This window comes from Mustela lutreola, chromosome 16 (genome assembly GCF_030435805.1).
Source record: "Mustela lutreola isolate mMusLut2 chromosome 16, mMusLut2.pri, whole genome shotgun sequence".
NCBI classification, from domain to species: domain Eukaryota; kingdom Metazoa; phylum Chordata; class Mammalia; order Carnivora; family Mustelidae; genus Mustela; species Mustela lutreola.
Window position 1 is genome coordinate 22,148,147 of NC_081305.1, and position 512,068 is coordinate 22,660,214.

The 512,068-nt window shown below is 37.5% G+C and overlaps 1 long non-coding RNA gene across 1 annotated transcript; it reads left to right on the plus strand.

The window, feature by feature from the left end:
* The first annotated feature begins 219,036 nt into the window (after window positions 1-219,036).
* Window positions 219,037-476,586, plus strand: LOC131818323 (uncharacterized). The gene is made up of 4 exons (XR_009348781.1): window positions 219,037-219,217; window positions 281,761-281,800; window positions 301,788-301,859; window positions 476,469-476,586. It is a non-coding gene; the product is annotated as an uncharacterized LOC131818323 (long non-coding RNA).
* Window positions 476,587-512,068: the final 35,482 nt, after the last annotated feature.

A 512,068-nucleotide genomic window follows, 5' to 3' on the forward strand; every position in this document is an offset into this window, starting at 1 on the left:
TACCATGTTCAGATCAGAAATGATTACTGCATTTGCCCATTTCCATTAAAGCCAGGCATGGGAGTATCCAGTGATGCTCTAGTGGAGTCATTTAAGGGCTCACTGGGTCTCTTCTTTGGCCAAAGGCAATTATCTAAAGGAAGGGGGAGCTGTGAATTGTTAGCAAGCATCACAAAGTTAAGGGAAGGTGATCTGAGCAGGGCTCTTAGAATATGCACACTAAACTCTTTACTGCCTCTGAATCTGTGCACTTTTTATCCTTTTACTTGGGACATTTGTTCGACTGTTCAAATGCCCAGCTCTTATTCATTGAGAATTGCATGTGCTTCCTCTTCTGAGATGCCATTGTCCACATTGCCACCTAGATGTCACTGTCCTTACTTTGCATATCGCCCTGCATTTTCCTATTATCAATACTTAGCTAGATTTATAATAGCTTGCTTTGTTTGACAAATTTGAGTTTTCTTCTATCTTTACTATTAAAATGCATGCTTAATGAGAGTAAACGCAAATTCATTGTCTTCACCCTTGCATTATTATTTCCAAGGACAGAGACTAAAATAGAGAAACAAAGTAGATGGAAACAAAATATTTCCTGTGTGCCTATTTGAATGTATCGGTTGCAAATAAGGACCCTAATGGGCTACTACCTTCACCTTTTGTAGATTCTATAAATATCTTCACTATATTATATAGATCCCTTCATATTTATTTACGCACTTTACCTTCCCTACAGTACAATGTGTGCCCATTGAAAAACCTTCCATCCCCTCCGCCAGGAGCATCTCATATCCTTAACTCCTCAGCCATTCTTTTATTGTTTTGTTTTTCTTTATTCTTTTCTCTTTAATTTTCAACCTCATAAAAGACACGTTTGCAGGTGCCCAGTGACTCAGTGGGTTAAGGCCTCGGCCTTTGGCTCAGGTCTTGATCTCAGGGTCCTGGGATCAAGCCCCCATCGGGCTCTCTGCTGAACAGGGAGCCTGCTTTCCCCTCTCTCTCTGCCTGCCTTTCTGCCTACTTGTGATCTCTCTGTCAAATAAATAAATAAAATCTTAAAAACAAAACACATTTGCTTGTAGTATTGACCTAATACTATCTGTTTTTTTCTTTTTTTTTTCCCTGAAAAAGTTGAACCACTTCTGATCATAATACTGGAACCCAATGCATTAGGTCTAACCCCAAACCAAAAGATGTGTCTTAACCCTTGGCTTTCCAACAGATGTGACTGATTCCTTTTATCTCTTGTTAGTATTGTATTTGATTTCAATAGTTTCAGTGTGTCTACTTACCTTTAGAAACACATTCAAGAGAATCTTTATCCTGTTTGTGATTAATTCTTAATTACTAGTTTTGGAAACTAAATGCAGGATACTGTGAATCCCTTATTTTTAGAATAGCAAAGTGTGAGAAAGGTAAGAAAAGTCCAAGGATAAGACTCTAAGTATCATGGTTTATTAATTCTGTGTAAAAACTCTACATTATTTATTTGAGAAGAAAAATAAGGTTTTTTAAATGTGCACACGTGTGTTTGTGAATGCATATATATGTGTAAATGGGCAGATACATGTGTATTATTAACTCATAAGTAAGATGTGATCTTACTTTATGAAATACTGAGATATTTGGCTAGATGTGAGATTGTTAATATCACAGTCTCATCAATGCTACCCTTTAATACATTTCTTTTCCTCCAATAAAAATACAAAAGTCAGCTCAAACAGTTTGCTTTCATATCTTTAGTGTCATTGATTTTGAACACTCCATATGTTGTCTTTTGTACCTTTGAAGATAAGATGTAATTATTGGAAAAAATGGATCAATAAAATAAGAGATTTGGGTGCTTATTAGTTTATCTCACTCTGCCTCAAGCTCGATTTTCAAAGAAAACAAGCCATTTGCATGTACTTTTCTTGGGAAAGAAAATTAACTGGAGTCAGTGTTCTGGGAAAAATTCTTGAAATGGATTTTAAGAGCTGTGTAATACCTGATGGCCAAAGTAATTATCAAATTACTCTGGGAGGTACCCTTCTTCACATGACTGTGAACTCTGAAGGAAATTTTGAGTAGAGTTGCTATTCTCTAACTTCTCAGATGTGAGTAACATTTCCAAGGATTCATCTTGAAATTCGTTGTAGGCATACCAAAAACAAGATATGTAGCTGCATGTTGATAATTGTCTAAACTTGACTGTGGCCATCTAAGCTTCTTCTGTGTGGATATTGAATCAAGCTAATTAGTTATGTGGCAATCCAGTCAATTCTTTAAAGTGACCAAGATATCAACCTCTTTGTTAGGCAGTATAGTCTCATTTTATCTGCTTAGTTCTTACAGAAATAACAAAAGTGATGGTTCCTCTCAGACCCAGGCTTTGAGGCTTAAGATGTATTCATTTCAAACATGAATATTCATGATTTCCTTTCTTTTAGTTTATCTGCCCCTTCCTTTACTTTCCTAAAACTAATTTTAGCCTGTGTATAATACTCTGATATTTTGAGTATACCCTTGGAAAAGACTAATGCATAAATTAACATAAATAATCCTTTAGATACAGTTGTATTCTAAGCCATCTGTCTATCTGAAATCTAAAGGTTTCCATCTGATTGGCTAGATAAATCCCATGAATTGGGATAATTCTAGACATGACCCAAGTGAAAACAAATAATTTTTAAGGTAGAAAGTTAGAGTAGAAAGGTATTCCTTGGAATTTTCTCCCAAAAACTTAGCATCACAGACTCATAGGACTTTGAGAATAGATAGAACAAAAGCTTACCCCAGGGTTTTATGAACATTGATATACTTCACTTACATCTTTATTTTATATTCTCTTATTTTCTTTACATTCTTTTGGTGACTGAGACATCTGCACAGAGGAACCTCGGTGGTTTATATATTGCCAGCATAAATGGGACCAGAGATACTAATCTTGTCCTATCAAGCATTTAATACTTGAATTTTTTGGTAAATATTTCTAACAAATCCCAACCTCTGTTGTTTACTGTATCATTACTAATAGGCAAAATGACTAGGAATAAAAACAATTACAGCTGAGGAAACGAATATTGTTATTTATATTATTATCGAGTGCTATGGTGTTCTAGTCATGCATTATCTATAACCTTTGAGATACATACTTATATGTATCATTCAGAAATGTTGTTGCTATTATTCAGATAAATAACTTAGATTTAAAGAAGGAATCTCACTTGCCCAAAGCCATACAGATCAGTTTCAGAGTAGATATCTGAGATCTGTCTGCATCCACGAAAACACATTCCTTAAACAACTCCAGTGATATAAGGCTCACCAAATGTTGAAACCATTTTTTTCCCTCCATTTTGGAAAGCTCTTCTGTGTATGAAGAGGAATTCAAACTGTTTCCTGCCAAGCAATTAATCACTAAGAGTGATCATAATCTATTAGGCTTATTTTCGTATTTTTAGTCTTCATACACATATCTAATAGAATATTCATTGGCATGATGGTATTCTTAAGAATCTTTCCTTACATACACAGAATGGTATCATTAAGTTTAGATGTTGGCTGAGTACATTGTAATATATAAAAGTATTTCTCATTTATTTATTTAGCTTGGTAGGGATTTCAATTCACATAAAAATGAGCACTTGCCGTAACAGCCTTTTTTTTTTTTTTTTTAATTTAGTGTATAAAATGCAGCTCAATTAACTCAGCTGGATACTGTGACCCAACAACTAAAGTGATTTGAGTTTTTATTCTGTTGCTGTTAAGACATGGATTAATACATTTACTGCTGGCAAGCTTTTGATAACATTTTTCCCACTTTAAGATTATTTATTTATTTATTTATTTGAGAGAGAGCAGGAGGAGGAGCAGAGGGAGAAGGTGAGAAACTGAAACAGACTGTGTGCTGAGCATGGAGCCCAATATAGGGCTCGATCTCATGACCCTGAGATCATAACCTGAGCTGAGATCAAGAATCAGACACTTAACCAACTGAGCCACCCAGGCACCCCTGCTTTTGGTAACTTCTAAAGCAAATGGAAAAGTAATCCTACCCTCTGAGTTCACACAGTTCAGTTGTACAGAAAATTATTAAGGTATGAAAAATTAGGTATCATGTTAAAAATGCCTAAAATAAAAGACAGTTATTCTATTGCATTTATTTTAACTTATTTATTCTGGGGCACCTGGATGGCTCATTGGGTTAAGTCTCTGCCTTCAGCTTGGGTCATGATCTCAGGGTCCTGGGATAGAGTTCTGCATTGGGCTCCCTGCTTGGCAGGGAGCCTGCTTCCTCTTCTATCTCTTTCTCTGACTACTTGTGATCTCTGTTTGTCAAATAAATACATAAAATCTTTAACTTATTTGTTCAGTATATATTATTGACACTTAATCTTATGACATATTTAGTGCCAGGACCTGCAGGTACACATGGAAATAATATCTAGTTCTTAGAAAGAGTTTGTGGTCCAATGGAGAAAGAGATGGCTTTGTTATAATGTAACTTGTGCTGGTAGGAAAAAGAGGGTATCCAAACAAGCAGGGTCTGATTTTTCGCTGCAAGTGACATTTGCATTATGCTTTGAATTGATATTAGGCAATACTTAGAAGAGAAGTAGCCTACTGAAGTAGAGGCAGGCAAAGACAACATAAGTTTGGGGGCACCTGGGTAGCTTAGTCGGTTATGCATCTGCCTTTGGCTCAGGTCATGTTCCCAAGGCCCTGGGATTAAGGCCATTAACCAAGTGATTTGGACATCCCCTGTGCACCATTTCAAAATTGTTTTGGCACAGATGCAGTCAAACACTGCCTCATCTTGGCCTATGCTGTAAACCTCTCCTTTCCTGATCTGAAGTTCTTCTGACCCGGTGTCAAGGGACACCTGCAGAATGTGTTCAATATAAATATAAGTGCAGCTCAAAAGTGTGGGAAGTTTATGACCTCAAAGCCATCGATAGCCAGGAGACAGTGATGGGTAAATGCTTCTTCCCTTTATCCCTAATAGTTCTGAGACACATACTATAGAGCAACTCAGAAGATCCATGATGATGAAGGAGCCGCTCACCCAAAGCAGGGACCAACACATATTTACATTGGCTTTTCTTTCTTCTCTGCGTCACTTGCCTTGTCTTGTAGTCCCACTTTCTGTATGTTATTTCCCAAATAAGCGATCTGTGTGCAAACTTTTGTCTCAGGTTCTCCTGTGAGGGAAAAGAAGGACAAGGTAGTGGTTGATAAGGAATATTTGAGGAGACCTGCCATGTGTATAGCTTTCTGGTCTATATCCCTAATTCAGGAAAAACTCTCCAAGACCTTATGGCTCTCTGCCTGTAGATTCATCAGATATATGATTTGATGTTTCATAGGACGGATGAGAACAGCCACTTAATAAGCTTATCAACATCCCAAGATTTGTGCTTAGCTTGCTAGCATTAGCTATGTCAGTTTCTCAGTGAGATCTTACATGAGTTAAAAAAGTCATTAGAAGACTGAACAGATATGGAAGGGGTAGGTAGAGAAAAGCCATTAAGCAAATTTGTGTAAGTATGAGTCCACAGGCCACAGTCATGGGAAGCCAAAACCATGAGTGTGTAGATACCATGAAGTCATAAAAAGACCCACACAGTACAGAGAAAGTATCTGCTAGTAGTGAGGAAAGAGAGCAGGTGGCAGAGAAGATGTAGTTAAAAAAAAAAAAGTCTCCTTAGTTCCTTAATTTCCGTTTTTCATTTCAGTTCTTCACCACAAATATTTTTTTTTATTACAATGAGTTCCACTTTTTTAAAAGTGTTCTATGTAATCATTTGACTCTTGTAACTAAAAGAACAACAGAAAAACTTTGTCCGTGCTGCTTTCTTTAGTTAATATATAGCAAAATCTTCCCACAATCCAGAACAAAAGGAAGTTCCGCCCAGACCTCCCACATACTTCTTTGAAACTCTTTTCCTTTAATTTCAGCACATTTTCATTGATTCTGCTATCAGGAGCACAACCAGACTAAATCATCTAAGACTCACGACATTATGCAATAACTTGGAAATACCAAGCACTTTAATGTAATTATCTTGTCTAAAACAGTTTAGCAAACAGAAAGTCAAGCTTCTGATGATTTATGTTAATAGGTCTCGGAAGCAATCACACTGGTTATTGTATTATTTTTCTTGCCCATGTGTCTCTCTGTTAGTACATTTCACCTGGTGGAGGATTGAGACAGATGGACAGGATTTTTTTCTTTGTTTCTTAAAAGTTGATGTTCAATCAATATTATTATGCAAAAACACAGTAACAGAAGTAATGTCAGTGGTATGGAGTTGGGAAGAGGGAAGTGTATGATGTATCGTTTTAATCTGAATACAGAATCAGAAACAAAAATTCATAGTAGAACAACAAAAAAAATAAGGTTAAACATAAACCTTTAATCTGTGGAAGTATTGGTAAACTATGGGAAGGGCATCATCTAAACCAGGAACTGGACACTTTTCCCTGTAAAGGACTAGATTGTAGATATTTTTGGCTTGTGAGCCATTCAGCTTCTGTCATAACTAATATAATCAGCAAAGTGGGAACATTTGCAAAAAAGGGCAGATACAGACATTCAAATTTAAAGTTGATAAGAGATCAAAGACACTGAGTCCTGAAGAACATGGCCAGTTGTGGGGGTGGTGATTTTGTGTGATTTAGAGGGGGTGTTGCAGTTTGTGTTCCTTAGGAAGCAGAATCTGAAGTAGAGATTAGCATGCTGGATAGAGATAGGGCAGTGCATTTTGGGCTGACTACCTGTGGAAGGGAAAGAAAGAAAGTTAAGATTGGGCAGAGAGAGATGTTAAACAGTAATACAGTCTTAACAAAGACCTAAGCCAGTCACAGGAGAAGCTGTGAAGTTAGAATGAATTGTCCCAAACTGAATAATGTGATAAGGTTAATCCTTAGTTAAGGAATGCCCTGGAATGGAGGTGTAGCCTTCAGCCAAAGTGAACCTCAAAAAAGAATGAGAGCAGAGGGCCTGACACAGCAGCATTCCCAATCTCCTTCATTCCTAAAAGTGGAACTGGTAGCATATCCCAGCGTATGGTATAGTCTGTCTTTTTCCCTGACATTTTCTACTATTAATTATTTTTACCTTTTCTTTTTTAAGGTTTTATTTATTTGACAGAGAGAGAGACAACGAGAGAGGGAACACAAGCAGGGGGAGGGGCAGAGGGAGAACCAGGCTTCCTGCTGAGCGGAGAGCCCTACTGAGGGGTTTGATCCCAGAACCCTGGGACCATGACCTGAGCCCAAGGCAGACCCTTAACATCTGAGCCACCTGGGCACTCCATTATTTTTACTTTTTTGCATAAAGTTTTAGAAGCAAGTACTCTTGCGTTCTTAGGAAAAACAATAGGAAGATTAGTGGGATGAATTATAGCCCCTCCTCAACAGCTGCTGTCAAACTGCCTGGTATTCTTTATCTTTGTCTTCACATCCTAGAGTCCGGATGCTCTCAGCCAGTGTACCCACTGCTTTAGCTGGCTTACCTGACAGCATGGACAGTTCTCTGTCTCTGGGATCTGAGTTCACATTCACCATACCTTTCTTAGGCATAGGTCTTTGAATTGTGCAATTACTATAAAAGGTGGAAATGGAGTCCAAAGAGGAACCTGAGTGAATCAAGGTATGTGCCAAATTCATTCATTCTGTACCCATTTTCACAATTGCACTGAGAACAGCAGCCTTGCCTCCTGCTGATGAGTAAGACTAATTACCCGTGCCAAGATGATTGTTCTGTTTACTGAGCGTGGTCACCTTTCATGAAACCTAAAGTACCAAAGTGCAAGCAATAGTTTGGACTTCCTTCTTCCTTTTTTGTTTTATTATGTTACCGTACATCATTAGTTTTTGACGTCGTAGTGTGGATTTCAGTAGAACTCCAGCATTTAGTGGAAGCATTCTCCCTTTGGAAATCAGAATCTTTAGATTCTGAGCCCAAAGTTGCAAGGATATAAGAATAAATCCGAAATCCTGAGCTGTTTTTTGTTTGTTTTGTTTTGTTTTGTTTTGTTTTCCATTGAATGTGGACCCAGGCTTTAAAGTGCACAACACCTACTAGATGGAAGACGGCTCTCCATCTTCTCGGGGTATTGTCCTCAGGCCAGTGCCTTAAAACAGCTCTGTCTGGCAGCTTCTGGTCAGTAGTATATCTTATTATCTGTGGAACCCATAGCCAAGGGCCCATTTAGGTAGCATTTGTGCTATAAAGTGGTCCCTTTAATTAAAGTGTTGTCGAGTGGGATTCTGTACTGGTGGATTAAACACTCAATGAGAGAATGGTGATGGCAGAAGTCCTACTGGCAGCTGTGCAAACACATACTTAAAAATATAAAAGGATTCTTCCTAATTGTTTTGTGCCTTTTCAGTGGTGGGTGCTCTTTAGTTAGTATTAAAATATGAATTGAAGGGCGCCTGGGTGGCTCAGTGGGTTAAGCCGCTGCCTTCGGCTCAGGTCATGATCTCAGAGTCCTGGGATCGAGTCCCGCATCGGGCTCTCTGCTCGGCGGAGAGCCTGCTTCCCTCTCTCTCTCTCTGCCTGCCTCTCCATCTACTTGTGATTTCTCTCTGTCAAATAAATAAATAAAATCTTTAAAAAAAAAAAAAAAAAAAAAAAAAAAAAAAAAAAAAAAAATAAAATATGAATTGAAGATCTTCACACTTGATGTCCACACCTTTTCGTCCTATTGTTTTTTTTTTTTTAACATTTCTCTACCCCAAATTTTCTTGTCCTTGACCTTCTAAACATTATTCATATTCGTGTAAATTCTAACTACAGATGAGTCAACTTTCCAAACAGTAAGTGACCCTTAGGCTCTAATCATTGATTCATCTGTCGCCTATGTGTTTGTGTTCTTTTTCTTAAAGCAATCAAAATTAACAATGATTACCCAGTGCTACTGTTCTTAGAGTTCCTAGTTTTTACCTGCCTGATACATGGAAGCAGCTCAGACATTTGCTTAAGCCATTCATTACTGGTGAAAGTTTTGGAAATTGCCAGCAGCAGTCTGTGTCCGCCTATCATCAGTGATGGGGCCCTTAGTGCCAGTTGGGTGACAAGTTTTCCAGCCAACAGACAATCCTTCCTCAGACTGTTCTTGGCACCCCCACTCCACATGCATACACACACACACACACACACACACACACACACAAATAATAAACTCTGATATGGAGATTAGTGTGCCAGAGATATGCTAAGGAACCTCAGAGTCTTACACCTATAAAATGGAAGAGAGGTAAGCAGAACTTACTAGAGGGAGAAGATGACCTGTAATTCAGATGCAAAAGAAGCCTTGAACATCTTTTTAGTGAAGTCTAAAATTATCATTCTCCTTCAGAGTTGTCTCAAGAATTGGCAGGGGGCCCACTTTTTCATGTTAACACTTTGGCCAGTCATTGATGAAGAATGCCCTGGGAAACTTGTTACTTGAATATTATCAAATAATTTAAAAGGATAAATCAATATATTATTAAGCAATATATGTAATTACTTTTTTTAATAAAATATAGTTCCATACCTCTGATCTCCATGACCTTAAGTATATTCTTAAAAATGGTTCATGTTGTCACTTATTTCATCTTTTTTTTTCTTTTTAAAGATTTTATTTATTTATTTGACAGATCACAAGTAGGCAGAGAGGTAGGCAGAGAGAGAGGAGGAAGCAGGCTCCCCACTGAGCAGAGAGCCCAGTGCGGGGCTCGATCCCAGGACCTGAGATCATGACCTGAGCCGAAGGCAGAGTCCTTAACCCACTGAGCCACCCAGGCGCCCCTCGTCATTCATTTCAAAAACAGATATTTAATACTAGATATATAGCAGGTACCATGCTAGCTGCTAAAGAAATAATGTTGCACAAAATGTATAGGTACTACCCTCACAGACTTCATTAAAAAAAGATTGGACAGGGGCGCCTGGGTGGCTCAGTGGGTAAAGCCTCTGTCTTCGGCTCAGGTCATGATCTCAGGGTCCTGGGATCGAGCCCCGCATCGGGCTCTCTGCTCAGCAGGAACCTTGCTTCCCCCTCTCTCTCTGCCTGCCTCTCTGCCTACTTGTGATCTCTGTCTGTCAAATAAATAAATAAAATATTTAAAAAAAAAAAAAGATTGGACAAATTTAAAATGCACCATTTCGTAGAGAATTTGAAAACTCCCTTAGGTCTTAGTTCACTCAATGAAGTTATGGTTTCTCAATTTTTTTTACTGGTTTCTATATTGGGGTAAACATGGCAAACAGAAACAAATTAAAAATACGTTAATGTATGATTGAAAAAAACAAGTTAGTATGTGTAATTATGAAATCGGCCTATAGTTAAGTGCTGCAAATTAAATAAATTATGATAAATACTAAGGAGTGAAATAGAAAGCTGATATTTAGACCAAGATGAAAGTGGCTTCTATTTAGTAGTAGGTGGCCAAGGAAATTATTTAGGGGCAAGAGCATGACATTTAGAAAAACTGTAAGAGTGAAGTTTTCTCTTTCTTCCACTGTTGGCCTCTGCACTATTCTTTATGTTCCACATATGAGTGAAACCATGCAATTGTGTTTCTCTCATTGACTTATTTCACTTAGCATAGTATCTGCCAGTTCCATCCATGTCGATGTAAACGGTAGATATTCAACCTTTCTGATGGCTGAGTAATAGCCATCGTATATATGAACCACATCTTCCTTATCCATTCATCCATAGAAGGACTTCTTGGCTCCTTCCACACTTGGCTATTGTGGACATTGCTGCTATGAACATTGGGGTACATGTGCCCATTCTTTTCACTACATCTGTATCTTTGGGGTAAATACCCAGCAGAGCAATTGCTAAAGGGGGGGCTAGTTCTGTTGTGGAAAGGGAGGTGGGTGGGGGAATAAGGTACCTGGGTGATGGGCATTAAATAGGGCATGTGATATGATGAGCACTGGGTGTTATACTCTTGTTATTGACTCATTGGACTAATGATGTACTATACTTTACTGCATTAAGGGATAACTGAATCTAAAATTCCTGTTTTTTTCTCTTTAAAAAAAAAAAATATTTACTTTAGAGTGGGGAGGGGCAGAGGAAGAAGGAGAAAATCCTGAAGCAGACTCCTCTCTGAGTGGGTAGCCTGATTCACAGCTCAATCCCAGGACCCTCAGATCATGACCTGAGCCAATACCGAGAGTTGGATCCTTAATCAATGAGCCACCCAGGTGGTCCCCTGGTTTTCTCTTAAATGCCTTTTACATTTTCTGAGAATATTTGGTGCATATTCACATGTTATTCTTTGAAGACAGGAACACATACTATTTTTTGTAGCCCCCATGGCATTTGGCAGGGGAGTCAGGCACTTCGTTGGAATTCAATAGGCTTTTGCTTAAATAACTATAAAATTCATTAATTTCAACTACAAGAGACTGACTGCTTTTATAATCTTTGAGAATATTCTATAATCAAACTAACATTATTCTTTTATTTAAATTTAAAATAAAGTAGGTTGGATACTTTTCATATTATTGTATTTATATAGCATGAACCCTGACTGAAAGCACTCCAAGAAACTAAGCTGGTTGAATCACCTGCCTTTCCTGGTGAAATTCTAAATTTCAGCATTAATTAAAAAAAAAAATGAAACTTCAAGATACTAATTAACTCACTAAAGGTAACACATAGGTAAATGGCAGAGCTTAGAACCCTCTTAGATTTTCTGACTTTCTCTAATTAACCATAAAACATAAAAATGAGGGTAACAGTAGTTTTCTGAGTCATTTTTACTTGAATCTTTAGTACTGTATCACTGTTGGCAGGTGATAAATTTTTATGGATAATAATGAGATCATACAGGGGAAGCCTCAGCTCTTTAATTTTTTAAAAATTTCTTTATTTGTGTCTCATTTTTTCAAAGACTTGCTATCACTTTTATTAGAACAGATTTTAAGTAAACTCTGAATTCTTTAGGTAATCTCTTAATCTTTTAGATCATTATTCCTGTGAGGAAAAAATGGAGCTTACTAGGAGGATTTTGTTGTTATTTTACCATGAATTATTTCTACCCACGGTCATAAAGGAGAACAAATATGAGTCAGAAAGATAGTGTTATAAGTTTGATTTTTCTACAGAGAGTAGGTGGGTTTTTTTTTTTTCCCCCATCACGGAATTCAGTTTCCCAACTGAAAAGAGAGAAGTAGATAGATTAATCTTTGAGTCCTTCCTACTCTGTCTTCTATATACAGCATAAATCAACGATACTTTCTTACAGCTCTTTTCTATTTCAAGCTTTTGTTTAAAGTCAAATAGGCCATATCATATGAAATCAAGAAAGACAAAGATAGCAAAGGTTTTTGATAACTAACAGTGCAATCAAATGCTTCTAGCCAAAAATACTCCCATCTTCTGATGCTGAGTGCCTGGATAGGGCTATACGCTATAGATGGCAGAAATATGACTTCATACTCGTTTTATTACTTTCCTTGAATAGAGGATGACAGTATAAGGCATTGAGTATGTAAGGATGTGACACTGGATGTATGAGTGAGCCATTCAAGCATGTTTAGACTCTTGCATCAATAAATCCCCTGCCATTACAGTGAGCAGGAGTCAGACAAAAAGCTCTCCCTAGGTTTTCTAAGCCAAATAACCTCCCATGGATTCTCACATTAGAATGCTTCCTCCTGGACCTCTTTCTCTTATTTTTCTCTTCTAACAAAAATAGTTCCTGTAGCTGACTGAGCAGTGGTCCCCGAAGATGTTCCTGCCCTAATCCCTGAAACCTGTATATATGTTACCTTGTCTGGCAAAAGGCACTTTACAGATATCATTAAATTAAGCATCTTGAGATAGGAAGATCATCCTGGATTATTTGGAGGACATAATGTAATCACAAGGGACCTTATAAGAGAGGAGTGTGGGCCAAAGTCATAAGATGAGATAAGATAATGAAAGTAGAGACAGCAGAGGTAGAGATTTAAAGCAACCCTGCCGTCTTTGAGATCTGGAAACAAAGTGAGAGCCAAGGAGAACCCGAGGCGTCTCCACGTAGGCAAAGTCAAGGAGACAGATTCATCACCAGAGCCTCTAGAAAGAGCATTGTCCTGCTAACGTAGACTTTCAACAGTGTGTGTTCTTTTAAGCCACATAGTTTGTGGTAATTTGTTAGAGCTGAAATAGAAGTTTCATACAGATCCCAATCTCCATCTCTAAAGAAAGAACATCCCTTCTTAAATTAGTCTGAGAATGAATAAGAGTCAAAGATTCATGGTAACTACTCTTTATGGATTATAAAGATTAAATGTTATTAAAATAATATATTGAGATTTGTATTTTGGTTGCCATGGTGATTATTAGATCTACACACAATGTGTTATTTTGAGCAATATGAGCCACTTTGTATAAAACAAAATAATGTAACGCATTCCTGTGGTCCATTGCATATATACAACCTTCTGAAATAAGCATTTCAAGTTCAGTTTCAATGTTTAAAAAATATATATCTACCGTCCTGGGTCTGTATGAATAAACGTGTGTGTGCATGTGTTTCCAATACTATGTAGAAGCACCATGCCCAAATTTCTCTTGTGGGTATAATTCTTACTTATTTATTAATTCATATTGGCATTTCTGAATATTTATGGCATCATTTAAGAAGATCCATAACCATAAAAAACTTGAAAATGTTACTTGCCTTTAACTGGTAGGCGAGATATGGCATGGGTTTCTAAAACTTTTGAATCTTTACTTCCCCTTCATCCTTACTTCATAAAATATTACTTCCGTTATTCTTTATCTGCCTTTTCTCCCCTTCAAATGAACTCTTTCCTTAATACTGAGATGCCAGGAATTGATGGAATTAAAAGTAATGTATTTCTCTGGGAAATTTGCATTATCAAAGGTTTCAGACTATTACATTCTAAACATCAAGCTCTGTCGGTAAAATTTCTAATGTCTGTAATCTTTGGCATTTTCTACTTTCATTTATAATAAATTTTACAGTTTGCAAAGTACTTTCCTTTGGGAAGAACACAGGTTCAGAGTTATCAGTTAGGGTTCTGACACCAGCTTTACCACTTACAAGCCGGATGAACTGTATCAACCTGCTTAATATTTCTAAGCCTTGGTTTTCGTATCCTAAAAAATTAAAAGTGATATGACCTATTTATCCTATATGTTTATTTTGAAGACGAAATTATATAATGATGTAATATACATAAAAAGGTCAAGCTATAAACCACTATGTAAAGAATGTTAATGATTTTACTTTGTTATAATTATAACAATTTCTACAACTGTAACAATATTACTATTATTGCAGCAATGAATGAAGAATTGTTTTAAGAAATAGTGGCTTAGGGGGCACCTGGGTGTCTCAGTGGGTTGGGCCTCTGCCTTCGGCTCAGGTCATGATCTCAGGGTCCTGGGATCAAGCCCCACATCGGGCTCTCTGCCCAGGAGGGAGCCTACTTCCCCTTCTCCTCTGCCTGCCTCTCTGCCTACTTGTGATCTCTGTCAAATAAATAAATACAATCTTTAAAAAGAAAGAAAGAAAGAAAGAAAGAAAGAAAGAAAGAAAGAAAGAAAGAAAGAAAAGAAAGAAATAGTGGCTTAGGGGCTCCTGGGTGGCTCAGTCAGTTAAGTGACTGCCTTCTGCTCAGGTCGTGATCCCAGGGTCCTGGAGTCAAGCCCCACATTGGGCTCCCTGCTGCTTCTCCTTCTCCCTCTGCCTACTTGTATTCTTTCTCTCTCTCTGTCAGATAAATAAATAAAATCTTAAAAAAAAAATAGTGGCTTAAAATAATAAACATGTATGACCTCACAGCTTCTGCAGACCAGGAATCTGGGTGTGGCTTAGCTGAGTTCTCTGCCTCCAAGCGTCTTAGAAGGCTGCAGTCTCTACCCTCTATTAAAAGTAGAGCCACTTCCAAGCTCATGCACACTGTCATCGGCAGGATTCATTTTCCTTGAGGGCAGTTGGAATGGGACTCAGTTTCTGCTGTTATCCCTGGGGACATCCTCAGTTCCTTGTCCTGTGGATATCTCCACAGAGCCTTTTAAAACATGGCAGCTTTCTGCTTTCAGACCAAGGACGCAAGAGTGCAAGAGAGAGTCTAAGATAGAAGCCACAGTCTCCCAGTGACTTGATCTTGGAAATGTCATGCCAATATTTGTATTGTATTCTGTTCATTAGAAGCATGACTAATGACTCACATTAAGCATGACTCACATTCCAGGAGAGGGTATTCCCCAAAGGTTGTGAATTCCAAGAAGTGGAGGTTGTTGGAAGCCATCTTGGAGGCTGCCTATCACAGTCATTACTATGCAGTTCTTAAAATTGCCCTTTCCTAAAATTCGGGGCATTGGTCAACGCATTTTCCTTTAAAAGGATTCTCAAATATTTAGCAGAAGGCAAAATAAACACTTAACTCCAGTTTTAGAGCTCCATTTCCTTATATATTTGAGTGTGTATTTTCCTGATTAAAGTGTAAGGAATATTTTATAACTTCTCTTACCTGGAGCTCTTATCTGGTACCAGGCTTGGGTAATGCAATATGCCAAGTTATGAAGTTCTGCAAAACACTTGGTTGCAGAGGAAAAACAGATTAATGCTCTCTTAAACTATGACTGCAGTAGTGGGTACAGCGTACAATCATGATTTTCAAAACAATTATTTGAGTTTAATAGCTCTCCAACTCCTTTTCTGGTGCTGCGACAAGACTACTGATTTAATGGTGCACCAAGCTGCTAGAAACCAGAGGTTAAAACCCATGGTTAAATGTTTCGTGCAAGAGGTATTGAAAACTATCACCATGTGGACAGTTCTCAGGCTCCAGGAAGTGGAGAAGGAGGGAGGCAGTCTGGGGAAGGGGATAAAGAGGAAAATAGAACAAAACAGGGAAAGCCAACAGGCAGCTGAGGCTTTCAAAGGCCTCAGATACTGCCAATTTTTCTTTTTCCTTTTCTTTCTTTCTTTTTTTTTTTTTTTTTTGTCACTCCGAATGTTAAATTGAAGTGATTATAAACCTCTTGTTTGTTTTGTTTTGCTTTCAGTTAAAAAGTGAAAATTAAAAGACTGTGGGACTTAAGTGTGGGGAGAGCTTTTGACAGCTGAAGGATGGAAAGCCCATTACCCATAATCATAATAATACAAACCCAGCTGGACAATGCCGAGGGAGGGAACCTCTCACAGGAGAGGCGCTGGAAATGACCCAGGCCTGGCAGGCCCTGGGGCCATCACAGGAATGAGATTGCAAAACCCCAGGGAGAAGCATTGAAGGCTGCCAACATGGCGGGCCCTGAAAGCTTCGCTCTGCGAAGACAATAGGAGGCAGGAGAATTGACAGGGCACTGATTGGCAGTGGGTGGGAAAATGCAGGAATAGGCTGCCTGCCCAGAGGGCCAGAGACCTGTTAGGATGTGAGGGGCAGACAGAGCTACAAAAGAAACCTGAATGCCAGAGGAAAATGTATCTAATCAGAAATCAGCTGAGAGGAATGGATTGCGCTTTAAATCCAGAGCATGAAATAACCAAAAAAAAAAAAAAAAAGGAGAGAAAAAAAGAAGGAAAAAAGTTTAAAAACATAAGTGCTTCTCTATAATAATAAAAATTCAGCCTCATTTTACCCAAATTAGGGCGAGCTATTTTTATTTTTACAAATTTTATTAGCATACAAGAAGGTACACAAATTATAATTTAATAGCTCAATGAATTTTCACAGAGTAAATACACCTTTTATTTAGCACCCAAATTAAAAAAAAAAAAGACTATTACCTACATTCAGAAAGCCCTTTGTACCCCCCTCTCTGTTTACTACGCACCCTATTCCCCATATTCTCAAGACTAATCACCATACTGTCCCCTAATAGCATAGATTAATGTTGCCATTTGAGCTTCATATAAAGGAAGCCTTATGGTACACTCTTTTGTCTGGGTGATGTTGCTCAACATTGTGTCTAAAACTCACCCACGTTGTATGTCAAGGACTTTTTTTTTTCTATAAAGAATTCCAGTGTGTGAATATATCACAAACTATTTGTTCTACGTCTGAACACCGTATGAGTAGCTATTATTTGGGGGCTCTTACTAGTCATCTTGTGAACATTCTAGTGTTTCTCTCTTGCTGTCATTTCTCTTGGCTTTACTGATGCAACTGAGAGTCATAGAGGTTACAGCCATTCGGCTTTGGTATACACTGTCAGGTGCTTTTCTGAAGTGATTGTATGATGTATACTCCTATCAGCCGTGTACAAGGGTTTCTTTTATTCCTACACGTGCCAGCATGTGGTATTATTTGTCCATACTATAATGCTTGAAAGTATTCCTAATGGGTGTTTCCTCCTCTCTTACCTCTCAAACTCTAAGCACTGTCCCTTCACCCAGGCAACTAGCCATGTCCCACGACAACTCACAGGAACCTGAGTGTGATGGTGGAGGCAGGTGGAACAGAAGAGCTCTTTGTCCAAGGAAGGACCACATGGGACAAGTTGGCCTGGGACAATAGCAAGACTGCCCTACCCCATTAAAATGTTCTCTCCAATGGCAGCACTCCTTACCTCCCCTCCCCAGATGCATACAGAAGTTGTCTTTTATTTAAATGCCAGAAATCAGTAAATAGCAGTATAGTGACAGGGTGGAGACAAATTAAAACACCTGAGGCATGGAGTTAGAGGCAAGTGAAATCCAGCTAGAGTTTAAAAATTAGAATGACACTTAGCAAGTCCCTGGACTTCTCTGAGCCCCAAATTTCTAATCTGTAAGTGCCAGGAACATTTATGATGTAAACAGATCCAACAATCTCCCTAGAAGATTCCTTCAGTACTATTGATTTTTCAATTTGTGAAATAGATCAAAAACTGGTTTGTCTCTGGATGACGTAATTCAGCTCATCTTTTGTTCTCTAGCTTTCATTGTCAGTTGACCAGCCGACTGGGAATTTGATTAACAGTGACACTACAAATCAGAAAGAATTAGAATTTCAGATTTAAATTTCTCTAACCAAGAGCAAATTTTAAAGTCTAAATGGTTTACATTCCTTGTTTTGAAAGAACTCTTCAAGTTTTATATGCAAAATGTAAAGAGTCATTCTAAAGCAAAAAAAAAAAAAAAAAATCATATGTTTCCTGAATATCTTTAAATTATTCTTTAGAGGTGCCTGGGTGGCTCAGTCAGTTAAGCTTCCAACTCTTGGTTTCCACTCAGGTCATGATCTCAAGGTCCTAGGATCCAGCCCTGTGTCTGGCTGGCTCCTCTCTCAGCAAGACAGTCTGCTTGAAATTTTTCTCCCTCCCATCCGCCCTTCCTCCTCTCTCTCTCTTTCTCTCAAATAACATATATATTTTCTTCAAAATACCTATACACCATAGCAATTGAGGTGAAAAGATGAAATATTAGCGAAATGTGCATTAATTAACCTTTAGCATAAATAGAAAAAAAATAATTGGTTAGGATTTCTTTTGGCATTTCCCTGTTTGCTTCCCAGATTCATTCCAGATGTACATGGGAGAGAAAAAAAGAAGGAAAAAGGTTTAAAAAATAAACGCTTCTCTATAATAATAAAAATGAAAACTCATTTTACCTAAATAAGGGGGAGTTATTTTTATTTTTATTTATATATTTGGCTGAGTTTAGATCATAACTTGACAGTGCCGATTGTATATTCATATTTTCTTAATTTGAAAAACAAGTGAATTGATTCCTCCTCAAAGAAAATCAGTTTAGTTTCTAAGACACAGGTCTTATCTGATCCATCAGAAAAACAAAAACAAAAACAACAGAGTTAACCAGAAAGAATCTCCAAGGGGGGGTGGGCGGGGAGAGGAGAAAAAGAAAAAACAAACTATCTTTAGTTCAGAGTCAGAGAAGGATGGCAAAAAGCAAACTTTGGTAGCAAGAAAATACTCTCTACAGAGATAGTTTATGCAGATGGTCCCTATCCAAGGTGCCCCTTCAGTAAGTCAGAAAATCATGAAATGTTTTCACTTTTAGGGATCAAAAACAAACATTAAATTGAGTGGAAGGCTGGTAAAACCCATAAGTAAAAATCAAGTTTTAGTATTAATTACAGTCACTAATAATTTTGTTACAGGGTCCTGAATGACTCATAATCAAAATGAGAGAATGGGCCTGATTCTCCAGTCAATTTCAGGGTGACTTATATCTCTCTGTTAAACACCGAAAGTAGGAATAAACCCAAAGGCCCTGACTAAGATTTATTATAAGGTTTTTTTGTTTTTTTTTTTTTTTGTTGTTGTTGTTTTCCATTGTTTTTGTTTTACATCTTAGGCTGGAAATAAATGCTAGAAAGGTAACAACTTTTTTTTTTTTTTTCAGTGTACATTTTACATTTTTTCCATTTAGAACTATTCCATTTCTTCCTGGTAACTATTAAAAATTAAACAATTTTATAGGGATATGTAGAGATGAAAAAGAGGTTCATGGTACATTAAGCTTATATATGTATCTCTATTAAAACTGAGTCTGAGGTATGGAATCAGTTTATTTTTCTCCAAAGTGCTAATTTGACATGTCTTTTTTAATAAGAAAAAATAGTCAAACAATGAGTACCCCAACTTATATGCTATCAATAAGTAGTTTTAATTTCATTTAAAAAGTATTGACTTGCTTTCCTGAATTAGCTAGATTCCTATTATCTACTGGTTGATGGTTTAAATGCTCTAGGATCATCATCTAACGGGGAGCTCAGCAACGTGTGCAAGAGCTCTTAAGATTTCACAGATGTATTAACAGTAACACAACAATAATGGGCAGTACATTAGAACAACATACACCGGGCGTTGACTGCTTGCGAAACGTTATACTAAGTGCTTTTCATATGACAACACATTCAATTATCCCTACAACCCTATTAGCTTGGCATGGTTATTTTCTTCCATTTTATAGATGAGGAAACTAAAACCAAAGGGGTTAAGAATCTTGTCCAAAGTCTTACACGATGAAACCCAGAACAGTTTGATGCAAATATGGTCTTTAAAATGATGCCATACTTCCTTAGGAAAGAAAACCGAAATAGATTCCGATTCTGTAACCCAAATTACAAGGCAATGAGGACCACAGATGGTATCCCAGCTGTGTCTAATATACACCTGGGAAAGCAGTGTCACCTGAAACCGTTTCACATCACAGAAACAGAAACAAAGTTTTGCCAATTATCTGGTTAATCCTGTTAATTTCAGTGAAGCAGTAACGCTTCAAAATAAATTTTATTTGGCTGGAAACTTTGATTTGGTTGTCTGCATCTATTGAAGGAACTGGATAATCACAGATTCTTCACTGAGCACTGCTTAGCCTCATCCAAGTGTGTATCATTAAATTATCTCTTATTCAACCTGGTGTGCCATTTGGATATTCTGTCTCAAATAATAGTTGCTTGTTATCATATATTATTTTGGGTCATGTATAGACTTATAGACTGATTCTTCATCGCTTTCCAAGATCCCGTGCATATCGTAGAATTAGAACTTCGCATATTAAAGTAGCAGGTTAGATGATGGGGGGGTGGGAGGGAGGAAGGTCAGAGGCCTGGAAAGTGAGTTGTTTCTGTTGTAATTTTAGCACCTCTTTTCTCTCAATCTAGAGAGATCTTAAATGATGTGTGTGTGTGTGTGTATGTATCTTAAAGACCACTTGGGGAGAGGCTGTTAACTGACATCAAATAAATTTCATATGATCATCCTTACATCCTTTTATTTGCCATGCATTCTGAAACAGAAAAGAAAGCTTCATGTTGTCATTCTCTGTACTAGATATTAATTCCTAGATGAGTTTGATTTTTTTTTTGCAGTTGAATGGTGATAAAATGAAGCTATTTTGAAGCACATTAAATCTGCAAATTTGAACACTTTGATGCCAATGTTCATTTTATTGCAAGGTATCCTATTTTCACGTTCATAAAATTGAATGCTTGCATGTACCATATAATTAAATTTAGCCATACCAAAAGCTCAAGTCTATGCATTTATTAACTCTTGACTGCATCACTACCTAGGAACTTTGATAAAGTTTACTACAATTTTCTTCATCTCTGCTGTAACTTATGTAGTAGGTAGCTCATTTCTGGAGTTGGGGGGGATTGCAAAGCATCGCTTTCCTATTTCCATGGCCCCTATCACAATGGCATAGTACTGTTCTGGCAAAGACACTTGTGATCCACAAGGAGTTCTTTTCTGCTGGGTTACTGGGCTCCCATCAATGTTGGCTCTAATATCTGCCCTCAGGAACAAAGTTCCTCTTCTTAGGTAAGTGGAAATTTGTTGTTGCACTTCAAGATTAAGACATAAAATGCATTCTGGCTGGTCACCAGAAAATGAGAATTTTGCAAGTCTTGGAAAGTTTAAAGCTGCTAAAGGTGGCTTTTGCAATCTGTTCCTTCGGCAAGATTTTATTCAGATCAGTTCTACAGGAAACCTAGAGGATATAATAAGAAAAAAGGAGAGAGAGGAACACATTCACTGGAATAGAAACCCACAAAACACCCAACATAGAATTTTGAAAAGATAGATGTGCTTTTCAAGGCAAAAGGCCACAACCCCATCTAATCTGTTAAACTGGTTGACGATAGACCTATTTTTGCTTCCTCTAGCATCGCCAAGTATGTATTCATAGTCCTCTCTGCCCTGTCTCCTCTCCCTACTTACCACAGGTCTATTCCCTGATGTATGATTCAACAATGAAAATCAGAATTTTCCCAAAGATCCTTCTTGTTTACTTCCTTGCTTCCTTACCCTGTTTTCTTTGTTTAGATTGCCTATCGTATGCCTATCGTATGCTCACTCACGCAACAGAATCCAGGAGTTCAAGCTTAGATGTCATTCATTTTGTGAGTGTCCTCTGCTGCCTGATGTTATCAATCTCCTCAAAAGTACTTGTGTACACGCGCTCTCCCCATTCGCTTCCACCCTTGTCACTCCATCTTTAAATCTAAATTCAGATCTACTTTGGCCATATTCTTCCGCTGAGGTCACTGAACTCTTCCACACTGCCAAAGGAGTGGCTCTCCTATTCTTATCACGCTAGATTTTTCATTGTATTTCAAAAGAGTAAACCAGGGGCACCTGAGTGGCTCAGTGGGTTGGGCCTCTGCTTTTGGCTCAAGTCAGGATCTCAGGGTCATGGGATCAAGCCCCGCATCGGGCTTTTTGCTAAGTGGGGAAACTTCTTACCCACCCCACCCCCAACTTCCTCTTTGTCTACTTTGATCTCTCTCTCTCACTCTCTCTCTCTGTCAATTAAATAAAATCTTTAAAAAATTAAACAAACAAAAAACCCCAGTAAACCATGATTTTCTTCTTGAAACAGCCTTCTCTCCTGACCTTTAGAACTCCCTTCTCTAGCCATTTTCCTGATAACCCCCTTTTTTCTTTCTCATTTTCCTTTGCTGGATCTACTCTGTCTTAAACCTATATGTTGTGATTTCCCAGGACTTAGATTTAGTCACTCTTTCAGACTATACTTTCTCCATTACCAATAATTTCATTAATTCCCAAGGCTTCAAATGCCATCATTAACACCAATTCTAGATTTCTAGATTCTAGATTTCTAGATCTAGACCAACTTCTAGATTTTTAAATTCAGTCCAGATCTTTCTGTGATTTTCATATTTATCTAGAGTTCTAACTTTATATCTGCCTGGGAATAGTCCCACATGTATCTCAAACATAACTATCCAGAATTTATCTTTTGATCTGCAACCCTACCACCTGTCTTCCACCATCTATCTAGCTGTGCAAGTAGAGCATCAAGGAGATATTCTACTTACTCTTTCTTTCACACACTTCATATAATGTACCCTAAGGAGGTTAGGAGTACTTTGATACAAAAGAGATTTCAGATCTGTCTGGCCTGCTCTATCTGCACGACACTGTGTATGTGTGTATGCATGTTTGTGCATATACAGATTTATGCAGGCATTGCACAGATTTTAAGTTTTATATATATATATATGTATATAATTATATTTTATAGTAATTATATATTACATATACAATTTAAAATCTGTGCAGTTGGCATTATATTCTGAATAATATGTCCACTTCCTTTATTTCATGAAATTGCTGCTCACAACATCAAGTTTTAAGCTTTTATCTTAAGCTTTTAAAGTTGTCTCATGCTACAATTTGTATGATTCCATATATTTGAAATCCAAATGCAAACAAAAATAGTTATAATAAGCACAGTCAGAGTTGTGGTGGCCATGGAGAAATGGCTGTTTGTGGATGAGAAGATCACAGGTTGGAATGAAGTCACAGGGGACCTTCTGAGAGACTCATAATCTTCTGTTTCTTGTTTTGATAGTTGGTTACACAGGATTTTATAACTGTCAAAATTCATATAACAATATTTAAGTTTAGGCTACTTTATATTAATTATAATTACATTAAATTTATAATATAATATAATTATATTAAATATAATTATTAATATAGAATTATATCATATAATATAATATATTTTATTTAATTATATATTAATTAAGTATATATTGGTTAATTATATAATTATATATTATAATTAATTATATTAATTGTGTGTCAATTAAAATGAAGCAGGCCATAAATTAAAGGTTCTAATAGCCTCATATTGAATATGGAACAAAATCTTTACTCCTCAAGGCTGTGAAGAGACTTGCCTCTGTCAACCTCTCCAGCCTCATTCTGTGCACTACCCTTTTCTAATATTACTCAGACTTCTGCATCTTCTTTTAGTTTCTTGCATTCATGAGGTCCTGCTCTCTATGCAGGTTATCTATACCACCATCATCACCCATATACCTGCACTTTGTTGTCTAGTCTTCAAGTCTCAACTTTGGTGTTTCTTGCTACACTATCAAAAATGGCCTTTTTGTTTTCCAGATGCATCTTTTCATTTTCTTTTTAAAATGTACCATAATTTGCGAATGTCTTATCCTTTTTTGTGTGTGTGCACATGTTTGTTTTGTCTTGTCTTATTTTTTTTTAATCTATCTCCTCTATTAAAGAATAAGGACTTCGGAGCAAACCCCAAGTCTCTGTTGACCACTCTAATATCCTTAGCCAGCCTAACACATTGAAACAGAGAAGACATTTGTATTTATTTGTCTGTTTATCTGCTTAATTTATGTGTGTCTTTGCTGTTCAGTAAATAAAATGAGGCAGTATTAGCATGGTTCTAACAGGTGAGTATGCTTCATTTATTTCACAATATGGGAAGGATATTTTAGGTTGTAGGAATGGACTGGGGAAAGACACAGAAACAAAATAACCACGTGCATGCTTTTACTGGAATGATGTTGTTTGAAGGAGAGATAGGGAATGAGATAAGGAAAATAAAGCAGAAAGCCTTTATAATCAAGAGTTTTTCTTATAAAATTGATTTTTATAGGTGTTCATTCTTACCTCTTTTGTTCTAATAAGTTGTTGATGTTGGTATCTCTGTGTAATGCAATAGCTAGACAGTTTACCCAAGTTTCACCTTCTCTATAAATAATGACAATTCTTTATTTCATTCTCTAAGTACAGAACTTTGCAGGACAATCTCCCCACAATATATACAGACGGATTAACTAGCATTCTTTTTATCCAGCCATCTGTATTAATCAGAATTCTCCAGGAAAAACAAACAAACAAAATGCACTCAAGATAAAGAATATGAGAACTATTTTAAGGAATCGGCTCACATGTAGAGAAGCCAACAAGTTCCATAATCCACCATCTGTAACCTTAGATCCAGAAAAGCTGGTGGTGTGGTTGGAAGGCTTAAGAACTGGGAGCTGTTGGTGTAGATTTCTGTCTTAATCTGAAGGTCTGAGAAGCAGGAGTAGCACAGACAGGACATGGGTGCCCCAGTTCCACAGCAAAGCAGAGAGAATGAGTCTTCCCTGCCTCCACACTGTGTTCCAGTAAGGAGATCAGTGGATTAGAGGCCAGTGTTAGGGAGGACAATCTACTTTATGTAGCTTTCCAATTCAAACACTGGTCTCACCCAGGAAAAAAATCAGAAACACTTTCACAAAGACATAACAAAAATAATGTTTAACAAGATATCTGGACATCTCTTGATCTAGTCCAGTTGTCACATAAAATTAACTACCACATCATGCAAAGGATTAAGAATCTAGCCAACATTTATCTAACCATATCCATGGGATTATCAGAGAACATCACAATGCCATGTGCTAATATCTTGGTAGATGAATCACCAGCATTACACAGACAGAACACAGTAAGAAACACTTATGCCCTGAGATTTAAATAGGAAATTAAAATAATTGACCAGAGAAAACTTCTCTGAAGCTAACTCAGGGAACAATCTTTAACGAGAGCACAGAGAAGCAAATAGCCAGGTGGTTTCCACCTGCCAGGTTAGAGAGAGGAAATATGGTGTTACAAAATTATCATCATTCTGAAGGCTGATGGTTTCTACCTTATGAAATTTTGTCATCTGACTCTCCAAAGGGTGAAAAGTCATCTTCATGCTCAAGACAAAAAGCTGCTTCAGGACTCCAGAGCCACACAGGGCAGACAGTCTTCTACATTGTCAAACAAACAGCTGTTACCCATATCTGTGGAAAAGCAACAGCTGATGTTTCCTGACATGGTGTTATGTTTACATATCATGGAGTAATGAGTTTGTTCCATGTTGAAAATGAAGCCATGTCAAGGGCCACTAGAGTGACACTATTGGTCTTGTCATGGAATCACGGATTCTCAGAACTAAAAAGTTTTTTGAGCTATAAAGCACAAGCTTTAATCAAATCCTGGAATCAAACTTAAAGGTGCAGTTGCAATTTTGTTGGGTTCAGAGCTTCCCACCTTAAAGCGAATACTGAAATATCACAAGATGTCCATAGCAGAAGAATTAGCATCCTGAGAGATTTGGAAAAAACGGAAGTTCATTGGGATTGTTGAAGTAACTGGGGATGTGTCAGCAGTAGTGAGATAGTTAGAGGATGGAGACCGTGGAAAGTAGACTCAACTAGTCTAGTTTAAAAACCTATCATTTTCGTTAGACAGATATAATTTTAATATTTGATTATTATATATTATCCAAGAAAAATATTTTTCCAGCATCTTGAAGAAATACTGATTTAGGCCCAGTAGAAAGAAGACTGTTCTGAGTCAGAACTGCCCAGATAGGAGTGAACATTTTGGGGATACAGTAACTTACATGCTTCTGGTCATCTGTACCACAAAGGTATTTCCATAGGGCTCATTATTGGATATTGGATGTTTATCAGTAAGTCTAGGGTCTTAGCATTTACAACTTAGGAGTTAAGAAGAGTCATCCTGGATAAACAAGGAAAGGCCACTGTGTTTAAAAATATTGTGAACTTGTGACTTAGGAAAAAAATGTAAAGTTTCATACAGGTGTAATCAGGGTAAATGCAGCTTCTTAGGAGGCTAATTTTTATTGTTTCCGTGTGTTGTGAAACATACTTTCCCATTACCTGTATTTTGACAAGGAAATAAGCCAATTCAAATTCAAGGAGGAATAATCAAGGTTTATAGCCAAGAATGTAAATAGTCATTCCAGTTATTCAAATAATCAGCCTAATAACTCACATTGTTTGCATCTAAATTTTTAGATTAAAAGGTTCATCGTCAGTATTTTACACTTTTCATCTGAATAAGCCAGGTGAACATCTACTATGAGGCAACTCGGGCCCGATGAATCCCAGTCCTTAGCCCCAAACTCTCCAGAGAGACTGAAAAATGTTCTGTTGAGTAGGATTCTTTCTCTCCATCCCTAGTGTTCTATGTGTTCTGTATTTCTCAGTTCCTAGCTTCCCTATTCCATTTCCCAAGCTCCTAGACATGCCATATCTTTGCTTTGGACTCTTTCAACTATTCTTTTCCTTGAAGGTAGGTGGAGGGTGGCTAAAACCAAGGTCTTTAATGATTTTTATTTCTACTCTGTTCAAACCACATTTACTGTTACCTTCCCCCTCTACTTCTGAGTATCTCCTCAAAGGATTTGCCCTCATAGCAAATACTAAACAGGTAGGGGATCTCCTTTCCCTCTCTGAGCCCCCGTACTCTCTTCAACTGGAAATGAACCCTTGACCCAAATTAAGCGTCCCTGACTTTCAAAAATTTCGAATGGACACTCAGGAATTTCTTTTTCCTTGTAATATATTTGTCTTGAGAAAAGTCTCTAAGACTTAGGGGGTGTTTCTCTGCAAAGAGAAGCCAGGGAAAATAATCAGGGAAGGGAAACCAATAAAACAGATAAAAGAGCAGAAAATGTGAGGTACCGTAAGGTGAGAGATGGGGAAAAGGGAAAAAGAAAAGACAGAGATGGTCTCAGTCCCTGATTCACTCCCTGCTCCTGACTATAGGAAACCTGCCCTTGTGTACCAACCATAAGTACACATCCCTCTGTCTTTAGGAAAGAAACTCACTTTTTGCTGTAGCTTCTTTGAACAAGTTTGAGTTGCTGAAGCTGAAAAATTCCTGAATAAGAGAACCTTCTCTAAGACATTCCTTTCCTTATGGTCCATTTGACATTGTCCTTCATCCTCCAAAACCCCTTTTCCATGTCACCCTCTCTGACGCTCAGTGGTTTTAGCTGTCTCTCTTCCATGCTTACATAACATACCCTTTTGTTGTGTTTCCCTGCCTTTTGGAATTTATTTCTTGCTAATAGAATCCACATGATCATATTTTTTTTCATGTAATGTTTCATGTGTACTTCAAAATACTGCTTTTTTTTTTTTTTAAGTTTGGGAACAAATGCTATATAATTACATATAGTTTGAAAATATTTATATGCACAAATAAAACATGAATATCACATAGGTACATAAGTAGTAGTAAATCTTTGAGTTATTTGTGTCTTCCACATCTTATTTTCTTATCCAATTATTGTTCTCTCTGAACTATTGACTTTTTAGAGAGGTGTTTTAAGAAATATACATTTTAAAAATAATTTCTGATGTGTTGAAGCCATTAAATTTAAATGGAGTCAGTGATATATCTTCTTTGTGTATTGAATTTCTATCAATTAAAAATAATCTGTGCCTTCCCACTTAATATCATTGTTTTTATGTGTCTGATACTAATATTGTTTATAATAGTTAATTTGTATAGCTATTTCTGTTATTCTTTCTTTAGTCCCTCAAGGATATTCACTGAAAATACTAGAGTATTTGCTGTGTTCTATAAAGTGGTGTCTGTCTTGCGATTGTAGAGTTACTGTGGAAAGTGATCTCCCAGTGGCTTTTTCTTCTTTGTGAAAAGATTCAACATGCCTTGGAATCATTATTCCTCTGGGACACAGTCCTGCCCTTTTGGTCCTGGGGCCCATACTTACTACATCAGTCATAGGAAAATGCAATAATGGCTGTTCTGAGTGAGCCCCTCTTTTAATAATGCAGGATATATCCCATTACCTCTGTTAAAGAACAGTGACAACAACAAAAATTAACTGAGTAAATCTCAAAGATCATATGGCCTTTAGTCACTGATTCACGAGTTAGGCAACATCTAACCTAGCAAATAAAAAAGAGCTTCAAAGAGCTATATAAGGCAAAAGATTTTATAGGCAGAAAGGAACAGAAACAAGGATGTTGTACTAGGCAAAAAAAAAAAAAAAGTAGATTTTTTTATTAGTAGACTATCTTCCTTATGAGATGGTAGGGGTTTATCAGGCAGATTACCTAACTAGTGTTTATCAGGTAATTCCTGATTGACTGGTTTAAGATGTCATTTCTGAAAGAATCAACACTGTAATTCAGTTAAGTCTGCTTTCTGGCATAGGACGGAACACAAGTGACTCCATTTTGGATCTGATATCTTTAACACCTCCTACTTCATAGTCTCTCAGTTATAGGCTCAGAGTTCTTTCACACAACTCCTCATTCTACAGTCCTGTAGCATTCTACAGTCCTCATACCATATTTCTCTGGTAAATATTTGAGACTCTGATTTCTTTGCTTCTATATTTCCCATCTACTTTTCATCATTCAGAGAAACTCCCCAAATTTCATATCTGTTGATAACCTTTCTCCCCTGCCAGTATTCTGATGTTTCTATCTACTTACATCTATTTCAGTACCTACCTCACCCAACTGTAATTATGTATCTAAATATTTTTGTGTCTAAATGTGTCTAAATAAATAATTATATGTCTAAATTGAGAAACAATTTCTTGTGAACATGCTGAAACGAGAAATGGTTTCATATTCTCTGATTTTAATGCCCATTACGGTGCCTGCCACTGGAATGCTTAACAAATATACTTTGAATGAATAAATGAATAAATGTTTCCTACAAAAAAACTTCAAGACATTTTCTTTTTCTCATTTGACAATCAACATTCTCCCTAAAGATATTATTCCTCAACTCTTCTAAAGAAAGCTAGGTTCATCACGAGACAATCCCATTAGAATTTAGCCTTAGAAGATTTTACTTGATGAAGAACATAAAACCTAAAAATGTAGTTTTCATAATGGAACACCTTTCATGACCTTAGCAATAGCTTTGTGATTGTGGCATTATAATGAGTGTAAACAGGTAGCAAAGTAGCATTGTACCAATAATAAAAATAACTCTCACTTTCCCAAAGGCCTCAGCAGCTCACCCCGCATCCCAGAGTTCATTGCAGATATTTCCTCCAAGAGTACAAAGACCACAGAAGATTAAATAAAAGATTAAATAGATTTTTGTGAAATCAAAATGTGATGAAAGTACATTTCAATTAGTAAGGAATGAGGAGAGGAAGTGACAAGGGAGAAGTGTGCAGGGCATCAGCCTCTCTAATCTTGGAAAACAGAGCCTCTCCTTGGGGCTGAGATCATATTGACTCATCACAGAAATCACAGAGCAAGGATGAGAGAAACTCCTGAGGAAGCAGGGATCTGACAAACTTTTCTGATAGCCTTGACTATCCGGACTCAAGGATTGGGCTGGGCTTTGAAAGTGAAAGGGAACCTGCCTAGCAAACAGGCTACAGCCATAGAAAGTTTAATTAAAGGCAGTGGGGGGATATTAAAAGTAGGGAATAATTAGGACAAAAAGAGAAAAAAGAAAAAAGAAAGAAACCAGAAGACCATTAAAGGAAGGATCTGAAGGCATAGAGCTACCTGGACAGTATTTCAGTGACTACTGTTGAAAATGAGTTTAATATGTTGCCTATTTCCAGTTTGCATTTTGGTTTGCTGGGTGTGTATGTGTGTGTGTGTGTGTGTGTGTGTGTGTGTGTTGGATATGTGAGTTATCACCTGTTACCTCTTTTGTCGGGGGTTGGTTTTGTTGTTGTTCTTATTGTTTTGTTTTACTTTTTGTTTTGTTTTGTTTTGTTTTTTGGCTACCAGCTGGGTGGGAATGAAAAAGTGCCATGATCCAAACTGGATTTTAATGAGGACAGCTCACTGCCTGCCAAGTCCTTGGGCATGAAGTTGGCGGGCTAGGCCCACTGGTCCTTGAGGGTCCCTGCTCTGGATCTGAAAGCCCCTCTGTTAAAAACTTGGCAGCCCTTCCACAGTCTCTCTCTGCCTCTGTCAAACAGATGAAGGCAGCGTCTGGCTCTGAACATGCAATGCTGCAAGTTGCCATGCCTGTCAAAGGCCCAAGGAAGGAGCACTCCCTTCCCTGACATCAGTCAGCTTCATATCCAACCCAGAGACCCTCTGCTGTTATCACCTTTCCTGAGAGAGACTGACTTTTTTTTATTCTTCATAAACACCAAAGCTGCCACTTTCTACATTTAGTTTGGTAAAGACCCAAGAAGAAAAATTCACTTTAAAAAGTCATCCTTTCTTTTGAGGGTTGTTGGGGGGAGGGGGTTTGGGAGAAGGGGGTGGTATTATGGACATTGGGGAGGGTATGTGTTTTGGTGAGTGCTGTGAAGTGTGTAAACCTGGTGATTCACAGACCTGTACCCCTGGGGATAAAAATATATGTTTATAAAAAATAAAAAATTATATTGAAAGAAGAAAAAAATAAAAGCTAGTTTGGAAAACTAAAAAAAAACAAAAACAACAACAACAACAAAAAGTCATCCTTACGGAGGGCACTGTTGCTTGGTGGCATGTCTACAGACAAGAGTTTGTGTGGGAGAGTATCAGGCAATGAAGCTAAAGTTTTAAGAAAGATTCTAAAATTCTTGGATATGAGTTTAAGGAAAGGTTTGAATTTTTTAATTGAAATTCTGTGGGGAAGGAACAAAGCTTTTTAAGCAGGAGGGGAATATGGATTAATATCACTATTATTTTGTGCTAGAAAAAATGATATTTGCAGGCCATGAGAGAGATTTAAGATATATGTATCGGAGATAGGAGGATAATGGAGATGCTATTTCAGCTATGGGTAGAATGAGAATAAAGCCTTGTAGTGGGAATTAAAAAGATAAAAATAATTAAGTAAATAAATAAATATAGGATGCATATTCCAGAGTTATTAAGGAGTTAGAATCAACAAAAACAGTCAGTCAACACCTGTTGACTTTCTGAGAGAGGCTGAAAGAAGTCATGGGGTTGGCACACGTTTTTCAGTCAAACATCTGGTGGGTAGTATTGTCAATCACAAGGACTGGAAATTTAGAATAAGAAAGTTAACTTTCTCCTTTATGATGGAATGAAATCACAAGTTTGGAATTGTTTGTGAATACTTCAAAAAATATGTTAGAATAAGTGTGTGAGTACTTGAATTATTTATATTTTACGTATGTATTTGTACCTTTATGTATTTGTCTACTTGTATATGCAAAACTGTCTTGAATGCTGCTAGAATACAAGCCAATCATGTTTTCCATAGAAGCATTAGGACAACATTAAATCCCATGCCAAGTCCTTTGACATATCTGCAGTCCAGATCTACACACTGTGGAGGATTACCCAACTGGAGAAGGGAACCCTATCTGTATCTGTAGAACACTGAAGCAGGTGGTCCCAACAGAATAGTAGTTTTCAACTTAGAGTGCTTGCAACATCCTTATGCCCAGTCCACAACCCAACCAATGAAATCAAAATGCAACAAGCAATGGCATTAGATTTAATTAACTCACGAAAATGCAAAATGCAGCTGAGTGTCAGAATCACTTCAGAGTGTGATATCTGAGACAAACTGGAAAGAAGCAGCCGGAGACAAAATATCAAAGCCAATCCAAAAGAGAGTGGAATCACACTCAAAATGAAGAGTGAAAAATCACATGCATTTGAAGAACAGTATTGAAGGAGGCAAAAAAAATGTGGAAAAGGCCCAAGGAAATTGATATGACCCAAATGGAAGAAACGAGGTCTCACTTATTGGCTGATGGCCACTTGGCAATTGGCATCTCAGTCAACTTCGTAAGAAACACTTGAGACCACACCAGAGGTCAAGCATCTCCCCGGAAACATTTCTCATATCTCATTGGCCTAATTTGTTAATCTTACTTGTTCTTAAACTAATTTCCATTGTCATAAAAGTATCAAGCACTGGTTGGGGGAGGATGGGAAGATATCTATTTATTCTCTCTGGGTGGCATAAATCTGTTTCTATTCATGGAACGTGGAGTGGTGTCAAAATTTCTGCTTAAAAAAATAAACTAAATAAAAAATTGAAAAATAAATTAAAATTCTCCTGAGTACTCCCCAAAAAGGTGTTTGCTCTTCTTCAATCTTATTTTGAGACAGTGTCATAAAAACAAAAACAAACACCGCTAGTTTCCTTTCATCCCCATACTTCTCCTTCATGGTGTCGTCCTCATCCTACAGACTGATGTCACTCGGGATGGCCAAAGGGCTGCAGCATATCTATGTCTCAGTCAGAATTTCATTGGCTCTGGAAAGAGACAGAATCGGTTTCTAGCAGTTCTCCCAAAGAGTGAGTAACGTTCTTTGCTGCAAATCTACCTGAATTTCTTAAGATTTAGTCTTAACTTTATAATCACATTGAAAGAAAATAGAATTTTAAAAATACCCTTAGCCCCAACCATCATATACTAATCAACGTTTTTCAATCTTGCCTGCTGCTTTTCAGTTTTATTCTATGGTTATGTTCAAAAACTCATTAGCTAACACCTTATCATTTTCATTTAGTTTTTTGACACATACACTATATTAAAAATAGTCACACTGTATTTTTTTGTTCTTCTTGAGCTTTTTCCTTATATATTAAGTTCCCAAAAGAAGGATGACTGTGTCGGAGAATATTGTCACAGTTCATTTTTATACTTAAGTACACATGAAGATAAATGGGTAGATCAAGCTATATATACATAGATGGAGGTAATAAATGGTTGACACAAAAGAGTCTTATTAATTTCCAGTTCTTTTAGATATCAGTTTGTATAATCACTTCAGGAAGAAAAAGGAAAATTGTGTATGATTGGGTGTGTGTTTCCTTATTTGCTTTGCTACCCTAGAGAACGAATATCAGTTATCTCCGGTTAACTTCCAGGACCAAGAGATAATTCAGTAAAGTTTCAAATTTCCTTTTTGTTATAAGTAAAGGTTGACATCATAGTTTGTTGATAAATATTTTTGAGAGAATAGAGGTTTGTTCATATACTATTTATATGTATTTTATCTTAAGTAATTTTCCTTATACCCAAGTCTTTTAATTTAAAAACCCATACATTATGAGATGTCTAGCTAATGTTGAAAGGTCAAGGGTGAAAAAAAAAATTTAGGATGATAGAAATGATCTTATCCTCTCTGTCTTCTCCTTCTTCACTAACTTTGGGTGCATTCACTTGGTTCTCTAGTCATAGGAATTGATGGCTAATGGGTAGTTTTTTTCTGTATTGTGGTTTTAAAAGATTGAGAAAGACTAAATGACATCTTGACATTTGACCTTTATTCTATAGCAAATATCGAGAAGAGATCCACCATTAGCTAAAGTTTTTCTTGATGTCTGAATATCTTAATAGCAATTTAATTTTTTAACTCCGCTTCAGTTTCCTGAAATGGAAATTTCTGATGCCTTACTGCCCTTAGAATCAATCAACATGTATCCAAATCACTATTAAACCAAAGCCATGATTTTCTTTGAAAAGAGGATTGACTTAACAAGTTGTTCATTCAAGTGAAATTACTCTATTTTTTAGTTATTATAGTCCTGTTTTGGTTATTCATATGAAATTACTTTGGAATTGAGTCATTTATAAAGTGATTGGAAAATACTTCTTACCATGAAAATATTCTAATAAGTAGCTCAGATATGAGAGGCTATTTAGCTTAATTGAAGGACCATTGAACAGAGTTAAAATGTGGATTTTAATCTTCCTGGTACATAATACATACAGTGTGACCAGGGTCAAGTCTCTGCCTCTGCAACTTACCTTACTTATATATAAATTGAGAAAGCCAGTCTAAAATGGTGGTGAAACATGGGTGATAATTCATACAAAGAGTAATGTTTAGAAGTTATATCATTTTTTCAATCAAAATTAAAATCTATTTATATATAATAGTAGGGAAAATTTATATTCTTTAATAATAGATTACTGATTTGTTTAATACAAGAATGGTACCATTCAAATATGGCTTCATACTAGAGAATGGGTTAAATGTATCCTTCAAAGATAGATGCAACGAAACCTTCCATTGCACACACTCTTGTACAATATTAGCTTGACACTCTTCCCACTGAAAAATTAGATATATATCATTTTCTTTTCAATCCGGTTGAGCTTGTGTCTGCTTTGGCCAATACAGTATGGTGGAAATGACACTATGTAACTTCAGCACTTCAGTTATAAAAGTCAAGCCAGATAAGAAGTCCAGCTTTCCTGACACCTCCATGTCATACACAGAATCCACTTGTAGGTGATCTTGTTTATAGGCTCAAGTGAGATCCCAGTCAATAGCCAATCATGTGAATCAAGACACACCAAATATCAAGTCTTATCAGCTGAGGGTCCAGACATCATGAAGCAGAAATAAGCCTTATCATTGTCCTTCAAATTCCTGATCCACAGAATCCCTGATTATAGTAAAAATGGTCGTTTTCTAGAATCACTAAGTGCTGAGGTATGTTGTTAAGAAGCAAGAGCAAGCAAATGTAAATTGTGAACTTGGAAGGAAAGTCTTATAAAATACTGTCTATTATATATAGTACTATACTATAGCATACTTTACTACACTGCACATAATAAAAATCTAAAACATGTGGCATTTATTTTGGGACCAAGCCAGAAGGGGGCAAAACCTTGAGGAAACTAAGGAAGAAAACTAGAAAGTCCTTGGTTGGTCAAAACCTCAAAGACTGGGTAGAAAATGTTATGAGAAGCTGTAGGAAAGGAGATACTTTATAAAAGTGAAGAAAATTTAGTTTAAAAATCATCACCTTGAGTAGTGTGGAAATTATGAAATGTACTTAATTAACTTGATGAGATAGTGTTGGGTATTTCCAGATGGAGTCTAGGAGGTGGCATCTGCCTTCTTCTGTAATAAAATAAGATGAGACAGACATGGACTCAGGGACAAACTGTTTCTCGGCTGTAATTTGAAGGATTTATAAAGTGCCCAGAACAGTCTTACAGACAGCAATGGGTTCTCAAATTAAGTAAGATCTTCTGGCCCAAGATCAGTTCCAGGATGGAAACATGTAAGACCCATGGTTAAGACCTCAGAAAGATCTAAGATGATGTTTCACAGAACATTTCAGAAAGACAAAGTCCCTTGTATGGCTCTTAAGACCATACACTGAAGATCCATTTCATTAAATCAACAAGGTTTTTGATATTTTAAGAGCATAACAATATTTACTTTAAGCTTATACTTCACATTTATAACCAGAAAAGGACTATTTCAATGTCCCCCATTTCTTAATTCCAAATTATAAGACATAGGGTTGTAAGCTAATGGTTAGCTGAATATGAATTCCATGACTACTTTTGTCATAATCAGATCAAGCGGTAAACATACTCAGCCAATACACTCCAGAGTCCTATGGCCAGAGGTTGGGTGCACCCAATACAAACCCTTTTATCAGGAAAGTACTCCTGTTAAAGAAGCTCAAGTGCTGAGTACCTGGAGAAGAGAAAAGACCTGTTTTTGGCCTGCTCAGAGCTCACCACAAGTGCTCTTACAGAGCCATCAACAAAAGAATAAGAACTATTGAGGGAATGTTGCATTTTGGAATGAGTTCCATTTGTACCATTTTTTTTTTTTCTGTAGCATATAGTCTTATTTCCCATGATTACTTAGAGTCCTTACCTATGATAGTTCTACTTAACAGCGATGGTAGCTCACCTTATCAGGTGGTGTTCCATCTAAATTACCATAACATTGTCACTCCTACAAATATATGCTCCTGGGACATAGGGCCACACACGGGGAGACTTTTAGCAGGTCTCAACTGTGAGGAGATCACTGGAAATTATTGAATTTGTTTCCATAAACAAGGTAGTGCTTCTTGTTACGTACTGAGAGGGATTATTAAAAAGTATAATAAAGTAACAGAATGAAGTACAATAATAAATAATAATAATAACAATAATAAATAATAAAGTAACTGAATGAAGTACAATTCAGAGAAGATACTGCTTAAAGGTGAAAGATACATGACCTGACTTTGGTTGTCCCGAAGACAGAGCACAGAAGCTTGTATTTGAACCAAGTGTTAGGATCCTGACTATTTATAGAAAAGTGACATTTACTCTTTACTTGGTAGCATTCCCCCTGAAATAATGCATTTCAAAGAGAGAGTGAGCCTTTCACTTTCAAATTTAATATGAAATTGTAAGCTTCTCTACATTTTCTACCACTGTCAGGGGATCGCAGTTGTCTCTATTGTGGTTTTCCAAGGAAATCCAGTGTTTGTCCCCTGAACGTAGAAGCATTGTAAAACTGTCAGACAGGAGGCTCTCCCTTGAGGAAAGAGACATTTACAGTACGACCCAGCAGCTGTTCGGGGAGTCTCCCAGCAGTAATATTTACAGTGCTTCCTTTCAGGTATTGTCAGTGCCAGTCACGCTTCAAATTCAGGGCCATCACTGTTATTGAAGCTAATGGCTAACTGAATATGAACTAAATTGCTGTTTTTGTCATAATTGGATCAAATGGCATAACACACTCATCCACTCAGGGAGAGGGCAGCCTCCTCCTCAGAGCAACAGTGCTGAAAGCATTTTGTCTCTTAGGAAGGTCTGTTGTTCCTATTTCAGGCCACACTTGGGGATGTTGCTTTCCCCTGAGATGTGGGACACAGCTTCACATTGCCCTGGGAAATGAGGAGCATCACCCCCTCCGTAGGCGAAGTCCAAATGCCGCAGCTGTTAAGCTTTCGAACGCAGGCACATTTCCACTTGCCTTACAGTGCTCAAGTTTGCAAAACTCACACTTGTGAGCAAGGGCAAGAGTTAAAGAGACAGAAGGAAGGGAAGAGGGACTGAAGGAAAGAGGGAGGAAGAATGTGATGGAGGAAGAGAAGGAAGAGCCCTTGACCTACTGAGTTGTGCTTCTAATTTAACTAGAATGTACGCATTTGGAGGTCAAGATGACAAGCTACAAGCTAATTAAGACTCACCCATGCCATTTTGCAGCCGCAAAGCTAGGTCTTAGAAGATTTGTGTGGCAGTTCTGACCCATTGAATCTTGACGCTGTGCTGTGCTGTGCTCTTCTAATATTTAACATATTATTCTCTCCTTCATATACTTTTCATATGGTTTCATGGTCACATTATTTTCTGTAAATGTGTGTTCTTCCCTTGGTCTTCTGTCTTCTTAGAAGAGCACATGCATATCAACCATCCCACTGTGATTTGATACAGATCTTTATGTCCTCCTGGAATCTAGGCTCTCTGCCTTCACAGTGCTGTGAATACAGGCATAATAACAATAACCACCATTTACTAAAAGAATTAGGCATTGTGTGAGTGTGTGTTTCTATGTGTGTCAGATATGTTGCTAAACATTTTTTGTGCTATCTTAATCTTTTCAGCATCTCTCGAAGTATATACTAATAAAATTCCCAGATGGGTCTTAGGATTACATAATATTGCTCAGGTCACCCCTTAGTGAGGGAAGTAGACAAAAGGTGTATCTTGCAATGTAATCCCAGTAGCCATCTCTTAATCATATCATTATCCTGCCTTTTACACCAGGCAGGGGTAATTAATCTTTGACAGTTGGAGTTACAAAGATATAATAAGACCAGAGGCCATGTACAGCCCCAGGAAACAGAACTAATGCTACATGAGTATTCCTGCTAGCTCACTTTCAGGAAAATTCTGACAAAGTTGGCACACAGTAACTTTTTGCATCTTGCTGAACTCTGAGTACAGCTGACCTAAGATTACCTGATTGATAGTAGAGACACGGCTTTTTTTTTTTTTTTTTTTTTTAAATGATGCATTCATTTTTTTTTTTTTAAAGATTTTATTTATTTATCAGAGAGACAGGGGGGGAGAGAGAGAGCACAGGCAGACAGAATGGCAGGCAGAGGCAGAGGGAGAAGCAGGCTCCCTGCTGAGCAAGGAGCCCGATGTGGGACTCGATCCCAGGACGCTGGGATCATGACCTGAGCCGAAGGCAGCTGCTTAACCAACTGAGCCACCCAGGCGTCCCGAGACACGGCTTTATGTGCAGTGAGAGAGAATATGGAAACTCATGGCTTGCCTTCAGCTCTCTGATTTCCTACATGAAACAGTGAAAAGTGATTAGACTGAAAAGGCACTTTTCCATTCAGTTCAGGGAAAGCCGCTTGATTTTATTTCCGGAGAAGTTCACCCCTTCTTTATCCCTTTCTGTCTTCAGAAAATAGAAGGGAAGGAAAACACTATGTTGATGGGCTTTGTAAGAAGTCAGTGGCATAAGAGAAAACAAGAACTAAGTCCTTAAATCCTGCATAATATGACAGTTCTTGTGCCAGTTTTAACAGAAACAACCACTAGCGTACAACACATATTTGCGTTACTTGCATAAATTCTTTCCCGCACCATCTCACTCACTCCTAGCCACCACCTGCTGAGACACCTGTGATTATAGGAGAAAATCGAGGCACCCACAACTGCACAAGTACTCAAAGTCATAGGATTACTGTGAAGGCTGAGATGTATAGCCAAACAATTTAATCCTACTCTCTTACTATTGACCTCTATAGTCCACCAACAGAAATATATGACCATGTTTGGGGGGAGGGGCGGGTCAGAAAGGATGGAAACAGAAAAAGCATCCTCATTCCAGAGGACTGGAAAATTTGGAAGTTGGGACTGGACCAAAGGAATGATATCCATTCACTTATAGACCCTCCATGTAGACTAGGGTCCTTCAATCGATTTTGGTTTCATATAAAGAAATCTTTTCTAACACAAAGTACTTATTAAATTGCATTCATATAGTCATCTTAGAACTATTCAGAATGACTTAGTTGTAAGATAGGAAGCCCTTTCCTCATATATCGTAGTGGATGGCCCTGATTGGTCATTTTCAAGTATCAATCCATACATGGACAATGATGCTGTTTATTACTTTCTAGCACTCTTATAATCTGTCAGCCATTCAGGCTGCTCTAACAGAATACCATAGACTGGGTGGCTTGTAAACAACAGAAATTTATTTCTCCCACTTCTGAAGGCTGGAAGTCCAAGGTCAAGGTACTGGCAGATTCTGTGTCTGGCAGGAACTTGCTTCCTGGCTCATGGGTTGTCATCTTCTTTCTGTGTCCTCACGTGGCAGAAGGAGTGATGGATCTCTCCAGCACCTCTTTTATGAAGGCACAGATTCCATTCATGTGGGCTTTACCCTCATGACCTAATCACCTCCCACAGGCCCCACCTCCACATACCAGCCCTTGAGGATTAAGTTTCTGAATATGAATTTAAGGGAACACACACATCTAGTTTACAGTATATATATATTTTTTAATCAACAAATACTGCCAATCTCTACTCCTATGGCCTCTATCCAAGAGACGACTGTTTCCTAGTGAAACCTAGAGAAAGTGCTCTTCGATGAGAAAATCGGATTCTTGGAATCAGAGAGCTCTTCTCTCCTCCTCTGTTTCTAACCCACATTTTCAGGTCCTGGTCAGTTCTCACCTCCTTCAGCCTTCCCTCAGCAAGCCTCCTTACCAACATCTTTGAGCTACACTGGATCCTATTTCATCCTTCATGAAACACCCATTGCAGCTTTTGATGTTCCGAGTGGCTTGATTTTGCCATCCTAATGGGACTACAAACTCATAGAGAAGAGGTATGGACAAATTAGGGCAGGGAGATCCAAACATCTCTGCAAGCTCAAAGGTATGCAGAATTCTGATATAGAAAATATGGAAGCAGGAGACCTCTGGAGGAAGCGGAAGCATTGACCTGCAAGCCTGTTGATCCAGTTTCCCTACCCTCTCCCGTTCTTTCTCCATGAGAGCCTCGTGGGAGACATGAACAGGGGAACTCATAGTTAGGACTGCGATCAAACTCAAACCTATTCGTCTGGGCCCCTGTTCCTTATCTCTGCAATGGCAATACCGTGACATCCTCAAGGGTGATATTAAGGCTTCAAGGAGAGACACAATCAGAAATGTTTTCCTTCTTTCCTTTAGTTCTTTACTGGCCTTCCTTCAGCCTCTCTTGATTGTTTGCTTTTTCCTTTCTCCCGTTTCTTCTCTCCCCCCTCTTTCAATAATGGCTCTCATAATGCAATGTCGGTGGTAGGCTCCTAGTGTACATTCCTTCACTTATTGTTTCATCTCCTGAGTAGCAAAGATTTATTTTGAATATATTATAATTACAGGTATATGCAGTATGAGGTATGCTAAGAAAATAATATAATGGCCACCATGTTGGTGTTGCTGGACATATATTTATAGAGCTATTTTTTTATGTATGGAAATAGAGTTTACATATTCATGGAGTATGTTTTCCATTCCATAATACCACATTAGGCAATATATTACATCTCCTGGCCTGCTTGATATTCATTGCTAATAAAGTCTCATAGAAATAAAGCTATGTGGTAATAGAATGGCAGCTTTTTATTACAGAGATGTTTCTATTATGCTAATTTATGATTTAGATGATTTACGCTAATAAGTGTAATTTCTTAATATAAACAAAACTATAGTCAAATTTCAAAACGCTTCTACCTCTGGCTGGCAAATTTACATACCTCGCAGTTTTATTAAATATATTCGGTGGAGATAAAACACATTTTTTACATAACAATCACCTCCGGCTTCTCCATGGAGAATTTGATGGCATAAAACAGCTGCACATCTGTAATTGTTCTGCCACCTGTTCTATGGAAGCGAAGGTTCTATTCTCTACAGTGGTGATTGAATGATATTTTGCTCACATTTCAAGGTCGTGAATTATCCTATCTTCATCTTTTGATAGCCTTCAAAGTGGGGCTGGCGGGGGGGTGGTTGATATTTGGTGGAGCTGATTTTCCAAGGTTTGATTAGAAATTTTCCAGAAGAAAGGAATTAAATAGGGATTTGTTCAAAATCAGCCAGATGACTGGATAAGAGGAGACACCCACCATCTGTGATGAGCTTTAATTTTTAATTTCCAAAGGGCAGTTCTTTTCGTTTTTATTTCTATTAAAAAAATAAAAAGTAAACAGTGACTTAGTTTAAAAAAAGAAAAAAAAGCTTTTTTTACGTAGGAAAAAATTATTAGGATGTGACAATATTGTTTAACTGATGATTGGTGCTCCCCTTTCCTCTCCCCCTCTCTCAAACATCTTCACATACACATGCGGAGGCAAAAATCACCTGTGTTAGTGCATCAATTCAACTGTATCTTATTAAAGCATATTAACTTACCCATTTCAGTTAAAGAAAATAATAAAGGTGATGCCTTTTGACCTCATTCTGAGCAAATGCCTTCGTCGAATCACTGAAGGAACTAAATCTGCCTGTTGTAAGACTGATGTAGCTAACCCAAGTGTCTTTACCAAGCACACTATTTTGAAATATCTTAAAGTGGTATGAGTGTATCTCACTGTGATGAGACATTGGTATTAAATTCTGGTAGCAGAGATGACAGAAAAGATGAGAAGAGGAAACCCTATTAAACAAATTCTTGTAATTTACTTATACAACATTTTACTTATGTACAGTCTTTGGAAATATTCTTGGTTCCTAGTTTTCTCATGACTTAAGTGTTAAGTATTCAAGGTGTACTTATGCATTGGGCAAACCAAATACAATATGCATTAAATGTCACCTTCATCCTGTAAACATTTATTTAAAGAGGAAGGAACAGGGGACAGAAAGGAGGGGATTGATTTGAGACAGTTTTTTGGTTGTTTGTTGCTTTTTTGGTTGTTTGTTTATTTGAGTATACATAAAGAAAATGAAAGTAGAGAAAATAATAGCCAAGGATGTATCTCAAAGTTCTGTCTAGACTGATCCATGAACAACTGTGGCACTAGTAGGAATGAGAAATGAAGCGTTAAGAATAGTTTAGAGAAAGAAAAGGAAGATGCATCTGGTTTGAACAGTCCTCGGTGTGGTTCTTGCAGGATATCCAAAAGCAGCTCCCTGGCACAGAGCTGGTGTGCTTTGCATTGTGAGCTGCCCTGATCTAGATCCCTTGTTCTCTACTGGGAATAGTTTGCCCCCCAGCCCTCCCTGGGGAACATTCTACAAAGTGTGGAAACATGTTTTGTTTATTCACACATGCATACATTCAAACACGTATAACCACGTTTTGGTTATACAACAAAATACAGCAGTGCGTTGGCAGGAGTCCAGTGACATAGAATTATTATCCCCATTTTACATATAAAGTAATAAAGGTTTAAGAAGTAACTTTTCTAAGTTTAGATAATTACTGAGCAGCAGTGGAAATTGTCAAACTTACTTCTTTTTGATTCTGTAGCAAATTCATTGTCCTGTCTACCATACTAAGAAATAAAAGCTATTACAAATGAGTGATAAATGATCTTTCCAAAAATGAGTGAGGGCTTCCTGCTGTCCTTGAATGCTTAATGTTGAAAATTCTGCTGGGCTGATCTACAGCCCATATTTAGGGATCAGCAGAGAACTGCTGTAAATATTATAATTGTAACAATGCTTCTAACCTCCCCCACACTTGCCACTTAAACACTAGGAACAACCTTCTGAAATGGGTGAGAGATTACAAAGTCAAAGGCATGCAGCATCCCTTAAAAAAAAAAAGTTGAGATTTCTTTCAGAAATATAAATCTGTGTCCATTCTCCACTTTGATTATTGTTTTGTATAGCTTCTGCAAACCCTTGGAAACAATTTCGAGAATAACTCTTATTATGTGGAAGTTACACATCAGAGCTATATATTGGATTAGAAAATGAGTTCATAGCTCTACTACAGTATGTGACCATCTACAGGTCCCATGAACAGTGCAGAGCTGGGGTCATGCAGCCCTGGAGAGTGGAAAATTTGTGTATAACTTGTGTCTCCCCCAAATTAACTACAAATAGCATACTGTTGACTGGAACTCTTACTGATGACATAAACAGTCAATTAACACATATTTTGGATGTTATATATATTCTATGCTGAATTCTTATGATAAAGTATGCTAGAGAAAAATGTTACTAATAAAAATCATAAGGAAGAGAAAATATATTTATAGTACTGTACTGTAGAAAATCTGTGTGTAAGTGGCTTGTGCAGTTTGAACCTGAGTTGTTCGAGGGTCCACTGTAATACTGTAGGACTTCCAAACACCGAGAAGCAAGAGCTAGAGTTAGTCCCCCGCTCAACAGATCCCAGTAGAAGGACAGTCTAAGAGTAGATCCCATGTTAAGTAGTGGTAAGGGTGAAAATAATGTTCAAACATTAACTTCCACAATTCTCATACATAACACTTTTTTTTCCTGAAACCTTTTTCCTCAAAGATAAAGCCTATCGTTTGGTTTTTCTTTATAGTGAAATAAGGAAAGACAGGCAAAACAAACAAGAATCCTAAATGCTACATTGAAATCATTATCAACCTTGCAATCATTAAAATAGGATCTCTTTAAAATTTTTTAAAGCTATATACATAACTATGCTTCCTGTAGGTCACATTTTTTTCCTCTCCCTCAAAATTGATGTATTCTTATGAGAATGTTCCCACTCAGCATTTTCTCCATTTTCATGAATTTGAAAGAGGAAATAAGCTTATTGGACAACAAAATGTATGTGTGAGTGTAATTATGATCAGGAGGTACAGAAACCCGAATCAAAGAAGGAAGTTCTTTTTATCTAATGAGCCAAATATAAAAAATGGCTACAGGTCTACCTTCATGCAGAAACTCACACGGTATCATCTGGCTGCTTTCTCAGACTACTGTCTTTTCTTTTGGTTTTTATTCTAAGCAAGGTCTTAACTTGGGATCGGCAATGATGGTGATCAAGTACTCTAAACATATAGTGACCTTTTTGATATCATTTCAAAAAGAAAACGTACTTTTTTTTTTTTTTTTTTTTTTTTTTTGATGGGACTCAGTCTGAATTGTTTGCCTGTCTCAGGAACAAAGATGGTGGATGAGCATGTATGGAGCGATCAGTCATCCTAGTTTTCTGTGGCTGTCCAGTTTTAACTTTAAAAGTCTGGGGCCCTGGGGCACCTTGGTGGCTCCGTGGGTTGGAGCCTCTGCCTTCGGCTCAGGTCATGATCCCAGGGTCCTGGGATCGAGCCCCACACTGGGCTCTCTGCTCCACAGGGAGCCTGCTTCCTACCCTCTCTCTCTGCCTGCCTCTCTGCCTACTTGTGATCTCTCTCTCTGTCAAATGGATGAATAAAATCTTAAAAAAAAAAAAAAAAGGCCAGGGCCCTAAGACCTTGATCATCTCAGAATGGCAAGTGAGTGATACAGCAGTACTACCTGAAATATGAAGGCGTATTCCCAGAAAATAATTGATGACCCCCAAATTAATATATATAAAGCACTTTGAGTAGTGTCTAGAATGACAAATTAAATACTCAATAAATATTAGTATACACACTATTCCCCTACATTCATCAAATGTAAGGTGAATGTCTATTGTAAAAGCAAGGACATTTTTTACTTACCTTTAAGAAAGAAGAACATGCTGCACATTTAACTTTGACATACTATCAATTTTAATACATTTGGATTTCAGTGATAGTAAAATGTGCATAATTTGTGCATATTAGATTCAAAAATTGTTAAATATGTATCCTTGTATATGTCTCCACCACAAAGGACTAACCCATATATATAGTTCTTTCTCTGTAATATGCATTTTTTCATTCTTAAGTAATCATTTATATTTTCCTCATGTGTTCCAGATTTAAATGTTTCCATAAATTATGAGACATGTGTCGAAAACAGTATAAAATCTTTTGAAAATACAAGTGATATTATGTCCCTCAACTTCCTAAACCCCTCCCAGGGATTTCTGCCGTAGATAGGATTATATCAGCTATTTTAAATAGCTCACCAATGCCTGCATGATTTGGCCCATGCTTATTTGACTTCCTTTTTCTGACACAAGAGTTTGATTCCTTCCTTAGGGCCTTTGCACTTGTGTTTTCTCTGCCTGGAGGGTTTATGGTTACATCCTTCTACCTTTTAGGTGACATTCAACCTCTTAAAAAGGCATTTCTTAACCACCCCAACTAAGGCACTCTTGCTACCCCCACCCCATCCTGATCATGCTCTGTGGACTTGCACTCCTCCTTTTTATTAGTCTCACAATACTCACCAACATACGAAATTATCTTATTTAATTCTCTCTTTGCCTGTTGTCTCCCCTGCTCTCGAAAACACTCCGCATGAGAATGGGGATATCACCTTGCATGTGAAATTGCTCAAAATCCTAGTGTTGACTACATGAATTAATTTAGTTGTTGTTGTTTTGTTTTGTTTTGTTTTTAATATGTGATGATGACTTGCTGACCACAGAACCAAATGACCGAAATGAGAAGGGTTCGATAACAGCAAGCCCTTTTAGAATGATGACTTTAGTAGGCTTGTTTCTCCAGACTTGCTACATGACATGCACTTGCCTACTGAAAGTAAAAACAGTATGTGTATTAGAAGGAATAATATTTTGCAAGAAGGTTGAGAGGAAGAAGGAAGATATAATATCGTTTCTAACTTTCACAGTTGATGAAATAAAGGCCCTGGAAGGCTTTTTAATGTTATTTATTTGGTTTGTATTGTTTTACTGTTGTATTTGGCCAGAGTGTTGAAAACAAACATAGAACAACACACATCACAAGTGCACTTGGCTGTGAGAATGTGATAAACTCACTTACATCTGGAAAGTCTATCCAACTTCCAGAGTTTCCTAAGCAAAATTTAGGAAGGTTTCCAAATTTGCAATCATTTGGACTTTCTCTTTTGCTGTAAGCATTTGGACACATTTCCATGGAAATTTAGAATTACTCCTGAAGAATTAGTCCCTATGCTGATAAGCACCGGGACAAGCAAACAAACATAAAACAAATGGAAAAGCAAATTGTACACAGACACGGTAGGAGAAGGTAGTGATTTCAAGATCTATCTCCAAGAAAAGTGGGCGAGGAAGGAAGGAAGAAATGAAGGGAGAGAAGAAAGAGGAAAAAACAGAAAAGGGGGGGAAAGGAGAAAAAAATGAAGGATAAAGGAAAAGAGAAAAAAAAAATTGTAAAATGACCAGCATAATTAGTTCGGTAGAAACTAAAAAGGAAGGCCCTTCCTTTCAGAGTATGGACAGTCCCTGTTCCACTCCCAGAAAGGGTCTTATATTGAGATACAGTCTTTATCTAAAACTGAAGCCTCCTTCTCCCCAAACAGTATGGGGCCCTTCCTAAAATTCTTAGTACCTCTCTCTGACTCAAGAACTGTCTGTCTGAGAGTGAAGTAAGGAAAGGTATTTTTTTTTTTTTAGAGTAAACATAACCGGAAAAAGAGAGTTTCTTTATTAAATCCTGAATTGTTCTCATTATTCCTTTATAAGCAGAGTTTGAGATCATCATATTCTTCCCTCTCCTTACACTTTGGTCATAGTCCGTATCCTTTCTCCTTTCTGTGCCTCACTGTAGCTTCAAGTTCTTGGCTCTCCCACATCATTCTTGTTTCTTATCTTACTCTCCTGAATTTGGTATTTGTATGTGATCAAATTGTTGTCCACCCCACCCCCCAAGACCTTGGGTTGGTTGAATCATTAAGGTATGTTCTTCCTGTCTCAAGTCTTGGGCTCTTCATAAGAACAGAAGTTCTTTCCGCACACCTCATGTTTCCAGTCCTCCCGTAAAGTAGGTTATATAAAATCAGCCTTTACCCAGGTGCCTGCCAGTAAACACTGGTCCCCCAAAATGCTTCATAAAAAGCAAAAATAGGTAGAAGAAGGAAGAGGGAGAAGGAGGTAAACTTACACATCACTGAATACTATGTACTCAAATCTGCATAAGAACCTTGATCATCCTGTAAATACAGAATCAGATTTAACTGTGTTTAAATATCCCTAACTTACTTGGTCACATACTGTCCTTTTTTTCTTTATGGCAGTATCTGTTAATAGGTGAAAAACATTGTGTGTGGCAAACACTTAAGCATGATCCTGCCTGGATATGTTTGTGTTCCCTTCCAGCCCTGGCAAAATCCTAAGGTTGTAGAATTTCTATCAGATGAATTCTGCTTACAATTGGACCTATGCAATTCAGTATTTATCAATACCATTCCAATGAGGCCCACAGACCAATAAAGACCCTGCTGCTTAAAGGGTAGCCGAAGACAGCTACTCGATCACTAGGGGAAAATAAATCTCTCTAGGTCAAAAAAGGTGGCATTTCCTCAAACAGACAAACAAAAGAACTCCTAAGTTTTTATTAATACCTTACATATGACCTATAATGATTGTCATCACTGACATTAATCTTTATAAAATAAACCATGTAATTTTTCATGTTATTTCAATTAGTTTGTATGAACTTGCCAGAAAAGGGTACTTAGTTTATATTTATGGGACACTTTCACTACACTACATTCATTTTAGGGCATTTCTACAGTATTACTATTCATAAAACAAAATAATGTTTATATCTTAGGGAATAATGTGGTACTTTTGCAAGCATTTACATTACCAAAGTTATAAATCTGGTTGAAGATACTGAACAGAAGCAATCTATTATTTAAATACATAAAAAAGACAATTTATGAATAAAATAAATATATCCCTCTTAGAAAATTTCACTAAAAATGATTAAAAAGGGGGTCAGAGCAACAAATGAAGAGGTCATTACACGATGAAGCCACACAACATTTCATATTTGAAACCACGATGTTAGGAACAAGAAACACACACAGAAACATCTAATTTAGTGGTGCAATTATAAAAGACCTAATGTGTGTCACACCGAAATGATTGGATCACAGACCTGACTACCTACCCTAAACTTACCCGACAGAATGATTGCCAGTATGTAACCTCTCCCCCAACCAAGCCAAAATTCAGCCCATTGCTTAGAACACTGAAGCAATGACAGTTTCCCTAAAACCAGTCAATTAATGCTTCCTCATTTTCCACCGTGGCCCATGACTCAGACTCATACTACTCAAACTTTTAACAATCATCAGTGAAGATTTCCAGTATCCCAGCTTCATTACTCATTCATATCTCTAAATTTATGAAAGTCACATTACATTTGAGCTCTTCTGTGAACTGAGAGATCTGACCATGCAACACTTTTCATTTTTAAATCTTGCTTTGACCCTCTTCTCTCTAGCATGTGCAATTAAAAAATTAGTATTTGATAGATAAAGGAAGTCTCAGGTTTATGCACAGCTGTGATTTTTTCCTTAGAGCATGACTTCAAAAAAACCATCTTTCTAGAAAGATATCCTCTTAGGAAAGGCCACCTACCAGGAGAACAACTGTTGTGAAGCAATCAAATACTTTTAATTAAAAAAAAAAAATCCCAAACACCTTAAAATGTTTTCCCTTCTGACCTCAATTCCTGGGAGGCTTTTATTTTCATCTAGTATTTCTGTATGGCTCTGACATAATTAGAGCAAAGTATCACAGATGTTGGGAAGAATTTTTTTTTTCCCAAAAAATCTGGGATGAGATTTACCAGATGTCTAAATCACCCATTGTGAATTGTTATATATATATATTTTTTAATTGTTCAGGGACCATAGATCTACCTCAAGAGTTCTAGCAAAGAACTGAATCCATACTCTTTTGAGTGGCTATGAATTCAAATATGAATGAGTTTCGGTTTATAAATATGTACCATGGATAAGCCCCGTATTGTTTCATGAAATCTTAAAAATATATAAATCATAAACATTACACTATTGGCCTAAGATACAAAGTATGTGGTTTATTGGGAATGATAAATGTCAAAGTAATTTTAACCTACAAGAGTGTAAACTTTCATAAAACTGGCATTCGTCTCTTATGATACCTTGTTGGCTAATTAGTTATGTTTGAGAAATTAATGGTTTTTACGAGGAAAAGCAAAAATGCTTTAATTTTAAACATCCAGATTTGAAAAGAGATTAAACAGACTGTTTTGCATAAAACAATGTAGATTAAAAGCTCAATTAATTTAATCAGTTATCTGAGTGTCAAATAATTTGCCAGGGAAATTTAATGTAGGTACAAACTTGCCCTGAATATACCATTTTCCAATAGGAGATAAAAAGCTGTGTGCACCATCTGGAATTCTGGACAAGGATGAGGTTTCACTGACTGCATCAGCAATGCAGTGCCAGTTTTAGAGACAAGTGTTTTGAGGGGAGTAGAGGAAAAAGCAAATCTGTAAGAATTGTGCATATCACCTCATAGTTATGGTAGTAAGAGCTGAAAATGTGCTTAACACTATGAAATAACATGGTGATCACGAGGCCAAGATAAATTGGCATCAGTGTCCTCTTATACCCTTGGCAAGGATTTATAGAGGAGATGATTTGAGGATGGGAGTGTTAGAAGGAGAAGGGATGAAAAACCAAGAGAAATCTAACAGAGAAACACATTATTCTGAAAGGCTCCGAAAAGTACAAAATGAGTTCACCAAAAATCAAATTTGTGATGCTAATTAGATAGACTATTGTACTCAAGCCCTCTTTATTCCCGGTCTGGTCTCTTTCAACAACCTCTTACCTATTCTCTGCACCTGCATTTTCTCTCTCATTAATTTATTCTTCAAACTTTTTAAGAATTGTTATTTTAAAATGTAAATCTGTCTGTAGCACCCCCAGTCTTCTGATTTCCATGGTCATAAAGAATTCTTGAGATCCTTTAGAATTTCCCATGCACACTCCATGCAGGTAGCTCTTGTCTCACTGAAGTCTCATTGCCTGAATGATAATGCAATTTCTCTGTTTCTCACCTTATATTCAGTCTGTCTGACCTCAGTTCACCCTGCAAGACTCAACATAAATGTTTCTGATTTACTAAAATATTCCCAGACTCAACCAGGCAGAGACTCTTATTCCTCTCTCTATATTTCCAATGGCACCTTTGAGATTTCTTTAATAGTATTTATTAGCCTTGCAGTTAAACAGGGTCAATTGAATACCACATTTATATTAACATTCTCATCCCTAAAGTAGATGTGAACCCAAAAAGACAAACAATTGGAAAGAAAAAACAGCAAACAGAAGATGACAGCTTTTGGGAAAATGGAAATTATATTGGAGATTAGTAACTTAGCAAAGCAGAGAAAAGGTGACTCCAAATTGCATGGAGAAAAAGGTAGATGTTAAAAAAAAAAGTTCAGATTTGCTTACGTACCTGTCTATCTCTTTGGAAACCGTGTTTCAAGCATTTACGTTTCCCATTTCCCATGCCTAGAACAAAGCCTGTCCTTAAGCAATGCCTTTTTAAATGAATGAATGCTTTAATGTTATCATTATGATTAGTATTTATTGAATTTATAAGATCTACCAATTATTCTGAAAATCCCTTTTTTGAAATGTCTCTAATTTAATTCTTATAACAGCTTCCTGAAGCAGAAATCACATAGTCTCACTTAAGAGAAGTACAGTTGCTGAGAGGTTACATAGATCATAACTCAGCTCTGAGCAGAGGTACAAGCTGACTCAGAGTAGTTAAATGCAGTGTGAACCAACTTACTATCTATACTCATGGAGGAATCCTGAACTCTCTCCATAATCTTGTGTCTGTCTACAGAAGCCAGAATTCATACGGTTCCTCTTTGGCAGTAATATTCTGATGTTGACATTATCTAACCTTTTAAACTTATCAATCTAGTATATTTGGTTTCCCCACCCAATAGAATCCCAACAAATTAAGGAAGGAAAGTGAAGGATTTTATAAAAGTGAGATTCACTCAATTAAGAATGAAAAAAAAAAAGGTCGAGTTTTGTTCTTCTACATATAGCTGCCCAGTTTTCCCAGCACCATTTATTAAAGAGACTGTCATTTTTCCACTGTATATTTGTTCCTGTTTTGTTGAAGATTAATTGACCATAGAGTTGAGGGTCCATATCTGGGCTCTCTACTCTGTTCCACTGGTCTATGTGTCTGTTTTTGTGCCAGTACCATGCTGTCTTGGTGATCACAGCTTTGTAGTAAAGCTTGAAATGAGGTAATGTGATGCCCCCAGTTTTATTTTTGTTTTTCAACATTTCCTTAGCAATTCAGGGTCTTTTCTTTTCTTTTTTTTTTTCTTTTTAAAGATTTTATTTATTTATCCGACAGAGACAGGGATCACAAGTAGGCAGAGAGGCAGGCAGAGAGAGAGAGGAGGAAGCAGGCTCCCTGCTGAGCAGAGAGCCCGATGCGGGACTCGATCCCAGGACCCTGAGATCATGACCTGAGCCGAAGGCAGCGGCTTAACCCACTGAGCCACCCAGGTGCCCGGGTCTTTTCTGATTCCATGCAAATTTTTGGATTATTTGCTCCAGCTCTTTGAAGAGTACCAGTGGAATTTTTATTGGAATGGCATTAAAAGTTATAGATTGCTCTAGGCAGTATAGACATTTTAACAATGTTTATTCTTCTGATCCAAGAGCATGGAATGGTCTTCCATCTTTTTGTGTCTTCTTCAATTTCTTTCATGAGTGTTCTGTAGTTCCTCAAGTACAGATCCTTAACCTCTTTGGTTAGGTTTATTCCCCGGTATCTTATGGTTCTTGGTGCTATAGTAAATGGAATTGATTCTCTAATTTCCCTTTCTATATTTTCATTGTTAGTTTATAAGAAAGCCACTGATTTCTGCACATTGACTTTGTATCCTGCCATGTTGCTGAATTGCTGTATGAGTTCTAGTAGTTTGGGGGTGGAGTCTTTTGGGTTTTCCATATAAAGAATCATGTCATCTGCGAATAGAGAGAGTTTGACTTCTTCATTGCCAATTTGGATACCTTTTATTTCTCTTTGTTGTCTGATTGCTGTTGCTAGGACTTCTAATACTATGTTGAACGAGAGTGGTGAAAGTGGGCATCCTTGTCGTGTTCCTGATCTCAACGGGAAGGCTGCAAGCTTTTTCCCATTGAGGATGATATTTGCTGTGGGTCTTTCATAGATAGATTTGATGAGGTTCAAGAATGTTCTCTTACACCATACACAAAGATAAACTTGAAATGGATAAAAGATCTCAATGTGAGATAGGAATCCATCAGAATCCTAGAGGAGAACATAGGCAGTAATCTCTTCGATATCAACCACAGCAACTTCTTTCAAGATATGTCTCCAAAGGCAAAGGAAACAAAAGCAAAAATGAACTTTTGGGACTTCATCAAAATCAAAAGCTTCTGCACAGCAAAGGAAACAGTAAAAAAACAAAGAGGCAACCCACGGAATGGGAGAAGATATTTGCAAGTGACAGTACAGACAAAAGGTTGATATCCAGGATCTATAATGAACTCCTCAAACTCAACACACACAAAACAGGCAATCATATCAAAAAATAGGCAGAAGATATGAACAGACACTTCTCCAATCAAGACATACAAAATGGCTATCAGACACATGAAAAAACATTCATCATCACTAGCCCTCAGGGAGATTCAAATTAAAACCACATTGAGATATCACCTTACACCAGTTAGAATGGCCAAAATTAACAAGAGAGGAAACAACATGTGTTGGAGGGGATGTGGTGAAAGAGGAACCCTCTTCCACTGTTGGTGGGAATGCAAGTTGGTGCAGCCTCTTTGGAGAGCAGGGTGGAGATTCCTCAAGAAATTAAAAATAGAATTTCCCGGGCGCCTGGGTGGCTCAGTGGGTTGGGCCGCTGCCTCCGGCTCAGGTCATGATCTCAGGGTCCTGGGATCGAGTCCCGCGTTGGGCTCTCTGCTCAGCAGGGAGCCTGCTTCCCTCTCTCTCTCTCTCTCTCTCTGCCTGCCTCTCTGCCTACTTGTGATCTCTCTCTGTCAAATAAATAAATAAAATCTTTAAAAAAAAAATAGAACTTCCCTATGACCCTGCAATTGCACTCCTGGGTATTTACCCCAAAGATACAGATGTAGTGAAAAGAAGGGCCATCTGTACCCCAATGTTTATAGCAGCAATGGCCACAGTCACCAAACTATGGAAAGAACCAAGATGTCCTTCAACAGATGAATGAATAAGGAAAATGTGATTCATATACACTATGGAGTATTATGCCTCCATCAGAAAGGATGAGTACCTAACTTTTGTAGCAACGTGGATGGGACTGGAAGAGATTATGCTGAGTGAAATAAGTCAAGCAGAGAGAGTCAATTATCATATGGTTTCACTTATTTGTGGAGCATAACAAATAGCATGAAGGACAAGGGGTGTTAGAGAGGAGAAGGGAGCTGGGGTAAATTGGAAGGGGAGGTGAATCATGAGAGACTATGGACTCTGAAAAACAATCTGAGAGGTTTGAAGTGGCAGGGGGGTGGGAGGTTGGGGTACCAGATAGTGGGTATTATAGAGGGCACGGATTGCATGGAGCACTGGGTGTGGTGAAAAAATAATGAATACTGTTATGCTGAAAATGTATAAATTAATTAAAAAAATTATCAGTTAAAAAAAATGAAAAAAAAATTGGATGCAATGAAAGACTAATGAGTAACTTTTTGTTTTTCTTAACACAGAATAAAAATTACATTTATGTTCCAGTAGTAGTTTTGTCTGTTTTCAAAATTACATTTTTCTAAAGGACATTTTTAAGTAAAGTTTTATATTAAATAATTAAATCCCTTTAGTTAACTCTGGACAGCACGGACTCTAAACACTTTTTGTGGGGCAAGAAGGCCCTTTTTTACATTTTCAATTTTTTAGCCTTCTGCCTGCAAACTGTCAAGCACCCACAAGACAAGATAAGGCCAAGGGCTGACTTATTTGACCAGGAAAGTTACAGTGAGCCCCTTGTAAATGTATCATGCTTTGCATTCACAGTGGAAGGAGAACAAAGCAAATGTACCAGTTTCCCATGGTCCCTGTGCCACATACCAAAAAGAATATCAGGGGCGCCTGGGTAACTCAGTGGGTTAAGCCTCTGCTTTCAGCTCAGGTCATGATCTCACGGTCCTGGGATCAAGCCTCACATTGGGCTCTTTGCTCAGCGGGGAGCCTGCTTCCTCCTCTCTCTGCCTCTCTGCCTACTTGTGATCTCTCTGTCAAATAAATAATAATAAAATTTAAAAAAAAAAGAACATCAAAGCAAAAGGGACTGGATGACTGCAACATAATCTAGAGGATTGGTGTCCTATAGAAGAGAAGCTAATACTGGTCTGCATCTAAGCAGTTTTATATTCTACAGACTATTATGAGTAGGGAGCATGACCGAAAGCCCCAAATGTTGCAATGCCCAGGAGCCACTGAGAAATTCTTATGAGAGCCTCACAGTGTGTGAAGGCCTCAAAGCAGCTTCTCCCAGACTTCCCATCCTCTAAATGTTCTTGAAGAATCACAGAATGTACTTCTTTTTTTTTTTTTTATTAAAAAAAATTTTTTTTAATCAACGTATAATGTATTATTAGCCCCAGGGGTACAGGTCTATGAATCACCAGGTTTACACACCTCACAGCACTCACCATAGCACATACCTTCCCCAATGTTCATAACCCCACCACCCTCTCCCTACCCCGCTCCCCTCATTAGTTGTGGTTCAAGCCTTTGTCTACATGGCCTAGGAGGATATGTTCAAGGCCATCAGGGCACCAGAGTAGAGCCATTTCCTTATACTAACAACTAAGAATTGAGACAGAGTGTTGGGTAAAAACTTTTTCTGATAGCATTTTAGAGGTACTTGTTCTGTTGAAAATAGAGGAGCAAAGAATGATGCAATGGCCACAGTCTCCATTTGTCCCAAAGCTTTAATATATAAGCAGATTATATATGTGTTACATTGTTTATATATATCAAAACATCCAGAATACATATTTATGTGTGTGTGTGTGTGTATAAAACATATCTATTTGAGCTATCTCTATATTTGGTCAAATAAAAGAAAATGATCTTTAATGTATTCTGCTTAAAAATAAAGAGAATTACCTGTATTGAAAATCTTCTGTGCACCAGGTTCTCTTGCTAGGCAATTTGAACAGGTTGTTTCATGTACTTTATAGCACAACTCCAGTGAATCAATTCTGTACAGCTATATATAGAGGAGAGATCTTAGACTCAGAGTTATTAAGACTTTTAACCAAGGCTTCTCAAGATACCAGAAGTGGGGGAGCCATACCGTTTAACAGGCTTAGCTGTCTCTTAAGAAGACACATGTGTCTCTAATTTACCTTAGGAATATTTTGGTGTATGTAGTGCTCTCTCACTAGTGCCCAGTGGTTTTAAAAAAGCAGCATTATACGTAGAGAAAGTTAACCTCAGTTACTGGGTAGAGGTGGTTTTAGTGTATCAGTAGATGTCCAAGAGCACCAGGCTCTCAGAGCTAAGGAACACTGAAGCTGAAATGACTGGATTTCATGTTGATCTGACGGGTTATCCAAGTCTCTACGTTTCAGTTCCTGGAAATGCCTATATGCACACCAGAAGAATGAAAATTATTTTCTTAACATATTCCAAAATAATTTGATTCTACAATAATAAGAGAGGATGTCCTAAACTGGAGAATATTCAGGGAAGAATGACCATAGTGATGGGTGCCCCCATCATTGTTATGTTAAATATCAGCAAATAGATTTAGGGGCACTTAGTTTGAGAGAAGAGACACAAAAAGAAACAGAAATATTTTCAAAGATCTGAGGAAGAGTTTTGTTTTGTTTGTTTTGCTTTTTAAAGATTTCATTTATTTATTTGACAGAGAAAGACACACTGAGAAAGGGAACACAAGCAGGGGGAGTGAGAGAGGGAGAACAGGCCTCCTGCCGAGTAGGGAGCCTGATGCGGGCTCAATCCCAGGACCCTGGGATCGTAACCTGAGCTGAAGGTAGATGCTTAATTACTGAGCCACCCAGGTGCCCCCTGAAGGACAATTTTGAAAAAGCTGTGTTATATATATATATATATATATATATATATATATATACTGTAGTTAGATCAAAACCAGTGGCTAGAGATTTCAGTTAATACTGGTTATATGAACTGTTGGACAGTAGAATCAGTTGCCTTTTATGGCATTCAGTGTCCCCTCAGTAGCAGTGCTTAAACACAAATCTTCCCTTGATGTTGAAGATGTAATTTAGACATGGGCAAGACTAAATCAAATTGAAATAAGTCTGTATATTCCCAGGTTGATGTCATAATGTATTGATTCTTACTCCTTAGAACAACTTTTCTTATCTAACTCTGTATAAATAAAACCCTAGTAATTCTCCAGTATCCCTCTAAAAGACACTCAATTAATCAAGGACTTCCTGACAATCCAAAATAGAAAGGTTCTTTCCTCTTTCTTGCTATGACTTCCCTGGTAGGAATTAATACACCTACTCTGCAGTGGAGGTGTTGTGTGATCACAGATCTACTGTCAAACTCTATATTCCAAATGCTAGTATTGTTTTAACACCTCTGATGTCTTTAAAGCTCACAAATAGTCAGCAAACATTTACTAAATAAACAGCTAAAATAGCCATTTGAAGCAGAAGGCATTCTTCTTACCTATAAAAGAATACTTAAGAAACAAGCTTTGGTAATCCCTTTTATGAAAATGGCTCCTAAAGCTAAGAAAGAAGCCCCTGTCCCTCCCAAAGCCGAAGCCAGAGCAAAAGCTTTGAAGGCCAAGAAAGTTGTGCTGAAAGGTGTCCACAGTCACAACAAAAAAAAAAAAAAAAAAAGAAGAAGAAGGTGTGCACGTCACCTACATTCCAACAATCTGAGACTCTGTGTCTCCGAAGGCAGCCCAAATATCCTATAAGGAGTACCTCCAGGAGAAACAAGCTTAATCACTATGTCATCATCAAGTTCCCCCAGACTACTGAGTCAGCTGTGAAGAAAATAGAAGACAACAGCACACTTGTGTTCATTGTGGATGTCAAGGCCAACAAGCACCAGATCAAGCAGGCTGTGAAGAAGCTCTACAGCATGGATATGGCCAAGGTCAACATCTCAATCAGGACTGATGGAGAGAAGAAGGCATATGTTCCATGGGTCCCTGACTATGATATTTTGGATGTTGCCAATGAAATTCGGATCATCTAAACTGAGTCCAGCTGGCTAAATCTAAATATAATTTTTTTCACCATAAAAAAAAAAAAGAAAAAGAATACTTGAAAGAAATAGTCTTCTTTTGCTCCATTTTTAGAAATGTCATGAGATTTGTATAAGAATGATACATTCTTATAAATCTCTAGTTTAAGTACTGTCTCCATTTTCTTTTACCACCAATGTGGTGGCTTAAATAACACAAATATGTCATCTTAAGTTTCTATAGGTCAGGAGTCTGTTATGGGTCTCATGGGACCCTAACCCTAACCCTAACCCTAACCCTAACCCTATCAGTAGGCTGGCAACATTCTTTCCTGGAGACTACAGGAGAATCTCTTTTCTGCTTATTCAGGTTGTTAGCACAATTCAGATCCCTTTGCTTGTACAGCTGAGATCTCCTTCTCTTACTAGCTGTAAATTACAGGCTGTTCTCAGCTTCTAGAGGCTGCCACATTTTTTGACAAGTAGCCCTCTTCCTTTATCTTCAAAGCTAGCAATAGGGTATGTGATAGGTTGGGCCTTTTTCAAGCCGCATCTGTCTGATTCACTCTTCTAACTCCCTCTTCCTCTTTAAGGAGTTCAACTGAACCCACCCAGATATTCCAGGATAATGTCCCTCTCTAAAAGTCAGCAGTTAGCAATCCTAATCCCATTGTCAACCCTGATTTTCTTTTCCATACAAAGTAGCATAGTCACCAGTTCCTGAGTTAGGACATGAACATCTTTGAGAGACCATTATTCCACATTTCAGGGGGGGAAAAAAAAGTCTTTTCTTTCCTTATTTTTTCAGAAATTTCAAAAGATTGTTATTCAGTCTGTGATACAACTTTATAAATTGCTGGAATTTGTACTTTAGGTACCAAACCCATATACTATGCATTAAAATGGTGAAAAATTTTACAAGCTTTCATTATCTCTGAAAAACATATATTTGGAGTTATTATAATATTATAAATGATCCTAAATGATTTGAAATTATTGTAATTTTCTAAATATAAGCCAGCATATGTGGCGGTTTAATGGGAAACCTCAATATGCTAACTATTTCTTCTAACAAAATTCAGTTTTACTTTAAAAAAATGTATAATCTTTGCAAAATGAACAGTATTTAGTATCAGTTAATATTAAGTCAGTAAAGCTTTAAACTGTTCGTGAGAGTGATCCTAATACTTCACTTTAGAATGAAGTATATGGGCTTTGTGTCTGCTGTTTTCCTTGATGCTTTGATGTTGTTCTGTATGTTATTAACTAGATAATTGAGTTTGCTGTTTTGTTTGTAGTCATGATATATTGGATTACCGGCATATCATGCACAAAAAGTGAAATGAACCTAGAGATAATATAGATCTTATAGGAAGGTCAGAAATTCATCAATTTAAGAAAGAGGGCAAAGAAGCAAAGATAAATAGATCAACAGAATATATTAAGTAGTTCTTTGCTTTTTGTCTTCCCAATTTTTATTTAAATTCCAGTTAGGTAACATACAGTGTAATATTAGTTTCAGGTAACATTAAGTAGTTTCTTAATAATTCTTCAGGTGAAGTAATATCCTAACTTGAAAGTAAAGTTGTTGTTTTTCCTTTTTTTTTAATATTTTATCTTCAGGTTTATTTATTTATCATGCAGCACTTCTTGAAAAATATCTTTCTAATATCTATGTTCACAAAATTGAGAATGACAAATCTGGTATCGCCAGGGAATGAAAACTAATGAACTTATATCAGTCAGACATTTGATGAGGTATTCTTATCTCACGAAAATTTCCACATTATTTAAACATTTGCTAATTTGCTAATCTCCAATATTCTAGATGCATTTTTAGGCATTTTATATGTATTAATTACTGAATTCTCATCATATCTGAAGGATATATATTTTATTATAATTCCATTTTGCACATGGGTAACAAGCCAGAGAGATTTCAGAAATTCATCAAAAGTCACACAGCCTTTAAATGTCAGATTGAAGATTTTAACAATGAAGTACAAGTCCTAACCTCTATCACCAAAGTCTTAACCACTAACCTCTATCTTTCATCTGTTTTCTATATTTTAACAATGATTAACAATGGCTCAGTAAAGTTTAAAAAAAAAAAAAAAAGGACAGAAATGACCAGTACCTTATGACTGGTAGATGGTAGAACCAGGACTCAAACTTAAGCCTGTTTGCCTCCAAAAAAAATGTTCTTTCCATTAAGCTGCCATCTATCGAGTAGGTAGAGATAGACAAATAGTTCAGCAACAATAAAATAAGGAAAGAGAAGTATATCATGAAAGGGGCCCAAACCTCTTCTAAGCTATAGTGAATTCTGACAGAATCATTGCAGAATGTCTTCAACCAAAAATGTGGGTCATATTGAGCATCGTGGTGTCTAGACGATTCCTTTTGTCATTTTGGATTGCATCCATAAACCATGTAGACAGATGGTACGGATATGTTTGACTGAATCTGAGCTGATGGATTTTGAAATGTTTGCTGAATGTTTCCCCATCACAACCATACTCACAGCCCATGACTTGAGGTTTGGTTTCTCAAGATATTGTTCATCCTCTGATTACATATTTAAAATTAGAACAAGATAATGTTTCCAGTACAAATTTGAACTTATGTCTCTTTTTTTTCTGCTTCAATGATCAAATTTGATTGATTTAACAAAGAAGAATTGGATATGAAAAGCAATTTTCTATCATAGAAAGAAGGCGACAGGAATATAGTTTACCTTTCTCTGAAAAGTAGAATTGAATTAATATAAAATGATCTGTGGTTTCATAGGCTTTGAAAGGATGACAAAGAAATAAACAAGAATGTCTATAATTGGAAAATCTACATAACAAAAGAATCATTCAAAATGAGATCTGGGGGAGTAGAGACAATATTAAAACATAGTCCCACAAATGACATTCCATATCCACTAATGTTATTATCATCTGGGTGTGAAAAGTCCTTATGTTCAAAATACTAAGACACAATTTAGAAGCTCGGACATTAAAGAGATTAAGTTATAACTGTTTTCTTTGTATACTTAGGTTAACCACATGAATTTTATTTTAATTAATTAAAATACTATGAAAACCAAACATTTAAAATCCATCTAACTCACTTCCCTAATCTGCATCATAAAAGAATTAGTATGAATAAGAATTCTAAAGTCATTTGTGAAGTCATTTATAACCTTTATGTATTTCCTATTCTCCTGATTAAATTACATGTCTGAGTGATTCTTAATTATATTTTGCCAGATGATTTGAAAGCTTTCTATCTTAAGGTCTGTTAGTAAACAAATGAATGTGAAAAAATAGAATATGTCCAATATAATTCATATAATGTAAAAGCTTTATCATTGTCATAGGCTTCCTAGTGCAAATGGTTACTCTAATAAAGTCAACTCTAGCAAGAGGTATCTTGGCAAATGGGAGGCTCACAAAAGATATATTGTAGACATCTCCTTGAAATTTATGCTCCATACAGATTATCTTCTATTAACTGGTGAGCTTGAACCTTGAAAGGAGTTTCAAGTTTCAGATAAGTAACACACATCGCTGAACATTACGTCTGCCACCTGGTAATGGATAATATAAATACAGCACATTTATTCAGCAGGGAAGGGAAACTGCTTCTATAGCCAATTCTCAATTATTCGGGGTAATGGGGGAAAACCTCCAAGTGGTTATCCTCATAAATACAGATAATTGGCAGAATATGTAAATTAGGTCCCATCTCACAATGTTTATGAACATTTTGGCTGAATAGTGATAAAAGAAGAAATGAAGAATTATGAAAGCTCCATAATGATTATGAAGTATTTGACAGATTCACTCTTGCCTGTTTTCCCTCCCATCTCTCTGACTTTGCCTCCTCCATCTCCCGCTTTGTCCACTCTCAAAAGGCACATCTTCCTTTGGGTTCTGCATCCAGTTTTTCTTTTCTCTTTCATATACAAATTATTTCTGGTTCATCTCACCCACTATCATAGCTACAGACAGCAAAGAGAGCAGATGCTTAATACATGCTGGTTGAATGAACAAACTGCTAAGTTACCCTCCCTCATGTTGTTTCAATTTAATTAAATGCTTAATGTATAGTGGGTGAGGCTGGCAAACCTATATGGGTGTCACGGTTATCTGGGGAGTTTTGCTTTTGTACAGATACTGAAGCCATTCCCACATCCTTAAAATCAAAATCTTGAGGATGATTGGGACAGAGAAACAGGAAATCCTCATAAAAAAGAAACAACCAACCACCCATACCAACACAGGAAAACAGGAAACTGTTTACGAGACAATGTAGAATAGTATGATTTCTCTACACGCAGATGATTGTGATTGCCTAATTGTGTAATCTGTGTAATTTAAAGTTCTTACTCAAAATGGCAGCCCCAACTGTAACCAAACCAAGCACCATCCTTATCTTGACTTGATGGGCTGTAATCAATCACTTAGCCATGGCCTGAATCTCAAGATGGGTGACTCTGATGAACCACCATGAGTGGGCAGGGTCGACTTGGTCATCATCAGATCTGCATCCGTCGGTATAAGCTTAACAGATATTTTCTCAGTGGAACTCACTGTGTCAGGTTATAGAGTATCAGATGACTTGTTGAATACTCCTGTTTGGCTGATAGTTTCCCAGAAGACTTTCGACACATGAAAATAACTAAGATAATTTTCCATTAAGCAGTAGTCTTATCTGCCCATGGAATTCGTTGCTGGTTTTGTTTCTTCACCCAGTGATCCTTCAAAAATCTTTCTTAAAGGGAAACCTGGGTGGCTCAGTTGCTTAAGCCTCTGACTCTTGGGTTCAGCTCAGGGCATGATCTTGGGGTCATGAGTTTAAGCCCTGAGCCAAGCTCCATGCTCAGTGGGGAGTCTGCTTGAGAGTCTCTAGCTCCCTCTCCTTCTGTTCCTCCCATCCTCCCCGCCCCCTGCCCCACTCTCTCAGTCTCTCTCCCTCCCTCTCTCTCTCTCTCAAATAAATAAATAAATCTTTTTAAAAAATCTATCTTAAAATAAGGCTTCAAATAAAGAATATGTTCTTCAAATCTTTTCATGAGGTCCTCTAGAATATGGCTGAGGCTTCATCATCCACAACATTATCTCTCCTTTAGTTTAGTTCTGCAGCAATAATAGATTCCGTGTGTTTCTTAAAATAATTCACACTCTCCTGTTGAGCTTGGTTACTTCTGTCTAGACTGTGCAGTACACTGCTCTTCAGCTGGCTTCCCCACTCCTCTTTCAAGCCTAATGCACTTCCATCAACCTCTACATGGATGACTACCACACCTAATGATGGGTCTTCTCCTCTGCCCTTGCTGAAATGGACCCTGAACTGCAACCCCCAGGAGGTGTTTCCAAAAGAAGATCTGGTCATGCCTATTGGGCTTCAGAATGTCCAAGCATCTCCCATTTTTTTCACAATAGAACCACAAGCTGAACTTGGCCTTCACGACCGTTAGTTGTCTGCTCTCTGCCACCTTCTTCGTGGCATTTTCCTGCTTTGCTTGCCATGCTCCAGCTACATCTTTGAGGATTTAGGGCCTCCTTTCCTTCCTTCTGCTGTAAGGTGTTTGCACACTACTCCTCCCTCTGCTTGAACCATTCTTCTCTCTGCTTGTGCCTGTAAATTCTCTTGCCCGTTTCCTACGCAGTTCCATCATGATTTCTGCAATGATGCTGTTTTTTTCTATCTTTCTCTAAGTTAATCTTCTCATCTTCACTATACTGAAATTTAATCACTTTCCCCCATGAATGTGTTCCATTGCCTGGCACAAGTGTCTGGCGTACATTAGGTTCTGAACAAATACTTATAGGAAGAACTAATTAAGATCACTATTTTCCTAGATTTGATTGAATATCTTTGTTCTATGCCTCTTAGTGCTTTGTTCTTTTTTTCATTCCTATAATCACTGGTTCATTGTTTGGAACCACTAGGATATACATTTTTTGAGGGCAGAGTGCCCTACTATATTCACAGTGCCTTATGTAATATCTAGTGTGTGAGAGACAGTTAAAAACCAGATGAAGTTGGAGTAATTACATTTAAAACTATTATTAGGGATGCCTGGGTGGCTCAGTCATTAAATGTCTGCCTTCGGCTCAGATCATGATTCTGGGGTCCTGGGATCAAGCCCTGCATTGGCTCCCTGCTCAGCAGGAAGCCTGCTTCTCCCTCTCCCACTTCCTCTGCTTCTGTCCCTCTCTTGCTGTGTTTCTTTCTGTCAAATAAATAAATAAAAATCTTTTAAAAATTAAAAAAAAATTAAAATGATGATCAATCTGTTTATCCATCTATTTTTCAATCAGGACCAGGTACTGTGTAATCATTTTCTATAATTTACTTCATTTAATTCTCTCCATAATCTATATGAGAAGTGACAGCTTCCCCAGGGCTCCACAAAGTCGGTCTAAGAGCTGGGATTCAAATCCAGACAGCTTGATGCCTTGGCCTGAGTGCTTAACTACTTTTGAATTGCCTGCAGACAGTCAGGTTTGCATCTGCTGCTTTTTCACAGCATTCTCCATGCATGCATTTAACTGATTTTGTGTGTACTTGAACTACTCCATCTCCTTCCGATGCAATCAAGAGAAAGCCCATTCCATGCCAATTCTCTTCAGTTCATGGCCCTATTTTATGGGCCTGTTTCTTGATCCCACTGAATTCTTGGAAAAAAACAATTTTGTAATTTCCAGTTGTCCTATTGTGAAAGATGTTGGTTCACTGCATGCTTTTCCTTGGCACATGTGGTTCAGATTTGATGTATAAACAGATGACCTTCCTTAACCTCTCTGTTCCATGAACTGTAATTGATGTCCTAGACTCCCCCTAGAGTTCTCCAGGGGGAGTGAACCACAATTCCCCACTGCAGTAACCAGCTCGATTAAAGACCTTTTACTAACCCCAGGCTCATTTCCCTCTTCTTGTTATTGTCCTCCCTAGGATTACCTCTCAAATTCAGTATTTGCATTTAAATCCTTGTTTCTGAGTTGGCTTTTGGGACCACTGCCCCGAAGATCTGTTTGCATTCATGGAGTGCCACTCCTGTTTTGCTTCAACTCCAACAGTCTAATTTGGACATAGCTTGGATGGAATTTTGAATTTCTGTTCAGTAGGTTTCCATGGTGGGCTCCAGGTTTACTTTCATTTTGCAAAAATAGAGTATCTCCTAACTGCTCCCCTGGCTTCTGTTTTGGTTTTGCATCCATGAGGCCATGTAGTCAAGATCGCTGAGAGGTCCATACCAGCCCTCTTATGGAAGTGAGTTAGGTGCCACTCTGACTTTTAAGTTGAATATCCTATTATCCAGCGTCACTGACCAGGTAACCGTTAGTCATGCGTTGAGTCCTTTGTGATTTCCAGAAAATTGGCCTAAGGGAAAGACTCTGTAAGTAAAGATTATATCCATGTGTTCCCAGCAGCTCATCAGAGGAGAGATTTAATGCTATTTCAGACTCCCATTTCAAATTCGTGTTTCTAGCCTGTCATAAAAGGCATTAAAAAAAAAAACTGTGGCTCTTGGGAGCTGATCACAGCTTTAAAAAAAATGTTTTTAACAGTTTCTAAATCTCTGATTTCCATTTTAAATATATATGTGTGTATGTATGTATATATGTATATGTGTGTATTTATGTATATACATAGATGTGCATGTAGGTATATAGGTGTGTGTGTGTGTAATATATATTAACAGTGCCTCAAACTGAGTCCAGTTCATTTAATTTAATTTGGCATCTAGATAAGATGCCTGAAAATTATGGGGTTTTTTTATGGTTTAATATCAGTTCTTCAGTCCTTCATGCTGAACCTTTGTCCTTTTACAAATTAGATTTCTCACTTTCTTTTCCTGGGATTCCTGTTGGGCAAATATAATCTTTTCCATAGGAGATAAACATTTCACAATTTTTTCACCATAACTCTTTATAGTACTACTCTCATTTTCACATTCTCTAAGACACTTAAACAGTACCCATTTATTAACCAAGCAATTTATCAATATTTATTCATGATGCCAATGGCAGACTTCTTGTCATAAATAATTATTGAGGTAATAAATAGTTTTATTATTAAGAACTGATGACAAGAGCAGAGTGATTACCCAGATAAAGACTGATGGCAGGTCTTAGTATCTGATGCGACACTCAGAGCCCTGTGCAGATTGAATCTAAGGCCTCCTGCATGGATAATAAATTGTTATTTCAGAGAATAAAATGATTGATACATTTGCTTGCTGTGGAAAAAGCATTGGGGAGAAGATTCTGCTCCCTAACTTATTTAAACAGGCGATGGTGAAATTTTCTTTCCTTGTGACAAATTTAACTTTTCAGGAGAGTGACAGCTCTTTGGCAGAGACATGAGCAGAGACGCATTCCTTTTTAGAAGCTCCTAAAAGTCCAATTAATTTTGGAAATTCTCTGGATATTCCCTGGCCTCAGTGGGGCCCTCATCAGGCAGCACCGAGGGCAGAGGTGGGAGCAAGGCAGGAACATGGTAGGAGCGTGGTATGAAGTCATAACATGTGATACCATGACGAGCTCAACAAGGAGAAGAATGAAGTCTGTCAGATTACTTTGGAGAAATTGCCAGTGACTCTTGGGCTGCCTCACTCAGTGCACAAGCTCACTGGAATTTTTTTCTTTTCTCTCTTTCTTTTTTTTTTTTTTCCTATTGGTTTGATCTTACCTTTTATGACAAACTAGCCCTAGAGACCATCTATCTTTTGACAACCTGGAAAATGACTGTATTGGAAGGAGCTAAAGGGGGTTGGGAGGGGTGAGAGAGTCAGCATTGTAAATGTATGTCCTATGCAGTTTTGTAAATGTTTTATTCATAGCTGCTATTACTACAAATTAAAATGCAATGACAAATATTATGAAAATCCTCTCAAAGGGAATACCTAAGATTTAAAATGTATTCTCTTTACTTTGCTCAATCTATTTGTGCTACAAAAGTCAAGGAAAAGAATAGCAAATGTATAATTTGAAATGTCACCCAGTAATAGCAGGGGTGAACTTTAGTCAGAGAATTATTATATTTTCCAATTTTTATTTTAAGGAAACAATTGAAACATCAAATATGATGTATATTCAGTGATTTTGGGATCAATTCTAAATAAACTGCCTGTATGTGAAATATAAGTATCCACCTTTGAGGTCTGAATGTGGTATATATGTTCATTCTTCTCTGTATGTGTTTAACAATGTGAGACTAAAGCAATTTCTGAAAAATTATTTCTGTGAAAATGATTTCTTTTCAGCTTTCTTTTGTTGAAACTTTCTTAAGATATGTGAAAACATAAGTTATAATATCTCCATATTATCATAAGTTTTTTTTTTTTTAATTGGTAACTTTACTTTCTGGAATGTGGACTTGATAAGAAAAAGTGACAAAACTTCACAACTCAATTACTTTAATGTCTCATTAAAATTATGTTGAACATATTTCTGAAAATCTATGGTATCTTTTCCTCTTTTTTTGTCTCTTAGGGTGGTGTTTTCTTGCAGGTGCACATTTTAAAAGTACTTTTAAGCATCTCAGTGGTGATAAGACTTTTGCATTAGTTGGGGGAGATAAAAAGACCCAGCAACAATGTGACACCTTGTAATGGCCAACTCTGCCATTTGCAGTACAAGCAGGAGCTATCGGATCACAGTGGAGAAGTTTTAATTTCTTCTCTCATATATGTTTAATTCCCTAAGAAAGAATATACATGATGTTCAAATTCTGACGGTATATTAAATTAGGGTCGATGAACATTTCTAGCAATGGTACAGGAATCATTACACATTTCAGGGTGGAGCCATGGCTTAAAACATCTTCTCTGTCTTCGAGAAATACATGAGTTTATGAAGACATGAGAGATAAACACATAGCCAGCTAGATAAAGGAATGCTTTGCAAACTATACATGTTCCATGCAGAGAGGTGAGGATGACTTTCAACCTAACTAAGCAGATCTTTTTCCCTTGAAATTCAGGGGTGAGTCACGGGGGTGGGGGGGGGCGGAGGGGGGCAGGGCTTAAGCACACACCACACTGAGCACCAGTGAAGGAGACATTCCCAGGCCTGCAGGGGTTCTGCAAGCACTTACTGACTTCCAATTCACCAAACCCTATGCTAGGTGTTAAGGATACAAAATTAGGTCAGAATATTTTTCTGCCCTCAGAGAACTCAGAAAAAGAATATGTATATAAATGAATGGAGTGCAGAGAGGTATTAAAGTTATGAGCCAGGGATTTGAATAAGACAACAAATGTGAGATCTTGATAATTGTATCTAAAAGAGAAGGGGTTTCACGGAAAACGTAGGGTTAAGCCATCTTCAAAGATGGTTTAGTTTTCAACAGTGGGTCAGAGGGATGGGGTCCCTCGTGATTGCAGATAAATAAAAATAGAAGCTGGTTTTGTTTAATGTTAGGTAGAAAAGGAATTTATTGTGAGGGCATTACATAAACCGCAGAACTGAAATAAAACTAAGGAACCACAATAACAGATTTCAAATCTGAAGGGGGCTATATAAAGGAGCAGGGGACTGGTCATCAATCATTCTGGAAGAGGTAAAAATAGCCTCACTTTTCAGTGACAGCAGGGTCAGTATAGTATGCCCATCCTGGAGGTGATAGCACGTAGTCTACTCCTAACAACAGGACTCAGGCTGTTAACTGATCAGCAAACCCTCTTTGGCATCCCGCACGTTTCCCAAGCCTTAATCTCTGGCCTTCTAGTTTGTGTAATCTATCCTGTATCTATCCTGTATCTACCTCTTAAATTTCCTTTCCTCCTGGATTAATCAGAATCAACTAATGCCAAACAAAACCCTAACTAGCCAAGTGGATTATACAATTCAAAGACAGCTCCTTAATTTTCCTATTCCATAAACAACTTGTTTTCCCTCTGTGGTAAAAATAGTTTCAGAAGGGGTGCCTGGGTGGCTCAGTGGATTAAGCCGCTGCCTTCGGCTCAGGTCATGATCTCAGGGTCCTGGGATCAAGTCCCGCATCGGGCTCTCTGCTCAGCAGGGAGCCTGCTTCCCTCTCTCTCTCTCTGCCTGCCTCTCCATCTACTTGTGATTTCTCTCTGTCAAATAAATAAATAAAATCTTAAAAAAAAAATAGTTTCAGAAAACTTTTGTATGCAACAAATACCAACTGTATTGTGTCTTCTGAAACAATGTTATTACAACAAAGGAGAGAAAATCTGTATTGTTTGTTTGGGTTTTTTTGGTTTTTGGTTTTTTGTTTTTTTACCAGTCCATTCAATTTATCTGGGCTCAGTGCCTGGCCTGCTATTGTTACCACCTGCAAACACAAGGATAGACCTCTCAGACTCTACATTTATGAAACTGTTGACCAAAGACTAAAAATCCAATAATCTAGTCAAGACTTATTCCAAAGTTATTATCACACATTTGTTATCTTCTGCTTTTTATAAGCATAACGCTATGCTCATCTGTAAGAGTTATGTAGTACCAGACATGCAGCTGCATTCAAATACTGTAAGACTATTGAAAACTTGCTTTTAAAGAGGATCATTTGATAGGGCTCCTGGGTGGCTCAGTCGGTTAAAGCCTCTGCCTTCGGCTCAGGTCATGATCCCAGGGTCCTGGGATCGAGCCCCACATGGGGCTCTCTGCTCAGCGGGGAGCCTGCTTCTCCCTCTCTCTCTGCCTGCCTCTCTGCCTGCTTGTGATCTTTGTCTGTCAAATAAGTAAATACATAAAATCTTTAAAAATAAATTAAAAGAATAAAGTAAAATGCTGTTCAAATCCTTTAAAAAAAAAAAAAGACGATCATTTGGTCCAGTTTTTATGGCCCTTGCAACACTATGATCTGGACAAGAATAGGAAAAATTAGGTGCTTAAATCTCCTCGATGTCTTCAGCAAAACTAATGAAACTTCTTTCAATGAGTTCACCTATATATGGTATTTTCCACTTCTTTGAAGAACTGCTTTATACACATTGTTTCTTTAAATATTTGAGTTTGGGGAAAAACAACTCATTCTTGATGGATTTGTCACTTTTTCCTTTTTTTCTTCAATAAATAAGACTGATATAAAACTCTTTCTTTCTTTGCCCTGGTTGCTAGGAATGAGAATAAAATGAGCTTTATCACATGCCCTCTTACTTATTTACTGAATCAGAGTTAGTTCACAATAGGGAAAATTACGAAGCAATCTGAATGTCTAGAGCAATAGCAAAAACTTGTTACTACCTATTTCATTTAAAGTTCAGTTACTAAAAACATACGTACTTAGGGAAAAGTTGTTCCCATTAAAATATACTGTTGTTATGCCCTTAAGCATTTTAAATTTTGCCCATAAGTCATAGTGTATTTTATTATTATTTTCAGTGCCTACAAAACAAAAACCCCATGTAGGTGTTTTATGGTGATGTAGTTCTGTTTTCCATTTACAGTCGCCCCTGTTGTCAGAAAGGAGGTTTCTTTTCTCTGGTTTCTTATCCTCAGTGTGTCAGTGTTTTGCTCTCAATATTTGTCCACTGAATAGAGAAAAGTAGATACAAGGTGCACAGTCAAGAGAGGAAACAATTGTAACAAACATGGCACCACCATGCCACAGAAAACTATGTAGCGATTTAAAAAATACAATTTAGACTTAGAGTATTATGGGGAAAAAATCAAAATATATTAAGTTGTTTTTAACCAGGTTATGGAATAGTGTGAATATTATTTTACTCTTATTAACCTAGATTATATTTATGTGTCAGAGATCATTCCTTAATGTTTGCAAAGTATGGAATATAAATTATTTATTTTCTGCTAACCCAGAGAGCCAAGCTCAGGATTCATCTTGTAACTAGAACTGAAATCCAGTATAACTTTGCTGTGTCTCCACAACCTTCTCGTGATTTCACAAGAATTCCTACACTGTTGCCCTTATCTGTGGGGAGGGGACAAATCCATTCTGGCTCATATTTATTGGAGTGCACAGGCTAGGGATGTAAGTATCCTGAATGATAGGATATATTCTAAAGAGTCAGATTGTTTCTCTCTCATTTCTGTATTTCCATGGAGCCCAAGGCCATGCTGTTATGGTTATAATAGGTTTTAGGTTTTGAGACTTCATGGAAGTCCAGAAAAGGAGAGATGGGTTTAACACTTAAGAGCAGCTTTCTGTGTAGAAATCCATAATAAAAGCAGAGGAAAGCATCTGGAAAGTAGCATGAGCTCTCTATTATAATTTATTGTAGAGTGAGTGGGCCAAGTGTCCCAGGTCCCAAGACAAAAACATAGCCTTTTCTGTCACCTTAGTTTTTCAGTAACTCAGTATGTTACTCTCAGTCAAGGTGGCACCATGTCTTTGTACCCTCTTATATATAAGCATTACTTCTGGTAGAAACCAGTCCTTTCATTGTACACACATACACACACACACACACACACACACACACACACACACACGGACAGGGACCTCTGAGGGGGCTAACTGTTAGCAGAAAGAATACTTTGCCCCCTATCCTACTCATGGGCTCAGAATAATACAGTCCCTTTATACATCTCATGGCTGGTTCCAGTACTCTGGTCCCTTCTTTCTCTACCAGGAGAGCAAGATATCCCTGTCCCTGAGGTCCTTCTAGCTGGACGAAGAATCAAACTGACAGGAGACAGATTAACAGGAGAAAATCAAATTTAGTAACATGTGTATGGGGAATTCACGAAGAAATGGAGATTCCAAAGACAGGCAAAATGAAGAATATATGACCTTCTGAAGTAAGGAGAAGGGGTCATGGGGACTGGGTCTTCAAAGGGAAAAAATACAATCTTCAGGGAAAATTAAAAAGAGTAAATATTTGGGCCACTCAGAAGCAATGAGACAAAGAGAAGACATTGATCAAACAGGCCTACTAGGTTCTTCCTGTCCACCATACCTGCTAGTTCATATCACAGTATAGTTATCTATGGCGATCATTCCCTTCCTGGTGCAGGTCCTCTATCTAAATTCTTTTAGGCTTTGGTGGGGGAAAGTAAGGAGCTTTTCCTGAATCTGCTGAGTTTTGATTGCTTTTTAACTCAAAATAATCTTCATGCCAAAGTAGCCTCTCTTGGGACAGCTTGCTGTTTGCCCACCCCCCCCCCCCCGACATTTACAAAGCTCACTGTAAAATAAAAAGGCAGAGCCACTTGTTTGGAAATCATTACAAATTTCAAGAAGACAACAGCAGAGCATTAAAGCAAGTGTGGGTCCTTTGTGGGTTCCCTGTGTGACTGTACAGGTCACCTGCCCATGAAACCAGCCTCTTTCTCTACATCTAATGGTTACCTTTTTGGGAGCTTTTTGGCCTTAACCTACTCCTGGGCCTTGTTTGAGGTTAAATTTGCCCTCCTTAATCTATTTCCTTACTTGGGAGATGGGTGGAGATTTGCTGTCCACCTCTCTAAAAAACAAAACAAAATAAAACAAAACCTCTGCAATCCTTATGCAAATTATTCTCTCTTCTCAGATTTCAGTGAGCCACAAAGGGGGAGGCTGGGCTTTGATAAGCCAAACAAAGGTTTCCTTTAGACATTTTTTGTAAGGCAGAGGTCTGCCTAACATAAATTTGCATAAGTAAGTAGGACCCTCAAGATATGCTCAGGGTGAATTTCTAAGCCTACGTCCTCAAAGAAGGGCTGGTGATCTCTTTTGTTGAAAGGTCAAAGAGATACTGTCAATAATTATTTTTATCTCTTGTAGAACAAGTTTAAATTTCATTTTATCTGTATATTTATTTATTTGCATGGGAATATCTGAAAGGAAACTGATAAACTACAGTTATCTCTGGATAAAATTTTGCATAAAATTTAAAAATTATTAAACATTTATTATTATCATTATTTCCTTAATTTTAATTTATTTTTTTCTACCAGGTTCATACTTCTCATTTTTTTTTTGACTAGCAAAAAACAGCTTCTAATACTATATACAAGAAAAATATTTTTATCCTTTTAATAAAATAATTATATGGATGATAAGAAATTCTTATGTAAGCTTGGGATTTGTAAAAACCATAATTTTATGCTACTGATAAATTTTTCCAATGTTGGAATGGAAGTCACAAAATTTTAAGAAATCTAAATTACTTATAGATGCCGAGGTGTTCTAATACGCAAAACAGTAGTTATTATTACCTGAGTGGAAATTGTTCCAGATGTCTCAATCAAGGGGTACTATTATTTTGTGGTTTATGAGTGGCCTAGGTTCTGTTTGGTTGTCATCCCAAGGTTATGTAAAATCATCTATGCAGTCTTTTGCTTTCCAAAGCTTTTCTTCTCTAGGTTAAGCACTACTTTTGGTTTTAAGAGGGGTTGAATCCCTTATATAATAACAAATCTAGACAGAGATCATGAATGATTGCCATAATCACAAAACAGAGGTAAGTATACATTATGAGTCTTCTGGTGGAAGTACGTACCTCTGCTAATAATAATGTAGGCTTGGGTGTCTATGTATCTATCTTTCACTATCCATTTATCTATCTATCTATCATCAGGCCTCTAATTCTAACTACTGGTGTGTTAAATGTTTACCCATAAAGAGAATTAGCAAACATTTCAAGGGTAAAAGTGTGTGTGTGTGTGTGTGTGTGTGTGTGTGTGTGTGTGTAGATCTATATCTGCATCTACATGTATCTGTCAATCTAGAGTAACTAAAGAAAAAGGCCTTTAGACTGAGATGGCTGTAATACCTTGGCAGCCTATGTAAGCAAACCAAAAATTGGGTCAGACTCAATGCATGCAGATGCCTCAAGGTTAAGAAATCAAAACTTAAGAACACCAATCACAAAGAGTCAACTCGGCCTTCTGATATAAGGCAACCATGAGAGCTATACCACCTCAGATAAATTCTCTTGCTTTGCTTCCAGTCTGCTCTATAAAGCCTTTTGCTTAGCTCCTTCCAGTGGAGTTCCCTTAGCCACTTTAGATTTAGCTCTGTCTGAGGTCAAATCAGTGTTTACTCAAATAAACTCTTAAAAAGTTTTAATATGCCTCAGTCTATTATTTAACACTATCTAGCTATATATAGCTATGAATGATATCTTTATCATCTTTATGATTGTAAATAATGACTTATTGAGCCTTTCTCCTGTGCTGGTTGCTGTAGAAAATATTTTACCAGCATCATCTTATTTAGTCCCATCAGCACTCGTATAAGGTTGATGTTAGTTTATGTCTCTCTGTATTGTAGATGAGATTTACACAGGTAAAGTAACTATTTATTGCATAGTTAGTAGAGGTTAGACCTACTTCTATGCAGGAATTTATTAATAAAACACTCAACTTTTCATAAGGTGTCATGAAGAAAAAGCCTTAAGTAGAGGGCTCTGTCTTTCCGTCCTGGGATTGAATATTAGCTCTCCACCCTTTTTCTTTCTCCCTCCCTCTTTCTCTCTTTTCTTTTCTTTTCTTTTTTTTTCTTTTCTTTCTTTCTTTCTTTCTTTCTTTCTTTCTTTCTTCCTTCCTTTCTTCTTTATTTCATTCTTTCTTTCTTTCCTTCTTTCTTTCTTCCCCTGCCCTTCTTGTGCAACACTATAGACTTTGTGGATACTCCATTTTATTTTTATGGGCATAATAATGCCTACCTCCTATGTTGCTATCACTGTGTTTAAAATGAGAGGAATTAATGCTTTTTATAACTTGTTTGCCACAGATTGAACCCTTGGAGAGGAGAGATATATTCTTTCCCTTTTTGCTTTTCTTCCTTTTTTTTTTTTTATCTGTTCTTCTTTCTTTTTATTTAATTAAGTGGTGAATAAGTGTGTGTGTGTGTGTGTGTGTTTAGCTCTTGTCAAAACACACACACACACACACACACACACACACACACACACACACGGTCTTTGAGAGGACTACTTTACCAAAGTTACTTTAAAGGCAAGAAGTTGAAATTGCAATCCAGTCCATGAGGTAAAATCTTGTTGACAGACAGAGTTTCTGCTGACCGATTCTTGCCCTGGCACCCAGGGGGTGAGAGAGCACTTGAGAACAGCAATCAGCAGCCCATTTCCTCACTTCTCAGTGGACTGGAGATGCTAATTGCTTGACAGTCCCTCCCACTCTGCCTAGATCCTCTCTCCAAAGGCTCTTTTCATTATACCTGTGGTTTATTACCAAACCAATGTGCCATATTTAGAAATGTAAAAAGAAGAACCACCCCCCACCCCGATATTTTGAAGCTTTGTTGAGTGGTTAAACAATGAGCAAGATAAATTATCACTGTTAAAAGTGAAAAATAAAATCAGTGGCATGGAATTTCAAGACAGCATTTCCATGTGAAGCCATGAATAATGTAGTTATGGTAATATAACTGCTATTCATAATTATGAACACTTCATTCCTCCACATGTTCTCATGTCACACAGAGCAAGCTGGTGAGATCTGGTCTGCCTCTGATTGTATTTGCTGCCTTTCGCATTATAAGTGATACTCTACTCTGACTACCCTAACTGTATGGCAGCCATCGGTGATGCTAGTCAACAGCAGCATGTCTTTTAACCTCCCCTGCAGGACTGAATGTGTCTCTTAAGTTGGAGCTTGGAGTTCAGTCCCAGGCAAGAGTTAGAACTAATACACATGAATCCCTTCATCAGTCCTTTTAGAGACAAAAGGACATTTCACTGGCAAATTGTGCATCATGGTCGTTTCCTTGCATGGGCCCTCCTAAAACCCTGAGAGAGATCCTAGCTATTTAGCAGTCAGGATGTTTGTCGAATTTTTATAACATAATCACAGAGATCATGGGTCTGTCACATTTTGCTAGAAGTCTGCCACTAAATAGATCTGCCACTTTATAGAACTTGGCATAATATTAGTGACACTTGTTTAAAAGATTTTATTTATTTATTTGAGAGAGAGAGATAACATGAGATGGGGGAGGGCCAGAGGGAGAGAGAGAAGCAGACTCCTGAATGAGGAGCCCAATGGGGCTCAATCCTAGGACCCTGAGATCATGACCTGAGCCAAAGGCAGACACTTAACCAACTGAGCCACCTGGGTGCCCTGATATTATTGATACTATATATTTGTTGTGAGAGTTAAATGTTACAACTCTTCAGTGTTCTTAGCATACTGAATATTCAATAATGATGCTTGTTAAAAAAAGAAAAAAACTAAAAAAAAAATGATGAAAAATAAACCACTCTGTGAGTTTGAGTTTAACATTTTCTTTAATCTAAAACGCAGAAGACTTTATACTTTAATGTCTCTACAATCACTATTTGTTTTAAAATCAGTATGCATGTTTGACATCATTGTTTCCTTTTTGCCCCTGAAAATGTCTAAACTGACAGCATATCTTTAAAAAAAAAAATGCTGTATTTGAAACTCCAGTCTCTCATAAGAATATAATTTTTACTGATGAGAGTAATGTATGCCTTTGATTCTGAGTAGTTAACTCACGTGCATAAATCCATTTATGCAATTGGTCATTGAGATTGGTTGGATAGGTTATTCAACTAAATCAACATGCCTGGAATTAGTTCCAAAAACGTTTGTATTTTTTTGGACAAATAGGCAATTTGAAAAAATAAGTAAGTTAAAAAAACACCAACATGGGATTTTAATACGGGAAAGAAGGAAAAAAGAAAGGGAGAGAAAGAAAGAAAGAAAAACAGGCAGACAGAAAGAAAGAGAAAAAATAAGAATGAAAAGCATTATCAAATACTATCATTTAGCTGATGAAAACACAAGCTAACACTAAGATTTAAGAAGTGCATTATATTTGAAAATATATGTGGAAGTGTATTTTTCTTTCTGTGAACTCAAGTGTTTTACTTTCCCCTCTTTTGCTTTGTTAGTGCCATAGTACAATAATACTCGAATAACGGTCAACTGGGTGGCTCAGTGGGTTAAAGCCTCTGCCTTCAGCCCAAGTCATGAGCCCCAAGTCGGGCTCTCTGCTCAGCAGGGAGCCTTCTTCCTCCTCTCTCTCTGCCTGCCTCTCTGTCTACTTGTGATCTCTCTCTGTCAAATAAATAAATAAAATCTTTAAAAATAATAATAATACTCGAATCAATAGTAAACTTTATCATAAATCCTGTCCAACTACTATCTGTTCATTTCAATGAAATAGCCAGTAGGGTAGTTTAGAATTTGACTTTAAGTGACCCTACCGTGTGTCCAGGTTTAGACGGTATTAGAGTAAAATCTCCTAATTTCCCTTCCGGTCTTCTCAGCATTTCTCACTTCCAGTTTTCCTCCCACCTCCTGTACCTGTGCCAAGTTTAAGTCTTTTACCTTCAGGCATAGAAACCATTAAAACAGAAACACTGGATCTCTCCAAGGTAAAGGATGAATGATGAAGTAGCATTCTACTCAACCACACTCAGAAACATTACTATAAGTCATGGTTATTGATTGCATTGCATAGCGAGTTATGCATAGCCAAGACACTATGCTTGGCTTTCTAAGTGAATTAATATTTGAAGAGTTTGAGGTACAATTTTGTAAGCTAAGGCTGGAGAATATGTAAAGACTACCAACGCTATATGCAAAATTGTACTTCTGCTAAGTTTTTAATGGGGGGGGGGGGAGAAGAGTTTTGAATCTTAGCATGCTGTATGATTACCGGCTGGGTCACTTGGAACCCGTTCTTTAACCTCTTTGAGTTTCAGTTTGCTTAATGTAAAATGATGCTAATGATGCTTATCTCTTTGCTTTATTGTGAGAATTAGATGAGAAAAAAATTGTAAAGTGCTTATAACTAAATAAATGCTAATTTACTCTCCCCTGCTGAATACCTTAGCCCCTAGTACTTGTCTTCCTTTCTCAAGTTTCATGGCTTGAGTCCTAAACTGAAACTTTCTTTCACTTTTTCTAAACTCACTATGGGATTCCTTGGTGCACACCAAATTGCAGGTGAGTAGTACAGACTTTCCTTGTTACCCCTGGGATCAAGATTACATTTCAGATTCACTCTTAATCCTATTTAATGAATGGATAGTTAATAGTGTACTTTTTCCTAGTCTTTAGTGCTGAATTAAAAAAAAAAAAAAAAAAAAAAGTCTTTGCACTGACCACAAGCTCTAGGAGAGCTTGCTTAAAAAAAAAAAAAAAAAAAAAAAAAAGTGGTAGGGTTGGGGAAGAAACAAAGAAACAAAGTAACAAAAGAAAAAAGAAAATTTGAGATTATGAATAAGAACTATCAAATCAAACTGAGTCCCAAGAACAAACTGTTCATAAAAATTATCCTTGTAGCCACTTAAATGGGAGGCCCATCTTCACGTCTACATCTATTTCTGAAGATTAAGGATAAACAAAGCAGAGTTAAATAAAAGATCTCTCAGGGACTCTGTCACTTTTTCTTCTTGCATAGACACTGTTTCCAGATATCACCACTAAAGAACTCACCATTGAGCTCACCATTGAGAAATTATAAATTCTCAATCTTTCAAGATGGTACTCATGATACCTTCCTATGGAAATAATACCAGAAGTCAGTATATACTAAGGGCATAAAGTATTGCTTTGTGCCCTTAGTCTGTTCAAATTCAATCGGCTTTTTGGAAACAGCCTCCGACTTAAGCCTGGCTTCTTGGGAAACAGATTCGGAACACCTCACTTAAACTCTGTAGACACATACGGCTTCTACTTCTTTTTATCTGCACCCAGGTTCTCTGGTTCACTATATTGACATAAGGGAAAACCTAGTTCCCTTACCCAGTGAGTCTCCTACATGAAGGAAAACTTTAAAAAGTTTTGTAAGCCCTACCATCTGCCTGACTGAATTCCCTATTTCAAGTGCTATTATGATTATGTGTTTCAGTAATTTACCTTTTTGCCTGTTTTACAGAGAAAAGGAAGAATAGGCTGTGAGAGACATTCATAAAAAGAACAGGCATTGGGGCACCTGGGGGGCTCAGTCCTTAAGCATCTTCCTTCAGCTCAGGTCATGATTCCAGGGTCCTGGGATCAAGCCCTGCATCAGGCTCCCCGGTCAGCAGGAAGCCTGCTTCTACCTCTCCTACTTCCCCTGCTTGTGTTCCCTCTCTCTCTGTATCAAATAAGTAAATAAAATCTTGAAGAAAGAAAGAAAGAAAGAAAGAAAGAAAGAAAGAAAGAGAAAGAAAGAAAGAAAGAAAGAAAGAAAGAAAGAAAGAAAGAAAGAAAGAAAGAACAGGCATTGATGAATGGATGGCCAGATTTTGAATGAGGAACATGGTTTTCTCCTTCCTTCCTTCCTTTCTTCCTTCCTTCTTTTTCTTTTCTTTTTTCTTATTTAATTCTCACAACGTCACTGCTAGGTAGCTGGTTTTAGTCCTCTTTTTATATTAGGAATCTGATATTCAGAGGTCATATTCAGAGAAATTAAGTTACTTAAGGCCACACAGGTGGAGAATGATGAAGACTCTGTTTTCACACTTGACTAAGTGACTGTCTCTCTCAAGATCCACATTGCAAATTCAAGATAAAAACCATACCTACTCCAGGATGTTATGAGGTTTCAGGAGCTAAAGTATTCATCACACTTTCTGGTACACAATAAATAGCATCTTTCGTGTGTGTATGATAATATTTTTGCCATGATTATTTACCACCTAAGTAGATGATCCTAGCAGATAAGGAATTTAATTCTCTTCCTTATTTCTCTACTCCCGGTGTCCAGTAAACTGGTAAATAATAGTTAGTATTTCACCTGTGAAATAAGAGAGCTAAAGGATCCTGTCTACCCTTGTGTAGCATCTTACTCTAGTGACTTCTCATATAATAGATTAAAATGAGAACGTCAATAAAGCCAACAATTAAGTCATGTTAAATATTCAAACTCTACCTCTATCAGTTCAGCAAGAAGAGCAGAATGGGTGATTTCCCTAAGTACTTGACCGAACAGAGACTCAACAGGGCATCAACAGTCAGTGTGGGTCTCTGTTGGGCTGGGACCATTCCCTGCCTGGTGGGTGGGCTGCTCTCTCACTTCCTGGGAACTCTGTCAGACAGGTTCTGTGACATGGCAGAGGGGTTCTTTTACTCAAAATGCACTCCTTGGGAAGGCCACCTTAGGAAGAAACTTGAATTTGAGAGATGAAGCATGGATTTTCTGGTCTAGGAAAAGAATCATACCTGAAAGACAGAAAAGGTAATGAGGATATGGTACTACATATCACGAGGATAGGCATAACCTCTGGTTCCTTGTCAGACCATATTTCTTCTTTTTGTTGACTCTAAGATTATTACTGTAGTACACATGATGGAGTCTTAAAATCATCTCACTACCATTGTTCAAAGATGAACTGACACATCGTAAAAATTTTGAATTTATCTGGGCAAAATCAGTTTGAACTGGGGAGCAGCAAACCAAACCTAGTTAGGAGCACTCCAAAAACAGCAGCTGGAGGACTGACTTTTTTTTAAATAGAGAAAAGATAAAAGCAAAGCGAGGGAATTATTTGATTGGCTAGAGCTTAAGCATTTACCGTATTTGGAAAAACCTAGTTGACCATTATTGGTGCCCTGAGGTTTTGATTTCTTAACCCTGAGGCATTTACAGGTTTAGGTTTTTGATTGCTTATGTAGATTACTAAGGTATTAGAATCACCATGAATGGACTCTTTGTTAATTAATTTAATATCACTATAAAACACTTTCAGATTCATAGAATGACAATGATTTTGATGGATAAAATAATCTGAAAACTGGGAAGAATATCAGATTTAACCCATTCTGAAAGATGAGCCGCATTAGACTCACTTGGAGAAACTGTAAAATAAATGAATACTTACCTAGCTCCTTACCCATCTACATTCATACACACGTACATATCCTACAACACCTCATTATCTCCGCTGTGCTGAAAAGTGGGACCAGCAGACTATTTTTAACAAGCCTCTCTGGTGATTCTGATGCCCTGACAGGTAATAGAACTACTGATATAATCAAAGATATTCATTTTACAGATGGGATGAGTGAAGCCCAGAATAAGATACTCCCTAATTATTGGCAAAGCCTATATTCTGTGTATTATTCTGGTAATACTTCTATGACACAAGGCAATATCTGTATAATTGCCCAGGCTTCTTTCATTTTTGATGACATGGTTAAGTTTCAAGCACCCTAAATCCCTCATCTTCTCATCAAACTCTGCTTTCCTGTAAGTTATGATATTTAAATATCTACACAATTCATACAATTATAATTATAAAGATATGCATGTTTTATCTAGAATAACATATTTCAAATAAGAAAAGATCAGAGGATTGGGTAGAAATAGGATTTAGAGGAAATTGAGAAGATGGAATGAATATAAATGGCTTTTAGTAGTATAAACCATGACAATATAATTTTTCCTTGAAGTGATGCTGCTAAGATGAGATGAATTACTATATAGTATTCTTAGGGGTCATTTAATATTAAGATTAACAAGAAGGTCTCATTGAACATGGGGGTTATTATTACTTAAAATATTATGAAGTACTATGTGCATTTAAGTAAAACAACAGAAAATCCATATAAAACTTTCATTAAGAGATGTTTTTTGCAAATTTTAGCAAGAAGCAGATACCAGTGTGGGGGGAGGGGGAGTAACAATGACTGTTGGTTGCCCTGAACTATTCGTTCTGTGCATCAGGACATATGCCCACTAGAGTAGAACTGGCAGAGAAATCCAAGAGGATTTTTTTAGACACAGTATTTAAAGTTCAGACATTCTTTTCATTTGTAACCTTGAGTTCCTGTTTACTAGCTCAGAGAATTTAAGAAAGCTGCTGAATACCTGTAACCCTATCTTTTCATTCCTTACTATTTCATATTGGTGTTAGAAAAATTAAATGAGGTACTACCTACAAAATATTTTAGTGTGATGTTTACCATCTAGTAAGTTCTTGTTACTGTCATTCTTGTGGTTGCTATGATCATTGGATTAAGTTCAGTTGAAAGAGCAAATATGCTTAGTTGAAGGAAGCTGAGCCTTTATCTATCAGTGGTTGATTTATAAGGTTAGTCAGCCCTCCTGCCATTCCCACCACTGGACTTTAATGTTATCAGCAGTTCTCTGCTTGTCAATGTGTGCATAGGTGTCCTTTTGATGGATTAGCCTTTTTGTGCTCTCAAATGAAGTCACATGTATGCATGTATAAATTTAATGTGTATGTATATATGTATTTCATATATGTATATATATGTATTTCTTCATAGATGTCCACATAGAGAGACAGAGAGGGAGAATACACTCTTTACAAAATTAGCTCAAAATGGGTCACAGCCAATGATATTTTAGATATAAGGCAAGATACATGAAAGAAAGAATAAGCTGGACTTCTTTAAAATTTAACATTTCTATTCTACAAAAGATACTGGCTGGAAATGGAAAAAAAAAAAACAAGCCTCAAAATAGGAGAAAATATTTGCGAAAGATATATCTGAGATAGGACTGTCATCCAGAATATACAAAGAACTCTTTTTTTTCTCTTTTTTTAAAGATTCTATTTATTTATCTGACAGACAGAGATCACAAGTCGGCAGAGAGGGAGGGAGAAAGCAGGCTCCCTGCTGAGCAGAGAGAGAGCCCGACTCGGGGCTCGATCCCAGGACCTGGAACTATGACCCAAGCCAAAGGCAGAGGCTTTAACCCACTGCATTCAGGTGCCCCTACAAAGAACTCTTAAAACTCAACAGGTAAAGGGAATGAACACTTGACTACGATATTGTGATTGAATAAGAAGCATATAGTTTGGTCTTAGTCCCAAGGTCCTAGTCAGAGTTTGTAAAACCTTGTAATTTCCTAAGCAATAAAGATGCTAGGAGCATCTTTCATTCTAATATTTGAGCTTCTGACACCCCGTTTTTAAGTCTCTTGGAGTTTCCTGAACAATAGGAGCATCTTTGGTTCTAATGTGGCAACTCTTGACTCTCCAGTTGGCCTTTTAGAGAGCTTCATTCAGGATGGGGGCTGTTTACCAGAAAGACCAACTCATGATGAGAGGCTTGAGCTTTTAGTTCCACCCCTCATTCTCTAGAGAAAGGAGAGAAGGTGGAGACTGAATTAGTAAATGACCATGTCTGCATGATGAAACCCCCATAAAAATTTCTGAACTAAGGAATTTGGATCATTTCCATGTTGGTGCACACTTGGGAGTGCTGGGGAGCTGGGCACATGGAGAGGGCTTGGAAGCTCTACTCCGCTTCCCACACAGTTTGCCTCATGCATCACTTTCATCTATCTGTTCCTTTTGTAATCAACTCCTATCTAGTAAGTAAACTGTTTTCCTGAGTTCTGTGAATTACTCTGGCAAATTATCAAACATAAGAAGAGGGAACCTCTAGCTAGAGGCTGTGAGAACCTCTAATTGGTAACCAAGCTGGACAGAAGTTTGTAGCTAACCTGAGGACCCATTACTTGTGGCTGATGTCTAACGTGGGAGCCGTCTTGTGGGGCTGAGCCCTTAACCTGCAGGGTCTGTGTTCACTCCAGTGACTGTTCAAAATCCAATTGAATAGAATTGAATTGAAGTGCACTCACTGCTGTCATAGAATTGGTTAGTATAAGAAAAAAATCCGCACATCTTATGTCAGAAGTGTGATAGAGTGTGAGTAAAGGAGAAACATGAAAGTGCTTTCTTCTCTTACACTAAAAATTGGGCCAGAGACTTGAATAAACATCTCACCAAACAAGATATACAGTTGGAAAACAAACATTTGTAAAAATATTCCACATCTTGGGGCATATTCTTTCAGTGGCTCAGTGGGTTAAGCCGCTGCCTTTGGCTCAGGTCATGATCTCAGGGTCCTGGGATCGAGTCCCGCATGGGGCTCTCTGCTCAGCGGGGAGCCTGCTTCCCTCTCTCTCTCTCTGCCTGCCTCTCTGCCTATTTGTGATCTCTGTCTGTCAAATAAACAAATAAAATCTTTAAAAAAAAAAATATTCCACATCTTACGTCATCGGGTAAATGCGCATTAAAACAATAATGAGATGGGGTACCTGGGTAGCTCAGTCCCTTAAGCAACTGCCTGCAGTGCTGGTCATGATCCCAAGGGTCCTGGGATCGAGGCCCACGTCAGGCTCTCTGCTCGACCGGGAGCCTGCTTCCCCCTCCCTCTCTTCTGCCTGCTTCTCGGCCTACCTGTGATCTCTGTCTGTAAAATAAAATCTTAAAAAAAAAAAAAAAAAGTAAATAACATCTTTTAAAAAATAATAAAATAAAACAACAATGGGATACCACTACCCGCGGATTAGAATGGCCAAAATCCAGAACACCATTTACTGATGAAGATATACAGCAACAAGAATTCACATTTATTGCTGGTGGGAATGCAAAATGGTACAGCCACTTTGGATTACAGTTTGGCAGTTTCTTACAAAACTAAGCATATTCTTACTCTATAATCCAGTAACCATGCTGGCATTTACCTAAAGGCGTTGCAAACTTAAATGCATACAAATACATGCACACAGATGCTTGTAATAGCTTTATTCATAATAACCAAAACTTGGAAGCAGCCAAGATGTCCTTTAGTAGGTGAATGGATAAATAAAATATGTTACATCCAGGCAATGGACTACTATTCAGTGCTAAAAAGAAATGAGCTATCAAGTCATGAAAAGACATGGAAGAAACTTACATGCATATTGCTAAGTGAAAGAAGCCAATCTGGAAAGTCTACATATTGTACGATTCCAACTACATCACATTCTGGAAAAGGCAAAACTATGGAGACAGGAAAATGATCAGTGGTTGCCAGGGTTTAGGGGGAAGGGAAATGAAAGGATGAGTAAGTGAAGCACATAGAACATTTTCAGGGCAGTGGAAATAATCTGTATAATAGTAGAGTGGTGGACACACATCCCATCATCTATGTCACATTGTATATGTCCAAACCTATCGAATATACATTGTGAAGACTGAGCCCTAATGTAAACTGGGGACTTTGGATGGATAATAACATGTTGATGTAGGTTCACCAATTATGACAAATACACAACTCTGGTGGGGATACCGCTCTCCGGGGAATCTGTTTGCATGTGTTGGCAGCTGGTAAAGAGGAAATCCCTGTACCTTCTGCTCCATTTGCTATACACCTAAAACTGATTTGAAACATAGTCTACTAAAAAAATGAAAATAAAAACCAACACTAAATTTCCTCTTGCTGTCAGTCATTCCCTTTTATCTCTTCAGGCATAAGTAGGATCCCTCATCTTTTTGTTTTCTTTTTTTTTTTTTAATTTTTTATTTTTTATAAACATATATTTTTATCCCCAGGGGTACAGGTCTGTGAATCGCCAGGTTTACACACTTCACAGCACTCACCAAAGCACATACCCTCTCCCATGTCCATAACCCACCCCCCTTCTCCCAACCCGCCTCCCCCCAGCAACCCTCAGTTTGTTTTGTGAGATTAAGAGTCACTTATGGTTTGTCTCCCTCCCAATCCCATCTTGTTTCATTGATTCTTCTCCTACCCACTGAAGCCCCCATGTTGCATCACCACTTATCTTTTTGTTTTCTTACTCATCTTTTTCTTTGAAGGCAATAATTCCAAGCTTTGGAAGGACAACAGAAATCAAACCATGAATACTTAGAAAGTTTAAAAAAAAATGCTATCACAGTTCTCTTGGGAGGAAAGGAGACAGAGAAGTTATTTCCTTTCTTCCTTTCTTCTTTTTTTCCTTCTTGTATCCTTCCCTTCTTTCTTCCATTCTGCCTCCCTCCTTCTTTCTTTCTTCTCTCACTTTTTCTTTCTCTTCACTCTTTCCTTCCCTCTCTCTTTTCTCTCCTTTCTTCCTTTTCTTTTTTATTTGTTCCAACTTGTTTTCTAGTTTAGAAACACTGTTTAACATAATCTCTAAAAATCTAAAATGGACGGGACTTATTAAGGAGAATGATGATGAGAACAGTGTCCACATCATGAGATGTTGTAGCAGATGACCTCTATGTCCCCACCAATCTGGGATTTTTGTTGTTGTTGTTAAAGATTTATTTATTAATTGATTTATCTCAAAAAAGAAAGAGCACACAGAGGGAGAGGGAGGTGGAGTGGGAGAAGCAGACTCCCCTCCAAGCAAGGAGCCTAATATAGGGCTTGATCCCAGACCCTGGGATCATGTCCTGAGCTGAAGGTAGGTGCTTAACCAAATGAGCCACCCATGTGCCTCCCCCTTTTTATCAATCCTGAGATTTTAAAGTCTTCCTGACTCCCAGCCCCAACTTTCTCCCCTGTATCTTATTGCTTCTTCAGATGACACAGGGAAGTTAAAATCTGTTCTTGGCCCTATTTGGACCCACAATAAAGAAAGTTGGACTAGAAAAAGAGACAACTGTGCAACTATTCAAAAAGTACGATGTCATAGTCCTTAAATAGGAAGGAAACAGACATAGTATTCAGATAGAAATGAGCAAATATAACCAAAAAAAGAAAAGTCTTTTAAAGTTTTGTGGCTGAAAGTCAAGCTGTGTCTCTAAAATGAAATGGCTTCAAATGTAGTGGACAACACCATTAACTTAACCTCCTAAAATGAAAACCAGGGTCCTCTGATCAAGGGCATTATTCTTTTATTCAGAAAGTCACCATGGGAACAATCAGTAAGCAAAATATAATGCTATCAGAAGTTTAGAACTGTGATTTGAGAAGCAATAAAGTCCTGTCAGTGCTGTGTTGATGAGGGAGATAAGACAGAAAAATCTTCTAAGCTCACTTAAATTACGACAGATAAGACAAGATACATTTTGCATATAGAAGTGATAAATACACTGGTCAGTGGCATTCGAGGATAGCAATTGATAAGAATTTGGTTTCTATAACAGTGGAGCATAATTCATGTATGCTCAATTTATTCAAATCCTCTTGGCTAAGGAAGATATAATTTGTAATATTCTAGACTTAGCATGAAATCTGACTTATGTAGATTCTTTTGTATTATTTTAATATGGACTTAGACCAAGAGTCTGTGTTAGATGACCTTACTTTGAAGGTCAAATGAGTGGTCTTTAATCTTGTAGTCAGAAACTCAGTCTTCTGGCTCTGAAGTTGACTGGATCTGAGGAGGTCATTCAACTCCAACAAAAGTCATTACTGAGTGACCTGTACAAACCAAAATGCAAATGTATCCACTCAGTTTTTATTCAGGTAACCATTGTTGAGCATCCATCCTATCCTTTATAATGAAGCATACGATACTCTTCATATAAGGCATATTTGCCCATCATCTAAATTTCACCTCGGGAAAAATACGTGCAAAGCAAAATTATCGAAGTTGCTTGGGGAGCGTACAATTTGCATGCAAAAATAGTTATACAATTTTAATGTTTAAAGAGCACAGGTTAGGATAACCCGAAGTTTTCATTCTCCTAAACAGTCACAGTTTTGCCCGGCAAACCCGTGACTGCTTTTGCGCTCCTTCTTTCTTGTTCATCTGCCATCTCCCCAAGGCAACTCCTCCATGTATCTTTTAGTCTAATCATGGTGTGAGTCAAAGACAAGTGAAATATGCCTTCAGTTTGACAATTTTGCCATAACATCCAATGATTAGGTTGTTCTATGTGTTTTTTTATGGAGTTTTTCTAGATGAAAGATGGACTGAAAAATGATGATAGTCCTGAGAAATTAATTTCTCTTCCATTCTGACAGCCTCTGTGCCTGGGCACTTGACTGGGTTTCTGCCTCTAACAGGAAGAATAGAGGCATTTGTATAACAATGTGGGCCTTTGAAATGCCTATTCCAGCTGCATTTCAGAGAAAGCTTGGCCCAGCTGTAGAATGTGAATGCCTCAATCAAAGCTACAGCTGGGGTCCTCTCAGGAAGAATGGAGTCTTTCTGGAAAAAGGAAGGCCAGAAGGAAGGTGCTCCATAGGACCAACAAATAGCCTTGCATTTTATTAAAAGGGAGGTCAAATAGCCAGGAATCTACCAAAAGTCACTGAAGAAAACATGTATTAAGGTACAGTTCATTTTCACATGAATTATAGAAACATTCTGTTAACAGCCAAGGAAATAACAGAAATTCCTATTGGCAATTGGCTTTGAAAGAAAGGGGAATTCTCATTTTTCATAAATTTATGTATTTATAGACAAAAATCAGTAGGTGCATTCATTTTGATGAAATTAGGATCTCTTCAGTAGTTTTAATCCCAGGTGTGTATATCTGTTTTTGCTTATGAGATAATAAAAACTAGATTCAAATCAGAATATAAAACAGGAATAAAATTTAGCCATGTAGGAAAGGAAAAAAAAGTAATTAATGATGAAAAGATATGACAAAGTGTAGATTCAGAAATATATGCCAAATATTCATTTTCATTAAATATAAGAATGATGGGACTTCAAATGCCTTCACCTGAAAACCTGAATTTAAATACTAGCTTAATAACAAAATTTATTCTCAGTTGTGATGAGTACTGAGAGTGAGTTCTTTTCATCTGCAAACATGTAGGCATACATTTCCGAATTGCTATCCTGAGAGATGGGTCAGATTCATGATGTCATAGGTCAAGTGGCAAAAACTGAGTTGAGTGAACTAATTTTCTATTTTAATCAGCTAGAAAAGTGTTTCTCAAATTTAAGTGTGCATGGGATTATGTAAGAGTCTTGTTAAAACAGATTCTGATTTATCAAGCCTGAGGTAGGGCCTGAGTTACTACATTTCTAGCAAGTACCCAAGTGAGGCTGTTGGTGTTGATCCATAAACCATACTTAGAATTGTAAGGAACTAGAGGACTATGTTCTCCTTTAAATTATAATATAAAAATAAAATAATTTAACTTTTCAGAAATAAATCTGTAAAATATTGGGAGAAGATACATGTAAAACTATCGACTTCATATACTTAGAAGAAAAGTTATTTTTAAAGACATAAATTAAGATGTATTGACATTGAATAAAGTCAAATTTGAAGTTAGTTTTTAATTTCCATTTACATTAGAATTTGTAGCTACTAAGGATTTTTTTTTCTCTCCAAATTAAAAAAAAATGTATCAACTTGTGTGTCAGTATATATATCCGATGTTCTTAAAATAACAAGCTAATCACATTAGTGTTGAGGAAGTTTTAGAATATAGGTGAGGTTCAGTCGGTTGGGGTCCAGCACTGATGACCAAGAACGAACTCTTGAGACATCTTTGGTGCAAAGTGGTGGTTTATTAAAGGACAGGGACAGGACCCATGGGCAGAAAGAGCTGCTGCCCCTGGGGTTGTGAGGCATGGTGAGTTATATAGATGGGGTTGGGGGAGGTAAGGAAAAAGGAGATTACAATAGAAGTTTCATATGGTAAAGAGGACCTACAAGAGATAGGATATCAGAGGCCTTGCCATTTTTTCCCTTCTTAGCAAAGTATTAACATTAAGATAGTTGGGAGATTCCTAAAGATGTCACATATGCTCCACCCGGGAGTGGGGGTGGGGGAAGGTTGCAGGGTGTCAGCCTTTTGCTCTGTCCTCAGCCAGCCTTCTGTTCCCTCATCAGTGTCACTGAGGGCTTTTATGTATTATTTATATATCTGAGGCTTTGTACAAGCCACACCCTTGCTCCTCTTCATTGTTGCATGGATCATACCTAAATTTTTAAATTTTTCAGAACTAAAATCAAGTAAAACTCCCCCTATATTCTCTGGGAGAGTCAGTATCAACTCTATTCTGCTCCTCTAATTCCCTGTGCATGGTTTAACTATTTCTCTAGTTACCTAGTTACCTCTATATTTTCTGTATCCCTGAATTCTTTTTACCCATTCCTTTTGACAAAGATTTTCTCATTGATCGAACTCTACTCAGGCATCCCTGAACTCTTTTCCAATTATGCCTGACTTTTTAACTTTGTGTGTATCCCCGCATTGTTCAACTTTAGACAAATCCAGCAGTCACTTTAACCTTACTCCCTTACCCCCTCTCGACAACACTTTGATATCTGATCACTGTTAGTATATGATCAGGTTCCTTAATCTCCACCCCACTCCAAGTGATGTCTGATCACCCTGGCCTGTCTTCAGCAAGAATCCACTTATGTCAGTTTAGCCAGAATCCTCTCTTACCCTCGATGTATCTTCTTAATAATCTTCCACTCACAGTCTCCCAGCCTGTTTTTTTCACTGTAAATTCCCACTTGCCATGCTGCATTCAGAGTTGCATTTAATTCCTCTCTCCTCAAGACCTCATTGTAGTAGTCCCTACACCTATTGCCATGTCCTCCTTGAGTAATCTTCCTTACCATTTTCAGCTAGTGTCATAAATATATATTTTTTTCTTTAACATTCTTTCTGACTAGATAATAAACTTCTTATGGCAGACTATGTGGAAAGGTTAAGAAGAGGGGGGTCTGTTATCCTAGGTGTGCATTCTGTTTCTATACTGTCGTAATGTGTAGTCTTGAAAATGTATAATCTTGGACAATACTTGGTGATGTGGATGCTGGTACTGTAATTCTTTTGTGAATTCTGCAATTATTGGGAAGGGCACATAAGCTCAGGTCTTCACCACACAAAGCCACATACTCACTAATCAATGAGAAGATAGAATAGAGGAAAACATGAAAAATATTTCTTTACAATTCCTCTCTAATGGTATGCCATGCCAGTTTTACCTTCACTGTAGGCCAGAAGTCTTTTCTGGCGTATTTAGACCATTTACATTTAATTTAAATATTACTGTCTTAGGCTTAAGTATGCTTCTTTTTTGGTTTTATTTGTTCTCTTGGTTTTTTTTTTCTCTTTTTTCTTGCCTTTCTATAGATCACCAAAACACTTTTTTTTAAATGTGTTTCTATTTTTCTATAATGTTTATGAGTTTATCTCTTTGTATAGCCTTTTTAGTGGTTATTGAAGGTTGTCTGTGTGTGTGTATATACATCTATATATGTACACATGCATTTACACACACATCTTATAAATATATATATTATATGTGTATAATATATATAAGTATGCACACATGTACATAATTGTATCTATATATAAAATCTCAAGGCTACTGGAGTCATTTTACTACTTCAGATAACATGCAGAAAACTTACCTTGTTTACATTTCTTAATTCTCCAGTGTTTATAACATAATTATCTTGAATATTTTTTACATATATTTTAAACAACATCAGACAGTATTATAACTTTGTTTCCATCATCAGAAGTAATGTAGAAAACTCAAGAAGAGGATAATTTTGCTGCCTTAATAGAATTCTCAGCTAACAGCTCTTTCAGCATTAAAAAAAAAAAAAAAAAAAAAAAAAAAAGTGCTATGCCATTTTCTTCTGGCATTCATTGTTTCTAATTTTAAATCTGTTGTCATTCAAATTGTTTTCCACCTAGGTATTTTTCTGCTTTCATGTTTTTTCTTCGTCTTTAGTATTAAAAAATTTAATTATGACATTCTTGGTATAGAGTTTTTGAAATATTTCCAGCTTGGAGTTTGTTCAGGTTCTTGAATCTAAGGTTTATGTTTATCAGAAAATTTCAGAAGTTTTCACACATTTCTTTGAGTATTTTTTTAAGTTTCATTCTGTTTCTTCTTTTTTTCTGGAAGTCTGATAACATGAATGTCAGATCTTTTGCTGTATTATTACTGGGCCCTAAATCTCTGCTCATTCTTTTTTCTTTTCTTTTTAATTGATTTCTCTTTGTTCTTTCAGATTAGTTGTTTTCTCTTCCAATTCACCAAATCTTTCCTCTGCCCCCTTAATTCTGCTGTTGAGCTTATTCATTGTGTTTTTAAATTTTTATTGGTATTTTTTTCAGTTATAGAATTTCCACTTAATTCTTCTATATACTTTGTAGATTTTTGTTTGCTAGATAGTTTTAATATTCTGTTCTCATTGGCATCGACCTCTAGAGATTATCTATCTCACTTAAATTGAGACTTTTTCAGCTCTTTGGATAATGAATGTTTTTCTATTGAAACACATTCATTTCTGGGCTATTAAATTATCATACTCTGAATCTCATTTAAGCCTTACCTTTCAGCTGGTTTTTGTCTGATGGCATTATGGCATGGGAAGAAGGTGCATGCCAGGTAGATATAGAAGTCTGGGTTCCCTCCTCAGCCTCTCTTGGTACCACAGGAAGGACGTGATTCCATGTACTTATGTTAAGTGTCAGGCAAAAATATTGACCATACTTAAGTCATATGCATAACACTGGGGTGAGGTGACTGGCAGCTCCAAATAGACAACATGGAATTTGGGAGAGATGGCTATCACCTGGAAGGGATCCTGGGAGTATAAATACACTATTCTCTAATGTCATCCAACTTAAAAAAAATCCTGGATATATCCTGGAAAGTAGAGTCTTACATGATAGTGGATACAGGGTATGATTATTCCTTTTTTGTGTCCTGACCATTCTTTTATTGTCCAACAGAAATCTTTCCAGTTTATCTTTCTCTAAAAACAATGGGTTGCTTTCTTTTAGGCCCATGATTCTCATTTATTGCACTTATCAGCTCCTCTATGCAAACACTTGGAAGAAATATTAAAAGAAGAGTGCATGTGTGGCAGTGGGTATGTACATGTGTCTCTGTGTATGAATGTGCAAATGTAAACACACGTACACTCATGTTCAGGATAAGCACAGTTATGGAAGTTGATGTGATGAGCACATATTATGTCAAATATATTTTAAGTGCTATACCCAACTAATTTTCTACGTACCTTTTGTGACACATAGATTTCAGTTGGCTTCTGATCTTTTAAAGAAATCCTGCCCCTGGCCCTAAAATGGCCTATGTAGTCACCTTTCCCAAATCCTTACCCCTTTCAAACTTTAAAACAGATTACAATAACCCAATTAAATTGATAATAAACTAAATATACTTCATCATTTCGTCTATCTGAAAGTTTAGTGGCCTGCACCTTTTATTTTAGTTATTTGATAATAGCTTATTTCAATATTTTTTACATAACTAGGCTTTATAAGTAGAGTCTCCTCTAAAATCAACTATTTAAGGCCAATTCAGATTTAACCCACATTCCAAAAGACCTTACAGATGTAAGATATCAGTGTTTTCACATAGAGAAACAATTATTGTCCTGTCTTACAACATCCTTAAAACTATGTACATTAGGTGGCGCCTGAGTGGCTCAGTGGGTTAAGCTGCTGCCTTCGGCTCAGGTCATGATCTCAGGGTCCTGGGATCGAGTCCTGCATGGGGTTCTCTGCTCAGCAGGGAGCCTGCTTCTCTCTCTCTCTCTCTCTCTCTGCCTGCCTCTCTGTCTATTTGTGATCTCTTTCTGTCAAATAAATAAATAAAATCTTTAAAAAACAAACAAACAACAACAAAAAAAAACCTATGTACATTACCCTCTTGTTTAGTTTCTTCTTTATTTACGCCTCTTTCAAACCATTAACAAAAACTGTTGACCCTGTTTTGACAACTTACTTGTATCAACTGTTTTCTTCCCTCACTGTAGCTAATGCCACAGTTTACTTAACTCAAACACATATAAGATCTTGAGAGTTTTTCCCCTTGGAGAGAGTTAGCTTTTCAGTTAGTTAGTGGAAAGCCACAAAAGACCATCGTTCTCTTGATCTCATCAAGGGGAAAGAATATAAATAAACAATCATACTTTTTACAAAGCTATCTAAGAAGAGTGGATTCAAAGAATTCTTAATGGAATAAATTCCAGGGAGGGAAGGGCCATTCATAGACCTTTGCAATAAGAATTGCTAAAGTAAGAACTTTACTTGAAAAGAAACTGATGTTAGATATAAACTCAATTTCCCCAGGAAAGAATGAGGAGGAATGGACATTTAACATATGTGAATAAATATAAAAGATTATGTCTTTTTCTTTTCTTTTTTGCTTTAAGGAAAAGTAGTTGGTTGATGAAAAATAAATGCAATGTATTTTGGAGTTAATAATATATATAAAATAGGTATAGATGAGTAATACTAGCATAAAGGACATGTAAGAACACCATAAGTTTCTTCATACATGAAATAATAGAGTTTGACTTACATTATACTGTGATAACCTAGGGGAGTACATTGTGTAATCCCTACAGCAAAGCACTAAAAACAACAGCTAAAGAAATTTTTAAAAAGAAAAGATTTACATCTAAAAAGTCAAAATTGGAGAGAAATTGGAAAAATAAGAAAAATGTAAAATGTTGGCTATTTTATCAACAATAGAAACTCATGCGTTTTTGCTGGGAATATAAAGCAATACGGTGACTTAGAAAACTGTCAATTTCTTATGAAGTCAAACATACCCTTACACTATGGCCTACCATTCTGCATCCAAGAATTGAACACGTTTGTCCAAAAGATCTACACATGGATGTTCATAAAAACCTTAGCTCAGGGGCGCCTGGGTGGCTGAGTGGGTTAAAGCCTCTGCCTTCCTCTCAGGTCATGATTCCTGGGATCGAGCCCCACATCAGGCTCTCTGCTCAGTGGGGAGCCTGCTTCCCTTCCTCTCCCTCTGCCTGCCTCTCTGCCTGCTTGTGACCTCTGTCTTTCACATAAATAAGTGAAATCTTTTAAAAAACAACAAAAAAACCCCAAAACAAAACAAAACAAAAAAAAACCTTAGCTCAAAATTAGAACAATCCCAACTTCTCATCAACAATATTTTAAAAGTTGTGATTTTTTTTTTTTAATTTAAGGGACTACTTTTCAATAATAAAAATAAACTCAGATAAATCCAGATAAATCTGGAAACATTACCTTGGCCAAGAGAAGCTAGACACAAATGTATACCTTTTGAATGATTCCTTTGTATTTTAACAGCACACAAAATTAATCTAGGCTTATTTATGTCTATAGGAACCCAAAGAGTGGTTGCCTCCTAGCAGGAGTGGCAGGAGGGGTATGAATTGAAAAGAAATAGATGTAAAGGAGTATTCTTGGATGGTATAAATGTTTTACGTATTTACATCCTAATTTGGGGTTTAATTACATGGGTATACATCTATCAAATTTATATCTAACTGTACACTTAAGATTTATTTGTTTTTGTTATGTGTAGATTATAATTCTTTATATAGAATATATAGAGGATTCATATGTATTTATATATCTTGCATTAAGTAGTTAAAAATAAGAAACCTTTCCCTGACTTTCAGACTCATCTCAATCCACTCCCTCCTTTCATTACTGTAATCTAGCCTCACTCTTTCAAGACGTTCATGTATGCTAGTCTTTCTTTTAGATGCTCTTAGGGCAACTGTTCGCATTGCTGGTTCTTTCTCATTCTTTAACCTTCAGATTAATTTTCACCACTCTCTAGCGTTCTTTTCTAATCACCCAGAAGAAAGTAACTTCATGGAATTCTGTATGAATTCTTCAAGGAATCCATCACATTTTTAAATTTTATATATATATATATATATATATATATATATATATATGAACACATGTGCACATATTGCTTAATTTTTTCATATTGCTTAATTTTTAATTTAGTTCTGCAGTGATCATGTCTGTTTTGTTCTCCATCATAGAGCATACTCCCTGCAGTGCTTGTCACCTCAGAAAGATTCAGACAAGCATTAAGAGCCGAGAGGACTGCACTTGTGGACTTAGAATGACTTACTTCAAGCTACAGGCAGTGGATACATACTCCCTAATATTTTAAATCTCCTGGCGAGGATGATGGATGTAGATTCTTTCTAAATTGAGAACTTTGGATGACACAGGTGTGTGTGTCCTTTCACCTACACCGAGAAATGAAGTTGTATGAAAAATGAAGTTGTATGTCCATATAAAGTTCTGTGTAGAAATATTCATAACAACTTTATTCACAATAGGTCCAAACTGGAGGAAACAAACAAATAAACAAACAAAAACAAAAAACAGAAGGCCATGAACAGGTACATGAATAAATCACGAAACAGCCGTACAGTGGAATACTATTCAACCACAAGGAAGCTAATGAGTCATTTTCAAATGATTTTATTTTTAAGTAATCTCTACTCCCAAGTGGGGCTCAAACTCACAACCCTTGGATCAAGAGTCACATGCTTTACTGACTGAGCCAGCCAGGTGCCCCAAAGCAAATACGCTTTTAATAGACTAAAGAAAATGAATGAATCTTGGGGCACCTGGGTGGCTCAGATGGTTAAGCATCTGCCTTCGGCTCAGGTCATGATCCTGGGGTCCTGGGATTGGGTCCCATATCAGGCTCCATGTTCTGTAGGAAGCTGGGTTCTCCCTCTGCCTCTCTCTATTTCATGAATAAGTAGGTAAAATCTTAAGAAAAAAAAAAGTAAATTAATGAATCTCAAAGAATATTATGCTAAACAAAATAAGTCAAATACAATAGAAAACGTTGTGCAAGGTACCATTTATATTAAGCTTTAAAAAAAACCAATCTGGGCGCCTGGCTCAGTTGGTTAAGCGACTGCCTTCAGCTCAGGTCATGATCCCGGAGTCCCGGGATTGAGTCCCACATCGGGCTCCCAGCTCCATGGGGAGTCTGCTTGTCCCTCTGACCTTCTCCCCTCTCATGCTCTCTCTCTCTCACTCACTCTCTCAAATAAATAAATAAAAATCTTAAAAAAAAAAAAGACCAATCTTATTTGAAGTGAAAAGAAAAAAAAATCAGTGATTGTTTGGGTCAGGGATGGGTGGTATTGATGTGGAAGGGTACAAGGGACACTGATGTAGTGATGGTAATGTCCTATAGCATGGTTTTTATAGTTACACAATGTATACTTACATCAAGACTCCTAGCACTCTTACTATACTTAAATTGGATACATTTTTATTTTATGTAAATTATACCTTATTAGAGTTGATTTTTTTTTTAAATGAAAAGATTGGACTTTATGATCTCTAGATGGCTTTCAGCTCCATCATTTGGTTCTATTACACACAGCAATAATGTGTGAGAAAGCATTTAAAGAGCTTAGAAAATTCTGAATACATATTAAAGATAATTATTAGCAATCATGGTGGTATTCATTCAGTAGTTTTGAAATGAATGTATTTATTAAAGGGAACAAAACATACTTTTACGAAGTTCAAGCCTCTGTTTAACTTTGGACAAATTAAGAAGAAAGGTATATTTGCATATTTGTGACAGAGTGTGAGAATTTGTGAATGTTCTTATTTGTTTTGGCAGACCCTGGGAATCTGGGGTATTGATAAGATGTACAACATTGGTGACTTTATGTAAATATGAATTAATCAGAATCATCTTTTGCAATTTCTCTTAACATACAAATCATTTTCCTAATTAGATAAGAAAAGTGTTTGACAAACTGTATTTAGGGTTTCATAAAACTTACAGTGTTTGAAGAACAGATCAAGATGTTTGATGAAAATAAAAAGCAGCTGGATTTGCCCTTCCCTGCCACACACATGGAGTTTGTTGAGAATAGCTCATAAATCCTTACTTGCTCACTGGTTCTGAGAACAGATGGCTCTTGGAGGCCATACTGATGGCCAAGAGCTCATCGCATCTTCCGCTCTTCATTTAAATGAATGGTGCAGTGGTATTTCTATCCCAAAAAGGTGCAAATTAAAATGGAAAGACTTTTTTTTCAATTGAATCTTGATGAGAATCAGAGCATCACCCAGACTCTAAGATTTCCAATTCCTCCATTGGAGACACTTGATTTTAATCTCCAATTTTAAATTCTTAGTCTGAAACTAGACATGTTGGCCCCCATCTGTCATCTGACCTTCCAAACATCCATCACCAACCATATCACAGATGCTAGAGAAAAAAAATCAGAGAGGAACTAGCTCTATTGAGTGCAAGATCATTTATATGCATTATTACATCTTTTTTTACATAAAGATGGAAATGCTTTGGCAATCGTGAGTATATGCAGGCTTTAAGATAAGTTTCAAATTAATTTAAAACTAGTTCTGAAAATTTACTTTGCTTTAAAAATAACCAAGACAATCTGGCTAAATAGAATGTAAATGGACTGTGGAATCTGACTGACCTAGGTTCAATTCATGATTCTACTCTTACTACTTTGTTTTTAACTATGGGGAAAGCCCTTACCTTTTGAAACATCAACTTTTTTATCTTTATAGTGGGGACAATAGTATATTTCTTAGTATTATAAAAATTTAATGAGCAGGCTTCTATGCAAATGCATAAAATGAACCTGGCACATAACTAGCATTTATTAATACTTTGTATACTATTGTTTAAGAGCTTGGCACTAATCCAATCAACTAGCAAAGGAGCAAGTTATCATATTAAGAAGTGATTTGAAATCCTGGTTAGGTTGGCTATTTTTAGCAATTCATAGAGGAAAAAAGAGTGTGATTTGAGAAGTTCTGTGTGACCAAAGTCTTGGGTTCAAGAGGCAGGTTGATGGGTATTGATTCTAAAATGATAATGGAAGAGCTCTGGGTACCACATTAAGATTTAGACTTTATGTATAATGAGATCCATAGTATTAATTTTCACAATGTGAAAATTAAAGTGTTCAGTAAAGTGAATTATATAGAGAAGATATTATTCTATTGGGCAGATGTTATCAAAACCAAACATATACAGTCACTTATATCTCTAATGTAGATTGAGGATAATAAACCTACAGAGTCTCTTACCATTAATTCCAGGTTTGGTGTAATCCAAATGTTTTTCTAAAATTCAGTGGTTAATAACATTAACTTTGAAATTGGATACACGGGTTCAAAATTGAGCAGTCAAGTAGTATATAAACTTGAAGTTGCTTGTCCCATTAAGCTTTTTTTAGTCATTATTTTATTTATTTATTTATTTATTTATTTATTTGACAAACAGAGATCAGAAGTAGGCAGAGAAGCAGGCAGAGAGAGAGGGGGAGGCAGGTTCCCTGCCAAGCAGAGAGCCCAATGTGGGGCTCGATCCCAGAACCCTGGGATCATGACCTGAGCCGAAGGCAGAGGCTTTAACCCACTGGGCCACCCAAGCGTCCCTAGTCATTATTTTTGTATCTACCTCCTATCAACCAATGTGAATTTTAACTGTTCAGTAAAGTGATAGAACCAAGCAATCTCTCTCTCCTTTTTTTTTTTTTGTAACCACTTTGCAAAGTATCATTCTCTTGAAAAGTGATTTTTGAAAGCAGCCTTTGAATCTGATAACTTGAATTCAAATGTTATAACTTAGACTTGGTCAAGCTAGCTCATTCAAGCCTTAGCCTCTTTCCTTTTAAAAACAGGGAAGGCTAACACCATTTTTCACTGGAGAGTTGAATTAATGAAATGAGCAATTGCATAGAAAATGGTGGTCACTGTGCCTGGCAAGGGGAGTACATGTTCATTTCCCATGATGCCATCCTTCCCTCTTTCTAAAGAATCATGTACTGTGTCTGTTATGCAATGTTCTGTTAAAGGCAGTCTCTTAGCAGATGTTGTTCTTCAGTCTGGAATCCTCTTAATTGCGTGCTTTGCTTGTTTGAGTCAATTCCTAATTCTTCAAATTTCTGTTCAAAAATAACTAGTTTCATAAGAAATACTGTCTGAGAACAAAGAAGTAACTCAGGTCTCTGTACTCCCCTGTCTCATGTCTCATAACTTGTTTGTAACTTCTAGTGGGGCAATTATTATGCTCACTGTTGTCTTCCTATATCCTCGATGCCTAGGAATAGTGCCTGGTCTATGGAAACAATGCAGTTTTATTGATTAGATATATAAATATAAAGAAAAGAGTCCAAATATCACATTATACACTCTAAATATATTACTTTTGTATTTGTTAATTGTATCTCCTTAAAGCTCAAAAAAAAGGGGGGGAAAGTAACTACTGATAAAGCAATTAAAAATTAAAAATAATAGGCAGGCAAAAAGGCAATGAGAAATTGATGTGAGGCTTTGAAAGATTTAGTGGCGCTATAGCTTAGCACCATAGCCTAGAGAAGCTGTTAGTTTCTCTAATACACAGTTTAATTATTTTATATGTGTGATATATGATATTAAAATTGGAGGCACTCTGATCTTTACCTCCATCAACTGATAATGGTTGATTCATCCATCCATCTATGTATTCAGCTAACAAACCTCCTGTTCCTGTAAATGTGCCTGGCGCTGGAATTAACTTTAGAGCAAGATGAGATGAAGTTAGTTTTATTTTGTTTTTTGTTTGTTTTGTTACATTTCATTTTGAAAGAGGAGATGAAGTTTTAACCTATCTAATGATCACAATACACTAGAATACCCCAGACTGTGCCGTGGAAATAGTATGAGTGGTAGAAGTAAATGAAAAAATTTCTCCATGCTTATTTGCTATTTGTTTTTTTAATTCTTGAATTTTATCTTAAAAACTATGATAGTTTGATGCTTGCCACTTTCATAAAATATCAATACAGGTTTTAGTGTAGAATATTGTTGATTAAGTTATCATCACAAAGTATTGTGCTCAGATAGTGAAATGCTTTTTTTGTCCCTGTTTCTTCAAGTTCTCTGAGGAGACATGACCGACAGTGTCCACATTCTGAGAAGAGAGGTTCATGTTGTACTGTAACTATCAAACCCTTAGCTCATGATTTTGTGTGCTTCTTTATACAGCTTCAGTAGATTTTAATTTACATTTAATTTAGTTTAGTTTGCCAAGCAGTAATTGGGCCCTGGTGTTAACCAGGCACTATTTTGTTGGGGGAGACAGTAAAATGAAAGGAACATAGTTCTTGCTCTAAATGAGTTTACAGCACAATAGTGGAGATAAATATAGACACAAATAAATTATCTGAGCTGATCTCTGCTGTTTCACAGAAATGCCAAATATGTCAAACATGAGAACACTAGCACATATGTTCTTTTTTTTCTCATGGTCTGTAAGGTTCCACAAATATTTAGAAGATACAATTAAAAAAATAACATGCAAATTAATAAAGCAAACTATTCATATATGGGAAAGTTCTAAAGTCCAAAACTCAGTATCTTCCCAAACTATAATTTTTATTCATTTATTTTATTTCTTTTCATTTTAAACATTCTGCCTTTACGACTTCCCTTGTGTTTTATATCACTTAAGGATTACTTATTCCTAACTGGTTTTCATGTGTATGTGCTTTTGAAAATATAGGTCAGGGAAATTGTCTTTAATCTGTTTCCAAATAATAAAGTATCAAAAATAAGAATTCTGATCTTAACAGGGTATTTGTAGTGTCAGAAGCTGACTGCCTGACATGATGATTTTATAATGTATTCCAAAACACAGTTTATCATCCTTCTTTGCAATACACGTTTCCTGTTACATCAGTCAGGAATTGCCATGTAACAAGCCTCTCCAAATATTCAGTGGCATGTACCTTTTTTCCCTCATGAATCTTGGAGTTCAGCTGAAACAGCCACAGGACACCGAAATTTTCCTAGTCTCACTTACATTTCCGCACCTCTGTTAAGCTGCTCATGCATCTGTGGGCTGACTAATTGCTATGCTTCGCATGTCTGTCATTTTCTTTTTCAGATCACCAGGTCAGTCTTTGGTATGTTCTTATGGTGGTGGTTCTGTCCTCAAAGGAAGAGCAAGAGCTAAGATGGGACCCTTTCAAGCCTTTGCTATGTCACATCAATTAACATCTCATTGGCCAAAGCATATCACATGGCCGAGCCCAGAGCCAGACTGGACAGCAAAGTGATAAAGTTACTGCATATAAGTAGTGAAAAACTGGGATACTTTTACAACCTGCCATACTTTTTCTCCTAGGAAACTCATTGACAGACAATTTCAGGTGAGCACAGTCCTGAAATAATACCGTGTATCTTACTATGTGTAAAATTGAATAAAATAATACAGTGGAAATTGAATAAAATAACGTATTTTAGACTTAAAAGAGTCTCACATTATTAACATATCTTTCTTCTCACTTTATAGAGAAGTTACCCACTGAGGTTATACTTTGCTAAGTATTATAGAAGGATGGGCAAGTCTAAAACCAGAAATGTGTTTGATGATGAATCATGTATCCATTCATTCACTCTTTCATTCAACTGTAATTATCTACTTTTTTCTCAACACCAGTGTTAGAACCTTCTAATTCCACTTTCATAAAAAGGCAGAAACATAAGCAAAATTAAGCACAAACAAAAAAATCTTTTCAAAGGTGACTCAGTGCATTTATTATTGAAGAACTATGACTTCTAAGATGCATTGAACAAGGAATGAAATATCTCTTGTACTTTACTATTTTGGCCTAAATGCTTTTGGTGCTCATCCGGATCTTGAAATTGGTCCCATATCTAGGCTAACTGACTTTCCCTCTCTTCCCCTTTTCCAGTTCTTCCCATACAAGGGTGTATTGTTTCTCCATCCTTATTCCAGAAGTTCTGCTAAGGTGCTGGGGAATAAAGAACATAATCCCCCGCTTTTTGGAGTTTATATTCCAGTGGGTAGGAACGATAAAAATAATAAATAACTAATTGTAAATCGTAAATAATCTACACAGGAGAAAAAGAAAGAGCATGGATGTAGAAAAGAACTACTGTGGAAAGGTACACTTTTGAGGTGGTAGTTAATCTCACAAATAGGAAAAAAGAAAGGACCAGAATGTGGAGTGGAGTAGAAGGGCCATTCTGGGAGAAAGAAATATCAGCCACAAAGACTCTGTGCAAGGAAGGGCATGACCTGTTTAAGGAACAAGAAGAAGACAAACATGGCTAGACTCTAATGAATAAGCAGAATATAGAGCTTCTGTGTGACACAAGATGACTTTTTCTTTATTTATTCATTGATATTTAAGGACTCTCTAAACCCAACATGGAGTTTGAACTCACAACCCCAAGATCAAGAGTCGTATGCTCTTCCAACTAAGCCAGCCAGGCACTCCATGACTTATTTTTTTAATTGAAATATAGTTGACATAAATATCATATTAATTTCACATGTACAGCATAGTGATTTGATAATTATATACATTTAGAATGCTCAGCAAGATAAGTGTAGTTATCATCTGTCACTTACTTACATGCAAAATTATTGCAGTATTGACTCTGTCCCTATGCTATACTTTTCAACCCTGTCACTTATTTATTTTATAACTGGACGTTTGTACCTATTAAACCTCTTCACCTGTTTTGCCCTTCTCCCACCCCCTCTCCTCTGGTAACCACAGTTTGTTCTACTGTATTTATATTTCTGTTTCGTTTGTCCATTTGTTTGTTTTGCTTTTTAGATTCCTCAAATAAGTGAAACCATATGGTATTTGTCCTTTTCTGTCTGACTTATTTCACTTAGCGTAATACCTTCTAGGCCTGTCTTCTTGTTGCAGATAGAAAGATATCATTTCTTTAAATGGATAATATTACTGTGTGTGTGTATGTGTGTGTGTGTGTTGCCATGTACACATAGGCATGAATCATGTCACATATTCTTATCTATTCATCTATTGATGGACACTTAGTTTGCTTCCATTTCTTGGCTTTTGTCAAATAATGCTGCAGTGAACATGGGGGCACATATATTTTTTCATATTAGTTTTTTTGTTTTCTTCAGGTAAATAACTACCCAGAAGTGGAATTACTGGGTCATATGGTATTTCTGTTTTTAATTTTTTGAGGAAGCTCCATACTCTTCTCCAGTGGCTACACCAGTTTACATTCTTAACTGGACGGCCTAAGGTAACCCTTTCCTCCACATCCTCACCAACACTTACTTCTTGTCCTTTTTAGACTAGCCTTTCTGACTGGTGTGAGGTGATATCTTATTGGGATTTTCATTTGCATTTCTCTGATGACTAGTGAAGTGGGGAATCTTTTGTCTCTTGGGCATCTGTATATCTTATTTGGAAAAATACCTATTCAGGTTCTCTGCCCATTTTTTTTAAAGATTTTATATATTTGCCAGAAAGAGAGAGAGCACACAAGCAGGCCGAGAGGCAGGCAGAGGCAGCGGGAGAAGCAGGCTCCCTGCCAAGCAAGGATCCCAATGCAGGACTCGATCCCATGACCCTGGGATCATGACCTGAGCCGAAGGCAGTGGCTTAACCAACTGAGCCACCCAGGCATCTCCTCTCTGCCCATTTTTAATTTGATTATTTGTTGTTTTGGTGTTGAGTTGTATACATTTTTTTTTTATATATTTTGGATATTAACCCCTTAAAAGGTATATCCTATGCAAGTATCATCTCCCATTCAGTAGATTATCTTTTTATTTTGTTGATGGTTTCATTTGCTATGCAAAACAAGATGACTTCTGACAGAGAGGTAGAGACCTATGCAAAACTTATTCACTTATTTGTGTCCAGGGCGTCTGAGTCTGAGCTTGTTTTTGTTTGTTTTGCTTTGTTTGTTTTTTTTTGTTTGTTTGTTTTGTTTTGTTTTTTACAGTCAAGAATCCAAGCTTTCCAGGAGAATAAGAACCTACTCATCTTACTTGCAATTACTTAGGTCTATTTTACTACTCCTTTATTCTCCACCGAAAGTAGGCTCTTAGCCACACCCTAAGTCACTCTTTATACTAAAGAGAACGCATATTATCTATTGCCATGTAACAAATTATCCTAAAGCTTAGTGACTTAAACAACAATATTTATTTATTTCCTCAATTTAATTCCTCAATTAAATTTCCTCAATTTATTTCCTCAATTAAATTCCTCAATTACAGTTCAGAATTCTTAACTATAGCCTGGTTGGGCATAGCTAGGCCAACTGATTTAAGGTTCTCACAGATTGCACTCAAGGTGTGGATGAAGATGCAGTCATCTCAGTGTTCAACTGGGAAAGGATCTGTTTCCATGATTGTTGACATGGTTGTTGGAGGAATCAGGGGCTGAGCCTAATGATTTTGATTTTTATAGGCTATTGGTTGGATATTGCTTTGTTACATGGGCCTCTCCATAGAGCTGCTCACAATGTAACAGCAAACTACATCAGAACTAGCAAGACAGAGTGGGTGAACCAGATGGAAGACAAAATCTTTTATAACTTAATTTTGGAAGTGACAGCCTATCACTTTTGATATATTCTGTTTATTAAAAGCAAGCCACTAGATTTTTGCCTACATACAAAAAGAAAGTCTTACATAAGAACATGAATACCAGAAGGTAGGAATGACTGGGAGCCATTTTAGAAGCTGTCTACCATAGAAAATTTTTCAAGTGCTTCTAATATTAGATATCTGTCACAGTTTCTTTAAAATAAACTTAAACAAGTTACAAGGACTTTGAAATTAGAAAGACTATTAAGAATAACATGGACCGGGATTTTGTTTGTGTTGAACACATATATAGCCACTCCAGAAGTCTAATACATTTTGGAAAATATATTTGCCATCTCTGGATATTCAGGTTTCAAGAGATTAATATTATAGAATAATAATCTGTGACACATAACATGTTAAATTTTCCCTGGAGTTCTAGATATCATAAAGTCACACATTGACAGAACTGGAAAGAAGCAAGATGTAATTTAGAAGAATGCTCATATTCCATATATGAGAAAAACAAATGGATATCCTTAGTAAGAATTTTAAAATCTGAGGCAGAACCCGTGCTAGATCCCAGGGCTCTGTAAATTCCAATGGCTTTTTCTTTCTGCCACATTATAACATTTTATAATGCTTTAAAGTTCAAAATGAACACTGAAATCCCACAGAATTTATTTTTTTGATGCATACCTATGAAAGAACCGCAAATATGTAACTTTAAATTCTATGAATAACAGACTATTTCATTTGCTAATGTTGTTATTCTGATAGTTTTGATAGAAATTACTTTCAGTCAGAATACATTCACATTATTTATTCTAAGAAATGCATTAAAGTAAAATGAAAATTTGCAGACCCTCAAGCTGGAATAATGAACTAATTTGGTCTATGCATGAGAAAACTATGGCACAAATTTTCAAGGTTACTCTCAAATAGACTCCAATATTTTATCACTTAGACCAGAAGATTTCTACATGAGGGACTACTGAGAAATCTCAATAAAAATACAGGCATATGCACAGACACATGTGCACACAGGTATGCAAATGTGTGCGTACATTTTTGGGGTAACAAAAAAATCACCATAATTCTGAACTGCTTTGTTCTAACAGAGATGTCATACCCAAATGAATAACTTTCATCACTTGGAAGAGATACTTGACATTCATTTCTCAAATGTTTAAAGCGGTGTTTGGATAGAGTGAAGACAAGGGAAGCAAGGTTATGTAAAACATACTAAGAAAATAATGCAAACATAGATTTATGTTAGCATGTCCATCCCAGGAACCACTCTCTAAAGCAAATTAATATGACTTTTGGTGAATGATGGTCATATTATACTTTAAAGCAGGGATGGATCTCCTTATCATCATTGAGCAATGGATTTGGAGTGACAATTCAATATATGGTGTTATATATTTTTTATAATTCAAAAATGGCTTTGAAATTTTTACTCTACCCTCTCTACCAGTTCCTGTCAGCTTCTATTACAACTGATGTCTAAAGTCCATATTAGATTTCTCAGTTAAAAAAAAAAAATTTGTTACAACTAGTTTTGATGATGTCACCAGATATAAGACAAATACATACTCCCCACGCACCCCCTACTTACTTCTTAAGGTCAAATGCAAGAGTTTTGTCTTGATGTTTGATATTAATGGTGTATTTATTTTAAACCTTTAATTATCTCTTGATTTATACTCTTTTTTTTTTTTACCTTTTTTATTTTTATTAAAAAAAAAGAATCTTCTCAAGACTCCCAAACTTGGACACATCCAATTCTGGTCAAATTTAATAAACACTACAATGAATTTTGGGGATAATATCTCTTCATCACTTTCCTATCATCTGTCAGTGGCTCCCATTGGCTAAATCTCACAGGAAGCCAAGGGCAAGAATATCCAGTCAATACAATCTAATAGGTCAGCCTCCCAGCATTCAAAGATGGGTGGGGAAGGGTAGAAGAGGGTCTGGAAAAAGGGGAAGTGTATGAAAAGTAGATGACTTCTAAAGGGAGCAAAATATTATCAATAATACCTAAAACAAACACACAAAACTCCTTGAATATTTTAGCTTTTTTTTTTTTTTCATATATGCATTGCTTCTCTGAAACTCTATGTTTTAAGATTAACTATGTATCAGTCACTGCTTTCAGTACTGGGATACAAACATAAGCACAGTGATTAAGGTCCTTTTCATCCTGAAACTCATAGTCTCATGAGAAGCAAATTACAAAATATATAACCAAATACTTTTATGGACAGTTAATTAAAATTATTATCAATGCCACAGAAGTAGAGTTCCGAAAAGTATGAAGATTTGTGGACAGGCTTGTCGATTTAAGAGTCTGTGACATTGCCTATGACAGGTTTCTTCAACATGACTTTATTTGAGAGAGAAATAATAATAGAATAAGAACATAAACACTGAGCCACAAGAGCATAGAATTTAAGTCCCATGGACGTGGATTGGAACACAGATTTTACTGCTTACTTGCTTTGTGACTTTTCCCCACCTTTTAACCTCATTTTTTTTTTATCTTCTCTAAAAGTGGGGAAGTCCCTACACCAGAATTTGATTAAAAAAATATATGGAAAAAAAAGAATATATGAAATTATACATGATAAAAGTTCAGCACAATTGTTGTTATATAGTAAGTGCTTAATAAATGGTAGAAGAGAAGCAACCATTTAGTGTATTACCCAGAAAAGTCAATTGCATTGGAGTCTAGAGTAGATGGTCCTGGCCCAGGGCTAAAGGCAACTCCCAGAAGAAGGAATCAGATGGGGCACAGGAAATAAAATAGAAAAGAAACGCCTTTTCAGAGGTGAAGGCTTAAGAGAAACTCAAATCATTATCATTTTTCTGATTCATTGTGTGTAGAACGGAAAAGGGAACTGGAGTGAGAAAAACTCGATTTTAAATCTGCATTTATAGTTTATGCCTAAGTGAACGGGGGCTATCACGGACTTCCGTGAGCCTCAGTGTCCTCCAATGTAGGGCGCGGCCCATCTCACCTGGATGAATTATCCTGCTGGAACACTGAAGCTTCGAGCTGTGGTAGGGAGGGAGGAAGTGGCGTCTCTTCATGTTGAACTGCAAAAGTTAAGTGACTCCTGTGACTGTTAAACAAGGAGTCTGTTTGGCCTCCGCTAAAAAGGAAGGAAACCTTGGAGCAGCAGAAATGCAACAAAGTGCTCTGGTCCAGGAATATACCATCTGACTTTCATGGCTCTGCTCAGAGTCTGTGCTCTGTTTTCCTTCCTGCAACCCAAATCATCTTCCCAACTTTCTCTCAGCACACTGACTCCACCGACCATCATTTCAGATTTTTTTCTTCTTCTTCTTCTTCTTCTTTTTTTTTTTTTTTTTCCCCAGCCTTCTTGTCCCATGTGACTGTGTGTTAGACTTGGTCTGACTGGTTTCTTCTTTCTTGGTGGTCCCAAAGGAAAATGTGTGTTGTTTGACTGCGCTTTCCTCCTTTCTTTATGATAGTGGGAAAACCAGAATGACAAAAACACACTTGGTCAAGTTCATTATAAAATCTGAAATGTGACATGTCACATAGTACATAAATGCTTGGTTCCTTCTGAATTGTTACTAAGTCTGTACTCAGGATAGTCTCTTGTGATACTGTTCTCTGTTTTAATTTTGAAGTTGGTACCGATCCAACCCCTCTCATCACTTTGCTTTTCCCAAAATGAATGCCTTATAAACCTACAATCATGTGTGCTCCTCCCATCTAGACGAAAGTGGAAGATGAAGAAAATTCAGATCACAAATAAAAAAATACGTGTTTTAAGGCCCTCAAGATTTTCTAAGTCTTGTATTTTCTAAGTCTTATATTTGGCATTTTAGGAAAAAGGGATTCCATGGATTTTTGAAGTATTTAGGAAAAGAAAAATATCCTTGGCAATTTTATTGGTAAAGGTTTTTTTGTTGTTTTGTTTGGGTTTTGGATTTTGTTTATTTGTTCGTTTTTCCTTTGGTTTGCTGGTTGGTTTGTTTTTCCTTTACAGTTTGGAGTTGTGGCCATCAGCCTATAGTAATTTCCTTTATTTTTTTAATTTCTTTCTTCCTATCTTTTTTCCTTTCTTTTCAATTGTGATATAATTTGTACATAACATTATATTAGTTTCAGGTGTACAACACAGTGATTCAGTATTTGTATATGCCAATTATTTTTAAGATGCATTTAAAATTTTTAAAAATGAGCAGACTACGATATTTCCATAAGTGATGACAATATGTACACACACATACCGCATGTACACACACCCAGCACCCATGCACACACACCACATGTGTGTGAACACACACACATGCACATACAAATGAAAGACAAGAGAGAATCAAATAGATTAAAGATCAGAAAGACCTACATACCACAAGAAGGAAATACACATATGAAACACAGAGACACTTACTTCTTTTACTCAAGTATGACTGGCTACATTCATAAATTCTGTGGAGGAGATTGGAAGTTCATTTGAGAACCACGCAGTAGTATTTGGAAGCTGGCAGTGTATTATAATGTTGCGTGTCAAAAATAGAACGGGAACTCACAAATGCAGTTGCTCTCAGCTTATCTTTCATTGGCTCATAACTCTAACCTGGACTTACTCTCCCCACAATTGTTCCCTCCAAAACTGTTAATTTCAAGGTTCTTGCTAGTGGGCAAATTTTAGCAGCTCCTTCAAAAATACTGATTTTGAAAGGCCTTTTTCTGTCTGAGTCTGCCACTGTTACAGAAGCACAGAGTAGGCACCTAGCTGATGTTAGTTGACTCCGGACCTGGTGAAGGAAAATACAGAAATCTACGTGGGAAATAAGAAAAATATATGTATTTTTAGCTTTTGTCAACAGCTGTTCCCCTTCCATCTAGTTTGGAAGAATTAATGGCACACCCTTTTGTGGGTAATACATGATAAAGCCAGTAGTCAAGAAAAAGTTCACAAGAATGGTATAATAAAAATAAAGCCAATTACATAACTACAAGTAAGGGTATAAATATGTCAATTTGAACAGTAACCAGTGTAAGTAATGCACAGCTTCAATAACCTAATACAAATAAGCCAGAATCGATACTGCTGAAATCAACATATATTATAAAAATAATCAGATTTTATTACTATCCCTAATAACTACTATATATTTATTTGGAATTTTAGTGTGCTGTGTTTAATAAAATATCAGACTTCATGAACTTTATGAAGCATTCCATCATGTTAATATTATATCCCTTTCATATAATTTTCAATAATTACCAAATATATCCAAACTACATTTATGTGAATACATCCATCAGCTTTGTGTATCTGAAAGCTTTGCCACATAGTCTACCACATTTGAAATGTTAGCTTCTTTATTTAATTTGTTAATTCATTGGGAAAACATCATACGACATGAAAGGTGAAACAGACTGTATTTCCTGTTCTTTTGATAACTGTATTCTATCCAGTCCATTTACTTACAAAGCATTCTGCACATTTTTTTTCCCTTGACCACTTTAAGGCAGATTCTTTTTTCCAGACATTTGAATTACTTCAGTGGTCTCCTATCTTCATTTTCTGGGTACAGGAACTAGCTACTAAAATCCAGTCTTCATATAGTCACCAGATTTATTTTTGACTATGTCACTCCATTTTCAAGCATGATAAAAATATCTCACTACTTGGAGAATGGAATCTAATCCCATTAGAATGCAGTCAAGAACATAATTTGATACTGATCTCTATGGCCATTAAAGTTCTTATAATCACTATACAGAATCCTTGGTTAAGGGAAAACCTATCTGGCAAGACTATCCAGTTGTTATTTCAAAACCCTAGACCAGATACTTTGGTGCTGTTGATTCTTAGCAAATACACTTGTTCCATTCATAAAATACAGAGAACCACTTCAATTTTTGTGTGTTGTGACTATTAAGGGAGATAAACATGATAAGTATCCAATAAATGTTAGTTTCTGTTATTTTTATCTTCAGGCTCCTTTTCATGTTTTATGTAGTTAACTGTCTTCCCATATTCCTTCCTGCTACAATTTTACCCACTATTTAAGTCTCAGATCTAGTTCTTTCTACTGACAAAAGAATATCCCAGCGTTAGTGCTCTGAATTCATTATTTGAATTTTTTTTCTACAGTTTTGTTCATGCCATTACCTCCCAAACATGTGGGTGTAGCAGTAACTCTCAAGGAGGTGATTGACTTTTCCTCAACACATCTTAGTGTTGTTTCATGTGTCATAAAGGAGTATTACTTGGGGATTTAAGAAGCATATGTAAATGAAATATACATATATATATAAACATAATTAAGATATATATGGGAAATTAATTTCTCTGAGTCTTAGTTTTCTTATCTGTGAGTAGGACATAAAAGACTAAATTCTAAGGTTAAGCTCAAGGATGATAAAAGGGAACATGCTCTGTGTCAAGGCAGTCTCCGTGCTTGGTTTATAGTAAGTATTCTGCAAACATCGGTTCCCTCTTTTGCCGCTGTTCACAATACAACTATCTTTTTTTTTTAAACTTTAAATCTGTATTGATTCACTATTTCTTCAGTTACCTTTTGTGTGGCAAATATTGTCCTAAACAAAGCGAAATATCTATAAATGATACCGCAGAGACACTTAACCCCCATTGCTGACAGGACTGCCCATTGAGTACAGTGTTACAGCTGACACTTCTTTTTTCATGTTCTGTTAGAGAATTTCTGTCGAGACAGGGACATTAGAAAGTGATGGATTTTAAACTTTCCCTCACAGAAACCTGGGTTATGTGCTGCACATTTGTCATTCACGAGCTATTAGTGCTCAGAGTCTTCGATGGTGGAATAAAGTGCGTGGGATCTGCTATTAAATTATTTCTGATAATCTGAAAGGCAAAGTGGAGAATGGAAGAAGGTTTAAAACATGTGAAGTGGTCTCTGGACACAACTAAAAATAAATGCATTATCCAGTGACAAATTTTAAAGTATGACTTGGTGGGATGGACCCATATTCTTCATATTAATTTTAGCTTATGGAAGAATGATCAAAAAGATCTACAGGTATACTGTCAAATAAGATTTAACAAATTATTTGTGAAGTAGTTATTTTATAGAAAAATAAGGGACTAATTGTGCATTTTAACAAACTGATAAATATATATATCCCCTTTCACCTTGTAAAAATCCTCTGAACCACAGATTTATTCTGAGTGGAGATTCCTATTAAGATTTGATGTGTTTTGCCAGCAAGATGTGTGTGTGTGTGTGTATGTGTGTGTCAAATGATAGTTTACAACATGATATCATAAAAATTTTAAATTGTGATCATTCTTACCAATACATGCATTTTCTTTTCTTAATAAATACTACCAGTAAAATAAAACAAACAGAAACCAAAGTATTTGGACAGATCACCATGCATCTTTGAACTGTATTTTAATTATGCTTATTACAACTAATTTTCTTCCACTTGACTCTAGAAATCCATATTCCAAATATAATTTTCAATAAATACAAATCCAGGTTTCATGTGTGTGCTTGGAGAGGAGGGAGACGGTATGGGTAGTTTTATAGATTATAGGGTTTATCGGATATGAGCCACACCCATTAAGTTCCTTAAGAGATTGATTAATGCATCATACCTTTATCATAGATAGGTTCAGCTCACCCTGAATTTAACAATGTCTCCTTAAATCCACAACTTACTTTGTTCATATTCCAGACTAAGGAAGAAATTTATGATATAATTTATCAAAAGCCTACCTTCTTCTAATTTCAGAGGATTATAGGAGAAAAAAAAAAGCTAATCCCTATTCCATCAGAGATGCTGAATTAGCACACACAAGTGATGTCTTTCTATTCAATGAAAGAACCTAATCAAATATAAGATTGAGACCAAAGGCACTAGGTGCATCTGAAAAAAAAAAAAAAAAAAGACACTAACAAGTCAAAATGTATGCCTGTTGAAGTTAGAGTTTTTAATACAAAAGCAATGACTTGGATGGAGTAGTTATGGTTTCTGGAAGGTGAAGTAGATATATTTTTTCCTATTTTTGCCACTAAATGAAATTTAAAACTCTGGACATTATATATAGAACAAACAGAATAACACAGTGAAAGGTGGAGAGAAGAAGGAAGACCAGGTAGGGACCTCAGGACCCAAGCAATGACATGGTGATGAATTCCCTGGGTTTTGACTTTCTATTTGCTTTATGCTTCCAAGCTATGGTGCTGAAGAAACCAGTCATCTAAAATATGGAGATGACAAAAACTAACAAACACAAACAAACAAACAAAAACCCTATCCAATCTAGACAAAGGAAAAGGAGAGGCAGAGCCGGGAAAGAAAGAACACTTTTAGAAAACAACTGCTCTACTCTAACCAAACAACACAAAAAAAATCAGTACTCCAAATCAGCACCCACTCCAGACAAGAACAAGTAGAGAGCTAAACTTTCATCCTCTCCAGAGTGTGATGAAGTGCTCCCAGTTATTCACCTATGAAAGTGGTGTCAGAAATGGCCAACTAAAGAATCAGGATTTTTGACCTTGCTGGGCAGTGGTAAGGAATTCAAAGAAATGGAAAAAGGAAGAAAGGAAGGAAGGAAGGAAGGAAGGAAGGAAGGAAGGAAGGAAGGAAGGAAGAAAAGAAATTTTAAAAATATAGAAAGTTTCAACAAAGGAATAGAGCATATAAAGTAAAACCAAATGGAAAACTTATGGGGTGCCTGGGTGGCTCAGTGGGTTAGAGCCTCTGCCTTCAGCTCAGGCCATGGTCTCAGGGTCCTGGGATCGGGCCCCGCATCAGGCTCTCTGCTCAGAGGGGAGCCTGCTTCCCCTTCTCTCTCTGCCTGCCTCTCTGCCTATTTGTGATCTCTGTCAAAATAAATAAAATTTTTTAAAAATGGAGAACTTAAAACAAGTGCAATAATCAAAACAGAACAATGTAAAACAAAACTCCAAGGATGGGCTCAGAAGCTGAAAGAGGAAATAATCAGTAAATTAAAGATATAAAATAGAAATTACCCAACATTAACAGCAGGAAGGCTATAGGTTAAAAAACAAACAAACAAACTTTTTTTTTTCAAAGAATAGGGCATCCTCATCAGTGACCTGTGAGATTGTAGTAAAAAATCTAACATTCCTGCCATTTAAGTCACAAAGGCAAGGATAAAAAGGTTTGAGTTGAAAGAAAACTCAAAGAAATAGTGTCTGAAACTTTCCAAACTTGGCAAAAGACATAAGCTTAAAGAATCAAAAGAGTGCAGCAGAAGCTGCTGGGAAGATGGTAGAATAGGAAGACCCTGGGCTCTCCTCTTGCTGCGTGGCCACCTAGAGAACACCCACATCAGCATATATAACCCAGAAAGCAATGGGAAAGCTGGCAGAATAGACTCTCTGTAGCCCAAAATAGACTATAGGCCACAGAGAAACAGATCACCCCCTCTGATTGCTCTTGGCAAGATCCCATCAAAGCAATGCCACAGACCTGGCAATGTGCAAGCAGCCCAGACAATGGTTAACACTGCTCCAAAGTGAACCCTGCTCCAGGGAGAGGGGAGGAGAACCACACACCAATCTGACTGTGACCCCAGAAGTGAGCTGGGGGCAGGCAGCTGGCTGATTGCAGGCCCCATACCAACAAATCTTCTCAGGGAACAACACAGGGAAAGTGCCTGTGGTTCGGTGCTACTTCACCTCGGGTAAACACCTGGTCTGACTCAACTCAAGCCCAAGGCAGCCCCGGACTGACCCACTAACACCATAGACACCAGACTCTGCCCACAACAGGCAGAGAGCCATCGTAGGCTGGATTGAAGGCAAATACAGCTCCACCACAATGGTAGAACACCCTGTAGAAACACACATAACATAGCACCATAGCACCAAAGCATCATTTTCTGGTGACAAGGAGACATTGCACTGCAGGACCTTTTCTTCATAAAACCACTACTTCCAAGTGCAGGACATGTAGCTGACTTTCCTAACACAAAAAAACAGACACAGCTATAGACAGAATGAGGAGACAGAGGAATATGTCCCAAATGAAAGAACAGAACAAAATCACAGCAAGACACCTGAATGAAATGGAGATAAGAAATATGTCTGATAGAGAATTTAAAGTAGTGTTCATAAAGATACTCACTGGACTTGAGAAAAGAGTGCAGGACCTCCATGAGACCCACCATCAAGAGACAGGTGATGTAAAAATGGACCAATTAGAGATACTTGACTCACTAAATGGAAACAAAAATACACCACCTGGAATAAATAGCAAGCAAGAGGAAGTAGTAGAGCAGATCAGCCACCTGGAGGACAGAGTAATGGAAAGTAATCAAGCTGAGCAGATGGGGGTATGGGGGTGTGGGGAATACACAAAATGAGAATAGACCCAGGGAACTCACTGGTACTGTCAAGCATAACAGTCACACGATAGGGATCCCAGAAGGAGAAGAGCAAGAAAAGGAGGTAGAAGATTTGTCTGAAGAAATAATAGCTAAAAACTTCCTGAATCTGGGGAAAGAAAGAGAAATCCAGATCTAGGACGCACAGAGAACCCCCAAGCCCCCAACCCCCCCCAAACCCCAAAGAGGTCTGCTCCAAGACACAAAGTAAATAAGATAGCTGAAAATAGTGATAAAGAGACTTTTAAAAGCAGCAAGAGAAAGGAAAGCAGTGACATACAAGGGAAACCCCATGTGGCTATCAGTGGGTTTTTCAGCAGAAACTCTGCAGGCCAGAAGAAAGTGGCATGATAAATTCCAACTGCTAAAAGGAAAAAATCTTCAGCCAAGAATACTCTATACAACAAGGCTTTCATTTAGAATAGAAGGAGAGATAGAGTTTCCCAGAAAAACAAAAGTTAAAAGCAAAACCAGCCATGCCCCTGTCACTCATGATACCATTGGCCTGTGGGTCCCAAATTCACAGTCCAGCTGCCCTCCTGCCTGAGTGAGCCTGCCACCTGCTCAATACCAGGTCAACACACTTTCACCTCAGATTGCCAAGGGCTTAAACTGGCACTCTTCCCCTCAAATTCCAGCCCTATGCTCAAGTTTGTCCACAAAAGTAGGCATAATTATAACAGCAGAATGAAGCAACCCAAACAGTGATACTAATTCTGTGGAATATATCATGGATAAAAGGAGTATGCTAGGCTGAGAACATCTCCCAAAAGCCCATCAGAGAACAATACATACAGCATGATTCTGGTTAGTAAAAGAAACAAACCCAGGAAAAATAAAGCAAGATGAAATCAGAGAGGGAGAAAAACCATAAGAGACTCTTAAGCATAGGAAACAAATTGAGGGTTGCTGGGGGGGTGGGGTGGGGGAGGGTAACTGGGTGATCAGCATTAAGGGGGGCACTTGATGGGATAAGCACTGGGTGTTCTATGCAACTCATGAATCACTGAACTCTATCTCTGAAACTAATAATACACTATATGTTAGTTACTTGAATTTAAATAAAAAAGGAAACAAACACACACACACACACACACACACACACACACACAAAAGAATCAAGAGGGTGGGCAGATACTACATAGTATAAGAAACACCACAATCAAACTTACGAATAATAAGAAAGCTACAAGAAACATGTGAGACTTTACCTATAGGTGGGAAAACAGTTCACATGATGGAGGGTTTTTTTTGTTTTTTTTTTTTTTTTCGTTGAGAACAGTGGAGGTCAGAAGAAGGACACACAATATTTTTAGAACTACCAACCTGGAAGCCTATGTCCCGCCAAAGTGTCCTCCAGGAATTAAGGCGAAATTGAGACATTAGCAGCTGTAGCAAAACTAAGAGTATTGGCCACCAGCAGATAGACACTAAAAGAATGGATGAGGTTCTCTAAATAGATGGGGGATAGAGAAGAAACGTCAGAGTATCAGTAAGGAAGAAAGAACTCCATAAACAAAAATATCTATAAATCTTGACTTTTCTAGATTATTTTTTGGCAGTTGAAGTAAAATTTGTAACCCACTCTTGTGTGATTCTAAATGTATATGAATATTTAAGAAAATTACAAACAAGGAAGATAAAGAGACATAAAGGAAGGTAAGGTTTGTACACTCCACTCAAATTATTAAAATTCTGACACCAATAGACTATGATAAAATCTGTGTGTATAATGTAATACTTTCAGCAAACACTTAAAAGGCTGTACTAAAAAAACTCATAAATACTATAGAGAAGGCAAAATGGATTTCTAAAAATTGTCTAAATAACCCATAAGAAAGTCAGTAAAATAATATAGGAAGAAATAAAAAAGCAAACACCCAGAACCAACAGAATCCAAAAATGAAATGGCAGACGTAATCCCTGAATATCAGTAATTAGGTTAAATAAAAATGGTCTAAATTCATCAATTAAAAGACAAAGAGTGACACATTGAATAAAAATATAAGACTTGGGATGCCTGGGTGGCTCAGTTGGTTAAGCCTTCAGCTCAGGTCATGATCCCAGTGTCCTGGGATCGAGTCCCACATCAGGCTCCTTGCTCAGCAGGGAGCCTGCTTCTCCCTCTGCCTCTGCCTGCCACTCTGCCTATGCTCTCTCTCTCTGACAAATAAATAAATAAAATCTTTAAAAAAATATATATATATAAGACGTAACTATCTGCTGTGTATAAGAAACTCACTTCATATGTAATTTATTAAGCATCCAAAAGTAAAATGATGGAGATCTATCATGCAAACATTAATCCAGTGGAAACCAGAGTGGTACATTAATATCTGATAAAGTAGACTTCAGAGCAAAGATAATGACCAAGGCAGACAGTAACTTTATGTAATGACAAGGGGTCACTCTACCAAGAAGACATAACAATTCTAAATGTATATGCACCAAACAAAACAGCAGCAAAGTAGGTGAAGAAAGACTGGTTGGTCTGAAGGAAAAAATAGGCAAATCTGTAATTATAGTTTGAGATTTCAGTAGCCCTACCTAACTCAGCAATTAATAAAACAACTAGACAGAAAAGTAACAAAGTCATAAACAAATCAGTATCATCAACTAACAGAATCTGATTGACATTTATAAAACACACCACCCAGTAATAGCAGCATGCACATTTTTTCCAAGTTCTCAGAGAATACGTACTAATCCATAAAATAAATCACAAATTTAAAAGAACTAAAATCCTACAGAGATTGTTCTTGAATCACAATGGAATCAGACTAGAAGTTGATAATATAAAGATAACAGGAAACTATCCAAATGTTTAGAAACTAAAGACAGACTTTTAAACTATTCCTGAGTCAAAGTGGATTAAAGGAAATAAAAATAAATACAGAAAACAGTTTAAAAATTGGGCTAAATTACTATGAAAATACAACATACTGAAATGTGTGGGACATAACTAAAGCACTGTAGAGAAGGGGATTGATTCATACATAAAAGAGAAGAAGAATCTCAAATTAATAGTCTGGCTCATAACCATAAGATCAAACAAAAAGGAGAGCAAATAAAACCAAAAGAAAATAGAGGACCATGCTCTTCTGTATTTACCCAAATGAACTGAAAACATCTGTCCGTACAAAGCCTGTACACATATATTTGTAGCTGCTTTATTCATAATTACCCCAAATTGGGTGTGGTCAAGATATTCTTTTTTTTTTTTAATTTATTAACCTATAATGTATTATTAGCCCCAGGGGTACAAGTCTGTGAATCACCAGGTTTACACACTTCACAGCACTCATCATAGCACATACCCTCCCCAATGTCCATAACCCCACTGGTCAAGATATTCTTAAGTAGGTGATTGGATAAACATATTGTGGTACGTCCAGACAATGGAATATTATTCAATAATAGAAAGAAATCAGATCTCAAACCATGAGGACACGAAGGAACTTTAAGTAAATGTTGATAAGTAAAAACTGAACTAGTGTAAACACGCCATATAATATATGATTTCAACTCTATGACATTTTGGAAAAGGTAAGCCGTAGACCGTAAAAAAAAAAAAAAAAAAAAAAAAATCATTGGTTTCTGGGGTTTGGTAGAAATGAGGGAGAAATAGGTAGAGCACAGGGGATTTTTAGGGGATGAGGAATCCCATATTGATGGATACATATCATTACATATTTAAATAGGTAGGCAGATGGCTAGATAGATCTGATAGAATGCATAAATGAGGAATGAACACTTATGTAAACTAAGCACCTAAGTTAATCATAATATGTTGATATCGGCTCATCTGTTTTAACAAATGCACCACTCTAATGGAAGAGGTTTATAATGGGGTAAACTGTCTGGGAGTTTATCATGTAGTACTCTTTGCACTATCTGTTCAATTTTTTGGTACATTCTTTGTACCCCTGCTCCATTTTTCTCTAAAATCTTCCAAATATTGGGGCGCCTGGGTGGCTCAGTGGGTTAAAGCCTCTGCCTTCAGCTCAGGTCATGATCTCAGGGTCCTGGGATCGAGCCCCACGTTGGGCTCTCTGCTCAGCAGGGAGACTTCCTCATCCTCTCTCTTTCTGCCTGCCTCTCTGCCTACTTGTGATCTCTGTCTGTCAAATAAATAAATAAAATATTTAAAAAAATCTTCCAAATATTAAATACTAGTATTTAAAACAAAATGCAAGTCACATTTAGTTAGCTTTGCATTCCTGAGAAGCAAAGAGTCAAAGGTAGTAGAATTGCAGGGTAAATCTTCCACCGTAGCAAGAGTTGGCTGCAGTGAAGAACCATCAATATTACACAAAGGAGGGGAGTAGAAGGGGGAGCTGGATTTGAAGTCAAGATATTGAATATTTGTCAGGGGCTCTCTGTTACTTTGCTAATTTGTAAGAAAAGATAGCACAAATGGAGAAGGGCTCCTTGTTTTAGATACTAACTAAAAATTAATTAACTTTTCTGATTAACTTTTCTGACTCACTCATAAACAATGACCTGCAATAAGCAATTAATTTAAGAACTTGGGGGAAAAAAAGACCATACATGCTGGAGGTACGATTTAGCAGACAGACGACCCAGAAGCTAAAAACTTAGAGTCTAGAATCAACTTCACCTAGGAGGCCTCTGAAGTTATTTAAAGTTTTGGGATTTTATAAAATAAAAGCTTTATAAAGAATTTATATTTTGCAAATATTTCACCACTAAGGACCTTTTTATTACTTATTTGTAAACATGTAATGTTTACATGTTTTATTTTTGTCTAGCAAATGAACTGAACTTTAAATCAATGTCTGTTTTTCTCCATTCTTATTTTTCCTCAAGTACATGTACATATATCATTCAGAACATGTAACTGCCATGAGATAGATAACCAGCATTTCCATATTGCATTGATTTAATTTCTTCCTCCAAACTTGAAAGATGCTATTTTATTTAACTCAGGTAACTATATTGAGGTTCTCCTCTAGGCTTTTAAAAATACTGACAATTTGTCCTGGGAATTACATTTCCTTTATTGGATTTTTATGAAGATTAATGAACAGTTGGTAACTTTGAAAACAGCTTAACACAGTCATTGAAACCAATAAGAATTTTAAATGTCAAGAATTTTTTTTTTAAATATCATCATCATCATCATCACTTCCACCACCAGAGTCAGCTTCCTCCCTGTTCTCCTCATTGGTTATTTTCCTCTGGCTCTACTTCATACACACTTAGCCATAGAATAAGTTTCACATACCTGTATGTATTGCTTTGTCTCTGTTGGAGCCAGATAACCTCTCCTTCTACACTTAGTTAACATTTACTTTTTGTTGTTGTTGTTGTTTAAAGATTTATTAATTTATTTGGGGGGAAGGGGCAGAGGGAGAGGGAGAGAGAGAATCCCAAGGAGACTCTGCACTCCATCTCTTAATCCTGAGGTCACAACCTGAGCCAAAACCAACAGTCTGCCGCTTAACCCACTGTGCAATCCAGTCACCTCCATTTAGTTAGTGTTTTCTTCTTTAAGACAAAGCTAAGAGTCACCATTTTTGAATAATGTCATTGTACCCCCTCTAAATACTGCTAGAACACTCCAGGTTTTTCACTGTCAGGTCTTTGAATGGTTTAGTTCAAGAAATATGTGTGACTACTTCAAGCTTCTGCTGGGCACCAAGACAACAGGGACACCCTTAAATGCTTTAAAGAGTTCATGGTACCTTGGGGTTCCTGGGTGGCTCAGTAGGTTAAGCCACTGCCCTCGGCTCAGATCTTGGTCTCAGAGTCCTGGGATCAAGCCCCACATCGGGTTCTCTGCTCAGCAGTGAGCCCGCTTCCCCTCTGTCTCTGCCTCTCTGCCTACTTGTGATCTCTGTCAAATAAATAAATAAGGTCTTAAAAAAAAGAAAAAGAAGAACAGAGTTCGTGGTTCCATGTTAATATCCATGCACATGAATACTTTGTTGATCCCCAAATGATCTGTCCTTGCAACTAGGATTAGAACATCGCTTCTGTCTCTTTGTTTCACTGTGTCTTCCCCCTGTGTTTACCCTTTAGTAGAGGCTCAGAAATGCTTGTTTATTGATAGGAATGGAAGACATGCTACTGTCTTTTCTTTGGAAACACACCTTCCCTTAATGAAAGTAAAAGAAAGTAGTTTCTTATACTTAGGGTGTGTCAGAACATTCTATGCCTCTCCCATATATAATCTGTTCCAGAAAGCAGTATCCTGGGGATCATCCCATGTATTTGTCCTCAAGTCTTCACTGAAGAGCATTTTGCCATTTGTCTCTATTTCCTCTCTTTTTGCTATTAAAATTACAACCTCTGGAGTCGGCTTGAGATTAGCAGGGGCTCGTTGTCCAACTTTTGATTGTGAAATGCTGCTTTTGTTTCCAGTCTTGCCTTGTCTGATTTCCTCCTGTGTTTTTTCCTCTTAGCTTTTTAAATTAAAGTGCTAGTCTCTGGGGTTGTATCTCCTGCCTGAAGCTGTCATCCTGTCCAAAGATAACAGCACTGCATTTACCATCACAAAAAAATGAGAAAATAACATGAGAATGAGAGCATGTTTGACCTATTAGTGATAGTGTCTTTTCATTATAAAATAATAAACTGTTTAACTGATAGATTGTGCCAGAAACTTTACAGTTTATAAGCCTGTCTTGGCTTTCAATTCATTTTGCTGAAGTTTCAAGAATAAAAGGATGTTTTAATCAACACAAAGATTAACTCTTGGTTAAATGGAAGTTCCATATTGACCACAAAGAAGTCTATGTATGGAGGCACCTGGGTGGCTCCGTGGGTTGAGCCTCTGCCTTCCACTCAGGTCATGATCTCAGGATCCTGGGATGGAGCCCCGCATCAGGTTCTCAGCTCAGCGGGGAGCCTGCTTCCCCCTCTGCTTCTGCATGCCTCTCAGCCTGCTTGTGATCTCTCCCTGTGTCAAATAAATAAATAAAATCTTATATATAAAAAAAAGAAGCCTATGTATGGTCGGATCTATCTTTTTAGAAAGAAATAGTTTAAAAAACAAACTAAACAGATGAAAAAATGCATGTTATTTTTTAACTGTTTGCCAAAGGTCTAATATGTTAAATTAAAGGGTGTGTTTTATGAACTGAGAAAATATATAGAAACTGTTGGTAATTGTAGACTCTCAGGGGGTAAAAAACTAAATGAATACCTAATCATAGGCAATAGAATTCTACCAATTATATTTCTTTTCCTTTTTTTTAATTGGATGCAAAAGTGTGCTAGGTATATTTAGAATTATTTTAATTGCAAACAAAGTGCCAAAGACATTTTTACATATAGTCATTTGATATCTGCATGCTTCTTTTGTTTAATTTCACATTCCAAATATTTCTGAATGCATAACAAGCCACATTGCCAGGCTTAGAAGATAGAGCTATAATCTCTATTATACATTAGAATAATAATGTCTGAGAATATATATTACAATTGAGATAATAGAAACATAGAGAGATACTACTAAGAGGGCTAATTATGAAGAATGAAAACTTACCAATAACCTGATGGATAGTTTGTCTTTCATACACCAGATAAATACTTAGAAAAGAATACCTTTGTCTCTGAAAACACTCTTATTTCAGCATTATGTCTCATGTCTAATCCAGGTTAATATTGGGTTTGCTTAACAAAGATTATATTTTTAAGCATATTAAGTAGCACTTTAACAATAAATTGTATACTTAACAATAGTTACAGTAAAGAATATTTAGGATTTAGGATGACAAAACCATGACACTTTTGAGAGTGAAAATTTTTAGTACTGATGAGCATTAATAATTATTCAGGGATAAAGATAAAAACCTAGAATTTTCCAGGCAAGGATGAATGGTAATGTAGGCTATTATGATAGCTAACAGAAGTAAAAGAGATCTCTAAAATTAGCAATAAATTAACATTACCGGGAACCATGAAGCATTTTGTAATCTATGCTTCTTTGATGGGCACAATTTCAGTTATTTGTCCCAACATCTACTACTAGGCAAAAACATCTGGAAAGTATTGTCATTGGCTAAAGATTAGACTTAACAAAAGATTAAGCACAAAAAAATGACCCTCTTCATGAGTGGTGAGGGTTATGTGTGTGTGTGTGTGTGTGTGTGTGTCCCATCACACCTGAGTTGGGGAAAAAATAGAACATTACTTCTCTCAACCCTATTTCAATAGAAAATTAAGAAATACAGAAACTTGCAGCCATTTTTCTTCTTACTGCTTCCAAAATAGCACCAGACTTGAAGACATTAGACTTTCTAAGCAGACTAATTTAAACCTGGCAACAGCATAGCCCCTACCACCACCTTCAACAATAGCTATTTGTGCCACATTTCAGTATGTTCCTACCGTGTTGATGACTGCAGTAGTGTGCCACATTAATCAAGACAACTCTGTGTCCCTCACAATCTTGTCGTTTCATAAAATAATCATGCTGAACATGATAAGCAAGAAGAGTCTGTGAGGTATTACATTGGTACTGGTATCACATGGAGATTGGTGGCTTGGTTTTCAGTCTCAGCTTTATTCCGTGTTGGTTCTGTGTGAATATGTTGAGCCTGTTGAGTTCCAATACATCTTTGATAGTGTAAATACTATTTTGTGGGTGGGACTTATGGCCAAGGTGGTAATTAGTCATTCTCTATTCTCCCCCAATACCCAAAAACTTCATGCACACCCATACAAGTAGTGTGACATAACTTCAAGAACTCAGGATTGGCAATGTGGAAAAAAACCTGGCTTGAAATCAGCAGCTGTGGATTGGAATCTCTGCTAGATGCTCCTATGACATAATATTCATCTGTCTACTTTCACACCAGCCTTCTCAGATACCAATAACCAGCAGCTAACCAGAGCACACTCTGGGCAGTACACTCTTATTCATGACCTAATTCTTACACACCCTAGAATACTCTGAAATTGCATTTGTCTTTGTCCTTTGACGCTGTATCATTGGGGTTCTGTGACACCATTCCCCCCTTCTCAATGATGTTGGTAATAACAGCAGCAAATTAAGGGCTGATATTATATATGGAAATAACCAGTGTATAGACCAGGGTGCTATAGTGCTTATATCATGTATTTTGATTTAGTTTTGATCTGTGTAGAGTTAAAAGCAACATTCTAATCCTACATATCTTCCAAAAGTAAGAATCAAGTTCAAGGTGATACTTGAAAGACTTGCTTTGGGCCATGATGGTGGGAAAGTATTTCGTTTCTTTCTGTTTCACTGTCTCAGCCCAGTTTCAGTCAGTGGGAGTCAGTCTCTCTCTTTTTCTTCCCTGCCTATGGTATTCAGTGGAACTGGTGGGATATCTAGGGTTTTAAGAGAAATACTTTTCTATTTCTGTCTTTTAGAGTAAATATGGGTATTGCCTTAGGATGAAGAGCTGATTGGTGAAATAACCATGTAGAATGTTAACTCCAGCCAAGCTCATCCCCCCTGTAATGATGCCCAATTCTTCATGGGTCTCTTCCTTGTATTTTCTGGAGTAATTGTCCAGATTATCATTTTTGCCTTGCTGCCTGAAATGCATGGCCTTAAGAGTCACATGGACCTATGTCTGATTTCTGGCTATGCCACTTTATGTAATAATTAGTCCCTAAATGCTTAATATGTATCATTCTTTTAAGGTAGGTATATAATAAGGCATTGTTCCTGCCTTCAATGGAGTTAGTGTCTAGTGGGTTAAGAAATTAAGAAACTATTATTGTCATTATTATTATTATGTTTTATAAATTCTAAAATGAACATGCAAGATATGGAAATACAGAGGTTGGACATCTATGTCATACTGAATAGTAGTGTTATGGATGGCTATCCTAAGAAGTACTATTTAAATTCCATTTCAAAAGATAAATAAAAGGAACCCATTAGGAGAAAGAATTGGAAGAAACTCATTCGAGGTACAGAGAATGTTGCTTTCTACCCAAATGGCCTTAAGCATGTATCCTAATTTCATCTGGCTTCATTCACATGGGAAATGGAACAGTTAACTTAAACACTATTTTACTTAGATTTGAATAGAATATGAAGTTCCTGGTTCTGTGTATCAAATCTGAGATTGAATCAATGCCAGATGCCTTTAATATCTCCTTTTTTTTTTTTTTTTTTTTGCAATCAATTGTTTTTGCATTATATCTTACCATTGGCCATTGCTAATCCTTATAATGTCTACTTCAGACTCTTAAATCTTATGCTAGGATATTTTTTCCAGGACAAGAGAGAGACATTTAAAGCTAAATTTAAGGAACTTTAACTAGGAATTAACTAAGAGTAATAGACGTAAGCCAAATGCCTATTACAATTTCATTGCTGCGATTTGGAATTTAATATGCTTGAAAATTTCTCAAAGACGTCAAATAGCCAACATTTTCAGAGACAAATCCATTTTTTACTTCTTTCTACATTCAATGAAAGCTATGGCCTTGTACTTTCCTTAGATCATAATTTAGATGTCAATCTTTACTACTCTAAAATAGTGGCCCTGGAGTTTTAGCTCTACTTAAGACCAGCTTCCAAATATAATAAAAAATAGCTATGAAATCAGAAACCTCTTAGTAATTCTACTGGCTCACAGCAGGGCCACTTGAAAAGTCACTCAATATAGGAAAGAAATAAAATGTGCAAGGTTCAGAAGGCAGTGCCAAAAATGAAGTTGAAATGGTTGGAAATATTGTTTTACACCACTTCATCCTTAACCCTTTTGTGACATTTCAATGAAAAGTTGTATTTTAAGCTCCAAGTAATATTACAGAGAATATTACAACTAACTTTCAGAATAGTTCTCAAGTAAGCGACTCTTCTGCTGATTTGTGGCCATGAGCTAGAACAGTGATTTGCCCACACAAGTGTGACTAGTTAGATATAACCTCACTCTTCCCATTTTGAATCTTGAGCTTTGAGGAATGATCTAGTTTCATCTCCTCATTTTAATCACAAGAAACCGTGAAATGGCACATCCATCAAGTCAGTACTGTGTCCAGCACGATCCTGTCATTTTCGGGAGTTGATCACGTTGAAGATGGAGACCATGAGTCAGAGCCAGTGAACATTTACCCAGTGCCTCCTGCAGTTAGAGGCAGAGTCTAAATAACAACGAACCAAAATCCAGTACGTTTTCCTTCACAATTCAAGAATTTTAACACGATTAAACAAGTAATATCATTGAAGTGATATTAAATGAAGAATGTACCCGTTTTATAATATATTTGATAAGAACATACATTAATGAATTGGTTGCTTTTCAAGGTGACTGTTTGCTCCACAAAGTTCTTAATTTGTTTGTTAGCATTAAAATAATATGCTTTGCTATTTCTGGTGAAAAATATATCTAAAATTTATATCAGGATCCCATGCTTTCTTATATTTTATAAGCACAGAAGAAAGACTAGTTAAGCGGCCCTAGGCAAATCACTGATCTCTGTCAATTTAATCTTCAAAGTATATAGAATAGAAAAGCCTCTTTTTTTAAAATTTTGCTGCCATTGAATGAAAGATAAATATTATTAATGAAGGTATTTTAAAATACTTCGGTCCTCATTATGACAATTAATTGTATGTTATTCTGTAATTAAGTTCAAAACCTGAGAATACTGAGGCATTGTGGTCAATTTTTCCCTACACCATTTAACTCCAAATAAAGAGGTAGACATATTTCATTTTCTTGTGACTTCTTTCTTTCTTTCTTTTCTTTCAGCATGGAGTCTTTGTTTGCTTATATATTTATTTATGTATTTGTTTTGGATTGGTTTTGTTCTATCTCCTTTATGGACAATTTGCCTCATGTCTTGTCTTGCTCTTAAGCCCAGTGTTTCTGTTTTTGAAATCTTTTTCCATTCTTTTAATGTCATACTAATTGAAAATCAAGATGTTTTTGAAATCTTTTTCCATTCTTCTAATGTCATGCTAATTGGAAATCAAGAAATCTTTTTCTACATTTCTGAAAGAGGACGGCTAAGTAGTTGGTAAATAAAATCCTGAGTATATTTCTTATTAGTAACTGTGGAACTTTGTTGTATCCATAGCTGTTTAGATAAATTATAGATCTTGATTTGGATTTTTTTAAATAATCCCTCAAAATATAAAATTGGGCAGTAGAATCCAGTACTAGAGATTATGAAGTGTATGAATAATTCATAGTTCTTATCTCAGAAAGCTCACAATCTAGTGAGGAAGAAAGGCAATTATGTTTAGTTGGTAAGGACCACCATAGAGAAAGCATTCAAGTCTCTGGGTCCTCAGAGGAGGCCTATCTAATACCTACCGAGATTATAGGGAATGATTCAGTAGAGGCAATATCTAAGCGGATATCTAATGGAAGAAAAGGGATTAATCCAAAGGAGAAAGAGAAAAGGTTTCTTGGGCAGATAGAACAAAATAAAAATACAGTTCTTTCTGCAAAATAAGCTGTTTAATGTGTATAGATGGCACAGTGCCAGAAAGGATCATTTTTGGTAGTGGCTAGATAAGTTAACTAGGTCCATATCCTGAAGAACTCTGTAAAAGTCAGTACAATATTCGCTTTTCTCCTGAGGTTAATCTGCCAAGTATATCATCTTCAGGAAAGTGCAGAGTTCTTGTTTTTGCTGTGTCCCCCTGCTTTAGTCTGCATTTTTGTGTGAACTTATGGTGATCTATCATTAATAAAGTAATAAATAAGAACATAGATGAGGCTGAAGTGAATGTGTGCGTGTGTATTGGGGTGTATAGTGGGTGAAGTGAAAATATATTCCATTGGTGGGGGGCGCCTGGGTGGCTCAGTGGGTTAAAGCCTCTGCCTTTGGCTCAGGTCATGATCTCAGGATCCTGGGATTGAGCCCCACATTGGGCTATCTGCTCAGCGGGGAGCCTGCTTCCTCCTCTCTCTGCCTGCTTCTCTGCCTACTTGTGATCTTTGTCAAGTAAATAAAATCATATATATATATATATATATATGATATATATATATATGTATATATGATATATATATATATGTATATATGATATATATATCTGGGCAGATATAAAAAACCCACCCACCCACATATATATATATATATATGTGGGTGGGTGGGTTTTTTATGGGGAGTCTGTAGACAAACAACATGTTGAATATTGCAAAGAGGGCTCAAAACACTACATTAATCTACTAAGAGACATAATTTATCAAGGTTTGGGATATAAAAGGAATGCATTTATTCTGTGAGCTTGAGAATTTCTTAGGCACAGAGTACCTGTCTAGTGTTTTCTTTTGGAATGCCACCGTCCCTTGTTTCTTGGCAAGAGACTATATGACCACACTATCTTGCTTTCTTCCATATTAGCACCACTGCATGGTGTCACTATCAATCACTGTCTTGATGAATAAATATATGTCTAGAGTCACTCCTAACTGTGGAAGGTTGAATTTTCAATAGATCTCTAGTGCTCTTCGATAGTTCTACAAAGACCCTTCACCATCTAGAAGAATGAGATGGAGTTTGTGGTTTAGGGGACAAAGGTGGGACAATATATTCTCAAACAGAGGGCCTTAAGCATAGGCTGTCACTAAAAGCAATTATGGAGGACTATCCTGGCAGGCACATGTGAGCAATTACTTTAGACATTCATGGTGCACAAGGATGGCAAATAAAACAAAAATGGAAGAGCTTGGCATAGGAAAGAGGAGGATTTACTGTCAAATGTTTTAAAGTTTTTTAGAATAAGCAAAAATAAGGCACTTTTTTTTTTTCCTCTGAAAAACTTTTCTCAACAAAGTAATCATGTATCCCTATATTCAGATCGTAGTTTGGTTGCTAAATTATGATTGACACTTTTGGCAGGGGGTTGAAGATTGCATTTTAAGCCATACTGGTTTTAAGATATAATAGAGCTAGGATCCTATGATAATGTAGTTTAACTAATGGATTTATCATGTACTGTAGATGTACTTTATAAAGAGAGAAAATAAAGTCTGTAGATATTAAGACCAGCCAGACATTATGTTAATGCAGGTTGGGAATCAAATTTGTAAATCTAAGTGGTTCAGATTATTGTTAAAACATTGCTAAAGTTTATTAAATATGCAGTTTTATGTACAGTGTGATTCATTAGGTGGTGTACTTTCAAATAAAAACATAAAAATATTGACACTTAAAACAGTATTAATTTTAGACATTGCTTTTAGAGGATATGTACACACACACATGCGCGCACTCGCGCGCACGCGTGCGACATAATATCTCTCCGCAAAGATTCACTCAGGACATGAGGCATAAATGTATGACATGTTAACTAATAATGCTTAAACAATACATCACAAATTATTATTAGATAGGCTGCCTAAAATAAGTGATATATAAAGTACAGTCACATGCAATAACAGCATCTCATCCCAGAAGAGAAATTCAATATAAATTGCTTCAACATGATATACAGATTTAAATATTAATAGGCTGCAGCTAAATGCAAACGTGTCCATAGAGATTTCCAGAGGATTTTCACATTCTATGTAATTATCTCCTAACTGATTAATCTTTCCACTGGATTTTGGCTCCTGAGGGCAAGGATTGTATCTTAATGTCTTTTAGTATTCCAAATTCTAACCCCTGTGCTTGACATAAAAAAAGGCCCTAAACAGATGATTTGATAAGTGAATGAATGCCATGCAAGCAAAGCGAGATGGGCCAGATTATAGCAGCTACCAATTGCCATTGTCTAAGTCCATGCAAAACGGGACACCAAGTAATGACAGAGTCCTGGGCAACAGACTGGCTTTGCAGTTCTCTCTCAAAAAGAACTGAGAAGGGCATTTCAGGTGAGGAAAATAGTGTGAAAAAGACTAGTGTCAGTATTATGGATTGAAGAAGTGCTAGATATCCTAGTTCTCCAGACTATCTGGTTAAACATGGAATAATCTGGAGCCCTGGAATAGCTCAGATTCTTGTTGTGGAGTATTGAGAATCCTAATCTCAGCACATTAAATGTTGGTGGGTGCTGTAAGTGTTAGTGATTCCTCAAAAGAATCAGAATTTCAAGGTCTCCAATTTCAAGGTCTCTATCATGGTTCTGACAATCGTTTGCATATGTCAGAGCTGAAAGCATGTATCATCTCCAGGAGAGCCAAAGGCAGCCTAGTTTGTTTAAAAAACAAAAGCAGGGGCGCCTGGGTGGCTCAGTGGGTTAAGCCGCTGCCTTCGGCTCAGGTCATGATCTCAGGGTCCTTGGATCGAGTCCCGCATTGGGCTCTCTGCTCAGCGGGGAGCCTGCTTCCTCCTCTCTCTCTCTCTCTCTCTTTGCCTGCCTCTCTGCCTACTTGTGATCTCTGTCTGTCAAATAAAATAAATAAAATCTTTAAAATAAAATAAAATAAAAAACAAAAGCAAAACAAACAAGAAAACCACTTAAGAGTGAAGAGATTTGATTTCTAGATTTGATTCTGCCTTTAGGAAGTTGTGAGTGTGACTCAGTTTCCTTGCTTGTAGAAAGGGAGATGGTAGGTTCCACTATCCCTTTTAGATATATCACAGTTGCTCCATGATTCTGTGCACTCAGGTGACCCCTCCATCTTGGCAGAGGAGAAAACTCAAAGTCTTCAAGGTGGACTTGTCAGTCGACTCTCTCCCAGAGGCACATTCGTGTCATCAAACTGGAGAAAGAAATAAGTGGCAAGTGAAATGTGGTAAACTGGTTAGTAGCATTGGTTTTGGAATAAAAAAGAATTTGAGTTCTGGGCACACATGTAGCATCTACTCTTAGTAGCTGCCAAATCTGTAAAATGAAGATAGAAAAATAGACCTGTCCAGGCTGAGTGTTAAAGGGGTCCCTAATGTAAAGCGCCTATCCCAGCAGGGGAAGCACAGTGAGGGCCACTTGCATTGCTGTTCACCTTAATCTCCCCTGAGATGACTCCTTTTCTTTCATTCTTCATCTCCCTCACTATCTCTTGACTTTTTCAGGATGGAAAAATATCTAATTTTGATCCTCTTAAAATATGGAAGGAAAATATTGCAAAATGTGTGGGGTAGAGACAGAAAAGGGTTTGTGTGTGTGTGTGTGTGTGTGTGTGTGTGTGTGTGTGTGTGTGTGTGTTTCCTTACTGGAAGCAGTTATATTAAGAACTCAGAAAAAGGACTGATTACTTGGAATGCAAGTTTTGGGATTCCCTCATATGCTTTTGCCTCTTAAGGAGCTGTTAGAGGGAATAGGGCAGAAAAAGATGATTTTCTGATCATGTTCAAAATAACAAAAACAACAGCCAAAACCAAATGCCTGAAGCGGAGACACAAACTCTTATGATCACAACCATCTCTTACTTGGTTGTTACTGAGAAGTGTGAATCTGCCCCTTATGGTCCCTTCCTCTCACCTCTGTTCAAAGTTGTTGTGATATCTTCCCCTACTTAATCAGAGCCCAAACCGTTTCTCATTAAAAACTAGAACGAGATTCAGACACTGCCCTGTAACCAAAAAGGCTTTGTCAAACGTGTCTCTGGCTTCTGCTTGGTCCCTTCTTCCCTCACCTTCCCCTTTGCTGCCTCCTTAGAGCCTCGCTCATCTCTGAAGCTCTTCCTCTAATCTGCTACACCGGATCTCATTTCAGATGTGTTTATTTGTGCCTCCAGCCAGGAAGATGCCTCTCAGACCTCTCTCTGCTTGATAGGCTCCTGCCCATCATTCAGGCTGCAGCTCCAATGTCATTCTGCTAAGATACTTCGTTGATCCCCTTCTCCAAAGCAATCCCACAGGCTGGATACTCTCCATGTTCATGGACCTGTTGTATTCCGTTCTGTCCACTTTATGAAGATAATTTGACTTCGTGTTTCTTTGGTTTGTTTGTTGACTAGTTTACTTTCTCTCTTTCCCACCAGGTGGCGAGTTCTCTGAAGACAGGAGCCTTGTCCACTTGGATCACTGCTGTGATCTAGAACATCTAGATCTAGAATATCTAGAACAGTGCTGGCCTGGCACATGGTATGTATTCTATCAGTTTTTGCTAAACAAATACATGGATGGGTGGATGGATGGATGGATGGAGGGAGGGAAGGGTGGATGAATGGATTTCATTTTAGCACTGTGCTTCCCACCTTGTTTTAGAAGTGAAGAGCTCATCCTGCTTCAGCCTAGCCTCACACCCACTTAGGTACATCTGGAAACAAAGCGAGTTAGTCCCTTTGCTTAAAAGTGTCTCTCTCCACTTATCTGCAAAATAGCGTCATTTCTGCAGCTTTGGATCACAGATGCTAGCACTCCACCCACTAATTAAATCAGCATCTCTGTTGGAGGGGCTTGAGTATTGATAAAAAAAGAAAATAAACAAATGCAGTAAATCCCCTGGGTGTTGCTACCACGCAAATAGATTTGACAGACTGCTGGCTTACCCGACTCATCCCAAAGCAAGCTAGCTCTAAAGTAATCTACTTTTCAGAGTCGATGAAAATGTGTTTGGAAATAAAGTTTTAAAGTTTGCAATTTGTACTATATGGGGATCTACAAAGAATAACAGACTGGAACAGATACTGTTCTTAAGTAAAACAAGACACAAAGTTTCAGATAGATATCCCATCCTTGATTTCCGTACACCATTGAAGAGCGATCTTGGTTTTTTTACAGCTTGTTATTGTCCCGTTTGTTCTGCTTCCATCATTCTTGCAGGACTTCTCAGGCTTCCTTTACTCAGCACTGGGGCAACAGTGAGAGATCCTTGGATGACAGTGCCCTTGCACTATGCCATATTTCGGGCAGATAAACATTGATATGATTTCAATGTGGGTTGTGTGACATCGTTGAGAGAGTTTAGGTGTTTGAAGCAGCTGCAGCAGAGACTAATGAAAGAATAAAGTGCAATTGAATGTAAGAAGCCCATTTATGCAGAGATGAAAAGATATGCTTTTATTATCTCAATATCAGTTATCCCTTAAAATTCCCAAGCACATGAATTCTGTTCTACATGAATATATACACATTGCTTTATATCGACTTTTGCAGACAGAATCCGTTACATTTACATTTTAATCAATCCAGATGCAATGGGCCACTGTAATTACCAAACATTTGGAATCCAAATTTTGCTGATTAGAATTCTAAAATGACGATTTATTAGAAGAGCATAACGATTCCAAACGATTTCCTCAGGAGAATCCTCCCATTATTAATAATTAGCAAAAGCTGCTCCCTAAGAGCTCCCCAAAGGAGGTTAGAAAGAAAAAAAAAAAATCAAAAACTGCATAAAGAGGCAGAGAAAGATATATTGATGTAATTGTAGCTAATGTGCTATGCATCATGACCAAAGAGTGCTTTTTATATCTCTTATTAAAAAAGAAAAGTGCTAATTTAATTTTAAATATCTCTGAGAAAAATTATAAAGCAAAAACTGCAAACAGACACTGCCGGGCATGAAACTTTGTCTCTTTTGTGACATGAACCTGTTTAGAGGCTAGCTTTCTCCATGCCCCTGCCATGACTTTTCCCCAGTGGTTCTTTAACCATGCTACTTAAAATTAGATGGATATGATTAATTTGTCTCTTCTCTGCTCTGAAAAGACACACTGCATAGAAGCTTTGATCTGATCACACAGGGAGGTCTCCTTATGGTCCAGCCATCCTAGGTTGGAATCAGAGCAAAGGCTCATATGATTATATGTGTCATTGTTAATTGAGCACTAATGTCAGTGTTCATTAGGAACAAAGGAACATGTGACATTGCAGCCAGAGTCTAATTTTCTCATTAACTGTATAACATTATGTGGTACCTGTGATACCAAAATCACTGTGTAACTTCATGGAGAGGAGCATATTTTGTTTTTATGTGGTTATGTTCTTTCAAAGGGCTGAAAAAAATCACTATAAATCCATCTGGTATTATTAAGAAGTCATTTGAATATCATTGGCTTACGAGCATGCCTTTTGTAAGAAGGACACCTGCGATAAACACAATTCAAATCAGAGTGATTTCCTTTTCCTTCTACTGACAGTCATCAGCTGGTTTTCTTGGCATTTGAGGCTGTCACATATATGAACCTCCTCCACCCCCAAATCACCCCCAAAGCTTTTGCAACAGATTTCTAAGTTGTACCTATCCCTGTCATTTACCCTTATGCTAATACTAATGGTAGCAAGGAACCATCAGCTGCTTTGAAGCATTGCCCATCGAACCTATGATCTGGCAAATTTGAAGGAAGTGCTCTTTCTGATGATACCAGTGAGTGACACAAGCTCCTCAGTGTAGAGGTGTACCTGGGTTCTCAGGTGAAATCCATCTCCCCTGGAATAACTCGGAGCAGGATTGCGCTGAGCTCTTTGTAAGATATTTTTAGTTGAATGATCTAGTTTGAGTTATAAAAATGAAAACAAATATCACATCCAGTGCTGATCTCCGCTTGAAGTCTCAGCAATGAAATGAATAGGTTCTGGGGTCGAGTGGTGGGAGGAAGTGGAATATAAAGATCCACTGCTCTGGAGGGACAACAATGTCAAGAAAAACTTTGTAGGGCATGAAAGGACATAAAACTAGATGTCTTTAAAATTGTCTTGGAGGGGCACCTGGGTGGCTCCGTCAGTTGAATGTCAGACTCTTGGTTTCAGCTCAGGTCATGATCTCGGAGTCGTGGGGTCGAGCCCTCCATGGGGCTCTGCCCTCAGCGGGGCGTCTAGGGTTTCTCTGTCCCTTTCCCTTTTCCCCTTCCACTTGTGTTCTCTCTCTCTCTCTCTCTCTCAAATAAGAAAATAAATAAATCTTAAAATAAAATTGCCTTCGATTATTAGAAATGGGAAAAGAGAGGCTTTCTTGTAACTCAGCTTGAATCATGTTTAGAAGCAAATAACCTTTCTAAAGGGACGAATTAAGCTGGGTGAAGCTTGGGTTGAGTTTGAGAGTGAATGTGGTGGAAGCATGGTAAATCATGAAAAAAGTTAGGAATGGGTGGCCAGGCTGAATTTCTAAGATGGCAAAAGTAGTTTTAGGGGTGGTTGCCTATCCTGATCCTCCATATTAAAAAAATCAAAGAAGAAGAATTAGATGTGGGAAAATAGTAGATCATCTACCGATTACGAATTGTTGGCTTGTCTGAAGGAATGGAAGTAATAGAAGAGAGGGTGGGGTCGTTGGAATTAGATAAGAGAAGGGAAGGCCAGAAGGGGAAAAGGAGAGAGGGAAGACAGGAGAGGAGGATGGGGGAGGGGAAATAGGATAATCCAGGTTCTCTAGCTTACACTGAGGTCCAGTTGTTCACTCTATGCACGGTCCTCGCAAACCTTTATCTGTCCAGCCCTGAACATTAATGTGGTACTATTTTAGCCACCATGCACCTTGCACAAATTGCTCAGTCCACCGTATTGATGGGAGAACTGGTCAATTCTGACTGTATGAGTTTAGATCTCAGAGGAGAGGTCTGGGCTACAATCATCAGTGGGTATGCAGATGCTATTTGATGAGTGAGATTAAAATGAAAGGAGGGGAATGTCACCTTGAACACCGTGAAGGGTGAACATTTATCTTATTTTATGTTTTGCTTTGTTTAGTTTTTCAGTTTATTCATTTTGAGAGAGACAGAGGCAAAGCACTAGCAGGGGGAGAGGCAGAGAGAGAGAGGCAGAGGGAGAGGGAGAAGCAGACCCCGCACAGAGCTGGGACCCTGACATGGGGGCTCAATCCCAGGACCTGGAGATATGACCTGAGGCAAAGGCAGACGCTTAACCATCTGAGACACCCGGGTGCCCTGAAAAGTGAACATTTAAATGATGTGTGTGAGGATATGGCCTGGAAAGGAACCGGGGATGGAAAAGGTGGGGATCCAAGAGGAAAACCAAAATATGTAATGTACAAAAGGCAGAAACTAATATGCACCTCTAACAGACACTATTGAGAGGTTCAATACATTGATGATTGGCAAATATTAACTATATTTTTTAATATGATTTATCATTGTGGATTTCTTGGTTTTGGATCTTACTTTACCTCTGTGGAAAAGATTAAAAAAAAATGACTATTTTCAAGATGGAGAAAGGAAATAAAAATGTAGGACTTCAATACAGTTAACATAATTTCAACATCAATATAATTTCATCACTTCAAATAGTTTTTTGAAACAGCATTGAACGGGGATATTTAAATATGTGCCTGTTACATATTAAGTCAATAATAATGACATAACAGTTATTACTATTTGCCAAATTTTATTTGGCATGAAATGGATGTTGAGAGGATTTTCTCCTACTGAGAATGTCCTAGATTCTGGGCTTTGTATCTGTGCCACTCGGTACGGGCATAGAAGTGAATGGCTAACAGTCAGGGGTCAGGGGATGAACTGCCCTGGTGACCCCTGACTGTACCAAACAATAAGTGTGTCACCTTAGTGTTCTCTAAAGAATGGCAAAGACAGGACAGTCTGGTGATGTAGACAATAAGGGACAAAGGGTAATAAATCACCTACCTCATAGAGTTTTTGTGAGGATTAAAGTGGATGTCACATGGAAAATACTTCAAACAGTTCTTGACACATAGTAAACACTCAATATATGTCAATTCTCACTATCCTGATTATTTAGTTATTGTAACATTTCTGTAAAAAACAAAGAAACAAAAAACAATTCTCTCTATTTGCATTCTGTAAAGAAGATACTGGATTTTCAGAGAAAAAGATACTCATGTATAGTAAACACGTTTTGTGTAATGGTGGCAGGACAGCAATCCTAATCTCTTTGACTCTGAAATCCATGCTTCTCCCAAAGCACTAGACATTTCCATACTGTCCTGTGGTGCCCTTTTGGTCAGAGTGAAACCAAGGAGTTGTCTGTGTGGGATTCGGGATTTGGGAGGTGGGAGAATTCAAGAGAGCTGAGAGATAGGAGTCTCTTGTTTTACCTACTGGAAGCTTTGATTTTCTATGTTACGTCAATAGGTCCCTAGGTAAGATTTCCCATGAAAAGCAATTTGCCATGAGAAAAATAATAACTGTGGGGCACCTGGGTGGTTCAGTCCTTTAGGCCAAGCTTCTGCCTTGGCTCAGCTTATGATCTCAGGGTCCTGGGATAGAGCCTTGCATTGCATCAGGGGAAGGGGGAGTCCCTGTTCAGCAAGGAGTTTGCTTTTCCCTCTCCCTTTGCCCCTCTCCCTGCTTGTGTTCTCTCTCTGTCTCACTCACTTTCAAATAAAAATAATGTCTTTAAAAAAAAAAGAAGAAGAATTACAGTGTGACTGAGAGACACTAAACTATAACCCCAAAGCCCTGCCCTATCTCCCACTATCATAATCCAGAGTTCAATTGGAACATACTGACACTACACAACAAAGCTCCATGTTGCCCCTTGGCTTGCATTATGAGTCTGTTATATCCTCGTTAAAAACAAGCAAACAAACAACGGAAGTAGAATCCTAATATGTATCTGTTGTATCGTCCTCAAATTCTATAACCTACCAAGAAAGCACTTTCAGAAGACAGACAAGTAAAGAGGCCATCCCAAAATATTATGATGATAGGAATATTTGCAAATCTTCTTTGAAATAGGAGAAAAAGAAGTAACTGTTTGGGTATTCAAAAGGCTCTTTGGAGAAAGTGACATTTGAAACAGGTCTTAAATTGTGAACAAGTATTTCTCCAATTGAGAATAAAATGGAGGGGATTCCAGATGGAAGGAACACCATATGCAAACCCAAGGAGGTATGTGTTAGCATATTTTGCTGGGGAGCCCATGAGCAGTTCTGGAAGGAGAGCATAGTGTGCCTTGGTGGGTGGGGGGTACGGCAGAAGATGACACTGAAAACACAGCTCGGAATCAAATTTCGAAGAGCTTTATATGCCAAGTGTTTATTCCATTCTGTAGGCAGTAGACAACCACTCTAGGATTTCAAGCATGAGCCTGCCATGATTCAAATGATTTGAAAAGATAAATCTGGCTGTGAGTAAAGGAAAGACCAGAACAGAAAGACACAAAAAGGAAGTGAAAATAATCAATTTCTCCTCTCGAGAGCAAAGTGCCATATTTATTGGGTGAAATGTTGATTTATCTCTTTGAGCCCTCTCTCGTAGCTCTCAACACTCATGTTAGTTTAAGGGTGAGTGCTGCTTTGAAAATGAAAGGCTTTTAGCTAGCTTGTTATGTGTCTTAATGAAATAAAACCTAATTTATAAGAACAAACAATCTTTAAAATACTTGAAAATGTAAGCTCTTTGATGAGCCCGAAGGATAAATTCGTAAATAATGTACAGGAAACGAGAATTATTAATATCCATTAGAAGGGTTTTACAAGGATGCTGTTTCATCCCTTTAAGGACAGATCTGGGGTGGGGGAATGGGGGTGCTAATTTCACATCAAGGCAGTTACCTATGCAGTACAATGGGTCAGGCTACTCCCAAGTTAGTGGCCAAAGATGGGGAAAAGAGTATGATGAACAGACTTCATTCTAACATATTTGAAGATCCATTATAAAATAGGCAACCCGGATTCTGAAAAAGAAGGAAACCTTAAGAAACCCACATGCTATGAGGACATATAAACATATTTTTATTGTGGACCAGGAAGAAGAACTATGGGTATTACCACCTCTCTAAGGCTGATTATTTGTTTGATCCACAATCTCCTGTCTATTCAGGCTTTTGTGAGTATGAGGCTTTATTAGGTTAGCTTTCTTTTCCCTTCTAGTGTGGTTTGTCTACTGCAGTGGAATCTTTGCTCTGCTCAAACTGTCACTAAAATCATCCAGTGACATATTGATAACTTTCAAATATCACAGTATAAATATCTCAGTACCTCGGTGTTGACCCCTTTGGCTGTCTACTCAGCTGCTCTCTCCATCTTAAGCTCTTGACATCTCTGGATTGGGCTTCCTAGATTACCTCTTAGGTTTATTCCTACCCTTTCCCATGACTCTGCCTTGTCCTGAACAAAAGTAAGGACTCAAAATGTGAATCTGTTTGAAATTACTGGATATCCTATCATTATTTGTATAATAAAGATAAAACCCCCTACCTTAGGCTCCTTTATCCTTCATATTTGTCTTTCTGGTCTCATTGCGGACCCCTTTATCCCTTCTCTGTGATTCCATTTCCAGAGATCTCCCTTTTCTTTCTTTTTTCATTTTCTGTCTTTAATTTTTTTTTTTTAAACCTGTCACAGGGCCTTTGTGCCTCCTCTCTCTTGTCTTAAATATTCTTTCCTTTCTTATTTGCCTGGATAAGTCCTTGAGATAGTTGACGAAATGTTATTTTTTCATTAGAAGCCCTGTATAATCTCCTATAGTTGTTCAAAATTTCTTTTTTACAGATAATCCTGACCCTGTACATCTCTTCTTCGATTCAAGTTGTAATTTCTTGAAATTTTATTTTTTGGGAAATGTCTGTTTTCCCCACTAGATTGTCTCAAAAAGGTGGCAAGGAGAGTACATATTTCCACTCTCATTATCTACCTACTCAACAGCTAGCACAGTGTCTTCCATAAATTGAATGCTCATTAAAGCATCTTTGAGGTTTTTTAATGAGTAAAATAATGAGGGCTAGGCTACTGAAATTGAAGTCTGGACTTCATTCTGGCTGTACAACTTATCAATTGTGACTTTGATAAAGTAAGGGATTTCTCTGATTTTCACTATCCTTATATATAAAAGGGGAATATAATATACTCTATAGTGTAAAAGACTGTTAGAGAATCAGAGGAAACAAACCAAGAGTGGGAATAAAAAAAAAAAAAAAAAAAAAACCAGCAACCTAGCACCTGCAACACAGTAGCTACTCAAGATCACAGCTTGGGCTCCCCAGAAGGAGATGATGAGATGCAGCTTGGGGCACAGAATGTTTCTTACAGATCATTACATGTGAAAGGAAAGCAAAGCTAGCAGGATAGGTAAGAAGGAGAAATTCAGTTGTGGAGGAAGCCCAGCAAGTCCTCAGCCCACGCAGTGCTGTCCTGCTCACAAACTGAAATAGCTTGACATTTATACCCTGTCCTACTCAGTCCTTTCCTTGGAGAAAGTTCTGTCCAGTGCGTAGTCACATCTACACCCATGCTCAGTGCTTTTGTTCGTGGCGGCAGTTGGTCCATAGATCAATCACCCTTTTATGAAATGCCCAAATGGACTTTCACAGCCCCTGAATTTTACAAGGGTTCAAAGTAAGCGGTCAAGAATATTGGTATTCAACCTTTTCTGATCAATGACATAAGCACACAAGAGATATGGAAGGAAATGATGGATACCAAGAAGAGGGAATTAGAGAGAAAAGTGTCAATTAATCTCAGGCTGGAGATCACACAGCATAGTGTGGAGTGAATGGGTCTGTTTTTGAAGAGATTGGGAAGTAAACTCGACTTTACCACTTCAGGTGATTATCTACATTTACCAAGCACTTTTTACTTGTCTGTATTTCAGAAATGTGAATAATGTGTAAATGAACTTGCTTAAAAGGAAGGAAAAAGAAAAACATAACTCATGCTGATATAAATTAATGTTACTCTAAGATTATTTGTGCAATAAACATAGTTAGAAAATCCATGAACTCATAGATAATAAACAACTATAAATCCACAAATTTATCATTAAAGACAAAAAATATACATTAATAAAAATCATATTAAACAGGCATGGATTTTTCTTGACAGATGATATTGTTTTGCTGAAATAGAGTCCCTGCTCCCCATGTGATTGCTATGGCACAGTTTCTTTGACAATCAAAATGTCATTTCTGCAATGCACAATGGGGGATTCAAAACTGTGATCATTTTTCTCTTCATCTTAGTATAAAACTGTTGTTCCTATTGTGTGAAATGAGATAACTTGACCTTCCTTTGGCATGTGTATAACATTCATGTTGTAGAATTGTCACAGTTCTTTCATTACTTTCCAGCAATTAAAATGGTGCTAACTGTGGGTGACATTTTTTTTTTAAGTTCTTAATTTATTAACCCTCCTGAAAAATCTGCACAATCACCATAGATAAAGTTGCCGGAGAATCTTTTCTCCTGTTGTCCAATCTCCAGCTTATATTTTGCCAGTACCAACATTGGCTTTTGAAGTCTTCTGCTGTCTTCATTCTATTCTTGCCTTCCTTTACTGTTTTCTTGAGTCTTTTGCTTCTCATAGTGGCCATGTCTTCTAAGTCTTTATTTGGGTTCATTTTTCTTTGCATAATCCAAGGAATCCTAAATCATTCCAAAGCCAGTTGTCTTGCCACCACCAAAACATGTTCCGAATCCAAATACAAAGATGACATCTGGTATGATCTTATACATTTTGGCTAGTTTTTCCTAAATTCCTTCTTAGGTACTGCTGCCTTTATGAGGTAAAGAACATCAATGACCATTTGTTTCTGCTATAGTAATCAGTTGATCTTGAATTTCCTAGTTGGGATAGTCACTGTGTCATTCATGATGGTGGCCAAGCTTCAGGAAGCCTGTGAGGAAAAGCTGTTACTAACAATTTTGTAAGTGGGAATACAACTATGAGCCCTGATATCTTTTGGAAAATATTTTTGTGTATAAACTGGTCATCCAGATTATCCCTAATATAGCAACTTTAATATTTTCTAAATTATTTTTAAAAATTAAGAACTTGAATTATTTTAGGAGTATTTAGATTTTGTGGTATCTATTGCTGACAGTTTCCAATATCCATTCTTCCTTTCATCTTTAGTTATAGAATTATACTTCCCCCACTGGGAACATTGCTGCCCATATAATAAGGCATATTCCCCAGTGTTTCATGAAGCTAGATGACATGTGCCACCAAGAAAAACATCACTGGAAGTTGCTGGAGTTTTTGTTCTGTTTTTAAAGATTTGTTTGTTTATTTGAGAGAGAGAGGGAGAGTAGAGCAGGAGGGGTAGAAAAAGGGGAGAGAGAATCTCAAGCAGACTCCACGGTGAGTGCAGAGGCTGACTTGGGAATTGATCTCATGGCCCTGAGATCACAGTTCTGAGATCACGACCTGAGCTGAAACTAAGTGTCAGACACTCAACCAACTGGGCCACATAGGTGTCCCATCATTGAAAGTTTTATAAGGTACAACCATCAAAAATATTAGAAAAGATGATGTGTTGGGGTATCTCGATGGCTCAGTCGCTTGAGTATCAAACTCTTGATTTTGGCACAGGTCATGATCTCAGGATCATGGGATCAAGCCATAGGTCAGGCTCCCTGGTCACTGAGGAGTCCATTTTCCCTGTCTCTCTGCCCTTCACCCAGTTCACTCTCCCTACCCCAGATAGATAGACAGATTAGATGATGTAGATGATGTGTCCTTCTTTGCATTTTTCCTTCACCCTAACACCTTTAGTATGGATCTGCTGGCTGGGGTTGTGGAAATTATATTGGGTTTTAAGGGCAAGAGGGAGGGATGTTGGAATAGAAAGCCAAGATTCTCATGTTGTCTTTTGACCATGAAGCTGCCACTCAAGTATTGGCTTCAATTTATACAAAAGACAAATACAATTTTATTTTTGAAGTTCTGTAAAATTATTAATTCTGATACAAAATTATGATATAGACTTACTCAACTTTCACCATGTTATCCATAAAATTTCTCAAAATGTGTGTTCTCTTCATTTATTCACATGGGATATAAAAAAAATCTATGCTCTCGAGTCAGGATCAAAAGTCAGTCTCCATCATCTATTAGCTATGTGACCTTAAGGAAGTTACTTAATCTCTCTAAGCAGTAATCTTCTGATTGGTAAAATGAGGATAGAAATATAGTGGAACTGTGAAGACTAAATTCCATCATGCATATATAGCAGGGTTACCAGACCAGCTGGCATAAATTAAGTAAATCATGATTTTTTTTTTTTTAAAGATTTTATTTATTTATTTGACAGACAGAGATCACAAGTAGGCAGACAGGCAGGCAGAGAGAGAGAGGGGAAGCAGGCTCCCTACTGAGCAGAGAGCCCGATGTGGGGCTCGATCCCAGGACCCTGGGATCATGACCTGAGCTGAAGGCAGAGGCTTTAACCCACTGAGCCACCCAGGTGCCCCCAGTAAATCATGATTTGACGTTGTTGATGATGGTAATGATCTCTGCATAAAGAGGGCCAATTACCTCACATCATACTTCCATCCAAACCAAGGATGGACAGAAAGTGGAAGAAACAAAGTTGACAATCTTTCTGAAGATCTCTATGAGAGATGCCTGAAACACTCTATACATAGCTCAAGTATAAGCTTGTATCCTCCTCTTAAACTATAATCTGTCCTCTTGGGCAAGAAAGAATGCAGAGCCCTTATTCCAACTGTACTTTTTCACCTATAATCGCCCATAAGAACCTACATGTTATGAAAGCATCTAACACGTATGTGGCTGATGGCCTGACGTGTCTTTAACAAGCATGTGAGCCCCTCTAACTGTGCCTTGCAGAATTTAGCATATGGACATCAACATCTCTAGATTGTCCAGAGTGCAATTCAATATGAATCTCTGTTAAAATGCCACTGATGAAACGTTACGTGGCCTAATATCGCATCTAATATATGCTATATATATATATATATATATATATATATATATATATATATATATTCCTGATGATATAGTAGGTTTAGAAAGATATAGTAGGTTTAGAAACAGATTTCATACAGACTTCATTGGGCTTTCAATACACATCTGAAAGGGAAAACACACTGCAAACATTATTAAATTTCAGCATTTTGCTGTTTTGTTAGCAAATGAGTATTACAGCGTACGCTTACTCAAGGTATTTACAACTTAACATACAGAGGTCAGGTGACCAGTGATTACCACAAAATATGCATGTGACAAACTAATCATTTATATGGTTATGAAAATTTTTTAAAGATCTTATTTATTTATTTGACAGAGAGAGAGAGAGAGATCACAAGTAGGGAGAGGCAGGCAGAGAGAAGGGGGGGAAGCAGGCTCCCCACCAAGCAAGAGAGCCCAGTGCGGGGCTCGATCCTAGAACCCTGAGATCATGACCTGGGCCGAAGGCAGAGGCTTAACCCACAGAGTCACCCAGGTACCTAATGGTTATAAAAATTTTAAATTGGAGGTAAAGACAGCTACCAGTTTTTACATGTCTTAATGTGCCAGATCTAGGGCTAAGTGATTTACAAATAAAATATTGTTCCTTTTACTATTTAGAATAATTGTAAGAAAGACATTATTTTGCCAGCTTTGTAAGACAGTTTCTTTAAGACATTCTGCTAATAATTGAACATAATCTCACATGTAGTAGATGATGCAGGTAGAATTCTAATATGTGTTTATTTGAATTCGAAGATTTTATTTCATGTATACCATGCTGTAAATAGCAATTGAGAGATAACAAGACATGTTAAACTGAGGTTTCCTATTTATTATGTCCAATACAAAATTGTTATTAAAAGAATAGAGAGGTAGATGGGTCTAAGGCATTTCCATAGGTAGGTTCCCAAAACAATCCCCCAGTGACAGTCCCATCATCCTCAGTTGATGGAAGAAGAAGGTATGATGATGTCTGTAGTACCAGCACATCAATGAGCAGATCTGTATCAACCTTCTAAGTTTCAAGATTAAATATTCCCCATACTGGGAAATTGATCTCACTGGATATGATCACATAGCCCTTTGCCATCTCCTGTCTTCTTATGGCTCTGCCGTCATCATGAAGAGCGTATGCCCCAGGTGGCCCAGGGTCCCAGAGGGGTGAAGCCCACATGTATCCAGACTTGAGCTTGGGAACTGACTCAGGCAAACAGTGTAGAGATGCCGACCTTCAGCTGATTGGCTGGCTCCACCTAGAGTAGATTCTAGCAGAGAAGTGAGAATTGAGAAAGGACTGTGGTTTTTTGTTTGTTTGTTTGTTTTTAAGATTTCATTTCTTTTATTTGAGAGAGAGCGAGAACACAAACAGGGGAAGTGGGAGAGGGAGAAGCAGGCTCTCCCCTGAGCAGGAAGCGGGATTGGGGGGTGGGGCTCGATAACAAGACCGAGGGATCGTGACCTGAGTGAGGTCAGACACTTAGGTGAACCACCCAGATGCCCCAAGAAATGCGTTTTAAATTGCCGTAATGAACATGCTTATAATTGGGGTGTGTGTGTGTGTGTGTTTGTGTGTGTGCGCGCGCGCGCCCTCGCTTAGATTTCTGGCTTTGGGCTAGAATTCCCTACATTGAGAGGAATTGTAGTAATTTAGTATTTAGGAGTAGGGGAGAAGATACAGCATTTAATACTGCTTCTTTCGAAAGAAAATGCCTTTCTGAAAACAGAGATGGATTTAGTCTTACGAGAGAGAACAAACTGCATCTTGAAACCAAGGCATTGAGTTGTTAAAATGAGTGTTGAGAAGTCTTTCATTCTATTTACGAAGGAAAAAGCCAAAGGCTGCAGAGTTCAGGCCACAAGGATCAATTCATTTAAAGTAATGTAATCACTTTTTCTTACAAAATATATTTAATCCCGTTGTGAGCCAAGTAAAATCTAAAGTTGTTTTGTTGTTATATTGCCTAATTACCTGTTCTTCTTTTGCTTCTTGTGTTTTTAAATATATATACTTATACTCATAGCCCAAATAATCAATAATAAAAAAATAAGCCTTATCCTCTAAAATAGTAAAAAAAAAACTTGATGAAACACAGCAGTATTTTAAAAGTCTCCTGCCAGCTTTTGTTGTTGTTAAAAGGCTTCAAGAAAATGATACTTAATTTTCAACCCACCCCCCAACCCTTCAGGAAAGGAGTTTGAATGATTCAAGCAGTTGTTATGTGCTGAGTGCCCTTTTGGTTTGGCCGCTTTTCTTTGTGCTGGCAAAGGTGTAGAGACTCTGAGGTGTTTTCGTCCCTTCATTTTGTAGTTTTGTGTCTAAGGCTTATCAGCAGTAGTAATCCAAGTTTGGGGTTTTGCTACTTCAAGGGATCAGTTGATGTGTAGTACGTGGGGAAAAGGAGACTGGGTACATGTGTGTGCTTGGATCAGTGGAGATGGGTATACAAGCTTCCAGCACCCCAATCTCAGAGAATGAGACCTCTGTAAGTTCTCACAGATGTGTGTCAGTCAATGAACTGATTGGTTTTTATGTTTGTTAGGTCACTCTTTCCGAAGCATGACTTGTATATCATTGGAAGAGCTTACCAAAAATGCTGATTCTGACTCAACAGTTTGATGCGGGGTGGGAGTGGTGGTCTGGGGTTCTGCATTTCTGGCACTTTTTGAGATGATGGCCATGCTGCTTGTCCATAGACCACATGGCTTTAGGCGACCCCTGCCAGTGAGAATTCAAGAAGCACTTTATAGCTTAGAGATTCTACCTGTTGTTCCTATTATTCATGATTTTATTTAACCCACAAGTATTTTGGGGGCTGCTCCCATAAACCAAGAACAATCCAGCATCAGAAGACTAGTCGGGAACACTACCCCTATCCCCCTGACACTGAGAATCTTTGGGACCAGGGAGAGAGAAAACAAGCAAGTGTGGTAGCAGAATAATGCCCCTGTCTTCCCAATTATGCTCACATTCTAGCACTGGAACCAAGGAATATATTGTTATATGGCAAAGGGAATTAAGGTTATAAATGGAAATAAGTTTGTTAATCAGCTGACCTTCAGAGTGGGAGACCATCGTGGATTATGACAAGGGCCCTTAAATGTGAAATAAGGAGGCAGGAGTTCCAGAGTCAGAACTGTGTGATGTGTGAATATCTCAACCAGACTCTACTGGCTTTGAGAATGTAAGGGGGCCATGAGCCAAGGAATACAGGCAGCCTTGAGGAGCTGGAAAAAGTAAAGAAACAGATTTTCCCCTAGAGACTCCAGAAAATAATTCTAGTCCCGCCAACACATTGATTTTAGCATGAAACCCGTGTCAGATTGCTGACCTACAAAATTGTAAGATAATAAATGTGTATTTTTAAGCCACTAACTTTGGGTATTTGTTATAGCAGCTGTAAAAACTAGAATCAAGAAAGCAACCAATAAAATAATATATTCTTTGATAATAAGCATTGTAAGGGGGAAAAAAACAGTTAAGCAGATTAGGGGAGAAGGAAGTTTGAGGGTCACAATTTTATATAGGGCTTTGGAAAATTACTATAAATAGTACATGCCTTGCTGACAAATTGAATGAGGGAAAAGGTTTAATCAGGATAAGGCAGAAAAAAATGGATTATGTATAGGAGATGGCTGTAATTTTATATAGGATTTTTGGGAAGCGACCTTTAATAGGATGACATTTCCGCTAAGACTTCAAGGATTAGAGAGAGCCATGCTCTGGGAAAGGTGCTGTTCAAGCAGAGTGAAAAGTTGAGTACCTGGTCCTTGAGGTGGAAGTAGGCTTTACATGTTTGGAAGACTAACTAACTAGCAGGTTGACCAAGTAGGCAGGGTGGACTTAGCTAAGGGGAGGCAGTAGAAGAAGGGACTGAAGAGGCAGGGAGGAGCTAGGAGGTGTGTTCTGAGGCCATTTTAAGGCTGTGGGTTGTGCAATGTGGGGAAACAGCAGAGAGTTTTGTTTGTTTGTTGGTTGGTTGGTTTGTTTTGGGAGTAACACATTCTAAACAGAGGTAAATAGGATTACTTTGGATAGTTTGTTGGAAATAAATAGCAAGAGGGCAAATTTGGAGAAAAATCAGTGAAGAGGTCATTGCACTAGGTGAGAGATAATACTGGTGGTGGGGAAGGGCTCAGACTCAGGACCTAACTCAAAGTTAAAATATGAGGACTTGGGATGGAAGGAGACAGAGAAGTATTTTTCTGGAACTTTCTAAGATTGAGCCTAAGCCAATGAGAATTGCTGTTGACAGACCTGAAACATAATAGAGGACCAGGTTTGGGGACAAGGCCAATCATTAGTCATGTTTAAACACACTAAGTTTAAAATGGCTATGAAACAGCTAAGTGAAGATAGTCAAGAGACAGTTGGATATATCCTTTTGGATTTCAGAGGGAATGCTGGTGCTGGAGAAGGAAAGTTTTCTATCATTATGTAATTTTTTTTGGTTGTTTTTAAGTACAAGATTGGTGAGATCAACTAGTTGCAGAGAATTAATACAGCCAGAAAGGGGAAGGGGAAGAAAGGGTAGTCAGGAGAGGAGAAGGAAAGGAACAGGTCTAAGGACACTGGTAGTATAATGAAGAAAATGCTATTTTTGCTAACACTGGAACAGTTGCTTCCACAGTACTCAGGAACACTAGTTTTTGTTTTTGTTTTTGTTTTGTTTTTTTTTATTTAGAGAGAGGGAGAGAGCAAGAGCACGCACGCAAGTGGGGGGATGGGCAGAGGGATGAGGGAGAGAGAGAATCTCAAGCAGACTCTGAGCTGAGCACAGAGCCCCACATGGGCCCGATCCCAGGACACTACCCTGAGATCGTGACCTGAGCCAAAATCCATAGTCAGACATTCCACTGACTGAGCCACCCAGGTGCCCTTGGAACACTATATTTTTCCAGTTGCCCTTGTAGTTAATTTAGACCATTTGAATAAATTTGGTCCATGAAATGTAGCTGGAAGTGTTTTATACCACTCACCACCTGAGATATAAAACTCCAGTGTGATCTTCCAGACTTCTGTCCTTCCATGTTGACCATATTCTGGCTCATGGGACCATTACATCGCTTTTATTCTGTGAAATTTTATGTGTTGAGTTAGGTGTACTCTTAATCTCCTCCTCCTATTTCACCCATCTCCCTACCCACCTCCCTTCTGGTAATTTTCAGCTTGTTCTCTATAATTAAGAGTCTGTTTTTTGGTTTGTCCATTTTTTTTTTTTTTTTTTTTTTTTTTTGGTGGATGAGTAGAATCCCATTGTATATATATACCACTTCTTCTTTACCCATTCATCTGCCAAAGGACACTGGTTGCTTCCATAATTTACCTATTGAAAATAACACTACAAGAAACATAGGAGTGTGTATATATATGTATATGTATATATATATATTTTTTCAAATTTGTGTTTTTGTATCCTTGGGATAAATAGTAGAATTACTAGATCATATGTTAATTCTGTTTTTAATCTTTTGAGGAAACGCCATGCTGTTTTCCAGTGGCTGGCCTGGTCTGCAGTCCCACAAAGAACACTTGGGTTCCTTTCTCCTCACTTTTTTAAGATTTTATTTATTTATGTGAGAGACAGAGAGAGTGAGTGAGAGAGATCACAGGAGCAAGGGCAGAGGGAGAGGCTGAGCAGGGAGCCCGATGCAGAACTCAACCCCAGGACCCTGGAATCATGACCTGAGCCATAAGTAGACATTTAACTGATTGAGCCATCCAGGTGCTCCAGCTTTTGACATTTCTAATTATTACCATACGGTTTCATTCATATGTGGAATATAAGGAATAGTACAGAAGACCACAGGGGAAGGGAGGGAAAACTGAATAAGAAGAAATCAGGGAGGGAGACAAACCATGAAAGACTCTGGATGCCAGAAACCAAACTGAGAGTTACAGAAGGGAGGGGGTCAGGGGATGGGTTAACCGGGTGATGGGTATTAAGGAGGGCACATGTGGTGCTGAGCACTGAGTGTTATACACAACTAATGAAGCATTGAACACTACATCAAAAATTAATGGTGTACTATATGCTGGCTAATTGAACATAATAATGAAAATAATTTTAAAAAGAAATTTCTAATTGTATAGTTTATTTCCTTGCAAAGCTATTGTTGATTTTGTTAACATCCAAAGGATTTATTACACGTGTGAACTTCATCGTGTCTGAAAAAGGCAGAAATAATTATTAAGAATCTCTGGGAAAGCAGAGTTTTCCTCTCTCCGAAATCTGCATACCTTTAACCGGAGTGGCTTATCCGCTTCATAAGACTTGTTTAATTACTTTGATGTGTTAACCTTAAAGTTTTGCCTAAAAGGACAGGAAAATAAAAAATCAAAAGAAGATTGAGACAGGGACCTTATTTTTCAAGAGTGCAGGTTTTGTTTGGAAGTTTTTCTCCTTTAGAATCTAGAGTAACATCAGAAAGTAGGGTAACAGATTTCGGAAGGCGATCCAGTTTATTCCAAGGCCAAGATCCTATTTTGAAAACAGGGGTTAATATGCTTTTATTCTTAATCTTCAAATATGGCTACATAGATATTCATGATAAACCACCATCTCTTATCTTTACATTTCAATCCTTTAGCTTCCATGATTCTGTCTTTTGACTTTCAGTGTGAGTTAGGGCAGTCTTCCCATGTAGCCATCTTTGAGGCCAAAGATGACAACTCATTGCATTTCTGTATCTCTACTGCAATACTGATCATGCATGCAACTCTTCTTAATTAATACACTCCTTCATTCTTCATGAGTTCTTGATGTCCTCGGACTTAACCTCGGTTTGTTTAGTCAGTGGCACACCCGCTGTCACTCATAACAGACTTGGTTATTTTCTGATTCCGTTAACCCTCTATACTTTCCAAATTACTTCTCCTCCCAAGGTTGCCATGATTCCTTCTCTTCCCAGGCATGTGTGGTTTTTCGTTGATCTTGGTTTGATTTTGTTCTTTGCACCTGATGGTCTGCCCATGATTTGTGTTAGTAGAACTCAGCCCAGTTTCTCCTCCACACATACCTCACTGTACCATTCCTGTGGATGGCATTGCAACTCGATTTGCTTTCATGCCAGATGTAACTCCCAGGTACTATTTGTTGACAAGTAAAAATAAAATACTTTTTCATTAGTCACACATCTTTTGAGCACATGCTTTTTGTCAAGCACCCATATTTTAATAGCAGCAGGTTCCCTAGTCATCTTTAATTGCATATTCCCCTCTTAACTCTCAAACCCTCATGTCAGCTTCAGATCAACTCTAACTTCCTCAAAATATGCCTTTTCACTTATGTATTTTAACAAATAATACATAAGATGTGTCAGCATGAATGAATGCTCTTCAGGTCATTAGTGTACTTCATATTGGTCTAAGCTTGACACTAAAACTTAGCAATGTCTTGTTTATGATCTTGCCTGGTTTTGACACAAACCTTATTATATGTTCAATACAGTTATGGATGTACAAATTATGGGGGCTTATGAAAAATCAATTTACACAAATTGACTCTACACTGTAGAAAACCCTCTTTTTCACTACATGAATTATCCCGTAATGCATATGCATGTACAAAGACATCTAAAGTTTTTTTTTTTTTTTTTTTTTTTTTTTTTCCCAACCCCACTTTTCAAGGCACTCAACCGTTACACTGTGAGACAGCTAAGCTCCTGGCTTCTTGGGTCTACACAGGTATCGTATTTGTAACCATTAATATGCAGACAGGAGATGATTAAATGCAGGCATGATAAAATGTGACACCCCATAATAAATGAGAATGAAAAAATGAATTTGTAACCATAAATCATGTATTAAAATTTATGTCACAGACTTACATTGATGAAGACAATGTAGAAATAAGAAAATATGAGATAGACCTATTTAAAAAATTATAATGAAAGACATTTAAATTTTACAATTTTTTTCAACTCTTTATCTTAGGTAGAAAATTTGACTTCTTGCCCCTGACCATAGAATGCTTGAACTTTGTGGTTTAGAATAAGACATTGGACAGTTACCAGTTTCATTATAATGCAAATTTTTAACTTTAGCATTTTAAATATGAGTGCTCTTATGCATCCAAGACAATGAGCTACTACCATCTTTATAGAAAAAAAGAAATAAAAAGTATATTTTTAAAGACACAAATTTTTTGAAGTTGAGTCTTACTGCATACTTTAAAAAGAATTTGACTATACTATTGTATCCCCTGTTGTGTAAAGTTTTACAATAGCCATAAAACTTTTAATCATAAAATTGTAACTTTCAACTTTAAGAGCAGAGCCTCAGAAATTAAATTTTATGATCTTTGATTAGAAAAATAATGGGTGCCTGAGTGGGTCAGTCATTGAATGTCTGCCTTTGGCTTAGGTCGTGATCCCAAGGTCCTGGGACGAGCCCCACATCAGGCTTCTTGCTCAGTGGGAAGCCTGCTTCTCCCTCTCCCACTCCCCCTGCTTATGTTCTCTCTCTCATTCTCTCTCTCTGTCAAATAAATAAATAAAATCTTTAACAAAAAAATTAAATGCAAAACAGAAAATTTCTAGGAATCCAAAATATAGTCAGAAACCTCACATAGAAAGCTACAACATCCAGAGCATCATTATAAAATAACAGGACTTGATATTTCAATAAAAAAACCATAATTTGAATTTCAGATGGATGTTGTTTCTTCAAATGTATCCCATTTGGTAGGATGTAAAATTGTTCCAGTGCTATTGAAACAATTTTGGAAGTCAGTTGTACATGCAATACTTGGGTTGTGTTACATTTCAGGAAAAATGATTGGCTCGCAATTTTGGGAAAGTAAAGAAATTACCCCTGCCATCCATTAATGCATTACTGCATTGTCATTTTTCTTTATTTCCTACATTCAAGGGCTGTCTTGCTTGGTGGAGTAGATTTGTGGTCCTTCCAAAGAGCTTCCTTAATATAGGATGATTTTCTGAAGTAGAATTTACTGTCTCCTGCTATGAGAATTGTGTCTCACCAAAATAGGTACGTTGGAAGCCTAGCACCCCAGCGTACTTCAGAGTGACCTTATTTGGAGATAAGGCGTTTATAGAAATAACTGAATTTTTTTTAAAAAAAAAAAAAAAAGGTCTTTGAGATAGCCTCTAATCCAATAAGGCTGTTGTTCTTATTAAGGGGAATTTTAGACCCAAGGATAGACACACATAGTAGGAAGATGAGATAAAAACACAGAGAGAAGACAGCCATCTACAAGCCAAGCAGAGAGGCCTGGAACACATCCCTCCCTCCCAGCTCTCAGAAGGAACCAAAGTTGCTGACACCTTGATTTTAGACCCTAGCCTGTCTAGAACTGCGACAATATAGATCTGGTTTAAGCCACCCAAATGTGGTACTTGGCTATGACAGGGCTGGCAAACTGGTCCTCCCACTCTAATGCAATTATAAACTCCTTTTTCTGTATTTTGCTGAAATAGTCACAAGGTTAAAAGGCATCTCTCTGTTTAGTTGAGATCACTCTGTGTTATTAAGGCTCCTTAGAATGACCTCAGATTTGCCTAGTCAGTCCACTACCACTATGACCACTATGCTAAGAAATTGTAGATGCTCAAGAAATATCCAAATGTCGAGTTTCCTGACCTTAGAGAGCCAAATGAACTCTATGGAACACACAGTATAAACTGCAGTTTACTCGTACCAACTCTCCAGAGATTTAGGGGTGAGGGAAAAGGGGAAAGAGGTCCGTTGTAACTCTCCCTTGATTCCTCAGTTCCAGCTTCTGCTAATTAGTAATATAGCTTGCCGTGTTGTTTCCGTAGTTAGATCTTACTGTGCTTGGCATTTCCAACAACATAATCCCATTTCCTAGAATATTCCCCATGATATCACCAGATAAGTCAATCTTAGAGTTTGAGGCAAAAGAGAAGAATTATTATAACACCCACCATAGAGTAGAGCCTCGAACTGAAGATCAGGCATCCTAAAATTTAGTAGACTTTTGTTCATTTCAGCCAAGGGGATTTTCTTAATTTGCCCTTCCCGTTTAAAAAACAAAAATAGATTTTAGGTTCCCATCATCTTGTCTCCCTAATTTCTCTATGATTCTGTAGCTTCTCTGTGTTTTTCCCTTTGGTCCATCTTGCTGTGGACTGAATGTTATCTCCCTCCCAAACTAGTACATTAAAACCCTAAGCCCTAATGTGATGGTGTTTGTGGAGATGGGGCTTTGGTGAGATAATTAGGTTGTGATGAGGTAAAGGGGGAGGGGCTTCATGATGAGGTTAGTGCCCTCGTGAGAAGAGACACCAGACGGCTTGTTCTCTTTCTCCATCCTCATGAACACTTACCTTAGAAAAGTCCCACACAGAGAGAAGGCAGCTGTCCAAAGCCAGGGAGAGAGATATTACCTAAACTTGACCATACTGTTGCTCCGATCTTGGCAGCTCGAGGTGATTGAGATAACTCTCTTCCAGGTTTACTGGAAATTCGGTTCCCTTTATTCCATTTTGCTAAGAAACTTAGTTCTGGGGCCATCTGAGTGGCTCAGTTGGTTGAGTGTCCAAGCCTTAACCTCAGCTGAGATCTTAAATCGCAGGGTGGTGAGTACAAGCCCTGCGTTGGCTCCATGCTTGGCGTGGAGTCTACTTCAAACAAACAAACAAACAAACTTAGTTCTAGACTCATCATTGCACCCGCCTGTGTAAATCCAAAGGGCCAGGAAGGAGCTATACTAAGCAATGATCATCTATTTTTGGTGTTATTGCTTAGCGAAACAGGAAAGGAAAAAGACTTCTAACTGTCTGTATTCACTTCTAATTCTCTCAGGGAAGGTAACTTGAGAGCATCATTTCATATATAAATTGTGCCACTCTGCTTCGAAGGCAGGAGTGACTGGGGTTCCAAATAAAAACTTTTCGTATGTTTTTTTAACAGATATGATATACTACCTGAATAAATGAATTAGCAAACAAATAGTAATGATGATTAAAAAAAAAAAAAAAAGATGTAGGTAACTGATTCAGACAGACCAGAATTCAAATTTCAAACATACTATTTATCCCCTCTGTAATTTTTGGAGTAACTTTATCAGCCATTTTTCTCCTTCGTAATATTGTTAAACATGTTCCCCTCAAAGTGTTGTTGAGATTTAAATAAGATACCATATTTACTCCTGTTGTCTGACTAGTTATAGATGCTCAGAAATGGACAAAAAAAAATTGTTACTTGACATAAAAGTCTAGCCCTCACCTTCCTCATTTAGATGTACTTTTAGTGCTAATGATGTAAAATAACATAAATGTGCATATGCATGCACACACACATATATACATATATAATAGATAATGTGATACACATGTATATACACATATGTAATACACACATATGTGCACACATGTATACATATATATCTATATATACACACTATTTTCTGTCACTATTTTTAATTTTATGTGGGACAAAATTAAATTAGGAAAAATTATATTAGGAGAGATGAAGAAAAATTTAAAATTAATTCAGAAACATGGGCTCATGCCTCAGATTTATGTGAAGGTTGGGTGGGCACACATGCATGGGGAGGTCAGCAAGATTAAAAAAAAAGAGGAAAGAAAGCAAAATAGATGGCATCCTTGCTCTACTGTGTTTACATTTATACTTTCAAAAACATGATGCTAAAGGTGATATTAGTTGAGGAAAACAGTGTTATTTCAACTACTCTGAAAGCTAGTTGACAATAACTAGTCCCTTGAGGCAAGATTCTACCCAGCAGCATTGTTCACTATGATATTTGTTCAAAACTGAGAAGTGATTTGTAAGATCTGTCCCTCCAGGAAAAAAAGTGATATTGATGCCATGTAGCTAATGCAGAACCAAAAACAAACAAAAAACCCCAAACCCTCAAACCAACAAATTGATGAACATATCGCCACTTTCCATTTTTCCTTTGAGTGAAAGATTCATTTTGCAGCCTGTGAAGTAATCCCCAGTTGAAATATAATAGGAAAAAGAAGTAGATTTTCATAGAAAGAGGTATGGAGTCTATGTGTATCTTTATTACCATTTCAGCATTTTGAGTTCTCTTGAGTTTAGTCAAAGAACTCCGTGAAACACCTATGCCAAGCCCTGTGTCAGATAATAAAGGAGTCATGTCCAACAATGCTTTCTGGACATCTCCTGTGTACAGTTTTCCCTGTTTTCCAAAGGTAGAGTGTTCCCATGAAACTTTTCATAAGCTCAAATAGTGTAAAGCGAAGAAGCAATTACCATTAATTTATACGGAGCAATTTTATTTTAGCATTCCCAGACCCCAAAAATAACCTCTCTTAGGTTCTACTGATATCTTAGGATGCATCTTCCTTGGTGATACACAAAATCAATCGAGATAAAGCACAGATGCTCACACAGTTCAAAGCTATGGCAGTTTGATCCTGAGATGGTAAGATGCTGAGTATGATTCCTAGGGAAGGAGCTGCGAGATGCCTCTCTCAGTGCTGGGCGTGCCTGCTGCCTCGAGAGTCGCTCACTGCACTACCAGCACTGAACACTGTTTTCACCTTTGCCTTTTGTCATACGGGTGAAAATCCCATTTGGAATTCTGGTTAGCAAAAGCAGATCTTTTGTAAAAGTGAAGAGGTGTAACTCAAACTTTTGAAAAGGTGGGCAGGGAGGTCTTTTTGTGTAATTAAGCAGTCAGTTCCTTTATGGATCAGTAGAGAAAAGAAAGAAAAAGGGCAGTATCTATACCACACCCCTCAGGAATCTTATTGTTGTTGTCACTAAGGTCAGACAATTTTTTTTTTTTAAAGATTTTATTTATTTATTTGACGGACAGAGATCACAAGCAGGCAGAGAGAGAGGAGGAAGCAGACTCCCCGCTGAGCAGAGAGCTGGATGCGGGGCTCGATCCCAGGACCCTGGGATCATGACCTGAGCTGAAGGCAGAGGCTTTAACCCACTGAGCCACCCAGGCGCCCCCAAAGGTCAGATAATTTAAAAGATGTCCTCATGGTAAAACCTCTCCTAAGGTAAAGACCTATAGCTTCCAGAGTTACTCCGAAGATCCCATGGAAATATTTGCACACAAGTCCTACCCACTTTTTTTTGGTCTCACTGTCTAATAACTCTGGCATCCTTTTCCTTTTTCTTTCTTTTTTCTACTGATCCATAAAGAAATTGACTGTTGAATTGCATAAACTGGAAATGAAATTGATAGCAATAACCAAGGGTCAAGCTATGATTCAATTAAGACCATTTCATGGTAACAGTAAGTTTTTCTTAAAGTGATTTAAACAAACAGTGATCTGTGTGTGTGACGGAACAAGATATCTTTTGGTAGCTGATTGCTGACAGCCGTTGAGTGGTGTATTGATGTACAGGCTGGCAATTCTGATTCTCTTGGACTTCCTTGTGTTTGTGCTTCACATAGTCACAATATGACTTTACAGTTGATGTTCTAAGCTAAAAACAGTGAGGGAATGTTTTAAGGAAAGAAGATGGCTTTCCAGAAACCCTTGCGGACTTCTCTTTACATCTCACTGGCCAAGACTGTGTCCTGTAGCCTCTCTCATATCTATGAAGGACACTGATAACCTCTTTGGTGGGGCTTAGGATTTAATTTTCTTGAACTAGAGAGCTTTTTCTTTTCAATAAAGAAGATAGTAATGGTGGGTGATTAGGTAATTGAATATGTCTATTATGATGGTAGAACTTTGTGTAAGACCTTGGATCTAGCCCGAATTTGTAGAACAAGTGGTCAGATTTGCAGTAACGACCAAAAACATCATGGAACTTTGAAGAAGGAAATAATTTGTGATATGTGATCCATACTGTAGGAGCTGTATTTTAAAAGCTAAGCTTGGAGCGCCCGAGTGGCTCAGGTGGTTGAACGTCCGACTCTCTCTTGATCTCAGGGTCATGAGTTCACTCCCTGCACCCCTGCACTCCCACACCTAGTAGAAAAGCTAAAACAAACAAACAAACAAACAAATAAATAAAACTTAAGCTTGCATGAAGCTATATAGATAATAAAGCTGTATAGGAAACACAAAACCCCTTATGTGCCAATAATTGCCTGGATCAATGTATTCATGAATGTTTGGAGGTTTCTTTAGGCTCAGAGAGAAAGGGTATTTTGATCCATTATTGATGGCAACCATTAGTGAGGGAGGGATGAGGGGTAGATGTCAGTATTTTATATATATATATATAATTAGGGGGTTCTACCTCTATTTAATGGGGACTCTTTTGGCAGTGCACTAACTCACTACTTAGAATAATTTGACCATCCAAGTACCACCGTGAAAAATATAATGCAATGCAATACAACATAATACAGTGCAATACAATCATTTTGCTCTGGATTGATCATCTTGATTTTGGAAAACACTGAACATTTTCTCTCCAGACACATATTTAAAGAAAGCTGCTTTATTTCTGATTGTGGACATAATAGAGAAGGAGCTAGCAATTGTAGCAGATAAGATTTGCCATGTGTAGCCATACAAATGGTTTGGGAAAACATACCCTGGCACTCTAGGAAGAGGAGAGGAAGAAGAAAGAGAAATTAGTTTGTTTTTTTTTTTGTTTTTTTTTTTTTTTTTGTAGTAACTTGAGTAATTGCAGCTCTCAATGCTTCTCCTCAAAATTCTACCTTGAAATTTGGGAAGATGCTACATATCCAAGTGCTTCTATCTTTGTTCTTCTGCTGCTGTAGCAGCCCTGAAGTCTTGTTGCCTGATACTGCTTTTACCAGACCTGTTGGCTGAGCTTGTCACTGGATGTGTCCCTATCACTGCAACAAGTGTGTCCTCCAAGGCAGAGGCACTGCCAAGAAAACCACGAAGCCGGGGTTTATTGGGCTGCTGCACGTTTCTTCAGTCTTGAGGACATTTTTATTTAGTCTCCAGGAGGTCTTAGTCCATTCAGCTAAACAGCTAACAGAATATCATAGACAAGGTGGCTTATAAGCATCAGAAATCTATTTCTTATAGTTCTGGAGTTTGGGACACCCAAGACCCAGACCCTAGCAGAAAAGGTGTCTGATGAGGGCCCATCTCCTCATTCATAGATGACTATCTTCTTCCCCTGTCCTCATATAACAGAAGGGATAGGGTTGCTCTCTAAGGTCTCCTTGATATGGGCACTAAAATCCCATTCATGAAGCTCTATCCTCATGACAATCATCTCCTGAAGGCCCCTCCTCTGGGGCCATCTAATGAAGGCCCCACCTTCTAGCATCTCCTGAAGGTCCCACCTTCTAAGGCCCTACCTTCTAGTCTTCCTCAAAGATGATTAGGTTTCAATATATGAATTTGGGGAGTGTACATTCAAAGTCCATAGCACTGGGTATACCAGCTCTGTGCTACACACCATAGGAAGTCTCACAGGGATTATACATTAAAGTACCAATTTTAGTAGAGAATTCTCTGAACTCTGCTCTTTTTCTATTTGACAGGAGATTTCAAACCTACACTGTATAATGTACACACACACACACACACACACACACACACTTGTGCACACATTAATTTGACTATTTATATCCGAATCTTCATCTTAATTGTAAACTCTTTGATGACAGAGAAGAATTCTGCTCATGTTTTGATGTCTCCAAATGTCTGACAACATGCTCAATAAATGAACAGTCTCAATAAATAATTCAGTTCTAACATGTTCCAATGCACAATGTAAAAAATCCACACTCTAGCTGGTTATAGGACTATGTTCAATTTGTAAAATTCATGACACTGTATACTCATTGGCTGTGGTTACACAGTATGTCTATTCACCATTGATCAATAATTTTAAAGATATTCACTTTCTGAACTCATTTGCATATTAACAATAAGGGTCTAACACACCACCAAAAAAGACCAATTTCAGGTTAAGATACAAACTTCATATCTACAATGACATGTGCAGAGAAAATGACATTAACTGTGGAGTTCTTAAAATAACAGGCTATGAAGCATAACCAAATCTGTAAAGTTAGGGGAAATTTACATTCTATAAAAACTGTTGAGTTGTTTTTGCCATAAATATCTATGAATATCTTCAGTAAGACTGATATAAATGTGTCAATTTATCTATTTTGGATTTATATGCCATATATTGCCTTGAAGAACTTAAAACAGTTTACATTGTTAACAATGCATCTCTGAGAATCCTAACTATAGTTAGCTTGCACATTAAATCAGCAGATTTCAGGTTTTTTTACTATGACCCATACTAAGAAAATATTCTGTATTTGAACCCAACACACACAAACACACACATACACACACACACACACACACACACAGAGGAAACAAATGTTCTATAAAAACAATAGTTGTTACTATGTTATATCCTTCTTAATCTCTTGTATTTATTACATTTCTTTTCTCTTTTCTCTTTCTTTTCTCCATTTTGCAAGAATGCTGGTCCAAACCTTCAAAATTAATTTCATGGCTCACAGAAGCAAGAGTTGGCAAACATTGCTCTCTAAACGGCCAGTGAGTAAATACTGCAGTTTTTACAAGTCATACTAATTTTTGTCATAACTATTCAACTTTGCTGAAACTATTCAACTCTGCTATTTTAGTGTGGAAATAGCCATAAGCAATATGTGAATAAGGACATGTTTGTGTTCCAGTAAAACTTTATTCACAAAAGCAGACGATTGTCAGATTTGGCAACAAACTAGTTTTCCCCCATGGGATGATAATGACAAAGGGATTATGAGTCTCAGTTTAAAAACTTTGCTCAAAAAGTAGCTGTTCTCCACTATTTGGTCTCAGGACCTCTGTGTCCTTAAAATTATTGAAGGAAACAACTAGATTTTTATGTGGGTTATATCCATTAGTACTTACTATATTAGAAATAAAAACTGAGAGTGCCTGGGTAGTTCAGGTGGTTAAGTGACTGCCTTCAGTGATCCTGGAGTCCCAGGATCGAGTCCCACATCGGGCTCCCAACTCTACAGGGAGTCTGCTTCTCCCTCTGACCTTCTCCCCTCTCATGCTCTCTCTCACTCTCTCTCTCTCAAATACATAAATAGAATATTTTAAAAAACTCTTTTAAACTCTTTAAAAAAAAGAATTTATTTGTGTACTTGAGAGACTGAGAGAGAGAGAGAAAGAGAAAGAGAGAGTGTGTGTGTATGCATGAACAGGGGGAAGGGGCAGAGGGAGAGGGAGACAGACAATATCAAGCAGACTTCCCACTGAGCTCAGAGCCCCAGACAGGGCTCAGTCTTACCACACTGAGATCATGATCTGAGCTGAAATCAAGAGTAGGTCGCTCAGTGGACTGAGCTACCCAGGCACCCCTGCTTTTACATTTTAACAAGTCTCTTTAATGTCTGGATTCAAAGAATAGAATTGAATACTTATTTCTATTTTTGCATGCAGTCTGGTGAACCACAGCATATTATTTTGGTTAAATCATATGAAGAGATGCAAACCTCACACTGATATGTACTGAAAAAGGGAGGAGTATTTTAATAGACTTATCAGATAATTATGGATATTCTTTTTTGATACTGTACCAAAATTTGATAAGTTTTACTTTCCTAAATGTTAGTTTTAAGTAAGATTCTGAAAATGATCTCAATGAACCTTAGTTAATACCATTACTAATCTCTCCTGAAAAGTCTCTAAGTATTGGGAAACTGTCACTCATGGTAGTAGATGCATATTTTCAAGTCTAATGTTTGCTTGAAATTTGTATTTTTCTTTGGTAACACAGTTATTTTCCTTGAAGTGACAGGAGAGCTTTATTCATTTTTGAGAAAAGATCTGTCAAATACCCAAGTCAGAATTACCATAGTTTATGATGTGTGAGAAAAAAAAAAAAAATTAGCCTTGCCCCAAGAGACATTTGATCTATGTCCTCAGGTCCTTGAAGATAATATGCAGGACTTGGGAATGTCATGTCTTTATGAGTCTCTTTGTTTATCTTTTGGCCTTAAAACCCACCAGATAATAAGAGTGTGATTCAGGCCTGAGGCTTTGGGCTCACAAACAATGTGAAATTGGTAGGGGGGAGAGACATAGTACATAAGCTTGACCTTCAGAGGGCTGGAGATTGAGTTTTTCCATGTGAATATTCAACCAAGTTTGTGTGACCAAGTCCCAGTAAAAATGGATGCCGAGGCTACGGTGAGTTTCCCTGGTTAGAAATACCCCATTCATATCACCACAAATTGATGCCAGAGAGAGGAATACTGCTCATGATTCCACAGGGAGAAGCTTTGTGTGTGGATTTTTCCTGGACTATAAAGTTTCTTCCCTTGGTTGATTTTAATCTGCACCCCTTAGCTTTAACTGTAACCATGAGCATAACAACTTTCAGTGAGTTCTTTGGGTTCATCTAACAAATTATTGAACCTAAGGGCAATCTTGGGGACCTCTCAACTCTAAACTTGTCTCAAAAGCTGGGTGGTCTTGCAAACATTGTTCTTTCTAACTTTGCAGTTTGTTAGTCATTCTTTCAAGGGAAAACAGAGCTCCATGATAAAAACTGCTAGCACAGCTCTCAGACAATTGCACAGGAATTTTTCTTTGGGGCAGTCTCATACTTCAGGATGAAGTAGAAGTGCTTTATATATCACACAATATATTTAAAAGACCTATGTCCAGTGTTTTTCTTAGAGGAAGCTGGCTTTTTAAACTCTAGATGAATGGTAACAAAGAATACATTGGCTTTGTTCGTGCTAAGGTTCTGGTAGTGTTACCCACTATTGCTTCCGTACCATCAATGTGAGAGTCAAGACAGTAAGAACAGAGAATGGTGTCTTAATTTTATTGTGAATGTAAGTGTCAACTCAGAGACACCTTAGTAATGTTAGGACCCCCCCACTAAGGCGTACACAGAGTGTACCTCACTTTGAAAACTATTTCTATGAAAATAATGCTATCTATATTATACATATATCTCAAGAATTCTCTGTGTAATAGCCAGGATACCACCTAGTTACAAGAGAGAAGCTTAATTGGAAGCAATTTGGTTAATTTCCTGTGTCTGAACTTCTTCACTATTGGTCTGGGTCTTTCATTTTCTGGAATCATCCTACCTGCCTCAATACTTTGCACCTCTGCTTGCAATGTTCTCTTACATCCCACAACATATCCAACCTATATCCATCATGCATGTGTGATCTTGTGTGTTTACATACCCCATGATAATCCCACTCCCTTACCATGCCTCTTTTCCTCTCATTCTTCATGCCCCCCCTTCATTCTTCAAGTCATTTCTTTAAATAACTCCTCTTCAAGGGTGCCTTCTGTGATTATTCTACTCCCTTTTTCTTTTACTTACTGCTTTTATACCCCCCATTGCCTAGCATGCCTGGTAGTAGGGTGCATAAAATCTAATGAGCTAAGGAAAACTAGTGATTGATATGAAGACCCTGATTTACTACCTATCACTTTTCAGCCCAGTGAAGTGTCCTAAGATCCAGCATACTACTCTCTGATTGAAGCTCTATGTCTTTACTTATTTATGCCTAGAAAGATAGATAAACTAATTCATATACATATATAGGTATATGGTATATGGTATGTGTCTGTGTGCATGTATATGTGTCTGTATATGTGTGTGTGTATATATACACACACACGCACACAGACACATACACATGCATATATATACCTACTGGCTGCCACAAAGTGAACATTCACTACAAAGCTATTTAATGTATTAATAAAGAAATTATATTCATATATTAAAATATATTCAGCTTTATGCCTCAATAGGGTCATCAAACATGCTTCTAGAAGATTCTCAGGTGTTTCTTAATGTTCTGCCTTATAGAATTGCACTAGTCTTAATACATTTTTCCCTTTAGGATAATTAAACAATTAGGGTTTCACCTTCTGTAAACTACCTTTAAACTACCTTCTTCTGTAAACTTCCTTTACCTTGAGAATTAATTTCTAGTTAACAAAATTCTTGCCTTCAGTGTTTCTTTCTTGGAATAGGTGTAAGGGGAAGGAGGTAAGGAAAAGTATGGATTATTGGAATTGAAGGAACAAATGGATAGAATGGTCAAACATTAGACATCATCAGATCTGTGAAAATGAAAAGCAAAATCAATAGGGGAAATCATAGAGGATATAAAGGTGGCGGTACTGTTATAGATTATCTAATCTAAGTCCCTCATTTTATAGTTGGGGACACTGAGGCACAAAAGAAAGTAAGTCCACTCAGAAAGAGCCAAAGCCCATTTCTTTATGCCTTCTCAGAGCTAGTATTTGGTACTAACGGTCAAATGCGCTACATTTTTTACACTAACTGCATGTCTACATTAATTTTTTACCTTTGATGTGATAGTTTTTTTCTGAGGCCCAGAGTCTTGGCTACCTTGTGAGGAAGCTACAGTGTATCAGGTAAAGTCATGTCCTGTCTACCTCTAAACTTCCCCCTAAGTTGACTGCAGTGGAGAGGACCATCTCTGGTCATGCCTGGCATAAGACATAAGTCTACCAATGGCCCTCTATTTTTTCTTGAGAAGAAGAAGGCAGAGAATCAGGTTCAGAAGAGACACAAGACACAAAGTAATTAATATTTGGAGTCTAAGTTCCTCTGACACCTCTCCATTTGCTCTTGGGATTTCTTGCCATGAATTGAAAGAGATTTCTTGTTACAAAGTAGCAGGAGAGAGGGAAAGGTAAGAAGAATTTTGAAGAATCTCCTATACAGGCAGAAAGCTTTTTTATTTTCCAGTGTTTATTTACAAATAAGTAGCCTAAAGCCCAACATTATGCAGCCAACCTAACACCCAGATTTTTTCATTCCTAGAAGAATGCTCTTTTCACCACCCCCAACTACCATTATCTGTTAATGTATGATCAGAGACTCAACTTTCATCTGTTGAAGAAGGGTATTCCTCAAGTTCTTCCCTACTTTGCCATCTCTAGCCAGAAAGGACAGAACCCTGCATTTTGGATAATAATATTTTAAGTTTAAGTAAAGTTTGTATTTCCATTTCACTTTAAAAATTGGAAAAAAAAAAATCAGGGCACCTGAGTGGCTCAGTCTGTTAAGCATCTGACTCTTGATTTTGGCTCAGATCATGATCTCACAGTCCTGGGATCAAGCCCCACATGGTCAACCTCCACGCTCAGCAGAGAGTCTGCTCGAGGATTCTCTCTCACTTTCCCTTTGCCTCTTCCCCAGCTTACACAGGTATACACATTCTTTCTCTCTCTAAAATAAAGAAATCTTTAAAAAAAATCAAAATCTTTACATTATAATCTATAGCCTTCTGCTTTGAACTTTTTTTTTTTTTTTTTTTTTTGCTTTGAACACTGTTAACCTGATTAAATATGTTATATATGTTATGGGATTTACTTAAGGACAAATAAGGAAAATACACAGACCTGTTCGCAAATTTTTTTCTTCTTCATTATTTCGTATTTTGACTTCCTCTTAGTTTTACTCATTTGTAAAATGTCCTTCGCACTTTTGATATACTCTCTTAGTATCATCTGGCATAGCCTGAGTTTCATCCCTTTGAAAACAAACATATCTAACACAACTTTCACATCCTGCTTCTTGACTGCCCTATAAACTCCAAAGGAATCTCAAAGTTTATTTGTTTCTTCTACAAAAGATTAATGTAAAGCTCCTCAGTTCTCAGAAAACCAAGGCTAGAAGTAGATACTCCTCCTTATAAAATTACCTCTCCTGTGATTTCTTCTTGGGTGGCAATCACACTTCCTATGAATTGTGAGAAGTGGGGATTTTCAGCGTTAAGTATCTGCATATACCTTATTAAGACTAATATGAGGAAAGATAGTAGTTTTATTTATACCCTCTTTGTGACTATTATATAGCTCAGCCCAGCTATCAGGTGTGAATGAATCAAATGGCCTTGCTAATAATTAACAGGATTTTATTTTTCCCTCTGTTGGCACATTTGTGAATTATTCTTATAGATTTGCTGTTACTACATATAACTTATTAAGAATTTAAAGAGGATTGGTATTCCAGCCAAATTATCTATAATTCATTACTGTATATATTCTTGGGTTTCTGCTACATGAATATTCATTTCCAGTTATTATTGCCAGAAACTGTGTGGTCTTGGGGGGGATGTTATGGTTGAGATTTCAGAAATCCCAGGTCTGAAGAGAATAGGGTAGTGCGTGTGTGTGTGTGTGTGTGTGTGTGTGTGTGTGTGTGTATTCGAGAAAGCCAGATGTAACAGGAAAGCCTAGGATAAAGAGGTATCTAATATTTGCAAAAAGACATAAACATCATGTTGGATATCGTGGGTGATATTGTCCTTTCAGTCCAGTTGTAGGATTTACTAGAAGCAGGAGAGGATGAGGTAGAAGAAATCATACAGGGATGGTGGTTCAGAACTAAATGTGTAAACAGCACCAGAGGGCTGGTGTTGCCCTTTTTCTGTATTGCCGGAAAAGAGGCCCAGGGTATTATGTAGGACAAGAGAAAGCTACCCAGTATGCCTGGACAAGTATATCTGTGAATGAGTATTTGTGACAGATTGTCAAGAAAAATGTTAAAAGGATCTCTGGTTTCTAAGAAATTGCAGTTATCAATAGAGAAAGGAATTAAATAATATGATCTTGTCATCTCTTTTCCTTGCTGAGTGGATTCAGCTGAATTTTTTTTTTTTTCCCCTAACACTGAGCAGCTACTTCATGGGGACTCCATTTGGCTTAAGATCATTTCCTTGGCTCTTGGCCCATGAATGGACTGTGTCACCCAACAGCTTCTAAGCTAGTCATCTCTAAATGCTGCCCCATTCCGGTGGGATATAATTCTCATCGTTCCTGTTAGGGTACTTGGGGGCCTCCCCAGATGGGTCTACCAATTGGAGCTCTGTGTATCATGGTTTTAGATTGCTGGAAAAGGGCAACTCCTTCAGCAGGCAAGCAATAATGTAATACACTGAAATGGAGCTTTGGGGTAGAGAAATTTCCATAACTGTTGAAGTGATCAGACAGGGAACAATAAACTGGGCTGTTTAGGCTGGGTGGTGTGCAATCTTGGATGATCTATTCCCTGTTCTCCCACCATGCCTGCCCCATTAGCTGTGGCCATGAAAGTGTAGGGAGCCCTCAGGAGTTTTATGGTTTTGCATTTATTGCAGCTTATCTTTATGAATTGTATTTTGTTTGTTAAAAATGAAAAGAAACAAAATACATCCTAAATATAAACAAGGTCTACACTGAATGATTCTGGCTGGCAGTGTTATAAGTATTTTTGTGTTTATGTGCTATCTGCTTTCTAAGATTTCTTAAAATGAAAATGCATTACTCTGATGCCCAAGGGTAAAATGAATATAATTAAAAACAAAATTGCATAAGACAGAACTTCAAAGCGGAACTTCGGTGTATGAGGAAAGTTGTCATTGACACCTCGTTCCCCACTCCCAAAATCATACACCCACCCAGAACACTGGTCTGTTAAACTGATTTTCAGTCGAGGCAGTGGCTGAAACTATTGTGGGAACGTTTTAAGTTTTGTTGCATTGAGGTCCATGTCTATTAGGTAGGTGCCTCTTTTATTTATTTTTGAGAGGGATGACTCCCTTTTCAATGCTGTTTGAAAGAACACTCTGTGACAGTAGGGATTGCCTTAAGATCAAACTGGCCAGTGGCTTGCAAGGGAGCATCTGCAGGGCTGTATGTCAGTGCATTGTCTTGAACGTTCTTCTCCTCATGCATCCATCACTTCACTTGTCAACCCTGTGATTTTTAGAAAGCTTCTCAGTATCCTTCCATCTCAGATTTATCATTTAAAATGAGAAAAAGTATTTGCAATACATGGAGCAAAGATTTAACACATTTTCATATGCATGTAAGTATATATGTGAGCATGTATGAATATATATGTATATATAATTATTTTAAAAGACATAACATCCCACACCAGAAGAGAGGGCAGAAAGGAAAAGGAAGAGTCAATGAAATGAAAGCATGTTCACTTCCTGGGTATCATAGATTCGCACATCAAAGGAGTCACCGTTGTTTTGCTCGTATGTTGGGTAGAATGAAAATTCGTTTTAACATTTAGGTGATTCATTTCTATGATAGACCTAAAATAATACCTAACATAAGAAAGCGATTTGATAAGTGAGTTATGCCTTTCAGAAGCCTTTGGGAAGAGGAGATATATTGTCCAAACAGTACTAATAGCCCCAGAGATGGAGGTCTGACTCCTGAGAAGAGAATTGGTTGTTGGCAGCAGAAGTGGGAAGGGGAATATGTCATATTCTGGTTTTCAGGACAGGACTCCTAGGGGCTACTAATACTCTGAAATCAAGACAGAAGTCCGATTTATATAATGATTTATCAGAGTATAAGTTCTTACTCTAGTACGTTAATACTCATTTTTTTTTTCATCTCCTCTCTCTTCCGTCTTTATCTTTGTTCCCTCCTTCCTCCTTCCCATTATCATCAATATATTTTCCTTAATATTACTTTTAGTTGTTTGCCTTATTCTTTGACTTGTACTGCATATCAGACCATCGGTAGTTAGATTGATCTATCAATTTATCTATATCACCTATCTTGCAATAAATATAAAAATATCCTAATTTAGGGTAGATAATGAAATCACAGTCCAGAGTGGTTAATCAGGCTTGTTGAAGTCACCCAGTAAAAGCACGTCATAAGGCCAAGATTAAAACCTTAATATTTCTGATACCAAAGGAAATTATTTTAGGTTGGAAAAAAAAATGTGACTCACCCGAGACACCCCACATTCCCAGAATATGGCAGTAGGATTTGTAGCAGAACAAGCCACATCTGATAAACCTATCAGGCTTCTTTCAGGAAGAAGATGTGTCAAGAGTGGACCTTGGGTCAGGGGTACAGAGTGATGTCACCTCTTCTGACAATACTAGAAGCCTCAGCCCTCTGCCTGCTACAGACTTTCTCAACTTCTGGGGGAAGGTGGGATTTTATTATGTTCTCTTTCAGGAACGTACAAATCTTTGTATTCTTCCTTGGACATATGTAAACTGATTCTTCAAACCTGTAAGCGAGCTGGGTAAATACTTAGAGAGTAGCAAGCAGAAAGCAAAGAAACGGGGAAAATGTCAATCCCTTACATATGAAAAATAAATTTTAAAAAATCTTTTAAGACATTATAAAATGTTGCCATATTAGCAGCTCTCAAAACTGGAGTTCCGTTAACCTATGCAGGCAGAACTGAAAACATATTTCCTGTGGTGCCTTCCTGCTGTTCAATGGCAGGAGGAAAGGGGAGAAAGCATCTCACTTACAAGTTTGCAGTGGGAATTATTTTTAACTTAAAAAAGTATGCTATTGATAAAATTCTAAATTTTCTTTCATTTTTATGCACGCCCCCCACGTACCCTCTGCTCGAGCCACAGACTATTTCTTACCATTCCCCAAACACGCCAGACTCTTTCATATTCCATGATTTTGCACATGTTGTTTTTTCTAACAGAGATACCCTAAAAATGAGTTCTGCCTACTCCAAATTTAAAAGACAGCTAAAATGTCACTTCCTCTGTCAGGCCTTCCCAAATGGCCTCAGGACACTGGACATACTCACTTCTGCTACAGAAGTGAGTTTCTCCCTCTGCTACAGCACCTATCTTTTCATCTTTACGGCAGACATAGTTCAATTAAATCACACTCATTAATCTGAGTTTCCCAAGCCTAAGAATGATGTTTCCTATGTTATCTGTCTTCTGGGGTTGACATTAGTGGGAATTCAATGTATATACACACACACACACATACACACAGATGTGTATGCACAGATGATTCTTGGCTCCCCCCGCCCCGGACCTTCTTTGCTTGTTTTTTTTTTTTTTTTTTTTTTTTTTTAAGGTTTTATTTATTTATTTGACAGAGATCACAAGTAGGCAGAGAGGCAGGCAGAGAGAGAGGAAAGGAAGCAGGCTCCCTGCTGAGCAGAGAGCCTGGTGCAGGCTCAATCCCAGGACCCGGGGATCATGACCTGAGCTGAAGGCAGAGGCTTTAACCCACTGAGCCACCCAGGCACACCTCCTTCTTTGCTTTCTATTCAGGAAACAATTACATTTTATAAGCTTCTCATTGTGAGGTAAGCTTCTTCATAGAAAGTGGGAGGACCTCAAGGTAAAGAAAAGAAAAATAAGTCATTCCAGTATGTTTGCAATCTAAGAAAGAGGGGACTGTTTGCCACCCGTGACAGGTAACTGCTTCATCCTGCTTCCCTGGGTGATTGTTATTACTCACAGCTGTGAGTTCCAGTCCTACTTCTCGTCTTCGAAGCTGTAGTAACCTGGCTGATTTACCTCTCTCCTCTGACATCTAAGCTCTTCATCTATAAATTGGGAATGATTGTACTTATATCAGAGAGGTTTTGTGAGGATGAATGGGTGCTTGATACGTGGCCGGAGCTGAATACATTGCAGCCAACAGTTTTGCTGGCAGATTCAACCCTTGGCTTCACCAGTAAGCCCTGGAATTGGACATATGCTGATGAGTTCACTGATTAGAGTCCCTGGAGAAGAGCTGCATCTCGTACCACGCACTGAGTGGGCACAGTGGAAAAGTCTAAAGAGCACTGGCTTAGGAGTTTAAAGGTCTCATCTGACAAGAGGTGGGAAAAGGGTCTTACACAAAGCTTTGCACATATGAACATTTAGATTCTAGACCAGCCTTCCCAGAAATTACACTGTGGTCTTGTGGAAATGATCTCTTTTTAATGTGTCTCTTTCCCCACGTGTTAAATGAGAATCATAATATCTAATCCCCAGCAATTTTTTTTTTTTGGTCATTAAATAATATTATAATCATGTTGTTTACAGATTGCTTTCTGCATGTCAGGCACTGGGTTAAGCACTGGCAAGGAATCATCCCATGTAGTAGGACAAAAATTCTAGGAGGCAGATGCTACTGTCTCTTGACCCATGGGGGGATTCAGCCTTCATGGGACGTCAGTAACATGTTCAAGGAAACACAGCCAGTTTACCTGTATTCAAAGCTCATGCTTTGTATTATTTCTGTCCAGTTGTATTATTTCCCCTTAAATTTAGTTTACTCTGAGCTTACTAAGGGCAGGATGTGGAAGTTAACAGGATAAGCAGTCTCTGATATCATGAAAGTTGCATTCTAATGGAAAGAAACAATTATAATAATATAGTTTCAATTAGTGATAATACATTTGAAGGGGGAAAAACAAACAATCAAACAAAAAAATGCAGGAGGATGTGATGACCAGATAAGACAGAAGCCCTTTAGATAGCATTGCCAGGGAAGGCCTTTCCAGTTGGTAACATTTACTACTGGACCTAAATAGTGAGATGACTGGGTGTGCTAAAGGGACTCGGTACCATCTGGGACACAGCTCAACAAATGTATGCTCGGTGTAAGCAGAAATCCATCAATGAATCAATCAGCCAATCTGCCAGTCAGACAGCCCGCAGCTAGACTCAGCCCTTCTCCTAATTGACTATAAGACCTACCAGTGATTCTGAACTCTCCCTACAGAAGAGGACTTGTGAAAACACTGATGTCCCAGGGTTTCTGATTCAGCTGGTCCGGGATGGGGCCCAGGTAGCTTAAGTTCTAACAAATCCTCTGGTGATTTTAATGATGAGCACTGATTAAGGATCACTAATCTAGGGAAATATATTTCCTATCTTCGAGACTCGTTTCCTTCATCTGAGGGTGAGGAGGAAAAAACATGAGCAGTCTCCAGTACAGTGGAGACCCATGCTATTCAAAGTGTGGTTCTGGAATAAGCAACATCTCCATCATTTATTAAAAATTCAGACTGTGAATCTCACACCAGACCTAGTGAACTACAGTCTGGATTTTGACAAGATTCCCAGGTGATTTCTAAATACACTGAAGTTTGAGATATGCTGGACTAGGTTATGCCATGAACTAAAGCTGCCAGGTAATGAACTTAGAGGGGCAAAGTAAGAAAAAAAAAAAAGTGTGTCCTGAAACTCGGGACCAGCATGGACCACCTCCTTATTGTTAACTGTGGAGCTCTCCCATGTTAAAGCCAGGAAGGTTCCATGAGTTGCTCTGAGACTACATACGTCCTTTTTTGGGTTTCAGAATTCGTTCTAAAATGTACCAAGGAAAACTTGGTATAGATTTTATTTTCATGCTTCAAGATACTGCTTTGAACTTTAGCCAAAACTTTCCTAACTTAAGGAATAAATTATGAATAAGGTCATAAATCTCATTAAAATCTAATATTCAGCAAAGCCGCCTGGTGTGTATACTATGGAAAATTGGATCTCACTGTAACTGGAGCCCTATGTATAATATTGCAAGTTAATTACAGAGGTTAGTTTTTCAACATGTAATGATAGCTTATACAGGCTCAGTCTCCACGCTACTATCCGAATTTAAGTGCTCTTAAGAGACCAAATTTAATAATTGTTCACCTATTCAGGTTCACAAGACTAAACGTTTCCTTAGTAAATAGCAGTTCACGTCTTTTTGGTACAGATAAAATTAACAGGTTGATAAAGTCTTCTTAGGCAGAACCATACAAAAGAAAAAGTTCTTACAATATACGTTACATTTGACTCAGTTTAAATTCTCTCACATTGTGCTCAGCCATTTATCTAAAGGGCTGGAAAAATTGCTATTTGTTACTCGGGTGGTGACTTGGAGTGTCTGTACACCTTTGACTTGCAAATGGTTACATAATCTGTATTATTTGAGTTGATGACTTAATCACAATAATTTTATTGTTTATGTGGAGTATAATCAAAATGTAAAGAGCTGTGTGGCGAGCATTAACAGATTGTGCTTCCTTTGTCCATTTCTGAAGGGAACGAACAGTGTTTTCCTCTCAAAAAACAGCACCTGTAATGCTTTGAACATGCAGAGAAATGCTCTCATACATGCGTGTGCGCCCACGCACACATAGATGTGCACACACACACATGCACACACACATGCACTCACACGTGAGCACACACACACACACATGCACACACACACACATGCTCATAAACACCTGCACTCTTTCCTTAGTTTCTACTAAGAATACAAAAGTGACAGAGTGCTGTATCTATGTTTTGTTTCCTTAGCTAAATAAGTTTTTGGTTCCTGTTAAATCAATATACTAAAGGATAATTTAATGAAAAGAAGACACAAATTACGTTTTCTTGTTTCTCTGAAATAAATTAATTCACAGGGTGCTTTATCTTGTTTAGAAGTTGTCTTAACCCAGGAGATATCACTGAATAATCTTTAATGTAGAAAAATAAACTCAGCACAGTGCAGATATCCATTTAAATAGCATTGATAAATCAAATTTAAACATCGATACTTGTTAGCATTTCTTTAAATGTGCTCTCCTTCCAGCCAATGAAAACCGAGGAGAGGTTCCGAGTGCCCCACCATTATTGATTCCTGAGAGTTCTAATTTCCCTCCTGAGATTGCACTTTGGCCAAAACTTTCACATTCATATTTTCCAACATAAGAAAGTAATAATTATAAATTAATGATATCAATTTTATTGAAATGCGATTACTGCAGTTTCACTGAGGGGAGCTTAAAAAAAAAAAAAAGCTCAGCTTTAGCAAAGTTTCAATCAACATCTTGATTCCACAAAGCCATTTGTATTCATGGCAAAATGGACTTTGAGCTATCGGAAATGTGCAGCTGGCTTTTCCAGTGCATCCCACTCGTTTTGCTTACCAGTGGTAGAAATACTAATGGGTTCCTTGTGAAGTCATAATGAGAGATTAAGCAGTTGCTGGTTTAAATAATAAATAAAGAGGCTAATTTAATATCATGTCCTTAGGCAATTGTGCAAAAAGGCGCCATTAACATGTGCATGTGAGTGTGCCTGTTTTTTAAGATAAGAGGCAGACAGTTTTGACATCAGAGTACAGCATCACTTGGTCTCTTGCTAGAATTCTAGCTCTTCACATTCTAGCTCTGTCCATGCAAGATGTCCTTTCCCGGGAAACTGTATGCCCTTCTCTAGTGTTTCTAGATCTTTTACATATGCATTCTAAATGGACATTCTGAAAAGTCAAAACTATTATTTTCCAATCTGAAAATTCATCTGCTGTGCTCTTCAGGTACAATCAAAGTTCCTTCAAGCATTTTCAATCTACAAAGACATTCAGCCTTATTTAGCCTCAAATCCAATTTTTAAGGATCCTCTAAAGTCAATATGAATATGTTAATTTGGTTTTATCATCATAACCACATAAGTGCTTATAAATATCTGCACGATCCACGTGTAAGCATACATATTTTAACATTATCGAAAGCCGTCTGAAGTTGTCGAGTTCTTAGAATTGATTATAGTTTCCAAAGAACTCTGAATTATGCACAGAAAAAAAAAAAACACAATCTATTAGAATTCAACATTCCCCAAACTATATTTATTATGCTATTAGTAGCAGTTTATGTATTTAATGTGAGACTAATAATTCACTTAAAACGACCCCACATACTATTACACAATTGCAGATTGCGAATGTTTTATTTGGTAGCAATTTTTTTCTAAGTATCACAAATTCTGTAAAGCCATTTTAAAATAATTTAGATTTTTGGATGCATCCATCCTTCCAAGTTTATCTTTTAGCAACGTGCCTCTTTGAAATAACCAATGCCTTTAAAAATTAAAAGATATGCTAAAAACCCTCCCAGAACTCTTTTGCTTTTGAGCAAAACCTAATGAAAATGGAAGAAAATCCAACTTGTGTATTCCACTTACACTTCAGAACAGTATGACTTTCATAACATATGTTTACACTTTAAGACACCATTGCATATCAATTAGCAAACATGCTTATGAAAATGCCCATTTAAAGGAACATTCTTACAATGTACATAGTCTTGTAAATCCCAAGATGCTGACAACATGATATACCAGCTGCAGACAGAGAAACTGATGAAAATGCAGTAATTCTGAATTTTAATATAATATAAACCATGTCAGCAACATTTTGAAGAGCAGCTGCCAAGATTTCAATCCAACTGAATGGATAATGTTATTTTTATATTCTGTTCTCTCCTGGCAAATTAGACTCCCCCCCCTTTTTCCTTATGATAAGCTTCGAGTTATCAACAACAACAAAACTGATTGAATATCATGCAATGAATTATCGCTGTGTTTAAGATGAAAGACTAATTATAGTGATGAAAAATAGAGAGACCACAACATTGCCACGGAGAGAAACTGCAACAAAATATTATTTGTTACTTGAAATTTGATATATTCCATTGCAAGGATAAGTAACATTTACCAATATATATATATATATATATATATATATATATATATATATATATATATATGTTTTCTGTTCAAATTCAAATTGCAGTACATGGCATCTTGCTTACTAACTCAATTTCTTGTAAACCCAAGTGAAAAATAAATTTGACAGAGTATTTTGTGTTGAGTCAGATTTCCCCAGTGTTAAGCCAGTCTCCTGGGAATGTCTAAAAATGAAAAATAAATGGACTGTGGCACCACAGGTCTGGCCAAAGTGATTTGCCACAGCTCTCAGACTATCAGGATGTGTGGTGTCTCAGGGACCCCACGAGCTGACCTGGACTTCAACCATTCAGTGCCTCTACCCCCCACATAAGTGGAGCTGACAAGCCCTGTGGGGTGGTGATTATTTATAATGAATCCTCACCCTTCCACCCCACCCTCCACAGTGCTGCTGCCATGATCTTCCCCGATCACAGACAGGTACAACACACCTGTTTAAAGCTATTCAATAACCCTCGTAGACTGGAAGAAAATCGAAATCCCTTAGTTCTTCATCACTTGGCCTCTGCCTACCTTTCATCTCAATTCCTGTCCCATTACCCTGAATTACCAACAGCAATACTCTTAACCATAAGCAGCACTTTTTAATTTCTAAAATTCACTCTTTTCTCTTACATCTCTGTATCTTTGCACAAACCTTCACTTCTGGAAAAATCCTTCTGTATTATAAATTTTTAAAACTTCATATTTTCCTGATGCAGCATCCCCCAAAACAGGATGTGAGTATCATGTCCAGCGGCTGGTCCCCACCGCAAGTTTCCTTCTTGCCCTCCCTTGACTATAGCTCCGTGGCATTCAAAAACACCAATGAAATTCCCCCCCTACCCCATGCCTTGGACTTGTGTATCCTACCCAGATCTCCAGTAAAGGCACTTGCTTGGGTCTACCCATCTAGGTTGGTTAATCCTCCTTCCTTGGAGCTCTTCCATTACAGCCCCTGTGTGGAGTGTCTTGCCTCCCTCTTCTAGGATTTGTGAGTATAATAATTCTTTAATTTCATATGCCTCTCCGAAGTGTCACTTCCAAAGCCAATTTGGAATGATCCCTAAAGACCCCACAAGGGAACTTACTCCTCCATTTATAACATACCTCCCCTTGACTTCTAGAATCCTCTCCTCAAGTAAGTCTCTCCTGAATGTTAGGTTGGATCCATTCTGTATACAATAGAACCCCACTGTTTCCTCTGTTAAGGCACCTTTCACATTCTGTTGTTCATAGGTGGGAGTTCTGTGGTTGAGAACATAGGGTAGGGTTTCAGTCTATCTTTGCCATTTACCAGCCTGGTAGCCTTACACTAATCATTTAAACTCTGTAAACGACAGTTTTCTTATCAGAATGGAAAAAAAAAAAAAGAAGTTAAAACTAATTTCCTCCTTGATGTAGTTATTGGGAACAAAGATTGAGATAATCCCGGTAAAGCCCATGCCAACTGACCTGGTAAATGATCTCATAATTGGGGGTCAAGCTGTTGCGTATTTCAATAAAACCTGACATTCTATGTAAAAATGTTTTCATGCTTTTAAGAAAATAAGGTTGTTTCAAGGGACTGCTTTTTCAGAAATTGGCTTGAGTTGATAAAAGAAAGCATAATTATATGTAGTGAACATTAATGTATAATACACACTCAAACACATGAACCAAAATACAACACAAAAATGGAGCTCCATGGGGTGCCTGGGTGGCTCAGTCAGTTAAGCACTGGACTCTCGATTTCGACTCAGGTCATAGTCTCAGGTCATAATCTCAGGGTTGTGAGGTGGAGCCCGTGTCCAGCTTCACACTCAGCAGGGAGTCTGCTTCTGTCCTTATCTCTCCCTTCCCCTGTTTTGTTCTTGCTCTCTCTAAAATAAATAAATAAATCTTTAAAAAAAAAAGGATCTAACATGGAGTTCTAATGATAAGTAGAGGGCCATGTTAACTCAAGCAAATTATTTTACTTTATGGACTTAATTTTATTCTGTTAAAGTAATGCTCAATCTAGAGATTCCTTATCTATGATTCAACTCTGTCATGAGACCAAAGTCATGAATTCAGTATCAATATAAAGGCCTTCCAGGATGCCTGGGTGCCTTGTCGGTTGAGGGTCTGATTCTTAGTTTCAGCTCAGGTCATGATATCATGGATGGTGAGATCAAGCCTCATGTCAGTCTCCATGCTCAGTGGGGAGTCTACTTGAGGATTCTCTCCCTCTGCCCCTCCCCACTGTCTTCTCTCTCTCTTTCCCTCTCTCTCAAATAAATCTTTAAAAATTTTATATATGTATAAAATTGTATATATAATATATGCATATACATGTACACACACACACATATATATATACATATATGTATGTATATATATATATATATATATATATATATATATATACCTTCCAATTACTGGTCTGAAAATCTTTGCATTCCCTCCTATTTATTTTGTGATAATTTGTAGTGGGTAAAGAAGCATTGCTTTTTTTTTTTTTTTTTTTTTTAATTTTTGCCATGGGAAATTTCGACTTAACAAAAAATAAGGCATTATTTTCATCCTTAAGAAGGGTATATTTTAGTAAAGTGGCAAAATCTGTTCCAGTTTCCTCATGTTGAGAATAGCAGCGTGTTGGGTCTGGAAGTGGGCAGTTTTGAGAATCCATAGAATTGTGTATCTCAACAGCTTTCATTCTGGCTGTTTTGCCCTTCAGCCAGAAGGGCAGAAGAAAACTGGGTTTGAATGTAATTTAAGACAACTTAGAATACCGGATTAAGACAACTTAGAATACCATGTGAAGGACATTTATTGTGCCTGTAGCACTGAGCAAGAAGGCCAATTGCAAAGAGCCTTGTATGATGTTCCAATTCCTAGTGATCTTAAAGACCCAGCCTCCTCCCACATTAAGCCTAAGAAATGAACCATTTCAAACTGCATGTTAAAATGCATAAGAGCTTCTGCTGATAGATGCTTTTGCTTTGGAGCCCACAGTCTCTAATTTCACTTTCAGATGTTCACTCATACATCAGTCACTTACAGCAAGCCGGCCTTGAGTCTCCGTCAACCTGTGGGATTGCCTCTATGTGTCTATTCCAAGTGCAAATCCAGCCTTTCAATCAGTGGATTAAGTAGGTGTTCAAGTTTTCTGAATTGAAATATTTTCCTTCAATAAACAAAATGAAGGAATAGATTATATGGTGCCTCCCTCTCTTTGCAGAACTGGGCGGCCATTTCCCTGGTTCAGTTCAGTTTGATTTGGCTGAACTCGGATTTATTATAATCTGCTAGTCTGATATCAACTGTAAATAATTGAGGAAATATACACTATTCACAAACAAAACAAAATACAAATGCAATTTGATTATAATATATCATATATAGTTTATGATATTGGTGCTACAAAAAAACACAAGGATGAGATATCAAGATAAGCTGACAATATCACATTTTCAGGTTGGGGCTAGAGCATGTAGAGTTTGCTTTAGTAAAGATGTTACTAGCTGGGCCTGACTCCTTCTTTATTGCCGTCTTCAGCTTCCCTTGCACTCTGTGTTGCAGTCACAGTGAACATTTGGAGTTCCCTGAAATTACCATATTTTTAATGTCATGAAGGCTTCATACATATGCCTCTCTCTACTGGATTATATACTCTTAGTCATCCATTAGACACACTCCTACCCAAACTCTAAAACCCTGGTTAAATGTTTTCTTAATTGATGTAGAGCTCTGCCTCCCACTCAACTTGAGAATGAGAGTGATATTTCATTCATTAATTGGAGTCTACAACCAACATATTGCCTGGTAGGAAGTATGCATGTTGTGATAACTTTCTTTTCATGAGCCAGTAGATGAATGAATGATTGAATAAATGAAGGGCATTGGTTGAAGAGGAGAAGGCAAGGATACTCAAGGTTGGAAGTAGACGAGTAGGGGTTGGAAATGCTGTGGAAATAGGCCGGTCTCTTGTACAGAGATGTATGGGAACGTGACTGATAGAATCAGCGTGCAACGTTGACACACAGCAGGAGACAAGTTTGTATGGCTCTTGGAGGCAATGAAGTTGCACGTAGTGTTAACGAATGTATTGCATTCTAGATAGTCAAAGTAAGATTCTTGAGCAGGTAAAAGAAAAAGAAATGAAACATTATTTATGGGGGAACTCATGTTTCTTCCTTAATAAAGCCCTTGACACTACAAATAAAATCAGACTTGTTTAATAAAATCTGAAATGGGACGATAAGAAAATAGTAGGGTTCATATCACATGACACTCCCCTTAGTCCTGTTGCATATAGATGGTGACTCCTGCTTTGAAGTGGTAATTTATAAAATGTTAACCTTGAGACCTGGATAAGTGAATGTCATTTGCAGGGCATAGAAGCTGAACTCAGAAACTCTGTCTCATTATGGCAAATAACAGAGCAATGAAGGAAGTACAGAAACGTTCGACTCCTGGAAGTCAAAGTTCACAAGCAAAATGCCTTCATGTGTTTGTCACTGAACATTTGCATTTTATACATCATTTTATTTTCCACTGTGCTTTAATAATCATTTTAGCTATTTACCTTTACCCATGCAAAATTCACCATTTGCATCTGCAAATATCTGCTCCTAGATACATCTACCCACCTGCAGCATAATTAACTAACTGAAATTCTTTGACATTCTAAGATGTAAACAGTTTCCTAGCCCTGATGTTGGTGAGTCGGCAAGTATTAAAAGTAGATGCTTGATTCTTTCTTCCTCCCCCTCCCCTCGCCCCTCCCCCTTTCTTCCTCCCCCTCCCCTCGCCTCTCCCCCTTCTTCCTCCCCCTCCCCTCGCCCCTCCCCCTTTCTTCCGTCCCTCCCTCCCTCTCTCCCTTCCTTCCTTCCTTGATTCCTTACTTATTTCCGTCTCATACTTCTTTCTTTCTCTACTTCTTCGTCTCCTTCTCTCCTTCTCTTAAGATACAGCATTATTTCTGCCACTGGACCCTTGAGAACAAATGTGGTTATGGTTGCAAATCTGAAAGTGCAATATTTTGAGAGTGCAATAGGTGATCTGATTGATCGTCTGGATCTTTCCCTTACCCCTGAGGCTCTCTTTCCACCCAGTGAAGGCAGAGTTGCTGACTGACAGCCTGTAGCTAAGTCCCTTCAAAAAAATTACTCCCAGATGACTTATCCAGGTTTATGGCATCTTTCCAATGCCACACCTATTACACAGGATCATTCTGTACCTACTGACTGGTGGATGTAGCAGATAACATCTTGGCTCCAGGTTTTCGTTCAGACTGCCGTTACAAAATACCATAATGGTTGGCTTAAACAACAGACATTTATTTCTCACAATTTTGGAGGCTGGGAAGCTCAACATGAAAGTGTAGGGAGATTAAACGTCTGGTAAGGGCCTGCTTCCTGGCTTACAGAACTCATTCTTCTTCCTGTGTCCGAAAGAAAGCTGGAGAGCTCTCCCGGGTCAATTTTATAATGACACTAGTCCCATTCATGAAGGCTTTGCCCTTATGACCGAATTACCTCCCATAGGCCCCACCTCCTAATCTGATTACATTGGGAATTAGGATTTCAACATAGGGATTTTACACAGCTTTCTACAGTATAGACTAAGGCCTTTTCACAGCTTTCTACAGTATAGACTAAGGTCTTTTCACAGTGGGCATTGCAACCCAGCTTCTTGTTCTGCCCAGAATTGTGGTTACTTTACTCCCCACATTTATGGGGAAGTGAGAAAACACCATGTCACATGTCCTGCATACTCATGTCCATGTAAGAGTCTGTCGCCAGAGGAACTTGACCTTCCGTTGGGTATAAGTAAGGATATGTTGATTCAACCGAAGGGACTTAAATTTCAAAAAATCCTGCATGCTAGCATAGTATGTTAAAAGTCTCACGTAAAGGTTGCCGATCCCTCCACGGGGATAATCAAAGTAAGCTAAATCTAGCAGCTTTGAAAGAACTCTGAGGAGTGCCTTACGGCGCAGCCATAACAGTCATGTGTTTTGCCCCCATTCCCACACTTGGGCATTTATTTTAGAAGACACTAACAATGGGACAAGTTTTATCATCCCTGGTTTTTACACTGCAGTATAATCAAAACTGTTAATTGCACGACTATCTTTTTAAAAAATGATAGGCAGTTTGACAGATTAGATAGCTGGATAATGTTTTTTTCACATCTGTATGCCACTTGATTTTTCAAAATCCTTCTCATAGGATATCCCATTTGATCCGTAACTGTGAGATGCAGGCAACACGAGGGTCCCCCTCTATTGTACTGATTAGCAGAAATATTTACAAAGGGAAATTATCTCCCCTAGGTAACTCGATGAGTAAATGCTAAACTGTGGTAATTCAAACCTTTAGTGATATGAGTTGATGTACAAATAAATCAGTAAAAATTAAAGGAACATAACAAGTCTCAAACAAAGAATTTTTTCCTACTTTGGTGAAATCATTTGCTTATCTTCCCATAATAACTTTGGTTTTTTTTAGATGGTGCTCTGCCCACCAAAAACCCAGCACACGAAAAGGGCCATTTCTAATCCTGCAGCCAGGAACTAAAGAGTGCAGCGGAGCCCAACATGCCTTTCTTCGCAATTGCTTGTATCTTATTAAAATGCAAAAGAGAAGCTGACTACCTTTAAAATGAGTTTTATAAAGACTGAGCATCACCCTCATCTGTAACTATTTTTGCTTCCAATACCTCCAAACCTATTTAGCTAATTCAAAGGATTAACTGTTTCTGGATCATATATCTCAGTAGTTAGAATAGCCAGAGTCTGATCTGGGTAAACCTCATTTCACTCATAGGCAGGGAGAAATTTATTTATTCTTTTTTTTTTTTCCTCTAAATTCAGAAAAAACTGGCGCCTGGGTGGCTCAGTGGGTAAAAGCCTCTGCCTTCGGCTCAGGTCATGATCCCAGGGTTGTGGGATTGAGTCCCGCATCGGGCTCTCTGCTCAGCAGGGAGCCTGCTTCTCCCTCTCTCTTTTCCTGCCTCTCTGCCTACTTGTGATCTCTGTCTGTCAAATGGATAAATTAAATATTTTAATAAATAAATAAATAAATAAATTCAGAAAAACTACTCACCTGCAGTAGTGATCATCAGCATATCCAGTATTGCTTTTAAAAAGGCATTTCTTAACAGAGATACAGTATTCATACATCATAAAAAAAAAAAGAGAGAAACCCCAAAAAAGAAAAGAAGTTGGTTAAGGGTGAAGTGGAGAACTTTATTCTGACTTAGTGCTCTTTTCCAGAGACCAGGAAGGCATCCCACATCTTTGGAAATTACTCCTCTCCAAATAAGGAAGCATAACAGACAGCTTCTTTCTGTCTTCCCACTTACTAGCTTTCCTTTTCCTAATTTGGTTAATTATCAAATTATTTTTCTATAATGTGGAAACAATAATAATACATATCAGTTCAGTCAGGGTCAGTCAGGAAGAGGCAAACCATTCTAAGTATTTCAAATAGAGGAATTTAATGCAGAGAGAAGAGTAACAAAAGAAAATCCAGTACTGTGAGAAAACTAAACCTGCTGATGACACACCCCCTACTTTCTCCCCCTCTGCACAGTGCACTATTTGTGTACGTGAGTTCATAAAATGTGTTTTCTTCTATTTTGGACATTTTAGTTTAAACCCCAAAGAAACATTATTTAGGGTTTTTTTTTAATGGTAAGTTATATTGTGAGTTTTTGCTGCACAGCCAACAATAACAACATCTCAGTGGCATACAGTGATAACTGTTTATTGCTCTCTCTAGTGTGTGGGCTGGTCAGGGCTCTGATTCAGACTATGGGTCTGCTGCACCGGTCCCATTCTGAGGGTTCCCATGGAGAGGCAGAAGCTAGCTGGGGGCACAGTATTCTTACGACAGACGTGAGCAGTCCCCGTGTGCAGACAGAAACACGGGACACCTCTTAATATCTAGAGGTGAAACTGACACCCTGTCACTTCCACCTTCATTTTGCTGGCAAAATTCATCTAGTCAATCCCAACATCACTGGGATGGACAGGTGTGATTTTCCCACAGGGGACTGTACGTTTGCAGAAGAGTATTCTAGTCTACTACAGAAGAAACAGAAGAAACACAGATGTTTTAAAAGGTCGCACGTAGAGGAAAAGAAAAAAAAAATGAGATAAAAGTAATCGTTGAAAAGGTGGAACATACTTTAATGATAGAGCATTTGTTCCAGATATACAGCAGCTGAAGTACCAGCAGCTGGCATTCCGGTAACTGTGCTGGAACATTCTGCTGTCATGGTGGGAGAGCTCACTGTTGCCTCTGCCTACGTAGTCTTGCCTCTGCATACTTCTCTTTGTTCTCCTGGTCTCCATCCCCTCCTTCCTGGGCGTCTGTGGCTCCTACGCACTAATGAGTTGTGCTGTCTCAGTTCTTACCACCACACGGCTTCTATTCACTGCTTTCTCTCTGTGGGTCATTCCACTTTTTCTCTTGATTGACTTCCTTGGTTTCCTTATACATCGTTTATTCAAATTTGCTGGAAATGAGAATATTGGTTCAGCTTCTCATCAATTTTTATCACTTATTGGGTAAAGCTCAGAGATGGCTAACCGGCTGAGAATCATTGGACTTAAGGTGCTTATTTTTGGTCCAATCTGTTGTTTACAAGGGGGTTAGTCACATCATCTGAAGGACGTTTGCAGTGCATCATTAATTGTCACTTTTTGTAGAGGTTTCAGATGTGTTGGTGTCTTTGAGAAGGGGACTGTGGGCTTGTTGAGGAATTCTAAGACATCTTGGAAAGGAGTGATTTAACTGACAAGCTCTATGCTTGGTCTTATGTTCTCAGGGTACTGCTAGAAGTAAGGAAGGAGGAAAAGAAGGAAGGGGGTGAGTCTTGGACAATGGCGCTGAAAATGTCTTCCACAACTTACCAGCCTCACTTAATTCTGTGTCACTTCAGTCTTTCTCCCTCTCCCTCTCTCCTTTTCTCCTCAACACTTAGGCATATAAAATACATTTACTTGGGAGACTCTTCCTATATTTGAGCAAACTTAAGGGGAGAAACGTTTGAACCTTCAAGGATCCAACGTGTTTAGACAAAATAGCATCAACGGATCATCTGGAATCCTCAGCCTGGGGATTTCTCTGACAATGGCTGCCTTTCTGTCTCCCTGATTTTTCCAACAATTCCTTTTGGTTCTTAATTGACAACATACTAATTCCTTCTCTCAGTGACTATTTGACTCTGTAAATCTGATTCCTGGTCCAACATTGGTCTCTTTCTCTGTATTTTCGTAATTCCATAGCTGCCTTTCAGATCTATCCACCTGTTAGTGAAGCAACTATTAGGCTCCAGATGCTGCCTTGTAGGACTTAAGTTAAACACCATAAATGAGAATATACAAAACCAAAATTATTGCTATTGAACAATAAACAAAATGTTTGTGAATACTGTATCCCATTTATTTGAAAATTCTAGGAGAATTCTCTACAGTGAACAAATTGCCAAATTTCAAAGTGCTGAAATATAAACATTTAAACACATCTTGTTTGTAAAATAACGAGATTATGCCCGATTACAATAATAAAGGCAATAAGGACGGTGCATTCTTGGGCGATTTTATGTGCCAGGAACTCTGCTTACCCTTCTGGTACATGATCCTACTTAATCCTCCCATGAAATGTGGTGGTACCTGTCTTTCTCATCCTACGGCTACTGTATGTGAAACAAAGTTAGAAAGTATGTCAGGTCTACTAGGTGGCAAAGCTAGGAACATATGGGTGTTTAATTATCACTTTGATTTAACAGATGATTGAATAAATGAATAAATGAATTCTTGAGTATGCCCAAAATATAGCGTTTAAAGAGACAAGTGCTGGCATGTATACCTGAGAAAATTCTGGGGGTCCTGAACGTGAGACGATGGAATCTTTTATAATTGTTAGACAACCTTTAGAAGGTTTTTGAGTGGTAAAGTAATGCCCTCAACATTTTTCACTGAATAACGAGAGAGTGTCATAGTCTATGTCCTGAGACAGAGAGACTTGAGCCAGTGGAGTCAGCTGGGAAAGTTTTTCAGAAATCGACAGGACAGCAAAGGGTCTACACCGCAGTGGCAGCAGTGAAACTAGAAAGGGTAAGCTGAATGTGACAATTTTGCACAGCATCACTCATTCCCAGAACTGGATTACCCTTTAGACATAGCAGCTAAGGGAGATGAAGGAGTTAACAGCACTAAAACTGTCTTCTGTGTAAAAAGCATGTCAAGACATTCTATTGCTTTAGGGCCATAATTTTGAATATTAATTGTATTTGTTACACTGTGAGGCATTTGCTTATCTGGCAAGAAAATACCCAAATGCCTGTAAACTCTTGATTTGGCCAGGACCAGCTTGTATTTTTAATATATTATTTTATAATTTAATATATTATCTTTTGGGGAAAAAGTCTTTATAATTATAGTGCTTCATACATATTAGTTATTACTTTTACCACTCTCCACTCCTGACCCGGTGAATACGCTGACAAAATGCGCTCGATGAGTTAAGTGTTAAAATGAACGAGCGAGGAAATCTCATCAGGTACACAAAGTAACTGTGTGAGAAAGCTGGAAACTTGAGTTTCCTTTTATGACCAGGGAGACAATTTGAACAAGTTGCTTCCGTTTCCCTGCTCAGCATGTGACCTGCCAGGAATTCACCCCGGGTTAGCTTTCTCTAATGTTTCACGTAAGTGCACGATGTTGTTTGATTAAGAGGAAGGTTATCGTCACCAATCCACTAATAAATTATAAATACATTTTAAAATTCAGTCGAATAAAAGAGGACAAAAAGGAAAAAAAGAGGCAGCCGTCAGGGGCTCAGGATTGCAAGTATTCACCTCATGTCGGTGTAGAATACGCTGCTTCATCTCACGCTATTTTGTTGGAATGAGAACAGTGGGAGAGGCAGCCCCCTCGGCTCCGACAGATCATGGCAGATGTTCACCTGAGTGCACTCCAGGTGAGAACCTTAACCACCTGCAGCTGAGTAAGTGGCGGAGCACCCGGCTGAGAATTACAACCTCGGCTCGTGTCTGAGGGGACTCCTGCCTACATACCAATGCAGAAGCAGATAAGCAAAACAGAAGCCCATGTCTAATAGGTGACTGTCCAAATTAAAGAATCTTTTTTGGAAATAATGACATTCCGTAGTCCACAGTCTGGATGCAGATGCTTGGTGTTTATTGTGCTCTTTGAAATAGGCATTCTGCCCCCACCCCCCACATTTCTGTGTTTCTAAAACGATGATGATATTGTAGGGAGGGAATAGGATGCAAAGCCTAGAGAGCCGATTGCTTCTAGACCTGATTGTTTTTGCCATCCATTAACAGCTCTGTGGTTTTAGTTATGTCTTGATATTTTTGAATCATGCTTCCATATCTGTAAATTACGGAAAGCAGAACAAGATGATTTCTACTCCTTTTCTTTCTAAGATGCTCTGATTCTGACTTAAACATTAACTACTTGTTTATTCTGTCTTATCGAGGGCTTGGCACTTAATGCAAGGTGGAAAAGGATGCTAGATAGAGAAAAAGGGCTAATCATGTAATTGTAGAATTAAAACGATTGAGTGAGCACAATAACAAGGTCGGCAAAGGATTAGAAAGATGTTACTTCTTTAAATACTCCATTTTTTCCCTTGCTCACTGCTCACTCACTCACCATAGCTCTATCTGCATCCGAAGTGGAATAAACTTTAAGAGTAACAATACCACTAGAAAGTCATCAAATCATCTTATACTATGATACAAACAATTAAGTATTAAGTACACAGCCTGGAGGAATACCCACGGAATCAAGACACAGTTACTACCCTCAGGTTGCTTCTAGACTGGAAAGATGTAAAAATACAGGAATAATGCCAAAGGAGCAGTTAAGTCATGCCAGTTTAGAAGTCATGTCATTTACAAAATCGATTTCATTATGTTATACTATCAGAATAAATGAGTTCCATTGCCTTGCCAGTTATAATTGTCCTTTTGTAGTTAGTTGGTATTCAGTGGATTCTAATTTACTTGCAAATTAGTCTACTTGGTCATATTTGCCAGAAGAAGGAATAGAAGGAATCAGAGAATTTTAGTTACTCGCGCAGCATATAAGTAACTTAGCCAGACTTCAAATTCTAGGCCCAGGACCTCTCCACACGGGGTCTCAGACCCTGCTGCATCAAGAGTTAGCATATTTCACAAAGCATATGTCATTACTACTTTAAAATTGGTCCCTAAATATGTAAACATGAAAACAACATGACATTTGCTGAAATCTTCTAATAGAGTATGAGCACTTCTTAGATTGTTGTTACTTTAGAAAATGTACTGCAATCAAGGCAATTAAGCAGACAGACCAACCCGAGTAGCCAACCACCCTGGAGTGCTTCTCCTATTGAGCTTATAATAAAATCTGAATCACTTAACTAAACTCCAACATGCTTGGACATTTTTACATAAAGAAAGTATAATTAGGACAACCTTCCTAACAGCCTATTAGATAAAAGAATGGAGAGTGTAGACCTTCTTATAATCTTTAGTGCATATCAATTTTTTTTTCTTATTTACCATCTGGTATATTGTAAAGGAGAGGAAAAAAAATAAAAATTGTAATGAACCCAAGAAACTCTGGACTTCTGTAGTGTTGCATAGGTAGAATATATCAGTTGGTATTAAGCTGGGACACTTTCTGAAACATAATCCTTTGAATACGCATGAGTTTTGCACAGGAGGATAAAGCCTTTGTTAAAAACAATACACCCTGAAAATTTGTCTAATTGTGATTTTAATAACAAAAAAAGATTAGGTAATTCATTTAGGTATAATAGTGAGTCTGCTCTAAGAAAATAAATGGTAGTTTAAAAAACTTTACCTAAGGTTACCTGGTTCTAAATACTGCATAATGAATCACTCACCTTTCAGGGAAAACTGTAATTTCCTAATTAAAACTAAGGCATTATCAGCTTGGGCTGAAACTATAATAAACTTTGGAGTTAAATTTAACACAAGACCCAGGGATAAAAGGATAGTCAGATAGAATATTGTAGGGCAAACAAATATTCAGACTACTAACTTATTTCTCAGTACATATTCTTTTAATATAAGTATCATGGCTGTCTTCTCAAGAGTTCCAGTGGGTGGTTTTTCAAATAATACTTTAAAAATAACACATTTTTTTAGCAGCAATAATAGCTTGTTCATTTATTGAGCATTTAGTATGTGTTAGGCAGTATGATCAGAGCATGATCACATTAAATCTCAATGATAGAGTGGATATTGTAATTTTATAGCTTTGGGGATTAGAGAAAGTAAATTTCTCAAAGCAATTTTATAGCTTTATAGGTTAGAGAGAGTAAACTTCTCAAAGTATAAGACAGCGTAGACAGTTTCACCAGTAACTGAGATCAGTTCTGACCTACTCTAATTACCACGCTATTATTCATAATACTGCCGATCATGGCCTTATTACTAGATAGTGTTTTGACTTTCCCTTCTGGAAGGAATTGACTTTTGGTTGGCCTCTACCATCAGGAAAAGCTCAACTTGTTTTTCTGACCTAATAAATCAACTGATACACGGAGGAAGGAGTGAGATAAAGAGCCATGCAAATTCCCTAGCTTGCCTTCAGGCCAGTCTTGACTCCTGAGGGCTCTGAGGTAACAATCACCCTATCCACTCTGCCATTGTACCAACTTTGCCAACACTTCAACTTTCTTCAATGGGAACACATGAAAAGTGAGACTGAAAATGCAAACCTTTCTGTGGGAAATAGGCTCTGGTTTAGAATTCAGATCACCTGTGTTCTAATCCCACGCTAATAAATACGGGATCTTGAACACTGATTCTTTCTCAGGCTTTCAGTGGTGTTCTGGAGAAGACTTTAATATGCTCCTTTGGGAGGACTGTGTGCATCTCTTTCCAACTCTGGATTTATACACGTAGCTAGGATCTGCCATCTTGGGAGTCTTTGCATTGCAGAAATTACTGAATGTTACAGATCAGAGCCCACCTCCCCCTCTTCAACCAGTCAGTAAATGTTGGCAAACACATCTCCCATCAATTTCCTTGTTAGACAGAGGTTTGCACTAGATTAGATGTGGCAATCAATTTACAACTCTAAGGTAAATTCAGTTTTCCTGGTATTGGTCACCAGATTCAAATAAGAAAGAAAGAAATGCCATGAAGTTATAAAATTTGCTGAAAGAGGAAATTTGTCTTCTCCATCTCCCAGCAATGAGGTTTGCTTCAAAGGCCTTTGTTGCTCTTACAATCAGGAGGTAGTTGTCGTGAAGCTAATGATAGAACCACAGTTCTATGGCAAAAATATTTTCTGCATATGGTGCTGTTGCTAAAATCATTGGCCTGAATTTCTGCTGTTGGCTAACAAAACTGAGGTTCCTGCCCTGTGTCTTCCCAAGGGTGGAAGAAACTGACCTGAATTACTCTTTAAACATCTATATTTATTCTGCATCAACAAATTTGTCAAATGGCAAAAGTGCTCATTATCTCTCCTCTGTAGTCTGTACACTGCTACTCAAGCCAGTCCACCTTTTTCTTTTTTTAAATAAAAAGGGCACATCCACATAGAAAAACTGTCTCCTATCACTTACTGCTGGTTTGACCTTGGAGAAGTTAATTAACATCTATAAACATCAGTTTATTATTCATCCATAGCATAAAAATGATGATATTGACTCCCCATGTATTTTGGGAATATTAAATCAGGCAGTTCTTAAAGATACTCAACAATATCTTTTATACCAGAAATATTGATTAGTAGTAGTATTATTTATTCATTTGTTAGGAAATGATTCTTTTTAACATTTCATCAAAATATATTAATAATAAAGGAGCAATTTATGGGACTGGGAATGACTGAAGGAGTCAACACCATATATGGCTAATATCCAATGTCACGTTTTGATCTGGTTTTATTTTCTCTTCTAATCTCAGTATGACACCAAAACTTTAGCTAAATGTTTCTACCTACAACAATTTGTATTACTGCTGCTTTGGAAAATAAGGGAAGATTTTTTTTGTTTGTTTTTGTTTGCACGTGCGTGTGCATGTGTTTGTGTTTTGAGGTGGGCAGAAAGTGGATAGCAACCACTATGAGGTGAACCAATGATCTTGGTAATACAAGATACTTTGAAAATACTCTCTCCACAGGGAGAGATCCTTGGACATCATCTTGATTACTACACAGACTTCCAACAGTCAACAGTATGGAATTATGAGCCACTTTAATTGAATATTAAGGCAAATGATGATTCCAGAAAGCCAAAATAGTTGGGGTTTCCAGTACAACAAGCACATTGTTTAAAAAGCTGTCCATACACAAACACATTGGAATCCTCCAGGTAATACACCTGAAACTCTACCTCATATGAATAATAGAGCACAGATTCTTTCTAGATTATCAACTTCAAACATGGGAAAGAAAGAAGACAAGTTAGAGCAATCAAGGACAGACTTCATAATTTTGCTGAGTTCATTCACCCTACTCTTTTTCTTAATAATGTTTGACCATTTGCTATTTTTTTTCTCCCCACATCCCTCCCCCCCACCATATGGAAATGGGACAACAGTTCTAGATTATTTATTTTTCTAAGAAATGGCAAAGGGACATAATGACCTAGTAGACCACAGTGGGTCTGGGTGGGAGGTTGGGTGCTTTTTGATAAGGCAAAGATAATTATAGAAGCTTAATGATTTGCTCAGGTTGTAAATGTGGGGGATGCTCTTTGTTGACCTTGCTATTTTATTTTGGATTTGAAAATAATGAATAATTTGTTTTAGGGCACCAAAGGTTTAAATGTCAAATCGAAGACTTTGACCCTGTCATTTTTAAGTGCCTGGTTAGATAGAATAATCATTGCTAAGGCCAGTGGGCGCTTTCCTTAAATTAAAAGGTTTTCAGAATATGTTCAAACTTGATAATATTTCCATAATTGTTGTGTGAAAAATATTTTAAAGAATTATTGCTTTAATAAATGTTAAAGATGAAATTAAAATGTGTATTCTTATGCAAAATGAACACTATGGCAAATTTTGTCTTATAAATGTCACTTTAAATCGAGTCTTCTGTTGAAAAATGAAGTTGTGATTACATAAGTACTCTATTGCAAAAGTATTTCATTTTTGCTTCATGTTTGCCTCATGTCATTGGGTTAATATATGTCCTTACTATTAATTTTTTAATTACTCATTCAGACTACTTAAAGAAAATATTTGAAGTGACTCACAATGTTAAAAAAAAAAAAAAGTAAAATCAGGCCTTTGAAATACTGAGAAAAAAGACAAATGTGTACAGTTGGAAAGCAAGGAAACTGAGGGCCATAGTTATACCAGAAATTTTTCTCAGAATGGTTAAAGCTAAGAAACTAACATGAAATGTATGACTGTCAAAGGAAAAAGGGAAATGTGTTGGTGGTTGTATTTTCTTCTTGTACACAACACAGAAGAACAAAAAAGACCAGATTTTCAAATAAGATTTCCAATATTCTGAGCTCTAAGACTTTTTGTTACTCTTATTTAAGGCAAATACTCCTATTTAAGGCATACAGCAGTTAGTGTTGACATCCCATCTGGAGCCCTTTCATCAAGTTGGTCCCCCCATCCCAAAGCTTCTTATACCCGAATTTGTCTGAGAGATTTCCTTTGGCTGATAGGAATCATGTAGCCTAGAAAGTCATAGAAGGTGTTATGCTCACTTCTTCCTGAAGTAGTGCATGAAAAGTAACACGCTGATGTAATATTTAAGAGCCCCGCCCCCTGCCTCTTAGGAGGAATTTTGTGGAACAATTCACAATCCAGAATACCTTGTGAGACCAGACTGAGGCTCACCTTATGCTGAAATTCCATGTCTGCCCACCCTTTTACCCCCTGCCCAGTCCTACTTCCCCATAGGTTCCTCTTGAGATTACTCCCTCAATAAGTCATTTGTGCAAGAACCCCACCCCAAGACAAGGCAAAATAAATTTAAAAATAGAAGTAAATTTTTTTTAAAGATTTTACTTATTTATTTGACAGAAATCACGAGTAGGCAGAGAGGCAGGCAGAGAGAGAGGAGCGGCGGGGGGGGGGGGCAGGCTCCCTGCTGAGCAGAGAGCCCTATGTGGGGCTCGATCCCAGGAGCCTAGGATCATGACCTGAGCCGAAGGCAGAGGTTTTAAACCACTGAGCCACCCAGGAGCCCCAAAAGTAAGTCTTTTTCAATAAAATGTTGCTTACAAAATTGAGAGAAGCATTTTCTTTCAGTAGTCATTTCTTGACTCTTCCCTTAATAAAATCTTAAGAAATAGGGAATAATATTAATTCATTATTTATCAAAGTCTTGGCACCAGATACCCTTCATCTGGTTTCTATTCTGTCTTAGATTTATTCTACTTGCTTTTTTTTTTCCTTTTTCTTTATTCTTTCTCTTCTTCCTTCCTTTTTTTTTTTTTTTTTCATAATTCTCACATGATATTGTCTGGCTTTGACCAGAGGGAAGATTGATCAACATTAGTCCAGAATGAAGATAGTCTGAATATAGAAATCCAATAAAAGGGAAAAAGAACCAGGGTAAGACACTTTATCGGTCCGAGAGTTTGAAGCAAGCAGGGGATTTTAAAGAAAAATAAGTGTAAGGAGATCTCTACACCTGTGCTTAATCTCAGGAATCCCCTCCACATGGCACGTGACTTTCAGCAAATTAAAATCTCTGTGTAGCTCACTTTCTCCATAATTACACCAGGTGATAATAACAACTGCCTGCTCAGATTGTAGTAAAGATTCAACGATAACAGATTTAGAGTCCTTCCCAGTGTGAGTGATAAAATGGCTGCTTAATAGATATCAGTTTAATTATTTCCTCAAATGCACCTCTTCAGCTGAGTACATGCTATATCAAAGAATATAAGGGTGATTGCAAAGGGGGCTTCTGAGATAGAAAAACCTGTACGTGGGAGCTGTGTCTTAGAGGAAAGAAAAGTAAAACGTGGGGGCAAAAGGGCAGAGATTAGGTCTAGAAGGAGCTTGTAATGGTTCTTAATTATATTTGTTTAAGGATTCAGAAATAATAGAAGCAACTAAATCAGTGAGGCAACGATTATTTAGTAAAAATGTTCCACACAAAGAGTAGCAACATTAGGGGAAGAAAGAAGAAAGTCAAGTTTCCAACCAATAAAACACAGCACCAGGGGCATAGAAGTTCTACTCATATGGCTCCCTAAATGCATGTTTATGGTCTTAGCAATTAGCTGTTTCCTAAGTTAATAATTAAAACACTCTTATGAGCTATTTTGAGTGAGATAGCTGGTAAGGTATTTGTTCAGCAAATGAAAACACTTATATCTAGTTCTAAATAGAAAGTTTAAGATGAAGGAACCTGACTACTTTGATATTGAAGGGAAAGTCATTCATTGCCAGGCTTTGAATTTAAGCCATGGCAGTGGCACAGGCGGGGCTTTGGGTAAAAAGCTCTTCACCAGGAGCTTATCAAGCACTCAGAAAGAATTATGAATTCAGCAGTTCCCAGAGTATGTCTCATGAGATTTTTGTTTGTTTGTTTGTTTGTTTTTTAAAGAGGACTCTATGATGAAACACTCTGAACTGTTTATTTGGAGCTTTGCAATGCATGTTAAAGTACATGTTAGCATTTTTAAGGCTCTGAGAAAATATTCTGTATTAAAGATAAATCATAATTGGAGTTTCTTTGTTCATTTGTTCGGTTTGTACTTTGGGGTGAAACTGCGTATTACTGTCAATCTCAGAATGATAGTGATAGCAGATTACTCCTTTGTTGACTCCGTTCTTCATTATGTGCCCAAGATTTTTGAGCACTCAGAAAAAATTCAACCTGGGGTTCCTAGGTGGCTCTATCAGTTAAGTGTCTGCCTTTGACTCAGGTCATGATCCTGAGGTCCTGCTCAGGGGGGAGTCTGCTTCTCCCTCTCCTGCTCCCCCTACTTGTGTTCTCTCTCTCTCTCTCTCAAATAAATAAAATCAAGAAAGGAAGAAACAGAGAGGGAGAGAGAGAGAAAGAAAGAGAATTCAGCCTGGCTCATTTCAGTCTCAATATAGCATGTAGGTACGTGGGTGTTGAAGGAAGTCTTCATGGGAAGTAGAGCTTGAAGGAAGAAATTGGGTAAATCCCTGACTCCTACAGTAGCCTCAGTGTTTGTTAGACATTGTCAGGTATTGTTATAAAGGCTGGTACTTCTGGGTGAAGGCAACCAAATCTGTACTTAAATAACAAAGAAAAGCCAATTAACTTATTATTTGCAAAAACAGGAAGTCTGTTTCAAGGTTATTTTCTGTCCTTGCCCATCTGTGAAGACTTGACAACTCCTCTAGCTAAAAGAGATTGAAAAAAAAAAAATTAATCTAGCGTATCCTTTTTTAGGACCCCCCGCATTAGAGTTTAATTATATTTGAACTAGAGTCTTCCAAACTTATTTTGGCCCTTTTAATATCCCCTCAAAATGGGGTTCTGCAGAGCGTAATCTTTTAAGTGCTTGACTGCAAGGTGCATTATTTGGTATTTGCATCTTATAAAACTATGTAAAGTAGAAAAATGAGAGCAGATAACTAAACTTTCCCATGCCTCATTTCCCCCATCTCCTAAATTGAATTAATAGAATCTGTCATATTTCTTTCTGTCTCTGACCTTGGACAGCTTCAAGTAGAAATGGCCTGTAAAAAAGTTTTTATTTTTTATATTTTATATATTCGGTTATTACTCTTTCAGACAAGCAAGTAAAGTAAAAGAAACAATGTATTTTATTTACAAAGCTTCTTTAATCCTTATTAAATCCTGAATGATATTTTTCAGATAACTTTCCAGAAGCATGATTTTGTCAGGGAAACTGAGGCACAGAGTATTTGTATGGTCATCTGAAATTCACAGTCATTAGAGAATGAACTGATATGTCATGATTTTCTACCTATTGTTGAATGCCAAGTACCATTGTAATTTGAAGTAAGTCTAAAAATGAAAACAAAAATGAAACAAAACATATCTGTCAAAGAAATGTTTTAAAAATTGTGTTTGCTTGTCTGGTTTTACCCACTAAGTAGCAGAATTGTGACAGCAAAATATTTCTTTATCCACATACCTACAAATCTTCATGAACTAGAATCTTGAACTCTCATCTTGCCTTAGGAATGGAGCCTCACGACGTAGATTTCTGCCTTGCTTAAGAACACAGTCTGTCCCTCTGAGTTTCTGGAGATTTGTAACTCAGCTTTCCCAAATTCTCTCTCCTTGTTGATTCATGCAAGTTCATGCAAGTTCTACTCAGAACAGCAGTAAGCCATGCCTTAAAGGAAAGGCATGAGTAGGCTGGTCCAGGGAAGACTACCCAGGCCATTGCACCAACTTTTCGAGTTTCAGGAATATGCCAACAGTCTGATTCACTACCTTTAATAGGGTGATATTAAAGTCCTTTCTTCCCACGTCTCTATGTATGTGCTTGATCTATCTTGGGAGAACCAAAAGGGAGATCAGAGCAGGGCTGCTCTGCTCTGATACTCTCTTGCATAAGTGTTCAACAGCAAAATGATTTGGAGACTTCTATTTTGTTTAAAAAAAAAAAAAAAAAAAGATCATACTTTTGTTAGCTCTTAAACAATAATAGAAGATCATAATAAAGAGATTTGGGTTCAAGTCAGGGTCTGGAGGAGAGAAGGACAGAATGGGGTTTCTGGGTTATGATGAATAAACCGAGGCAAATAAAACTACCCAGAAGAAGGAACGGGTAATGGAGGAAAGGTCGCAGTTTATTTTGCATCCGGAATCATTCAAGTCATAGATCGAGGTGAAGGTGGTGGTCCCTATAATTATTTAGAATTTAAGCAGTTAGATATCGATTCCTGTCATCACTAGGAGTGAATTTTATACCTGCAGTCATGGTAGTACATACAATTATCCAAATAGTGTTTGTGAAAAGAAGAACTATTTATTTACTTTCCATATTGGATTTTTGTTGCTCATTTTTTTTAAAGATTTTATTTATTTATTTGGCAGACAGAGATCACAAGTAGGCAGAGAGGCAGGCAGGCAGAGAGAGAGGAGGAAACAGGCTCCCTGCTGAGCAGAGAGCCCGATGCGGGGCTCGATCCCAGGACCCTGAGATCATGACCTGAGCGGAAAGCAGAGGCTTAACCCACTGAGCCACCCAGGCGCCCCTGTTGCTCATTTTTTTAATGTTCAGCAAGGCTCTATTGTTGAAAAGGAATAAAGGGTAAGGTAGGCAAATGATTGATTAGACTGAAGCTTAGTTATTACAAAATATGTTTACTTTTTACTTTTTTGGTTAATGTTTTTCTTGGCTCTTTTATATCAAGGGGCACAAATTAGTCTGTGTCATCTAAACGAGTAATACAAGTAGTTTCATGTGTTAATAAAAAATATGGTGACTATCATATAGATGGTTCACAGATCATGTATTCTAGTTAATAAAACACCTGGGACAGTATAAGTATCATGTCTTTGGATCTCTTGATTTTTAGTCTCCATTTTATTTTTTCTTTTGATATAAGCTTAAGCTCTTACAACTCTCTGGTATTTAAGGCACCCATGTTAAAGACCTTTCTTTTCCAACATCTCCAAAAGGAAATTCCTATTATAACCCACGGTTCATCCTTTTCTGTTAAAACACAGATGTGAAAGGCATCTTTCAGCATCTATCAGTACATCTGGCTCTGAAATAAGTCTTGCCATTGTGATGCAGGGCCTGGTGTGATGGGAGAGGTCCTTGAAGAGCTGTTTGTCTTCCAATTATTACTTTCCTGTTTATCCCCCAACATCATATTGATTAAATCTAACACAACACCTTCTGTTTCAACTTGCTTTATTCTGGTCTGTCCTCAGATATTTTGAATCTGAATCAAAACTTGGACTCACTCCCACAGACTTGACCCTAAAAGTTTCTGGAATTAGTTGTATATGTCTTCTTTCACCATTCTTGAGCTGTGATTTTACAAATCGACCTCGATCTTATCCTTTACAGATGGGTCTTAACTATACAGGGTCTGAGCTAGAGAAGTAGGTAAGGACAAGACTCTGAACATCATATATCTTGCTAAAGGAGCACCTCATAACAAAGAGGCCACGGGGTTTGGCTATCACAATAGACCAAACTAGTACTGTGCCCACTATGGTAACAGTTTCAGGAGGTATCTGTGTTACAGCATACTCAGCATTCTTCCTAAATATAGCATGCTTAATGGTCTAGCTGCTTTCCCACCTACTTTTGAGAATCCAGAGGCTATGGCTTAATCTTGGAATAATTATATAGACTTAGGGGTGCTTACTTTTTTATGATTTTTTTTTCTCTCATCAAAGAATCAAAGCCTGTGTCCACTGAGTTTTCCAAAGACACCTCCAAACATGGTTCTAATCTGCCACCATTACCCCTAAATTCACCTGTATTAAATAAATAGAGTTGATTCACAGTGTTTTGCAAGGTGTATAAGTGCATGTTTCTTGGGCATATCTGTCTAATAAAATAGCAGAATGTTGGAGGGGAAAGACCACAGGAAGCATATCTTTATAGCTTTCTGCCACATTACATACATAGTAAACCCTCATCATACTACTATCCAAATGAATTTAAGAGAAACATCATTTTTACTTTAGGTTTCTAAATTAGATTTGCAATTGTCACCTAAACTCTACTTCCTACTGGAAAACATTGCATTTTCTTTTCTTTTTTGGAAAACAATTAGTCATTAAGAATATCAAACCCCCGAGGGCAGGAAAAAATTATTTAAACCTCACCACATGGGGTTTGAAACAGGATTTTCTAGCTGGGGAGACTAATCAAGCACGCTGAATATTCTAAATGTATTTTCTATTAAACAGGGACTGCTGTAAGGCCAACTGCTTCACACCCGTGTCTTTAGACTCATTAATTAACTAGCTGCTGTGAGAAATTCACTCTAAAGAAATCAGTTAACTCAACATAATCCAGAAATAAATTCCATTAGGACTACAGTCTTGTATCTCACCACAGGTCCACGTTTTGAAATGGTAGTAGGACCTATAGAACTAGTGTTTTGTGAAAAAAAAAAAAAAAATATATATATATATATATATATATATGACTAAGAATGTGTATCTTTTGTGAGGCTTACTTCATGTAACACAGATTTTATCTTTTTGATTTAATTCAATTCAATTCTTGGTTCAATCAAATTTTCCGAGTTGTTTTCCTTACTTAAGTAGATGATTAAGTCATTTAAAATGTTGGAATCAGCTCCACAAGATGAATTTCAGTAGAGTGATTCCAAAGAAAAATACTAATTGTGCCTGAGATTGCCTGTAGATTACTTCTTGTGCAATATTTCAGTCCTTGTCTTATTTCCCTACCTTACAGATCCCATAAATTCATGATTACAGATGCTAATGAACATAACGTCTCACCAACATACCCATGAAAACCAATTCTCATGTCAAATCTGATCAGAATAGAATATTCAACAGTAGGCTTTCCATTACCATCTAGAAGAACTGGAAAGCATAAGTCACTATGCCATGTATTTATGTACTCATAGATAGCACAGGGAGACATTGCCCTGGGGGATAGGGAGGGTCTTCTGTTTCTCTAACCCCCAAGTCATGGCACCATTTTTCTCTCTTCTTCTGCATCCCCTATTATTATAATCTGCACTGTTTCTTGACCCTGGAACCAGTCCCTAAACCAAAGTTCTCTTATCTATAACTTCCCTAACTGAGATTTTGGTAGCTCTTACTATAATGAGTCCAGTAAGACTACAGTTGGGGGGGGGCAGCAGATGGGAGGGTGAGTATGTATGGATGTGCCTAGAGTTGAGATTGGAGATTTAATCAGACCTCTTGTCTAGCCATACCTGGAGTCCTACTGCTAGGGGATCAAAGAACATCCAGAAGTTTTTGTTGGCGTGCTCAGATGATACCTCACGGGAATATCTCATGCTTGGTGCTATATCCAGAAACGGGCACAGCTGCCAGTTGCATAGCTGCCTTTGCTGGGTTACCACCTTAGAATTTGCATATGATATATCCATGAGAATAAATGTTGTAGCTAGTCTTGACATCATCCTGTTTCCTTTCCTTGGATCACAATTTCCAATACTGAGGCCTTTTAAAATCTTACTATTCAAGATGAAGAAAAATAAAGTCATAACAGAACATAGATATGCAATACCAGATGGGATGCACTTTCCAATATGGTAACTTCCCTTTCATTCTTTGTCCTCACACTGGCATTTAACTCTCCTAGACACAGAGGTGTGAATCACCATCACCATGTGCTATCTGCCTGAGAAAAGTGTGAGCTGCTTTTACATGCATTAACTCATTTACAGGAGACTATAGAAAGCATTATGCTTGGTGTTCGTGGATGGATTAGCTCCTTCATCTGTAGACTACAAATCACTTTTATATGCAGGATACCCTAATTGTAGGTAATTTTGTTGTTTGGACTCACCCACTCATTTTACATATGTCTGCATCATTCTTTTGCCTCTCTTTTAGGATCAGGAAATGCTACTTTAGAAGGACAGAGAGTAAGAAATGGGAGTTGGAATGATAGAAGGACAGGAAATATCCACAATAGGGCAAAGAATCCAAAAGCTCATTAATAAATAGGGCCATAGAGGTGAGTGTTTTGGCAATAGAGACTGATTTTTTTCTTAATACTTTTCCAAATGTTGCTAGCGAATGTGAGACTAATTCACTTATCAAAATAAAATGCCTCATTCGTATGAACAAGTCTTGACAATTTATTCTTCATTATTACTCATCTAAGAAGAGAGTTTCAGAATCATCTAAGAAAATAATGTATTTCCCCTCTCTCTCTCTCTCTCTCTACCTGCCTCTCCATCTACTTGTGATATCTCTCTGTCAAATAAATAAATAAAATCTTTAAAAAAAGAAAATAATGTATTTCACATTATCAGTAGAACTCCTGATTAGACAGGGAGGTAGTCATCCAGACACATGGGCATGCACATGTACACACACACACCCCATTTTTCCTACGTGGGATTTTTTTAAGTTTATCATAGAAATATTTTGATAGCAGATTTTCTATATTGGAAGAGTGGCAATATTCCTTTTTGCCTCATAATCTTCAAGGGCTCCCAAATGAAAGGTACTATTTAAGATCCTTAATGATCTTCTAGCTCTCTGTTCATCCAGCCTCTCCTCCTGAACCTGCTCCTTTGTCCATATCTCATTTCAAACATTTGCATCCAGCTATGCTGAATACATTTCTGTGTAACTGAACATACAAAGATCTTACTCCCTACCTTTACACTTTCTAATAATCCTCCCTGTGCCTAAAATAAGTTTTCTTTTCTTGTCCAAGTAGAAAATTCCTACCTACCCTTCAAAATGCTATTCAAATGCTACTTCTACTTTATTTTTTTTTATTTCCCCCTTTATAAAAAAATTTCTTTGTTTATTTGACAGACAGAGGTGACAATTAGGCAGAGAGGCAGGCGGGGGGGGGGGGGGGAAGCAGGATCCCTGCTGAGCAGAAAGCCCGATCCCAGGACCCTGGGATCATGAGCTGAAGGCAGAGGCTTTAACCCACTGAGCCACCCAGGCGCCTGCTACTTCTACTTTAAATCTACCTAATACTTTCAAGAAGATTACATGCTTCTATTTTGCAATAGGTCTGTTTTAGCTCATTACCTGGTATATGCTGTGGTTTTGAGGTCTGCCCTCCCATTAAAACCTAATCCTGAATAATGGACACTGACTTCTTATCTTTGCATCTCTAGCATCTGATAATATCTCTGGCATACCATGAGTGATTTGTGACTTTTTTGTTGTCTAAACAAATGAAGGATTGATGGGTGGATGGGTAGAACATGGCTTTAAACATACAAAACAAGTGGGCTTATTTAACAGGAGAGTTTTGTAGAATATGAGATTATTGCATTTGTTATCAAAATGGATGGGCCTGTGGTATAGTTATAGGATTTCTAAACTTGATCAGATTGCAAAAATTAGAGATTTCGGGGCACCTGGGTGGCTCAGTCAGTTAAGCATCTGTCTTTGGCTCAGGCCATGATCTCTAGGTCCTGGGATTGAGCCCAGCATCAGCCTCCCTGCTCAGCAAAGAGTCCGCTTCTCTCTCTCTTGCTTGCACTCTCCCTCTGCCTCTCCCCACTGCTCTTTCTCTCTCTCAAATAAATAAATAAATCTTTTAAAAATTATAGATCTCAACATTATGAGAAAAAAGAAAAGACAGGGATAAGAAGTATTTCCTTTTTCATAGCAATCCCTTGCAATTAAATTCAATGCTAGATAATTCTATCATCCTAGAAAAGGAAGGTCTTGGACACTTAATTTTAATTTTAAATTATTTTATACTATTATTTTTTTCCCTATATTTGAACCGATAGCATATCTCTCCACTAACAGTATTTTTTAAACAGTATGGTAAGAAGAATTAAACAATATGCGGCTCTTTTCTTGAAATCTGTAATCTATCTGAAAATATAATTAATACTGAAAATTATGGTAGGGATGTTCATTTTAAATAATGATAATGCACACTCCAATCAGGATTTTTTTCTTTTCTTTTCTTTTTCTCAACAACAAAATTTTGTTTCACTGCCTCTTTGATGAAAAAAAAGTGCTCATTTTCCTATGATTCTTAATTAATTTGCTTTGAAAAACCTTTTTAAAAAAAGCATTGTAGCTGTTTGCAGTAATTATACACAGAAAATGCATGCGAAGGTCATTCTCCAACATCTGGAGATGGAAACAGAGATTCTTGTTAATTAGGATAACTTATATATGAAACAAAATCTACTTTGTAAGCAGGTATTTGATGGTAGTGTGGAATCAGGGGAGGGGTAGAGAGAAGAAATGGGCAGGGTGTAAAAGCATCACAGAAAAGAGGGTGAAGAGATCCTTCATCTGAATGGCTTACAGAAAAAAGCAATCTTACAATACCACGGTTGTGGACAGAGTGGACGATGCTTTTTGAAAATGCTCTCCTCAGGGGCCCCTGGGTGGCTCAGTGGGTAAAGTCTCCGCTTTCGGCTCAGGTCATGGTTCCAGGGTCCCGGGATCGAGCCCCACATCCTGCTCTCTGCTCAGCGGGGAGCCTGCTTCCTCCTCTCCCTGCCTGCCTCTCTGCCTACTTGTGATCTCTGTCAAATAAACAAATAAAATTAAAAAACAAAAAAGAAAGAAAAGAAAATGCTATCCTCCGAAAGACTCTTTCCTCCAAGAGAAATGGGCCATGTCTGTGATAATAATGCAGATCCAGGAGGATTTGGGGCTGTTGCAGACTTGTCACGCTGAGGTAGGAGGCATCGGTCAATCCTTTTGCAGAAGATTCAAGGTAACGTGAACCCACTAGTCCTCCTTCCTTAAGTCAGTGACTTTGCTCAAAGGGCCTGAGGCAAGCCCAGATTCCTAGTCACTGAGAGAGGTGTTTGCCACTCCTGGGGTGCACTCTGCCTCCAGCCCAGCAGCTGTTGTTTTGTGATAGATCAGTGAAGCAAAACATTATGCAGTGATGAAAAATAGATCTTGAGTCACCGAACACATTCTTACCCCTTTGTTCTACATTAGCAGTCAACCTCTGGGATTCATTTAGCTGTAATAATTTGTTACTGAGGAGCGACTGTCTTTCAGACAATGATGATGGAGTCACCTTTGAAACAACTGCAAATGAAGAGAAATCCTTTTTCAATATACCCTCCTAGGATTGCTTTTGATAAACCAGTGCTTATTCAGAAAGTCTGCCCAGAATGTAGATTATATTCATCAATAACAAATGAGAAATTTTGACTTCTTTGCTTTTTTTTTTTTTTTAATTCTCTCTCCCCAGGAAATTAATTGGCTTATCTTCTGGACTTTTTTTTTTCTTCTGGAATTTCTAATAAGATTTAATTCAGGAGATAAGGGATCTGGAGTAAGACACAAATGCTTGAAGTTTCAAGGGGTTCTCTGTTGGAGAAATCCTAATATATTTTATGGCATCTTATTTTATTTTGCTTTACTATATTTACATTAGGGGGAAAATCTCATTAAAGCTTATTCAACCTACTGAAAATACAAGTTTGGGGTTTGTTTGTTTGTTTTTTTTAAAGATTTTATTTATTTATTTGAGATAGTGAGAAAGACCACAACCAGGGAGCAGAGGGAGAAGCAGGCTCTCCACTGAGCAGGAAGCCCAACAGGGGGCTCAATTCTAGGACCCCAGGATCATGGCCTGAGTGGAAGGCAGACACCTATCCAACTGAGACACCCCGGTGCCCCAAAATATAAGTTTTGACTTCAGTGTTCTAATTCCCTCAGTAAACTGTTTGCAGATTTAATAGAAATATTTCCTCTATGCTCATGCAAAAGTCCGTGACTTTGGCACAATCTTTTAGATCTCAATATAAGTAATTTCCGAGTCAGCCTTGGAATAACGATCAATATTTTGTGATTTCTTTCACATAATTTAATCCATTACATTTAGTGGCAATGCCAATGCCAAACATCAAACCTTTAATAAAAATGAAGATTAATATTTGGGTAAGCAACCTCAAATCAACATATGTCTGAAGCATTTCTGTTGCCTGCATTGAACATTGATTTCTTTCTCCTGAAAAATAATCTTGCACAGTGGAGAGCACTTAAACTGAATCATATTCCTTTCCACATGAGTAGGGGAAAAGTGCTTTGTAACAGGCATAAGGGAACAAGGTCTCTTTGGATTTCAGTGATGCCTTCGCCTAACAATACAAGCGCAGATTATAAGACTACTTTATATCGCACATATATGATCCATTTTTCTCCCCAAACGTCATACTGAGTTATTAGAACAGACATTATTTTGCTCTAAGTTGCTTTATTATGTTGAAATACAAATATACATGCACATATGTGCTTAAATATTAAATATAAATAATATGTACATTTTTACCAGTTTTAGGTGTACAATTGGATAAGTTTTGACAAATGTGGTAACCACCGCAGCAACCATGATATAGACATATTTCCATCACCCCCAATGGTCTCATCCTACCTCATTAGTTGGATGTCTGATCCTTCCCCCAGTCCCCTCTGCCCTGACAATGAGTACTGTCCTTTATATCACTACAGTTTGACTGTCTTTAGAATTCCATATAAATGGAATCATGCAGTAGATAGTATTTGTGTCTGGCTTCATCCACTTAGTATAAATACCTTCGCAATTCATCATCCATGTAGTTGCAAATCTCAGTAGTTACTTTGTTTTGTTGCTGAGCATTATTCTTTTACTTAGATATACCACCATGTTTTTTTGTTTGTTTTTTAAGATTTTATTTTTTTTTTATTTGACAGAGAGAAATCATAAGTAGGCAGAGAGGCAGACAGAGAGAGGGGAAGGGAAGCAGGCTCCCCGCTGAGCAGAGAGCCCGATGTGGGGCTCGATCCCAGGACCCTGAGATCATGACCTGAGCCAAAGGCAGAGGCTTAACACGCTGAGCCACCCAGGCTCCCCCCACCATGTTTTTATCCATTCACCAGTTGATTACACCAGTTGATTACCCAGGGTTAGCTGTTACAAAGAAAGCTGTTGTGAATATAAGTATTTACAGGTTTTTTTAATCTCTTGGGTAGCTACCTAAGCTGGCACTGCTGCATCATATAAGCATTTTTAACTTTATAATGAACAACCAAACCATATTACACAATTGCTGCCCTGTTTTTCATTCCTTCAAGCTGTATATGAGAGGCTCAGTTGTTCTGTGGTCTTGCCAAAACTTGATACTATAACTCTTTAATTTTAAACCATCTAATGGTTATGTATTACTGCCTCACTGTAACTTGGGGGGGGGGGGGACATACCACACATAACTAATGATACTTTTCCGTTTCTAATGGGTTTATTTGCCCTTTAGTATGTATTTTCATGAATTTTTTTTCCAATTTTTTTTGCGCATTCTTTTAAAAAATCAGATGTTAGGGTCTCCTGGGTGGCTCAGTCAGTTAAGCATCAGACTCTTGATTTCAGCTCAGGTCATAATTCCAGGGTCATGGTCTCAGGGTCTTGAGAATAAGCCCCACATTGGGCTCTGTGCAGGTCGTGGAGCTTGTTTAAGATTCTCTCTCTCTCTCCTGCCCCTCCCCCCAGCTGGAGCGCACACATGCATACTCTCTCTCTCTCTCAATAAACAAAGAAATATATAAATAAATACATATCAGATGTTATATTGTTATTAGTTGTAAGAGTTTTTAATGCATTCTAAATAAAAGTTCTTTATCATATATATGTCTTGCATTTTTTTTCTTCTTGTTTATGGTTTGAATTTTTGCTTTTCTTTTAGTGTCTTTTGAAAATCTGCACTTTTGAATTTTGATAAAGTCTCCCATATCATTTTTTTAAATACATCATGCTTTATTTTCTTATTTTAAACTGTTTTCCCTGACCCAAGATCACTTTCGTTTTCTCCCTTGTTTTCTTTGAAGTTCTGTAGTTTTGACACTAACAATCAGGTTTAAGATCCACATTGAGGGACGCCTGGGTGGCTCAGTGGGTTAAGCCGCTGCCTTCGGCTTGGGTCGTGATCCTAGGGTCCTGGGATCGAGCCCCGCGTCAGGCTCTCTGCTCAGCAGGGAGCCTGCTTCCTCCTCTCTCTCTCTCTGCCTGTCTCTCTGCCTACTTGTGATCTCTCTCTCTGCCAAATAAATAAATAAAATCTTAAAAAAAAAAAAAAAAAAAGATCCACATTGAGGAGCGCCTGGGTGGCTCAGTGGGTTAAAGCCTCTGCCTTCAGCTCAGATCATGATCCCAGACTCCTGGGATAGAGCCCAGCGTTGGCTCTCTGCTCGGCGGGGAGCCTGCTTCCCTTCTTCTCTCTCTGTCTGCCTCTCTGCCTACTTGTGATCTCTGTCTGTCAAATAAATAAATAAAATCTTAAAAAAAAAAAAGATCCACGTTGAGATCACTTTCAAATGGAGGAGGTTCACTTTTTTGCATATTGATGTCTGAACAGGACAATGCTACTTTTGAAAATATCATTTCCCATTGAATTGTCTTTGCACCTTCATTGAAAATCAATACCCCATAAATGTGAGTCTATTTTTTAATTCAATTGTTACATCATCTACATGTCTACTTTAATGCTAATAGCATGATGCCTACACTGCCTTAACTTTATATTATGTCATAAATGAGGGTGAAAGTCCAGAAATATTAGTACCAGCCTGTTAATGTCTATAGATAGATAGATAGATAGATAGATAGATAGATCCCAGCCTATCTATATATAGATAGGCTGGGATCTTGATTATGATTTAGTTGAATCTATTGCTGAACTTAGGAAAAATAGACATCTCAACTATTAAAACTTCTGGTCACAAATCTTCAGATTTATTTGGATCTACTTTGATGTTTTTCAGTAATATTTTATAGTTTTCGGTATACAAGTCTTATATTTTCTGATACTTTTCCCCTAACATTTTATTAATTTTCAAGCAACTGTAAATAGAATTATTTTCATTTTAATTTCCATTTGCTAACTAGTACGACTAATTAAATAGACTTCATAACTTTTTAGTATTTTTAAAAGAATTTATTAATTTATTTGAGAGAGAGAGAGAGAGGGAACATAAGTAGGGGAAGGAGGGGGTGAGGGAAAAGGAGAGGCAAACTCCCTGATGAGCAGGAACCTTGACGCAGGGCTCTATCCCAGGACTCTGAGATCATGATCTGAGCCTGAAGCAGATGCTTAACCAACTGTCCCACCCAGGTGCCCCGAAGAAAAATGCTTTGACAAAATATAAGCAAACAGATACAGCAATATACAAAAAAGATAAATCATGAACAAGTCAGTTTACCCTAAGAAGAACAAATTAATATTCAAAATCAATGTAATTCTCCACATTCACATGCTAAAAATATGATTATCTCAATTAATGCAAATGCAAACAAACAAACAAACCAAAAAAAAAAAACCTGACACAATTCACCAAAGGAATAAAAAATAAAATTCTTCAACTCAATTAAGGATAATCATGAAAAATCAACCACTAGCATTATTTTAATTGTGGAAGACTTTATTCGTTCCTCCTATAGTCGAAAAACACAGTGGGTACCTCTTCTTATCTCTTCCATTCAACATTGTACTAAACAACCTAGCAAGCATATGAAAAGGAAATAAAGACCATAAATATTTGAAATCAAGTACAAAATCTGTCTTTACTCACAAATGGCATGTTTTATATAGAACATGTTTGTGTAGAAAATGCTACAGAATCCAAAATTTGTGCTAAAACCTAAGAGTGAGTTCAGTAAGGCTACATAAAGAAAGAATTTTAAAAAATACAAAAAGTTGGGGCGCCTGGGTGACTCAGTCAATTAAACATTTGCCTTTGGCTCAGGTCCTGATCCCAGGGTCCTGGAATTGGATTCCAGCCTCACCATAGGCTCCATGCTCGGGGGAGTACCTAGGTGGCTCAGTCGGTTAAGTATCAGACTCTTGATTTCAGCTCAGGTCACGATCCCAGAGTCATGGTCTCAGGGTCTTGAGATTGATCTCCACACTGGGCTTTTTATAGGGTGTGGAGTCTGTTTAAGATTCGCTCTCCTTCTCCTTCTGTGCCTCCCCACAGCTCATGTATACACACACTCTCTCTCTTTGTACAAAAATAAATACATAAACAAATAAATATCAGATGTTATATTCTTTTCGAGGTGTATGAGTTTTTATGTATCTAAATACAAGTTCTTTACGACCCTGAGATCATGACCTGAGCCAAAATCAAGAGTCTGATGCTTAACAGACTGAGCCACCCGGTGCCCCTAACATCTGATTTTTAAAAGAATGAGCAAAAGATTTAAAAAAATATTTCATGAAAGTATAGTTTAAGTGGCAAATAAACCCATTAAGAATGGAAAAGTATCACTAGTCACGTGTGAAATGCCAAAAACAATTAAGTAAGGCAGTAATGTATATATCCATTAGAAGTTCTAAAATTAAACAAATAAATAAAATCTTAAAATAAAGAATTTTTCTTTTGTATTCACAAGGGGTATCGACCTCAAATTTTCTTGAAATTATTTTGCCTAATCTTGTTTTCAGAGTAATGATGTAATGAAAGGGTTGAACAATGTATCTTCTTCTCTATTCTGGAATAGTTAGTGCCAATTGGTACCACTGTTCCTTACATATGGAGTAGAATTTTCCAATGGAGCCACCTGGGCCAGAATTTTAATCTCTGGGGAAGTTGTGGGTAGATATTTAATTTATTTAACAGGTACGGCGCTATTTTGATTATTTCTTCTTCCTGTATTTTTTTTAAAGATTTTATTTATTTATTTGTCAGAGAAAGAGAATGTGAGTGCAACCTGGGGTTGCTGCCCGCAGAGGCAGAGAAAGAAGCAGGCTCTCTGTTGAGAAAGGAGCCTGATATGGGGCTTGATCCCAGGACTCTGGGATCATGACCTGAGTCAAAGGCAAGATGCTTAACCGACTGAGCCCCCCAGCTGCCCTTAGATTATTTCTTCTTGAGTCAGGTTTGGTAGTTTGTGTCTCTTAGGAAATTTTCCATATCATCTAAACCATTGAATGTATGAGCATGCTTTTATTCATAGTATCCCTGTGTTAGCCTTTGAATGTCTGTGACATCTGTGGTCATGTTTGGGTCATGTTTGTTCATTCCTGATGCTGGTAATTTGTGTCTTCTCATTTTTATTGGCTTGTATTATGGTTCAAAATATGGTCTATCTTGGTGAATGTTCTATGTGCAATTGAAAAAAATGCATAGTTTTCTTTTTTCAGGTGCTATATTTTTAAAATGTCAGGTCAATCGGACTGATACAGTTAGTTAGGTGTTTGAGATACTGATTTTCTGTTCATTTCTTTTATAAACTGTTGCCAGAAGAGCACTGAGATTTCCACTTAAAGTTATGGATTTGTCTGTCTCTCTTTTCCGTTCTGTCATATTCTGCTTCCTGTTCTTTGATGCTTTATTATTAGATGCATACGTATTTAAGCTTGTCCTGCTCTCTTGATGAAGTAACTATTTATTTTATCATTGTGAAATATCATTCTTTATTCTTGATAATACTTGTTGTTCTGAAATCTACTACTAATGTATACACTCCAGCTTTCTCTTTTATTCGTATTTATAATGCTAGAGCTGTTCATCCTTTTACTTTACCTATTTGTGTTTAAAGTCATTTAGAGTAGGTTGGTTTGCGGACATCATAGGATTTTTGTCTTGGTTCTTTATCAAATCTGATCATCTCTGTCTTCATGTGACCATTTAGGTTTCATATTCCTCCCAGTGGATTTTTAAATCTGTCATTTTGCTATGTTTTTCTATTTGTTCCCTCTCTTCTTTCATGTATTTTCCTTCTTCTATGTGTCTCCTCTCTTCTTTGTTTCCAAAAGAAGGAAAGAAATACCCAAGTGACTGTATACCTTCCTTTCTTATGGATTAATAGAATATTTTTATCCCATTTTATCTCTGCTATTGACTTTTTTAGCTATAACTACTTTGTTATGTTTAATTGTTTCTCCAGGGTTCACATCATACCTCTTTAATTTATCACAGTTTTCCTTTAGAAAATATTGTACCATTTGGTACCAGAATAAAAACCGAACAGAACACACTCCATTATTACTCACAAGAATGCAAAGATTAGGACTTAGCCAAATCCTCCTTTCCTATAGCTTTATGAACTCTAATTCTGGCCAGGGGTTTCCTACTCCAAGCTCTGCCCTGCCACAGGACTCACTGCTGCCTCCTCAACTCAGTGAAACCTCTGGACTTTGTATAGGTTTATACCATACCTGTGCTTTGGCCTACAAATTCTCTCCCAGCATTAAGCTGGGACAACCGTAGGGCCTGCCTCTTTGTTTCCCTCCCTTAAAGTATGCTCCCTACTATACAATGTCTAAAAGTCTTTGTTTCATATATTACATTAACCGTGTTTCTAGCTTCTGTAATTTGGCACTTTAACATCTGCTTTACATGCACCCATTGGATATGCCTGGTTGTAGACAACTTAATAGTTGTAGTTGTAGACAACTTAATATAATAATATATGTTGGTCTTCCTCCCGGGGGTTTTCATTTTCTAGATAGAAACCAACCAGTACAGAGGTTGCATTCCAACCACCACCTACGATTGTCCCTTATTCTCTGGGCCAGCATCCACCTGTCTGAGTTACGCAGATCCACTTACCAGGCAAAGAGGAACAACTCTTGGGCCAAAGAGCCCATAAAAGTTTTCCAAACCTGCAGATTCTAAGCCTGCTTACCCCCATTCACCTGCTTCTTTCTGAAGAAACCACCATGAAGTCTTTTGCCCATAGCTCCTCCTTTCTGGCTGCCACCTGACTGACACCGGTACATCCCCATCTCCCCAAGCCCCCCAAACCACGTGGCATGGACCCCTCTTCTAGGGTCATGTGAGTAACAAATGATCTGTTCAGTGATGCTAATATACTGAGCTCTTGGTCTTGTTCTTCCTTAAAATTTCCCTTTAACTCAGGGCACCTGGGTGGCTCAGTGGGTTAAGCCTCTGTCTTCAGCTCAGATCATGATCTCAGGGTTCTGGGATCAAGCCCTGCATTGGGAATCTCTGCTCAGCGGGGAGCCTGCTTCCTTCTCTCTCTCTCTGCCTGCCTCTCTGCCTAATTGTGATCTCTGTCTGTCAAATGAATAAATCAGTTTTTTAAAAAAATTCCATTAACTCATTATCTTTCAAAAACATGTATTTTCTGAGTTTTCTAGCTTTTAAGGAGAGAGGGTAAATCCAATTACTCCATCACGGCTGGACCGGGGAAAAGGCACTACTTTGCCACCATTGTAGGGTTAAAGAAAATGATGTTCAGAGTATTTGTCAACTACTAAATCCTCACAATGAACTCAGAAAACCCAATGTATTTTTTCAGTGTTCTTATTAAAATAATATTTATCCATCATAGGTTAGGTTGTAGTACTGTATTAGTTTCCTGAGGATGCTGTAGCAAATTACCACAAACTTCCTGTGTGCTTAAAACAACACACATTTATTCACTCACAGTTCTAGAGGACAGGAGGCTAAAATTAGTATCATGGGCCAAAGTCAAGGTGTGGGCAGGGATACGTTCCCAATGGAGGCTCCAGTGTACAATCCCTTCCTTACATCTTCCAGGTTTGGTGGCTGCCAGACATTCCTGGGCTTGTGGTTCAATCAACCCAAAATTCAAGGCTGGCGTTTTCAATTTGCTTGACTCGTCTGCTCATAGCCTTTTCCTCCATGTCTCAATGTGTCTCTCTTTGTCTTTTAAGGACCCTTCTGATTGCAGTTAGAGCTCCCCCTACTAACCCAGGATAATATCACCTCACATTCCTTAACTTAATCACATCCAAAAAGACCTACTTTTGTCCTATAAGGGTAGCATTCACAGGTTCGAGGGATTAGGGCATGGAATTCTTCTAGAGAATTCATTTTTCAGCTTAGCACAAACGCTCTGTTTTTATGTTTTGTTTCCTTTTGGCAACGTTTCATCTTGCCCACCACTATCAAGTGCAGAATAAAACATATTGTCCCCCTGAACAGGCATACTGCTCAGTAGATAAATCTCTGGAGATTTGAAAAGAGCAAGATAAGAGCTGAAACTATTAACAGTTCCCCCAATAGATGAGAATAAAACAAAATCCAAATCTCTTCAGCTTCCATTTCTGTTTTCTAAGTTTTAAGCTTTCTGCCTCCGTCTGTGGCTATGTTATACGGGAGAGGGTCCAGGGGACAAAGGAAGTTGTTCAGTTTAATAACAATGACAATAAAAGAGTTCCTTCTCAAATGTAGAAGACTGTATGAAGGAGAAAAATCCTTGAATAACAAGACTATAGGCAAAAATCTATGCTGATTTCTTAAGTTTTCAGTAACATGAGAATCTAGTAGAAAGTTAAGCACTTAATAAATACATGCTTTGAAAAAAGGAGTACATGAGCAAATGTCTAAATGACCAAAGCAAGATATTGCTTCCTATAAATAATACGTCCTATATGTCTATCATTCACAGGCACATGTGGGCAATTGCATAATAAATAGTTCCCTAATGCTGTGATTCTAGAACAGGATTACAAAACTTTCCGGCTAAAGTCATGATTTACTCGCAAAATTTTCAAGGTATTTGCAAATAGACTTGTGATTTACTTTTTTTTAAAAAATGTGAACATTCTTGAAGAGAATGCAGATGCTTTCCAATTAGCATTCGGTTTTCTTTTCAGCAACATTATAGCTGTATACAAAAGTTTATAGCATTGAGAACAAATTTAATCATTCTCCCCAAATTGCTAGCATCGGCATATAACTAATTGTGCATTTTGACATTCAGAGATTCTAGAGACCAGAAAAGATGAACCCAAATATGACATAACTGGTCAATTCATGCTCAGAATTACAATGTGATGGCAACATCTCCTTTATTTAGTATGGCTTGGAGATAGGACTTTGTAGTGGGCTTTAGGCCCTGGTCACTAAGCCCATACACAGTCACTTGTTGGTCATGTGACTTTGACCCCATTGCTTAACTTGTTTTCAATTTTTTTTTTTTTTTTAAAGATTTTATTTATTTATTTGACAGAGAGAGATCACAAGTAGGCAGAGAGGCAGGCAGAGAGAGGAGGAAGCAGGCTCCCTGCCGAGCAGAGAGCCCGATGCGGGACTCGATCCCAGGACCCTGAGATCATGACCTGAGCCGAAGGCAGCGGCTTAACCCACTGAGCCACCCAGGCGCCCACTTGTTTTCAATTTAATCAATTGAAATCAATTTGTATCATGATCAAAGTCCAAGGCTTACCTACTTCAGGGGATTGTTTCTAAAACAAGTGAAGAATAATGCATTATTCATTTTTGAAGAAAATTGGTATTTCTGTAATTTGGGGAATATTGTAAAAATAGGAGGAAACCAAAATATGTTACAGAGGCATATTCCTAAATAATTATACAAATATAAGTTGTGATTCTCACCTAATCCAAAGCAGTTTGGCGGGAAGGGGGGCGGGAAATCACATCTCTCTGAATTCTTTCTACCTTCTGCAGATACAGCAGCAAGCCTTCAAAACCAAAACCAAAAACAAGCAAAGGAAACACTAATAGAACCAATGGATTCCCTAGTGTGGGAATAGTGAGAACAGGAAAGGAGAGCGGAATGCCTGGGTCTTCGATGGGCAAGTGACAGTAAGAATGTGGATGAACAAGAGATGCAGGCATCGAATGAAAAAGACAGGTGCTCCTCTGTGTAAATGGCGTCAAAAGCCAGAAATCAGATGAAAGCTAGCTGAGACAGAAGTAGGTTCAAACAGTTAAGGATGGACATTGAAAACTGGTAAAGAATTTAGAGGTTGGGTTATGGCTAATCTGGAAGGGCTGGTAGGTGTGGTGTTCTGCTGGGCTGGACTGAAAAAAAAGAATGGCAGCAAAATGGCTGATAGTATAGGATAACAACAACCAGGAAAATCTATTTAGCCAAATGAGTATTTGAAGGATTAGAGTGATTAGGGTTTTGAAGAAAACTGAAGTACCATATTCCTGTCAGAGCTTAAGTAGCCACAGGATAAAATGCTTGACAGGGCAATATTATAATAGAAATACTTCTCTTAAGAGAAATGTCTCCCTTCCCCCCAATACAATTTCCTTTACAACTTGAAATAGATAACCCCTTGTAGAGACACTTTGAGTGGCAGGTTTTGTGGTGCTATTGTAGATGGAGGGGGAAAAAAAGGAAAGGGAAAAAAAAAGACTGTCAATTCATGTAATGTTTAGTTAGCACATAATAGCCTTGCAGGTGAGCAAAGAGTAGGAGATCAATAAGATACCCTGTCATTGCAAAAACTAGGGTAGAGGGTAAATTTATTTTCTTCACCACATGGATTTCAAGTTCATTTCTCTATATGATGTGTTAAAAAAAAAAAAAAAACCCTGGTGCTGTAACTTGCATTGTATGTACATCTCAAAGGGGAGAAACTTAGCAAGAAAATGAATAGTTTCCAAATTTAACAAATAACTGGTTGTGAATGGGCTGTATTTCTAAAGATGAAAATGTCAGAAATTTTAATACTCAATTACTGAAATAGCAGACCATATTTCATAATTTAAAAAAAAAAGAAACTACCTCCTTCCAGGAAGCATCAAAAACTCATAAAAATGTATATGTGGATGTATGTTTATGTGCATATATGTATGTAGACACATGTTTTTATGGATAAACATTTTATTTAGTTTCCTGTGGTGAGATGACCTCAACTATGTTAAAACTTGTTTGTTTATTTTTTTTCTTATAGATTATTCAGTGGAGAAAAATAGTATCACTGTGCTAATGAACATACTTGGGAAAGGAGTTATTATAACATTCAAAAACTTGTGTTGGGGTTATTTATATTTTAATTCATTCAGTTGAAACCCATCAACATTTCAAAAGTCACTTGGAAAAACTGCAGAGGTGACCAAGACACAGTCATAAATTTCTGGACTTACTGTCCTAGTGGAATATGTATGCAACGCCTTTTGTGTGAAACAAAACCCATGCTCTAAGATTTCATAGTTTATCCAGAGTAGGATCACTTGTAGAATGAACAACACAAAATGGTTTCCAATGCAAAGATAGAACTGAGTCTTCAAAAATTGGAAGGATTTTCTTTTCTGATATGATTCAATAATGTTTCTTACATAGTGCTTAACTTTTAATAATCATGAAGGGTAAATTAGGCAAATTCAGATTGTGAGACATTCTATAGGAAACTGATGCCAGCTATTTAAAATTATCAATACCATGAGAGAAACAAACAAACAAAAAATGATGGAGATGGGTTGATTAAGCTTAAAGACAAGGAAATAGAATATGTGATCCTTGATCGGATCCTGGATTGAGGGGGAAAAAAAACATTTTTGGACAATTAAAGACATTTGAATATGAATTGGATATTAAATAATAATATTAAATCAATGTTAGTTTTGTCTGGGGATAGGCTTAGTTTTGATTCTTCCAAGATGAGAGCCTCAGATAACAATTTGTGTGTGGCTAGTTGATTTGAAAGGTAACCCCAGGGAAAAAAATGGAGGGGACACAGTGAGAGAGCAAAATCGAGTCCTCATATAAATGGTAGAGCTTTAATGTAGCTGTTTATTCTGTGTATTTAGGTAATTCTTCCTCCAGGAATTCTCTGATGAGCACTGTAGAATATACTCCAGGAATGCATCTGAAAGAAAGGGCTAGGATATTTATCCACTGCTTCAGGACTTTTTTTTCTTTTCTTTTCTTTTTTTTAAGTAATTTTCTTTTTTAAGATTTTATTTATTTATTTGACAGACAGAGATCACAAGTAGGCAGAGAGGCAGGTGGGTGGGGAGGAAGCAGGCTCCCGGCTGAGCAGAGAGCCTGGTGCGGGGCTTGATCCCAGGACCCTGGGATCATGACCTGAGCCAAAGGCAGAGGCTCCAACCCACTGAGCCACCCAGGTGCCCCTGCTTCAGGACTTCTATTGGTTGAGGGTCGCTTACTGGGGTATTTTGTCACCTGCATTTCCAAGTACAGAGGCTCAGGTACAATTATGAAGGAGGAAAGCATCAAGATATGTTGCAAGGCACATGAGACAGTCAGCTTTCAGTGCCATCAAGAACTATCTAACTTCGCAGTGACTAAAATTAAAACTAGATTGACAGGTGTAATAATATTATTGTGGTAATATAAGATAATGCCCTTGTTTTTATGAAACAAATATTGAATTATTTAAGGGTGAAGTGTCAAAATGTCTATCACTCAATATCAAGTGGATCTTGGGTGTGCATGCACATGTGGATGTGTGAGAGTGTGCGTGTGTGTGTGTGTGTGTGTTGGGAGGGGCGAGAGCAAAGAACCTTAAAGCCAATGTAATAAAGTCCTGGCACCATTCCATCAATGGGAGTGTAAGTTCAGAATTTTTCAAAATTAAAAATTGGGAAAAAAAGAAAGGACGAGATTTTAGCAGATGCATTTGGAACAGGAAAGTGTGTTCTTTGTTCAAGAAAGCCCAAGAATGGAAAGAGAGAAAGGATGGGAACTCTCAAAGTAGAAAAACATAAAACTGGATGCACAGAATGTTTGGAATGATCAGTTCGAAGTTACAATGGAATGTCAAATTCTTTTTGTAATTGATGGTAAACACTTGGGGTTATAAAGAAGGACAGAAGGAATGTGTGCATATGCTCTAGGATGCCTTCTCTCTTTCTCTCCCTCTCACACTCTCGCTGTATGTGTGCTGGTGAAGGTCAGAGGTTCATTTGTAGTACTGGAACCAAGTGGAGGCTACTGGCATATTAAAGAAGTGAAGAATTAAAGACCCGAGCTTGAAAAGTAATAGTACTTTTGAAAAAAAAAAAAACTGAGATGAATGTTAATAAGAAGATATCATACATGGAGAATTGACGTCTTCTATCTAATCACACTCCAAGATGGTAAAGGAAAAACATCTGTGGTGACTAAACTTAGCAATAGTTTAATCTGGTATCCTCTGGTCCCACTGTATAATTGGTGATCAAAACTGATAAAGAAAGAACTATGGTATACCTTAGTTAACAAGGGAGAGTTTGACAGCTTCAGAAAACACAGAAAAGAAGAGGAAAAGAAGATGTTGGGGGAGAAGAAAAAGTCAAGGAATTGTTAAATTTTATATCATTTTTCAGGTGATGTCCATTCCTTTGAACTTACTTTAGGATTAGGGTTCTTATAAAGCTTTTTTTTGAAAGGGGAACTATGTATGAGAATAGGAAGATGCTGTTTAAACAGTATTTTACATGGACCAAGAGCTTTGGTGGTAACCCACTCTGGAACTTATTGGATGGCTGGGGTAATGACATCGCAGGCTCCAAAGGTATCTAAGAGGCAAACAGTTATTAACATTCGCATAGCAGAGGATACTGGATGGAAGAGGTGTCTCCACGAGTGGAGACGGAGGCAAACAGGGAATCAAGCCAGGCACAGAAGCAAAAGTATTCATACAACTAGGGAGAAGGGAGAACAAAATGGGTCAGTTGGCAGTTTGATTAGTTTATGTGACTGCAGTTGTGTAGACAGGTTTGTGGGGGTTAGTCATTGTCATACACACATCTAGCACAGAATACCATCAGGGCATCTCAAATTAACACACTACAGGGTTAAGGAGCCGAGATGATTGGGAAGGGCTTGGGAGAGAGGCAAGCAGGAAGGATTTTGTGGGGCTTAAGGCTCTTGTGTCTGTCTTAACCCATATAAAATGGCACCTATGCAAAACTAAGATGGCCGTCTCAGACATCATAGCTAGATGGTTCCTCTCATGACAGACATATGTGAGCTTTTCTTTATCATGGTAGCCAAATGTCAGTTAAGCTAAAGTAGACAAAGTAAGGGACATTAGCATGAAAACACAAGGATCCAATAGAGATAGTGAGAGTATTTAGCATGAAGGAAGATGTCAGATAGAACAATTTCTTCACCATACTCCTGTCAGGCATAATAGACTTAGAGTTTATGCCACCAAGCCCGTTCTTTACTTTAGAAGGTTTCACACAGTAACTTGTCAGCTTCCCCCATGGCGTAGTGGTTAAGCAAGTAGGTTTGGGAGTCATGTTTGTGTTTGAATCTTGGATCATCCACTTACCACTGTTGCCGTATTAAGTCATAAACCTCTATAAACTTGCACTTACTAATCTGTACAGTGGGGATAATAATGGTACCAGAAGAGAATGCCAACACAATTTTACATACTTGAAAAAAAAAACTAGCTATAAGGCAAGCACAGTGGTTAAAGATATTTTACCTGTAAGATGTTCAGATACGAAGTATTAAGTTACCTTTCCAAAGTCACACACTGGTAATCAACAGAGCTGGGATGTGAAACTAGGTTTGCCTTATTTCAAATGTCACCTTTTAAATTAATATATGATACAATATCCTCTTTTAAATAATGCCAATCAGTGGGGGATTGCTTAGGAAAAAGGACCAAAAAAAAGGAAGAATCTAGGATATCGAGGTAGACAGTACCCATTGAAAGACTACTCTGGGAACAGAGTGCCTTGGACAATGTGAGGCAAACATAATAGCCCCATTTCAAGATAATATCTATGCAGAAGCAGCTGAACTGGGTTTTTTTAGCCAGATCTCATGAGACTAGAAACACATAACCCATCCTCCTCTACCCCTGATTTCTTATCCACCAAACCCTTTTCTGATCATAATTTGGCTTCTTAAAATAAGCTTGCCAGTGGTCTTGATATATCACAGGATATACAAAACCATGAGGATTCCATTCCACGTGTTCATCTGAGAATTCTTTGAAGTGAGAAACACAGTCCTTCCACTCTGAGACACTGCGAGGATGATGTTTTTGAGCCAGAAAGGCTCAAAAGACAGCAAAACCTACAAGTTCATTCCCATCTCGGAGACTTCTGGGCCACCACACACTAAATGAATGCACTTTTCCTCACTTACTTTCCCAAGAAGTTACCCCATTTTGCAGATGAATAAATTATGGCAAAAATGGGTAAAGGCACTTGCTGTGTCACAGGGCTGTTCTGTGGGAAGAATCGCATTTTGATCACTCCTCTTTGCATCCCAAAGTCCACCTCCTTTTTACCGTATTACAAGAGTAGTTCTACAAAAATATGAGTTGTCAAGGTAACATTGGAGAGAACACTACTTTCTCTTTTTCACAACACCCATAATGGCAGATGGAAAGGGCTTGAGATGCGGTGTAATTATTTTGTTATAATTAGAGAAGAGTTATATGAAATGTAAACGTTATCTGTTATGTTGTCTCTTTGGGTTACCGAGTCTTTAACTTGCGCACGGGAGGGGACCAAGGCCATCCACTTGATGATGCTGTGCCTACACTGAGGCCAACTAATCCAAGGACATAAGCAGCCACTAGCTGAGCTGTGATTCGGGTGAAACATCAGGACTTCTAGCTTTCACGCAAACTACACTCACCTTTTCACTGGCCACCCTTCTAAGTCTCTTCCCTCTTAGTCTCCCTCTGCTGCCTCCATCAACACAGCTGTCTCTTAGAACAATGATTCCTCTAGATTCTGTTTTGGATCCTTCTGACTAGACTGATGAGCTCTGGGTACAAATGTAAAAGAGAAAGGTAGAAAAGTGAACTTGGGTACCATCCTCCCTTCCTTTCTCTTCCCTCTTTCATACCTTTCTTCTTTCTTCCTTCTTTCTCTCTTCTCCCTCTTCCTCCCTACCATCCTTGTATTTCCAACCCCAACATAGGACTCTATTATCCCCTAACATAAATGTTAGTGTTTTGGATTGAGGGTCTCATTTCTACTTGTCATTATGGTATAGTTTCTAATTAGGGATGACTGTGTGTGCTTATTCTTTTGTTTTATGATCATACCCCACCCCTGGCCCAGCTTAGTGGCATCTGCTAACACTCTCTGCAGGTCCTAATCAATGCCCCCATGAGGAAGGGCTAATACCAGCGAGGTAATGTAATTGGATTCAGGAAGAAAGGCTGATTCAAATAGGAGAATTTGTATACCATAATTGTTCTCCCCACTATCACCTGGAAAGCTCGTGGAAAGCCAGATCGCTGTGCCCTGCGCCCTTGAAACCCTGACTCGGGAATGGCCTGGGACCATAGAATTTCCATTTCCAACAAATTCCTACAGGAATTCCAACAGGGTGTTGATACTCTGATATAACCAGAGCATACCAGTTCTGATTAAATCATGGCCTTCTGGGAGGGAAGTCCAGGGACAGTTCCCACAGCTGACAGAGATTAAAAATCGGACTTAAAAGAGGCAAAAGCAAGAGGTCAAAGGTCTGGTCGTGGAGTGGGGAGTGGGCCAGCTGGCTAGAAAAGTAACTCTTCAGGACTTGTGTTCTTAGTGTTTACACTCACTTTTAGGTCACTAATTAGAAATGACTCAGAGTATTCAAAAAATGTACTTAAGTCAGTTAACAAATAGGCAGTACAGCCAGGCAGAAGAAATTTAAATCCTCTAAAAAAAAAAAATCTACGATAGACACCGCAGCAGAAGCCTGGAGCAGGTGAGTCAGCTAGCTCTCATTGATGCCGAACATGCGTGCCTGCAGGGGTCACCTGAAGTCACCCGCCCAGCGGGAGCGAGGACCTCTCTCCTGTTCCGCTCTTACCTATGGGGCCACTGAAGACACACGCGGCGTCTCCTCCCTGTGGCGCCTGGAGTGGCCGCCGTGCCCGGAACGTGAGTGTTCATGAGCTTTTCTGTATCTTCACGGCGGCCGCAGTCGGGAGCTCACACTGAGTGTGTTAGCCTCACTTTTGTAACTCCTGCGGAAAAGCCATCCCAGACTGTTCTGTTCTGTGACAGAAACTATTACCTCTGTGTCTCTTTCTCAGTGTTTGTGGCAGGGAGGGTGCTCTGGGCCACCTCTCTTTCTTAAGTTTCTTGGAGCAGCTGCAAAAACGAGAGAAAAAAGGCCTGACGGCCACTTGCCGAGTAGTTTAAAGAAAGGTTGTCTTCCAATTTATTTCCCTGGGTCTGACTTCCAGAAAGATTGTCAAACCTCTTGGTGCCCATTTGCAGTAGTTGATTCAGTGTGAGAAGTCACAGAGTGTCCTAAATTCTGAGGAAATTGGTGCTACGCCTCAGAACGGTATCAGGGAGTGTGGAGGGGCAGTGATCCTGAAAATAATGTAACATTCACAATTTCCAGACCTTAGAGAAAGCATTGCTCACGTAACCTCTGCACCACTCACTCCTTCTTCTCCACTGCTGAACACTGGAAGTGGAAGAAAGGCCCACAGAGGAGTTCTCTCTCGCAGTAGGGATGAAGCGCAAAACCTCCCTCAGTGAACATGTCACATGGGTAGCCCAGTTGCTCGTGGCTTAGGAGCAGGTATTGGAAGAAGGTGTTATCCCTGCCGGGCCTCTTGGGACTTTTAATGTTTTATCTGATGTACTGGATGTCTTTGTGCTCAGAAAGACCTTTCCCTTCTTGATGTTAAGCTCTCCGCATATACCGAATGACTTCTCTTGAGTGCAAATGAAAAATAGGTAAATACGTATATTTGATTTTGCAGTGATGCCATTATACAGTAAGAATGATAATCAAAATTTTCAGGCTGTGAAAGACCGTCCTTTGTCTTTGCGTGATGTGTGCTACCTAAATTGTGTTCTGTCCAATCTTCTTGAAGGCATTACACATCTAGGGGTGAGTGTTAGAGTAACCACTTATTTCTCTCTAATTTTACCTTGTAGATTTGGAAAATTAAGTCGTGCATCTAGACATGTGTTTTAAGAACCATTAGTATTTCTAAAACTCTGTGGTATCTTTTTTTTTTTTTTAAGACTTGATTTATTTGTTTGAGAGAGAGGGAGAGCATGAGCCGGGCAGAGGAGCTGAGGGAGAGGGAGAATCAGGCTCCTGACTGAGCAGGGAGCCTGATGCAGGGCTCGATCCCAGGACTCCAGGATTATGACCTGGGCTGAAGGCAAACACTTAACCAACTGAGCCACCCAGGTGCCCCTTTTATATGTGTGTGTGTGTGTGTGTGTGTATATATATATATATATATATATATATATATATATATATATATTTTTAGAGAAAGAGGGAGCAAGTGAGTAAAAAGGGAGAGGCAGGGACAGAGGAAGAGAGAAACTTAAGCAGTCTCTGCAATGAGCGAGGAGCTCAATCTCAGGACCCTGAGATCAGGGCCTGAGCTGAAACCAAGAGTTGGAAACTTCACCGAGTCCACCACCCAGGCACCCCTAAAACTCTGGTATCTTATGGAAAAAGTAAATTACAACAGGATAGTAAAACACTTAAGGTTCTCTAAACTGAGAACAAATTGTTATCTTTAATTTTGAGTTAGCATGATTCTTAAGACAATAATTATTGAATTCTGAGCTAAAAAACAGCATTACAAAAAGTTACCAACAAAAGCAAGACCAACAGAAAAAAAAAAAAAAGGTACAGCTTAGTAATTGTTTCAGAATTTATGTTTAACCTATTTATTCTGGAGAAGCTATTCCAGAATCTCTGTACAGAGATTCTTCTGAACACTTTGGATAGGATTCAGTGAGTTTTTAGAAAGCTCTTTTACTCCTGTGTATTAAGAATCTGTTATGTAACCTTTGCATATATGCCATGTAAGTCTTATATTTCCTTGGTGTCCCCATTTGAAATCAGTGAGCTTCTGAGGAAAGAATGTGCTCTTCTGTCATCACAGAGATTTCAGGTTCTCGTTAATTTTTTTGTTGCCTGACGGAATACTCTGTGTCGCGTTGATTGAGTAGCTCAACAAGTGTTGAATGTGAAGTTTTCTGGAGAAGAGAGGTCATGGATACTCGTAGTGGCGCAGATGGGATTAGAATGTCGGCCACGTGTAGTGCCTCTCAACGCTGAGAACGTGAGCTGATCACCTGAGAGTATCAAGCATAGTATTCTGAACACTCTGGGAAACATCAGGATAAGAGAAATTTGGGTTTTACAATGTGGGGGGCAGGGAGAAGGAAGAAAGGAAGAACCATTTGTTAAGGATCTAACATGCAACATAAGCTTGTTGTGTGTACTTTCCATGTATCAGGTCACAGTGGTTTAAGTTGGCTTCGTTCAAACTTAGGGGCCTGTTCCAAACTTCAAACTTTATGAATAAGGAGTCACTGAGGCTCCAGAGTTAACATTATGTGTACACAACCAGCATCTCTTTAACAGGTAATTATTAGTGTCTTTAAATAGTTTGTTCTTCCTTTTATTGAGCTACGATAACTAGTTCCATGAACTGATTGCTTCATTGGTACTGGAACTTGACGAGGTTCCAAGATCTGTATTATATCTTGGGGTATTTTTTTCTTCTTTCCCTTTGTTGTTTTGTCCCTCCCACTTGTGAAGGATCGTAGGATGCTGAATTCTATCACCAGTGCTCTGACAACAAGGTGCCCTACAATTTATTTCGGTTCTGACACTAACTAACCACAGTTAACTATGACCCCATAGATTAGGGGTGCCATTGCACAAGACTGTGCCCACTTCACACACTGTCCTCAAGTGTTGGGTGATAGCAAGCAACCTACATTCTTGCCCAGCTTGGCTACACATTCTGGAGTTTCTGCAGTGTCTCACCTGGTTTGATAATTTGTTAGAATATCTCACAGAACTCAGGACTCATTGCTGTTGAGTTGATCCTTGAACAATGTGGAAATTAGAGCCACTGACAGCCCCACCATGAAGTCAAAAATCTGTATGTAACTTTTTATCCACAAAAACTTAATTATCAATAGCCTGTTTCCCTTAAGCCTCACCAATAGCCTAAGTAGTCAATTAATATGTGTTTTTTATGTTATATATATTATAGATTGTATTCTTAGAATAAAGTAAGCTAGAAAAAAGATGTATATTCTCTTATGATTTTTTTAATAACATTTATAATACAGTACTGTAGTTCTGAAAAAAAAAATTGATGTCTAAGTGGACCCATGCAGTTCAAACCCATGTTTTTATAGGGTCAGTGGTACCTACAATTGCCATTTTATTATAGCGAAGTCAGATGAATAGTCAGAGGAAGAAACCCACAGTGGCAAGGCCTGGAAGGGTCCTGAAAGCAGGGTTTTCTGTCCTTGTGGAATGAGGCTGGCCACTGCCCCGAGTCTCTGCATCAGTATGGTCACCAACCGAGAAGCTTTCTGAGCCTCATTGTTTGAGTTTTTACCAAAGTTTCATTACGTAGATATGACTGATGGCATCACTGGGCACAGGATTAAACTCCATCTCCAACTGTTCAATCTGAAAGCTCTAACTCTCCAGCCACTTGATTGGCTGTCCTGTCACCCAGCCCTCATCCTGATGCTCTCTCTGGGCCCGGAAGGAGTCACCTCATTTACATAACAAAGACACCCTATCACTGGAAATTCCAAAGGTTTGTGAAGTTCTGTGCGGGGAACAAAGGGGACAAAGACCAGACATGTATTTATATCCATATCTAGATCTACATGCATTTTTATTATACTACGGAGGATAATAGAATATTGTAGTACTAATGCTTTCTTATTCAGAGAGCCTTTTCTTTTGAAATGAGGGTTGGATATGTCTATTCATATTTTTGTGATAACAAAAAGGAAAAAAATCTATCTAGATAGCTATCTGTCTGTCTATGGATTCCCTCAGCAAATCAAGTCTTTCCTTCTTGGGAATCTGTGAACTTCAATGGCCGTAACTATGGTAAAGGCTCTGCTTGCTTGAGCAGCAGATACTACTTTTATAAATGAGGAGACAAGCTTAAGAAGGTTAAGTGGTTTTTCCACAATGCTACAGGCAGAGACTATATGGGAATTTAAGCTCTCAAACTACCTAGCCCATGCTCTGAATACTAAATCATGCAGACGTCCGGCAGAGTTAGCCCAGGATTGATGGAGTCACGGTTTCAGTTTCTGGTAGACCACCCGAAAAGAGAACAAGCGTTAAAAGTACTAGAATGCCTGGTTCCGTGCAGAACTGAGTATGCTTCAACCTCAAAACGAATGCAAAGGCCACAAATATAAAATAAGAGAATTAAGACAAAAATTACTTATTTATTTTGATAAATAAAAATCTAGTTACAGGGCACCTGGGTGGCTTTGTGGGTTGGGGCCTCTGCCTTCAGCTCAGGTCATGGTCCCAGGGTCCTGGGATCGAGCCCCACATCGGGCTTTCTGCTCTGCGGGGAGCCTGCTTCCTCCCTCTCTCTCTGCCTGCCTCTCTGCCTACTTGTGATCTCTGTCTGTCAAATAAGTGAATAAAATCTTTAAAAAAAAAAAAAATCTAGTTACAGCAAGTCTGACATAATATGTCAAATTACACCTTTAGTCTTTAAAGTTGCTATAATCATTGGTGTCTAACTATGCTTTCTCTCTTTTTTTTAATGCAGTAATTTTATTTATTTATTTATTTTATTTATTTTTTAATTATTATTATGTTCAACTGGCCAGCATATAGTACATCATTAGTTTTTGATGTCGTGTTCAACGGTTCATTAGTTGTGTATAACAGCCAGTGCTCAGCACCACACATGTCCTCCTTAGTACCCATCACCTGGTTACCCCAGCCCCTCACCCCACTCTGCTATGCTTTTTTATTTAAGTGTTTACAAAGTATTAGTCAAGGGGAATAAATATGTCATCAGGAATTCATGGGGAAACACTGTATTAAAAAAAAAAAAATTAGGCGCCCGGCTAGCTCATTCGGTAGAGCATGAGACTCTTTAAAAAAAAAAAAATTTAGAGGTTTTTTTTTATTTATAAGAGGGGATGTAGGGGAGAGAGGGCATGAGGTTGAGCGTATGCCAGGGGAGAGGGAGAAGCAGGCTCCCCATTGAACAGGGAGCCTAATCTTGATCCCAGGAGCGTGGGATCATGATCTGAGCAAAAGGCAGACACTTAACCAACCTGAGCTACCCAGGCACCCCAGAAACATTGTATTTATGTAAAGATAATCTAGAGAAAATCCATAACATACTATTCCCCTATTTAAATTCAGTTTTATAAAATCCAGATTGGAATTCATTAACCGGCCAATTAATATAATAATTAACTCATTACCTTAATGGTGCTGTAATTATCTATGAACTATGATTGTATTTTAATTTTTCGAAGTCAAGGCGTAATGGTTTTATCTGTGCTCCCCATAATAATTTTCTTTCTACGTCCTTTCCCTGCAGGTTATAAGTAGGACACAGAATTCCTATGAGGAGTTATCTAATCCCTATTACACCTAGGATAGTCATTTTCCCAGAGCTAGGGTATTCCTAGAGTTAAAAGAGAGAGAGAGAGAGATTGTGAAAGAGAATTTGAAAGATGCCCCAAAGCATTTCTTTATATGATTTTCTTTCCTAACCTGGGGTAGAGATGCACACCTTCTCTGGGGAGACCTTGACTTCGCAGGAAATGCTGCCACATGGTGTTACCATCACATTCGGGAAGACAGCATGATGGGGTAATGAGTTCTGTAAGCTTTCTGGATACATATCTTACCTGCTTTTCTGGTGTTATAAGCATGCTTATTTGACCAGTTTGATCATCCAGGCCTGGATTAGGGACAAAAAAGGGCATAAAAATAATAATGTTGAAAGTTGAGTCAATACAGCTTAACCTAAGTAAGAGCTTCACATAGATATTATGGGACAAGGCCAAATAGCAGAAGGTCGGTCACTCCACTGTCTTACAGAGTAGCAATATTCATAGGAACCCCTTCCTGAGTGTTTAAATGCTAGCTGCTGATTTATTTAGATAAGCCCTCTGATCGTACAATAACTCTATAAATTGGTTGTGATGATTATCTCAATATTACAGATGGGGCTTGGAAAGGAGATAGAATTTACCCAAAATCATGGAGCTAGATGGTGATGGACATCTACACATGACCTCTGGTTTTTAGGCTTCTCTCTCTGTTAATATCTTTGTTCTGTCAAGTTGACGATGAGGAGAACTCAGATCTGTATAACTTCAAAGTCCACATTATTTTTTCTTAAAAAATCACTTTCCTTTCCTGTTTCTTTCTTTAACCCCTCACCCCCAACAATCACACTACAATGCATTACTAAAAAGATCAATAACGTAGAGGAACCATTTTTCTCTTTAGTTGAGAGGGGAACAGTGCCGTTAGAAAAAAAATTATTTGGCAGTTGAGTCATAAATACATTGTTGTTCCGAGGAACACAGGGACTGTAAGAAATAGCTAAACTACTTCATTGAGTACTTCACAGACCTAGTGATAAATTTTTATACTATTTGATCCTCAGCAACCAATTTTCTGATTCTTTAGCTATGTATGCCCTGATTGAAGTCTTGGTTGTAAAAATTAGAGGGCATTAGCTAGTCTGGTTGGCTGCCTATCAGTGAGTGTTATCTACTTGATATTTGGCCACTGCCAGAGGCTAAATTGTTGGAAACCTAAGGAGGTTCATCTGAGGTGGAGATGATTGTTGGAACAGGCTGCTAGAGATGGTGTATAGAGGTCAAATGAAGGACGCCTTGATTCATCTGACCTCCTCCATCTTTCATGTCCAGCTTGGTTCCAGGTTGATGTCTTGGTGAAGAGTACTATCATGCCTTTGGTCCTTACCTTCTTCTCTTGAGACCTCACTCAGTTTCTTACAGGACACAGTCCAAATGCAAAAATCAGCGTTTTTTTAATGACTCTGAGCAGCAAAAGCAAATGGTGTCTCTGTTGGATAGAACTAGTGACTTCTTCAGAGAATTAAATAGTGCCAGTCTTACTAACACTGGTGCATAGATCTCCAGGCATCAGAAGTTGTGACCACACTGATGGGACCCCAGCTGCAGTGGAGCCTTTAAATCGCATTGGAGGCCTAGCTTCTGTGTTTCCAGTTGACAGTGACAGAAAATGTCAGTGCAAGTAATCAGAACACAAATTAGAAACAGGTTAGTCGAAAGGAACAGTCTGCACAGAGATAGAAAATGTAGAGCTGAGACCCACCTTACATGTGTTTGACTTGAAAGTTCATGACATCTTAACCGGGGGCTTTAGAAAAGTTGCCAAAAAGATTCTGTCTCTCCGTTTTCTGAGCTCTCCATTGTCAAATGCCTAGGATTTGAAATGTCTGTGTGTGTGCTTTATATGTTAGTGCTCAAACAAGCAACTATAGTATTTGTCATATAAGAATATTATGTCTTTTATAGGCTTGGGATAAACTGGAAACAGCTTTAAAGTCTCCCCAGCATGGAGGGCATCACAGAATACCAATCTGTAAATATAATTGCATTGATAATATTTATTCCAACTTATATAAGTCAATATTCATCTTTATATAAATTGCTCCTTCTGCTCAAATAAAGCTGTAATCTTTTGCGTTTTAATACATCTTAAATGTATTTCCTCTCTGCTTGGTGAGGTCTTTGTCCCAAGTCTCCTTATGTGACTAAATATTTCTGGTGACTCAAACAGGGAATCTCCACATCAGGAACAATTCAGGTCTAACAGCAGTTAAGTGTAGGGTTTTTATTGAAGTGAAGCTGTTTCTCTTTTGCAGTAAGTGCCGGGAGAAATGACTGTTGGCTAACCTCAAGTAAATGAAGTAATTCCACATTATCACCAATGTGCTTAGAAAATGGGCAGGTTAGTGAAAAATAGAAAAGTTATAAACTAGTATAAGAATGCATTGATAAGGGATGCCTGGGTGGCTCAGTGGGTTAAGCCTCTGCCTTCGGCTCAGGTCATGATCTCAGGGTCCTGGGATCGAGCCCCACATCGGGCTCTCTGCTCAGCAAGGAGCCTGCTTCTGCCTCTCTCTCTGCCTACCTCTGTGCCTACTTGTGATCTCTCTCTCTCTCTCACTGTCAAATAAATAAATAAAATCTTTAAAAAAAAATGAATTGATAAGTTAGGTTGAATGGATGCTTCTTTGGAATAAAATTTTGCATAAAGCAGGAGGTCATAATGCACACGTATCCCACCCATTCATTCGTAAAGATAAGTTTGTGAGAGGAACATGTATTAGAAAGTGCTTTTGGAAGCTTATCTTCTGCAAACCACAAGTTGGCAGGACTTTTACAACGTCTGTTAGAGGGTCATTTGGAAGAAAAATAAGACCTCAAGAAGTAGTTAAGGCAACACAAGAGCAAATTTGTGCCATTGCCCTTGAATAAAAACATACACTGTTGTGCCAACTTTTCTAAAAATGGTTATAGTTGGTATTTATCAATGACCTCTGAGTATGTTCACGAGCTAAAGGAGACTTCCTTCACATTACGTTTCACTCCTGCAAAGTCTAAATGATATCAGAGAAACAATACAGATATATCATAAAAGGCTATCATCCTACCAGGTGAAATTACCTCCTCAAGAGAGAAACTACTCGAATGCAACAATTCGTCTCTCAGCTCTCTCTTCGGTATTAAGCAGTATGAGATCAAACATATAAAATGTCTGCTGTTTAAGGGGTTCACTCTGTGTGCACGTGTGTCAGTAGAAGTTTCAGAGTTTATCAAGTCTAAGCCCAAAATCAAATATCCCCTCTCATGTGTAGCCTTTTATTAACACTTCTCTCCTAACCAGGGCACTGAAATGCCTTCCCTTATCTGATACACAATCCAGACCTCCAGTCTGGAATTTAAAATTATTCTCCCATCTTCCAGGAGTGCTAAGTTAAGATGTCTGTCAGCTTTCAGCACTCATTAGGGGATTGTCTTGGTTTAAATAATTTCTTTGTCCAAATTCATGCTTCCTTTCTGAGGCTGCTTGCATCAAATGCGTAGGGAACATGGAGTTGTAAAAACTGTTCCCTTTACCCCAACTCTGAAAGAACACTGCAGCTCCAGGGTGTTTTAGGGGCTTGGTCTCCTGGGGATGAAGGACAGCTCAGGGACTGCTGCCTGATCCTGTCTCTGCTCTTGCCCCTCCACAGGTGTAAATCCTCAAAACACCCTTTAGTAAATATCCTGAGGGTCTGTCTCCATTTTGTAGGCTGCCTCCAGGGAAGCCAGTCTGCAGTACCTTTGTGCTCCCATGAAATGCTCATGTGAACCTGTGTTTCAGTTACAACAATGTACTATGTTTGCATAATGGCTTCTGTTGTCCCACATGTTAGCTCACTTAATTTTCCAGATGGCCCTATGAGGTACACATTCTTCTTGTCACAGGCCAAGGAAGCTCAGAAGTGGTTAAGAGCTTATAGGAAGGAGGAATTACAACCTAAAGTAATATTATTCTATGCACAATGAAATTACCCATTCTCACAGTATTTGTTGTTACACATGTCCCTTTCTTTCATTAGGAAAAAGACCACCCATTCTCCATCCCTGTGTACCCATTGCCGAGATCTGTGTCTGGCCCAAAATTCCTTGCGAGTTTTTGAACTTGGAAAAATTAGTGGCTTTGTTAATCTGTGGTTGCTTTATCTTTAAAACTAATAAATATTATAGTTATTAGGCTATTTATGTAAAAGTATAATATTCAATTGCATTTTGGTTTGTAAGCTTTCATTTTGGCTAGCTAGTACAATGGGAGATAGAAGGTAGATTAATACCTAAGGTATTAGGGGCAGGCAAGTCTAGTTCCCCAGTCAAAACTCCGACTCCATCTCTGACCTTGAGTAGCTTTTATGATATATCTGAAACTAAAACTAATCAGCCATAAAGTTATTTCTCATTATACTGTAAGATCCTCCATGTAAAAATATTAGCAGTGTGCCTGAAATATCATTAGCTCTCAACAAACAGAAGCTACCCTGTGTAGACACCCCCACACCCCCACATACCTCAACAAACAGAAGCTACCCCGTGTAGACATCCCCCCAACCCCCACATACAACACACATGCACGTGCTAGTGTCTAATAAACATGCAAGGACAAAAGAGTGGTCAGGGTATGGAAGAGGGTTGGAAAGGGCAGCTAATAGGGTCTCAGGCACTAGTTGGTTTTGATAAATTACCAAAATCAGTTGAAAGTTCTGCTGTTTAAAAAAAAAAATAAGAAACGTAGTTTCAAAAAGATTAAATAACTCGCTCAAGGTCAAAGACTTGGTAATTGAGAGAGCAGCTGTTCAAATGCAGACCTATTGACAATAGAGATTGAAAAGAGGAAAAAAGGGGTAGAAAATATAAAGGAAAAGAGGGGAAATAATATCATTACTCATAAAATATGTATGCCTGGAAATATAGGAAGTGAATCCTCAAATTTTTGTACAAAAGAGAATCTTTACTCTTTAGTTGGTCATCAGCCTCACAGAATCTTCACATCAATTATTTATCTCTCCGCTGATAATGTCCATTGGTATGGAGAATATGTTCCATTTCGGAGCTCAAGATACAAGTGTTGTGGTCTCCACTGATTGATTGAAATACCAGAATCCAATTTTCAGGAGAGTTCTTACTTCCTTATTAAGCTCACATCACCATTAAATGTTCACTGTCAAGAATTCTTATCAAGCTTTTAGAGCTTTTCTGCACTGCCTGTGAGGTACTCACAGTATTGGAAGTTATCAACAAAGGCACTTTCATGTCTACAAAAGTGGTGATGGCCAACAGTAGAAATATACTTTCTGGCATAATTAAGACAATTATCCATGAGATCAAGTCTAGGTAATGTGAGGATCATTCCCACTGCAGGTTATTTTCAGAGAGAAAATTCTCTATTACCCCCATCCCACCACACCTCCCCCCCCAAAAAACCTGAAGAATTACATACCACTTCTGAAGTAACTTTTATTGATGCAGACTTGCCAGACATTGGTCATTGTAAGTGTTGCTAATCTCTCTGCAGACTCTCTTTCCCATTCTTTCCTTCTTATTCTAAGCACAGCCTTGAAGGCATGATTACATGATCAAGTTAATGACTAAGGGGACAACTAGAATTTGTATTATACTTCCATAAACCTGAAAGAGTATTTGTTCCAATACTTTTACTGTCAAAATAAAGGAACTGTCATTATTGCCCTCTCTAGGGGTTTTTAGCAAACCAGGACTGACCCTTCGTAAAGAGAAATGTTACATTTGATATGTGGATATTCATGCTTAAACACTAAATATCCCAAAGTATTATAATTGAGAGCACAGATGAGTATTAAGAATTTCACAATACTTTTTCAAAAACTACAATAGCCAACCATTTCAAGAGAGTCAAACCTATATGATTGTGTTAAATAGATTACTAGTAGCAGAGAAATTCATCATAGGCATGCACAGGAAAGGCTTGCTGAATAAACAGTTATATATCTTCTATATCAAGCTTTATATATAGTACATGATTCAGATTATTTTATTTTTGAGCAAGCACTTATTGCAAGTCTGTAAAGTAACAGATACTGTGCTAACCCTCAGGAATTCATGAATAATAATGTAGAAACCCATGCCCTACCCACTCATTTACATTCTCATATTAAACTTATTAATACATTTAAAGAAATCTGGCGACTACTGTATGATCAAGCAGTATCTTCATAAGCAAGACAAAATATTTGTGCAAATGGATTTTATATTTTAAAGAGGGTGGGAATAAATACATTAAAAATAAATAGATAGGGGTGCCTGTGTGGCTCAGTGGGTTAAAGCCTCTGCCTTTGGCTCAGGTCATGATCCCAGGGTCCTGGGATCGAGCCCTGCATCGGGCTCTCTGCTCAGCAGGGAGCCTGCTTCCTCCTCTCTCTCTGCCTGCCTCTCTGCCTACTTGTGATCTCTGTCTGTCAAATAAATAAATAAAATCTTAAAGTAAATAAATAAATATATAAAGGTGTCATGCACACAGTGAATGGTAACAGGTGTTTCATTTTAGTAATATAATTATAACTAATATGAAGCCATTCTTAAAACATATATGTGATAATTACCATGAATTATTATAATGCTAGAAGGAAACACAGGTCTCCTTGGGAATATAGAAAAGGAAGCCATGATAACATTTAACCTGAGCCTTCAATCATGACTTTACCAAAGAAATAATTATGTCAGGCAAAAGAAAGTATAGAAAAGATGGCATGCTGTGGAATTTAAGCTGCTCCGTAAGACCTGTCATTGTTTTCACACCTTTATGGAGACTTGTGGCCATTTTGTTCCCCTCTCTCTATCAGGCTTGTCTGGTAAATACCCCCGTCCAGGATAAAGTCTGTGCCTGCCCTTAACAGATGAGCTCTGCTGCTGGAAAAGCACACACTTGTGCTAAGTAATCTTACTTTAAATTTATGATCACACATGCTGAATGACTAAGTATTGCTGAGCAATCCAACTGTACGTTATTTTTTGTCTTCCCTCTCCACAATCCCTTCTTCACACCCCCTCGTCTCTCAAAGCTCCTATGGAGTCTTGTCCTTCTCACTCTCAGCTAAAGACCTAAAACATAATCTACTGGGAAAACAGAAACCAACAGAAATTTCCTTCTCTTTGGCATCCCATGGTAACTGAAGCCTTCCTCTGTACTGCATTTATGGCTTCCCCCTCTGTTTCTTGAAATGGAAGATTTCCTTCAGAAGTTTTATCAAAAGCCAACCCCTCCCCTGGGCTTTGAATTCCACGGTCTCCTGGATTTAAGGAGAAATTCTCACTGTGCCAAGTTAGGTGATAAGACAGGGAATATTTGCTACATATCAGGAAGTAGGCAGTTAATCCATGTCTACATCAACTTTCAATGAAACAAAAATTCAGTGTGTATAACCTTACGTATGTGTGAGGACGTAGAGACCAACAAAAAGTGGATACCCATCATTTTCTCCAATAATAATATTCTTTTTATTCTCAGGTCCCTGTTAGATCAGTTTTACTTCAGAGGTATATTTACCAGGGTGTTAATGAAGCTGAAACTTCAGGAACACTCACTTGTATGGGCCTCAATAAGACATTACAATGGACTTGAACTTACATGTGCATACTAAAAATTACATTGGTATTAAGTTTTCATTCTACTCTTCAAAGGAAATCCTCCAAAAGGCATGACCCACCGGTCTCACAAAACCAAGACCCACATGCTTATGTGTCCACAAAATTATGACTTTGTTAGAAACAAAATTGTACTTTGACCCAGAATGCTTCAGTCAGATTTCTGAATAGAGACACAGTGATTGAATTAGTAAGTATTGGACATTGAAATATTTTAAACAAATTTTAATTTTTAGAATCATTGACATTTACATAAAAATTGTAAAGATAGTAAAAAGAGTTCCATAGGCCTCATATCATTTTCCTTATTATTAATATTTTGTATTAATGTATTTTATATGTGTTACAATATTAATATTTTGTATTAATGTATTTTATATGTGTTACAAGTAATGAGCCAATACTGATACATTAGTATTAACGGAAGTTCATACTTTTCAAATTTTCTTTGTTTTTACTTAATGTCTTTTTTCTCTTCCCAATTTCTTCCAGGATACCGTCTTCCATTCAGTTGACATGTGTCCTAGGTTTCTCTTTGTTGTGACAGATTCTCAGACTTTGATTGTTTATGATAAGCTTGACAGTTTTAGGGAGTACTAGTCAAGTATTTTGTATAATGTCCCTCTACTGGAATTTTTCTGATTTTTTTCTCATGATGAAACTGGGGTTATGTTTTTTTACGGGGCACAGACCACAGAGATAAATCACTATTTCCATTCCATATCAAGGACACGTGGAATAGATGTGACTTATTGATGGTGCTATTGATGTGGAACTTGGGCACCCAGATGAAGTCGTGTTTCTCAGGTTTCTCTGAAAACACTTTCTCTCTCATTCAGTTTCTTACTGTACTCTTTAAATGAAGGTTACTCTCTGCAGCTTACACCTAAGGACTGGGAGAAATGCTTTGCCTCCTTAAGAACAGAATAATTACATACAGTATTTATGCTTTTCCTGAAAGGGACATTTGTTTCTTCTCTCCCATTTATTTATTCAATCATTTGTTTATTTCAGTACGGACTCACATGCATCTATTTTGTACTTTGGGTTATAATCTATTTTGTGGTTTAAAATGTTCTAGCTTTGCCTGCTGGAACTCCAACTTGAATCTTGTGTCCTTGGATATACCGCCTTCATTGAGGTTTTTTTTTTTTTTTGCTTTATTTTGTATTTGAGCACTTTCTTACTTGCCGGCACCACAGATGCATCATCTTATCCGTTTCCTGTTCTAGGCCTAGAATCGGCCATTTCTTCAAGGATCCCTGGTTCTTACATCAAATAATAGTTTAAAGAGGGGCACCCGGGTGGCTCCGTCATTGCGCATCTGCCTTCTGCTCAGGTCATGATCCCAGGCTCCCTGCTCAGCGGGAAACCTGCTTCTCCCTCTCCCACTCCCTCTGCTTGTGGTCCTTCTCTCGCTGTGTCTCTCTCTGTCAAATAAATAAATAAAATCTTTTTTAAAAAATAGTTTAAAGAAATAACAAAAGTTATTGAGTACCTACCAAGTGCCAAGAACTATGCAAGATGTGTTCCTCTCTGATTTTTCATAACAACTCTGTGAGTTTGTATTATTATGATCCCTGTTCTCAGATGGAGATTCTGAGAAAGACTAAGTTAAGAAATTTGCTCCTAACCTAGCAGTTATCATAATGAGCAGAGGGAGGTTTCAGATTCAGGCTGGATCCTGGGATCTTATCCTTTACACTTTATTAAAGGGATTTAGAAAAGAGGGACCATGAACACCTAACTAACCTTATGGAACTATTAATAAACAACAACAAAAAAATGTGTTTCAAAGACTTGTGGAGTCACAGATGACAAATTAGGGGTATCTGCTTTTTTAGAAGTTGCTGTGGTTTTTGCTTTTCTGGAGATCTAGACTTGGCATCTTTAAAGGCAATTTCCTGGAGATATAAAAATCCAGATATTTAAAGGCAACTTCTTACATGATGGGCGGTCTGAAAATAGTGCTAGGAGAGCCAAACTTAATGTGTCACAAAGAGTTTGCATTATGCGATGCATGGATGATAGATCCCAAAATAGCACTAGTGCCCTTGGCTTCCAGATTCAATACTGCTCCCAATTCGTCAATCCCAGATTAGTCTTCTCCGTGTCTAATGGCACCTGATCTTAGGCCTTTCTGCTGTCTTGCCTTTTACATTGATGATCATGGAACTGGACTCTGGAATAATCAGCATAAACTTTTATAGATTCCTCCTACCACCAATCTTATCTTGTTGTCTATTTTCTGTACAGACACCACCATGAAGAGCAAAAGGGCATTATCAGAATTTATTAACAAAAGAAATATTTTTTATGCTGTTGTTTATATTCACAAAATTTGGGAAATTGATATTACAGAATAACCAATCTCTCCTATGCCTAAGGACAGTTTTAATAATATCACATCACCAATTATAAAGAACTGTATTTGAGAGCCAACAATTAATTGCATTCTTGTAAGTCATTTGAAATAAATAGAAATAACAAATGGGTTTAGTCACCACTTTTACACCAAACAAATCCCATTATTTATACCTACTAAAAGATTAATTATCAACTGAGAACTACATAAACCATGTTTATTTTAGTAATATATCTGTATTACAAGCTTAACATATTCTCCTTTGCTCACTAATTTATTTGCATAAACTTCAGATTATTGTCAGAGAAAAAATATTCACACTTACAAACATCTAATAAAATGGATATAAGCTCTCTTTTCGCAGTTTTTCTCTTGAGTTGAGGTGAAGTAAAATTCAATTTTTTTTAAGGAAAATTAGCTTCCAGTACAGTTAAGAATGTCTAATTGGAAATCTGAATGTGATTAATATATAGATTGAAAGTGTTACTATGCACTAATTCTCTAAAATTCTCTTTTTCAGTGATCATTCATCTTTATTTGGCTATTAGACCACATTACACATATAAATATATGTATTAAATATAAATTGAAAAGTACAATTTTCTAAGTGTTCTAAGAGGACCAACCTTTGCCTAAGGAAACTGTGATTTTTGGTGGCATTCAAGATCAGGAAAGGTTACTTGAAGGTGTCGATCACTAATGTTTTTATATTAACTATAGTTACAGGATTGGTTTTGTTTCAGTTTTTTTGGTTCTATCAACTTTACCTTTCCATCGTCTCTAAGCCACCCCATCTGTATCTGGGATTTACACAAACTGAAATTCTTTTGTCATGCAGGGGTCCATCTGTGAATAAATTAAGACTCTTTCAGCAAAATACTCCAGCAAATCTGTGAATGCACAACCCGACTTAGGGCGTGGTGCTTGGAAACAAGTGTAACAGGAAAATGTTCAACTGTTTCTACTAAGCAGCTGAGAGATCTTCCTTTTTTTCTTTCTTTCTTTCTTCTTCTTCTTCTTCTTTTTTTTTTTTTTTTTCTTTTTTCTGGGTATATATTTATGACTGAGCAATTCTCTGCTGGTTGAGTATTATACTAAAGAGAAAATTTGATCAAGATTATGCTACTTAAATTCATAGATATCTGGATAATATAACTGGGCATTACATATAGCTCAGAGGGGCACTTTTTTAGGGCTATCTATGTTTGAGCTGAAGCAAGTGGATCTTGACAGTCATTCAAACTTGGGTCTATGTGCACAGATGTGAGAGTCACCTCCTGTTAGAGATTTTATCTCTTAATGATTTAAAGACACACACACACACACACACACACCCCTACCTTGTGCAATAAGAACCAATGGATAATGTGAATATTAACACACTGATTCTTAAATATGAGAATTATCCCATTATATACAAAATGGCATTTAATCCTCATCTATTATCTTTCTAATAAGATTGTCTATTTCACATTCACATTACTAAGGATTTAATTCTTAGTTACACTTATTGTTTTTGGTACATTTTGAGATATTCCTCTGGGATAATATATCCAACTGGCTACTGATTATGTAATGCTTTCTTTAGTTAAATATGAAATCATATAGGGACATATAAACTCACCGTCCAGGATTATCAAGTCTCAATATCCTTCCAAGCCTTGTTTTTTAAAGTTTCTTCTTCATTAGTCATTTTTATGGTCCTTCTATCAACACTGATTAAATAGGAGTTGATGATGAGATCTTGTTATTAGTTTTTCATGAAAAATGTGCCCATACTAATATGCAGGGCACTGCTGAAACTCATCTGACTTAGCAGGATCCTACAGTTAAGGAATACAGAGGGACAGACCGCTGTTTTTCAGAGGTTATGCATTCAAGACAAGGAGTGCTTTCTCATGGATCCAAACAAAATGTCCTTTAAAAAATGTTACTGGTTTTGCAATTTTCACACGTGTGTTATCAACAAGTTTTATGGATCAATTTTTTTTTTTTTTTTTTTAGATTTTATTTATTTACTTGAGAGAGAGACAGTGAGAGAGAGCATGAACGAGGAGAAGGTCAGAGAGAGAAGCAGACTCCCCATGGAGCTGGGAGTCCGATGCGGGACTCGATCCCGGGACTCCAGGATCATGACCTGAGCCAAAGGCAGTCGTCCAACCAACTGAGCCACCCAGGCGTCCCTATGGATCAATTTAAATGCTAAAACCTTCCTAATGAAAAGGAATTCAGAGATACTTGAATATATAGTCATTTAAAAATCCAAAGTCAATCAATGGAAAGTTATTCCAGGCATCATCTTCTTAGGATTGCATTAACCTCCTGTTTACATCCACAATCCAAATACCTTCTCTCCCAATTCCTTTGGAAAATAATTATATTGGAACATAATTTCATAGCCCTATAAAATAATTTAGTTGTAATGCCTCTAGTTTCTCTTTGAAATCAAAGTTTTCATTTCCTTCTGTTTTATTTTAATTCCTGCTTGACTTTTTAAGGTACTGATAGTCAGTGGAGAAAAGGCAGGCAACATGTTAAAATGTCATCAAAGCAGCATTCTATTTTAAAACAAAGATATATATTCTAATTCCAATGACAGCGATAAAGCACTCCAGGGTGTGCTTTAATGGGCCATTAGTTTTCTTCTCGGGTGGTTGAAATTCTTTGGCCTATAGCCTTCTGCTCCCCTGAGTCTCTGGGCCTCTATTAGACCCATTAAAAACTCCCTGGAATGCGGTTTTTGTCTAATGTAATTATTATAAAAATGTTCAAGTTACACATTTATTCCCCCATTTGCAATGGCACTGGCATTTCACTTGCCTAAATGTTGACATGAGGGTCTTCAGAAAATATAGTGCAGATGATCAATTAGAAAGTAAAAAAGAGATTTTTCAGGTCCGTGTCAGAGGAGGCAAGAGGAAAGAAGAGAAATGTCTGAGTAATCTAAGCTGAGTAATTTGCACAGATGCCGAATACGCAGTGGTTTGAACCATGTCGACAAATCTTTACAAATCACAAGTTTGATATATTACCCCCAGCCTCATTTTTTCGAATGATCTTCACCACTTCTCTGGAGTGGAAGAGATGCTTTTCTGTGTTTCCTTAGACCTTCAAAGACATTTTATTTTATAACACCAGTAGAAAATAGATTCCCATACTGAGAGGAAACTGACTAGGTCCCAGCACCGAAGGCGGAAGAGGCCAAGAGTGGTTATGCATATTTATTTCCCATATTATTATTATTTTTTTAAATTTCTTTTCAGCGTAACAGTATTCATTGTTTTTGCTCCACACCCAGTGCTCCATGCAATCCGTGCCCTCTCCAATACCCACCACCTGGTTCACCCAACCTCCCACCCCCCGCCCCTTCTAAACCCTCAGGTTGTTTTTCAGAGTCCATAGTCTCTCAGGGTTCATCTCCCCTTCCAATTTCCCTCAACTCCCTTCTCCTCTCTAACTCCCCATGTCCTCCATGCTATTTGTTATGCTCCACAAAGAAGTGAAACCATATGATAATTGACTCTCTCTGCTTGACTTATTTCACTCAGCATAATCTCCTCCAGTCCCGTCCACGTTGCTACAAAAGTTGGGTATTCATCCTTTCTGATGGAGGCATCATACTCCATAGTGTATATGGACCACATCTTCCTTATCCAAAACTATGTATGTATAAATAATTTTTAATTTATAAATATACTTTCTATAAAGAATTGGCACGTGCATTTATTATGGGGATTGAGACATCCAGGAACTCCAGTCAGCAAGCCGCAAAATTTAGGAGAACTGAGGAAAAGGCTGCAATCTAGATAAGAAAGCCTCAGAATTACTGGAGCCCGTGGTGTTGGGTTGTCTGAGTGCAAGTCTAAGTTTAAATCTGAGTCCAAAGGCAGGAGAAGAAGACTAGTGCCTTTGCTTAAAGACAACCAGGCAGACAGAAAGAATTGGTTTTTATTCAGCTTTTCATTCTGTTCAATTTTTCAATGAATAGGGTTCACCCGCACTGGGAAAGATATTCTACCACACTGAATCTACCTTTTCTGATGTTAATTTCATCCAGAAACCTCCTCACAGATGCACCTAGAAGGAATGTTTAACCGATATTTAGCCAAATATTTTGGCCATCATGGTCCAGTCAAGTTGATACAGACATTTAACCATGACAATTTACATGTGCACTTTTCCCATCACACCCATGTTTATTACCATTATTCTAGACTCTCTATCTGGTTAACCACTTCTATCTGTTTCATTAAGATCGGTTTCTGGACATCTATCTTGTTCTTTGGTTTGCAGTATACTCCTCTGTTTCTCCATTTCCTTTGACTCTGTGCTGGTTTCCGGCATGAGGCAGAGCAGCCTTCTCTCCTCTTCTTGACAGAATGGTCTCCCGTGGGAGACGAGCCTTGTTAATCAGCCCAGCTTGAGCTTCTGGTTGTCTCTGAAACCTTGGTTACTGTTCAAGATACCTTCTTTGTTCTTTGTGGCTCACAGCAGTCACAGGTATGCCAAGACCTGTCAGCGTACCAGTGGGAAGTATCACGTTTGGCTCTTGGATGCAGGCTGATTGGAAATGATCCTCAGGCAACAGCTGGGAAAGCATGTAGTGAAGCCTCTTCCAGGTAGAAAATGGGAGATGGATGTTTTTGCCTGCCCTCGCTGTGCTGGGCCTGGGTGTAGCCACAAGGGAGTATTCCTGCACCCATCAGGAACTGTGGCTTTGTTTGCTCCAGCCCTCCAGGACTTGTGAGTGGAAGCTCCCGTTGGCTATCAGAACCGGGCAATCTGGGTCCTGTCCCTCAGGCAGCAGCCACAGCTGTGAGGTGTTCCTTCCAGGGAGACACTGGCAACTTGGAGAAGGTGAGAGAGAGTTAGACGGGTGTCTACTAGCTTCCCTGTTGAAGATTTTTTTGCAGAGGAGCATAGCGAGGCCCCTAGATGAGTGATAAATTAGAATCTTAACCTCCGGGCAGCTGTTTTTGAGGTATGCAGATAGACCTCTTTCAGAGAAAGACTAGGAGACAAGTGTTTTGCATGCTTCTGCAGCACTGAGTCCTGTGGGGAAAACTGATGAAGAACTGTTTCTTTGTGTGCTACAGGCCTGTGGGACTCATAAATGGAAGCCCTGTTAGCTATCAGAACACAGTATTCTGGGGCCTGGTCCCCCAGGCAGCTGCACAGAGACTGGAATGCAGACATGTGTACAAGCTCCTTCCAGGGAGATTTTGGTAAAATTGGAGCAGGCTGTAGAGAGATGGCAGGGGAACTGTCTGCTCATTTTCTCAGACTCTGGGGAGGATTCCAGCCAGCACCTAGATAAATGCTCAATTAGCAACCTTACCCACAGGCAACAGCTTTTAAAGTATATAGAAGACACTTCTGGGGGAGAATCTGGGAGATGGATGATTTTGCCTGCTCTCTCTGGCTAAGCCCTGGGGTATAGCCTCCCTGAGTCCTCATATGCATGTTAACAAGTACTCCTTTGTTTGCTGTGGTCTTGTGGATCTCCTGAATGCAGGTTCAGAGCTAGATGCTTTGGGGTCCCATCCCTAGGTTGGCAGTCTTAAATTGGGACACTAGAGAAAAGGTCTAACCTTCCCCTCCTCAAGGAGCAGCTGGCAGTGGGGAGTTCCCTCCTGATTGTATGAGGATGATGTTCAGGGGGCTGGGGTGGGGGGAGGCATATGATCAGAGTGTGCTTTACTCTTTCCCACCAGTTCCGGTGTAGGTGTTTTCTCATTTGGCCCATGCACAGGGGTTACTCAGCTAGTTTCTGATTTTCCTTCAGAGATAATTACCCTGTGTTTAGCTGTACATTCAAAGTGTCTGTGGAAGGAAGAAAGTTCAGAGACTTCCTACGTCACCATCTTAACCAACCCCCACTCTGGGAAGTTTCTTAAAAGTGTAATTTGCAAAGGCTAACTCTCAGGTTCATAGATACAAGATCATGTTGACTATGAACAGAAATAATTTTATCTCTTCCTTCCCAAATACAAAGCCTTTCTTAGTTTTCTAATGGCTCTAGGTGGCACCTCCAGTACTATGTTGAATAAAAGTGATGAGACAAGATGTCTTGTTCTTGATCTTAGAGTAAAAGCTTCCAGTGTCTCACTATTGACTACGGTATTAGCTATGGGCTTTTCATATATGGCTTTTATTATATTGCGGTTGTTCCTTTTTATTTCAAGGATCCTGAGTGGTTTGTTTGTTTGTTTTTTTGTCTCCATGAAGGGGTGACGAATTGTTTTCAGATGCTTTTTCTGCAACAATTGAGATGATCAAGTACTTTTTCTTCTTTATTCAGTTTATGGGATATAATACATCAATTGATTTTTGCATGTTGAGCCCTCCTTGCTTTCCAGGAATAAATCCCTCTTGGACATGATGTATAATTATTTTAATGTGCTGTTGAACTTGCCTTGGTAGTATTCTGTTGAAGATTTTTAGGGATATTGATCCCTAGTTTTCTTTTGTCTAGCTTTGGTGTTAGGGCTATGCTGGTCACATTACGTAAGTTTAGAAGTACTCTCCTTCTCTTTCGGTTTCAGAAATTGAGGATGAATGGTGTTAATTCTTTAAACGTGTATTAGAATTATCCAGTGAAGCCAGTTGGTCCTGGGCTTTTTTTTTTTTTTTTTTTTTTTTAAGATTTTGTTTATTTATTTATTTATTTGAGAGAATATGAGTACAAGCCTGCAAGTGTGTGAGATAGAGAAAGAGAGAGAACACATACCCAGGAGCTGTGGGGAGGGGCAGAGGGAAAAGCAGACTCCCTGCTCAGCAGGGAACCAGGGACAAGTCTGCATCCCAACACCCTGGGGTCATGACCTGAGCCAAAGGCAGATACTTAACTGACTGAGCCACCCAGGCATCCAGTTCTAGGCTTTTTGTTGTTGTTGCATGGTTTTTGATTACTGTTTCAATCTCCTTAGGTCATATGTTTGTTTAGATTTCTTTTTGAAATTTCTTCACAATTCAGTCTTGGTAAATATTAATTTCCTAGGCATTAGTCCATTTCACCATAGAGATTTTAATAAATTGGATACTAGGTGAAATCGACAAATGCCTAGGAAATTAATATTTACCAAGGCTGAATCATGAAGAAATTTCAAAAATTTCTGTGCCATTCCTTGTAATGTCTCCTCTTTTATTTCTGATTTTGGTTGAGTTTTCTCCTTTTTTTTTTTTTTTTTCCTTAATCTATTTAAGGGTTTGTCAATTTTGTTGGTCTTTTCAAAAAAACAACTCTTAGTTTTGTTGATTTTTTTTTTCTGTTTCTCTTTATCATCTATATCTGCTCAAATCTTTACTATTTTTTTTTTCTTTGCTAACTTTGGATTTCGTTCCCCCCCCTCCCCAGGTTCCATGAGGGATAAATTTAGGTTGTTGATTTGAAGGTTTTGTTTTTTTTTTTTTTTTAAACATAAATGTTTACTGGCATAATACTGCCTCTTAGTGTTGTTTTAGTATCCCATGATTTTTGGTATATTTTGTTTTTGTTTTCATCTGTCTTAATATGTTTTCTAATTTCCCTTGTGATTTCTTCTTTGGTCCATTGGTTATTTAAGTGTGTGTTGTTCAATTTCCACATATTTGTGAAAGTTCCAGTTTTCTTTTTGCTATTGATTTCTAGTTTCATTCTGTTGTGGTCAGAAAAAAAATAAATCTGATATGTTTACAAAGTTCTCATATTTCCCGTGTGCACTTGATAAGATTGTGTATTGTGGTGTTGGGTGTAATGTTCTGCATATGTCTTTTAGGTCCAATAGATCTGTACTATTGTTGAAGCCTTCTGTTTCTTTATCAATCTTCTATCTGGCCATTCTATCAATTACTGAAATTGGGATGTTCAAATGTCCAATTATTATGGTGTTTCTGTATATTTCCTCCCTTCAGTTATGTCAGCATAAACTTCATGTATTTCAAAGCCCTTGTTTTAGTGTATAAATATATTTCTAATTAACTTCTTAATTGACCTCTTTCTAATTACATAATTTCTTTTTGTTTTTATAATAATTTTTGACTTAAGGTCTACTTTGGTCTGATATAAATATGGTTTCACCCTGCTCACTTTTGGTTAGCGTATATATGGAATATTTCTTTCCATTCTTTTACTTTCAGCCTGTATGTTTCACTAGATCTAGGTAAGTCTGGTCTGTACATACATATGTACATAATAAAATGAGTCTTCTATACTGCATAGATAGATTTTTTATTTGTGCATTCAGTCAATCTTTGTCCTTTGGTTGGGGAATTTAGTGTAGGTACCTTTAAGCAATTACTTAAATGGAAGGACTTATTGCCATTTTGTTCTTTTTTTTCTTTTTTTCTGGATGACTTAGAACTATTTTGCTATTTTTTTCCTCTCTTCCTGACTTTCTTTGTGTTTCCTTGATTTCTTTGTATTTACGTAGTTTGAGTCCTTTCTTATTACTTGTGTGTGCGTGTGTGAGAGAGAGAAAGAGAGAGTATGTATCTTCTAAAGGTATTTTCTTTGTGGTTAGCATGAGGATTATGTAAAATATCTTAAAGTTATAAACAGTTTATTTTAAACCAATAACTTAACTCATACTCTACTCCTTTACATTTACTTACTCTTTACACTTTGTTATTGATGTCACAATGACTTCTTTTTTACATATTGTATTCATTTATATAGATTTATAGATTTTTTATGCTTTCTAAAAATTCTTACCAGAATAAAAAGCAATTTATGCACTACCATTACAATCCTACAGAATTCTGTATTTGTCTATGTATTTTCTTTTGCCAGAGAGCTTTTTATTTTCTTATTGTTTTGTGTTGCAGTTTAGCAAACTTTTGTTTCAACTTGGAGGACTCCCTTTATCATTTCTTATAGTGCTGGTGTATTGGTAATGGTTCTGTTTATCTGAGCCTCTGTTTATCTGAGAGGGTCTTGATTTCTTTCTCATTTTTGAAGGACAGCTTTTTCAGATACAATATTCTTGGTTGGAAGGTTTTACTTTTATTTTTGTAACCTTTGGAATACATCACCCCACTCCCTTATAGCCTCCAAAGTTTCTGCTATGAAATCCATGGGTAATATTATCCTCTTAATTCCTTCTGTTTGATAAATGACTTTTTTCTCCTGATTTCAAGATTTTCTCTGTGACTTGTGGCTATTGGGTTATAATGTTATCTGTGTGAACTTCATTTAGGTGTACCTAATGAACTTCATTAGGGTTTACCTAGTTGGAAATTATTTAGGTTCTTAAAGTTGTATACCCACCTCCTTCATCAAATTTGAGACATTTTTGGCCTTTTTTTTTTCAAATATATTGTCTGTGATTTTCTTTCTTCCTTGGCCTTCTGACATGCATATTATTATTGCAATGCTTATTGTTATCTCTCTTTTGGCTCTCTTCACTTATCCGTGTTCTTAATTCTTTTTGCTCTTTTGCCTCAATTGCTAATGACCTCTCTTCAAGTTGCCTAATTAGTTCTTCTGCTTGACCAAGTCTGATTTGAATTCTTCCAATAAATTTTTCAGTTCAGTTATTATATTCTTCAGCCCCAAAATTTCTCTTTGTTTTTTTTTGTAGTTTCTATATTCTTATTGATATTCTAATTTTGTTCATGAACAGCTTTCCTAATTTTAAATTTTGTTGTTAATCTGTCTTCTCCCTTAGCTCATTAAGCACCTTTAAGATTAATTTTGAATTCTTTTTCAAGGAATTCATAGAGGTCTGAATCTATACAGTTAGTTTCTGGAGATTTATTTTTTTTTAATTCAATTGTATATTCCTGTTTGTTTATATGCCTTATCATTTATTGAAACTTGGGTAGCTGAGGGAGCCTGGGAGCCTCAGTTGGGTAAGTGTCTCCAGCTCAGGTCATGATCCCAGAGTCCTGGGATTGAGTCCCACATTGGTCTCCCTGCTCAATGGGGAACCTGTTTCTCTGCCCCTCCCATGGCTTGTGTTCTCTTTCTCTCTCTCTAGAATAAATAAACAAAATCCTGAAAGAAAGAAGGAAGGAAGGAAGGAAAGAAAGAAGGAAGGAAAGAAAGAAAGAAAAAGAAAACAGACAGACTTGAGTATTGAAAGATATTCCCATCTCCCAGTCTTTACTAACTGGCTCTGTATCAGGGAAGACCTTCACCAGTCAGCCCATCTAGAGATTCTAGGGAACTTTCAACCTTTTTATAGAGATAGCTCTTCCTCAGCTTGTGTGTGTAATTTCCTAGCCAAACTGTTATGCCAGGTGTGTTTTTCAAGATTTCATAATCTTTTACTCCTCTCAGTATCTTTCTGTAGTTGTGCAGTCTTTCTGGTTTCAGTAATGCACTGCGCTCTCTTTGGTTTTCAGCAGCCCCCAGGCATCCACACTGTGTCAGTTTCCATTAGTACTTCACATCAGGGGAGACAGAAACCAGACCCTTGGGAAGTCCTTCAGAATGTCAAAATGTTATGTGCACATTCTACTCTTCTCTTTCATTCCTAAAGGAGTAGTGAGGACTTGGGAGTTTTCTTGTGATCATGCCATGCTGAGTGCTGGGGTGGAAGATTGTGGCAGGTGAATACGGTGAATTGTTTTACCCACTTCAGTGCATTTATTTTTGGCTTTACACTGACCTGAAGTTCTGCAACTTCTTAACTGTTCTCTGGGGTTCTCATAGAGGTCCATCTTTGTAATTTGGTGTCTCCATGGATAACAGGGTCTACGGCTTCCTACTGTAGCATGTTAGTGACATCACTCCTGACCACCAGATTTTGATTCACTATATTGAGTTGCCATCAGTACCTAAGAAGATACTGATGCTATGTAGGACGCATATTTGAGACTACTGTTCTTTACCGATGGTTCTCAAAATAGATGGCATATTAGAAACCCTAGAGATTCACTGATGCATAGAGTCTACTCCCAAACATCCCGATCTAAATGGTCTGGGATGAAATTCAATGTTAGTAGTTGAACGTGTTCCCAGGTGATTGTAATGTGCAGCTCGTGTCGAGAACCAGTATTTTCATTGTCCTTATAGATGAATTGATTAACTCTGAGAGTCTGTCAGGACAGCTCATCTGGCCAAGGAGTTAACTGGTAACTTTCATGTAGTTTGAACGTCAGTGAAACGTATTTAGTGTCCGAGCCTTCCTCAGCCCAGATCTTCATCCCTATGTTATTAACTCGAGTTAAAACATTTAAAGATGACATGTGCATTTGAAAAGGGCTAGTAAAAGAAGCTGTGACTCAAACTGATTAAAAGGTGAAGCAGGTCAGCCTAAAATGTTGAAAAGAAACAACTGATATTTCTTTCCGCGTGAATCTAGGAAAATGACAGGCAGTCTCAACTCTTGGCACACACATTTAGGTTTATGAGGTGACACATTTAAGGCAGAGAGTCAGCATTTCTTCTTCAGTGCCTTTTCAGAAGATTTCCAAGTGGTGTTTGAATGTGATTCCAGACCTTACACTCTTACCAAATCCAGAGTTACCATGAGGTTTTTTAATAACTCCTTCTAACGGAGACTTTTACCAGAAGATTTCAAAACACATAATTTGCAGCTTTTGAAAACCTTATATTACACTGATAAAGAATATAAGAATAGAAGTATTAATTTAGATGTATCTTTTAACTTAGAAAAATTCAACAATGTTAAAAGGAAAAGAAGATAGCTTATTCATATAAGAGTGAGTTCCTTAATCAAATGAATAAACAAATAATCTCTAGTTTTTCCCTCTTTTACCATTTTGATGAATAAATTATCCTAAATTGTCTGCCTCCCAAATTAACAATAGGAAAGCAAAAGAGAGGGCAAAAAATCTTCCAAGGTTTCCAAGTATAAGCTCATTGAAGTGTTTTATGTTACTAGAAGTATCAGGTGTGTTTGAATAATCAGGCAGGTAGAAAAAATTGAGTCAACATTTCCCCAAATGATGAACTATATGCCAATATAGATATATGTGTAAAGATGTTTGCAAAAATTAACCAGGACACCTTCTTTTATTGCCCAACTGTTCTTAATCCATGTGTGGCTTCTAGGACATTCTGGTCTTTAAAATTCCAGCTCTTCTCTTATTTATAACCCAGGAACCACTACCCAAGTACATAACTTCAGACTCCATCCCCCATTTTTCCAGGAAGTGTTTTTGGAAAAATAGCATAAACTGTAGATAGTGTTGTTTTGAATTTAATAAGAATGAGTAGCCTTACCCTACAACCCAGCAATTGCACTACTGGGTATTTACCCTAAAGATACAAATGTAGTGCTCTAAAGGGGCATGTGCACCCAAATGTTTATAACAGCAATGTCCCCAATATCCAAACTATGGAAAGAACCCAGATGTCCATCAACAGATTTATCTTTATCCAAAGCATGGATAAAGAAGATGTGGTATATATATATACAATGGAATACTATGCAGCCATCAAAAGAAATGAAATCTTGCCATTTGCGATGACGTGGATGGAACTAGAGGGTATTATGCTGAGCAAAATAAGTCAATTGGAGAAAGACAACTATCATATGATCTCCCTGATATGAGGAAATGGAGATACAATGTTAAATAAGTGAAACAAAGTGGGTTGCTGGGTGGGGGGGGTAGGGAGAGGGTGGTGGGGTTATGGACATTGGGGAGGGTATGTGCTACGGTGAGTGCTGTGAAGTGTGTAAACCTGGCAATTCACAGACCTGTACCCCTAGGTCTAATAATACATTATATGTTTTTAAAAAAACAAGTAGACTTTTTTTTTTCTATTTATTTGAAGATTAAATGAAAGCTTATAAAAACTTTTATTGTTGCTAATGTCTTAGAAATATTCAAACATATATTTCTGTGGGGTTTTTTTGTTTGTTTTGTTTTGTTTTTTTCCCCATGGAGTTCATCCAAGTTCATATAACAGGCTTAACCAATTTTTTAGTAAATTCTAAAAGATCTAATCTTGTTCTGTTGTTCTGTGCTTCATTGTGTGACACTGTTACCCCTAGGTTATAGTTTTCCTGTCACCAAAGTCCAGGACTCAACTTGGCTGAGAAGTCTGGAATTATTCCCATATTAGTAAATCTTGACCTCTACAAAACAGCCAAGCAAACAAACCCAGAGCCAATCCCAGGCAAACATGGACTTCCTCTATTTCTTTGACACTCTACCACTTTTCCAGTTTTACCATTGAGTTGCTACAATATATTTTTTATTTACCAGCAGTTATTTTTAAGTCTTAGAAGCAGTGTAAATTGTAACAGATTATATATTGAAACTTCAATTCAAATCAAACTGACAGTTGAAAGAAAGCAGTCTTTTGCATGAGCTCATCTGAAATGACCTTTTTCAATAATTGATGAGGACTTTTTGTTTTTCTTACAACTTTATAAGGTGTGCACCTCACACTCTAGCCAGATTACTCCAACAGATTCTGCAAAGTCTAATTTGGAACCATTCCTGTCATCTTTTCTGTGAGAGGTGATGTTCGTTAAGCAACTTCACTCCAACCCAGACAGATGAGGTAGTATTAAGACATATTCTATTTGTTTCACTTACTTTCAAAGGAAGCCCATTGCTTGAACAGTACTCACTACACTGTATCACTAATGATGAAAGTTAATTTATACTGTTCAATTTTCCTATTTCCATAGGTTAGAAGAATAATAATCAATGGTAAATGATTAAAAGTCAGAATTTCTATAGTCTTTGTGTGGACATAGTATGCATTCATACAGTCTCTTAGTGATAAAATAGTTTTATTCTGAAGAGTAAATGCAATTGTTAGTACACTCTATTATTGGTATTTATCATACTGTATGTAACAAAGAAGCAACAAAGTAGCAAAAGAACTCATTTATGGTCACCCAGCTAATCTGACAACTGTGCCCACAAGTTCTAGTCATATGCTAGTAACTTACTGTGTTAATGGCATTTCTGATAAAATACAAAATTGAAACACAGGATAATAGGAATCTCACATAATTATATCACCCTGCCTTATCATAGCCCAAGGAGATTTTTTAGTATTTATCAGATATAAATGTAGCAGTGGATAATGATAATCTATGTCTATGCCATTTCTTGTATAACCACACAAATTGTTAAATATGCCTTCACAAAATAGGGATCGGAATATTTTCATAGTTCTATATTCCTAAAATAATTTTGTGAAATACTTCAAATATACAAATAATTCAGTTTCTTACTATGCTGAATCTTAACATTATGCCATGTTGACTGCAGTTTTATTGTTTTGGGAAAAAATAAGATATCTGAGACACGGTTGAAGGCCCCTTGCAAAAACTCTGTGATTTTATTACCCTCTACCAAGGTAATCACAAATGTGAATTTGTATTTATCATTCCCAGGCACATTTTAATATTTAATACACACTTATATATCCCTAAACATAATACAGTCTTGTGTTGGAGGATTTAAAAGTTTAAGTAAACCCAATGATACTTTATATGGCACTCAGCAACTTGCTACTCCTGCCCAACATTAGGTGTGGAAATTTATCTTTTCTGATATCTATATATCTATATATCTATATATCTATATATCTATATCTGATGTGGTGTTTTCATACTTCAGTGGGTATCAGAATCACTTGGTAAATAGAAAAAAAATACAAAGGCCCAAGTCTTATTCTACTGCAATAAGCCTGACTCTATATGTTCTTTGTTACAGGTGCTCTGTAAGTGATTCTGATACATGTACCAAAGTCCCTTCTCTTTTAGTTGAACATACTGCTTTCTTACTCCTTCCTTTCCTCCCTACATTTTCCTTTCCTCCCTCTCTCATGTTGCAGTGCTTACCATTCTAATATTAAACATTGAAGTATTACCTTCTGAAGTTGTTTTACTAATTTAAATCCCACCATGCTGACCCACTAGTTCTGATTTATCTGGAACTTCCCCAGTTTTGACACAGAGGATCTCATGACCCACCTAAGCAAACCGGTGTAATTGATCATCCCAATTAGAGGAGGTATCTTCACATACGCAAACACATTAGTATCATCACACTTTTAAAAAGGTATTTTGGGGGTGCCTGGATGGCTCAGTCAGTCAGGTGTCCGAATCTTGATTTTTTTTTTTTTAAGATTTTTTTATTTATTTGTTTGACAGATAGAGATCACAGGTAGGCAGAGAGAGAGAGAGAGAGAGAGAGGAGGAAGTAGGTTTCCTGCTGAGCAGAGAGCCCGATGTGGGGCTCGATCCTAGGACCCTGGGACCATGACCTGAGCTGAAGGCAGAGGCTTTAACCCACTGAGCCACCCAGGCACCCCCCCACCCCGGAATCTTGATTTTGGCTCAGGTCATGACCTCAGGGTCCTGGGGTCAATCCCCAGGGCACGCTCCCCAGTCAGCAGGGAATCTGCTTGAGGATTCTCACATTCCCTCTGCTCCTCCCCACCCCCAAATAAATAAATCTTAAAAAAAATATATTTCTTCTGACCACACAGAGGAGTATATAAAGAATGATAACTAATGTTTGTTTTAATTTGTATTTAATTGATTAAGAAGGACTAATTACTTTTTTATACCTATTAGCCTTTCAGGTTTCCTCCTCTATGAACTATCCTTGTCCATTTTTGTAACAGGATGTTTATTCTTCCATATAGATTTTTTATGATTTTTATACAATTTAAATATAAAATAGTTTTCATTTATATATATTACAAGTATGCTATGCTAGTCTGTGCTTGTCTTTTACCCATCTTTTATTTTGTACAAATTTCATTTTTGACATAATAAAAAATCTTCAATTTTTAATGCTTTTCGCTTTTTCTGTCTAGTCTAAGAATCCATTCTATACACTAAGATGATTTTATTTTACAGGTACTTTTCTAGCAGTTTAAAATTTTGCTTTTGATATTAGACCATTAGTAAACCTGGAATTATGTGTGAGGTAAGAGCTAACTTTATTTATCCTATAAAAATAATAAATTAGTTTAACACTATATATTAAAGTCGGTATTTTAATCATTTATGTCCCAAATCTAGTTTTAGTTTTTGGTTTTTGTACTTAGTTCGCTTAGTCTATGTTTTGGTCTCTATTCCCTTCCTCCTCAACCAATTTATCTTAATTACTATAGTTTTAAATTAGGCATAGTATCTGGTAGAACAAGTGATTTCACATGGTTCTTTTTCAACAGTCTTCTTGCAAATTGATTCTATGTTCTTCCATTTATATTTTACGGCATACTCATTCAGGTGCATTAAACTGTGATTTTGATTGAAATCACATTAAACTTAAAATTAAGAATTGCTGTTTTAACAACTGAATCTTCTCATCCATGAACATGGTATGTCTCTCCACTCACTCATTTCTTTTTTTAACTCCTTCAGTATCTTTTATTTCTTCTCACAGCTTTACTTATATTCTTACATGTTGTTGCAGTATAAGTTTTCTTTTTTCCTTTTGCATTTTCTAGTTAATACTAACGTCCACAATAATATTTTTCATGCATGTTATATTTTTATTTTTGTTTTGTCCTTTTTTTGTCATTTTTTACCCTCATGTTATATTTTTAGTATAAAGCAAAGTGTCTGAACATATGTAAACAATCATACATTCTAAAAGTTGAAATGGTTTTTAATCTCCTTTACAATTCATATGGCTATGATTTATTTTACTTACCTTATTATATTGCCTAGTATATTCAGTAAATGTGAAATAGAAATAATAATGGAACCCAAATTTGGTGTGTGTTTTATTTACTGAGAATGCTTTTAAAGTTTCCCCATTACACAGAAGATGGAGATATATATGTGTCGTGTGTGTGTGTGTGTGTGTATATATATATATATATATATTTAATATTGACCTTTTATCCTGAGACCTTGTTAAAGATCATTATCCATTCTAATAACATTTTTGTAGATCCCATATAAATGTGTGCAGACATGATATTGCTTACAAATATAATTTTACTTCTTCTTTTCCAATCTGAATGCTTTTTATTTCTTGCCTTGTTGGTTGTTCTGGCTAATTCCTCCAATATAGTAATGAATAAAATTTGAGACAGTTCTATTCTTGCCATGTTCTCAATTTTAATAAGACAGTTAAGTTATTCACTATTGATTATAATAACAGGTATGTTTTTTTTCTGATGCCCCTTATAAGAAATATGGAAATTTCATTATATTTCAAGTTTGCTGAGAGGTTCTCATTTTATCTATTTTTATATCTATAATATTTATATTATATATGATATATAATGTATAGTATATGTTTATAAAATGAAAGGTCACTGAGTTTTGTCTGTGTATTTTCTGCATATATTAGAGGTGATAAAGTTTTCTCATATATTCTGTTAACATTGTGAATTACCTCAGTTGATTTTTTTTTTTCACATTAAACTAATCTACATTCCTTTAACAAATCCCACTTGATCATGATATGTTAAACTTCTTATGTAGTGACAGGCTCATTTTACCTTTTTAAAGGGATTTTGGGCCTACACTTATGAGGTACACTGGTTTGTAATTTAGCTTCCTTGTAAGGACTTATCCTGGTTTTGTGAGTGTAATGTGGATTTCATATAATGACCTGGGAGTCTTCCTACTTCTATATTCTGAAGAAGTTTCATTGCTTGATATTATTTCTTCCTCAAATATTTAATAATACAATTCACCATTGAAGACATGGGAGCATTTTTTTTTGTTTTTATCATAAGCACTTATGTAGTTATTATAATTAAGAATTGCTTACATTTCTTTTTTTATTTTAAGATTTTATTTATTTATTTGACAGACAGAGATCACAAGTAGGCAGAGAGGCAGGCAGAGAGAGAGAGAGGGAGGAAGCAGGCTCCCTGCAGAGCAGAGAGCCCGATGTGGGGCTGGATGCCAGGACCCTGGGATCATGACCTGAGCTGAAGGCAGAGGCTTTAACCCACTGAGCCACCCAGGCGCCCCAAGAATTGGTTACATTTTTTTACTCACTATTTTCAGCTCTCTCATGCTTTCCATTTGAATTTACTTCCATTCATGTTGAAATATATTCTTCACGGGTTTTTTTGTTTATTTGTTTTGTTTTTTTCCCTTTTGAATTTCTGTGGTTAGGAAAAGTTCTTGCGTATAATTATGTCTTTATTTTGCTCTTTTCCACAGTTCCTGGTACTGAAGATGTGTTGATAAATTTCAAGGACATGCTGGTTCCTTTATTCTTGTCATATCTCCACAGTCAGGAAATTCCTATCTCAGACCATGACTTAAAGCAATTGGAGTAACTTTATTTTCCCTTCATCCTTTTGGGTTTAAGCTATCCAGGACTGCATAGTTACAGACATGGGGAACAGAAAGATGATTTCTTTTTCCTTACTTGTTTTCATTAAGTGCCTGATACAAAAATACACTTTACTTGAATTTGAGTGCAGTTACATCATTTTGTCTCCTCATTTCAAATGTCACCCATCATTCCTAAATGTTTAGATCAGAGGGTCTATGCATGTGCCCGCTGCTTCATTTAGACCCCATACTGGATCATAGAATTTAATGCAGCCTTGCAAAAACTGTTTATCTGTATGTCACTTCTATTAGTTGTATCTAGGTATCTAGGTATTACTACTAACTAGGGTATGTCTTTTATTAGAAATATGTCCTTAATTGCTACTTGCATTTGTGTATACCAGATATAAGACACTTACTGAATGCTTCCCAGATACTAAGCACTCTTCTGAGTTTTTTATATATAATAACTGACTCATTTTTAACAAAAACCATGTGAAATAGCTTCTGATATTATCTCTGCTAAAAAAGGGAAACACCAAAGTACAAGGAGATCAGGCAACCTTTCCAAAACCAAGGAAGAGTAAGTTGCCTACCTAGTGTTCAAATGTAAGTTATCTGTCTTAAGTATTTAATGAATAAGAGCCAACAGGTGACCATTGCTGATGACATCTATCCATCCTGGTCTTTTCTGTCAGTTACGTGTCACCTTGTCCTGCTGCATGAGTGTTCCTTGTTCCTTGTTCCTTGCCACTTGGAACAAGGCCATACTGTCTCATTATCCCAGTACCTAGCACTGAACATAGAACTCTCTGGGTACTAAAAATTGTAGTCATGGTTAAATAAGATCTGAGTGGGATTCTTTTCTGAGAATTCAGTCTTTATATTGGTTAAGTGGAGACAATGCCTTTCACTATTTTCTCAAGAGGCCTATTCATAGTTATGAAACATTCTGTTAAAAAAACATATTTTAAAAAGACTGTTCTCTGGGGAAACTGTAAAGAGACAGTTGGTTTTTTGGTTTTTTTTTTTTTTTTTTTTTTTTTGGTTTTTTTTTTTCCCTGTCAGCATTTTATGAAGTATTAGGGGAAGAAGTTTTGGAAGGACAATAATTAAAAAATGCTCATTGATCTCAGAGTCCCCTTTTAAACAAATGTGCAAGAAAATGAAACATGTTTCTGTTTCTCTCCAGATTGTTTGGCCATTTCTCAGCATGAGTGCCATATAATTTTATACATAAGACCCTCTGAAGAAAGGGAGAGGGGCAATTTGTAAAACTTTTATCTTAAAATATAGTTCCATTTATTTAAAATTAAAACAGAGAAATATCAACATTCTCTCCACTGTCATTAAGAATGAGGGGATAAGTTCAAAATGAGCTTTTTCCACCTGGAAATAGAATTTCTGGGAAATTCCTGAGGGAAAGCAAGGAAAACCTATTGCAGTGGGATTTAGAATGCACATCTGTGGGAAGTTGTGTCAACATCTTTTTTTTTTTTTTAAAGGAAGGTAAGAGTGCTTATAAAACAGAGCAATTAGCAGCTGCTTCTCCAGTTTCCCTGCGGAGAAGGTGGCTTTGTCAACTGCCTTATTACTGCAGAAATACTCAGTCTTGATGGTCAGCCCTTGTCTCCTGGGCTGCTTTTGTGCACAGATTGATACGTTGTTCCCCCGTAAATGATAGAGCCCTGAGAAGGCCTTGGTTTCTGAACTCTGCTGCTGGCTTCTCAGCATGGGAACAGGAAAGAATTGCCACTTGGAGAGGACGGTCTGCTTCATAAGCGAAGCTTCACTTTGGAGACAAATTGTGTAAAAAGATTTGAATATTTGGATGGCAAGCAAAAGTCACCATGCTGTCAGGGAAGCTGGGGGTACGAATTACAATCCTGTTCCGATGTTTCTTGTTTCAACGGATTCTGACCTAGCCCAGGGGATTGAATAGTTTCACCCTGTCAAGTGTGCTCGGAAAGAAAGGGAGGTGCAGATCAGCTGGGCGTTTATCTCTAAGTAAGTAGGTGTTGGTAGGGAGAGCCGTGCAGAATCAAATACATTTCTGATCTGTAATTCGGGCAGGGAATGAAAATTTATGCAGGATGCTGTAAACTGAGCCCGGTGGGAAATCTTGCCTCCTTAATTTCTAGATATTTTTATTCTACATGATCGGTTGGTCTTCAATCAGATCAAGGTGTAACCTCGAAAGAGGTTTATCAGTGAAATACTTAATAAATGGAATTCCAAAGCCCCTAATGTACCTTACGGCATAATTGATAAAAACTGCTAAGATATCAAACGTAAAAAAAGACTATAATTTACAAACCTTGGCCTGTGAGACACATTAGGTTAATAATTAAGTTTCACATAACCTTTAGAGATGTTAGGTATCTAAATACCTTCCTATCTTAAAATGAAAAACAATAAAACTTATTAATGCAAATATTTCAACTATGATATTCAGATAACCTAGGTAATATGAACTTCACAACGATGAATGTATAGAAGCCGTTTCTCAAAACATACTTTTTCCTGTAATTGTGCTATTCTGCCCTACCTCCTTCATTTTTCTGTCGTAAAGCAGATGCTAAAGTGTACCGTGGTATTCTGATGCATAATGCATAATGGTTAGCAAATTTAAATAGCCAAATTACCAATCTGGAGGATGTGGAGCCAACATTATCATTCCCATAACACTTCAGATATTGATATATGTTCTTAAAAAAGAAAACAAAACAAATTTCACATGAGATAGATGCAATTAGGCTGTAGTGCATTTCTGTATTCTTGGCCTGCACTAGATTAGGTTGGGGAAGAAAGAAAAGAGAGAGAGAGAGAGAGAGAGAGAGAGATAAGAAAAGAAAGTATATCTTCATTAGAGAGCTAAGCCCATAGGAGGAATTGGAAGGATGTATAGCACACAATGTTATATACCACTGGTCAAAAAGTGCTTTGAGGAATTACTATTCACTAGATCCCCTCGATGGCAATGTGAGATAGCTCTGGACAGGTGCCATTGTTTCCTTGTTATTTGTAAAGACAGCAATGTTCACAGAAAGAGTAAAAGGTCCTAAACCAAACAGTAAGTGGTAACCCCAGAAAGATAACCCAAGACGTCTGACTCCAAGTTCAAGGGTAGTTATGTGATAAACATTTGACATGTAAGGATCAAACTTGTATCTTATAGGAAGTAGTATTGTAGGAAACAAGCCCAATAATATTAGATTATCAAGGTAGTTTCCTCCTATCACTTTGTCTCTTATAATTGGGATACCCCAAGAAAAGAGGTAGCTGTGTCTACTTTGCTTACGGTAGGTGATGACTAGCATCTAGAAGCCTCACAGAAAGTATATTTTGAGTGAACATTTGAGGGAAAATGATAATCCTTTCCTTCAGCAGAAATGTTGAAGCACCAAGTAGTATTTGGTACATGACGTGGCATAGCGGTAAGACTTTAGAACGGAGTTTGATAACAAGACTTCCTCATAATTCATCTTGACCTTGGGTAAATCACTCACATTTTCTAGGCCCCAGTTTCTACTATGTAAAATGGAAACAATAAGAATAAAATACTTGATCTGATTCCTTAAATGTTTTCAAGATTAAATGAAATTTTATTCATAAAATTATTTCTATAATTTCACTATTTAAAGGTCTTTTAACTAAGGCTACATTATTTTTTGTGTGTAGACAATTACAAATATTACATGTCCCAGCCAGGAGTGATGATATATTCAGATATTTGCTCTAAACCAAACTTTTCTGTATCGTATTGTGGCATATCTTCACAGCAGTACAAAACTGGAAATGTAGTCCCAAATGGACCAGACAGGGAGTTCTTTAAAATCATGCCCTGTGTCTTATCCATTTCTATATCACCAGCACCTAAAGTCCTTAGATGAGTTCACTAAACTGTATTAATAGTTATCATTATCAATGATGTTGTGTTATTATCATTATCCATGGTGATGAAGAGTTGTCCTACACATGAAAACCACACACCTCTACTCACACATACTCACACTTTTCACCTCTGGAAAAGTTATAGCTCTGTGGTGTCTAATCTTGGGCAGTTCACATTCTGTTTTTATGATAGCATGAAAATATTAACAGAATTCCTGAATGTGGAACACATGTGCTCTCCATATTTTAATTGTCCACAACCTAATGCAACCTCAAGTATTTGATACATTTTGTTTTGTTTCACGTTGTGGAGTTCTCCTCATTTAGCATGGATGGAGCTCAGAACTCGTTTCAGGCACAAGTTGTTTTAAAGCTTTTTATTTTACCATTTGAAAGTAATATCTTATTTTCCTTTCATTTGGGAAGAAAGTGTACATTTTCATGATGAGTAAAATATGTCTGAAGCTTCTCAAATAATTTACTCATGGTCGAGAATAAGCAGGAGTGATTAGAGCTTCAAATCAGAAACTTCAGAGAGCCAGAAGCTATCAAAATGTGCAGCTTTAATGAACGATTTCGCACTCATTGCTGTATAGCAATCACCACCGATACACTCTAGTTTTTTTCCAAAGCATATATAATTGGGCAAATCATCTAAACCCCCACAAGCAGGCAATTATTCAACTACATTGAGGCAGAATCACTGGGTCCAATGCTTCATTAGAATATACCATAATCCCTTGTTCTTGTCTTAACCTTCTCTGTGAAAAATCTAATTCATCCAAGGCTGACACAGTGTCCTGTTGGTTATGCAAATAGTGGCTGTGCAGGAAACGGAGTTTCAAGCCACTTTTCTATCTTCAGTCCCATGTGTAGGACTCTTATCCAAATCTTTAAATGGAGCCTATGAGTTCTAATAATTATTCAGCCAAGATCTATAAGCTCCCCTTGTGCTCCTTTTTGAAAATGTGCTTATCTTTTTCTCTTACAGAAAAGAGAGACACATTGACAGAGAGATTGAATGGCACTGCCACCACCAGAGGGATAGCTAGGGAAGGGAGCAGGAGGGCACCGCGGTGCCAGGAAGATGATAAGGAAACTATAAAGCTGCCAGGAGGAGGATGTTACCACCATCTCTCTTCTCTCTATTTTTGTAGCCCGACTGTCCTTTCTTCCAACCCTGTCCTTTGTGTTATATCGGGAAGAGGACAACTTTGGGTCCTTCTCTCCTGGGCTCAGATGCCCTAGCGGCCAGTGACTGGAGTCCATCCTTGACTGTGTCATTTACTGTCTCTGAGCCCCTGAAAGAGGAGGCTCATGTGCCCCAGAAGTCTGGCACCGCTAGTGTGATGACAGGTGTGTGCTGCAGCCACAGAGGCCGTCTAATCTGATTGAAACACCTTCCGTCACTAAAGGGATAGGATTTGAGAAGCGTGACAGGAAGAACGTTTGATAGAAATTTGATTGCCCGCCCGGACCTAGGATACCGTACTTGGGGGAAGGCACACTCCTTTGATCCCGAATCATTACTTTAACTTGCTTGCTCCCAATGTGCCAGCTTGTGATTCAAAGTCAATGCAAGCTCTGTAACAGCATTTTAACATTGTTGCTTTACACCTTGAATCCACTTTCATGGGACCTCAGAAGCAAGATTAGGAGACCAAGTGGTGAACTGTCCCCTCCAGTTTCTCAATAATAATGATAGAAACAATGGCAATTACACCCTTTAATATATACATACTCTGTGTATACACATAGAAATTACTATATGACTTACGTTAACTAATATAATTTTGTTCCATCTTCACAACACACTTGTGACCTCCTTGCTATTTTTATCCTCTTTTAAGAATGGGGGACTGAAACTTACACTCATTAAGTAACTTGGCCAAAGGTACAGGGTTATTTAATGGCTGAGCAGAGAGTCTAACTCAGGCACTCTGACCCTGTCTTAACCAACCTTCTGTCCCAGATGTCTTCCAGCTTCTTCCTTCTCTCAGATGGTCAGCTGTCTGCCTGACCTTGCTTCTTGTTCCACTGAACAGAACTCCTGCCATAAAAAAGTATCACTGTCTTTCAGAAAATAGTGAGGGAACGCTCAGCTTCCTTCTAGCTAGACCTGACATTCTCCCTGGCTATGTGCAGCATCGTGATTCTCAATCTTGGCTACAGAGTGGGTTCACCCAGGGAACTTTAATGCTAGTCTTGTGTCCTGCCCGTAGACTTTGACGCACTTGTTGTAGCCTGGGCCTGTGAAGTTTTAAAATCTCCGCAGGTAGATTCTCCTATGAAGCAAAGTTGGGGAAGGACTGCTCTGCACAGAGTGGGCTCCCGTACTCTCCTTTCTGACTCTGCAGTGGAATCCTGCAAGCCTGGTCCTGAATTGGAGGTGCTTGACACGTGAATGGAGTAAGAAATCTGAATTTAGAAAAGAGAAAGTGATGATGATGATACCTAGTTACCATTTATTGAATTGCTCAGTGCTAGACATTTGCATATATTTACATCTACTATTAATTCAGTTATGTTACCCCTCTCTTTATTCAGAATCAGAGGCATAGGAATTGAAATTATTTGACCCAAATCCAAGCCAGGTGTGCCACTTACTGTGGGTGACTTCAAACCTCTGCCTTTAATTGCATGATTAAGGCCCTGAAGGAGAAAAGGATGTATAGTTTTGGAGCCTGATGATAATTATTCCACGAGCAAGGAGCAATTTTATGCATGGACGTCCTACACCTATAGCCTGATGAGTTGTGCATGGCAGAGTAAAGTGGGATAGGAGGGATATACTTTAGTTCCACTCAGTCTCCTTTGGAGCAAATCCAGTTACCAACAAAGAAATCTGCTCTTGGGTGCTTTAAGCCAAATGTGCCGGAGTTGGCAGGAGAGAAGTTCCCAGGAGAAGAGCCAAGCTATTAGCCAGGACAGAGATCAGAAATGGGAGGGACAGGTAATTGGGTAATAGTAGTCGTGCCAGAGAGTCCAATTTTACAAAGTAGGATCTCTAGATACCTGAAGGCCAAAGAGAATAATTTATGTTATAGTTATAGAATTTTATTTTAAAAATAAGATTCATTGGTAAGGCATTCAGTGAGCTGTAAAGGAGTCAGCTCAGACAGTGTTTATGAACATCCTCTGATGTGTATGAAATCAATCTCTGTACTTGGGTTTGTTCCTCTCTTAAAATAAATAAAACAAAAAACAGAACCCTTTAAAGATAAGGCAAGAGAGAAAGCAGAAGCTTTGAAATTGAAGGAAGTGAAGGCATCTGTTCATGAATTCCAGAACATGACAATGATGATTGAGAGAAAACACGGAATCTAGTGCCCGCTCTTTGGGGACCAGAGTAGTCAGAGCGGAGAGTCAGTCACACCTGCAGAAATAACAATGGAACTCCAGCTAAAAGGAAGCGTAGGAGAGGGTTTCCAGAGATGCCTGTTTCATCATTGGTCACCAAGTAGTCACTTCTAGATTTTTTTTTTTTAAGAAGGAGGGGTACTCAAGGTAGGAAATTAAAAAAAAAAAAATAGTCATTATGACAAAGGTTGTATTTTTTTTTTAATCCACATATTGCCCTCTCTGTATGTATTATTATCTAATTACAGTCTTCCAACATACTCTGAGGTAGATAGAACAAATGCTCATTTTCATAGATGGAAAAAAGGTTGATAAAGACAATGCCAGGGTATACTAGGGATTGCCATTGACAGTGTTTGACCTTCCAACACAGAACTGTCCTCCATGATCCTTAGGAAGGTGAGGTGGCACAGGGGCAGCCGGTGAATCATTGCAGGCTTGGTAATACTGGAGCATATTCAAAGAGCTTTTCGGGTCTCTGCACTTCTTGTATTTTGCTATGAAGACTTTCAGGGTCAGAATGTAAAATACGAAGTCATAAGCTAACACTTAGATTTTTTTTTTTTTTTTTTTGATAAGCGTGAGTGTAGGATGCCAGCATGTACGGTTTTTGAGGTCTGATATTTATAAGCAAATCTTACAGAAAAAGAATGTTAGAGGAAAAGACATGGAGAATTAACAAATAAATGATTGGAGCAAAATACAAGTATAGTATGTGTACTGAGAGATTATCCTTAATTCGGTTCTCATTATTTCTATTATCCCTTTGTGATTTTAGTGTCTGACATAGAACCTTCTCGGATTTGGCTCATTGTATTATGTCCTGTAAAGCGGCAGGGTGCCTATTATGCACCCACAAATACTGTTGCTCTGAGTGAAAAAGAACCTGACTTTGAGACTGATGTGATCGACTGCAAAGCCTAACGAGGCCATCTCTACTTTCTTTTTTCACTCCCTTCCCAGGACTCAGCAGAAGAAGTGATCCCGGTCACCAAACTCTGAATGAGTTCAGTCCGAATGGGCTTATTGTCTTCATTGTCTTCATTAAATTCTTGATCTTTGCCATCAAGAAATGAGGCTACAAAATGTCAGTAAAGCTCTCTTTTAGATCTTGCATTACATATCTCTATAAGCACAGAATTGACTCCTAGACTTATTGATATTCTAAATAGTGAAAACATGGATGCAATTAGTAACATAGAATGTAAACTCATGATGTCAAGACTCGTGTTCTGCAGGAGTGAAGGGGGCTTCGTCTTTCTTTGAATTTGCAATAAATTGTGAATTTCTTTTTAGCGATCAGAAGATCTTCCACTGAAACACCTGACCAAAGGACATCTTTAAAAATAGAATAGGTGCTATTTTTTACCTGGTAGAAGATCATGAAATGTCATGGAAATTTCTGTGTTGATTGTGCCCTGGAAGAAACAATGAATGAGATTCTTTTCTGGGTTTACAAATAAGAGGCTAGAGAAGTTGAATGACCTGTCCAAGGTAGCATGGCTAGTAAGTGTCAAGTGCATAGCTAGAACCCATGTCTCCTGATTCACATTCTTGTACAAAGGTATTCTGTGGATTACATTATTGGATAATTACCATAACTTAAAGAGCCAACTAATATTATTATCTCTGCTTTATAGGTAGAAATCTCGGTCTCAAAAACCTAAATAAGTTGCTCAATGCATTAGGAGTGGAATATGAAGCAGGGACCTTTTTCACTCCAAAATGCACTCACTTATAAAAGACACAATAACTGTATCTCCTATATTCTCTGAAAAATAGGTGATGGTAAATCAAACAGTTCTCTGAAGATGTCTAGTTATGCCCCCAACTAAATAAATTCAAAAAGACACAGACAGTCATGTGTAACTATTACATTTTTTTTTCTTCTTGACAGGTTAATTCTTTAAATAGAAATTAATTTTAATCTATTCACCTGGAAATTTCTTCAGTTCTACATTTTGCTGCACTAGCATTGAAATATTTATGAGCAATGTCTGCTTCTGTCACTAACATACTCACAAGCTGCTTTAGCTCTCGGGGCTTTGCTTCCTCACCAGTAACAAAGGCTATTGGGTTGGATGGGGAGCTTTTTAACTGTGACATCCAGAGACTTAGCATTCCTGGAAGCTGCTTCAGGAGTCCGTGTGAGGTAATCCTAGTAATTTGGGATCTGGGTCCATGTCTGTAGTTCTGAGCACATTCTCTGCTTTCTGTAATGATGTTCAATGTAATATGTTGTTTACAACATTGACTGTTAACAAAGCCAGTTTGAAAGCCACATGAATATATTCATATGATCATCACAGTCCTAAGTGAGTTTTCAGTATTATCCTTTAAGCCACCATTATATCTGCCATACCAAATGCTTGCAATACTTTAAACTGGAGACACATTTCTTGAGCATTCCCTGTACTCTTAGGGATATACCTTTTGTTTTGTTTTTAATTTCTCTGTCGGAAACCACCTGCTTTGTTAATATAACAATAACTCCTTTTTTTTCCAGCTTTATTAAGGTATAATTGATGCATAGAAATGTGATCTATTAAGATACACAACTTGATGGTTTGATAAATATACATATGATGAAATGATCACCACAGTCAAGCTAATTAACACACCCATTACCTCACATAGTTACAGCTTTCTTCCTTTTTTTTTTCTCCCCCCCCCCCCCCGTGGTGAGAATGTGTAAGATCGACCATTTTAGCACATTTCAGTTACATAATACAATATTGTCAACTGTCCTCACTATGCCATACGTTAGCTCTCCAGAACTTACTCATCTAACATAATTGAAACTTTGTATCCTTTGACCAACATCTCCTGACTTCTACTGTACCTTCTTTCAGATTAACCACCATTCTGCTCTCTGCTTCAATTAGTCTGTTTTTGATTGCATTTAATGCTCTGTTTCAGTATACCCACAATCATCCTTGAATTGTAGAATATTAGTGGAAAGATAAATTACTTGGAATCAGCTTAAACCTGATGCTGAATCACGGCGCTACCTTGTACTAGTTGCAAATGTCTGTACAAGTCACCTGAATTTTTAGACCTATAGTTTCATCATTTGTAATGTCAGAAAAGTATAAATAATTGCATATGTCATAGGAATTAAATCATATATTTTAAAAATTCAGTGAATGGCTGACCTATGGTGGACCAGTGGGATCTTTTAAGACTGTTTTTCTCCAGACCAAACCATATTCCAATTATCAAAGTAAAAGTCCAATAAAATATCAAAGACTCTTTGTTGGTAGTTACAAAATGTTGGCAAGTACTTGACACCCATGGTGATTGCTGTACCATGAGCAATTAACTCCTATGTCTCTGATCAAGGGGACCCATGTCTTCTGCCAGTGGCCATAAATCTATGTTAGGCTAACTTGTTAGCTTTTAAGTAGGTAAAAATCTCAGACCCTTCAATATTCTTGGGACACCCTGATATGATTATGTTAATAAAAGTGAGTTAGGGAGGGGTCCCTGGGTGGCTCTGTAGGTTAAGCATCCATTGACTTTGGCTCAGGTCATGATCTCAGGGTCCTGAGATTAGCCTTGCATGGGGCTGTGCACTCAGTGGGGAGTCTGACTCTTTCTCCCTCTATCCCTCCCCCTGCTTACTCACTCACTCTCTCTCTGTCTCAGTCTCTCAAATAAACAAAACAAATCTTTAAAAAAAAACAAAAAAAGTGAGTTAGAGAAAACAGCCTAAGTATCTATCAACTGATGAATGTATAGACAAAAGAATATATATCTATCCAATGACATATTATTCAGCCATAAAGAGAAATGAAGCAATGTTACATGCTACAGTGTGGGTGAACCTTGAAAATGTTATGTTAGGCAAAGGAAACAGGTATTTTATGGTTTTATGATTCCACTCATATGAAATGTTCAGAATAGGCAAGTCCTATTGAGGTGAAGTACAGAAAGTAGATTACTTGCTAGTCCATGAGATGAGAGTGGGCATGGGACCAATAGGTAGTAGATACCGAGTTTCAGTCGGCGTGATGGAAATACTCTGGAATTAGTAGTGATTGTGGCGCAACATAGTGAATATGTTAAAACCACTGGATCCCACACTTTAAAATAGTGAATTTTACATTATGTCATCTCTATCTTAACCAAAGTGATTTAAAAGGGAAAGGGGAGAGAAGGAGAAAACGAGAAACAGGGAGAGAGGTTTTCTGTTCCCAAAAGGGCGTGGACCAGGACTGGCAGACGCGGATATGATTCCCAGCTGTCTTCTACCGTTAGCATCAGCTGCCTCACCTCTCTGCCTCATCCTGTGCATTTATGTGTTCAGTACAAACAGGCCCATTGTGGAGATTAAATGACGTGTGTGTATGCTATTATGGCTGACCCAGAGATGATGTTTATTAATTGGTTATCTATAAGGAGGACAAGTGACAACAATTTTTATCAGGAAAGAAATGAACACCAAAAATCAAAAAAAAAAAAAAAAAAAAAAAGCTGCTTTTCTAAAATGTGCCACTGTGTGGCAACAAATACTTTGGGAGGGTTACCATAAGTCTCCTGTGGTTGTTGTAGAAATATTTCTCTGACCAACACTTAAATAAATACATGGTTAAAATATTATTGTTTATATTTCTACAAGTAATTGGAAGTGTCCTTCCTCAAGCAGAATTCTATGGTAAGAATAATACACTGTCAATAGAATTTACATGCAAATAACTTCTTCCTATGCTTTAGTGGGAAGATGTTGGATAATTAAATCATACCGAGAATACATTTCTAATAGCTTCTCTGGCTCCGGACCATGCTCATTTTAAGAAGTGGTATATCATTTTGCAATTAAGATAGCAATATTGGAAAGCTTCATTTTACTAAAAACAACAACAAGAAAGTTTTCATTGTGTTTCCCTAAAGTGATGAAATTTTTTCAGGAAGGACTGCAGTACTTTGATGGAATGTATTTCATGAAAATAAAGTATTACTGGAAGGTAATGACAGCAAAAAGTAGTGTATGGAGTGTTAGAAGGTGGGGGCATTTTATAATGGATACCAGAAGGCGTTAGGCAGCTGATACTGCATACAGACTTCTATGAAATGAAGCCAACCTCACCCACCTTCATTCCAAATGAAGCCCATTTTTACATTGTTGTGGAAATCCTAAATGGGTTTTAGGCAATCAGTGCTTTTAAAATATTTAGATATTAGTTGAGAGTATCATAAATGGGAGTTATTCCTCATGGCGTTGGAATGGGGCCATTAGAACCCACGCCTCTTCTTCTTCCTAACATCAGAGTGAAGAGCAAGACAGGGGCAGCGGAGAGAAAGGAGTAAGAACATGGTGTGCCCGGTTAGCAAAAGTTGAGGGAAAGGGCATGGGTGGGGTTTCAAATGTGCAGAGAACAAGAAAGATCAGCATATCAAAGAGAAGTTGTGGGAGAAAAAAAAAAAAATAAGGGTAGAGAAAATGTTTCTTTTTTTTTTTTTTCCCCCTCTCTGGCTGTTCTCATTCAAATCCCATTTTTCAAGATGCCTTTTTCTATTCATCTTATGTCCTTTGGCTATTCTGTTTCCTCTCCACTCAATGCCTCCTATGTTCCCACGCGCTGTCCTTGTTTCTCTACATATTGTTCTTCACCGTCCTGTCTCTTCTTTCTCTTCCACAGTTACTGCCTCAAGCCAATTTCCCAAATTGGATCCAGGGGCCCCGTTTCTCAACATCTCACTTGGGAGCGTCCAGGCAGGGGCCCAGGTTGGAGGCAGTCACAAGTGAGGGGCGTGGGCAGGGACAGCATACCTGCTTCAGCTCAATGCCTCCTGGATGCAAGCAGCCCTAGGGGCTGTGGGAAAGGTCCTTGGAGACAGTTGTACCCATTTTTACTGTGCCAGTTATAAATGCTGTCTAGGCCTTGGCATTTCACTCCCTCATACAGTGAATGCAGACCCTGACACAGTTCCAAATATACTGAGTTGATTGAATGCAATGTCAAAAGAAGCAGCAGCTGCTTGAGAAAAGGCTTTGTGGCCTCGATACAGGTCTCTGTGTGTAATACTCATTTTCATAGATGATATTCTGAAGCCCTATGACTCAGTGTGCTCTGTAGAAGTCTGAGAGGCAAGACTATTTTTTTGAAAGTCCTTCCAGGTACTATTTATAACTTTAGTAGATTTATATTTCTTTTTCAGAACTATTTTCTATATTGCAAGTAGAAGTGATTTCACAATTATGGTAGGGTATTTCTTTCCTCGAGCTGCTGTAAAAGGGTACCACAGACTCAGTGACTTAAACAACAGAAATTTACATTCTCACAGTTCCAGAGGCTCAAGGTCCAGGATTAAGGTATCAGCAGGTGTGTTACTACTGACAGCCACAGGGAAGGATCTGTTCCAGGCCTCTCTCTTCAGCTTGGAGATAACTATGTTTTCCCTATGACTTCACATTGTTTTCCTATGTATATGTCTGTGTCTAGATTTTATTTTCTTATAAGGACTAGGGTCATTGACGTAGGGCCCTCCCTAAGGATCACATTAGGTCACATTCTGAATTGGCAGGATTTCAGCATATGAAATTGGGGGAGGGGATACCATTCAGCCCATTGCAGGCAGTGATATCAAATTTCTTTTAAATACATTTACATAAATTTTATTTAAAAATTAAGTAGCAGCCAAGTATATATAAAGCACTTTTATTCTTGCCCATCAGAAAAGCAGTTAGCTTCTCCCTCTACTATATCAAACATTGTATCAGTTGTATCAGTGATATAGCAGAAGACAAGTCATCAAAGATTTTGGGACATGATCCAGTAAACTATATTTAATGTCCACCCCGTGCCTAAAACAGTGCCTGGCATTCAGTAGGTGATCAATAGGTTATGTTACATACATAAAGAGTTCTCTTGGGTGGGAAGAAAACAGGAGAATAGTGAAATGAGGAAAAAAGTGCTCTGAAACAATCAGACAGAAAAAGTCAACTCCAAAGCTCTTCAACTTCGGTGGTGGAAGAGACATCGCATGTGTCCATTAACATATGGATCCCCTACACTGGACTAGATGTGTTAGCAATAAACACATATATAAACATAGTTTTTTAAAACTATAAAAAATAATAAATATCTTTACTGTCCTTAAAAGCTTTCCAATTTAGTGGAAGAGAAATAGGATCTGATACAAGTCAATGCAGGACTGCTTAGGAGGATAAGCGTGGAGTTCACTCTTTAAGGCATTTATCCCATTAAATGCAAGGCCTTCAACTTCTAGAAACAGCTATTTTCATTGTGTGCTCCCTTACCTTACATTTGCCTTTTTATGCTTCTCCCTGATGTAACCTCACAGATGTCACCTCACAACTGTACTTTTACCCCTCCTTAAACCTGAACTATGTAAGAACAAATTTCTGATTGTTATTATGTAATGTATGTTAACTAATATTCTTTTGCACATATCTGTGATATAATATATACTATTATCTGTATGATACATAAATACATATATATGGTATATATATTTATATTATATATAATAATATATAATATATATATTTTATGTTTATATTATATATAATAATATATATTATATATATTATATATTATGTGTCTGTATATATCATATATATGATTTACAGGTGAGTTTAAGAAAAAGTGTTCCCTGTCCTGTTACAAGTATCTATGTTTGTAACAAATTTAGAATCTCTCATTTTCTATTTTAAAATAATAACAGTTAACCATTTATTGAAGGAGAGAGTTTAATAATACAGTAGGCAAATAAGTACACTGTAAAGACAATGAGAGCTATGGTTCATAGAACTCACTCTACTAGTATTTGTGGGGAAAAATGAAATTTAATAGTTAAAGAGAAAAGTGAGTTGGATTTTCAGCATAAAATAGAAGCTAAAGAAAACTCTACTTACAACAACAAAAAATGATATAAATCATGTGTGCTATATTTTTAGGGCTTCGTGACCCAGATTACATTACGTGCTGTTAAATTATTCGTATTTTCCCTGACAGTGAGCAGGAACTCCTAAATTTTAATGGTACAAGTGTAAATTAGGATTACTTTTTGGGATAGCATCTCTGTAATATATATAAAAACTCATTTAAAAATTTGATATATTTTAATTAATTGATACCAACTCCCATATATACCTCAACAATAAAGAACACATATTTATGAGCATGTGCATAAAGATGTATATTTCAGTGTTGTATCTAATAACATAAAGAGTCTAAAATGAATAAAGAATAAATATATATATATTTTTTTTATTTTTTATTTTTTTAAACTTCTGAATTCTTCCCTCCTACCCCATTTCCACCGAGTCCTAAAATGAACCTTGAGATAATTCAGGTCTCTATTTTGCCATTCTGCGTTTCCTAGATTGGGGACTTCTTGCATTACTTGACAACATCTTCCCCTCTCGTTCCTTTTTTCTTTTAAGTTCTTTATTTTAAGTACAGCATAGTTAATATACAGCATTGTTTTAATTTCACGGGCACAGTATCATGATTCAGCAGCTCTCTACATTACTTCGTGCTCATCACATGAGATAAGGGGACTCTTTAATCTCCTTCCCCTACCAAGACACCTGGGTGGCTCATTCAGTTAAGCATCTGCCTTCCACTTGGGTCATGATCCCAGGACCCTGGGAGGGAGTCCTACATCGGGCTCCCTGCTCCGTGGCAAGCCAGCTTCTCCTTCTCCTTCTGCCATCCTCCCTGCCTGTGCTCTCTGGCTCTATCAAGTAAATAAAGAAATGAAATCTTTTAAAAAAAATTCTCCTTCACCTATTTCACCCACCTACCTTCTGATCACATCAGTTTGTTGTCTATAGTTAAGAATCTGTTTCTGGGTTTCTCTCTCTTTTTCTTTGCTCATTTATTTCATTTCTTAAATTTTATATATGAATGAGGTCGTTTGGTATTTGAGTTTCTTCGAATTATTTAGTTGAGCCTTATTTTCTCTAGCTCCATCTATTGTGTTCCAAATGGGAAGATTACATTTTTTTTTTAATAGCTGGATAAGATTCCATTTTATTTATATACCACGTCTTCTTTATCCATTCATCTATCAGTGGATGCTTGGGTTGCTTGCCTGGTTGGCACTGTAATTAAGGCTGCTATAAACATAGGGGTGCATATATCTCTCTGAATTAGTGTTTTTGTATTTTGGAGGTAAACACCCAGTGGTGTGATTACTAAATCATAGGGTAGCTCTATTTTTAACTGTTTGAGAAATCTCCGCACTGTTTTTCATAGTGGTTGTCCCAGTTTGCATTCCTAGCAACAGTGAAAGAGGGTTCCTTTTTCTCCACATCATGCCAACACTTGTTTTTGGGTTGTTGAATTTAGCCATTCTGACAAATGTGAGGTGACAGCTCATATTACTTTTGGTTTGCATTTCTCTGATGGTGAGTATCTTTTCATGTGTCTATTGCCCATCTGTACGTGATCTTTGGAGAAATGTCTGTTCCTGTCTTCTGCCCACTTTTAATTGAATTATGGTAGGGGATATTGAGTTGCACAAGTTCTTAATATATTCTGGATACTAACCCTTTGTCAGATATATCATTTGCAAATACCTTCTGCCATTCAGTAGTTTGCCTTTTAGTTTTTTAAAACTTTGTTATCTTTGATGTTCAGAAGCTTTTCATTTTGATGTAATCCCAATAGTTTATTTTTGCTTTTATTTCCCTTGTGTCTAGAGACATATCTAGAAAAATGTTGCTATGCTCAATGTTAGGGAAATTACTGCCTGTGCTCTCTTCAAGGATTCTTTTTTTTTTTTTTTAAGATTTTATTTATTTATTTGACAGACAGAGATCACAAGCAGGCAAAGAGGCAGGCAGAGAGGAGGAAGCAGGCTCCCCGCAGAGCAGAGAGCCTGATGTGAGGATCGATCCCAGGACCCTGAGATCATGACCCGAGCCGAAGGCAGCGGCTTAACCCACTGAGCCACCCAGGCGCCCCTCTTCAAGGATTCTTTTATGGTTTCTGCTCCCACATTTAGGTCTTTAATCTGTTTTGAGTTTATTTTTGTGTATGGCAAGTAAAGTGGTCCACTTTCATTCTTTTGCATATGGTTGTCCATTTTCCCTTACATCCTTTGTTGAAAAAGTCTCTTTTTTCCCATTATATATTCTTAACTCCTTTGCCAAAAATTAATTGACTATATAATCATGGGTTATAAAACCCATGATTTCTAGATTTTTCTGTTTTGTTCCATTGATCTATGTGTCCGTTTTATGCCAGTACTACACTGCTTTGATCACAACTACTTTGTAATATAACTTAAAGTCTAGAATTTTGATGCCTCCAGTTTTGCTTTTCTTTTTCAAGATTGCTTCAGCTATTTGGGGACTTTTGTAGTCACATACAGGTTTTAGGATTGTTTGTTCTAGTTATGTGAAAAATGCTGATGGTATTTTGATATAGATCTGTAGGTAGCCTGATATTTTGATAGTGATCTGTAGATCGCTTTGGGTAGTATGGGCATTTTAACATTCGTTCTTCCAACCTATAAACATGGATGTCTTTCCATTCCTTTGTTTTTATCTTTAATTTCCTTCATCAATATTTTATACTTTTCAGAGTACAGGTGTTTCACTTGTTTGGTTAGATTTATTCCTAGGTATCTTACTATTTTTAGTGTAATTGTGAATGGGATTGTTTTCTTAGTTTCTCTTTCTACACCTTCATTATTGATATGTAGAAATGCAACAGCTTTCTGTACATTGATTTTGTATCCTGCGACTTTACTAATCTTATTTATCAGTTTTAGTAGTTTTTTGGTAGAGTCTTTAGGGTTTTCTATATATGGTATCCTGTCATCTGCAAATAGTGAATTTTACTTCTTCCTTACAATGTGGATGCCCTCAGGCCTTTTATTTCTTTTTGTTGTCTAATTGTTGTGGCTTCGTCCTCCAGGACTATGTTGGATAAAAGTGGTGGCAGTGTCTTGTCTTGCCTTGTTCCAGACCTTTTAGGGGGAAAACTCTCAACTTTTCACCATTGATTATGATGTTAGCTTTGAGTTTTTCATATAAGGTCTTTATTATGTTTAAGTATGTTCCCTCTAGATCTATTTTGCTGACGGATTTTATCATGAACGGATGTTGTACTTTGTCAAAGTTTTTTCTGTGTCTATTGAAATGATCATAGGGTTTTTATCCTTTCTCTTATTGATAGGACATACCATGTTGATTGTTCTGCAAATATGGAATCACCCCTGCATCCTGAGAATGAATCCCAGTTGATCATGGTGTATGATTTTTTTAAACATATTGTTAGATTCAATTTACTAGTATTTACTAGTATTTTGTTGAGGATTTTTGCATGTACACTATCAGAGATATTGGCCTAGTCCTCTCTTTTTTTTGTGTTACTTCATCTGATTTTGGCATCAGGATGATACTGACCTCACAGAATGAATTTGGAAGTTTTCGTTCCTCTTCTATTTTTTGGAATAGTTTAAGAAGAATAGGGGTTACCTCTTCATTACATTTTTGGTAGGATTTTCCTGTGAAGCCATCTTTCCTGGACTTCTGTTTTTTGGGAGTTTTTTGATTATTGATTCAGTTTCATTGCTGATAATTAATTCAAATCGAGTCAATTTGAAAATCATTGAATGAAACATACTGATAGCCCACATGGCAATAAAAAACTGTGTCCATAGTTATAAAAATATATCTGGATTTACATTTGAAAATCAGTCAAAATTTACCTGTGAATAGCCTAAAGAAAAAACAGTTTGGCAAAATCTATTCATGGTAAACAAAATTAAACTCTGAGTAAAACAGTGATAAAAAGAAACACTCTCAACCTGATAAAGAACACGTACAAAAAACCCACAGCTAATGTCACATTTAATGATGAGAGACTATATGTTCTTTCTCAAAGACTGCGAACAAGGCAAGGATGTTTGATCTCCTCACCCTTCATTGTAATGCAGGATGTATTGGCCAGTACAATGATGCAAGGGAGGGGGGGGGAGGATTGGATATGTAAAGAAGAAATAAAGCAAACTATCTCTGCTCATAGAGAAAATAATCATCTATGTAGAAAATCAAATGGAATATATAGAAAAGCTACTAGAACTATTAAGTAGGTTTAACCAGGTGGCAGGATACAAGAGAAATATATATAAAAAATCAATGTATTTTTATATATTTTCAACGAACATTTGAAGCTAACTTCTTAGAATGGTTTGAACAACAACTGCAACAAAATAAACTTGAAAATACCAAGGCTGGTGAGGATAGCGAACAACTTAAATTCTCCTACACTGCTGGTAGGAATTCAAAATCGTTTCATCACTTTGGAGAAAAAATCAATTGTAATTTCTTTTACAGTTAAACATACACTTACCATTTGAGCAATCCCAGCCCCAATTGTTTAACAAAGTGAAAGGAAAACATATGTTCACATAAAAACCTACATGTGAATATTTCTAGAGTGTTATTCATAATTACCATAACCTGGAAATAACCCAACTGTCTGTCACTGGTGGAAATATAAAAATAAAATCTGTAGGACATCACTCAATGGAATAATACTGAACAATCAATCATCCAATCAATAAAGAAAGAATTACTGATGCACACAATAGCATGGATATGTTTCAAATGAACTATGTCAAGGGAAAGAAAGTAGACTCTAAAGACAGACTCTAATGTATGACCCCATTTATATAACTTCTTGTAAGGGTGAAACTGTATGGAAAGCAAACAAATTTGTGTCTGTAGGGGTTAGAGTTGGGAAGAATTATTGATCCCAAAAGGGCAGGAAGGGTTCATTTGCTGTTTTTTTTCTTTTTCTTTTTAATGTTGGGACTATATCTTGACTATGGTAGAGTTTACAGAACTATATGAGTTTGTCAAAGTTCATAGAACTTTATAAGTGGAGTGAATTATACTGTATAAATTATACCTAAAAAAAAAAAAAGACTTAAAACATTTAAAGAACAAAAAACTAATTGGAAAATTAGAAAAGAATATGAGCACTTCACATGTCAAAGGACATAAACAGACATTTCACAAAAGCATAAATTAAAATATCAAATAAAAGTTGTTTAGCTTCATTTATAATTGGATAAACATAAAAATTAAATTGATACTCTGATTTAGCTCACCATAATATCTGGTTCATGTTCTAGAAAACACATATTTTCATACTTCTATAATGAGCATGAAATTTGTTAAAATGCTTAAATGGGGTAATAGAGCAATATGCATCAGAATTCTGAAACAACTATAAATAATTGGTTAGGCCCTACAGATTCACTGAAGGAACAGGCAGCTATAAATATTCAGAAATTTATTAATAAAGACATTTATTCTAATATGAAAAACAGGAACACATTGAAAGTCCAAAAATAGGGAATGAGCAATATTAGTTGAATGTGTTTATAAAATGGAATAAAATATGAGAAGTCAAAATGAGAATATAGATACATATTTTCATATGGAAACGTTTTTTAGGACCTATCACAAGCAAAATCTTAAAAAAAAAAAAAAACAGTATATATGTTAAGATCATTTTTAAGGCATGTATGTATATATACACACATCCCAAATAGTAATTATATGTATACATCCCTGTTTTCTTTTAAATTTTTTTTATTAACATATAATGAATTATTTGTTTCAGGGGTACAGGCCTGTGATTCTTCAGTCTTAGACAATTCTCACCGCTCACCTTAGCATGTACCCTCCCCGATGTCCATCACCCAGCCACCCCATTCCTCCCACCCCACTAGACTCCAGCAACCCTCAGTTTATCTCCTGAGATTAAGAGTCTCTTATGGTCTCTATCCCTCTCTGGTTTCATCCCGTTTCATTTTTTCCCATGATCCTCAATCTTGTTTCTCAAATTCCACATGTCAATGAGATCATATGGTAATTGTCTTTCTCTGACTGACCTATTTCAGTAGTATGATACCCTCTCATTCCATCCACATTGTTGTAAATGGCAAGAGTTTATTTTTGATGGCTGCATAATATTCCATTATATATATATAATATATATATATATATATTATATATATACCACTTCTTCTTTATCCATTCATCTGTGGATGGACATCTAGGCTCTTTCCATAGTTTGGCTATTGTAGACATTGCTGCTATAAACATTGGAGTGCATGTGCCCCTTTGGATCAGTACATTTGTGTCTTTGGGGTAAATACCCAGTAGTACAGTTGCTGGTTCATAGGGTAGCTCTAGTTTCCACTTTTTGAGAAACCTCCATACTATTTTCCAAAGTGGCTGCACAAGCTTGCATTCTCACCAGCAGTGTAGGAGGGTTCCCCTTTCTCCACATCCTCACCAGTGTCTGTCATTTCCTGACTTGCTAATTTTTGCCATTCTGACTGTTGTGAAGAGGTATCTCACTGTGGTTTTGGTTTGTATTTCCCTAATGGCAAGTGATGTGAAGCGCTTTTTCATGTGTCTTTTGGCCATTTGGATGTTTTCTTTGCAGAAATGTCTGTTCATGTCTTCTGCCCATTTCTTGATAGATTATTTGTTCTTTGGGTGTTGAGTTTGGTAAGTTCTTTATAGATTTTGGATACTAGCCCTTTATCTGATATGTCATTTGCAAATATCTTCTCCTATTCCGTCAGTTGTCTATTGGTTTTTTTTGAGCGTTTCCTTTGCTGTGCAAAAGATTTTGATCTTGATGAAGTCCCAATAGTTCATTTTTGCCCTTGCTTCCCTTGTCTTTGGTGATGTTTCTGGGAAGAAGTTGCTGCTGAGGTTGAAGAGGTTGCTGCCTGTGTTCTCCTCAAAGATTTTGAAGGATTCATGTCTCACATTAAGATCTTTGATCCATTTTGAGTCTATTTTTTGTGTGTGGTGTAAGGAAATGGTCAGTTTCATTCTTCCACATGTGGCTGTCCAATTTTCCCAACACCATTTGTTGAAGAGACTGTCTTTTTTCCATTGGACTTTCTTTCCTGCTTGTTGAAGATTAGTTGGCTATAGAGTTGTGGGTCCAGTGCTGGGCTCTGTATTCTGTTCCATTGATCTATATGTCTGTTTTTGTGCTAGTACCATCCTGTCTTGATGATGACAGCTTTTTAATAGAGCTGGAAGTCTGGAATTGTGATGTGACCAGCTTTGGTTTACTCTTTCTACAACCCTCTGGCTATTTGGTGGCCTTTTCTGGTTCTATACAAATTTTTGGATTATTTTTTCCATTTTTGTGAAAAAAGTTGATGGTTTTTTGATAAGGATTGCACTAAACATGTAGATTGCTCTAGGTAGCATAGATATTTTCACAATATTTGTTCTTCCAATCCATAAACATGGCATGTTTTTCCATTTCTTAGTGTCTTCCTCAATTCCTTTCATGGTACTTATAGTTTTCTGAGTACAGATTCTTTGCCTCTTTGGTTAGGTTTATTCCTATGTATTTAAGGGTTTGGGGTGCAGTTATAAATGGTATCAACTCCTTACTGTCTCTTTCTTCTGTCTTGTTCATGGTGTATAGAAATGCAACTGACTTCTGTGCAGTAATTTTATATCCTGCCACTTTATTGAATTCCTGTATGAGTTCTTGCAGTTTTGGGATAAAATTTTTTGGATTTTCTACCTAAAGGATCATATCATCTGCGAAGAGTAAGAGTTTGACTTCTTTGCTGATTTGGATGCCTTTTATTTCTTTTTGTTTTCTGATTGCTGAGGCTAGGACTTCCAGTACTATGTTGAAAAGCAGTGGTGATAGTGGGAATCCCTGTCTTGTAGATGAGAATGAAAATGGTGGCCTCCCAATCTTTCAGGAGTTGAGAGCTCAGGACCCCACTCCTCAATGTGTCCTCAGAGAAAAGCAGTCAACCACTCCTCTCTCCCTGGTCTCTGGCTGGACTCTGTGCTCACCTGGCCTGTGACAGAGTGTTTCTACCTCTGGCACATGACGCTCTTGGGAGTCTCCAACCCCAACAGATTCCTGTGGTGTGTTCTCACACCACTCTTCCCAGAGGAGGAAGGGTAGTGTCCTCAGATCTGTTTCTTGTTGGGCCCCTGCTCGAACAGCAGTGGCTGGGCTCTGCTGTGAATTCTGGTTATGGCAATGCTGAGCAGAGAGCCCACTCCTCAGCTCCACCTTTGCAGCTGTTTTTCCCACTCTGATACCTGGGAGGTCTGCCACACTCAGGCATCCTCAGTCTTTCTGTGGTCATGAGGGTCCTGAGGCCACGCTGTTCCATCGAGTGTCTGATCCCCTGCTCAACCACGGGAACAATGTCCCTCAGGGGAGCAGACTTCTAAAACCTCCAATCTTGTGCCCTACTGCTCTTTAACTTACTGGTACCCCACGGAAGGAGGCTCCCCCCTCCCCCTCTGCAGTCTATCTTCCCGTATATCACCTCAGATTCACTTCTCCACATGTCCTACCTTTGAGAAAGTGTTCGTTTTTCTGTTCACAGAGTTGCTGCTATTCTTTTCTTCGATCTCCTGTTGAGTTCACAGGTGTTCAGAATGGTTTGATAACTATCTAGCTGAATTCCTGGGACCAGATAAAATTTAGGTCTCCTACCCCTCTGCCATCTTGGAGCCCTCCCCTACACCACTGTTTTATACCACCATCTATTTTCTCATTCTCTTTTAGTGTGTACCACAAAAAGGTGTTCAAATGGCACACACTGTGTTGATTTCTCAATTTGACTTTCATGTGTTTCTGAATAAATTATATTACCATATCCTATATGTAAGATACAAAATTGGATCCCGATATATAATATATAACTGTGTAAATTAAGTAAATAAAATATGCCTATGAAGAAACTAGAAAGAAGTACTCGGATTACATATCTCTGGATGGTGGAATAAAAAAAAATTGTTACATGTTCCATTGTTGACATGTATACATGGACACAAATGCACACACCAACAGTATCTATAGGGAGCAAAACAAAAACAAAAACAAAAAGCCTAGTGATTAAATTTTTGATGGTTTTATTTGAATATATATGTCAAATTTGTTTATTGCAGGCTACTAAATCTCAGAACCAAGTCCTTATAGCACTATTTAATAGTGTGTAATATCAGACAAACTACAGTTCTGCTCCTTATTTGCAAATTCCATGTTTGCACGTTTGCCTGTTCATGACTCGTACTTTCATGGTCATTCACAGTTATGTACAAAGCAGTAAAAAATTTGAGTTGTTTTACCCATATGTTTCCAGCTGAGGTTGAACATGGAGAAGCTCCGCCTTCTTTTTTCAGCTTTTATATTGCAAACAAGTAACTTCTTTTATGGTCTGTTTAATGCCATATCCTTTTGCATTTATTTACTTTTGTTGATGATTTTGCTGTTTAAAATGGTTCTCAAGTATAGTGCTGTTTAGTGTTCTAAAAGCAAAAAAGTTAAGATATACCTTATAGAGAAAATGCAGTTGACCTTGAATAACACATGTTTAAATCACATGGTTTCACTTATATGGATTTTTTAATATAAATACACCACAATATTATAAATCTATTTTCTATTCCTTATCATCTTCATAACAGTTCTTTTCTGTAGGTGTACTGTAAGAATACAGCAATGATACATATAACATATAAGTGTTGATCAACTGTTTATATTATTGGTAAGACTTCTGATAAACAGTATGCTGTTCATACGTAAGGTTTGGGGGAGTCAAAGTTGTACAAGGATTTTCAACTGTCATAGAGCTATGGGTTTGAGAATTCAATAAAAATGAATTAAGGAATTGTCATAATTTATTCAACATATAGGTATTCTATATATATATATATATAATATATATATATAATATATAGGTATTCCATAGGTATTCCACTTATAGATATAAATGCTTAGAAAGTTTCCAGTGCTGTACTAGACCATAGCACAAAGGCAAGATATGACCCTTGTCTTCATAGAAGGATGCTATTTTGAAGGAGACAAAGCAAATAAAATACAGATATCTGTAATGATATGTAATATAATGTAATGCTATGAGTGACACAAATGGGGTTAGTGATAGAAAACATAAAGGACCATATGCTAAGCCAAGCAGCCCAAAACCTATGGAATGACAAGCTCAAGGTTCGGTATTCTTCTGGGCCTCGAATGGAGGACAGCAAACACAGAGCATGGAGGAAGGGCCAAAATGCCCAAGAGGTGGAAGAAAACAGATCATGCATGTCCGCATCCTAGGATATGTCCTCACTAAGTACTTTATACAACACAATAGAATAAAAGCACTTTATAAAATCAGAAAACTTTGTATAAGCCAAGGCACCATAGGGAATTATTTGTTCCCTTTTTACATGGTGTCAGGGTAGTTGGGGGAGATACTCTTGAGGGATGTCAAATCCTAGTCTTCCATATGGGAAAAAGCTTCATAAAAATAAATTGCTCTTTGTTGAAAGAGACCACAGCCCCATTTATCTCTTCATACCTCTGAAGTATAATAGGTAACATATCTTGCAGGGATTGCTATGGTAAAGACAGATTTTTCATAGGATACAAGAGTAAACTGATACTTCTAGGCAATGTTATGTTATTGGGATGGAAGACTTTAGTTTTATATATATCTTTTAAACTTCATTCTTACAAAGCCTATTATTCCTGACCCTAGAACACTGATTTCTTTTTTTCCCCCCTTCTTCCTGTATGTATTAGGTTTTTTTTTTAATATAATTTTTTATTTTTTATAAACATATATTTTTATCCCCAGGGGTACAGGTCTGTGAATCACCAGGTTTACACACTTCACAGCACTCATGTATTAGGTTTTTGAGCAGGTTCCTTTCCCTCTGTATTTGAAATGAGATGTTCTTATGGTGATATCTTTGTAACTCAAATTAATAATGCTGAAGAGTGATCAGGATTTGATGGTTATACAATAGTTCTCTGGGGAAAAATATTACTATATTTAGAGAGGAAAATTTTGTTTTCAGTAATAAGCACATTCTAGCCACATAATATAAGTTGGATATTATTGCAAGAGATTCTTTGTGCCCCTAGAGGTATTTAAAGGGCCTTAGGGCTGCTTCCAGGCCCTTCGACCCACAGTCCACAGATAGTCTTGCAGGTCCAAAGGTCTAGTGGGGGATACTTCTGTCTGTACCTCAGAAAATCCATATGGCCCTCTCTACAGCGTTTCCCCACCCAGCTGCAGTCAGGGAGCACTCTCGTCTGACCAGGGTCCTTGAAGGGTACGTGCCCATTCATGCCTCCAGAGCCAGATCTGCAGAGCTGAATCTTGACTGTACTTCCTGAAACACCTCTGGGACTTGCCTCCAGCCCTGCTCAGTCAATGGTTTAAGCCCTTTACTTCCCACCCAGGGACCCATCCAGTGACCTGACATTAGCCCTCCAAAGTACCTGAAAGGAAACTACATTCATCTGAATATGTGGTAATAGACCCAACTGTGGACACTGAAATAGGTCCTTATTCCAGTACCACTATTTAAATGAACTCAAAGACATATATGATGGATAAAGTTAGAAGAATGAAAGACGACTCAGAATAATTTTTATTATTACACATGCACACATGAACTTAAAATAAAGGACATCCACACTAAGAACAACAGAGGTTTTGCAGATGTGGGATCAGACTATCTCATTTGGAAGACTTCATAATCAGGAAAAGTTTTACTAAATAGGGTAACTGAGAAGAACCTTTAGTAAAAATAGGGGAAAGAAACTTCCCAGGGAGCAGGGAGCATAGGAGTGTTGTGTAGTGGTCAGTATCACGGGCTTTGGAGTTACGGGCCTCCTAGAAACCCCAGTTCTGACACTATCTTAGAAAATTTATATAATATCTTTTTGTTTTTTAATCCAAAAATAAAAGTAATTTTTAAAATTATAAGTATCTAGTACATACGTTTTGAAAATTGTATTAATTTGAAATTTGAAATCTTTAAAATTGTAAGTATCTAGTACATACATTTTGAAAATTGTATTAATCATACCTGATTAATACTTATTTACTTGAAATCTCAGCATAAACATTGTTTACTCAAGCAAATCTTTTTTGACCAAGCAATGCTTGGTTAGGGTGTTCTCTATAAATATCTCTGCTATAAAATTTTGCATGATGGCAGTTACTTATTTTTTGTCCCTTTTCCTGATTTGACAATGAAACTCAACTCTATCAAGGAAGGTTCATGCCTGTCCTCATATAGGATGCTGGCCCCTAGCACAGTCCCTGGCCCTTGAATCATTTGTTGCTGACTAGCTATTCTCAGAGACCATTTGGTAGGCATGGCACATTGTCAGAAGGGAAGAATAACTCCCTTTAGGCAGTGCTGGTCTGAAGTCCATGATAAATCAGTCTAGAATATAAATCTATCTGACTTTTCCAGTGAAAGAGCAATAAAGCATCATCTTATGGAAATTTTTAAGTGACACCAAATGGTAGCAAAAGAAAGTCAAGTGAAGAATTGTTCAGGAACTGTGACAGAAGATCCTCCACTGATTTCTCAAACAGCCTCAGAGAATTAAAAATAAAAAATCAATGTGCAACACTATTGAAGGGGAAAAAAAAGAAAACAAAACTTGTCCCCATAAAGTTAAATACATTACAATTCACACTCTCTATAAACTGGATTATAGTCTGTGAGGAACATGTCTAACAGAGGAACATGTCTAGCACCTCAATCTAGTAAGGAAAAAAAAAAAAAAAAACGTGACGTGTATCTTTTTTAGGCGTGCCTTATGATGTATAGCAGAGAGGCAGTTGGCTCTGTCTCAATATTTCAGAGACTGGAGCTTGGTGACATTTTTCTGTTGGAGGGAACTCATTACTACTTCCTTGCAATAGGAAAGTATTGCACAATTGGCATTAGAAGTGTTTTAAGGACTGAGAGTTGATTTATAGTGAGAAATCACAGCAATTAAATATGTGCTATAAAAAATCTTAGGTGTATAACTGTCTAATATCTGAGGGTTATAAATACTAAGACAAAAAAGGAATTTTTGAGATGATAAAAAGAATGTTATAAAGAATAAGAAGATGAAATTGAGAGATTAGAGGTGCTTTTGCCTGGGAACATATCCCACAAGCTATCTTCTTCAATGTACCAGTTTCCTAGGGGTACTGTAACAAAGTACAAAGAACTAGGTGGCTTAAAACAATAGAAATGTATTGTGTCACATGTCTGGAGTCTAGAATGTCAAACTCAAGTTGTCATCAGGGACACCCTCTTTTAGGACAAAGGCTCTGGAGTAGACTCTGACCCATACCTTTCTCTCACTTTCTGGTGTCACCAGCAAAATTTGGAACTTATTTATGTTGCAGCTATGTGAGTCCAGTCTTCACATCTGCCTTGACATGACATTCTTTTTCTTTGTTTTTACATCATCATATTGGGAGGACACTGGTCATATTGTATTAAGATCCCATCCTATCCGAGTATGATCCCATCTTAACTAATCTGCAATGACCCTATTTCCAAATAAGGTCACATTCTGATGTATTGGAGATTAGGACTTCAACAGAGCTTTTGTGGGTGTCGGGAATTAATCTGTAACATTCTGGGATGTTGTGTTTCTTTTCTTCTTGTTTTGTTTTATTGTTGTGTTGTTGCTTTATTTCATTTTGGGTTTTTGGGTCAAAAAACTTTAATTTGTCTTTTGGTTCAGTGGTTGTTTAAGAGAGTACTGTTTAATTTAATTTCTATTCTTTTGTGAATTTTCCAGGTTTCCTCTTGTTATTGACTTCTAATTTCATGCAGCCAAGGTAAGAGAAGATACTTGGTATGATTTCAGTCTTTAGTTTGCTAAGGCTTGTTTTGTAGCTTAACATACGGTCTGTCTAAAATGTTCCATGAGCACTTGCAATGAATATGTATTCTGCTATTACTGTATGAAATGTTCTGTAAATATCTGTTAGTTGCATTTGGTCTATAGTGTTGTTCAAATTTGCTATTTCTTTTTTGATTGTCTGTCTGGACTATCTATACATTGTTGAGTGGGGTATTAAAGTCTCCAAATATTATATGACTATTTATTTCTCTGTTTAGCTCTGTTAGTTTCTGCTTCATATATTTAGGTGCTCCAATGTTGGGTGCATCAATATTTACAGCTGGTATATCTTCTTGATGTATTCACTTATTAATCATTATTTAATAATCTTATTTCCTTTTGCCATTTTAGTGTAAAGTCTATTTTGCTTCATATTAGTATAACTACCCTGTGTGGGTTTTTTGTTTGTTGGGTTTTTTTGTTTGTTTGTTTATTTGTTTGTTTTTTGTTTTTTGGGTTTTTTTTTCTGGTTACATTTGCTTGAAATGTCTTTTTTCCATCCATTTACTCTGTTCATGTGTGTCTTAGAGGTGAAAGTGAGTCTTTTATAGGCAACATCTTGAATCATGTGTTAATCCATTCAGCCATGCTCTTTTTCTTTTTTTTTTTTTTTAAAGATTTTATTTATTTATTTGACAGAGAGAAATCACAAGTAGGCGGAGAGGCAGGCAGAGAGAGAGAAAGGGAAGCAGGCTCCCTGCTGAGCAGAGAGCCCGATGTGGGCCTCGATCCCAGGACCCTGAGATCATGACCCGAGCTGAAGGCAGCGGCCCAACCCACTGAGCCACCCAGGCGCCCCCTCTTTTTCTTTTAATTAGAGAATTTAATCTCTTTACATTTAAAGTAATTATCGATAGTGAAGGACTTAGCATTGCAATTTTGTTGTATTTTCTGGTTGCTCTGTGGATCTGTTTTTCCTTGTTTCTTATCCTGCTCTCATTTTTGTGTTTTGATGTCTTTTGGCATCAGAGTGCTTTTACTTTTTTTATCTTGTTCTTTTGTGTAATTACTATAAGGTTTCTCCTTGTGTTTACCATGAGGCTTATATAAAGCTTATAACACTGTATTTTAAATTGATTATAACAATTTAACCTTAATAGAATTTGTAAACTTTATACTTTTCCTTTTCCTCCCTCTCATATTTTAGATTATTGCTGTTATAATTTATATGTTTTTCACAATGTATAACTAAAAACAGATTGTTGTGGTTGTGGCTCTTTTTACTCCTTTTTTTTTTTTTAAACTTTTGAACTGGAGTTGTAAGTGAATTATGCATCACTATTACCATATTGCAGAATCTGACTATGACCATATATTTAATATTACCCATGAGATCTACACTACCTATTTATGTTTTATGATGTTAATTAGCATTATAGAATGTTTCTTTGGGTTTTGTCCCAAACTTAATGGGAAGCTGAATTTAAACAGCCAGGAAAGATCTTATCAACTATTCTCATATTTTTAAGAAGGCCTGCTCTTTTCCTCCAAGACATACTCTTTTTTAATTTAAATAAACATAGCCTACCCTCCATAAGGTATTTACCATCAGCTGCCATGCTTCTCCTGTATGTTCACATGCAGCATAAAATCAAATCCCTATTTGCACAAAAATGATCAGTTTTCTTCCAGCCAGAAGAAATTTGGTGTTTCTGAATGTCTTGTAATCTCCCAGGATAAGCTGAGATAAGCTTTTGCTTTCTCCTTGTATATTTCATCAAGAGCTCCCTATGGTCCTATCAGACAGTCCCATAAACAGATTTCTAAGTACATCATCCACCAAGAGGCTCAGCAAGAATCTCCCCCAAACTCATTATACCGTTCGAAAGGGAGGAAAGCATGTAACAAAACAAAACAGAAAACAAAACTGGCAAGAGTTAATTTGTTAAAGAAGAAGAAGAGGGGATTAAACTGTTCCCATATTTCTTTCTTATCTTTGCCTGAGAAAAGATAAATATACATATATATCTTTCTATTTTGAACATTAGGTTAAACACAATAGCTGTTGCTCATTGCTCATTTCAGTCAATATTAATCCCTTGATCACTTCTGCATAGATTAATAAAGTTCTACAGAGAGTTGCCCACCCCACCTTCACCTCCAGCCTTGTCTCCAGAAAATATCCATGACTATCGTCTATCAGGTTTTCAGAGAAGAAAATTATTTTAAGCCTAGTTCAGGAAAATATGTCAGTTCCCTGTATGAGAAAAATATATATATATTTCTGTATATTTTTTTCTGTCTAAATGCTAGGAACATAGTAAAGGCAGATTTCCCTTACAAACTTATAAAACATACCTATTCATAAGTAAACAAACCAGGGCAGTGAGCTAGGGCAGGTTCTCCACAGCCTCCAGAAACTTCTTATAGTTTCTCGTATAGATAATACATATAACCTTTTTCATTGTATTTTGGAAATTATAATTTTTCCCAAAATTGATTTTTTTAAAGATTTTATTTATTTATTTGACAGACAGAGATCATAGGCAGGCAGATAGACAGGCAGAGAGAGAGAGGGAGGAAGCAGGCTCCCTGCTGAGCAGAGAGCCGGAGGTGGGACTCCATTCCAGAACCCTGGGATCATGACCTGAGCCAAAGGTGAGGCCTTACCCCACTGAACCACCCAGGTGCCCCCCAAAATTGAATATTTGAATCGTGGATTTGTGATTCACTGTTTCTTAGATAAATTTGATCTCTACCATCATGGCCTATAAAGAGTTACATTTTATTTCTTTTCTTCTTTTTATTAACAAGTGAAATGTTCATTGTCAGTAATCTAGATTTGTGATAATACAGATGATGACCAAAGGGAAAAAAAAAAAAAAAACACAAAAGCTTTAAACTTCACTCCAGTGAAGTGTAAAGCTCCAGTATTCAGTCCGTAGAAACCAATGATATACACTAATGACTGAGCACTCAGTATGAACATAGTATGTTCATATTGTGATAAGTAACAACCTTTCTTTAGGTATATTAGAATTCTGTTATTTGTTTTACATCCCTAAATCATGTGTATTCCTTTGTTACAAATTCATAAACACCTCTCTCTGCTAGTATATATCTATGGATATCTCTTTCTTCAATTCCTTATTAAAGATAGGCAATTAATGTTTCTCTGCTTCACAATTCTAAAGAAGCAGATGACCATTGTGAATAAGTGCTATCTTCCTTCAAAGGAGTGGCAGTACGCTCTACCAAGAATTCTCTTTCATCAATTATTATTAGAAATTAGAGTTGAAGAGTTGCACTGACATATTGTGTGAGTAACATGATAGGAGGTGGGGAAAGATAGAAAGAGACAGACAGACAGAGATTAATTCATCATTTCATGTGCAATGTTATATTTGAAATCACTTGCCATGCAAATCTGGATTTTCATTTTTCATAACCTAGGATCCATCTGGAAACAGAGCGATCATCCACTCATGGAAGAAAAGAGGCTTTTTAATAGGTGGGTGGTGGATGAAACATGTTGAAGAATGGCAGGACCCCTGCTAGCAACTACACAATGCCATTCATATTCAAATATATTGCCATAATGTAGGTCAAATGCTGCTTAAACCTGTGCTTTTCTAACAATATCTCATTCTATCCAGATATCTGCAGACCTTGTCTGATGGAGGCTGGTTCTCAGCAATGTATAATGTTTCAAAATTCCTTAACATGACAATAGCATAATCAGTCCTTTCCAGTACATGCTACTGAATTGAAAATTAAAAAAAAAAAAAGAGTTCTCAAATTAGTGTATATGTTATAGCTTTTTGCTGTTGTTTTGCCAGTAACATTTTTAGATATACAGAATCTTTTCACTATTTGAAATTTAAATGGAGAAGAAAGTCATTAGTATAACTTTGTGGCAAAGGTCAAGAAGTGAATGAGAGTAAAAAGGAAGAAGACATTTCATTGGCTCTGTGATAGTTCACCAGTCTCTCTATATCAAATCAAAATTCAACTGTAAAAGTAATTTGATTGTGATCCTGCATCTGAGATCCTGAATTTATTTTTTACCATGTATGTTTCCCTAATCTTATGTCTTTGATTCCCAAAATACACTCCATAAAAATTTACATGTCCACAATATGCTTCTGCATATCTTGTGGAAGCCAATCCACAGTTTTCAACAGATTGGCAAAAATCTTTTGCAAAGAAGGCTAAGGTTCCTGGCTAGAGGACATTATGTCAGAACCCTTTGTGGTAAAGGTTCTTTAGTGAAATATGTGACCTTTGGTGCCATATTTCATGGGTTTGTATCCCACTCGTGGCATTCCTAAAACATGGTCTCAAGGAACTTATTTTATTAGTAGTATTACTACCTCTGACTGTTTATCCAAGGTGAAGCAACCAATAACATGTACCTTTCAATGTAGGAAAGATGTTAGGGTTTGAAGCCGACAGCCAAGAAAGAATTCTTGATTCATCTTTGGTGCAAAAAGGTGGTTTTATTAAAGGAGGGGGCAGGACTCTGAGCAGAAAGAGCTGCACTGGGGTCATTAGGAGTGGCCCACTATATACTTTCAAGTTGGGAGGGGGTTAGGGATAGCGTAAGTCTCTAAGGAATTCAGAAGCAAGGTTTTCAGGACCTTGAGGGGTCTAGCTATTTTTGGGAAAAGGTCATGAGACCCTTCAGATGTTTATCAGGGGATAATATGCTTGGGACCTGATTGCCAATATGTATCTTAGGGGTTTAGAGATAAAGGAAATTTCTAAAGGAATTTTTATATGTTAAAGTAGACTTACAGGATCCTGGCGGGGTGGGGAGGGTCTTCAGGCTAGGATTGCCTTTTGCCCTTAGCAAAGAGTGAACATCTAGGCAGTTGAGTTTCTAGAGGAATGTCACTCTGACTGTTTCAAGGACTTGTCAGTAGGCTGTAGGTATAAGGAAATTTAGTAACTTTTTCTTCTGCCTTCATTTCCTACGCCATTTTTACAGTTACTTTGAAGAATAACTATGTTAAAGTAAAAAAAAAAGTCAATAGAGCCATGGCTGGCAAGTAGAAAGTATCATGTAGATGTTAGCTCTCATTATTTTAACAAACATCTTAGTTTTATCTACTTTGCCCTTCGAAGAACTCCAAGTGTCTTTTTCATTTCATTTGTAACTTCTTCAAAGAGCGAGAAGAGCTATAGCTATCACTTGTAAAAATTTGGAGGATGCACAATAAGGACCAAAATTTTAAAATATTTGTTCAGGAAGCTAGGTGAAAATTACAGAAATTAGGAACATTTTTATAGCCATAGGCTTCATCCTGTCAAAAAAGCTGTGATTTGAATTTTTAATTTGTTTTATAGCTACATGGCCGAAACTAGTAATTCACCAAAATGAATTTCAATTTTCTCATCAATGAGAAAATGCTCTTATCATAGTAGGTACACGAAGTCACTGACACCTAGTAGGGTGTCAATTAATACTTATTGATTGAAAAATAATTATTGAGCTTCTGTTATGCAACAGACACTGATAGGTGCTATGAATACAACCTTTAATAAGCCCCTTATGGTTCTTACACTGAAGGAGATGTTCTCCTAAATTCCTATCTGCATTAGTTTTCTATTGCTGCTATAACAAATTATTACAAATTTAGTGCTTAAGACAGCAGAAAATTTTAATCTTACAGCTCTGTACATTCAGAAACCCAACATGGGGTCTCACCGAGCTGAAATTAAGATGTTAGCCCAGCTACAATCCTTCTGGAGCTGCTAGGAAACAAGCTGTTTGGCTTTTCTACCCTCTAGAGATGGATGTATTTCTTGTGTCTTTCTCCATTTCTCCATCTTCAAAACCAGCAGCTTTGCATGTCACTGACTGTCTTTTTGATAATATGTCTCCCTCTGACCACAACCTTTAAGATTCTCGAAGTTACCCTTGGCTTATCATGACATTCCAAGATAATCTCCTGATTTCAAGATCCAAAACCTTAATGACATCTACAGTTGCTGGTCATGTAATATATTATTCACATGCTCCAGACACTGGGGTATGGACATCTTGGGATGGGGTCATCATTCCCCCCCTCATATATCATTGATCAGGCTTAAAAATTTCTACAAGTGGACTTTGTTCTGAATTCAGAAGGCCAAGAGAGTGCTTACTGCTTAGTCACCGATATGTAAAGCACTTTCATTAAATCTGCTTAAGTTTTATAGAGATGTCAGCTTGGTCAGGGCAAGGTTTATTTTTTTGTTCCAGTTTTTCCTTAACCCCCACTGTGAAAAAATTATCACTACTGTTGATGTGCTTAATTACCCAAGTTAAAGGGCATTAGGCAATGATACTCTGTAATGCTTGCCATAAGGAGGGCCATCCTTTATCATTAGCAAACTGTGTAGTGGTGAGCTTACAATTATACATCTTACCTAGCTGATATTAGTAGCCCACTTATCAGTTTTTCGAATGAGATGAATCATGAGGTAGGGATGACGATGGGAGGCTGGAGCTGGGGTAATGATCCAAGGGGATTAATTAGAATTAGGTGAGAGCTGAAGAAAGCAACCAAGGTGATTTCAGTCAGAACCCACATGAAAAGCTCTAATTAACAGGAGTGATAGACTTGGCTCTAAGACCACTGGAGAATACGTGATGCTCAATTTAACTTTCTTAACCTGGTGGCCAGATAATGTCAAGTCTCAGTGTACTATTTTTTTTAAGTGAAGGTAGAAAAATGCCCCTTTTGTGTGGTGCATTAACCATAAGGCTGTGTAAAAACCAAGAACCTTAAAGAGAGAGACTCCGCAGAGTGGGAGGTCAATGACAAGAAAGTAGTTCTTTTCAAGGTATTAATTTCATTGGAATAGATGATACCCAATGAGGCTAATAAAGGACGTGATGGCCAGAGGACTCTGGGCCGTAGAGGAAGCTGGGGACCTTGCTCAATTGTTCTAACATCTATGCCTCTCAATATACAACTCACTTCAGGAATAATTTAGCTGAGGTGCCATCCTAAAACCACATAAGCTTTAAATTTATCACTTCAGCAAAGTTATTGTTCCTTCAAAAAAAGGTATACAAGGTATTTTAGCTGCAGGGAGCATAACTACAGAAAGTGTTTCCTGCAGCGATTCTCTGCCTTTCTACTAAATTAACTGCACAAGAACCGACCATGTTACTGTATGACATTTAGTTTTTCTAATCTGTTTAATGCCATGGTTTGCACATGATGTATTCCGATGTGCTTTTATGTTTCAGATACTAAAAAAGCACATTAGAAGTGCAGTAGGGATTCTTTTACAGACAATATAACTTGTTACAAATTGCATTTTCAGAAAAATTATACCGAAAAATTCAATCTTATCTCATGATTTTTTTCCCCCCTCAAAATTACATTTTACTTCCTGTATGTCTTCTGTCTCTTGGGTCTACGCATCTTCACTTTGAGATCCTCCTGATTCATTCTTCTTTCCTCTGTGCCCTGTGGTAAATGAATTCAAATCTATTTTTAAGGTAAAATCGACAGCACCTCGAGATGCAGTCAGCATTTATGTGATGCTAGCACTTGCATGAACGCTAGAGGAGAACTTTGGAACACATTTTTGACTCACACATAGATTTCAGCCCTGTAACCTCTTTGTTTCTAGTAAACGTAGACCTTTCTTTAGCTCTCGGCACTCAGCGTGTGTTTATAAAATGCCAAATTAGTAATAAAGCAGTTCACATCTATTTGTCTATATTTTCAGCATGCTTATTTGTGAAATTATGATAAAAGAAAATTGAACCTCCAAGGAAAGCTTTATTGTCCAAGATAGATGCCCCAATACATATGTATCTGCATGCTCTATGCACAGTTGACCCAACAAGGTTTGAACTGTGCGGGTCTATGTATATTCGGGTTTTTTTCAATATAGTACTATAAATGTTTTTTCTCTTCTTTATGATTTTCTTAATGACATTTTCTTTTCTGTAACATGTTATTGTGAAAGTACAGTATATAATACATATTACATACAAAGTTTGCTATTGTTTGCTATTGATAAAGCTTCTGGTCAACTGTAGGCTGTATATAGGTAAGTTTCTTGGAGAACTAAAAGTTCTACATATATTTTTTGTTCTGCAGGGGTTGGCACCTTATTAATGGAGCAACTGTATACATGTTTTACATTTTACAACATATACTTATCCACACAGAGAAATGCAGAGTCCTTACACTTGGTTATTGTGTGCTGGTTCTATCATCTTCTGGAAATCATATCTAGATTGCGTCGTGTATTTTAAGAGAGACAGCAATTTTTGGATTTTAATAATAGCTATTTCCCTTTTAATTCTGAGAAGTATTTCCTTTGTTTACTTTTATTTTTTTCTTACTTTTTTTTTTCCTTCTCTCATATTCTCATTCTCTTTTCCTCCTTCCAGGAGACAACAGTGGTACTCAGTATCACTTTATAAGTAATTTGTAGGGTATGCAAATAAGTAATTCAAATTAAAGACCTATGTAAGTTGTTACTTGATAGGACATCACATGAGAGAAACTTTTTTCTTTCTTTTTAATGAAAGCCTATACATCCCTGAAGTGGAGATACCTTGAATATTTAGGTATCTTTCTGGGCCATTTTTGTTATCAAAGTCCTGCTTTCAGTTGGAATGATTTTCAGCTACTAAAATAGTTGATATCTGATCACGCTGGCCTGCCTTCAGCAAGAATTCTGTTGGGTTAGATTAGCAAGAATTCTTCCTTACGCTCTGGGGTTTCCATCTGTTGACCCTCAGTCTTGTCCGTGGATATATATTCCCAGTTGCCCAGGCAGTATTCAGAGTTGAGCCCAATCTCTCTCCCCATCGTAAGACTCCATTACAGTGGTCCCTACCACTGCTGTAATGTTCTCCTTCAATAAAGTCTTCCTTACAGTCGGCAATGAGTATCACAAATAATGTTCTTTTTACTGGTCTCCAAATGCCGGACCATCTTTACCATAATTGTCATGGCGCCTGGAGACAAGAGGTTAGACTTGTCACATTCAGGTAAACAGCTATGTTTTTTTTTTTTTTTTTTTTTTTTTTTTAATACTTTTATTTTTTTTTTTTTTAAAGATTTTATTTATTTATTTATTTGACAGAGAGAGATCACAGGTAGGTAGAGAGACTGGCAGAGAGAGAGAGAGAGCGGGAAGCAGGCTCCCTGCTGAGCAGAGAGCCCGACGTGGGACTCGATCCCAGGACCCCGAGATCATGACCTGAGCCGAAGGCAGCGGCCCAACCCACTGAGCCACCCAGGCGCCCCACAGCTATGTTTTTTGAACTTCGAAAGTCCCCAGGTTTTTTGGACCAGGTTTCTTTCTAAGAAATTGGACTGATTTGGAAATCAGCCCGAGAAAAAGAGATAATTAGAAACTATTCTAATAAGAAGGTTCTGATAGTAAATTGAGGAAACACAATTTTATTGTGGAAGTGGATTTGGGGAAGAATCACCTCTTATGCTTCATTTTGGAGTAAAAGTGGTTGACATGAGTATCAATTTATCAGATTTCTCCAAGAGGAAGAAATGCTAGAACCAATTGTGGGAGAATTCCATGAGGTCAGGAATGTGTCTCTCTGGCTCACACTCCCAACACCAAGAGCTACACCCGTGCTGGTTTCCAGTCGGACTTCAGCAACAACTTAGTGATACCCACCCGCTGGCATTATAAATATTCCAGAAAGCAAAGAAAACCATTAAATTGTATAATGCAAACTGACCTTTTTGTTTTTGTATGCATACAAAGTTCAGCTTCTAGAAAGTGATATTTCTTCACTTGGTGTTTAGAGGTGATATGCACACTTATAACTATCACCATGAAAAGGGTGCTATAGGTCACAAATTAATTACAAATGTGATATTCAATTAGCCAGGTGGCAAGGATACTTCAATTTCAACATCAATGCCCATTGCTTTACTGTCAAACATTTTCATTAAGGTTAAGATTCAATAAATAACAGGGATAGTTTTTAATTCAAGATCAGCATGTAAGTCCAGGGGATGTAAATGCCAGAGGCATTGAACCACCTGTGATTATTCACTCTGGCTAGATACTAAAGCTTTAGAATAATATTCTTTCTCTCCGCTGCAAGTACTAACCTTGCAATGCTAATTTCCTTTGTGGTATTTCTTTGAAATGCAAGGAAGTATTGCTTGGTGATCAAAGTTTTCTGGTTCCCAGGTGTTGGGGTCAGTGAGGAGAGTCTCCTGCTTGGATAAATGATTTCCCCAAGTTGAAAACATTTTAAAGGAAAATGCCTCATTTGCAACTTGTCATCTGGGGACAAAGCACTAATCACATGAGAGCTTTCTTTGAAAGAGAATGCAAATGCAGTAGAAAGTTCTTTTGGTAAGGCTTTGAAATTGTTAAGGTATTTGGAAACCGTGACAATTAAACTTCTTACTAGCCTAAACATCTTGCTTACCACTCCTTCATGAATGACTAGGATTAGGTTTTCATTGCATGCATTTCAGAAAGGAATAATTATTTCCTAACAACAACACACAAAAAAGTGATTCAGAATAATCAGTATTAGCAGAAAAAAAATTACCTTCTAGGTATCTTTTTCTGATTCATTATTAGCTATGTCACTTGGGAAAGCTAATCCCTCTGAAATTTTGTGCTTCCTTACAGATAATATTGGCCATTTATAGTTTATAAGATTAGTATGAATATTAAATGAAAGAAGGACTCTGATTTCCGTTACTAGAGAGACACTGCTGTGTAGTATGTAATTACATAAGCTCCAGTATGAGACCACCTGGGTTTGATTCTTCTATCTTTCCAAAGGCTAGTATATGTCTTGAGAAAGTTAATGATTCTGTATGTACTGCAGTCCTCCTTTCTATAAAGTGGATATCACATAGGCACTGTTTGCATAAGGATGTGATGAAAATAGCATTAGGAAAGATATAAACAAGGTGGATCTGATATCAATAAAGTTTGGCTCATTTTACCATCTTAGGCAATGTTTGTATTCAACCAATTTTCATTGTCATCTTCCTTGCTAACATTTAATACCTGAACTCAAAATAAAGAGTATGCACTTAGTGTCAGAAATACTGCTCCACTGTATTACTTCCAGACTTGCCAAAGGCATTCTAATTCACTATTGTAAGTGTGCATTTGTCACATATTTTCTCATTTAAGAAGAGATGATTTTTGCCACTGGCTTCCCAGCAGGCATTTTCCTAGCCACTGGTGCTGATTCCTTTTGAAATGGCTAGTGTTAAAAACATTGATAACCGGAGAAGACAGCTAGTAGCTTTGTTTTGACAGTGAAAAGCTTTCTGTCTACCATGTCTACAAAGACAGCTTTGCAAATGCACAGTTAGCTGAGTGGAAAGTCATCATTTGTGTCTGAGCAGGGTCAACAAAATAAGGAGATGTCCACCAAATTGTGTTTGTTTAATTTTTTTCTCCAACTACTTAAATTAGATCAGCTCTTGGAAACTGTAAACCACTTGGAAGACAACCAGCATTTTATATTTCCATTTATCACAGTGGCTGGCAAACCACAGAGTATTTTCCTAAGATATATCATTTGATGGGTAGGAAAAACCAGCTTATTGCAAAAAATTGACCCACTAAACTAAAGTCTTGGTAATATCACAGTTTGTGTGATACCAACGACAACGTCTTTCATCATTACCTTTTTCTGACTTTCTGATTGAAATGGGCAATTTAGGACAGTGACCTTATTTAACATCCTGAATTTGCCACTTTGGGGTAGTTTGACCTCACTATAGTTCAATTGCTGCTTCTGCAAGATGGGGAAAATGATGGTACTTACCTCAGATAATGTCTGTGAGGATTGAATTAATGCACAGAGCCAGGCAGATGGCAGGAATTCATCTACTTACAGTAATAGAGGAAATTGAGACATGCTGAATTTCAGTATATTATCTAGGGTGCACATGTGCATGTGTATGTGCACACACACACACACACACAAACTCTAAATCTGAATTGCTTATATCTACCCTTGAAATTGCTTACCATCTCATTTTCCTGCTATCATCTCTAGAGACCGTGTCAAGATTACATTCATTTTTCTTTTTTTTTTTAAGATTTTATTTATTTATTTGACACAGAGACAGAGGTCACAAGTAGGCAGAGAGGCCCGCAGAGAGAAAAGGGGAAACAGGCTCCCTGCTGAGCAGGGAGCCCAGTGCGGTGCGGGGGATTGATCCCAGGACCCTGAGATCATGACCTGAGCCGAAGGCAGAGGCTTTAACCCATTGAGCCACCCAGGTGCCCCACAAGATTACGTTCTTAAAAAGCAAAAAGAAAGGGAGGGAGTAAAGGAAGGGAGTTAGAAAGGAGAAAGGAAGAATGGAAGAAGAATTATAAGATTGCAAAGGTATTTATAGGACTGATCATTTCTGATTCCACATGACTCAGGCTGTTCACAAATTGGGGCTTAAAGAAATCACATATGGGACTTCATAGGTCGCACTGATTGACTTGACTGGCAATATTCATTGTAGTTTTGTTTGTTTGCTTTGTTTTCCTTAAAAAAGGCACCCAAGGTTTATGCCTGTAGCTCTCCGCAAGATCTCTGGACATCTTCACAAGTCTTTGTTTCTGTTCTGCAAAACTTCTGTAGATAGCCAGTAGCTGGTGATGGTTGTCATCACTCTTTTAAACATATTTCTGTCACTGCTACAATACTCTTCTTCTTCATTCACCTTTCACACCCACCTTCCTGGAAACCCCTGCCCGAGTTGCAGTGGGAAGTGGGTGAAGTCCACGATGTTTGAACTTACTTGGAGGGAAGCATGTAGAATCTACTGCAAAGCAAACTCTTGTTGGTTCATTTTTCTCACCAGGATGTCATTATGAAATGAATGTTCCACTAGCCATCATTGTTTTACTTCCAACAGGACCAGGAGTCGGGGTATAACCACAACCTTGTACACATCCAGCCTCAAGGCCAAAGTTAATGATGGGATGGTTTCAAAATGGCCCCACCTCCTCTCACTGACTCTGATTAATTTTATACTCCGTCCAAATGGGATTATTCTCTGTTCCTATGTGCTCCACATTTACGTTCCTCTCTGAGCTCTGCTCTTCCTTTTCCCCCCAACTTAAATTCTTTCCTCCTGAGAGCCCACAGAAACCCCAGTTTACCTTACAGAGCCTTTATTAAACCTACAATGTAAACCCTTCCTTTGATCTCACCAGCAGGGAACAATGTCTTAGAAGAGAAAGGGGGGAGGGGAAGGAAAATAAGAAAGAGAAGGAAGGAGAGGGATGAAGAACTGAAGAAAGGAGGAAAACAAATTATTTGTAAGTTATTCTGGAATTAGTATCTTTGCTTTGGAATGTGGAACAAAGTCAGGAGATTCTGTATTTAAATCTCAGTTCTGCCACTTATTTATTGTGGGACCTTGAGTATGTTTTAGATTACCCTGGACATCAGTTTCTTCATCTGTAGAAGTGAAATAAATAAATAAATAAATAAATAAATAAATAAATTTTATATATATATAAATATGTGTATATATATATGTGTATATATATATATACACACACACACACATACATATATATATATATATCAGAATAAGAATTTGTTCTAATATAAATCTTTTACCACAGTGGTGGTTGTAGGTTTGGCAATCAATACATTGTAGTTATTTTTATCATTACTATTAATAATAAATAAGGATAAAAATACGTTTTGCAGTGCTTGGGATTCTCTCTGTATGCTAAGCGCTATCTTTTAGCACAGAAAAACCCCTTAGCTCATGTGGAATTAAAAGAAAAAAGCAAAGAAACAAGGCTAAATCATGTAATAAGAGAATCAGGGGAACATGAATGCTTACACACATGCACTTTTAAAATATTCAGTAATTATTCTAACTTCTCTAAGTGTTTCCATTTTACTTCTGGGAATAAAATGTTGTGCACCTAAGTCTCTAACTAAACTCTTAACATGCACATGGTGCAGATTTCAACCAATGAACATAAAATGAATACGCCAATAATGATTTAATGATTCAATAATGGTTGCGTTATTTTTTACAATTATATTAGTGCCACATAAATGTCAAAACACTGCAGAAGTGAGTGATGATCATTCTTACTGTGTGTCTTTGTAAAATTCCCTACCTGCATTCAGGATTCAAGAGAATGAGAGGGTCTCTTTTTACAGGAGTGTGTGTGTGTGTGTGTGTGTGTGTGTGTGTGTGTTTGCATATGTGTGAATGCAGGCACATGTCTTCCTTCACTAATATTGTTGTAGGGTGAAGATAAATTTTTAAAAAGACAGAATAAGTCATAATTTCTGCTTTAAGGAACTTACAATAAAGAAGAGGAAAGGAAGGTTAAAATGTAATTTTTTTTAAAAAGTAAAATTTTTTAAGTGCTTGTGTAAGCACAGTATAAAGTAGGACATAGAGATCACTAGCCATTTTTCAGAACATCCTCTCCAGTGAAGACATAGGCCATGATAACAACAATGATGACACATATTACTCATTTGCTAGTTACTGTATCTGTGCCAGATACTGTGATGTGTTTTTATGTATGGGAGAAAGTACCATAAGTATTGAGCTTGATAAAGTTTCATAAACTGGATATTTCCTCATAACCAGCATGCAGACTAAGAATCAGACCATTAGAACACCCCATAAGCTTTCCATTCTTAATTAACATGAATAGTGTTACTGTGAAGTAATTTATATGTATATGTTTTATGATGAAATATATATACATGTATATATGTATATATAAGTACCTCAGTTTATAAAGATACTCACTGTTCTTTGTCCCTAGAAGCTCTACTGTTTTGTCTTTGATATTTAGAGTTGCAATCCATCAGTAATGGATTTTTGAGTATAAGAGATGAGGGCAGGATATAGTTTTCTTACATGGATAGCCAACTGAGTGAACACCATTTATTGAAAGTATCAAATAAGTTTTGTTCAGAAATTTTAAAATTGTAAAAGACATTCCAGAACACTGATATAGGGATGTACACAAAAGATTGATTATAGATAAACTGTGGCCAAAACCCAACTCAGTGCAGCTCAAACACTTCGGACCCCTAACATCCTATAGTTGGAAGAGGTGGAAGCCGTTTGGAGATAGGGCTGGCTAGATTGGGAATTTGAATGGATTTGTTATCCTATTTCTCTTTTTCTTTTCATTCTCTTCCCCACTCTTTCTTGTTTCTGGGTGTTGGCCTTATTCTCTTCTATTTTTGAAAATGGATATTATGTATCTTCCCTGTTAAAGTCCTGTTATATACTTAAATCACTCAATTTTTCATTTTATATCCATCTTTCAACCTGGAGTACTGTAAGTGGGACTTCTCTACTGGAGAGGAAATTAGAATAAACTAATTCATTTGCTAAAGTTAGGTGTCCAGAGCTCAAGTTTACTCATGGTAGTTTTTTTTTTTTCTCTAATGAGTTTTATTGTGGTGTTTTATATATATTATAAGCACATGTAATATATATTTAACTGAATTCATTTAAATTGTACAAACAGTCAGTTTGGACAGATACAGTCACCACAGTCGGCAGAACCATCACCACAGCCATGACACAGAATACTTGCTTCACCCCCAAAGTTTCTTTGTGTCACTTTGTAGTCTATCCAACCCTTTGAACCTCCAGTCATTACATATGACTTTACCTTTGCCCAGGGCATACAGTCTTTTGTTAAAGATAAATCTGTTGCGGTCATCATGTACACCATTTCACGTGGACATACATCCTCATTTATCTTTGCTAAATAGGGGTCATATTGTGACTGCATGCTTAACTTTTTTTTTTTTAAGATTTCTTTTTATTTTATTTTTTGACAGAGATCACAAGTAGGCAGAGAGGCAGAGAGAGAGGGGGGAAGCAGGCTCCCCGCTGAGCAGAGAACCTGATGCGGGGATCAATCCCAGGACCCTGAGATCATGACTTGAGCCAAAAGCAGAGGCCCCCATGCTTAACTTTTTTAAAGAAACTTCAAAAGAGTTCTAAAAAATGGTATTACCATTTAATACTTTTACTAACATGTATGTGAGCTCTTGTCAGTGTTGTTGCTAGCACTTGGTACCATCAGCTCAGTTAATTTTAAACCTTCTACTGGGTGTGTAGTGGCGTACCATTGTGGTTTTAGTTTGCATTTCCCCAATGTGTAATAATTTTGAATTTTTTCCCCCCTTATGGTTCAATCATTTTTCTTCACTTGTGGGGTATTTTTGTATGGAAGGAAACTATCTTTTTCCTCTACTCTTCTAAGTTCTGGGCTTGATTTCCTGTGACACAGGATATGCACACAAAGGTTTTTAATACTGGTTTTGCATGACACAAGAGCCTTAGAAAGGTAAGAAGACCCAAGGAAGCAGTGAAACCTGAGTGTCCTAATGCTAAACGTGATGAAAACCAAAATGATGGAAAAACATGGTCGGATGAAAAGGATGTGATCTAAGTGTAGTCAACTAGGGGACAAACCAGGTCCTGTCCAGATTTCTCCAGGTGCCATGGAGATAAGAATGTTCCTTTTCTCCAGGTTATAGGGAGGGCATGTCTCACAAGAGCATTTTATGAACTCCTTCAGAGGAAGGTCAGAAATTTCTTACTGCACCTTCTATTTCTCAAATTATTTTAGCTCATTCAGTATGCCAAGGTGCCCTATATGGGTGTGGGGTATCCTGAACCCCACCCATTAAGTCTATTTAAATCATTTGTCCATTCCCATATTTAGGTTTTTGCTTTACTCTGAATAAGTCTCCTTTATCAGAAATGTTTTACAAATATGTACCTGTTAAAGAGGTAACATTTTAAAAAAAATTTATGAATTCCAAATTGTACTTTTTAAAGTGTATCCTGTCTAAAAAAGAATAATAATGCTTGTTCTGTAGCCATCAAGATTTTCTTCAATGTTTCCTTCTAGAAGATTTACAAGTTAAACTTTTATATGGAGGACCATGATCAGTTTTCGTTCATTTGTACATATGGTGCAAGGTAAAGGCCAAATTTATTATTTCCTGTTCTGTGTGAGTATCTAATCCTTCCACCCAGAGTTTGCTGAAAAACTTTTTCTCTAATGAATTACCCTGACAGCTTTGTTGAAAACACAATGTGTGCACAGATGCACACACACACACACACACACACACACACATTCCCATTCTGTTACACAGATCCATGAAGAGGTCTTTGCCTTGTTTCCAATATTATTAGAAAACATTCCATATTAACTCTGATGTTAGCTCTCAGTTTTTTGTATAAGTCCCTTTATCTCTAAGACCAAGATCATTTTGTCCCTAATTTTCTGAAAGTTTGTATTTTCGGTGGGTATTGGGTGATAACACATATCAAATACTTTTTCTGCATTCATTGACATATGGTTATTCTTTTGTTAATATGGTGAATTATTTTAATTGATTTCCAAATGCTATTCTGTGTTTTTCTGGAACAAACTGTTTGATCATGGTATGTTATCATCCTAATATATTGATGGATTTAATTTACAACTTTTTTAAAGATTTTATTTGTTTGTCAGAGAGAAAGAGAGTACACACAAGCAGGCAGAGTGGCAGGCAGAAGAGGAAAGAGAAGCAGGATCCCTGTCAAGCAAGGAGCCGAATGCGGGACTCGATCCCAGGACCCTGGGATCATGACCTGAGCCGAAGGCAGTGGCTTAACCAACTGAGCCACCCAGGCATCCCTAATTTACAATTATTAAAGATGTTTGCACATCTGTTCTTGGGGAACATTAATCTGTAATTTGATCTTATAAAAATGTTTTGTTGGGGCACCTGGGTTGCTCAGTAGGTTAAAGCCTCTGTTTTTGGCTCAGGTCATGATACCCGGGTCCTGGGATTGAGCCCCGCATTGGGTGCTCTGCTCAGCAGGGAGTCTGCTTCTACCTCTCTCTCTCTCTCTCTCTCTCTCTCTGCCTGCCTCTCTGCCTACTTGTGATCTCTGCCTGTCACATAAATAAATAAATAATCTATAAATAATAATAATCTTTATTAAAAATAATAATCTTTAAGAAAATAATCTCTTGTCAAGTTTTTGATATTAGTGTTATGTTGGCTTCATGGCATTAATCCAGAATTTCCTTCTCTTGTATATATTCTGAAAGTTTATGTGTAAGATTGGGGTTATTTATTCCTTGAATGCTTGATTGAATTCAGCAGTGAATGCATCTGGGGCTCACATTTTCTTGGTAACATTTTTTTACTAACAAGTTCATTTTGTTAATACACATAGGGCTATTCAGATTTTGTTTTATCTTACTTCAATTTTATACAATGATTTTCTAAAGGAATTTGTCCATTTCATCTAAATTGTCAAATTTGTTGATGTGAATTTGTTCGGAATATTTTCTTACAAAATATTTTGGTGTTTGAGAAAACTACAGGAGTAGTTTCATCATTCTTGATACGTCTAAGATTATTTTAATTTGTTTGACCTTTTCAGTTATCACTAAGTAGTTTACTAGACAAAGGGAGATTTGGGTAGAATTTACACACAGAATTTGGAGTCCTATTTTCGGTCTATCCCTTTCCTTTCTGGGATTTCCCCCCTCAGTCTAAAACATAATAAATGTCCTTCTTTTTTTAAGTTTTTATTTAAATTTTAATTACCTATGGTATAATATTGGTTTCAGGAGTAGAATTGAGTGATCTATTACTTATAGATAACACCCAGTGCTCATCACAAGTGCCTTCCTTAATACCCATCACCCATTTAGTCCATCCCCACCCACTACCCCTCCAGTAACCCCGAGTTTCTTCTCTATAGTTAAGAGCATCTCGTTTGCCTCCCTCCCTCTTTTTTTCTTGCCCTATGTTCACTTCTTTTGTTTCTTAAATTCCACATGACTGAAATCATATGGTATTTGTCTTCTTCTGACTGTCCTATTATCCATAACATAATATGCTCTGGCTCTATCCATGTTGGTACAAATGGCAAGATTTCATTCCTTTTGGTGGCTGAGTAATATTTCATTGCATATATAGATGTACTATTCATAAATATATATATATATGAATATGAATACACACACACACATACACACACACACACACACAATACTGGATACATCTCTACCCAACACATATCATGATTCTTAGTCACTTTCCAACTGGCTGATTGAGTCAATGAAACAATTCTAATTTAGAATACAAATAATTTAAAATTCCATTCAAAATTATTTATCTTGCATTTATTTGCTATGTGTCATCTACTATCATAATTTCTGGAATCGTAAAGCAGAGAAGATAGGTGTGGTCATTGTTTTTGTAGAGTTTACTGTTTAATTAGTGGATCAGACATTTTTAAAAAATAAGCCATAAAAATACAAATGAAATTGCAAAATGCAAGGCAGTCTCTGTAAGTATTATACAGAGCATCCTCAGATTATGAAAAGTTAATACTGCTTAGAAAGGGGAGTCAAAACACATGTTTTGCATTTCCAGCATGCTAACTCTACCAGGAAATCAAATGATGACTTCTTCCCCTCTTTCTTTCTCTGCATTTTCTATTTGGAGTTTCTGTCAACCTCTATGATAAACACAAGACTGAACACATACTGTTTACTGATAACAGGGGATATTCTGATTCATAGAATTCTCTTTTCTGTCATTCTCTTCAAGAAGAGGCAATGTTGACAGATGTGAGCCTTCTGGGGTCAGGTGGGAGCCTGAGAAGCGTTGAGGACTTCATGTGCTCAATAGAAGTAGGTCCATGCAGTTTACCAAGAGATAGAATAGCACTGATATGAACATTTAACAGAGAAGGGGCATGGGAATTACACAGTTATTGGTATATGCTTTTTTTTTCTTTACAGGATTATCAGATTATAAATTCCATATCCTTTTATGGCAGACCATAATGTGCATGTATATATTCACAGATCAACTCATCGTCAGTGTCCATCTGTCTGATAGCAAAACAGTTTGCTTTAAGGGCATACAACAAATATTTTGAGGTAGATGATTGTAATTTTTTTTATTGCAGAATTTGCCTGGAGAAATGACAAAGTTTGTCAGAGTGTTGGATCATGGGAGAAGATTGCTACTTTCGCAACAGGTATGGACCCCAGTTAACAAAGACATATTTTTCTTTGTGTTCTTTTAATGAGTTAAATCAAGATTATTTCCATTGTAAATCTTCATTATAACACTGTGGTGGCAGAAACTTAATCTTGGTCTATTTGAAGCTTTCTTATTTATTTATTTATTTATTTTTAAATTTTTGGCTGGAAGCTGGCTCTCCGCGTTTCGTTTCTGAAGGTCTGGACATAACTTAAATTTAGGGTTGGGAAGGCAGATGGCTCTATTCTCCAATTTGTGCACATAGATCCTCATTCAGATACATTAGAATCTTAAATTCTTGTCTTTCAGTTTTGAATGCTTTCTTTAGTACATAAATCTACCACTTGGAGGCACTAGAATACTATATTGATTCTGAGTCCTGCTGGGACACAAGCATTTCCACCTGGGTAACTTTGTTCCAATTTGCCTACCTTGACCATGCAAGCTTTCCCTCTCTGATGTCTTGTTGTCCTCTAAAGACTCTGCTCTGGGAACAAGAAATAGGCCTTTTTTATTTTTTTTCTTTTTTTTTTTTTTTGCATCTCCATATAGGACTTATTGAAGACTCTGCTGTGATCTGTTTTCTTCATCCTGCTTTCACAGAAAATAATATTGTTTTCCACAATCCAGGCAAGAGGTGGTGTGGGGAGTAGGGAAAGGAGACTTGCTCATTTTCTGTGTCCATTTATTTCTTTTCTTCCATTTTTTCTATTCCCTGATGTTCATAGTTTTCCTGAGGACTGTAGTTCTAAAATACAAAAACCTAGATACTTATTTTTTTTCTTTCTCTTTCCTGCTTTATTTACTTTTTACATTTTAACTTAAGATACTGAGTTGAGATGACAGAGTGCTTGAAAGAGAATAAAGAAAGAAAGGGGAGATTTTTATACCAGGAACAATGAGGAGGAACATAGGTTACTTTTGAATTATTTCTATCTTGCCATTTTTGAGAGATATTTGAATCCTACATAGCCCAGAGGGAGGTTGAGCTACAGTTCTTATGAGAGTAAATTATAATTATTGGTCTCTTTCACTGCATTTTAAGTGTGTATATTTTTGGTTATTCAATTGGAGAAAGTCATGGAAGTAAAAAAAAATGTGTATGTGCTAAATCAGGGATGCAGCACAATAAATCCAAAATATTGAATTGGAAGTAGATTAATTGTGTGAGCATATGAGATAAAAAATGAACAGGCTAGGATTTAGTTTACTCATGTTATAGATCATTGTTGCCAGTAACTGAGGTGTGTGACCATGGATTATTCATTCTGTCTTCCTTATCCTTATTTTTTTTTTAATTTTCTTTTTTTTACATATAAAAATGATGGCTTGGTAAAACTGTGCTTGGTAAATCTTTATCAACTATACCTTTTGTGAAAACCTCTAAGGACCTTGCCAGCACTTAACAAGACTTTCTATTCCATAAACCAAAATGAAGACCAGAAGCAATTACCAAGACACATGGGGTGTATATCACTTTTATTGGAGAAAAGGGCATGCAGAGTAGCTAAACTATCAGACTGAATGACGGGTGTAATTACTTGCTCAGTTCTACAATTTCGTCTCATATTGCCAGTGATTTTTTTTTTCCAATACCACTGTTTGATTTTTGTCTTTCCAGAAGAGAGAGACACTGTAAACTTTGTGTGTAGCATACCAAAACACAATGTTGTATTCAGGCGTACTGGAAAAATATGGTTTGAGGCAAACTTTAGGTACTGATATCTTTTATTTTGGCCTCTAGAGAATCAGTCCCTCCTTTTAATCCTTCCTCAATGTTAGAACAACAAACCAGAGGAAACTGCTCACTTAATGGGTTTTTGGTTGAGGATTAATTAAGGGAAGATCGTAGGAAGAGATGACCAAAATATCCCTTCTTTCGCACAAGATATGCCCACTGAAGTCCTTTATGAACCTCCCTTTCTATCCCTAGCCTGTAAGAAACATATTGGTGATAAGACTCGTCAAAACAGACTGGAATTTGGCTGCAGTTAATAATGAGTGGAATTATTATCTCAAAGGGTTAAAAAATATATCAAAAAATGAGACTCCTCCCTAACTCTTTCATGTGCTTCCTCTTTTTTCATCCACTTGTTAAACAGCCATTTTAGGTCCTGGACCAACAGAACATAATGGCCACACTAACTTTTCCACAGCCTGATTGAGAGAGTGTATTTGAGCTCAGTCTCATTGTTGGGGTATATCAGACTCTCTTTCCTCCTTCTGGTCCTCCTGTTTCTGATTCTCCTCCATTTACAGCTAAGCATATAAGCATATTGCTCTCAATTATTTAGACTGAGGGGAGAAAAAAAGGTTGTAATTAGGCTTTATTTTTGATCAGGGTTTTTACTCAGCCTCTTTAATTGGGATCTGAATTAGAATATTAGCCACTTAGACATCTATGGATAAAATGAAACTTTGATTCCCATTTGGCTCTGGTTTGTTGTATGACTTTCTTTTTATGTGAGAGAGAACTGAATTTCTTGATAGGATTCAGGTATTCAAATTCTTGCAAGGACAACGTCACTACAACCAAAACTCCTCAGAAGTCAGGGCTTTGTGAATAAAGCAGCCTTAGGTTCTGGGGCACCTGGTGGTTTAGCGGGTTAAAGCCTCTGCCTTTGGCTTGGGTCCTGATCCCAGGGTCCTGGGATCAAGCCCCACATCAGGCTCTCTGCTTGGCAGGGACCCTGCTTCTCTTCTCTCTCTCTGCCTGCCTCTCTGCCCACTTGTGATCTCTGTCTGTCAAATAAATAAATAAAATCTTTAAAAGAAAAAAGGCAGCCTTAGGTTCAGTTCTTTCTTCTGACACTGCATATGTACACACAACATACATTTTATTTTCGTAACCCACTAAGAGACAGTTGCTATTTTAGTCACAGGTGATGTGGAGGTAAATCAAGCAGTGAAAACCTGACTTTATTGTACTTGTATTTTACTAAAAGATAAATACATATTTGCAAATTTATACCTTGGTAGTAATAAATTCTAGGAAGAAAATAAAGCACTTACTACCTACAGTAATTTAAAGAGTTATTTAACTTCTTAGAGCCTCAGTGTTCTTATTTGTTAAAAAGTAACAATTGAAAATGACCTTTGGTTTGCCTTTTTATATGGTAATGTTGGGATAAAGCTATCTAATAGACAAGAAAAAGCTATTTGAAAACTCCAAAGTAATGTTCCATGAGAAGGGGGGAGTGAAAAAGTATCTAATCTCCTCTCTTTCATTCACATAAACATTGTAATTGTCCAGGAATATCAGATTGCTTGTTTTTAACCATCTGTTCCATTTCTCTCAATATGGGCTGCACTTTGTCTCCCCTTTGAATAGGTAGCTTGTAACAAATCCCAACAAATGTTCACACAGATTTTTAATAATTTTAGCAATTCATTTGGAAAACCTTTGTGTTGCAAGCACAGACCTCAGGTACTCTGAGTTGGCAAAGTTTAGGGGAAAAAAACCACACACACACACACACACAAAGAAAGAGCTGAAAATAACCACAGGATGAGCATATTGGTCAAAATGTAGCCCCAGGCCCAGGCCATGAGACCAGGTTTAAACATGTGGAAGGTTTTGGCAGAAGCTCTGGTACTTTCATATTCAACAGACTTTGTGCTTTTTGGTCCTATATCAAAAAAGATACCTGGAAATCTCAAAGTTGATGATACTTAAGTAACACTTGCATATCAAAGTAAAGTTCTTTTAAAAGTTACTGCGTATTGAAATTTCAGAATGATTCTAAAACAAATTCCCCATAGGTTTCCATAGACATGGCTGTGAATATTAACAAGTCCTGCTTTTCAAAAAAAAAAAAATTTGATCATAAGCATCTAAACAAAACCCCCTAATTTTCTGATGATACTGTCAGTGTATCATAAACTTGGATATACCTTTTGAGGAATTTCTTTCTCAGATCTTGAGAATACACAGACATGTGGAATCATCTTGAATTCAACTGTTTTTATTGTTACTTGGACTCATCTGTTTTTATTGTCAGTAGTAATAAAGCTACAAATATTAACTGCCTAATCTGTACCAAAAATTAGACTTATAATTGTATGCATATAATTTCTGAGCGCCCAGTGTCCATCTCTAAGGTTACTCTTCTATCTTAAAACTTTAAAAATGCTGAGTTAAGACATGAATTTATTTTTCTCACATATAACTAAAAACTTAGAGGTAGGTTGTCCAAACCGGATGTTGTGGGTCCTCAGTGTCCCTAGAAACAGTCTTAACCTCTTGTATTCCTAAAATGGGACCCTGGTTCTCATCATGAGATTTGGTTGCTGCAACAGCAGTCACCCAGTTAATGTTTAAAGTGGGAAGAAGCAGGGAAAGGGAAAGGCAAAAGGAGCCTGCCAATTGAATTCCTTTTAAAAAAGAGTTTGTGGAAGTCCTATTTCATGACCATTGGCCATGCCAATCAGCCAATCAGATAGCTTTATCTGGTGTATTACCTCCCCAATATAGGTGTTCTTTTATTATTCAGTTAAAGAAGAAAGGATATTCACAGTCTCTGCTCTAGCACAAAGACCCCATTTCTACCACAAAGAAACTGATATATCATTTGTTAATTTAACTGTGTTTCTCACCACCATTATAGCATGAATTTTCGTATGTCTGGACATATGATCAGGCCATTTCTTCATACATTCCAGGAATACCTATTCCCTCCTATCCTATGTTGATAGATATGACTCATATCTAAGATGTCCTCACATACCCATTCTGTGACTTATATACTAATTCTCCATACCCAAATGAATGAATCATGCCTCAGTTGTTATACAATTATTCAAAACTATATGCTTGTGCTCATCCTGTGTTTTATTCTTACTGAGTAGCTATTTTTTTCTTATTCACCATAATGAAGCTTAAATCCAAGTGTCTAATCCATCATCATCACCATTGTCGCCATCATCATCCCTCTGTCTTGCCTGGTACCCTCTGTATTAATATTGAATAATACTCATTTTCCTGTTGCAATTGCATATCATAACTGATCTATAAGCCACATAAACAAATACAACTCTCTGGAAGTAATGCGTGATAAAAAAAAATAATAAAATAACAGAAGGCCCAATGAATTGAACTTTATAATTATAATAATGTTTTTCAAAATCCAATTCACTACTAAGAAGTAACTATTTGATTGCAGTCAGTATAGCTCTTAGACACTAAGCATGAGAGATATGCCTTATTGTCTTTATTTATAAAACATTATGGGGCACCTGGGTGGCTCAGTGGGTTAAAGCCTCTGCCTTCAGCTCAGGTCATGATCTCAGGGTCCTGGGATCGAGCCCCGCATTGGGCTCTCCGCTCAGCGGGGATTCTGCTTCCCCCTCTCTCTCTGTCTGCCTCTCTGCCTACTTGTGATCTCTCTCTTCCTCTGTCAAATAAATAAGTAAAACCTTTTAAAAAAATGATAAAAACATTATATATTGCACATTCATATCATCTAAGACTTCTGCTAGATTCTAAAATAACAGTTTCTAATTTCATTCTCTTTTTTTGACTTTGCAATATCAGGATTGACAGTCTTGATGGCCAGTGTAGCTGCTTTTCCCAAAGTGATTTCATTAGTGTTAGAGGGAATGGTGTACCCAGTTTTGTCTAGTAAAAAAATGTTTTGGATTTCTTGTTGTTCATTGTGGATACCAGCAACTGCTGGTCGCTGCTGGGTACATGCTCTTTGTCACTGTGTCGCTTTTATAATCAACATTGGACTTTAAAATCTGGCTCTTGATCCCCCCCCCAGCATACTATTATCAGTGCCTAATTTTGATACAGTGGTTTGTCTAACATCAGATGTACTTTCTGTCCTTCACATATTAGATTCCAAAAGATGCTTAATTCTAGCTTATCTTTGTAGGTAAGAAATCACTGCCACCTCCAAGGGCAGTGCAAAGGAAGATAAATATTTGTATGATGTAATTTCTTAATATTATTTTCAAAAATTACATTGTGCAACAGCCTCATTGAAGTAAATTTGAATAATTTTAAAGATTTAACTGAAGGTAATGACACATTCCCAAACATTTGCTAAGCAATTAGTTTCATTATCTTGTAGTCATTCCTACAGACCCAGGGATGGTTACATTTTGGAGGAATTAACCTTCTGTTTTTCATGGCTGAGTTTGGCTCTGTGTACAATTGAAGATATTTCTGGCATAATGCCAATAAACAAATATGTATGAATGTTCAGCCCTTACCAGATACATGTGAGAATCAATAACTATGAAAGCACCATGCTTCTAATAGCATCTTCGTAATATGCCCAAGGCACCTTTGCTAAAACTATTTACGCTTCTTAAAAAAGTTGCTGTGCATACACTATGTTAGAATAGTCAGCAAGACTCTAGTCTCCTTGTGGTATTTAAGCTCTAAAGAGTCCCAGTAGTTAATGTAAACAAGAAAACCCAAGCAAGGGAAACTGCATGTAATTTTTGATTATAATGTGTCCTAGGAGAAGATATCTACCGAGACCTGTCAAACTAGGATCTATTTACCACCAGTGCTGTTTCCAATTTTTTGCTTGATCTTCAGTTTACAAACTTGATTCTAAAACTGTATCTTCTCCTGATTATTTGAATAATTAATTTTTTAACCAAACTATTTCATTATCTTGCTCATCTACAGAAAGAATGAAATAATAATGATGATGATGATGATGATGATGATGAATCCCTTTATAATGTTAATTCTGTTTGTAAACTCAGCTATGTGTGCAGCTGTATATTTCTGGCTTTGGGGTGTTTTTTTTTTTAATTTTTAATTTTTTTAAATTTCTTTTCAGCGTAACAGTATTCATTGTTTTTGTACCACACCCAGTGCTCCATGCAATCCGTGCCCTCTCTAATACCCACCACCTTGTTCCCCCAACCTCCCACCGCCCGCCCCTTCAGGACCCTCAGGTTGTTTTTCAGAGTCCATAGTCTCTCAAGGTTCACCTCCCCTTCCAATTTCCCTCATTCCCTTCTCCTCTCCATCTCCCCATGTCCTCCATGCTATTTGTTATGCTCTGCAAATAAGTGAAACCATATGATAATTGACTCTCTCTGCTTGACTTATTTCACTCAGCATAATCTCTTCCAGTCCCATCCATGTTGCTACAAAAGTTGGGTATTCATCCTTTCTGATGGAGGCATCATACTCCATAGTGTATATGGACCACATCTTCCTTATGGGTTTGGGGTGTTTTTAAACTCACAGCTTTTTTTTTTTAATTTACCCCAGACCATTATAATTGGGAACATGATTCTTTTACCTTCCTAATTTCTCATGTGGTTCTTTCTGCTTTCTTGCATCCTGGGGTTTCTTTCATTTATGAAAGAATTAATGATTCTGTATTCTTTATGGGATTTGGAAGGAACAGACATGGTATTGCCTGTCAAGTACTTAAAGCTATGCTGATCACTTGTCAGCTTTCCATTAACATTAGTTTCTATTATCATGTGTGTAAGCATATTTCTGTCTCTGGATGTGTTTGTGGAAATGGATGGTACCTTTATGAGTAGCGATTGAGAAGGGAAAGATAAACTAGAGTAAGAGATTTGGAGAAAACCCGGCTTCCCTTGGATAGTTCTGTATTAAGTTGTATTATCTCACTTTCCATTTTAATAATTAATCCCCTTATCTGGATGAGGGTAAAACAGATTTTTGTTACTTTAGTGAATAAATAATACAGTATGACATAATTAACTGCAATCAGGAAGAGGTAGAAGGAATGCCTTCCTTTAGCTATTACTTTCTGGGAAAAAGCTGAAGCTAGTTTGTAAGGCTGATGTAAGCACCGTCACATATGACTTCAGTGTGTATTGCAAAAAGATATTTCATCTTTTTTTTCTTAAGTACTTTTATTTTAAAGTTTTAATCGAATAATATGTATTGCCATTTGCTCTTATAAAATAATCACTTTCATACTTGGGGGGTTGATTCACATTTGATATTTTAGTGGTATTAGAGTTGAGGGTTTTTTTTTTAATTATGCTAAATGAAAACCAGGAAAAAATGAAAGTTCTATCACCAGTTCTGCAGCTGAGCAATGGTCATGTTGCCTTATATTCTTTAGTGTGGACACTGCAAAAGGCTTCCTATATTAGGGGTTGTTTGTTTTTATACCTAGTGATACTCTCCCACTCCATTTAGAATCCCATCGCCTTTACCACCTGCAGGCTGATCTTTACATACCTCTGCTGTTTGCCTGCATCATTCCCTGTGCCGGAAATGCTCCATCATCTCCTTTCTCATGGTTCCTTCCTATGCTTTCCTCAGATCTCACCCCAAGCCTCTCGCTTCCTCAGCAGCTATCTCTGGTCTTGCTGACTCACTTGACTATATACATCTCTTCCAGAGCACATATCCACCTGAATTTTTACCTTTCCTCTGCAACTTTTATTATAAGCCTTTATTTATTTGAGAGAGAGTGAGAGAGAAAGAGCCTAAGCCAGGTGGGGGCGGGCAGGGGGAGAAAGAGAAGCAGACTCCTGATGTGGGACTCAATCCCAGGAACCCGAGATCATGACCTAAGCTGAAGGCAGACGCTTAACCTACTGAGCCACCCAGGTGCCCCTCCTCTGACCGTCTTTCTTTCTTTCTTTCTTTCATCTGTCTGTCTCCGATAAAATATAAGCTCATTGAAGTCAAGAACCTAGTCTGGTTTTGCTTCCCCAGGGTCACACGAAGGGGAGTAGTAAACAAAATGGAATAGGTCATTAGCTTAATGAATCTTCTAATTTCATGATTTTTTAAGGTATCCAGCTTGTTATTCGTGCTATTATTACAAAGTTAGTGAAGAGGAGTGAATCTGTTTATCAGAGAGCAAAGAGGAGTCTGCAGAAAAAGACATCACATTAGATATTTGTGTGGAATTGAGGGTGGTTCTGAAAGGAAATCTAAAAGACCGTCAGGGATAAAAGTTTTAAGACCTGATAATGATGTGTAGTATCAGCTCAACTGGCTCATTAAAGACAGTTGCTAAGTTTTTAAGTATTTTATGGCGTGATTATTAAACTAACGGTAACTTGCAATTGGTAATGTTGGGAGTATTATACCACAGAAAATTGGCAAGTGTCATAAAGCAAGTTCCTCTTCCACTCCCCCAAAGAATGCCCAGTTGTCCGGCATTCACCAGCAGACCACTTTCTGAAATAGGAAATAGTCACCGGCACAATGGCTAGGGACTCAAGGGCCTGGGAGGGATCCAGAGAGATATCTGAGATTCAAAGAAAGTAAAATAAAAAATAAAATAAAATAAAAATGAAAGGTTTATTTGCCAGAAGATGCTACCAGACATAGCAGGATTATATAAATTGATTATTTCCTCTTTCTTATTAGTAGTACAATCTCCTTTCTGGGGGGGGGGGGGAGATTCACAGTGGACTCTGATGTCCTTCTCCTCATCATCATTGCTCATTATCATAGTAAACATATATTTCATGATGATTATGACCCTCATTTTAGAGATCATTAATCTGAAACACAGAGATTAAATCACTTAACCAATGTCAGGAAAATAGGAGATGGCACAACTTGAAACTGTATCTGAATATTCCACGGATTCTTGGGTGGCTCCGTTGGTTACACCTCTGACTTATTATTTCCATTTGGATCGTGATCTCAAGGTCCTGGGATCAAGCCCTGCACCAGGCTTCGTGACCAGCAGGACATTTGCTTGACATTTTCTCACTCCCTCTGCCCCTCATCCCACTGACGGGCATTCACACTCTCCCCCTCTCTCTTTCTCTCTAAAACAAATAAATACATCTAAAAGAAAAGAAACGAAACTGTACCTGAGTATTCTGCCTTCAAAAATAATCACATGGTCAAGGCATAGAGACTTCTGTCAGTCTAATCATTCTACACTCAACCTCTGAGGCTTCAATACTGTAGCCAGAATTAGAGTTTATTTTCCCTTTTATTTCTTACACATTTTCCAAAGGCATTTGAATGTATTTTCTTTCCTTTATCCCAAGAACATCCATACCTGAACCACACTTTACTTTAGGCCATTTAGATTTTCCAGTCCCTCAATATGAAGCAAGCTCCTTCTTGATTTGAATAAGCCACATTGTATCTTCTGGAAGTTTTAGTATTGGAGAAAAAGTAAAGTATGAGTACTACTAGATATCGACCTCAATAAAGACTACTTAATACCACAGTTGTTGGAAAATAGCTTTTCTCTAGTTTTTTTTTTTTCAAGGAATGCCTAAATAAAACCTTTAAGCAAATAAAAAGGAGATAATGATAGCATCCATCAAGAAATACACTAGAAACAAGCTTTCATTATTTTTCCTGTCACTCCTCGTGCCAGAGGTTTCTTAAAATTTGGATTGCAGTCCTAAGGAAACATGACAGATGCCATCATCACAAATCAAATAAGTGAAAAGATCAATTCATTTACTGCAGAAAATTGTATAAACAAGTAGTCCTAATAGCATTTTTCCTTCAATCCACTATCAACATATTATGAGCTGAAATGAAAATGGATTACAGAATCTCCAAAATTAAAAATGGATCTGTCTACATATTTCCCAAGACAGTTTCCCGTCATGGAGTATGTAATCATTCCTCACTCATCTTTTATTGCTATTGATGCAAGAGAACATTATCTCAAAACAACTGATCAATATTATCATAATCTCCTAAAATTTTATCTCTGACTACTGGCATTTGAAAACACATCTTTGGGCACCAGGTTTCATAACTGCTTTTTCTTTTTCAGTTTATTCAACCCTTGGAAGTTTCATGATGCATTTCAGAACAAGGTTCCATAAATACAGCAATTTCCTAAAACTAACACTGTTTCATTTTAATATAAAAAAACTGCCAATAAACTTGAAATATTCTAGTATTTATTTTAAGTATCTCTCAGTTAAATTAAGGGAATCAATGCCGTCAGTAATATTTGTTATAGTATATGCCTTACATTTCTGTAGATACATTTGCCAGCACACCATTGTGTGTCTAGAAGTTTGCAAAGTGGATTTTTAGAGTTTTCCGTTTATCTTAGAAACAGTCATTAAAAATCTCCAAACAAACAAAAGCCCAGGGCCAGACGGCTTCCCGGGGGAATTCTACCAAACATTTAAAGAAGAACTAATTCCTATTCTCCTGAAACTGTTCCAAAAAATAGAAATGGAAGGAAAACTTCCAAACTCATTTTATGAGGCCAGCATCACCTTGATCCCAAAACCAGACAAGGATCCCACCAAAAAAGAGAGCTATAGACCGATATCCTTGATGAACACAGATGCGAAAATACTCAACAAAATACTAGCCAATCGGATTCAACAGTACATTAAAAAGATTATTCACCACGACCAAGTGGGATTTATTCCAGGGCTGCAAGGTTGGTTCAACATCCGCAAATCAGTCAATGTGATACAACACATCAATAAAAGTAAGAACAAGAACCATATGATACTCTCAATAGATGCTGAAAAAGCATTTGACAAAGTACAACATCCCTTCCTGATCAAAACTCTTCAAAGTGTAGGGATAGAGGGCACATACCTCAATATCATCAAAGCCATCTATGAAAAACCCACCGCAAATATCATTCTCAATGGAGAAAAACTGAAAGCTTTTCCGCTAAGGTCAGGAACACGGCAGGGATGTCCATTATCACCACTGCTATTCAACATCGTACTAGAGGTCCTAGCCTCAGCAATCAGACAACAAAAGGAAATTAAAGGCATCCAAATCGGCAAAGAAGAAGTCAAATTATCACTCTTCGCAGATGATATGATACTATATGTGGAAAACCCAAAAGACTCCACTCCAAAACTGCTAGAACTTATACAGGAATTCAGTAAAGTGTCAGGATATAAAATCAATGCACAGAAATCAGTTGCATTTCTCTACACCAACAGCAAGACAGAAGAAAGAGATATTAAGGAGTCAATCCCATTTACAATTGCATCCAAAACCATAAGATACCTAGGAATAAACCTAACCAAAGAGACACAGAATCTATACTCAGAAAACTATAAAGTACTCATGAAAGAAATTGAGGAAGACACAAAGAAATGGAAAAATGTTCCATGCTCCTGGATTGGAAGAATAAATATTGTGAAAATGTCTATGCTACCTAAAGCAATCTACACATTTAATGCAATTCCTATCAAAGTACCATCCATCTTTTTCAAAGAAATGGAACAAATAATTCTAAAATTTATATGGAACCAGAAAGGACCTCGAATAGCCAAAGGGATATTGAAAAAGAAAGCCAACGTTGGTGGCATCACAATTCCGGACTTCAAGCTCTATTACAAAGCTGTCATCATCAAGACAGCATGGTACTGGCACAAAAACAGACACATAGATCAATGGAACAGAATAGAGAGCCCAGAAATAGACCCTCAACTCTATGGTCAACTAATCTTCGACAAAGCAGGAAAGAATGTCCAATGGAAAAAAGACAGCCTTTTCAATAAATGGTGCTGGGAAAATTGGACAGCCACATGCAGAAAAATGAAATTGGACCATTTCCTTACACCACACACAAAAATAGACTCAAAATGGATGAAGGACCTCAATGTACGAAAGGAATCCATCAAAATCCTTGAGGAGAACACGGGCAGCAACCTCTTCGACCTCTGCCGCAGCAACATCTTCCTAGGAACAACGCAAAAGGCAAGGGAAGCAAGGGAAAAAATGAACTACTGGGATTTCATCAAGATCAAAAGCTTTTGCACAGCAAAGGAAACAGTTAACAAAATCAAAAGACAACTGACAGAATGGGAGAAGATATTTGCAAACGACATATCAGATAAAGGACTAGTGTCCAGAATCTATAAAGAACTTAGCAAACTCAACACCCAAAGAACAAATAATCCAATCAAGAAATGGGCAGAAGACATGAACAGACATTTCTGCAAAGAAGACATCCAGATGGCCAACAGACACATGAAAAAGTGCTCCATATCACTTGGCATCAGGGAAATACAAATCAAAACCACAATGAGATATCACCTCACACCAGTCAGAATGGCTAAAATCAACAAGTCAGGAAATGACAGATGCTGGCGAGGATGCGGAGAAAGGGGAACCCTCCTACACTGTTGGTGGGAATGCAAGCTGGTGCAGCCACTCTGGAAAACAGCACGGAGGTTCCTCAAAATGTTGAAAATAGAACTGCCCTATGACCCAGCAATTGCACTATTGGGTATTTACCCTAAAGATACAAATGTAGTGATCCAAAGGGACACATGCACCCGAATGTTTATAGCAGCAATGTCCACAATAGCCAAACTATGGAAAGAACCTAGATGTCCATCAACAGATGAATGGATCAAGAAGATGTGGTATATATACACAATGGAATACTATGCAGCCATCAAAAGAAATGAAATCTTGCCATTTGCAACAACATGGATGGAACTAGAGCGTATCATGCTTAGCGAAATAAGTCAAGCAGAGAAAGACAACTATCATATGATCTCCCTGATATGAGGAAGTGGTGATGCAACATGGAGGCTTAAGTGGGTAGAAGAATAAATGAAACAAGATGGGATTGGGAGGGAGACAAACCATAAGTGACTCTTAATCTCACAAAACAAACTGAGGGTTGCCGGGGGGAGGGGGTTGGGGAGAAGGGGGTGGGATTATGGACATTGGGGAGGGTATGTGATTTGGTGAGTGCTGTGAAGTGTGTAAACCTGGTGATTCACAGACCTGGGGATAAAAATATATGTATATAAAAAATATATGTTTATAAAAAATAAAAAATAAAAAAAATAAAAATAAAAAAAAAAAAAAAAAAAAAAAAAAAAAAGATAAAGGATCACTTAAAATATAAAAAAAAAAAAAAAAAAAAAAAAAAAAAAAAAAAAAAAAAAAAGAAATACAAATTTATATCTCCTGTGACAAGGGAAGTATCTTTTAAAGATTTGTTTATTTGAGAGAGAGAGAGAGAGAGAGAGAGAAACACGGAGTATGAGCAGGGTGAGGGGCAGAGGGAGAGGAAGAGAGAATCCTCAGGCTGACTCGGTGAGTGCAGAGTCTGACGTGGGGCTCTGTCCCATGACCCTGAGATCGTGACCTGAGCTGAAATCAAGAATTGGCTGATTTGATCTGACTGAGCCACCCAGGCGCCCTGGGAGGTATCTTTTGAGAATACTTTAGAGATGGATGAAAAATCATTCCTGATATAAATGCACTATTTAATTCAAAGAGGGCACAGGTCTATACCAGTATTATTTCAGTAATACTATTCCAAAGCCATAAATTATAATTTCTTTAATCACCAGCCTCTACCTTGAATTGTTCTTATTCAAAGAACAGAAATGCAAATTTGTTATGCCATATATAGTAAATAGGACCATACCTATATACATATATGTACATATATATACACCTTGTACAGATATATGTACATATACATGTACAAAATACATGTTTTGTGTGTGTGTGTAAGAGAGTCCACACATATAAAATATATATGTGTGTATATATAGCCCCCTATATACATACACATATATTTTATGTGAGTGGGTCTCTCTCTCTCTCTCTCTCATACACACACACACACACACACACACATACACACACACAAATATATATATATCTTATATGCCAAGCTTAGTGCTAATCATTTTACAGGCACTAACTCCTTTATTCTATTCCAGAACCCTTGAAGTAGGTGTTTTTCTAAATTGTGAGATAGAGTTGCTTCAGTTTCCCAGAGGTCCATTTCATAGATTACCATTCTGAAGACAAAATTAGATAACATACATAAAGAACCAGGCATAATTCCTATAAGCTTCCAGATGAACCAGATATTAGACTGTCCCTTTCCTATAGTATTTTCATTTATAAAATGAATTTCTTGTAAATTGTTCTGACAGTTAAATGAGATTTTGAATTGTATCTTGCGTAAATTATTTTCTGCCTTCTGTTTGTTTATGACTGAAACCAGGTTAACCTGTTACAAAATATGTCTCATTCACTTTCGCTTTGCATAAATATATTTCTCTCTATTTCCCCCATTGATTTCATTATAAAACCAGAGTTGCATTCTTCTGCTGGCCATGGGGATGTGTGTATATTGGGGAATAGAGAGGGTACGGTGATGTTAGTACATTCCCTTTAAGATGAAAATTTCTAGAAAAAAAGATACAACTAATATTATTTACTAGTTATCAGGATAATATTTACTCTTTTGAGAAGTGGCATTACCAAAAATGTGAAATATTATTTTGGCCCATGGCCAATCTGAAGCTTGTTTAAAAAATTTTTTAGGCCAACTTGCACATTATACTTCCACATAGATAATATAATATTTTTTTAAAGATTTTATTTACTTATTTGAGAGGCAGGCAGAGAGAGAGAAGTGGAAGCAGGCTTCCTGCCGAGCAGAGAGCCCAATGCGGGGCTCGATCCCAGGACCCTGGGATCATGACCTGAGCCGAAGGCAGAGGCTTTAACCCACTGAGCCACCCAGGCACCCCAGATAATATAATAATTTTAACATTATTTTTTCTTATCATTGTTATTTTCTCATATTCTACTATTTGCTTATCATTTTATATCATTGACCAGAAACCTTTGAGCTGGAAACATTTGGGAAAAATTAGATTATCTTTCCTTGACTGGATTTGTAAGCTACCTAATTTGTGAATTTCCCCCCTCAAAATATATACAATTTTTTATTGACATATTATTGATTGTTATTATTTTAAATGCAACAGAAAACATTTTCAACAAAATGAAAGATTACTCAGTATGTTAACTTTTAATCATACAATTTTTGAAATCAGTTATTTCTCTCTTACTAGCATCAGTCATCATCTGCATAGATTTTGCTTCATTTTATTTTGTTAGAATTTTTTAACTGACACCACCCATCCACCGGCCAGTCCCCCAGACAAAGCTTAATCTGTAATAAAAACTAACCTGTTGGGCACTTGATATATCTTTTCTTTCCTGTCCCATCCAGTGGACACAGAATCAAAACAAGGCTTTAGGACTGCTAGTTGTGTAAGATGAGATTAAGTGTCTCAGGTTGTGGGATGAGTCGGCTGCTGAAATAGCCAACCCAGCTAGCCGGCAACCATCCTTTAGAACACTATGTGTTCATAACTGCTCTGCTGTGAATAGAATTGAAAACATTTTTTTCCCACTTAGCACTTTCATTATATTTGGTGAACTGGAAATAGATAGACAAACCAGGGGGAAAGTAACTGATTCAATTCCATAGTCCAAGCGCTTAATAGAGTTGAAGATTTTTAGTTCTTGGCAGAGCACCGTAAGTCATTATCTTGGAACGTTTTAGAAATACATTATCAGGTCCCACTCCAGACCCTACTGAACCAAAATTTCTGGAGGTAGGACTTCAGAATCTTTGTTTTACAATATCTCCCGGCAAATTCCTGCTTTTGCTTAAGTTTGAAAAGCATTTTTTGTGAAGTAGAAATTCTCCAATCAGTGTGCTCTGGTTAATTGCATTAGTCCCACCCAAGAATTTGTTAGACGTGCCATTTCCCGCTTTGTACTTCATATGTGACAAGTCAGAAACGGGGTGGGTTCAGCAACGTGTGTTTTAACAAGTCCCAGGATAATTCTGGAACATGGTGAAGTTTGAGAATCACGGGTGGTAGTAGAACATTTCCCCTTCTTTAGTGAACAGCAAAATCATCAGGGAAGCTTGTTAAAATTGCAACTCTATGGGCCATTTCCCAGAGATTAGGAGTCATTACTTTTAAAGGGTATGGCCAGGGAATCTGCATTTTCATTAGTTTTTCAAGTCATTGTAATGTAGATTTCCCTTGAACCCCAATTTGAGATACGTGGACATGTGTCTGTCGATCAGACTGAGCCTGCGTGGTATCTTCAAGAGCAGACGAAAATTCTCTGAGAGAAAAGAGAAGGTTTACTTATATAGGTAGTATTTCCTTTTTAAAACTTTTCAGGTGTCTGAAGTAGATTAATCACCCACATTCTTCTCATTTTCCCAAATTCAATCCTTCCAGCCCAGAAGAGATAACCCCCTGCTAGTACATTAGTATTCTGGATGCTGGGAATAATGCCATAGATATAGTTTTTAACCTCGTTCGTGACACCAGGAATACAATCATAGCATTATGAGTACACTAGTTCCAGTGCCTCCGGGAGAAAATATAATTTCTGCCTCATCAAGTTTTATTGATAAAACACAGATGTAGTTATATTATCCATATGACTTTCTGAATTTGTTTTTTGTCTTTTCCAACTTTTTTTAACATAATCTTTATCTTCTTATGGGATAAGTAATCATTTGAGATACATTTAAATGAGCAAAGTCTCAATTTTTAAAATTTATTTTCAGCGTGTGATGGAAAAATTGAAAATAACAAACAACAAAATGCTCTCTAGTATCTCCGACAGTTACTTGAAGAATCATTTACCCTTTTCCACAATGACAGACAGAAAGCCATCCACAGTGTAGCATTGACCCATCGCATGTTCCCCATATAGGTAGGGCTTTTAAAATATAATCCCTGCAAGATGACTTCACTAATAACCTTGGGAATTCTGCTTATTCCAACAGAACAGGAATGTCTGCCAATAATTAAAAAATTCTGACCTGCTAAAAATCAAATAAAAACAGTATAGACCCAAGTTGATTGTTAAGGATGCCAGAAATATGAGTCTGACGCAGATACATTTTTCTTCACTGAACAATTTCAGTGGAAACTTGTTTCTACTGAAGTTTTTGTGAAGAGGATCAACTTTATAAGAAAGATATATTTAACTGATCTACATCGTTTTAATTAACTGCATATTCACCAACTATATGACATTATCAAGTCTGTGGATATGTTTCTGTGCCTTGATTTTCTTTTCTTTTTCTTTTTTTTTTTTTTAAAGATTATTTATTTATTTGACAGATAGAGAGATCACAAGTAGGCAGAGAGGCAGGCAGAGAGAGGAGGGGAAGCAGGCTCCCCGCTGATCAGAGAGCCTGATGCGGGGCTCGATCCCAGGACCCTGAGATCATGACCTGAGCCGAAAGCAGAAGCTTTAACCCACTGAGCCACCCAGAAGCTCCTGTGCCTTGATTTTCAAACTCGTCTTTGTTTATAATTATTGAGAAGAAAAACCTCACGTCTGAAATACTGAAGCTGAGGGTCCTATATAAGTAGTTAGATTGAATTGAATAATTTACTTCTCAGTAATGACTGAATGAATGTCTTTCTGTCTCAGCCATCTTGCTTGGTCATGGCAATATGAGGCCAAAGGATTTTCTTCGTGAGTTCATAATTGAGCTTACTTGCTTTGTGTTTTGTTTTTGTTTTTGTTTTCTTTTGTTTTTAGAACCAATGTAATTCTCTAGCAGCAACATAGATGTACTTTGGTTGCTCATATAATATTCATGAAGCCATATTAGATTATTGTCAATCTCAACTCTATCTGGATATTGTGAAAGAAAAGTAGGTATTCTAGTGGTCCCAAGTAGTCCAGCTGCGTATTCTTTGTACATGAGTGGTTAACTCAGTACCATCCCACTGATGGTTCAGGATGGCACCTGGAACCAGTACCATTTGACTTGGGTTTCGCCACAAGGATCAATAGACTTGGAGATTTTGAACAATTCTGCCAGCTTAACTCATTTGTATTTCTTACCAATCATTTACTCACTCTATCATCTCATAAACATATGAGTACACACTTTGTGTCAAGCACTGTCCTATCTTCTAAGAATAAAACAATAAATATAGTATGGACATTGGGGAGGGTATGTGATTTGGTGAGTGCTGTGAAGTGTGTAAACCTGGTGATTCACAGACCTGTACCCCTGGGGATAAAAATATATGTTTATAAAAAATAAAAAATTAAAAAAAAAAATATAGTATAAAAATATTCACACTCTTTTTGAAATGGTAGTGGAACAAGGTCAGACGCAGAGAGTCAATTCGGTGGTTGAAACAATATCTGTTCAGATAGAATGTCATTTTTTCAAAAGAGAATTGTTTTTAATTTGCGTGTCCTGGTGACTAATGAGTTTGGACACCTTTTCAGATATCTTTAGTAAAGTAAATAACTCTTGGTTTTCCCCAGATAGTCCCAGTTTACACCAGTTTCTTTGCGTGGTTTTACATTTGCCCCAGATTTAAAAAAAAAAAAATTTTTTTTTACACATGTTCTTGTTTAGGAGTGCATGAGATATATATTATGAAAACAAAGTTTTCTCAACGTAGTTAAATTGAAAATCAACCAGTGACAATCCGTTGTTCCTTACCTGTACCTTTCCAGTTGCAACTTAAATCAACATCTTCCTTTCAAAAATATCATAAGTAAAATGTGTCTGAGAAATGAAGTCTACATATCACTGCTGTAAAGCTTATATGTTACTATGTAACATACTTTCTGTGGTGATTTATTGACATCCTCTGTCATATAAAATCATATAAAATTCCTCTTCTGGGAGGAGGAGTCAAAGTACTTGATAATGAGTACTTTTGTTAATTAAAAATCACATACAAATATTTATATGAATAATGAATCACACTTTTAGAATTTTTAAGTGAGCTGTCTTAGAATTAATGACCCGGAAAATAAAATAATTTTCTAGTGAAAAATAAGTTACTGAATTTCCATTTCACATGAGAGATGATGAAAATTTAAGATGCCCAAGAAGTTTGTCAACATTTACTTTTGATACTGAAACTACAGTGATATCACTGACCATACGAAAACTAGAAAATCAGAATCTATTGAAAATCTTCAGTATCAACTTTAAAAGCTAGCCCTTATTTTCAAACTTTGAGCACAAAATGAACAATTCAATGCATATACCAACAGATGTATTTATATAGTCCTCTGAATCATGACTTTTAGATCAAAGGACTGTTTTCTAAATCAATTTTGCTCACTCCCTATTTCATATTTTGCTGTGGATGTATATAATTAACACCTCCCTATAAAGCACATCATGTATAGCATATATTTGGAAAGCAGGTGAGGAGTCCTGACAAAACTCTGTCTTGAACACTGAAGAAATAACTGTGAGTGTTTCCATTCATTGACTCCACTGGAGAACTTTAGCAAATATTTAAATGATACTGGCCAGACAGGACTTCCAGAATGGTGGGGTTAGGACCTTGAGGAGTCTTCTACCCAAAGAAAGCAATGATACACTAGCAAAACTATCAACCTACCCCTTGAGAACTCTAGAAATGATTCTAAGGTATTGACTATATTTATTCAAGAAAAACGACTGGATTTCATAAGAACAGCAGTACTGTGGTGTTTTGACTTGGGACTGGTCTCTGGCTTGATGGTGGTAGTAATGAAAAGCCAGTGACCTCATAGCCAAGAGAAGGCCTGACTTCTTTTGGAGCCTGGTTAAAAAGCCCCACTCTCGGAATACAGTTCATATTATGATGAGTATCACTGCTCTTTGGAAAAGCTCCATTTACAGAGAGTTGCCAAGAAATGAGAACTTGATTCATTTATTAACATTATTATTCTTATTATTAATATTGCAGCTGCAATTTCAGTTGGAGCCAATAAGAGCTTGGTCAAAAATCAGAAGGGAAATGAATGATGACTAAGTCTCAAAGATAGAGAACATCAATAAAGAGGCAGTAATAGTGTAATAATAACAAAAGCAGCAATTATAATAAAAGAACCAAATTGAAATTCTAGTGTTGAAAAAAGCAATGACAGAAAGGAATCAAATTTAGTTAGAGGCTGTCAACAACAGATTTGTTCTGTCAGAAAACTATTAGCGAACTTGGAAATAAGTAAATAAATGATACTGGTCCTATATTAATGACACCACATGCCTCACTTAGAAAATCAATTAAGTTAATTTCAATATAATTTCCACTTTATTATCTAATTGATGAAATTAAAATATTTAGAAGTTCATTCTAACATAGTAAATATACCTGACATTATTTTGAAGGTATTATAAATTTGTTATAATTATACAGTATTAAAGATAATTTTTGTTCTGGGAGAGTAATAATAAAATTATAATGTTTATCTCCTTGTCACAGCAGAATCAATATCTTTCTAAATAAGGGAACCCTCAGAGAAGAAATGTAGTTGAAATCATTTTCAATATTTTATTTACTTTTGTTTGATACACACATCGATCCATAATTAAATTCAAAGAAGCTGAACATTCTTTCCATTGTAATGTCAACTGAAGTTATTGAATCTTATAAATACACAAGAGTTTGTCCTTCGTTGTTAAATGTCTAGTCAAGGCTTTTCCCACTTTTTTTTTTTTTTTTTTTGGTTTTTTTTAACATTGGATTGCCTTTCCTATTTATTGATTTGTAGAAGGTATTTATATATTCTGGGCATTAGTCTACTGATATTTTTATATGTAACAAAATTTTTTTTTCTCACTTTGTGGCTTCTCTTTCCAATAGCTTAATGGGGATTTTAAATAAATAGAAATTTCTTATTCTAATGCAGTACAACTTCTGAGTCTTCTCCTTTATGAAGTGCTGTTTAAAAAATCTTCGCCAACTCCAATTTGAACTTGCATGTGTTTGCTTTTAGAAGCTCTCTTGTTTTAGTGTTTAGATCTATAATCTACCTGGAATTGTTGTTTTTGTAAGGTGTAAACCCTAGTTCATAGTTAATAATTTTTCTTCCAAATTGATATCTAATTGATTTATCAACATTTGTTGAAAAGTCTGCTCTGTCAAAGCACCTTTGTCATAATCCAAGGGTCTATATGTCAGGTTCTGACTTTGTATTATCTCCTTGTCTCTCTTTGTATCCAAACAATATTGGCCTAATTAAAGTACCATGAATACTATGAATGCCACTATCCTTTAAACACCATTCTTAATATTCAGTATTTTTAGCCCTCCAAGTTTGTTCAGCTTTTGGCCTTTGCGTTTCTGTATAATCATAGAATCACTGATCAAAAGCGTCTCTTTAGATCTGGTTGGGATTTGGTGGAGATTGAAATGTTGAGACTATTGGATTTTTATAAGACTGAGACTCACAAAGAAGACTATATTATTTAATTTTTTTTAAATTCTGATAAAATACGCATAACATAAAATTTACCATTTTAACCATTTTTCAGTATACTGTTTAGTGACATTAAATGCATCCACTCTGTTGTGCATTCATTACTACCATCCATTCATTTATTTAATTAAACATTTTTCTCTCAATTATAGCTTCTTTCTACATAAAACTCTTACTTATTTGAATCATTATGAAATAGTTGATATTTTGAATGTTACAGTAAATTCTATTTTAAGTTGTATTTTACAGTGTTTTATTTATTGATTGATTTTTAAAGATTTTATTTATTTATTTGGCAGATAGAGATCACAAGGAGGCAGAGAGGCAGGCAGAGAGAAAGAGGGGAAGCAGGCTCCTGCTGAGCAGAGAGCCCGATGTGGGGCTCCATCCCAGGCCCCTGGAATCATGACCTGGGCCTAAGGCAGAGGCTTTAACCCACTGAGCCACCCAGGTGCCCCTACAGTGTTTTTTTTAAATTGAAGTATAGTTGACACACAATGACACATTAGTTTCAGCAATATCCCATAGTGATTCTGCAACTCTATATGTTGTGATTCAGTTCTTTGTTATTCATTCCTCTTTTAGCAGTCAATCTTGTTAAATTCATTCTAGTAATTTTGATGCAGGTGCTTTGGAATCTGTGTTTAATCATACCCTTATCTGAAAAGAATGAATTTCATTATGTTATTTCAATGGAATTCCTTTAATTCTACTACCATTGCAATAGATAAAAATGAAAAATAAATAAAAGGACAATACCAATACCAAATGTTGGCAAAAACATGGAGCGACTGAAAACCCATGCAGTGATAGTCAGAATGTGAGTGGATATATGCATTTTTGGAGAACTGTTTGGTAGTTTTTAATAAAGTGGGATGTAAGTGGACCCTACAACTAGGCCATATTCCCAACACGAAAACGTACATATGATCCCTAAAAGGAAATGTAAGACTTTCTACAGAAGAAGAAGACATATACAGCAGTCCCCATCATCTGCGGGAGATATAGTCCAGGACCCCCAGTAGATGCCTGAAACCACAGACAGCACCAAACCATGTATATTTTATTTTTTTCTACATACACATATCTGTAATAAAGTTTAGTTTATAAAATAGGCACATTAGAGATTAATAATAACTAGTAATAAAATGGAACACATAGAGCAAAATACTGTAAAAAAAGTTACATGATCATGGTCTCTCTCAACATATCTTACTGTAACTCTTCTTACTGTATCCTTCTGCTTGTGATGATGTGAGGTGATAAAATGTCTGTGTGATGAGATGAAGCCAAGTATATAAGTAGTGTTAGGCTAGTATTGACATTCTGACTGTACATTGAAAGGAGGACCATCTACTTTCAGACTGTATACCTGAAACTGCAAAAAACTAAGCTGTAAATAAGGAGGGTCTGCTGTATAAGCAAGATTTATTAAACCCCCAACTGCCAGTAACCTAACTATTCATTAGCAGTAGGATCGATAAGTCAATTAAGATGTATTCATATAATTTAATGGGAATAAATGAACTTTACCTTTACATGACAAGAAGGATGACTCTCACAATTATAATGTTAAATGGGAAGTAACACACACACACACACACACACACATTGGGTAGTTTCATTTATATTACGTTAAGTAAAAACCATACAGCAGACCATCTGTGGTTTGTAGTTGCAATACTAGTTACCCTTTGGAGGCTAATGACTATGAGGAGGGACATTGAGATGGGGGAATTCCACAGTTCGAGCAAGCTGTTCTCATGATGGTATATATTTTGTGAAAATATTTTGAGTGATACACTTTTTATTGTTCCTCTTTCTTTATGTTTTATACATTTCAATAATATATTAGAAACAGAAGAGAGAGAATGGCTACCAAGCCAATTAATTTCCTGTTTTAGTTATCCTACTAACAAGTAGACCCAACTCATATGCTAATCTTGGTAGCAATAGTAAGGACTGGAAGCACAGCTTAAATTGCTGGAAATGAGATTGCTTACCTTTTAGGGGTTGGTTACATAGGTGTGGATGTTAACGGGTGTGGAAGATGCCATTTTCCCCTAGTCACATGGGCTTGGCTGCCGGACATGATGCCAGTGAGTAGAACAGATAGACGCAAGGTTCCTGGAACTTTTAAAAATCACCTGACAAGGGTTATCAAAAGAAGCAAGAAACTTGAAAATGCACTCAAGCTCAGGCAAACCCTTTTATATTTAATGCAAATAATCTTTCTCGGGAACTCAACCCCCTAGAAGCTGAGACACTTCCCAAGGTCTTTGTGAAATCTGTAAGAATCACTAAACCAACATGCACAGGCCTTGCTCTGGTGAGCTTTGCCTCCTTTGTGTTTGTTTTTCTCATCATAACGGGGTCTTATATGCCGTGCGTCTGGAGCTGCTTGAGCAGTTCCATTACCACCTGTATTAAAACCTAAGTACCGTTTTGATGTGCCTTTCTCCATGTTCTTGGCCACCTTCCCTTTTGTGGTAACGTAAATGTATATACCTTAAAGCATCTGCCTGTTTTTCTGTCTGTTTTATACCTCTCTCTTTCCCCTCAACCTCTAACCCAGAGAATTTCCCTTTCTTTTTTCACTAATTTAACTCCTGCCTTCCATTATTTAACTGCTATACCTTTTTTTCCTCTCTACAGAAAGTGGGTCTTCTGAATTGCAACAGACTGGTTTTAATAAACCTACATAGTTGCTACTATAATTTAAAAAGAGAGAGAGAGAGAACAACATCATAGCCTTCTGAAGTGGGAGAGTTTGGGGAGGTAAACATTTAAAACAAATATTTGATGTTAAACGATGCGTTAGAGCAGGGCGATGATCTGAGGTTAAGCCTCTGACCGAGCAGAAGACACTGAACAAGGGTTTCTTTGCAATGCCTCTTTCAAGCCAGCACTGATTCACACCCCGCTGAAACATCATTATCTCTTTTCTGTCTTTTCTCTGTCCCTTTGGGGTATAATTTATAATAACTCTCATGATTAGGAGTTGACAACTTTGTTTGGGCACAGAGGAAGGAAGGTCGTTAGCAATCATCTTTTTTACACTTTTATTAAAAAGCGGTTGGGAAATGATGTCAAAATTAGTGAAGTAAATTCATCTGCGTTAGACAGCTCCAAGTAGCATGTTCCAAAGCCACACTTTACTTTTCTGGAAGTCAGGAACATTCCCAGAACATTATGTTATTATCTCCCATCTCCCAAGGAGGAAAAATATATGAAGAGCAGTGCCTGGCCCTGAACGAGTATTAAAATAGCCTAAATTGTGTGGGGGGGTTTTTTTTAAAGATTTTATTGATTTATTTGACAGAGAGAAATCACAAGTAGTCGGAGAGGCAGGCAGAGAGAGAGAGAGAGGGAAGCAGGCTCCCTGCTGAGCAGAGAGCCCGATGAGGGACTTGATTCCAGGACCCTGAGATCATGACCCGAGCCGAAGGCAGCGGCTTAACCCACTGAGCCACCCAGGCGCCCCCTAAATTGTTTTTCTTTTATTGTTATTATCATTGTCCTGAATTTCACTGAGAAATGCCTATTAAGTGTTTTATTTGTAGTGTCTCGTGGACTATTTAGAAGTCTATGAGGTAACCATTATTATGATCCCAGTGTTACAGAGGAGAAAGTAGGATCAGACATGGGTTATATAACTTAAGAAAAATTTAAGAAGGCCATGCAAGTACTGAACAGCCAAGCTAGAATATGAACCCAAGCAGTATGGCAATGTCAAGTAAAATAAATTCAAAATTTTAATATATAACATGACTGCAAAAATATAAACCCACCCAGAACAAGGAAACTGAGTAAGTAACTTAAGGTATTAATAATGAAATAATGCATTTGGTAGGGCTAAGAGTGTATATTTTTTACCTAGTTTTGTCAGTATTACCAATTATTTTTAATAAGCCTGTGCTAATTTTATTATTAAAAGAACATTTCTTTTTTAAATGATGCACATACCAAATGCAAATTTTAGCTCCAGTACAACCAAGGAAATAGAGTCCACGTTATCCTGGAGCTATTTACTATAGCAAAACATGTTAAAATATAGTTCTCCCATGTGTACAATACTGAAGAAAAAGCTGGTCAGTGTTCAGGGGAAGGAAAGATTTTATGGCAAGAGGAGGAAAAAACGTTGCAGAACCAGTTGTATATTTGTCTTGATCATGAGGGAAAAAGAAGTGGACAAAGAAATAGGTAGCAATGTTTCATAAAGCATGGACCCCAGAACTTACTCGCTATACCAAATGGTGTCCTTCGTTTCCAAATAAATTATAGACCTCAAATACCCCCGGCTAGAAATATCCATGATAATTCAGTACTGAAACTTTCAAAGGAGAACTACATCAAAAACTTAAATTGAGTAAAATCTGCTAAGGACATCTGGTTCCTAAAAGCCGTATTTTATCATCAGAATATTCATGGGCAATGTCAAGAGTCCAATGCAGGTGCCTCTGCCAACGAGGGTGTCGCTGTGTACAGGAAGTGTACGGAGCTCTGCACACGCACAGACACACTTTTAGAAGTTTCATTTGCATCGCTGCTGCTTTAGTATTCAGAATTAGAGTTTGCTTTATCAAATTTGAGTCCTGTGTTTTTCTTAGAGTAAATGAGAGAAATCAGTGGGATCACTTTTCCCTTGTTGTCTATGCTGCTTCTTTCATGCATTGACCGTTGACTCAGTCTTCGCTGTGTGCGAGGAGGAGAAGGAGAAAACCATTGTTCGTGGTGAGAAACACCGGGAGACAAATAATGACAAGTGATTATAGGCACCGTGCTCTGTTGGAAGGGAACCCAGAATGCTAGCGGATCACATAAGCTAGTCTTTGCACAGATCTGAGACTATTCCTGGGAGAGTGTTTCAAGGCAGCTGCGTCAAGGGGATGTCACCTGAATTGAGCTTGTTTGTTGGAGTGGCCAAAGGTGGCAGCTGAAAGGAGGGAGGGGGTCGTATGGGGCAAGGTTTAGCAGACAAAGGGTATAGCGTGCCTGTCTTTAAACAGTAGGGTTCTAAAGTGGAAAGGACAGGATTCCCGATGTTTGCTAAAGTGTTATAACCCATTGGAACACGCTATTTTCCATCTCGGGGAAAGGAAAGCATTGGGGCAAGATTTATAATTGGAGCTGTCAGTTTATCAGGCTGGAGCAGGTGTCGGAGCAGCAAGAAATCAAGTCCAGAAGGAATAAAATCAGAAATAGAGAGATGAGTAAAAGTGCTAAGTAATGGCCATGGCAAAAGGCCACCCGAGACAGCATGACAAAACTCTAGCATCAAAATGAAATCCAAACCTAGTATTAGAGGAAGGTTGTAAAAACCTCAAGAGCAATTAAAGATTCCTGCAGGTGAGACACTGCTTCCCTATTGATATAAAAATAACAATTGATTTCCAAAAACAGACAGCGATTTCTGGTACCGTTAAGAGCAAAATCAAATCTACCCATTCTAGTAAACGGTCTTTAATGTGGTAAAAACAACCAAAACAAAAATAGTGTTTATCTTCTACCTGATGGACATGCAGCCATCAAAAGAAATGAAGTCTTGCCATTTGCGACAACATGGATGGAACTAGAGCGTATCATGCTTAGCGAAATAAGTCAAGCAGAGAAAGATAACTATCATATAATCTCCCTGATATGAGGAAGTGGTGATGCAACATGGGGGCTTAAGTGGGTAGGAGAAGAATAAATGAAACAAGATGGGATTGGGAGGGAGACAAACCATAAGTGACTCTTAATCTCACAAAACAAACTGAGGGTTGCTGGGGGGAGGGGGTTGGGGAGAAGGGGGTGGGATTATGGACATTGGGGAGGGTATGTGCTTTGGTGAGTGCTGTGAAGTGTGTAAACCTGGTGATTCACAGACCTGTACCCCTGGGGATAAAAATACATGTTTAAAAAAAAATAAAAAATTAATATCTTCTACCTGATGATGGCAGGGCTAAGAGATAACAGATCTCTTTGAAAATCTAGTTCGGGAAAAATAATCATGGGAGTTTTGTTAAATTGTGTTCAATCTAAAGAGAGTCTGAACTTCCACCACTTGGAGTTTGATCTGCCTATAATAGAGAAGCTTCTCTAGTCTTCATACTCTACATTCTCTAAAATGCCATCATAGATAAAAGGAAATTTATTTCAATATGTTCATTAGGCACTTAGCCAGTGTAATTAAAATGTTTATTTTTCTTATAAAAAATAAGCTCCTGCTAGAAAATACCCAAAATGTATATGAAAATTAATATCAACCATAATCATATCAATCATATCAATTAAAAATTACAATCACTGTTAGTATTATAATGTCTGTCTTTTTAGTATTTTTCCTGTATACTCATAGTGGCATATATAGTATAATTAAAACTACATAAAATTTGTGTCTTGCTTTTTTTTTTTAACTTTACTATATCATCATAAGGGCTTTCCCAAATTGTTACAATAATATTGGCAAATAAATTTAAATTGCCACATAATTAACATTATAAAGAAATAGATGGAACCATCATATGGAGGAAATGGATGCAAACAAGATGCATTCACAAAGAACATTGTCATTTTTATTTTTTAAAGATTTTATTGATTTATTTGACAGAGAGAGACAACGGGAGCAGGAACGCAAGCGGGGAGAGTGGGAGAGGGAGAAGCAGGCTCCCCACTGATCAGGCTCCCAATGTGGGGCTTGATCCCAGGACCCTGGGATCATGACCTGAGCCAAAGACAGACGCTTATGACTGAGACACACCCACGTGCCCCACAAGGAACCTTCTTAAATTCAAACTTTGTCTGCATCTCTGATTTTTTTCTTAGGATCACTTCTTAGAGTAGAATTACTGAGTTAAAGAATATAAATATTTTAATGTGGAAAGTAAGCAGAATTGCCTAAATAAATCACATGATTTTATTATTACCTGAGCCAGAGAGAGAAAATTTTCTACAAGTTTGAAAGATAAAAGGAATACTTTTAATTAAATCAATTACTTGTTTCAAGAGAAGGTCTGAGGAAACAATAAGTTCCAGTTGTCTTCTTACTCTGGAGTTTTAAGGGAGACATGAAGCAAAGGTGTAACTTGAAATATCTTGCAGGTTTTGTTCATGTGTTTAGGGAGTTGTTTCGAATTTCTAAATTTCTTAAAATGGATCTAGAATTTAACAGAGTTCACCTTCCGGTATTTATTGATTTTAGTCTTTGTGAACTTTTGAAGGAACAGGTGGACCTCTCTGAGGCCAGGCCATTTGATGCACAAAGTTTTAAGGCTTATGTAGAAGGTTTGTTTTAAGCATTTGTGATCCTCCCTGAGACCTTTAAAAGTAACCATGTCATTAATGCTATTTTAGGAACATATACCTTGGTCAGTGAGTTTACAAGTGATAAGCTTTAACATTAGTTAGGATAAATGGTTAGAGTACACTTATAAATTTAATAAATGTGGTGATTTGGCTTAAAATTTAAAGCTAAGAAAATGTAGCAATTGAGTCCCAGAAACCATGCTTCAAATTTTATGTGTATTTTTAAAAATTAAGTCTTCAGAACAATAATATGGACTTTTTTTTTTTTTACTTGTTTATACATGAATAAGTTGAGGCTTAATGTATTATTGTTAGTAGAATATTTATGAATAGGATATTTATGTTCAGTCAAACAGACATTCATGGGCCAACCACAGTGTAGCAAACATTATGTTAAATGCTTTGGGTAAATAATGGGTATGTAGAAGGCTCAAAGCCTTGTTCTGGAGACAGAAACACAAAGAGTTATTTTTAAGTACAGACGTAAATGGCTCCACGGGAAGCCAAGGAATGCTTTCTGTGGAATGTGATGGAAGAATTTAATCTTTGTACATTAGTAGAATGTATACAGGTGAATCTGACTTGAGTTGATAAAAGCTCTTGCATATATGACTCACTGTATGACTTTTGAGGGTGTTGTCCACTTTTTTTTTCTAAAAAGAGTATGTTAAGCGTTGTGCTAGATACTTCACAGGTCATGGTAGATTTCTAATTCCTAACAGCCCTTGATGGTAGAAGCTATTTGCCCCATTTTACAGATATGGAAATGGCACATCAAAGAGATTCAGTTATTGACTGAACTTCACTTGGTTAGGGTCAGCCTTGAACTCAAACGCACATTAGTCACCTCACATTAGTCAACCCATGTACTTAAATTAACACTGTAGGAAGCTGTCTTGACCCCAAAGAACACATGGAAATTTTTTAGCCACTAACTGCTAGATACTGAATACGTGTTTTCCTTCAAAGTTCATGTGTTGAGACATGATCTCTAATTTGATGGCAATTGGAAGTGAGGTCTTTGGGATGTGATTAGGTCGTAAGGGTGGAATCCTTTTGAATGGGATTAAGTGTCTTTATAAAAGAGATCCCAGAGAACTCCCTTGCTTCTTCCATTATGTGAGATCATAGGGAGAATAAGGTCATCTATGAACAAAAAAGTGGACCCTCAACAGGCATCACATCTGCTGGCACCTTTATCGTGGACTTCCCAGACTCCAGAATGGTGAGAAATAAATTTCTGTTGTTTACAAGCCACCCAGTTTATGATACTGTGCCATGGCAGCCTGAGTTGACTAAGACACCAACACACTGAAGAAATATTGCCAGGTTATTTGAGTATTCTATATGTGACAGCAGCTGTCCTGATCTAATGTTTGTGACCATTGAATAATCAATGCAAGAAAGAAAGTCGGAAGAGGTCCTGAAAGGAAGAGTGTGTGTTGGGGGTGGGGGTGGACTTTGGAGTGTCAGAGCTATGCCAAGGAAAGTTTTCTTAAAACTGTTGCTGCATAAAGAGAATGGGATGGGGCAAAATTACCAGCCAGAAACTGTAGGGGATACACCGACATTTACTATCTTCTCGTTTACTCAAACTTTTATTTTTTTCAAGATAGTGATATTCCTTGGTTAAAACACCTTCTCACTCCATTGTAGCTGGGAATCATATTTCTCCTTCTCCCACCTTTAAGATGAGTGGGATGTCAGGAGGAATATTAATTAACCGGTAAGCATAGAGCAGGAAAGACATGCTAAGGATGTAGAGCAAAACACAAGTAACTTAGGTCTTGTTGGCATCATTGAATCACCATATAACTACTGATTTTTGTTTCCTAACTTGTTGCCAAATGGAATTCCAACTGAAGGGGACTCAAATTAGTTGAAACACTGAGTGAGGTCAGAGTTGGGAAGATACTTACCATGTCTAGAGAAAATAGAATCAGAACTGATGGCAAGAGAAGCGAATGGGCTGAATGAAGTATTAAATGAAATAACAAATGTGCCTCCCAAGGCTGTTTCACCAATGGTCTTGGCCAGGTAGGGGCATACCACAAAGGAACAGGGGTGAGTATGAGAACCAAAATGAGGTGGTGGGTGGGGGGGACAACTCTCAGCTTAAAGCTGAGATACAGATGAAGAGGAAAGACAAAGTTGAAGGAACAGGCCAGTAAAATGGGCCAGTAATGAAGTCACTTTGGGATGCAGGCAGCGGTAACATGTTCAAAGTTTAGGTAGGAGGCATTCTGGTCCAAGCTTCTGTAGCCAATAAACAAATAGGGCCTTCTAATTCCAACTCGCTTATGACTATTGCTCAAGATTCAGAGTCCTGACAGATGTCCTCTTCTGTGCTGGGCATGGACTACTCCATTTTCGAATCATAAAGGTAGTTTCAGGGGAAGCATGACATCTAGAGCTTTTGAAGTAGGACATTGAAAATGCCACCAACCAAGATTAGATTCAAGGTGGTGGTTCTTCCAAAGGGAGACTGGAGTCGTTCTCGGGAGAGGAAGTTGGATTCTAAAGGGCCAATAACACAGAAAATGTCCAAGCCTTTCCCTGACCCCGCTTCTGCAGGGTTGACCCCTTAATCTTTCCTAAACCCTATTGTTTTAGATGAAAAATCTGAATTTTTGTCCTGGTTCCTCCAGTGATACTCTGAGTGCCATAGGTCTGATAGAGGGGATGAAAAAGAAAGAATTAGTATTCTAGACTTATGGCTGAGGAACTTGGCTCCTAGACTTAAATTCTGTTACCAATAATCCCCATGCATCCATGCATGCTGACAGATACGGCCCAACACTTTAAACGTCATTGGCTATGGGCCTAATAAAAGGGAGAGGGAAATAAAATCAAATTCTGCTGGGTTCCATTTATACAGGCAATATCAAGCCCTGTGAACTTTAATGCCCACTGTCTCTTTAGATAGTCATGGCTCAGAGCTGGTATTAAAAGTAGCTAGAAATACTTGTTCCGAAGTGTTGAAATATATTGCAAATTACACCGGAGTACAGGCTTAGTCCAAACTAATCCCGTATTGCACTGACCTTTGCAAAATCAGTTCTGTTTTCCTTGGCAGCTTCATTTCCACTCCTTCTCTTTGTCTTATTCCCCTGAAGTTCCATCTTTATTTCATTTTGGTGTCAGGAATCGGTCTGAAGTGGCTGCTCGGTTTTAGGTGTGTTCCTGTGCATATGTGCGTGATCGGTTTTGCTTCTGGGTGACCAAACAAACCTATTTTTCATTCCATTTCCTTTGCAGACTCATTTTCATTTCAGCTCTCTGTATTCCTCAGACACCATCACATACTTTTCCTTGGTAAAACAATGAATGTATTATTCTGGGCTGTGCTTTTTCTAAGGCTCAAAAGAGAGCTTGGGGTTTTCTTGTTTCCCTACACATTAAAAAGAAAATACTCTATTCTAGACACCCAAACTTTGGTGTCAAGGAACGTAAAAAAACAGCAACAAAAATTAATCATAGGAGGGGGATGAAAACTGGCACATGCTCAAGGGCTATGGTTTCCAAATTCTTAAGTGGGGATGCTGATTTCTCTGCGAAATGATGATGTGGGGTGAAAGTCTCATGTGGAAGAAGACTAAGGATTTCTGAAGAGAATTGCACTCGCTTAAACAGAGAAGTGGTTTTTGACCTTTAGAATTTAGCCAGAAGCTCGAATAACCTCACTTCTGCATCTTTGTATATAGAGAAGGCGCTAAGCCCTACTTTAATAAAGTTTTGTCAAATATTTTGTGTGGCGTTTTCCTGAAGCACCACTCAGATTGCAGACGCCCAGCTGTGGCCTGCGGCATGGTCAAACACTAACCTGGCTTCAGATCTGTACGTGCAAGTTCAAAAGAGAATGAATGAATTCTGTCAACCATCCTAGGACTATTGGTTCACTCCGCTCAGATTTGGCCCTAATGAATGGACGACAAAGTCCTGTTTTGCTAGAGGACCTTGCTCTAATGTTGACTTCCAAATATTACTGTCTCTCCATTGTGGCGATTCTTACAGTTTTGTGTGGCTAATGATCATTCTAGGTACTTGAAAAATAAATATTTCCAGAAGATATCCCTTAGCTACTAAAATAATATTTTCACGGTGCCCCGGGAATCTGTATTTTTTTTAATTTATTTTTTATTTTTTTTAATTTTTTTAAAGATTTTATTTATTTATTTGACAGAGAGAGATCACAAGTAGGCAGAGAGGTAGGCAGAGAGAGAGAGCGGAGGAAGCAGGCTCCCCGCTGAGCAGAGATCCTGATGCGGGGCTCAATCCCAGGACCCTGAGATCATGACCTGAGCCGAAGGCAACGTCTTAACCCACTGAGCCACCCAGGCGCCCTTTTTTTTTTTATTTTTTAATTTTTTTTTTACAGAGCACTCTAAGTGATACTGAAGTTGAATGTCCTTGAACTGTGCTTGGAGGAACACTAATTGTTCGGTTTATATTTGTAACACTAATTGGGAAAATTATACTCTTTCGTGTTTTCTTCTCTCTGTACATATTCCAGTGATTTCACAATCTATACTGGTTTGCAGTCTTATTTTTTTCAATGGTTTCTTTAACCATCCAGCTGTTCCATATCTTCTTGGGAATGTGTTTTTGTCTTTTGAAGAATTTATCCATTGAATAATAGAGTTTTTCTTGCATGGTGAGGGTTTTGATAGGGAAAACTTCTTTTACTTGTGGCTGTCACCCTAAATACAGCATAGACACTCAAGGGTTAGTCCTGCTGACTGACATGCGGGGTAGCCAGGATTTTATGTTTCATGCAATCGAAGGGCTTCTGGAGTAATTGCTTGTCCTATTTCATCAGCATCAATAGAGTAAGGAGGGAGACATAACACTTATGCTGTAAGGTTTTTTTTCCTCCTTTCCTTGTCCTCCCCTTAATGATAAGGACACAGAAGTACTTAGAGGAAGGGAGTGGAGATCAGGGCAGAAATTAAAAGAATATGACTAGAAAAGAATGTCTCCCTTTAGCTATTACCTTTCTGTATGGAGGAATCAGACAGATTTGATCTCAAATTCCAATCTCAGTTGCCTTGAACAAGTACCTTCATCTCCCTGATACTAAATATTGCTATTATGAAAATGCACACAAGACGTATCTCTTGGTCAAGGGTTTTAGAGGGAATAGATATATGGGAAAGGTCCAAGTTTGATTGTGTTCACCAGAACGACTTTAGGATATGTTCACATTCCGGAATTGCTGTTAACATCCTACAGCACTTTGGGTAGCAATTTATTTTTTATAAGTGCTAATAACTTTACCCTTACTAGTTTGATTTTCAAATGATAACCTAATCTCATGTGTTGAGCACTCGTAGCAATATATATTCCCAATTACAGAACAAAGGTAGTTTGGTAATTAGACCTTTTCTTTGGTTTTCAACTTAATTGGGTGGCCCAAAATAGCGTGAAGAAACATTCACAGTGAACTCTCTTGCCACAGCATAGCTTAGTTTATAAGCCTCTTCTGATTATATCAATGAGATTAATGAACAGATCTATATTTAATGATATTCTAGGGATATGAGATAAATTAGAAATACTTCCTCTGTTGCACTGTCCTTCACATAAGTTCAATTTTGGCCAGGCACATCAATTTAGTATAAGTGAACGTTCTAAGGGATAACCTATAGCCCCTTTCACTCTGTGCCATGTTGTCAATTCCGAAGAAATACATAATGCTGAGTAAGAGAGCAAAAGCCACTAGCTCATAGCTGAGCTTCAAATCCTATCTACTTCAGACTCAGCTCAAATGTCATTATCTTTGGAATGCTTCTCTGATGTTCCTCCCTTTCCTCCATCCAGGCCAAGCCACCAGTTACAATCAATAGGTTCTATTTTTGAGTGCTCATGGAAATCTTCCCAAACATCGGTCAGATCATTCATCACTGTAGTCGGGTACCAAGTACTATACAAGATGCTCTGGATCCAGGGATGATTAAAAAAAAAAAAAAAAAAAAAAGACCATGGGGGCACCTGGGTGGCTCAGTGGGTTAAAGCTTCTGCCTTCAGCTCAGGTCATGATCCCAGGGTCCTGGGATCGAGCCTCACATCGGGCTCTCTGCTCAGCAGGGAGCCCGTTTCCTTTCTCTCTCTCTCTCTCTCTCTCTCTCTCTCTCTGCCTAATTGTGATCTCTGTCTGTCAAGTAAATAAATAAAACTTAAAAAAAATAGTGCCCTCCAGGAGTTCATCTGTTAGAGAAGACTGATGTAATAAAGAGTTCGTGAGAATGGGAAAATGAAGAAGTGAAGTAGCCTGGTGAAAGTTCCGAAATCAAATAGTTCCCCCTGCATCTCTTAGCTACGAAAAGTGTATGTCTTTTCTGCTTTCTAGTTACCAAATACAGTATTTAGCACTTTCTAGGACATTATCTCACTTAGTCTTTTTCCATAACTGTAGAGTGAAAAACGAAATCGTAGTTCAATTCTTCAAACTTTGGAGACTCAGAGAGGTGATGCAGTCTTTTCCCTTGCCACACAGCAAGATATAACACAAATTGGTCTCACAGTGGAGCCTAAGCTCTTACACAAGACCTCACTTCAAAAGCGATATGACATAAAGTCTGTTTGATTTGTTAGTATGGAAATGAGATATGTGATCTTAATTAAGGAGTTTATTCCTCATTAACCTTATTGTTCTCCCTTTTAAAATAAATCACATAATATAAGATTAAATGGAAAGGAGAAGAAGTACATGTCAATGTACATCTTTCTATCTATTCATTGTCCATACAAAATGGTATATCAATAAATGAACTTAAAAAGAGAAAAAAAGAAAAAGTTAGCTTCCTCCCAAAATGATTTCTTTGTACACGGTAATACTGTTTACAAATAGGGTGAGTAGAAAACTGTATGATGTCACCAAGACTTTATTTTAAGTAGAAGATGTAAATTTATATGCAATGGATGCCCCCTTTAATCACCTAATTTCCTATAGTTTTCTAGATCAAATCAGCATCGTTCCCTCGCTGTGTACTCTTCCTTGTACTGGACATTATATAAGCTCAAGAAAGTACTTTACCTTTTGTTCCTACTGAGGGTTTGTTTTGTTTTTGTTTTTGTCAATAATCATCATCTTGGATGTAACCACTGTATTTTCCCTATAGTCAAGTATTTCACGGCGCCATCTTATTTTCAAGTCCCGTATGTCTCAGGGAACAAACAGAAAGTTCTGGTATTTTGAAGAGTTTAAGAACTATTTTTTTTTTCCCCTACCTGGAAGAAAAGAAAGAAGGAAGGATATAAAAGGCAATAAGAAAGGAAAATTGGAGAAAAAAATAATTAAGGTTGATTCTTTAAAAAAAGGTTTTATTTATTTGACAGAGAAGAAGAAAAATATAAGCAGGGGGAGGGGCAGAGGGAGAAGCAGACTCCCCACTGAGCAGGGAACCTCACGTGGCTCCCTGGATCCCAGAACCCCAGAATCATGACCTGAGCTGAAAGCAGACACTTAACTGACTGAGCCACCCAGATGCCCTGATTTTTTTTCTTTTTAGCATATGACCAAATTTAGCAATTTTAGCAAAATTTGGTAATAAGAGTACACCTATCATGATGAGCTCTGTGTAATATATGGAGCTTTTGAATCACTATATTCTACACCTGAAATGTAACACTCTCTGTTAACCATACTAGAGTTCTAAAAAAGTGAAATAGGAAGAAAGTGCCAAATTTGGGTTTGGAAGTGTTTAAGTTATCTATTGCTGTGTAATACATTACCCCTAAACGCAGTAGCGAAAAGTAACAAATATTTATCATCTCATTGCATTTCTGAAACTCAGGAATCCTCTGGGATTTATTTAGCTGGGTAGGCTGGGCTAAGCATCTCTCATGAGGTTGTAGAGAAAATGTCAGGCAGGGCTGTTGTAGTAGCTTAAACTGACAGTCTCCCTTGTCATTTCACCTGAGTTAAAATAACAGCTCAGTATTTCACTAATTGTGTGAAATTGAAATATTTATTTTCTTAAGGTCTCAGAAAATAATAGAAGTTGTCACATGACAGGTTGGGAAAATAACTCATGGAAATATTATGAGTACTAAGTGAAATAATGCATAAAAAGCAGCTAGTTCAGTACCTAGGAGATAAGAAGCATTCTGCAAGTATTACTTTTTACTGTTCTTAATGACATAGTCTCGAAGGTCAAGAAAGAAAGACATCCTGCTGTACAAATAAACATAAAAGAATCTAACCTAGTTTGGAGGCTGAAAAACAAAAAACAAACAAACAAACAAAAAACCCACCTCCCTGAAAAAAAAAATTTTTTTTTTACATGGAATGTTGAAGGACGGTAAGGCACACTGTTCTGGGTAGAGCCTGAGAGGTAGTGGTATCATGGTGGTCAGAGGCCCAGAAGGCAAAGATAGCCTGCCTGATAGAGGAGGGATTATGGGGCTAGAGAAATCACACCAGGTGATCAAGCAGACCGAATGTACTCCAGGTAGAAATAGGGGACAGTATGTGTGTAAGTGTGTGCACATTCGTGGCTGTGTGTGTGCTTCTAGAAGAGACTTCTGAATGCAACCACACCTCCTTTAAGACAAAAGACAAAGAAGAAGAAGAAAGAAACAAAGAATAAAGCATAATTAGGAGGGGATTTAGTAGCTGATTTTGCTAGATTTTCATCAGAGGCCAAATTGCAGAGGGACAACATTGCCATGCGACAAAATCAGCACCTAGAAAGCATCATACCACCTTCAAAATGTCTATAAAAACTTCGAAAATGACAGCTACTGTTCTGTGGCCAGGCAGAACCACAAGGATACACCATACCTCCACTTTGTACTGGGTTTTATCAAGAAGAAGCAAGATGACCAATTTGTAAATTTAGAGACATATGTCCCCAGGATGTCCCCAAATTTACAAATGAAAAAACAAGGTAACAAAACTTAAGAATATCACCCAGAGTCATATGATTGGTAAGTGTGCAATCTGGTTTAAATCAAGGTCATTATGATTCTACAGCTTGTGATCTTTTGCTACTTTCTACTACCTCTGTTGTGCCAAAAAGCTTCTTGTCCTGAAAAATCAACATCTAACTTACCTATGCATTCTCCCACCACTTTCATAGGATTATGTTTCTGGTTATAAGGGACTGAATAGAATAAAGACTTTAAAAGAACACTTATAGGGCGCCTAGGTGGCTCAGTAGGTTAAAGCCTCTGCCTTTGGCTCAGGTCATGATCCCAGGGTCCTGGGATCAAGCCCCACATCGGTCTCTCTGCTCAGTGGGGAGCCTGCTTCCTCCTCTCTCTCTCTGCCTGCCTCTCTGCCTACTTGTAATCTCTGTCTGTCAAATAAAATAAATAAAATATTTTTTTCAAAAAGAACACTTACTAGTGTGTTAATATGCAATCCCTTTGGGAAATAGTTATGTCTTTATTTTGGGGTGGAATTTGTTTGTGCTAACTCCTTGTGACTAAACATTGGATATTTGTGGGGCGCCTGGGTGGCTCAGGTGATTGGGCATCTGTCTTCAGCTCAGGTCACGATCTCCAGGTCCTAGGATCATGCCCCCTGTTGGGCTCCCAGCTCAGCAACGAGTTTGCTTCTCCCTCTTCCTCTGCCTCTCCCCTTACTTGTGCTCTCTCTCACTCTGTCTCAAATGAGTGAATAAAATTAAAAAAAATAAAAATAAAATAAACACCAGATACTCACTATTGTGTAGCTTTTTCTGATACTTAGATCAGGTTTTCAATAGACATCTCTTTCAAGATTGTATCTCTTAGTCTGTATATTGTATTAAATATTATAATTTTATTATAAGTAAAATTGTAACTATTGTAATTTAGATAGCTGAATCGGAGCTTAACTTTAAAAAAGCAAAGATTGAAGAGAAACATCTTTGAAGCATAATGAGGGTAAAATGGTTTGGGCATTCCAAATGCCCAGAAGGTGTTCAATAATTTATATTGTCTTATTGTATATTCTTTATATCCCAGAAAATATGACCCATTTTTCCCTAGTTTTAAAGATGTGGAAACTGGCACTTAGATACTAGCTTAGTAGATGATATGTCATTTTCATATTCATGTCATGATAACCCTAAGTTCCACACAATCTCCCCAATATAAAACATATATACAAGTCATATAATAACAATTATACAAGAATAAATAAATTTGCATTGTAAGGTCTTACATATATGACACACTGTATTGTTTTATTAAGCATCAGGGAACTCTTACTAGACACATGGAATTCTCAATTCAGTGTAATTTTGTAGATGAAGAAACCTAGAGGTAGTTTACTGACTTACTGAAATCCCCATAGCCGGAAATGGCAGCAGGATAGAAAACCTCTTATGCCCGCCTGCCTAGCTTAAGCCTCCCACTTTGCTACTGCTCTAAAAGGTGAACTGAGCACCTGACATTCTTTCAAAATTAACATGCGAATTCGTAATAGCGTTATCTTCTTGAGGTCAGAAGTGTCTTCTTCACTGGTAATTCAGGTCTGCCCTCAGCCCTGACTGAACTCCCCCGTGTTTTTCATGAAAGTATATATTTGGATAAACTAGTAAGGTCTTTAACTTTTTTCCTGGGGATCAGCTGAACTTTCATACTAATGTAATTCTTCTCAAATATGTTCCTCTGCCCCCTGATACTTAGGACCAATTCTAGAGCAAACTCATGGCCACTTGTTAGGCTCCCTTGGCTTTGGTTGGCTGCTTGGGTAAGAATTTAGCCTCCTTAGTTGCTCTCACTTACATATGCTCTGTGTCGAGCTTTTATTAAGGACTCTTCCCTCCTTTTCTTTTAGTTGAAGACCAGACAGAAGAGAAAACATTAGAGTGGTCAGAGCCTATGCCTGCCAAGGACTATCCATTTTAGTAAAGTATTCTTTCTGGTAAGCCACTGGAGGTTTTCCAAAGAATTAAGATTGTCTTTGGATTATGATACATTTGCTAAATATGTTGCCAGACCACCAGAAGGTAGAGGGCAAGTTTAAACTGATAATAGTGATGGCTGGTTTTCAAGGCCAAATTGAGAATTATGCTGGGAAGGAGAGAACCACTCAGCAGTGTTTGATGGAAGTTTGTGGTCCACACCATGTGATTATCAGGCAGATGGTGGACAGGAAAGTGTTTCCAATACAAGGATGATAACATATTTCTGTTATGAAATATGTTTCATATCTATGAAAATGTCTGACTCACAGTAGGTCCTCAGTAGATGTCTTTGATTGTATACTATACTAAATAATCTTCAGAGGATACTGAACATATATACAAATCATATAATAACAATTCTACAAGAATAAATAAACTTGCATTATAAGGTCTTACAATAGTGAGTTCCAAGGAGTAGGGCTCTGGTTATCTTCCACCTTTTGCTACCTCTACTTTTTGAACATGGTGAATCACAACAAATGCTTTGTAAATACAGGTAAATGGATGCTTACAAAAAAAAAAAAAAATGGTCATAACTGGCCATGGGCATTCCCCCGGCTGCTATGACTTCTGGGCTGCATTGCAGTTTGACAAGTATGTAGGGTTCTCACTTTCATTTCTTTTTTTTTTTTTTTTTTTTTAAAGATTTTTATTTATTTATTTGACAGAGAGAAATCACAAGTAGATGGAGAGGCAGGCAGAGAGAGAGAGAGGGAAGCAGGCTCTCCGCTGAGCAGAGAGCCCGATGCGGGACTCAATCCCAGGACTCCGAGATCATGACCTGAGCCGAAGGCAGCGGCTTAACCCACTGAGCCACCCAGGCGCCCCTCACTTTCATTTCTTAACAACCACAATTACTCTAGTTTTGTGATCCAGGGTATATCAATCTATGTTAACTGGAAATAGATAGATAGATAGATAGATAGATAGATAGATAGATAGAGATATCTCCATAAGTACTCATGTCTATGGATATAAATATTCCACATGTCAATGGAACCAAACATTCAAATACCCACTTCTTTCCAGGCATGGTTCAGACCATCAAACCAATCTCCCTGATGATCACTTTAGGCATGGAATGCTCCTGGGATTTGTTTTGTTTACTTTCCAAATGTTTCAAGTAATTGAACACAAGCACTGATTTTGAGGCAGCTGCCTATAGCCGCGTCTTTCCCATGATAAGGAGCATAAAATTTACCAACTTAGGTATGTTCTTTTTTAATTTGGTTTGACCCAGTTGCTCAGTAATTAGTTTAACGCATAATTTCAAGCATCTGCTATATGCTGGATTCTTATCACTCTTTATTGATGAAAGGCCAGGTACCAACAAGAAAGGAACATCCAAGATTATAAAAAAAAAAAAAAAATTATTTCACTGAAAACTTAGGCCGTATAGAATCTGTTATTTGCTCCCGTAATCTTTATTGATAGCAAGAGGTAGTTTGGTTTCAGCGAAGCACGCAAGTGTATACATAAATCTCACAACCATGACATCTCGCCTTCTCACATTATACCCAACTGTAGGACTCAGAACTAACCTTCTCTAAGTCTCAGATCACAAAGAGTTCTTTTCTCATCTCCTTAGGTATATAAGACCAGGTGTCCACAAGACTATCCCTGCCTTCTTGAAATTGGTCCTATAGAAATCACTTGCCTGTGTTGACCTGCAAAATAGGCATCATTTTCAATAAAAGCGCCTGGTGAAATATGTATGTTATGCTCGATTATGACAGAGTAGAAGATCATTTACTTCAGTGTCTGTCTCATCATGCAGGCACTTCAATTTTTTAAAAAGGAAATCGTGTTCCTCTTCCATGATAATATACCCTGGTTATGTCAAACTCTGGACTGTGAGTAGCTAATCAGGGGTGTCACATTGGCCTGTTCCACACGTTAGAGCAGGGTAGTACAGAGTATCTTAAGATAGACATGCCTTTTCAGAAACCAGTGCTTGTTATGAAAATTTAATTGATTTCAAGAGGGAAAAAAGTTAACTTGCTTTAATAACATCCCAGTTCAACTTAAGTGAGAAATTGAGAAAAGGAATGACATGAGAAGAATAAATGAAATTAACACTTATTCAAAGAACAGGATCGCATTTCTGTCCTTTAAGTTATCAGATAATTTCATGAATATTGATAGGTGGTTCTCCCACAAGCTTCTCAGATTTTTAATATTTTTCAATATATATTTTAAAATTCATTAAAATTCCTACATGATGCAATTTTTAAAAAATAATTTAGAGATGTGTTGGTGAATGAGAAATTGTTGGTGTAACTTTGAGTCCTGAGATATATGTGTGATGCTTAATATTTGTGACTTATGGAAAGGTAAATGTATAAATTTTCAGGAAAACCTAGCTTTAAAATTTTTATGGAAGAATAATATACATAATATACCTAAGCATAATACATATAGAAAAATGCACATATCATCAATATATAATACTACACATTTCACTGACTAAGCATACTCAAGTAATCAGTATTAAGATCAAAGAACAAACATTACCTGCACCTTAGAATCTCCCCTTCTTGTACTTGCTTCTGGCTTCTAAACCCTCCAAAATGCTACCACTACCCTGACTTCTATTATATTTTATTAAAAAAAATAGAATCATGCAATGTGTAATCTTATTTTTGGTACATAATTGCTTTTGTCTGGTTTCTCTAAACATCATGTTTGTGACATTCCTTTATATTTATCTGTCTTGTTGTATACTGTTGATTCTCATATGATGACATTTGATATAGCCATAGCCATTTTTAAAATTTATTTATTTACTTTTTATTTATTTTCAGTATAACAGTATTCATTATTTTTGCACCACACCCAGTGTTCCATGCAATCTGTGCCCTCCATGATACCCACCACCTTGTTCCCCCAACCTCCCACTCCCCACCCTGCCCCTTCAAAACCCTCAGGTTGTTTTTCAGAGTCCATAGTGTCTCATGGTTCACCTCCGCTTCCAATTTCCCTCAGCTCCCTTCTCCTCTCCATCTCCCCATGTCCTCCATGTTACTTGTTATGCTCCACAGATATTTTTTAAAAATCTTACTCAATATTAAATATTTTGCAAATTTGTTTGTTTCCTATAAACCATACATTAGAGACTAAAACACTTCTTGGGATCATCATACTCTTAAAGAGTTAATCTATCTAAATTTTTGAATTACTATTCACATACAGTCAGGCCCTCCATATGTCAGGTAAGTCATTTTCTGGTAAAATACAGTTTCATATTTGAATGTTACTTTCCCTCCTCACCTTGCAGTATTTTTAGGTAAAGCAAGACTTATTATGGATCATGAAATACCTTTACAATCAAAACACGTTTCACTCTGTTTTCAGATAAGTGAGTGAAGTGGATGGGGAATATAAATTGTTTGTACAAGGGCATCATTTGGTGAAAATAAGGCAAAACCCAAGTCTCTTTTTCTAGTGACATTCCACCTCCCATAGCCTCATATTTCACCTGGGAGCTATGTGATAGACTAGATTACATTCATGGAGTTTCCATTAAATTACTGAGGGAAACACATTTTTCCCCTGTAGAGCAGTTTTATCTTAGCACAGTGCTGGGCACACCATTGTCTACCCTCCTTTTAAATGACTAAACTGAAATCCAGAAACTTGGGTTGATGAGTATGATAAACTGAATAATGTGTCCCAAGCCCCAGAGGCTGTGAAGGTGTTGTGGAGCATGGCATGGGAAAATTAAGGTTGTCGGTGGAATTATGGGTGCTAGTCAGCTGATCTTGAACTGGGAAGGTTATCCTGAATTGTTCAAATTGTTCAAATGGCTCATATCCTTCAGACATAATTACTCTGGTCCTTATAAATAGAAGAGGGAGGCTAGGGGCGCCTGGGTGGCTCAGTGGGTTAAGCCTCTGCCTTCGGCTCAGGTCATGATCCCAGGGTCCTGGGATCAAGCCCCACATCAGGCTCTCTGCTCAGCAGAAGGCTCTCTTCTCTCTCTCTCTCTCTCTCTCTCTCTCTCTCTCTCGTTGCCTGCCTCTCTGCCTACTTGTCGACCTCTGCCTGTCAAATAAATAAATAGAGTCTTTAAAAAAAAAAAAAGAAGGAGAAGAAGAGGGAGGCTGAAGATGAGTTCAGAATCAGAGATAGATGTGAAGATGCTATACTTCTGACTTTGAAGATGCAGAAAAGGAATAAAATGTATCATCCCCCAGGGCTCTGAGAAGGAATGGATCCCTGCTGACACCTTGATTTTAGCCTAGTGTGACCCATTTTAGGTTTTCGACTTCCATAACTATAAAATAATAAATTGGTGTTATTAATTTCATGGCAATTTGTTTCAGCAAGAATAGGAAACTAATAGGTGTAGATGTAGGAGAAAATGAGTGGGAGAGGTGGGCAATGGATAGATGGATATATCTTGCCTTTTCTTTCTCAGAATCTGATGACTATTTTACCTTCTTCCACAAAGCAAGTAGCAGATGATTCTTTAGTAAATTCTTTGCTTTAATTCCTGAGTAAGATGGCATTTTTGTAAATGAATGCAAATCTACTTCTGTCTCAGTGGGGAAAATGTATGCATTGCTTGAAAGTCAAATGTGGACATGGGCAAAATGAAGGTCCTTGTTTCTTTGTCCTTGCCCCCAAATAATCATTATCTGTTTTACTTAATAAGATATAAGATCAAGCTGATGCAGGATGGGAGGGAACCTCTCTAACTCTGGGCGTCCCAGGTGCCTGCTAAGGCAGGATTCGTCTTCAAGGCCACTTCTCCAGAATATATCCCAGAGAGTATGTTAAATATAGTTTCTCTACTTAAGTTTAATTATAACTGTTTTCTCATGTTCCCATAAGAAACATTTCAGAATGTGAAAATCTGGTGCATATGGAAATAGGAAATTCATAGAGGCTTCTGGGTACCTTGCTTCACAGTAATATAAGGAGCCCATTTCATTTTGAATGCCAAAATTGTTCCAACAAATCTGGAGTTTTGTCACTGAGTGAGAAATTAGAGTTAAATACTCAGAGCTGGGAATGACATTGAAACCATAGATGGAAGGAACCAAAGAAAAAAGGTGGCTTTATTCATTATTCTTAAATTATAATAAACCAAAAAGTCTTAGGCTTTTAAAACCCAGCTACAAAAGTGGATTGGAATTTTTGGACTACTCCTTTCAAGGGCTAGCTGAAATTTGCAAAATGGCTTTTTTTTTTTTAAAGATTTAATTTAATTTAATTTTTTTTTAGTGTTCCAAAATTCATTGTTAATGCACCACACCCAGTGAATGCCCCATGCAATACATGCCCTCCATAATACCCACCACCGGCTCACCCAATGGCCCATCCCCCACCCTCTAAAACCCTCAGTTTGTTTCTCAGACTCCACAGTCTCTCATGGCTCATCTCACCCTCTGATTTCCCCCAACTCACCTCTCCTCCCCATCTCCCAATGTCCTCCGTGTTATTTCTTATGCTCCACAAATAAGTGAAACCATATGATAATTGACTCTCTCTGCTTGACTTATTTCACTTAGTGTAATCTCTTTCAGTCCTGTTCATGTTGATACAAAAGTTGGGTATTCATCCTCTCTGATGGAGGCATAATACCCCATAGTATATATGGACCACATCTTCCTTATCCATTCGTCTGATGAAGGGCATCTTGGTTCTTTCTACGGTTTGGCCAATGTGGCCTTTGGGGTACATTTGGGGAATATTGGGGTACAATGTTCATTGCAAAATGGCTTAATCTTGTTTTCTAATTCCAGCAGTCAAAGAGAAAGATGCTTGTGGCAGAGCATCGATGCTAACACCAGGAAGAGAGGCAGGCAAAGGGCTCATTTGTGTTCCTGTGCACACTGGTCATCACATTCTTCTTCACTTCTCATTCACACACTTGCACACATTCCGTTCCTCTTCTACCCACTTTGACCTTTGCAAATCAGGTTCTAGTTGGTGCCGTGCCAGAGCCCAGATGAATCTCCCAGAAAGAAAGGGAAATTTCTGGGGAAGGGTATAAAATGCCTTAGAGAAATAACGAATTCCCAATTCTGAAAATCACATGAGATTCCATTTCTTTTTTTTGCCCCTACAAAAGAATTTTAAGAAAGTTAATCAAGCAAAATTAGTATTCACTGAGCACCTAATATTTGTCAGTATTGATGCTTGCTAAGTTTATACTTAATCTTTTTTTAAAATAGTGTGAGTTAGCATTATTACCCATTTTCCCAATGAGAATACAGGTGCAGAAGAGTTCATCTCACTGCTCAGCGAACTGTAGACCCTGACAGGGAACCAAAGAATACCAAACCCAAAGGATGAATGACTGCCCAGGTTTCTCAGACTGATTTGAGTATGTCTCACGATCTTATTGCCACAACATATAACTTCTGTCCATTCTTGTTATTTCTACTTTCTGATGATTTCCTGCATATTCTTCCTTTATCTACATATTTATATTATGTAATTATTTAAATATACATTGAATCTCATCAAGAACAGTGTCTACCACAAAGAAAGAATCTGGTAGCATTAGCCGACCAGAACACAAGTAATCTAATTTGTAGATGTCTACTCGAGGCCTTAGGTGTCCTTGTGCTGTACTCACAGGGTTTCTTACCTCTCTTCAATCTGTGGCTAAACATTGTGGGGAAGAACCCTGGGCCCGGGATTCTGAAGGTTGGGTGACATTCTTTCTGACACTTACTGGTGGAATGACCATAGACAATACCCATCACCCCCTATGCCTTAGTTCCCTCATACATAAGGTAGGGTTAGTAGTAATACCTGTCTATGGGCACCTGGGTGGCTCAGCTGGTTAAGCGTCTGCAGGCAAGATGAAAAGGCAGGTATTGTCTGGTGAGATCAAGAATGCCCCAAATATTACCCTGAGCACTGGAGATTCAAAGTTGATCACATCAGTCGAGTTATTTATCAGTTCATAATTCTCAAGACAGCACTTAAGAAATACGCAGTTCTTTGACTAATACTGAGTAGAATTTTTCCATCCCTGTAGCAGTCTGCCTGAGATGCCCCAGACTGCAGTTATATTTCCTAATGCGTGTGTTTCTTTGTTTATTGCTTTTCTCATCTATCAGTGAATTAGGATTGGAAACTTCATTACCTACCTATTACTGCCTAACACTCTTACAAAAACTTAGCTTAAAGTAAAATACACTTTTGTGGGGAGTGGGGGGCAGGAGACAAGGCACAGCCAGAGCTGGACTCTGCTCCGTATTTCACAGGGATACAATCAAGTTTCAGGCTCTGGCTTCAGTCTTATCTGAGGCTGAACTGGAGGAATTTCCACTTCCACGTTCCTGTGGTTGTTAGTAGCGTTCAGTATCTTGTATCCTTGGGGACTGACGGTCTCTGTTTCTTGCATGTACCCTCATTGTCTGAAATGTGCTCTTATTCCTTGGACCTTCCCAATCCTGCTTCTTGCTTCGTCAACACCAACATGAGAAAATCTGTTAGCAACCCAGGGTGAAATCTTACCATTTTCTTTTTCTTTTTTAAAATTTTTTTATTGTGTTATATGAGTCAGCATGCAATAGGTCATTAGTTTTTGAGGTAGTGTTCAAAGTTTCATTGTTTACATAAGACACCCATGTATATGGGCTCCATGCAATATGTGCCCCCCTTAATTCCCACCACCAGGCTCACCCATCCCCCCACCCCCCGCCCCTCTAAAGCCCTCTTTGTTTCTCGGAGGCCACAGTGTGAAATCTTAGCCTATGTTACCATAGAAGTACTATCCCTACCTTCATTGTATTTTATTTGTTAAAAGCAAATTGCAGGTCCTGCCCACATTATCAGGATTAGGATTATACAAGCCTTAAATTCAAGGAGGCAGAGGTCATAGGAGCTACTCTAGAGTCCGTTTGCCCTAGAAGGCAAGAAGAGAAATAATTTTTTAAAAATTCAAATGTTAGACAATGATAGTGGTAGAGGCAGATCTCTTTTGAATCAGACTCTGGCGTGTTATATTTTATTTTGTGGCTCTCTTTGTTAGCTAATGAGCACAGTTTTTATTAGGCTGGATAGCAAATTGAAGACTCATCAGATCCTCTGGCATATGTCCATTTACTGCCTGCCTAAAAAGGCAAAAAAAATAAGATGCTCTTTCTTCTTCCTGGATACAAAACAGAAGATGGTATAGCCCAGACATTGGACTGAGACATACTTGGGGTTTGATCTCTTGTCTTTTATTCTTTTGGTAGCCTTATTACATTTATACACATCATATGGATGTGAAAATAAAGACTTGGGTTTTAAAAAGGGTAAAACTGTATGCTAAGCATTATTGTCAGGAAATTGGATTATGAGGTTATGAGATTCCCCCCCAGTACTACACTGTAATACTAATCATTTCATGCTACTGGAAATAAAGGCCAGAAGTAGCATTGTAGCTATCGATTAAGGCTTTCTCAGGAATCCTCTAACTGCATGTGCTAAGACATTCTTAGTAGTTTAGGACTACGTTTTGGAAGAATTTTTGAAGAGTATAACCACCATATGAAAATACTCATTTTCTTTTCTTTTTAAAAATTCATTCATTTATCTTAAAGAGAGGGAGGTTGAGTGGTGGGGAGTAGTAGAAGGAGAGGAAGAGAGAGAATCTCAAGCTGACTCTCCACAGAGCATGGAGGCCAATGAGGGGCTCAATTCCACGACCCAAGATGATAACCAAAGCCGAAATCAAGAGTTGGACACTCAGCCAGCTAAGCCATCCACGTGCCCCCCAAAATACTAATTGTTTTCAGTTATACACCAACAGTGGTACTATGGGGCTTATTTTACTTGTTTTAGATTATAAAACTGAAGTGGGAGACTCCAAGGAAAATGGGAAAAGTTTTGGACATCAAAAATATCCTGTGTCAGACAAGGTGCATATCCATGTATTGTACTTAACTGTCCCATCGAAGTCGAAACTTGAAAATTCTATGTGATTGATCATGATACTGACTTGGCATAAGGAATTCTACTTGACATAGGAATTCTACTCTGGACATGGAGGCAAGGCTCTCATTTTGCAGTACCAGGAAGAAAACAATGAGATGAAATAGAATTTTAGAAAGAAAAGAAATAGGGTTATTCAGCCATACTAGGGGTTCAGTCTATAATCATTACAACCCCTTCCCCCCACTCCAAAACATATATTTTCTGCAGGACGGGCTTCATTTTTGTGGCTCTCCATGGCAGGAAGCTGAGAATGAATGATAAGACAGAAGAGTGATTGGGAAATTCTAGATCCAAGTTCCAGCTTTCGCGCCTGCCAAACTGAGTTGCCCAGAATGGCTTATTTGACCTTGCTAGATGTCAATTTTAACAGTAGGCAAATAGTATCAACTGAAATACATCAGAAGTAGCAAAAAAGAACAAATTTCCTATGTCTTCTCTAGCAGCTGATAGCGCCTGTCTAGGAAGCCATGTTGTGACAGAGGTGGCCCACGCAGATTCCATGAGGACGATGACAGGGCTCAATTAGTGATGTCTGCCATGGGCGTGTAGAGTAATGGCGTCTTGCCTGGTCGATGTTTGCCATCCCAGAACATCACTGTCTTCCAGATTTAGCATTCTAGATTGACTGTGACTCACTTTCCCTTACTCTTGAATAAAACCACTTGTTTTATATTTAGAGAATTTGGCTAAAGAGGGAGCAATGTATCACCTTTTCTTTTTTTTTTTTTTTTAAGATTTTATTTATTTATTTATTTATTTGACAGACAGATCACAAGTAGGCAGAGAGGCAGACAGAGAGAGGCGGAAGCAGGCTCCCTGCTGAGCAGAGAGCCCGATGCGAGGCTCAGTCCCAGGACCCTGGGATCATGACCTAAGCTGAAGGCAGAGGCTTTAACCCACTGAGCCACCCAAGTGCCCCCAATGTATCACCATTTTATACATTAGACCACACTTTCCATGGAAGCAAGAAATATATGTCTCTCTTGGTTCTACATTTTATCTACAGAGAATAGCCAATTATTGGCACATACTACGTGTTTAATATCTTGTGGAACCAGTGAATTACTCAGCACTGCTTATAAAAGAACCATGGACAGTCTTCTATCTCACATTGGCTTCCTGTAACAGAGGTGGCTGTTAGACTAGTTTGTAAGACTGAAGTGTATTTAAGGCAAAAAACAAAAACAAAAATAAAAACAAAACAAAAGGACATAAAACTTGCTTTATAGAGTTCATGTATCTGGAGTAAATCACAGATAAACCAATAACAGATGAAGGGAACAGAGTCCAGGGGTATATTTCTATTTTAATGTTGTTACTGTTTTTAATGTCTATCACAGAGTTTTCTAAAGAACGGTCAGACTCGTCCATTCACTGAACACCCTAACTTCATAACAGAGAGTCTTATCCATCTTCAGCCCCTGTGTGTCCTCTGCCCATAGCGCGGGGTCACAAAGTGGGTGCATCTGGCAGATAAGCTTATAGAGGTAGAGAAAAAGACATAGTGTAATCATGTCGACTTGTCAAATGTCTGGCTCAGAAGAATAGAAGACAGACTGGCCAGCTTTAATTGACCCAGAAATAGTTTGTTTTGGTTTTGTTTTTTTCTCATCTGAAATCACCCTCAGGAAAAAAAAAAAAAAAACTTTAAAAATCCTGGTTGTTGGCTGCTATTATTAAAACACTCAAAAAAATGAGTATTTCCAGTTTATTGAGGACTCATGATGTGCCGAGGCCCTTCCATTTTTATTCTTCACATCAGTTCTTTTCTGAAATATTTTCAAACTTAATTTGTAAGTTTGTATGTGTCTGCATCTATGTTAAAAGGGATCCTCCAGTTCCTTATATAATGTTTGGATTTCTGTTACAGGACATCTTTTTTTTTTTTTTTTTTTTTTTTACATTAATGACTATTTGGACCTTGCAGATGGCTACATTATGGCAAGCTTCAGCCACTCATGCCAGACCTGCAGGTGACTGATGTGACCATTGGTAGAAAATTTAACATCAAATAAATTATCTTTAACACCAAGTGGCATTGGCATCTGAGGTATTTACAGATACCTTCTTGGTGGTCCCCATGTTTTCCAGCTTAAAAAATTTAGTTCTAAAGATCAGTCTTTGGAGTCAAATAGGTCACAATTTTTAGCTGCATGATCTTCAGCAAGTTATTTAAACTACTTATCTGTTTTTTCATCTCTCAAATGGAGGCATTAGCAATTACCTTAAAATATTATAGTGCAATATTAAATATTATAGTTTCTGCTAGCAGTGTGCAAGACGTCCTCTTTCTCCATATCCTTGCCAACACTCTTGTCATCCTCACGGTGTGTGGTGATATCTTGTTATGGTTTGATTTGTATCTCCCTGGTGATTGTGATGACCATTTGCGACCATTTGTTCATCATTTGTATGTCTTCTTTGAAAAAAAAATAACTATTTAAGTCCTTAACTCATTTTTAATCAGGCCATTAGTTTTTCTTTATTTGTTTTCAATATTGAGTTGTAGGAGTTCCTTATGTATTTTGGATATTAACCCCTGATGAGATACATGGTTTGCAAATATTTTCTCCCATTCCATGGGTTGCCTTTGCACTCTGTCAGTTATTTCCTTTGCTTTGCAGAAGCAATGGTACAATCACTGTGGAAAACAGTATAGAGATTCCTCAAAAAATTAAAAATGGAACAACTGCATGATCCAGCAATCAAGCTTCTGAGTATTTAGTCAAAAGATTTAAAATCAGAATCTCAAGGAGATACTAGCCCCCCTACATCCATTGCAGCAGTATTCACAGTGGCCAAAATAAGAGAAGAACCTAAATGTCCATCAACAGATGAGTAGAAAAAGAGAATGTAGTATGTACATATGATGAATACTTCCTGTCCTCATAAAGAAAGTCAGCAGTATTGGGGCGCCTGGGTGGCTCAGTGGGTTAAAGCCTCTGCCTTCAGCTCAGGTCATCATCCCAGGGTCCTGGGATCGAGCCTCACATCAGGCTCTCTGCTCGGCGGGGAGCCTGCTTCCCCCTCTCTCTCTGCCTGCCTCTCTGCCTACTTGTGATCTCTGTCTGTCAAATAAATAAAAAATAAAATTTTTAAATAAAAAAAGAAAAGAAAGTCAGCAGTATGCAAAAACATGGATGAACCTTGGTGATATTAATACGAAGTTTAAAAAAAGCCAGTTTCAAAAAGATGAATATTGCATGATGCCACTTAATATGAGGTATCTAAAATAATCAAATTTAAAGACTTGAAGAGTAGAATAGTGTTTTCCAGGATCTAGAGGAAAGGGTAAAGGGGAAGTTATTAATCAACTAGCATAATGGTACAACTGAAAGAGATGAATAAACACTAGAGAGATATGGTACAACATTGTATCGTTACTCAATAATTTTGTGTTGTACACTTAAATTTTTTTAAGACTGTAGCTCTCGGGTGAAATGTTTTCACCATGCCATGATAAAATACATTTAAAAAAATTAAATATAATAAGACAGAGTATATACTTAGAATGCTATCTGATATAATCATTAAATAATAACCATAAGAAAATGCATGACAATGCATCCTTTATAAAACTGCATGGAAAGAAGCAGTATATGCATAAAAACAACCCCAAGTGACAATCACTTTCATGTATGAAATTACTAGCATATAAAAGGGCCCACTGAGTTTTCATTTGCTAAAACTAAGGTAGAGATAAAGAAATAAGTCGGAAAAGATTGCATGAATGACCTCTGACTTCCAGTCATTTATATTCAGTGACCTTAGTGAAGATGATTGCAGATTCCATGTATTGATGCTGATTCTACTTTGATATCTATAGTTAAAAAAAATTTTTTATCTTTTCATTGAGAGTGCTGTACTAATTGTCATGCAGGTTTATCACATGCTTAAATAGCATCAGTGGTGGATAGCTCATAAAATATTTATTAAGAAATAGAGAAGTATCCAACACATTAAAATATTGGCTTCAAACATTAAAATGTATTTATAGGACCTCGATGGCCAGGATTTTAGCAAAAGGATTTCAAAGTTTCATACTAGAAGAATCCCCAGGCAGTAATTTTATTGTTAGAAGTCACTTAAACTACTATTTGATATTTTACAATCTTTTCATGATCCTATTATGATTTGTAGCCTTTGAAAATTTTATAGTATAAACTCCATCCTCATTAGCAGACTCTGGTAACTGCTGCAATTCTAAAATATAATTTTATTCATTTGGAAAAATATTCTGCAATAGCACTCACTAAAAGTATTTACTACAAATATTCCTTATTATGTTAAAACAAAGTATTGGCTCATAAGAATAAATTTTACCAAATAGAGAGGTTTTTGAAAATAAATTTATATACCAGAAGTGGTATATGGGAGTGTGTTGGGAGGGTCACTGCAATGAACCATAGAATATTGAGATGATTTTTGATCAATATTTTAAGTTATCCACATATTCTAGGAACATGTGAGGAAAGGAAGAATACAATCAAATAATAAAGAATCATATACAGCTATTTAAAGACTCACCATGCCATTAAAAAAAAAAAAAAAAAAACTCTTTGTGTAAAAAAACCTCCTGATGGTGCCATTTACATCAAACTGGCTTAAAGAAAAAGGGTTCTTTATTGAGTAATGTAACTAAAATTCCAACAGAAGTTCTGCTTTCCATCATAGATAGAAACAGGGCTCTGGAAGATTTATCAATGTTGTATTTGGGACTTAGTTTGATATGCATCACAATTTTAAACACATTAAAGAGTGGAGAGACTGATGAGTAGATACATATATGGAAAACCAGCTATGGGATAAAGTGATCTTTGGAATCTAGGTAGTGGAAAATAGGATGATTATTATAAATAGCTTCATCTTTTCTGTACATAGAAAAATTTCCTGACAAAATGTTGTGGAAAATGTTATCAGGTCCTACATTCTCTCCCTTGGCTCCCCTTAGTGTGTCCAAGGGGAGGGGGGAATATATATATATATATATATATATATATATATATATATATATATATATATAATTTTGTTATATATTATATATTTCCAAGTGTTCCTGGAAAAATATATATATACATATATGGCAGTATGGCCTAAGTGCTTTCAGGTAATTTTGGAAGAAATGTTAGAATTATTCCTATGAGAGTCAAGAGGTTTTAGTGAATTTCATTGGCTGTCTTTGTGTCACATGCACTTGTCCACACCAATCATTATGGTTAGGAGGTTGAAGTGTTCTCATTGGCTAGAAGTGAATTACATGTTCTACTCCTGGCAGTAGGCTGGGTCCACATCCCAGAATGCAGGATTGGGAACTGTTTGGAATGGAGGTAGGAGTGGGTATAAATCTATCTTCCTAGCAAAGCGGGGCGCCTTCGGTGGCTTAAAAATTCAGTTCCTGGAAAATCACTCAGATTTGATGTGTAGACCATTAAATTTATGATGAAATGTAATTCCTGATGTGAAATGAAAACAATTGCCTAGTCACCAAAAACTGTCTCTCCTATCAGCAGGTTATGTAATGTAATGCAAATTAATATAATCTTAGGCATTTTACTTGTTTTTGGAAGGCAGTGGTGCTCCCAGGAAAAACTGCAACAGATGAAATGAAAACAAGAGTATTCCAAGATTTTTGTATGTAAACACTGGCTCTGAAAAGAAAACACACACACACGCGCGCGCACACACTGTTGAGTTCACTACATTCTACATAACAACTAAGAAAATTATTCCTAAACATCTTTATCTCTGGTCTGCTCTTCAGTGAAGACTCATCTTGCAATTTTGCTTTAGAAATAGGATGTGGCTCCCAGTATTACTCAGATGGGTAAAAAAGGTTTTTGACAAGACTCCTAGGATGAACATTTATATTGAAATATCCTAAATGCATAAATCCTCTGACACTGGCCAAGCAACTCTGTCTTTTATATCAGTTACTATAACAAATAAACTGTAAGGAAGATTCCTGTAAAGAAGTGTGGAGGGGTGCCTGGTTGGCTCAGTTGATTGAACACCCCGCTCTTTTCAGCTGAGGTCATGATCTCCTGGGCAGTGGGATGGAGTCCTGGATTGGGGCGGGGAGGGGAGGGGTGGCAGAGGGGAGGTCGGTGTTCTGCGGGAGGTCTGCTTCAAGATTCTTTCCCTCTGCCCTTACCCCCGTTCGTGTGCTTTCTTTCTCTCTCCCTCTCAAACAAGTAAATAAATCTTTAGAAAAAAATGAGAAGTGGCTTTGTGTTGGAAGATAGGGGTTCAAATCTCAGATAACCTTGGGCAAATAACTAAAAGCATCTGGGGCGCCTGGGTGGTTAAGCCCAGGGCTCTTGATTTGGTCTCAGGTCGTGATCTCAGGGTGGTGAGATTCTCAAGCTCCAAGCTCAGCACAGGGTCTCCCCTCCGCCCCTCCCCCAGCTCACATGTTCTCTCTCTCTACATAAATGAATAAAATCTTTTAAAAAATAAAAAGTTAGGGGCACCTGAGTGGCTCAGTTGGTTAAGCCTCTGCCTTCGGCTCAGGTCATGATCCCAGGGTCTTGGGATCGAGCCCCCGCATCGGGCTGTATGCTCAGCGGGGAGCAGGCTTCCCCCCCTCTCTCTCTGCCTGCCTCTCTGCCTACTTGTGATCTCTGTCTGTCAAATAAATAAATAAAATCTTTAAAAACAAACAAATAATAAATAAATAATTTTTATTTTATTTTTTTTTTAAAGATTTATTTATTTATTTATTTGACAGAGAGATCACAAGTAGACAGAGAGGCAGGCAGAGAGAGAGAAGCAGGCTCCCTGCCGAGCAAGGAGCTCGATGTGGGGCTCGATCCCAGGACCCTGAGATCATGACCTGAGCCGAAGGCAGCGGCTTAACCCACTGAGCCACCCAGGCGCCCCAATAAATAATTTTTAAAAGCATCCGGATTTTAATGAAAGTTGCCCCTTAGATGATCATTAGAAGATAATACTTTTGTGTAGCACATACATACTTTTTGTGTAGCAGTTATAGAGCCTGATATGAAATAGGGGTGCATTACATATCGCTAGAGGTGTAGATATAGATGGGCATCAGAGCTGAACTGTAAGCCTCAAACTAAAAAGAATTATTTAGTTACTTCATTTATATCGGGTTTTATGGCTCACAAATTATCTTTTTCATGCATTATCTCATATCCCTCTGCAAAAGTCCTATGAATAAGTCATGACAAATACTGTTAACCTCATTTTACAAATGAGGCAACTGAAGCTTTGCGAGTTCAGGGGTTGTGCTGCATTCTACTACAGCTAGTAAATGGTAGAGCCAGGTTTCAACAAAATCTGAGTAACTTTGAGGAGTGTGTGGACATAGATTGTAGATATTTTAACCAAAGAAAGTCCTAAATTTTAATAAATGCATTGCTTTTTGTCGGATGCCACAGGGACATAAGTTTAGGAAGAGCCCAATAATGCATTTTGTACATTCCTTTTCTATTTAGCACCTGAGCGAAGCAAACACCTTAACCTTATGCCATCGTAGACTCAGAAATATATTGATCTATTGATAATAGATGTTTTTCCAATTCCTGTTGGTCAATTTTTCGCCATGACTGAGAATATTAAATGTGCTGTCCTATGGATAAAATGGGCCTTCCACATGAGCAGAATGGAGCATGCGGGGAGGAAGGCCACACTCCCAGTCCCCTTTTCTGATGCCACGCAGGCATCAGTATCTCAGAGGACTTGCTGTCATGCATGGCTTCGCTTCATCTGCACCAAAGCACTTTATTTTCTTTCTTTATGCTCAGTTTGGTTCTTAGTTCAACTAGACTTCCTTTTTTCCCCTAGCAGTAGGCTCCAATGGGTTTGCTCAGAAGCACACTTAGAATACTTTCTCAGAGAGGGGTCCCTGGGTGGCTCAGTGGGTTAAGCCTCTGCCTTCGGGTTGGGTCATGATCTCAGGGTCCTGGGGTCGAGCCCCACATCAGGCTCTCTGCTCAGCAGGGAGCCTGCTTCCCTTCCCCTCTCTCTGCCTGCCTCTCTGCCTACTTGTTTGTCAAATAAATAAATAAAATAAAATAAAAATACTTTCTCAGTGAAACAAGGAGAAAAAGAAATATTCAAAGCAGGCAACAAATTTCTCCAAATTGCACGTGTTGTCTGGCTGTGGCCATACTCTTTGTAGTCAGGCTTGGTCACTTAGGTTTCGGGCACTACCTCAGGCAAAATTCAGAGAAGTGGCTCGGTGTTTTTGTCCCCTGTTTTGCTGTGCTCTGGAGCAACGCAGCTCCTCAGCTGTTCCATTTCAGATGAGTTTTAACTGAAGTCCTTTTTCTATATCCAGACAATGGAAGAGCAGATGGCACTTTTTCCAGCATATCGTAGCCAAGATTCCACTCTGGAAACACACAGTTCTTGCTCAATAGCCCCAGAAAAAAAAAAGAAAGAAAGAAAGAAAAAAGAAAAAAAAGGTACAGTTCATCTCACTTGATTTCATGTCAACGGTGTTTTTCTGATTTGGAAAATCCTTATAGCAATAGTTTTATTCGTCATTTCTGATAGAAGTGACCATTGAGTTCTAACTTTGTACCAGTTTTTTTTGGTTTTTGTTTTGCTTTATTTTACTTTCATTATGTCCAATGTTAATATAGATCTGCTAAGTAGGCATTTGCTATCTCCACTTTTTTAAAGATTTTATTTAGTTATTTGGGATACCTGGGTGGCCCGGGCTGTAAAGCATCTGCCTTTGGCTCAGGTCATGATCCTTAGGGTCCTGGGATCGAGTCCCCCACCGGGCTCCTTGCTCAGCAGGGAATGTGCTTCTCCCTCTCCCTCTGCTGCTCCCCTGCTTGTGCTCTCTCTGACAAAGAAATAAATAATTTTTTTAAAAATATTCTATATAGTTATTTATTTTAGAGACAGAGTGTGTTTATGAAGTGGGGGATAAGTGGGGGAAGGAGCATGGGGTGAGGGTTGGGGGGGGTAGAATCTCAGGCAGACTCTGCACTGAGCATGAGCCTGACATGGGACTTAGCCTCAGGCCACTGAGATCATGACCTGAGCTGAGACCAAGAGCCAATACCAATAGTCAGATGTTTAACTCACTGAGCCATCAAGGTGCCCCCTCCTATCTCCATTGTATTTCTCTCTTAACTTCATTCATTTACATGAAAGAGAGTAAAACACTGCCAAAAAACAGCCTAGATTATAATCAATGCTCTTAATGGAGATGTGAACGCAGACAAATAATTTTTACTTTCAGATTTTACTTTCAAATCTGCACAACTGGGTATAAGACAAGAATTAGGAAGAACCAACACGTCACACTAATACTACAGCTTACCCTTCTTTTACCCAGAGCAGGCACTCTGAATCATAGACTGCACCTTCTCTCTCAGTTGTACTTAAAGAAGCAGAGTTCTTTAGGCAGGCATTCCTTCCTTGATGGATGTGGGAAAGCTACATAAATATACACACACTCTAGTACTTGACTATCTTAAACAGCTCTTCCAGATCTTACATTCTAGGTCTCAAAGTGTGCCTGCCCCCTGGATTTTATTTTATTTTTTTAACCAATTTAAATCTGTAGTTTTGTATATAGCTAATTGTATCAAATATCTCTCTGGTGTCAATCACTGTGATGAGTATTTAAAATGCAAAAGTCAATAAAATAGTCTCTTGCCTCAAGTGCATATCTAGTTATGGCTTTCATGGGTTTAAGCTACTTATTTTCTTTAGGAAACAAGCATGTTTAAATATACCCTTTAATTAAATTTCTGTGAGAAGCAAAGTCACTGATGATCTGAATGTTAAAGCATGTATTTACTCATTGGAAGGTTTTCATGAAGACGTCAATAGCAGATAAATCTACTGTCCCCCCTCACCTCTGATTTTAGCCATGACTGAGGTGGACACTTAGGTGCTTGCTACTACTTTTCTCCTGCTCATAGTGTTTCTTTTTGTGTGTGTGTATTTGTGTGTTATGTTAGTCACCATAAAATATATCATTGGTTTTTGATGCAGTGTTTCAAGATTCACAGTGTTTCATCTCAAGTATGATGACTGCGTATCTCCATTTCCTCCCCCAAGTCTTACCTGATAACAGCAGATCCCTGCAGGATTTAGAAAGTGTCCATCTGTCTCTCTGCCACCTTTCCCATTCACTCGGTCCTCAATCCTACCACCAAACTTGGTCAATTTATAATAGAACTACATAGAATCCTGGCTCAAAATAGTCATAATTGAATGAAAAAGACTAAATTAGTTCACCTCTTGTCTCTTTGTTTGGCTTAAACTCAGAAGTTCTCAGGGTACCCAGAACCTCAGGAAGTAAGTCCCCAAAACTGAAACTCAGTCCATGGCCAGCTCTTAGCAAAAATGGGAAGTTGCCAAAGTTTGGTACTGGTTCAGCAAAAGCTATAAAGACCAAGGTCAGTTGGAAGAGTTGGGGATGAGAGACAAAAAAACCTTTTTGGGGAATGGGACAGATGCTTGAGGGTAGTTCATGCAGTAGGCGATGGGAAGAAATCCAGCCAGACATACAAAATGCAAAATAAATGGCAAAAGAGAATATAGCAACAGAAGCCAACATGGTAGGCAAAAGTAAAAGCTTTTATTAAGTTACTTATAGTATTTATTGAACTTGTTTGCTCTCATTATTTTCCTACTGCATGGCAAGCTCCTTGAGGACAAGAGATAGGTCTAAACCACATCTAAATTTTATCATCTATGACCCAGAACATAGTAAATGCTTGATAAATTCACATAGGAAATAAATGAATGGTAGGATCCCACCAAACATTTCAATCTCTTGTGTTTTCTCCTTTATGCTATCTCTTAAGCCTTCACCTTTTCAACAGTTTCAGCATTTCCTTTTCATAAAGATGACTTTACTTTTTATAATTTTATGTAAAACAGAGTCATTTTTATTCAAGGAATGATAAAGAAAATTAACATAGTTTATGCATCAGGGCAACCTGAAAACGGTCAGAGGAAGATTTTAAGATGAAAATCAACAAAGTGAATGGGAAATTATCAAAGGTACATGGTTGCAAATGTTTACTAAAAAAGTATAGCATTATGTTATCAAAGTATCTCAGACTTGTAACTTACTACCCAACACTGAGGGTCAACTGTTGCAAAGATTCCAAAGCATTTAGAAAATAAAGGACAGTAAAAGGCCATTCTTGTCTATCTTCTTTATTTATTTATAATTCGGTATCAGCTATTTTCAAAAGTTCAGAGACCATTAAATACACTTAACAATGCTTTAAAAAAGGTGCCATGATTCAGTGGTTTTGAGACTAAAAGATGCCTTACTTTGGGCATGATAGCTAGCTTTTTTGAGCCTTAGATCTTACAGTTATAACTGGGTATATATAATTTTGTAAATACATACAATAGTCTTCAAATAAATTGCCTTAACCAATGACTGGAACACAGTAGAAGCCCAATTATATTTTTCCCCCAATCGTCTTCTCTGTTTCTATTCATTTTTGTAGACATTCAAGAAAATGTGTGGCATTAGCAAGTTACAGGTGGATGTCCTGAAAAGTGGATAGAACTTTGAAATGGTAGTATATGATTAAGTCTGCAGTTCCAAAGCAGACCTCAACTCTGAAGAGGATAGGCCAGAAAATTACATAGGAAATAGAGTTCTGCTGTAGCCTTTGAGAGAATGATTACCCCCTCATTTGGGCTCTTAGATGAGGGCAGGAATAATATGAGTGCACCTCATATTTTTGGTTATTGGCACTGGAAAATTAGGTTAGAAGAGTAGGATCAGCAGCAGGGTTCATTTGGTACCAACTCACCAAAGTGCAGTATACTATGAGGAGGTTCCTAGAAATCATTATGAGTAGGGTTGGTCACCATATAAGTGACCAAGTGGAAGGATTTCTGAATAGGGGAATCTTATGCAACATAGAGTTAAGTTGCCATTACACAAAGGGTGATCTCTGTTGAGTCCTCTGGATTTCCATTCCGGAGAATAAATGTTAAATCTACTTAAGTCTCGACTAACTGTGAGTATCCCTATCTTACATGTAATGCCTTTGAAAATATAAGAGGCAACATAGTAGAATAAGAATTCCATCATTCCAACTAGTCATTTTGCAACCTTAGTTATGTCAGTTCCACTCTCTGGGTTTCATTATTCCCATCTGTAGATGGAAGGCAATAAAAATTGGCATCTCTTAAAAGTATTCATCTTGATCTATCACTAAATATATATGGGGGCACCTGGGGGGCTCAGTTGGTTAAGTTTCTGACTCTTGATTTCAGATCAGGTCATGATCTCACAGTTGTGAGATTGAAACCCATGTCAGGCTCTGCACCGGGTGTGAAGCCTCCTTGGGGTTCTTTCTCCCTTTCTTTCTGCCCCTCCCCAACTCACATGTACTCTTTCTTACTCTCTCTTAGATATCTATATCTTCATCTATATCTATATCTGTATATATATACATATATACATACATCTAAGAACACATGCAGGAAAGGGAAAGAGGAGAAAATGGATGATTCAAATTAATTTTGTCTGTCTTTTAATTGGTTTTAAGTGCAAATTCCCTTTTGTATAACAATGTCTCATTGGAATAATGAGTATCGAACTCCTATTTCTATGTTTGTTTCTTAAAGTAAATCCACACCCTAAAGCTGGGGATTTAGTAAAGACCACACAACACAAGGGTTTTTTTGGTTTGGTTTTTATTTGAATTGGTTTTTTTGTTTTTGTTTTTGTTTTTTTTAAGCTGAAATTTGCTTCATTCCTGATCATGTCCTCAGCCTGTACCATTTATCTCGGTGACAGCAAAGGAAACTTGGGATTAGTTATTAACCAATAAATATTACAGACCCCAAGGCTCTTGGCAGTGCCACCTAGAAGGGCAAATAATCACAAACGACCTAGTCCCTAGAGTAGGAGATCATGTCCTTGGTCAATGAGGTGAAGCAGGGACAAAGGGTAACGAGCACAGCACCCAGCCCCTTTCTCATTTTATTTCCCTGCTGTTCTAATGTGAAGCCATTTTAAGGACCTAAGACATGTTTTAGAAATATGCTTATATAAGCATATTTATATAATTATATGAATTATGTGTTATACATAAATAAATGACATACAAATTACAACACAGTCAATAAGGTTGAATGTTTATATTATGTCTCTCTCATTAATTAATTCATCCATCCATCCATCCATTCATTTTTAAAAAACACTTACTAGGTACCTTCTTTGTGTCAAATTTGGTTGTAGTCATCAAGGGTGCACATATAAATATCGTTTTTGACTTCAAAAAGCTCTTACCATGGAAGGGGGTTATAAACAATAAACATTTATTATATTTTTTCAACAAATATTTTTATTTTCTTAAAAAATCTTAGGGAGTCAGTGTATGGGTTACTGAGGATCCAAAGCTCTAAAAAGAATAAAGCCACATGGAGCTTATGAATATCTAATCAATTTTTAAAACTCTTACATTTGTGGCATCTCAGTAGACGGAGTGTATCCTGATTTTCTTTCTTTTTTTTTTTTTTAAGATTTTTTTTATTTATTTGACAGATAGAGATCACAAGTAGGCGGAGAGGCAGGCAGAGAGAGAGGAAGGGAAGCAGGCTCCCTGCCGAGCAGAGAGCCTGAGGAGGGGCTCCATCCCAGGACCCTGGGATCATGACCTGAGCCGAAGGCAGAGGCTTTAACCTACTGAGCCACCCAGGCGCCCCCTGACTTTTTTTTTATTCATTCCTTTACCTTGTCAAATTCATTGTGACTTCAGGTCTTCTGCACTTGCTGCCCCTCCAGCTGTAGCACTATTCCTCGTTTCTTCATGTGGTGAGCTTTTTTCTTCTAGTTAGATCTCAGTGCAAATCTTATCCCCTCAGAGGTAAGATTCCTAGCCACCCAATGAAAAGCAAACAGCCTCTTCTCTGATTATTTTTTTCTTATTGCTTTGCTTTATAATTTTCAAGACTCTTGATACAAAAACCATCAAGTTTATGTATCTCCTTGTCCATTTGCATAGGAACTCCATCTTACTGACCACTACAAAACCTGTAGATAAAACTGTGACCAGTATACAGTGGGTGTCCTATAAATACTCATCAAATGAATGGTTGAATGAATGAATGGTTCTTTGAGGGCAAAGGAGAAGAGAGTCTTATCCTACTTATGAAAGAAACGAAGGCTCATGCGAAAGAGATTACGTGTAGGGTGTGAAATAGAAGTTCCACCAGAAGAAATTGGGCAAAGAAGAGGTATTTCTAGCCTTGAAGCAGCACAGTATTCAATGGGATATATATAGGAAAGAGAGTATTCCATATTCCAGGAACTGCAGGTGTGTCAGAATTGTGAGTGCCTGTTTGGAAGGGAAAGAGAAGGAAGTTGCATAAGAGGCAACAGGAAGATCCTGACCACACTGAGTTGTTAAGGAGCTTGGAATGGATCCCAAGGATGGGGAGACTTTGAATCATCTTAATCAACATAGCACATATGCAAGAGTTGCATTTTACGACAATTAAATTTGGTAGAAGGCAGAGGTAGATTGGTTGGTATAAACATGGATGTTGAAAAGCTGGCCTTAAGTCTCTTTCATCAGTCTGAGCTGGCAATGCCAAGGGAATGGATTAAACCTCTAGAATGGTGGAAATGAGAGAATGTGAATTCAAGAGTTACCAGGAAGGTAGAATTGATGTCAAATGGGAACTGAATGATTGTGGGCATAGGAGAATATCCTCATCAGGATTCTTCCTTGTGCATCTGGGGGGTTGGTGGGGTACATGAGGTCATCAACCAAGAGATTCAAATAAAAGTAGTGAGTGCTGGACTGAGTAAGCAGTTTTGTAGGAACTAGCCATCCTTCAGTGGCCTCCCAAAGAAGCTAACTAGCACACACTATGAAACAGGACACTCTAGAGCTGAATATTTGGAGAAATTAGCATGCATGTGATCATTCAGCTTACCTACATAAGAGCAAAATAGATTCTGTGGGTATTTCAAGTCTCAAAAGATCCTTAAAGCATGACCGTAGAACATTCTTATTTACGAAGGATTCTCTAAAGTTGATTCATCACTATTTCAGGAGAGTCCTCCTGATTAGGTCAATTTACATCTAGCTCCAAAAGTCAGTAACTAAGTAGGAATTTTATCTCCGTGTCAGGAATTGTCATCTGGAGGACTGAGGAAACCTGCACTTAGGAGTGGAAATTATAAAGGCGATGACAATGGGAATATGCGGGTATGTACTGTGCTTCTCTGTCACTAGCATTATTTGGGTGGATAAGTATTTGAACTCCTCTGAGGATATTTCCTTCATCTCTCCTTATGAGGTCGATGATCATGAATTCACAGGGCTTTATGAGCATCCTTGATAGTATGCATAGGGCCTGATGCAGAGTCAGACAGTCAATAACAGTTCTTAGTTAATGTCATGACTGTAATGATGTATTTATATGGCTAAGGCCAGAATCTTCCTTGGAAGGATAAAAGTCAGCTCTAGTGCTGAACTGCATTTCCAACCCTGTCCATATTCGTCCAGAGCGGGGAGGCTTTGCCTTTTGCAAAGGGAATGCCAGAACGAAAGGGCTGGAATGAGTTTTATTTTCCTATTTCTGTGCCGTAGGAATGGTGTAATGTTATCAGCGGAGATAATACCGCCTGTAAATAGCTGTGAGTGAATTTGGTTGGCAGAATCGCAGGAAAAGATTGACAGGAACTTAAACAGCAGTAGTCAGGGAGGCCATGGCTGGAGTATTGACAGCGAGTGATTTCGTGAGTAATGAAGAAGGTTATATGATTAAGTTTCCCGAAGCGTGCAGTGCCTGCCGTGTGCACTTGCTGATCGCCGCCCTTCTGCGCCGCCGACCGGCCTCACAGCTTTTCAGGCAGGATCAATAGGATTAGAGGATTTGCACAGAAAGCTTGCCTGTGGCTTCTTGTTAAGGGTGTAGGGTGCCTTACAGCTCTTCTCTCTGGCGTTTTGCACCATCCCATGTATTAATCACATAAAAAGCCATCCCTTGGTTCTATTTTATGACTGTTTTTCTCCTAATGCTTTTTTCTCCCCAAACCTCAGATTTAGATTTTTTTTTTGTTTTTGTTTTTTGTTTAGCCAGAGACTTGCAGTAATAAGCTAATGCCCAGGATTGCATCCAATATGCCCAAATCCGATGCATTCTTTAAAGTATATGTCACCTCCCCCAAGGAGCCTTCATTAGGTCACAGGCTTGGGTAGGATATCACCCACCCTGTATTTCCAGCTCTTGGGACAGTTGCCATCTGACAAATTGTCTACCTATACTTGTTTTCCCCACTAGAGTGTTAGCTTTTCTGGGACAGAAACTGTATTTTATTAATCTTTGTAACCCCTCTACCTAATTACATATATAAAATTCTCATAGCATGTGTGCAGTGAGCGTTTGCTAATTTTTTTTTAATAATATGCTAGGTAATCTAAATGCAATTGCCTTCATTTATTTATTTGGAAAATAGAAACAATCTCAGGACAGACCCCATGGGGTAGTTGGGAAGATTAAGCTTCAAAGAGGTTTGAGAACAGAAGCCAAGGACAGAGGTAGTTTGGTGAGGCTAGTATTCAAGTACGTGTCAGTCTGAATTCACAGTCTGTGCAACTGACCATATCTTTCTACTCCTCCTGGAACTGAAGTATTGTATTAGTCAGGTATAAAATACATATATATATATATATATATATATGTATATATATATGTATGTATATATATGTATACACATATATGTATTTTAAATACATAAATATATATAATACATATATAAATAATATAAATAAATATATATGTACATATATAATACATATACATATATGTATTATATATATTTATATATGTATTTAAAATACATATATATGTATTTTTATATATTTATATATTATATATAATATATGTGGCATATATTAATCAGATATAATATATGTATATACATAAATATACATACACACATATTTAATCTTGTTCTAAAAAACATTGAAATAGATGCTCACCATATTCTCCTGAGACTAAATTTACCTACCTCTCAAAAAGGTAAGTAGATGGTGTTCTGCATACCTGTACAGTTCTGTGACGTGTCCAGGATCAAGGGAACAAGGTAGACAAGGCAGTTTGAGAAAAAGATGAATACGTTTGAATCCACCCAGTCACTCCATTTCACCCCTCCTTGATCTGGGAAAATGCTTTCTTCACGTCTTTCATAGTATTAGTGGCAGCCATTCCCTTCCTTGCAAATCCCCAGCGATTAATATTCTTATGCTTAAGTATGCAAGGCCAGGCCTCATTATTCTCACAATATCACCTCCCCAGATATTTATTCCAAATGCTGCAACCCAGCTGCCTCCACTTGCTCTCGATACTAGCTGAGGCATCTACCGTCTTTTGAAGTGCTTGGCAGGTAATCACAGGTGGAGAGAGACTGAAATTATTTTTTAAACTCATACACCTGTATTAAGTTATCTTAAAACTTCAGTCTCAGAGGGGGGAGAGAAATATATTTAAGCATTTATAATTCAGCAGGCAACTCTTATTACACAGCCCAATCTATTTTATATTTTGGATTGTATGAAGTATGAATTTCTACTTTCCTCTGTCCAATAATGGAATCAGAATGATCAGTTAATTAACAATGGCAAACAATTACAATGAGACAGATTAAATGAATTTTTCAAGGAAATCCCCCATATTAATGTGTTCATAATAAATACACAACAAAGCATGTATCCTATGAAATTATTTTGGCTTAATGAAACAATATCTGTCATAACTAAAATTCTATAATATCCAAATTAATGTGTAAACAAGTCTCACTGTTTTTGTTTTGCAGTCAGACTATAAAACCCATATTTAAACTGTAGAAATATTTAGGAAATGATTCTTGCTGCAACATAGTCTGTGTACGCATTTGTGTATCCCCAAGGCAAGGTCTATAAAATGCCTAATATTTGTTTGCATGTAGTACTTGTTTATGTGCATGTTTGTTATATGCATTCTTGTGGGGCTGACAAGTATTGAATAAATAATGCATAACATGTAAATAAGCACACACATAATGCTTCAGATTTTGAAAATGAATTAAAAAATAATGAATGGGAAGTTGCTATAAACAGGATGGTGTAGAGTGGAGTCCATCCTGATAATGTGGTATTTGAACAGACATCTGAGCGAATTGAGGAATGTGGGCTAGGGGATTATTTAGAGAAATATGCCCCATGATAAATGGGAAAATAAATAAAGAGAGAGATGGATGTCTGGGGAGGGAGAAAGAACAAGCGTGAGAGAGAATAAAATGATATTCTTTAATTTTCTATGACATTTAAGATAACAGAATTGTCATTTAGCGTCGGGGATAAACTCTCTTGCTCTTTAGAAGTACATATAATTACCTGTTTTGCTTTTCCCACCCTCTCCCCAGCCCTTGACAGAGAGACAGACATTGCTCTCGGCTACTTTAGAGCTGGTAGGATGGACCACAGGGACGGTCTTAGTTGTTCTCTTAAAGAGAAGAAAGACTGGGTAGCACTTGGTCTGTATCCATTTTTAAAGTGTCCAAAACAGGGACGCCTGGGTGGCTCAGTTGGTTGGACGACTGCCTTCGGCTCAGGTCATGATCCTGGAGTCCCGGGATCGAGTCCCACATCGGGCTCTCAGCTCCACGGGGAGTCTGCTTCTCTCTCTGACCTTCTCCTTGCTCATGCTCTGTCTCACTTTCTCTCTCTCAAATAAATAAATATTTAAAAAAAATAAAAATAAAAAAATAAAGTGTCCAAAACAAAAACAAACAAACAAACAAAAATACTGAAGTCAGCCAGAGGTCACGGACAGAGACCCCAGCAGGACCAAAGACTCACACTGAATTTCATTATCCCCACTTATTCTGTAGAGTTGCATGTAAAGCATGATGTCTATCAGTTTAATACATAATCATGTTTTCTTTGAATGAATATCATTTCATTGCTTATAAGGAAAGTCATCTTCAGTATGGTTGATCATCTACTGCACTGGGTTAAATAGATCCCTCCAAAATTCATGTTCTTCCCCAAACCTTATTTGGAAATATGGTTGTTGCAGGTGTAATTAGTTGAGGTGATGTCACACAAGTATAAGGTGGGCCTTTCTCCAACCTGACTAGTGTCCTTATAAGGAAAGAGAAAAAAACACATGAAGACAGGTACACTTGGGGTGGTGGAGGCAGAGACTGGGGCTATGCAGCTATGGGCCGAGGAATGTCAGGGATTTTCAGCAACAACCAGAAGCTAAGAGAGGGACAAAGACAGAATCTCCTTCTGGGTCTGAAGAAGAGACCAACTTTGCCTGCACTTTGATTTTGGACTTTGGTCCTCCTGAAGTATGAGAAAATGCATTTTTGTGGTGTTACACCACCCAAGTTCATGATTCTCTGTAACAGTAGCACTAGGAAACTAATGTAGCTTTTGTGTCCCAGGTCTTACCTCATTTGACCTTTTCCTGCCACTCTGTTGTGAGTTGCATAAAGTTATATATTATAGGTATGCTATCTATTTAATGAATATTGGACACCTATCATGGTCTTGGCACTCGGCTGTATGTTAGGAATAGAGATGTGAATGAGATATATGAATTACTGCCTTTATGAAGATTGATTATACAGTAATGTTTACCCATTCGTGTTCCATATTGCAGGCTGTTTGCAGAGTCTTTGACCTTGGAACTTAGAAATGCATAAGACAAGAAAGAGACTGGCAAGAATTATTAAAACCACGCTACAGTATCAGAATTATGGAGAGAGCAATAGTTTCGTATTTGAATAGATATTCGTAATTAAATGTAGTAAACTATAACCAAAATACGATAGACTTCTTATGCAAAGTTCTATGTCCTCCTCCCTAACAAACTGGAAAAAAAAACACCTACTAACTGTTGCAGCAGAGTGATACTCTGTCTTCTGATCTGGTCTTGGAGGTTATGGCAGTATTCTTCTAGGCCCCAAGTTGCTCTTACTTCATCTGATGTGTATACAAGTTTTCAAAGTCGAAGATCAACATTAGGTTCGAGTTGAGATAGGAATGCATGGAAAAAGGACCTTGGATCTGTCTTCCCATGGTGCTGTTTCCTTGCAATCTACAAAGTTAAAATAAATGTGGAATCATGTGTTTGTCTCGATTAGTGCAAACCCCCTGAGGTATTGGATAGCATCTGTAATGAGAAAGCTTGTGAACGGACTTGCAAGCCTTTAACTTCTGTGTCTACAACTTGGAAGACTGGTGGGATACCAAGGCTGTCCGTATCAGGTGTCAAAGTGACCCACATACACCTTGACTCTAGTCTGTAACAGCCATGGATCCCCTGTGCGGGTGAAGGAATATATATGAGTAGCTGCTTCACCTCTCAATGGGGTCATGAGGCAGCACTTGCTTTATTTTCTCTCCTATACCATCCAAATAGCTAATCTAAGAGATGACCTAAAATTAGTTATCAGCAGAGATAGGGCACCATGTTTATTCTCCAGGCTCATAATCTTAGTGTGCATTCTTTTTCTCTATGTACTTTCTTCTGGCTCTATAGGTTCTCCTAAAAATCCATTTTTACAGTCTCACTTTTCTTTCCGGCTGTCGCTGGAGTCCTGAGTTTCGTAGCATTTCTCTTTCTGACCATAATCATGATGAGGTTTTCTCAAAGGCACTTTTCTCCATGGATGGATATCAAATTGTTGTTGAAGTAAGATATAAACTAGAGGAGTCTTATTGAGCCATCATGTTGCTATCTCTTCCTATCTTGTGGCTCCTAACATATTTTGGTCAATATCACTAAACACATCCAATTTCCCATGTCTCCACATGGCTTAATCTAGACAGACATAGGATACCTAGAATTTATGGATATATTTCATATTTTTATCAGATGAAATAAGGTTAGGAAAAACTTATTGTTAATATCTGAAAAGATATCTGGATGGGAAGGAAATGCACATTTTTATATGTTTCTTACTTTATTTTAAAAAATAAATATGGAATAAAAATACTATAACTAAACATCCATGTAACTATTGACCACTATGATTGATGATCACATTTTGCTTTATTTTTTTAATTTTTAAGTTTAATTTAACTTAAATTTTTTCAGTTCAGTTCCAAAATTCATTGTTTATGCACCATACCAAGTGCTCATGCAATACGTGCCCTCCATAATGCCCACAACCAGGCTCACCCAACCCCCATCCCCCACCCTCCAAAACCCTGTTTGTTTCTCAGAGTCTACAGTCTCTCATGATTCGTCTCCCCCTCCAATTTCCCCAACTTGCTTCTCTCCATCTCCCCATTCCTCTGTGTTATTCCTTATGCTCCACAAGTGAGTGAAACCATATGATAATTGACTCTCTTTGCTTGACTTATTTCACTCACCATAATCTCTTCCAGTCCCATTCATGTTGATACAAAAGTTGGGTATTCATCCTTTCTGATGGAGGCATAATACTCCATTGTATATATGGACCATATCTTCTTTATCTATTCATCCATGGAAGGGCATCTTGGTTCTTTCAACAGTTTGGCAGCTGTGGCCATTGCTGCTGTGAACATTTTGCTTTATTTTTTAAGATCTTATGACTTCTCCCATCCCATTCCTTACTTCTAGGTTTTCTTTCCATTTCCCTGTAGTAATTCCTTCAGTGTATTTTTCAACAGAGATATATGAATAATAAACTTCTCATTCATTGTCTTAAAAACATTTCATTTTCCTTACTCCTGTATAAGAGTTTACTTGGTGTACAGAATTCCAAGTGAGAAGTTTGTTTTGCCATTAACTTTGAAAATAAAAGTCCTTTGAGTGTTTCCTCATTGAGAAGACATCAGTTATTTCCAATTTCTTATATTTTTCTTAGGTACTCTCAAAGCAGCCAGGGAGAAAGGATATATGTTTACCCATGTCTTTAACATCTTGCAGTTTGACTATGATGTATCTTATAATATTCTTTTTTAAAAATATTGTTATTATTTTATTTAATAGAAAGAGAGATCCAGAGAACACAAGCAGGGGGAGCAGCAGTCAGAGGGAGAGGGAGAAGTAGGCTCCCCGCCAAGCAGGGAGCCTGACTCAGGGCTCCATCCCAGGACCTCGGGATCATAACCTGAGCAGAAGGTATATTTAACTGACTGAGCCACCCAAGCACTCCTCTTGTGATATTCTTTTAAAGTCCTGGTAGGATCTGTGGTATTTTTACACATGAAGATTCATATATTTCATTAGTGCTGGAAAATTATAAATTTAAGAGTCATCGTACTTGGAATAACACTTTTTATGCCATCCTTCTGTATTCATCCCTGCTTCAGACATATATTGGGCCCTTTAATTCTCTCCTCCGTATCCTTCAATAATAGTTTTAATCTTCCTTTCCTTTATTTCACTGGGCTATATTGAGCATAATTTACTCAAATATGTATCCTATTTTATTATTTTTCTCTTCTGCTAGATCTTTTCTGTGGCTCAATTTATACATTTAATTTTTTTTTTTCGGTGACTTATTTGCCTGTTCTTTTTTTCATAGACTTGTTTTTTATGATTTTTTCCCTTTACTTTAAAAGTTTATGTTAAACCAGTTAAACATACTATATTATAGTCTTTTTGTTAGAAGTAGTTCTATTATCTGATATTCTTGAGATTCTAATCCTCCAATATGGTATGTCTGTTTATCTTCAATTATGGCAGATGGTGATCTCATCTGCTTTGTAATGAGAGATTGTGTGCTCATCTACACAGGGCTTTTTTTTTTTTTTTTTTTTTCTGTGAGAACAACGTAAGTTTCTTTATAAGAGTGAACTTTAAGTGAGGTTTACATTTGTTTTATCAGGCAACCTAAAATTATCACCAGTCTAAGACCACGTTTTATGTTAATTTCTTAACTCCTGCATCTTGGACCATATGGGCGGTATACATTAAAGCATAAGCCCACTCTGTTTCTCAAGTGTGGGGTATGGGAGGTGTGTGTGTGTGTGCGCGCACGCGCACGCGTGCACGCATTGATGTATGTGTGTGTATACATGTATATGTGTTTTCCTTGAGCCCAAGTAGAAACAGACAAGTTGCTTTGCCATCTTCCTGTATGTTAGATGGAATTTTTCCCTTTCACTAAGTGAAGCAATGGAAAAATGTCAACACTGTATATAGAGACAGTTATAATTTCTTCAAACTTCCTGGCCCAAGATGTTGTCATCGTTGTCTTGTCACACTCCGCCCACTCCCCCTCCTCTCCGTCCTCCCCTTCTTCTCCTCCCCCCCCTCCCCTCCCTCTCCTCCTCCTCTTCCTTCTTCTCCTCCCATCCCCTTCCTTCTTGTAATAGCCCACTACCTCAGAGGACAGCCACAAGGCTAATTCGTATGGCTAAGGCTGTTACTTCATCTTCACTTCTTCCTTTGGATTGATTTTATCATTGAACTCAGATATGCATTCATATTTTTTATTGTTGTTTACATATCATCCAACTTGTCTAAGGATTTATTTCTGGACAGATTTAGTTTAACTTCACCTGCCTTTCTGCGAGATGCCTGGGATAACAAATTTGACATACTATTTTTCATTTAATCTTTGTGGTAACCTTATGATATAGGTAAATTGTCCCCACTTGAATTTTCAATTTTTAATCTACAAATAAATGTGGTAATGTACTCTAAATTTCACAACTAAGGGCGCCTGGGTGGCTCAGTGGGTTAAGCCGCTGCCTTCGGCCCAGGTCATGATCTCAGGGTCCTGGGATCGAGTCCCGCATCGGGCTCTCTGCTCAGCAGGGAGCCTGCTTCCTCCTCTCTCTGCCTGCCTCTCTGCTTACTTGTAATTTCTCTCTGTCAAATAAATAAATAAAATCTTTAAAAAAAAAAAAATTTCACAACTAAAAAGTGGCAAATTTTGGATTGGGACACTAATCAATCTCTGTAGTCTGATCTAATCAGACTACAGTGTTTAGTCTTTTACTTATACTTGTATATCAATGTTTCTTCTACAGAAATGGGCCAGAATCATAAGCATAGATTACTAGGTTATAAACCATAATCTCTGTGGAGATTCCTGATATTATATTATACAAATGAGGACAGTGATAACCAGGAGGGGGAGAACTTACCTGTCCCATGTCTAAAATCTATTAATTTTAGAACCCAGAATCAAACCAGTGTCTTTTTACTTCAAGGACTATGATTCTCCCTCCTGTGTCTTATTTACAATCGACAAAGTATAGATTGCTATGAAATACAATTTGGACACTGTTTATGCCATCTGCCTCTGCAGAGTCTCATGAACAAGATTGAAAGACATCGTCACAACCTCCCTAAGTGCACGTTTCAGCTCTCAGATGTCAATGCTTGAAGCTCCCAACAGACAACAAAGGGGAAATTGTACGCAAGAGATGTCTTTCCTTAGAGGGTGTTCACTCTGTGTCACTCCTAAAGGTCTTAAGATGATTTCTGTGGGTGTGGTTAGAAATACCAATAAAAGAGACTGGCAGTGTAGAAATTGAAAATAATAGTGTTTGCACAATACACAGACTGTGCAGTTTATGCTATTCTGAGAAACAAATGTATTTTTTACTTCCCTATGGATGGGCTTATCACTCTTGGTGGACACAGAGTCTTAGTAACAGCTTATGAACAGAGATTTCACAGTATCTAAACTCAACTAGAATACTAAAGCTTTGGAATAACAATGCTGTCAAACAAAATGTTCGTAAATAATAAGATTTATGTTAACAATTTTTGTAACAATCCCATTATTTTATTATGATATTCTCAGAACAGAAATTAGAAAAATTGCGACTACATGGCTTAATTAGATACCACTGGAGGCAGAGCATGGATTGAGATCTCCATTTCTCCGATAAAGGGACTGAGGTTCGTAGAGGTTAGCGTAATCTCCCCTAGATAGTGGTTGGGCCAGGCATGGGATTCAGGACTTTTTACTACCTGTGCATCACTTAATTCCCAGTCCACAATTGCTATGTTCCAGCAGACTTATAGAAATTCCCATTTATATCTGCTAGACTTCACACACACACACACACACACACACACACAGAAGACCTCATCCAGCCATTCTTTCTTTTATTCATTCATCAAGTTATTGTGGAGTGCTACTGTTTGTCAGTGCTAAGTAAATTACATATACTTGGCAACTATGAACTTACTCAATTCTTACCACCATGATGGAAGTTACTCTTAACATTCTTACTTAACTTAAGAGAAAACCAAAGTCAAAGATCTCTGAGTGTCTATCACAGAGCTAGAGAGACAGCTGGTGAGGACTTAAATGGTGCCCTAGAAATGTAGACTTTTTGAGCTATAACCCCCTTTGTAGAGAAGTTGTGTGGATTAAATGACATCATACCTGTTTGAACTTGCTGTCATTACCCTGTGTTCCTACTGTGGTTCTCAGAGCTCATACCCTGTTAAGACACTCATTATATAACATGTATACGAAGTTTGAATTTCCTATATTCCATCAGCAGCATTACATAAATATGTCATGTTTGAAGTAAAACACATAACATCATTTCTGCTTAAGTAACAAACTTAAGACACTTTGGCAAGTTCCAGAAACGGGCCATCTGAGGGATAGCGTTTACTCCGTGTAGCGAAGATGACAGAGAGGTACACGGATATTGGAAAGACAGGCAGTGAGGCCTTCCCAATTCTATGTACCCTCAACCACTGTGCCCTACCCTAGCAGTCAGCAAATACTGTGTAAATGATTAAATTGACAAATGCTTTGCACTCAGACCAAATTTGGATTTTTTGCATCTTGGTAAATTGGTGGATTCAGGGGTCTTAGGTAAATCACATTTTCATTCATTAAATGAGGTTTTGAAATAAATGGTTTCTACTCTCTTGTACAGTTTTAACATTATTATTTCCCTTTTATCCTAGATATCTGTGTTCCAGCAATTCAGTTTTCTTTCAATGACTCAGATACATAAAGCTCTGTCTCAACACAAAGAGGTCCCTTTGTGTGAATATTTTTCTGCCTTTTAGAATTCCTTCGTATTCTCTTTTTATTGTTGCTACTGCAGATTACCATAAACCTGCTGGCTTCAAACAGCAGAAATGTATTTTCTGATAGTTCTAGAGGTCAGAAGTCCTAAGAGTCAAGGTATTGGGAAGGCATTTCTTGTGTTGCTTCTAGAGAAAAGTCGAGTTCCCTATCTTTTCCAGCATTTAGAGGCGGTCTGCCCTCCTTGGCCTGGGGCTCTCTTCCTTCCTCAGAGCTAGTGATGTCACCCCTACGCTTCTGTCAGTCATCACGTGACCTATGTGCCTCTGTTTCTCTCTCTCATCACAACCCTCTGACTCTGACTCCAACACACCCGCCTCCTCTTGGGAGAAATTTTGTATTACATCAGACCCATCCTGACAATTCAGGAAAATCTATCTCAAGATCTTGAACTTAATCCTATTGACAAAGTCTCCCTTGCCAACTATAGTAACATTTATTTGCAGGTTCCAGGAGTTACCGTGTGACCGCGTAGGGGGCCGTTATTCAGCATGCTGTACCATCCTTAACCACTTTCCTTCTTCGGGTTAACTCCTACTCATTTTGCAGGTCTCAGCCCAAGTCACGTATTTGAAGATGCTTTCCTTGACCCCCTACTGTCAAAAAGGAACTGTCACATATTCTTATAAAACTGTCTTTCTCTCATTTATAGCACTGCTCTTAGTTTTTTTTAAAAATACATCTCTATGTGTCAGCACTTAACGAAGTATCTTTCCTACGCTGGAGTATAAGCATCATGAGATCAAGGAATGTGTTCAGTTCTGCTCATCATAAATCCCAAATTTCATGTGCACTACCTGGAACATGATATATGTACCCCATCAATATTCCTTCAGGGAGTGAGTGTACTCACTGTACTCTTAACTTTATAGAAAGGTCTCCTTCCTATGCCCTCAACCCAGAGGTGAGAGATCAGATTTCATTGTCCCCAAAGAACTATCCATAACCCCTTATCAAATTGCATATCAATAATTTGCTCTGATCAACTTATTTCATGAAGATAAGTCTTCCACTCTACAGGGAGAAAAGCACATTAACCAAAAGCCCATTAAATTGATGATTCTTCTAAAACTTTAACTTGCCCTCCATATATACATGAATTAAGTGAGTTAAATGAAATAAATACAGCCTCTAGCTATATGTAAGTCTACAACATTAAAAATGCACATTTTTTTTTATCTTAGCTTTTAAAAAACATGCAGCTGCTTTTTACGTCAAGTTGTCCTTCTCCGTTTCCTTGTATGTGATGATGGCTGTAGCAAGTGGGGAAACAGATTCCTGTAAGCACTATGCATTATTTAGTGTGAATTTACATACTGTTTCACTTTAAGTGCTTTACAAGTATCCTATAAATACAGGGAATTATTTGCCATCTAGGCAGAGAGGAAAAGCAAGTTTGGAAAAGAAATTTGCAGTAAGATATGAGGTCCAGTTCTAAAATGTAACATTCCTTTCCTTGCCCTCTGACAGTTCTGAATTCTATTCTTATTTTTTTTTTTTTTTGCATTTCAGCATCTGAAATGGATTAAAATTGGGCATTGTGTACCTATATTATAAATATTCAGGGTTTTATATGAATATAGTATTTATATTGAGATATCTCACATAGGCTTGTAGATTGTTAACTCCCTACTATAAATCTTTAGCATTTTGTGTTCATGTTAAGTAATATAATAAAGTAATGCACTTGGAAATTGTCTTTCAAAAGTAGCCCACAGAGGGGCACCTGGGTGGCTCAATCGGTTAAAGCCTCTGCCTTCAGCTCAAGTCATGATCCCATGGTTCTGGGATCGAGCCCCGCATCAGGCTCCCTGCTTGGCGGAGAGCCTGCTTCCCCCTCTCTCTGTCTCAGCCTGCTTCTCTGCCCACTTGTGATCTGTCTGTCAAATAAATAAATTAAAAAAAAAAAAAAAGTAGCCCACAGAGAGGAAGAATGGGGTAAACATATTAAGAATATTTTCAAACTCAATAAATTCAGAAAAGTAAAATGATGTTGGGTTATAAGACTGCTTTTAATGCACCTGAAAGGTGACTGGCTATTTTCTAAAGGAAATAAGGTCACATCGAGGAGTTTCTAGAGAAGACATAGGAAAAGAAGAGTTGAGCTTTAGAAAGAAAAGCAGCATTTGGTGCTGTCAAGGAAGGGTTGAATGAAAGAAAGGAGGCAAACATTTAGGAGACCATTAGAAGCATCCAAGCTAGATATATACTAAAGTCCTCAATCCAATTAATGTCAGTAGAATGGAGAGATGTTTTGGGAGGAAAACATCTGATTTCATGTAAAAGAAAACTCACTACCACGTTAAAACAGTGGGAACAAATTTAAAGAATTTATCAAATTAGAATCAATTATCCAGGACAAATTGATTCTAAAAATGGTGAAAATATATATGGAAAATCAGTTTTTGGTAAGAAGTCAAGTTTTAGAAAGAATATTAATATATGCAGAAAGTAGAATATCTCTGGTATTTGGCAGTGAAGAAAACATTTTGCCACCACATAAAAGGAACAAAATTATACATAAAACTACCCTAAGCTCAAACCCTTCCCTTTGTCTTCATGCCCTAAAAGTGCCATTTTTATATCCATAGCTGAACGTAAAGGCTGATACCTGTTTTGCATAATGAGAGCCAGCATTCCGTTCTACTCTGGGGCAAGATGAGATGATTATTTTTATGTCTCCTTTGTAAAGAAGATATGTTATGAAATGAACTTGGAAGTCTAATGGAAAATTCAAATTTTTCTCTCACAAATTCTTTAAGGAAAACAATTAATATTCCCTTATGTCTCCCACATACCTTTAGATAACTAAAATTGCTCGTTTTAGAATGACTTCCTACATGCCGTGTTGGTTTTTAGTGCCTTCATTTAAAATTCCCTTGATGGAACTGCTGGGACCATAGGTAGAATAAAGATAGGAAAATCGCGTTTGCAAATGTAGGAAGTGTCCAAGCTTCCATGTTTACATATTTAGTCTTAGTTGCCAAATTTTCCCGCCAAAACAGAATGTCCAGTAATGAAGGTCCTACACAGGGAAAAATCCTGGATCAATGAGAGGGAAGGGAATGCTTTTCTAGACCTACTGCCCCCTTAGGGTACTTCAAGAGCTTGGGCTATTGGCAGTTTCAAGCATTTAGTGAAACAATTTAAAATAATTTTTTTTTTAATTTGGTCAAAAGTGAAATAAAAATATATCATGGAGAATATTCCAAGCACAACCTAAATGGGAGTGAGTATATATTTTTTCATCTTCATCAAGCAAAGAATCTTCCAGGGGCGCCTGGGTGACTCAGTCCATTGAACATCTGACTCTGGGTTTCAGCTCAGGTCATGATCTCAGCGGGGTCATGGGAATGAGCCCTAAAATTAAGGTGCTGTGCTAAGCCTGTCGCTCTCCCTCGGATCCTCCCCATGCTCCCATACATATTCTCTCTCTCCTCGTTCTTTCTAAAATAAGTAAATAAATTTTTTTTAAAAAAGGAAAAGAATCTCCCAGGTGGTCAAGGGCTGCCATAGGAGTAGATCACATTAGTCTGGGAAAGAGACAGGAATTTCAACCTCTGACAATGGAGAAATGTCACCAGGAGTAGTAACAGCTGTAGCAAGAGGCATGAATCACACATGACTGGTGTGGAATGTAAAGCTACAGACAAAGCTAGAACAGTGCAGAATCTCACCGTTATTTCTAGAGATGAGAATAACAGCCAGAAGAATTTAGTGCCCATTTCCACATGATACAGTTCTTGAAGTCAACTGGCTACAATTTCAGAAGCAAAAGAAATTCCCCAATTTGTGGGGTGGGGGGGACAAAGAGAGAATAACCTTATCATAATTTTCCTGAACCTATTGCATACTTTCGGCACCTGTTGCTAAGAAAATCTATCACCATATTTCTTCACTTTAATTCACCTCAGTTTGCACATATAAATTATTTAAAGAGGAAGGTGATTATAGGAGTTTGGGGGTAAAATCCATTCCCCAAATATAAGGGCTCTCTTGGAGGGCATCATTTATGCCTCTCACTCAACCCTGAAAGCCCAAGGCTTAGCTCAGACCCTGTCAAAAAGAACTTCCCATCTCAGACAGGAACCAGCACATGCACTGGCCATCTGAAAGTGAACAAGAAATGGAGATTACTGCCTCTCACCTTTGCTCCCATGGTATTATATTTACAATTCAGAACCTGTCAGGTCCCTTTCTAGAATTCAGCTCTCTCATCATTTCATCCCAAATGACCCTCAATCTGTCTGCCACGTTGTGGGCACAATTGTTTGTTAAATCCATAATTTGTTCACAAATCCACTCAATGCACAAATGGAGGAATTAAATAGTCTTGAATATTAAGTAGGATTTTCTGGATCCTAGAATGCTTAGTCCTTAACCAAATAATGCTGCAGGAAAATCCAGCTCTCTGTAAGGAGATGGACTGTGCCCATCCCCTGTGCTGTACAGTATGTGGTTCATACACAGAGGCCATTGGAGCCCACCGAACTGAATGGAAAAGTTGGTAGATTATAGAAATAATCTGAACTTCTGGTCACAGTCTTGCTCTTGTGTGTTTCTGGTGTTGCTGGGTGCATAAATTTTAGAAAGCAATAAAAATAGTTTAAGAGACCCTAAAGAGATATGTGCTTTGGTTTAAAGCCCTCTGGGTTTCTAAGTGAAGAGATTTGTTTGGGTAATTGTGAGTAAGGATTTTTCTGTAAGCACTGGGGACTGTCAGTTTAATTGTGTTGCATCTGGTGCTAATTCTGTTTTTTTTTTTTATCCCCCCCAAAAATACTTTCCTCTTTTGTATTATGTGACTTAGTTAAGCCAAAGGATCCATTGTTGTTTTTCATCTTTCTTTATATAGGCTATGTTCCCTGCATAACTCCATTATCTGTTTGTTGTTAACTATATTGACTTTTACTAGGTTTTGACTTTATGGTAGACTTATTTAACCCTCATATAATGTTCACGAGGTCAAAATCACTATAATGCCCACACCAGAATTGGAAATTGAGATTCAGGTTAAATAATTTGCTCTGGGTCACAGAATTAGTGAAATCACGAAATCATGTTAAAAATTCCAAAGGTTGGGGCTCCTGGGTGGCTCAGTTGGTTAAGCCACTGCCTTCGGCTCAGGTCATTATCCCGGAGTGTCGGGATCAAGTCCCGCATCCCAGCTCTGCAGGGAGTCTGCTTCTCCCTCTGATTTTCTCCCCTCTCATATTCTCTCTCACTCTCTCTCGCTCTCAAATAAATAAATAAATCTTTTTTTTTAAATACAAAGGTTATATTCTTTATCTATTAAAAGAAGTCTTTCTCAATCTTTATCACCTCTTTACCCCTGCATTATATTTGCCCTATCTGTTGATCATATATAGCATTTATCTAAATTATTTAATACATTTGTTTTAACTTAAAATTATATGTAATTTTAAAAAATGCATTTTATTTACATTTATGTCTCTACCATAGATGAAAAACCAGTATTTTTTTTTACCAGAAATAGAAAGACACAATAAATATTAATTGAGTGAAAGGAAAACAATGTAATTATGTTCCCATGGGATACTGGTGACTATGAGAATGTTTTCAACTTGACACCTGTTATCAACATAGAAGTTTGTGTAAGGTGGTTTAGAAAATGCTAGGTGACAGAGACATGTTTTCACCATTGAGATGATCTTTTCATCAAGAACAGAAAATAATCAAAATGGGAATAACTACTATTTGATTTAGTATTAGTTAAATGCTGTGTCTCTGAGCCAAAGAGCTCTTCCATGTAAATCATGATGGGCACCACACTTTGGAAAGCATGGGGGTTTTACATTCAACTTTCAGATAAGGGTCATTAAGGGAGCCAGTGACCAGTTGGTTCAAACAGAGAACAACCTATGACTCCCCCATTTAGGAAAACAGTTGCTAATTCTACGATCTATGTTACTAATGCTTTTGTACTACACGCTAACTTCCGGACACAGCACCAACGTAAACTAAGAACGTGTGAAGTAGGAAAGGCATGGGATGAACACTGACAGAGTTCAACCAGTTGATTAACAAGTTGCAGCAATCACTAACTCTCTTCAACTCATATTTCTTATGAGTGCCAGGCAGACTTTCCCAGAGAAAAACCCTCCATCTTCCCTCTAGTAAGTTTGCCTCCCTTATCACAACAGCCTGTATGACAGCCTACAATTTCACTTGTCACCTTCTCTGATAAACATGGAAATATGACCTTGCATAATTAGTTTAAAATAGCATTATCCAGAGGAAATTCCCCAAACCTACCAATGTTTAAATTCTCACAAGCTGGTAGTCGTCGAGTAGCCCACTCTGGGTTCATTTCCTATCACATAAGACACGGATCCTCCCTGGTCCAGTGTGCTGCCTTCTGTGAATCAAATCATGCACTCTTACTTTATTTTAGGATATTTGGGAATAATCCCAGTATCAACCCCTTAGCAGACTTTTTAATATCCTTTTACTCTTCAGTCTCACTTGAGTGCTGTAATCAGCTTGCTCTGAGTTCCAATCACACACACTCTGCAGGGGTTTTGTTTTTTGGGGGTTTTGGTTTTCATTACTACACATTTTTTTTTTTTAATTTCCTTGGTCTGGAATTCATGAGATTACCCTTTTTCTATTTTATCTGTTGATCCAACCTCAGCTCTTCCTACCTTAGCAAAGCAGGCACTTATGAAATAGATTAGATCAAGTTTTTATGTTTACATATTTTTATGCCACCCAATACATTTCCTCTATTGGAGACATTAAAACTGCAGTCACCTAAAAATCCAGCATTTAAACAATGACTTTCTCTCCTAATAAGATTGTAAGCCCATAAAATCCAAACTGGGGATTTTTATTCTGTTACTATATTCCTAGCACCAAGCAGTGTCTGGTGCACAGTAGATGCTCATTTAATAGTTACTACATGGAAATGAATAAAAAGCACATAAACGTACAAAATAATGGAGGCGCCTGGTTGGAACCCCTTGCTGGGCTCCCTGCTAAGCTTCTCCCTCTCCCCCTGCTCATGCTCTTTCTCTCTGTCAAATAAATAAATATATGTTTTTAAAGGTACAAAATAATGGATATACGGACGACTCTTTGGGCACTTATATTTAGGGAGGAAAGAGCATTTTCCAGATAACTGCAGTGGTTTTCATAATGAACACATCAGACACTAAATAAAGCATAGTTAAAAGTGACCTATTTGGGGACATGTAGGTGAGACCCACGCAGCTATGTTGAAGCTGCATTTTATTTTCCTCATTCTTGTAGGCTAACATCTGTGAACTGTTCATGCTAATGAGCGTCACCTGGTGATGATTGCTTAAGGAGAGCCTCTGACTTAAGATCTTGATTGGATGACTGTTCAAGATCTTTTTTTTTTCCCCCAAACATTTTCCTTTGTAAATAATCTGTGATTTTTTTTTTCCCCTCTCATTTAGAGAACTTGACAATGTTATATATTTCTTTTGATTCAGCACTCAGAATGCTATCAGTCAAAATCACTTGGCAAGACATGACGTTGGCCATGGGGCAGCAAGAAAGGTTTCCAGGTGAAGGAAGGCCGTCACGGGGTTTCTAGGCCCCCTTGCTTGTCATGCCCGTGCCCTGTGCCATCTCTACATCTGCTTCACTTCACCTCTCCCCTTACCGATTTACAACTTGCCCCCCTCCCCACTCATCTCTGATACCCAAGTGTTTCGGACATGAGGTGAGGAGGTGGAGGAGGGGGAATGGGCTGTAATAGCAGGTTTGGGAGTGCAGGGGATTGCAAGGCAAGAAAGCAAGGCCAGAAAATAGATGAGAGCAGCAGGAGGCAGTGGGAAGACCCGCTGAGAGTGGAGACAGGCAGCATTTATATCCCAACCTTATGTCTCCCAGGCCAGTTTTGGCTCCGTGTTCTTCTTTACCACACTGGTGTTCCCTGTGCTTGAAATGTCCTTGTCACTTGGAATATTCATACGGTCCTCCAAGACCCTGCTCAAACATCACCTAAAACCTTCGTGTGCATCAGGCCTGCCCCTGGGTGCCACGGTTCTTCCATCAATTTTAATATGGTATTTACATGCCTCATTCCTAGTAAGATTGTCTGCGTACTTAAAAAATAAGGGGCTGGTGTCCATATATACATAGGTACATATATATTGTAGGAAAGTGGAAGGAAGGGAGGAACGAAGGAAGCAAGGCAGGTAGACACTATTTATGACATTTAAAAAAAAAAAAAAAGCCTGCTACATTATTAAGCTATAGAAAGTGCCTGGGTTTTGGAGTCAGACCAAAGTCTCAATTCTTCTCTTATTACCTTGCGTTTTATAACGTTTCTGTAAATATCTCAGCCTCAGTTTACTTACCTATGGAAGCAATCGAGCAGATTGTATATATTTAAAGAGCCCATGTAGTATGTAGGGCACATTTAGGACTAATAAGCTGCGGTTCCCATCCTTTATCCCACGAGCATATAGACCCGAAATACTGCATGTACCTGCTGTGGATGATTCCAGTGATAAGAAATGCATTTGTTTAACGCTTTTGTCTTTTTTTTTTACTTTTTTCCCCCAAACAAAAGCTGTGTTAAGTGGCTGCAAACCATCGACAGAAAAGCTGCCCACGCCTATCACCCTTTAAACTGGTTGTGTGTTTTGAGGATTTGGATAGTTGTGTTCCACAACTGCCTCTTGTTTAGAAGATAGGAGTCCCCTAACGTCTGTCCTGAATGAGATTTGCATGAGGCTCCTCCCCCAGTAGTCAACAGGTTCTTTGTGCATTGCTTAATTAATCCCCAGGCCACCCCAGTTTCTTCCACTGTGATTTCCGCCTTGTCCCTGAGCTTCAGAAAGGGTTGTACGTTTAGAAATGGGTCCCAGCGCTCATGCAAACACATAGCACTCTGTGTGGCCTCCGGACTTGCGCTTCTGGATCTATGCCCGTGATCAGTACAGCCTAATTCCTGAGCCTTGTTTTCCCTATCACTTACACTGAGGTAAAAACAATACCCATGTATATTTATAATGAGAAATAAATACAATATAAACCCCAGGTTTGGGCATACAGGAGTTACTCAGTAAATGTAAGTGCTTTCGATCTGACCTCTGATAATAGCTGCCCTGAACCGTGCCACCATGATGTGGTCACAAACCCATCTCACCCTGTCCTTAAACCCTTTGAAAATCATTTCCCCTTACACTTTTTTTTTTAATTATTATTTTTTTTATTTTTTTTTTAATTTTTTATAAACATATATTTTTTATATACATATATTTTTATCCCCAGGTCTGTGAATCACCAGGTTTACACACTTCACAGCACTCACCAAAGCACATACCCTCCCCAATGTCCATAATCCCACCCCCTTCTCCCCAACCCCCTCCCCCCGGCAACCCTCAGTTTGTTTTGTGAGATTAAGAGTCATTTATGGTTTGTCTCCCTCCCAATCCTAAAAAGATTTTATTTATTTATTTGACAGAGCACTAGCAGGGAGAGTAACAGGCAGAGGGAGAAGCAGTCTCACCGCTGAGCAAGGACCCTCATGCAGGATTTGAGATCATGACCTGAGTGGAAGGCAGATGCTTAACCGACTGAGCCACCCAGGAGTCTGTCCCTTTACAGGTTTAAAGAGGCTGGATGATGATGATGATGATGATGATGATGATTTAATTTACAGGGCACCTGAGTAGCTCAGTCGTTGAGCGTCTGCCTTTGTCTCAAGTCATGATCCCAGGGTCCTGGGATCAAGCCTGTCATTGGGCTCCCTGCTTGGCAGGAAGCCTGCTTCTTCTCCCTCTCCACTCCCCCTGCTCATGTTCCCTCTCTCACTGTGTCTCTCTCTGTCAAGTAAATAAATAAGATATTTTTTAAAAAATTTTATTTGTTTATTTGAGAGAGAGCGCGCGAAGAGGGGGAGGGGCAGAAGGAGAGGGAGAAGCAGCCTCCCCTGCTGAGCAGGATCCCAGGATTCCCAGATCATGACTTGAGTCAAAGGCAGATGCTTAACCTGCTGAGCCACTCAGGTGCCTTTGGATGCTGTTTGTTTGTTTGTTTTTGTATGAGAAAGAAACACACATACTTACGAAGGGTGTGAATATCCTGAGACTGGTTATGATGAAGCTATTTAATCACAGATTTCATGAATGACCCGAAATAGTTCTTGCTCTTAAGGCCATGATTGGGGCAGCTATAGGAAAATGCTGTTGGGGTGGGGGTGGGGAGAGGAAAAACCACATTAAAATTAAAAACACGCACACTCACACACACACACACACACACACAAGCAAACTGCAGCACTCTGAGAACATGGCAAGGATTATTTCGACACTAAAGCAAATATTACTTGTTGAACATTTCCTGTAAAATTAGGTATTTCTATCTGTAAGGGAAACAGACTTGCCATGTATTAATTATGTGAAATAGAGAGAAATTACAATTTACTGATCATACTTATTCCAGGCATTCAGTTAAATATTTTTGATATAGTAACACATTGAATTCTTACAAAACCCCTGTAAGATATACCTGATTATCTACACTTTAATGATTAGGAGACATGGTAAGATAGGCTAAGTATATGCTCAAATACAGTATGGTAGGATATGACATGACTGGTATCTGAAACCAGTGTTCTTTATTACTTTCCTGTATGCAGCCTAACCAAATATTCAGAAGTTTGGCTACAGTAAGCTCAAAGTGCATCCATCTATATAATATGTAAATTATTTGAATGTTTTTGAAGAATATATTTTAGTGGTCATAAAAGTAGCTTAATACATTCTCAGATGGAAGAATTTCAGTTGTCATTTCTTGAAGATTCACTACCTCTCTCTTTCCTTTTCTCTCTCTCCCTCTCCAGCTGAAATTCTTCGCAAAATTGAAAGTCCTTTTATATGGAACTCCCAAATCCAACCTCATCCCAAAAGGATCTCCTCTATTGTCTCCCTATATTTCCATAGTACATATTACTGTATTACAATGTTTTACTAGCTAGATATTAATAATTTATTTCTCTGTGAATGCTATTCTCAATTCCATTAGATATTCAGCTCTGGAAGGGTAGATTTTAGGTCAAACTATATGAACCTGACAGTTTTAGGTCAGAATTATGAAATAAAAATTTCAACAGTTCATATTTACTATATCCTACTTAATGTTATATCTATCATAGGCCTTAGAACGATGGCTAATTTTTAAAATAGAAACCTGTTTATTTTATGCATACTCTGTACCAAGAAATCCACTTGACATTTTAAACATTGGAATTTATCATCAGTGTAACTACCTGGCATTTTATTGTAACAATTTTATAGATAGTAACTGTGCAGCTCAAAATTTTTAAGCAAAAATTATGAATTTTTTTATATATTTATTGAGTCTGTTAGCTTGTGTCTCACTGTCCGATGCATTCCACCACTGAAGTTTGCTAGATATACACACTGAAACCAAGCATTGCTAACGTGAAACAAAGGTAGGAATTATTTTGTGAATTTTTGAATCATTTTTCCATGTTTTTGCTGAGATCTGAGACGTAAGTGTAAATCCCTATGAAATCTCGTTTCCAATAGATGAGTATCAGGTAAAAATGGCCATTGTTTCTCATCTTTTAAAATAGAAAATCTTGTTTTAACATTGTTTATCTTAACTTTTCTCACAGAGGACCTCAGGTGCTTGTTAATACATGCCTGTTTGATCAAACTGTAATCAGGATGGGTAGCACCATTCTGCCTTCGTGTCTCACAATGCAGTGTGTGTTTGTGATGCGAGGGACATGGTCTTTGCCCTCACATCTATTGCCACTGTCTGAGCATGTGTCTCCGAAGCTCTTTTAAGTGTTAAAGAAAGGTGTCTGGTAAAGGACTAGCTCCCCAAAGAGAGAACCTCGTCTTCCTCCCTGCCGTTGCATCTCACACGAAATACGACCCTCTCAGCAGACCTTTCTGTCCTCTCTTTTCTTTTAAAATATATGTGCTGAATAGAAACAATTGAGAGAGGGTGAGAGAGAGAGGAAAGACAGAGAAAAAGGAAAGGGAGAGGGAGAAACAGGGGTGAGCGGAGAGAAGGAGAGAGAAAGAGAGAAAGAATAAGAGATGGATATACTGACTTAAGGCTCCAGGGCGGTCAGAACCGATAAGCCGTCCAATTGTATCTGCCCTCTAGGTTCCTCATCCTAACCCAACCTCGACCATTCCAACTCTAAGATAGTAACCAGCTATGTAAAAATAATACGTGACAAAGAACCATCAAACTATATGAATACTAAAAATGGGCAGACTGAACACTTTCGGTTCTAATTATGTGGGTGTACAAATCAGCAAAAGCAGCTGTTTGGGGGACTGCATTTCATTGACTTCAGATTAGCAAAGATTTGAAAAGGCATTCATTGACTGTGACATCGCGCCTGTCTTTTTCATCCCTGAAAGACCACTCTGCGAGACACTGTTATGATTCAAATGTCATTCACACTGGAGTAGCAGGAACAAAGCAGGGTTTCCAATAGAAGGAGATCTAATTAAGAGAATAATATTTGCTTATTGTCTGCGCCTAATTAGTTTCCCCTGTATTCGTGTTTATAAAGGTGGCCCTGTTATAATTACAGTTCAACAAGAAATAGTTATGTAATGGGTCCTATTATAAAAAATATAGCTCAGATACTTGAAGGTCTTCTCCCTTCCTCCTTTACACTTACCAACACACACACACAATAGAGATATCAAATGGTTACATTTCACTCATTACTTTTTCTTCACAGCGTGAGACACACAATAATAAGTTCAGTGGGGGGAAAAGTACTATTATTTCACCATTCAGTGAATCCCACTTCGGCAGCATAGAAGCCTGTGGATCTGGTGGGGGAGGGTTATTAGAAGCTCACTGTATGTTCTCTTGCATTTTAAAAATGATACTTGTCTCTCACTTTCTCTCGCATGTGCACTTTCTGCAAAAGAATGAAAAAAAAAAAGAAGAGACAAAGATGAAAATGACATAGACGTGGGTTGCGAATGCCGGCGAATAGACTCCAATTATAGTGATATCCTGTGTTCATGGAGGAGGTAAATTGGGATCAAAGACAATCAAATGATGTTCTGTGCTTCCATCTCAAAAGAGAAATTTGATCATGCCTGTTTAGTACTACTTATCTTTAAGAAAATGTGTCAAACTCAATCAGGAACATTTGGTAAGACCCTGCATCTACATTTCATCCCTGCCAGCTCCCATGCCCTCTCGTTCGTATCCTTTAATACCCTACCCTAAAACAGTTTAGTATAGCTGCAGAAGAGGGTGACATCAGGTGCTGTTACAAGTCACAAAATTCCAGTGGCTTCACAAAATAGAATTTTATTTGTATTCATGAAACTGTAAAGTGAGTGCCTTCCTGGTCACCAGATGATGTATCTCCACATGGCAATTCAGGCTGCAGGCTGATTCCATTTACTGGGTTCTTAGATTTCTTTTCTAACCAAGATAGAAACAATGGACTCAAAAAAAAAAAGGAAGAAAAGAAACCACCCCAACACTTTTTAAAATTCTGGCCCAGAAGTGACAGACATCACTTTAGCTCACTTTCCATTGGTAAAAATGAAGTCACAAGATGAGTCCAAGAACTATAGTTTGTTGCTGGGCAACCTTCTCCCAGTGACAGTTCCAGATTTTGAAAGAGGAGGCACAAATACTGTTGCAGAGCCAACTGTCTTTTCTACATTGTTCCTACAGGAATATGGAGCAGGCTGCCTCATTACTCTTTGCCATTTCATTTGGTGAATTCTCACTCAACCTTCAAACTATGTTCAAGCATAATTTCTCTTTACAGTCATCTGTGATCTGCCCAGACACGACAAGAAATCATCTCTTCCTTGCAGCTGTAACATCTGTAAATCTTTCTAGTAGAGTAGGTAATATGTTTGTATATAACTATTTAATTGTGTGTCTCTTATGATCGTTTCGAGTATCATTTCTACTCACTCCCACTCACCCTGAGTTATGCCATCCTCCTTTGGTGCTTCAATTATCATTTATGTGGTGAATTCCACATCCATATCTCTAGCATAATGCTTTCTCTAGATCTTTAGGCTCATAATGTGAATTAGGGTTCTCAGAGAAAGAGAGCAATAGAAAGAGAACAATATGTGAAAAGATTTATTCTCATATTGGTTCATTGGCTATAGAGGCTGAGATGTTCCATCATCTGTTGTCTGCCATGTGGAGACCCAGGGGAGTCTGTAGTATAGTTTGAAGGCCTGAGAGCCAAAGAGCCAATGTTGTATTTTCCAGGTCTGAAGGCCTGAGAACCAGGAGCACCTAAGGCAGGAGAAGATTGAAGTTCCACTCTTGTAGTCAGGCAGAGAACAAACTCAAGTCTTCTTCTGTCTTTTCGTTGCATTCAGGTCCTTGATACCTTGAGTGATGCCTACTCACATTGGTGAGGAACATCAGCTTTCTTCAGTCATTAATCCAAATGCTATTGTCTCCTAGGAACACCCTCATGGATGCATGCAGAAATGATATATAACCCAGTTCTCTGACATCCCTTGGCCCAGATAAGTTAATATATAAAACTAACCATCACACAGAGATACCTACAAGGAGATATTTAATGAAAGTTTATTGCTCTGTTGCTGTATTTCAAACCATCCCCAAATTTAGTGGCATAAAGCAGCCATTTTAGTGCACTCATGATTTTGTGGTTCAGGACCCCAGGCAGAGCACAAGAGATGTATCTCATCTCTGCTCCGTAGTGAGTGGGGTCCTGATCTAGAGTGACTCAAATTTCTGGAGATGGCTTGGTTTGATTAACTGAGTCCATACATTTGGGCCCTTAGTTCTGACTCTTGGCTGGATTACTTGGTTTTTCTTTTTATTATTTTTGCTGTGTTTGGAATATCCAAGTTGACTTCTTCCCTCACATATCCAATACATACCAAGGGACACCTGGAACAATTTCTCTCTCAACTGTACCTTTTTAAATTTTATGAATCTTTTGCTGTGTGTGAAAGAAGTTTTATTTTAGAATCACACAAGTTCTTATTCCTTTATGATTCCTCCAAATTGTCCTAAAAAAATCAAAAGTTTCTTCTTTAGTTCATTTTTCTCTTCTCATATTTTAACATAGTAAGTTTGAAGAAGCTGAGTGCCATGTTTTAATGTTTTGCCTGCAGATTTCCTAGCCAGTTCATGAATCCATTGGGCACCCTCTCTCGCTTCCACATTTCCACAGGCAACAATTATTGCCCAACATTCTGCGGCTACACTAGTAAGGGTCTCCCCGCCCCCCCCCCCCCCGCCCCAGTCTACAAAAGCACTTCCCTCCTTGTCCTTTAGGACCTCCTCAGCAGGCTTCTTTAGAAAATTCTGGCCTCCATCCACCATTTCAAAGTCAATGCCACCTGTTTTAAATTTTTATGGTAGTGTCAATTCAGTGCAAAGTGCAACAATTGTTCCGTTATGCTGGTGATTTTGTTTTGACTGGGAATTTAGGTAGTTCACAGTAGAGATGGCTTTGTTCTGCTCTCCATTACTTGGACCCTCAGCTGGGGCTCGATTAATTGGAGGTGGCTGAGACAACTTGATAAAAGCCCCAGTCCTTCCGACTTCCAGCTTCACCATATCCCTTGGTCTCTATTTCTATTCTAACTAGGTAGATATCCTCTCCCATCTCCCTATACATACACACAGGTTTTTCAGTGGTAAACCCAGACTTCCGCTTAGTAGCATTACTCATTTTATGGTGGGGAAATAAAAAGAAAGAAAGAAAAAAACATTGATGTGCTTCTTTATCCTATAAAACCGAAATCCCTGTGAAGGGAGAGATCATATCATTCTTGCTTACCATGGTATCTTGACCACAAATGCATTGTCTGTTGCATGTCAGGTACTCAATAAATGTTTAATGAATTTTGAAGCCATCAATTGTTTTTTTAGTTCCCCGTGGAAAACAGAATTATCTCAGTGGCAGCTCATCTCAGTGATATAGTTGTATATTTGTCCAGATCTAAACATACACAGAATTTATCCAAGATATATTAAGACAAGTTAGCCAGAGGGAAACCCAAGTCATGATTCAGAATGAGGAGACAAATGTTTTAACCAGTAAGATCGTACTCAGAATATCATCTGAAAGGCCTTCCTCAGCCAGAGAGAATGAATCACAATTCCAAAAAGTGGGATGGAAGTGACATTGCCAAAAAGCAAAACAGAACAAAAACACTGAAGCTAATGGTTTGGTAATAAGGTTTTGGATAGATGCATTACTCCATCTGGTTTTACTTGAAGAAAGGAAATTCACAGACATGACGACTCAAAGGATTTTTTCAGACGATCCCTAACTAATTACAGACTGTGTAGTGAGCAACCTAGCATTTCCAGTACCATCTCTTTCATGCAAATATCGCTGTAAACGAGCACCTAGGGAGTTACCCATTCATCTTTGAGAGTCTTTACTCGAACTCTTGTGGCGTTCAACCTGGTGTTGGGATGTAGTTCCAAATGGGTAGGAGTAAAGAAGTTAAAAGAAGTCAAAGAAAGCCATTAGAGGAAGAATAATGAGTAATGATATTTAGATGAAGTCTCAGCTATTGCTGTTTTTCCCGTAACTATTCTAAGATATTTATATTAAATAATTCAGTAATGAATTTCAAGAAGAGTGATTGGATAATGAAAGAATTGGACTTAACATCCATTGGACACAGGTGTAGACTAAACTACTAAATTCACATATATTATTCTGTCACTATGTTTACCAAAAGAATTATTGTCATCCTCTCTATTCTCGCTCATCACTAGGCTGTCTATAGTAAAAATTAAGTAAAGAAAGGACTTATTGGTAACTGTACAGTAACAGAGGCTTCTTCAGGGGCATCTGAATGGCTCAGTAGGTTAAGTATCTACCTTTGGCTCAGGTCATAATCCCAGAGTCCTGGGAGTGAGCCCTGTATTGGGCTCCCTGCTCAGCAGGCCCTCTGCCTCTCCCCCAGCTTGCACTCTCTTTCTCTCAAGTAAATAAATAAAATCTTTTTTTTTAAATTTTTTAAAATTTTTTTATAAACATATAATGTATTTTTATCCCCAGGGGTACAGGTCTGTGAATCGCCAGGTTTACACACTTCACAGCACTCACCATAGCACATACCCTCCCCAATGTCCATAACCCCACCACCCTCTCCCTCCTGCCTCCCTCCAGCAACCCTCAGTTTGTTTTATGAGATTAAGAGTCACTTATGGTTTGTCTCCCTCCCAATCCCATCTTGTTTCATTTATTCTTTTCCTACCCCCCAAATCCCTCATGTTGCATCTCTACTTCCTCATATCAGGGAGATCATATGATAGTTGTCTTTCTCCGATTGACTTATTTCACTAAACATGATACCCTCTAGTTCCATCCACATTGTCGCAAATGGCAAGATTTCATTTCTTTTGATGGCTGCATAGTATTCTATTGTGTATATATACCACATCTTCTTTATTCATTCACCCGTTGATGGATATCTAGGTTCTTTCCATAGTTTGGCTATTGTAGACATTGCTGCTATAAACATTCGGGTGCGTGTACCCGTTTGGATCATTACATTCATATCTTTAGAGTAAATACCCAGTAGTGCAATTGCTGGGTCATAGGGTAGTTATATTTTCAACTTTTTGAGGAACCTCCATGCTGTTTTCCAGAGTGGTTGCACCAGCTTAATAAATAAAATCTTTTAAAAAACAAACAAACAAACAAAGACACCCAGAGGCTTCTTCAATCAGAATCTCTTCATATTTCCTCCAAAAAAAAAAAAAAAAATCAATCAACAGTAAGAGAAAATATCTCATCACCCATACTTGCCACATGACTACAGTACAGAGAATTGTACAGTCTCTGAGTTATAAGAAGTAAGGAAATAATGTGTCAAACATCAGTAAATTCAGCCCCAGACCCCACACCAAAACAGAGTCAGACAAAGACTGTACAAGTAGGAGAAGGTATCGGACGCCCGTCCCAACACAGCACAGATAAATAAAGTTCCTGAAAGGAAACAAAGATAAATAGAGTTCCATAGCAATAGGGAAATTAGAACACACTTTATCAATGGATCCTTATACTTGATATTGAGGTGGAAAGAAAGTATCTATAAAGTATGTGAGAACAGGAGAAACAGTATCAGGAAGACTTGGGCTCGGAAGCCTGACGCTTATACACAGACTTGGGGGTAGGGGGTAGGGGCAGGAGAAGAGAGGAAACCACAGATACTGACCCCTCTTCCAAACAGTATTTATTTCTTAATGGTCTGTACTTCACTATGCCAAAAGAAAGAGGCACTTTTAAACTGAGAAACCTAGTGAGTCACCCAAACTCTTCACCCTGTCAATATAAAATCAGATACTGTCAGACCCTACTTTAACCATGTGATGTGTAAAACCAATAATGAGAAAATTTGATATCATCATGTACATTTTTGGCCAGAATTTTGGACTCTACATTTTACAAATAATGAAACCAGCTCAGAGAGTTCAAGAATAAAGTAAACAAGTCTCAGCTGAGATCTGGGAGACAAACTGAAGCCTTTGCGGTTATGAAACTATTATGCACTGGCCAGGCCAATGTAAAGACTTTGAGAAGGCCTCCAGTAGTTAAATTGTCTGCTCCTGAGTCTCAAATGGTCTCCCAGAGGTTGTAAACTACATGTAAATCTTGGCAACCATCATTCCTAATTAGCCTACATAGCATAAACCTTTGTCCAGGCAACAGATTATAACAAAGTATTACTTAACAAATAGTTACCCCTAGTGGATTTCCCCTGCCTGCTCTCTTAGATTCTCACCCTCAAGAGAAGGGTAATGGTTTTCTTTTCTTTTACTCAATCACTAACGAGATTCCCTGACCCCATCCATTTACTCAATCAGTTGATATGAATTGAATTCTAATTAATAGACAATGCCCCTCCCCTTATCCAACCAATAGAGTTAGGAGATACTAAGCACAGATTACATATTTCTACTCCTACCAACTTTATTTTCATCAAACTACTTCTGGAGATGTATTTTCTTTACAATTTACTTTTGAGCTGTTTTAACGTCAACTTCTCAGGGTTCTAGCTCAATACACCACTAATTTATGAGGCTCTTTTGAGTCAGGACAATTTTATTCTGTGTGATAAAGAATTTCTTTTTTTATTTGCAGGAAATGCCTGGGTATCTCAGTTGGTTTAAGAGGCCAGCTCTTGATTTCAGCTCAGATCATGATCTCAGGGTCCTAGGACTCAGAGTCGTGGGCTCCTCACTCAGCAGGGAGCCGGCTTTAAAATTCTTTCTCAGCCTTTTGGCTAAAATCAAGTGTAGAATTCTTTCTCCCTCCTCCTGCCCCTTCCCTGGCTCATGTGTGCTCTCTCCCTCACTATAAAATAAATAAATCTCTAAAGAAGAGAATTTCCTTTTTTTTGGTATTACATATAGACTACAATATGAATGTTTCATTTTTTATATTTAAAAAATGTAGCTGAGGAGAAAAAGCATGGATTTTCCCTAAAGTATCTAACACTACCGTGCAAAAACAATATGTATACTCGAAATCTTCTGGGTGTGACATTTAACTCCAATTTCAGGCTATAAATCCTAATGATCAAATTATAGAGGTATTAAGCCCATCTTAGTAGCCAGGAAAGGAAATTATGGAAGAAAATGAGAGCAAATTTGACGTCTATGCTCTACAAATGCTTTGCATAATCACAGCACCGCAGTGAAGTAGATATCACAACTCTAATTTTCTAGATGAATAAACAGCAGTTGTGAAAGACTTAGCAATTCCCTCTTGATCACGTGAGGGTAACAAAATTTCAAGTTCAAATTCTGGTGGTGGTCCCTCATCTTTTTGACATACCACAACATGTTGGCAAGGCAGCCATTATGAAGTTGGAGTTCTACTCTCGATCTCAGGATGTGCTCTTCCCAGAGACTGACATTTATGCAGTCACGTACACTTTAAGGTGCTTAAGTTCCTTGGTATTCCTATCTATCTCTATATATCTATATCTATATCTATATAAATCTGTACATATTCCTATAAAATATATATGTTCCTATGTATAATATATAGATATATAATATGTAGATTATATGGATACACATGTATTATATACAGATATAGAGAGAGATAGATTATATGCAGATATATAGGTATATGTATGTCAAGGAACTTAAGAATATAAGAACATTCACGGAGAGTCTACTTCTCCCTCTGTGCCTCCCCTCCCCATGCTTTCTCTAATGTGCTCTCTCTCTCATTCTGTCTTTTTCAAAAAAAAAAAAGAAAAAAAGAATATAGGAACATTCAGGTGCCTGGATGGCTCTACTGGTTAAGCGTCTGCCTTCAGCTCAGGTCATGATCCCAAGGTCCTAGGATCGAACCCTGCATCAGGCTCCCTGCTCAGTGGGAAGCCTGCTTCTCCCTCTCCCACTCTCCCTGCTTATGTTCCCTCTCTTGCTGTGTCTCTCTCTGTCTAATAAACAAACAAAATCTTTTTAAAAAATAATATAAGAATATTCTTTTATATATACAAATTATATAAAAGAAAATATGTAAATTTTATATATACTCTATATAAATATATATATATATATAAGCAAAGATATATATTAAAGAATATTCTTATATTCTTAATTTCCTTGACATCTATCTTTCTATCTGTTCTTATCTGCTGAGTAATGAAATACCTAGAACCCATACTCCTCAACTCTTAGACATTATAATTGCATAGTATACTGGAGGATACTTCAAGTATATTTGTTCTGTTGCAAAAAGTGCTAAGCCACGTCCTGCAGGAACTGATCCTCAGCTGGGAGGACCCTGTGTTCCCTGGGTAATCACTGTCCTCCAAACTGTTACAATTTCACGTTTGCAACCGCATCTCTAAATGTCTGGGTCTCAGTGAGAAGCAGCTGATACAGATAAATTACCAAGATAACCTTTTGCTGAGGTTGTTAACATGATTGATAGGAACCATTATATAAGTTAGAGATCATTATTTTTTATTGGCAAAATGGGATTTTCCCAATGAGCCACAAGTAGGCTCTGAAATGGAGGGAAGTTTTCTTTAGAGACCAGGTAGAGCCCAGTGTCTGGACTCCTGAGAACTTAAGGATGTAGCACCAAAGTGAAGGCATCATAGGCAAGAGCCGGGAAATACTGCTCTGTAGAAAATTGGTGCTCAGACTTCAGTGTACATCAGAGTGATCTGGAGATTTCTCAAATCACATTGCTAAAATTACAGACTCAGCAGGTCTGCAGTCAGGCCTGAGCATTTGCATTTCTAACAAATTCCCAGATCTTGCCGATGCTGCTGATTCTGGACCTATACTTGGAAAGCCACTACATCGTGTAGAACAATGCTTGGCTTAGCCTACAGGCTCTAGAGGCACAGCGCCTAGGACTGAAACATCTCTCTGCCCTTGAGTGCTTCAGGCAACTTTATTAACCACTTGAAGAGAGTTTCTTCATCTGTTATAGAGCAATAAAAATAGGATAAGTAGTGAAAGCACATAGCACAATACCGGACCGTAGAAAGAGTTCAATAAGCAGCAGTTGCCACTCTTAGCTCCTCCGGGAATTGTAGGTATTTCGTGTGTCCCACTCTCAGGAATGCAGGAAGATGGCTCTGAAAATCTACAGGGCCGATCCCTGTGGCATTGTCCAGAAAAACACCTGCAGGAAGGGCTTCCCAACTGATCACCAACTACTACAGCAGAGAGAGACAGTATTTTCCAGTCTTGATTTCAACAATGAGGAAATTAAAATGAAGGAAAGTCAAGTCACAGCGTGACCCAGCTGTCCTCAGACATTTCCCGCCCACAGGAGCACTTGCTTACTGTGGCTAGTCAGTAGAATATGTGTGAATGTGCCAGATTGGCTATAGGTCAGGAAAAATGATTTATTTTCCTCTTGTATAATTAAATTTCTAAGGCTTTTCTTTCCATCTGTCTGGCTGTAGAGGAGAAGAATGCCTCAACTCACACTCTGTTGGTGGCTGCACAAATTAGCCTGTGGCCCTTTCTGCTTCAGGAAGGTACAAGTTATTGTGAGCTAAGAATGAGGGATAAAATCCTGCAAATCAGGGAACTGAAGGACTGAAACAGTCACATTTTCAAAGTCATTTTGTTTGCCCTTTCTTGGTTGGCATGTGTAAACCCTGATGGCTTGCTTTTTGTCACTCTTTGGTTTTGGTGTCAAAGTTCTTCTCCCCCTGTAATGCAGACCCCCCACGCCTCTGCATCCCTTCACAAAGCAACATGTGAAAACTTTAAGAGAGAAGTTCTGGAACTTCCCAGGCCTTCCCTGAGCATTGAGCTCATATTCTGTGTGTGGAAAAAGAGGGCTGTGTAATCCGTCTTATTTATGGCTTCACTAGGGCTACCAGGAAGATCAGAAGCAACTTGGCTCCTCTACTGCAGCGACCCCATAAGGCGTCATGATTTGTTTATGTCTTATTCTGTCATCTCATCTGATCTCCAATCTCTGTTCAAACTTGTCACTTGTTAGGCTTGAGATTTTGCCTACAATCGACTACATGTGTTTCACAGAGGCTATGTCCTTCACGTAGTGTACATCCACATCTGTTGTGAAATGCAGTTGCCTTTCGTCAGAACTCTTCTCTGATGTTTATACATGCAGTATTCTGTTAGAAAGTCGTGAGGAAGTTGTTATCAAATTAAGATCTCAAGGTTCCCTGAAGTTCAGTTCCATCGGAAAAGTCATAGAAAACTGAGGAGAATCAGCACGTAAAAATCCATATACTGTAATGGAATGTTTACACCCATTCCGTGGACGCTTCTTTCCTGAAAATGGTGAATATCCAAGCAAGCTAGCTAGGGTGTGTGTGTGTGTGTGTGTGTGTGTGTGTGATGAAAGAAAGAGACACAGAGAGACAGAGAGAAGCTCAGCTAAGCTGTCAAGTATCAGATAGTTGATCAAACAAGATTTTTTAAAAAATGAGAACAAGCTGCTAATCTTATTGCAATAATATAGGCAAGAGACTAAATTAGAGACAGGGCTGGTTCCCCTCCTGTCCCGTTTCCTTCTGTGGAACAGTATGTAGATAGAAGGTCAAAGGAATCAGCACCTTGTGCACCTATGGGAGCTACACAGCCCCCGCCTTGCAATTTGAGTGTTGAATCTACACACAGCTGGAGAGGGGTCCTGTGACTTATGTCACTAAAAGCATCACAGTCCATTGGTCCCAATGATTTGTTAAAGAATCACCCAATCGTGGCAAAACAAAGTTCATTCAAGTTAACCCTAGACTCTTTCTGGAACCACAAAAAAACCAAAAACAAAAACAAAACTTTTTCATGCCAAACCTAGAAGAATCTAAGTATGGCTTTCAAGGGAGCAGTGGTAGGGCATCATTTTGAGAAATTATTTTTATTTTCATGGTAATGAAACCTGCAAAGAAGGAAGGAAAATTGTTTGGAGGGAAAGTAACAGACAGACACAGAGGCAGAAAAAGGGTTTTGGTAAAATGAATGATACCAGTCCATTTTAACTTTAATAAATAAATTTTTAAAGTGAGGAAAATAAATTTGGTTGAAACCAGAAAGTCAATTTTTCTTTTTTGCCTCCTATAATTAATTAAATATTGATTAATATACTTGTTATATTCCTTAAACAAGTTCATTAGGAAATTTCTCAATGTCAGTTTTACTTGGCATCACACAGAAACCAAAATCAGTGTCCCACTGCAGTAGAAGTTATTTCAAATAATGCTTTATTTATTTGGAGAATGTTATTTGCCATTTAGTTCATTTTAGAAGACGTAATTGTATGATATTTCTGTTTTTATATTTTCTTCTTTGTTAGTGAAACATTTTCTCTCAATTAATCAAACTGCAACATTATCAAAATTTCCACATACAGAATGGGAAATTTCCACACATCTCAATAACTATTTTGGACACTTGCAGTTAAGCACATTAAGATGCTTATTAGTGGAGAGTTGTGGAATGAGCCTCAATTAGTGAATTAGACTGTATTCATTACACTTCACCAAATGCTCATTAACAGATTGTTTGATATTTTTTTTCTGCCCATGCTAAAAAAGGGGGGGGGGGCGGGTTGGGGAAGCTAGCTTGCCTTAGCAGCAATATGGAAATGCAGTCACATGATAGCCTGCTTACAGCTGCCCCCAGTCAAGAATGTTTGCAACCTTTATCAGTAAGACTTTCTCTTGAACTAGGGCTAATTTGCCTATGCCACTAGGGAGACCAGAGGGCATATATTTCATAAATTTTTTTTTTAATTTTAAAAATGGCAGGTCCATTTTTGGGAAAAACAGAACTCCTCTGACAGTTCATTTTGGCTCAAGGATACCGTGATGCCTTGCCAAAGCTTTTTTTAGGATGCATAACAATCTAGGATGCTTCCATCCAACTTTCCCTAGCTTTCCACTTCCCTCAGGCCAGAATTCTACTTGGTCTCATGTCTGCCTTTCCAACCCCCTCTCCATTTGGTCTCACATAAGTCTTTTTCCTAAAATCTTTGCAAGTTTAATTCCATCTTGGTTTCTCCTTCTTGGAAGACCTGAACTAATACAGTAAGCAAAGGCATTCATCAAAGGGGAAAAAAAAAAAAAGCCCTAGAAAGTCTCTGCAACTAAAATCACATGTTACCTCTGGAAGATAGGGGCTAAAACAGGATGGAAGTTTGAAAGTCTGTTATGGAAAAATTAGATCTCCAGGGTCCCATATGCTTACCCAGAAACCAGGCAGTCCCATCTCCTTAATCCCAGCAGAAGACCTGAAGCATACTTGGGCAACAGAGCACAGCAAGGATAGGAGTAAATTGATATGGTAAAAATAGGGAAATTAAGCAAAAGTCTACCTCATGATATAGGATATTTAAAAAACTCTTCTCCTACTCGGCTCACCAATTGGAGGTTTCTTCTCTTTGGCCAAATAGCCAGTGCAAGAGAAATAACCTTGGATACTGAGTCAGAATTTCTGCTTTTAAAAAGCCAGTTACACTCCTTAAGTACCTTGACATGAAGCCTACCAGCCAGAAATCTCTCTTTGTATTAATTTACTAAAAGTGTCTCACTTTTCAAAGAACTGAATAGCTAATCATCACTGGATATGTGAGAAAATTTCTTAAAATTAAGGTCCCCAATGTAACAAGAAACTAGAAAAAGGAAATATAGAGAAAATAGGAAATGGTTTACAAAATTACATGGAGAAAATGGAAATTTTGGAAAAAATAGAAAAATTGAAATTAAAGAAATCATGACAAATTATACTTGCTATCGTCAAAATGGCAAGAGTATTAGAAGATGCAAGTGAACTGAAGTTTCAGAAAGTGGAACAAAAAGAAAAACCAGTGAACGTCGTAACTTATAGATTGGCTATATTTTTTACTCATTAAAATTTTTATAGATTGGCTATATTTTTTACTCATTAAAATTTCTCAACCAGCAAGAATCTTACCACAGGACTTAGCAGATATAATAGAGTGGAATAAATTATTGGTTGAAATAATATAAAAATACTTACTATAACATGACTTTCAGGGCACCTGGGTGGCTCAGTGGGTTGAAGCCTCTGCTTTCAGCTCAGGTCATGATCCTAGGGTCCTGGGATGGAGCCCTGCATCATCAGGCTCTCTGCTCAGCAGGGAGCCTGCTTCCTCCTCTCTCTCTGCCTGCCTCTCTGCCTGCTTGTGATCTCTGTCAACTAAATAAATAAAATCTTTAAATAAATAAATAAATAACATGGCTTTCAAGATAAGAGGGACCTCTGAGTAGAAAATTAATGGAAAAAACTCTAGTAATGTAACTAGTTTTGAGAACATTCCATAAAATAAGTCGCATGCAAACATCAAAGTTTCAGTTAGTAGCAGACTTGATTGCAACAGAATCATAAGGCCGTGTAAAAATATTTCCAACTGAATTTCCATACCCAACCAAATGACTCTCAATTGCAATATTATTTTTCTTATTTTAGAGTTTTTCCCAGAAGTTGTCATAAATTCTAACATTTGCTAAAAATAAATTTCAAAAAAGGAATTTTTTGTAAAAAAATCTCTACAGAATATAAGGAATATTTGATATGACTTTATAGAGAAATGTGAACTGAATTCAATGTTTCAAAATAGAATTTCTTGGGCCCCATGATTAGCACATTCGGTAACTTTGGGTTGATAGTAGTGGTAGTAATACTGTCATGTAGGCTTCATCTTACCCCTCGTAGAAGCCCGTAATGATGAGTCTGTATTTTTTGGGAGAAAGGTCAGAGATGAACACTGAAAAGTCAGCAAGCCCTCAGCTTTTCCTTGCTATTGTAATATTGTATCTTTTTTTCCCTCCACGATTAAACAAAACAACAAATCCCCTTAGAGAGTTTAGCTCTCAATGAGGATTGTTCTTACTATATAAACTTAAAACAGTTTAGTCATATCAAATAAGTATATACATTTTTATTAAGTGTTATAAATACTGAAAAGTGATGGTGTGGTTAATTTATATTATATTATCTGTTCAAAAGTTGCAATTCATCTTTAATGCTAGATATTATGTATATGTTTGCTTATATTTATTATATGAAATATTGACATATATTACATACTATATATAATATTATGAAACTAAAATTTCAACACTGTTATGAGTATCATATTCAATATCAGAAATATAGAATGAAAGACATTATGAAAATAAGAAAAATATCTAAAATATATAGTAATAAATATAAATAAATAATGTGTAAGATTATGTGATTTTAATATATGTTTTAAGTTAAAATATGTTAAAATAATATGTACTAGGGGTGCCTGGGTGGCTCAGTGGGTTAAAGCCACTGCCTTCAGCTCAGGTCATGATCCCAGGGTCCTGGGATCAAGCCCCACATCGGACTCTCTGCTCAGCAGGGTGCCTGCTTCCCTTCCTCTCTCTCTCTGCCTGCTTCTCTGCCTACTTGTGATCTCTATCTGTCAAATAAATAAATAAAATCTTAAAAAATATGTAATAATAAAATGACAAATAAATAAATATGATAATTTGTAATAATATAAAATATATATAATTGTTGGCCCCCATTCCCACTCTAGTTATAATTTCCGGATCGTTAAAATCATTTAACTTTTTAAAAAATGCCCCAAAAAAGAAACAAAATAAATAGCCTTTATAAATCCATACAAGGATAACCAGTATTAAATTTCACAAATAACCCCATGAGCCATTTTATATACACTTTCCTATTTGCCATTTTGAACGTAATGCACATAAAACTTGGTATCCCATTTACCTCAAAAACTGAAAAATATGAAAGTTATCTTCATTAGAAATAAGTTTAGGGCACGTGTGTGGCTCAGTCAGTTAAGTGTCTCCTTCAGCTCGGGTCATGGTCTCAGGGTCCTGGGATTGAGTCTTGCATCTACCTCCCAGCTCAGTGGGGAGTCTGCTTCTTGCTCTCTCTCTCTACTACTTACCCCTGCTTGTTCTCTCTCTGTCTCACATTCTCTCAAATAAATAAAATCCTTAAAATATTAAAAATAGAAATAAGCATAAGTAGCTTTAACTGCCATTAATATGTATATATTAATCAATACTTAGCAAAAACCTCTGGAGGTATTTCTAGTGAATACACACCCATAAGTCCTTGTTATCATACAACCGGCACCCCCGGGCCTCAGCTAGTTGGACCTATAATAAAAACCAGGCCCAGGCAGGGGGCACCTTCACAAGGCCGTGACAAAAAGTGGAAGACATGGATGGGCTGATCTAAAACACTAGAACCCAGAATAAACTAGCCTGATCAGATTTTTTCTCAGACACTCGAATTAGGAGCCCACAGGAGAAGTTGACAGCTCTAGAACTTGCATGTGGAAAATCATGTTGCAATAGACAGAGCACACATTGTTGTCCACGTGGATGCTGAATTTATGGAAATTCTAAACAGGGAATAACACCAACAGCAGTCCTGACAGAGAGAGCAACAGCAGAAGTAACAACAGTAATAATGGCAGAGAACAGCAGAGATAACCATACACTTCTTTCCAAAGCAGCACAGCCCAAGTTTCAAACAAGATGCCAGTTTCTGGATGTATGGGGGCCCTGGCCTCCTGACCTCGGCTGGACACAAGCTCCTCCTGGAATAACGGAGCTATGTCTGCATGATCACACACAGCATCCTTGTCGATGAGAAGAGACTCTAATTTGGGATGCCAGCACCCCTTGAGTACATGTGAGCATGTCAATGTTTCTGAAAACTTGGAAGTCCGGGATAGAATGCTAGCTCTATGAATTTTACCAACTTATTTACCCTGTTTGCTCATCTATATTACAGGGATAGTAAAGCCCACCTCACATTCTTTTAATTTTTTTTAGAGATTTGTTTATTTATTTTAGAGGGAGAGAAAGGGGGGAGGGGAGAAAGGAGAGGAGAGAGAAAAAGTCTCTAACAAACTCCCCACTGAGCGTGGACCCTGACATGGGGCTGGATCCCATAACCCTGGGATCATAACCTGAGCTGAAATCAAGAGTCAGACACTTAACCGACTGGGCCACCCAGGTGCCCATCCTCTCATATTCTTATCAAATATTGAATGTAATAAAGCATATGATTTATCTTGGAACCAGCGGCACTTCCCTTCCATAACCATAGACTTCTCTCAGGTAAACTTCTCTGATTCTGTTTTGATTACCTCCTTACCTGAAGTCACGCTTCATCATGAGGCAGCCTGGATTCAGTGACCAGGTAACACACACATGTAAAGTCCCTGTCAACCTCAAGCTGAAAATGTCTGTCCTGCTATAGAAGTCTTTGGGATATTGACTGAAGTCTTCAGTGAGATTTCATCAGAACCAAATTTTTGCCTCTGCCCAGTTCTGTGTGTCCCCTTCTCTTCTGCAGGTAGAAATCCCAAGAGCACTCCCTAACATACCCCCTACATGGTCATTTCTATCCCACTGTCCACTTCCTAGGGCATCCAACATGCGACAATCGGATTCCAACACACTGATTAAGCCCAAATGGAAGATGTGAAGTTGTGTCAATGGACAGGTACGATTTAATCACTTTAAGTATTAATAACCTAGGTAGAACACAAGATCAACTAGGGCTAGACTGGAAAAATGTGTTATGTGCAGGGTTTTTATTTTCTCATCCTGGAGAGATGAAAGAGACACAAACAGAACACTTCCTTTCTTTCAGCTCTCACAACTGGAGGCAGAAGAGTCAGAATTGGCAAAGTGGATAAGGGTTAGAAGAATAATTGTTTCCCTACATTTCCTTCCTTTCCTAGATTTTCTGGAAAATGATTTAATCCTCACAATAACTCTGTGAGGTACACCACACAGTCTGCTACCTATTCCACATACATACATACATATCACAGAAGGCAGGAAGCTTATCTGTGCCATTACCACATCCAATGGTAGTGCCTACCATTGTTCCTGATGCAGAATAGGTGGTCAGCGACTAGAGAATGAAAGACTAATTGCAAAAGGAAAAAGAAAAAAAAATATGTCCACTAACACAGCAAATATATTATTTGTACTTAGAGAGAATACACATTTTCTAACATAGACCATTGTGTTCTCCTTATAAACCTAATCTTCCATATAGTCTTCTACATGAAGAGTACCACCATCTCTCCAAAAGTTACCATAGATGATCCCTTTTACTCATAATTCTTCACTCACCACTTTGAAGGTGTACACAACATATGTTGATTCTACTTGCAGATGCTTCCGTGGGATTTTCATTTATTTTAAGAAAATGTGCAGATTCCATATAAAACATTTCTCTGTCCACTCTGTATCTAGACTCATCTCTCACTACTGGTGAGATAATCTTTTAAACATCACATGCCAATAGTATCAACTATACTGTAGAATGCATACTTGAAATAGAAGTATTACTCTAGCAAACTTTCAATGAGTATTTCCTGACTGCCAGACCCTGAATCAGTATTATATATGGATTTTCTCATGTTATTTTTACAACTCTCTTATACTCTCTGTTTCATAAATAAGGTAAGTAGGACTAAGTATTTAAATAACTTGTCCAAGGTAGGAAAGCTGGTAGGTAACTATAATGGCAGATACTTGACACCAACAATCTAACTCCAGGATCTCAATTCTATTCACTCTTACCTCCAGAATGGCCCAATCCATATGACTGTTTTCTACTAAAAAAAAAAAAAAAAAAAAAAAAAAGCATTACTCTGTCATCACAATGTACCTCAACTACAATTCCATGAAACTGTTCTTAAGTCTCAGTGAAAATGTCCATCCTCTTTTGTTCCATTTATGTTCCATATACTCCTGCACACATCTATTTAGGTAGTCACAATTTCATCGCTTAGTGCTTATCCATAATAGGTCAGCATTATCCAAAGTAGACTTCGTATAGAGCGCCTGGGTGGCTCAGTTGAAAGAACATGTGACTCTTGATCTTTGGGTTGTGAGTTCAAGCCCCATGTTCAATGCAGAGATTATTTAAATAAATGAAACTAAAAAAGAGGAAGAAAGAAAGAAAGAAGGAAAGAAGGAAAGAAAGAAAGAAAGAGAAAGAAAAAGAAAGAAAGAAAGAAAGAAAAAAGAAAAGAAATTCAGTGTCCCAAGTTGGCTTCATAGGGGTCTAGTTTCACTGTATAAGGGATATACTTTCCACTGCATTGATCATGTCCATGAGTGTTCAGGATACCCACTTTCAATGAACTAATGGCCTAGTGTATACTTTCCAAACTGTTTATCCATCACTCACTCACTTCCTGTAATTTCAGAGTTATTCTATTAAGCATTCAACATTCATAAACACTTGTCGATAAAGTTGTGTTGATTGGAATTCATCTCCAGAGATTTGCAATCTTGAAGAATGTCTTGAAGAACTCTCTTTTCTTCTTATCTTTGCACCTGTGGATAAACTAGGAATGGAAGTCACATGAGTCTGGAAATTCCATTTCAAAGTAGCAGTAATCAAATGTCCTTAATACTACTAAAGCTTTCAGCTGTGCACTGCCGCTATTTCACATCAAATCCACAAGCCTGATATGTAAATATCGTGCCTTTTATTATTATTTATTTATATCTAATTTATTAGCAGGATGCATCTCGGTAGCCTTGGGGTATGAGTATCTTTAAGTTTAATTAAAAAGTCAAATTTGAGTAGTATCACTTCCAATCAAACATAGAAGACAGGAACATAAGTGGAAAACACACACATGGACAGAGATGTGAATCCACAGGAGATAACAGACCCCACCTACCAGCAAGCTGGCAAAACTGTAGGAACTCAGAAAAGATACATGAAAGGCGGCATCTAATTGGAATCCTAAAGCTTTTAATTTTTAAATGTATTTTAAATTGTAAGGGAGAGCCACATGGAAGATACACGCCACCATATAACGTGATTTGTGCATATGCATACCGTTTCTTCTACAAGCCATTTTGAAGTCCCCAATGCAACAGAAATGTAGTTCCCTTTCTCATACACCCTGAGACATATTTCTTGATGTAGGAGTCAGCTCTGGCTTTAAGCCAAATCCTTTCATCCAAGTATTGGAAAGAGAAAAGTAACCTTAAATTTGAAAAGGATAGATGATTCTTCTTTCCAGTATGCCGAAACAAAATTAAATTGTTAATATTAGGTGGTCGTTGTCAAGGTCATGGAGGGTGGCAAAGTGAGGTCCATTTTTTAATGCATGTCCAGTTTCAGGTTTCATTGAAAATAACAATAATCATCATCATATTATCAACAGCAGCATCATTACCATCACTCACTGCATTGATTTATATCATGCATTTTTGTTGAAGAGAACTTGATATTGGTTTTCTCAATTGGCAACAATAGAATATTTATAAATTTTTAGATGTAGTTTTAAATGTGAGTTGGAGGAAAATGATACATGCATAGTTTGAATTTATAAACTGCATTTAATACATAGGACAATGTTAAGGACACGTCTACCTTTTAAAAAGGGTCTTCCAGTTTCTCATTTTACTTTATTATTCTGAATGGGAAGTAGAAGTTTTACTTTGCCAGCTCGATACATTGCCTATGAGATGGGCCTGGGTCTGATCTTATAGTTATCACAGTGATTTTTGTTCTAGGGTATCATCAATCCATGTTTTTTTTGTTTTGTTTTTTTTTAAAGATTTTATTTATTTATTTGACAGACAGAGATCACAAGTAGGCAGAGAGGCAGGCAGAGAGAGAGAGGAGGAAGCAGGCTCCCCGCTGAGCAGAGAGCCCAATGTGGGGCTCCATCCCAGAACGTTGGGATCATGACCTGAGCCGAAGGCAGAGGCTTTAACCCACCGAGCCACCCAGGCGCCCCATCAATCCATGTTTGATTTAACCCGCTTCTATTTTTGATTTCTTGCCAAACGCTGACCCATTATGACCCTCCAAAGCTTTCTGTATTTGGAGAAGCAGTGGTGAGATGGAATATATGTTCAAACATGTATTTTTTACATTTTATTTATAGTCAATCTTCAGTTTTCTTTATATCAGGAATCATAATAACAAAGTGCCAATAGACTAAAAAAAAAAAAAAGAAAGAACATCTGTTTCATGTGTTTTCCATCATGAGGACATTTGAAGTGTGAGATTCTTTTTCTAAAAGATCAACACTTTGAAAATCCTTCTGGGGACGCCTGGGTGGCTCAGTTGGTTGGACGACTGCCTTCGGCTCAGGTCATGATCCTGGAGTCCCGGGATCGAGTCCCGCATCGGACTCCCAGCTCCATGGGGAGTCTGCTTCTCTCTCTGACCTTCTCCTCGTTCATGCTCTCTCTCACTGTCTCTCTCTCAAGTAAATAAATAAAATCTTTAAAAAAAAAAAAAAAGAAAAGAAAATCCTTCTGATGACAAACTGTACCTACTTCCAGATCATGTGGCAGTAAAACACTATTACATAGCTCATCACACCCAGGATGAAGTGTCGGCTGTGAAACATTATGATTTATGTGTATATTCAACATTTGTTTTTGGAGCCAAACTGACTTCTCTCTTAATTTGTTGCGACTAAAATGATCTCTACTTAATTCTCTTTAATTAGCAATCCTTAAATCCGTCTAATAATGCAGTTATACACAAAGCATTTGCCGCACCTTTTTTTTTTTTTCCCCTGCAAAAAATTCTCATCAGTGCCCTTCATTACCTCCTGACATCACTGTGTTGTGGTTGTGGACTTGCACACGTTACTGTGTACAGCATGGCTCATAAAGCCTAATGAGAATAAGTTCATTAAATTAATCCCAATAATTAACAAACTTGCTGCCTGCTTCTCAGATGTCTAATTTGTGACACAAACTTGGCAAATGTTTTCAACTGTGAAAACAGAATTGAATCCAAAAAACCTTTTTGAGAGAAGTTGAAATTCATCTTTATTAGAATTTCTTCATCAAATACACAGTTCCTGGTTACATAGATATCAAGAGAGAGAGACATATCTGCAGTGAAAAATAAAACATGAAAATAAAAAAAAAATAGAAAATGTTGGCCAAGTGAGAGAGGGTTAATGATGGTGATATTTCCCCTCATGGAGTGTTCTTAAAGTGGAAAGAAATAATTTTGTTTTCACATGTCAGTAATTCCACTTCTATGTGCAAAGGCTTAATTCTTTTTCATTCCCAACTGCCACCTACTCCCCAAATTGCTGGTTCAAATGCTTTCCTAAAATGCTCCATTTATCCAAGTTATGTGTTGCTATGACCAGAGTATCGTGACTATGAGTATAATAACAGGTCATTAGTGGTTTCTGCATTCATAAATCAAGGGACAAATTCATTCCTCAAATGACCCTAAGATTATAGATGTGTTATAGCCATAACCCACTCAAATGAAAAAGTACAAGTAAAAGGGTAGAATACAATGTAACACTTTACTTCGTTGCTCTTATGACTTGTTTTATTTATTTATTTTTTAATGGAAACAAGTCTTTATTAAGTGCCTTTTAATATCAGAAAAATAAAACTTGTAATTCTCTTTACAGCAAATATAGATTATCGAGGCTTTGGCTGTCTTAAGTTAAAGGGCCTTTATCATAAAATAGATGGTTTTAAAGTTTACTCATATTGAATTTATAATCCCTATAACTTCCCTACATATGCATAACACAAAAGTGTGGTAAACTGTATTGAGAACTAAACTATATTGAGAACTTACCAGTCTTTGTGGTTTTTAGAAAGAGTACATGCACCTAAATGTGTTGGTTCTGTGGCTTATTAGTTGCAGTGTACAGTGCAGCAAAATACAAAATACATGCTTGGTGAACATTCACCCATATCTGTAAGATAGCATTTAAAAATTAGGTTTCAGTACTGACATATAACTATTCTACAAGCAATTAGCATTACATCATAATATTGCCATCAAGGCAATTTTTATCCAGAAAATTTTTATCTGAATAAAAAAACACAAAACCATTACTTTTAAACTTCTATAGGAAATGTTATTCTTCAAGTGGAAATAAAAAGTAAAATTTGTCTATTTAGTATTCAATACACATAGGATTTTCAATTTTTTGTTACGATGAGAAAAAAGCTCTTTTGTTTTGGGAAAATAATGCTTCAAAAAATAATTTGTAGAAAAACCCACTTTATATTGTTTTGTCCTTTCGATGCCAGCACAGATTTGGAGAACATACTGAGGATGAGGTTATAGACATCTGCAGGTAGAACGTAAAAGCATATCTTAAGAAAATCTTTCCTTGTGATTGCAAATAGTTTTGAAATGAAGTAAACTGATTGAAGGTCATCGCAGCTGCTTTTGTAAATTATGCTAATAGCATTATTATCCCTCTTTATCTGCTCCTCCCCTAAATTATTAAAAAATAAAAATATATGTATAATGTACAAGTTATGCCTTATTTTAAATTCTTGGGGTGTGGAACAGATTCTGGCCTATGGTAGTGCTCAACCGCATCAGCTGAATAAATTAGTAGGTAAATCCATAATTTTTTTAAAGATTTTATTTATTTATTTGACAGACAGAGATCACAAGTAGGCAGAGAGGCAGGCAGAGAGAGAGGGGGAAGCAGGCTCCCCGCTGAGCAGAGAGCCTGATGCGGGGCTCGATTCCAGGACCCTGAGATCATGACATGGGCAGAAGGCAGAGGCTTAACCCACTGAGCCACCCAGGTGCCCCAATAATATTTTTTAAATGAGTTCTAAGTACTCTGTTTTATTTAATAAGTAATTTTTTCTATCAATTATATATATACATTATATATGTTATATGTGTTACCATTCCCCAGAAATATACTGTCTCAGTAGTTATTAAACTGACAGTAAAATGTATTCAAATCTCTCCCGTTAAGCTTCTCCTCAGGAGTTCTCCTCTGAACTAATGCTCTTTGGGGTCGTAATTGTAATTGTGTTTGTTGGCAATCCTGTGGAGCCTCTTTCTTTCCTTTTTAAGTTATTTTCATTTTTTGTACTCGGCAGGGATCTATATCAGACTTGTTCACATCAAAGAATACTTAGTGGGGCTCTGACTCAAGGAAGAACCCTATGACATAAATAAATAAGAATTATCAACTACTAGAGCAAAATAGAGACGTGGATGACAATGGCATATCTGTTTTAACTGCCTTTTAAAAGATAAAGCTGTTGCCTTCATTTATTTATTTGTATCTGGAAGTCTGGATTGGCACAACTATTACGAACCTGGTATTCCTCAGGGGTCTTTGTATCTTTGTGGACTGACTTTGTATAAAAATTAGTCTAGGCACTTAAGAAGATGGGCTTTGCCGTCAAACAGGTCTCCGTTGGAATCCTGGTTCCTCCATGTGAGCTGTGTGACTTGTGCTTAACTCCGCATCCCAGATCACACAGCCATAAAATGGGGTTATGAATTCTACTGAGCTTGTGAGGTAGTAGAAGTTATTATAATGAATACTTATAAAAAGGTGCTCAATAAATGTAACCATGTTTAATATGACTGTTTAACACTGAGTTGTGGTCTGTCTTAAAAGAATGGTGGAGGGAGGAACCTGGGGAGCTCAGTCATTTGAGTGGCTGCCTTTGGCTCCAGTCATGATCTCAGGGATCTCGGGGTGCTGGGATCAAGCCCCACATCGGGCTCCCTGCTCCCTGCTTCTCTCTTGCTTTCCCTGCTTGAGCTCAATCTCTCTTTCTGTCAAATAAATAAAAAAAATCTTAAAAAAAAAATTAAAGAATAGTGGAACTGCTCCAATCCTATCGGATTGGGGATCCTACTGAAACCCCTATTGGGCAATCCCTATTGGGGAATCCTATTGAAAAAGGAAGAAAGGGTTATGTAGATTGTAAAAAACAAATCACAGTGCAAATCCTAGTTTCGTACTGAGCAGGAAGTCCCAAATTAAACCCCAACTCACAAAGCCCCAGAGTTTTATTAGACAAAAAGAAACTTACTTAAATAGAAGATATGAGAAAACTGGTGTGAAAATCAGCTTCAATTAATTCATGAAACATAGGCTGTGTAAACCAAGGGATATAGTGTAGCTGTATAAAACATGGTCTTTGAAGTCCCTGCAACCTGGATTAATATTCCAGATCTGCACTTAAAAGTCCATGTCCTTAGGCAAATTATTTGACATCTGAAAGCCCCAGATGTCTCATCCAGGGAATCAGAGTAGAATATGCCTCTTCCACTGAAATATTTGAAAGCAGTAAAAATAAATAAATAAATAAATAAAAATTTTTAAAGAGACCTCCAAATAGAAGGAAAACTCTTATGTGGTAAGTGAGATCCATACTTTATTTCTGAATCAAAATTAAGCAACACCTAATTCTCAAAGTTGAAAACCACAAAATTGTGAGCAAAGTGTTTCCAAATAGACCTCACTTCATTTTATTCAAATGAAATTCTTTAAACTGGCATAGTGGTTCTCAACGGGGGGATATTTTGCCCCACCCTGGACACCTGGCAATTTCTGGAGAGATTTTTGGTGGTCGCACAGGGGGATACCATTGGCATCTTGTGAGTAGTAACCAGGGATGCCATTAAATATCCTACAGTGAATAGGGCAGCCCCTCACAACAAAGAACTACCCTGCCCAAAATGTCAATACTGCTGAAGTTGAGAAACAGTGACCTAGAAAAACCAGAATCATCTTCTTCTTTTTTTTTTTTTCTTAAGGTGGGGGGTGGGGGCATTGAGGCAGAGAAAGAGGGAGAGAGAGTTTATCAACCAGGTTCCACATAAAGTTTCAGAGCCCAACATGGAGCTCAGTCTCACAACCCTGAAATCATGACCTGAGCTGAAATCAACAGTAAGACGGTTAACTGATTGAGCCACCGAGGTACGCCAAGAACAGGAATCTTGTACTGCAGTCTTGTCTGTTTGCAATAAAAATGTTTTCCTATTTCTTGTTTTCACTTTTTGTTTTTACATTAGCATCAGTCTAGCAAAAACAGAAACAACTCTTATTTCTTTGGGTCACCTGTCTGAACTGATTCCATCACTTATGTAGAAATATTTTTCCATTGGATTACTAAATATACATGGACAAATAATTGGACAGGTTACACTGATCTAAATTCTGATTATAGAATATTCATAATCAAGGGATAGTGGCTGTATTCTTCAGAATACTAATCAGTTACAAAAAATAAAATATATTTAATACTAATTAATTTGCAGAAACTGTCTTCTTTATACATTTAACCCCAGCATCTATATTGATGTAGTTCCTAGCCAAAAATAGTGTTAAGGGGTAAGAGGAAGAAGACAATGAAATTTCAAATCCTGTAATATGTAAAGGACTGTTCAGTGAATATTCTGGACATCCAGGATCCTACCACCTGGATCACAGCCTTAAAATATCCATTTCTCCTCCTGCCAGATTGAATGGGTGGTTTTTGATCCTTTTTGATTCCTTGCACAGCTGTCAAACTGTTTGAGAAGCCATCTCTACCCAAGGAATCTTTCTCAAGTCTCTGTGTCTGTGGGAAGGTGCCTTCTAACTTTGACTCAAACTGGGGTTCACATTTTACTCTACTCTATGGTGGTTATACACAATAGGAATGTAACCTAGGACCTGCTGGTCTCAAGGCTCTAAATCCTCTGACTGGATTGTGACCACCTTTCAGTCTCCTTCACATGCTCCTAGCTCTCTTTCAACAGAGTCTATATGCCAAATCATGGCCCAAATGTTTATCATAAGATGAACACGCCTCATTCCCCTCCCTGAATCACATTTGTTGGAGAAATGTTGAAGTGTTACTGAATGGTGACATACAGGTGGCTGTGATTTGTGACAGTAATCATATCAAACAGGAAAATGAGAGTAAAATTGTGACTTTTTAAAAACCTGGGTTTGAGATAATACAAAGGAAAATGTTACGAGCTCTTTCAGGAGAGTCAGAAAAGGCAGAGCTGAGGAGAGGGTAAGATGTAGATCTCTAGGCAGAACATGGCAGAGGAAATTGTGTGTGTGCAAATGCACAAAATTTAAAAAAACAAAATGCACTGACAGATTGGCGAAATACTTAAAATTGTCAAAGGGCAAACATAGGTTAGCTACTTGGGGAAAAAAAAAATGAGACTTGGAAATATAAGAAGGAGAACCAATTCTGAATAGCTTGGTTTCATTCTGAAGGGGGAGTCATGGCACAGATTTTTAAAGGAGAGTTTATAGCACGAGACTGAATTTTCAAAAAAAAAAAAAGAATGTCTGATTTTTTTTTTTAAATATGTCTGATTTTTATATGAAGAATGGATTAGAGGGAGGTAAAGCCAGATCCTGGAAGACTAGTTAGTAAGGGAAAAACAGAAACAAAAATGCAGAGTTTTCATCAAGGATTCTTAGCAGGAAACAAAGAGAGAAATTTAAAATAAATATGGAACAAATTAGTTTTAAATAATTTGTTGAATAGCCCTACTTTCTTAGTGTATCTGAACGATTAGACTTGGCCATGGACATTTAAAAAAATTTTTTTTAGTAATATCTGTTGACACTGTTGCTAAATCTCCAATACTAATACTGACATTTCCCCCCAATATTCTATCTTTGTTTTAAAAGTAGTAACAAAACTTGCTCACAAAGATAGCCTAGACTCACCAGGTCTACTTTTCACAGATGGTCAGTGATACCAGGAGTGGCCATAGAAAGGAGAAAATAGGATGATGTGTCTGTATTTTGGCAAAGAAAGGCAGCATTGATTAAATTCTTGTGGTTGAACAGAATACTAACAAAGATTCTCTGGCTCATTTGGAGAGGATAGGATTAATTCACGAATGAGAGGGTAGCTATCGGCAAGATTCCATGGACAGAGAGAGACAAAATGCAGATTATGGTTTAAAAAAAATTAACTAGTGAATGGGATGTTAACCTCCAACTGGGGAAGTAATTGTATTATAATGGTGATGAAAAAAAGCTATCAACCAAAGAAATGAACCTGAACTGAAAGGTTTCTAAATGGCAAGTAACTTTGGTTACCTTTTCAGTCTGTGTGTGTTCCATTGTGTATACCACTACTCTATGTTCTAAAACCTTTGTAAAGAGTAGAAACAGGAACTTTGCAAGATTCTAGCCTTTTCTACCTAATAAAGCTTTGTCCCCAGACATCTTGCTTAAGCCCCAAACAGGATTCCACAAACAGGAAAATTCCTGCCTCCCATGTTGGTTTCCAACCAAAGCACCTCTCTTGACAGGTGGAAGGATCAGTGATAACTTTGAAATACTCTAGACATTGACTGACAAGTTGCAGGTTTTTCCAAGTCTGGTTCTTTTTCTACCATTCTGAGCAAGTGCAGGGTTACTTTAATTATGAATCTGAGAGAAAGGAGGAGACTTCGAAAGCCAGTTCAAGAACATTCTGGGCCCTGGAGCTCAGTGACTCCACAGAGGTAGTGATTAGAAATAAGTAATGTCACTTCCTCTTTGGTTTCTGTCGTGACTACCGTACAGGAAAAATTGAGTGGTAGAGGCTTCCTGTAGAGCACACCTCTGGGTATCACTATTTAGGTGAGGTTCTCATGCCTTGAACTATAGAATGATTTATTGAGACCATAAACCATATTTTGAGGATAAATGTGTTTTTATTTGCTTTTCTAGTCCATGAAGTCAGCTATGCCCTTTGTCTTCTGGTCTACCAGGATTAGTGTTTAAGGACTTCAAGTTGAAGGAAACTTCAAATAAGACTATTTCTCATATATGGTTTTTCTCAGGAAATTATGCTGGTGTCTGCCACAGAGTAAGGTGAAATAGATAAATTTCTTAATGGACTTTATTTTTTTTTTAGAGTGGCTTTAGTTTTATAGCAAAACTGAGTCAGAAGTTTCCATATTTCCCTGGGGCCACACAGGCATAACGTCCCCAAATATCAATATCCTGCTTTATATCAGTACCTCTATTTACAATCAATGAACCTACACTGACACAGTGTTGTGTGTTGTTGTTGTTGTTTTAATGAAACAGAATTTTTAACTATGCTTTCTTTTGGTGTATAGCTCCATGAATTTTAATGCATGTGTAGATTCATGTTACCACCATCAAAATTCAGATAGAGGGTAGTTCCCAAAAATCTCCTTCTTACTACCCCCTCATAGTCACACCCTTCCCTTATTCCTAACCTTTGACGAGCATGGCTTTGTTCTCTGTAGCTATCATTTGCCTTTTCAAGAACGTCACATAAATGGAATCATGAAGTATGGAATCTTTTGTGACTAGCTTCTTTCACTCATCAGTGATGTCTTTGAGAGTCATACAGATTTTTTTTTTTTAAAGATTTTATTTATTTATTTGACAGAGAGAGAGATCACAAGTAGGCAGAGAGGCAGGCAGAGAGAGAGGAGGAAGCAGGCTCCCTGCTGAGCAGAGAGCCCAATGTGGGGCTCGATCCCAGGACCCCGAGATCATGACCTGAGCCGAAGGCAGCGGCTTAACCCACTGAGCCACCCAGGCACCCCAAGTCATACAGATTTTTATGTGTTTCACTCATTTGTTCTATTTAATTGCTGAACAGTATTTCATTTTATGGTTGTACCACAGTTTGTTTATTTCCCCCTGGAAGAACATTTGAATTGTTTCCAGACTGGGGCAATTATGAGTAGAGATGTGGTAGGCATTAGTTTACAAGTTTCTATGTGAACATTATATTCATTTCCTCTAGTTAAATACCTCAGGGTAAAGATTGTTAAGTCATATGATAAGGATAAGTTTAACTTTTTTTTTCCTAAAGATTTTATTTATTTAACAGAGAGAGAGAGGAGAAACACAACCAGGGAAATGGGAGAGGGAGAACCAGGCTTCCCGCCAAGCAGGGAGCCCTATGCTGGGTTTGATCCCAAGACTCTGGAATGATGACCTGAGCTGAAGGCAGCTGCTTAACAACTGAGTCACCCAGGTGCCCCATGGATATGTTTAACTTTATAAGAAACTACTAATCATTTTCCATACTGACATTTCTGTTTTGCATTCCTGATAGCCAGAGATGAGAATCCCTAGTACTTGGTCTTCTCAGTTTTTTATTGGTATGTTTGTTTGTTTCCAGCCACCCTAATGGATAGGTAGTGGTGTCTGTCATGCTTTTCATTTATATTTCTGGAGAATGATCTTGAACATATTTTCATATACTTATTTGCCATCTATTTGTACCATTGCCAATGTCTGTTCAAGGTTTTTATCCATTTTTTGTCTGTCTTCTTGGTGTATTGACTCTTATTCTTATGCAATATCCCTCTCTACTCAGTCATTCTCTGACTTCCAATTGAAATGTTGGACCGTTTGCATGTGATTACTAATGCATTTGGATTTGGGTTTAATGCTTAGTTTCTGTTTTCCTTTTCTTGCCTTCCTTGGGCTTTCTCCTTTCATAATATGGATAGTGGTTTGGGATCCAGCATACCAAGAGGATTCATGACCTTCTCCCATTTATCAACTCTGGGAGGGTGAAGATTTCACAGAGTAATGGCTTTGGGTGTATTTTGAAAGGCTGATTCCTATTAGTTAAGTTAGCAAATTTGAAGAAACTTCCACCATCAAAAAATACACTTTCTTCAGTTATGAACATATATCAGTGGTGGCTGGTTTGGAATAAAGACTCGAGATATTTCCCAAACATTCTGTATAAGAACCACTAGCTCTTCAAATGACCCCAAAAGTCACAACAATCACTGACAACCAGATACATTTCTGGTACAAACAGCATAGATTGAAACCCATACCGACTATTCTTGCATAGTAAGAAGAAAAAAAAAAAAAAAAAAGAAGTGGATCTGAGCAAAGCATTTAAAAAAAGAATGTTACCCTTTTGCCTTTTCTCTGTCTGGAAATAATTGTTCTGGTAATAAATTCTATCACTGGGATGTGACTATTTGTTAAGGATATTATTGTACTTTAAAAGAGGTGGGGGAAATCCTCTAAGATGTGCGGGTAGCAGCTTTTTGTTTGTTTCTCCAGCTCAATTTCATGATTTAGTTCAATTTAGAGAACATTTACAAATCAACTTTTATACTAGGGGTTTTGTCAAACACTAGAAGATAGGCATAAATGTGACATTTTCAGGCTTTTAGAATCCTTAATAATTGAGAAGCACGTATTCACCGACTATTGTTTTGTTCTCTCCTGCAACAAAAATTTACGACCATCTCAAGTGAGTCTGGGTAAAAGTGGAATTCATGACTCACAGTCAAGGGGAAATTTGACTTGACTGTGCCTCAAACACTAATGGTTTAAGAGGAATGAATAAGATCACAGTTCTTTGTTCTCCCCATTTCCTGATACCCTTTGCTCTGTGGGGCTTCCATCTCAAACCCACATCCCTCCTGTCAGGGGACATCACGGACAGTGACAGTGGTAGCGTCACACGGTACTTTAAGGAGTAGCTAATAAAAAAGAGTCTGGCCCAAAAGGTACTGAGAAGAACCAAACAGACCTGAACGAAGTCAAATAACCATCCCTCGAATTAGAGGAAATTGAATGAAGAAGCCATGGTTCCCCAACGAGAGAAATGCTCCTGATCAACTAATAAAACAAAATGCATTACAGATTTATTTTAAAGATTTGAGGGTATTATGGTCATGGTCCTGAATAATCCTTTACAAATTTCTTAAAAAAAGTTTCCACCCCCATGTAATATCACCAAACAAAAGGGGGCACTCATTGTATCTTATAATGTGCTCCAATGAATAGTCCTTCCAGAAATTACAATTTTATTATTTTCTTCAACTTCATGATAGGGCAAATATATTTTTAAACACATAAGTTCCATATGTTCTATTCCAATATACTAAGCTATAAGATACATCTGCACTTAGTGATAAACGCTAAAACTCTTCTTTCAGCTTTAGGCAGTTACTGCTTTTGCCTTGTTTATCTGACATTTTTTAAAAAATCTAAATCAGAGAACTTTATTTAGCAGCATGATTATTCTCAAAATCATGTCAGAGCAGTAACACTGATTCACCAGGTGCTATAAATTACTCCAAGAAGAACTACCTTCCAAATATAAGTCTGTCTTAAGAGATGCAATCGTGAATCATGTGTGAATGTCAAAAGGGCAGTGATATTTTAATATGTCTGGGGTGGACAGGATTAATGCAGTGTATTATGTGGAGACTGCCAAGTCATTCCTAACCAGCCTGCTAGTTTGTCATGTGACAATGTCTCTTTTCCATGGTTAATATATTAATTTTTATATGGGATGTGTAAAATATTCAGAAGTGATGCACTTTTTAATAAGATATTAATTGGTTAAATGAAATCAATCTATTTAACTCCTTTACACATGTCTATGGAACATGGGACAAACACACACACACACACACTTCTAACCAGAAAAGAGAATGTAAGAACAATCCTGTGATAAGTGAATGCCTTAAAATCTATGAACAATCAAGAGAAAAAAATGAATTAATTTCCACATGAAACAGATGCATTAGGGTAATTAGTTGTCAATTATCAAATATCATCTTACACTCAACAAAATAGGGATTAAATACATTATGAACTAACAAATTGGTCTGTCGTTTCCCGAAAGTATGGCTAACAGAGAAGAGGGAGAGGGAGGCATAAATAACATTTGTTAATAGTTAAGCACATGACAAAGGAGTTGACATTATGATATACTTAAAGCTTTGTTTAGAATATTTGACTCATATATAAAGTTGTGTGTTTGTTTTTGCTTACTTGCAAATATTTAAGTATCTCTTCCCTGCAAGGTACTGTACTAATTATAGAAGATCAGCAGAGACCAGAGTTTTGCCCTCATAAAACTTACCATACAGTGCACAAATAAATTAAAGGTTAGCTTTGTAATTAAGCACACACACACACACACACGCACATATTGTATATTTTTATTGACTTATAACTGACACATAGTATTCTATTAGTTTCAGTTGTACAACATAGTGATTTGACATTTGTATATATTATAGGATGTTCACAATGAGTCTAATTGCTCTCTGTGACCTTACAAAGTTAACCCATTGTTACTGACTATATTCCGCTTGCATTGCACTGCATTCCCATGACTTATTTTAAAGCTGGAGGTTTATACTTCTTTAATCCCTTTCAACCATTTCACAACCCCCAATCCCTCTTCCCTTTGGCAAAAACTAACCTGCTCTCTCTGAGTATAGGTTTTGTTGTGTTTTGTTTCAATTCCACTTGTAAGTGTGAGCATGTGATTGTCTTTCCCTATCTGACATTTCATTTGTGTCATTTCATGGATGGACCTCAGGGTCCATCCATGTTGTCCCAAATGGCAAGATTTCTTTCTTTTTTTGATGGCTGAGCACTATTCCATTGTATTAAATAGACCACGCCTTCTTTATCCTCTCACCCATTAATGGACGCTTAGATTGTTTTCACATCTTGGCTATTGTGTATTTTGTTTTCTTTACAATAGGTTTTAAAGGATTCTGAATGATCTGTCCTGAACAAGTGTTACTTGGTCTATACCTGAAACCAGGTGGATGTGATCTCTCCCATTTAGGTACTATTCATTATTGGATGGCAACGAATGAGTTTTGAGATAATGTTCTGGGGAAGCATTCAAAAGTCTCTCAAAAGCTTCTCCTAAGAACCCTCCTACACTGTTGGTGGGAATGCAAGCTGGTGCAGCCACTCTGGAAAATAGCATGGAGGTTCCTCAAAAAGTTGAAAATAGAGCTACCCTATGACCCAGCAATTGCACTACTGGGTATTTACCCTAAAGATACAAAAGTAGTGATCCGAAGGGGCATGTGCACCCGAATGTTCATAGCAACAATGTCTGCAATAGCCAAACTATGGAAAGAACCTAGATGTCCATCAACAGATGAATGGATCAAGAAGATGTGGTATATATACACAATGGAATACTATGCAGCCATCAAAAGAAATGAAATCTTGCCATTTGCGATGACGTGGATGGAACTAGAGGGCATCATGCTTAGTGAAATAAGTCAATCGGAGAAAGACAACTATCGTATGATCTCCCTGATATGAGAAAGTCGAGAAGCAACATGGGGGGTTTGAGGGGGTAGGAAAAGAATAAATGAAAGAAGATGGGATCAGAAGGGAGACAAACCATAAAAGACCCTTAATCTCACAAAACAAAATGAGGGTATCCAGGGGGCAGGGAGTAGGGAGAGGCTGGTTGGGTTATGGACATTGGGGAGGGTATGCGCTATGTGAGTGCTGTGAAGTGTGTAAACCTGGCAATTCACAGACCTGTACCCCTGTGGCTAATAATACATCATATGTTAATTTAAAAAACAAACAAACAAACAAACAAACAAAAAACTTCTCCTAAGACTCCAGACTCTTGTGAAATGATGTCTGTACCATGTTGTTGTACAGTGCTCAGCCCCTTTTATATCTGCTGTGACCTGAACAGCCTAGCCTGCAAACTTAGAGTTATTTCACTTCCTCTTTCCTGTTGTATGAATGTTTCAGTTTATTTCTAAACCTCTTGTACTTTGTTAAATTCAAGAACAATGAACCAAATTAGTTCTAACTTCAGTAGAGAGCCTTGACATATCTTTTAAAAATATGTATTACCATGAATATTAATATATCTCCCTCTCTCTATCTCTATCTCTCTTCTATTTATGTGTATATCTGAGGAAGAAAGGAAGGGAATAGTATCTTTTCACCAGATACTTTACAAGTAGTGGTTAATTTTCATATACTTCAATCCATGATGCCAGAACAGCATCAAATGATTCCTGTGAGCATTGAATGCCATTCAAAATCTCACCCAAGTTCACTTAGCTAGAGAGTTGTTGAACAGGGACTGATTGAACTCCAGGATTTGAGCTCAAGCATCCCGTGCCTGGATACACTCCAGACAAGTGTATCTTTCAGACATCTACAGATTGGTTTATCTTCATGAACTTAACACACCGTGTATCCAACCCCCTAGATCAAGGAACATGGTATTACTGGTCCTCCAAAAGACTCCCTTGTGCTTCCTTCCATCATTTCCCCCCATCCCCACAACAGGGTTTTTTCCTAACTTCTAACAGCATCTGTAAGTTCTACCAGCTTTTGTACTTCACATAATTGGAATCATACAGCATCCAGCTCCTTTCACTGAACATTATAATTCCAAGAACCACCCGTATCATTGTGTAGTTGTACCATGTTTTTACTAATTGTTGTATTCCACTAAACATCTGTATGAGTGCATTCAATATATGGATGAGGGCCATTTTGGGGGTTTACAACTTTTAACTATTATGGAATGGTGTTATGAACATTCTAGGAAATATTATTAAATAAGGATTTCACATTTCCAAGGGGTGTATACCAAGGATTGGAACTGCTATATCATAGAGCGAGCATATGTTCCTTTTTAGTAAATACTGTAAATGACTTTCTTTAGAATTAACTACTGTTGTGGAAAGATGACATATCTTTCAACTCTTCCTTCCTGCTTTGAATATGCCCGTTTTTCTAACATACCGCCTCTCCATAACATATAATTCCTTCCCTGCTTGGTCAAGCTCATAGTTCTAGGCTCTTAGAAAGATTTTAGTCTCATTACAACCTATTCTGCTGAGTATCTTGCTGTTGTTGCTTTGGTTTTCTGTATGCATAAAGAATTTGTGTGCTCTCCCAATAAGGGACTATGTGTGGAAGGCATTGAATGGCTGAGCAAGAGAAATGAGACTGGAAAAACTTTGGTTATTGAATTACACTGTGTGGTTTTAAAAATTATATCCTACTTATTTTCCAGAATTTTCTTTGCACCTTAATTCTTTGCTGATAGGCAGCAACTAAGCCTCAGAGGGAATACAGCTTGCTAGGTAAACTGCAAAATTGCATGCTGGGTTGTGTTTCTACAGACTGGGAAAAACTCTGTAAATATCAGCTACTTGAGTCTTCCTGCAATTGAACTTGAAAAAAAAATGTGCTTAAAAACATGCAGTGAGGGCCAGCTGGTTGGAAGTCACCTTTCATCATGTTTAAGGAAAGGCTATATCATGGCAGGCGGGTAAAAGCATTGCAGAGTAAAATGTAAGCCAGTAAATTGCAAATATGCAGTAAATCGTAGCTTGCATTCCTTCTAATTCTCACTTCCTTCTACTCATATGCTAAGAATTAAAGACAAATACCATTATATAGCAGTAGTGATCATAAATAATCTTGACAATTGATCTGAAGCTATCCTTAGATAAAGGGACACACTCAAGTGACTTAACTCAATTACATGGGTTTTTAAAAAGATTTTAATTTATTTTATTTTAGACAGAGAGATAGAAAGACAGAGCAGGGGGAGAGACAGAGGGAGAGGGAGAGAATCTCAGGCAGAGTCTGTGCTGAGCAGGGAGCCCAGTGTGGGACTATGTCCCATGACCCTGAGATCATGACTGAAGGGAAGTTAAGAGTCAGACTCTCAACTGACTGAGCCAGCTAGGTATTTGCATTTAATACATGTAGTCACTTAATTCCAGAGAAAGTATATGTATACCTTGTGTTCTGCTGTCAATTGTTTGGGTTGCAAATTCAGTTCCTTTGATAGTTTAGCCTCTCTACTCTGTTTCCATAACAATCTGCCTATTAGACTGATGTTAAGTATTAAGTGAGGTAATCCGAGGGGTTTAACATGGTGCTTTGCATGGACTCTTACTACAGCTGTTAATGACCACAGCAGCAGAGATGATAACAACTATCCAGATACGGGGCTGTTCAGATGCAAGGCCTTTTTTTGAAAAGCAGTGCTCTTAATCCCACAAAACAAACTGAGGGTTGCTGGGGGGAGGGGTTTTGGGAGTAGGGGGTGGGATTATGGACATTGGGGAGGGTATGTGCTTTGGTGAGTGCTGTGAGGCGTGTAAACCTGGTGATTCACAGACCTGTACCCCTGGGGACTAAAAATATATGTTTATAGAAAATAAAAAAGTTATAAAAAAAAAAAAAAGAAAAGCAGTGCTTAGCACACGTTAAGTGGTATATAAGAGTGCGGCATTGTTATTTCTATTATTGTCTTGATGTTGTTTTGTCATGACTATTACTTCTCTTCCAATTTTTTTTTAAAGATTTTATTTATTTGACAGACAAGTAGGCAAAGAGGCAGGCAGAGACAGAGAGAGGAGGAAGCAGGCCCCCAACTAAGCAGAGAGCCCGATGCGGGGCTCGATCCCAGGACCCCGAGATCATGACCTGAGCCGAAGGCAGAGGCTTTAACCCACTGAGCCACTCAGGTGCCCCTCTTCCAATTTTTGAAGTGTGACAACTACAGTCATAAAAGGAGACTCTTGAGCTGTGGAGATAGTCTCCCCTCCACGGGGGTGAGCCGGGGAAATTCCTAGCATTCATCGCTTGGAGTTTTATACCATCCCTTCTTTCCATAACCAGGATTCTGGCAATAATACTGCTGGGAAGACTTTGATGGAGTTGTATTTCTTTTTTTTTTTCCACCACTAATGTCTAGTGTACTCAATTAATCAAAGCACCGCCCCCATAGACAAATTACAATAATAGTGCAAACGAGGTTTTGAGCAACTTCCATGAGTTGGATGTGATACAGGGTATTTCACATTAAATGTTCCAGCTCTCCCATACACGGGCAATGTTGGCACTATCTTCATTCCTCAGATGAAAAGTCTGAGGGTCACAGAGATTAAAAACTTGCCAAAGCATGAGATGAATCTGCATTGTTCACCAAGTATTTTTCCGTTAGATATACTAGAGTTTGCTTATCTGTTCACCAGGTGACATCTGGGTTGTTTCCAGTTTTTTGGCAATTATGGGTGATACTGCTATAAAAATACAAATATTTGAGTATTCGTAAAAAAACGAGTTTTCATTTTTTTTCCTTTGGTACACCTTTTTCTTTTTTCTTTTTTTTTTTTTTTTAAGGTTTTATTTATTTATTTGACAGGGAATCACAAGTAGGCAGAGAGGCAGGCAGAGAGAGGAGGGTAAGCAGGCTCCCTGCTGAGCAGAGAGCCCGATGCGATGCCGGGGCTCAATCCCAAGACCCAGGGATCGTGACCCGAGCTGAAGGCAGAGGCTTTAACCCACTGAGCCACCCAGGTGCCCCTGGTATACCTTTTTTCTAAGTGAGAGATGCCAAACTCAGAGAGATACATATGGTTTAATTTAAATGACATTTTTGAGGGACACCTGCATGGCTCAGTTGGTAAACATTGGATTCTTGATTTCGGCTCAGGTCATGATCTCAGAGTCCTGGGATCCAGCACCACATCAGGCTCCATACCCAGTAGCAAGTCTTCTTGAGTGTCTTTTCCTCTGCCCTTTCCTGCTTCTGCTCATGTATGTTTTCTCTCTCAAGAAAATGGATAAATCTTTTTTTGAAAAATAACATTTGGATGGATGGGAAAACAGATTATTGTAGGTCAGGGTCTGAGAAAGGCATTGAGTACAAAGAGGGCAGACAGGGTTGTATTTTTGGGTGATGAAACTTTCCTATGCCTCGACTGGTTGGTGGTGGTGGTGATTAAGCCACACTTAATCAAAACTCATAGATGTGAACACAAAAGGGTGAATTTAACTGCATATAAATTTAAAGAACAGTGAAGAAATAAATAAACACTCTGCCAAAAGACACACCAGTTGGAAATGGCAGAGCCAGCAAGTGAACTCAGGAAGATTTGTCTCCATAACCCTGTCCATTCTGCTACTAATATAGTCCTTCTGTCGAATTTGCATTGCCTTATCAGGGTTTATTACAAAATGAGTTATTATTAGAAGGTTCCTCTGTTTGTAGTATAACTACCAAAATGGAATATTTTATATATCATCAGATAGAATACGTCTTAATAAAAACACTGTATCCCTATTTCCATGTATAAATCCACTTTAAGGGTCATCTGGAGTACTACTTGTTTTCAACAGGGAACTGAATAAATTAATGCCTTGAATTTTTTTTTTTTTTTTAGAATCAGAACTTTTTTAACACTGAAAAATAATAATCACATCTATTCCAGTATTCCCATCTGTTCCCCACATCAGATTCTAAGATAGCAATTATGACTCTAACTCTATAATGCTTTCCTCTCCAAGAACACAGGTTGATGTATGCACCATCTCTTCTTCTAGTCCATTAATCAATAAGCATGCACAGGCACTTAAAGTAATAGTGATGGGGAGTCCTGTTAATACTAAAAAAGTTAATGGTCCTTTTCATCAAGTGCAGGTTAATCAGGAAATTATTTCCCCCCTCATAATTGACAACTATTATAATTCTCTAGAGATTTACTGACATTAACAGGTTGAAATCCCCCTATTATATTGAACAGCAATTTAGAAATCTAAATAGTAGAATAAAAACACAGGATCAGAATGTTGCAACGTTTCCTATCATAAATTGTTTAGTAAATGAACATGCAGATTATTCCAGGCTCACATTGCTTACTTGGATATTTAAAACCACTTAGAAATTCAGTACTTACAATTTATCTATAAATACATTAAACTCTCAAAGAACCTGCAGTATTAATTGTTGACTGGGGATTTCATCAAGCAAACAAATTATTCAGACAGAATAATGTGTGTCCTTGTTTGCTCGATTTCCCCAGGAGGTAAAACAATAAATCCTAAACCTTAAAGCCACCAAATTTATTTATCTTCTGCAATAACTACTTTTTTTTTTCTCTTTGGCAATGAACCCAGATGAACCCTGCAAAAAGTAAAGTGCATTGAAATTTGTTGTTTTAAAAAGACAAAATCTTTTTAAAGATTCTAACTAGAATCTGAAGACTCTACTCAAAGATATGGAGAGGGTCTTTTTTATTTTTTAATCAATGACTTATTTTATATGCCAGAATATTTGAGCATGAACACAGAGGGATGAGAAAAATAGTATTCTTTTGAAGATCAACTATAGAAAATATCACAAGTTTGTAATCAAGTCATTTATTTATTCTTTCTGAAGGTATTTATTGAGCAAGAACCCACTATACAAAGGATGCATTTAGGAGTCACAAATCTCCAAGACAACATGAGATAGAGACAGAGAAGTTTAGTAGGTAGTTTCCAAATATCTGGAGGTCAAAGATAGTTAATGTCCAAGCCACTGAAAACCATTGTGGCAGCACTTTTCCAGGAATTTCCCATAGTACCTGGATGCCGCAAATAGATTGATTTATCTCATTCAACAAATGACAGGTTCCATTGGAATTTAATGTATTTACTGGTTAATATGTTAAGTCCTATATTTGATTTGTTTTAAATATCTAGGCAAGCAACATCAGTCTTGACCAGACTAGAGAGACATTATTGCCAAGGGTAGGTGATTGAAGATTTGAAAGGAACACAATTTACAAAGAAACTTGAGAAGGACATTCTTATGCTGTCTAGCAATTTAGAATGTGTTGTGTTGAGAAAAGTGATAAGGCACTTGAATTAGACAATTCTTAATTTGAATCAAAGCTGTGAGATTTCGTACGGCTGTGAATTGAAGCAAATTACTCAATGCATATGTTCCAGTTTCTTTATCTGTAAAGTGGGATTAATAGAATAGTAAGAGTTCAGTAGGTGTTCTCTAATTTTTGTATTAGCCACAAGTAGAAACACTGTATATGCAATTGACATATGTTGGTGAGGTAGATAGTATTAGTACCTTTTTCCTTTTTGCTACTTGTCTTTTTACCTTATTTACCTTATCTTTTATCTTATTAACTTTCCATTGTTGTTGTTGTTCAAACTGAGGCTTAGTGATATTCTCGAGATTATGTAGTTGTAGGGGCGTCTGGGTGGCTCAGTGGGTTAAGCCTCTGCCTTCAGCTTGGGTTATGATCTCAGGGTCTTGGGATCAAGCCCTGCATCGGGATCTTTGCTCAGCAGGGAGCCTACTTCCCCTACCCTCTCCACCTGCCTCTCTGCCTACTTGTGATCTCTGTCAAATAAATAAGTAAAAATTTTAAAAAAGAATTATGTAGTTGTAAAGTGATAGAGGAAGGATTGGAACCTAAGCAGTCTGGGGCCACAGACTGCACTGCAGACCTTTATACAACACTACAGAACAGAGGAGGTTAAATGAGATCATTGGTAGGACTGCCTAGTAACCCCACTGGAATATGGCAGACATAGAGTCCACTGTATAATATAACTAACAACGAAGGCAATAATCTGTATATGCGATGAATAAGAGACTGCAAAACCAGTTTGAGGAAGAATGATTATGGTATAAAACTGGCCCAAATGTTTAGGGACACCACAGATCCCTCTTTTTATCTATGCCAGAGGTTCCCAATGGTGAGCAATTCTGCCTTCCCCTCCAGGGGACATTTGGCAATGTCCAGAGATGTTTTTGATTGTCGTGACGAGGGAGATGCTATTAAACCTCGAATGGACAGAAGCCAGGGATAATGCAAATTATCCTACAGTGCACACATAGCAGCCATCAACCCTCAGGGAAAAAAAAAAAAATTCCAGTCTAAAATATCAAGTGTTTCACTGTTGAGAAACTCTGATATATGTCATCTTACAATTTTGATTTGTCATGCTAGGTTAGACACAGGCCCTGTATATAGAAAAGTTTATCAAATTTTTATATTTACAGAATTATCTTAAAATTGTGTTCACACACCAGGATTCTACCAGGGATTCTGATTTTAAAGACTTGGGTTCATCCTAGAAATTTACATTTTCAACAATTCTCACCTTCAGGTAGTTCTGATGGAGGTGTCTCACTGGCCCTGTTTTAGAAGGAAAATCTCCAGTAATTAGTCTGCTCTCTCCAAACCGTGGGTAGGAAGGGTAGAGGTTTCAGAAGTAGTCAGCCTATTAATAGCTATCAGCATCAACACCACGCTTCTGTTTTGCTACTACTCTGGTTCTTCTCAGCCAGCTTCCGTATTAGGCTAGCACCCTATCGTTGAAGAGCAAAGACATATTATAGGCAAGGATGTGTGAGCTGTGGTCTGACAAGGAGGTGCTAATAACTCCGCTGAAACTCAGAATTATTCCCTTCTCTCTCTGTGCTCAATGGGGAGGGGAGAGAGTGGAAACAGGTGTTAAAAGAATTCAGTGTGAAGCCAAAGTCTGTAGTAACGCCAAGACAATATGTGCTTGAGAAAGAAGGGACAGCAGCTGGCACAGGGAGTAGCATAGAAGGAGGCAGAATTGCAGAGAGTTTAAGAGTTTATAAGTGGCAAGTATGGAGAGGGATTCCAGCTCTGTGCATTTGAAAAATTTCCCACAGGTTCCTTAAACTCCCTGAGGCAGTCGTTTTCTATGCCAGTGATAGGTTGGAATCACCTAGGGAGCTTTAAAATAAATACCAATATCTGGGCCCCACCGTAGGCCGATTGAATGATGATCTCTGGAGATGGGTGCAGAGTATCAATATTCTTTTACTGTTCCCATAGTAATTGTAATATGCAACCAGGGTTGAAAACCACTGCTCGAAATGTTATTTTTGTTCTTGTGAGGAAACCACACAATCAGACAATGCACATGAAGATTTCAGCAAGAGATCTGGGGCTAAGCACACCAAATGTTCGTTGTTGTTGTTGCTATTTTTATGATTGTTATTATTGTTGCTGCTGATGCTATAGTTATCCTAGTACTGTTTCTTATTTTATGATCTTGAGGACTTTCTTCACATCTGTGTCCTCATCTGTAAAATGGAAATAAGTAAGATTCATAGCCCAAAGTCACTCTAAAAAATAAGGTGACATGACAATTTATTTGATAGACAGTTCTCATAAATATTAGTTTTTTTTTAAACTACTGCATTAACTTGCAATAAAGGGAATTTGAAAATATCCCTAATAAAGATGGTGTTCTAAGGTACCCAATGCACAATAACATCCTATGAGAGTAGACGGAAATATTTCTTAAAATAAACTATTATTGCTATTATTATTACCTGGACAAGGAACTGTGTATGTTTGTGTTTATCTTATTTAAATTTCCAAATAGTCTTATGATGCATTATGTTTCCATTTAATAAATGAAGAGGTGAAGAGGACTTGTATGCATCATCATAGGATTAGAATTTGTACCAGTGTCTCTCATGCTGGATTATGTCCCATCACCAGTATCTTAGTCTGCAGGAGAACAATGGCCTGTGAGATAGAGTTGAATGTGCAACTGAGTGTATTATCATCCTTTTCTATAAGTGATTTGGCTTGGGAGCTGCCAGTCCCACCCTGCTCGGATAGAGTTCTGAGATGTTGCATGAAGAACCCATTCTTTGTGCTTGTGGTGCATATAGCTATCAAGAAATGGCTGGAAACAATGCACCGAAGTATCAGAGAACACAGGGTCTGAAATTGGAAAGCAGATCACCCGGAGACATTCCCAAGGCCATGTGCAGGTACATTGGCAGTCTGCTATTGCCGACAAGGGTGCCTACGCCAAACTGAGTTAATGGAAAAGAAAAGAACAGGCGATAGAATTTAGTTAGCTTTATTTTTCTCAGACATGACAGCTCTGCCTTTTATATGTCATGGTCACTGGCATGGCCCTTGGTTAATGGATTAAATCAGGAACTTCTGGTTCAGAGAAATTATGAGTCTTATCTAAGATCTTTCAGTCGGCTGGTGTTCAAGAAACCGAGGATGACCTTCTTTGCACTCTGACATGTAAGGTCCCAGGCTCTTGCTTACTTAACCCTTGCACTTAACTTTGAAACTTAACTTGGCACTTAACTGGGCAATATGCTATGTATCACAACCGTGGGTAATATTAACTTAGCTTTAACTTGGGATAGGAGCACGTGGCCCTACAGCTTTTTTTTTTTTTTAAAGAAATTCAGAGTATTGTCAAATATTTAGAGTATAGTCACCCAGATCTGTCCAAATTTAAGAAAATTTAAGATAGTATACTTCTACACTGTAATATTTCTTTTTTTTTTTCAATTTATTTATTTATTTATTTGAGAGAAGAGAGAGAGCACATGAGCAGGGGCAGAGGGAGAGGGAGAAGCAGACTCCTAGCTGAGCAGGGAGCCCAACGCGAGGCTTGACCCAAGGACCCTGGGATCATGAGCTGAGCAGAAGGCAGATACTTAGCAAACAACAGGCGCCCCTACACTGTAATACTTATGAGGTCTAGAATAGTACTCTCATGTATATAATAGTAAAAGTGCTTTGATCCTTGAAATTACTATTGGAGGAGGAAAAGATCCCGATCCTCATTTTGCAGATAAAGGAAATTGAGGTTTCAAGAAGCTAAGCGACTTGTTTGAGGTTATTGGGCTTCATTAGAGGAAAGATAGTGTAAAAACAATAGTGTTTACTCCGTGTCTGGAAAGCTTGTCCTGGAAGCACAGCTGGATGTGATATAGCAACGTTTTCTTAGTCATATAACAAGTTTTTGTGTGTTACCTGACAAAACACTAAGTACTGGTAACCAAGGTGTGTATATATATATTTTTCTATTTAACAGGGAGGCTAGGGAAGTTACCTAGTTATATGCATATCAATTATTTATTTATTCTCGATTTTGCTTCAAAAAGAAGGATGACACATTAGCCAAAATAAATAATAGCATGTGCCCAGACATGAGGAAGAGATATTAAGATATGGGTACTGCTATGTTGCAATTCCTCTGTGTCCACGTTTCACCTGCCCTTCATTGACACACAGATGACTAGAACTCTCTCTCTGCTCTCTCGCTCTCTCTCCCTCTCTCTCTCTGTGTCTTTGACTACCACAATAAGTTAAGGAACACTCCTTGTTTCACATACGTAAAAACTTTTTTTTCCCCTTGTGGTGAGAACTTTTAAAATCTGCTCTCTGGGCAACTTTCATATACAATGTAGTATTGTAATTATAGTCACCATGCTGTACATTACATTTCCAGAATGTATCTTTTTTTTTTGTCATAGAAGTATAGTTGACATGTAATATTATATTAGTTTCAGGTGTATAGCACAGTGATTTGACAACTCTATACATTATGAAGTGCTCAGTGCGGCAAGTGTCGTCACCATCTGTCATCACACGAGGTTATTATGGTAGTACTGGCTATATTCCCCACGCTGTACTTGTTATCTTTGTAACTTCTTTTTTTTTTCTGACTGGCAGTTTGTTCCTCTTCATCTCCTTCACCTTTTTCACGCATCCAGCCGCCCGTCTCATCTTTGGTAACCACTAAGTTGTCCTCTGTATTAGTGACTCTGTCTCTGGGTTTCGTTTGTTCCTTGTTTTATTTGTTTTGTTTTTGTTTTAGATAACACATTTAAGTGAAATCATATGGTATCTGTCTTTATATGCCTGAATGACTTAGCATAATACCCTCTGGGTTCATCCAGGGTGGTACGAAAAGTTAAGATTTCATTCTTTTTAATATTTTTTAAAAGATTTTATTTATTTATTTGACAGACAGAGATCACAGGTAGGCAGAGAGGCAGGGGGAGAGAGAGGAAGAAGCAGGTTCCCTGCTGAGCAGAGAGCCCGATGCGGGGCTCAATCCCAGGACCCTGGGATCATGACCCAAGCCGAAGGCAGAGGCTTTAACCCACTGAGCCACCCAGGTGCCCCAAGATTTCATTTTTTTTTTTTAATGGCTAAGTGTCTATGTGCCACATCTTCTTTTATTCATTGTTTTTGCACCACACCCAGTGCTCCATGCAATCCGTGCCCTCCCTAATACCCACCACCTTGTTCCCCCAACCTCCCACTGCCTGCCCCTTCAAGACCCTCAGGTTGTTTTTCAGAGTCCATAGTCTCTCATGGTTCATCTCCCCTTCCGATTTCCCTCAACTCCCTTCTCCTCTCCATCTCCCCATGTCCTCCATGCTATTTGTTATGCTCCGCAAATAAGTGAAACCATATGGTAATTGACTCTCTCTGCTTGACTTATTTCACTCAGCATAATCTCTTCCAGTCCCGTCCATGTTGCTACAAAAGTTGGGTATTCATCCTTTCTGAGGGAGGCATAATACTCCATAGTGTGTAGAAACCACATCTTCCTTATCCATTCATCCGTCAAAGGGCCTCTTGGTTCTTTCCACAGTTTGGCGACCGTGGCCATTGCTGCTATAAACATTGGGGTATAGATGGCCCTTCTTTTCACTACATCTGTATCTTTGGGGTAAATACGCAGTAGTGCAATTGCAGGGTCATAGGGAAGTTCTATTTTTAATTTCTTGAGGAATCTCCACACTGTTCTCCAAAGAGGCTGCACCAACTTGCCTTCCCACCACATCTTCTTTATCCATTCATCTACTGGTGGGCGTTTCACTTGCTTCCATGTGTTCTGTTGTCAGTAATGCTGCAGTACACATAGGGATGTGTGCATCTTTTCAAATTAGTGTTTTCATTTTCTTTGGGTACAAACCCATAAGTGGAATTACTGGATTACAGGATTATTGGATTGTATTTCTGTATTTTTAATTTTTTTAGGAACCTCCACACTATTTTTCATAATGGCTTTCCTCATGGCTTCACCAAATTTACATTCCCACCAATAGTACATGAGGATTCCCTTTTCCCCACGTCCTCAGATGCTTGCATTTTTAATCTTTTATGTTTTGGAAATGTTAGACCATAATAGCCATTTTAAACTGCCATAAGAAGTCTTTTAAATATATATATGTATATATCAAACCCACTTCTCTCATCTCTCACACTAGACCCAAGAAATACTTATACGCTTAATGGTGTCGATTTGCAAGGATGATAAATGGGCCCATCTGTCCATACCAACTGGTTCACAAAATGTAAGTGGGGAGTAAGAAAAATATAAAGGATTGCAGGAGGCAATTGTTTCTACTTTTTGAACTTGGCAGACATTTTCAAGAGGGAGTCCCATATTACAACCAAATCTGACCCCTGTTGAAGCATAATATAAGTGTTATGTCTTTTATGTGACTATTACAGCCCTATCTCCAAAATCTCAGAGAATTCTCAAAGTACTTTGGATGTGTTATCTCTTAACCCTTACAACAAACCTCCAAGGCAGCTGGTGTTATCATCTGTAATTTATAGAGGTTTTCATACTGGAAGTCCACAATAGTAGGTGAAATGTGGAATCTCTCATATAAATGGTCTTTGACCCTTAGGAGATAGGAACAGCTCACATGCCTCATGTTGTTATTTTCCACATATTTTATTTTACTTTTTAGCTCATTTGTAATTTTTAATTCTCCCACAAAACTTTCTGAGGATACATGTCTGAGGCATGTCTATAGGAGGGAGAGTGGTCATACCCTACTTCAAAGATCATTTGAAAGGGCAGGAAGCCTTTGAAGATGACTCTCTATAGCCTTTTGTCTGTCTGTCAACCATAAAATATTTCCTGAATGTTCTTTACATACAAATCAAAATGCTGAGTCGTGGTAAAAACTGACCCGATATAGTTTATAATGTCCTCATTATAGCAATCATCTGTGTGTGAAACATGGTAATGCAAGGAAGTCATTTACTTATTTAACCCACAGATATTGAATGACTGCTTCATAGGTGACAACTGTAGGACTATAATTGTTATATTGGTTATACAGGGTAATCAGGTATGTTTCCTTCCCCAGAGGAGCTAGAGACATATTTTGTAGTGTGTGTATGCCTGTGTTTTGGGAAAGGGACTGAGATGTTCATAGCTGAAACATTATATTTCACTATTATTTTTGGATTCATGGACCCAATTCCAAATATACCAGATTGGGGAGTGGGGGGGCTTCCCCACTTACCACCAAGCAGTTCCCAGACTCCTGTAATATGTCCGAGAATTCACCTCAGTTTTTACACGTTACCTGGAGACAGCATCATACCCCACAAATTAAAGTCTCATTCCACAAAACTACCCTACACCCCACTCCAGAAGCCATTTGCAAGCCCAAGCTGTCACCTAGGATTCTGACCTGTGAGCTACAAACTGACAGTTTCAACAACTCCCTGATTTGTACTTTTGACCAACAGGCTATAACTCAGAGGTCCCTAGGACCCTGTCCTTGGTTGGATTAATTTGCTAGAGTGGCTCACAGAACTCCGAGAAACATTTTATTGACTAAATTAGTGGTTTATTAGAAGAAGGTATAACTTGCAACAGCCAGTTGGAAGGTTTCTCTAGGGCAAGGTATGGGGAAGGGCCACAGAGTTTCCATGTCCTCTCCAGGTGTGCCATTCTCCCAAATCTTCACGTTTACCAACTTGGAAGCTCTCCAAACCCAGTCCTTTTGAGTTTTTATGGAGGTTTCATTATAAAGGCATTGGCCACTGATGATTGAACTCAGTGTTTAATGCCTCTCTTTTCCCAGAAGTTTGGGGGATAGGACTGAAATTTCCAATCTTAATCATCATCATTTTCTTCTTCTTCTTCTTCTTTTAAGATTTTTATTTATTTATTTATTTGACAGAGAGAGAGAGAGTAAGAGAGCGAACATAAGCAGGGGGTTGGGAGAGGGAGAAGGAGGCTTCGAACCCGATGTGGGCCTCAATCGCATGGAATCATGACCTGAGCCAAGGGCACACACTTAACGTCTGAGCCACCCAGGTGCCCCCAAATTTCTAATCTTCTAATCACACATTAGAAGCCACTTGCGAACAGCTCCCATCCTTGGCTTTCCAAAATCACCTTATTTAACATAACAAAACGCACCTTTATCACTCTTAACACCTAGAAAATTTCAAGGGTTTTGGACATGACCAAAATGAGAGCAAAGACCAAATACATGTTTCTTATTCAAAATCACAATATCACAAGTATAATTATCTCTTTCTTAAAAGGTGATACAGAAATGTGGAAAGGGCATTTCAAGGAAATCAAACAGTGAGGGAAAAAAAAATAGAGGTACAGAGCTCTTGAGGGTCACAGAAGACTTTGGGGGAGAAAATAACTCTAAGCTGAGTCTTTGAATTCAAGTGGTCTGAATCTCAAAGTGTGGCCCGTCAGCAGCAGTGGCATCTACTGGGAACTCATTAGAAATGCCAAGTCTTGGGTTTCACCCAGGACCTGTTGATTCTGAAAATTCTGGGAGTAGGTACTAGCAATCTGTGCATTAACATGTTCTACTAGTGATATGAATTCAGAATAACATTTGAGAGCCCCTGGGACAGTAGATGTTCAAGAGGCAGGGAACATGTGACTATGCATTGGGTGTCCCCTCACATTCCTCATCTACAAAATAATACCATCTTATTTGGTATCAATAAGTATAAGTGGAAGCTGATACTGTAAACAGAAGTGCTTGGTTCAGACCTTTCAAAACGATATTTCCATAAATACTATATTGGTACATTATTTCATATGCATATTATTGCATATAGCATGCATACCATGTTTTATTATGTGGAGAAATACCCAAGAAAATGTAACTATAGATAAATGAGCATATATCTGTGAAAATAGATATATTTATATACACACACATACATAGGTTACAAAGCAATCACCCAAATGAATATTGCCACCTTCAAAGAATAAACACCTAAGACTACCTATTTTTCTACTATAATTTTGTTGTCCAAAAGCCTAGATAACTACAGAGCTATTTATGTAGGTGGGTAAGTAGGTAGATGGGTAGGTAGAGAGATAAATCAGTAGATAGGTAGATAGGTAGGTAGACAGGTAGATAGGTAGATAGGTAGGTAGACAGATAGATAAAACCACATATAACAAAATAAGACAAACTTTTGATTTAGTTGGTGGGCTGTGGATATTTTTTGGTAATTATTTCTGTATGTTTGATGATTTTCATAAGAAAGTTTTAGAGAAGAAAAAAAAAGTCTATTGGCTTCACCTTTGTAAGCTATCTTCAGAGTATTTTTCTATGATATAAAAAGCAAATTCACTACCTCATTTTTTTTTTCAGAGCTTTTAGGTATTGTCCAGTGGCAAAATATCCACATAAGTCATACATCCTAGTTATTGGAACTTTTTTGCTTAAGACTTTATTTATTCATTTGAGAGAGTGAGAAAGCAAGAGAGGGAGAGAGCACAAGCAGAGGGGGAGGCAGAGAGAGAGGGAGAAGCTCTCCCCACTGAGCTGAGAGCTCCACAGCGGGCTCAATCCCAGGGCCTGGAGATTATGACTGAAAATGAGAGCAGATGCTTAACCATCTGAGCCATCCAGGCGCCCCTACTTGGGACTTCCAAGGGATGCATCCTAAACAATTGATAAAGCAGTGATTCTCAAACTTGACTTCATGATAAACCACCAATTTTAAAAGTCACTGATGCTCCAATCCTACCCATAGAGATTCTAATACCGTCTGATGTGGAACTCAAGCATTGCTTCTTTTAACCTCCCCAAGTTACTCCAAAGTGTACTCAGTGTGGCAAAACATTGCTCTTAACACCATCCAAAGGCTATTAACATACTTTAAAAGAGAATGATTCAATTCAACACTAGGTTCTAGAGATAAATACTTCAAAATGAGTGTGAATAAGTGCTAATCAGAAGGAGAGTCGGTCTGGCCAAGTGGAGTGAGGGAAGGAGACCATTCATTTAAGACAGGTTATCAATTAAGTTGAAAAGCGTAACCACTCCACATTATAGTTCTTCCTCTTTTGTATGAAACATGGAGTAGAACAAAAAATAGCTATAAAAGGAATTGTTATGTCATGAGCACAAAAAAGCTTTAACAAGTCCTCTTGGAGCAATTAAGTTAAATATCTGAAGGAGGAAAGAAAAGTAATTGTTTAACATAGTTTCAATATATATACATATATATAAACATGTATATATACATATATATCTATATAGAGATAGAAATATATACATATGTGTATATATATATACATATGCCTCTTGGTTATGCTTTTTCTGGAGAAGCTTGATATACATACTTATTTAATTTTATATTTAGTTATATAAAGCATCAGCATTGACACCATAGACAGGTGAAAGCAAATGTGTGAACACCAGGATTTTTTTTTAATTTTTTATTTTTCATAAACATATATTTTTATCTCCAGGGGTACAGGTCTGTGAATCACCAGGTTTACACACTTCACAGCACTCACCAAAGCACATGCCCTCCCCAATGTCCATAACCCCACCCCCCTTCGCCCAACCCCCCTCCCCCCCAGCAACCCTCAGTTTGTTTTGTGAGATTAAGAGTCACTTATGGTTTGTCTCCCTCCCAATCCCATCTTGTTTCATTGATTCTTCTCCTACCCACTTAAGCCCCCATGTTGCTTCACCACTTCCTCATATCAGGGAGATCATATGATAGTTGTCTTTCTCTACTTGACTTATTTCGCTAAGCATGATACGCTCTAGTTCCATCCATGTTGTCGCAAATGGCAAGATTTCATTTCTTTTGATGGCTGCATAGAATTCCATTGTGTATATATACCACATCTTCTTGATCCATTCATCTGTTGATGGACATCTCGATTCTTTCCATAGTTTGGCTATTGTGGACATTGCTGCTATAAACATTCGGGTGCACGTGCCCCTTTGGATCACTACGTTTGTATCTTTAGGGTAAATACCCAGTAGTGCAATTGCTGGGTCATAGGGCAGTTCTATTTTCAACATTTTGAGGAACCTCCGTGCTGTTTTCCAGAGTGGTTGCACCAGCTTGCATTCCCACCAACAGTGTAGGAGGGTTCCCCTTTCTCCGCATCCTCGCCAGCATCTGTCATTTCCTGACTTGATTTTAGCCATTTTGACAGAACACCAGGATTTTTTAACTGCTCCTCCAACTTAACCTCAAAGGCCAAAGAAAAGATGCACACACCCATTCTTAAAGTCCCCTTCCTTCTCACTGTCTCCTGTCTTTCACACACTCACATTCACACACACACAAATATACACCCTCTCTCTCTCCTTCTGACTTTCAAATGCATATATAAACACGAACACACTTGCCTATACCCCACCACCACATGCCAACACAGACAAACATCAGTATCCATGTAGAATAATAAAGATTTCCATTTATTCTTTCAAATACTACTTTTGATTAAATCTTGACTCCCATCTGTATTTTTTTCTCTAAGATTTTACTTATTTATTTGTCAGAAAGAGAGCAGAAGCAGGGGAGTGGCAGGCAGAGGGAGAAGCAGGCTCTGCACTGAGCAAAGGAGCCCAATGCAGGACTCGATCCCAGGACCCTGAGATCATGATCTGAGCCAAAGGCAGGCCCTTAATGGACTGAGCCTCCCAGATATCCCTCCCATATGTATTAACATGAAAACATTGTTTTTAATATAGTTTTGATTCCAAATTCTTTGAAGCAAAGATCTAATTTATTAGTTTTTCTGGTTCAAATATATTAACAGCCTGCTACAAGGACACACATCTGATTTTAAGTAATTGCTTGGCATATAATATAGCATTGGTTGTACATGTGCAATCTCTGTTCTCTCTCCTTATGTGTTTTTGGTTATATTCTTATTTTCCCTGAATCTGAAGATTCTGAATGGTCTTCAGTTGAAGCATATTTTAGTACTTTAGTGACATATTTTACCAAAATTATTAATACTTCATCAAAAATTAGCAAAGAGATACATCTTTGGGTAGTTTTTCTTTTCTTTTCTTTTTTTAACCAGTTATTCACACCTTCTGCTGAAGGATCACACTCCTGTAAGTTTGTTGACAGTAAAGATGTCCACCAGTGTTTAAACTACTTCCTGTAACATGGAAAGATAGAAGAAAATTTTTAAAAGAACAGAGAGATCACTTCCAAAAATATGACCATAGGGAGCCATCCTAAGCAGTGCTTTCAGCTATTTCGGGAGAGACATGCTTTGGGAAATTAAAAGTAGAGGAGAGAGGAAAATGGAGTGTAGGTGAAGAAGGGGAGAGAATCATTGTTTTAAGAGGCAACAGAAAAATGTCGTCTTATTCATTCCTTCATTCATTCATTCATTCATTCAAGATTATTGAGGACATTCTTTGTGAGACATTAAATTATGTGTTCTTGAAAGTTTGCCAAAATCATGTCTAATATCAGCCACAGGTCACATTCTTTTCATAAGTGTTTACTAAGCACCTACTATGTTTTAGGCAAAAGAAGGCAGAATGTACTTGAACCCACACATGATATCTGAGAATTTTTGCTTTGATTAGATATGCTATGAACCACCCCTAATGTTAAAGGTCACAGGCATTTTCAAAAGAGAAAGGCAGCCTAAAATTCTGAAATCCCACATTCCCCAAATCAATTAAGGAAGGACTATACACTTGGAAAATGATCCCATCAAAGTACTGATAAGTTCTGCCACTAACAATCTCCAGGAACAGGGTATGTTAAGTGACTCAGTCTTACATATAGTTGACTCACTCCCCTTTTTTCCTAATCCTTTTCCCTGTCTTGATGTTCTTGCCACTGTAACGTATCTATTTTTAATCTCAGCCTTCAGAAGGTTAAGAGAAAAAAAGAAATATGAGACTATTTCAGGGTAATTTTGCCTGTTGGAAGAATTTTTTTTTAATTTTTTATTTTTATAAACATATAATATATTTTTATCCCCAGGGGTACAGCTCTGTGAATCACCAGGTTTACACACTTCACAGCACTCACCATAGCACATACACTCCCCAATGTCCATAACCCAACCACTCTCCCCACCCCTCTCCCCCCAGCAACCCTCAGTTTATTTTGTGAGATTAAGAATCATTTATGGTTTGTCTTCCTCCCAATACCATCTTGTTTCATTTATTCTTCTCCTACCCCCTCAACCCCCCATGTTGCTTCTCCAGTTACTCATATCAGGAAGATCATACGATAGTTTTCTTTCTCTGCTTGACTTATTTCGCTAAGCATGATACGCTCTAGTTCCATCCATGTTGTCGCAAATGGCAAAATTTCATTTCTTTTGATGGCTGCATAGTATTCCATTGTGTATATATACCACCTCTTCTTTATCCATTCATCTGTTGATGGACATCTAGGTTCTTTCCATAGTTTGGCTATTGTGGACATTGCTGCTATAAACATTTGGGGGCACGTGCCCCTTCAGATCACTGTGTTTGCATCTTTGGGGTAAATATCCATTAATGCAATTGCTGGGTCATAGGGTAGCTCTATTTTCAACCTCCATGCTGTTTTCCAGAGTGATTGCACCAGCTTGCATTCCCACCAGCCTGTTGGAAGAATTTTAACACCAAACTTTTAATCTTGATCCACTGAACAAATATTTTAATTATAATAATAGCTAACATTTAATATGTAGTTACTAAGTGTCATGCAATTTACATGCTATATTAGTTTTCTATCGCTGTGTAAAAAATTGCCATAAACTCAGTGGTTTAAAGAACACCCATGTATCAGCTCACTATTCTGCAGGTCGGAAGTCTGGGCAGACTCAGCTGGGTTTTCTACTCAGGATTCTTACAGGCTGAACTCAAACCCTAGGGAAGGATCCACTTCCACTTTCTTTCAGGCTGTTGGCCGACACCAGTTCTTTTCCACATGGCTGTTGATTTGAGGCCCCTACTTTCCTACACTGGCTTATGGCTGACGGCTTTGCTCCTGGAGGACTCCCAAAGTCTTTACTACAGAACCCTGTTCATCTTTCTGTCTTCAAAACCTTCAATAGGGTGTCAAACCCATGTCATGCCTCAGATCTGTCTGATTTCTCCTGCCAGCACCAGGAGAAAACTCTGCTTTTTAAAGAACTCATGTGAGTAGATCAGACTCTTCTCCCTACCCCCCAGTAATCTTCCTGTTTTAAGAACAACTCATTAGTAACCTTAATTACATCTGCAAAATCCCTTTGTCGTGTAAAGTAACATAATCACAGGGGTAACACCAGAGGGTAAAAGCCATATGGATTACTGAGAATCACATGTACTTTAACTCTAGTCTTTATCACTATGCTATTAAATTAAGTATCACTATTCCCAATTTTCAGAATGATCCAAGGTCACATAATTATTAAGTACCATAGCAATGGTTTGACCCCAGGTCTTTTCAATTCTAATGCTACTGCTTTTTTTTTTTTTCCACAATTGCACAATCAACAAAACCTTTATGAATACCTACCTATGCTGTACTATAATCTAAGCCTAAAGAAATGAATAATGCTTTTCCTTGCCCTCCAGGAGCAAAAAAATTAGCAGATTCCTCTTTACTTAATCAGTGATTAAATAATCCCTAATGCTTACTATGTGCTCTTTTAAGAGCTTTGCTCCCATTAATTTATTTAATCCTCACAATAACGTTGTGAAATAACTATTATTAAAATCCCCAAGGTCAACCCAATTGTTATACAAGGCAAAGTTTTAATTCCATCACAGGCACTTGGGCTCCAGAGTTCAGAGTTTTTAACCACAATATAGACTGCCTTGGAAGGATCCCTATTCAAGTTCTATATTTAGGTGCCAATCAGATAATACAAATGGATGTTCCACACACCACACTATGTTTTGTTTGCTATTTAAAAATCCATTTTTATGTTATATTTCAATGTAAAAGCTCCTTATTCTCAATATGGACTTAATGCTTAAGAATTGTCAATATTTGAAATATCTAAGGCTCTAACAACACCGTGCTCACATTCTTTCATAGCTACAATCTACAAGGGCTGGATGGTTACCTCCTACCTACCCTTTGATACAAATTTTAATTTTCCATAATCCCTGCCAATCTCTGTTGTCTCCCATATATTAAAAGAGTTTGTTGCCATTAAATATCCCACTAAAACTGTTGTTTTCTTTTAGTAGAGATTTTTTTCCCCCTGTACTTACCAGAAGTGGGAAATCAGGAAGGAGAAATTGGCAACAGCAGACTTTTAAGTCATCCTCCTTTGATTTTATTAGTTGCCTGATGACTTTAGACATTTACGTTGGTTGGCCACCTTATGTTTTACCTAAAGGCCATTCTTTAATTGGGATTTAAGAACTCTCTACCATCAAGTCAAATAAAATATCAGAATAAGCTCTGTGATTTTAGGGTTTGAGTGAGACAAAGGAGCTATTTCAATCTTAAATTCAGCCACTAGGAGGAGGAAAACTGCTTTCCAAATGTATGTTATTATATCTCCTTTTAAACTTAACTTTACATTTTAAATGTTAAATTTAAATTCACGAGTACTTACATCATCTGAGTTCGTGGTGATGTTTATCATTTGTCTCTGCAATGTTTCTTTGGGAATTAGTCAATCCCCCTACATATCGTCCTTTATTTCTAACACTTATGTTTAATAATCTTTGCGTTGCTTTCCAGAAAGCATTTTGCCCATGAAATTTGAGCTGCATTCAGGGAAAACAGAGGTAGTAACCCAGTGGCAGAATCAGTAGGCTTTATGGCTGAGAAGCCCATGCATTTGTGTTAGATAAATGTCTCCCTACCTGGTTTTTGTTCAGCCATCCACCGATATAAAACCTCACAGCAGCCACATCTGTATTCAGCCACAACTCTTTGTGAAAGGGACAGCTTGAGAACCTATTAAAAATACATTGTTACTATGAGTATTTTGTTCCTCTTTGCTATATAATAAGCTGAAAACTACAGTAGGTGAGCATTCTATGGGGAAGACCGCTGTTCCTTTTATTGACTTTATAGCCACACAAACTAATAGAAAATGCATTTTATATCACACAGCTGAACTCAGTCACACCGAACTCAACAGGATGGCATATTTTCCCCACACTTAAGTTGTAAATAGCAGGCTGGTTTACAGTAAATATCTGGGACAATAAAACGTCACTTCTTCATAGAGTTTTATTATTAAAAATACCTGTGTTACAAATAATATTTAGAATTTTTTACCATGAAGCTAATTTTCATTATAGAAAACATGAAAGTTCTTAAAAGTCAGTATATAGAAAATGGAAATTTATTTTCTCATATTGACTTTGCGTAAGCAATGATAGTTGTTGTTACTATTTTTTTTAGTAATTTTCACTATTCATAAACATATGATTTAATGATTCCCTAGCATAAATGTATCCAATACTTTTCCTACTGAAGACATTTAAAGTTTGTTTTTTATTTAATATTCTTTATTTAACCAGTACATCCAGAATAGCATTCCACCATGTACTAAACGTAAAAATAATAAAGGATATGTTTACATTCTTTATTTTACTTATTCTGTGCAATTAAATGGTCATGGAAATTGCAGAATCTTGTGTGAAAATGTGGGAGATATGATGTTAAGAAAAAATATAGGCACAGATGTAAACGTAGACTGTGACTATAACTATGTCAATCTATTTTTTATGCAAAGGGCAAAGAACTAAAATAGAAAATGGGCGAAAGGAGCAGTGATTTGTTGAGCTGCTAAGATTGTGAGGAATTTTCTCCATTTCTAATGTGGTAAAAAAAAAAAAAAACTGCATAGCATAAAATTTACCACCTTAACAGATCAGCCGTGTTAACTCTACACACCTTGTTATGTCACAGATCTTCAATGTCTTTCATCTCACAAAACTGAAACTCTATTTCCATTGAACAAAGACTCCCTGTCCACATCCAGAACATGGTAACCACAATTCTACTGCATGTCTTGGATTTTGACTTATGCTAGGTACCTCATATAAGTAGAATCATGCAGTACTGAGACTTTTAAAACTTTTTTACTAAATATCCCAATACATTCACTTTCTTCTCTCTCTCTTCTTTCTTATCATTTTCCCATCCTTTATTTTGTTTCCTTTAGAAAATATTCACTGTGATTCACATTCCCTCAGAAAATTCTTAGTGTGCTGCTCTGTTTTGTTCCTTCAATTAAAATTCTAGTGATTATGGACATTGGGGAGGGTATGTGCTTTGGTGAGTGCTGTGAAATGTGTAAACCTGGTGATTCACAGACCTGTACCCCTGGGGACTAAAAATGTATGTTTATAAAAAATAAAAAATTAAAAAAAAATTCTAGATATAGAGCTATATACTCCTGACTGTTACTACTTATGTTGCTGTTGTTTTATTAGCAACAGTAGTATTGCTATTTATAACCATTTCAAAGGAAAAATGATCATTCCAAAGATAAATGTTGAATAAGGAACATAACTGTTAACTGAAAATTCCTTCTGATTGAGATTTCCATGTATGTCTTTATATGTTTCATCTTCTCATTGGGGGCTTTAATAGCTATCTAAATACTCATATGTGTAGTTTTTACATCATATTTTTATCTTTTTTTTTAAGATTCTTATTTATTTATTTGACAGAGAGACACAGCTATAGAAGGAACACAGCAGAGGAAGTGGGGGAGGAAGAAGAAGCCCCCCACCCCCTCCCTGGCAGAGCAGGGAGCCCGATGCTGGGCTTGATCCCAGGACCCTGGGATTACGACCTGAGTGGAAGGTACATGCCCAATGACTGAGCCACCCAGGTGCCCCTACGCCCCTACACCATATTTTAAGTCTACATCAAAACATTCCTGAAAAATCATTAAGATAGTTTCATTAGGGTGATTACATAATTTATACTCCAGAAATTATGAGGGAAAGTGGACACTGTCATTAATTATACCAGAAAAATAGACATAAATCGGAACTATCTCAGGCAAACCATGAGGAATGATCTCCTTCACACTTGCCAAAAAACCCCTGTCATGACCTTTGCTTCCTGGTGTTGCCATTTATCAGTGTAAGAAAGCAAATAAATGAAAAGCCATAAAGGGTCATTTTGGCCACCCATTGACTCATTGCATTTCAAAAATACAGTAATACAGTCAGCATTTTTTTTTAAATGAAAGGGATGCCTTTTAAGAGTTTTTAAAAGGGTTTTTAAAAGTTTTTAAACTTTTAAAAGGCCTTTTAAAAGTTTTACATTCCCTCCAGCACCTGTTCTGAACAGTATTGCCCAACGAGTCAAGAGGAGCTGCAAAGGAAAAGGAAGATGGTCACACATTATAAACAATGAAGTGGGAATAACCACATCCATTATAATAATTTTTTTTAAATCTCTCATTATATGTTCATAGATGTGAGTCAAACATGGGACATTACATAGCAGGTGTGTTTCCAGGGAAATATTGTTAGGGAATATCAGCGTAGAATTGATAAAATTCCAAATTCAATAGTTTTTATCTAACGTCCTTCAAACTCCAGCCCCATCTATGTTTCTAAATTTGTCTCTCATTTTTCCAAATATAAGCCCCAAAGTAAGTATACATTTCCCTGCTTCTCATTTTATGCCTACTTCTCTTTTTATTTTTTTTTATTTGGAAAATCCAAGTTTAAGATGGAGATCACCTTCTCGATTGAACTTTACCCAATTTATTCCATTTTTTTATTGCACCCCTTGTCTCCTCACTTGTCCCACCAACATCCACTCTGATCATGTGAGAGATCTAAGACCCATTGTTCAGACACAACTGCAATTTCTAGAAGACATAATTGACATATATATACAGGAAAAAATCTACAAAAAATAATTATCCTACTGTTGGAATTTAGGTTATTTATATTTTCTTTCTGTTAGAAAATGTTCCTGAGAACAGAAGAATGGAGATTCCTACACTACAAAGGAGAAAACGTTACAGTTTCTCCCATAAAAAACTGAGATAGGATCTATATTTTAGATAGAATTACTTAGAAGTCCTGGCTTTGGTTTAAGTTCACATCTTCCATTGATTTAAAATAACTCTTTATGTCTTTTTCACTTTTAGACATACACATACTCTGATAGGAACCGAGACCAGATACACAACCTTTTAGAACAAAGACTAAGATCTTGATTTCAAAGAGGCTGAGTATCCTCAAATAGTGCTTCTCTTTCACAGTAAAGTAATTAAGATATGGCCCCAGGAAAGATGAACTATAACAATGTCCCACAGACTACCTTCTCCCCATAGATTTGACATAAATTTTATAATATGAAAGAAAGGGGAAAAGGGAAAATAAGAAATGGGTGGCTATTATTATTATTATATAAAATCATGTATTTTTCACATTTTTTTATCCTTCTTTTTCAATGGCATTATATTCATTATATTCAATGGTATTATAGTCATTATTACTTCATTCTGGATTATCATTTATTCATACAGAAGTCCCTACCCTACTTTGGGGGTCTTGAATTGGACTCATCCCTCAGTTAGCTAGGTTAAACATTTCAATTATTTGTTCATTTGTTTATCTTTTTTTCTGGAACGTACATATTGATTAGGTTTTCTGAGTTTTTGAAGGGCTTAGAAATACCTTTGTATCACTTATTGTATGTGAATTGAAAATTTCGCTAGGATGAAACTTTGAGTCCATATCTTTGTGCACCACGATAATCAAAATAGTTACTCCATTATATTGTGACATGTAGTGTTGCAGATGGAGAATCCGAGCCAAGATTTTTATTTTTTGATGTCTAATATTTTCTACCTAGCTGTTTTCAGGTAGTTTCTTCTACAAATGGGCAATTTTCCTTCAGAGATACACACTTAGGGTCACCTTGATGGCTCCGTCAGTTAGGCAACTGTCTCTTGGTTTTGGCTCAGGTGATAATCTCCTGGGTTGTGGGATCTAGTCTGAGTGGGGCTCTGTGCTCAGTGGGGGTGTCTACTTGGGATTCTCTCTCCCCACAGTGGTGTGCGGACACAGGCGCTGGTGCAGTTTCTTTTATCCTTCTCTCAAATAAATAATTTTTTTTTTTAAGAGAGATACACTTAATGGTCTTGTTTCAATAGTGTTGCCAAATAGTGTGGGATCTTTCAGTCTGTCTATTTGAGTTTGCTGTAGCAAAGGATGATATTCTGTATAAACATTGGCTGGCCATAACTACCCTTCCAAGGTTCCACTAACTACCTTTCCAAGCAGGGAGGGTTTTCTTTTTTAAATTTTTTTTTTTTAATTTGAGTATCACTAACACACAACATTACATTACTTTCAGGTGTGCAACATAGTAATTCCACTTCTCTAGACTTACATTATACTCACCACAAATGTAGCTGCCCTGTGTTCAGTGAGTTAAGTGAGTTTATTTTATTCAGTTAATAAGTGATATGAACTAAGAACTGTTTCTTCTATTTTCATTTCTGATTATTTTCAGTGTATCTGAGATATTTCCTCAAACTTTTTCTCCATACTCCAAGATCCATTATTTGTAAAATTTGTGCTGTTAATGTAGCTACCTGTTATAATGTGCTACCTGTAAATATACAGAAAATATAATATTTAATTCCTTGATGTCTTATTAATCTGTATACCTCTCATCAGCTCTTTTTAACCTCTACACGGTCTTACTGTATATTATCTTTATTTCAGTTAAACCATATTTTCTTTATATTTTATGGAGTAAACAAAACAGACATGGCTGAAATACATTTCTATTCCCTGCAGACCTTTTTTTATTTTTTTATTTTATTTTTTTTTTCCCTGCAGACCTTTTTTTAGTGACTATATTTTTCTTCCACTTCTGGAACTCTATACTCATTTTTATGCTAAACATTTCTTTTTCCTTTTCTACATTGGAGTAAACCTTAGATCTTAGTGATCTAGAATGTTTAAGAAATAAAGAAACTTGGTGTGTTTTTAATCATTTCATCTCACTCGCATGCTGTTGGAGCATACTGAAGTCTTAGTTCTCAGAATAGAAATCTTATAAAATAAAGATGCCATGGATCTTGGGACGCCAGCATGACTTATTACTTCTGAGTGTGTGTGTGTGTGTGTTTGGTTTGTTAATGTTTTTTTTATCATCATCATCATCTTCATATTTTCTGTGAATGGTTGAGCTGCAACCATTAACAACTATCTAACTTGTATCTGGAATGAAATTGTACGTTGATATCCCATCAAAGAAATATCTTTTTTTTTATTTTGCTGATGCTGTGATGAAGCATCATCTTTTTATGAATTCTTTGGGTCAAGTGTGTACTCAGGTGGCTAGTGATCTCTCCCGGTATTAGGGTAAAACTGCTCTTTCAGGTAACTTTAACGATATTCCAATTTAAAAATAGTTGCATAATTTCCCAGTTGTTCCTTCTAAAAGCACTATCACTTTGGCCATCATTCTAGCCGTGGTGGCAACCATATCTCTTTGAGAAACCACTTCCTCAGAGCCCCTGCCCCAAAGATGGCCTCCTTTTCTAAGTGGGATGCACATTTCAGCATGTCTTGGCTCGGCTCATTCCGGCAGCCACGCAGGTAAATAACATGCTCCCACAAGCCGTCCAGAGCAGTCAGCACAATGTCATAGCTCAATATGGTCATCCCACAGATTTCTAAGAACCATAATGACCGAAGGACATTCACACAGACATTAATCTTAAATCCTCACCTGTCGTCTTCACTTACCCACGGGTGGGTTCTCATAGCTTTCAGAAACCCTTCCATTTACATGTTAGCTGTCCAAGACTCTCTCTTTTTCTCATTCTTTTCAATCAAATACATTTGATACAGAACACTGAATAAGGTATATAACATGTTGATTTAATACATTTCTACATTTTAATACATTTATTGTCCTTATAATGTTAGCTAGCACTTCTGTGAAGTCACACAATTGAGGGCAATTTCCGAGTGGTTCTTTAATGGACTGATATAATCTGAATGCAGCTGAGCAGTGTATGGTTAGATAAATAAACCACTTCAGTAAGAATTGCTAACCGAGAAGGCGAGCAAAATTCAACCTTTAGTGATTTAGAGATTTTTTAAAGATCTGGTGTATATGTATGTGTATATCTATGAATGTTTGTACTTTCTTTCTGTGAGTTTGAAATTTTTTAAGATACTAGATTTTGGGGGCAAGTATTTTTTTTAAGATTTATTTATTTATTTGATGATAGAGATATCACAAGTAGGCAGAGAGGAAGGCAGAGAGACAGAGGGGGAAGCAGGTTCCCTGCTGAGCAGAGAGCCCGATGTGGAACTTGATCCCAGGACCCTGAGATCACTACCTGAGCCAAAGGCAGAGGCTTAACCCACTGAGCCACCCAGGTGCCTCAGGGGTAAGTATTCTATGCTGCTAGTGTTTTCTTTGCTTTTCTTGCTTCCAAAAAATGAGAAGCAAAACTTGTGTCTTAGTGCAATACACTCTGACATTCATTCTTGAAATCTGATATTCTTGGGGTTTTTATCATCTATTCTAATTATTTGTATCCCCTATTTGTGACTTTTGAAGTTGGTACATATAGATGTGAAACTGATTGTGTATATCATTAGACATCTTCAAATAACTTACATAAAAGATGGGTCACAAATAGAAGAATATTACAAACAATTTGAAACATATTTTTATTAAAAAAAAAATCTGTCCCTTAGATTCATAGATTGTTCCAAAAGGAGGATGCTTAAGTCATTCCTTTTAATTTTAACATAGATTCCCATTAAATAAATCAGAAACCTAAAGCCCAAAGAAGAGAAATACCTCCTCCATGTCTACTAACTTATAAATTGGAACACATTAATCTTCACTACTGATTTATCATTCATTTTTATACCTGACATTAAAATGACTGTAGGAATTACAACAGCCAAATAAACTGCAGTATATATTATTGAAATATATGTGGTCATTAGGAGGAGACTCAGTAAACCTTTATACATAAATCCAGTGGAATGTTATGCAGATAAAAATAGATGCTATAGCTAGTTTCACCCTGATAATTTAAATTCAATTTATATTGTAGATTATATATAATCTATAAAATAGTATAAAATAGTACATTAGACTAACCCCATTTATGAGAATCTTGTGTTTTACACACACATACACACACACACGCACACACACACATGCACATACACATAGATAAATTCTGAGATTTTTGTATCCTTACCATTAGTTTTTCTGTAGTGGATATGAAAGAGAATAGTCTTCTCTCTGCTTTATTACTTAATTGCCTTTATGGTTTTCTTCTCTTTTAGAACATTTTAGGGATTGTCTTTCTTAGTTATCCCTGATCCACCACTGCTTGCATATGCTAATTTCAATATCTTTTTTGCATTGAATAAATATATATCAACTGAAAATAAAGTGTATATTTGGGAATTCTGTGTGCATACACACTCTGTCATCCAGTTTCTCAATTGCAGGTTAGAGTTTTTAATGAACCTCATTTTGGAAGGGAACATTAGGTTTGAATAAAAAAGTAATGTATAGCGTTTGTAGAAAGAGGTAATTTATAGGGGAGGTGTGCTTATATCCCTGCTTCTGCAGTTCTTAAGGAAAAAAAAACAGAAGGAAGCGAGCTGAATTATTTTAAGTTTTATGTCATAAGCCATGCATTGGATTTACCCTGGAGATTAGCACTTGCCAATAACCATCGGTTTAAATTTATGAGTCCATAGAACTCCTGGCTTTGTATGTAGCAGGAGAAAACTCAATTTCCCCTCAATTGTGTCATCTTGTACTGTACTGAATAATGTAAGTACCAGCTAAGCACTGCTGACAATTGAAAATCATGGAAAGTACCAAATCTGCTTTGTGTGTGTGTGTGTGTGTGTGTGTGTGTGTGTGTGTTTATGCATTTGTCTTATTCTTATATTAAATTATCTTCAACTTTAAATGGTTGTAAAATACAACTAATGAATTATACTGCCCAGATATTCCACAGTGATCATTTTTGTTATTATAGCAGCCTTTTCTATCATTTCCATTACTGTGCATGTTTCCCTCATATTTTATGCCAATTTTTTTATCTATTGGAGATCACAGACCTTATCATCATGAAACACTGACAATTACACAGAAGATTCACCAAAATATCAGATAATGACATCAGTTCTTCTTTTTTAAATTGTCTTACATTTTTATTGATCCTTGTACTAAAATATTATTTCAGTGTATTTTTCATTTTTATAGAGCTTTACGTATTACCAAGTATTTTCTTATATGGCATCAAGTTTAATCCTCAGAAACTGTAAGCTTAGTAGATCAGTACTACTGTTGAATTAATGAAGTTGTAAGAGCTCAGAGTATGACTCAATGAAAGTCATTCAATTTACACACTAGCAAAACTGGGACTACAGTCTGTGCTTTTCCATAATTAATAATCACCATTGTTGATGCAGTGCTTAACACTTACAAAGTCCTTGGCAAAGGTTGTTTCATTTAGTTCAAAACCACCCTTTGAGGAAGGAATGATTAGCATTCCAAGTTCATAGTAACTGAGGCCAAAGTTGGAGGAGCAGCAGAAATCTTGCTTTCAGGGGCACCTGGGTGGCTCAGTGGGTTAAGCCTCTGCCTTCAGCTCAGGTCATGATCTCAGGGTCCTGGGATCGAGCCCTGCATCAGGCTCTCTGCTCAGCAGGGAGCCTGCTTCTCTCTCTCCCCCTGCCTGCCTCTCTGCTTACCTGTGCTCTCTCTCTCTCTCCAATAAATAAATAAAATCTTTTTTAAAAATTAAGAAAAAAAGAAATCCTGCTTTCAGAGTCTACTTTGCATAAACAAGAAACTATAAACCTAAACTTATATACTTCTTAGTACTCAATATTGATAATCAGTTAAAACAATAAATAAATAAAGTTGTGGCAGTATACTACTCTGATTATAATATCATTTAAGAAATAAGCCAGTTACTAAAGTGAAGCATAAATACAGAGAAGTGCAAAAATCTTAAGTGTCTATCTTGGGAATGTTTCACAAAGGGGAAACATCTATATAAATATCACCCTGAACAAAAATTAGAATGTTATCACGCTCTACATCTCTCCTTCCCACCCCTAGTCATCATCACGTCTCTTTAACAATAACTGTCTAACTACTAATACCATAAATTATTTTTTTAAGATTTTATTTATTTATTTGACAGACAGAGATCACAAGTACACAGAGAGGCAGGCAGAGAGAGAGGGAAGCAGATCCCTACTGAGCAAAGAGCCCGATGCAGGGCTCCATCTCAGGACCCTGAGATCATGACCTGAGCTGAAGGCAGAGGCTTTAACCCACTGAGCCACCCAGCTCCTCCAATTTTGACTTGATATCTATTGGACTAATACAGTACTTTTTTTGGCTTTGTCTTCTCTTCAGTTTTTTTATTAGACCTGTGCATATTATTGCATAAAGCCATACTTTGTTCATTATCTTTCTTGTATAGTGTACCAGCATGTGAATATTCCATAATTAATGTAACTGTTTAGTTGCTGATGGGCATTTTAGACATTTTTAGGTTAGGACTGTTATGAATGGTATGGCTATGTAAGTTTTGTAGTAACATTTTTCACACACATATATATACACACATTTCTGTTAGTTATATTCCTAGCAATAGAAATACTGAGTCATATGGGATGTATATGTTCAATATCAGTAAATATTATCAAAAATTTTTCTAGAATAGGTGTGCCAATTTATACTCCTACCTGTATTATGTGAGAGTTCTTTTTCACAGCATCATAATGCTTGGTATCTTCTAGTTTTTAATGTTATTATTTTAGCCATTCTTATTAACACACAATGTTATATTGTTGATGTTAGTGTGGAGTCTTTCTTCAAAATTGGTGGTTATTGGATATTATTTTGGGGAACTTGCCTATGGAAGTCATTTGCCAAGCTTTTTGTGGTTTTGTTTTGCTTTTTACTGAATTGTCTATTTTGTTTTATTGAAATGCAGTTCTTTATTATGGATATAAGAAGAATAAAAGTGGGGCACCTGGGTGGCTCAGTGGGTTAAAGCCCCTGCCTTCAGCTCAGGTCATGATCCCAGGGTCCTGAGTTCGAGCCCCCACATAGGGCTCTCTGCTCAGCAAGGAGTCTGCTTTCCTTCCTCTCTCTCTGCCTGCCTCTCTGCATACTTGTGATCTCTGTCTGTCAAATAAATAAATAAAATCTTTAAAAAAAAAAAAAAGAAGAAGAAGAAGAAAAGTTCTGTGTGTGTTTTTGTGTGTAGTGTTTTGTCTTACTCTTTGGGTCTTCTTTTTACTCTCTAGGTGGAATCTTTTTATAAGGTGGCGCTGTTAATGTAAATTCTGTACCATTTACTAATTAATCTTTACATTTTACTTGGTTCTTTTCATGTCTTATTTAAGAAATAGAAATCTAAAACTCATGTTATGTACATATAAAAATATATGGTGAATTCTCCATGACTATTGATTATAACAGTAGTAACTACATTACTGTAATTATTATTATTATTCTCTTTAAAGCCAATAATCATGGAGATTTCACCATGTTTTAACTGTTTCTGTCTCTCTCCACTCTTCATGTATTTGCCTATGTCCCCACTTCTTGACTAAAGGATATCTCTTAGTATTACTTTCAGTTCTCTGACAATAAAATCTATGTTTTTCATATGCTTTGGAATTTAAAAAAAAGTTTTTCTTTTTGTGTGAAAGACATTTTCTCTATATACAGAATTGTAGTTGCTGGTTGTTTTCCTTCAGTTCCTCAAAATATGGCATCCCGTTAAATGGTGGCTTTTGTTTTTCTATTTAAAAGTCAAATGTCAATCTTTTTATGACTCTACACATTTCTCTTGTCCTCCTTCCTGTACCACTTCTAAGATTTCTTCTTGGTCTTTGGTGCTCAACAGTAGGACTGTGGTGTGATGGAGAGTGTTTCTTCTCCTGTTTACTCTGCTTAGATTCTGAACCTATAAAGTGATTATCTTTAGTCAGTTATAGAAAATAGCAAGACCCTTACTTCTTTGAATAAAACTTCTGTTGAGTTTTTTTAATCCCCCCAGATGGGCCTCCTATGACTTAATATATATTATGACTTTATTTTATTGTAGATATAAAATATAAGAAGATCATAAAAGATATAAGATATACGATATTTATTTATTGTAGATATAAGATATAAGAAGAAGATATGACATATTGTGTCATTATTTATGATCTAATATATATATTAGAACTTTTCACCATATGCCATAGCTATCTTACACACTTCTGGATATTTGCTTTTCCCCTTTTGCGCGCTCTCTCTCTCTCTCTCTGTGACCTTTATCCTAGGTATATTCCCCCATCTTCTTTCCTCCTTGTCTTTAATATATTAATTAATCCCCTTTTACAGTTCGTGTGACAAGTCCATTATCTGGACCAGTTCGCCATCCATCTTTTTGTTGTTCTTAAATCCTGGTCCTGTTTTCTTAAGCCTCGTGAGTTGTGATCGAATGCCAGATATTATGTTTAAAATGTTGTGCAGGATTTGAATGTCATCTTTCATTGACAGAACTTAAACTCCAGTGGTTGTCACAGCACACTGAGATCAACCAAGAACTCCATTGCATATTTCAGAGATTCTTGGCTTGGTTTCTATTTTTGCTGCAGAGCTCAGCTAAAGAAAAAGAAAGGTCTCCAGGTGGAACCTGGTACAGAATGAATGACAGCGGTACAGCTGTTGTCTCTATAAATCTCCCTTACTTCTTAAATATTCACCTGTCAAATTGTAGGGGTCCCCAGGATCTTTTCACAGTCTTTCTTTAATCTGGTCTTTCACATTTTCCCAGTTGAAGTGTTGATCTTACCAGGTAGTCTACGGTAGACAAAGAAATCCATGGTATAGATATACCTTCTTTCTTTTTCCTTTTGTATTGAAATAATAATTGACATAACATTATATTTGTTTCAGGTATACAATGTAATGATTCAGTATTTGTATTTGTTGTGAAATAATCTCAATAAGTCTAGTTAACATTGGTCATATGGTATAGCTTGAATTGCAAATCTTGTGCAATTCTTATACTTTATTTCATGTAATAAATGAGATAGCTATTATATATGCAAAAGATTGTCTCTATGGTTTGTGTTTGTTACTTTCCATACAAACGTAAATTTCTTGTAGCCATGTTTGGCTATGTAAAAACCTATGATCTGTAAAATAATGTGTGGAGAAAAAAAAAAGACCTATTAAGTTCTAAAGGAGGACTGAATTGGGGATTTTTGGAATGCCCAACTTCACTTAAGCTCTAAGACACTGCCACTCTGTGGTAACTCAGAGACATAGCAGCATTCTCTCTATTTCTACGGACAAGGATGCCCAGCAAGTTGCTTCTTAATTCCCTTCCTCTATTGTTTAGGAAAGTAAAATATCCCCCATTCACTAGACTCACTTCCCTCCCAATCGACTGTTCCAAGTCTGGAGTCTATCCCTTGAAGCCTCTTCTTTGCAGAAAAATGAACAGCTGAGTGTTACAGTACCTGAGTCATAGGAGTCCGCATTTAGGCTCTGGCCCCTGTGAGTGGTATGGTCTTAGGCTCATTACTCACGCTCTCTCATCAATGTTGTTATATAAAAATATGAATTTTAGCAGGCATATTCACTTTGTGAAAATTCATTGAGCTCTGTGCTCTTGATGCATGTGTTACATGGTAGCCAAATTAATTTTAAAAAGAGATTAATAATACATATGTGAATACATCTCTTAAAGAATTGGTCTCTGTATTTAAATGTATAGCATCACCTCCTCAGTGGGGTCTACACTGACTTTCATTTTCAAAATTCCAATCTCCCCTCCCTGCTACTATCCATACATATCCACACATCCATTTCTTTTACTGTTCTGATTTCCATTTTTTTCCTACAACACTTAGCGTTGTCTAAAATGTATAATTGACATATTGTGGATCTTTTCACATCCCTTTGTAGACTGTAGCTTCATAAAAGCATATTTTTTTTCATTGGTTTACTGGTTTTTAAGTGCCTCAACAGTGTCTCGCGCAGGGCAGGTGCTCAAAAGTATTTGTTGAACGCAGAAACAGGAGCTGAACATAATTATCAGCACCTACTGATAGCTCCTATTTAAAGAATTTTCATTATTATCAGGGCTTCTGATGGAGGTTTTTGTTCTCAGATTTTAAATATAGCTTGTGGATGAGAAAGGTGTTGATAAGCAGGTGTCCCAGCTTCAGCTATGGAGAGGAAGGGACAGTCAAAACTAGTGAATTGTACACTTTGGAAGGGTAAACTTGATCCTTTGTAAATTTTATCTTAATAAAGCTGTTTTTTTTTTTTAAGTAGAAATTTCTCTCGTCAGAGGGAGAAACATAGCTCCTCCTCCTGCACTAACTTCCTTTTTGACCTGAAAGAGGCATTTTCTCTAGGTCTTAATCTTCTCTGTATAAATTGAATGTGTCCATTAGCAGAAATCCTGAAATCGCCTCAGTTCTTACATGCTGCCCTTTAACAGATGCTGACTTCAGCAGAGATGGGGAGAAAATAAGGTAAGGTGAATACCATACCACCACATTGCTCTGAACCTGAAGCATATACACTTTAGACAGCACAGAGTTTAGTGAGGAAGCTCCTTTTGGTATCCTTAAGCACGCGTACAAACCTGCACACTCTATGTTTCCACCTGTGCCTATAAATATCTTATCATCTAATTTTCTTGGACAGGAAATAAGATAATGAGTACCAGTGTCCTCGTTTCCAAAAAACTTCCCCAGAAGCTGTTTTCCCAGCCCCCAAAAGTGGATGATGGATCACAAAGGCACTGATTCCTCTGCCTGCTTACCAGAGTGTACCTTGGGGGCCATCTGGTATCCCAACGCTTCGCAAAATTAGCTTGTTTTAATTTGAGTGAGTTAGAAAACTCTGTTGTCACAATGAGAGAATGTTCCCATTACCTAATTAACAGGGCTTATTGGAAGAGTGGTAACTACTGAAGTCCACTGAACACTCAGCCATATGGGCATATGAAGTGTGGATCAAACAGGTCTTTTTGTAATTACGTTAATAGTTATTTTAGCTTTCCCTCATTTTCATCTAAGCCCAGTGCAAAACACATTTCCTGGGTTTTTAACAGAGTGTCAAAGAATAGGCACTGTAAATGGATTTGAATTATCAAGGCCACCATTTACTGGACACATGTCTGCTGCCCGGTGGCTAACCCCTTTGCCACTTCCCAGAATGTCCTTCTAGATGCCTCGTCTGAGACACCACAGGTCATCTGCTCTATTGCTGTGGCCTTCTCTCTGCCATATGGCTATGCTGCACCCAACTCCTCATGGTAATATGCTCCTTTGATATACCTTCAGCACAAAACCCCTTGCTAAATAGGAGAGTACAGCATGTATAATTTCCTCATTAAATCAATAGACAAGGTCACTCTGTGTTAAACGGAATAAGAAGCACATTCCCACACGTTATGTACTGGCAGGGAAATATGGTGCACTGACCTTTCAGAATCATCCAAAAGTCACTTCTTAGGCACTTGAACTGGAACAATAAATGGATGAATTTTAAATTTTAGCCCCACATATATTAAGGGACATGATATTCTTTCAGGTTCCTATGGTCTGAGGATGACTTGGTATCAATGGAAGCACAGACCCTTGGTTTTGCGCACAGAGTTCATCCTTCCCTGATACCCAGTCCCACAACCCAGTTGTAGATAAAAAGTATTTAAGATTTTTTACTTATTGATTTGACAGACAGAGATCTCAGGTAGGCAGAGAGGCAGGCAGAGAGAAAGGAGGGGAAGCAGGCTCCCTGCAGAGCAGAGAGCCTGATGTGGGGCTCGATCCCAGGACCCTGAGATCATGACCTGAGCCGAAGGCAGAGGCTTAACCCACTGAGCCACCCAGGCACCCTTATAAAAAGTATTTAATAACATGATCACGTATTTCCTCTTCCTAGGTAGTGTACAAAATGGTATGCATACTCCAGGGAACCTGGAAGTCAATCATGTCTCCACGCCCCCCCCCCCCATTTTAAAAGTGAGAAAACTGGGTCTGGCGCAGAAGGGAATTGATCTCAAGCCGGACACACTTTGGTGTCTTTTTAGGATTGTCAACATCCTGCAATCTAAGAATCAGCTTTATGCCTGGCAAACAGTAGAGATTCAATGAGTCAATGAATCTTTTTCGTGTTTTTTTTCAATGAGTGTCTATGTAATGCTTTTACATAGGTTAATCATTTATTCAGAGTGTTGACTTAACAAATAAATGTCTGATGAAGTCTGAGGGAGGGAAATCCTAATAGCTGAAAAGAAGATGAACTTACAATATAGATTTGTAATTAGAAAACATGTCTTCCTGCCCAATGCGTACATGCATGAGCTGTCAGTAAACTAAAAGGAGCGCAGGAAACAAGTATTTACAGTTTCTTGGGGCTACTGCTGTACACAAAAGGGAGAGAGAGTGAGAGAGAGAGACTGACTGGTTGATTCTTATCTATATAATTCAGATCCAAATACACTATTTCGTGAAATACTCAAAAATTGGGGATAGTGAGGAAATAACTCTCCTCACTCTTTTACATGTAATATAGAGAACACATTTGCACATCTTCAGAAAATAGGATCCAAAAAGAGATTTAAAAATTTAAGTTCATATTTTCAAATTGAAAATCACAATATTAAATTCCAAATCCGTACATATGTGTCTCTCTTGACCTGGGGATATCTCTCTCGCCCTACCTCTCTCCTGATGCCCAACCGAACCACATCTGAATCTGCTCTCCGCTCTCACACTGAAGCTCCTTCAGCTAGAACCGCTGTAAAGAGACCGTTTTTTATAGTTCGTTCAGTATCAGCCGTCAATCAGATGCTACCTTCAGTCAAGCTGTCTGTGTGGCTGAAGTCTTCTTTTCCTCTGGTGGTTGACACGTATTCCAGTTACAGGATGCACTGAGTGTAAGAAAATATTTAGGACCACACTCAATTTTGGGTGACTGAGTCATCATATTTGTCGAATAACCTCCCTTCATATTCCCCCGAAGAAGGGAAAATCTACATTTTTGAAAATGAAATACCCTGACTTATCTATTTGTGCTTTTGTCTCTAAAAAAAAAAGATGTTTATAAGAAGACTCTGAAAAGGTGGGGCGCCTGGGTGGCTCAGTTGATTAAGTGTCTGCCTTCGGCTCAGGTCATGATCCCAGAGTCTTGGGATTGAGCCCCACATTGGGCTCCTTGCTCAGTGGGGAGCCTGCTTCTCCTTCTCCTTCTGCCACTCCCCCTGCTCATGTTCTCTCTCTCTCTTTCTCTCTCAAGTAAATAAATAAAATCTTTTTTCAAAAATTCTGAAAAGGAGAGATGAGAGTCTGCTGAATATCCAGATGGATCCTAAAGGGAAATATTTCTGCTTCTTAACAATCAGGATTGCCATGTGTATGCTTCCCTAGTCTAGGGGTCCCTGCTTATAGAATGGTACATTTATGACAACATTTTTAACAGATGATTATAAAAAATCTTGAGGGAGAGTCTTGGTTTATTTTTTACTAATTTCCATAAAGGAAATGGTTTAGTTATTGCCAGAATTATTCTAAACCATATTTTTCCTCCCCAGATGGTGTTCCTGGATTACTCTTCTGTAATCCCATATCATTCCCCATATAGAATAAATATGCCTCCTGTAATTATTTGCTTAAAGATGTATCTCCTGAGGAGTTTCTTTACGTTAAAGACTATGTCAGATTCATCTCTAAATCTTCGATTCCTGCCCCCGATGGACATTGATACATGTTGAATGATTGAATAGGTTTTAATGAGTTAACTCACTTTGAAATTGACTTGACATAAATAAAATATCAACTAGCATTTGGTTTAGAAAAAGAAATGAGTCACAAGAAAATGTAAATTGAGTTAACAAAGTAAGCCTTCATTTGTTCATACCCACATCTGAACAAAACTATCTGTTCGGCCAATAATCAAGTGTATCTCTTCTCAAAATTCTAACTTATTTAAGAATGTGATGCCTCATTGCACACCAATTTGATATGGCCCATACCCTTCAAAATGAAGGAAGGGCGATGTTATTATATTTATTTTAAATTATGTATACTTATTTTGGGAATAGATAAATTTAGATGGTTCAAAATCTGAAATATACAAAGGGATACACCGTAAAAGTCACCTATCCTTATCTGTCTCCTGCCACTCAGTACTTGCTCCATAGAAAGAAATGTTCCCAATATATTTTGTATATTTATAGAAGTAGTCTGTGCAAATAAAAGCAAACATATGCATACATTTTTAATAGAGTTTATTCGTTTTCTATTGCTGCCATAACAAATAAAAACAAGGTTAAAACAACATCTATTTATTTTGTTACAGTTTCTTAGATCTAAGTTTGACACGGGGCACACTAAGCTAAAAGAAAGATGACTCCAGGCCTGTGCTCTTTTCTGAAGGCTCTGGGAAGCATCCATTTCATTGCCTTTTCAAGCTATTAGAGACCATCTGCATTCTAGATTTGTGGCCTCCTATCATCTTCAAAGCCAGCAATGCTGGGCTGAATCTTTCTCATGCAGTCATTTCTCTGGTTCTATGGCCAAGAAAGGCCCTCCTTTTAAGGATTTATATGATTTGATTGCACACTTCTAGATAATCCAAAATAATCTCCCCATCTCCTCACTTTATCACATCTGAAAGTTTCCTTCACTATGTAAAGTAACATATGCACCAGTTTCAAGAAGGATTAGAGTGTGGACAACCTTGGGGACTCTCATTCTGCCTGCCACAATGTTTCATGCATGCATATAGATACACAGTTTCATTTTTAATGTGGAACAGCACACTGTAATGCTTTCTGCACTTTGCTTTTGTTATACATTATCATATACTGCGGTTATTTTTCCATATTTCTACATAAAAGTGTCTCGTTCTTTTTCACAGCTGCATAGATTTTTCACTAGCAACATACTGAAATTTTGGTGTATTTTAAAGTTCTTATTTCTTTAAATAAGTCTTCCTGGCCAGACAGTCACACTTGTGCAATAATTAGACCACTTACTAGCATTTCACTTACTAGAAATATCATCCTAGTAAATGCCTAAATGTTTTTATTAGTTATCATTATTCCTTTTTTAAATGTATAATGCTCTAGGCTTGTAACCCCTTGAAATGACATCACCTGCCTTTTTCTATTTCTTTCAGGACTTCATTGTTTTTCACTGTGGATTCTTTTTACCCCAAAACCAATCTTACTGGGCTTGGGGAAATGTAGTGGGCATACAATCATCTTCCTTTTTCCTTTCTTTTCTCATTCTGGTTCCATGGGTCCCATCACACTCTTAAGGTCACTTACTTTATAATCTTCCTCTCTACTTACAGGCCGCAGTGGAAGCCATCATTGTTTTGACATTACTTCCTTCCTGAAATAGCAGGCATTGCCGAGTTACCTAAAGTTAACTCCGTCTACTGCTTTGGGATCAAGGCTTCTAGTCATTCCCCACCAATAATATGATTGATTTCCTATCTGTTTACTTTATGTAATTTTCCTTTTTCAAAATGAGAAACTATATAGGAGCACAAAACAAATTCTTTCTATCATTGTGCAAAGAAGTTTGGGCATTAGCCACCAAATTTAATCGCACGATGAAATGCTATCATCTGGAATCTATAGACATTTTCCAAGATACTATTTTTTCAAGGCTTCCTGATCTTTGCTAGATTTGACCTTTGATTATTATTTATGAGATTTATCTTTTCTACTGTTGCAGTTTTTTTTTTCCTTCTCTGTCATTTGTTCTCTGCATGCGACTATTTAAAAAGCAGTTATAGGGTTTTCCGAGTTCTTTTTTTAATAATGCAATAAAATAACACCTTCTTTGAATAAAAACTATAACAGGAACAGGGGAGAGAGAGACTTAAGGTTCAGGAGTAAAGAAGGTACCAATTATTTCAAAAGTCCTTCTTAAACCATTATTTAATATGGGTAAAGGCTAAAGCGGTACCATAAAAAGTTAGACATTTTCATACATGATTATATACCTACTTCCAAATCATATCCAAAGTCTATATTCTTTTATTTGAAATTACATTTAAGCAACATTGTATATTGAGCAAATACTATAAATCGAAAGACAGACTTGTGCTCTGAAAAAGAAAAATGGAATCCAACTAGAACATTAACTGCTCCGTAGGACACTGAGGTAACCTGGAATAAAGGAATTTGTTTAAAAGCCAACAACTGATACACAGCTACAGGATCTCTTCGCCGTAGATGTAGGGCTCATATTGTTTTCCCTTAACGCTGTTTGTTTTCAAACTGCATGAAGTCTGACTAGACCCAATCTTCAAATTCAAAACACGCATTTCTATACATATTGGTTCAGGTTGATCATATTTTGCTACCAGTGGGGAAAAAGCCTTCCATTTCTATGTGCAGTGAAATTGTGCCACAGGGGATGGCAGAATACAATTAAGGAAGCTAGCGTCGGTTTATACAAAAAACTGAGGTGTCTCGGCCACCAGAGAGCTGGCAGGGGATTTACATCTCTGGAAGGGGCAGGATCTGTGCCCTTTCTTATCTAAGAGGTTAGATCCCTCTTCACATACCTGTGTCCATGTCACCTGACACTTCGTGAATGCACCACGGCAGCGTGTGCAGGAGGGCATGTGGAGATGAGGAGATGACAACTTTCTGTCTTTAAAACAATGAACCCCACTTGGAAATAGTCTCAGAATTTGGTTCAACTAAGTATGAAGAAGTCCAAATTGAAGAGATTGTGTCATGTGCACTTGCTGCCTTCAGCATCCGAAAGCCGTTAGCTACTAAAAGTCTGACTACTTAGAATTCAAGCCCTATGCAACTAAGAAACTCCAAAAGAGGTAATGAACCATAAATTATTGCCGTTAGATATTTAATACTCAATCAGTATGTGCTCTCTCAAGCATATCCCACCGGCATTGCATTCATTCTGACAGTGTGGTACTCGTTCAATTACTTTGCTCATTTACAATAAAAGATTAATGAAAAGAGGTATATTTTAGTTCACAGAGATTAATTGCATCCCGTACTTTCCCTACACTAGAAATATTCAACCCATAATCCTGATAGCTTTTGCATCAAAAAGTGCATGGAAAATTAATAGACTTTCTGCCACTGGAAATCTCAGAGGGTTTTCAGATAGAAATATCCAGGGAAAACAAGATTGAAAGTTGGCTTTGGGCTGCAAATGAATTAATTTACCTGCTTCTTTAAATTTACTTTTATGACATTTTGAATTAACCACCATAAAGATACATGTACAGTATTTTGTATCTGCACTTTTTTTTTTTTTTGGTCAAGTATTTGCAAAGCAAATTCCCCTTTGAGATCTAATTCTACCAGAGAAAGCCAGGTATGTTGATACTTGGTAGATGTCCCAGCATTTGGGGAGATGTTGTCTATTAACATTTCACAATTTTTTTTTTCTTCAGAGAAAACAGATGCCAGCTATACCAGTACACTTATTTTGAATATTCTTTTAATATAAAGTTATTTGCCACTGGGAAATCCAGGTTTAAAATTTCAAAGTGTCTCTCTGGTAAATAATTCTTACATTTTTACACAAGCTTTGTAAGAGTGGCACTGTTTCTACCAGTGTCTTCAAAATAACAAACAAACATCTCTGCCTGGTGGAAACCTAGAATAGAAAAGGAATTTAAATCTATTGATTCTTATCTACTCTATATTAAGATGTTTTTTTTCAGATTTTATTCGCCTTGATCCTTGCAACAATTTGGTTGTATTGATGTTTCCATTTCTCAGAGAATAAACCGAGGCTTAAAGAAGTGAAGTCACCTGCCTGTGATGGCACAATAACCTTGTAGCTAAACCTGGAGTTGGGCCCTTGTCTTTCTGTCTCCCAATTCTGTATTATGTTGTATAAATCAGATGGAAAAAAAGAAAATTTCTATGGCCCGGTCATCTCTCCTCTAAGCCTACTTTTTTTTTTAATTTTTATTTTTTAAATTTCTTTTCAGTGTTCCAGAATTCATTGTTTATGCACCACACCCAGTGCTCCACGCAATACACACCCTCCTCAATACCCTCCACCAGTTTCACCCAACCTCCCACCCTCCGCCCCTCCAAAACCCTCAGATTGTTTCTCAGAGTCCACAGTCTCTCATGGTTCATCTCCCCCTCCAATTTCCCTCCACTCCCTTCTCCTCTCCATCTCCCCTTGTCCTCCATGTTATTCCTTATGCTCCACAAATAAGCAAAACCATATGATATACTAAGCCTACTTTTGTTCATTTTTCAAATAGTGATCGTAACATTTACTTGATACCGGTATTTCGATGATGCGATGAGGCAATGATTACAGATGAATACTGGGAAAGCGAAAGTACTCTATGGACAGATGAAAATAAAACATGGATGGATTGGGGTTTGACCCTTCAGTCCTGGAGAAACTAGGGTCATGGGCATTGATAGGTCTGTGTGAGATGCTTCCTTCGGTCCAAAGGAACAGATGAGGGACTCCTCTCTTCCTGTTTATAATGCAGTTTATTAATCTATTTCTCAATCAGGGCTATTCAGAAAACTTACAATTGCCGAAATATCTAGTCTGTGTTTTCAGCAGATTGTTCTCCTTTGCTCCAGGAGAGGTGTGTTCCCGTCTACATACCTTGAAGTTTCTTTCTAGAGAAGGAGTCAGCCAAATTTCTGATCCCCATCTCTTATGTACTTTCCAGGAGCCCTACCCCAAAGTTTAGTGACATCATTCCTGAAAACTAAGCTGCTCAGCAGAACTTCCAAGTTTTTCAGTGGTTTGCAAGGAGGAAACTGGTGGACCAGAGATAAATCCATTACATCTGAAAACATGCATAAACATCACAAAAATTAAAGATGAACAAGACTGAATTAACTCAGAGCAACAATTCATCCTCTTTGTTTTAAAGAAAATGCTGCCTTTGTAGCTCCAACCAACCTATTTCTCTGATTTATTTCACTGAATTTATTTTGTTTCATGGTAGTAGTTGTATTGTGTCAAAAAGAACTGAGCCCTTCCTTGTGTTTCCATGATGTAGGATATTTTGTAGCAGTTTTAAACCAAATTTGCTTCCTGATCTCCTAGGGGAGGAAAATGCATTTCATTTTAAGAAGGTAGCCTAGAAGCAGTGACCACAGAACAGGTGTTTTTATGTTTGTTTTCATACTTATGGGAGTTTTGGATGAGAAAGAACTGGTTGCTTCCCCGTAATTTTGTTGTGTGCTTTACAAATGATGATTATATTTCTATTCCACATAGAAGCTGCCGCAATTTTGAACTCCTTGCATGTTTTGCACCTGTACAAATAATTTGTCTTAATACAGACTTCGTGTATTGTCTTTTAGAACTTCCTATTTAACAGTCATTAGGTATAATACCCACCTGTGTAACCCTGGGCAAGTCTTTTTACCCTCTTGGACCTTAATTTCTTCATTTATGGAATAATGGAATTTGGACAGACCATGAGCCAACAAACACTCTACATCTATTAGGATGTGCTCCAAAGGACCTGGAGCTTAATACTTCATAAAACACAGACTGTGCCTTCAATAACCTGACCACATAGTGAGAGATGGGAGCAAACCAGAAGGACAAGCAGGACAGTCACCATCACCACACTAGAGAGATGCACAAGATCCTTGTAGAATACGACGGACAATGCTCAGGTATGATAGAGGCAAAAAGTCAGGAAGAGTGTCACCAAAAAAGGGTTATACTTGACCTGCATCTTGAAGAATGACTAGTAGTTTGTGGGTCAGTGTGGGGAAATGGATAATCTAGAAAAGGAAAGCAACAAAAACCGTGATGAAATGGGTTATTTGGGCACCCAGGTGGCTCAGTGGGTTAAAACCTCTGCCTTCGGCTCAGGTCATGATCTCAGGGTCCTGGGATCGAGCCCCACATCAGACTCTCTGCTCAGCAGGGAGCCTGTTTCCCCCTCTCTCTATGCCTGCCTCTCTGCCTACTTATGACCTCTCTTTCTCTCTCTCTGTCAAATAAATAAATAAAAATCTTTTAAAAATAAAAATAAATAAATAAAAATAAATGGTGAAGGATTGCATAATGCTATTAGGGGCTGGCAGTAAGCAAGAGGATGTGTTGGAGCAGTTAGGGATTCCAGAATAGGCCAAATCCTGTACCGGCCCTGGGCCTACTGGGATTTCTGAGTTTTATATCAAAATGAAAAGGAAATCACTGGTAAATATGAAGCTATTAGATATTAGATATTATCACAATTTAGTGAACACGTGTTAGTTCTAAAGATTTCTATGATATATTTGTGAACTACTGAATAAAAGTGAAAGCCAATTAAAAGCAAGAAAGAAGTGTGGTAACCACCCTTCAAAATGAGGGTTGTGCTCCAAATGTCTGCAATTTCACATTGATGTAAAATGACCTTACATCTTTTGAAATCTGCATTAGGTAACTTCATATTTGATTTGTAGCAAGTCCCTCAGTTGATGCATGATGAAAACCTGAAAAATTACTTGTATTTGGCCTGAAATCTTCTAAATCCTTGTGGTAGTATACAAAGAGTATTTACATAAATTGTGTTTTCTTATTATAATCTCTAGCCATTGAGTTTGGCTAAAAGTAAATTCATTGAATTTTGACGGGTTTTCTCTTATCTTCAGATTCCTGGGGCGAGTTATTTATTTTGTCTTCTAAGGAAGGTGACTTGCCTTCTTCGATTCTCAAAACTTGAGTCAGCTTCAGGCTTCCATTGCTTCCTAGTTCAGCAGAGAGCTGAAGGATTTCTCCACCTCAGTAACAATATCTCAGGTTATAGGCATTCTCTTGGTGCCTTGACTTCGCCGTCGTAATCATTATCTTGGGGTCTCAAGCTACTTTTCTCGGCTCAAAATCTTCTCATCTTGGTATTTAGCATGGTTTCCTCTTTACACGTATCTTTGTCTTTTCTCTCTGGTCTTCAGGAACCTACCTATGTTTTTTATTTATCTAATATGATACATAATAGGGACTGCTAAATATAGAACCACACGTTGTAGATATATCCTTCTTTTCCCTTTTACTTCCAATTAGTATTTGCTCTTCAGGTTTGACTCAAAACAATCATTGTCATTTACAGTGACTTTCAGTTAAAAAAAAAAAAAAAAAGACATTCTCTGGGCACCTGGATGGTGCAGTTGATAATGTATTTGACTCTTGTTTTTTGCTCCTGTCGTGGGCTCGGAGTCATGAGATCAAGCCCTGCTTAGGGCTGGAGTCTGCTTAAGACTCTTTCTCCCCCTCAAAACAAATAAATAATCTTTTTTTTTAAAAATCCTCTCTGTTTGTTGGAAATACATTGGTCAAATTGGTTTTTAAATGTATACAATCCCCATGATAAACTGAATGGGGCAAGACAGGAGATTAAGTATGGACAGCAAAAACTGCCCATTTTCTTAGGGGAAAGTTGTAAGGTTATGGAAAAAGCTTGGGAGCTCAACCCCAATTCTTTCATTTCTAATGAGTCTGTGACCTTAGGAAATTCAAATAATCTTTTAATGGAAATACCATTATAAATTTATTTTGTAAACAAGTCAATGAAGATTTATTTTTGAGAGAATATGTTTAAAGGGAAGAAAAAATATTTACAGAGTACCTTGAGCCCTTTGCTTGACACATATCAGGGAATTGATAATTGGAAGTTATAATTAATTATGTCTTCACTCCTCAGTTAAGTATCAATAGACATTCTTACTCTATAAAAGGAACAATGATATTTTTACCTGATCAAACTCGCAAACTGAAAAGTGAAAACCTGGTAGAAGGTTGAGGATTAAAATCAGGGAAATACTGTTTTAAAAATTGTTGATGGTTCTCTGGGTTCATAAAAGGAAAAGAATAGTTCGTAGAGACTTCAATTTGATAAGCCCTTTTGAAAACTCTCCAGAATATTGCTCTAAATGAAGAAAAAAAGAGAACTCAGAAGTTTGATAACGTGAAAAGATTAATGCCTGTGCACCCCAGTGTTGTTCGCATGGCGAGCTCAAATATCCTGCTCAATGCTTATAGAGCTCAGCATTGGTACATGTCCTTCAACCCTCCCCTGATTGCTCACATGTAATAGTGAATCCAAGTCTGAGTTGTGGTTAATAACAATATTTTAATGCCACCCAGCATGTTAGTATGCTATAGTCTCTAGAAGAAAATGAACCTTCATTATAATATAAATGTCTTTTATACACAGCCTCAACCAGATTCTTGACTACTATTTCAATACATTTATTTCAAGCATAATCAAATTCTGAGAAAATTGGTTGGTAGAGTGAGCAATGACTGAGTTACCCATCCTGTTGAATTTTAATTCATTGTCCTAAGTAAACCTGAAATAGGCGATATGATTAGAGCACAAAGTCAACCACTGAAATGAACATGTATAATTTGGAATTATTTCTATCACAGTGTCTCCCTAAGAACATTATGGACAAAGCAGTTACCAAAGGATTTCACTTTTAGAAGTATCTGAGTGTTAAGAGGGCTGTTGCATGAAGTTGATATGTGTATCCATGTCAGGACATTGATTCAATTATTCTTTTTAATCATTTAATGAAATAAAAAAATAAGTAATTGTTATTATGTTATTCGTCTTAGTATGGCAATAACTTCTCATGCTTAATTATTCACAGTATGCTTGCAGATACATTATACCATTATAAAAATCCATGAGTAGAACAAATATGTTTATCTCTATTCACAGATAAGAAAATAGATACAGGGACACCTGGGTGGCTCAGTCGGTTAAGCCTCTGCCTTCGGCTCAGGTCATGATCCCAGAGTCCTGGGATCGAGCCCCACATCGGGCTCTCTGCTCAGCAGGGATCTTGCTTCCCTTCCTCTCTCTCTGTCTGCCTCACTGCCTACTTGTGCACACATTCTCTCTCTGTGTCAAATAAATAAATAAAATCTTTTAAAAAATAAAAAGAAAATAGATACAGAGTAGTGATGACTTCTCTACCTTCTCAAAAGGGATTATTAGATTGGGTGATGCATGTCCCCAGAAATGGACAAATACTGATTTTTTTTTCCCTTCTAATTGACGTATAGTTGACACACAATGTTACATTAGTTTCAGGTAGACAACATGTCGCAGGGATGAAGGGTTCTTGTCCCATGGAGTGGAAGAATGAATCTCACCCTCATAAAAGGGTGAAATGAAGTGAAAGTTTATTAAATGAAGGTGAGAACATAAAGAAAAGAGAGCTCTCTAGAGGGAGAGGGGTCCAGAATGGGTTGCTACTGAGGGATTTTATGGTCAGTTTTGACCAGGGAACTTGGTAAATATCTCATCTATAACATTTAAGACAAACAACATGGGTCTGTAACTATCATGTAACTATCTCAGCTATGTTTAGGACGAAGAAGGTGGATTTGAAAACATCATGTAAATATCTTATCTATATTTAGGACAAACAAGATGGATTTTATGTTCCCTTCCTCTGCTTACTATCTCCTCTTAACATTTTCCACATATGGGATTTCTGTGAGCCTGGTCCTGTAGCCCCCCCCGACCTGTCTCTTCCTACCTAGTCCTGTCTGTCCTTTACTCAAACACAGTGCCAACAAGTCTAAATGTTATTCTTTGCTCACCACAAGTATAGCTAACATCTGTCACCATACAACAAACACTGTTACACTATTTTCTCTATGCTATACCTTTCATCCTAGGACTTACTCATTCCATACTTGGAAACCTGGGTCTCCCATTCCCTTCACCCATTTTCCCCATCCCTCTCTCCTTCCCTCTGGCAACCATGAACTTGTCTCTGAAATATTAGCATATGCTTATAGGAAGTACTTGGTTCAAATCACTCTTCTTTGACGGAGACACTACTTGCAAATAACCACACCTGGCTTGGAATTATCACTGTAGATAAAACAAAGCCAACATACCACTGAGTGAAATGACTTTTAGATTGCTTAGCACTCCATCTCCAGAAAGTTAAAATCAGGGCAATAAAAATGAAGTGGTAATATTACTAGAAAGAGAAAGAAAAAAGGACCCGTAAAAACAAATTGTTCCCACAATGGGCACAAGAATAATATGAATTAGAATACACAAAGTGACCTTAACAAGTCCCGCGTTATTGATGTTGGCATGCACCATGTCTGAAAAAGAGGAGACATGTACATAGAGCATTCATCTCAACTCTTTGTGTGCATCTGGCCTATAACAGTATAATTATCTATCAGTTTTGATGTTAGGTAGTTAGGTTAAGTGATTCAGTTCAGTATAGTGAGAATTAGAAACTTGTTTCTTTCCATGCTGGTGACAAAAGGGAAAAGACAGAGTCACCCTGTAAATTGCATGGGCATGGGGTGGGGTGGGGTAGGAGATACTGTGATATAATCAGAAGATTGAATCAAATGACCAAAAATGTTTTCTCATGAGAGATTTTATAAGAAATAAGAGATTTTTAACAGGTTGTAGTTTCTCGAAGTCTTTATTATGTCATTTATTTTATTTTTAAAGATTTTATTTATTTATTTGACAGAGATCACAAGTGGGCAGAGAGGTAGGCAGAGAGAGAGAGAGAAGCTGGCTCCCTGCTGAGCAGAGAGCCCGATGCGGGGCTCAATCCCAGACCTAGGGAATCATGATCTGAGCCAAAGGCAGAGGCTTTAACCCACTGAGCCACCCAGGCACCCTGTGTCGTTTATTTTAGAAGAGTAAAGAAATTTTAAAAAATCTTTATGAAGACATTGCTGCTATAAACATTCGGGTCCACAATAGCCAAACTATGGAAAGAACCTAGATGTCCATCAACAGATGAATGGATCAAGAAGATGTGGTATATATACACAATGGAATACTATGCAGCCATCAAAAGAAATGAAATCTTGCCATTTGCGACAACATGGATGGAACTAGAGCGTATCATGCTTAGCGAAATAAGTCAAGCAGAGAAAGACAACTATCATATGATCTCCCTGATATGAGGAAGTGGTGATGCAACATGGAGGCTTAAGTGGGTAGAAGAAGAATAAATGAAACAAGATGGGATTGGGAGGGAGACAAACCATAAGTGACTCTTAATCTCACAAAACAAACTGAGGGTTGCCGAGGGGAGGGGTTTTGGGAGAAGGGGTTGGGATTATGGACATTGGGGAGGGCATGTGATTTGGTGAGTGCTGTGAAATGTGTAAACCTGGTGATTCACAGACCTGTACCCCTGGGGATAAAAATATATGTTTATAAAAAATAAAAAAAGTATTAAAAAAAAAATCTTTATGAAGAATTCTGCAACTAGAGAAAATTATAAAAAAGAAAAAAATAAATCCCGAGTTAACGGCTCTAATGCCCTGCCTCCCTGGCTATCTGTAGGTGGAAACTGAAAAGTATAGTAGATCTTGGAGTCAGGATACTTAGGTCAGCATGGAAACTCAGGCATTTACTTGCAAACTTTTCTAACTTTGGGAAACTTTACTAAACCCCATTGGGTCAGAATGTTCTTGTCTGCAAACTAGGGGTAATACCAGTGCGTACCTCATAGGACTGTTATAAAGGCTAAGTAAGCTAATATGTTTGAAACTTGGAACAGTGACAAGCATATTGTAAGAACGATAAAAAAAAAATTATTTGCTGAATGTAATAAAAATAATGAAAATAATAGTAGATAGCAGATTAGGGTATCACTTCCAACTATTCTAAATATTCACTCCTGATTTTTTTTTTTTTGAGATTTTATTTATTTACTTGACAGAGAGAGAGAGAAAGAGAGATCGCAAGCAGGCAGCAGGCAAGCAGAGAGAGAGGGGGAAGCAGGCTCCCTGCTGAGCAGAGAGCCCAATTCGGGGCTCGATCCCAGGACCCTGAGAGCATGACCTGAGCTGAAGGCAGAGGCTTAACCCACTGAGCCACCCAGGTGCCCTTCACTCCTGATTTTGATACTAGTGTTATTCATCCCCTCTCCCTGCAATGTCCTTTCATATCTCCTGAGGGAAGGCCAAGTTGCCCCACCCATCAGAACTTGTTTTGGCCAAAGAAACGTGAACAGGACCTTGCAAGCCATTTACTCCAACTTTTAGGTACTTTCCCCTCTGCTGTGATAATGGCATGTCTAAGATAGGGGTGGCTACTATGAAAGTCCATTTCAGACAAAAATAAATATTTGTTCTTATACATCACTAAGATTTTTTAACCCACTGAGCCACTCAGGTGCCCCCATCACTAAGATTTTTTAAAGACCTCAATTACTCCAGCAAAGTTGACTAATACAGTAATTAAACAGATAAATAAATGAATCAACAAATAATAAGCTCTATTAGCATTTATATAATTTTTAAATGTCACCCTTGATTATTTACATATTCAATTTCTGTAATAATCTTCGATTACTTATATGTATAATTGTTAACTTGCCTTTTTCTTTAAAACTTCACTTATAAATACATTTTTCCCACATCATAAATAGCCCTGCAAACCTTAGAACTGATAGATTAATTGAAACAGCCACCAGGAGTCTATATGTAAAAAGAATAATAATAATTACATTAATAAGGTTGTTCTCCGATAATGAAGCTACAAAATATGCATATGATACATTTAAACAAAGTCATGTCAAGCCATATTGTGTTGTGTTATGAGGGAAATGGTGACTCTCAGGTTAGTAAGATTTGATTATAATAATATCAAAAGTATTAACATATCTAAATAAAGTAGGACAAGGGATGACACGGAGGCTGAAAATGATCAGTGCACCGACAAGAAATGTTCAGTGTTTATCCACTAGATCTGAGTATGATACTTTGACACTTTATACAAAGGATAAATTGTGTTATTTTGTTGTTATTGTGTTATCCTTTGGATAAATTGTGTGCATCTAAGAACAGTTCCTGAATATACAAACTAGCATATATCTGTGATATCAGTTAACATGGTACAGAAAAAAATGACTTGATAATTTTAAAGAGATAATAATCCATCATGGAATATTTACAAATTCCTGGTACTTTTTAATTCCTATTTTACCTATGTGAAAGTAGAGCATCTTATGATCATTCAGTATCTCCCAAATGTCATAATACTGACTGAAAGCATGGCATTAAGTACACCTGTTGCTATTAAATCAATATTTTTGTAGCATAGTCCATGAAACACTTATGTATAACCATGTGTGTGTGTATATATATATGTATATGAAACTATATATATAACTATATTCATATATATAATTCTCTGAAACTGTGTGTATATATAACCACATGAATGAAACTGTATATATAACTATATACAACTGTATATAGAGAGAGGGGGGAAAGCACCAAAAAATGAAAAAAAAAATAGTAACAATGTATTGGGTTCCTACGGTATGATAGGCACTATACATAATTATTTGATCTTCTGCCACCATCTTTGGAGTCAGCATTATCTCCACTGGCAAACGTATTAACTGAATCTTAGGGAGGTTAAACACCTTGACCACAATGCATCAAGGAACTGGTTTCATCAAAATTTGGACCTATTGTGTCAAAATACCCATAGCTTTTCCACTACACCTATAAATATGAGATTTATACATAATGGCAACCTGAGAGACATGTCTTTTCAAATCATCAAATCTGGTACATTAGTGTGGAACCACTTCCTAATAGGAAAGAGTGTGAGGTGCTGTGATCAGAAAGTGTACACATCCATTACAATCTGACTGTCACCTGCTTCTCCCAGTCAAACCATTTCATTAAAGTGAGTCATGATTCTAAGAATGTCTATTCCCTTCGTTGAAGCAAGCTGTGATGACCCAGGAACGCATTAGACCAAAAAAAAAGAAAAAGAAAAAAAAAAAAAACCTGATACAAAGATGGGGGATATGTATCCATTCTTCTATTTTAAAAAGATCCATTTGGTTTTTTAAAAAAATGTTCCAACAAATAATTATCATCAAAAGGCATGCTGAAAATATATTTGTGTTCATGCACAAAACACTTTAATTTAGAGGAAGAATATTCCCAGCTTCTCTTCTGAGGTGTAATGTAAGTACCCTGAAATTAATTCATTGGAAGTGTATAATTCAGTGAATTTTAGTACATTTATACAACTGTACCACCCTAACAAGACTCCGGTTTTAAATATTTCTATCATCCCACAAGTTTTCCATGCCGCCTTACAGTCTATACTCACTCATTCCCCAAGCCTCAGATAAGCATTGATGGACATTCTAGACATTTCTTATAAGCTGAAACTTCTAGTATAGTGTTCCTTTACTGTCTGGCTTTTTCAGTTAGCTTGTTTCTGAAGTTCATCCATTTGTAGACTGTATTAGTAGCTTATTCCTTTGTATTCCAAATTGTATTCCATTGTATGAATACACCACATTATGTCTATCTAGTCTTTAGTTGGTGGACGTTTGGGTTGATTCCATTTTTTGACTCTTAGGAACGATACTGCTATGAACCCTTGTGTACATGTCTTTGTGTGGACATAAGTTTTTATTTCTCTTGGTTATAGCCTAAGCATGGAATTCTTGAGTCATCTGGTAAAAAATTATGTTTAACTTAAGAAGAAATACCAAACTCTTTTTAAAAGTGGTTGCACCATTTTACATTCTCAAAAGTCATGCGTGAAGGTTCGTTTCTTCACATCCTTACCAACACTTACTACTTGTACATATCAAATAAAGATTTTCGCATCTATGTCATTAGAAATATCAGTTTGTAGTTTAGTTGTGATGGCTTTATCTGAATTTGATATCAGAATAACACTGGCCTCATAGAAGAGTACAGAAATGTTATTTCCTAAAATATTTAGTGAAGGGCTACTATCTATTTTTTTCAGATGTTTGGAAGAACCCACTGGTGAAGCCATCCAGCCCGGACTTTTCTCTGTGAGTAGATAATGAATTCCTAATTCAGTTTCTTTACTTGTTACAGGTCTATTCAAAAGTAAAAGGGTAGATGGGGGCATGAGAAGTTGAAGAGGGGTTTTCAAAATAGGGTAAAAATCATGTGCACCTGTATAGAGGCAAGACAGTACTTTACTGGGGGGTGGGTAGGGAGACGGTGGCTGGATTATGGACACTGTGGAGGGTATATGCTATGGTGAGTGCTGTGAAGTGTGTAAACCTGGTGATTCACAGGCCTGTATCCCTGGGGCTAATAATACATTATATGTTAATTTAAAAAAAAAAGAAGAAGAAGAAGAAAGAAAGTGCTTTACCTGGATTTAGTATTCCAGATAGTTGGGTAGCCCATAAATGGGATAGAATAGTCAGAATAAAGTAAGCCTGTTTTGTTCATCATCTAGATTAAAGGCATTAAAAAAATGTACTCAGTTATCTTCAGTCAATCAGCTAGGTCATTTACTGGTAAGAAATTTATAAGCAGACCATGATATCTGAAAAATCCAAACAAGAAATAAGATTATAAATTAATAAGTAATCATGTTACTGGTTTTTTTGACAATGAGAATATTTAAAGGTGAAAATATGAATGGTAATCCAAAACATGAAGTCTTATTTCAGAAGCTGTGAAAGACAGAATAATGGTCCACAAAAGACACCTATGACCTAATCTCCAGAACCTCTAAATATGCTGTCTTACGTGGCATGAGGGACTTTACAGATGTGATTAAAGTTAAAGGTATGAAGTGGAAAGATTATAATGGATGATCAAAATGAGCACAATGTAATCAAATGAATCCTTAAAATCAGAAAAACTTTCCTGGCTTTGGTCAGAGGTGGCTATGACTATAGACGAGTAAGAACGATCCAATTTTTAAGGTTTTCAAGATGAACAACAAGAAAAGGGGACCAAAGAATGTGGAAAAACTCTAAAAGCTAAAAAAGCAGAGAAATAGATTCTCCCCTAGAACCTCCAGAAAGGGGGTACCTGGGTAGCTCACTTGCTTAAGTGTCTGATTTCTGCTTGGATCATGATCTCAGGGTCCTGGGATAGAGCCCCACCCTGTCTACCTGTCTAGCCCCCTTTCCAGCCCTGCCCTCATCAGGGAGGCTCCTTGTCCCTTTCCCCTGCTCGTGCTCTCTCTCTCTCTCTCAAGTAAATAAAAATCAGAAAGAAGAAAGAAAGAAAGAAAGAAAGAAAGAAAGAAAGAAAGAAAGAAAGAAAGAAAGAAAGAAAGAACCTCCAGAAAGGAATACAGACACTTTGCGGACACTTTGACTTTAGCCAATCAAGACCTGCGCCAAATGTCTGATCTTTCAAACTATAAGATCATAAATTTGTGTTGTTTTAAGCCACTGATTTTGTAGTAATTTGTTACAATGGCAACAGAAAACTAATACAATGCTATTTTAAAACACATAAAAATCAGTCAAGATGCTTCTAGATTTGTTGTTCAGCGTGGTATAACATACATATAAAACCTGTGATTACTCAAAATATCAAACACCATCAGTAGAATTTTTAGGATCCAGTCACATGAAGTCTTTGCCATCCACTCCCAAGAATACCCAGCAATGAAACTGTGAGTTCATCCATGTCTATGTAGATCTTTCATCTCTTCTATTAGAGCAACATTTTGCTTTACTCCTTTCACAGACTCTCATCCCTTGTTTTTCAAAAAAGACCCATTTTCTTTTCTCTGTATCTGTAGTGTGGATTTGAGAGTGGACTGTGTATCGGTGACCTGACCTGACTCTGAAATATCTTTTAAAATCAGCTATAAGGGCGCCTGGGTGGCTCAGTGGGTTAAGCCGCTGCCTTCGGCTCCTGTCATGATCTCAGGGTCCTGGGATCGAGCCCCGCATCGGGCTCTCTGTTCAGCAGGGAGCCTGCTTCCCCACCCTCTCTCTGCCTGCCTCTCTGCCTGCTTGTGATCGCTCTCTCTGTCAAATAAGTAAATAAAATCTTTTAAAGTCAGCTATAAGGTACACATCTTCTCATTTCAGTATTTCTTAATTTCTATTTCTTAATTTCTATTTTCTATTTAAGATACAGCTTCTTTGGTCAAACGGTGAGATACTGCCAAAATTATCAGTGATTTCCCTAACACTAATCTCTGTACTGGTTTCTCGGATCCCCTTCTATTCTTTCTTTTTTCTTTCTTTCTTTAATGTAAAACTCCTCCTCTGGTATCCCTTCCTTATTTTTCTCTTGCTTCATCTTGACCCTGCTACACTCAATTTAGCCTGTGGCCATTTACCTCTATATCCTATCTAATAAGATCACCCAAGATACTTTTTTCTTTTTAATTTTGCAATATATTTATTTATTTATTTATTTTTTGGATGAGAGATGGGTCATACCATTCAAGCAGATCAACCAATTTATTGCCTGTAATTCACATGTCAAATGAGAATCTCATATCTGCTAAATGCCTTTTGAACGCCTACCTTACCAAAAAAAAAAAAAAAAAAAAAAAAAAAAAAAAAGCTTAGTATAATTTTTGCCACCTCTCCCCTACCCAATATGTACATGTCCAATATTGTTACCAGTTCAGTAATCTCTTGTTTTAGTTTCCTCAGGCTGCCCTAACAAGTTGCCACAAGTTGGGTAGCTGAAAACCACAGAAATTGATTCTATCACAGTTCTGGAGGCTGGAAGTCTGAAAGCAAGGTGTTATCATGACATGGTTCCTCTGAAGGCTTTAGCCTTTAGCTGCTGGTGTTTGCCCACAACTCTTGGTATTCTACGACTTGCAATTCCAACTCTCAAATCTCTGAGGCCGTTACCATGGGGCCTTCTCCTCTCTGTCTCTTCTGTATCTTCAAGTCACTCTTCTTACAAGGAAACCAGTCCCTGGATTTAGGGTCCACCCTTCTCTGGTACGCCCTCATCTGAATACTGCAAAAAAGTCTATTTCCAAATAAAATCACATTCATAGATCTTTAGGAATTAGGGTTTTTAATGATCTATCTTTGGGGGAGAAACAATTCAATCCAAAACACCCCTAGGAGAGAGCTTGGGATTACTCCATAAACTGTTACAAACAACAGCCTGAAGTCAATAGGGGATGGGCTATAGAATCACGTGTGTTCGGAAAGGCAGTATTGAGTGTTCAAAGCATGGATTCTGGAACGAGACTGCCTTGGTTAGAAGGTGGGTGGGACTTAAAAAGGTGTGTGACTTTGCAAAAGTTGCTAAGCCTTTCAGTTTTTAGATGTCAGATATGCAAAATGAGGACCATTGTAGGCTCTTTCTCATAGGGTTGTGGAAATTAAATGAAATAAGCACTAAGTTTGACATACTAAATAATAAATATATGATGAGTATTATTAATTTTCCTGAAAATATCTTAGTTGGTTTATTATTATAAAAAGTATTTGAGGGCGCCTGGGTGGCTCAGTGGGTTAAGCCGCTGCCTTCGGCTCAGGTCATGATCTCAGGGTCCTGGGATGGAGTCCCACATCGGGCTCTCTGCTCAGCAGGGAGCCTGCTTCCCTCTCTCTCTCTCTCTGCCTGCCTCTCCATCTACTTGTGATTTCTCTCTGTCAAATAAATAAATAAAATCTTTAAAAAAAAAATATTTGAGCTCTGACATATGATTAGTGTTGTGAAAAATATCAGAGTAATGAAAACAGCTTTGACTTTATCTCCTAAAAATATATCTAGTCCATATTATATACAAATTTAAAATCTACAAAAATTGAACTCTAGTGGCTTTTATTATTAAAGTAATAATTTCTCCAAAATATCCAACACAAATTTTTTTTTTGGTGTTCTCCTTTGATCTACTTTTCTCTCTTTCTCTCTGTCACCATCACTCTCTGTTGGTCGCTCTTACTTTTCTCTCTCCCTCCCTTTCTCTCTTAATATGTAATTACATATTACATATATATTTTATAGATGCATATAATTACATTGTTTTATTAGATTGAGATCTGTACTATGCATGGTATTATATATAAGCATTTTTTCCCAGTCTTTACAAACTGGTGAAATGTAATTGTTGGAATTATGTAATATTCTATTAAGTGCACTTATTAAAATTCATTTAATTTTATAGTGTATTCTGCACTATATTCTCTCCCATTTGAACACTACTTTAAAGTTAAAATATCTAACATCTTAAGAAAAAGAAAACTGCTATGTTTTTAAGATTAAGTAAAAAATATGACATAAAACCAAGTGAATAGTTAGAGAAAAAGTACTACTTAAGCACCGTCAAGTAACAGAAGTAATGGCTGCTAATTCTAGAGGCTTTGCACAGCAGATAAAGATCACATTTCACATGTAATAAGCAGTTGGGCTAAAGTTAAGCTCTTATAAAAATTTCTTTACATAGGTTTTAAAATGTGTGAATCCATACATTTTTTTCTATGTAGCATGGGCTATTATATATTAGGTAAAAGAATAATGTTGGTTTTATTGCTGTTACATTAAATCAAGTTGCATTTGCACTTCCAGATTATTTTACTAGCGTCTGGATATATGAAAACATAGTATTTCTTTGGATAGCAGTAGAATAAGCAAGAGATACATCTGCAAATTCCTTGGGGTTTTTTTTTCCAAATTTTAAATTACTTAGGCACTTTTATTCAAAACTGAGAGGGAAAGGCACTGATATCTATTTATTATTACTAAATTAAATGTGGTGATGCACAAAAGGAACTTGAAGGAGAGAAGGATCCTTCTTCCCTCTTTTACTCTCTTGTTTCGGTTTATATCCCCCCCTCCCCCCACACACACCCTTCCCCGTGCCATGGAACTAGCCCTGGACATCAACATAGGGAAGGACCCCAACATAAGAAAAAGACATGTTATATTTAGACACAAATTATTAATCATGCAAGGGAAAAGAAAACTGTTCTATTATGGCAGATGGATACCATGAATTTTATGACTGACTCTATAATTCTGCTGTCAGTCATCTGACATGAAAACTTTACACTTGTCTCTCCTGCACCAAAATTATTGTTCAAGATTATTTTCCCTAAAAGAATGTTACGTGAACTCTTGTATATACTTAAAAATACTTCACCTGTAATTTTTCTAAGTATCATGAGAATGAGTAAGAAGGAAATGCATTGATTTATTGACTTCAACTTTATAGATGAACCTGTGTTTTAAAGAGTCAATGACACTTTTGCCCCTGGGGTGGGGATGGGGAGTTATTTTTATGCTTCTCCTTAACAGAAGCAGAATATGTGAAAGCAGCTGAGCATCTCTTGTCACCTGTTCCAGGTATTTAAATTTATGTTGCTCTTTTTTTCCCCCATGCATAATATATATTTATCCACCTCGGGTGAAAACAACATCAGAAGAAGGGGGGGAAAGAACCAGCAAACCAAATTAAACCAGCAGGATTAAGCCAAAATTTAGTTCCACCCAGCTTGATCAGTGATGTTTTATTCATCAGTCACCTGCACTTACATTGAATTGTTTACGCACAGATCTCAAGCATAAATAGCAAATGTACCACTTCATTTTACGTGTGTAATCTCATGGATGAGTGTGGTGCCAGTGATTCTGTTAGATCCCCCTTCAGTGTTCAGGTGCTGCATAAAATTATTTCCTATTAGTTGTATTAAACTTTCTTTCTTTCTTTCTTTCTTTTTTTCTTGAACAAAGTGAAAAGAATTTTCAGGTGTTTTACATAATGAGGCAGATTATTTAAGTACTTAGGCTACATTAGGAAAGCAAGTTAAGCATGACTGGAAGGAGCATTAATGCATTTGTGTGACCAAAATATTACTGATGCAATTTATGGGCTGTTGTTTTGGGGTTTTGCTGTTGTTTTTTTATTTTCCCCCGAAACTTTTGTGTCTTGTAACCTAAGTATTTCCCAGTATTTCTCCAGTTTTTTTATGGAGCAATTAGAAGTCACAGGGTTAACTAAAAGTATGTGAGCAGCCCCCCTAAGACAGGCTGAGTTGATAAGACATCCATAAAGAAGGAATATTTAAGCAGGAATCTGCAAAGGAGTCAAGACTGCAGAGGTTGTAAGGGAAGAACATACCAGATACCAATAGAGGCATTATCAAGGGTATAGACCCTGAATAGGGGACCAGGGTGGCATGTTCCCAGAACAGGACGAATACTGGACTATCATTTAACACATTCAGTCCTGCCACATTCCCAAACTGTGCTCTTTACACTACGCCAAGTTGCCTGGGGCCAGGCAGGTGGGGGAACAAAAACATGGAGACGCTATGAGTTCTCTTCCTTTTCCCAAGCAACTGCTTACGATTTTCTGAAGGTCCCTAACTCTCCACTGATCATAATTTTCTTTTCTTTCCAAGGCCTTCACCTACAAATGATACTCAGTTTTCCAGTCTAACATACACATTGCTCAATATTTAAAGGAAGAGAATATCCAGTTGATAATGTTTTATGGGAGATTTCATTTCTAGAAAGAATGGGTAGATAGATGGTAGGTCATCCTTGTTTTAAAACCCATTTTAAGAAATGCATGTCCAGGAATTTTATTCCTGACCACTACTAAGAAATTTAAGTTCACCAAGACTCTACATTATGCATTATTATGCATTATTCATTTCTTTAGTCATGACTAATAACCTCCATCACTGGTTTGATACATTGAGCCTATGAAACGTTTCCTCCTTATTATTACTATTATTAGCATGTTCAGTTGCTTGATTCGAGAATGGTACTATTCTTACCATTATTTGTGGTTTTTATAAAAAAAATACAATATACAGATAATAACATGAATCAATTTTGCTATAAAAAGTAAGAGATCAGAAAACACATAATTGGAAATTTGTTGGTTATGAGATAGCTTGAAATATGCATTAAACAGCTTATTTTTAAAAATCTAAATGCATTTTAAAAGACTTTGAGGGGTGACAAAGTATAACATTCAGAAGAGTGATATTATAAAAGATTTGTTATTTTCCTTTTGTTCTGTGTTTCTTATCACTCTAAGTAATTTAAGCTATACTTGTAAGACATATTGATGTGTCTTTAGAAGCTGTCAAACTGCTTATTTGTTTACTTAAATAAATAAAATCTCTTAGAGTAGCATTACACATTGAACCTATAATAACAACACTGTAGGTAAATTCTAGTACAAAGAGAAGCCACAAATGGAACAAATGCTTTTATATTGAAAGTACTGAGGGAAAAGGAACTTGGGATTAGATGATCCATACCTTACCCATGAATAAGTAGAATGTATTGTGGCTCATCAGTTTTGCTCGCTGTACATAATAACTTGATTTTTCCCCCTAATTTAAAAGACACAATGCTATTCAAGTAATTTAAGGTGTAAAAAGAACATCCATGTGGCATTTGAGTATTCCTCTGTATTCTAAACATTGTTTTCAAATTAAGGAAAGTGAATGATATAAGCAGGTGATCTCTGAGATCCTTACAATTGTGACATCCCCAGATTCTGTATCAAGCCACCCTCTCGAAGATACTGTCTCAAAGAATAAAGACCTTGTTTTGTTTTTGAGCTACTAATTGTTCCTTAGCCATACAACATGGCATGTAGAAGTGGGATACAGCAAAATGCCTTGGAAACGTATTGGGGCATTAGGGTCCTTAGCCCTGCCCTGACAACCCTCCTTATATTACATATATCACAAAATTCTGCCAGCCCTCATTGAAAAACTGAGATGATTTCAAATTGTCATTCTCATAATAAATTATAAATTGCATAAACAATAAATATTGGAACACTGAAAAAATAAAGATGTTAAAATAAAAAAATAATTATAAATTTTAATGAGAGATAAGTAAGTTGCTCTTACAATGAATCTTAACAATAATTATAGCCAACACAAAGTGAAAACATTCTCAGCAAACAAAAGGCTCTGTGAAGTCTTCAAATCTTGATTTGTTTTTTCCTTTTTGAAATGTGGAGTGAGTTATGATGGCCACTTGGCATACTTGAAGCCCTTCAAATTGTCAATTCTTTGCTCTTTCTAAAGCTCTGGAGGCCTGTTTTCTCAGAAATGTTTGTTTCTCTCAATTTGTAGCTCTCTGTAGGGTCCCACACTCAGAGCATAAACTAAAAAAATTCAAAGAAAAGTGAATAATCTTACCCTAAATTTATTACAAATAGCAATTTAGAAGACTCATTATCACAGTATGAAACATTAAAAAAAGAAGAATCATAATCAAAGAATGTGAAAAAGTGTAGAAAATGTGTGGGTACATATCTATCTAGCTATCTCAACAACATCTGAATGCATGATGTTGTGCTGTTATGCGTGAATCGATAAATACATTTCTGTACTCATTTAACAGTGTGTTATTGAAATTAGGCTATAGTTATAAATACTAATTAGAATTAAATCATTAGAAATGAAATGTGCTCAGCATCTCCTGACAGGCTGCTGTAAATGAAAACACTTAAACTTGCTGAAATTCATCAATTTTTGTTTCATACTTTTATCAGGGTTTTATAAGACAAAAGTGTGGGGTGGGGGAAGGTCCCCAGGCTTCCAAAGACTATAAAATCACATTGAAGTAGATTTTCCTGCAAGTCAAATAAAAAGGAAAAAAAAAAAAAAAAAGCCCTTGGTACTCATACACTGCTGAGTTGGTCGAATTGAGCCAATTCTAATTTTTCAGGGTTGTTGAACTCACCAGGGAGGACATGAGCAGACAGACAAAGCAGAGTATACTCTATGCGCCAGCTTCAGCAGAATCTAAGTCATTTCTCGGCGTATAGTTTCAACCTCCACATCGTGGGTCTCAGTGTTCTTTTACGCTCTTCATGGGAGGACCTGTGGGCGTCACCGAGGCAGCCCCGTCTCCTTGATAGTAAGAGAGGGATATCAGCTCTGTCCAGCTCTGAGCTACTGAATCTCTGGCCAGAGAAAGACTGACCTTTGATTGATTGTGGCTTCTTCCAGGAAGATAGGAAGCTTTGGAGTTCAGAAACTCCGTGGAAGACTTCAGTGTCTTCCAGGATGGAAGTAGCCGCACAGGGAAACCAGAGATCTGGGAAAAGCGAGGACAGGAGTCCGGGAAGAGGTATACATTAAAGCGTGAGGAGGTAGAATGTTGCTGGGAGAAGTTCGCCAGGCTCTGCCAGGGTTCCTCGGCCTCAGCACTATTGACATGTTGGGGCAAGTCATTCTTCTCTGTATCTACGTAGTGTTGCACGTACGCACGCGTGTGTGTGTGTGTGTGTGTTATAGGACATTTAGCTGAATCCCTGGCCTCTACCCACTAGATGCCAGTAGCACTCCTCCCAGGGTGCACAAATCAAAAATGTATCCAGACATAGCCAGACATTGTACACTGTGGGTGTGGGATGGAGGGAAAGGTGACAGACTCTCCAATGGGTTAGAAATCTCCTGTGATGCCTTACCCACACCTGAGGTTTGGATTAACTACTTCATACTTCAACTTTTAATAATTATGCCCCTTCCTCCCAAAAGTTTTCCCTTACTCTCTGTGCAACTTCAGTGCTCACACCCATGCACATTTAATACCCTATTGTTGGTTCATTCAACAAAAGTGCATTGGACACCTACTAGGTACTATGTACATCCTAGAAATATGGTTGTCAATAAAATTGACTCGGCGCCTCTCCTGAGAAAGCTTCCATGTTTGAAGAGGCAAGAAGACAATCAAATGCATACCTCCAAATCAGTCAGATATTTGTGGTTGCTGGGAAGGAAATTAAGCAGTGATGTGATGAGATTATGACTTGGGAATTAAAGACATAATTTAACTTGAGTGGTCCTGAAAGCTGACAATTGAGCAGACACATGAGCTCAACCAAGCTGAGGAAGCAGAACACAGGAAGAATCTGGACTTATTTTAGGAAGTAAGGAAGGAACTAAGGAAGGCCGGTGGCTACAGTGTTGTGAACAAGGGGAAAGGCAGACCCGAGATGAGTGAAAAGAGGAAGTCGAGGCCGGGTGACAGAGAGTCTAGCAAACAGTGGCCAAGTGTTAGGTTTTACTTCAGTCGTCTATCATAGCTCTTAATATGCTGTCTGTCCTTGGGTGCCTGGGTGGCTCAGTTGGTTAAGCAACTGCCTTTGGCTCAGGTCAGGATCCTGGAGTCCCAGGATTGAGTCCCCTTGCAGCATTGGGCTCCCTGCTCAGCAGAGTCTGTTTCTCCCTCTGACCTCCTCCCCTCTCAAGCTCTCTCTCTGTCAAATAAATAAATAAAATCTTTTAAAAATGCATTATATATATATATATACATATATATATATATATATATATATACTCTCTGTCCTTGTCTGGAGACATTGATCTCTTTCCCTTTTTGTTCATGTGGCCCTAAACCATTCATTTTCCTAAAGCTATAAAATGGGTAGCACTCTTTGCTTCAAATAATGTAGGATTCAATAAAATGTTGTGATACTAGGAAGTGTTAATGAAATTGCAGTCACAGCATTACAAGCACTGTATCTCTTAATCCTCACAATGTTCATTTTATTCCTACTGTGAGGATGGAGAAAAGACCTTTGAACTCAATGTCAAAGACCGAGTAGGGGACTGGACTGCAAAGAACATGACAAGAAAACAGAGCACTGTACAAAATGGGGCCCTATGTGCAAAGTATGGTAATCAAAAATCCCGGAGTAGAGAGTGATGATGAGCAACTAGATACGGCTGGAGTGTCAGGGACATGGAGCAGGAGAAAATCCTAAAGAAATGCATTCTTCTTCTTTCTTTTTATTTTTTTATATTATGTGATCTTGCTGAAAGTAACTTTTTTCTTTGATCCTCAATTTCCTTGTGTATTAAAAGGGGGCAACAGTGCTTCCTCCATAGCATGATGGTGAGGAAGTGTAAGATAATATTCTGTCACAAAGTAAGTTTTAAAAATATTAGATGTGTAGCCAAGCCATATATCTAAAGGATGCTTATTAGTGCACCAATGCCTTTCCAAGCTCATTTCCAGTGATAAGCTATTACTGTTCTCAGATCCTTTCCATTCTACATTTTGATGAAAGATTTGATTGAGACCACAGATCAGATTTTTTAGATTACCAAAGTTGGAATGGATAGTTAATATACCAAGTGACAAAAATCGTATTTGGACAGGCTGAAGTGATTAAATTTAACACAGATAAATGTATAGTCCTAAACTCATATTCAGGGGGGAAAATTGCATCTATTGAGAGGAGACAGATGTGGGTGAACAGCCATTCATATGAAATATCAAAGGGCATATTTGGGTGAATGCACACTCGTATGAGGTAAGAATGTGATATATTTGCTCAAAAATGCAGATGCAATGGTATTTTAGTAGCATTCATGGAGGTACGTGTCCAGTATAAGGAGGTAATTATCGCACTTCAATAAAACCGAAGAAACTCATCGTAACGACAGAGAATGGTTGGCATGTACACATTGTTTGAGTGATTGCGTCTTTGAAACTGATGACTACAGTGGTTAGTATATTAATGCTATAAATCTATCTCTAGTTAGTGTCCATTTAGAATGGGAAGTGTGAAAGATTCCCCCAGAAGATGTGAAAAGCGGTGCCCTGAAAGGAAATGGAGCCCATGATACTGACCTTCATCCTTTCTTTTGATTCCTGTAATTCCACTCCTGTTAAGGAGGCCAGTAGACCAGTTGGCAGATCTTTTCAAGGAAGCTGACCCTGAATAGCTTGCTTTTGACATATGGCCAATGGAAAGTCAGACTGTAATTCATCTGGGGAGTCTGGTTGAAATGTGTAATGATGGGCATGACATGTACTCAGCAAGAGCGGCATGAACCATACAAGGGAACTGGAAGGCTTACAAAGAGGATGCTCCAAAAAAGAGGGTGCGGAGAAAAGCACAGCCCTCATTTGAAATATACTCTTAGTGAATTTCAAGAGACTGGAACATGTTTTAAGGAAATCTGGGCTTGCTTTCAAAAACAGGATCCATTTATAGTCTGAGGGGAAAGCCACAGGAGGCTCAGGGATGCTGGCTGAGATTTACTTTGAATTCCTTGATTTTCCAAATCTGAAGCTCAAAGTCAAGTTCAGGCCCTGCCAACTACTTGAACCATGACAGGAGTTAAAAGGTTTTTTTATAAGTCCTTGAAAAATGTAACTATAGCTTGATGACTTTAATTCTACAACATCAATAATGGTAACTGGGTTGGGCAATCCTTGTGATACTACTCAGTTTCACTCCCTGGTACAAACTGCATTTGATTCTTGTTTTGGAAAGGTATTACTCACACAGGAATGATTGTGACATGATTTATGTAAGACAGTTCTCTTGAAGTCCTGACAGTCATGACTCGCTTGCATTCTTGGGTTGGATTTGACCTTCTAGAGCCATGAGATTTTGCAGGAACACATTGAAACTCTTGTTAGAAGCAGGTACAGGAAATTCTACAGGAAAATGGTGAACACAGAATAAGGACAGGTGCACCACTGACAGTATCTTATCTGGATTCAAGAGATGATCGAGGACAGAGAGATTAGGTAGATAGATACAGTCTTTATACTGGGTAGTGATTTTATTTACCAGCCCCTCCCTTTTTTTGGTAGAATTACCCCTTACATCACTCATCACTCATTCCCAGCAAATTCACACTTGCTCTCAATTTCAGAAAAGACTGTTTCTGACTAAACTGGTCTTATCAAAATACTTTTCAGTTCTTTTCAGTGCTCCTTTTTCATCTTCACTTGTACCCTTTTTATAACACTCCCTGTAATAAACCATATGGCCTGAATTATGGTCCTAATGATCCCCAAATCTTATTTGCATAACACTGTAAAATATATTTCAGAGGTATACCATGTTATAGTTGCACCATCTGTGACATGAGTCACGGTGGCAGGGGAAGAGAAGGAATAAAGATTTGTGCAAAGGTGATTAAAACCTCCTTGTAGTAAGTGCCATAAATCAATTGCATTCATACGTCATGACTTGGAACCCACCCACCACCCGGCTATAGAGGAGTCATTGTTCAAACTTACAACTAATGGACTGAGACGTGATACCAGCGGATGGGACATACTAGCAAGAACAATTACCCAGGCTATTGAAGAAGTTGCAAGAAAGTAGTGAAGATAAGGATGACAGATCGAATGGCTGTTTTTAGGGAAAAAAATGATATAACTGAATAAGATAACAATAGGCTAAGGATGAGTAATCAACAATTAAATGCCAAAGCATTGGGGAAAAAAAAACAGTTTTCTTTCCTGTGTGTCTCCTTTGCTCTCATGTTACTATCACACTCGCAACACTCTGATACCAGATGTGTGCTGTTGTTGGGTCTTCCTTCCACCCCTACACCAGATAATCCTCTGCAACATCAGCTGGGTAGCCTACAAGAAAACTCAATTCTGACACTGTCTGCCGGGAGATATCACCAGTCCCCACAGATTAAGGGATCAGTCCCATGAGACTGTCCCCCATTACAGATTCAATAGCAAGTGGTAGAATCTCAAGTTACCCACAATTTCTGTCTGATTTGGCTACCAATAGGGGAGGTTTCCATGACCTTCTCCCCCTTATATTCAATTATTTCCTAGAACAGAACTTAGGGAACCACTTACTTATATTTTCTAGTTTATTATTAAAAGATATAATAAAGGATACTAATGAACAGCCAAATGAAAAGATGGATAGGGTGAGTTCTATGGAGGTATCTGAGCACAGGACCTTCTATCTCTATGGGGTTGGGATGTATCACCTCTTTGCACGTGGATAGATTCACCAACCTGGAAGTTCTCCAAATCCCATATTAATGGGATCTTACAGAGGTTCATCACCTAGTGTTTCTTCCTCTTCACTTAAAGGTGACTTAAAAGACTTGCCTCACAAGAAAAAAATGCATACCCTTAAGAATCCTCACCCACTTCCCATCTGACACCACCCATTAATCAGTCACAGTTGGCTTGGCTCAGTGTGTGTGTGTGTGTGTGTGTGTGTGTGTTCCACTAGGACATATTGAAAGAGCAGTCAAAATTTACCGTCCCAATGGATTAGCCTTCATGTAGGGCAATGTTTGGGACCTGGGAAAACAATGATAGGAAAATCAAAGAGAGATCCAGGATATAGGCATATAGATGTATTTATGAAAAGTACAAATGAGAATATCTTTAGCTCCCATGTTAGTGTCCAATAGAATGTATCTACTTCTGTGGTAGGCAGAATAATGCTCCCCCCAATCCAAGATGTCTATCTCCTAATCCCTGGAATTTATAAATATGTTACCTTATATGGCAAGAGGGACTTTGCACATGCAATTCAGTTAAGGATCTTGAGAAGGGGAGATTATCTTTGTTTATCTGGGTTGACCCAATGTAATCACAAGGCTCTTTATAATTGAAAGAGTAAGGCCGGAAAGTGACCACCAGAGGACTTGAATGAAAGAAGCAGTCATTGGAGTAATGTGATTGTTATCAGGTGGTCTTGAGTTTAAAAATTCTAGAAGCTGGGGCGCCTGGGTGGCTCAGTGGGTTAGGCCGCTGCCTTCGGCTCAGGTCATGATCTCAGAGTCCTGGGATCGAGTCCCGCATCGGGCTCTCTGCTCAGCAGAGAGCCTGCTTCCCTCTCTCTCTCTCTGCTTGCCTCTCTATCTACTTGTGATTTCTCTCTGTCAAATAAAATAAAATTAAAAAAAAAAAATTCTAGAAGCTGGAAAGGACTAGGAAATAGATTCGCTCCTCAATCTTCCAGAAAAAAAACATGCTGACACTTCAATTTTAACCCCATGATTCCCATTTCAGACTTCTGACTTCCAAAACTGTAGGATACTAAAGTTGCATTATTTTAAGACAATTAGTTTGTGGCAATTTCTTACAGCAGCCATAAGAAACTGACCCAACCATGAAAGAGGCACTAAACAACAAAGTAGACAGCATGACTCACACAGTTGAACTTGGCCAATTTCTATCATGAGCTATCCCAGTAGTAGAATAATGGTCTTGTGAATCTAGATATTACGGCAGAGATGGAAGTAACATATGGGCTCATTGACTCCCACTCATCAAAGTTTTCTGACTATCACCACAAAATATCTCTGGTGCCATTAACTGAGACCAGCACTAAGCCCTTAGTGTGGCCTTCGTCAGTCAGAATACCAACCAGCCACTTTGCCGCAAGTATTTATATCAAATCCTTCTCAACATGGAAGAGGTGGCAGTTCATCTTTCCTGAAGTTGGCAAATACTCCAAGTATGGGTTTCCCTTTCCTACTTGCAGAGCCTCAGCCAGCCCCATTGTCTAGAACATACAGAGGCTTTGTACCAACAACATGGGATTTGCATAACATTGCATCCGACCAAGGAGCGCCTTTAACAGGAAAAGTTACGGCAGTAGGCAAATACCTTAGGATCCACTGGTCCTGTTACATAGGCAAAATACAAATTATCAGAATATAAAATGAGAAGAATTACCGAAATAGACCTTAGAGATGATCCCTGAATAAATAGGATAGCATCCATCAGTACACAGTAAATACCCTAAATCAATGACCATTGTATTTTTCCAGTGTACCAAAAAGACATACTATATAGGTCTGAGAAATATGAGTTGAAAGTAGGAGTGACCACACATATGACTCCCAGTGATGCACTTGGGAGATTTGTGCTTCCTATACTTTATCTCTTGTATAGTATAGGATATACTATAGTATATAGTATAGTATAAACTATATTGTATGTCTTGACTTTATAGGTCTGGAAGTACTGATCATTTGCCAGAGAACACAGGCATCACTGCATTCAACTTTTAGCTATAGCTGCCATCTGGTTACTTCGGGATATGTGTGCCAAGAAATCAATAATCAAAAAATGGAATTACTGACCTGGCTATGGTGATTGACTCTGATTATCATGAGAAGATAGGGCTGCTTTGACACCATGAGGTAGCACAGTGTATGTGTGGCATCCAAGAGATCCATGGTCACATCTGTCAGTACCTCCTTGCCCAAATTTCATAGGAAATTGACAAGCAAAGCACCTGTGGCCTAAGAGGAGTATAGTGACTAGGAGATAAGACCCCCCTCAGGATGACAGTCTGGGTCACTTGATGCCCAACAAGAAAAGGTGTTAGCCAAGACTGAATGGGATCTACAATGTGTAGTAAAGGAAGGAGATGGTGAATATCAGTTGTGGGCTCAAGATCAGCCACAGTGGTAGGCACCATAATGCATCCACTCGTTTTACTCTTATAAATTTCCCTAGGAAGTTGGACCAACAAGAATCCTGGAGGAGGGGCGCCTGGGTGGCTCAGTGGGTTAAGCCGCTGCCTTCGGCTCAGGTCATGATCTCGGGGTGCTGGGATCGAGTCCCGCATCGGGCTCTCTGCTCAGCAGGGAGCCTGCTTCCCTTCCTCTCTCTCTGCCTGCCTCTCTGCCTACTTGTGATCTCTCTCTGTCAAATAAATAAATAAAATCTTTAAAAAAAAAAAAAAAAGAATCCTGGAGGAGCCATTTGCAGAACTCACTGTATGACAAAAGTAGATCTACTGGTGCAAGGTGGGCCACCCAGCTGTGTCCCATCCTTGCACCCCCCAGTTCCCACTTTCAGGTCTGAATCACACACCCTTGAAGCTGCTGGAATTGTTGGTGGCTGAAGGCTCTCAGGGGAATCATTCTCTAGGAGTTTTCCTCAGAAAAAGAGAGCTATCTGACACAAACACATACCTATCCCTGAGATATGCCAACATACAATGAATGTTCGAGAAAGAGGTGTAAATGTCTCAGCATAGAATAGTTATGAAGATCTGCCCCAACTCCAGTGATTCCCTTGGATTGTGACTACATGCATAGGTTAATGCCTCTTCCTATCCCGGGTTACCTCTTTACTGACTCTTAGATTTTGATCCAAAGCATAGTCCCTAATAAATTTCTTATACACAGACCTCCATCTCTGAGTCTATTGGGGTGAAAATCTGTCCTAAGGCTATCTTTGTTCCAAAATCAGTGAGGCAGCTACTGTTTTTTCTTGTTTGTTTTGATTTGTTAATGTAGTTGTGTGAGTTGGAGCAAGAAGTGTGATATGATCAGACTTTAGGACCAGATCAGATGTCATTGTGAATAGACCTTTCTGCCTTCAGTATAGAAGGAAGAGAAGGTGCATACTGAAAATGGGAGGAGCAAATACATAACTGTGAGGATACAGGTAGAAATCAGTGAGGACACAAGGAGGGACATCTAACCCAAACATGATGGTCATAGGTACCAGGTAGAGCTTCTCAGTAGAAAACAGGACTAAACAGATTGGGGAAAGCTATAAAATTGGAGATTTTCAGGTAGAGGAGAGAAAATGGAGTTTTCTAACAGACAGAAGATGAGTGAAAGCCTCTGATCAAGAGAGGGCAAGTTTTATCACTAGCACTATAACTTGATAGTTATGCATCATTGGGAACAGAAACACATGAGCTGCAGAATGAATGTCTAGGGCAGAGTTTAGACACTCCAGGAAAGGTCAAGTGGAACCATTGTACAGTATTAAGTAGCAGAGAGGTATGATCATAAGTCCCCTTTAAAAAGATCTCACTAAAAGCAACTTAAGAGAACAAAGATGAACTGAAAACCATAGCAAGATTCTCACATAGGTAGGAGGAGTCTGTCATCTGATTAGAGTTTCAAATCAGAAAGAATACTCTGTCAGCTGTATATAAGGGGAACTTACAGTGGAATAGGACATGGAGACTGATCACCAGAAGCAAAGAAATGATAACACAAGAAGCAGAGAAATGATAACACAAAGATGCTTTTATAGATCATCAAAAGATAAAGACTTCAGTGCGCAAGGTGGTAAGATGTACATGAAATCCTTGCCTCATCTGTCAATGCAATTTCCAAAGACTGTAACAAGTGTATCATTAGGGTACAGTGAGGTAGAGGAGGCTTCAGCTGATCCTAAAAAAGAGCTTTGGAACTGAGCTGGCCCTTCCAGATTGTCTCAAATTGAGGCGTGGTGGCTGGGTATCTATACTCCTACACAGATCACTCTTTGGATTTCAAGTTGTCCCCAGAGAGGAAGCAGACACTTGGAGAAGTGGTCAGGATTAGTTTCTTGGTGAGGGACTCAGTCTGGAAGCCATCGGCAGTCTACCCTCAGAGTCTCAGCAGCTGGAGACATTATTTCCTTGGCCCTTACTGGAGGACTTAGGTCTTGCAGTACAGCATCCATTAGAGAAAGCAATTCTGCAGATAATCCCTGGGAATCTCCCTTGAGTTCTGCATGGGTTCCTGTTGCAACTTGCACTCCGTGAGGACTTGCAAAGCTTTCAGTGAGTCAGCTGCTTCTCATTTTCTTTCTGATGTGTTTTGGATATCATTACTCAGGTGCTTAGGCACACTTTAGGCACAAACACATTTCCAGCTTCTAGGAAGAAAAATCTCTATTAAGTATTGGATAAGTGTGCTGTTCACTTCTTCACATAGACCCAGCAATTGAAGCTACCCCTTTATTTCCCTGCCCTTTTTCCTCTGCCTCTCCCTCTAAGGGAGAAACTTTTGTCAAAATAAAAAGCAATCTAACTGTAGAAAGCAGAGTTAGCCATAAAGATTTCTCATTGTTATGATACACTGACCTTTTCCTTTTGCTGTCACTTACTTTTGCCCCTTCTACTTGCATCTAAGGTACAGAGAGAACCAACTCTTTGCACTTCAAGGAGAATGCCTTTCTTCCCAAATTATCACTTGAAGAGATAGAATGATCCCTCTCAGGCTTCAGGCTACTCAGTGGGTTTCAAATAGGAGAGAAGGCACAGGGTATGCCTTCCCAGGATTTTGGCACACCTGTGCACAAGTAACTGGAGGAGAAATGCAAAAAATCATTGCTAATTAAAGGTATCTGGGAAGTATGTTGAGGTGAATTATCACTGATACTATTTTAAGTTCATAAGATTTTATCTTTAAGGAATTTTATTGAATATAGATTAAAAGGTTCAACTTTGGAGTCAGATCGTTGTGATCTCCAGTTGGACCTCCTTTAACGACTACCTGTATTATTTTGAGCAGATTAGCGAAAACACACTGAACCTCAAATACGCCATTTGCGCAAGAGGGTTTATAGTAGGTAGCATGTTGTTGGTGTTTTATTCAGCCTCTTCCTCTCTGACAGCAAACCCTCCTCCTGCTGCAGGTGTTGACTGCTCCTAGCACACACCTGCACTTTTCTCTAGAGGATTCCCCTTGACTTAGGAGGTCTACCAGGTACCCGGAAAGGTTCCCACCCTCAACTCAAGTGAGTAATAGCTCCTGAGATGGGTCTATCCCATTTTGGCCAAAGGATCATAAAAAGTAATCTACTGGGAAAATTTGTCCTCATTAGGAAGATACGGTATTTTTTTTTTTAATCATCTGTGTTGTTGTGCTTCCGTGTACTTCATAAAACATCTGCAGTTATTAGAACATATACTGACTGTGAAACAAATATTGAAGCTGTCAGAGCAGACAGAGGAAAAAAATCCTAAAGTTCTTGGTAACATTGTTGAATACTTGAAGCAAACATTCTGGAGACTTTTCTACCATGGTACTACCTACTATGTTAGCTAATGCATGTCATCACTATTTAGGAAGTTGTTTCAAGAGTTGTTTTGATTGCAAGTAAGAATTGTTAACAAATATACTCTTTGTGTATGTGTGTGTATGAGAGAGACAGACAGAGAGAATGGGAGAAAGGGGAGAAGGGGAAAAAGAGAGAGAGAGAGTAGAGGGAGGGATGGTGAGCGAGGAGAAAGAACAGAGATGGGTGTCCTGGCATCCACCTTTTTTCCTTAGGCTTGGTCCCTGAGGACGCCTTGCATTCTTCCCCCGTACACTAATCAACTTTCTCTTTTACTTGAACTCCATTGAATTACGTTTCACTAAAGGGGACCTGAAAGTCTAATATTGATTCATTCATATTTCAAAGTGCTTTGAACAGTTCCAGTCCAATACAGACTCAATGACCATTAGCTATTTATAGCATCTTTAATTATCAAGATAATCATTATATTCTTTCATCTTATTACTCCTTGTGAAACCAAAGTGGTAGTTCTTAAAGCTAGTTTCACATTAATATCACCTATAAGGCTTTTAAAAATGATCAGTGTTCAAATTTTCCACTTCTGTAGTGGAGTAACTTATTCAGGTCCTCAATGTAAATAATTAGGAAACTAGAAAAAATATATAAAGCAACTTTGTCAGTACAATAAATGTATCTTTAGTCTTCACCCTTGGTTCCTGGCACACAGCTCCCAGAACACTTGAAATCTCTAGAGTGATAGGAACATGTTTTGTTCTACTGAGGTGGCTCTTAACAGGGCCCTAGGTAGCTTCAGATTGGAATCTCGTTGCCAGAAAGACCAAGGCAAGATTAGAGAGTTGGAGCTTTCAGCCCTACCCTCTCATGTCCAAGGAGAGAAGAACTGGAGGTTGAGTTAATCACCAGTGGGCAATGATTTAACCAACAATGGCCAATCATTTAATCAATCATACACACTTAATGAAACTTCCCCCCAAGCCCCTAAATCACAGGCTCCAGAGTGGTTATGGGTTGCTGAATACATGGAAGTTCTCAAAGGACGGTGTACCCACAGAGAGTATGCATTCTCTGTGTGCCTTCCTCCATTCCTTGCCCTATGTGTCTTCCCCATTTGGCTATTCCTGAGTTGTATATTTTATAATAAACCTATAAATAAGATGCTTTCTGAAGTTCTAGGAACCTTCAAGGAATTATCACACTTGAGGTGGGGATGTCGGTTCGTTGGTCAGAACTACAGATGGCCACCTCGGATTTGCAACTGACATCTGAGCCATTTTAGGGACCGTGAGAACTCCCAGCCATTAGTGTCAGAATTAAACGGAATTGCGTGACATCTAGTCAGTGTCCAGAGAGTTGGAGAGTTGGTTGGTGTGGAGAGAAAAAAAGTAGCTCACATCTTTGGTGTCAGAAATGTGAGTAAGAACACTTCAGTCAGACATTGTATAGCAGGCAACATTGGCCGATACCTGAGAGAAAGGAAATAAACAACTGCCCCAGTGTTTAGTGTTGAGGAAATCTGTAGATCTCATATGGAGAGAAGGAACCCAACAAATGAAAGGAATATTTTTGATATTAGGAAGCAAATATCAGAGTTGACACAGTCTAAGCTAGCTGCTAGATTCAGAGTACTAGATAGGGTGTAGCTTTGCAGAAAAAGAGCTGTAGACATCTGCAAGAGGCCCCATGGGTCTGTGATTGAATCCAAAATTGCACACGGGTGGGGGATGATTTCATAAACCCAGAGGTGTACTACCAGAAAAGCTATTAGGTAAACGATTATCAGAGTTCACATAAGTCTGACATGTATTGATTTCTGACCAGTCATATTGGAGATTGTTCATTGAACACCAAAAATATCTGCTAGTAGTAGATGTTCTGTGCTTTAATAGTAGGGAAAACCTAGTTTCAGAACAAGAACTGCTGTAGATCAACACTAACAAAGTTTAAAAAGAAGCAAGCCTGAGAAATCTCAGACTGACCCACCACTAACTTCACTGCCATACAAAGCAAAATTCTGCATTTGTTTAAGAGGGCAGCAGAATCCAGATACTAATGTGATATTCACAATGCCTAATGCCTACTAAAAATTAGGCCTGATGGCTCAGTCGGTGAAGTGACTGACTCTTGATTTGGGCTCAGGTCATGATCTCAGGGTCCTGGGATTGAGCCCTGTGTGGGGCTGTGTCCTCAACACAGAGTCTGCTTGAGGATTCTCTCCTTTTTCTGCCCCTCCCCCTGCTCGTGCTCTCTCTGTCTCTAAATAAAGAAATAAATCTCTAAAAAAAAAAAGAAAAGAATTAGGCAGATAATTTTGGGTAGTCAAGACAATGTCAGGTAAGTGAATTTGATATGCACCCCCCATGTTCTCCAACAAATAAACAATAAGGGACAGGAACAAATAAAATGATAGAAACTCAAGCTGTTAGCTTTACATGAAGATAGGGAACAACTAAAATTAAAATGCCTGTAACTAGAAAAATAAACACCAAATTCTGGCCAACTTTCTGTGTGTATCCTCCCACAAAAATTTGGAAATGCAAATACAGTTTGGAGAAAACTCTTTTAAAGAGAAAGTAGAGAAGCTATGTTTGGGTCCTTTTTTGTTTTTCTAAAGTCACATCAGAAAGAGAAAGTCCACCCTCTTTTGAACATGCTTAGAGCAAAGAAAGAAAAAAGGGAAAAAAAGAAAAAAGAAAAAAGGCTTAGAGCATACAGGTAGATCAAAGCAGGAAAAAGGATAAAAATTTTTGTGTGGGCGTGGGGAGGGGGAAGGGAGTGAAAACAAAAAGAGACATTCTTTGAAAGCACAAGGGAAAGGAAGAAAAAGCAAAAGGAGGAGATGAGGATTCTGCAAGATAGTTCATGCAACACCTCCCTACTTTCTCAGAAATAAACAAACAAACAAACAAAAACCCACATACCTTTCTACTCTGACAGAAGAGGGCACTCTTGAACTAGCAATCTTATACACCAATATACACCAGCAGATCTGACCATAGAACTGCCAGGGGATGAACAACCTTCATCTACTGTGTGTGTGTGTGTGTGTGTGTGTGTGTGTGTGTGTTGTGTGTCATGTCACACAACGTTCAGAATCCAATTAATTATACTCAAGCCTTTAAGGATATGAAAAAAAATCTGAGTCAGAAATTTTAAAAGTATAAATAGATAAAAAGGAGAAGAATGAAATAGGAATGAATGATCTTTGGAAAGAAATAGAAAAAAAATACAGTCATCTTAGAAATTATAACCCAACTACAAAGTACTCAAGGGAAAAGAAAGTATTAAAAAGGCAAAAATCAGTGCAATGAATGAGTTGAATAACCAAAATTGTGTGAGAAAAGAAAATGGTTGAAGAAAATCAAAGAAAAAGTAACATCTGTATAATTGGAGTATCCAAGGAAGCTAAGGTAATGGAACAAAATTCATATTAAAACTGTGATACAGGGGGGGGGCGCCTGGGTGGCTCAGTGCGTTAAAGCCTCTGCCTTCAGCTCAGGTCATGATCTCAGGGTCTTGGGATCGAGTCCCGCATTGGGCTCTCTGCTTGGCAGGGAGCCTGCTTCCTCCTCTCTCTGCCTTCCTCTCTGCCTACTTCTGATCTGTCTCTGTCAAAGGAATAAATAAAATCTTTTTTAAAAAAAACTGTGATACAGGGATACTTGGGTATCTCAGTCAGTTAAGCATCTGCTTTTGGCTCAGGTCATGATCGCAGGGTCCTGGAATCAAGTCCCACATCAGACTCCTTGCTCAGCAGAGATCCTGCTTCTTCCTCTCCTACCCATTCATTCTATCTCTGTCTCTCTCAAATAAATAAATCTTTATAAATAAATAAACAACAAATAAAACAAACTGTGGCACAGGAACACTTCCAAAAATAAAATAAAATCTGTATCAACATAATTAAAGGGCCCATTATGTACCTGGAAAAAATGACCAGTGATGATCAACTCTATGATATATTCTAGTAAAAATTATAGTCTATAAAAATATTAAAATGACCCTTAGGACTTTGAGCAAATGGATACAGTATCTCACAAGGAAAAAAGGATGAGAGTGACTTTAGACTTATCCAAAATAATATATATTTTTAGAAAAGGGCAAAATGGAGAACAATTTTCAACAAATTGAAGGGGGAAAAGCAGGAAACAAGACTTGTTCTCTTTTCCTTTTTTTCTTTAGTTATTACCAAGAAAGAAATAATATGACAGAATTGAGACCAAGCCTGTCAGTCTTATCAGTAAATGTGAAGGGACTCACTTATGTGTATTTTTTCATTTGATTTACTTATTCGACAGAGACAGAGGGAGAGAGAGATCACAAGTAGACGAAGTAGCAGGCAGAGGGAGAAGGACAAGCAGGGTCCCTGCTGAGCAGGAAATGCGATGTGGGGTTAAATCTCAGGACCCTGGGATCATGAACTGAGCCAAAGGCAGACACTTAACTGACTGAGCCACCCAGGTGCCCACTTACTTTTTTTTTTTTAAAGATTCATTTATTTATTTATTTATTTGAGAGAAAGAGAACATGTGCTAGTGAGGGGAGGGGCAAAGGGAGAGAGAGCAAGGGAATCTCAGCAGACTGCACTGAGCTCCAAGCCTGATATGGGGCTTGATATCAAGATGGAGAGATCATGACTTGAGCCAAAACCAAGAGTCAGACTTTGAACCAACTTAGGCCCCAGGCACCCCCTAACTCACCAATTTAAAACAAAACAAAACAAACAAACAAACAACAACAACAACAACAAAAACAGCACCCTGGAGCTAATAATACTTTATATGTTAATTTAAATTTTTTTTTAATTTAAAAAGAAAATAAAACAATCTCAGTCTGTTTCACAGAGACCCAACTACGTGCTTTTTACTAAGGCATGCTTAAAACAAAGTGAACACTAGGACTGAAAAATCCTACAAAGAAAGGGTTGAGTTGAGACATACCAGGCAGAACAGCCAAACAAAACAATAACAACAGAACAGTAAGAATGCAGCTGCAGTAACAGTGATGTTTGTTAAGGAAGAATACAAATCTAAATATAGTGCACATGACAATGCATTTTGATGTAAACCGTCACAACTCACAATGATTAATTATAAATATCTATGTACCACATAACACAGAAACCACCTTTATATAGCAAAAATGAAGAATTGTGGGGATTCATAGATATAAACACCTAGTAATGAATCTTAATATAAACACCTAGTAATGAATCTCAATGTAAACACCTAGTAATGAATCTTAAATAAACTTTTTTCAGTATAAGACATATCATGTCAACTATAAAACAAAGCAAAAGCAGGAATGACCTGTATCAGCACAATCAATATGGATATTTCAATCATTATATTCTAACAATAAAGAATATCACTTCTCAAGGGTACATGGGACATTCATGAAAAGTTAACGTAATTAAAAATACAAAGCAACCAATAATTCCATAAGTACAGATATTACTCTCTGATCATAATTTAATAGTTAAAAATTATTGGCGGGGGGGGGGGGGGGAACAGGAGAAATCAAGTAAGTTTTTGGTTTTCCAGAAAGTTCTACCAACTATTTGACATAATACAACTCTTCGTAATCTAAGCTTTGAATCAGATGTGCCCTGGCTCAAATTCAGCCTGAAATTATTGGTCAGATGCTGCATTAAGTGAGAGCCACAGCTCTTCTAGTTTTCCTTTATAACTCTGTTAGTCCAAATTTAGATGATTCAGCCTCTTTTAGTTGATTTTGTTATATTCCTTACATTATATAACACACAACAGCCCAATCATCAGTTTTACAACCCAACACTGAGATTCAAACTCATAATGCTAAAAACGTATAAGTGAAATCTCTGAATATGTACTTTTTGAACTACCAGTTCATTGGAAGTCATCAGGAAGGAAGGCCTTTCTGCCCACTTCATTATGTTGGGGGGGGGGTGCAAGAGATTTTTTCTGAAATTAACTGAAAGGATACTCTAAATCATGCTTCCATTGATGAGAAACTGATATCATGACCTATTGTTGTGTAGGTTAGATGGTCTCATCTTCCTTCTAAGGAGGAGTCTTGCCAGAGCAGTGGGTATTAAGCACACTTAATACCCAGATGGAAAAATCTCATCAAATAACAGAAAATATATTGATCTGTCTAGTCATTCCATCATTCAGAAAAGTGTCTTTAACACCGGCTACACCAGAGGCAGTCTGATTGGTAGTGACCCACCCCCACCCCAATTTTATAAGACACAATTCTTGCCTTTCAATAAGTTATCATCCATTGAGAGAAACAAATTCAGAGAGAAAGCACTTCAGGGAAATGTAATGGATATTATGGTGGACATATGGCAAACTGAGAGAAATGGTGTTGAGATGGATTGCTTCACAAAGCAGGGGAAATTGAATTTTGTGAGTTAAAAAACAGAGAGAGTCAAATCAAAACCACATTGAGATACCACCTTACACCAGTTAGAATGGCCAAAATTAGCAAGACAAGAAACAATGTGTGTTGGAAAGGATGTGGAGAAAGGGGAACCCTCTTACACGGTTGGTGAGAATGCAAGTTGGTACAGCCACTTTGGAGAACAGTGTGGAGATTCCTTAAGAAATTAAAAATAGAGCTTCCCTATGACCCTGCAATTGCACTACTGGGTATTTACACCAAAGATACAGATGTAGTGAAAAGAAAGGCCATCTGTTCACCAATGTTTATAGCAGCAATGGCCACGGTCGCCAAACTGTGGAAAGAACCAAGATGCCCTTCAACGGATGAATGGATAAGAAGATGTGGTCCATATACACTATGGAGTATTAGGGCCTCCATCAGAAAGGATGAATACCCAACTTTTGTAGCAACATGGACAGGACTGGAAGAGATTATGCTGAGTGAAATTAAGTCAAGCAAAGAGAGTCAATTATCATATGGTTTGACTTATATGTGGAGCATAACAAATAACACGGAGGACATGACATGGGGAGATGAAGAGGAGAAGGGAGTTGAGGGAAATTGGAAGGGGAGGTGAACCATGAGAGACTATGGACTCTGAAAAACAATCTGAGGGTTTTGAAGGGGCGGGGGGTGGGAGGTTGGAGGAGCCAGGTGGTGGATATTATGGAGGGCACGGATTGCATGGAGCCTTGGGTGTGGTGCATAAACAATGAATTCTGTTATGCCGAAAAGAAATTAATAAAGAAGAAGAAGAAGAAGAAGAGGAAACAACATTAAAATAAATAAATAAATAAATAAAAATAATGAAGGAGGAAAAAAAGATTTGAGCAATGAATACTAACAATTACAAAGAGAATATTTTTATGCTTAAAAGGAATGGAATACATATTAGTATGTGTGACATATTAGTGTGACACTGAAGATCTCTTTCCGGAAAAAATAAAGATCCATAGAAGTATATGACTTACTGCTAACAGGCTAAATTATTAAAGGTATAATATTACCTGTGACTTTCCTATATATTATTCAAACGAAATTTCTTAATTGTCACATGATTATGTATTACTTTTTAAACATTCTAGTATGTTGAATTGATGATCAACATTAAAATTTTTTTTTAATTTTTTATTTTTTATAAACATATATTTTTATCTCCAGGGGTACAGGTCTGTAGGAGAAAAATAAACATTAAAAATTTTTTTAAAAACCACAAAAAACAGTTTATTCAAATATAAAAAATTGGGAAGGGTATCTGTTAGCTGTTTCTGCAACACTGCTGCTTAACATGCAACCCCAAGTTCTCAGTGGCACACAACCACAACCATCTATTACTTCCTATGGACGTGGTTGGGCTGGATCAACTCTGATGACCTCAGCTGACTCACTGATACAACTTCAGGTTGGCTGTGGGTGCTCAGGTCCTGGCTGGACCTGGATGAGTGGCTTGGCTTCAAGCACCAGAGCTGGCCATATGTGGCTCTTCACTGGGTGATGTGTTTAAACCTCAGCTGAGTATTCACTCTGGGACTTATGCTAATGGACCCCTGAAGGGAAGCCCTTGCTTAACATGAACAAAAGGGCAAAAGATTGAGCAGAATACATGGTGCCTCTGGGGCTAAAAGGGGAGCCCAAAAATGCCAGAGTCATGTTACTTCCTCCTAAAATGCATCTCTCCCCATTGGGAGTTTCTGGAAAGTGAACAGAGAGAGAAAACATATAATTCTTCTGTAGGGAGGAAACGAATAACTGAGAATAAATGATTCAATCTACAAGTGTACCCACGGCTGGTGTCATAGCATGAGCCAGAATTATTTTTAAAAACATATAATATGTAAAAATATATTAAATATGCAAATTATAAAGCTATATTAAAAAGATTACATATACCTGTTATTTTAGGGAACCGTTAGCAGTTCCATTAGGTTAAATGGCCTCGGGGGACACTGGCAAATGATAAAGAGAGAATCTGAGCTCTTTTTTGCCCAAAACAACATTTAACTTCCTTTTGAATGAATGTTTGTTTAATGGTCAAATATGTTTTCCTTTTTATTTATTATCTCTCTTACCCACAATTACAAATAGGTCTTATTGTCTTCTTCATCAATTTGACGTGCAGGAAACACAGACTGTGTTATAAGTTTTCAGTAGATGGTGAATCCTTGCCACATCCTAGTTAGCACTGAAATTATTCTTAATAAAAAAAAAAAAAAAACTGGCGCATATCGATTTGTACCTTATGAGATGCCATGGGGAAGACATGGACATAAATTGGAAATGGAATGAAGCACAATATTTAGGATTTAGACAACAAACCATTTCGAGTATAGCAAACACCGCACACTGTTTCGTGAAATGAAAAACTCTGACATCTCTACCCTTCATCGGTTGGTTAAAAAAAATGACACAGGAGGAATGCTGAAATATTTAAAACCAGGACAAATATTCTGTTTCTTTCCATTTCTAATGTGCACCAATATCTCTCCCTCTGTATTCTCTCAAAATGAAATTCTGAGTTTACCAACCTATGGAGAAAATTTTATTAACAGTACTGTTAACAGGAAGGAAAGAAAATATTAACTATTTGAGTCTGTGGTCTAGGAAGTAAACAGGACCCTGCAAGAGTCTTCTGTTTATTGTTTTTACATCAAAATATTTGTGTCCAGGGACGCCTGGCTGGCTCAGTGGGTCAAAGCCTCTGCCTTCGGCAGGGAGCCTGCTTCCCCTCTCTCTCCCTCTCTGCCTACTTGTGATCTCTGTCTGTCAAATTAATAAGTAAAATCTTAATATATATATGTATATATATATATATACATATATATATATATGTGTCCAAATGGAACTACTATTCAAAATAGAATCTTACATTGTTGTAGGAAAATCTCTTCATCTGTAATAATAACTTAGAGCTTTCCTATTTGAAGAACTTGAACTGTATATTTGGAAGCTGCTAACACATTTTTTTTAATCATACGATTTACATAAGAAGTCCTCACAAAAGTTAGGAAGGGGGCCTTCTGGCCTCCTTCATCTTCAAAATCAGTGACAGCTGGTCAGTCCCTTCCCATACCCTCAAACTCTCTTATCTGCCCTCAGTTTCATCTCTTCTGCCTTCCTCTGGGGGATTACATTGGGTCCAACCAGATAAGCCAGGATAATCTCTCTATTTTGAAGTCAGCTGACGAGTGACCTTAATTCCATCTCCAATTAGGAATCTTAATTCTATTTACAAAGCCCCTCCATAGCAGTAGCAAGATTAGTGTCTAGGACTGTGTGGTTTTTTTTTTAAATAATTTTTTAATTTTTTATTTTTTATATAAACATATATTTTTATCCCCAGGGGTACAGGTCTGTGAATCACCAGGTTTACACACTTCACAGCACTCACCAAAGCACATACCCTCCCCAATGTCCATAACCCCACCCCCCTTCTTCCAACCTCCCTCCCCCCAGCAACCCTGTTTGTTTTGTGAGATTAAGAGTCACTTATGGTTTGTCTCCCTCCCAATCCCATCTGGTTTCATTGATTCTTCTCCTACCCACTTAAGCCCCCATGTTGCATCACCACTTCCTCATATCAGGGAGATCATATGATAGTTGTCTTTCTCCGCTTGACTTATTTCGCTAAGCATGATACACTCTAGTTCCATCCATGTTGTTGCAAATGGCAAGATTTCATTTATTTTGATGGCTGCATAGTATTCCATTGTGTGTATATACCACATCTTCTTGATCCATTCATCTGTTGATGGACATCTAGGTTCTTTCCATAGTTTGGCTATTGTGGACATTGCTGCTATAAACATTCGGGTGCACGTGCCCCTTCGAATCACTATGTTTGTATCTTTAGGGTAAATACCCAGTATAAGACTGTTTTTTTTTTTTAAAGCAAAGAATGTATCCTTAGATTCTATCTACCATACTGCTTCGCTGGGATCTTTGTGGATGAAATAAAAGAATGCATATGAAGAGCTTTGTATAGTGGCTGACACACCATAACATTCCATAAATAATAGCTGCCATCATTGCTGATTAATCAATAGAAAATCTGATGTTTGGGTACATTTGACATCAGTCATCTTATAAAGACTGAAAAAGGGGAGTTCAAATTTTGAGAGAACGGGTGTAGATTAAAATCGCTGGGATGATCAGAGTTGGTAATTCATATCAAATTTGGAGTAAAACTCTTAATTTAGACTTTGAAATTCCAATGTGTCATTTTAAGAAAAGTGTTTCCATAAATAAAAGAAGGCTGCAGACCTTGTCTCCTCCATTTTTTGCCATGTGCCCCTTCCTCATCTCAGTGCTCAGGGATTTCAGCTATAAAATGGGCATGATAAATACCTACCATCATTTAAAAAAAAAAATAAAAATAAGTACTATGATAGCTTCCAAACAATGAGTGCTCAATAAATGAGTTTCCTGTACCCTTCTCCCCATGTAAAAGAAAGGTTTTGGAATTAAGACAAAGAAACTGTTACTTTTGGTTCGTTGATGAGCTTTCATTTTCTTAGCCTACAAAACGGCCATAATTGTTCTGACTTGATAGGGGCATTGGTAGATTAAATTAGAAAGCTCCGTGATTTAGTGCTTACTAAAGTTTCCCTTTAAAAGACTGAAGAATTTTAAAGCATTTCAAAACCTTTTAATTGACACATGTCCATCTGCCAGGTCACCCGTTAAATAATATTAGTGCTCCAATTACTATAATAAGACTGATTGTGAGACAATTCTGCTCTGGAAATGTGCAGTTGTTACCACAGGGGATTTACCTCCTGTGCTTTTGTTAGAACACAGTCACCTGTAAGCCTTTAGTTGGCAAATCTGAAAAGGCAGTGGCTTGACCCTACTATTTATTAACATGTGTTATCTTTATTCTAAAAGGAATCTTCTATATCTGTGTACTTTGTGATCACTAACAATGTTGTAGGCAAGGTCATGGAAGATTAGCTGGGATTCAATGTAATTTGATGTTTGACAATGATAATGAAATGTGTACTGTATTGAAACTTTGCTTGTTAAGCAGGGATAGTTTTTAATCTGGAAAGTTTATTCAAAAAATAATTACAATGCCAAACCCTAAAACCAGAACATTGAAAGAGAAAAATAAAATAAAGTAAAATAAAAATTTGTTACTTGATCTGTTGAAATATTTTACAACTTTCGAGAGTGTATATATTCTCTTAATGGACTTAACTAACAGTGCTCACTTCAGCAGCACATATACTAAAACTGGACTTAACTAACAGTGTGTGTGTGTAATCATATAAATTATGTACCTATACAGAGTGCTATATATACATGTAGCATAGAATTAGTAATGACATATATAAATGATATAGTATATGTCAGGAAGTAACATAAAACAAATACATATAACTAGTTATAATATGTATAAATTATATATGTAAGTTATATATATATATATATATACACACACAACAAATATGTGTGGGTGTGCATGACAAATATTTGCTATAAGATAATGCCTTGTTAACATGCTATTTCTAAGACTGCAATTCTTTGAGGAAGAACTGTAGGAAAGCTTAATATATATTATATATGTTGTATATTATTATATATAAATATATAAATTATAAAATGTATTTCTACATAAATATATGTGGTCATTTCATATATATTTGTATCATTCATGTGTGTGTATATATATATTTGGTCCTTTCAATTCAGGAGAAATTTTTTGAGCATCTGTAAAGGCCAATAAACTGTGCTCAGGTCGACAATAAGTTTCTCCTTAGTGAGGGAAGACAAAAGAAAACATGGACATCCCTAAAGATCCCTGCCATGTGCTCAATAGTTCAGTAGGTCCTTTCAGATGAAATTAACATATCTTCTTATTTACTATTCTTGCCAAAACACTGAGGTAAATACCATCCTGATCTGTCTGATTATACTAGTAATTTCCATACTCAACTTACTGGGTCAAAGTGTGTGAACAATTATTTGTTTTTTATGTGCAATGATTTTTTTCAAGATTTATTTATTTGAGAGAGAGAGCATGAGTGGGGAGAGGGAAAGAGGAAGAGGGAGAGAGAGAATCTCAAACACACTCCCACTGAGTGGGAAGCCTGCGTCTCACATCCCTGAGATCATGACCTGAGCTGAAATCAGGAATCAGACTCTTAACCTACTGAGCCACCTAGGCCCCCCCCTTAATTTTAGTAACTCCTGTAAAGAAAACAACAAAGATGTATTTCCAATGTGAATTAGGTTACCTAGTGCTCTTCATTTCAGTTTTGTATCCTTTAAAACCCTATTGGGTAATATTGATTCACTTCTAGATAGCAAAGGGTCTTTTCCATTTGATTTTTAAAAAAAAGTTAGTTACTAGTCATTCTCCTTTTACTAGTAGATGTTGTCAAGGTAATAGGGTTTTATTGTATTTGGAGACACCTGTGGGTAATAGTTAGGATAGTATGCCATACAGAGATCACAGGCAATAAACTGGCTTCTGCCTGGGCTTTCAATCCAAGGACATCCCCATTTAATCTAACAACCTGCTGTGTAGAAACTGCTTCCTGAGGTATTCTCACTTAAATGTGGCATCCAAGAAATGTCTTTTTGAAGTACAGCACAGTTGTGTTTTCCTAAAATACTTCTCACAAGGGATGTGAATGTCAATAAATGAGAATATCGTAAGAAAAAAAGAAAGGTCTTATTTTAGAAAAAAAAAAATTATTCATGCATTCAAAAAGCACTGTGTTCTAGACCTGTGCTGAGACCAGGGGTCCAGGATTGAAGAAATGAAGAAAATGTGGTCCCTTCCCTCAAGGAGCTTAAAATCTCATAAAAAAGAAATAGCACATAAACAAGTCATTCTCATCTGGTGGTCAGCAGCATTTATGGCAGTGATTATGGTGTTCGGTAATCCTAATAGAAAGAGCAATCATTTACTAAGCACATGACCTGTGCCACACCTTGAATTAAATACAAAATGACTCTCCTTGAATGTTCACAGCAGCAGGGTATAGTAGGTCTACTTTGATCATCCGTATTTTCCCGAGGATGAACTGGAGTTAGAGAGATTGACTTGCGCACCGGAAATCATGTGGAGAGGTGGTCGCTCAGTCAGGAACTGAGCCTTTCTGATGAGAGTCAGCGTACCTCAACACTATGGTGTATGGCCTGAAGGAGGGTGGGGTTCTGACTTTATTTAGTGGGGGTGGGGGGGGAGGTTGTTAGTGGTGGTGGCAACGGATGACATTTAAGGATTCACAAAAGAGTGAGATATCAAGCAAACATTAAAAAAAAAAAAATGTAGGGATGCCTGGGTGGCTCAGTCGGTTAAGCAGCTGCCTTCGGCTCAGGGCTCAGGTCATGATCCCAGCATCCTGGGATCGAGTCCTGCATTGGGCTCCTTGCTCAGCGGGGAGCCTGCTTCTCCCTCTGCCTCTGCCTGCCATTCTGTCTGCCTGTGCTCTCTCTCTCTCTCTCTCTCTGATAAATAAATAAAATCTTAAAAAAAAAAAATGTATATGTTGGGCAGCCTGGCTGGCTCATTAGGAAATATATGCAATTCTTGACCTCGGGGTTGTGAGTTCAAAGCCCACATTGGGTGTGGTGATCACTATAAATAAATAAATATACTTTAAAATATATATATTTTTTCCAAGCCAACTTACATATGGGGAATTCCAGGTGGAGGAGACAACATGTGCACAGAGGGAGAAGCCTGAGAAATCATGGCAGGAAGAAGACAGACAGACAGTTCTTCACGGCTGGGGAAAGGCTGCAAAAAGAGTAGGTGACCTGACCTCTGGAAAGGTAGTCACGTGACATAGCTAAGGCTTTTACACTGGGAATTGCCTTTGGGTGCCATAGGAGAGGCTCAAGCAAAAGAATTCCAGGGTGATTAGGGTTTCAGAAAGAGCTCTTCATACTGATGGAGGTATCAGGGGGACAGAACCTGTGAAAGTGGCCATCCCAAGAAAAAGACCACTGAAAACATCTAGGACGAAATCTACACACGGCGGCAGTAGCATTGGGATGGAAAGGTCAGGCGAGATCAAGGAAGGCCTGATAGGATGTGGGGGGGGGGGGGTCCTGGGGAGCCAGGGATGAGGAAACGTCACATTTCTAACTCTGGAGTCTGGTTGAGAGAGTCTTGGCTATTGACACAGGGGGTTGGAAAGCAGGAAGAAGAATAATGATGACATTTTATTTCTGTCTGACCTTACTAACGGCAAACTATGAGGTTACTTCCCCAGAATGAAAAATGAGAGCTTTCCATCCATTTTATTCCCAAATAAGGGGTAATAAACACCACAGCATAGTCATTTAGCAACCCTCCAAACTGTTGGACTATAACTGACAAGGCACATTTTATCTAAGCCGTGTCTCCTATTCCGTAGGTTGAGGAGCTGTACCTAAACCTGTAAGTTTGTTTACCATATTAAATGCTCAGGGGGAACAACGAAACAAACAAAAAACAGCAACAACAAATACCCCCAAAAGCACATTTGTATCTTTTCTTCACACTTCAATCTTATTGATGAATGACCTTCCTTTCTCAACGTGACCTCCATTTTTGAGAAAACTCCCCATCCACTCCTAGTATCCTCCGTTAGCTACTGGAGCTCTGCTCCTGGCTCCCATTCATCTTAATTCCCTTGACAGTGTTCTACCTGCCACCAAAAACTTCTTATACAAAAAATTTCTGAAGTTTATTAGGCATCAGTCTGCACATTGGCAGATACTATATTTACTGGTTGACACATTAGCTATGTAAAATATCCACTGGGTTTTGTTTTTGTTTTTGTTTTTGTTTTCCACCTGAAGACATTTGGTTGAGAAGTATTCGAAGTAGAAACGACAAGCTTCGTTAGGAATTAAAGAACCAGATAAAGGGTAAGAGTCATTGAGAATCCACTCCGTGCCAGGTGCTGTGTTTCTATAACCTTCTGTTCTCCTGACTCACACTACGAGATTGATATTTGATCCACATGTTTAAGAAGAGGGGCATAATGTTTAATGAGACTGAATGCCTATTAAACATGCTACATCTTGCTGGGATTCAACTCAGTCTTGTGAGAAGATGAAACATCGCTGCCTTCATTTGCTTCCCTCTGGGGAGATGCTTAAAAGTTATAGGGTTTGAGGGGTGCCTGGGTGGCTCAGTAGATTAAGCCCCTGCCTTTGGCTCAGGTCGTGATCTCGGGGTCCTGGGATCAAGCCCCACAGCTGCCTCAGCATCCCTGCTGAGCAGAGAGCCTGCTTCCCCCTCTCTCTCTCTGCCTGACTCTCTGCCTACTTGTGATCTCTCTTGCTCTGTCAAATAAATAAATAAAATCTTATAAAAAAAAAAAAACAATTGCAGGGTGCCTGGGTGGCTCAGTGGGTTAAGGCCTCTGCCTTCGGCTCAGGTCATGGTCTCGGGGTCCTGGGATCGAGCCCCGCATCAGGCTCTCTGCTCAGCGGCGAGCCTGCTCCCCTTCCTCTCTCTCTGCTTGCCTCTCTGCCTACTTGTAATCTCTGTCTGTCACATAAATAAATAAAAACTTAAAAAAAAAAACCAAAACAATTACAGGGTTTCATACCCCCTGCCTTCGGTTCTACCACAACCTGTTCTAGGTGCTAGAGATGACAGGGTAGAGACCTGTCCAAGATGCAATGAGGACACTAAGATAAACATTTCTTGTCCCCAATCAT